Source organism: Lates calcarifer, linkage group LG4 (genome assembly GCF_001640805.2).
Source record: "Lates calcarifer isolate ASB-BC8 linkage group LG4, TLL_Latcal_v3, whole genome shotgun sequence".
Taxonomy (NCBI): Eukaryota; Metazoa; Chordata; class Actinopteri; family Centropomidae; genus Lates; species Lates calcarifer.
Window position 1 is genome coordinate 15,990,593 of NC_066836.1, and position 518,715 is coordinate 16,509,307.

General features: G+C 40.7%; 29 protein-coding genes, 2 long non-coding RNA genes and 2 other non-coding genes across 56 annotated transcripts; 18 read left to right on the forward strand and 15 right to left on the reverse strand.

Annotated features, from left to right (window-relative positions):
• Window positions 1-5,720: 5,720 nt before the first annotated feature.
• LOC108883647 (SPRY domain-containing SOCS box protein 4) lies at window positions 5,721-76,616 on the reverse strand. 2 transcript variants are annotated; one of them, XM_018677028.2, is made up of 3 exons: window positions 76,395-76,616; window positions 42,986-43,959; window positions 5,721-8,480 (listed from the first exon to the last, which is right to left on the reverse strand). In XM_018677028.2, exons 2-3 carry the CDS (start codon window positions 43,716-43,718, stop codon window positions 8,353-8,355), a joined length of 861 nt encoding a protein of 286 aa, XP_018532544.1. In that variant the 5' UTR covers window positions 43,719-43,959; window positions 76,395-76,616; the 3' UTR covers window positions 5,721-8,352. The 2 variants fall into 2 exon arrangements, with proteins under 2 accessions (XP_018532544.1, XP_018532543.1); XM_018677027.2 differs by lacking the exon at window positions 76,395-76,616 and adding an exon at window positions 51,709-52,331.
• On the forward strand, window positions 21,907-24,380 carry LOC108883648 (trichohyalin). The gene is made up of 2 exons (XM_018677029.2): window positions 21,907-22,176; window positions 22,571-24,380. The coding sequence occupies exon 2, from the start codon at window positions 23,164-23,166 to the stop codon at window positions 23,752-23,754; it is 591 nt and encodes a 196-aa protein (XP_018532545.1). The 5' UTR covers window positions 21,907-22,176; window positions 22,571-23,163; the 3' UTR covers window positions 23,755-24,380.
• Window positions 76,617-78,853: 2,237 nt separating the features above from the next.
• LOC108883649 (solute carrier family 25 member 36-A) lies at window positions 78,854-97,086 on the reverse strand. The gene is made up of 7 exons (XM_018677030.2): window positions 96,635-97,086; window positions 94,113-94,277; window positions 90,989-91,066; window positions 88,229-88,329; window positions 82,767-82,833; window positions 82,396-82,685; window positions 78,854-81,652 (listed from the first exon to the last, which is right to left on the reverse strand). The coding sequence occupies exons 1-7, from the start codon at window positions 96,673-96,675 to the stop codon at window positions 81,459-81,461; spliced, it is 936 nt and encodes a 311-aa protein (XP_018532546.1). The 5' UTR covers window positions 96,676-97,086; the 3' UTR covers window positions 78,854-81,458.
• A 5,597-nt stretch (window positions 97,087-102,683) lies between these two features.
• On the forward strand, window positions 102,684-107,255 carry LOC108883651 (E3 ubiquitin-protein ligase MARCHF2). Its single transcript, XM_018677032.2, has 5 exons — window positions 102,684-103,003; window positions 104,193-104,517; window positions 104,632-104,827; window positions 105,089-105,298; window positions 105,883-107,255. Exons 2-5 carry the CDS (start codon window positions 104,333-104,335, stop codon window positions 106,036-106,038), a joined length of 747 nt encoding a protein of 248 aa, XP_018532548.1. The 5' UTR covers window positions 102,684-103,003; window positions 104,193-104,332; the 3' UTR covers window positions 106,039-107,255.
• An 816-nt stretch (window positions 107,256-108,071) lies between these two features.
• On the reverse strand, window positions 108,072-114,150 carry LOC108883652 (ras-related protein Rab-11B). Of its 2 annotated transcripts, XM_018677033.2 has the most exons (5): window positions 113,921-114,149; window positions 111,295-111,490; window positions 109,787-109,980; window positions 109,344-109,424; window positions 108,072-108,785 (listed from the first exon to the last, which is right to left on the reverse strand). In XM_018677033.2, exons 1-5 carry the CDS (start codon window positions 113,958-113,960, stop codon window positions 108,640-108,642), a joined length of 657 nt encoding a protein of 218 aa, XP_018532549.1. In that variant the 5' UTR covers window positions 113,961-114,149; the 3' UTR covers window positions 108,072-108,639. The 2 variants fall into 2 exon arrangements, with proteins under 2 accessions (XP_018532549.1, XP_050926052.1); XM_051070095.1 differs by lacking the exons at window positions 108,072-108,785; window positions 109,344-109,424 and adding an exon at window positions 109,542-109,708 and having other exon boundaries at window positions 113,921-114,150.
• Window positions 114,151-115,356: 1,206 nt separating this feature from the next.
• Window positions 115,357-123,660, forward strand: LOC108883650 (mitochondrial import inner membrane translocase subunit TIM44). 2 transcript variants are annotated; one of them, XM_018677031.2, is made up of 13 exons: window positions 115,357-115,478; window positions 116,521-116,625; window positions 116,818-116,982; window positions 117,080-117,160; window positions 117,405-117,554; window positions 117,961-118,094; window positions 118,220-118,305; window positions 118,598-118,690; window positions 118,873-118,997; window positions 119,619-119,669; window positions 119,940-120,029; window positions 120,210-120,320; window positions 120,704-123,660. In XM_018677031.2, the coding sequence occupies exons 1-13, from the start codon at window positions 115,449-115,451 to the stop codon at window positions 120,821-120,823; spliced, it is 1,341 nt and encodes a 446-aa protein (XP_018532547.1). In that variant the 5' UTR covers window positions 115,357-115,448; the 3' UTR covers window positions 120,824-123,660. The 2 variants fall into 2 exon arrangements, with proteins under 2 accessions (XP_018532547.1, XP_050926051.1); XM_051070094.1 differs by lacking the exon at window positions 115,357-115,478 and adding an exon at window positions 115,710-115,906.
• A 2,221-nt stretch (window positions 123,661-125,881) lies between these two features.
• Window positions 125,882-131,698, forward strand: LOC108883658 (cortexin-1). Its single transcript, XM_018677046.2, has 2 exons — window positions 125,882-126,864; window positions 129,248-131,698. The coding sequence occupies exon 2, from the start codon at window positions 129,932-129,934 to the stop codon at window positions 130,205-130,207; it is 276 nt and encodes a 91-aa protein (XP_018532562.1). The 5' UTR covers window positions 125,882-126,864; window positions 129,248-129,931; the 3' UTR covers window positions 130,208-131,698.
• Window positions 131,699-135,281: 3,583 nt separating this feature from the next.
• On the forward strand, window positions 135,282-142,845 carry LOC108883654 (ceramide synthase 2). Its single transcript, XM_018677036.2, has 11 exons — window positions 135,282-135,534; window positions 136,248-136,418; window positions 137,460-137,577; window positions 138,222-138,340; window positions 139,029-139,086; window positions 139,256-139,306; window positions 140,222-140,314; window positions 140,560-140,688; window positions 141,434-141,543; window positions 141,682-141,835; window positions 141,930-142,845. The coding sequence occupies exons 2-11, from the start codon at window positions 136,252-136,254 to the stop codon at window positions 142,140-142,142; spliced, it is 1,212 nt and encodes a 403-aa protein (XP_018532552.1). The 5' UTR covers window positions 135,282-135,534; window positions 136,248-136,251; the 3' UTR covers window positions 142,143-142,845.
• Window positions 140,026-140,098, reverse strand: trnar-ccu (transfer RNA arginine (anticodon CCU)). Its single transcript has one exon. It is a non-coding gene; the product is annotated as a tRNA-Arg (tRNA).
• A 1,398-nt stretch (window positions 142,846-144,243) lies between the features above and the next one.
• Window positions 144,244-144,317, forward strand: trnan-guu (transfer RNA asparagine (anticodon GUU)). The gene has a single exon. It is a non-coding gene; the product is annotated as a tRNA-Asn (tRNA).
• LOC108883656 (ubiquitin) lies at window positions 144,249-147,958 on the forward strand. 6 transcript variants are annotated; one of them, XR_007813047.1, is made up of 6 exons: window positions 144,249-144,560; window positions 144,802-144,910; window positions 144,979-145,060; window positions 145,896-145,965; window positions 146,064-146,144; window positions 146,847-147,958. XR_007813047.1 is itself a non-coding variant. In XM_051070096.1 (6 exons), exons 2-6 carry the CDS (start codon window positions 144,881-144,883, stop codon window positions 146,938-146,940), a joined length of 390 nt encoding a protein of 129 aa, XP_050926053.1. In that variant the 5' UTR covers window positions 144,249-144,560; window positions 144,802-144,880; the 3' UTR covers window positions 146,941-147,958. The 6 variants fall into 6 exon arrangements, 5 of the variants coding, with proteins under 5 accessions (XP_050926053.1, XP_050926054.1, XP_018532560.1 ...); XM_051070096.1 differs by having other exon boundaries at window positions 144,985-145,060; window positions 145,879-145,965; window positions 146,064-146,166; XM_051070097.1 differs by having other exon boundaries at window positions 144,985-145,060; window positions 145,879-145,965.
• Window positions 147,703-163,942, reverse strand: LOC108883655 (homer protein homolog 3). 2 transcript variants are annotated; one of them, XM_018677040.2, is made up of 10 exons: window positions 163,320-163,942; window positions 163,092-163,140; window positions 158,627-158,783; window positions 157,037-157,168; window positions 156,810-156,914; window positions 155,606-155,718; window positions 152,797-152,953; window positions 149,774-149,881; window positions 149,584-149,664; window positions 147,703-149,446 (listed from the first exon to the last, which is right to left on the reverse strand). In XM_018677040.2, the coding sequence occupies exons 2-10, from the start codon at window positions 163,112-163,114 to the stop codon at window positions 149,261-149,263; spliced, it is 1,062 nt and encodes a 353-aa protein (XP_018532556.1). In that variant the 5' UTR covers window positions 163,115-163,140; window positions 163,320-163,942; the 3' UTR covers window positions 147,703-149,260. The 2 variants fall into 2 exon arrangements, with proteins under 2 accessions (XP_018532556.1, XP_018532554.1); XM_018677038.2 differs by having other exon boundaries at window positions 155,606-155,739; window positions 163,320-163,940.
• Window positions 163,943-164,176: 234 nt separating this feature from the next.
• On the reverse strand, window positions 164,177-179,147 carry LOC108883653 (regulator of nonsense transcripts 1). Its single transcript, XM_018677035.2, has 24 exons — window positions 178,759-179,147; window positions 178,047-178,183; window positions 176,654-176,743; window positions 175,390-175,557; window positions 175,090-175,270; window positions 174,407-174,568; window positions 174,022-174,106; window positions 173,678-173,776; window positions 172,992-173,100; window positions 172,097-172,256; window positions 171,770-171,888; window positions 171,521-171,685; window positions 171,062-171,176; window positions 170,733-170,876; window positions 170,362-170,575; window positions 169,840-169,957; window positions 169,550-169,706; window positions 169,173-169,315; window positions 168,895-169,069; window positions 168,587-168,668; window positions 168,213-168,374; window positions 167,823-168,094; window positions 167,397-167,519; window positions 164,177-166,772 (listed from the first exon to the last, which is right to left on the reverse strand). The coding sequence occupies exons 1-23, from the start codon at window positions 178,927-178,929 to the stop codon at window positions 167,400-167,402; spliced, it is 3,348 nt and encodes a 1,115-aa protein (XP_018532551.1). The 5' UTR covers window positions 178,930-179,147; the 3' UTR covers window positions 164,177-166,772; window positions 167,397-167,399.
• Window positions 179,148-180,228: 1,081 nt separating this feature from the next.
• On the reverse strand, window positions 180,229-184,111 carry LOC108883660 (pyroglutamyl-peptidase 1). The gene is made up of 5 exons (XM_018677049.2): window positions 183,948-184,111; window positions 183,425-183,477; window positions 183,186-183,302; window positions 182,833-183,065; window positions 180,229-182,104 (listed from the first exon to the last, which is right to left on the reverse strand). The coding sequence occupies exons 1-5, from the start codon at window positions 183,976-183,978 to the stop codon at window positions 181,870-181,872; spliced, it is 669 nt and encodes a 222-aa protein (XP_018532565.1). The 5' UTR covers window positions 183,979-184,111; the 3' UTR covers window positions 180,229-181,869.
• A 2,190-nt stretch (window positions 184,112-186,301) lies between these two features.
• Window positions 186,302-188,311, forward strand: LOC108883659 (transcription factor JunD). The gene has a single exon (XM_018677048.2). It carries the CDS (start codon window positions 186,588-186,590, stop codon window positions 187,527-187,529), a length of 942 nt encoding a protein of 313 aa, XP_018532564.1. The 5' UTR covers window positions 186,302-186,587; the 3' UTR covers window positions 187,530-188,311.
• A 332-nt stretch (window positions 188,312-188,643) lies between these two features.
• On the reverse strand, window positions 188,644-196,847 carry rab3aa (RAB3A, member RAS oncogene family, a). Of its 2 annotated transcripts, none has more exons than XM_018677050.2 (5): window positions 196,736-196,847; window positions 194,517-194,741; window positions 192,797-192,915; window positions 192,193-192,317; window positions 188,644-191,503 (listed from the first exon to the last, which is right to left on the reverse strand). In XM_018677050.2, the coding sequence occupies exons 2-5, from the start codon at window positions 194,739-194,741 to the stop codon at window positions 191,313-191,315; spliced, it is 660 nt and encodes a 219-aa protein (XP_018532566.1). In that variant the 5' UTR covers window positions 196,736-196,847; the 3' UTR covers window positions 188,644-191,312. The 2 variants fall into 2 exon arrangements, with proteins under 2 accessions (XP_018532566.1, XP_050926056.1); XM_051070099.1 differs by lacking the exon at window positions 196,736-196,847 and adding an exon at window positions 195,810-195,943.
• A 1,358-nt stretch (window positions 196,848-198,205) lies between these two features.
• pde4ca (phosphodiesterase 4C, cAMP-specific a) lies at window positions 198,206-248,877 on the reverse strand. 6 transcript variants are annotated; one of them, XM_018677051.2, is made up of 17 exons: window positions 248,728-248,877; window positions 247,286-247,563; window positions 210,369-210,560; window positions 209,447-209,491; window positions 208,820-208,856; window positions 208,002-208,075; window positions 207,814-207,866; window positions 207,259-207,371; window positions 203,948-204,041; window positions 203,655-203,827; window positions 203,451-203,549; window positions 203,120-203,284; window positions 202,870-202,969; window positions 202,539-202,693; window positions 202,284-202,406; window positions 202,000-202,182; window positions 198,206-201,881 (listed from the first exon to the last, which is right to left on the reverse strand). In XM_018677051.2, the coding sequence occupies exons 1-17, from the start codon at window positions 248,767-248,769 to the stop codon at window positions 201,369-201,371; spliced, it is 2,439 nt and encodes an 812-aa protein (XP_018532567.1). In that variant the 5' UTR covers window positions 248,770-248,877; the 3' UTR covers window positions 198,206-201,368. The 6 variants fall into 6 exon arrangements, with proteins under 6 accessions (XP_018532567.1, XP_050926057.1, XP_018532573.1 ...); XM_051070100.1 differs by lacking the exon at window positions 209,447-209,491; XM_018677057.2 differs by lacking the exons at window positions 247,286-247,563; window positions 248,728-248,877 and adding an exon at window positions 235,613-236,906.
• Window positions 247,447-250,053, forward strand: LOC127142374 (uncharacterized). The gene is made up of 3 exons (XR_007813048.1): window positions 247,447-247,596; window positions 248,778-249,004; window positions 249,689-250,053. It is a non-coding gene; the product is annotated as an uncharacterized LOC127142374 (long non-coding RNA).
• On the reverse strand, window positions 249,953-253,962 carry ifi30a (IFI30 lysosomal thiol reductase a). The gene is made up of 7 exons (XM_018677060.2): window positions 253,739-253,962; window positions 252,589-252,777; window positions 252,223-252,297; window positions 251,952-252,038; window positions 251,598-251,750; window positions 250,273-250,341; window positions 249,953-250,122 (listed from the first exon to the last, which is right to left on the reverse strand). Exons 1-7 carry the CDS (start codon window positions 253,865-253,867, stop codon window positions 250,057-250,059), a joined length of 768 nt encoding a protein of 255 aa, XP_018532576.1. The 5' UTR covers window positions 253,868-253,962; the 3' UTR covers window positions 249,953-250,056.
• A 1,877-nt stretch (window positions 253,963-255,839) lies between these two features.
• Window positions 255,840-289,642, reverse strand: pik3r2 (phosphoinositide-3-kinase, regulatory subunit 2 (beta)). Of its 2 annotated transcripts, none has more exons than XM_018677065.2 (16): window positions 289,384-289,642; window positions 281,324-282,235; window positions 270,719-270,811; window positions 268,633-268,707; window positions 268,158-268,310; window positions 266,471-266,681; window positions 266,211-266,296; window positions 265,889-265,991; window positions 265,507-265,605; window positions 265,203-265,383; window positions 264,901-265,020; window positions 264,552-264,694; window positions 264,255-264,431; window positions 264,067-264,138; window positions 263,742-263,912; window positions 255,840-263,303 (listed from the first exon to the last, which is right to left on the reverse strand). In XM_018677065.2, exons 2-16 carry the CDS (start codon window positions 281,640-281,642, stop codon window positions 263,096-263,098), a joined length of 2,211 nt encoding a protein of 736 aa, XP_018532581.1. In that variant the 5' UTR covers window positions 281,643-282,235; window positions 289,384-289,642; the 3' UTR covers window positions 255,840-263,095. The 2 variants fall into 2 exon arrangements, with proteins under 2 accessions (XP_018532581.1, XP_018532582.1); XM_018677066.2 differs by lacking the exon at window positions 289,384-289,642 and adding an exon at window positions 283,957-284,200.
• Window positions 289,643-290,276: 634 nt separating this feature from the next.
• Window positions 290,277-320,137, reverse strand: mast3a (microtubule associated serine/threonine kinase 3a). Of its 2 annotated transcripts, XM_018677064.2 has the most exons (28): window positions 319,903-320,137; window positions 318,328-318,359; window positions 313,263-313,351; window positions 312,366-312,438; window positions 310,289-310,309; window positions 310,035-310,113; window positions 306,822-306,982; window positions 304,115-304,190; window positions 303,630-303,839; window positions 302,196-302,297; window positions 301,422-301,554; window positions 300,643-300,728; window positions 300,220-300,305; window positions 299,699-299,907; window positions 299,403-299,541; window positions 298,995-299,127; window positions 298,730-298,895; window positions 298,485-298,586; window positions 297,651-297,773; window positions 297,242-297,354; window positions 296,860-297,041; window positions 296,070-296,191; window positions 295,784-295,972; window positions 295,133-295,356; window positions 294,641-294,763; window positions 294,293-294,429; window positions 293,790-293,974; window positions 290,277-293,675 (listed from the first exon to the last, which is right to left on the reverse strand). In XM_018677064.2, exons 1-28 carry the CDS (start codon window positions 319,939-319,941, stop codon window positions 292,807-292,809), a joined length of 4,203 nt encoding a protein of 1,400 aa, XP_018532580.1. In that variant the 5' UTR covers window positions 319,942-320,137; the 3' UTR covers window positions 290,277-292,806. The 2 variants fall into 2 exon arrangements, with proteins under 2 accessions (XP_018532580.1, XP_018532579.1); XM_018677063.2 differs by lacking the exons at window positions 318,328-318,359; window positions 319,903-320,137 and adding an exon at window positions 316,075-316,554.
• An 11,205-nt stretch (window positions 320,138-331,342) lies between these two features.
• Window positions 331,343-334,755, forward strand: LOC108883251 (growth/differentiation factor 15). 2 transcript variants are annotated; one of them, XM_051070102.1, is made up of 4 exons: window positions 331,343-331,541; window positions 331,670-331,734; window positions 332,409-332,917; window positions 333,467-334,755. In XM_051070102.1, exons 3-4 carry the CDS (start codon window positions 332,494-332,496, stop codon window positions 334,252-334,254), a joined length of 1,212 nt encoding a protein of 403 aa, XP_050926059.1. In that variant the 5' UTR covers window positions 331,343-331,541; window positions 331,670-331,734; window positions 332,409-332,493; the 3' UTR covers window positions 334,255-334,755. The 2 variants fall into 2 exon arrangements, with proteins under 2 accessions (XP_050926059.1, XP_018531694.1); XM_018676178.2 differs by having other exon boundaries at window positions 331,343-331,734.
• Window positions 334,756-342,680: 7,925 nt separating this feature from the next.
• crtc1a (CREB regulated transcription coactivator 1a) lies at window positions 342,681-363,650 on the forward strand. 4 transcript variants are annotated; one of them, XM_018677070.2, is made up of 15 exons: window positions 342,681-342,891; window positions 345,617-345,733; window positions 347,135-347,260; window positions 348,471-348,532; window positions 349,218-349,312; window positions 350,089-350,174; window positions 350,263-350,303; window positions 350,805-350,995; window positions 351,140-351,285; window positions 351,462-351,554; window positions 352,930-353,025; window positions 354,554-354,658; window positions 357,324-357,407; window positions 357,502-357,682; window positions 358,570-363,650. In XM_018677070.2, exons 1-15 carry the CDS (start codon window positions 342,766-342,768, stop codon window positions 358,773-358,775), a joined length of 1,755 nt encoding a protein of 584 aa, XP_018532586.1. In that variant the 5' UTR covers window positions 342,681-342,765; the 3' UTR covers window positions 358,776-363,650. The 4 variants fall into 4 exon arrangements, with proteins under 4 accessions (XP_018532586.1, XP_018532585.1, XP_050926060.1 ...); XM_018677069.2 differs by having other exon boundaries at window positions 342,683-342,891; window positions 352,927-353,025; XM_051070103.1 differs by lacking the exon at window positions 354,554-354,658 and having other exon boundaries at window positions 342,685-342,891.
• Window positions 362,499-364,689, reverse strand: LOC108883670 (uncharacterized). Its single transcript, XR_001960946.2, has 2 exons — window positions 364,579-364,689; window positions 362,499-364,472 (listed from the first exon to the last, which is right to left on the reverse strand). It is a non-coding gene; the product is annotated as an uncharacterized LOC108883670 (long non-coding RNA).
• On the forward strand, window positions 364,673-369,985 carry crsp7 (cofactor required for Sp1 transcriptional activation, subunit 7). Its single transcript, XM_018677067.2, has 3 exons — window positions 364,673-364,989; window positions 366,093-366,167; window positions 366,257-369,985. The coding sequence occupies exons 1-3, from the start codon at window positions 364,918-364,920 to the stop codon at window positions 368,009-368,011; spliced, it is 1,902 nt and encodes a 633-aa protein (XP_018532583.1). The 5' UTR covers window positions 364,673-364,917; the 3' UTR covers window positions 368,012-369,985.
• A 3,533-nt stretch (window positions 369,986-373,518) lies between these two features.
• Window positions 373,519-380,216, forward strand: cnn2 (calponin 2). Its single transcript, XM_018677072.2, has 7 exons — window positions 373,519-373,808; window positions 376,468-376,589; window positions 376,709-376,775; window positions 377,263-377,400; window positions 377,522-377,638; window positions 378,316-378,462; window positions 378,703-380,216. Exons 1-7 carry the CDS (start codon window positions 373,755-373,757, stop codon window positions 379,006-379,008), a joined length of 951 nt encoding a protein of 316 aa, XP_018532588.1. The 5' UTR covers window positions 373,519-373,754; the 3' UTR covers window positions 379,009-380,216.
• Window positions 380,217-382,582: 2,366 nt separating this feature from the next.
• On the forward strand, window positions 382,583-385,350 carry rps15 (ribosomal protein S15). The gene is made up of 4 exons (XM_018677075.2): window positions 382,583-382,691; window positions 383,115-383,200; window positions 383,770-384,004; window positions 385,189-385,350. Exons 1-4 carry the CDS (start codon window positions 382,689-382,691, stop codon window positions 385,300-385,302), a joined length of 438 nt encoding a protein of 145 aa, XP_018532591.1. The 5' UTR covers window positions 382,583-382,688; the 3' UTR covers window positions 385,303-385,350.
• A 472-nt stretch (window positions 385,351-385,822) lies between these two features.
• On the forward strand, window positions 385,823-398,698 carry LOC108883672 (dipeptidyl peptidase 9). Of its 2 annotated transcripts, none has more exons than XM_018677073.2 (21): window positions 385,823-386,106; window positions 387,412-387,502; window positions 387,649-387,887; window positions 388,127-388,239; window positions 388,748-388,921; window positions 390,310-390,481; window positions 390,763-390,873; window positions 391,032-391,160; window positions 391,254-391,315; window positions 391,400-391,500; window positions 391,762-391,939; window positions 392,076-392,235; window positions 392,403-392,482; window positions 392,960-393,112; window positions 393,677-393,812; window positions 394,991-395,136; window positions 395,312-395,458; window positions 395,592-395,744; window positions 396,317-396,459; window positions 397,127-397,238; window positions 397,542-398,698. In XM_018677073.2, the coding sequence occupies exons 2-21, from the start codon at window positions 387,447-387,449 to the stop codon at window positions 397,632-397,634; spliced, it is 2,658 nt and encodes an 885-aa protein (XP_018532589.1). In that variant the 5' UTR covers window positions 385,823-386,106; window positions 387,412-387,446; the 3' UTR covers window positions 397,635-398,698. The 2 variants fall into 2 exon arrangements, with proteins under 2 accessions (XP_018532589.1, XP_018532590.1); XM_018677074.2 differs by having other exon boundaries at window positions 390,313-390,481.
• A 1,924-nt stretch (window positions 398,699-400,622) lies between these two features.
• On the reverse strand, window positions 400,623-407,532 carry angptl4 (angiopoietin-like 4). Its single transcript, XM_018677076.2, has 7 exons — window positions 406,878-407,532; window positions 405,925-406,035; window positions 405,687-405,783; window positions 402,910-403,023; window positions 402,638-402,733; window positions 402,136-402,420; window positions 400,623-402,045 (listed from the first exon to the last, which is right to left on the reverse strand). The coding sequence occupies exons 1-7, from the start codon at window positions 407,400-407,402 to the stop codon at window positions 401,861-401,863; spliced, it is 1,413 nt and encodes a 470-aa protein (XP_018532592.1). The 5' UTR covers window positions 407,403-407,532; the 3' UTR covers window positions 400,623-401,860.
• A 15,964-nt stretch (window positions 407,533-423,496) lies between these two features.
• Window positions 423,497-426,216, reverse strand: rps28 (ribosomal protein S28). The gene is made up of 4 exons (XM_018677081.2): window positions 426,098-426,216; window positions 425,750-425,797; window positions 424,623-424,745; window positions 423,497-423,620 (listed from the first exon to the last, which is right to left on the reverse strand). The coding sequence occupies exons 1-3, from the start codon at window positions 426,134-426,136 to the stop codon at window positions 424,623-424,625; spliced, it is 210 nt and encodes a 69-aa protein (XP_018532597.1). The 5' UTR covers window positions 426,137-426,216; the 3' UTR covers window positions 423,497-423,620.
• Window positions 426,217-427,158: 942 nt separating this feature from the next.
• On the forward strand, window positions 427,159-433,806 carry si:rp71-39b20.4 (potassium voltage-gated channel subfamily V member 2). Its single transcript, XM_018677077.2, has 4 exons — window positions 427,159-428,101; window positions 428,235-428,868; window positions 429,853-429,978; window positions 431,650-433,806. Exons 1-4 carry the CDS (start codon window positions 427,563-427,565, stop codon window positions 431,965-431,967), a joined length of 1,617 nt encoding a protein of 538 aa, XP_018532593.1. The 5' UTR covers window positions 427,159-427,562; the 3' UTR covers window positions 431,968-433,806.
• Window positions 433,807-435,857: 2,051 nt separating this feature from the next.
• Window positions 435,858-437,200, forward strand: insl3 (insulin-like 3 (Leydig cell)). The gene is made up of 2 exons (XM_018676180.2): window positions 435,858-436,166; window positions 436,630-437,200. Exons 1-2 carry the CDS (start codon window positions 435,974-435,976, stop codon window positions 436,830-436,832), a joined length of 396 nt encoding a protein of 131 aa, XP_018531696.1. The 5' UTR covers window positions 435,858-435,973; the 3' UTR covers window positions 436,833-437,200.
• A 28,854-nt stretch (window positions 437,201-466,054) lies between these two features.
• Window positions 466,055-513,336, forward strand: kcnn1a (potassium intermediate/small conductance calcium-activated channel, subfamily N, member 1a). Of its 2 annotated transcripts, none has more exons than XM_018677083.2 (9): window positions 466,055-467,481; window positions 487,719-488,192; window positions 491,504-491,599; window positions 492,117-492,535; window positions 504,179-504,320; window positions 505,024-505,134; window positions 505,793-505,920; window positions 508,711-508,780; window positions 511,034-513,336. In XM_018677083.2, exons 1-9 carry the CDS (start codon window positions 466,168-466,170, stop codon window positions 511,337-511,339), a joined length of 3,060 nt encoding a protein of 1,019 aa, XP_018532599.1. In that variant the 5' UTR covers window positions 466,055-466,167; the 3' UTR covers window positions 511,340-513,336. The 2 variants fall into 2 exon arrangements, with proteins under 2 accessions (XP_018532599.1, XP_050926061.1); XM_051070104.1 differs by lacking the exon at window positions 466,055-467,481 and adding an exon at window positions 472,729-472,938.
• The last annotated feature ends 5,379 nt before the right edge of the window (window positions 513,337-518,715 follow it).

Here is a 518,715-nt window from a genome sequence, read left to right on the forward strand (position 1 = left end):
CATATAAACAGTCACAGATGTGTTGAGTGAGAAATTAAAATCAGCTAAAACATCCAGGCACAAGTTCAGAGATTAAAATATCTCTGTTGAATTCAGATGCAATCACAAACAAAAGGGAAATAACAAGTGTGACAGAGGAAACAGTAGGTTCATATAAACTCATGCAATATACATATTTCTTTGCTGGCTCAGGCACATTCAATGTGGCAGGTTAAAAAAACACACACTGACACACTGACATTTTGCATTTAATGATGTAACATTTTGTAAAAATGTGGTGATTTCAGCCATGAAGAAAATAATTTATAGTCCACTGTGAGCGTCTGCATAATTCATCAGGGTGATGTGGCTGCTGGGAGGGAAACAACAAAGGTGGTGATGAGGTCACACAGAGAGAAAAAACAATGAATGAATGAATTTAATATAATGAAGTGTGAAGATACATAAAAGCTCGATCGAAGCAATTATTTCAAGTTTTATGATCATACTTTTCTTTAGTAAACAAAACCAAACGTGTAAAGATTCTGTGACATGAGACAGTGAACAGATTAATACTTATTTTCTGAATTGATAATAATGTCACTGCGTATTCACAGGGTCCAAATCAGCTGCAGCTGCTGTGGAGCGTTACTGACCTCTGCTGGTGAAAGGATTAATAAATCCTTTATTGACAGTTCAATGAAAGATCATTCATCCGTCCATGATTTATACTGCTTATCTGTGAGGCTAGAAGGGGAGCTGGAGCCTATCCCAGCTGATACTGGGCGAGGGGCAGGGTACTCCCTGGACAGACTGCCAGTCAACTACAAGGTTTAATACATACAACCATTCACACTCACATTGGTAAACTTGGATTGCAAGGTTAGCTTGTCTCTTAAATTTAAGTCCCATAAAACGTTCTGCAGTAACAATAACAGTAACAATATCTCTCTTTTATAACTGACACTTTTCTTTCTGGTTAGCATCACATTCCTGACATTAAATTTGAAGGATCCCTGATCTTCAGTCAGTCCCACAGAGCCTTTCATTCACTGGCGTTTATCCATTAAACGCTCAGAGTTTGTGCAGCTGAAGTGCTGCAGCTCTGCTCACAGCACTGCTGACTGTTCATTTCCACACTCAGCGGCTCCCTGAGGATGAAGAAATACAATCGGCTAATTAGTAGCTTAATGTGCCTTTTTAACTGATGAGCACCACATGTTCAATAACACTCTAGTTGACTAACTGCTATTGACTTTGTTCAGCTTTCTGCTGGCAATTTGTTTTTCCTAGGTTGTAGATTTTTTACTTTCTTTTCTTCTAGAATCTCTCAATTGACTCTCTTAGTATTGTTTCCTTCTTCTTCCATTTATTTATCTAAAAGAGATTTGCTGAAAAAAAAAACTGAACTAAATTTAGACTGCAGTATGAATAACCAGCACAGATTTATCTCTGACAGGCTGCTGGGTGTTTAATGATCAGCTTTCATACTGTATGTGTCTCCTCACAACAACTGTCAATCTTGCATCTCGTTACGTTACTTTTACCTCTTCTATTACAGATACAAACACACAACTTTAAGACTAGAAAGGGAGAGAGGAAATCGTATGGTAGACTAAAATAATGGAGGGACGTCATCCGCTACTCACTGACACATAAATCAAACGCACCCTCTGAGATGGAGGCGGGATATTTAAACCCTCGGGGTTCCGTTCACCTGTAACGCTCCTGCTGCGTGAGGCGTTTTCAGGAGGGAGCTAATCGTCTGGACAGTTTGTTCTTGTCGCTTCAGAAATGGATTTGGACTGTGTGTGTATGATACTCTGTGGAGGAATGAGACGAGTTTTCCGGTGTTTCTCCTGCTCTTGGATGTGGATCTTCTCTGAAAAGGATCGATTCTCCGTCGAGATACAGAGGATCCGCTCTTCACTTCACAGAGCTAAGTACTCGCTGGTTTTATAAACGTGTGTATCGTGAGTTAATGCTCGGGTTGTTTCAGAGCTGCTGCTGGTTTTGGATCGTGTGGATTTGCGTTTGATATTTGACTGTCAGCTTTCATGTTGTTGATCTATACAGCGGCCTTGTTGAGGGTCATGCCCTTTGGACTGGTTCTGTGCGTGCAAGTCACTGGTGTCTCCTGGAGGGAGACTTCTCATTGGTTTCTTGTTGGCAAACTCAGGTGTTTAGATGGAGATTTCACACTGGGTTTAGATATGGAAACATGATTGTCATCCATACAGGCCATAGGGAACTCATTATGGCTTTTATTTGTTTTGGCTGCAACGATTAGTCGATTTTTAACTATTTTGATAATCGACCAATCGTTACTTTTTCCAGCTTTTTCAAGCTTTTCTTTGTTGTCCGAGAGTAAAGTGGGTGTTTTTGTGTTTCAAAACAACATGAGGTGTAGCTTTGGACTCTGTTTTTCCATTATTTTCTGACATTTATGCAACAAATGATTAATCGATTTAATTAAACTGAAGCAAAGAAAATATTTCTGCTCAGCGTGGCCTTTTTCTTGTCAGTTTAATGTACTGTAATGCTCACCAACAGTTTTTTTAGTGGCAGTGAATATCAGCAAACATGGTGATGGTGATTCACTTAATCATTTCAGCAGTGTATTCAGAAAAAATTTTGTTGTTGGATCGACCTTCTCATTCTTATCTGCTGCTTCTCTCTGTTCATTATTTTTAATGATGATTGTATCCTATCTTTGGACTGAGAGTCAGTCATTAATTGATAAATTAGAAAAAATGATAAATTCATCATCATATGATGCACATAGTGTGTATATTTGTGTGTTTTGGCTCGTGATAAGAGGACATACAGTATTTTTTTATGCCATATGTGGAGCACATTAAACTGAAGAATGCGCACACACAACATATTTGCACTCTCAAACACATACGTGCATACAACCCTTCCCTTGTGTGACACACCCAACCATTAACAGTGACATGAACCTCACTATCAGGACTCCTGAAGGACCTTGTTTCCCTCATGTCTCATGTCTTTGTGTGGAAACCATCCACACGCCTCCTCTTGTTTGTTGATGAATTGTAGGAGCTGAGGAATTTTTATATCATCACCTCCACAACAACGTGATATTTTTCTGGATTTTAAGGCAAACAGGGAGTCTCCTCTGCCCTCTTTGATTTATTTATTCAGTGTTTCTATTGGTACAGTGAGTGTACTGTAGATGAGCCAGAACAGCCCGTGCAGACACAGATGGTCACAGTCACAACAGTTTCATCTGACAAGCGTATTGGCTCATACAACCACATTGGCATCTCATAATGTTTGTTTGTCTCAGCACATTTGTTGAGTGAGTCATTTTTTATGTCAAAACTGATGACCGAGAGGCAAAATATTGAGGAACATCACTGCTGCTCACTCTGCAATTACTCAAAATTATTTGTTTATCAGAAAGATTTGGAAAATATCCATGTTTTTCATGGTCACTCTGAGGGCAAACTGCCCACCCCAGGAGAGAAATGTGTTGTGTGTTGTGTTGTGGACCCTTTTCACACCTCAGCTTCCCGTGAGAGTCCCGGAATAGAAAAGTGCAGTTTGCTGCCTTTTGCAAGTGTTAGGATTAAATGTTTGACATGAGACAAAGGCAGCAGCAGAGTCTTTGTGTATATGTGTGTGTGTGTATGTCTGGACAGACAGACACCTGTATTTAACTTGAGTAACTCCATTTGCTATATTTAATTTTTTACTCCACTACATTTGTCTGACAGCTACAGTTACTGATTATTTATTATTATTATTTTTCAGATAAAACATGTCTTCTAAACATGTAATACATTCTTGTAAATTAAAATACCAACAGCAGTAAAGTAGTTCGAATTAGCTCCATCTCAAAATTTATATTTTGTGTGTTAATACATCTGTAATAATAATCCAATAATACTGGAATATATAATATTACAACAGTCTAAATTATCCATTATGAGTACTTATTAGTTTTGATAATAATTCTATGTATATAGTAAATTCCAATTATGATACTCAAAGTATAAAAGAAAAAACATCAATTTACTTTGCTGATGGTATAAACTGGAAAAACCTGGGGTTTTTTATGCAAGTAAATTGGAATTCAGAACTTTTACTTGAGTATGTTATGTTGAAGAACTAGTACATTTACTAACTTTATATCCTCTAAATCATCATGATGAAATGTCCATTAGAGCCTTCCTTTATGATGCAGTATTGGATTTTTCTCACCTTTCATTTTTAGAAAAAAAGGGACTAGACTCTCTGATGTGCAGCCAGTTTGAGAGAAGGTGGAGCAGAGCTCTCATTTGGGAAATCTGCCTGTTTATGTTGTTGTTTTATAACTGTGCAAAAAACAACAACAACAAAAAAAAAAAACAAAAAAAAAAACAATAGAAGCAGCAGAGAAGGGAGGATGCTGCTTGTTTGCAAAGTGAATGTAATGAAGAAGCTGGTTAACATGGGTCAGCCATTAGTTTTGATTGTGGGTCATTGTTCACTGTGGAAGCCAAAACAGGTACAGTGGTTGTTATAGGATTGTATCTGAGGGCATGTCATTTTCTCCATTAGTCTGTGAGGGCTAACAGAGTAGATGCTTATTTTAATACTCATTTGGCAAAAACCTACTATTAGCTATTAACGCTTTGTGTTGCATTATCACACTTTAAATGTAATTATTAAGTAATCACCACTCAGTGTGATCAAAAGTAATCTGTTTCATTTAATTATTCTGTTTTGAATTGAGGTACTGTTGTTTTTTCCCCTTTTATTGAAATTATACTAGGAAATCCTTCAGCTGTCTCTATCTGCCAACCACTGCAGTATAATTTACAGCTTTGCGGACACTTGCATCAGGCAGCAGCCGGGCTCCATTTTTGTTTACAACCTTGCCCACGTTATTTAGAGTAAATTTGTTGTTAGTTTACTGGCATCTGCCGTCAGATTTAAAACTCTGTTATAAATCACTTGGTGCTGTCTCGTGCAGCCTTATCAGTGTTTAGCTCCTGTGTCCTGCAGCAGATATTCTTTCGGAGTATTCATGTCAGTGTGTGACGAGGAAAATAAATAAAGACTGTGTTACTGGTCCTGTTAAACTGTGAGTGTTTAGAGCATCATTACACTGTCTGTCTGCTATTGATTTCCCAAACACCAGTCCCCTGTGTGTTTTAGATACTGTGAGCCAGACCTGATGATGCTAGTGAGAGTCTGATCCCACATTGTGCAGCAGAAATATGAAGCCTGCAACCACACCAGCTCTCACTAACGTCTGCACTTTCATTCTGTGGTGCCCTGCAGTTTTTTGTACTTTGACACTTTGAGCGTATCAATATCTCTCTGGCTGAGTGTGGGAGTGTGAGCTATATTTACAGCTGCAGGAGCTGATGAGCTGTGCATTAGCTGTTTACATCCTGAAGTGGAAACTGCACACTTGACAATTGGGAGAACTTATAGCCAAGTAGTTCACGGCCCAATTTTCTTCGCCAAGGCTTCCCTCCATGGATTAAATGCTCCCTTAGACACAATTAAAGATGGTGAAATTGTGTCCGCCCCAGTTGAACCATCAGGCTCTTGCATCTTACTACAGCTCTGTCTGTTTCTATAATAGTCACATTTATTTTGGATGACTTTAATATGTATATTTTTGTAAGCATTCCTAGCAATTATCAGCTGTGATATTTTTAGACCCAAAATTAGCCTTGAGAGGGTGAGGGGAAAGAAACACAAATAATATTTTAGAGACATTTATCAAATTCACTTGGCTTTTATTCACATTGTTGACATCTCAACTGCGTGTCCATACATTCTACTACTTTTCAGAAATGGTCCTTTTTCGCCCCATGTTAACTGATGGAAACAGAGGTAAGACCACCACCATCACAAATAAAAACAATAGTAATAATAATAATAGAAATAATGATAATAATAATAATAAAAGCAGCATTGAAGAAACTAGTTTTGATTTCTCTCTCCCTTCATCACCAGCATTTTTGCATTACATTTACCTGAATGTAACCATCACTGATCAGTTAAAAAACATAGAGCTAGCTTGTGATAAGTAAATATCATCAACATCATCCTCATCCTCATCATTATCATCATCCTATCATCATCAGAATCAGATTCCACACTCACAATAATATTAATAATAATAATACAATAATAATAATAATAATAATGCAGGATACAAACTCAGAAGTTAAAAAAAAGTGACTCAAGCCTTTTTTAGGAAAGAAAACATGATGTGTGTGTATATGTGTGTGCACGCGTGCGTGTGGTTGTGCATTGGTCATCTGCATCCTACTCTGAGCCAAAAACATATCTGCCATGCCACAGCACTAGCAGTAATGTTCCTATGTTCTGCTCAGGCTTCTATTGTGGATCCAGTGAGTCTAGATCTGGTCCTGTTTTTTTTTTGTTTGTTTGTTTGTGGTCATTAAGACAGTTGTGCGGACAGCAGACAGATACTGTCTGGTACCAGTGAGCTACAGCAGGGTGCTACAAACAACAGGTGAGGCTCCTCTTCCTGCCAACAGCATGTTAGCACTAGTTAAACTGCGGCGGGCCACGACCTACAGCTCCTACAGACACACTCGTACACTCCATGGCTTAGTATGAAATACTTTGGTCATGACTGACATCATAATACGTGACTTAGTGTCCTGTGAGGAATGTTTCTCAGTGCAACTTAACACTTCTTTTAACAGCAGGCAGTTTTGTCCCATTTGTTTCTGTGATGAAGCCCCTTTCAGACATGCAGCTCCTTGTGTAAAAGCCATGACGACAGTCTTAATAAGCTGGACCTGGTACCACTACTCCAACACTTCCCACACACTGCAGGTCTTAATTGAATCACATTAATGTAAAGGCTGCAGCAGCACAAAGTGTGCACATAAAGAGATTACAAGTATTTTCTCATTAAGCTTCTTACTTTGAGAGATGGCAGTTTTGGTTATTTCACATTTAGAGATTTGTGTTTTTCATCTTCGGTGTGATTTTCTGTCGTGGTTTGAAGTGGGCAGGGCTTGTTGAGGAAAATGTGATGTCACATACCATCCACCAATCATAATTAAGCAACATTTGTGTTAAAATCTGACAACAATTGGTGGATTGTTTTGTTATTGGCGATCAAACGTCACCTAATCTACAAGTTTAATTCTTAATAATTAACACCTAAACACATTCTTTTCAACTCTGATGAATACTTATTAAATTATAAAAGCTTTAGAGAAATATTTTAAGATTAACATTTAACATTTTTAAGATTTTATTGAGATTATTCTAATGTCAGGCCAAAAAAAAAATTTATTTCCCTTTGCAGCAGGGGGCAAAAGAGGTTAGAAAAACCTTGAACCGTCATAGTTAAACCCTCAGTTTCAGGTTTTATTCAAACTAACTGCATGGATGAAATGACATAGAGAAATGCTTTATATAAGCAAACAAGCATCCAAATATGACGTCTTGTCATGTGCGTGTGCACTGTTTGACATTACAGTATGAAACAGGCCACAGAATTAAAAAAAATACTAATAAATGATGAAATCTGACAATCATTAAGACTTGTGGCTAAATTAATTTTAAAATCTATCACAGATGCACTTTTCTTCCTTCCTTACTTTTCAACTCTGTACTTGAACTGACAGGTGTCACTTATTCCATGTCTGGAAAGGGCTTAACAATCACCAAATGCCTGCATAAAGCCAGGAGATAAGTCTCTTGTGCTAAACTTTGCTTACACCCTGCAGCCATGTTTCCATTCTACTGTGTATGCAGTGTGAGCTTCTGGTCAGGCCCCGAGTCATCACATAAAAACATTAGTGCTAAAATCCTCTTGGACGTCTAGACTCTGCAGCCTGTCACCTGTGCCAGTGGAGACCATGAATACACACTATGGTATCCAACAGCAATGATATGGTCACTGACTGTACGTCAGAAAGGCCTCCAGGGATAGGATTAGTGTGCTTTCTGTGCGCAGTTTTCGTTCTCATCACTAGGTGGCGGCGGTCATCTTACCATCTCTTTCACCACTTAACCACACCGTGCCATCAGGGGATGGGCTTTCTTTCTGGATGAGTGAGATGCTGTTGGGATACCATCATCAATAATTTATTTCAAGTCCAAAACAAATGAAAGAGCAGCTCAGAATCCAAGAGAAGCTGGTGCTGTCCTATCCTCTGTGTGAAAGCCTGGACCTCCACTGTCAGTTCATCCACCACTCTTGTATAAATCCATCTTTTGCTGAGCTGTGGACATTCTCCCATCCATCATCCCCCTTTTTGCATCTTTTTAATTAATTTCTCTCATCCATCCATCTTTAGACTCTCCGGTGGTCTGGTTTTGTGTCCATGTATTCCCAGTTGGCTCTGCTGGTGTCAGTCACTGGTATTGGAGGTAATTCTTGAGGGACTGGGGCAGAGGGAGGCTCTCGATCTCCTGAAGCCGCTCCCGACCCAAGGCCAGGCGGGCTGCACGCCGACACAGGTCCATTAGAGGAAGAGGCTCAGCTAGAGAGAAGGAGAGAAAAGATTTTTAAAAGTTAGGGGAGGATTGCAGACGTCTGTGAGGATTACACTTTAGAAAATGACTGGTGTATTATTCATAAGTGTGACTTACGACTGTTTTTGCATGCAGTGTGTTCTGAATGGATTTGCCTCCATGTTTGTGTTTATACGTGCACCTCTGTCTTTTATACATGCATAGTACATCTTTATATTTGTTATGCATGAATGAATGAGAAATAGAGGAGCAGAGAGAGATGATGCACGCCTTTTAAATATTCAAACCTCCTCCTTATACACATATGCCACCAATCACCTGTTTCTAATAGCTTATACAGACACATTACTTTGAAGCAAGGAAAGCATTTGTCACTCTGACTTCCTCTGACGCCACTGAAAAGATTTTAATCAAATTGAAAAAATAAATATCATAATTTGCTCAAAAATGTTGTACTCCTGGTCCTGGTCAGCCTCTTCACTGACCTTCACCTCTACATGATGGTTAGGGAGGTAACAGATACTGGAGGCAGTGGTTTGAGCTGCAGGACACACACGCCACAGTGTGGAGGAGGTGGAGGAGGAAGGACTGAAGTGCTTTAGAGGAAACCTGTCTTAAATGTGCTGTCTCTTGGTTCATAGTCATATGAACACTCAATTTGATGTTACCGAGCACATCCAACTGCCAGTCTTGTGGTAACTTACTTGCTGATCAATAAATAGGCATGGATGTTGGCTGAATTTAGCTTGGCAGAGATGTATGGTTGAATACCAGTTTGCAGTTTCATCACATACATGGTCCTGTTTGGCTGAGCTCTGACACTGAAACTTCAACACCTTTAACTTTTCTTTGCTCTTTTTAATAGCAATGAGCAAAGAAAAGTAAAAAAAAAAAAAGTAGAATGTAGAAAAAATGTAGAATACATTTAGGTAGCAGTTTCAAATTTTTCTCGAGAGAAGATTGTCTCTTTTTCCAGTTTAAGTAACAAGACATCACTGCCAGCAGATTAGCTGAAGTCCAGAAGAGGAAATGCTTATGCGCTAAAAGCTGTTGTTTTTAACAGTTGAAAAGGGAGTGTAGTGGCATGAATTACAGATAAATGTGACTCAATGATTTCATTGGCTCGGTTCTTGTAAATTCCAACTCGGATCATTTCTGTTCTCATCAGTGTTTCATCTGGCAACAAAGTTAGATAATGATAAGCCTTGACTTGTCTGTATCTCAAAACATATCTGAAATAGAGAAGATAAGAGGTCATGACTGAATCACATTCTTTAAAATAATAATCATAATGTCTAGTGATATTAATTGTTTGTGCTTTTTTCTACCATCAAACCCAGTAAGTAAGCACAAGCCAATCATCTACTGTCCCTCTCCATTCAGTGAGTGTCCACATGGATTTTATAGTATCATCAGTTTCAATTAATAGTAATGACCATGTCTGATTGGCCTAATTACACAGCACAGGAGAGTGGGAGGGAGGGAGATATTATCAAAAATGAACTCCGTGATCCAACAACCCACCAACCCCCTCACCCACCAAACTCTCACATACTGTACCATATGCACGCATGGCATACTGCACTGTATTGTACATAGAACAGCCTCTGAACTGAGTGACCCCCACGACAACACAATGGCACCCAACCATCAGAGAGGAAGGAAAAAAAAGGAAGACGAACAGCAACAATGGAAGGAGGGAGACAAACAGTGAAAACTGAGGAGGAGAGATGAAAAATACACATTCAAAAACAATCATGAGCAGAGATACAGATTGTAACAGGTATAAAAAACAGAAGAGAACCTTAAGGGCAAATGTGTAAAATTGCAGAACAACAGACTCTTTGTTAGTGAAGATATCCTCTGAGATAATGTGTTTATCTTGAAACAGGCTGTAATTAGAGGTGCGGATCATAATTTCGAGGTGTGAAGTGCTTTGTGAGGACCCTGAGTGACATCAAAGCACAGCTAGTCTATTAGTCTGCATCTCCCTGCTGTTCTTGTTTAGAACACACACAGCCATCACCTGTTGTCATTCTGGACGTCCTCTACTACCTTATCCTGTGGTTGTGCCGCTGTGTGTGTGTGTGTGTGTGTGTGTGTGTGTGTGTGTGTGTGTGTTCAAGGTCAAACCAACAGGACAGAGTGCAGCCCAGCCTCTACACAAACACACACAACTTCATCTACATGTCCTTGTGATGTGACTGTACATTAATGCTCATCCACGCCCGCCACAGAAAAACTGTTACTCACTTGTGCACAGTCACGATGACACGACGTCGGTGTTGATTTTTAGTTTGACCTCTCTTTGACTCTCAATTATGCGGCCATTGTGAGAGCTGCTCTCCTCATGTTAATACGATACACTGTGGATGAATGCTGTTGTACCATGGCTGAGTGGCATCAACATCAGATACAGTCAGCTGCAGAGGAGTTACTCACATGAGATGATGCATGTACATTAAGGCTGCAATTAATGATTATTTTCATTATATTTTGACAAATTCTTCTTGTAGTCTATAACATGCCCATGACAGTTTCTCAGAGCCCAAAGTAATGTCCTCAGTTGTGCTCAGTAGATAAGCTAAGACTGGTTGGTTGTCATTTCCCTTTAAAGAGCAGTGAAACATAATATTAGGGGGGAAAAATTCTGTACCACAGCAAATAATTAGAAGTGTCTTTAATTGACATATTTGATAAATGACATCCAAAATGAGCTGCTTATCGGAATTGTTGTTTTCCAGAGATTGGTTGACCAATTAATCGACTTATCATTTCAGCCCTAATGTATCTCAACACAAACAGAATGACTAATGAAGAGCAGAGCAGCTCACCTTGATTCAGATTACTGTTAGACTTTTATGTAGTTACAGCTTGTAAACGACAGAGCTGGCTCTCATTAACAGCTCTGAATATAGAGCCAACATAAATAAACGGTGATGCTAAGCTGACTTTGCTGCCTCCCTGGCTGATGACCAAAGAGGCACGAAGTGTTTACTGACACCTGCTTTTGATTGGCCAATGTCTTCTTTTTTTTTGTTACGAGAATGTAATATGAAGCTAAATCAGCTCTTGCCAAAAGTATTTATATACTTTAAAATTTTAATTGTATGTAGACTCAAAACTAAACTCGCACAAAAGTTATGAAGAAGTCAGCCAAAGTACAACATGGTGTTGAATGACCGTGAGATCTATGCTGTATGAGGAGACACAGAAATATGATGTTTATACAGCCACACACACACACACAATCCTCCATTTTCCCCTCACACACATTTTGCTCGTTAGCTCTTCTGCGGAAAAATACCCCTGTTCCCCCGACTTAGAGAGAAAAGTGGCTATTGGGGTGAACTGAAACCACAGACTGGACATGAAAATGTCAATTTGAGGTTTATTTTTTGAATCTTGGTGAATAAGGTCTCTCTCTCTCTCTCTCTCTCTCTCTCTCTCTCTCTCTCTCTCTCTGTGTGTGTGTGTGTGTGTGTGTGTGGTCTGGGTATTACTCATGTTGTGGGAACCTAAATATGTTTACACAGTCACATTCTGAGGACATGTCTTTCTTATGGGGACCAAAAAAGTCCCTATAATGTGAATCATTACATTTTAAAGTGAAGACGTGTGTTAAGGTTAGTGTAAGGTTAGGTTTCAGTTAAGGTAAGCGTTAGGGTTAGTCACGTTGTAGTCAAGGTTAAGGTTAGAGTAAGTCTCCAGGAAATGAATGTAAGTTAATGTAATGTCCCCTGAACCCTGTCATGGAGACAAGACTGCATGTGTGTGTGTGTGTGTGTGTGTCTTTGCGTGCATGATGTGTGCTTGTACCTATCGCGGGGAGCAATTTTGTACCAAATCCAATTAATCTGAGCACGCTCGTAGACTCATTAGCGCTCAGTTATGTGGAGACAGTTTGAGCAGAAAACACTGTGGCTGCTCAGAGGAGAGAGCTACGGTCAGTTTTGTGTGTCTCCCTCTCTCTCTTCCTGTCTTGCCCTCTGGGAAAAACACTTGGACAACTTAAAGTAATAAATATGTGAAAAGTAGACTGAAATAGTAGAAATTCACTAGTTGTACTGGACATGTCTATATAGCCAAAGCAAACTTAATTACCTTCCACTCCTGAAATCTCAGTCTTGCTTTGTCTGCCAGGTAATATCAGGAATACTTTTTTATGGAGCCCATATCTATAATGTATTACTAATACCTTCATAATTAATTTTAATGATTACCTAATGCATTATAATAGCTTCTACAAGCTTTATCATTATGCATTTAGATATCTTATAGATGACTTACATGCAGACCTAACAACAGCCACAAAGAGCTGTTGAATGTCAAGTGAAAATTATCAGTGGGTTCATTATAGACACATACAAGTAGTGATTTGATTTGTTGTTAGCACAAAAATAGTTGATTTTAACCTTAAACCTCTGAAAAATGGAGAGATGGATAATAAACCTTACTTTTAACCTTATAAATAATGTAATCATACTTATAAGAGTGGTTTATTAGACATTAGAAAAGATTACACCATCTTTTATATGCATTACCCATGTGTTACAGTGTGTTGTGTATTTACAGTATAATGCATAAGGTGTGGGCTCAAGAGGAAGTACTGTATTACCTAGTTCATAATATAAATTTAGCTTTAGGTGATCCAGTAGCTACTATTTGCTATAAATTGGAATCATCTCCACATTAATCATCCGCTGCCCTCCAGATTTATATAATAGCCTGTATTGCATTACACAAGTAATTAGCTGGGTTTAATAACTTCTATTGGAATTCTTAGTGCATTAATGATGAGATTTCACTCTTAATGACACATTTTCTCTCACGTTTTATCCTATAAGTATCTCCTCAAGCTAATGAGGAGATTCACTGCAGATGATCAGCAGTAGGTCATTTACCTCTGCATCATTACACTTTTCAGTGCATTAAGAAGAATCATGCTTCAAAATGCTGCAGGACTCAATATCATCATTGTGGGTGAAGAAATCTAGCTGTAGTTTATCATATGTACATCACTTTCCATTATGTTTGTTCAGTTTTTTTAAGATGAACAAGATGCTAACACAATACCTAATGGACCTAATGTATCATTAATGGTGGATTACTGTGTCTTCAGTGAATTATTACTCCTTTTTCCAAGTGGAATCAATATTATTAGGAAAAAGTTGAATTTTGATTTGAGATTTTGGTTGTCAATATGGGCTCAGGTAAGATAAGGTCTGTTTTTAGGGTGTTGTCCTCCTCTGATCTCCCCAGAGCTGAATTAATATTTGTTAGTTTAGCTGCAAGATTAATCCTGAATGACCCCTGTGGGAAAGCTGACCCATTACTACAAAAATTTCTTCAAAGAAGATCATGAAAGTGACTCACATTAAGTGCTTTCTCTCCTCCTCATTTCTAAGCCCTTGTTCAGGTAAATGTTGGCAGCACTGGGAATCAAACCAGCAACCTTTCAGCAACCAGTTGTTTCCTCCTCGCAATCTGTTGTGACTGATCCATTTACACAGAAGTGACAGGCCTCTATAAATTTTGTGAGGGGGTGACTGATGAAGACTACTTGGCAATGTCAGACTGACACCATGTGTGAAGTGATCTCAGCAAGTGAAGAACCGCTTCCCTGATGAGACATTTTATATGGATATGAATCGTGACCTCAGGTCTGCTGCAATGGGAACAAGAAGTAATAGGGGCACACAATGTGACATGACGCCTGTAATGAGATGCAGCACACAGCAGCGCAGAGCAGGATTTATTGTCTGTAGACAATGATAATGGGAAAGAAGGTGAAAATGGCAACGGCAGCATCACTTTTATGATGGATGTAAAAACTGACCAGGAGGGAGGGCTTGGAGCTAAATAAATCCTGACAGATGATCAGTGAGTTTAAGAGGAAAAACTAGAAACAGAGTCAGAGGAAAAGAAGAAATGCTTAAAGTCGAAGTCCTTACTTTTTGTATTAGGAGATGGTGAACTATGATGACACTGCAGCTACTGGCCATTTTTTTTTTAAAAAAAGGATTAAGTTGTTTTTGGACACATTTGTGGAAATAGTCTAAGATAAAAGCCTCTGGTTGAGCGGTTCCCATGTCAGCGATTGACATTTGAGAGCCACCATTGCTAGCAAGGTTGATACAATGTGTTCCTCTTCCCCCTTTTGTAAGCAACAAGAGAAACATTGAGCTAAAATCACAGATGAGACTAAACAACAGCTAACAATGTTGGTTCCCACAGCTAGTTAACGACCTATGTGACCAATGGAATATAACAAATTGTTGTTAGTGCCTATTCACAGAGATTACAGTGCTGATATTGTCAGCTTGTCAACTTTAAAAGGGCTATTTAAATGTTTTCTCTGCTGCCAAACATAATTTCTTGCTGGGATTGGGATGTGGTGATGGTCATTGCCAAGAGCTTGCTGCATTTACAGTACAAGAGGTTAGCTGGGGCTAGCTGGTTAGCATGGTTCAATAGAATAAAAGAAGTGATAGGATTAGAGCCAGAACATTGGTGTTGTTTTCCACCTCTGGACACAGCTCTTGGTGAGTAAAGCAATGAAGTTTGATGCTAAACTTGCAACATTTCCTCTAGACTGGTAAGTAAACTGCCATTGATGCTAATGTCAGCTATGTACCAATAGCAAAATCTTACATATAGCACCTTTTAAATAAAAAAAAAAATGGGTTGGGTAACGTCTTAAACTGTATGAACTGAAGAGACTGGAGATGACAAACACACACATTACGAATAGAAGAGACGGCTCAGGAAAACACGATCCTCTCCTCTTTCTTTCTCTCATCTTGCTCCCTCCTTTTGCCACAGCCCCATCTCACTTGTAACAATACACCTCTCTTGTCTTTCCTCCTGCAGTGCTTTTCCACCTGCAGAGAAAAAAATTCCTCTGCCTGCTTTCTTCTCTGGAGCTCTTTCGTCCTCTTCCCTTTTTATACTCTTCAAGGTCAGAGTGTTTGATCTTTCCTTGCACATTAGAGACCATCACTATCGGGCGAAAACTGCATCATCTCCAAAATGTCAACAAGAGAAGGAAAAACAGGTGGATGTGTTTAGCTATTGATAACAATACAGTTTTTATCATTATCCACCCGGTTTTGGAGGTGCTTCAAAGCCCCAGAGGTTGAAGAATTTAGAGGAGCATGTAATCCTTTAATCCTTTAATTAAAGTCAATATAATATAAAAAAAAATGAACAAAACTGTAATTACAAGGCTTTCACATGCCAACAGTGGTAAAATTATGACTAATGTACGACCCCAGTGTCTGCTCATACGCATGTGTATGTGCACATGTTGTGATCAAATGGTTAAAAGTTTAAAACTACCCACAGCTCAATAATGTGACCTCTGGCACATTTCTCACCAATGCAGATATTTTTCTCTCCTAATCTAATGTCACACTATTCGCCCACTGCAGCGTGTTTTCCTGTAAATATGAAACAAGAACAAACATTTACATAAAGGAAATCCACAAACCTGTCTTGTAAAGATGTTGACAGGTAGACAAACAGACACACAAGAGCAGACTTATATGCAAGGTCACGAATATAGGAAATCAAACTGACAAACACAAACATCTACAAATCAAGAAAGATCAGAAAAAAACTGAGACGGTGTGAAGCAAACAAACAAAAAAAAGCACACATGCTTCCTTGTTATGCAGATACAAAGGCTTTGAGCTTGATCAAGGATGAACACTGTAATCCCAGTACAGTCACATCTAGGGCTGGGTGTTGAGCTTCTCTGCTTCCTGGTGCCAATCAAATGTGTCTGTGGCAAATATTTAAATCCATAAAGTACTGATAGCTGGCACCAAGTGCTTGCTCAAATTTGAACTTTTTTTAGTTTTGTCACTTTCTGAATTAAATCACACTCTTTTCCACACTATTTTTACACAATTTTGTTAATGCAAAGTTTTTTTGTTAAGTTAAGCTTCCACTGGTTTAATAAACTCAAGGGTTTGGTAAGAAAAACATGTTTATATTCCTGAGGTTTGGCATTGATACTGAAACTTCAAAGTATCAAAAAAATTCAAAATGCCATCCAGCTGTAGTCGCATGGATTTAATATCTGTCTGTTTTAAGGCAAAGAAATGTTACAAGAGTTCACACGCTAATAAAAACAAACAGCTGCATGGCAGGTGTTAATATAAGAGATTTAGCATCTCAAGATCTTCGGGTTTAACCTGTGTGTAACCATCAGAGCAGTTCTGAGCTATAAAGACACTACCGTTTTTAGCACGTGAGCTGCTAATAATATCCATCTGAACTTCTTTCTAAATCTCAGCAGATTTATACAGATGTTTTATGCTTTTCTAGTAGTGAGACACGTTTATATCTGCTTCAAGGCAGCAAAATCAGTAGATGTATTTTTTCATCTTCAGGTAGAAGCATGCCCCTGGCAGTGCATGGTGGCCTGTGCTTGACAAAAGGCAGATAAGTTAGCTAATTAGTTAGCCACTTCAGTGGCTCTCTGCTATAGTTTTAATTGTCATACTGACTAAAGAATGAGGCCTTTTAGTTAAATCTTGTGCAGAGGCTCTTTGCCAATCCATAACACCAACTGTAAATGTGAGGAGTTCAGGAGCTGGTGACAACAGCTGTTCATATGTTCAAACTTTGCCTGTTTCTAATGTCAAGTTTTACTGAGTGATTTGCAACACACAAACCAACTCCTCTGTAGAGATTAGTTGGTACTAAATATTTACACCCATAACCTCCTGTGTAGCTGACTGAACTGACATTAAATCATATTTCACAAAAATAACACAACATACTGCATTAGCAGTAAGTTAAATCAGGTTTGTTAGGTCACTGTAATGACATTTCCCACATATTCTAAACTGTGTGAATAAAACTAACTCTGAAAGACACATTCTTCTACATGTAGGCGGACATAAATGAAATAAAGTAACACCTAAATTTACAAATAATATCTTTTACGCCTCTACAATTGTAATGTGTTTACATAGTTCATTGCTCTTGATTGGAGAGCACTGTTGATGTTCCCTTGCAACAGATTTACACATTACTTATTAACTTTACGACATTTTTCAAGTTGTAGTGGTACAACCTGATTTAATAAATAAGTAATATGAAATAGGCTAGTTGTTGCTGAGGAAGGACTGTTCAGACATAGAGACCTAGTCCAGGGGAAAAAATAGTGTGTTGAAATGTCATTGGACGGGAAAAGTAAGGGAAAAATGTGTTTGGAGGCCTCGAATCTTAATACGATAAAGTAACTGGTAGATCACAAATGCAAACAAAGTGGCCAACCAGTGGCTAATCTCAACTTCGGTCTATGGCCCTTAGTGTATGTACACCCTAGACTGTGACTCTAATACTGTGTGTAGAACATCACAATGCCACTTAATAAATATGAAGCCAGGATATCAGATCTACTAACAGAGGGCAGCAATGCCGTTAAAAACAGCTTAATGTAACTGCAAGAAGGTTAATTCTGAACATAAACAGCTGCATTGTCATTGAGTTTTAAGTTCATCCTCATGCCACAACAAAGAGAACATTTTCAAACCTCACTCAAACCAAAAACAGCGCAACAAAGGAGGGATTAGCAGGAGGTGTATCTTTTACTCTCTGAGTACAGCATCCTCCTTTTTCGAACACACGAGACGCTGAACTCTGCCAAACACCAACGTCCTTCACAGGGAAGGGAAGTCTGCATTATCCATAACTAATGTACCTCCGGCGGTGTCCTGTATCTTCTTCCCCCGGCACATTGTGTAACACACAGCCAGTTTTTTAGCAAAATCACACTTAAAGACACACTGAAGCAGCCGCTGTGCAGAACTAACACAGCATTGTTGCTACAATCCACAGAGGATTTGTTAGAAAACCCTTTTGTACTAAAAAAGGATGCAGCCACAGCGTGGGAGGACTAATGGCTACAAACATAGTTATACTAAGTCCGTCCCACACAGATTTAGGGGAGGAGGGTGTGAAAATCCTTTTTTTTTTTTTTTTTTTGGTTCTGAAGTCCTCCCCCTGAGCAAACTCCATCTTGAGATATTTGGCTAAAGCTAACTTTGATGCTTAAACTGTTTGTGCAGTTCCGGTGGTATGAGTCATATCTTAGTGGCCACATTAGTGTCACACAGAAAGATGGGCACTGTGGGTAGAGCTGGCTACTAGAGAGGAGTTGGTGGTAATACAAGCCATGGTGCTGTTTCTTTTTAAAGCCCTGTTCTCTCTTTACCATCCTGCATTACTGTAAATCCACTGCTCACTGTCTCCTCTGGGATGAGAGGCAGAGTGATAAGAGAAACAGGGGGGAGGAAGGATGTGAAGGAGAGGTAGAAACATAAAGAGAGTGGGGGAGGAGGAAGAGGAGGAGGACTGAGGTGAAGAAGAGGAGAAAAGAGCAGAGGAGATGAAGTAGAGAAAGATGTTAAGAGGTCGTGAGATGAGAGGGAAGCATGGACACAAAGAGGAGAGAGGGTGATAAATAGAGAAAAGGAGAGAGCACAGCCGGCAGTCTGACCCTCAGATATCCTTGACTGTTACAAACTGCAGGGAGGTGGACCTTACTCATAAAAATGTCAATATTAGAGGAAATCTGTTGGCATAATTTACTAAGCACAACCTTCAATTAAAATTCCTGCTTACATGCCAGTTTCACAAACATGATAAACCATCCTTCGTCCCTGTGCATAATCTGCAGAGAAACTGCTGATGTTGATCCACTGTGACATTTTGATAGTATGTATTTGAAGGAAAAAAAAAAACATACTGACACTGGTGAAGATAACTTGTTCACGGTCTGACAGAGTGTAAGTATCAGTGTAAATAGTTAAATGGTAAATCCTTATAAGATGAGGTGAACAGAAAATATCGACGCTTAGAGCTGAAATTAGTATTTTTAGAATAACAATGGAAAAGATGCTTGTACTGACAAACCCACAGAGAACCCATTATAGCAGATTTACACTCAAGGTTAACAGCAGTATAACACTTTCGCATATGTATGCTATCCATCTAAATCACTGCTTCCAGTAAATAACTGTAATTAGAATAAAATAATGAGGAATTATTTGTAATAATTTGTCACTCATTCATGTTTACTGTGCAGGCAGACATTCGTTTTTTAGATCAGTAGTTGCTACTAAAAATCTCCTGTGTGTATGGTAATGCAGATTAAAGAAAACAAGCCTTTCAGGAGAGAACAAAACTGATAGGCAGCCTCATTAGACAAGGTCACCTAATTATATGGACAATTAGGAAAGCTGACTGTGTGTGTATCACACAAACGTACAAAAGCAAAGCAAGTCAAACACACAAAGACGATAAAGAGGGAATCAGAGAGCAAAAGATTAAAACAGAACACACAAAGGGAGGAGAGAAAAGTTAATAAAGGTGGAAAACAGGAAAGACGTGGGGGGAGAACTTTCCTCCCGCTGCTGTAGCTTCAGTGGATTGTGTGTAGATGAAGGTGGGAAAACCACACGTGCACAAGCATGAGCTCTCACACGTGTGCACACGCAGCAGGAAGGCTCTCACCACCAGCCTCAGCCTGTTGGAGACAGACTGAGATAAAACACCCTGGCTGATCCTTCACCGGCTTTACCTGTCAGGTCAGAGTGGGTGTTTATTTGGGTGTTTGCTCACTCACACACTCTAAAGCAGCAGAAAAAGAAGATGGGAAGGGGAAAACATGGCAAGGGAGACAGATAAAGGAGGCAGAAGGGGAAGAGACAGAAAGATGTAACTTTACACTGGAGTGTAACACTCCACCTCCCTGGTTTTAAATTAGAAATCAGCTAATTTACAGGAAGAAGTAGAAGACCTTCACTTTAGAGTAGAATACAGCTGTATATCATGTGTCAATACCACTAATGCTCACCTCCACTTCTATCTGAAGCACAGGTACTGTAGCTGACTGCAACAAGTTTATACTTGCTGTGTGGAAATTGCCCAGAGTCATTCTGAGTAATGTTGGAAATCACATAGTGAGGGATGTTGGTGAGGCAGGTGGATACACAGAGGTAAATTACTGCATTTCATCACAAATACATGTAGCAGACACTCAGCATGGACCTTTATTTAAAGTGGTACTACACTAATTTTAGTACTGCACTCTATTAAGTTAAATAGAGTGGATCAATCTCCAAAAACTTTGGATTTAGGATGAAAACTTAATTCAACTTTATACAAGCTGAGCTCATGTATAAGTTTGTTGGAGTGGCCCTTTAAACTTCTTTCAAATACAGAACACAGGAAAAATAAATGACATTGAAATAGTTTCTAAATGACTTTCGTACTGCACGTTACTGGTAGTTCTGATATAACAATGACACCTTGCACATGCACAAACACACACATTCAGAGTCGGAGTAAACGATAATCTGTGAGGTGCACGGGCTCAGATTAAGGTAGCAGACGGACAAAACGTGAGCCCTCAGTGTGTGTGTGTGTGAGAGAGAGAGAGAGAGAGAAGGGGAGAGAGGGATACCAGCAAATACAGAGAAACAAATCATGTGGAAGAGCCTCAACACGTGTAAAATGTGAGAGGCCTGCAGCTTTATAAAGGCTAAAACTATTATGACTGTGGGAGACTGGACAAGCTGAAATTCAACACGTCAGATGAGGGGCGTGTTAATACTACATCACGTAATTTATTTATTTATAGTATGGTAATAGATTTTAAAATGACACTAATTTATTGCTTTATTGTTTGTTGGTTTGTTTTATTTAAGGTTTTTTGTGATGTTTGAATGGCTAACCCCAAAGTTACTGCATTTTGATTTGATTTAGTGTAACTCGTTATACATGTCCAATTTTTTGAAATCCATATTTACATATATTTTCAGATGTCTATATGTAAACATATGTCAAATTGTTTAAATTATGTTCTATGCTGCTGTAATGTACCAACCTGCCATGTAGAGAATAGCTATAGATGCAGGAGTAACATAAAATACACCAGTAACAGTTTTCTCTACACACACACACTTATAGGCATATAAGAGCATATAAGAGACCGGGTCTAATAATTAATGCATGAATTACTCCATGTAGCTATTACTGTTGATCACTCAAGAATGTAACATCCAGCAATTACCTTATTGCCCCTGTGTTTTGAGACTCTTCTTAGTAACCACGCATCTACTGTGGTATCAGAATGTACTAGAAACATTTCTCATGTCATAGACGCAACTCTACAAGCTCAATTCTGCTGTAATGCAACAAAATCATCTATACAGCCTCTATAAACGAATCGTTTAGTCCTACTGTGGTAAATAAACTCCCTGTTGCTCATCAAAACCTACAACAGTGAGTGACTCTAGTTTAACAATGATAGATGCTGACGAAAAGCTTAAATAACTCTATAAAGCAATAAAGCCTCAGACGTCAATCGCAGACTTCCTGAAAGATAGGAATCATAACAAAGTTTGATAGTTTTATGTTCCTCAGAGTCAGCAATAAAACTAGGAGGTGCTTACGTTAGAAGAGTTGATAAGAGGAAAGTGCATCAGCGCCATCAGATACTAAGTAAGTGAGGAAGACAGAGCAGCCAGCGAGACAGTACTCAAACAAGAATTTGAGTTGTAGATCATAGGATTCAGGAATCCTAGGCCATTACCGTGGAGGGATATTACACCCAGAGCCTCTAAGAATCATCCACACGACAGAATACCACAATGGGAAGCTGGAGTACACCTGGTCCTGTTGGTGAGTGTAGTTTTAACCCTGAGGTACAAATTTGTTGAATAATTTCACAAAGACTTAAGTCATAACAATTTAGTGCAATGGTTTTTCAGAATTCATTCTCTGCATTTTGAACCAACCTAACTAGTTGGCAGGACTTTGATGCACAGCAATCAGCTCTAGATTTAATCACTTCTTATGGAAACTAGAGTGAAGAGGGAAGAAAAGCAAGAAATAAGCCTAAAAATGATAGTAAATCTCAGATAATGAGATGGATATGAGTCATCTGCAGTGGAACAGTGAGTGGTTCAGATTCACTTCTTCCACTCAGCTATCTTATCGTCAGTGATTGATCAATCTATAATGAAAAGAGACAATGCTACATGTCATGTTAAAAGTTCCCCTTTCTTTCTACCAGCCTCCAAAGAACTTAGGGTTTTGCTGGTTGGTCCCAGACGGACAGGCAAGAGCTCCTCTGGTAACACCCTGCTGGGCTATGGGCGGGTTTTTGACACCAGAGGAGGTGGGACCAGCACAGCTGCCAGCTCTGTCACTGCTGGACGTCATGTGACCGTGGTGGATGCACGAGGTTGGGGTTTGTCTAAGGAGTCTGTGCCCCGAGAGGAGAAAATTGAACTACTGAGAGCATTGGATCTGTGTGGACCTGAAGGACCTCATGTTATTCTGTTAGTGATCCCTCTGCTGGACTTCACTGAACCTGAGAGGAGAGTTGTGGAGAAGAGGATGGAGATCTTGACCTCAGGAGTCTGGAGACACACAATGGTATTGTTTACCTTTGGAGACTGGCTGAGGGGACAAGGGCGAAGCGTGCAGGAGCACATCCAATCAGCGGGCCCTCCCTTACAATGGTTAATGGATAAGTGTCACTATTGATACCATGTGTTGGATAACAAGGCAGCCATCATTGGCCAGAATGAAAGACTAAAGCAGGAGGTGAGTGGAGGTAGAAGGAAACAGGAAGGGACATGGCAGAGGAAAGATGACAAAGGAATGGGAAAGAAGAACATGGAAGGTGAGGCAAGTGGGAGAAAGGAGAGAGAGCAGGAGCAGGTGCGAGAGCTGCTGAGTAAAGTGGAGGATATGCTGCAGGAGAATGGGGCTTGGCACTTCTCCCTTCACATGTACCAAAGGCTGGAGGAGGAATGGAGCCGCAGAGAGCAGCAGCTGAGAGCTCGGCTGGAGGCAGAGACCGATGTGGGAAGTGTGAGGAGAAAACAAAAGAGAGTGGAGACGAAGATAAACATGGAACTAGAGGAGGAGCAGAGGTTAGAGACTAAAGAAGAGGAGCAGGAAGGTAGCCTGAGGAAAGAGCAAGAGAAGAAGGAGGAATGTGTGGAAAGGAAGATGAAAAGAGAGGAAGCCAAAGAGGAAAGAGTGAGGGTGGAGCTCGAGAGGCAGAGCAGCGAGGAGGATGGGGGGGAAACAAGCTGTGATAGTGGAGGGGAGAAGGAGGACGAGAGGAGAGTAATGATGGACGAGGAGAGGGAGGAGAGCACTCAAGTGAAAACTGGAACGATGGCTCCATGTCGGCCTAATGGGGGTCAAAGGTTGGCCTTTAGCCCAGTAAGAAGACTTGCCTAAAGTAACACAGTCAGTCATTTTAGTCCAAGTGGACAGCTTGACTCTGAGCCAGAGGTTCTGCAACATCTGCAGTCACCAGTGACACATTTAGCCTTTCATGCGGCAACACTGATAACTCTCGTCATGTGATTACCCACTAGCAATAAACCTAAGAACAACTGCAGATACTCACAGAGAGGCCAGACTTATATTATTCTCATGGATGTTACAGCTGTTTCCTGCTCCACAGAGACCAATGCACTTAACCCTGGAAATGTTAAATGTTAAGGGGATAGTTTTACATTTTGGGACCTCATGTCTGTACTGCAGACAATGCAGACAGACAAGCAATCGGCCAGCTTATCTTAGCATAATGACTGAGAACAGGAGGAAACAGCTGGCATGAAAACAGCCCAAGTATATTAACCTCATGGTAGTGGCAAAAAAGCAAATGAGCGTAACTCCCAAAATATCAAAACTGTCCCTTGACTGCACAAGGACTGTACATAAACTGTATGTCAAGCTATTTTTTTTTCTTTTTCATGTGCTGCCAACCTTTGAAAATTGTTCAAAACTCCTATTAAGCTCCATCTAATGTTAAATTATAAATCTGCACTGCATAATAAATGAAGTCCTTTTCTGTAAAATGCCTTGTGGTTTGAATTGCTAACCATTCTGCTCTGTGGTGATTCTATTGTTGGTCACACATTCAGCTCCCATGCAGGTTTGTACTTATAAAACCTTTCGTAGCAGGAGTGCTTAAATTGGATTGGTTTTGCTACTAAAAAACATGAGGAATGTGAAGCACTGTGTGATCCCAGACCTCAGCTCTCTCCCTAATTATGTACAGTATGTTCCCAAACACAGGGGATTCTTATGAAACGTGAGAATATGCAATATTCTCTCATACTCACGTAATTAAAATCAAATTTTATTGCTTAGGGAAAGGCAGATGTGTGAAAAAAAGAAAGTGAGAGAGCAATTGTGATAAAGACAAACAGTTACTGAGCATTGAGTTTGTCATTATTCTTCTTTTATATGTTTTTGTGTTATTTGTAAAAAAAAAAAAAAAATGAGGCAATCATTTACACTGCATGCAGGTTTTTATGGCAAAGCTAAGGGACGTTTGGTCTACCACCCATTTCATTACATCTGAACAAATTGTCAATTGGCTTCAGGGAATTGCTGTCTCTCCTCGGCTGACACAGACAGTTAATCCTCATTTCTGGCTCACAGTCATGATGCCATGCAAGGTCAGTCATGTTGTAACCAACGAGGTCGGTCTCAGCGCGGGACATCAGGCAGGGCTAGAAAAGCCAGTTTCAAATGCACATAATCAGATAAAATTTAAAAAAATCCTCTCGATCCCTCAAACCGGAACAGATTCAGTTCTATCTAACTGTTCAGTAATTATAAAAAAAAGCTACCAAAATTCCCAAACACTCCAACAACAGTATTAATTTGTGAGGTACAGCAGTGAAGAAAGTGCAAACATTACATTTTGTTCTCAACAGTGTCTTGTAATTAGATATGGAAAGCTGCTGTGACACTAATTTGGTTGGAGTAGTTTTCTGTGAGTCCCCACACGTGTGCCTCTGAGAGATACAGTGTGTTTACAGGGCTTTATTGCAACCAAACACCACACCAGATGCTTTCAGCCGTCAGTTCCTCTCTGGTTTAGACAGTGTAAGCTATCAGTGAATTTATTTGCGAGTGTGTTTGGCCTGGATCAAAGCTTGCATGCATTATTCTGGATGGCGCATGATTAGGTCTGATACCAAAATATTTTTATTATTAGAGGTTGTTACGGAGCTGAACCCTTCTACTCCCTAAACCCTTGAGTGTTTATGGCTCTGACAACAAATTTTATTACACAGCTATGAGCAACAAAGTTCCTATTTAGTCATGAATAATTAATGTTTTAAAGAAATACTTAAGATTTGAAATCAAGTTGCAGAGGCTTTAACATGTCTGCATTTTCAAAGAGCTGAACAGCTTTTAGGACCTTTACGATCAACTAATTATGAATTGACCTTGGTCTTTTGTCCATAGATTTAACTCAACAGAGCTCACAAACATGTATTAACATTTAACTGGTGCCAGTGCAGCAGCGCAGTAAAGATGCCTCCCTGTTCCACAAGGTCTTTGTATTGACACGTCTGACATAACCATGAATCAGCTGGAATTTGATATCATATTATCATTTTTACTGGGCTTCATTGCGCAAGATGAAATCTTAGAACATGGTCAGGTAATACTGTAGCGTATCAATTACCAGTTTTATAGCAGCCATGAAACACACCGAGTACAAACTGTTTCATGTATTACATAATATGGGTACATTTGATTGAAGGCCAGTTGAATTAAATGCTTATGAGCAATTGGTCTTATGTAATATCACAGTGGTCAGAAGTCCAATCCTCTGTAAAAATAAAGGGGAACTAGTGTATTGTGTGAGAGTAAAAGTAATCTTATTAAATAGAGGGAATACCCATCTTGCATTGTAATGGCTTTCCCCTTCAAACAACAAGCTAATAGTAGCAGAGTGCTCTCCAAAGAGTGTATGACAGGAGCTAAAAACATCATTTTGGATCCAGGGGCACCTTTTATCTATCTGGCAACGCAACAGCTGCTTGGGGGAAGCACTTGTCACGGTTCCTGCTGTTGCTATGAGACAACTGACAACCCATTTGATTTGCAGTATTCTTTAGCTAAAAGCTGAAATATTTTTAACTTTCAGCACTTGAGCGCAAGAAATGCTCTCTGCTCAGAGAGCAGCAGCAACAGGACGCACATCAGCACGTCCGTCCCCTTGAAAGCACAAGATAAAGGGCTCAGTTGTCTGCACACAGTCCAGTAAAGCTGTAGCTTTTTGACTTTTCTCGGAAACCTGACAAAATACATTTTCCCATGAGTTTCCGTATATCTGTACAATATCAACAGTCAATGGACAATGAAAAGCTTTGGGTGAATTTACTGTTAAGCTCACGATGATAAAGTTGAATGAACCAAACACCCTTTTCCAGCACAGTGTTTACCAGTCTTCTCTGATAAAATGTGATTCTGATCCTATGTCGCAGGCCTGTTTCCGAGCATGTAGAATTATCACAAGACACTCACCACAGTTATTGAGAAACACAGTTTTACATGATAACACGACCCAGTGACCCAGTAAACTACATCTGTGACCCAGCAATTTAAACTTTAACCAGATGCAAAGATTGCACTTTTTTTCCTAACTAGTTTACACGAAACATTGTCAGCTAAAAAAATCATTGATCAGGCAACATCAGCAGAACTGGAGAACTGTTTGTGTTGGACAGTTTCTTCAGTGTGCATGCAGAATAGAGCTCAGTGCAAAGGAAAAGTCCTCTTACTACTCCTAAAAACACTCATAACAGCTCCAAATCTGCTGTTACACATTTAACACACATTTTACTGCTTTTTATGAATTGGTCTGAGTGGATGATTTAACATAAAAATAAAACAATTCAAATGTTTTTTAGGGAAACCGTCTTATTTTTTGTACTGCACATGACAACACTTGCATGTGTTAAGTACACAGGATGCTCCCTTCCTATCAACAAAGACCTCTGCCTAGTTTTTGTGTGCGTGCTCAATTTCATTGCAGAATTTGTTGTCATTTCTTTAAGTGAGGCGAGAAAGTGTGACAGTAAAACACACTGTTAAAGCCTCCCTCAACTCACTCACCCTTCCTACATTCAGGCTTACAAACAAGTCGTACACTATTCAACTTGAGACCGTCGAGGTGAAATGACCTGCAATGCAGCTACGTTCTTTGTCTATAATGATTCACTGCAAGGTGACTTCCTGCGCTCTTCCTCTACTCTGACGCACTCCATAATGGATGTCCTTACTGCATAAGTCACTTACCACACATACACACACAATTTACAACACAAGTTTTGTAACGATCAATTCTTCTTCAAAGACAAGTCACCACGAAGAACGAACATAGAAGTACACAGGGTAGAGAATAAGATCAGGTTGAGTCATAGCAGTCAACTGTGGTTTACTAGTTTATATTACAAACTAACCATGTGTAAACTGCACTGTAATGAAGATTAAACTAGGATTACAAATCTCTGACATCAGTCTCAACCCCACATTTCTTTTGCTCTCAGAAACTTCAGCGGTCAGAGTGTATGACAGAGGACAGGGCAGCAGTGTGGGGTTGGATTGGATCACTGCAGCAGCAGCCAACAGAGCGAGCTACAGTAGCTGCCTGGGCACGGAGCCTGATGGAGAGTGAGGGGACGAAGGGGTAATGTGAATTAAACAGAGAGACAGAGATAAAGTGATGGATAACTTGAGGCAGAGTGACAGATAAAACAGAGGACGCTCAGCGGGATGGAGGGAAACGGAGGACAACAGAGAGAGTGAAAGGATAAAGTGGACAAAAGAAAAGAAATCCGTGACTGTAACTTTAGAGATAAGCACAGAATAAAAAGATGTGTTTAGATGTTTGAGGGGAGCAGTACACAGGAAACACGGAAAGGGATTGGATTCTCCTGGAGATCATAACACCAGAGAAAGATAGAAAACCACTGACGGGATTGGCGCCAGCTGGTAAAGCAATATCCTCAAAGAAATGATTCACAATACTTATATTACCACCTTTCACCCTACACACTGAGCTGTGTCAGGGGATGAGAGCCTCATGTATTAAATAAAAACTGTGAGCCAGCATTAAGTTTTGAAGTTATGAAATCATGAGAGCACACAAGCAGCAGAAATAGAGATTAGTAAATTTAGACACATTCAACATTGACTTGTATAAGGAAAGTATTTTATAGGCTCTGTATGTATCTGTATTGTATTTGCTGTTGTGAATTTACCCTAATCTGACTTGTTCATGACAATATTTATGAGGGCAGTCCTTGCTGTTAAAGATGAGAGAAGAGATTTAGGCAAGGTGGATTAGCATCTCTCAAAAGCCACTTTCCCTAATGCGCCTTCATCCTTAAAATGGCAGTTTTCTGCGTCAGGGTCATGTGGGAATAGAGGCCAGAGTCACTCTTCTGTAAGAGACACGCTGCTAATTTGCCTGCTCAGAGCCCAGCAGGATTTCCACAACATTCCCAGGTAAAGCACACAGTGTATTATGAGGTTATTAAGTGTGACATTTTCACACGGCCACCCAGGCAACTCTCTCTGTAGTTTTTCACAGCGAGGTAGAGGAGGAAAAAGTCTCCTAGCAGATAAAAGGTGTATGTCCCCTTTGAGTGGATTGACACTGATCCGCTCTGATGCTCAGTTGTCGGCCAGACAGGACATCACCATTAAAAAGATGCAGATTGATATATTCTTTATCTATGTTAATACAATGTCGAGGAGGATTTAACATCTGCAGACTTAACAATTTGATGGCTGGGGTGTTTGACAAGAGGCTATGGTATGAATTTTACAAATCCCTGGATGATCATACAGTCACATCACTCTCATGTCACATAGGAACAGACGTGACATAAAGCAGTGTCACAGGTGTGACAGGGGCAAGAGAAAGTCATTCAAAGAGAAAAAAATGAATTTGCCTTTTGACCTCAACACTCGTTTTAAGTGTTAACTTTAAGTGTTTCAGAACATGAGTGAGTTGGATGATTTCATTTACCGTACATTTCCATGTAACAAGGTTAAATGACTAATAAGGTAGTTCATCGCAGGTGTTGCTTCTCAATTCAGACCTTGACCTTTAGGCCACAGCTGACTTCCCCATGTGTGGGTTGAGACGACGCATGTCACAATGTTAGAAAGTTTTCGCCTCAAAACATAATTACTCACACTTCACATATTGTGAAAGCCATGAAAAAACTGTGGGTCTTGTCTTGCCTTGAAAAAGTCACCATTGGCTCTCTTGCCTCATTTTGTTTTGAAACAGAGCGAAAGGACAGAGCAGACGGTTCCTGCTTCGAAAAGAGAACTGTGACAGAGGGCAGATTCAGCCCTGCACAGCTACTTCGGTTTGCTGGTCTCCAAAGTCACGATGTGAGAAACAGTTGGAATATTCACACTGACATCGACACTAATTGTAGACATTAGCGAAAAGTAGTCTTGTGTGCAAAATGCTTGTTCACTGCGTTTCCAAACACAAAAAACAAGCGGAAAATAAATGTCGGCCAGCTGCACACAGAGAAACAGATGGTTTGCTTTTAATCACATTTCTTGATTCTCTTTAATATTACAAACAAAATATCAAGGGGAACAATGCACAATGCACACAGTCTGGTTTAATTAGGTTCACAACATGGCAATGATCAGCATGTGTCTGTGATTCATCACAGGTCACATCAACCTGATGTGGGCTGAAATAAAAACCTGACATGCATCCCAATATTTTAATGATTTTCTGAGAATAAAAAACATCAGCCTGAGAACTGTTGTGTGTATTGTGTGACAGGTAGTGGTTTAAAGATTAGAGTGTGTTTACTTGCACTTAAGTAACCGGGTGACGGTCAGCTTTCTCTCATAACCTGATTTCATAAACAAAAAAACAAAGTTCATGTAGCTGAGGTAGGGAAGTGAGATTTTCCCAGGCTGGATTTTCCCAGCCCTGGTTTCTTGGCCATATCTACACATAACTGGATTTTTAATCAGCTCTTCTTTTTGTCATGTGCTCATGGATATGGCAAAAACTTGCTGCAGCAACGGTGCAGCACAATGAAAGGACAGCATCTTGTATCACTATAACATTTAAAATAAATAGGTAGTGACTTCAAAATAAGGTCAGGTACTGACATGCAGCATGTTGCACAGATTTACAATAACAGGTTGCTACAGTGTGTATATATATATATACATATATATATATATGTATATGTGTATGTGTATGTGTATGTGTGTATATATATATATATAAAATCAGGTACCCTGATTTCTCTGATCAACCTGGTTTCTTGTGTGCATGTAAATGCAGCGACTGACGGGGAAAATATGAAAAAGCGAGCGAGTAATGCCAGAGAGAAAGATGAGAGTGATGACACGACTTTGAATGCACTCCACCCTAAACAGCTCCTCTGAAGCTGCTTATTGGCACACAGTGGAGAACTACCCATGTGTGAAGGTGGGAAACAGAAAGTTGCTGGAAAAGACGAAGCCCGGCCTGTCAACTTTCCATGAATAGCCATATTGAGGAGAGGGGATTTTCAAGGACAACAACAAAATCCATTACATCATGTCTCTGCTCTCTGTTGTGAGGGACAGGATTCCTGAGCACTAATGCAAACCCCCTTCACCTGACCGAAGTCATGACATCATCCTTGCAAGATGTGCAAACAGGAAACGTTAAAAGAAGTGTTGTCATGGAAACAGTGCAATGTGTCCTCAACGGGAACAGATGGATGCAATTCAGAGTGAGTTCACAGACAGACTTTAGTTCCCCTTCATGTGTCACAGGAGAGACAACAGTCAGAAAACGGCAAAGTCGAAGAGAAAGATACAAGCTCTACAGGTGCCTGGAACTGAACTCCTCGTTTGTAGTGAAATAACACAGTGTTCGCTGCCAAAACTGAAAACACACACTAGAGTCACAAAAATAAGGGAAGTGAACAAAGTATCAGTTGAATAAATCAGGCGAGTTTCATTCACCGGGGAGAAGAACGACAAAGAGAGAGAGAAGGAGAGACCTTTAAATAGAACTGAATCCATGAGAGGACACAAAGGAATCCAGCCTGTCAGTAAAGTGGTAATGTCAGGAGGCCAAATTGAAGTGTTGATTAGAGGCCGATATTACAGCTTCCTGAACAAAGAGCGAAGGAGACAGAGATTTTTTTGGGGGGTGGGGTGGGGGGGTTATCTTGCTTTCATTCATTACTGCTCTCATTCATTATGGAGACGCCGAATGATTGGATCGCCCTGTTCATAATACTGAACCTGAGTGTGTTGGTGGCGGATTTAATAAATGAAAACAACGACGTTCTGAATCACCAAACACTTCAGTATCAAGAACATTTTCCTTTTCAAAAGCATTTATTCTGCAGTTACATGCCACGGTGTTTTTTCAGCGCGTGTCGAACAGGTGCTTTTTCTCCATTTCTATCTTTGTAAACACCCTCATACAAAGAGGGCTGTTGTGTCTAGGAAAAGCATGGCTCACAATCATAGTGGCTGAGTTAAACATGGGATTTATGCGTTTGTAAAAAAAAAAAAAAAAAAAAGCTGATTTCAGCTCCTAAGCTTTCCTCACTTGCATAAATTTCTCTGAATCTCTAGTGGCTGGTGTTGTGATGCATAACTGACTGAACTGAAATGGATCCATAAAAATGGTTTTACTGCCGTTTACAGTGTATTTTTGGAAATTAATTGCATTCAAATGGGTCTCCAACAGACTGACCTGCTATTATAAATGACACAGAGGTAATACCACAGTACAGTATATGCAATATTTTTCCACCAGTACTTATGTATGACATATCTGCACACTGGGTGGAACAGATGAGGGGAAATGCATCGGCTCTGACAGAGAGGCGGGGTAAGTGGGGCAATAATCAGGTGTGAAATTACTCTAGTTTTCTTTCTGTGGTAATTCAGTCCGTCCCTCGTCTTCTCTTCACTCTCCCAAAGCAGAGTCATTTCTGCTAAAAGATCTACTAGCAGGGCTTTTAATACACATACTGTACAGACAGGGCAGTTGGGAAATGTCAGGTCAGGTCCCTCAGGTATGACACTGCTCCCAGGAAAGCACCAGATTTTATACATTTTCTCTTATTCTTCTCATACATATACTTTTAGTCCATTTTCATCCCTTCATCCTCTTCACCCCATCTCCATCCATCCCTCCTTTTCTGTGTCTCTGTAGAGTTTTTATATAATTATGTTAATGTGAATAATAATGTATTAAATTATGGATGCTAAATGGAAATTAGACAAAAATAGTCAACTAAAAAAATGATGCAATGTAGAAATATTCCGATTTTGCCCTGTAGGTGTGTTTCTGATGTTTTTTTTTTTTTTTACTCAACAATAAAAAACTTTGGGCAAAAATATTCACTTGACAGTTGGTGACTAAGCCAGCAGGCCTGATGGTGTCTGGCAGCAGCCCAGCAGAAAGCAAACAGTAGATTTGGTGTTGCACATGGACTCCTTGGACAGTAACAGCAGGTTTGGCATGGAGAAAAAAATGCATATGCTAGACACAAAAGCCAAACTAATAAGCTCTGTTGCTGCAAAGGAATATATCAATGTTGTCTAAAGTAAAAAGGTTTAACACACTGTATCTCACACTGAATACTGTCTGAGAGAGACAGGCCTAAAAAGAAGCTGCTGTAACAGATCACACTAATTGTTCTGCAAACCTACGTTATTGTGCTCATTTAATAGATAGCAAAGACCACAATCTTCTGTATAGTGCTATTGTTTGCAGTAGAGCTAAACACACTCATAAAGAGCAACAATGCTTGAGAGACAATTTAAAAATTTCAAATTAAGATGCACAATCTAAATGACAAACTGACAAAAATAGAGATGATGAGATGCACTTGTTTGGTTCAGAGATTTGAATGACTCTAATGGAGAGTGAAATAGCTTAATTAACGGCATCAGATGTAATGTAAGACAAATACACTACACAAAAATATTTTAGAACACTAAATAAAGTACAACATGACTCTATGAGAATGTTACTGTAACACATCATAGAGCATCTGATCAGTAAATACAAGAGCCCTGTTTATCTGCTCACTAAACTTCCATATCTGATTAGTGAGCTGTTCCTTTAAACTGGAAAAAAAAAAGGTTTCCTAGTTAATGAGTGAGAGAAGGGGGACCAAATAATACATTTCTAAATGTACTGTCTGTGTTGTACGAAAACCTCCAGCACCCAGCTTTTAATATCTGCCAGGCACTCAGGTGAAGGTGTTGGCAGTCAGGTTGCTATAGAGACAGCTATATCTGTGAGTCCCTGTTGTTACAATGCCTCTGGTTTCCTGGGCAGGATGTAAATTTAATCAGGAGTTAATCTAGAATAAATCGTCCTGGTTTAAAAAGTGGTTTTCTGAGATTTTTTTTTTTTTTTTTCAATTCATTTGTTATTGACATTGTGTCATGTAGTAAATTAAATAAGATTAAGGTCAAACACCTGTGCTAGTGCTCATTAGTAGAGGCAAGTGCATGTTGCTCTGGCCTCGGGGTGCTTGTAAAAGCTGGAATGGATCAATAAAAGCCCATTAATGTGAGCAGACAGTAGATAAAACAATAGAAGCAGAAAGAAAAGAAAAACAGAAAAAAGCCAGTAGTGTGTACCCACCACATCACTGGCTATAAACAGAGGGTTTCTATAGTTCATGAGTAACTCTAATCTTCCTTTAGGGAATTGGTTGAGTTAATCTAAAACCAGCTTAAATCAAAGACTGTCCCAAGCCATGTCTCTTAAACTTCACTTAATTAATCTGCAAATCAGTCTAAAATTTGAGAGCTGAACCAGGTCAGCGTGGCACCTGTAATACTGACCCACGGCTTTAGATGGTCAATTAAAGTGAAATATCGACAGCTCTGACAGAATAAAATCCGGTTGCCCCGGCAAGGTCATCTGCTTTTTTTATTTCAAGGACACTTTCTCAAGCACAGAACAGATCACTCCAGTCTTTCTCTTCAGCTTAAAATTAAACATTAGCGTCGGGTTGATTGTTGTGAGATCTGGTTCAGACATTCCTGGCCCAGAGAGTCCTCATGACTTTGGTGTTCATAATATTTTTCCTCTAGTGCCACTATGAGGTTGACATTTTCAATTTTAGAGTTCATATATATTTTTAGTCATAGTATAAAGAGTAACAGTTGGCCTTGGATTTGTTGTTGTTGTTGTTGCAATACCATGGGTGGCCACTGGGACAAATCAGCAGCAATGCTGAGGGGCAGCTCGGTATTGATACATTCATGATGCTAACACTGTTATTGTGAGCATATTAGAATGCTAATATTAGCTTTTAGCTCAAAGAATGGCTGCATGCAGCCTCACTGCTAGGTCCTGTTGAGCTATTGATATATATTGATAAACAGAATTTCATATGTGCCTGAAGATTTTGATGATTTCTTCATATTAAAATCAAAAATGATGCTTCTTTATGTGAATCAACTACATAATGTGTATTTTAAAACAATAATTCATATTCCATCACTTCACTAATCAGTCTAAGCTTCGCCCTGCAGCCTTACATTAGCACCCCATTTCTCCACTGCCCCACTCCTCTCTGAGCAGCCCTACCCCTTCAGTCCTCCATCACCTGTTATTTCAGGTGATCGCCACAGACCTGACAACAGTCAATTCACATGATTTTCAACTTACCCATCGCTCACTCTTTGCACCTCTCATCTTCTTCATCTCTAATGTCTCACTTTTCAATCTTTGTCTTTTATTATCCTGTCTCTGTCACTCTTCATTCTGGCTGCCACGCTTTGATTCGTGATCGTTCTCACACCTCACTGCTGCCTCTGTCTCATTGTCTATGTATTTTGGTTTATTCGTCTTTTCACATTCTCTCCATTTGGGCCTCTTTTTCCTCTTTACTCACTCTTGTTCATTTATTCATGCCCTCTTCTTTCAGAAAACATCTTTCTGTTTTCCTGAAAACTCTTTCAGTGATAAGTGATACTTTTCAGGCTTTCTGTTTCATATATGTTTCTCTGTTTGTCTTTCTACTTCTGCATGTTATCAGTTTCTCCACTCTTCTCTGACTCTTTGTCTTGCTTTATTTTTCATGTTTTCCTTTGCCTCTTTTCCCCCTCTCCTCTGTTCATCTCTGCTGTTAAATATTTGATTACGAGCCTACTGACATGACACGACTGTTGCCTGCTGGGGCTGAGGGTGTTTAGATCTCAGAGCAGAGGATGATGAAGGAAACATGCGGCACTTTCAAACATATATCTGAGCCTTTTCTGTGTCACATAACCTTGTAGTGCAGTTTCAGAACAGCCAATCGCAGACAATTCTGTAATACTGTCTCAAGAGCGAGGCTGCAGAGCACAATTACAAAGACATCCAGAGGCATCCATCCGACAACATGACATTAAATTTGAGGAGAATATTAGTTGATGTAGCGTCAACTCAGACATTTTGCTGAAGCTACTAAGTAACTGTGTAGGCACTGTGAATTAGCCACTGTAAGCATTTAAACAATTAGCATCTGTAATGTGCTTGGTGTAGTTTATAGTGCAGGTGCAAACACTAATTGCTCTCTCACGTTTAGGTAAGTGCGGACTGGAGTTTGTGTTATGCAACCCGAACTTAACTGAAATAAACGTGTGTGCTCAAGGCACTCAAAATCAGGATTGGTTGGTGCAGGAAAAACACATAGTATATATACCTTTCTTTGTGTGCCTGTACAATGCGTGGGCTCCAGTGAGGTTGCTGCTGATGGCTTGTCTAAATGTGCAGGAGCCAACACTTCAGAGGAACAAACAAGAAAGAGAAAAGAAAGCCACCCAAAGAAAGACAAGCACGCTCATGTGACAGCGAAAAAGCAGAGGGAGACTAATCAGGGAAGCATAAAAAGCAGAGTGCAAGCCCGAGGCCAGCGGCTAAGTTAAGCTAAAGGACTAACCTACTGACCCACATATCTCACAGCCAGCAGTTAGTGTGAAACTCTAGCTTGTTAACTGCCAGGCTTCCACTAGAAAGCTGAGTCACTGCGCCCTACAGGAAGATTCATAATTCAAACACTGATGAACATACTGTACCTGTAATGGAACAAAGTGAAACTCAATTGCACAAACCAAGCAGAGCTGAACTGAACCTAACCTTGCGCACAGAAACAGTCATTAAAGGATCAGTTCACCAAAATCAAAACATCTCCTCACTCACCACAAATTACGTCTAAACATACAGACGGTTTCGATGCTATGTGCTACAGAACAGGAACTGAAAAATTACTTTGAAGAGCTCAATGGCAAAGCATTTTTACAGGAACAATTACCCCACAGTTATACAGGATAATCCACAGATATCCCTGTGGACAGTTTTTTTTGGAACTATTTCTTCAGTAAAAAGCAGTAATAGGGTTATTTCTGGAAGGACATGTTGCTGTTGAGTTTTCCTAATGTCATTTTTCAGTGCTTTAAGCGGCACAAATTACATTTTTTCACCTTCATTGTACTGCAGTGGCGGCAGACGTCTGAGAGATGATTATCTCAAAGCCTCCGCAGATAAAACCAAAAATATCTGCATGACTTACTATCACGAGGGGCAACTGAGCAAATTTACCCCAAATTCCTAACTAGAGGAAAAACTACAATAATCATTACAGAAATTATAGAAAAGATAAACATTATTAATGCACTGGTGAGCTGATATATTGTATCAGTAAGAAAAACAAAGCCAGAGAACTCAGTTTCTTTTCAGATAAGTCAAAGAGAGTTTTGTTTCTCTAACAATGATAGCATGAACTTCACTGAGCTTTTATGCTGGCACATCTGTAAGAAGAGAGTATGCTAACACAAAATAATGGCTGTAGTAATTGTTTGCTCAAATGGACAACTGGTATCAGGCTGAATAGCCAGAATTGAGAATAGGTTTTATCAAAAGTGGCAGAATTCACCATTCCCACCATGGGTTCAAATTCCCTAACTACAGAATGTTTGGCTGTAAACAGTGGCACCAGTTGATCATCTGTTGTGTTAACCTGAACTTGCTGTTATCAAGTTAACGACCGCAGGTGTCACCAAATCAGCCAGGACTGAAATCTTAAGGACAGCAACCAACAGGTGTAACGTGACTTAACTCCACAGCTAAAACTGGATGTACTCTACAGGGAAGAACAACATAACATAACATGACAAGACTGACCGACCATACTGAAGTGAACTAAAGCATGGGACCTCTGGGTGCTTTGGCCTTCATGTAAACAAGCCGGTCATGAATGGATCTCAGTTTTCTGTAGTCTTGGTGAATGGGTGGCTACATGCGGCAGCGGCAGCAACTGGTTTAGCTCTGACCTGGAGTGTGTAAGCTCATGTGATGCAAACTAAACAGTAGGGAAGAGGGAGCGAGGTCAGAGCGTCAGGCTGGCTTACAGGAGGGAAAAAAAAAAAGAAAAAGTGGGTCACTTCTCATTGACAGAACTGCTGGAATGTGATGCCTGAATGAGCCTGCAGTTGTGATTTTAACTATGAAGTATGAATTAATCCCTGCCAATGAAAACGCAGCGTCAGTGTTTGTGTCTGCCTGCTGCAAATGCCACATTTCTTTCAGCACATACTTGGAAGTCCGGCCCTTTTATGTGTGTTTATCGTTTTTCACACAGTGCAGTTGAAACATAAGGACATAGAGTGACGATGCAGGAACGTGGGTGTGTTGCAATGCAGTTCTGAAACTTTTCTGAAAATATGACAATTTCCCTTCCTGAGTCGGCTCAGGATCAGCTGAGTGTTGGTGTCACGCTGCCTCATTCACATCATCCCACACAACTGCGCAGCTCTGCTAGCTCTCTACTCTCAGCCCTTATTGTTCAAACCCTCCCTCTTGCTGCCTTTGTATTCTGGCTCCATCCCTCTCCTCATAAAACTTCAGTATGTTCGCTGCTACTTTTAGATCTTACCCTGCTTTTACTTATTCTCACTGCTGTTACTCTCTCCGCCAGTGTTTCTTCCATTCTGTCGCTCTCCTTGTCATCTTTCATACTTGCCTTCCCTTCTTTTCAACCCAACTTCACCGTTCCACACTGGGGTTTTTTTCCCCTCTCTTCAATCCCACAACGTTGAGACTGTAATGATTGATCCTGTCATCCGGTCAGCTTATCTGTCTGTGGCTGAAAGTGGTTTTGCTGGTGAATCATATCACAGCTGCTGGATAAAGCACCATTAATGTAAACAACAACAACAAGCGCTGACATTAGCTTCACCACCAGAGTGTAAAAAAGAGTCTTAGATGTAATCCTTTAACTGAAGTAAAACAAGTCTCCTTAATTGGATTTATAAGGTCTTCACATGATAACAGCGATGTGTGGACAACAGTGAGTTCTGATGATTCAGAAAGGGCCTGAAATTATGTTCTGGGTGGCTTGTGTATTAGCTGATAAGGAAGGCAACATTAAACTGCCAGATTTTGCAATGGAGTTTGATGTGATGCGCACTTGAGTACAAAGAGAAAAGAGAGGAAGAAGAAGAGAAAGAGAGGAAGTGGCACATATTAGGGGTGAAGCTAAGACAGCTCCCATTGTAGCAAATCAAAGCACCGCTAATTGGTACAATTACAGAGACAGGACAAGAGAGAATACAGAGCTGAGTATGTGTGTGTGAGAGAGAGAGGGAAACAAGCACACATTTGACAGAAGCAGATGAGAGTGTGCTTCAAGGTAAAATAAATTAGTTACACATGTTGTTTATGTAATGTAGCAACAACTAAGTGAAATATACTCAATCTAGCAAACAAGGATCTGCTCACTTCTAGATGGAAGAGGAGGAATTCTTTGAAGTCAGAGCGCTGGAAGGATGAATAATTTACGTCACATTTACAGTATAATGCAGTTTGAACCTCACTCAGCATTTATTTGCATTAGCGCTTATTACACCGACTTAACTGACCCTGATTGCTTTGTGTGATCCTCCCGAAACTACCACGAGTCAGGAGTGCTGCTGTTTTATGTCTCACTGGTGTGTGTTGTGTTACTGCAGGACTGGGAGCAATGATCTGAGGTGGAGCAAAGTGATGATCAACGGCTCGTGGCGCAGCGACGCCTGAGCCGAAGCGATGAGAAAAACAAACAGTTTGTGGCAAGGAGACGTCGCACCTATAAATCTCTTTTTAATACCCCGCAGTCATGTTGTTTCCCCTCACAACAATAATTCACAAACAATCCAATAGTCGCTTCTCATAGGAAGGCCTGTTAGATAAAGTCATTACCGAACTACCAAGAGGATTTTTCATGACCAGACACACACACACGCCCATAAACACACACAAAAGATTTATATGTTACACTTATTAAGGCGCACGCACACGTTTCACAAATGACACGCTAAGCAATTACAATGAAAAAAAGCAACATAAGACAGCTGATACAGTGTCTGTAGTCTAGCTGACCACATACAGCTGGTTTGCCATTCACACCCTCTTGCACACTTACAGGAGGGCAGCAATTATGACTTAATTCTCACTATCTGAGTCATCTGCGGGGCAGACAAGCCGATTCAGTTCAAAACAGATATTGAACGAAGCCGCCAAACAGACTGTAATCATCCCCTGTTTGCCCACTCTGCAACTAAGAGAGCGCACTCGAGGCTATTTACTTCACCTCTGAATGAAATCTGGTGATATTACTCTCACCACAGTCATTGTTTCAGATCCAGAGCAGCAAGTGGAGCGCTAATAACCTAAAAAGACCTCTCAGCTACGAATGTGGTTATGTGTGAATGGAATAAGAAAGCAAAAGCATTGTGTCAGATCTGGTGGTCCAAGTGGATTTCCCCCACCTGAGGCCTGTCTCTCAATAACGCCTTTGTCTCCGTCTGTCTGTTCACTCACATACACATGATTTCATTTATTGTGTTTATGAACCTTGGAGTGCATAGTTGCATAATAAGGTACCTTTTTAGACTTTTAGATTTCTAACAGGGGACAACAGTTTTAAGGCCTGGTAACACCACTGTGTGGCGAAATCAGTTAATTCTATGATCAGTGATTCATTCAGGGGGGTGAAGTGAATCCACAAAAATGTTTGCATGGTGTCAACTTTGACTTGTGAACTCACACTGTTGACCATCAGCAAGCCCTCCCACCAGTGTTGACATTTAACAGGAACAGAAAGTCAGAGGGTCCAAAACAGAGGAAGCTATTGTAGCGTATTAGCAGTGTTTCACCATCCACTTTTTAGTAACTGTTGTATGTCTGGGTGTAAACAACTCCACAGGGGAGGAACAGTTTGTGGACAGTTGTAAGACAGGAATTGACTGTCTTTAAAAAAACTGTGTAAAGTTTAGAAGGCATTAGAAAGATTCCAGATTCCAGCGTTTAGCTCAGCAACAACAGTAAGTGAACTGGCAGCCCTACAATTAGTCCACATGTCACCAAGCCCAGAGAACTAAATATTTTGTGCAGACACTCAGGTTAATGCCACTGTGCCATTTTCTGCCGTGACAAGGCCTTTACTCCTTTTTTTTTTTTTGATAAACTGTTTTATATTTTGATCAAATACGTATATTTTAAATTTCCTGCTGCCTCCAAGTCTGTCTCTTGCTCATACACACATATCCTCCTTTTCTCCATTTACTCCATCTTTTCCTATTTCTTCAGATACACCTATCAGGATAAGCCTTTCAACCTTCACTCCCCCCCCCCAATTTAAGCTTTGCACATTTTCAACAGTGAAACCTCATTTCACAGCATGAAGTCTGTATGCTTGTAGAGTTGGGGGCTTTGAAGAGACTCAATACTCTCCATATTCTCCTAGGTGGTCCATCACTCGCCGTGAAATCCAGCAGATGGGTCCATAAATAGAAAATGGCTAAAGTGAGGTGCTTTCAACAGCCAAAGTATGTACTTTGAACTGAGCCTGAGTGTAGAGATTACCAAACATGAAGGAGGAACTGAGAAATTCAAGTCTTAAAATCCAGCAAAGCGTTTTTTTGTTTTCATTCTGATTCGTATTCTAGCCGACCAGCTGCAGTTTTAAGAGCAAAACATCCAACCTGAAACCGGGGTGAGCAACATTACCTATTTTTAATGGTTTAAAAACAGGCTCTTAATGTCACAGTGACCCATGGGAGCAGAGAATGTCTAAGAAATTTGAGGAGAAAGAGAAATCAGACACAACAAACTACAGAGAGAGATGGGTTTCCTCTCAGTTTTCTGCTGGGTAACAGACAAAAACACTCCCTGTTGTGATATCAAATAACACCCATGGGGTTCTGCAAACACAGGGGGAGGGAGATGGCCAGAGTCAGATCATAAGGCATGTTTTCATAACACACACTTTCCCTTCCTGGCAGGTGTGTGTCCATGTGTGTAGGTGTCCATGATGTGTGTCTAAGATCTCTTCTAACAAGCTCTTCAAAGAGTCGGTGTTTAGGACTGAGAGGGAAGGAAAATCCTGCCTCTCCTCTTGTATCACACACATGTAGACAGACAGAAGTACTGGAAAACAATCCAGAGTCTCCTGAGAACAAGACATAGCATTTTCAAATACCTAAACCCAAAGCATGCAGGATAACATCCAAACTGCTCTTTTTTAACTCCTCTCCCTCTCGTGTTCACTAAAATGCACAGCTGGTTTATACAGACACAACAGCTTCTTGGTTCTACAGCAAGATGTAATGTTGCAATCTCAGACTATTTAGTGCAGAGCCAACTCTTCTACCTGTGATAGTGAACCAAAAACTTAGAACTACAATAAACGTATAATTGAAACAGCCAAAATAACAGTGTTGATACCTAGAGGTGCCATGTGCGAGACTACCTGTGAGGATGTAATTACCTCAGGTACCTAGCCCAAGAACTGCCCAATAATATTAAACTCAGTAATGAGTCTGAGAGAAGCTCCAATGGGGACAAGAGAAAATTAACTTTGCATCCAGTAGGTCAGTTCCTGTGGCTTTAAAGTATTAGTGTTATAATGAACTTAAGTCAGAGCAGAGGTCAGCCATGAAGTATGTTATCCTCTTGTTTCCTGAGGTCAGCAACATGCCTACAGATGTCCTCTATCAATACTTAAACGTCCAGTAGAAAATAACTTCCATCTTTTACAACTGAACTAAGCAGAAATCTCAGATTCACAATGATTAATGACTTTTCTCACATCTTTGCTGTTCAGCTTGAAGTAACGCTACTGCATAGAGAATATTTCTATAATAAAATGACCACACACCACATGATGATGACTCACGATGAGTAATTAAACCACCGCCTATTGTCATCGCTACCTTCAATACTGCAGAGCACAATGATTTTCTGTCTTGCCACTGTTGTCAAACTAACTTTCGCCCAGTTTGCTGCCAAACAAAGGATGTCAAATACACAACCTCTGAGTTTACAGAGTTACACGACAAATTTCAAATCTTACCACAACCTGAGATGTGTGGTGAAATGTCATCATAAGACTGGGCTACCACGGCCTGTTTCCTGTTCTGGCATTGACAGCCATTTAACTATGGCTCTGACATATTGGAGGATCATTCAGCAGATACATTTGATTTCACATTATATGCTTTTCCCTAACATCCTAACATATATTTAAAGAGAAGTCTGTATTGAGTACTTTCTTTCAGTACTCAATCATGCCCAAATGTAGTTAGTGTAGTATATGTTACTTACGATCCAAGCCGTTGATGTACTTCATGGATATCTCACAATGTCCCCACACAGCACTGACGATGGGATACAACTTCTTGCCTTTCAGCCCTCTAAACGCCACTCCTAGATACTGTCCGTCCACCATGAAGCTCAGGGTCCCTTCATCCATGTCCAGAATCACTAGCAGAGAGTCCGGCAGGGTGAATGACTCGTCCGGCTCCAGGAAACAAGGGTAAGACGGCAGCGAGCTGTGGGCCCGGTTCTTACTGTCGTGGTAGAGCCGGTTACGTCCCAGATCCCAGCCCCAGGACTCACTGTCCGACCCCACCAATGCCGTGTACCCAACAGAATGCAAAGGAGCTTCTGAGGTCGCCACCCCGACCACAGCATGGGTGCCTCGTTGCCGGGAGGGCCAGTGGATCCTCCACACATGGAGACCCCTGGTGTATCCAACCCGCCCCCGGATGCAGTCCGTGCTCTGAGCAACTGGGTGGCGGTGAAATGTCAACTTATCGTCCTCTTTGATGAAGATGTTGAGCGAGCGGTCATCTGGATTCCATGCGTGACGTAGCTGGGTCTCTAGTCCAGAGCATGGCATGTCCAGCAGGAGATCCAGCCGAGGAGGTTTGGAGAAATCTGGGCCCCTCAGCTCCGGGTGCTGCCGGCGATGAGCTGAGGGCCGGTATGATGGGGAGCCACCGCTTTCCCCACGACCATCTACCGATTTAATGCCACCAGAAATCTTCTGACCCATGGTTGCGATGGAAGGGTTGACAGAAAGGAAGGGGAAGGGAGGGTGAAGGGGGAGAGGGTGGTGTTTGTGCAGGTGGGTGCTGCGCTGCGTGGAACTCAACGTTACCTCATCAATGCGGTGGAGCTGAGAGAGAGTTATTAACTGGAGAGTGGTGGAGGGAGATGAAGGTGATGAATGAAAGACGTGTGTGATCTGGTTTCATACCACAAATGTCTTCAGAAAGACAGAGTGGGTGCCGCTCCTGTTGAGAGAAGGACCAGAGGAAAAAAAAAGATTAGAAAATAGGTATTAACCTCCTGTAATTGTCAATCACTACTAGTTTTCAGCAAACTATGGTCTCAGGACTGAAGTAGAAAAAGAAGAGGAGATTCACAGAGAGATGATGATTGAGAGAGAAAGGAAAAAAGCAGAAGAAAGACAATGGCAAGTGTTGGCAAACTCCTTGTTTCACAGATTTTGTGTGGCTTTGTTTTGATGGGAATAAACAAAGAACAGGATGATAAAACACACACACACACACACACACACACATATTTCCTCTGACTCATCCTGCATCCTCCCTGCAAACCCATGCGCCAGCACCAATACATGCATGCAGCCTCTCCAAACACTCCCCAGTTGTACAACATTGCCCAGATCTGAGGTTGGCTCGCTCTCATTTAGGTAATGTAATTTTAATGAGTATAGCCTGAGTTTGCAGAAATATCAACACAACATGAGGGAAACAAAAACACCAGGTAATAATTCATCTGCAATCCTTTGTGCAACAGAGTTGAAAAAGTCAGCCTGACTCAAGCTTACCCTCACACTTTAATGACACTGTAGATAGCATGCATGAGTACAACATACAGTTTGTGTTCCTGTGTTCATTTACACCAAATATCCAATTTCTAGTAAGCAATAACTGTTGTTAATATTGTGGTTTTATTTTTAGAACAGAATTTCCATTTTTGAGTCATTTTCAGTGTAGTATGTTAGTTTCCAGTGTGGGTGTTGGAGTTTTAGTTTAGTTTTTAATCAGTTTCTTTTTAATTCACTTCTGGTTTTGGTTTATTGGGTTAAAGATGACACAGTGTTGAAAAGAACAGATCATACATTTTTGTATGTTCACTTTCAATTTATGGTGAATACAATTATGTTAATAAAAATAATCTTTCTTATCTCATTTAGTTAACACACACAAAGAAAATGACAAAGTTTGATAAATAGAAAAATTACTTGATTTTGTAATTTAATCTCAAAGATGGTCTCATACACACACACATAGCTCTGTGTGGTTTAACTGACGTAGTGACCTCTTCCAGGAATGGCAGCTGGTGCTTCCTCTTCACAGGAAAAGAGTCAGTCACACCTCGTACAGACAGGGAAGTGAATGACGAAACTCTCTGCATGTCTCACATATCTGCTGCCTCTCCCGCCACAAACCGCAAAGCATTTATTTTTATGTGTTTGCTGAACTGATGCTTGTTCTGGTAATGCTGTCTAACACCTCAATAGGAGTGAGTGATGCACAACTTATTATTCACATGTCAATACTGCACTGCCTACAGATAAAACAGATACCGGAGGTCAAACCTCAGCTGTAAAAAAGTATTGTCTCAGTCTATACATGAAATTGTTACTAGAAAGCCAAAGATATTGAGCCAAACACACACTTCAAAAAGTTCATCTTAAACCAAGGCCACTGTTTGTCTTCCTTAAAATGTAAAGTGTAGTAAATCTAATATAAAGAGATGTGCAGTGTATTTATTTTTAACCACAAATGGATGACACAAGCACAGGTATTCCCACTAAGAGAGTCAGCCACCGTAACTCAGACTGAGGTCATACTGTAATTCTGTGTAAACCCCCCCACCCACACACACACACACACACACACACACACACACACACACACACACACACACACACACACACACACACATCTCTTGATTCTCTCTTTCTTTTGCTGTGAATGAGGTAATGGCAGCTGGCAGCCAGTGTGTGCCACCATCTAAGTTCACTCCTCAGCGCGAAAGGGTTCAGTGCTCGGGCACACGGGCACAAACACACACACACACACACATACACACAGACAGCTGTCTCAGTGTGTGTCATCATGGCTGGCAGGTGGGTTAAGGGTGGACCCTGCATGGAAGATTCCAGAGCCATCGCTGTCAAACTCCAGCCAAAGAAAACACTATTTAACACTGTACTGTGTTTGTGTGTGTCTCAGCTGGCCCAGTCTGGCACCACATGCGAACGACAATCTGGCATTACGGGCTGTCATCAAGGAGGCACTTGACCTCTGACCCCGTGTCGTCACGGTCACCGTTGCGTAGTAACCTCTCAAGAGGCTGGTGGTGGGCTGGCGCAGCGTTTGCTGCTGCGAATAGCGGCAACATGCTTCCACCATCTGTTGTTTACTCTCCCTCCCTCCATCTCTCCCCTCCATCTCTTGCTTCGTCTGCAGCCAACTCATTTAGGATCAGCCGCACTTGTTCTCTCTCCCTTCATCTGTACTTTCAGCTGGGTTAGACGGGTATGGAGGAGACAGGAGATCGCGATGCATACATACATAAATACAAAATGTAGGTTGCTATGGTTTAGAGCTGCAACCAGTTATTTTTTCATGACCTATGAATCTGATGATTATTATCTTGATTAACGGATTAATCATTTAGTCTAGAAGGTAAGAAAATAGTGGAAAATCACAATTTTTCCCAGTAACAGTTTCTTCAGATCACTTCATTTGTCTAACCAACTGTCTTTGTATCACATGGGATTAAGAAATGCAGGAATTCCTCAACTTTCAGAAACTGAAACAAGAGAATTTGTTATTGTGTTATAAAAATAGCTGTCAATTAATGATCTGTTGATCAACTAATCAAATAATCGTTTCAGCTGTACTATACTTTACTGACGTTCTGATAAGTTACATTAAAATAGAAACTATTCTAAACGCCTCGTCAAAAAGTGGGAAAGGATGAGATAAGAAGGCAGACAGAGGGCAGACGGACGGCAGTGTGCACCTGGTGTGTGGGTTGGCTTCATCTGGCTTCTCCTGCTGTAGTACTAACAAGCTCCAGTCACTAAAAACCTTGCGAGGGCTGTGTGTGTGTGTGTGTGTGTGTATGTGTTTGTTTAACACTGTACAAGAGGAGGACACAGTGTGTCTCTGCCACAGACTGTGTTTCGTTTTAAACTGCCCAGTGAGCTCTGACTGCGCAGACAGGCTTTGAAGTCACACACAAACACAGACTCACACACAGGGATGGGAAACTACTGAGGAACCTCTCACTCATACAGCACCACCCTCAGAGAACAGACCAGGGATGTCTGTGGGCTTTTCCGCAGAAATTTTGTGAAGCTCTCCAAAGCACTGTGTCTAAATATGACCTTATGACTAACAGAAACCATGTTTTCCATGTAATGCCGAATATGGTGGTGCTTACTGTACATGTGTGATTGCTTGTTAGTGTCTGGGAGGGCCAATCAAGGACAACTGGTGACCAACATGGCCCCAGAGAATCAGGACTAACAGCATGACAGTCCGGTTTCTATGTTTGTGCATGAATGTCTAGGTCTAAGAGTGTGCTTGTGTGTGTGCTCATTTTTCAGTTATCATCCCAGCCACCTCAAGACACAGTGACAGCAGCAGAAACAGCTGTTGTCTTGCACCACTAACACTGCAAGTGGAAACAATGGGCTTTGTTTAGAAATGTTAATGCACAGTCAAATGCAGGTGAGGATATTTTAAAAGGTTGATCAATACCGTATTCATATTTGTCTGTTCAATATAAGGCTAAATGTAGCAGCTGCTTAGCTTAGCATAAAGACTGGAAACATGGGGAAACAGCTAGCCTGGTTCTGTCTAAAGGTAACAAAATTCATTTACCAGTACCTATAACACTCACTAATGAACACGTTAAATATGTTGTTTGTTTAATCTGTATAAAAACTGAAGTGCAAAATGACAATATGAGCTTTTGAGGGGGACTATGTCTTGCCAAGACTACCTTCTTAACGTTACATAAAGGTTGCCGGGCGACCAGCAGATCCCATTACCTTCATGTTTCAGTCTTTACACGAAGTTGGGAAAACTGGCTGCTGGCTATAGCTTTATATTGAATGGTCAGACGTGGGATTGGCATCGGTTTTCTCATCTAACTCTCTGCAAGAAAGCTAATGAACATATTTCCCCAAATGTCAAAGTATTCCCTCAAAGCATTTTCATTCTCCTCAGAGCAAAAAGTTTATGGCCTGCAACAAAGCTGATCTCAATTTCAGCCAAACTTCATGACTTGCCCCCAGGACCACTGAGACACCAGACACAGTCATTTGGAGAGACAGTGCGCCCGATGAAACATTTAATGAGCTGCAAGTAAAACATTTCATGTGTCTGTTTCGGTTATCACATAAGAGATTCAGCAGACTCCCCCTGAAATATTGAGGCGTCTGTCTGCATTAAAAAAATCTCGGCAGTGTGCAAAATTAACTTTTTGACTCACCTGTCAAGGGTCTGTGAACTCAAATTATTCCAGCTGGTGTGAATTCTGATTTAAGTATAGAATTAGGTACTTGTCTTAATTTAAAAATTGCTCTCTTGCTGATATGTTGGTCAAGCTTGAAATTCAACAGGAAAAGCTGCAGAACTCTAATAACAAGGAAACATTTTGAAGTTTGAGGACAGGCAAAGGCCAAACTAATTTTCCATGTCTCATTATAACAGATGGATTGTAGTTTTGCTCATCCCTGTGTTCTTGTTGTGCATTTTTTTTCACAGACTTTTATTCATGGGCCTAAACTTAGACCATATCACTTCATCCCCAACCATTACATAACTGATTTTAACCGCTCCAACCTTATGTGAACCTGAACTGTCATGCTAAATTACAGCAACTTTGCCTCATCCCTATGACGTTTGAAAAATGAATCACAAAGTGGTCACTTCTTCCACTTTCCACTTCTTGGAGGGGGGGGGGTCATTTGGGCACCACAGAGAATAGAAAACAGAACTCACACGCAGCCACAAACACACGGCAACAAACACACACACACACATTTACATTATATCTCCTCATAGCAAGCAGCTCTACCCACTAGATTAAACAAGCTACCATCCTCTCTGCATTTCTGACATTCATTCCTACTGAGGGAATCCCTGGGTAGCTGAAGATGCCAGAGCGAGACATAAACTGTATCGTCTGGCTCCTAACAGGATGTCAAAATACAGACAGAGACTCAAGACTGGGTCTTTAAATTTATCACACAGAAGTGGTGAGAAGGAGTGGTGCACTCATATAGTCATCTCTGGACTTATTAGGCAGTTGTGAAAAGAGATATCACCACTCTTTAAGCACTGTCTCTTTTTGTGGGTAACTCTGTTTCCTTACACATCTTTCTCCTCTATCTTCACTATCAACTTTCTCTCCCTCATTTTTCCTCCATTTTCTTTCCTATTCCACAATCAATTTGTCTCTGTCCCAGTCTCTCTGTCTGTCTTTCTCTCTCTGTGTCTCTCTGCCTTACTGTACAAATAAATCCACAGTGACTACAGCAGAGCTGACATCCTATCAACTGGTCTCCCAGGCCTGCTATTAAATGCCACACCAAATGCCCCAGCGTCCACCATGCGGCAATCAATGCGAGCTCAGCATGGAGGAAGAGCAAAGTCTGCAAAACACCGAACACGAGTGAATTCACACGCAGCTGCATGCTACTGCACATGCTCCCTGCTGCCCCTGTCACACAGAGATGAAATTGACTATGTACAAATGACCTTTATACGTGAGCCTATAGTTTCCTTTGGTGAGAAAAATTCCCTTGCTCTTTTTCTCAAATACTGAACTGAACATTGCTGAACTGAAACTTAATAGTTAACTAAAAATAACTAACCCTAACCCTGTATTTTTGACGGATTGAAACCCAGAAAATATATAAACACACACATACACACTGTCTGCACCTAAGTTTTTACATTTCTCTCATGCCCGCTGTGACACCTTAAAATCCATGGTGCCCTGAGGGAGGACCATTAGTGCAACAGTGACTGAGCACACCTCAACGGAAATCCTATTAATCTCTCTCTCACACATATGGATACACACACACACACAAGGCCTTGGTGGTGCCATCTATAAAGCTCTAGGGAGTTGCAGTAGATTCAGGTGGCAGATTCACAACCCCAGCAGTAATGAAACTGATTCAAAGTCTTCTCGAATATGACGTGCTGCTCCTGCTGCTCACTCATTTAACATCCATAGCTCTTTCACAAGAGAGTGATGAAATATGTCACACAAGTAAAACGCAACCCAAGATTTTTTTTTTTTTCCTAACTCTTGCGTTGTGGAATGACATCAGGAGTGGCTTTCCAGTTGCTCATTTTCATCAGATTCAGTGGGTGGTTTAAGAGAGGGAGGTTCAGTAGTTCTTTGCAGAGGTGAAAGTAGTAGTCACTTAATTAGCTAATAACTTAATAGATGGTCATTTAAGCTGTTTATGAAGAATCAAGACTAAATATATTACACAAATGAATACCACTCTATTAAGTATTTCTGTCTCGACGACAGACTGATGTTGCTGCTTGAATGGGTGTAAATGCCAAATCTTCATAAGCATTTGCTGCTTTTCTCTTTTTTATGTAACATGATTGGGTTGTGAACAGGTGGTCAAACAAAACAACAATTTGAAAAACTCTGGAAAAGTGCCTTTTTATCTATTTTCTGACATTTTATAGAGTAAACAGTTCATCAGTTAGTCAAATGATAATCAAGAGATAATGGAAATACTTGCAGTCGTAGCTCTGTGACACACACGCACACACACACACACACACACACACATGCTCATGTTTTATGATTGGGGCACTTGTCTCTCCCACCACGGTGTTCTCCAAAATTGCTTGGTGCAGACTGGAACATCGGGTTCTGTGCCAGGACATTTGACAGGGAAAAGTACATCCACACAAGCATGCACACACAAAAACAACACGATATCGAAAAACCCCCCCACTGTTCTCAAATTACAACCAGAGAAAGGGAGAAAATGAAGAGAAAGAATGGAAGGAAATTAAAAACAGTGCCTAAACAGAGCATTATTTAAATAAAGGGACTAACTCTAAAAAGGCAGAGCCTGTGGTTGAGGAGGGCTGTGTAGACCTGAGTGAAATAAGGAGAGAGAGAGAGAAAGACAGAACACAAACAATGGAGGAGATGGAGATAGAGAGAGAGAGAAACAGAGGTCAGCAGCTGACAAAACAAAAGGATAAAGTCAGAAAGGAGAGCTGCTATCTCTCTATCCCAGGATGGACCACACAAACACACCCTCCCACCCCAATCCATAGACTAAACACAAGGCAGCGAGAAAAGCTACTGTGGGCAGCGCAGAGCAAGCCGGCAGATTAGGGGTGTTTGTAACGTATAGACAAACAGTGTGTTTAAAAATAGAAAGCAGGATCTATCCCATTATTGTATGTGAGCGAGGGAAATCCTAGGATAGCTTATCCAAGAACTCTCAACTCTATCTCTACAGAACAAAAGCAGACACACACACACACACACACACACACAGGGGTATCCCTGCTGGCCAGCTGGGGCCCCGAGACCATTAAGAAAATTAAAGGCGACAGAAGATGAGCAGGAGGAGGGAGAGAGGGAGGGAAGAGGAGAGGCCGAGCGCACGGTAGCATCCATGTGAGAAGAAAATGTTAGGAGTGTATCGTTAATAGGTTAACAGCAGCTGCAGTGTGTGGGCTGATCTTGTCTAATGTAAACAGAATAAAAAACTACTCATACTTACAGCTACTTAAACCCTCAGACATGTGTTGTTTATCACTGTATAAACTGTCACAAAGCACACTGCATCACAGATACTGCACAGATACTCTGCTTCTCTCACAAGTACACACAGGCACACGCTCCTGAAATAGCAACAGTCTCTTTCATATGAGACATATTTCAGCAATGACACACTACACCTTGTAGACAACACAACAGATCAAGACACTTACAGTGAATCTCCAGTGGCTCGTCTCATGCCTCGCTGTATGAAGCTGTTCAGCCTGAGTCCATGTTCAAATCCAGACAGCAGCCACAACACAGTTAAACTCCTCCAGCCAGCTGCCGGCAGCGAAAGAGCCCGAGCAGACGGGAGGAAGAGAAGACCAGCAGCCAGCAAGTCTGTCTGAGACCGAAAGAGAGAGACTCCCTCTTTCCTCAGAGGGCTGCCCACCTCTTCCTCTCCCTCCTCCTCCCTTGTTCCCTCCCTCTTTTCCCTCCCTGGAGCTTATCTGTCCTGAGGCTATCACTTCTTCCTCACCCCCCCCACCTTCCCCCGACAACACTCCAACTCTAACGTGTGTTTCCAAGGCAGCGTCGTCACGGCCACTGACAACTACAGCTCCTAACAGACTTTCAGCCCCGCTCCCGTTTCAGTTCCCCTTCAGTCTTTCCAAGAGAGCGAGGGTGAGCGGAGAGGGGAGAGAGAGGGGGAGAGAGAGAGAGGGAGAGACATGAAGGGCTGAAAGCCGATCCCCTCTGATCTCATCAAGCAAAGTTACCAACAGCAACCAGACCGGCAGGCAGCTGAGAGAAACACCCGGTTCACCTCCTCCCCTCCCTCCCCTCCCTGATTCCCCCACTTCTTACAAAGAGCTCTCGCTGAGCCAACCAACCAAACCAAACCAAAGTCCCCCCTCCCCCCTCTGTTAGAGACACACACCATCACACATGTGCACATACATACACACCTACACGTGCCACATATGCTGCACGAGTGGAGCATGTGCACATCTCAGGCATTAAAGTGAGAGAGGCCTGTCATGTCCTATGTGTTACCAGAAGTATAAGGTTTAAAAATACAAACATCCAATAAGAATAACACTTGATTAAAAGTAGTAAAATGTAGAAACTATCAATAGAATAGGTGCTCATGGAGAGAAATGTTAGATTATTGTTGCAAAGTATAAAGCATTATTTTTTTATACTCTACATTTCTGCTATTAACACAACATCCAGCGCTGTCTGAGCAATGACCTGCACTGTTTTGTTCTGCTCTGTTGCTCTCTGTTCTTTCCTGTCGTCATATTGTATATTTGCCCACATCTGCACATTACTGCATAACTTGGCTCTGAGGTGATGTGATGACTAAGTTCATTTATCGCCCTTTTCCCGCAGCTACATCAGTCATTCACAAAGTCGGGGAAGTGAGGACAGCTTTTGGAAGAGCGCACGCTCTCTCTTTCTCCTTCACTACTGGTACTTTTCATCTCCATGTGGCATTTCAAAACAAGCCACATAAACGTGCACATTCACACTAACACAGCCACATGTGCACAGCCTTTTTCCATACATGTGGAGGGGTGAGACAGACATCAGTGTTCGCAGTCATGCAGGACTAGACCCAGCCAGCTCACTTCCTGTATGGACTTCCTTTTCCCAGGACTGCTGCGACCACCAGGGAACTCTCAACAACACCACCTCTCCCACTTTATCATTACCATATCATTATGTCACATGTCTGCCGAGGCATTCAAGTGTAACATGCAGTAAGAGGGAGTTGTGGGATAGTAAATCGTGGTTTTGTCTGACTTTTCTTCTCAGACATCTACAATTAACGAAGAGGATGCATTTAATTAGGAGCTGGTGCAGTCAAAGGACACACACACAAATGAACGTCACACACTTAATGGACTGGTTTGACACTCGAAAGACATAAGCATATCTCTCCATTAAATATGAAGCTTTAATTGGGAGATGGTTAGCTTAGCAATCTGGCTGACTGCCTAGTTGTCAGCGAAGTTTAATTTGTACAAAAAACAAACTGAAAAACAACATATCAACAATTTCTCATCTAGCTTCATGCCAGAAAGCAAACAGGCATGTTTCCAAAAATACTGAACTTTTACCTGTGTAACTTGCTTACACTTAGAAACTCTTTATGGCATGTATTGCACTAAAAAGTTGATAACTGTTCAGCACAAATGTTCCTGTACACACAAAGTGTGTAAATGTCAAAGCCAGTGAATTGACCTCATTCAGACTGAAAGCTGGAACAGAGGAAATGTGCAGATCTGTACAAACACACACTGGCAGCTATGGATCACCTAAGGCAGACATATGGGTTAGACACATGACCCTTTCCCCATGAACACACACACGAACCTCAACGTCCTGACTGACTCGCTATTCTAGACGGCAGCCACTGTAGGTCAATGGTTTTGAATGCAAGCAGTCACTGTAGGCTTAACATAATACACGCAGTTAGGAAGGAGGAAGAGGAGGGGTGGAGTGATGTGAGGTTAGAAATCTGGCAAAGAATCTGAGGATCCATTTCCACGAAAGTTAAGCTGTTGTGAGGACAAGTTCAGGTTTTATGGTTTGGGAAAATATTTTGCTGATGTTTTCCCGGTGAAAACAAATTTACTTAAAGAGTGATGATGCCTTATTTGTAATTTTGGGCAGCTGTGTGCACATGAGATATATTTAAATTCTTTGTTGTTTACCCTAGCTTTAATTGCATTAATCCTATCACTACTATTTTGTAATCCAGCGTGCTGCAGAAATCAGTTCTTCCACAATTAAATGTTGTTCCTTCCAAATCGTAGAAGGGGATTGTGGAAGTCTGGATTTGTAATACGACCAAGAGGCACGACCTGACGATGCTGCACTGATAGTAGGATCAGCTTAGGATCAGCTTTAGAGACAGTGACTCACTAGAGTACATGACTACATTGGTCTCTTTTACTGCTTCTAATTTACAGTTTAATTTGCATGTAAAATACAAACACACACACTCAGCCCCGTAATTCTGCTGGATTAGAGGCTTTTCCGGGTTTTATTTTTTAGAGGCTTTGCTTCAAACCAGTGATCACTGAAATTGATTGTGTTGTCCAGCGTCACAGCAATCACATACTGTATGTGAAAACCCTGTGAGAAAACATGTTTCCTGAGCACGTAGCATTAGGTGTTAAAGATAGTCCTCGGTTTATTTGACCATTTTAATGCTTTGTATTTCTGTATATTTGTTTGAATATGAAGCTCAGATCTAAATTTGAAAATTGCAGAGGTCAGGATTTTTTTGTGTTTATATGTAGAATGTATCTAGCTGATTGTTCTCTACACCATTGTCTGCATCTGACTGTCAGTATCCATTTATGTCACTATGTGAATTGTCAGTACACTGCTGCACAAATCCATTAAAAAAAAAAAATTCCAGTACATTTGTCAGTTACTCTACGGTCTAATAAGATTCAGTTCTATCATCCTGAATAAGAATCCAAAGATACAGTTTGACATCAAAGCTTCAAACTGAGGAGTGAGTCTGCGGTACATCCCCCATCTTCTCTGCTGGACCCTGCTGTAAATTGCCCCCTGATTTTCTACCTCAGGGCACATTCACACTTAAGGGACCCCATGGGGTCTGGGGACACGTGTGTGTGTGAGAGTGTATGTGTGTGTGTGTGAGTTAATCTGCAGGACAATGGGGGCCCTGTATTCACCCCACACACACAGAATTAGGGCTAGGGGCCTCACAGCTGAGCAGCTTACTGACAATAGAAACTGGAGGTGTGTGTGCATGTGCATTTGTATGTGTGTGTGTGTGTGTGTGTGTGTGTATGGGTGTGGGTGTGTGTGTGTGTGTGCGTGCCCTGCCTCCTGCCAACACACGTGTCAAACACAAAGCCATCCAACTGTCCACATGGCCCAGGGGAGAAGTATCGACAGAGAGGGACGCATAGATAGATGGACAGCAGGGAGGAACTCGAGTGCAGAATAAAGGAAAAGGGAGGAACTGGGGTCTGAAACATGCAGCCTCGGGGTGAAGGATGAGGACAGTTAGAGGGAGAGAGAGGGGGAAAAAAAGAAGCAGTAGATGGTAGAATTACCGTGTACAGATGGCAGAGAGAAAAAGCAACAGCAGCACGGCCAGTCTGGTCGAGGTAATAGTCAAAGAGGTCTGATGGAGGACACGCTGGCTTATTTTGTGTCCAGGCAATCAGCTGTTCTTTTCACAGGAGGACCAAAGTACACAGAAACATTTATATTCCTGTACTTGTGAGGACTTGCGTTGATTGCAGTCTTTCTGTAATTATCTACTGTGACCTAGAACTGTTTTTACTTCTAATTTAAAGGAATAGTTCAATATTTTTGGGACATTTGTTTAGTCACTTTCTCACAGAGGTTTAGATGAGAAGGTCACTTATGGTTTTATGGAGCACAGTGTTCACTGGCTGGGTGCAGTGATCTCTTGGATTCTTGTCTTCATTAACAGATATCCTGGTAGGCAGGTGATTTTTTTTAAAACTTTTAAACTTCAGACAAAGCCAGGCTAACTAACTAGAAGTAACAATCTGCATGATTCCTACCAGCTCAACTGCTCATTGCTTTAGTGTTTTTGCACCCTTGGTAAATGGATTACAGTGTAACAAAATAAGCATGAAAATCATCATCATTTTCATAACTCTTCATTGCCACTGCTAGTATTCTCTCTTCTTTTGCGTCCTACTGACCAGTTTTCTGTTCTTTTGAATCTGCTAATGATGCAGCAGCAAGTGTAGTTGTATGTGGTATTTTCTTTATTTCCTCGGTGGCGGAACATGCATACGTGAACTTCCGAGATAATTTCAAAATAGAGATCTTCAGGCTTTCATCAGCCCAGTATGTTTAACAATGACATAGTATAAATACAAAGTGACGTGTGGACATTATGGTTATTTTTATAACCCCAATTCTAACCTATTTCCTGTTCCTAGTTTCAGTTAAGTTTCAAACTAACCTGATCAAACCTAGATCTATTCTTAATGGCCCCTTAAAGGAGCAACGAATGGTGAAATGTACTCGTGTCAGAGGGTTGTCCTCATCTCTCTCTGCGTGTGAGGACGCTCATAAGGAGATGAGAGCACCAACATTCAGCTGTCATACCATGTGAACACAAAAGAAAGGCTCACTGAAACACACAGGCGCTCCACTCCTTTCCCTCGTACACACCCACACTGATACAGATGCTGGCCGTCCGAGTACAGCAGGTAGGCATTAATTCAGCCCGGCTGCACAATCAATGACGGTAAATGGAGGCAGCGGGAGGGACAGACAGCGATCTGCTGCTTTCATTTCCCCCTCTCCCTCTGTTTCTCTATCTCTCTCTCCATTAAAACACAACCTTTCCATGTCTTGTTTCATTATAGGAAAGCTCTCCAAGTGAGTCACCATCTCACATTGTACAGCACAGATGTATTTTTCTCTCTCTTTCTGGCTCTTCAGTGACACTTTCCCATAGTATCATGTCCTTCTGTCGGTCTGTACAATATACAGTTCTCTCTTTTTCTACGGTCACGTCTCCACTAATGAACACTCATCTGAAAACCTTGTTTATGTGTGCAATGTTTTCCATCTGTGCTAGCACTGTCAGACTGCTTTATTGAAGTTTGCAGTTCACTCTCTTGTTGAGTTTTTGTAGTCCAATTCATGCAGCACATTTGCCAAATTTCCACCTCTCTAACTGTATTTTACTGTTTTTGTAGGATTGTTTGTTATTTCAAAACCTGAAAAATGGTGTATGTCAGCAAGTAAGACTTCCCAGAAAAACGTCACATGACAATAAGAGGGTCACATGAAATATGTCAGCATTTCCTGCTTACATTACTTGAGATTTAACAAATTTATCTTCCCTCAGTCTAGCCTAGTCTGGCCTGGTGCAACTAATGTTTCACATTTATCTCAGTTGAATTTATGTCACTCCCTCACTTTTATAGCTGCCCAGTGGCCTCTTTCTCACCTTCCTCCCCTCTGCCCCCTCAACCCCCACCCACCCCAGCTCTTCCTCTCTCCCCTCTCCTCCCCTTTCTTTTCCCCCTACATCTCCTCTGCCTCTGCTCATTCATCTGTCGATACAGCACCTCCCTTGCCACTCCCCTCCCTCCACCATTTTTTTTCCCAAAGCTAATCCTCCTCTTTTTGATACTCTCCCTTATTCCTCCCTTCTGCGCCCTCCCCTCACCCTTTTTTACTCCAGCATCTGCTGGTCTGCGTCTGTCACTGATGACCCCTCGATGCCACGTGCCAAGTCCTCCTCTCAGGGTCCCACAGAGACCCTAAATCATTAACACACACACACATGCACACAGACTCACACACACACGGACTCACACAGATCGGCTTGTAATAGGTGGTTGTCTCCCTCCCAGAACAGGAAAAGCACACAAATTCAACCTTTGATTGCAGACTCTCATTACATTGCTGTATCATTTGTCAATTAAATGTCTTATAAAGGCCAAATCCTTCAATTAAATGGGCCTGGACAACATGTGCAGAGAATCTTAACAGATATACGACTGTCACTCTATAACGGCTGATTACATTACGGATACGGACACACCAGTGCTGACACAGACATCTGGGTTTGGGGTTAAGACTCCCCAGCTAATGAGAGAGTTTGTGCTGTAGCAAAATAAATGGATCACATACTGTAGGTCTCTAACAGCTGAAATGTTAAGGACTCAGTGTGTGTATCAGCAGTAGTAAAATGGTATTGGTAAATCTCTTTTACAAGCCAAACTGCAAGGCCAGAAGCATCACCTGCAAGCTATATTGTAAATGTAGCTTGTGCTCAGGCTGCAGCAATAAGGACATTACTGCCATGTTGCAATATACAGCAGCTTTACAACAGGGATGGAAAAAAACAAATCCACAACATCATATTGCTTCTAGCACACTGCTGTCTCTCCAAGACGTGCTGTTTGAAAGACTACTACTACTTACTCACAGAGCTGCAGACTACTTTTTATTGTTGAGATGATATACAAGTATGAACATGTCAAACTGTGTGAAATCGGCTCATCTTTCGCTTCACATCAAGGTCCGACGACTGTGAAGATGCTACAGGAAATGAGACCTTACAAACCGCGCCGACACACGCCCAGGATCGCCTACTCGCACAGGCCGAGTGGCGACACATCTGCCAGTCTCGGGGTCCACGCCTCTCGCAGTCAACTGTGCGCTTCCACCCCACATGTTCAACGGCACATGGATATGGCCATTGTGCAAAATATTTGCATGTGTCACTCTTCTACTGAAGCAACCAGTGTTTTGAAAATCATGACTCATAACTCCAAAACAAGAAACCAGGTCAGAGTCATGCAGACAGATGATCAGATAGAACAATACAGACAGAGACAGAGTTAATCGGTGGAGACACAAATACATTATCTCTACCCACACACACACACACACACACACACACACACACATAAAGGACAGCAAACAGGTTTAAGGGTATACCATTCACTATCACACAGAAATCGCAGAACAGATTTACTTTTATCTTGTGTCAAACACTATTAAACATTGTCATGGAAGATAAGGACAAACACAGAAAACCCAGAAAAAACACTTCAGTGCAGCCAAACATGAGCTAATGTCTGTACATGGATGTGTCTTTATCCAGAATGTGACTGTCCAGGCCAGGGCCAAAGGTGAAAGGTCAGTTAAATACATAGACTGCAGGGTTGACAGTCATCAATAAACCAGACACACAGGTACTGAGTTATCAAGTCTGCACTCAGCAAATTTACACACCCCTGTGTATTTACAAAACACCCAACATGTTTAGTTTTCTAACTGCCCTCTCCTTCATCTTCAGAGGCCGTGCAGCAGCACGTTTTGAACTGTGTCTCTTAGAGCAACATATAAAGTTCCCATCAACAGAGTTTCATATTTTCTATTTACTGCATGTCACGCTGTGCAAAGAGACCCACTTTCAAAATGTGGTATCAGCCTTGTCACGGGGAGTGACATGCACTCTGTTGTGCTGTCGTACTGTGTGACAAAGACACTGTCATGTCCACAGAGAGAGCTTTTTCTTTGTCCCAAGTTTGATGTTGATGTTCTGGTGAGTTTCACCTCACCTCACCCCACCCCACCCCAACACACACACAGAGTCTGCATTTCTGTAACTTTATGAGTAACTCAGCAAAACAGAGGTGTCACAACAAAACACCGTTTGTACCTATAATTCAAGGCCAGAACACCTGCAGCATCTCCCATCCTGGGAAAATGAACTGAACAGCTGAGGACTGTCACCTACTGTTCATGGCCAAATGTTTGATTGTAGTGATGATCAAAACTTGCACAGCTGGCAGCTTATTGAAGTTATTAAAAACCAAATGACATGCTGTGAGCTACTTGAGAATGGAAGTTGCTGTTAATAGCCAGTACAGTCCCCTGCATATCTATTGCAATACTGTTGTAGAGATACATATGCAAAAAGTATAGACAAAAGTACAAGGAGAGACAGGAATCAAAAATGAAATTCATGTAACAGAAAGTTATTATGGAAAATTTCCAGCTAGTCAGTAGTTTCAGTAAGAAATGATGAGATGTTAAAAGGGACAAGAGTTAAATGAACATGTATGTACACACACACACAGAGTACAGACCAGAGTGACAGCAGCCACACAGACAGACCTTACATGACAGCAGGACTCAGCGGCAGGTTGAGTGACACACAGACGGGTTAAAGAAGAGTCAGCCTGGAGCTGGGTGGTATAGAGCAGCATTCTGGTCAACACAGCAGCACAGACAGCAGTTTCTCATCCCACAGCAATTTAGCAGCTTATGGCAGCTCCATTTCCTCCAGACAGACTGGTAGGAAGCACCAGGCAGCTACAGTAATCTACTTTACTCTGGGATTAACAGTTCTCTGCAGGTGTCACTCTCTGTCCATCCGTCTGTCCCTCTCTGTCTTGACCTCTCCTTCACTATGTGACTCATTCACATCAGTCCTGCTCTTATTTCTCCTTCATTTGCATGACAACTAACATTCTGATATTAAGCTGTAAATTACAAAAAAATAGCAAAGTGGAGGAGAAACTGTTTCTTTCAATTCTCAATTTTATTTACCACAAACACGGAAAACTCCTCATTAATTTAAAACAACAATGTTTGTCTGTCTCTGCCGCCACAAGTGAGTCATTAAGTTAGTGAGCTGACTCAGTAATGTCATTCAAACATCTATCTAAAGACAGCCAACGTTACCCAAAGAAGCAGCTCAGCAGTGTAACAGACGCAGCAGTCTAGGCAATCATTTTTAAGTTTACCTTTTTTAATATTTCCACATAAGTAGCTCAGATGAGCAGGTTTAACTGGGGATGTACTGTGTTTAAAACCTGTGTGACTGCTCATGTTTGTGATGCCTCATGCACTTTACTGTAAAACTGTCAAGCAGTGTTTGCTTTGTGAACAACAATGTAAAATATTTGCATTTTGCTTTAAGAGCTGTTTTCACATGTAGACACATTAATCCCACTGTGGCTGTCAGCGGGATTTTTTGCAAAGGTTTTTGAAATGTTCCACAACCCAAAGTGGGAGAACAGTTTCATGACACACATTTTTAATGGACAGATATGAAAGCAGTATTGATCTTCTCATCTTCTTATAAGTGAGTGTTTCCCATAATGTCACACTTCTGCTTTAGTGTGGTCAGTATTTTTCAGACCACACTTCATTGTAGTGCTAAAGCAGTTAGTCAATAAATCGCTAATTAAAGGAATTAAAGGATTTTTTAACCTGGGCTTCATTTATGGGACTAAAATCTTTGCAATCAGTGCAGTACTGAGCAAGAACAGCGTACCTGGCAACCATGAACAGCTGCTGCAATGTAATCCAATGAGATTTGTCCATGTCAAAATATGTCCACTAAAGTGCTTGTTTTTGCCACTGACAGGCTCAGATTGTTATTATAAATGTTTGACAACATTATGTATAGGATTCTCTAGAGAGACCTTTTTCTTAAAGAGTAAGATCCTTTTTGCTTAACAAGGAACTATGCTATATATCTCAACCTGTGACTTTCAGTGGAAGTATTCAGATCCTTTACATAAGTAAAATTATCACACAATAACACAAACAAACTAACTGATCCAACCAAGTGGATCCAAATGGAACCAGCTATGCTGCAGCTTTACTCTTTGTCTGTAAATATGAAAATAAATGTGATATTTCTTTACACAGCTTATTAGAATCTGAATAAGCACCCTTAATCAGATTACTGTGTGCATGTAAGTGACTCTCTCTTCTTTCCCCAATATACAAAATAAAAATGTCAACACTAGCAGTGGCAGATGACAGTGTCAGTAAACATTCAAGCAATTTTACTTTTTTTTGTGCTGGCGAGTCAAATGAAGCCAGACCTTGTTGTAATGAGAGAAGAACGGTTACAAACAAGAGAGCTGAGTAAAACTCAATACAGACAAAGCAAGAGCCCCTTCTCTACTTTGGTGAGGGGAAAGGTCAAATTGATGAATATCTCCTTCTGAAAACAAAAGACCTTGGCTCATTATACATCAACCCCACTGAAAACACCCTTATATGCGAGACGATTTAATGTGGTTGCCATGACAACCACAGAGGTACTGAAGGCACACACGCATGCACACACACACACACACACTAAAAGACAGACAGGCATGCAGGCGACAGAGTAGGATGTAGGCCTACAATGAGGATGTCTCCACAGGATGCGCAAGAATAAGTGAGGAGAATATGGAGAGCCAAATATAGAAACAGAATAACGAGCTCCTTATCAACTGCTCTATCGTTTTCCATATCTCCCGTGCTTCCCTTATCGCTCCATCTCCCTGTCATTTTTCCTCTCCTCCGTCCCCATTGACAGGACCAAATATTTCCCTGGGGTTTCTCTCCTGTATAAAAGTGATCCATTACACCAGGAATTTTCGATTATGTGATGGTGGCAAGCTCTTCCACAAAAATAATGAAATAATCCACACAAAAAAAATACTCAAACAAAATTGGACCATTTCCTCACCTCAAGCACAGAATGCTCCAGTAAAAATCAAATGACGGCAGTTCTTGGATCCAGCTAATAATTAAATCAGCACAGATGTCAAACATAAAACATTCTAATGTAGAGCTTTTACTCACTAATTTAAACTCTCTTTGTATTTATATTGGCCTTATATCAAGCCTCAAAGCAATAATAAATTCATTTTTAGGGACAAATATTATCACAATTTCCCAAAACCTAAGGTCATTTCCTTAGAATTGCTTTCTTTGTCCAACCCAACGATCCAAAATCTAATGCTGTTCAGTTTACTGTAACATAAAATAGAAAAACGTAGCAATTCTCCACATTTGAGAAGCTGAAACCAACCAATATTTATCATTCCTGCTTGAAATATGACTCAAACAATTATTCAATTATGAAGATAGTTTCAGATTAATTGTCTGTCAATCAGCAAACAGGTTTCATGTTTAAGCTCTAAACCACAGTCTTGTTGTCTCTATTTCTATGTCTCCCTTTCACAGAGATACGCACTGTAAGTTGGACACACAGACTCTCCAGTTTCACTGCCACCTCCTGTTTCTTTGACTAATTCAAGGCGATCCGTCAGATCTCTTACAGACACAGATAAACCACCTCAGAGTCTGAGGCCTTGAATCAAACTGAGACTTTTTTTTAATCATGCTGCAACACAAAGTGTTTCCACAAATTGTCTGCATCTGTCATTTGAATACAAAACACCTGTTGGTTTCCTACCAAGGGGCCATGGAGAGGAAGATGACAAACAGCTGGCTCACATGTGTCTGACTCTCTGAATGCCAGTTTGTCTTCATGTCTCAGTGCTTGTCTCATATCCTGCATCTGTCCACTGATCTGCAAACACCCTCATCCGTCTGTCTAACTGGCTGATTCCAGACTCTATTGTATAGAGACACATTTCTTCCTCTCCTTCTCACACACACTCTCCTGTGTCTGACCCAGATCTTTGCTTAATGAAAAACAAAAATGAATGAATAAATAAATTATAAGTGGGGGGGTGCTCTCTATCTTGTGTGAACCTGATGCCCTTTCTATCTCTTGCCATTGCTTTTTACCCATCCCCAGCTTTCACTCACATACATGTAGACATTCCCTTATTCATTCTTCTTCTAATTCACACTCTATTTGTTTCACTGAGTGCTTAACATCTCTCATAATCTATCACAAGTGATAATGTATTTTGTTCTACCCCTCTCTCACTTTCTCTTTGCCCTGTTCTTGCACATACACACACAATCTGTGTTTCACACAGAATCATTTCAGCACTAAAGCACAAAGTGCTAACCGGATGATATAGTGCTTCTGTTATGAGTGCTCTCTAAGAGCTCCAGTACTCTCATTTTGAAATCGAGTTGGTGTGTGCTCAAAGGCTGTTTGGTACGTAGCTGGGTGCAAATACCACATTGGAGGTCTTTCCCCTACGACAGAAGGTGAATGAAGATGAGATGAGGCTGAAAATAGTCCTGGTGGTGAGATCCAAAACAAAGCCACCACAAGCTCCGGCTGTACTGAAAGTCACAGCTAATAATACAGGAGGAAGAAGACCATTCAGAACCGATTCTCGTACCATTTTTACAGCAACAAAAAGAGCAGACAAGGAAATTGTATGTTCGTTCCCTAAACCAAACAAAGAGATGGCATGGAGAGAGATTCCTCTTCTTTAGCAATAGATGAGGAGATAAATGTGAGCTGGCTGGCTACATCAGCCACAACAAGTGACCACATTGATTCAACATTTACATTTACCTTCTTCTAATCTTCTGCTGTTTCAGAGCTACCCATTAACGTCAACTTTGTGTCATTGGATGAGTAATGTATTTCAAACACTACAGTTTGAAATATTGTGTATTCTACATGCTGGCCTCAATTCAGGCCTTGATTACCAGTTATTTTTCCACACTCTAAACTAGAGCCTGATGGATATATCAGCATGGATATGTCTTATTGCAGATATATACAAGACTCTGTGTATGTGTTGGACAATGAGTAAGAAGAAGTTGTTGAAGAGGTTTAAGATAATTTAGACTAGAGAGCACCGTCTGACTCAATCCATAATTTGGTCACAATTCTTTAGTTGTAATGAAATCTATATTTAAAAGACCCTATTCAAAAATGTCATCTTTCTGTGATGTGTTTATGTTAAAAATGAATATCAGACTTTATTGTTGTCTCTCAAATATGGATATCATATATTCACCCTACAAATGAAGTATCAGCGAGACTCGTCTCTAAATTACCTGAGTGCTGCCAAGTACAGTTACTGACCAGCTGCTTTCTGCTTTCATTCCTCACAAGATGGTCTATGTTTATATATAAATGGATTATAGTTTATGTGAAATGGGTTGAATTATCAACTTGCAGTTCCCCTCAGCTCTGTGGATCGTCTGGTGTCTTTTAGCTCATTGTTTTGGTTTTCTGGTCTGTAACTTTACTGAATTTAGCAACTAACAACATTTCCTAAAGATATTTTCCCCCAGGAGTTGGCAGAGACCAAAAATGGAGCTAAAACAGAGGGACTATTGGACTTACATTCACTAGGTAGACACAAATATGACTTTAATAATAATGTAGCTCCATACCTGCTGGATGTAGAAATTCGCAAGTATTTGCTAACAAGTTTGTTATATCATCTTAAAAGGTGATGATATATCAGTGATAATATAACAGTAATGGCCCCAAAGAGGCAAGCTATTTCAGGTTCAATCAATAATATCATATTAAATAATAAATCAGGCCATCCCATAATGATCCTTCCAGATTTACCTGAAAGTTACATAAGCACAAGCAACATCATCTGCAGTTAAGTTTAGTATGAACAGAAAACTGTAATAAGTAATATATATATTTCTAAAATGTTCTTGTGGCAGTGTGAATGAAAATAAAGCTCTGTGCAGTGGAAAACAACAACAACATCTCGATTCCTTTCCAAGTAACATGAAAGTGATTTATCTCAGTCTCACAGTTGATCAATCTAACTAATGAGGAAAAAAAAATGCAGGTTGCCCACAGGTAAAAGAGAAACTAATCACACACTGTCCACATGAATCACGTGAAGTTTTGACTGTAGTCCTGAGCACACTGCAGCAATCAAAGACGTCTGTGGGGCTTGTTTTCCCACTATATTTTCATTTCCTTTCAATCGTACTGCCAGCCTAATTTGTTCTGTGAGGGAGAGAGAGAGATGGCGTGTGGATATTTGACGAGTACAGGCTGACATTTTCATTATAACCACTACTTTTCCCTCTCTAGGTTCACAGGTATCCACCAACTCAAGGTTAGAAATGGCCAATGGTGGCAAAAGCTCTCCATCACATTTGAAATAACAAAACTAAATCTGGAACCCAGCGAAATACAGCACTTGGAAATACTTTAAAGGGCATTCAGACTGACTACAGGAGGAATAGTTTATTCATTTCAACTGTTAGTTAATATGCAGCACACATAAATAAACATAAAGATGTATAAATAAATACATTATGTCCACCTCCTTTTCCTGCTTTCCACTGTGAGCTAAATACATACACATAAATATTCATAAACACACAGCTGCTGAATGACATTATTAAGCCCATCCAGAGCAGTGACTGTCTGGAGCTGGCTGATGAACAGTGATTGCTATTATGTGATTAAGTGATTACGAACTGCTCACAAATTCCCACACACACACACACAAACACACACACACACACACACAGAGTGGGCTCCACTCCTCTCAGACTGGTGACACACCTCATCAAACTGTGGCCTGTTATAAAGTGGCGCTGACACGTGTGTTTTTTGTGTCACTGGGTGTCTGCCTATGTTCATAATCATACCAGTGTATGTGTGTGTGCGTCACTGTTTGTGCAGCAGCAGCGTGCCTACACAGTATGTGGCGGTGGTCTGGTTTCCGCTCTGAGGGCTGTGAAGTGGCCCAACGAAAGCTCACACATGGTGGCGGTGAGACGAGCCTGGTCGCCTGTCGGGACCACAGCAGCTCAAACAGCTGGATGACAAAATTTCTAATTCAATCAGGCGGCTGAGAACATTCACACTTTTCAGTTCATCTTCCACTTTCATCAGAACCTGCTGTCCATCCTTCCTTTTATTGAGGTCTGGGTTGAACTCTCACATACATGAGCAGATATATAGCCATCTTGTGGCTATAAAAACCCCCAAATTTACATTCTCCCTCAAGGCTTGCATACATACATATATATATATATATATATATATATATATTTTTTTTTTTTTTTTTTTTTTTTACATTTTCTTTTAAACCTTTGAAATTTGAGAACATAAATGTTTTTGTGGGAAAAAAAGACATGAAGAGCATTCTCAGGTTGGATCTATGTAGGAGCAAGAGTGAACTGCTAATTCACTTTTTTTTTTTGATACAATCGCTGGGGTTTCCAATGCTAAACATTAATATCACATATAACGCAACTTGTATCTGTTTCAAAGAGAAGAAAAGAAAAGAAAACCCTTGATAAATGACTGGAACAATATAACAAATGCAGATGTTTCCATATGAGGCACAAGGGGTCACTGACTGGTTTGTTGAGTATGAAAATGATGTGAATCATCTGTTCACAGTCAATAAACCACAACCCAGTTGAACACCTACAGGAGATAATAACAACAAGTTACAAAGTGCTCTCCATCACCATCATCAAACCTCTGAGGAAGGGAGTATCCTCTGGAAAAATAGCGTTTGTCTCTCCAACAGAGGCTTGGAGAATCTCTGCCAAGGAAAACTAAAGCTGTTCTGGAGGCTGAATACTTAAAGCCGGTTTGCCCTTTAATGTGTCACCCCATCGGTCCATTTACTTTATGTACTTCACTGTTCCACTGTTCTGAGGCTAACCAGCTGTTAAGTTTGCTGTGATCTCACTGTAATGAATGCTAATGTGAATTCTAAGCTTCAGGGGACATTTTAAACTCTTGATCTCAGGTCAGCTACAGTATGTGAGCTTTCTGAGTTCATACACACACTGCACACACACCTGACTGTGGCAGTGAATCATTCATATTATCGTGCTATTTTCTATTCTAGGACTAAACATGTGTTTAAATCGACCGCCCTCGCTTCTCACCTTTACAGAGACATCACCATCTGCAGTGACATATTCCAATGTACTCCCTCTCCTCTTCTCTTATCCTCCTCATATGCTCTTCAGGTCTCTCATCTCTCTCCTACATTGTCTTACACCTCCCTCCTCTCTTCTCACCATCCCTCACCAGCCTCCCCATCTGAGATGACTCATTACAATACAAGCGTCCTTCAAAATGCAAACCTCCCTTCTTATCACCTCCCAGTCTCTCTCTTTTTTGTTTGCTTCCTCCTCACCTTTTTTTAACCTGCCCTCGTTCTCTCACATCCTCTTTTACTTCCTCTTTTCTCTCTCAGCCTCCCTCGCTCCGTCAGTCTTACCATCCGCCATATCTGTCTCATCCACCTTTTATTCCTCAGTCTAACCCCCTGTCTTCCTCCTTTCTCACTCCTTCTTCTTCCATCCTTCATTTAGCTCTAATGAAGTTTTTGTTTCTGCATGGTTCTGTTCATGCACCCCTTCCTTCCTCTCCAGCTTTCTGCAGCCAAAAAAACATGGCTCCCCTCCACCCCCTCCTGTCTCTGTTGGTCTCAATGGTGTCCATCACAGAGTCAATGAGTCGCATTTCTGTTCATCCCTGCCCTGACTTAGCATGACATGACATCCAAAAAAAAATATCCCAGCCCTGAGACACAAACAAAGACACACACACACACACACACACACACACACACACACACACACACACACACACAGTCCCTGTTGACTAATCTGCCATGCTCATGTCCATCATTAGCTCACTATTAAACAATAGGGAGCAGAAAGAACCAGCTGCAAGCCACAACCAGCTGTGCTATTATTATCTCCCTGCTGGGTTTGTGTGTGCGTGCGTGTGTGTGTGTGTGTGTGCATGCATGCCAGTTTTTTTTTTTTTTTTTTTTTTTTCAGAATACTTGCACCTTTGTTTAAGCCTATGCTAACTTTTCTCAAATTGGGAGCTTTTGATCATTTTCTGGCCTTCCTTGCTCATTTTAAGTGTGTGTGTGTGTGAGATGAGGGTGCGGAGGCCTATCTCCATAATTAGGGCAGGCCAGCCACACATGGGTCTCCCCTGACACTTCCCCTCTAAGATCTAAATATTCATGAGACTCTAAACGCTTTCATGAGCTCTGTAATTATGGCCAGAAAATAGACAGAGAGAGACAAAGAGTGGAAAAGGGGAGAGAGAGTGGGAGGCAGACAAGGAAATGCCCTCGCACTTTTTAAACATGGGCTGTCCCATAGTATTAGCAGATAATATCAACACTGTTGTGCAGTTCTGCCACCACAGCCAGAGAAGCTAGAGGCTATTTCTAGAGTCCTCCAATCTGCTGACAAGGGATTGAACCGGTTTATGTAGTCCTATTCTGATTCAAGTAGTCTTGTATCACATTTCTTGCTGTGACATATCTTCAGTATCACGTTTTACATTTAAAACAAAACTCATCAACTGTTATTCAAGTGTTATTATAAAAATGTCTGCTGTGAAATGGTATATGGATATATTGACCTGTAATGTTGCAGTAGCAATTCTAGATGGCTGTGGACGTTTCTTAGACTCAACAGACCAGAGTCAATAATCAGTTATGGCAGCACTGGTTTTTGTGATGACTTCAAAAAACACAGATTCCCACTTGGCCTGAAGTGCCTGCCAGGTAGAGCTGGGCGGAAAACCAAAAATATATTGAGGCTGACAGGAGTCGTCGACCTAAAAGTGACTGATCTAATTTGGCTCGTGCAGGTATGGTCGCTAAAAGCTTTTCCCGAGATGATTTAGTGAGTGGTCCGCTAAAATACTAAAACACCAAGTCATCATCCGGTCATAAGCAGCAAACTCATCTTAGTTTTATTCTGTTTTCAACTATATTCAAACGATACAGCATGCATGTGATGAGTGCTTCTGCTCATTATGCTTCCAACAAACTTGTATGTGTGACGCTTCATCAGACTACGTGTAAAGATAAAAGTGTTAATAGCTACTGATGAAAATGACATTTTGCAAGTTGTCTGCATTTGACTGTTAGTTTGTGGGTAGCTAGAAAAGCATAGTATGAAGTGTGCATTGCATCTGATAAACCTGTGAAAATGAAGAATGTGGCTGAGGTCTAATTTTAACCGTTATCCTCCTCCTCGTAGTCTAATGACGCAGCTGAAGGTGGTGTGTGTGAAGGCTAAGAGTTAGTCCTCTGCAGCTTCAAAGCTCTATATTTCTCTTCACCACATCACCCACTTTGGAGTGAGCCAATCACATATTAAGGATTTGATTTAAATTCCTGATGTGTCCAAGTCCTACCCACGTATTCTGCTTCAATCAGAAATCTGTCACACCACTGCAGTTAAAGACACTCTAACCTCTGTTTTACTGTAACTTTAAAAGGAGTAAATTCACCTTTTTGGAAAGCTAAGTTTATTTTCCTTGGCTTAATTTAGCATTAAGACATGAAAAAAGGGGGAAACATACTGGCTGTGTTTGAAGGTAACAAAATCTGCTGACCTGGACCTATAACACTACCTTTTGACAGAGCCAGGCTAACTGTTTAGCCCTATGTCCAATATTCATGCTAAGCTAAGCTAACTGGCTGCTAACTGTAGCTGCTATATTTACAGTACAGATAGGAGAGTGGTTTTGATTTTGTCGTCTAACTCTCTGCATGAATTAAAATAAGCACATTTTGTAAAAAGGTGAACTATTAATAAAACTGCAGACCTAATGGTACTAAAATATACTTCTTTTATAAATAAGCTGTCAATTTTATCATCAATCTGACTTTGCTTGCTGAACTTATTGTACTATAGATATGTTATGTTAAGGATATGATGCAGTAAAAAAAAAAAAAGTATCTTAGTAGTTGGGGTTCCCACAAGCGTCGCAGTGGCACTGGGTTAATTCCCTTTAAAGCCTGAAGATAAATCTAATATCACATCTAATATTAGTGTGAATATGATGTGTGGTAACCAGGCCTTCAAGTGCTGTCTGGTCTATTTTTGGCATTATAAGTAAATAGATGGAGAAGCCAGCAAGAATTCTTGTTACAAAAACAGAGAGAGATGATATGTGAGAACACTTCTGAGCTTTCAAAGAGAGTCTCTGGCAGGAAATTCTTTTGTTTCGCCCTTAAAAAAAAAAAAAAAAAAAAAAAAAAAATCATGTAACATCCAAACAGACACTTCTACTCAGATTATATCAGAGGAGTGAATACACACTGTTACTTTTCATTCCATCGCATTTTCCTCACATTACATGAAGTTTTTCGCTGTAGCCGAAACAATCACATGCCTGCTTTACATTCCAGGAGGAGTCAATTGATTTGATTCAAATGGAAAAGCCATCAGATAAGCATCCTGGAAGCCAGGAATTCACAGGCAGACTGCAGCATGGGATGGCTGATTCAGAGCAGATTGTCCCGGCATTGACACACAATGACGCTGCACTGACACACACAAGAAAAGAAATATTTCAATATAAGGGAAAAGCACACACACACACACACACACACACTCACAAACAAACACATGGACACTGAGTCACCGCAAAATGAGCAGGAGACCAGCACCTCAGACTCTTCCGTCATTTATATGTAAATGAGGGCACTGCTACTCTCCTCCATGTAGCCCTCTTCACTATCCAAGAACCAAAAGATAGAGCAAACTTCCGATCAGATCCGACAAGATGTCAGAGGAGATGATTGAGAACGACGGGGAGCCAAATGATAGTCGACAGGACAGGGCACAATGAGGTGAAATGAGCTGAGATGACAGGGTTTACTGGGAGCGGACAATAGCTGGAACCAAGGTCTGTTTGTCACAACACTAATGATTTCATGTTCCCTATTATATCCCAAAGGCCTCCAACTCTGCTGTTGGTTTGTCAGACTGTATTCTCCCCGAGGGGGACTTTGATTAACGACTCACTGCTGCAATCTTTCCTAAACAAATTGACGCATATCAAGCAGGATGACAACACGATGACAAGCAGCATCAGCCTCTCCCTGAAAAACTGATGAGCGAGCTAAAAACACAAGGAGGAACACCAGTAAAGTTGCACAAAGCGACCGGTTTTTTGAGAACGTTTGACATTCTGAATTTATCCATCACTTGCTTTATTGCCAAGCACCAGGAGGAGATCTGCCCATGTTACTGTAAACTGCACTCATTACTTGAATTTTCCTGTCATTGTAATGGCCTCTATGAGTCATCAGTGCATCAGCTGGCAAAAAGCACTGCCTACACGCATTAACACAAAGGTGTATAAACAAACACACACACACACACACACACACACGGGTTGGACACTACATTTAGACACTAAGCACCTGTCATGGGCAGGAGGAACATGTCGTCATCTTGTTTGTTTCTCTCTACAGCAGTGGATGTCACTGACTTTACAGCGTGGTGGTGCATCTGAGTGCTGTTTTCCCTGAGTGGCGTCCATGTATTTGTATGTGTGTGAGTGTGTCTGTGAGTGTGTTTGTGTGCATTTTTGTGAGCTCAGCAGTCTATCACTGACTTAACTAAAGGCAGCTGAATATAAATCTATTTCCACTCCATCTGCCAGGGTAAGATGCATACATTTACATGGTTGTCCAAGGAGAGAAAGATAATGGTAAAGGTGGGCTAGATAGATAGATAGATAGATAGATAGATAGAATTACAGATACAATTCAACATATACAGAATATTAAGTTTCTAATAATAAATGTGTAATGAATTCACAGTTACTTGGGTTTTCGTGAAGATTTTTTCCCTATGTTCTATATAGTAGTAATAGGGCTGCCCCCTAAGAGTCAATGATTGAATGAACGTGTTGGGAAGACCCCGGTTTGACTCATAAAATAACTCAACAACTCATTTCACTTTTTTAGCTGCCTCACAGTTCACACACAGAGCAACGCAGGAGCAACAGTGTGGCAGGCTGTAAACTCTACAGAGTTTTGTCTTAAAATGACCAAACCACAGAATTTACTGTGATGGAAGCAGAGACGTGTTGGAAATCAAGTGTCGCTCTGATACGTTCGGCTCTGGTGCCAAGTGAGTTCAGCCTGCCTGCTGAGAGCTTCACGCCCGTTGCTGAAGCGCACGCAGCTAAAGTGGAAATTACTGGTGTTATGGCGAGTTAACACCGGTCAGCAGCACGGCAGGAGAGACACTCCGTGATGTGGTAGGATTTCATGACTGAGCTATTACCAAGACAAACCTTATGTCTGTATGGAAAACAAGACTGAATGGTCGACTCCTCAAACTGATTTGAGTGACAAAATTCAGCCCCAAGCAGTAACAAATGATATAGTTCTTTCTCGAAAACCTATTAGAAAATTATGTGGAAATTATTCACAAATCACAGACCCATGAAATGAAGCACTACAGCTGGGTGAAAGGTTCAAAAGGATCAACAAAGTTCTTACAATTCATCCTTAAGGGGAAATGAATATGGGTACTAAATTTCATGGAGATCCATTCAGTAGTTTCTGGGATATTTCAGTCTGGATCAAAATGGTAGGACTCACAACTCGCCAACATTCCCTTTCCTAGAATCACACCACTGGCTTAAAATGACAAACATTCACTGTTCCACTTCTCAGATGTGAGGGTTTGATGCTTATTGTTATCTTACCTGATAACGAGTATCTCTTGGTTTTGGACAAAACAAGCTATTCCAATGTCAATTTCAGCTCTGCGAGGTTGTGATGGGATATTTTTCACTGTTTTCTTACAATTTACAGACAAAATGATAAATGATAATTGCTGATGAATCATGAAAATATCTGTGACTTGCAGCCCTAGATATATACAGCTGATCTAAATCATTTCAAAGCAGCAATTTAACGCTTTGCTCATGCTTGCCAAAATGTGACTCTCACTATTAGAACACAGCACCCTGAGATCTGTGATCTATTTTGTGCCTTGGTTTAGTCTAATTTGAAGCTTCACAGGTTCACATCTTTGAGCCTGCTTCCTGTAAGAGCCTGCTTCCTGTGCTACTCTGCTGTGGCACACAACAAACACAGTAGGAGGGTGGGGGGAATAAAGTAATTAAAAATAATGATAGCTGATGGAAAGCAGTTCATACTGACTACAAAATGTTGTCCGTCTTGTCACCAAATCACCTTGTGTGTGTCACTGTAGGATGAGTGACAGTGACACACTGGGCGAGGAACAGAATGCAGATGAGCGATATGCCTGGAAACTGGCAAGAAATGGACCTAAAATCCAATTAAATTTCTTTTCTGTGACTAAGATGTTGATTAATTGATGCACAGTAACACTGAGTCAACTCCTGGGCTCATGTTGCCTCTGCGAACTGCCAGAAAAAGTCACTCCATCTCTGCATCACTGCATTTAAATTAGCGCTCTGACATCACCAGCACCCTTCTGTACAGGGATTACACCAACATGCTTCAGAGAGAACTTCCACTATCTCAATTTTGAGGATTTTTACCACTTCATACATAATGCCAGGCAGTATCTGTTCAGTTTAAGTAGCAGTGACAGGGTGTGATAAGACACAGCTGGGTTAAAAACCCTTATCTGGCCTACGAGCTGAATCCCATCTGCCTCTCTGCTCGCACTGACTCACAACGCCGCTTATTAGTCCCTCTGGAGGGATAAAGGGGAGAAAAGGGACAGAAAAAGCAGGAAATAAAGACAGAAAGAAAACAGATTAGGAGGGAGAGGGCTGAACGAGTGACGGAGGAGGGAGAGAAATGCAAAGGACGTACAATGAGACTAAAGAAGGCTAAATTTTCAGAAGAAGACTTTAGAAAACAGGCTGAAAACTGCAGGTGAAAATGTTTTTAATTACAAGTGTCATTTGAAGTGAATTCACAGAAAGCATTTGAACTATTAAATTCAAGTTAAAGCCCAATCTGTTTGAAAAGGCAGAGCAAGGGTGAGGACAGGAGACAAAAAGAAGCAGTGAAAGACAGGCGGGGAAGGTGAATGGGACGTACCTAATGTGTGAGAAACATAGGGGGATTTTGGGGGGCGGCGGGGCCAGAGAAAGTTGCGGGGGGAAGTGGTATGGAAACAGAAGAAGAAGAGACAGGGAAGTGAGGGGTGTAAGGATAGAGGATGAGAGGGTAGGAAAAAAAGAGACACAGGTGGTGAGGAGGGGAGATGCCCCATCTCCCATAGTGCCCGGCTGGTCAGGTCCAGCAGACAGATAAATGACCCCCTGTCAACATTACAACGCGCCCATCCCATCCTCCTCCTCCTGCTGCTGCTGCTGCTCCATCGCTCTATCCCTTCATCTCTCTCTCCCCCACCGACCACCCCACCCCTCCCATATCTCGACAGGTCATCCATCAACTAGCAGACTCCACCCACCACCACTCCACACACACACACACACACACACTTTTTTACTTATTAGTAAACCAAATGACACCATGCTGCACCTGGCATATGTTAGGGGGGAGTGAGAACCAAGCTCCTGTTTCCACTGCTCTCCCCTTTTTTTGTGTGTGTGTTTTCTCCTCATCTCTTACTCTTCTTCCCACACTCATCCTCTCCATTTCCCAGATCCATTTTCTCTCTCTCCTCCTCAACCTCTTCCCTGTTCTCTCCTTCCCTTCTCGCCCGCTCTTCTTTTCCACTCCATCTCTACCTACTCTTCTTTCCTCTCCTCTCTTCCCCTCCCTGCTCTAACCATCTGCTCTCCATTTTCCGTGTCCTTGTCACCTTACCCATCTCACACGAGTAAATGTCAAGGCGAGAAGCCACAGAGAGAAGTGATCACTCACAGACCGTTGCCAGGAAAAGGTGTGGTTCTAGGTTTAGGATATTAAGCATCTGCAGGTTAGTGTTGGCCTGATCATTTAAAAATGCCAATTTAAAAACACTGTAAAGTTTAAAAATGACTTTCTGCTTTATTAGATTGTGTTTTGCAGTAGTGCAGTTGGTAGTTTCCAGTCTTGGGGTCAAAACTTTTTCTAAAGGTGCAACAAATAGTCAATTAATCAATGAGTCAAGTGACAGAAAATTAATCCAGAAACAATTCTGATAGTCAGATCTGGTGATTCTGGAACTTTTCTTAGTTAGATAGGATTATAAACTACTTTTTTTTGGTACTTTGGTGGATAAAATAATGCGTATACATTATCTTTCAGCTGGAATCTACATGTTATAGATATAGATAGAATTTATTACTCAAATAATTTATTGGCAGATTAATTGATAATGATAACAACTGCCTGTTTTGCAGCTTTTATCTAATCTTTGCTCTTTTATTGTGAAATATTAGATAGTTTTAACTATTTAAGGCAAAAAAAAAAAAACTCTTCAGATTAAACAACTAAAGCAGGAAACGTCAGTTTTTGGTTGAGCTACTCACAATTTAGACATATACAACAATAAACAATCAGCTGACAAATGGATTTTCTTGCTCCCAGGGTGCAGAATGAATTACATTCAGAGATTCGGTCCCAGTACTGTGTGATGACAGATGATATAGCCACAGAGGTAACGTGAAAACGCAGACACACTCATTACACTGTACATAAATTCATGCACATCCAGGTAACACTGAGTCAACATGTCCTCCTCAGGATTTCTCATGTGAGCTGTAAGAACTTTATCAGACTACAGTAACACTGCAAGAGGCGACAAACTAGAAGTGATTATGAAAAGAGAAGTCGTTAAAGTTAAATGCGTAATACAAGTCAACGGTCTTAATGGTAGTAAAGATACTTTTTGAAGGAAAACACAGGAGGATTCCGCTCGCCTCGCTTCAACTACACATAACCCCCTGCTCCACATCCTGTTCATCCGGTGTAAACAGAGAAACACTCACCGATCAGAAACTCAACTCGTTCCCAAACGACACTTCTCACTGAGGTTTTCAGATGAACCGAGGTCTGTCTTCTTCTCCGTTGATAACAACAACGATATTCCAGCGGTGTTTCATGTGTTTCAGCCGTGTAGCGACGGGTCCTTTGTTGCGGTAAACAGCAGCTCAACACATCCAGACAGCCAGGGAACCGATGCTGAGTGTCCATTTACTCCGCACAACGAGCGCTGATTGGTCGCTTCCACCACAACACAGCGTTCTGCCCTGACGCTATTGGCTAAGGCTCTGATGGTGCATTCAAATACTGCTCGTAAGTTCCGATAACCAATATACCAATTTCTAGTAGAACCACTACTACTACTATTACGATTACTGCAACTGTTACGACTGGCCTCAATAACAATAATAATATTTACAACAAAACCTGAAAAAACAAATTGTTGTTTGTTGTTGGAAATTACTATTTATATTGTGATTATCACTTTTTTTTTCTAGAAATAATCTGTAATGGTATGCTGACTGTTTTGATTCATTAAAATATATTATAATCTGCTCGATTACTTATGATTTCTCGATACCTGCACTAATACGTCAGCTGACACGTCCACTGCTTTCATTTCTACAGAGAGTCACTCTGCTTTCAGTGATTACTCTAAAACTGACACTGATACAACTGCACTGACAATGACACTTACCATGTGACAATTTTTCTCCTTTCACTGCTTGAACTTTAACTTAATATTCAACCCCTTATGGCACTTTCACTACAGCTGACATTGAAAATTAAACTATGCCTGTACTGAAACGTCATTCAAAGACTCTATTATAGCTGCCATTCCATATTTTAGTAACTGACCACCTCTCCATCTTCAACCGCTGTCACTGTTACAGTTATTTCAGATGTTTTAGTGGCAAATTTTCAGCAGCAGACAAGTGTAACTTTTTTAATGAAATGTTGCACTTTCTTGTTAGCTATGTTTTATTTGATGCTGCTGTCTTGATCAGGACAGTCCTGTTAAAGGCATGTCTCTGATCACTGTGAGACACTTTTCAGATTACACAAAAGTATATAATAGATAGATAGATGGATAGATAATAGATTTTATTGTTATTATATTTAAATTATATGCAGTATTATAATTATTTCCATTCGTACTATAAACAGTAGCTGTTGATCTGTTTTATTTTACCTCTATGTCTTTTTAAACTCTCAATAAGAGAGCAGGTATTATTATCTTTAGGATTTCCGACAGCACTTGAAAGTATCATTATCTCCAAACCTTATATGTCTGTTCCACAGTCTATGGTCTGTTCTTGTGTACATCTCAGACTGTGGTTTCCAGCAGAATCTTTATCACTGAACAAATCAGCGGGCTGCTAAGTGGAAGTCATTAGAGATTTATAACCGCAAAATCAATAGACTGATCTGCTGTAAAGTTTGAAATTCAGGCTGTTTTGTTGAAGTAAAACAGAGAAGGGCTGATTGATCTGCATGTTGTAATCAGGGCAGCGTGTGTGTGTGTGTGTGTGTGTGTGCATGCTGTTTGTGCTGAACTATCTTAACAGCCGTACTACAGAATCAATACGGACTAATGCCTTATGGCCATTTTTTTTTTTAAATAAGTCACTGAGTCCAACCACGACATGTATGGTGATGGATTATTCCAATTTCCATCCGCCAGCATTCATAGATTTATTCTGCTGTATATATTACTCGCACATTACAGAGGGCTAAACAGAAATCGATGCCTTCATTGGCCTCCAATATTTGAGCATGAAAATGATCATGAAGACATGTGCAAAGTAGAAACTGTGTGTGTGTGTGTGTGTGTGCTAGATTGAAGACATTTCTTAGCTTCTTCATAAACGACTTGTTAAATTGACACAATTTTTAAGTCTTGAAGCTGTGCACTGGTCACAAGTCCATCAGGAACTATTTGGCTCCTCCTGCTGGTTCTAGTAGTTAAATACAAACAGCCCTTGGACTTCATTCTCTACATACTTCTTGTTTAACATTTTAAGCACATTCCTGGACAGTTATTTCATTGCTTGTAATTTATGAAACAGAAACGGGTATCCACAGAGCAGCGTTATTCTTCATGTGTATACAGTGTATTTTTTCCTACTTTTTACCCAGTCGTGTCTGTGTTACAAATGGTATATACTTTGTATATATGTACTTGTTTTACACCATATTCTGAGCATCTTTAGTGCAAATATTTACTTCAGGATGAATTAACTTCTAGCTTATCTTAGAAAGATGGGAAACTAGAGAAAATTATTTTCTTCTTCATGCAAAATGAGACTACTTTATGATGAACTCTGCCCACTGAAAGCTTTTTATTACTGTGTTTACTGTATCAGTCAAATATAGTGTTTTTTCATCATCATCGTCATCATCATCATCTTATTAATAAGTAAACAGATTTTTTTTTTTTAAAGAAAAAAAGAGCTGGTGTAACTTTAGTTGAAAATTGATTTTTATTTACTTTTGTGTTTAAAAACAAACAAAAACACATCAATAACTGAGCTGGCAAAAACCAATCTTCCAGATTTCATTCAAACCTGCTTGAGGCTGCATCCTGTCCAAGCATACAGGCCAAACAGATTGAATTGCATACAGACACTGAAATGAGAGGTAAAAAAAATGAAACATTTGTACTGTTTGTCCAGTTGTCTGTTCATGTCACATTTTGTAAGTATTACTGCAATGGAGCCAGAGACATAAAAGCTATTAGTGTTCTATAGGAAAACATGGACGTTAAGATGAGTCAGCAATTTTTTTTCAAGCACTGACAGCAACTATGGGCTAGCAACATGTCAATGGAGACTGAAAATCAATAACTATTACATGTTACAGCACCTCAGTTTGCTTCTGAAATTATGTTGCAAGGAAGAGGGGGATGAGAGTGCTCAAGAACATCACAGGTAAATGCACCAGATTTTCTCTAACTGCTAAGAGAAATACATTTTTTTAAACATGGCAACTGGGTGGACTTTATCACAGAACATTATCCTCATGAAGAATGAGTGTGCAGTGAGACAGCAGCTGGGTGAGATGGCTTTTCTCTGTCCAGAGAAGCTTTAAATGTCATGTAAAAGGATAATAAACAATATCAAAAATTAAATAGGAAATTTGATAAGGTGCTTAGAAACTATTTGAAAAAAAATTCATGTGTTACATTTTTGGCCATGTGAACTTTTTGAAGTGATAGCTTCATTTACTGTCCCTCTCTTCAGTAACAGATTATTTTAGCAATTTCTCTAGCTTTCAGATTCAGTTTTTAACAATCCCAGCTCACTGTGGTACTCTGCACACATTCCAGTTCTTGAACTCTCACATTAAAACACTTGTAGATACGCAAAGCGTGTTGCTAAGAGAACCAAAAATAATCTGACAGACATTAAGGAGCAATGTAAACATCACGAATGACAGAAACATCCAAACTTTGCAAAATGGAACACTTTTTATGCTGCAAAATGACTAACCAACGCTCCAGCACTGATGTTCACACGGAAATATTTGTACTGCAGCTTTGGTTAGACTTTGTGTATGCACAAATGTTTGCATGGCAGCTTACGGCAATGTATGAATGCAGAAAAAAAAACAGAACTTTTAAGAAAAATCAGTCTATGTTAAAACAAGGTTAAATTGCACAAAAATGAAAACAATCATTTGCAAAGGCAAACTACAGCATGATCCTACACGGGCCCAAGAAAAAAAACATAAATGATATGCATATACAGTATCTATATAATATAAACACATTTGGACATCCTTCACAACTACTGAGAACTTCAAACTGTACAATATATTTGCTATAAGAACAGTTGCGCAAAATACCATTTTGATATACAGTAATACTTTTTTTTCTTTTACAATGTACAAGTTGAAACTCTCCACACAATAAAATGCAAAGCACAAGCCCTAAAAGGCCACAAAAGTGCATGTTATCAAGTCAGATGGAAGCCACTGGAAGGAAAGACTGGCATGAGGGTGGTAATGAAAGCCCCCTGTACAGGAGCTTTTCCACACCCACAGTGTCTTGCAAGATTAATAGTTAGAGGAGGGAAATCTGGAGTAGATATTTTTATACATGCAGGCACACATGACTGAAGATGCACACACATTCTTGAACATAGACCATCACAGTGAAAGTGACTAACATATTAGACTCACATATACACACACACTCTCTCTCTCTCTCTCTCTCACTCACACACACACTCACACACACACACACAAACACACACACACACACACACACAGAGGTTATGGGGTGATGATGAAACTCCATCAACATTTTCCCACACAAACATCTTCCCCACACTGTCACATTATATTCAAGTAGCGTCACTCCAATGGTAGATACTTAGTCTTGGTACCTTTTGGACAGTCACACTCTTCACATCTCAGAAAAGACACGTTGGTCTCATGTTCACCTAAGATTTTCAAGTCCCGAGCAGTGACTGAGTGCTGGAAGAAGTTGGCCTTGTGTCAACACCACAGGCCTACTTCACCCAGAGCACATCACTACCAGGCACTGAGCAATAGAGAAATCAAACAATGAAGTAAAGTCAGCAAACTACTCTTTCTAACACCAGTTAGTGTCTGAGGTGTGTGTTTTGAGCGACAGGCCATCACAAGCTCATTACTGTGTTTCATTGTTTTTGGACAGTAAGTGCACTGCATGAGCTTCAGGCCGTTGGAGAGGGAGGGCGGCTGCAGCATTCAGAGGGGGAATGCTTGAAGCCAAACTTTCTGTAGTGCAAAGATGGGTGGGATTAGGTGACTTGAAAACAATGAGCCTTTGCTTCAAATGAAAACCTCCCTCTGACATTCGACCTTAAATGGACATTTCTTAACTGCCAGTCATCTAATCATACAGTAATTTCACAGCACTAAAGCAAGTGCAGACTGGTGCAGACAAGTAATGCCAAGTATCATCTTTCCTGTCAAGTTCAGTCTTCATTTCGACATTTCACCCCCACTTGCCAAAGGGCATCCCCCTCAGTCACTTGCTCACTGTCTCCCTATTTAAACAGGAAGGAGACGCGCGTGTTGGGCTAACAGCTAAGCAGGTAGACCACCACTTCATAGGTGCACATCATGATGGCCGTGTTGGGAATCTGTCTGACGAGGTGGGTGGTCAGGCCGCGGTACAGCGCCCGGTATCCCTCCTCCCTGGGTACCGTGAGCAGAGTATGGAAGAAGGAGCGATACTTGCTGCCTTCTTCTCGTAGCCGGGTGCGGATCACTTCTGCAGTTTAAGAGAGAATAAAAACTGTGTTAGATACACCACTGGCTAGTAGTTGTTCTTGTCACAATTTGAGCGTGAAAGTGAGTGTTGTGTCTCCACAGGGCTAAATTCTTGTATCTGCTGCTCTCATGTTAACATACTGATCCATCTTTTGGCATGTCCACTATCCCCCAACCTATTCCTGAGCTAAATGAACTGCTAAATATTCTCATTCCTTCTCTGTCCCAAAATGACTTTAGACAATTCAAACAGAAGGTATCTGAATTGTTGCTTTCAGCTGTGGGCTGCACACGTGGGCAGAGAATGATAGTGATATTTATAGCATAAGTGGACCATGATATTTTCCAGTAACAAAGTACGTGAGTCACTGCTTTACTCAAAATGCTACATGTCTTGACACCACAATACAGTCTGGTCTACTCAGCCTGCTTGCAGCTGAAAAATTAGGCAAAATAATACCCCGACATTTCAGGATCTCAATATTCTTGACACTGTTCATGCTTGTCAATATTTATTTATATTTTCCATATACCATATGATATGTGGCCTTTAAGGTTATGTATTTAAAAAGATACTTTCAGGTTGATATGACAGCATACAAACAGCATCCTTTAAAAGATAAGGCAAGAGATATTCCACATTTTTCCTTGAGATTTGTTGACAATAAGAAAAATGTGGAGTACCTTTTTCTTTATCCATAGAGAGAAAAGAAAATAGCTTAGGAGAGTGAGACAGAAGAGTACCGTGAGGGTAGGCGATGGAGGTGGCACAAGTCTTGGAGGTGGCTGCTGCGAGCATCATGCCCACAAAGTCTGAGGCATCTTTGACAGACTCATCCTCTTCGTCCATGCTGGCGTGGGCCTTGGCCTCCAGCAATTTACGTTTGATGCTCTCATAGATGACAAAATGGATAACAGTCTCAGAGATGCCAGCGTACGAGGCTGACATGCCCCTGTAGAAACCTCGCAGGCCGTCCATCTGGTACACCCGCCGCACACACTCAAACGCATTCATTCGCCGCTCACCCCGGTTTCTGAAATCAAAAAGGGGCTTTTAACTTAAGTCTAGTAATAATACTGTAGCCTCTAGACTTATGACATTATGGTTTGCTCACCTGGCATCCAGCTGCAAACGGGTCTTTATCAGCCAGATGGGATTGGTGGCTGTGATGGCGGTGAACCCTGGGAAATTCAGAGGAGGTCAGAGGTTCAGACAGACGCAGAGACACTTGAAAGAACACAATCTAATCAAGTGTAGTAAATATTCTATACAGGGCAAGGACAGTGAGAAAGCACTTCACTAAACAGGATCAACTGGCTTCAGTGTTTAACTTTTCAGTGAGTATTTCATTTCAGCTCTCCTACACAGGTTTACTGTTCAGATGAACTGAGACAAAGAGTTAAATCTATTTTTAAGTCACTAATTGCATTAGAGACAAAAATGCACATATTGATCCTCTTCATGTGAAATGCTACTCAGGTGCATGTAAACCAAACAGCTCTCTTCATCAACTGAAGTATCTTAACTAACAACAGTGCATGAAGGCAGCAGCTTTAAGCCGAGTGCTTTATTTTTTTTCATTTATCACCCTAAAAAATATCTAACTGCAATCACTGGGAAATGAGGCCAAGCAGCAAATTCATTTTAGGCCTTTAAGTGTGGCAGATTGTTATTATACTGCAGTCTGATTCATTTCTTTTAAATGCTAATGAGAGCTCTTGTGGTTCTAATGAAAACATTTCACAATTATAACATAAGCTCATCTTAAAGAGCTTAAAGAGGCGGTCTGTTTTTAATTCATCAGACTTTCAGTGTGATTTGAAACAGAAACATGACTACTAGATTTTTTTTTTTTTTCCAAATGCAGATCTGCCATTATACAACTTCAAGTCACAACACAGTGGATTTGATTATTAGTTGACATTGCTCTAAATTGTAAAGTTAAGGCATATGAATGCACCCACTTATTAGTCAATGAATGCATGTTTTTGTATTTATTCTATGACATTTAATGAACCAGCGGTTAACTGGTTAGACACTACAGACAGGCTGCTGGCCTGATACTAGCCCAACAAGCCCAACTACTACAGCAGAGAGAAACAAGATGGTGTCTGGAGGAGATTCTTCAATTATTCAGCAGGACTAAAGTGGAAAGTCTCTGACGTGGAATTTAGTGCAGCCTTTAGTTCCTAATGGTGGAGGGCAACCTTGCTCTAGATGTCCTCAATGCCAATCTCAGTGTTGGTTTATTTTGAAGGAGGTCAGTCAATAGTTAGGTCAGTGAAAATGCATTTAGAATGCCCCTGTGTCTGCAGAGTATACAACATATTAAGCAGATGTGTGTGCATGTGCTTGTTTGAGTTGTTTGCAGGGGATGATACAGACATTGTGTTTTGTTTAGTAGGAGCAGTAGGTAGTATACAGGAATGTAGAGTTTGATATGTAGGGTGTAAAGCTAGTTAATGAGCGCTTTGTATCATTATGAAATGACACAGAGTCTCTAAAGGTTTCTGATAAAATAATGTACAATAGAGAAACAAAACATGGCCATTTGCAGGAAACAGCTAGACGAGGGCAATTCTATAAAGAGGCCTGAGTTACATCTAGTGTATCAATGCAACAGAGCCCTACATTAAGGCAACTGCGTGAAGGAGAGAGGATGACACAAGTCTGCTGAAGAGAAGTAGAGAAGAACAAAAAGAGGAAGGAGAAAAAAGAGGGAAGTAGAAGGAAGTAGCGTCTATGGTGTGTACTCACGAGGGAGGGGCAAAGCTCCTCCAGCTCCTCCCCGCTGCAGCTAGTAGCCTGCAGATATGGGGGGCTCAGATGGCGGGGGTCTCCCACCCAATCACGCAGGGGTGAAAGCTTTACAGTAAAGCCCTAAAATAGACACAGGCTTTTCTGTACCACAGTCACACACAAGCAGCAGTCACATCCACCCCAAACCCCACCAACCACCCACCCCAACCCACTGGTAGATGGAGAAGAGATGGGAGGTGCAGGACTGACACCCCCCCCCCCCATCTTTCCCCAAACTCTAATCCCAACTAAGCCCTGTGCCCTCTAATTTACTATTATTTGTTGAATTAAATGGTTTTACATTTCTTTTACTTTCACTTTAACACAGTTCATCCCCTAAAGAAAATGTTGACTGAACAGAAGCCAACCCAATCCAAACCTCCAGCTCCACCTCACTGAAGTGAGGTAAAAACACAAGTATAAATACAAAGACAGAAAATAAAATTGAAGATGTATTCTTCATAATAATTGTGCCATTATAATCTGCATATCACAGAAAAATCAAATCAAATGCTTAATAAATTAAATAGGTGATAAAGAGAGGCAGGTGGAAATGCTAACCTTGTCGTAGTGTGTAACAGACTCTAAGCCTTGAATGACGGTGATGAAAGGAGTGCAGAGACCATTTTATGAACAAGTGATGACATTTTGGTGACAGTGAAGTGAAACAATGAGGTGGAACCATGAATACAACTCAGTCTGCCCCAAATACCTCTCTGGGCCAGACCTGATTCTGGAAAAACTGGGATGAATATAAAAATAACATTAAAATGTCCTTGCACATGGAGAAAAGTCTCTAGAGAGCCAGCCCGTTTCTACGAAAACATGTCGCATAACTCCTACAGTAGTTATTAGACAACTCCTCTTCAATGTCACATGACACTAAAATAAAAAAGGAAAAATACTTTTTAAAAGTATTTCATGGTCACAGAATGTTTGTGGTGGATTAAGTCTTAATATTTGTTGTGAAATTATGTTCATAATTAACTGTGAAGCCTATTTAATGTAGCTATTATTTTATTATGACTCCTTTTAAATGTTTATTACTCATGTTTATTTTAATAATTGTTTTGTGCTTTGTGTATAAATATGATATAGTGACATTATTAACAGGACAACATGTGCCCTTTAATAATACATATTGAATAACACATCTTCACATGAATAATTTGCAGTTTTATATTGCTATTGCAATAGTTTTTCCTTTTCTATATAATAATGTATATAAAAATGTTTCTGTATATATTAGTGTATTAGTTGGTGTGTGTGCCAAAATGTACCAAATCTATGTCAGCATATAAACCTAAAAAGTCAAGCAGCACAGTCACAAAATTCTATGACATAGCAAAAAATAACATATTTCTAGTAATGGAGGTGAACTCACTTGTTTTTCTGCTTAGTAATTTACATTTACAAGTTGACAGATGTGCAGCAGAGACAGCAAAACTGAGTTGTGTGAAAAGCGGCATCTACATATAGACATGCTGCTGCATGTTGTGCTTTATGATCTTTCCATGTAACATAATGCCTGTGCAGTTTCTCCAGAGGAGTTTGACCTACATTCAGAGAAGGCAAACATGCTTTAGATTAACTGCTGGAGGGGAAAATAAGTCTACTCCGGGAAAGGACTACCCTTTCCCCGAGTACAAAGGAAGCCAAATATGCACAGTAAGAGGCAGTGACTCCTCAAAGTTACTGTACAAAACTGGAAACAATTATCCAGCATGTGGGTAACATGTAGATGGGTCAGTAAGGCTTTCCTTAATTCTGCTATTTCTAAATGTTAACGAGCTTAGGAAAAGTATGGGAAACATGTGCATATGAAAGACAATGAGACATTTGTATAGATCAGTGCCACAGATGTTTGCCCAAGACACCAGCAGACAGCTGTCCAGCACTTGTGGCTTGTGGGTTAAGGTTGTGTTATATATATCCTTTTCTGTATGTATGTGGCTGCCACGTTGATAAAGAAAATTGTGCAACAGGAGGAGGAAAACAATATTCTCAAAGATTAACGTAACGTACGTATCTCTCCTTTTTAAAAATGATTCATTACATTACATATATGTGCTTTCACTGCATCTTGCCGACATTCAAGTATTATTTTGTGCGTTTTAAACTGGTGCCACTATTGTTGAGAGTAAATTGTCAAGGCGAGCCAACTGTCTTTGGGAAATTCAACTCATTTAAAAAGAGGAAGTCATGTCGAAATCAGTTTTTGAATGATGGAATGGCACCAATTCAACTTGAAAAGAAAGGACTGAGGCACTAATGGTGTTTATGGATGATGATGGATGACAAAAAAGCATACGGCACATTAAAAGCGATTACAAGCTTCTGTGGCAGTGACAAGGTTAGCATTTCTTTTGTGCTGACAACATAAAATCCAAGTATGTGTCATTACTTTACCTTTACTATGATATATGACTATTGATAGAACAAAACAACAGACTGAGGGGAAGGGGGGAGGTGTGTGTCAAGACTAAGCAATAACAAAACTGTATGAGAAGAACCTAAAACTACAAACCAGCAGCAAACACACTGCCATGAGCAATTGTATTATCATTACAAATGAATAGCCATCATGAACTTTCTAATATTCAGAAAAATCACCATGGTTTTCATACCAGTGTAAAGAAATGGGGTGCTACCTGACGTGTCCGCCCGAGTGCCAGGGGCCCCGGTTGACCTTTGGGGACCGTGCTCTCTCCTCTATACACACAGAGCAAAGAAGGGGGCCCAGACCACACTGTTTAAGTAACAACCGGGATGTTAAACCATTTACAGAGACCTCTGGAGAGGTCTCAAAATGAAAGAATTAAAAAAAAAGAGGAAAGAAGGGCGAGGAGGATAAAAAAATATATAAATAATGGAAGACATGGGGGACAACAGGGCTAAGAGAAGAGGAAAGCACAACCTAAACTTTGAGGACCATGTTGTTTTCTTCTTTTTGTCCAGCAGTTAGAAATATGTATACAGCAGAGTCATTGTCGCATGCCAGCAGTGGCATGATATAGTCTGAAGCTGCCTGGGTGCTGTGTCTCATCTGGTTTTACTGCTGATATAAGGTTTTGTCTCCTCAAACATTTGTGGGCTGTCAAGGCTGCCATGAGGGGACAAGATACTGTATTATCTAAGTGGATGGGTGTATTCAGAGAGAGGAAATGCTCAGAAAAAAAGCTGGTGAGAGTAAATGTTAAGGATGTACTATTGAGTAGCAGGGTCCATTTTTTCTGAATTGCCAGTTGGGAGATTAAGTTTTTACTTTGAAAAAGCCATTTTCCAAGGCCATTTTCACCACAATCAAGGTCAAAGTCAGTTTGATCCTGAGAGTCTTAAATTGTGCTTTCTGTTAAACCCCCTATTCCTTAAATTTAATATTTATATACATGAAAGAGCTACATAATGCCTACTTATAACAGATATTATTAGTTAGCTTTAGCATGCTTTAGGTATTCACAAGCTTGTGAGGATCCCACCATCTCACACATGTATATGGAAATGGGGGGTGAAGGGAGAAAAAAAATGAAATGAAACTTCAGTGATACTTCAAATTGTGAAAAAATGATGAGAAGATAAATGAAATTTGTCTCATAAAGACAAACTGAATAATTTTTTAACATGTTTTTTTAATATATATATATATATATAAAACCCACCAGTGATTTACACTGCTCAGGCAGACTGACAGACAGACAGACAGACAGGCAGATTTAACAGACAGAGACAGAGACAGACAGACAGAAGGGAGGGAGGGGGAGAAGGAGCCATCATTACCTGCCATCCCAGCTGACACCATGTGCACCTGGGTAGAGTCTGGCTCCAGCACCCCATTCAGCTTCTCCTTGGCTGTTGAATAGGCCGCAAAGTAGATCGCCCTGTAATAAATAACACCACGAAACAATAAGACAGAGGTTGATAAGAACCTAAAAATACTGAATGAGCTGACAAAGGATTAACAACTACTAACCAGCAGGAAACCAGAGGAAGAAAACAAAGCCTCTTCAGTTTCAACACATGTACCACTGATCAAAACAACAAATCTGCAACTAAATATGAATGATGAACATTAACGGATTTCATTGCACCATAAAAAAATCTAACTAACTAACTGGAACCATTATGTATGTAAATTAAAAATACAGGCAAATTAACTGTGCATTTTATTTAAAGAATATCATTAAATATGAAAGTGTTATTTCAATTGCCTGAAACAAAATACTGCCTAAATTATACATGAGGGTATGGAACAGAATAGAGCTAAGCCAACTAATATGCCACATAAAAGCAAGCCAGTGAAAGAAGTCTATCTGTGCTTATGCATGCTTGTGTATGTGTGTGTGAGTGTGTGTGTGTGTATCTCAATCTCATGCTTTAGTAGCAGATTTATCTCCCATGATTCTAGCTGCTCCTCACTAAATAAAATCACAGGATTTAGTCAACATTTCTGCTGAGTGGAATTAAACCCAGCGACCTCTCCTCCCTGCCCTCGTTCTGAATCGAGAGCATGCATGCTCAACACAATCATGCTGCTTAGGAGATGAATTACATGAGTGGTTCTGAATGTGTATGTGCATCTCTCATACATAATGAGCATTGGTGCTGCTGCAAACTATTCCATCTGTGTGTGTTGCTAATCAACGCCAGCAGCATGCCCAGTGGACCACGCTCTCATTAGCATGAGAATATTTTTTTAAGCTTTCCAGCGTCAGAGTGCTGTTTCCTAACTATAATAGGAGAGGATAACTCTGTAGCTGAGCAACCCAGACCCCCCCTCCACATACACACACCCACACACATTAAAAAAGTAAAGAATCAGTTATTCCATTCACTTATATTGTGTCTAAAGCTTAGACTGTGATTGAATGGAATGGAAATTGCAGCTTGCTATATATCTTCAAAACTGGAATATTCCACTGGATATATGATAAACTCAACAGACATTGATGGCAACATGTTGATCAATAAAATTAGAGTATCCTTGTAGGAGAATCACTAGATTTTACTGCCTGTAGCTGAGAATTGAACTGATGAATATGGCTGAAGATCTAAGTGTTGTGCATGACTCATGATCAATCACTCCAAGTCTCAGACATTTCATTTCCCATCTAATCCTCAGATGTGCAAATTGGTCTGTCTTAGTGTCAGTGTGTTTACATTTCTTTTATGCTTGTATCATACTTGAAAAACACCTGTGACATGAAAACAACAAGCCTGCTACACCATTTCTTAACAACTTCACAATGTCCAAACATCACACTCGTCAAATTTTATTTTAAATTTCATTTAAGATCCTAAAGTGTTTTTTGATGCCCATTAGAATATTGTGTCAACTTCAGTGAAGTGGTGGAACAATCAGGTACAAATATACAGTACATATGTAATGATATACTGTATTTGTAATGTGACAGCGTGATGCTGCAGAAAAAAATATTTTAAAAGGAAAAACTGGACATTAAAATTATAACTGCTACAGAAAACTGCACATAAGACAGTGGAAAGGAACATATGTTGCCAATGAGTTCATCAGGTTCATGCCTTATGTAACAGTATCTTCCTATAACACAGTTTGCTATAGCTGTCGTGACCAGGAAACAAGCTGCCACTTCCACAGCTGGACAACTGGCCCACAGGGCGGACACATACAAACACACACACAAGGGCATTTCTCATCCCTCACAGAGTCTGAGTCAGAAAGAGAGAGACAGTACTGACAGTGAAGGACCCAGAGTTCTGAATTAATATAAGCAAAGAATGACAATTAAGGTGAGATAGATAGAGACAGAGAATAAGGGTATGGAAAGGATGACTCAGAGACAGAGACCACAACGAACCAACGGGAAGACAATGACAATGGCCATGTGATGCAGCAGTAGCTAGGGAGAGCTAGACAGGTCAGAGAGGGGGATTAGACACAAAACAACTGCCTCAGTATAGGAACCCCATTGTGATAATACACAACAACAATAGTCACATGACAAGAGTGTCACAGCTGGCAGACGCCTGCTGTTGTTGCCGTTTCATTCAGACTTTTATTGACTAACTCCAGGCTGTTATGTAACCCTAACCAGCTAAGCTAAGACAGAGGGAACCTGCTCATTTCCGCTAGGATTTGATGCACAGAATTTCATTGCATTTCTGTGAATATAAGCTCTACGTAAGCCGGAAGCTTGGAAAAAAGCTAAGAAGATCTAGCAAAAGGAAATATATTCCTCAACAAAACTGTGGGCCAAGTATTGATGTAATTTCACAAGTAAATGACACAGCAATGCCTTTATTCTCTGTTAACAGATCAAGCTTGACCTGGTAACAGTGTCTCAATCAGACACTTTCTTAATAAACAGTAGAAATGCAGTGGACGTCTCTATTGTGTTGGTTATCAGATATGCAAGTGTAGGTCATTTACTTTTCTCTTTCTTTTGGCTTTTGTGTGTACACTTTTGCTGACCTGCTTAAGACAACCTGAGCATGAAGGCTTAAGTAGGTAGGAGACGATATGCAACACACCCAGAATACTGTAGATAATGCTATACATACCTAGAAGGTGCCACACCTACAAGGTTGGGTCCCAGTCCTCTGAAGAGTGAACGGGGTCCCTCTCTCTCTAGAATTAACCTGCATAGAGAGAAATCATTTTATTAAACATTTTGCTTTAAGTTTAACTGGTCATTACATCATAGTACAGACCAAGAACACAGTACATTTAATATCTATGCATTACAGTTTATATCAATTTAGAACACTGGGAAAACAATCATGTGACTGGCAGGGGGAATGAGAAGAAAGAAATCTTCACTGTCCATGCAGGTGTTGTGTAACTTTGACCTTAATATGAGTAGCTTTATTCGTAATGTTTAGCAATTCTATCCATATAAGTTACACAAACAGCAGTTCTTTGTCACACCATTGTGTGTGGAAAAAAAATCCCTCATATGCTGTATGATCACAGAGAAAACACAGAGCCATGAGAAATAGAAAGAACATCCATGAAAATGCAGAGGTCAAAACATAGAGACAGCCTCTGTTTGTATCTAAATTTATATCTGATGTGGGCACCCTAAACAGATACGAGTGGTAAGTTATAACTTCTTGGGCATTTTGCCAAGACTTGGCACTCAATACAGCTTGACATTGTACACTGGGTGGCTAGCAACATACTGGAGGACCTAAAATAAATGAAATGACAGGTATTCCCATTTCACTCTGTTGATGTTTATAGTCCTGTTATTGTGAAAGCTCACGTTATTTTTCTGTTAATACCTGAGCTCAAAGATTGTGCATCTGTCTCCAGTCTAACCCAGTAACCTAATTCAAAGTGAGTTCAGCTTATAGTTCACCTTCATTTGGTGACACCTTTTCTCATTCACTAGTACAAAGTACATTCAAAGAAAAAAAAATCAAGAAATCTTGGAAAGAATAGGAGTCCCAAAACACAGGAAAAGTCATCTGTGGGAGATCCAATTCCTGTGATGGCTAAACTCAAGAGATTAAAAACAAGTCACAGTCACAAAACTCAAATCATTATCTAACATACCCTGCTCTAAAATGAACTAGGTCTGCACCACACTGCATGTTGAGCCACTTTTAAGCCTTTTTAAACTTTGCTTGCCATACCATTCTTCCCTCTTCTGCCCTGCTCCATTCTGTATCACGTAACAGTGGTGTAGAGTTCCTGCTCTTGGCTCAAGGGCAACCAAAAAGTAGGTTTATATCAGCACAAGACCAATGTTGAGCCCAAAACAATGCCCAGATTAACTGACAATCTCTTGAAAGAGGGCATCAGTCCAGTGTTATTAAACAAAATCCTGAAGAAAGTGTTAACAAAGACTTGTTGAGGCAGGAAAACAGACAAAGAAAATATTCCCATTTATTGCAACAGCCTGTGAGAAAAAATAACTTTTTTCAGCTTAATATATGTAGAAAAGGCATTTCTGGTTAACCACTTTACTGACAAATGACCAATTCTATTTAACTGTGAAGGTACAATGTTAGCATTTTTCCTATATATCCTTACAAGTCTGACTTTCATGTTAAAAGTCCATGTTAAAAAGCAGTATTTTTTCCTGAGAGACTGAATAAAACACAAGATGAGAAGTTTGTCAGACACCTAATTTGCAAAATAATTTCTGCAAGCATTTGGCAGTGGAAAATTCCACACACAGCAGCTTGTGCATTATGCAGTATGTTTAACACTGTGTGACATGCTCCATGACAATCATGGAAATAGGTTGCCACAGGACAAGAGTAGAGCTCTGCAGCCATGTTGAATACTTACTTAAACAGTATTGATCCCAGTGTGTCTAAAATTAATTGCAAGTATCCAACTTGCAATTTCAGAAAGCTCCAAATAAATGTCTGACCTGTGTCAGATTCCCCTATACTCTCACTTCCCATCATTCTGGTAAATTTCCACTATGATTAATAAGAAGAGCAATGACATATGACCTTGCATGTTGCAGAAAAAAGGAACCATTTATTGGGTATTTCTTGCATTGGTTTCCCTGTAGTTGACTAGAGAAAGTACCCAAAACAGCCAGAGAGCTTTATGGTCAAAATGAGGCTTAAAATAATTTGTCTCCAAATGCCACTAACAAGAGTATACTTGAGGCTGGACTTTTTATCTGCTGCACTGTTCAAGTGTCTTGGTGGTAAATTTATCTGTTATCTAACAAATGAACAAACATTTTCCAAAAGAAAATTCCTCAGCAATCCAAAAACCCCTTGAAACCTACTCCCTAGTGCAGGTTAAGCATTTCTTAACAACTTTTTCCAGTGTGTAACAGCACGTTGACCCGCTTCACTGCAGGTTCAGAACATACTTTACATGGGTTGGGCAAAAGAGAAACAAATTCTGTAGAGACTCTGTAATAGGCTAAATCCATTATCTGATTTTTTTTTTTTTTCCAATTTTATTCTATTTTTGTACCGCTTCCTCTCCTGGATTATTTAATGTGTCAGACTAGCAAATAATTATCCTCTAAAAGCACATTTGTTCCTAGGAAGTAGTGTACAATGCAAACTCACAGTACGATTGCAGTAATACAGAACATACAGACAAACCTGTAACATTAATACCACAGACTGTCTGAGTTCACCAATTGACATAGACATTTGCTGTGACAGCAAAGAAAGATGTGTGTGTCACAGATCTGACAGGCTAACAAAACTTACCAGGAATTTCATTTGTTTTTTTCAGACCCTGTTCCTCCTGCTAAGTAACTGTGTTACACAACTTGGGGTAACAGCAAGTTTTCCCACAGGTTAATACATTTGCATCTAATTGCCCCCATTTGCATCTTGGCATAACAATGTATACATTAAAACTGCACTAAGTCTAGTTTCTAGTAACCAATGAGCTGTCCATACCCTTATCTCTCTAACTGCCAAGAAAGTTCTGATATATCACTGAGGTAACACTTAGACCAGAGAAAGACTACACTAATTCTATCAAACACACTGTTAATTTAACAATATTAATTGACAATGTCAAAGGTATTCCCTAACTCTATGCATTTGTTACAAAAAAATCTTAAGTTTGTTTGACATAAGTACTCTACCCCATATCATGTAGTTAATCAAAACTAACATTGGTAAAGTTCCTTGTTGAAATTAAAATTTTAAAAAAGCAACAAAAATTAACATGTAGTGTCATCCTCCTTACTTGAGACAGTGCAGAGGCCCTGGTGGAGCAACACGGGCCACAGTGGCTCCATTGACGGCACTGAGCTGAACTTCAGAGACATAGAGAGTGATGGTGGAGGACTGCAGCCTGGTCTTCACCACTTCCAGAGGACAAGTTAAAATAGCACCCACTGTACCTCCACATCTACAAAGGGAACGGGAGAGGTGTTAAGAGGGAAAGGATAGAGAAAGGCTCTTTTTTACTCAATCAATTCATCACGTAAAGGACAGAGTATAACAATATCATTATAATATTTGGTCCAAGTCACATCTTTATTTTGCCTATTTCCTCGGCCAGTTTTCTTTTATACATTTAATCTGGTCTCCCCAATCACTGGTAAGACAATCTGTTATTCCTTTCAGCTCTAAAATTATCTAAGAGTGGGCACACATCCACACACCATGACCTGGTGTTGTGATACTATGATATGTAAGCTATCTGTTCAGAATATTTGACTGATGATTTAGTTCAGAGTAAAACTGTCTGCAGCTCCGTTTAACTCTATCAACTTTGCTGACTTCTGCCATCTGAGAAGGCTAGAAAGAGATGTCATGAAAATTAGGACTGTTGTTTAGCAGGCTCACTGGAACTCTCACACACATTAACACGATAAATTAAAAAATGACTGTTTACAAATGAACCAAAGAAACTTGTGATCTTGTTGCATAGACTTTGACCTCTACTCTAACTGAAGCCATCAGCAGCATGTAAACAAACTGAAGCTGATTTAATTCCAATCAGTTCCCACCTCATTATCTAAAAACATAATGCATCATTGTCAAACTAATATAATTTTATTATCTATTTGATTTATATGGTATAATTTAGTATAGGATTTTTATAAGCCTGGGGCTGGCAGACATCATCTCAATACAAAGTTCTGTCCCTGTGCCACATGTACACGCTGGTTGATCCCCTCTGCTTTCACCAAAGGCTTGGTGCTTTCCATAATAGGACTTGCATGGACAAAGATTAACTCTTAAAACACCACAAAGCTGAAAAGTGCTTGCTGAAATCATATGAATGCTCTATAGGTTGATTAATGTGAATACTAGCTGTAGTTGTGCAGCGGTGTACGCTGACAGCCTGGCTGCTGGCAGCGAATTCCCCTAACTGCAGGTTGTTTAGAGTAGCACCAACTATATTTACCTTTCAAAAGATCGACCCACATTCATGCTTACAGGCAGCGGCAACCTTTGGCCTACTTTTCGGGGCTATGCTGGCTGCTGCATGTATATGTCTCACTGTTGCTGTGTGAGGAAGCACTGTGCTGAAGCCACTAGCTCTGGTTTTAGGAGAACGCAAATCAGATTCTGCTTATTCAAGATAGCAACACACTGTGAGTTGTTTTCAGATTTTAAATCCCTGGCATGAGAGATAAAGGCAGAGTTGTGGTGAGATGAGATTACCATATTTGAATGTCAAAGGTTTGGTGAAGAGATGAAAGAAGAGGTGAAAGACGCAGAGAAACTGAAGACAATGGATTGAAACAAGACAGATGTACTGCATCAATAAACTGCTAAATTTTACGTCTGTGTTTACATTTCCTTTGATAAACAAGCAGTTAGGCCTATTTACAGAATTGTAAATGAGAAGAATTGCTTAGCTACTGTATGGGGTGCAGGTTTAATCTACAGTCATACTGTATTGTCCTCACTTTGTAGCTTTATTTGGTCTTTTACAAATGATCCACATAAAGTTATCCACAACAAATTCTTCCTCCTGCGGTACGGAGTTACGCAATACAGCAAAAAATGACCCTTTTAGGGAACAAATACTATCTGATGGATGTTTGCAGGGTAATGCTCGTCTGCTGTACTTGAGGTCCTTGACACCAAAAGGTGTGGGAACACCTAAATATTCATACAAAAATAAGTTGTAAGTATTTGGAGTTGGGCACTTACTACTATCCATCAATAGGAGAAACACAAGGTGTAAACATTAATCACACTGTTGACTCCATATACGCAGACCTGTTACTGGCATTTCGCTTCACTCTTTAATTAATCTCTCAGGTCTTAAAATATTAAATCTCTGGAGAAAATAAGTAGCAGTGCTGTGGCTGCAGGACTTCATCAAGTAATCGAGAGAGCATAACAACGAGCCCGGAAATAAGTTTAACGTGTCTTCAAAATAAAGGCGTGAAATAGTGACACTTGGAAAGAAAATGCCGATATTTAAGGGTGAAAACAACTAATGTCTATGCTGAAATACAAGATGTAGTCCCTGAAGGCACACAGAAGCTCAAACGCGCTGTTTTTGTCATATTTTTTATGTACAAGTGAAGAGTCGACAGGAAGTGTAGTTTGTACCGACAGTTCTGACAGTGACGTGCACGCCGTGCTGCCAGGGTTGTAACGTTAGCACGTGCACGCGCTGCGTAGAAAAACGGTTCTTGTTAGCTAATTTGCTAGGCAAACCAGACGACGAGTATTAAATTTAAACGCTGTGGCTGTACATTTAAAAACAAACTCGTATATGAAAACAGTTGTCTGACTTACCCTCCAGCGAACAAATGAACCAGCGTGTCCCTTTGGGTCATTATTTAACATGCTCTGCCGAGCACCGCACCTCGGGGCTGCGGCAGAGGGCCAAACACGGGCTTGGGTCCCGTCCCTTCCCGTTGTTTTCTGCCTCCGAGAGGATGCGCACGTCGATAGGCCAACGACGTCGATGATGGACCAGCGGTGGGGCGAGTCTCCGGTGATTCAGACTGCAGTGGGCCGACAAACCCCCCTCTGTCTCTCTCAGCTTGCTCAGGTTCCCCTCTGACACAGATGTCTTCGACTAAACCACCGGCGTGCTTCGACCTCAGCAGTCTAGCTGCTGATAGATGAATATCACAGCGCTAACGAACGGTTTTATGGACCATCCACGGACTCGTCGCGATCTTTACCTCTGCTTTCATCGCTTCAGCGACAGGGAAGGAGGTAGAGCTCATAGTATTTACTGTACAATCATAGGCTGGGAAACACGCACTGCTATTGGTCAGCCCTGCGTGTGACGTCACGTCGTTACCGCCCCGATCATGCACTGTTCACATGCTCAACATTGAATGAATCAGAGCTGCGTTAACATTTCCCCTGTCTCTCAAGGCCAAAGAAAACCATCCTTACATATATAACCATCTATAACCATCTATAACCATGTCTGTAACAAAAACACTATTTCTGTTTTTTTTTTCTTACTGAGATCCCAAGAGCAAAAACAAAGAAAGAAACAAAAAACACTTACACTCACCAGCATACAAAAGGAATCATACAGATAGGTAGGACAACCAATCAAAACAGAGTCAAAAGCTTTAATGCAAGGATGTTTATATCATATTAAGAGAACAGTTTAGCAGTCCTAGCATTGTTCTACTATTTGGAGGGGTGATAGAAGGTCTTTGATTTCCACACTGCCTCCTAGTAGGTTTGGGTGATGTGGTAGCTATGATCAAAAATACTATACTATACTGCTGATGATACAAATTAACTATCATTTATAATTATATATAATATTTCTACGTAGATGTATTAAGCCACCATGGTCAGTCTCACACACCACTGGGCAGGACTGTAATGGCTGAATTAGACAAAAAGAATTTTGGCATCGGTGTAATGAAGCATCTTGATATGCCAGGTAGTTAATTCACTTTATCGCTTTATTTGGTCATTCAATCTATAAAATCTATTTTTCTCAGCTGAATTGCACAGTAACTTACTGGATCACAGCATATAATTGTTTTGCAATAAAAAAAATCCACAAGCCTATAGTTTGGCAGGAAGCTAGAAGTCAACTCTTTAACCTCAGTCACCGTTTCAAATACAGCACAGGCTGGCCTTCAAAAATGTTCTCTCAAACACTGGAAATTACTGAAGACCACTGGATTGATATTTTTAAGGTTAAATCAGACCTCTGACAAAGAGTGCTGTCTTACTTAAAGTATTCTTAGGACTAAACACTTTAGATACTAATACTAACAGATTGAAAGAGGTAGAGTTACACACGTGGACATCCAGTGTGTGCCTAAATCAGCCAGTCCAAGTGTTGCTCCACAGCAGCATTCAACCATGATGTGACTCGTTCAAATGCTCTTTGATAGCATTTGGCAGGCCAGGGAGGAAACAATTTGATTTTCTTTCCTCTTTCATGGACCTTGACTTATTTTTATTTATTTATTTATTTTCTGAAAGCTGCTACAGGATCAGCTGATCACAGTCAGAATAGTAAATTCAATAATGGAGCTGAAGGAATCCACACAGTTTTGTAATTGGGAGCACAGTATGACAAGTTGGAGTCATGTGGTTCACTCTTCACATTTGTAAAGTGAAAACCAACAACGTCATGTCCTGCATTAGGGAGGTTATGTAGGTCTCATGACACAAAGATTCTGAAGGAGTGATTCCATATCAGATGAAACGGGATGGCATGCCCCATACTATTAATCAGTATTAAGGTGAAATGAATGGATTGCCCTTAAATAAAGATTTTAAAAGAAGATACAAATGTAAAAAGCTGTGACCAGCATCTGCTTTGTTTAATGTGTTAATGGGATTTCTCCTGAACAGGTCTTTCTCTCATTATAACCCCAGTTCTCAAAAAAAAAAGTCTGAAAGGTATTTAACTATTTTTTTTTTCATATAATTCATCAAAGACAGGCTTTTTTTTTTTTTTTCAAAATCTTGCCATTCTACTCAGGGAAGAATGCTGCATAGTATTTCCAGAGGTGAAATACCAAGTGAGTAAGAGTTTTATGCCACAACAGATTAGCAGACTTTTTTTCTTTTTGTTTTGCTTAGTTAATTTCTTTTGTAATGCCAGTGGTTCTGTTATTACATGCTCTGTAAAAAGAAAAACAGTTATTTGTGAGCTAAAAGCATTTCCAGGGACAAATCATTTTTTTCAGTACCTTTGTGTGATAGATGGGTTGTTTTTGATTTGTCTAATTTGGATTACTTCTACTGTATGTAATACATTTGTGGATTTAATATGCTACAATCAGCGTCATGTTTTCTTTTTCTTTTTTTCAGTTGGACTATTTGTACCTTTAAATCAATACAGTCTGTGCATGGTTAAAGTCCAAAACATCAAAAATAAACACTGATGGATAGATATACATAGTAATACTCAGAATGATACCAAATAAAATTCTATGAAATTCCAGTGCAGTTTTGGTATTTGGGGGGACATGAAATAAGAGATGAAATACATCCATACAACCCTTCATGGTAACAACACTGTAAGACAGACAGTGGCGATCAGAGGGGAATTACCAGACTCATTTACAGTGCACATTTCCCTAAGTATTAATGGTTATATTAAAATTAAATAATCCCTTTCTGCTGCTGAAAGTGACACATCATGTTCAAAGTGCCTCCGAATATTGAATGATGGTGAGGTGCTTTTGGGTGTTAAATTAAGTACCTGGTCTTTCATCAAAAAATGTAAAATGCTTGTACTCAGACTATTTGACAGTTGGAGAATGATCAAGTTAGTGACCCTCCAGGACAAGAGTGCATCAGAAAATGAGGGAAACTGAATTACTGCCTTACCCTGGTGCTCATGACGACTCCTGCTGACACTTTAAAGGATCACGAGATGGAACTGCAGCAACTGAATTATACGGTTATTGAAAGCAAAACGCTGAGAATAAATTACGCAATCTGTCTGTCTGTATGTGTCTGTTGCTCTGTCCCACTCTTTGGGTGTCGCATCCTCTTTTAGTAAATGTATGTGTATACATACTGAATGTAGTGTTGACCTGGCTTCCAACCTCCCAAGATCACAGTCTGATTTAGCACCAGTGGGACCTGTCTAATATTTTGTAGATCCTCGTGCAGCCAAAACAGCTCTGATCCATTGGGGCATGTACACAGGACTTCTGGTGCATCCTACAGATGCCTGATCAGATCTGGGGAGTTTGGAGTCCAGGTCACACTTTGGGCTCTTCACCGTGTTCCTTGAGCTATTTCTGAGCAGTTTTTGTGGTGTGGTGGGAGCATTGTCTTTCTGGCAGAGGAGTGTTGTTGCCTTGTAACTAGATGATGACTGTTCTGTTTCTTCATCTGTCAGTGGTTTTAATGTTGTGGCAGATCAATGTATATAATTACTGACACAGTCAAGACAGATGAAGCATGCTTCTCCAGAAGCTGAGTCAGGTCTTTCTCAGGCTTTATGATGAGGAGAAATACCTGCAATAGCAGGCTAGAATCAAGACACACTGTATGCAGTTAAGCAATGTGAACTAATATTGTAGCAAACACTTTGTCACAAGTTGCTAAATCTCTGCTATGCCATCCAAAATATTTTAAACCTTGTCTAGCAGCAATGGATCATGAATCCTATAGTCGTTGTTTAAACACAATACAAACCAACACACACATTACCTGAATGTCACTGCTAAATATCTCAGAAATACTTTAAATACTTTAAATGTTATTTTCTTACATTTTCAAATGGTGGCAACCTGGTGTATAAAGATAAAACTGCTCAAACATTCAAAATGTGTGACTGTAAATGAACTGCGTGTACATTTCTCTGTCTGTCCATGTTAAAGTCCACTAACACATGTCTCATGATATCCCACACATGCGGAGAGGTGGTGTCTCATGATTTCTGTTGGACTTTGACCAAACTGACTGGTTTGGTCTGAGGTGTGTGTGCGCATGTGTGCATGTGTGTGTGTACTGATCTCCATTCGCAGTATTGTAGATCACACACACCACAAGTACGCCTCTTGTTTATCAGTGTTTGGGTTCAAAGGGAAAGAAAAGGAAGAGGGAAAGGGAGAAGATGAGGCATGGCAAAATGACAAAAATAGATACTGTTTAACCAATGGTTAAAAATTATATATGGACATTACTATTTTAGGTTACACCAAAGGAACATTTTAGAATTTCTGATGGCATACATTTTAAAAGTCTCCAAAGTATCATCAAATTGAATGCTCCTACATAGAGCAGAGATAAACTGTGGTGTTATTTTGCATATATAATAACAAAACACTCACTTTTGGTCCAAAAGTGACAGAACAAACTCCAGAGCTTTGTGTTAGTCAGTCAAGATCTAGGTCAAGGAGACTTTTTAATGTTTGCTTTTGTGGACATTAGTGTCACTGAGTTTGTTTTTTCGGAAGCTTGTGCTAAAAAAGAAAAAAGATTTAAAAAGTCATTGACCACAAATGAATTACTATCTCAGCTGACATGTGGACACTTCAATATCAGTATGCCTCCAGGAATCAAACCAGGCCAGGTGCAGCTCTAGTTCACTTCATCACTTCATGGAATCTGTAAAGTCTGATTGCTGTGGTTTGACCTTCACTCATTTGTTACTCTCTACATTAGATTGTCTCGTGAAAGAACATATAACTGGAAATGCCTGCCTGACAAACAATCACATCTGCAAACTTTCCTGGAGGAGAAGTATGTAAGTAATATCAGCAAACTGTACTTAAAGTATCAAAGTAAAAGTAGACATTATGCAGCCGACAGGGCTCTGCCAGTGTTATATTATCATACATGATTTTATTGAATTATTATCACTTATGTATTATCATGTAAGTAGTGTTTAAACATGGCTAATCCTGGTTAATTTAATTTGTTGTGCAACAATGCATCACGTTATATATATTTCATATATATGTACACATTTCTCAAATTTGTATTTAGATGCAGTAAACCCACTTGAGTAAAAATATTCACCCTCTACTAATGCTGTGACTTAAACCAGAGATTTTCAGAAATAGAATGAATGCATAGAAACCTAGAGTCTACTGAACACTGAAACTGTCATTGCTGTATTCTGTATTAATTGTGCAAATGACTGACGACTAAAAGTATTTGAATGAAATCTTCACATTTTGTGGAGGAACTCAGACCCTTGTTTAGCACCCCCGAAGGCCTCTTGACCTCACCAGCGAGACAAAAGTCCCAACTATTCTCTATGGACAAGGAAACACTGAGAGAGTTGACTAAATGCTTCCATCTAGCGGCTGTATTGCGACATAACTTACTACAGATGTTTTCTCGCTGTTGGATAATGGTCGTTTCTTTGTTGAAATTAAACCAATATTAATTGTAAAATTGAGACTGAAACTAAAACATTTTAGCCCCAGTTTATCCGAACGTACGTGACTGAGACATTTGTTGGTACTTGTACTGTGTGGTGCATTTATTCCCCCTTGTAAACTGCTGTTGTAAACGGTTGGAGGCGGTATTTGTGTCATTGTTCTTGAATATCAAATATGTGAGGAGTATCTAAACATTTACACCGAACGGGTAGTTGTTGGTGGCTGCTTTGGTTCAATTTACTTTATGCTATTGAGCTAACTGCTAATCAAGTCACTGGACAGAAGTGATAATATACACCACTTTTTCATAGGTTCCATCTGTTTTTATGCGATTGCTTTGTTTACTGATCCCCATAATATCAGACGTTGCAACAAAAAAACCTCATTCCCTCAAGCACACTAGTCTTCTTTGCCACATTGATAACCGATTAATGAGAGCGATTTGTCGATTATTCCTGTATTACTAACGACTGTGAAGGCAGCATCGTGTCACATGACCAGCGCACAGCTGAGGGATACTGAGGCAGGCTTGCCCGTTGCTAGCCAGTTAGCCGCGTTAGCTGTGTCTAGCAATCCTGGCCGAAGCAGTCGTTTCCTCTCGCCTTTCCGAACAAAATCACCCGAGGGAGATATACCACCAGCCATGGAGGGGATACAGTGCATGTGGTCGTCTTCTGTATCCCCTCGTATCGTCAGCTTTTGGTTAGATGTCAATGTCATAGTTTGTAGCTAGGGCTGTGTAGTTAGCTCAGCTAGCCTGTGTCTGGTTAACACAGGGCCAAGGCCAAGGCCAAGCGAGAAAAAGGGAGGCCGTCGGGTGAGTAAATTTACACTAACGTCTAATTTTCACCTTGTTTACAAGCTTCTCTGAATACTGACATAAGATATCGGCTTGTTGGTGGACAGCTGTTCAGCTACCGTGCGTGGTTTCCTTGTATCAAAATATATGTAGCCTTTGTCGGCGGTCGCACATAAACGACTCTAACGGTTCATCAATCATGTACATATCGGCCAAAATAAGCGGCGAAAGTTTAACTGGTTATCATGTGGTAAAAGGAGAATTTTTAGATTTACAGAGCTCACCCTGTCTCACAGTGCGAGGTTCTATCCTCTTGATATGTAATATGGTGATAAATATTGCTAAGATACCTGAGTTTAAAAATGCATCAAAATCGCTATGACAGTAGGTTTATTTTGCTTGATCGTCAGCGGCTTTGAACACACGGATATGTTTTCATACTCATGTTATGTATTGTATTTTCACTGAAGTTTTAAGTTTATACTGATGACAGTATCAGTATGGAGGGTCGCAGGGGGGCTGGTCGGGGTACACAGTTAGTTCCTGACAAGCCCACCTGAACCCCCCGCCCCCCATGGTCCCAAGGTACACTCAGAATTTCACCTTTAGACAGATTTTCTCAGTGCACAATGAGCCATGTGTTGCATTCAGAATTTGCTTACTAACACAGTTTGTTGAATCTATGTCAGCCTTATTTACTGAGAAGTATGTTTTACTTGCATTGCATAAAACATTTCAAGCATAAAATGTCAATTGTTCATGGCTTCGGTGTTTTAAATATCTTGTGTGTGTTTTTTTTTTTTTTTCTTTATATGTGTCCCTGTAATGTACCATGGCATATTTGACATTTTTGGAAGCTGTCACATCTTGATTTTACCAATTTTCTGTGAGGCTGAAGCGTAACTTGGCCTTATAAAATGCCCTTGTACTCAAGGACCCATTTGGTAAATAAGGATTTTGTGTCTTGCTCCAGGACTGTCCAGAGGTTGTGTGTCTTGTTTATTCACAACACCAAAATTTTCCAGTTTTTGTGAGACCTGGGGCTGGAATTCACTTAGTCACCACTCTTGTATCAACATGGCATCACTGAGCTTTAAAAAGAAATGTATGAGAGGCTCACACAGAGTGACATCATGTTGTACTTATGCAGTCATTCCAAGTCACCCATACTTTGTCTTCTGTTCATCTCCACTTCATTCTCCACCAGCCATTTGCTCTGTAGGTGGACGGAGGAGGAGAGGAGAGGAGTAGCACATCAGGTTTTGGATCAGAGCGCCTGTTAGAGTTGCCTCCACCACTACCACCACCATCATCATCATCATCATCGCTGTCACCCTCAGCTGAGCCATGTCTTCGCCAGGGTGCTGCCACCTACCTGGCTCCCTTTGTGATTACTCTGGGAACACTGAATCTGATGCCTCCAAGGATTCGGAGGAGTCTGATTCTACCGCGCAGGCCCAATACATTGCCAAGGTTACAGCTAAAGATGGCCGCCCACTCTCCACCGTTGTCAAAGCGGTGAGCTTGCAGAGGTAAGAGAGAGAGGAACTCACGGGCGGGGGCTCCAACAAATACACTGTAATTTCACTGTACATTGGTTAATCGTCACACTGTCACATTCACTGCTCTGCTGTTTTCCTGCACAGTGATGTGGGCATGTGTCGGATTTGTCATGAGGGAGCTGGAGGAGAGACGCTGCTGTCGCCCTGCGACTGCACTGGCACACTGGGTAAAGTGCATAAGAGCTGCTTGGAGAAGTGGCTGTCCTCCTCCAACACCAGCTACTGCGAACTCTGTCACACAGAGTTCACTATTGAACGGCGACCACAACCACTCACACAGGTTAGAGAGAGAGTTTTCACTGGGAGGGTGTGTTTCCTGTCTTTTTTGAGATGGAAGTGAACAATACTAAATTGTCTATAGCAAGGGAGACTATTTTGTCTTTGGCTTTGTGCTGATGTTTTAAGTAATTTTTTTTGTTGTTTTAATTGTTATTTGCAAACATAGATAATTCAATTGATAGAATGAACACTAGCTAAGGTGATACTGTATAAAGCTAATTATTAGGTGGACCAACGATTTTGTCCCTCTGCTTTCACTCAGTGGTTGAAGGACCCGGGCCCTCGCAGTGAGAAGCGCACGCTGCTGTGCGACATGGCCTGCTTCCTTCTCATCACCCCCCTGGCGGCCATCTCTGGCTGGCTGTGTCTGAGGGGAGCCCAGGACCACCTGCAGCTGAAGAGCAGGCTGGAGGCTGTTGGCCTCATCGCCCTCACCATCGCCCTCTTCACCATCTACATCCTCTGGACGCTGGTAACCACTGGCATCACTAAGTTATTTCCCCTGTAACTCACAGACGTGTCTCTGTACTTGTGTTCAGGTGCTAGAAGGGCATCTGAACACAACGCTCAGGCATTTTCACACCCACAAATGACTTAAAATGTAATTTGGATATAATTAGTTTAATGTGGAAAATAATCCTGAACAGGCTTAAACACAGTGCGGAGAATGCCAGCCAGAAATTTATGTTCTGCCTTTGATTATTGTAGAAATTATGTTACTGTTTTCAGGTCGCAGTATGATTGAGAATAGTAAGGATTTTACTCTGCACATCTCTTTATCTGGACTTAATTGGAGGATGTACCGTCAATCTGAAACCTATCTCAGATACCTAATCCTTTAATCCTCAGCAAAAGAGTAATAAAAATGACAAATTGTGAAAGATTAGCCTTTCTGCTTACAGCCTATGAGCACCTGTCATGCAGCAGTTGCAGCCTCAGCATATCCGTACTATATCTGTTTCAAATATCTCAGTGTCAGTTTTATTGACATCTGTCTTTTCCTCCTTTATCACCTCCTGCCTCGCCCCCTCACTCTCTTCTTCCATTCTATCTCAGGTGTCCTTTCGGTATCACTGTCAGTTGTACTCGGAGTGGAGGAGGACCAATCAGAAAGTGCGCCTGCTCATGCCCGACATGAAAGGGGCGCACACCACCCAGCGTTCGGTGCCGACCAAGTCAACCAAGAAAATGACTGATGAGACCATCGTATGAGTGCAGAGCAGTGGCAAGAGGAATATTTAAAAATAATGCTCACTGAAGCACTCTCTAAAAAACAAAATTAATCATATTAATGAACTTTTGCACTTCATATGGACCATTCTGAGAGGGAAGAGCTGCTTTTCCCCTTCTGTTTTCTTTTATTGAAGCACTTGATGTAAACTACTACGGTATTGGCCGACCACAAAAAAAGTGGTTTTGAGACGAACTCATTCCGGAGTCATAGTTGATGTTGAAAGACAGAGGTGTCACCGGACAGCCAGTGCTGGGATGAGAACAGCCGAACACATGGATAATGGACTATTCAGCCCGACTGTATGTCCGTGACACAAACCTATGAAATACTAAGACACAAGCTAATGTAGCAGGATATAACTGAATCAGCATGCTACTACAGTATAATATGAAACATACTCACACTACCTATAATTCCCCCATGCCCCTTCACAATGTATTTAGCTGTTTTTGAACAATGGGCGGCCACTAGCCCAGCGGAGGATAATAATCTAAAAATATGATTGACAAAGTCTGTCTGTGAATATTCTTTCTCGACAAGGAGAGGGCGACAGTCGCTCATACCAACGGTCCTGTCTATAATCTGATCCCTTTTAAAGTTTCCAGGTAAAGCTTTATCATTGCTGTCTAAGCGGTGACACTCAAATCATTCTTTTGTTTAGAAAGCAGCTGAGGCATCACATATTTATCACACTCGTCATGGGGTCGGTGAAGATTGTAGTATATGGGATAACACTTAACTGCATCCGTTAAACGGCACTGCAGTAACGTATAAGGAAATAGTATTGACGCTGATGAAAAGTGTTTACATTCCAATTGGATGATGTTTCTACTATTGTCATAAAAGTGCATTAGCAAACGGCCCTGCTCCACTTGTAAATGCACCATTCATAAATTTAACTGCCTAGCAATGACCAGTAGTAATGTCCTACGTCACAAGAGATGCAATTTTTAAATAGAAGAGAAACAGTGTTCTGAATAGTGAGATTACAGACTTTTGTCCGATATAAAACACAGAAATGTATCAGAGCAGGCTGGTACTCAGTAAAGGTACAAAAGAGAAAAGTGTTTTGAGATGTCAATCAATGTATGCAGCATATACTAAACAAAGTATTTTGTGTTATTGTAGTCTTCCTGCTGCATCCCCTGGAAAGTTGGGTCATTGTGCAATAAAACAAGAGGGACTCCTGGACTCAGCTAGTGTGAGCTGTGACTTGTCTGGTGGTTTTAGGTTTTTTTTTTTTTTTTTTTTTTTTTTGAGCTCAGTCTAGTCTTTGGAAATATGTTCAGTGATAAACTGTAGTGGAATTTAGCAACGTATGTGCGCTCAAGTGCTGTGCTTGAGTACAATTTGACGGTATCTGTTCTTCAGTGTTATCCATTTTATGCTACTTTTTACTTCTGCTCAACTATATTTCAGATGCAAATATTGTACTGTTGTCTCTGCTGCATGTATTCAACAGCCATATTTACTGGTTACTTTACAGATACTTTTCACACATATTATTGGATAAAAATTAAACCAGTGGTTCTCAACCTTACAGGCTTGTTACCCCTTATAAATAAGCTGAATGTCTATTTGGCCCATTGTCGCATTTTAGATATCTGTTGATGTCAGTTACACCAGAGTGATTTCCTCTCTAAACTTCTCAGAGGGTTCAAGTTTCAAACAGGTCAGTTATTCTAGATATCACAAAAATGAAATATTAAAGGAAACTACTTTTCTTCTCTCCTTTCCCAATAATCATCTGATGGCCCCACTGATTAATTTTGGAGGGAGGCAGACCCTGAGGTTGGGAACCACCAGACTAAACTACCAAGCTGTATTTAAAATCGATAAAACTAGCTCCACCTTGACCTGCCACAAAGATTAAAATGCATCAACAGTCTAATAATCTAACACGTAAAAATGAATCTTTAGGCTTAAAATGGTGGTGCTGTGGTGAAGTCACTGTAGTGGCAGAATGTCATCTTGTGTTCATGCTGCTATAACAAAAAAGACCACAGAAACATAATATTGTAAAATTTAATTTCATGGCATTAATATAATGTATGTGAGCAGACAAGCTATCAAAATCAAAACAAACAAAAGAATATATTTTACACAAAATGAAATAAGCATCAGCAGCGTCACAACCACTTTTGAGATGATGACTGAACGAGGAGGAGGGGAGCCCAAAAACAGGACTGCTGGTACAACTGAAACAGGCAGGATTCAAACCCAGGCCTCCAACATGTGGCAATAACCATCTACCAGGGAGATGTCTAGGCTTACAAGGTCTCAGGCAAGGCTATTCTGCTACACTATTATGGGGGTAACTGTGGCAACTACTTACGAGGTACCATCAGTCCTGTTTTTGCACTAGAATGTAGCAGACTGTACCTGGGTCAGATTACAATTTGAAATCAATTCAAACACCTCTCTCTGGGATTGATCATTTGTGGCATAACAGAACTGACTCCATTGATCTAAAAAGTGCAGATTCAGACAATATTGCACCTCAGGCGGATGGAAGCATAACCAACACTGTGGATTTCAATTAATAATCGACCCAGGTGAGGAGGGACGGTTGCCATGGGTTACAGGTTCTGACAGCACTGCAGTTTGCTCCCCCTCTGGCCGTCCGTGGTTGGTGGCACGCTGATGTCCACCACATTGTTTCCTGGGGACTCGTCATGGGCAGACCGCTCAGCTATCTGTTTCTGCGAGACGATGCGATAGATTTCTGTTTTTGAAAGAGCAGAACACAAACAGATCAGCCATTTTCCCTCTAACTGCTCTTCTTGTTTTGGGTGGACTGGCAGAGATCAGCTTACAGGTTTGCCTTTCTAACCATATTAGGTGGCCAAAACTGAATCAGTCCAGTTGACGTAGGGAAAGCAGCACCTTTCTTCTTATTTGGCACATCAGTACATCCAAAAAAAAAAAAAAAAAACGAAAGACATACCCACAAAAATACTGAAAACCAGTCATGAAGACAAGACACATAAAAAGACAAATAAAAATAACCTCCCACAGTGAGAGGAAGTTACACAAGTTCAAGAGTTTAGTCACCAGGAATTAACTAATTTTGGCAGCAAGTAATCGGTGTCATTCAGTGCTGCTAGTTTTTAAAAGACTTTCAAATTATGCTCTCAGTTCCCACATCACAAAAAGTTCAGTGTCTTGTATGGTAAAATCTTGAGCAACACTGTTTCAGCTCTAGAGTTAACTTGTCAGGGTGTGTTATTAAACCAGTAATTGTGGGAATTAACTCTGATGTGCCATCTCTTCATGAGCATACCTGTAAGGATATTCTTGAAGGCCTCTTCAACGTTTGTCGAGTCCAAGGCTGAAGTTTCTATGAATGACAGATTGTTCTTCTCTGTGGGGTGAGAAAGAAAACACAAATATTGAGCAATGAGAGTGTATTACATTTAGAAACACATTTAGAAAAATAAGTTAACATCTTGTCACCTTTAGAAAAGCAAACACAAAACAGTTAAGGGTTTTGCAATGTCCTCTGCTTATTTATTTAGGAATGACAGACCATGGAAAGTAGAAATAGTGATGGAGGTAACAAAACACTTTGTTGGGCCCTGACGGAGATTTCAGTTGTTACAGCATCACAGGCAGCTGACTAGGTGAGCAGGAGTACATATCAAATATCTGTAAAAACAATAAACACACAAATGTTTCCCCATATTCCAATTCAGCCTTCTTGTGTTTCTTTCTAAGCTCCTGTACCTGCGAAGGCCCGGGCCTCATCTGTGGGCACAGCCCTGAGGTGGCGCAGGTCGCTCTTGTTGCCAACCAGCATGATGACGATGTTGTTGTCGGCGTGGTCCCTCAGCTCCTTCAGCCAGCGCTCCACATTCTCATAGGTCAGATGCTTGGCTATGTCATACACTAAGAGCGCGCCCACCGCCCCTCTGTAATATCTGTAACGAGACCAGGGAACACAGTGGTAACAGCTATGATTCAAGCACATTTTAGGGTAAATGGACTCCACTTATGTCGCACTTTTCTAGTCTTAATGAGCACTCAAAGCGCTTTACACTACATGTTACATTCACCCATTTGTGTTCTTTCTCACATTTTAACAGGTCATTTCGCAGCAGACATTTTGACGTGCAGCAGGAAAACCGCAGGTGTTACTAATAACATTTGTGATGGCTTCATTTTATCCTAGTGTCCCAGTGAGCCATGTGACAGCGTAACACGAGCCAGCACGCACAATATCAGCTATAATGGAATTCAACCATTGTTAATTTTATTATTTACACCAGTTCTTTTTCAACTGCGACATGTCAAAATGTCTGCCATGAAAAAGGCTGTTGACAGAAACCTTTAGGGTGTCGGCAGGTCCATAATAAGTCTCTTTCTTTCTTTCTGGTTTAGTGCTCACTTTAAAAACTCATGTAATTGGATTTTTCATGACAAATCTCCTTCTGCTGCTTGTACAGTGACTAATCCAGAAAAGAGTGCAGTTAATACAAACTGCAGTCTGTCAACTAAACACAGTTGAAATCATGTTATCATGTTAACAAATATACCATGTTCCTCGTGTCTTATTCGTCCAATTTATATTTTAAAAGCCATTATGAGGTGATTGCTTGAAAGTGGGATGATCTTGTACTTGAGGAAACATTCTCACCACAAAGTCCATTTAAGTAGCTGTTTGGGAGCTTTCAATCATATCACACGATGTTGCTCAGTTGTTGTGGTACTGTAGATTTTTTGTTTTTTCGAAGCACTTGTAAGTGATCGGAAAAAAATAACAGACTGATGAAGATCATTTGCTATGATCGAAAGCTCCAGAACAGCAATTACAATGGCACTGCAGTGTGGTTGTTTTCTGTTTGTTTTAAATTCAGCTTCATGTCTGATTAGAAAAGTTAGAGTCAAACCAAAACATATTCTTACACTTTACACATTTGCAGTTTATAAGAAGCTTTTATTCTATTTCTATATGTCATTTAAATGGAGTTCCTTGGGTTATATGTCGAACTCAATAAGATTTAATCCACTAATTTACATGTTCTTGACAAGCGTAGATGTTGCTTACTGATTGAAAGTGCCATCTACCTTTTTAACTGGCTGTTACAGGACATAGCCAACAATCGGCCACATTTTAAGTGACCTAGACTAAAGGATAGAGTGTCAATTGTGACTGCACTGCTAAAGTATTCCCCCACACAGAGGGGTGTTAGGTGACAGGCAGAACTATCTGCACCACACAGAAATGGACTCACGCAGAGGTGATGGCTCTGTAGCGCTCCTGTCCTGCTGTATCCCAGATCTGAGCCTTTATCGTCTTGCCGTCCACCTGAATGCTGCGCGTGGCGAACTCCACCCCGATGGTGCTCTTGCTCTCGAGGTTGAACTCATTTCGTGTGAATCGAGAGAGCAGGTTGCTCTTCCCTACGCCTGAGTCCCCAATTAACACGACTGTGGAGAGAGAGAGGAGGAGAGAGAGCGAGGGAAAAGATGAGACAAGAGTGTGTGTATACGGTATGTGTGATGGGACGGGTAGGGGATGGGCCGCATATATTAATAGATCCAAGAAATGTTGATATTGCATAAAGCAGTGCCTCTAAATGTTAGGCTCAACAGAACCCGGGGGCCTCAGGTTTGTGAGTGTGTGTGAAATGATTTTTCAACTGTAAAGTAGGAGCCAAACAAATTACAAAATACTTGAGTCAATATATAGGCTCAGTGTTACATCTCAGTAGAGCCTGAGAATGTGCATTTTCCATTTTAAATTCATTGCAGCTCTTAACCTCGTGTAAAGAATCATTTGGAGTCCGTAGAAATAAACATTGGAGTTTTTTTTATCCATTACAAGTGGAGTCTCAGCACCATCTATCAACAACACAACAGCAGGGCCTCATATATTAAAAACAATATCACAAATGTGGCCAAAAAAAGCAACTACAGCCCTGCTCTGTACTTCTTCAAAAACATTACTGGGCTGTAATGAGCTACACCAGACAATGATCTGTGTCTCCTCCTGCCTGAGGGCCTTCACTGATAATTAACCAAATCAGCAACCACTGTTTGGGTTGAGGTGTTCTGCATATCCAGCCTGTTTTGGGTGTAACTCTAGAGAAGCACTTGAGTCTAAACATCTAAACAAAAACAAAAACTGACATCTGTTAGTGGCCAACCACCCAAGACCATGAAAAGCTACTCTTAACTTAAGCCATCACCTAGCCATCTAATAACCCCCAACAAGAATTAAAACATTGAAGTGCCTGAAGGATTATCCACTAAATAAAGAGGCACTTCAGTCTGTGATGGTTCTCTGCAGAACCACAGAAAGGCTAAATAATGGAGTACAGAGGAGGTTTTTTAAGATACATTTTTTCACAGAGCGAAATATGCTCAGCTGAATAAATGGCTTTGCTTCTCACGCTGCATCTTTAATAGACTGTATAGGCTTTAGTTTTCACAAATCAAGAGGCCAAAACACCATGAGGAATGTGAGATAAGTAAACTGCTGAAATCTTCCTGAAAGCTCTCAGGTAGGGAGGCTTTAACCTGAGGTCACATTTGTCCTGTAAAACTTTCTTTCTACCCCAGAGCTTCAGCATGTATCCACAAGAAAGAGCTGATTAAATACAGAGATGTATTTTTTATATATATTGACTGTTGCAAGAAAACAACAACAAATGCCACGAGTTAACTGCAAAGTCACTTATCAACTTCTGTTTCATATTCATAACTTGCATTGATTGTTAACAGGCTCTGTTGTTCAGGCATGGTCTTAAGATGTGGTAAATGAGTCATTGGAGGAGAGTGATTGATTAGGCTCTTGGACCGGGGTTGTGCTGGTGTCAGGACCGGGGCTGAGGTGGCTGCTGTTCTCAGCACAGCAGCAAGAGGTGGAGCCTCTTTTTTTTGTTTTCTCTCTCTCCCCCGACAAAAGGAAATAGAGCCGAACTTTGTCCCTGTCGACATCGCGCTGGTCCGGGCTGCAGGAAGCTGATAACAGGCTTCATCAAAACCTGAATCGACAGTTTCAGGCCGCCTTGCCCTTCCTGTTTCGGGCCGGGTACACAGACGATGGCTCGGGCAGAGAGAGACAGAGAGGGAGAGAGAGAGAGGGGGAGAGAGAGGGAGAGAGAGAGCCCTCGCCTCCGGCAGATGCCCTATTCATCCCACAGAGGATACTTTGTTACATCTAAATGGCCTTTTGGCTCATACAGGCCCAGGATGTTAATGTGCCACAGGAGCTGATATCACGATCAAAGGGAGGCATTCTGGATCCAGCTGAGCACTAAAGATAAACATGGACCTGAGTCTGGTACCGCTTCAATCTCAGGGACAGTCTATCAGGCCCAGTTGCTGATTGTCATTAAAAAAAAAACTGAAATACACTCAGTGATATGAGTTGCTGCATTTTCACTGTCAACAAGAGCTGAGCTGAGTAGCATCCTCATCTGAGGATGAAGCTTATTGATCAGTAGAGGCAGAGGCTAACAGGCCTTTAATCAGCCACATGAGGAAGAATCAGTAGAAAACATCAAATGAGTTTTAACAAATGAGGAAACGGTTCAGTGTAACCACCAATGCTGCTCTATGAGTTGATGAAAGTTTAATAAAAAAGGCAGCGCAATGATAGGGTGTTGCATCCCATACCTATAAATATAGCTGCAGGCGTTGTAATGTAACAATGACAGCATTATGTTGAAATAACACCAACCGATTATCATCCGGGCAGTTCCTGAGAAAAACATTAGTCTGCTTCCTTAGAAAATGCACACATCTGCTCAGCGAAAATGACACAATAGGAGATTTACAGGCATTTAGAAGAATAGCTTTGTCGGTTCTGAGACTGAGTAAAGGGGGAATGCAGTCATCTTTTTTTTTTTTTACCTTTGAACAAGAAATCGTATTCATCGTCTCGGTTCCCCATTCTAGACGAGGCCGCTCCAACGCTTGTCTCCGGAAGAGGATGTGTGAAACGTACGGGTATGAATTGTCGTTATATGCCAGAAAATGAAGGTAAAGGTTTGTGCTGAGACTCTGCGCCAGTGTTGGCTGTCAAGGCGAGCTGGCCGCAGAAAGGGAGAGCTCTCAACTCTGCAGAGGGAGGGGAGGAGTCCCTGCAGTTCACATACCTTCCTCGCGGGGGCGCTCTTTACTGGCATGCCAGCAGATACATACCATTCAGCCGCGGTTCACAGTCTGACACACACACACACACACACACACACACGTTTAATTCTCAATGGAGAGAATAAGGTCAGGCCACAAAGGGCATTCGCGCCATTTAAATTCAGCTCGCATTTACATGTAAAATGTGAGCATTACCAAAGCATTCAGTGGTGGACATGTATGTGTGTGTAAAATCATGGTTGGAGGAATATTCACAGTTTAAATGTTATTCCAGATACAGTAGTGTGTTAGCTCAGTTTTATCAGGCAGTGATAAACAAATTCAAATTATGAAAATGAATTTTTCTAAATTAACAAATTGAAAATGTTATGGTGGAGATATTTTGTAATACAGGAGAAAATGACTTCAAGACTGAGGAGAAATTACAGGGACACATAAGAAAATAGCTAGATCAAGGAATAGTAGTGGTTTTTATTGTTTGTTATATTTAGATATTATAAATATAGTAGGCCTATTTAGGCTATTCTGTGCTGACAAAGCAGACTTGTCTTTCCAGTAGAAGTTACACACATTATCTTAATGAAGTCAAGTCTTTTAAGAGAAAGTACACTAAAATAGACAATAACATATATATATTTTTATACTCCCTGTAGTGAGTGTGAATTCCTAGAGTATGTCTCTGTATTTTGGCCTTGTAACAGAAGGTCCAAGACATACCAGTGGTAATTCATTGTGATATACTGGGACATTCTCTGATTCATAACTACTCACTCACATTAAACCCAGTATCTCAAATGTAAATTATTAGAGCTTATTCAGTCAGTGAAAATTTTGCGTCAGCTTTTGCTTCAAAACTAATAACTTTTTAAAAAAAACAAACAAACTAGATCTAGAAGTTTATAACACCAAAAACACCAAAAGCTGACTGGAATAGTACAAATAAATAAGAAAACAATGAGATAGGATAGGCTACACAAAACATATCAACAGGCACCAAAAAGAAAAGAAAAAACACTTAAAGTTTTTCTGTTTGCACTCTAACCAATAACAGCCATATAATTCTCCTGTTTTAGGGAGACCGTTGTGATGTATAAAACACGAAGTGTACTTATTTATTCATTTGTTTACTTGTTTATTTATTGTTTTTTGGGGTGGATTATCCCTTTAAAGTCGTGCTGTCACTTAACCCCGCCCCTCGCCCCCCAGCTCTGCTCCTATTGGTCGAGGGGAAGGTCAGCTGCAGCAGCCAAGACACACGTGCTGCTCCGCGCATTTCAAGATCAAGATGGCAGCCTCGGTGTGTCGGTGCTATGAGGTGAGACGCTCATTCATGTCCTTCAGTCCAGCTCCCAGTTTTCCAGCAGATAACGCGGTGAAGGGAACAGGTTCAGGCGGCTTCGCAGTTGGTCTTTTCCCGTCGCTCCGTGTAGAGGTCACTTCACGAGGTGTTTTTTATTCAGATAGAGAACGAGGTGTCCGTTAGTAAAGGCCTGGTTGCATCAGACGCACGGCAGAGCTTATTCCTTAACCAAAAACGTCTGAAATTAACATTTCGCTTTAGCTTTGTAGGGAGAAATATGTCCGTGAGTCTGGGCTTTTAGCGGGTTACATTTGTTTTAAAAGTGAGCCTGTTAGACTGATACATGTAGCCAGGCATCTCCACAGTGACAAACCCTCCGGTTACAAAACCTCCGGTCTGACAGGTTCAATAACCGTAGTCTAACAGCTCACCTCTTCTTTCAGGTAACAGTGAAGTTATTGTAAATTCTGTGATCCATCAGATTCTGTGATTTTAAGATACCTTGTGGGTACAAATGGTTTTATTAGAGTTAATCACTTACCTTACTGTTGCAACTGTTATCAGACATACTGCCCCCTCACATGTTGACAGGTGTGAGGCCCATCATCAGATTCTGTGGAAAACTGCATGTTTAGTTAATTGCACAGTTGAAGAGCGGCCTATTTTTTCATGTCAGCTGTAGGGATTATATTGACTTGTTTTCACCTCAAGAAATACATTGTGAGCCTTTGCATATATCTGCACTACAGGATAAACTAGATGAAACAGAGCAAAGTGTCAAAAACATCTGTAAGACTTTCAATGACACAGTTGACCAGCTGCTCAGATAGCTTGTGTTTTAATAGTAACAGCATCCAAGGTAAATGTTATTGGCCTGAATGCTTGACCTTAACAGTGAGGGCTCCGGAAGCTCTGTTATGCTGTGGGTGGTATTTCCTATTTTACGTTTTTGATCAGTGTTGTGTAGCCCATTAATCACCTTCCATTTATTGTCCATCCACTGCAGCGTTGGTAGAGCTGGTATTTGTGACTAACAGTGACGTTCTCTTCGTTGCAGCTTGTTGGCAGACGTGCCTTGGGCCTCTGCTCCCGGTCTCTGGGCTCCTCAGTGTGGAAAGGAGATGCATACAGGCTACACAGGAGCCCAGCTGCAGCTGCGCAGGTACACACTGACCCATCCCATCCCTCTTTAAATCACACATACTCATTGTTGCTTAGGGAAAAGGATCACTTGTTTGGGGAACTTGAAAGTTGATTTTAATAGTCTGAATTACAGTCATAATCTTATGTCATACTAAATGTTACATGGACTCTATCTCCTGTCTGTCTGTCCACTTCCTGTTTGTCTCATCAGGTGCGATATGCTTCAGGACGTAAAGGTTTTCTGGGGGAGTTTGTGGATAACCTTCGTCAGGAGTTCAGTAAAAATCAGGAGATGAAGGAGAACATAAAGAAGTTCAGAGAAGAGGCCAAGAGGCTCGAGGAGTCTGATGCTCTCCAGCAGGCCCGCAGGAAATATGTAAGAACATTATTTAGGCCGTCAGTGATTTTAATATCCAGGAGTGTTTTTTTGTGTGTGTGTGTGTCATGTTAACAAATTTTCTTTCTTTCATTAGAAATCTATAGAGGCTGAGACAGTGAAGACTTCAGAGGTGTTTAAAAAAACCTTTGGCTCCCTGACAGACACTGTCAAAGAGGTGATGTATCAGCACTTTATCAATAAAACCGTCATCATAAAACCTTCATATCTGAACATATTGATTGTTCTCTCAAAATGGATACATACAGCATTTATTACATCTTTGATGGATAGTTCCGGTTTGGAAATTGTATGTGTTTGTCTTAAAGTGTTAGATGTCAAAAGTTTCTGGTTTTTAATGGTAGGAATGAACTTGTCCGTTAAACGGAGTCTTGTGCTTTTTTTTGTCACTGTGACCACAGGGCCTTGAGGAAGTCAGTCGCACTGACATCGGGAAGAAGATCAAGGAGGGTATGGAGGAGGCAGCCAGGTCAGCCATGCACTCTGCTGAGTCTGTGTCCAAAGGAGGAGAAAAACTGGGCAGGACCAGCGCGTTCAAGGCCATCTCACAGGTTAGAAGTAATAAAAATAATCTGGTTAAAGCTGATAAGAATCACAGCACTAATCTTATTTCATCATGAGTGAGTTCATCACCCAAATCAAATCATGATTTGTTATGTTTTGGGTACAGTAGGGAGAGCAAGAGCATAATATAAGACCAGTGTTCCTGAAATTTACTCAGAAACTACAGTTGCTCTTTTGCTGCATTGATGATGGCAGCTGCAGCCGGGCTGATTATCACGGTCAACAGTCAACAGCCAACATACTGCCAAAGATTTTTGGGTCAAACTCTGTACTTTTGGATTTAGGTTTCACTGAATACTGAAGCAAAGTCCTGTGCTGAACAGTTACAATGAAAACATTACATGTGTTGTTATACTGCACTTACAAAAGGAGTCTGTGTGTTTCTCCCTGTAGGGTGTAGAAACGATGAAGAAGGAGATTGATGTCGGCGACGCCGGCCCGTACAGGGCTCCCTCTCAGCTGAGGAAGAGAAGCGATTTCTCCTCTAAAGGAGGAGACAGTGACTCCAGAGTGTTCGAGGCCAATGAGTAAGTTTGATATATCACTCTCATCACTGCTGTTTTATAGGAGCCTGTAATAACATTTCATAGCACCAGTTGTTGTAAACATCTCTCATAATGTGTGTGTGTGTGTGTGTGTGTGTGTGATGCAGACAGGCTATGGGTGTGGTTCTCCACAAGGATTCAAAGTGGTACCAGCAGTGGAAGGACTTCAAGGACAATAACATTGTTTTTAACAGTAAGAAAATCCCTTGGATTTATTTGTGTAGATACTGTGGAATTAATATTATATAATACAGTAATTCACCTACAGTATGCACGTGTGTGATTTCTTTTCAAGGCAGCAGGTGGCACCAGATTCTTTGCTGTAGATTGCATAATAATCTAATACAGTTCAGACATCAGATGAGTGGCCCATGTGCCCTCACAGATGCAGGTTGCATCGACTGTTAGCCCTCAAAAACACTTGCATGTATTTTTTTTTTTTTTTTGTTAAACAATGTATCCTGTTTCCTTTTTGTTTCCTACAGGATTCTTTGATATGAAGATGAAATATGATGAAAGTGACAATGCCCTGATCAGAGCATCCAGAGCTGTAACTGACAGAGTCACCGATTTCCTTGGTAATGCTCCTCCATAGTTGATTTTGCAGTTACTTGTCTTTGTTAAAATAATTTTATATATGATTATCCTGGCTTCCCAAAACAGAATAAAAACTTGAAATCTTGTTTCATAGCAGATTTTGTAGGCTGCTGTTGTGTGAGTGATCACTTTGTTGCTGATGTTGTGGGTATTTGTTTTCCAGGTGGTCTTTTCTCTAAGACAGAAATGTCTGAGGTGCTCACAGAGATCCTGAAGGCAGATCCCACCTTTGATAAAGACTCTTTTCTCAAACAGTGTGAGAAGGACATCATCCCCAACATACTGGAGGTAAACAGACTCTTCCCGCCTGCGTCATTCACGCTCGTCTCTGTTTAGTACTTGAGAGGTGTTTCACCAAGGAGGCGCGGAAAAGACTCACTGATGAATCTAGTCTCGATCAGATTCAGAACTTATGATTTCTCCTGTTAGAGTTAGTAATACATTTACAAAGCAAATCTGAGCAGCAAAAGACAATTCACATTATTGATGGCAGTGTTTTGTCCTTTAGTCATTCACAGAACAAAAGCCAATGATGCAGTTTGATGGAAAAAAAAAAAAAGAATTTGTGCCCTTATTTAAATCAGCTAAGCCAGGGATGGCAGTAAGTTGGCAGCTACATCAGTTCGAAAGTGGTCTACGTCATCTGATTGCATCAAATGTGGTTTAATAGAATTAAGATCTATTGTGGTTCAGTCTGCAAACAACACTTCCCCGCTCCACTTTATGCTGCGACTGGTGTCTGTTTACATTTTTAAAACTCCCTCTCACCTGGTTTGACTGAAGTACATGTTACTATAGTAATTCAACTTTAATGAGCAGGATTTGTGAAAATATGTCGAGCATACTACCTAAGCTCAATCGTGAAACACTCATGTCATTTCTAATGCCTTGTCACTGCCCCCTCTGCAGGCTATGATCCGTGGAGAGCTGGACGTATTAAAAGACTGGTGCTATGAAGCTGTAAGTGATACACCTCCACCTCTTGATGTGTATTTAATCAAATCTAAATGAATACAGGGTTAGAGGTAAATTATTATTAATATTGCCTCTTCTCTCCTCCGCATCTTTTTGTCAAAGTTTTGATGTATTTACAAACAGGAATAATCACCTTTTCAGGCATAGAAACTCTCACAAAGAGCCAATATGTTGGTCCGTACATTTCAGTCAGCAGACAAGTATGTGTATGTGTCATTTTTCATGCCAGATGTGTTTTCTTCTACATGTCCACAGACATACAGTCAGCTGGCCCATCCCATCCAACAGGCCAGAGCACTTGGACTGCTCTTCCAGTCCAAAATCCTCGACATTGACAACATAGATGTAAGTGCTTTCACACATTTTCAGATTTTTTCCCTTGTGATGAAAATTCACTTCATCTACGTGCAGAAAAGCGAACACAGTTACTGTTTCCATGCTGTTTAGGAAATCAAATTACTGCAGAAAGTGACAGCATCGTTCCATTTAACCTGTTTGTTCATTGTCTCTGTCTCTGTCTTGTAGCTAGCGATGGGTAAGATGATGGACCAGGGCCCAGTATTGATCATCACCTTCCAGGCTCAGGTCGTCATGGTGATCCGCAGCCCCAAAGGAGACATTGTGGAGGGAGATCCGGTCAGTCAGCTCATAACTGCTGCACCAGAACAGTGAATCTAATAGATATAATTAGAGTCATTTCAAGGAAAACAATGTTAAGGCTGAAATTAGATAAACACACATGTTCCATTCACATCCATCTTTATTACTCTGAATTTCACAGGTTTGAAATAGCAGGATCCTCTGGCTTGTTGTACTTAATGCATCTAGTGTTGATTACTTAATTTGAATATTAACATACCGCAGATAGTCTGTCAAGCAAGTTGCATCATACATCCTCATCACAAGCTAATTGCGGTTGTTAATTGCTTTAGTTCTGAAATTTGAACTAGAGGAACCCTCCACCCTCCTCAGCACCGTCTCTTCGGTTCTTACCCTCTGCTCCTCTCTTCCCTCAACAGGAGAAGGTGATGAGGATGATGTATGTTTGGGCATTGTGTCGCGACCAGGAGGAGCTAAACCCCAACGCTGCCTGGAGACTCCTGGACATCTCTGCCTCCAGCACTGAGCAAGTCCTCTAGGAGGAGGAGGAAAGCAGGTGAAAAGGTCCATGTGGGTCAGATGAACTGAGAAAAAGGACAGAAGATACAAGAATGTGCCTGGAATATGTGCACATACTGACTCATATATTTATACACCTGAGAGCAGAAAATGCTGCGGTGTTAAGCCAGAGACTGTATTTGCACACAGTATATATATTCATCAACTTTAAGGTGCGAAAATATATATGAACATGGAGATAAACTAAAGGTATATGATAATATCCATAGAAAAAAGTGCGTTCACCAATATGTGCGTGTAGTCTCTTGCACTGGCTAGCTCAGTGTTTGGGTCTCCAGGTGGTGTGTGTATTTAAAACATTTACATTAATATTGAAATGGACAGAACCAACTTTTTCACCAACTGACTAAAAGAGGAGCCTGTGTCATTTCCCCCACTGTATCGTCCAGTGGTACAGTCCATCCATACCAGTCTGGTGGCTGGATCCAGGAGCACAGAGGAAAAAAAAGGCCATTGTGCCTGTGACTTCATCCATTGGTCTCTAGAAGGACATTTAATTGCTCACCACTGTGTTTGTCAAGTAATCTACATAGGAAATTTAAACTGGGCTAATGGCATGGAGCCTTATTGCAGCAACCGGGTCTCTTATGCTGGGACAGCATAAGGCAGACAGGTCCCATGCTTCAAATTTAAAGGGCACTCCCAACAGTTTTACACATGACCAGTCTACTCAGCCTTCTGTGGAGGGAGTTTCTAAAATCCAAAATTTCCAAAACTGGATTGGGCTTGAGACTTTTTTTTTTTTTTTTAGCAGAAAGTCTGTGTTATGCTGTCTGTCAGTGTAGAAGTATATACAGCCCTTTAGTGACACCCTTAAACAAACAATACCCGTCTCAGATCACCATAGAAACACTGTCAGTGTTTCTTTGAATGAAGTTTTCTTCATCAATGCCAAATTACCAGTGGCTATTATAAGAAATGGACCTTAAGGAAATCAGCTGTGGTGGTTTCTGCTCGGTTCCTCCTGCAGTCACGTCGGGGGGAAAAAAAGCTAAATACATGTGCAGCAAGTACAATTACTTTTGAACCATATAATATAGGATGTAACAGTCTGTGCAGTCAGGATCCATCCTGTCGTACGTACTGAAGATCAGAGCACTCGATGCACTACAACCTGAGAAACCACAAGCACACCAGAGAGGGCATATCCAGGTTTGTATTTGCAGTACACTTTGAAACACAGCTTATGTTTTCACAGTTTGTGGTGCATTAGCCTCTGATTCACTATGTTCTCCCTCAGTTAGAGGAAATGTAATGTATCTACATATTAATGAGCTCTTAACTCCTTGTAAATATATCAAATGTCGAACTGCTTCTTTGTAAGCCTGGAGGGGACCACATAGAACTATTGTCACCATGGCAGCTTTATTGTTTGAGAATCATTTGTCATCTCATGTTGTACATTTTTCAGCTGTTTGTCATATTGGACTGGTTTACTGTTAATGTTCGTGGCTCTTCAAGGGGGAAGTACTGAAGATAAAAACTTGAATGAATGAGCATGTGACTGCATTGTTGTGTTGACTCTTTCTGTCATTTATGCTGTGTGATCATGTGGGTCTCTACTCACGTGTCACTAAGGATCAAACACTTTATGATTGATTACTGTTTCTTTCCTTGATTATTTTGTTAATCTAGAAAGACGTCCATGCTTGTGAAGAGAAGTTGTATAACAAATTCCATTAATGTGAGTTGGTTTGTTACTAATGATACTAAAATTCAAATTTCCCTGATGGTCACAACATGCTCGACTCTCATTCTCTTTGTCATGAGTCTTGGTGTCATGCTGATGGCGTGTTATCCACCACATGGTTGTGGCATTGAGAGACAGAAAAATCTTATGAATGAATGTGAATTCATTTCACCAAATCCACCAAACAGGGCGACACTCATTGTAAAATGTTGACGTTAACACATGAGAGAACAGACAGGGAGAGACTTGCAGTTTTAGTAGGGTATAAACATAATAATGTTTCCCAGTCTGTCAGTATAGATATTTTTGGTATACAATGAATATTAATGTTTTTTGGTTTTTTTTAGGTGCCTTGACCTTTCATTTGGTGCATTTGTCAGATCCAGTCTTCAGGAAATATCAAACTCTTGCTGGAAGATTGTATGAAATTTACTTAGCTTTCCTCTAGTGCTACTAATGGCCAAAATGTCATCTTTGGACACCAAATACTGTTTATCATTAATTAGAATTAGGATTCCCAAGCTGTCCACGGGGATGCATCTTTTTTGATTTAATGACAACAAAGCCTTTCCTCAAGCATCACCCAGAGGAGAAACCGTTCTAATGTTTTTTTCTTTGCAGCACTTTCACTTTGTGGGCTGTAATGATCGTTACATCATTCATCAATTCTGTATATTAATCCAAGTCACAAATACTGGATTGGTAGACCCAGCTTCCTAACTTATTAGCATGTCTGAAAAATCTATTGTGTCAATAATGGTTTAGGAAATCATCAGGTTTGCTTGAAAAATGACTTTGTTCATGGCACATTTCCCATGATTAAGAGCCATTATTTACAACATGTAGTGCATATGCATTTTAAAGTTTTCCCTTAAGATTTACACATTACATCCATCTTTCAAAAGCACATTCATGATTTTGTGTTATAGTTGACCAAAGAAAAATCTATTCATGAGTTTTTCTATTTTTGTCCAGTAATATGTGTGTCTGCAGAATAAAGAGCGCAGTGTTATGACTTGCTTGGTCCAAGCTTTCTTACAGTCAGCAGCTTTGTATGCATTGTGTGGGTTTGTGCTCGCAAGAGAAAATTAAACTCTGTACTCTGTGTGTGTGTGTCCTTTGTTTTCTCATTTCAAAACTGACATGCTTTGATAGATGTCCATGGATCTGGCCATTGACGCTGGTTGATAAACCTATGGATTTGGCAGTATAGGGATGATAGATCAGGCCTTAAATAACGCATGCCTGTAGATTCACACACAGGGCCAATATAAGTGGGACCTCATCCCACAGCTGTCTGATGTGATGAATGACTCCGGACGCCCTTATCCTAACTAACCTCCTTCAGTCCTCCGAAGTCCACTCGCTTCTCTTGACTCTGACTGGAGCCTCTGTGAGAACAAACAAAAGCTCAGTGAAAGTTAATCCATGACTATTGATGGTATTATTATCAAGTTTCAGCAGCACATTTTGACTTAAAGTTTACTTTTTTTCTATTTGCAGAACAAGTTAGTAGTAATTTAAATTACAGGATATAAGAGGAACATCCTCCTGTTTTGTCTCCTGACCAATGAGCTGGTTGGATGCACCAACTCAATGGCCAGAAAAGGCCTTGGAGGCAGCGCTGTACTTTGCTTTATCCTCTACCCTAGTTATTAAAGCATGTTCTTGGTGGCACACTACCATGTATATATATACTGCACCAAGCTATGCTTTAGTCTACATAGTACAAAGGCTTTCAATGCAGTGATTGCAGCAACATCAGTACATTATGTAAACAGGTATTATGTGTCCCAAAACAATATCATATTTATCTTTGTGAATGTCTTGAAAAAATATGGTTTGATAAGAAGCGACATACTTTGAAAATACAGTTTGTGATTTGACTTCTCTTGGTCCTAAGTGAACAATTGAGTTTGATAAACAGGGAACCTTCGCTTATACTCAGCGTGCTCCACAGTCCTAATAACTGTGTCTCTTTCACATGAAAACAACCAACTACAGAGCAATATTTCACAAATATATGTCATTTGTACTGGTTTCACATCCAAAATTGTGCCTGTGAAATATATTTATGCAAGATGTCATAACTATTCCTTTGACAGCATATATGTTGGACATTTTGGGAGAAATGCATATTCATTGTGGTTGCCAGGCAACCAGATGAAACACCCAGTCAAGAAACAGTCCAACATATAAACTGCTGTGAACCACAACTTGTTGTTTTTACATGTGGGTCTTTGTCTTTTAAACAAATATGATATGAAATGTTCATTTGTGAGGTGTGTTTAGACAACACATATAAAGGACACCTCCGAACAGACCTAAACCAGATGTGTCCCCTTGTTTCCAGTCTCCATGCTAAGCTTCACTAACCAGCTGCTGACTCCATTTATATACCCAGTGCACATACGAGAAAGGTCAGGTGACCCTCAAGTTCGTATTATGGCTTGAGGTCTTACCAGATGAGACTCACCTGCTGTCATGGGGTCCAGGTATCCCATTGTGGTGACCTAAGTCTGCTCCCTGAACCACAACTTGACCTCCCAGTGTACCATATGTAACATTAAGGATAGTGATGGAAATGTTGAATTTCATAACCTTGCAGGCTGGAGACTTTTATCAATTATGACCCCAGTGGGAGATCTGCTGGAGCTCTGCTCAGTGTGATTTGATTACGAGCCCCGTCAGGACAGTGTTACATTTCACTATTAATTAAAACCTACAGGGAGATCTCATGCTGCCTCAGGCAGGGGATATGTGGATGTGTATGGACTGCAATCTGTCCCAGTGTTTGTACAGTTATAATTGTGTCAATTAATTACTTCTCACAGTGAGTATCTGGAGCTTAGCCACGGGTGGAGTCAGATTGCTCCACTTGTTTTGTTCCACATTTTGATCATGTCATTTCCTGCAGTTCAGCAAAACTTACCTGACGTAAGAAGTCATTTTATCCAACCTAATAAACCAGTCAGTCTCAAACTATAGGACTTCGTTTATAAAGTAGACATTATTAATTCATTAACTTTCAAAAACTGTTAATGATGTTATGATCTACTTAGACCCACTTTTTCCAGACAGGCCCCAGACTCTCAGGGGCCACTACAGCTACCACTTTGTATCAGTTTTAGATGATGTAATAAAATGCAAATGCTTGTAGGAGCATGCACCACAGAAGTACATTATAAACTTATATCAAAAGGCTCTTAAAACGTGAAAAGTATCTGCTTTAAGTTCTACAGTTTGATCTAGTTCAAGCTTCATTTTTCAGATTCCTAAATCAACCTGCATGCAGCACAGAAGCAGGAGAGGGTCAGTAGCAGGTTATTTCAGCCATGGTGTTTTACTCATGAGTTTACATTGACGACCTCATCATATCTGTCTCTTGTGTGATATTTTTAAACATCTGTTTTTGGGATTGTGTTTATGCCTGAATGAGTACTGTGTTTCCCTTTTCTTCTTGTGTGAATTTCCTGTAGGCCTCTCCTCTTTTTTCATAATATAATGGGACAACTTCATGTTAGCCTAAAAAGTCATGTGACCGAAACATCTCAGACATAAAAACTGAGGAAGTCATATCAGTTTATGTAATAGACAAAACAGGCTAAATAAATCAATCACATTTGTCTTTACAATATAACTAGATGCAGAAGATCCTCATTGAGGAAAAAGAGGAAAACTCTACATACAAGTGCAGAAATTGTGCAGCGGATCATTCAGCTTACGGCAGGTTATTTACCTTTATGGTCTTTTCACTATGCACCAGTCACCCATGCCTTGTTTACTGATGTGCAAAAGTTATTTCTTACTCGAATAGGACTTTTCTTTTGAAAGGATTTGAGACAAAGATAATAACAAGGATGGTAACTAATTGTCTCCATGTGCATTATGTTGGCTGCAGGGATACAAGGGGTCCTTTACTGTCCGTGCCCCCACGCAGTCCTCTTACATAATGCAAAAGCCACACACGGCTCTCGGCGCTTTAGTCATCCGAACGAAAAGATTATGTGTGCAGTCCGTACAGGGGGGAGTCGAAAGTGGGCAGGGAGGGGAGGGAGCAGGGGGGAGGGAGGTTAGGGGAGGTGGGGCGGATCCCTCAAACTGAGAAGACTTTAAAGCTCCTGACAAAGCAGAGGAGGTGCTGCGGGATGTGACAGGGTTCAGAGCTGAGCTGAGCTGAGCCGAGCCAGGAGCTGTCCGCGGTGCTGAACATCTGCTGCTGCTGCCGCTGGATCTTCATCATCATCATCATCATCACCATCACTTTGTGTTCCTGATTCCACGTCCTCACCTGTAACAGCAGCCGGCAAAGTAAGTCCTCTAATCTGATCTGTCATTGGGACGATGCGATCACTTGTTTTGTTTCACGTGAACTTTTTGTGTGCGGGCGTCAGTGTGGGGCCGTGAAGGTCGCGTCCAACACGTCCGTGGGTTACTTCATGAAACACACGTTCACAAGTTGTCCTCCGCGGGATGTAAGTTCGTGCTGTTGTGTAACTTCATGTCACATAGAGCCATATGATCATTGCTGGATCACTCCTCTGTGGAAAATTCATATCAACACTGTCTAATATACTCTCTATTTATACAAGGATAATTCAATTATCTGTGCTATCAACGTGCCATGCAATGGAGACAACTACACCATCACAATAAAACAGTCGATATTAATGCTATAAATTATTATTACAGAAAGTTATAGGTTTTATTTTTCACAGTTAAATTAGCTACCAAAAATGTAATCTATATATTTAATGGTATTAGTACAGATTTAACCTTTGTAATATAAAAGCAGTTGTACCCGCTGCTGTCACTGCATGTTTCTCTGATGTCTTGCATTTTTGTGATCTTGCAGTGCAGTAGTTTAAATTTCAGTCAGTAAGGAAGTTTTAAAGGGTGAATAAATAAAGTCAGCTGCTTCTTCCTGTTTTCTTTTAGGTGCAGATAGACATAAGTTTAAAATGTCTGTCTTTGAATTTTAATTTCACTCATTTCTGTCTTAAAGAGAATTTATTGTGTTTTACCAAAAGAGTAATCATCAACTGGAGACAGTCTTAGGGGTGATATAATCAGAGATCAGTACCAGCAGCAAAAAAGGAAGGTGGGTGCCCAAATGTTGCATGAAGCTTCATCTGACATTTTTAGATGTTTTATAGGCAGAAACGTTAGATGACAGGGAGCACGCTGCCCTAACTGTAGACATATGGCGTCTTTTGTTTCAGGGTTTACTTTGTCTTTTCAAACAACACTATTTCACCCTTTTTATTTGGAGAAGTCCTTGACATTTTCAAAGCTGCTGTCATAATCCAGAGGTATAAACGGGAGGTATTACAGGTATTACAGCCATGAGGAACGCCATATGTCACTGCATGTGCTCTGCCGTCAGTGTTCATTGGTGTGGCTGCTCTGTGCTTTCGTAAATCCACTTCTTACCCTATTTATTTTACTTGCTGTTTTTGAATGAAAAAGTTTGATTCTGGGACATTTCTCCACAATCAGGTGTCCAGTACAGTTAAAAAGTCTGTTTTTACTCTTTTCTTTCTGTTTGTTTAAGTCAGACGTGGTCAGTTTGATTTACCTGCTGCTTAGGAACCAAAGCAGCTCTCTTAAAGAGGATCGATGAGCCATGAAATTTATTTTGCTCATTCTTTTCTATTCTTTAAAACTGTATTTGTTTTTCTTTTCAATGCAATCATCCATTCCTGCTCTTGGGTCTGTGGTGTTTGTATATCATTATGACCTGAGGTAACCTTCAGAGTCTCTGAGTGACCTGACTTTCCAGGTCAGTCTATGAATCCCCAAATCTGCAATGCATTCACACGTCTGCTGTTTGCCACTGATTTCCAGTTAGCAGCCTTGAGCACCATTGGCAGTGTTGTTGTAAGTGGTTTACACTTGCTGACCTATGCCTGTGTTATGCTGTTGTGTAAACTTCATGCCCTCTTCATGGCTCTCTATTGACTATTCAGTCTGTCTTGTTCATTTAGCTTCCTTTCCTGCAGCCACCTGATCTGTCCAGTCTGATGTAACCACAGGCCATTTGATAATTGATACTGAGGCAGGCAGTTTCTTTCAATAGGTCTTGAAGGCCCCTATTAAAGCTTTGCTTGGCCCCTTAGTCCTATCATCCAGAGAGCAGGGGAGCTATCAACGTGTCTTTGCGAGGATCTGTGGGGTGGTGGGGAGGGAGATGAAGCCTCCTGGAATAGAATCTGCTGACTTGGGAGTGCACCTACCGCAGGAAATGTCTCTCCACTCCAAGGCCCATTAAAGAGGCTATGGAGAGTGTTTCTGTGCAAGAGTGCAGCAACTCTCTAAGGGTTTCCTCCACATTTTTTCCCCTCCGTCATCAGTGTCTGATTTATTTATCTAGTACTATGCTGTACCTGAGTTCAGGAGAGGAGTAGTGCTTCTGCCTTGTCTCTGTTAAAAAGATCACAAGAGGACAGGCCGCATAATGGCAGTTTTAAAGCAAGACTGTATTTTCCACTCATAACGTGAGCTGGCTGTGGCGCTTCTAGGGGCCTGTGGAACCCCCTGGAAACACCTCACTTAGGGCCCTGAAGAGCAAAAATCTATAATCCTTGGTATGTTCTAAGGACCCTGTCCAGCTCTGTAGCCCCTGAATCAATCAAACATTTCCCTTCATTCAGCACCTCTGCCTGCCTCTTATCTTTGCCTCTTTTTTTCTCAGGTATCCTGGTGAGTGATTCCCCAAATGACGAGGTTCCTGGTAACTCAGGATAAAGACAGCAGTATAAAAATAGAAGCTTTTTCAGCAAATCAGCAGCTCAGAGCAGCACGGCCAAACTATTCAAGTGATTTGAATACCAATACATTCTTTGAAGCCCCACAACACGGATCATTTACTGCCTGCAAGCACTTTGATTGATCTATGGAACAGCCCCCTCTAGGGCTGCCATTGGACACTTGAAATATTGACAAATAAACTGAGGACCGTGCAAATGATTTGAAGTTGAAGTGGTGACCTCGGCTTTTGTGCTGTTGGCTTCTCCTGAGAGTGTATGTGTTAGAAAAGAGAAAAAACACCGGCCAGTTCAGTCTAATTAAACTTCAGTGAGCATGCTTCAGCTTGCTGCTTGGATCACCAGAGGGCTTATTAGTTTGTACTGCTGATTTGCCCCGTGTTATTTCTGCTGGAACAATTTTCTTTGCCCCCGTGGCTTGTGGGAAACGCAGTGGTCAAGTTCAGTCTGACAGCAGCTTCCAGATTTCACCATGTGATCTTCCTCAGTAACAATAAATCACACTCAGTAACAAAGATGACCCTGCAGAGCCGTGCCATCCCAGACATCTCCTGACTGCAAACTAAATCGTGCACAGTAAACAGCTTTAACCTTCAAAACATTCCCTAAAAATGAGCGACACAAACTACTGGGTTGTGGACTATGAGCTCTCCTCTCCTGCTCCGCTCGGGTTCCCAAGAGGCCCAACAGTGCTGCAGCCCATGGCAGGACAACCGGAGCAGGGAACAGCCCTGTGTTTTGTGGGCCTCCTCGTGCTGCTGCTGCTCTTTCTTGTCGTTCGATGCGTCCGCATCCTGCTGGACCCCTACAGCAGCATGCCGGCTTCCTCCTGGACGGACCATAAGGAGGGGCTGGACAGAGGACAATTTGATTATGCGCTCGTGTAAAGACAGAGGGGGAGCGATGAGAAGAGGGACTTTAGATTAATAATGTTTATCCTGTGCTCTGCTAAAAGCTTCTGTTTCCAAAGTTTCATCTCTTGAAAGAAACAATATGTTACAGCGTATTTGCTGTTTTGTTAAGGTAATGGAAGCTGGCAGTTGTCTTCTGCAAGACAACAGTATCAAAAGCATAAAACATAAGCTGTATATTGAGGACATGCAGCATGCCAGAGAGATAGCAAGGGAACAGACACACCAGAAGCCCTTTGTCCATTTTCATTTACAGTAATTAATGTCTTATAGGAGACTAGTGGTGCGTATGATGTTACACTGCAGCTTTCAGAGTGACAAACACCACAGGAAGACAATGATCAGTATTGCAGCATTACCTTATGGCTCCTGTTTATCATGTCATTATGTAATTCTATAACGTTTTTACAAATCCCAGGGCTGAATTATAAATAGAGAGCAGAGCTGCTGCAAGAGAGGTCCTGATCAAATAAAAGAGAAATTAAATGAGTTTAGGGCAGACATGGAAGTCAACAGAACTAATACACACTGTTACTGCAGATTTAGAGACAAGACTGTAAAACTTAATATGTTATGAAAAAGTTTTTCTCTGCAGCTTTTTTTCCTACTTTTTTTAGGAGGTACAGCTGAACCAAAAATGAAGAGATGTCATATTAGTAAACCTCCTTTTTATTTATTTTAAATGTGAACAATGCTGGATATCATGTAGCATTTCTACCGCCTCTAAGATGATCCTCAGGTAAAATGATTTCTAACCAACCAAAGCCTCGATAATTTGAGGGAATTGTTTAATTTGCCTCCTGAAACTGAGCTCCAGCTGCTGTTTGTGTCGCTCTATTTTGTTTCAAATTCACTGTGTCCTCAGTCTCAATTCGCTCTAAAATCTGAAAGTTCATAATACATAACAGTTAATAACAGCCTGTTTTATTTGGGGTTTTGCTTTTGCGTGTCACCATCCCTTTAAGAGGCTTATGAGGCTCAGTGCCGAGGGTCGCAGCGCCGGCTGAATATGTGTCACATAAAGTTGTGATTATGAAATGCATGTACACCAATTTCCTCCCCTCTAATCCTTTTTGCCTTTAGGCCCCGTCCAGTGCACCAGCCAAAACTGTTCAACAGTGCCTGTAGGAATATAAGAAAAGATAATATCTATTTCATACTAATGATGTTTCTGCTCCTTTTGCCACTTGTTTTGTAACATCATTTTTGCCCTTATTATACTATAAAGCCCTTTAAAACATGGCTCTGACAGGCTCTTTATAAATAAAGTTTAGTATTGATATTTTATTGATTTGTTTAAAAGTTGTTTGATTCCTTAGTGATGACCAAAAAGCTGTTTGATGAAATATTAAACTGTTGTGTGTGTGGTTCAACTTCCTGGATGTAGACTCTTGCTTGTAAAAAGTAGATATTTTCCTAGTGTTTCTTTAAAGTGGCATTCGGTTTTTTAATGAAATAAAAGCTTTTGTCTGGTCCTGCTTTTAGAAAGTCTAATTACTTTACAGACCTGCAGACACACACACACACACACACACACACAAACAGGCACCTACAAATACAAACATAAACTTTTAATTGAGCACAGGCTGTCCTCACTGCTGCCCCTCAAATCAATATTAGGAAGATTTAGAACAAAGGAAATCAATCAGATAATCAATCGGAGGCTCGTAAAGAGACACAGCCAGCTAATTCACGAGGATCGGCACACAGTTAGACCCTCATCACAGCACTCTGCTTGTTTGCAGGTCTACACATGTCAGCACAAACTTCATTATCAGTGAGGGCTTTTCAAAGATCCACATCAGTCATCACAATAAGAACAGTAAAAGTACTAAACAACAGTTTGGGATGGTGAAAGTGATTTAGAGAGAAGAATGACATGACTGAGGTGTGCCTTCCAAATCAGTCAAAAAAGTTTCAGTTGTAATGGTACACTTTTGCTGGACATTTCCTTAATGTAGTTTAAGTTGGGTTTTCTCAAGATTCACATCTTTCAGCTTCCTCCTTCCAGGTAGATTATATCCCTGTAAATCCAGTTTGTTGATCACCCTCCCCCAGGAACTAACCATCTGGTTAGCTGTGACCTCTTCTGGATACTTTGAGAACTACAACTGCAGGTTCACCAGACACTGTTGGATGAATTAGTGCTCAGATATTCTTCTTTAATACACAGAAACACCTGAATAAAGGTTTTTGGCCAAACCTCAGTCTGCTTTGAAGAAAAGACATATTTGAGAGGATAAAAGTTCTTAGTTTTGGAAAAGTTAAGCCTGGCTGGTGAGAGGGGTGATGAGTGAACTACAGAAAAATTTGAAAGATTTACTTTTTTTCTTTATGTTTTTTTCTTTACTAAAAAGTAATTACGCTGGCAAAATGTTGGACTACACAGACTTCCACAGTACATTCATCTTATAATAATGTTGTATATGAGGTAATGCAAACTATTTTATCGCTTCAAGAGAAATATCAACAGCTTGGCTCTATAAGGATGGTAATATCAGTCTGTTGTTAGTAAGAAAAGTTCTAGTGAGGAAATTGGTCAAGGCAGGTTATCAATGCTCATAAACCTAGCACAAACAGGGCAAGTCAGACTTTGCCAGCTGGACTAAAACAGGCCCCCACAGTTTTCAGTTTATCAGGCTCCAACAGATGGTTGGAAGCGCAGTGTAAAACCCCCACCTCATTAGTGCAGCAATTAACAGGACAGATTTGTGCTTCACCAGGTTCTGACAATTTACCTCCTTGATAAACCAACAAAGGCACTCATTTCCCATCGCTCTCTCTGTCCACACACACACAAATACACACGCACTGTACACACACACACAGTAACACACGTGTGTACATGCAGACAGATATGCAAATAAGGCTGGCTCACTGAAAAACATGAGCTCAGGCAGAAAATGTTCTGTGTTACTACATGTGACACTTAAGGTAAATATTACTGCTACTAGACATACTATTATAATTATAATTTATTTGAATGGAATTTATCAAACACAAAAATGTACACATTTCACTTTTGTTTGATTTAACGACTTTTCTGAGAAAGTCTGTTTTTGTAGTAGCTGGTGTTGCAGGCTCAGCTGATAAAACTAACTCTCACTGTCACATTTCACATGTCTGATCTTGCGGAAACAAGGCATCTGTGTCTCTGTCTTAGTTCATGGCAATACAGACTGGGCAGGTGCACACAGAATGCAAATACTTTCCTGAATGCACTGGCTAATGCCCTGGCAGACACACAGAAATGCACAAAAACACACTTACACATACACAGAGCAAACTCCCAACCACACATGCACACACAAACAATAGTTAAACACAACCTACACTGAGGCACATGCAAATCATGTTTGTACTGAATGTACACAAACTCTCTTTCACTTTGCTAAGTCCCAGCACACATGCAGTTCCCTCAACACATTTATCACACACTTAACATATACATGACTTAATAATACATGTGTGCCTGGAACATAACACAGCTGTGGTCATGACTGATGTGCATGACAAAGAAGAAGAGCTCATCTGCATATCAGTAGTGATGTTATCAGCAGACAGCCTGCTTATCTCCCTCCATGACAATACTATCAGCTGAGAGTGTGAGGCTGGAGAGGAGGATGGTGTGAGGAGGACTGGAGTGTGTGTCTGTGGCTGTGTTGGCACGGATCAAGGTGGAGTGTGTACCTCTCTGTGTGTTTTAAGGAGGTGTGTGACATCTGAGTTTTATAACAGTCAGACACAGGGTCTGTGATGACAGCACAGTATTTGTTCAAGGTAAGGTTTGTGAGTTCAGTAATCAGTGTGTTTACCTTCTAATCATGACGTCCTGGAAGTGTCCTGGCTTGTTGATTTAGGTGTAGGATCATCAGATACTTTCTTGGAGAGCGGTTACCTGGGAGAAGTCTGTCATGAGTATAACCTACAATGGAATATGAGGAAATGTAATTAGATATGAGGTAGTTCCTGTCATGTTTACAATAGAGTAAAACTTCTGGCAGAATATAAGGGAGTGCATCTTAAGTTTAGGGCAAGACTGTGTAAGTTTTGCTGAAAAGCCGTCAATGTAGCCACGAGCGATAGTTAAGCAGTTAATACTTAAATGTAGCATAACAAGAGCACAAGCAGAGAGGGTTCATAAACCCAGCAGAGCACAGCTTGCTGACCTTAGCTAACAAACAACCACATGCTCATACCAGACCAATTAACATTAAAATCCCTCAGTGGGTTTAACTGACCCATAGGGTGTTTTAATGCCTATGAATTCAACTTTTTGTGAAATTACAAATATGTTATTTGTTCATTTAAAAGCTTATGGTATCACTTTAGTGTCAGCAGAGACAGAGCATGACAACAAGTTCATATCGTTTTACTTTTACACCAGTGAACTTTAAAAAACCCAAAACACAGGTGACATATGTAAAACAGAATGGAAATGAAAAGATACACTGTTACTCTATTGATAACACTCGATAATGGACCTGTTAGTCCCCTGACTGAATAACTCAGTGTATTCATGACTAGAAGAAGTTCCAGGTCTAAAATGACTCTGATTTTAGTCTAAACCATGACAGTTTTTTTTTTTGTTACGAGACACTTGTATAATAGCGACACTGAATGTTCAGTGTTTCCTTTGTTGCTCATGCTGATTTATTGGGTCATGAACAGTGTGTGGCTTTGAACAAGAGACGCCCCTGGTGTTTCATTAGCCGCTCAACCATCAAGCTGCATCATCCTGTTAGAGAAAGACAGAGCATACCGGAAGTCTTCAGAGTAAAGGGACAATTACGTTTCCCTTAAAAACTATTAATATGGATTGGCTGTGCAGAACTCCGGAGACATACAGATTACAATTTATTAAAAAAAAAATTTGGGTCTAGTAAATGTTCCACTAGTAATTTAGTAAATCCTTCGACTGTGCCTCGGAGCCACTCTATTAACACATACATTTACCTGCAATTTGCACGTGTCTGTTTTTGATTTATCTTTTGTAAAATAAAAGCAGACACGTTTCTTTGAGAAGTATTTTACATTTCAATATCTCAGAGACAGGGTTCTATGCGAGGAGCTATTATTTTGAAATATGTAACCACGGCTTCCTGTTATCGTGCCTAACTTGACGCCTGAACCGTGATGACTGAACGCCCCACTTCTCTGGTGTCGTCGTTAGGATACAGCGGGACGGAGGCACATCCCAGGCCAAACACGGCTGAAACAAATTCACAGTTTTAAGGTGGATTAATTTTATTCTTCTGTCTCCGAGACTAATCGGCTCTTTATATCCACAGAGCTTCTGACAGGTGAGTTTATTCTCTGCAGCCCAGTTTGGTGTTTCACTGTGAACATGAATATTCTGTACTTCTGGTTAACAGAAATAGGAGATCCAATGTTCTCTATTCCTGTATAGACTTTTTTTTTTTTTTTTTTTTAACAACTTGTGGTTTTCTCTTGCTGAGTTTATGCTTTTATTCTGGTATATACGAGTAAGTTTATTATTATTTCAGGGACATTTTGTTTCACAGTTTTGTGAACTACATGTATGGTTGTTTTCTAGCATAATTTTCAGAGTATTACCAATGGATGTTCAGTTGTATTTATGGTTATTTATAAATGATAGTATTAGTATTTTTGATGGGATTTTTGTAGTTGACGTAGAGGCTGATATTTGATGTGGTAAATATTGCACTGTAAGCTCTCAAGATGTTTATGATATGCCAACACTGTATTCCTCTTTTGATCTCTCGCTCTCACGTGCCACCCCAACTCACACATACACACTCACACATACACACTCACACACACACACACACACACACACACACACACACACACACAGTGATTAGGAGGCACCTGAGGACCCTGCTCTCCTCGGTTCCGGATCAAATCCAAGTACCAGACTTCCCAGATTGTTCACCAGATGGTTCACCTGGATGAGATAGTATCTGGTTGGGCTGAGGTTTAAATATCTGCATCATCTTCAACATTTTTTCTTCTCTTTCCCACCCATCCCCAGGAGAATGGACCTGCTGCCTGATGTGTGGAGGCAGGACTACTGGCTCCCTCCAGGTGTGACCTGGAAAGACATGGAAGAGCTGGCAGATTCCGATCGACCAAAACCTCTGGACCTCCTCGTGGCTCTGCCCCTAGCACTGGGCTTCGTCGCCCTACGCTACGTGTTTGAGAGGTACAACACACCTGATCTCTTTGTTCTGTGAAGGTCTGGGTGATGTGTTTGGGATATTGTACGGGCCATTGTCCTCTCTGCAGAGGAGTGTGTGACTTCATCCTGTCTAAGCCGAAGAAATACTGATATCCCTCTATTAAGAAACACATCTGAGGTTTTTGTCACAGTTGAAACAACCAGTTTTATTTGAATTGGCTCCAAAACATCATGCAGCATTTCCTGGTTATGACCGAGCATACAGTATCTACAGAGGGAGCACGTTGTATTTGTAAGAGGATACGAGCTGTGGGGCAGTGAGCAGGTGTTTTGGCAGAGCAGGCTTTGTTATCATCAGGAAAAAAGCCTTTGGGGAGTAGAAGGAGAGAGGCTGACAGAAAAAAAGAGAGGGCAGGGTCAGAATCAGGAGTGTTGTTGTCTAAATTGAAGATTTTCAATGGTTATTTTAAATTATAGCTGTGGACCAAGTCCTGTTTGTGTGAAGTGTTTTTTCCTCATCTGATAAATTTTAGTTTGAACTTGAATAAAAACAGAGATCAACAGTTATGAGAAAAACTGAGCAGAGAGGAGTGGCGAGAGGTGCAGTGGGCTTAAGAGGGCATAACAAGCCTCACCCCCACACACACACACACACACACACACACACACACACACACACAGAGACACACACACACACACACATTGTCTTCAGGGTTTTTGATCTGTTGATTACGTCCCTGGTGTGTTCACTGTTCCATTTACAGGAGTGAAGAGTCACTAGAATCAAATGGCTCGTTAAACCCAGTTAAAACATTCTTACATGTAGATACTTCATTCTGGTGTATTCTACTATCTCTTATTACTGTCCTGTTAAAACCACATATCCCTGAAATGACAGCTACTTGTGAACACACACTGGTCTACAGTTCTGATTGTTTGCTTTTGACGAACTGTTAAACGGCTTATTATGTGCAGTAAGTAGCTGTGGGCTAGTGCCCCAACTGTCTCACAGTGGGTGTTATATCATCATTTGTGTAAACTGTCCTTTGTTTTCCTTGCCCCCAGGTTCTTTGCCCCACCCATGGGCAGATGTTTGGGGGTGAAGAATAGATTGCAAGTGACTGCTGCCCCCTCCCTAAAGCTGGAGTCATTTTACACACAGAGGAGCAGACAGCCGACACAAGTTAGTCTGAAGAGGCCTCAACATGCATTCAAACATGCTCAGTGACATATTGACTGTTATCATTACTAATTGCTCTGTTGGTTGGGATCTGCAACTAAAAAGTATAAGATAAGATTATAAAATGCAGTGAATTGTTAAAAGATGAGAGAAGTGGTTCCCAACTTCTTTGTCTTGTGACTCCTAAACAAAAAAAAGCAGGTGTGTGCTGAATTTAGCAGTTCCATCAAAGATACATTTCAAAAATACAGTAAAATATAAATTTGTGTCACTTTGTTTTTCTTTTCCTTCTCTCCTACTATCTTTAATTATCTCACAAACCTCCGGAATTATCTGACCTTTTGGAGGGGCCTAGACCCTAGGTTGGGAACCCACACCAGCTAGCTACACTCAAATACATCAGTACTTAATTTTATCATGTAATATATAATTAGAATGGCACTCAATACAGCACATACCTCTGCCTAGGCCAAACAATAGCTCCTATAATAGAAAAATACAAGGAAAAAGGAAGTAGCCTGATAAAATAAATTATTTATTTTGCAAAGTTAAGGAAAATGATTTGTAACTTAACCCCAGTGTCCATGTAGCAGATGGTGAAGTTGAGACGATCTGATGAAACTTTCTCCCCTGTGTTGTTGTTTCAGAGTGAAATTGTGAGTTTGATGTCTCTCTGCGGCAAAACCCAGAGGCAGATTGAGACCTGGTTCCGTCGTCGCAGGAACCAAGACCGGCCATGTCAAACCAAGAAGTTTGGCGAGGCTGCGTAAGTGCTCCCCCTCCACAACCTTGTCATTGTTCGGTTCACAGATGACGTCCCTCAAGAACACTTCCTTCACCACACACACAGAGACAGCTGTGGAAAAAACCCTTAAGAACCTGATCAGGAAGGAGGAGGGAATGACTAATCATATTTATGTGTTTAGTTCCTGTAACTTATGTCACAGTTCCAGCTTATTATTTAAATTTGCTCTGTGGCAAACTAAAACGTTATTTTACCTCCAACTAATGATTATTTATATTATTATTTAGCCAAGTATTTTCTTGATTAGCTAACAAATGGCTTCATCTATAAACATCAGACAAAAGTGAAAAAATCCTGTTTCCCACAGTCCAAGGTGACATTTTTAAACATCTTTGTCTGAACAGCAGACTGTACAGCAGAAAGTTAGGTTTCACTGTAAAACAGCTGACATAGCAGAGGATGGTTTCGATCCATCGACCTCTGGGTTATGGGCCCAGCACGCTTCCGCTGCGCCACTCTGCTACACTCTGCTACACTCTGCTACACTCTACTACACACCCCAGCTGGGATTTGAACTGACAATACCTGGTTAAAGAGGTCAGTGCTCATCCACTAGAGAACCCCCGAGAGCCTGGTTTAGTTTGAGACACTCCTCCGAGCTCGGCTGATTCATTTGTAAACGTTTAAAACATGATGTGTTATTTTGCAGTTGGAGGTTCTTTTTCTACCTCACGGCCTTCGTGGCTGGATTGGCCTGCTTGATTGATGTGAGTAAGAGTTTTGAAAAAGTTTTACAACAATAACAGACAAAACACTTCTGTTTCTGCTGAACATTACTTGTAAGTGAGTCACAGACAGTAAATATAATGCAGACACTTCTGTTCTTTCTACTGGTGCAGGTTTCTTCTTGAGTGTTTCCTCCTCTTTTCTCTACAGACACCCTGGTTCTGGGACCGCAAGGAATGTTGGAGGCAGTATCCAGTACAGGTGAAAACTTTACTCACAGTTTGCTCTAGTTTTCAATAATGTCTTTCTTTCTGGTCAGGAAAGTGAAGTGAGGAAAAACAAGACTACACTCATACACCTGCAGCCCCAGGACGTTAACACACCGCTGTGTAGATATCCTGTGTATGTGCAGTCTGACTAAAATTTGAGTTTGAAGGGAACAGATCAAATTTGTTTTACAGAGGAAATGTGAAACAAAGACAATATGGTGAACTAGTCAGTTTCCTCATTCATATCACAGAGCCCAACGAATGCCCTGTTTAACTTTCATTGAAATTCAGCGACTTGTCTTCTGGGTAAATGAATCTAAATGAGTTAAGAATTGGGGGATGTGATTAGTAGTGCCATGCTGATATTTAACTCAGCCTATTTCTGTATCTGGAGCCACTCAGGCCTCCTTATAGGCTGTATTTGCATGACTAAAACTTTATTCTAGGGCTGCAACTAATGAATATTGTCAGTATCAATTAATCTGCCAAATACTTTTTTGATTAACCAACAAACTGTTTCATCTAAAAACAGAACAAAGTGAAAAATTCCCAAAGCCCAAGGTTGATATCTTCAGACATGAGCCCGAGTCAGAGCAGCAGACTGTATAGTTAGGTTTCACTGTAAAACAGCTGATATAGCAGAGGATGGTTTCGATCCATCGACCGCTGGGTTATGGGCCCAGCACGCTTCCGCTGCGCCACTCTGCTACACACCCCAGATGGGACTCGAACACACAATCCCTGGCTTAGGAGGCCAGTGCCTTATCCATTAGGCCACTGGGGCTGCTGCAGTAGCTGGGGAGCCACTGTGCACAAGTTGGTGTTCAGTGGTAGTAACACTGACACTACCTTTAGTTTTTTTGAAGTCAATCAGGAAATAACGTTCAGTGCCTGACTTCCTCCACAGCCCATGGAGAGAGCTCATTACTGGTACTACATGCTGGAGCTGGGTTTTTATGGCTCTCTGCTGCTCCGGATCTCTGTTGATGTCAAGAGGAAGGTGAGGACCTCAACGTTCATTCATTCATAAATCTTACACAACTGTTTCCAACACATTTGTCCTTTAGAGGAGTGTGGAAATTAAAGATGTTAACACTGTCACTTCCTGCTTCAGTGAGAAACTTTACTTTTAATAGTCACTTATTAACACATTGTTAATAAATTACTATAAGAGGAGGGATTTAAATTACACTGTTGACATATGTAAGTCATTTTGTTTTACTCTTTATATGTTTGCTTTGCCAGGATTTTAAAGAACAGGTGATCCACCATTTGGCCACCATCTTCCTGCTCAGTTTCTCCTACTGTGCCAACTACATTCGCATTGGCACTTTGGTCATGCTGCTTCACGATTCCTCTGACATCCTACTTGAGGTAATTCACCTACTGCTTTAATGTAACTGCGGTTGGACTCAAAAGAACAACTTGTACCATAAGAGTCCTCTGTCATCTATTTAGACTCTAGAGCCTTAGCGTAGACACCAGGGACATTACAGATGTAATTAGTCTCTTCAGAGCATGTCACCATGGGTCTGTCTCCGCATTGGCCATTTTTCTGGCTGCATGCAGCCCCATCGAAGTGTGATGGCTGTCTGAATGTTGTGAACTGCGATCAGAAGTTTACAAGGTGCTTGAGGCTGTTCTTAGAAAATTCACACCTAGTCTGAGATCTCTGTAGTAGCCTACAGGAAACTGAACTTATTTCAGCAGGACAATCCTGTGACTGAGTCCTGATAGCTACAAGTATTTTAGTAGCCTGAGGTTAGCTTTGTTTACATGTGCAGGGGAAAGGACAGTGTATGAGAAATGGATTGAAAAATATTTATACCTACACTGTGTGTGTGAAAGGAAATACAAAGACATAGTAATTATACATAGCCTTGTTCTGTATTGTGCAGGTTTGCTTATGACACAGGCTTGTCATTTTCATAACTGCACTGATGTTAAGCACACATGCTCTAGTTTATTTTCCCCTTGTTGAAGACATGTTTTCCTATTTGTCTGTTATCTGAATCCCTTGTTTTGGCTCAGTCACTCTTTTATGTGTAATGCTTCAGCTAACTTCACATGGTTTCTGTATTGTTTGGTTGATGAGATCAGTCATTTTCTATTTTTGCAGTCTGCCAAGATGTTCAACTACGGCACAGGCTGGAGGAAGACATGTGATGCACTGTTTGTTGTGTTCGCTGTGGTCTTCCTTGTGACTCGACTGGTGATTTTCCCCAGCAAGTGAGTTTTGCTCCTGAGATTTTTTTCCCCCATTTTTGTCAGTAAGATGCTTTACCACTTACTGCAGCATGGGTAAATTATGAGCCTATAGTCAGAAACACTTTTTACACTTGCCTCTAAGTATTTGATTACTTACAGAATCATCCACACCACCCTGGTGCTGTCAATGGAGGTCTTTGAGCCCTTCCCTGGCTACTACTTTTTTAACATCCTGCTGATGGTGCTGCAGGCTCTGCACATCTTCTGGGCCGGCTTAATCTTACGTATGGTCTACAAGTTCCTGAAAGGCAAGGTGAGAGTCAGAGGGTTAATTTCTCATTTAGATCCGAGATTCAACTAGTTTCTCGGTCATAAATGTTAAACCTTGTATCTGCTTCTGCCCTCAGCTGGAGAAAGATGAACGCAGTGATGAGGAGAGTGAGGTTGAAGAAGAAGAGGAGGACAAAGGAGGGGAGGAAAATGCAGATCAAGATTATTGTTGGGAGAGAAGTAAAGACACCCTGAACTCTAAACTGTCTATGTTGACCAACAGTTGTGTCCTAAATAACCTGACCAACCACAGGGCGTCTGTAGCTGACAGGATGCGTAAAGCTCAGTAGGGATGTGATGTTTTTCTATCTCAAGGTTGAAACAGCCACAAGGTTTATATATCAAATGATGTAAGATGGATGTGATTCATCATCCTCCACACTACAAGTCCCTCAGGCTGTTGGGACTGTGATTCACTTTTAATTGAGAGTGTCTTTAGACAAGTAACTAAGTCCAGTGACTAAGTCAGTGGATGGTTTTGATCCAGCAGCCAACACATTTCTGCTGCACCACTGCACTACACATCACAGATAGAGACTGAGACCTACAATCCCTGGCTTAGGAGGCTAGTGCTTTATACATAAGGCCTCTGGGGCTGCTGAAGCTGCTGGGGAGCCACTGTGCACAAGTCAGTGTTCAGAAGTAGTAACACTGATATTCTGATCCTTTTTAATTCACTTTTAAATGGACAACAACAGTAGTCTTTGTGTGAATGAGGGAATGATGAAAGTGTGAAGTGCCTACTGATGTTCACTGTAGCTGACTCTACAGACTGTTTTTTTACACTATTTTTCACCCAGCAAGGTTATGAAGCAGATATAACAAACAAAAATGATTGTAACAAAGAAATAACAAAAAACTAAAGTTGTAGTTTACTGAAGTGCCAGCTGAGACAGAAATATTTGTTTAATGTTGTATAATAATGAAATTGCTCCATAACATGGAGTACACATTTAAATGCTGGTAATAAAGTCATCATTTCAATCTTTCTAAGTCCGTCTCTTGTGATTATTTGAGATACTGAAATAGTTTTGATATGTGGTTCAGTATAATTACATTGTTTCTCCTCTCTTTTAAATCATACCCACAGAGTCCATTATTAGATTTATAAGTGTCAAAGTACAACTACTAACTAAAAGCTATATACAATTAGAATTACAGCCATTGGTCTTTCACAAGTTATATTTAGTTCTGGCCGTTAATAACATGAAGCAGAGCAGGTTTAATATTCACCACAGACATAGTCAACACAGTGTTGTTTATGAATCTCAGAGGTTACACAGTATCCCTTCTAAAGGGCGCGTACAGTGAATGAACGTGTAATCACAGACTGCGAAATCATGCTGTTTAACTCCTGTGCCACAGTGCCATCTGGTGGCTCGTACCAGGGTGATATTAATGGGCTGGGTGCATTCCAGAGAGCCTTACAGTACACCTGGAACAGGTAAGAGACAGGCATTCCAGATGTGATGTAAAAGAAATCATGCCACGAGGCAGGTTATATATAGGCACTATTTGTTTGATGAAATATAACACACTATTGTGAATAGGGATGGAGCCGGCGTTTTCCCAGTCAAACACGTGATCAGTTTTCCACAGGGCTCTAACCGTTTATAGGACGAGTCCGGGCATGTTGAGATGGTCCGATATCAGGATTTAATTTACTGTTTCCTTCACCAAAAGTGACTTTATGACGTATGCTATTATTTTTAATGATGTGTCAGTTATAGATTTACACACGAAAAATATTGTTAATCAATAGGTGCTATTCTAATGTCTTTGTGGACTACATCTGAGTTAAAACTATTTTAAATTAACTACCATTCACCTAGTTAGCTGCTAGCATAAAGTAGTTAACTGCTAGCTAAGGATACTGTAGTGCGTAATCCTGTAGTACGTGATTGGCTGTGTCCAATGTCATCCTGTGGCGTGATTGGCCTACGTCCAATTTCACATGTGACGATGAATCAAGTGATTGGATGATGAAATTGAGGGTTAAAACAGACTCAACGTCCAATCACGACGCCTCTCTTCATTGTGCGATTGGATTACGTATTACAGGACAGTCTCCCTGTGCGCTGCATTTAAATTAGCTACTGTGTAAAGTTAACTGTAAAAAAGTAAACGAAACTGTAGTAAAGTAAACTGTCACTCCGCGAGCTAGTATTAAATACAGAGCACATTAACTTTTTGTCTTGTCTTGTATGAATTTAGACTTTCATATTACCGGTGAAAAAGATAACTGCATGCCCTCGCGTGTAACTGACGCGTAGTGTAGTTGCCACAAGGGGGCGCTACAGCACCGGCGAATGACATAACTAAATATTCAGTCACAAACTACTGTATGTATGAATATTATATCATATATGTGCGTACTACCAATGCAGAGTTGTCTCTGTGGCGCAATCGGTTAGCGCGTTCGGCTGTTAACCGAAAGGTTGGTGGTTCGAGCCCACCCAGGGACGATACTCATTTATATTTTTTTTCTTTTACAGTGTTAAATTATTATGGACGTGGCAATCTTTACTCGTATTGTCTAAACATATCAGATCGTTACCGGTAACAACAACGTGTCTGCACCTGCGATTTACACACTCCCTCCGCTGTACCAGCGGGGCAGTGAATGCAAGACTGGATGAGCTTGTTTCCTTTCTAAAGCACGGAACAGGGCTAATCGGATTCCTCTTTTGCCAAACTGCTGATGTATGGTAAGCAAGTGTAGGTTTTATAACTTCTAAAATGATCGTTTGTTTTGGTTGATTTCGGGAAATGCACTGTAATATGTAACAAATACAGACACCGAGATAGTTCATTGTAAATAAGAGGAAGTAACTACTATTTGAAGTACAGGAATAGCAGATTTGTCTCTTTTTTGGTCTGCTTTTATTGTGATATTTATGTTGGCTGACCCATACTAGTCTGACAGACACATTTATGTCTTCCTTTTAGTAAACAATGCAGATTTTTGTGAAAACACTGACGGGAAAAACCATTACCCTTGAGGTGGAGCCCAGTGACACTATAGAGAATGTCAAAGCCAAAATCCAAGACAAAGAGGGTGAGAAAAATATAAATAGTTTCTATGATTTCCTTTTTCTTTTTTGACATTACTGCTTCATTCGGTAGTGATAGCAGAGAGAGGCGGGGGAGACAGAGGGGATGATATCCAGCAAAGGTCCCGGGCTGGATTCGAACCTGAGCCGCTGCGGTAAGGACTCAACCTCATAAGCTTAAATGCCAGTGTCCATTAACTGTCCTAAACTCTATGTCTCTTAATAACGTGACTGAAATATCAGTCTCAAACTCAGCCTAGTATCATATCCTCTAGTTAAATCTTATGTGATTAAATGCAATGCTTAATCCCCATAATACTGTGTGTTGCTGCCCCTTATTCTGCCTCTCATTCAGATTCCTAGTAAAAGTTAGCTGTTAGCCTGAATTAGTTAACCATTAGCTAACGATACTTTCTGTGTTTGCTCCATGGATGTATTGGTCTCCTTTAGGACGCAACCCAATCTGCAATCTCTTGTGATTAGTCCACATCCAGTGTCACTTTGGACAGTGAATACCACGATTGAAATTGAGGGTTCGTCATCCAATCACGGCCCCTCTCTCCATTGCTAGATGTGGTACTGCAAGCACAGTCTGCATCCAAGTGTTTAAAGTAAACTGTTACAGATGAACCCTGTTAGAACTGAGGCTAAACACTAGCTGTTTCTGTCTGTTCATATTTTGTGTTAGTTTGTTCAGCCCTCCCAAATTTACCACACAAAATAAATCCTTGACGGTCATTTGACCATCACTTATACTAAGAACAGACCTACTGTTATTATATAGAAGTTGTACATAAGAGCACATGCATTGTAGCTGTACAGGGTCAGTTCATATCAGCAGTATTCAATCCATCAATTCCATTGATGTCTAAGGAAAATCAATTATTATATAGGGCCTATTGCAAGTTTGAGTAACACATTGATCACAGGCTTGGCATTTTAGAGGCAGCTTCAAATGTTAAATGACTTTTAGGTATCCCCCCTGATCAGCAGCGTCTCATCTTTGCCGGAAAACAGCTCGAGGATGAACGCACCTTGTCGGACTATAACATCCAGAAGGGTAGGTGAAACTTCCACAGTGCCAAGCTATCACGAATTTAAAAGGCAGGCTCATCATTGTTGAATCATGATTATTTGCCAATTTCTTTCCTCCCTCAGAGTCCACCCTCCACCTTGTCCTGCGTCTGAGAGGGGGCATCATTGAGCCATCCCTGAGGCAGCTGGCTCATAAATACAACTGTGAGAAGATGGTCTGCCGCAAGTACATGTGCAAAGCTAATACACCGTTATATGAGTGAGGCTGAACTGATTCTCAGAAAGAGCAGAGGGAGGAGACTAGGCCTTGACTGTCTAAGCCTGTTTCTGTGGCAACGAAATATGTCAAATGCAAAATTATCCTTTTACTGGCAAGAGGATGACTCTCTACTGTTTTTTTTTTTCTTATTTAATTTTATTTTTATTTCATTAAGAGCATAAAACAGTGGCCCTCAAACTGTGAGGTGGACCAAATGGGGGAATACAGTTCATGTTAGTGACATCAAATAACTTTAAATTTGTTATGAATTTATTCACTTTTATTAATAGTTGATAAAAACTGAATTTGTTACAGTGGGGAGTGTGACATGACTTCCAAGGGCACAAGAGGTCTGATAACTACAATCCTACCTAAATGGTATCAGTGTAGTTAGGCTGGTAGAGTTCAAATAATTTGAATCTAATCAGTGGGTTATTAAAGCCCTCAGTAAGCCATTAAGCTATTTAAATAGTCGTCTAATGAAACTGTGGTTTAGAGCTGGAGAGAACACAATAAAAAGCCTTGACAAAGTGAATCATATTGGTTGTGTGTTGATGAGAGAGGAGATGTTGCTGACATTCATTGCTGAAAACGAAGAGGATGATGCTGCAGTACTTTTACCTAACAGTTTGTTCCCCTCATGCCAGGCGCTACGCTCGTTTGCATCCACGTGCCGTCAACTGCCGCAAGAAGAAGTGTAGACACACCAGTAACCTCAGACCTAAGAAGAAGCTGAAGTAGACACCTGGAATCAGTGATCACTGTTGTCAATAAAAGCATTTTGACAAGCAGCACTGATAATGATTCATTTCTTATTTACAGTTATCTGCACATTGACACATTTTCAGCATGTTCATCTGTAGCTGCTTCAGCTAATGTCAAGTCTGACTGTAAATACATGTGATGACACATAAAAACTAATGCGATCATAATGGTTCAGTGTGCCTCGCTACATTGTAGGAAACCTAGAAAACCATCAGGGTGGTTAGAGCTGGTGTTTATTCTGTGAAGCGTTCACTTTGTAATAATGGCTTTTTAGTGTATTAAATCATATTGAGTACAACAGTATGTTGTAGGCCTTATTGATCCAGCTGTGTATTGACAACTTGCGTGGATTTAGATTGATTAATCAATGCTTCGTCACATTTCATGTCCATCAAATGTGGTATGTGGGCACTCAGCTGCATCTGTGTTGTTGTAGAGCAGTTAAAGGATTCTGTTGGATCCTGTTTGTAAAGGTGTAAAATGTGAAATCCCAGGAGGTGTTACTCACAATAGATATTGCCAGATTGCAACTGATGAGGGGAGTTTACACAGACAAAACAAAAAAACATACACCAGAGGTTGACACTATGTTCTACAAGGTCAACTCTGTACTGCTATTCTTCTTATAGCTGTTTAACTCCTACCAGTCACGATCCCACCTATCAAACTGTATGTTGCAAAAAAATTAATTAAGCAGATGGTCCACATACACAAAGAAAATACATTCAAATAACCGAGTGACTGTATTCTTTGCTTTTATTTCCAAACTGTCATCACAACAGCTCCAAGTTTCAGACACAGAGCTGGCATGACTGTCCACACTCATCCTTAAAACAGAGCAGTAAGGCTTGAAAAAATGAATACAAACACTGCATGATAGACCATGTTAAACAATACAGTCTGTGTAATAAAAAGACTCTGAACTAGACGTTCTGTTTTTCTTTTTTTCATACAGTACAGCCACACTCTCAAGGCCTAGGGCATACAGTACTGTCCACAGCTAAAGGTAACGTGCTGAAAAACGACAGAAGGCAAAAAATGTCTCTTAAATTTCCTTGGATGCGTTCACACCAATCAGAGCGACATGTTCACTAAGATAAGCAGCTATCGTAAATAAGTTGTTAAGTCAGTTGTATGTTTAGAGATGATGCACAGGAGCATTATGTACTCTGGGCCAGTCCAAATGTGAGTTAAACCTATCTGTAAGACTAAGTGATGACTTTTATTTCTTATGGATACTCATTAATTACTGTAGCATTGTTGATTTATATCATTTTGAAAAGACTTATTTATCCTAATTTTAATTGCATAACACATCCTATCTACTAACATGTACTTAAGAGTTAGAGTAACTTACTTTAGATTTAAAGGATCCTAACAAGCTTAAATGAAGGTGTGATAATAGACGAGCTGCTGAGACCTTATCAGTGACTCTGCTCTTAACATTTGATCTTTGGTGTCAATATTCAGATCTACTGTTTAAGTTCAAGTTGCGTGTCCATGCCTCCCCCCAATATGAAAACACTATTAGCAACTATTCTAACTATTTCACTGACCCTGAACATTAATCATTGCTTGTTCCTGTGGAAAAGCACCACCTGCAACCACCTTCTCCTCCACATTACAGCTGCTACATTATGCATGCGTGACTACAGGACCGTGCACAAGGTTATCTCCGCACAAATCAAACTTTGTTGACCGTTAATTCTGTAATAATTATGTTGTATGCAAGTTCTTAAATAGGCAAATCTCTTTAAAGTAATTGTGCGCTCTTTTATTTGCACTCACTTTTCACTGAGTGTAATGTTCCTGTCTCTATACGCATGGACTCATTTTGTTGTAAAGGTGTTTAAATATTACCTGTCAGATGCAAAAAAAAACAAGGCCTCTCATCGTTCATATTGACACTGCATTGCCGTATTTTTTTATACAAAAGTCATACTTATGAAAAACTACAAGCACCAGTTCTCAATATTAAATGTCTAACACTGTTAAGCACTTACCTTAAAGTTGGTTTATTGCATTGAATGTTACCCTTGAAAGCAACATGAAGCGTTACATTAGATTGGACAAGCAATACCATGTATATGCTGCTGCATAGGCCAACACTTGCAGTATGTAGTTGAGCACAGCACAGCCACTGCTGCAACACAGACATGGAGCAACCCTCCTGCAGCCGAGGTGGTTCTTGTGCTTGAAGAGGACCAGCTCCATCTCGTTCTGCTTCACTCCCTGCTGCCAAAATCGAACCCCGTCTTTCTGTTCCAGCTCTCTCGCAGACTGTGTTTTTCCCTTCTTACTTGTCGATGAGTTTAACCAGGCTCTGACGGAGGTCATTAAGGTCAAAGATCTTGATGTCCAGAATTTCGATGGCCCTCTGGATCTCAGTGTCCATGCGATCCCGTTCCTCCAGAGAGTTACTCAGGTTCTGCTCTGTGTTCTGGATGCGCCGCTCCAAATCTGAATTACGCATCTCCATCTCCTGCAGAGAGGGTCAGTCAAAGGTCGGGGCCCCAAGGAAAATTTGAAGAACTCAATTTACCTACCGACTATTTCACTATTATGTGTACAAACTTTATGAATGCAATGCAAACCACGTTGTTATAATCACGCTCCTACCCGTAATCTGTGTATGGCCTCATCTCTGTCGTGCTCCATTTCATGGTACTCTGCTTTCTTGCTTTGCAAAATGTGGATTTCCTGGAAAAGAATGAAAGCCTCACTTGAGTTTGAGTAGCTGCATCATTCATTGCAACATTGCAGCTTTCCACCTCTGACTCTCGCTGATAACAAAAAAAAAGGTACCAACCTCATCTTTGGCCTTGAGCAGGGCCTCCAGCTCCTCCAGTGACTGGGTCAACTCATCCTTCAGCAGGTCGCTGGGACCTTGGCCTCCATGGGCCTCCAGTTCAGCCACCTAACAACATACATACAAACACAATGAATTAAATCATGTTCAGCATGTTGGGCATGGCTTCTTAAAGTGGACATTTGGTAACTTTCACATCCACACAACAGTATTCTTAAAAAATTAAAGACCTAGGTGACGTTTACGCAACATTTATTCCCGGTGAGGTACTACGCAGCTACACAGAGAGCCACAGTAAGCAGAAGTCTCTCAGGTCAGTCAACCAGTGTTTTCTGGATGTTCCTCCAAAGTCTGAAATAGTTGTTTACCTCTCACTATCAGGTCATCCAGTCCTTGGGTTTGTTACTTTCCAGTCTGTCTGATATTTTCGTGCTAAATGCTTTTATTGTTTTTTTATTAAGTGCTATATAAATAGACTTAACCTTCTTACTATTACAAATTAACTTGGATGGTGTAATAGGAACCTGTCTCATGTCTTATGTTGGATTTTAAGTTGCCTATTAGTCAAAAAACATCTACATATGCTGAAGTTAAAACTTGTGCTGCAACAAATGTAATTATTAGCATGTTGGAAAAATGTTGTGCAAAACATTAACATAATTCAAACACACTGCATTCTGTAATTCTTCAAAGCTTCTTTAAGAAAGTATCAGTGATCTTAGTGAGCACACAAAACATGAAAAACATATCAGCCTGCCTCTGATCTGCAGAGAGAACCCGCACAACACTGCACTGTGGCCAGAGCAGCTAATAATACTCCACAGGATTTAGTTTCAGTCTGACATGCCTCTCAATTTTATCTGCTTATCATGACTCATATTTTTACTTGACTGTAACTACAAGGTAAAAACACACTATAACTTCACCTCCTACTATGATTCATCAGCAGACAGATGATGGCCGTTATCATGTAAACAGAAGTGACACCCTCACTGCAGAATCATCTGGGCCCCATGAATCAGAAATAAACAGGAGGACTCCTCTAAATGTGCCCCAGTGTTTGACAGAGACAGGCTGGATATATTTTAAACCATGTATGGTTGAGACTAGAAGGAGCTGCAGAAAGAAGAAGTAGAGGAGGAAAAAAAAAAAAGAGAGAGAACCGAGTAGATGCCAGCTCCCTCTGGTGATTTTTCATTTTTTCCTAACTGGGGCATTGAAAGTAGGATATTGCTGTCCTACAAACCCCTCTCCCTCTCACACCACCCCTGAGACGTGAACCATTTTCAGCCACCTGGTCCCCCTCCTCCGACACAGAGAACAAGAACTTAGGCTGAAGGAAACAGGGTTCTTGATTGCACAAATTCATTTGGACCAAAATGGTTAAAACTGTTTCTCGTTGAAATACCAGACGAGTGCTAAAGAATTAAAAAGCAGTGATCGATCTGGCTATAATGGAAAAGGATCAAGGTTTGTAATTGTCAGCCTGAGGCGACGGCATTCCTTGAGGAATCAGCTACTAGCAAAGGTGAAAATACCTTTTATTGATGAGTGGGAATTGAGGAGGGGAGGATGGGGTGGGAGTTGAGGGGGGGGCATCTGCCACTGGTACCTGAAAGGTAATTCAAGCATAAAACCCTCCTGAGGCTCAGTGGATTTAGACCAAAATCCCTTGCGGTTAAATGTGACATTGATGTGTGTATACTGTAGTCAACTGGTTCAACCAGCAGGGAACACCTTGATTAAAGCTTTGGAGGGAAAATGCCTGCAGCCACAAGTCATGTCAAAGAATGATGAAGTGTGTTACCAGCCTGACTAATCTGTGTTTTTTTTTCATGGTGCTTTAAAACCAAGGAAATGAAATGTCTGAAAACGACAACCCAATCAAAACCCAGCATGAACTCCCTCAGCAGAAAGCAACAGATCGACAGAGTCCTGTCAGCGTCACCTTGTTCTTGTTTGAGAAAGGGTTTTCTTCAGCAATAACCCAGAGTGTCTGCTCTTGTTACAGAGCCTAACAACTCCAGCATCGATAATCAGGTGCGACCTTAACCACCAGCTCTGGCCTCGCAAGTCACTGGAGAATGAACAAGGACTCAGCCAGAGGACCTCAGAGGCCACAAGAGGGAACAGCTACTTTTCAGTGTTTGACTTGATAATGCTTGAATGCTTTTTGGCCCAGTTTAACTTCTCATTAACCAACTGTGTCTCATGTTTGAACAGATCTTTTTATATTGTCACCTCCTGTACTAAAAACACCACAGCACTGAGGGCAATGTTTCTACAAAGCTTTTCATCAAACATCCATCCACACAAACCACTTACCCCGTTCAGGGTTCACAGGCATGGAGCCTATCCCAGCATGCATTTGGGGTGAGGCAGGGTACATATCTACAGTCTATCACAGACCGTACCAATGGACAATTTAAAGTTTGTAATGCACCTTTTGATGATGGATGAAATTCCACTTTATCAAAACTAACCAACAACAATCAAAACTGTTAATAAAATACTACTCAGTTACCTAGCTAATCGTAGCTGTATTTATGAAACAGGTTATACAGGGTTGCTGTTATTTGAACTACCAAACTGGTAAAAAAAAAAAAAACTTTGACAGAAATCTCTGTTCACCTCTTCAACCAAAACTTCTGGTTTTTGGGTATCAACTATATTAAAAAACATCTAGAAAATAACTGAAAATATCAATTTTTTATGGCTGATACGAAATTTAACCTCCCACCTGCATACAACAACTACATCCATGTAGTTATTTCAGGGGTAACAACCATAAAACTAATTTTATGGCCGTTATTTGCTAGTTTGACATGAAGCTGTACTAGCAACCTACTCTTGACTGATACAGGAACACATCTGGTATGTGTTCACTCCGGGGTGATTTGCTGCTTTTGAATTAATGTTTCAATAATGGATAATTCAGTGTTCTGGATAAACACACTTAAAACAGAACATCTTCAAAGGGCCCCCTGTGGCTGAGTGTCAGACTGAATACAGTAGAGACTCACCTGTTCTCGCAGCCTCTCAGTCTCCTCCTGATAGGCTGCCAGCTGTTTTTTCCACTGCTCCACATTAGCGTTAGCCTCATGCAAAGCTGCCACCAGCTTGGAGTTGCTGTCCTGCAGAGTGAAGAGCTCAGCTTCCAGGTTCATCTCACAAATAGACCTGAAGAACACAAAAACAAAACTGTAAACCAGCAATACATGTTGCATGATACATATAATACTGTACCTGTACTGTGCTGAAACTTTTTATCATATGGTTTACGTGACACTTAAGTATCACACATATTTTGAGTCAACATGGATGAGACGTCTTTAAAGCTCTCAGACAAAATGTGAATTTGAAGGGCCATCTGAGTTTTCGTGAGTCAACTCAGCAACCTGAAGCCAAATGTTTCAACTGGTTGTGTAGTAACAGCCAAACTTTCCTGCTGCCAAACCTTTGGAACATGATGAAACGCTGTTGACCTGTTTAACACAAGCACTGACACTGTTAAAGGAGGTTATACTGAGGACTACAGCCTGCAGCGACACACCTACAGCCCAGAGTGAAGGTCAGATACACTCATTAAAATGCCCAAACAAGACTGTTCCCACAGTAATCCTCTAATCCTGGAGGGTCAAGTATTAAAAGTTGTCTTTATCAAAACACTGAATATAACATTCAAAGGCTACTTTTAAGAAGAAGAATACTGAGGTGTTATTAGCTGACTGTCTCTTTTGTGTAGTTTCCAATGATGCTATCCTGCTCATCTTGGCTCCACATAAAACATCACTATCTGTGAGGCCTAAGGCTGAATCTTACTTGGGACTGTGTGACTGTATACACTGTATTTAGTCCAAATATATGATACAGTCACTCATTTAAAGACTTGAGATAATTAAATGTCATCAATTTCTATCAATGTTTGTACAATCTGTAAAAATGATCAGCAGCTCTTCATCTTTGATCCTCTGCCCTTGTTTGGTCTCTCTACATCTCAAAAGCTTGAGGTTGTCCCATGGCAACAGTTTACCATGGCAACCATTCAGAAGCAGCTGTCTGTTGTAATAATTGGACTGTAGGATATAAAAGCATCGTGGGCGGCTCAAAGGACTGAATGAAGGGATGTTTACGAGCCTTATTTGATGCTACGTATGAGTCACCTCAACAATGGCCTCTTCACCTCCTACAAAGCTTAACAAACTGAATGACGTCAAGCTGTAATTGACCCGAGAAATGAAAACCGTATTAATGCTCTGAACACTGCTGGGAAGGTGGAAGTCAAAGGTAATGGATGATCTGGTCGAGTGCGATGGATGGTATAGATCACATGAAATCTGCAATAACCTCATGAAGTTCAGCTGGTGTTAAAATTACTGTGGTCAAAATCATATATATTCTCAACTGCAGTGTGAATACTGGCACCATCGTAAGGATGACACCATTTTACATTCTGTCTCAATAATGTGGTTTCCATTGTTAACTGCAAAAAAATATGTTAACGCCATTATTTAAGCTTCATCACAGCTTAATGTATAGTGTACAGACATGAGAGTGACGAGCCTGTGAATATTCTCATTCATCCAGTTATCTCAAGGAAATTTCAATCAACTTTCAATGGACTTAGTTATTGTCTAGGAAGACGTTTCACCTCTCATCCAAAAGGCTTCATCAGTTCAAAAGTAGAGAGTCTCTAAAAGTAAAGAAACAATCCCTCAACAGAGGAGGAGGTCTAAGACATCCACCTATCTCCAATTTACAATGCCGCCCTTTCATCCCTTCCCAGGAGACTCAACGATTTGGCCTCTAAGAAAAACAACGATTCACAAATGGCCTCATGTGACTCCAATGACTGTCAATATAACACAAGGGGGCACTAACGAAGTCGAAACTAACTTTTCTACCACCGATTGTCACTCTAACGACTTTCGTTGGCACATGGAGCACAAAGGATCCATGACATCATTGGTCTTGTGAAAGCCCTCATAGAGCTAAAATACCTGGGTCTCCACACCAGTTAGTTGGACCAGTCCCAGCCTGGTCAGATGCGAGCATGAACTGATGAAGCCTCTTGGATGAGAGGTGAAACGTCTTCCTAGACAATAACTAAGTCCAGTTGCGTTCGATTGAAATTTCCTTGAGATGACATGAGAGTGATATCAATCTTCTGATCTAACTCTTACTTATATATATATATATATATATATACATACACACACACATATATATATATATACATACACATACACACACACACACACACACACATATATATATATATATATATATATATATATATATATATATATATATATATATATATATTTACACTGCACAAATAATTCCTTGCATTTAACAAAAACGTCTTAGCACACAGCGCATTTACTGAAAATTTGCTGGAGCTTTGGGAGTTGGCTCAGTTTCATGGATATGTTTATCACCTGTTGGTTATTACTGTCAGTATCAGTCATTCTTAGATCTGTGTGACAAGTGGGCAGCTCCATCCACTGATGAAAGCTCTGAGATGCATGTTTGTGAGCGATGGATAAAGCCATAACTTATAAAAGTTTTTCTCTTGTTTCTAATCAGTCATTGAGTTTGAACTTTATGTGCAGCAAAGCAGAATAGAAAGAAAGAAAAGCAACTGAATTCTTAACACCTACACAAAACAAGCATTTCACAAAGGGATTCCTATTACTGTGTTTAACTGTTTGAATAGAGGGTGAGATTGGAGAATAAAGTGTTTGTGGTTTCTTCAGTTTCTGTTTTGTTGGTGTGTGTGTGTGTGTGCGTGTGTGTGTGTGTGTGTGTGTGCGTGCATAACTCAGTTACCCTTCAGAGAGCATCTTTTTAATGCGCTCCTTCTCAGAAGACAGGGTGATGTCTGCGCTCTGGCTGCGGAACAGCTTGTCCTCAGGTCCGTTCACGCACATCACAGGTGGAGACTGGAGTTCATCAGAGAGGTCCTGAGAAACACATCAGTAAATGGACTCTCCTGACAACACACATGTCTCTACAACAAAACAGAGTCTCATCACCACCAGAGGAGAGAGGCTGCTCATGAGAACTACTTTTAGTCCAGACATTTAAATGAAAAACACACAATACTGACAGCAAGAAAGATTTCCAGAGTGTATTTGCACACATAGTGAATTTGTTGTGGTTTAAATGACTTCCAGAGACAGTTCCTGTTTTGTGTGGTGCCAAAAGATACAATAATGAAAGACTCACCTGAGAGAACTAGAGGGAATCCATCAGGCAGAAAAACAGACAGAGAAACTTGTCAACACAAATCACACCATACACAATGACCTTTTAAGAATATCACACTCTCAATTACATTTAGCTGTATGATCAGTAATGCTGCACATTGCTACTTAGCACGCATCAAGCACAATTAATCTGCACACTTCAATTTTCTGGAGCTTTGGCTCCTTCAGTGTGTTCATTAAATCAATAAACGCGTGGAGTGAGAGATGTCACTTGGAATGTGCTCAGCTGTAGAATTAAAGGCAAATGGGCATGTTTCTCATGACCAAGCAGATGTAACTGATGGGTAATTATTCCCTATTGATCAAAAAGGGCCCTGAGCCGACTACATTTTCATCATTACAGTGTTGGAGACGGAGGCTCTTTAGGTAGCGTTGCAGATGAGGTGCACCGCTGAGCAGCACAGGATAATTTTACCATCGTCCTAGTTTTCTTCACTTTTACTTCCCTCTGAGACAAGTGACCCAGCTCATCTTTCTTCTACCTTTCTTTCCTTTTTCCCTCCATCCCCTTCCTTTGATTCAATCAAAGCGGCTCTGTCTAATAGCTGGAGTGCTGCACAGTATCACAGGTGCATTCATCTATTGTAACCTTGGCCTGTGCTCACAGTCTCCTCAATCTTAAAATGCCAAAAAAAAGCAACCAAACAAAAAAAAAAAAAAACGCGCCGTTTGATGTTTTTGTGGATCGTGACAAATTTTTCATCTGCAGAGGCTTGCTCTACTTTCATGTTTACATTTTTGTTTTCTATAAGGGCAGAGCTCACCTGAGGAGCAGCGATGGTGAGCGCCGTGTTGGCCAGTTCTTTATCCTGCGACTTTTCTCGTGCCAGGCGAGCTGCATCTTTCACCTCCTTAAACTTATCTGAGAACTTTTCAAAAGAGGACAAGTGATAAACTGTTTCAGGTAATGAAACATTAATAATGCAGGACTGGTTAACCATACTGAGTGCTTTTCAGTGCTTTAACCTCTGTGGACCTTGGTGTAATTTACCTGGTGCAGCTGTTGCTCTGTAGCAAAACCCAAACCATACACAGTGTTGGCCCTGCTGTCAGCCCATTGACCAAACTTCTGGGACGTCTTGGTGAACGTCATGCTTGGTGTAACAGTGCAGTTGATGATTGCCTGCACATGCAGAGAGAACAAAATTGATCATCCTATCAGAGGGCAGGTTGGAGGAGTTTGTTATTTTAGGATACTGGGGGAGGGCATTGTTTATTCCCATAGTCAGCGAGAGGGTCCAAAGGATGAATAATATCACTACACCAGGCCTTGTTTCAGACACTATAACCCTATAGCATCTTCTATACACATGGTAATCTTTTTTTACTCAAGTGCAAGAAAACATATGAAATGTTACATATGAAAGGTTTAATTCCAGAAAGTGTATCTTTTGTTAATTGATAATTTTGCATCATTATTTGACTATCGCTCTTACATAAGCCTTGTCCACACTGAGATAACTTCATGTTTCAGATATTTGCTGGAAAAGTAAAGAGCACAGGCAAACATCTGTGCCTATGGTGACATTTGTGAAACATTAACTCTCCACTGGGATTCCTGGCAATCAGCTATTTTCAAGCATTTCTCCCCCGAGATGTGTTTGTTCTTTTAAAAATGAATGTTTTGAACATGATCAAAAATCAGAGCTCTGCCACATCCTGAGCTCTTGCTGTAAGAGCAGTGGCAGATTTAACGTATATTTCTGACAAAGAGATGGGCAGCAGTGAAGATACATAAACACAGCTTATCCACCGGGTTCATCACCTCATTCTCAGGGAAGTGGCTGAAGCCACCTCTCTCCCCCTGGGAAAGAGGTGGCATGAGAAAAATATTAGAACAGACCTATTTATAAACCTTTTTACGTCATCTCCAGCGTTACAGTAATGGGACTGATTTAAAACCCCAGAATTGCAGGGCAGTGGCAGCTTAGGAGGAGGCTTTTCCCCTCCTTCTTTCCCTTCCAACAAATGATTACATGAACTCTACAGTCTGCATTTCTATGGTTTGACACAACATGTTGGACAGTGGCAGCAGCAGTGAAGATTACTCTGGAGGCAGACACCAGTCCGGCCAGGATTGGGCTGCTGAACGACCAACTGCCACCCCGCACTGCCTTCTGGGAGGTAGAAATGTGGGTCAGACTGGAGGTGCTAAGAAGAGATCAGATAGACCACCCCCCTCTCCCTCTACCCCACTGCTTCATGTGGCCTCTTGCTCGTAATCTAAATCCACAGAACTGCAGAGAAAGACGCCTGGGCTCAACACTCACTGTGGTTTTGTTTATTGCATATTTCTTAACCTCACAGATTTTCTGGTATGGCTGGTGCAGAGGGAAATCAATGTGAAGCTGTTGTTTGTCTTGCTGTGTTTGGCCTCTGGCTTTGTCACCAATACTGAAAAGCCTCTTTTGATGCCAAGGGCACCACCTTCACTGCTATCAAACAGTATAACACTAGTCTGAGGAAAACCCTCAGAAAAACATATTCGACTGTGACAGATAGATCATTTGCATATCATTTCTGGGCAACCAGTATCCTGTGTTTATTTCAAAACTTTATTACCGTTTTCCCTCCCTCTCACCTTGGTCCCGCCCACGCTGATGATGCGGTAGACATTACGATTGGCATCATAGAAGAAGGACACGGTGACGGCATGTTTGCTGGCAGGGATCCAGTTCCTCTTGGTGGTGGGGTCGATCTGGAAAACATGGGCCCGGGCGCTAAAGATCGGCTGCTCCCTGGAGGAGGAAACACAGGGTGAGAAAAATTTTGGATATCTTCAAATCTTAATGACCATAATCTTTTTGCATGGACTAAAATGTGTTTGTTTTTTCTGGAGTTGAACATCTAAACCTGAAAACTTTGTATTATTATATAATCCTGCTCATTTTGTGCCTTGATTTTGCTTAAAAGGGGAAATCCTTGATTATCTTCATGATGAGACATCTCCGTCTGACTCTCTGCCATCCAGGGACAGATGTTGGAATCATCCTTTGGCTTGCTCCTACACTTTTTCCTGCGTCATTCACCAGCCATACAGGGGCTGTGACATAACTGGCAAATGATGTTGACTAAAACGCTCTGAACCCTCTCCCAGAGTCGCTCACCCTGCACCCTCCGCTCTGCTCCTGGCAGCGTTTGCAGGGAGGTATCCTGGATACGAGGTAAATATATCAAAGCAACAAAGTCGCTAGTGTTGGGAGGTGGTTTAGCCACTGTCATGTGGTTTGAATACCAAGACTGCTAAAAGTCTTTTCTCATTTTAACTCTCTTCTTCCTCTTCATCTGGAGTCAGTCCAGTCCAGTCAGTACATTTACAGCACTGGGTATTCCCACAGTTTGATACAAAATAAAGTTGAGTACATATGACAACATCAGTCTAAGCATGCAACCAAAATTTTGACCATATGATGGTTTTTCCTACTTTTTCTGACATGAATGCATGTACCAAATTTAACACTTTCCAGATAGATTTTTCATTCAAGGTTAATGAACACCAACCTCATGGTGTCACCAGATGAAAAGTCAGGGGACCACCAAAACCATTAGGATTTATTCTCTAGACCCTATGGGTGTCTGTGCCAAATATCATAGCAACCGATTCAGTGGTTGTCAAGACATGTCAGTCTGGACCAAAGAGGTGCAAAGACAGATTGGTGTTGCCATCCCAACAGCAACAGCATGGATAAAAACACCACTTACTACAAAATAAATCACTGACAAGATAATGGATGAAGGCCACTCTGATGCCCAGATAATGTTAATAAAAGAAAATCAAATGAGCTGAAAAGCTGAGAGACAAGACCATCACATAATACCACATATGGCAGATATGGAATCTAAGACATATGAGCAGGAGTGTTCACTGTGCAGGTCTTCTGTCTGAACTGTCTTTAATTATAAACCCAATTATAAACTCAATGCTGATGTTTCTGAGTAACATTGATAGTGAATATTGTCATTAACAGGAAACAACACATAGACAGTACCAACACTGATTAGACAGTGAAGAGTATTAGTATCAGAGCTCGTCTCCGTTTCATCAAACTGTTGCCTAAAAAGCCTAATTAAAGTATGAAATGGTAAAAACCAGGACACTGCTTCTTCTTCGGCGCAGTATTGTAAATTGCTGTGGCTGTTCCCAGTAGAACTGTGTGATTTTGGCCAGTCACCGTGCATTTATATCTGACCCCATTAGTGACACACAAATCCAGTAATGGTCTCTCTGTGTCTTCTCACCATAGGAGATCACGATAAAAAAAAGGGACATGATATGGACTCGTACGTGCACAGTGTTTCAAGGACCGACTGTGAAGATGTCGATATGATCGGTGGCATTTTGACGGCACTCCAGTCTGATAATATCCTTCGCCATAAGTCCTCTCATCTCACAGTAATCCCCCCTGTTGTCAGTGGATCTGCTGCTTAGATTCCACAACCACTTGTCCACTGATCTGGGTTCTGATTGGGACAAGACACAGAGATGAGTGCAGCCTGTCTGAGGCTGAGAGTGAGATTTGTGGCTTTCTAGTGATATAATTCAACTGTCATCATAGAAGAATCTCATATAATGTTTTGGTTCTGTATCTTTAAAGTATCTGCTTAGGGTTTGCATATGACAACTTTAACCGGCGGCAGTGGAGAAGATGGCAAAATGACAAACAACGAAGTTGAAACAAGGAAGCAGCACAGTTTCAAGCCATCTTAACTATTTTTTACAGGCTTAGTAGTTCTGCTCATGATTTAACTGATCTTTATGGGTAAAACTAATGGTGTCCCTTTAACTGCAGAAAGAATCACCTGTTTGAATTCAAACTATGTCTGTATTGTAACGACGCAGCAGTACCAGATATAATGTCTTTTATATTTCAAACATTCTTCTTCTATGTCAAAACCAAAACCTGGCACCTATTACCCACAATGCAACTTCATTGTTGACAGTTGGTTCGAAGATCTGCTATGCTAGTAGCGGCTAATGTACTGCTAGCCTCAAGCAGAGATAAGGAGCAGGCTAAAGAGCTAACTTCTCTCTAACTCCATGCCCTCTATTTTTTTAAATAGAGGGCATAGAGTTAGAGACTTGTAGTCCTCAGACCCGATGCTGACTCAAGTGACATCACTTGAGGAAGCCATGCTGCTCCCTCTGGAGCCACAAAAGACTTCATACAACTTTTTACACACATGCAGCAGTACTCCCCAAGACCTGTTAAAAACACGAAGAAAGTGGCTGAGCTACCCTTTAACACTACATGATCAGATGTATTTTACTTTTAAAAATTTGTGTAAGTGCTGCAATTTCCTACAGCCTAACATAAAAAAATAACTTGTCTTGTCTGACCAGAAATCCAAAACCCAAAGATATCATATGAGAAACACAACAAATCTTTATGTTTGAGAAGCTGGAACTTGGAAATGTCTTAAACAATCAATCATCAAAACAGCTGCAGATTCATGTTCTGTCAATCAACTAATTGATTAATTGTTTCAGCTATTGAGCCCTACATCACTGAGGCCTGGCCATCCCTCACATATTCACAAAGGCCCATATAACCATCAATGGGGTTACGGATGGTAGGGAACAAAAAAAGACGCATGTGGAAGCCTCACTCACTTCACTGTGCTGTCCAGAAGGGCAGTGGAAACGGGGTTAGAAGGTCCCACACTCAATTATAAAGTTGTCCCATTTCTGCCACGCTTTGACCTTGCCTGAGGGTTGGTATCTGTTCTCTCCTGCTAAATATCTGGCATCTACTGGCATCCACCTAAGCAACATTCACACCTTCACCGACACTCACGATCGACCAGGAATAAAACCTGCAACCGCCCAAAGGCGAAGTCAGGAGTTTTACACAGAGGATGATTGGCTGTAAGTGTGTATATCTGTCTGTATACCATCTGTATACCTGTGTGTGAAAATTGTTGTTAAGACAAACTCTGGTGGTATACGACAGAGTGTGTATCTGCTAACTGGGCAGCAGTCGATCACTTCCCAAGGATCTTCAGCTGCTCGACCTTCATCCTCAGCAGATGGATGTGGCCGACAGTGGGGGTGTCTAAGTATAACAAAGCCTGACAGTGATTGGATGGAGGTCAGGGCTGAATAACCCCATGAATAACCCCACTAATTCCAACCACAACCTTCAATATCAGCAATCTGCTTTGCCTAGTTTCTCCTGTCACCCTCTGATCTATCTAAATCTTTTATACACAGCTGTTTAACATTACAAAGACAGATTTCTAAATGAGTGCAGTTGTGCTGGCGCTAAAAGAAAAGAAGTGGCTGCTTGTAACTATGTAGTCTTTAAATAATCCATCTAAAAGACAGCAGTACAACTATATCCGATTTCAGTAAGCAGTCAACACAACTGGCTGTGGCAGTTCACAGCTGTCCTGCTACAGATTAATACACACAAACCATAGGTACAGTGGAAACTTGCTTATTACAAATATATTTAACAAAATGGCAGAATTTTCTACATTAATTTGAAAGAAATTAGCAGCTTCATACGCCAATGCCTGCTCTGCACCTCTGTCCCTCTTTTTTTTTTTTTTTTTTTTTAGTTACAACACAAATTAAAACATCTCAAGCACAGCCATTACTGAGAATTATGGTGCAAATAATGTAAAAACTCTGGGGCCACACAGAGTAAAAACATTACAGGAGATGATGTTCTTAATTTAACAGATTTATCAAATCTGGAATGATCCTGCTCAATCTGTGTAAGTACTGGGGTGAAAGAAAGAAACCAGAACACTGCTCCAGATGTGCTGCAGACTGAAAACCATCAGAGCGCTGATGTTACAGGACACAACACTCCCAAATCTATGTTGCAGCATCACTACAATTTCAAACTATTGCTATTACTGTTTGTTTTTTTCATAAGTTACCACTAACTTTAGTTTGTTCTGAGCCCAAGATTATAAGATCTTTTCAGCTATTCAGTGGAGTGGTTAGTATCCCAAGGTCACAGGTACAAGAAATCACAATTTCATATAGAAAAAAAAATATATCAAGGTTGAGATACTAAGGCTCGGAGTGTTCTTACCTTTCTCTGTGGTGAGGAAACATCTTACAAGGTGAGTGAGACTTCTTTTCTACAAAAAACGGAGAGTTGAAGCATTAACCCAACAAATCTTAGTTCAAATTAGAGCAGAAAATGAAGAATTTGTTATTACTGAGAGAGTTTGCTCTAATTTAACAGCAAACTCTTTGCTCTGTATTTTCTCTTTAAGCCTAATTATTCCTAGGAAAATACTACCCCAGCCACACTTACCCCATTTCGGTGTAAACCCTCGTTGAGTCTGTTATCTAACAGTAATTCCGCACTGAAACTGCTGTTGCTGTCCCAGTCAGTTTCCTCTTTATTTCCCTCTGAGGTGCCAGATGCTTTATTCCTGCTTTATTCTCCAGGGAGATGGAGGTTTCTCTGCAAGGCGCCACACACAGCTTGCTGCAACCTGCGAAGTGTCAGCGGCAGCGTCCTGTCCTGGTCACCGCCGGGGTCCGCCGACCACCTCTGCGGAGCGCGGAGAGTCACAGCCCGGAGGAGGCGGAGCGGCTGACCTCGATGACTGAAGTGACCGCGGTCCCGTCCGTGTCCATCTTACAGCAGAGAGAAGCAGCGGCTGCTCTTTGCTCTTTCTTCTCGCTTTCTCTAGGAGCTCGTCCCGGTAGTCGCAGCTCTCTCTGCTTCTCCCGTCTCCCGGTTCTCAGCTCTTTATCGAGCCGGCGGCTCACATTCAACAGTGGTTACACAGTGGACAGTAGAGTACCACCTGCTGGCTCTGAAGGCTCCGAGCAGCCGCTACAGCTGCATGAGGCAGTGAAGCAGGGAAACTGTGTCAACCTGCCTGCAGCCAATGAGCCTGCATGTGTGCGTACTGCAAAACTGGATCTTATAGGTCTGCGGTGAGCTGCCAGTTTTAAGGCTTAATGAAATATCGTCCCGAAGGAGAAGTCACGACCTAAAAAGACTTATTCAGAGTCATAGTACAGCCCAGTTAGAGCCCGCAGCTGCGATACAATATAGATTTTTTAAAGAAGAGCTTCATATACTAATAAGGGGGCAGTTTGTCTGTCAATCCATCTACACAACAGGTGAAAAAGGAGAAGTACAACAGTGAAGCCAAGTTGAAGGAGCAAAAAAGGAAGCAAACTTTAATTTCCAAAGATTATTAACAGGATATTTTTTTCTCTGTGAGCACAATTTTCTAGGTACCATCATCAATTAGTGGGCATAAAAACAAAATGGTGCAGCCACGTGGCAAACACAAAAGGTCTTCATTTTCAGTTCAGTTTTTAACAGCAAGGAGCCAAATAAAGATTATCATGGCAAAAACTACATATATAGAAGAGGAAAACCACCCAACTCAAGAAGTTACTCTTGAGTCATAGAACATGCAAAACTGTGTGTGTTGGAAAAGGATGAGGTGGTGAGACATGAGCAATTGTGTTGTTTTCCTTTAAAACTGCTCAACATTTTAAACAGTTAGACCCTAAATATATGATAGTTATTAATGGACAGAAATGTGGAGAGCAAACAGATTATTGTACAGATAATTCATACAAAAACGGGGGTATAAATATGGATTTGATGCCCTGTACAGGATGGGGATGTTTCACCTGCACATGAAGATGGCCACAACCTGACCCGAGTTTGTTAGTAAGTCATTACTGTGGGAACATTAAAGAAAAACACTTATTAGTAACTTGTTTTGCAGAAACATGTTAAATGTTTGTGGTTGCTTTTTGTGTCAGCAGTTGAACAAATTATTATTATTATTATTATTATTATTATGGAGGATATCCTAACTATTTAAACCAATTTTAGGGTCAGAGTCAAGTGTTCACAAGTGTTGTGAAAAACAAAGTTAAGATCTAAAAAAAAACCAAATCTTAGTACAATGAGAAAGTAAATTGGAGATAACTGATTCAAAACAAGCTACATGAAAAGTGTCCATATAAAGCATGTGAAATAAGAACTTACAACACATGCAGAGCACTGAAACAAAAACACAAAGTTTGACAAAGTTATAGAACAAACTAAATGTTCTGTCCTTCACATGATGCTCTACTATTTGAGACAGTTCCACTCTTGTATAAGCTCAAGACTTCAGGACAAGAAAGAACAAAAAACTAGACGAAGCAAACATGAGGCGTTCACTCAGTCCTACCTATACACGGACATCACATGTGGGTTATCACGTCTTAATAATTTAAAGATGCCTGCAAGCCAAATTTCATAGTGCACATACAACATATAACCTCTAACTTTGTAATCAGTAGACTTTCCAATATACATCTCATAAATATCTTTCACCAAAGTCCAACACGATGAAATCAAATCAAGTTCCTCTTCAACAAGTTTGTTCTCAGTTGGGGCCTTAGAAGTTTTCATCATTCGTTGTAGTGAGTAACCTTCAGGTACTCCACAACAGGCATGATTTCTCTTCCTTCACTGTAAAATGTACATAAATGCTCTAATTGTATGCATGTTTTTCAACATATGACTTCAGGGCAAGGGTCTTTGGGGAGTACTGGCCTCTTGATTTGGCTTATTTGATGCTTTTAGCTACCTTGTATATGCTCAAGATGATCTCTATCTGCTAGCTTCAGCGCCAGAATGACAGCTTCATTCAGTAATAAGCTGGTTATGGTGCTTTCACTTTCACTCTTTTGCACTACTAAAAAGATATACTTAGAACAAAAACAAAGTTGTCTCCCTACACGCAGATCTCTGGAGCCATCGTCCTCACATCTGGAGACAAAGATGTTTTTTCTTTTTACGTTTATATTTTTAAAGAGCTAATTCCACCACTTGTTCTTTGCAGACCACCTTGAGAAAGACCTGCCTTGAAAGACGGCCGACTACACTAGCTTACATCACTGAAAAACCTCAATGAAAACAGCCTTTATTTAGAAAACTTTCCAACTCAAAGCTGAGAAAGAAAAGCGAATGATCCGTGGCTGTGTAATCCTCAAATATAATTTCAACTCTTTGAGGCACAAACACCACAAGCACTTTAGAGTTCACTCAAATAGCCAAACAGTGTTTTCACACTCCTCTCTCCTGGATGCTTAGATGTGATCAAATGCAGAGCCTCGATTCAAGCTTTGAGTTTAAAAAAGTTGCCATGTCAACTGCTTCAAGAGTTGTGTCCCCTTTTGTTTTCCCTCTCTCTCTCTCCAAGTCACAGAGGACGTCCTGTTGAGTTAGCTTGGAGGACTTTTGTGTGTGAGACACCCTCTTCTTCTCCATCTTTCTCAGCTTTTGGAGCAAGATTCCCAACCATACCGGCCTGGGGATCCCAGAGGGTTCAGGGGCACGCGAGGGACAAGATGACACAGTCGCCCCTCTCCCCACTCCAGAATCGCTCGGACCTTCCACCCTCCTTGACCTGTTCAAGGTCTCGCCTCTCCAACTGCGCTGCTCTGGCGACGACAGCTTTCTCCTTCGCCACGTCTTCGCGTGTGAGCAGCAGTGCCTTCTCTCCACCAGCCTCCCGCTCTCTTCTCTTGCTCTCTTCCTGTCCAGCTCTACTCCCATTTTTGCTCTCACTCTTGTGATTGGTTGGTTTCTCACGGTCTCTCTCCTGTTACTTTCACACAGTGGTGCTTCGGTTGTAGCAGTGGAAAACGGGTATCCATGTTTGTTCTTTTTTGTTATTACCCAGATTAAAATACCGCTGAACTAAGCTTCACACAGGCCTAGCTCCTTTCCAGCAGCCTGCAAGACAACAAAAAATACACACACACACATATCTATATCTATATACACACTTGTTTGAGAAAATAAATTTAAGCAATAGTTGGAAATGCGCTTATTTGTTTACTTTGTGAGAGTTAGATGAGAAGATCAACATTATTCATGTCTATATGATAAATATGAAGCTAGAACCAGGAGACAGTTAGCTTAGTATAAAGACTGGAAACAGCTAATCTGGCTCTGTGTGACTGTACCAACTTCTTAAAATCATTTAACCCATTACGTCCTCCTTGTTTAATCTCCACAAAAACGAACGCGTAAAGATAACCAGTTACAGTGTCACGCAGAGTTATGTGCCAGACTTTGGCAACTTCACAAGGTGATGACTGGTCCATCACGTAACTCTTAATAAATTAGCAACATATTGCGTTTACATGCTAGTTTTGTATGGAATAAACAAACAAGCTTGGTTCAGCATTTCCCCATTTCCAAGCTTTGTGCTAAGCTAAGATAATATGAGCGTCTCCTCGCTCCAGTTTCATATTTAGCATGATTTCTCATGTAATCCTCAGCAGGAAAACAAATGAGCAGATATTGTTAAAATGGCAAACAGTGAGTGAGTCAGTCCACAGTGGAATTTCTTACAGTCTAGTACTGGGACAGTCCAGTCACACCACCGTGTTGGTAGGCCCGCTCCCCCTGGTAGGTGGAGTCCTGGGACAAAGCCACATCAATCTGGGACTTGAACTCGTCTCCAAGGTAACTGTCCTATAATGGCACAAACAGAAAGTGAAAGAGACCAGTCAACAGTTACTCCCTCACTTCTTTCCAGGCAGAAACGGAATAAGTGGTTTTAGACAAGATGAAGTTTTTAGTTGAGGAGGAAAACTGGACAAGACCTTGGAATATATGTGCAGACAGGCCTGGCATTGAGAATTAATTGCTATGAATAAACAGATTACAAACAGCTTGCCTCATAAAGTGCACCTAGTTAGTACTTCATAAGATCTCCTGAATGCTAATTTTATGATAAAGATTTATTCCCAATAAATGACAGTGCAGTGAACAAACCTGGGAGAGTTCAGGCTGGGAGAGCCCAGGCTGACTCATCTGTGACGGCTGGCTCATGTTGATGTAGCCCTGTGTCAGAGGCCCCTGGGAGAAGGGCTGGGAGCCCAGGTCCTGGCTGGCCTGGCTGGCACTCATGTGCCCTCCGTGCCCACGGTCCGCTCCTCCGTTTCCTCCACCATGGTTCCCCATGTTGCTGCGGTTTCTTTGACGGCCGCCTCGAGTCCCGCCTCCTCCTCCACTGCCTGCCTTGCCCTTCATACCTCCACCACGACCTGGAGGAGGAGAGCAAAGTCAGGTATCACAGTTCAGACAAATATTTCATAGCAGCTTTAACTGAAAAACACACAGGCCTCTAGGAACTACGCAGTTACAGATTTATATCTTTCTCACCTGCTGTGGGCCCGTTCACCTGTCCCATGTACCCAGAGGGAGGTATGGGGGGCATCACAAGGTTGAAGGGGATGGGGATGTTCATGGAGGTCATGGGATTGGGGCCTGTGCCGATCATACCGATCTGGTCATGGGTTTGGAAATACATGTTGGACATACGCCCTGTGATGGAAAGAGCTACAAGTTAAATCTATTCCATGTGAAATTATTTTCCTATGTGCAGTGCTCGTATTGTCACAGGACAGCGCACATAGCTCTTGTTTTTGTATTCAAGTTCCTTTATTGAGCAAATTCAACTTTTGTAAATGGGCCTATTGATACATTTTTTTCTGACATATGAGATAAGAATAAGCATGTTTTTCAAAATGACTCACCATTGCTGCTGCGGTCGTAAACAGATCCAGGAATGAGGGCCTCTCTGGCATCATACATGGCAGTGCTCATGAATCGACCCCCCTGTAAAACATGAAGGTGTTTTTAGGCCACAGCTCATTAATTCTTCTCTGTACACTGATTTATTACCCGGTTCTCCTTAAACTCATCATTTTAGGTGCATGAGTAAATTTTGAGATGCATCCTACATCCTTCACATCAGGAAAAAAATGACCCAGTTAAGAAATGCTGATTTCAGCATTCTATATGTTTAGTGTGTAAAATACACACAGACGCACACTAAACTTACAGGGTTGATGGTGTTGACCAACTTGCGTGGCTTGCTGAATTGCATGAGGCTCTCCCTCAGGTTGTTGAGGGGACCCTCAACCAGGACCTTCTGCTCCTTGTAGTAGTTGAGCAGATGGTTCCACAGGGGCTGCTTAGACAGGGCTTTAGGGTTTCCCACAATGATGACACCATACCTACAGAGGCAGAAGATGATTATTAACAAAGGCCTACGGTAGAAGGATACGCAGTCATAATGTACATTGTAAGCTAGTGTTATTTGACTTTGTGGCGTTTTACCTGGCCCTGGTGAGTGCCACGTTTAGACGTCGGGGATCGTTGAGGAAGCCGATGCCCTGGTGCTCATTGGCCCTCACACAGGACAGGATGATGAAGTCTTTCTCTCTGCCTTGAAAGGCATCCACACTGGCTATTTCCACCTCCTATAGCAAGAATGAAGAGAAATTGGTGTTTAAAAAAAACTGATGAACTTGGCTGTGCCTTCTTCTCACATGGCTACAGACCATGGGTTTTGGAGCCAGTTCAGTCTCCTCTTAGTCTAAACTTCACATCACTTACTGGATTTCAGTTTAAATGGTTGTGATAAATGCTTCTGTTAAAGTGTGCAATACAACATTTGAAGTCAAAAAAAAAAAAAAAAAAAAAAGTCACTCTACCTGATAGAGCTTGGTATGGAGGGAGCCACTGAACTGCATGTATTGGACCAGGTACGACCTCTGTCCCTCATAGGGGGTGATGATGCCGATCTGGTCTGGTTTTGCTCCAGCCTTCAGTAACCTTGTGGTTATTTTCTCTACATTAGCTGCCTCAGTTCTGCATGAACAAACAGGATCGTTATAAGGAGAACATCTTTTCTAATAATTTGTCATGTTACAGAAATGCATTGTGACTACATTTCTTTATAGGAGATTAAAGAATAAACATATTGTGTCAGGTAAGTTCAAACCTGTTGAGATAGGATGTTCCAGAGCTGGCAATTTCTTCTTGGCCTTGTGTGACGTAAAAGAACATCGGCTTGTCCGGCTGTGGCCATTGAAAGTCAAAACCTTTCTTTACACGGTCGGCTGTAGAAATATCAAACAAACACATACGATTCAGGACTGTGTTGAGGATGTACAACAAAGAACACTGACTGATGTGTACCTAAAAGAAGGACTGACTCTCCTGCTTCAAGAAAGATGAGATAAATACATTAGAGTGCAGTTGAAGTACAGGTAAAGTAGATCTCATGAATACCACTAAGGTGAATACAAGATCTGACATAGACAGATAAGTCTCTTTTTTTTTTTTTTAACTGTCTGAGTGGAGTAAACAGTTATGGACAAGTGAAGGAACATTTAGCTGTGTTCTGAAGCCTGGGCAGGAATTTAGAGGACAGATTCCAAAGCTTTCACTCTGTCTGAAAAGGGAAAGCCATATTTGAGCATCACAAAATTAGATCTCCAACAAAAGTTTATTTTCATCTTACCAGCAGTGACTCCGTTCTGCAGAGAGCCTTCGTAGAAGATGTTGGAGGGGAAGGCGCTGAGGGCTGGGTGCATGCGGTATTGGACCTGCAGACGGATTGGCCGGATCCCCAAAACTACCAGACGCTCAAACAGAGACTGGGACAGACCTGCTTTAGCTGCCTTCTTACACATCACCACAGGACCCAGCTGGCAGTGATCACCCACCAAAATCAACTGTGGGGGGAAAAAAAGACGATTACAAAGTTACACAAGTCATGAAAACAAAATAAATATTTGTGGACACCGTAGACTCCACAACTGTGGAATGACAACACTTAAAGCAGATCACTGATGGAATGATTCAACTGTATTTTCACTCATAAACTCCAACCTGCTTGGCCCCCAGGACCACAGGCACCATACACTCTGGTTCAGTGGCCTGGGTGCTCTCATCGATGAGGATTGAGCGGAACTGCATCTTGGCCAGACGAGGATCTCCCGCCCCAACACAGGTACAACAGATCACATCAGCATTCTGGGAATGAGAGAAGGAATCAAGCATGTTGCAAAGCACAATGGTACACACTCTTTTCAGTGGGCCCAAATGGATTAGCATAAACACCATGAGGGACTTAAAAGTAACTGTTACATCTAAGTTGGTGAACATTGTTGTGTCTAGCACTGTCAGGAACAGGAAAACAGCAAGACCAGTCTTCATACCATGAGCAGCTCTCTCTCAGCAGTGCGTCTCAGAGCTCTGTAGCGCTTCTCATCTGAGGATGACAGCTCACCAGTCTCGTCCTTCAGCTGTTGGAGCTTCTGAAGCTCTGGCATACTGCAGGTTTGCAGGATTTGATATCAGTGTTGCGTTTAAGAGCAAAGACTAGTATCTGTAACAAGTATTATTCAATTTCTAGGTCACCAATGATAGTATCTGTACTTCCCATATTTCAATTTCTTACTATACAAGATTATCCCAAACTCAAGTCAATGCTTCTCTCACAGGAACTGGCAGGAAAATTATTCTGTTTAAGTTGGAAATTATTAGTGAGACTAACTGGTAACAAATTGAAAACTAGTGCTCAAGGTTCCGCCAAAAAAGTAAACAAAAGATAATCATTTACACCCACGTTAGTCTTCTTTGAAAACGATTATTGATCTGAGTAAGTTATGTGTTACCTGTCCATGTTACGGGTCTGGTTGTGCAAAGCCAGGAAGGACACAGGTGAGTCAATGGCTTCCCTGCTCTTGGCACACAGCCTCACCACCTTGAGTCCTGTCTGGTGGATCTTCTCTGTCAGCTGGTCGACGGCAATGTTACTGGGGGCACACACGAGCACTGGCCTGAAGGGACAAGTTACAGCACAGTCTGTTAGGGACCGTACAGACAACCTATTCTTAAAGTAAAAACATTTATATGTGTCTTACCCATTGCCCTGTCTGGCCAGGTGGTAGACAATGGTGGCAGAGGTTACTGTCTTCCCTGTACCAGGAGGACCCTGGATCAGACTGAGGGGACGCTGCAGCACTGTCTTCACAGCATACACCTGCATTACGACAAACCACATTAATGTCATTAAGAGGACAAAAACAAAGAAGTCTGAAACACTATAATCAATTCAAACTATAAAAAAAGACCCCCATTTACTACCAGGGGAAAACCTGAAGAAGCTTTCTGTGATATGAGTGAACTCAATCTTAAAACTCTGCATCATCTCTGTCACGCTGTTTGTGCTTCCTGTCTCTTTAACTCACCTGGGAGTGGTTAAGATCAGGCAGGCCTTGAGCAGTGAAGCGTTTGGGCAGCTGACACTTGATAACCACATCCTCCACCTCATGTCCCAGCAGTTTGTGGTAGATGTAACCAGACACTGATGTCTCATCCACAGCAAATGTCTTCAGGGCACTCTGCATCCTGGATGATGGAAGCAGGAATATTGAGATAAGGTTGTAAAGTGGATCTAAAAAAAAGACCCATCAAAACCTTTTTCTGTTACGGACAAATGAATCTACTCATTTACTTTGTTAAGGAATTGTTTCATTTTCAGTGGTTAAAAAAAATCAAATATGGACCAAAGTAATTTATTGCATGTATAGCTTCAAAAACCAGACTTAATACACTGTAGTGAAGCTTTTTGTAATATTTTGATGCATATATAAACTTTGGCGCCTGTGTTAACAAAATGACCAATCATAACCCTAATATATATTTTTCAACAAAAGGCTACCTTTATTTATCAGACAGATAAAGTTAAGTTTCAGGCTGTGCTTACACAGCAGAAGATGAAAGTTTTTTTTTATTTTTATCAATGATACAGAATTGGACTGCACTTATGTAGTGCTTTTCTAGTCATATCGACCACTCAAAGCGCTTCACACTACAGGTCACATTCACCCATTCACACACACATTCATACAGCACTTGTTCTGTGCTTTCTAATACATTCATACACATTCACACACTGATGATACATTGGGGGCAAATTAGGGTTCATTATTTTGCCCAAGGATACTTCGGCATGCAGACTGGAGGAGCCGGGGGTCGAAACACGACCTTCCGATTGGTGAGCGACCACTCTACCTCCTGAGCCACAGCCACCCTAATGGCCAGATGTAACATCAAAAGACAGTGTGCTATTCTTGTGAATACCTGTCGAAGGAAGTGGACTTCCACACAAAGTCAACCTGAAAGTTGTGTGGGATCTCCACTGGAGCCCCGGCACTGCTCCTCAGCTCTATGGCAATCTCATCACCATAGTCTGTTACAGTAGGTCAAGGAAAAAATGAACATAAACTGTAGTTATTGTCACATCTGTGGAAACTGTACAGACAGCCTATTGAGCTTTACTCACGCTTGATACAAGGTCAAATATCTAAAAGGTGTTATCACTAATATAAAATCTCTGCACATGTTTAAAACCCAGCTGAATATCAGTGGGTTATTTACAAACTCTAAATTTAGAACTGTTGGGTAGACACACTAACAATTGTCTTGATATGCAGCCTCAGAACGTGTGGCTGGAGAACTATATCAGTTAACCAACAGGTGGTAAGCTGTGTAAGTGAAATCTATTTATAGAATTTACTTCCAAAAACCAATGGGGACTGTGGAGAGAAGACACACAAGCTTGCTGATGTTGTTGTAGTTTTCTACACCTGCCACTAGATGTTACTAAAGACCCATAATTCACTGGTGGGATATCGCTTTGATTTATAATGAATCACTAGTTAGTTAGGAAGTCCATGTGCTTGTGTCAAACTTTGATTAAAGCAACAAATGTGTGAATTACAGATATATGGGTAAAATGTTAGATACAGTAACAGTCATAAGGATACTGTCAGGAACTTTGATGACATGTCCAATGCCTTTCCAGGGAGGGGCCAGGTCTCCTTTGTACCTCAGGCAAATTTCATCTCCCTGCATCAGTCGCATATCTAGAGGACAACAGACAAAACAGATACAAAAATTGTAACTTTGTAAAATACGGAGGAACCAATTAATCAAAGGATGAATCTAAAAAATTTTAAAAAATGATAAACCATTATAGGTGGAAGCCACATGTACAGATATTAAAATTATGATCAATATTTGTTTTGTTGTCACTTATGGATCAATGTGTCAAAATAATATGAAAAATTTCACTCATGGACAAAGGAATGATAATGATACAAATAAATACCTGAATCTGTCTTGGGAAGAGTGAAATATGCAATCCTCTTTTTATTCAGTCCCAAGTCCCATCGCACTGTAATGTTGTCTTGAGTCTGTTCAGAAGCAACATTAAAAAATATATTTAGTACTTAAATAGCAGAAGAAACTATCGTCAAGTCAAAATGATCATAGACTACGAGTTTGTATGAAAACAATCATGGAAACTGAAACATAATAATTTGCTAAGCAGTACAATAATAAAATTCCTTTATCACCAGCATGAGAGAAAAAACTAAATTTAACCAAAACTGAAAAGTCCTTATTTGATCAATGTAAAAATGTATCATTGATTGATTTGGCAAACTCAAGACTCATTTATTTATTTTTCTTCACAATTTAAAGTTTTAGTTTACCTGGGACTCTTTGAGTTTCTTATCGTAGTCAGCTTCTAGCTTCACAAGAGGACCAAAGATGTTCTGGTACTGATAGGCGTCCTCGTAGCGGAGCAGAACGTGTTGGGGCTCCTCATCCACACCAGGTTTCTCCAGGTCCTCCAGGGTCGCAGTGGGATTTTCCTGTCAGGAGGAAACACACACGCAAGATGACACAGGATGAAAGAAATATTAAAATATGAAGTAAAAGCAAAACATATGGCATTTCCAGAAAGACATTTTGATACGTCACAGTAAAGAAAGCAAAGTGTAAACAGTAAAATGAATCATGGCTGAATTCCATTTAGCTGCTTTACTTTCAAGGTCCTGATATTGTGCTTGTTGGCCCACTGTTACACTGTCATGATTTGAGTAAAACATTAACACTGTGAATGTTATGAACACACAGAAAAGACCTGCTAGATGTAAACAAACTTCTATACAACAGGAAACAACAAAAAATATAAATGGACAGTGAAAGTCATATTGGACAGAAAGACGTAGCTCAGCACACATGCAGTTAAGTTATTTGCATAACACTCAACTGTATATCTGGTTAACTAAGTAGATAAGCCCTACTCATGCTCGAATTTAAGTAATGTGGGTTTAAAATATTTACATAGTACAATGGTGGGTGCGTATAAGGACATCTGCGCTGACTGTACCTTCCAGAGTTCCTCCAGCTTGTTGATCTGCTGGGCAGTGATCTGGCGGGCCCTGAGCTGCTCCTGCTCTGAGGGGATTTTGACCAGCCAGGACAGAAAGCAGCGGTCCTGGATGAGAGGCTGCCACTGTGAGCTGTCCCAGTTGATGTCTTTCAGGCTGCTCTGGCTGGCACATGGCTGCCTGCATTACAACCAAAACAAAAATGTCAACACGTAATTGTGAAATGCTGTATCCCTGTTGACTAACCCCATCAGCGGGGAGTTCAGAGAGCTTAGTCAGCTGCATGAATGTGCCCTTACCTGCACAGTAACACCACTACTGAGTCGGCCTTGGCGGGGATGAAGCCCAGCAGGAAGACATTGCGACAACCACAGTTGTAACACTCCAGTACAGTTTCCCCCAGAGGGCCGTCTTTATGCAGGGTCACCTCCTTGGACTTTGCTCTCACAAGGTGGTTTACAATGTGGCTAGAAGTGAAGAGAATGATAATTAACGCACCACCTACAAGAAACACAAAAGACTACAGCCCTGTACAGACTGAAATTAAACATGTTTGCAAAAGAATCCAGAAATCTCGTAAATGCACTGAGGAAGAAGTAACATAAACTTTAACAATCTAAAGAGCTCAACTGACTTGTAGTGGTTGTAACTGTGTTCACATCGCTACCAGCTGTGTTACTATCTGTTCAATGTTAATTTCATTACGATGTACATGACTATTTCTCAATAACACCACAAAGTTCAGTTACTGTTAAAGCTTTACCATAAAGAGGAGAAAACCAAGTGACGATAGACAACATTTCTCTGATGAGAGGAAAACAATCGTATCTGGACAATGTTTTCTGACACTTTATACCAGTCTGTATTATTATGAGGCTGAATCAGTTTTGAGTCAATTTTCCATTGATTAAGATTTAAAAAAAAAAAAAAAAAATCTTTATTTTGGACTTGAATAGTTTGATATCAGCTTGAGTGGCACTTCCATCACTCTACAATGATTCTGCTCTGTGTCGAGAGAAAGGACTTCCCTGACTGACAATTGTTTTTCCTTGTGAAGGACACACTGATCACCTGGACTTTTTCTCTATGATATCATCTATCACATTTCTTATATATCTGATTATTCTGATCTTTCAAGGTTTGTGCAGCTCTATATATATCCTCCAATTTGCACTAATGTATAGTGTATTACAGTATATTATATTACTACCATTGTACAGTGTATATTCAGCACACAGTACAGCTGAGGCGTCTATCTCTAGTCTCTATTTTTTTCTATTATTTATATCTTTATTTCTTTATTTAGTCAAATTAGTTATTGTACAGACTTAAACCTTTATCTATCTATCTATCTATCTATCTATCTATCTATCTATCCAAATAAATATTATCCATTACTAACACAGGATTCTGAGCACAACAAAGACTCATTATTACAGTCATTGTGTACTGTTATCTTGCGATGATAATAGTATACCTGTAAAATGATTCTCCCCCAGTTCATTTAGCTGAGTACATCAGCAGTGAAGATCAATAAAAAGCAGACAAGTCACTGCATCTCACCTGCCGGATGTGTTTCCACGGCCATTACAAAACCACTTCTTGCTGGTATTGCAGTAGACCACACAGGCTGGATCATGAATCCCACAATAACTAAAACAGAGAAACAAAACATTACTGCTAAGACCAAGGACCTGTTTAAAATCTAATCTATGTCAGAACAGAACAAGCACAGAACAAAATAAGCATATAACTTATGATAAGCAGACTGAGATTTTCCTGCAGGATCTCTCATGTCAAAAACCTAACCTTATCAAAGGCACTAAAATCTAAGAGAAGCACCAGTCTGTCTTACAGCAGTTTTATAGCTGTCTACAGCGATAGCTCAATAATTTTTCTTTGTTTCCATATTCAGGATCAAATAACTTACAGTAGCTGCTAGAATACACTTTGCAAATGTTATGTGCATGTTAATCTAAACTATTCAGAAAACTGTCAGTGTTGTGAGAATTTGACAGCTTTTGAGAAACTCTTTTGAGAAAATTTTTTTCCCTGAGGAAAGTATGTACCAAAATTAAACAGTGTGTTGCTGATGGGTATCAAAGTTTATATAAAAATACTGGAAAAAGACGAGTGGCACATTTGTAGAGAAACCTGAGGCCCTAACTCTCTGTCCAACAGACTTTGTTTTCACTGCCAATTTTCAGCAAAAAGGGTTGAAAATATTTGAATTTGCTACTAATCTGCTGGTGAAAGATATTGTGATACATCAGTTTTTATAGAAAGAAACTGAGCGTTTATCTTATCTCACTGAACAACTGAGAATGTCTGGCATGTCAGATATTCTCAGCTGGACTTATTTGGCATGGTCAAACTAATGTCTGACAGCCAACTTGTTAGTTAGACACTCATGAGCTGTGAGTATGAGAGCAGCAGCACTGATTAGAATTATGAAACAAGATATAGATTTATCATCAGTGACATTAGACATAATACAAGATAATTTAGACAATGTGTCATATGTAGAGTGAGTGTGTGTCTGTAGGGAGGTTGTGTTTTGCTGGTACAGTAAACCACAGAAGTTAAGTGGCCAGGATAGACAGAAACCAGCACACTGAGTCAGAGGCTGAGAATGAGGGAAATGTACCTGCTATAATTGTGCTCAATTTGAACCATTTTATGTGACAATGCATTTGAAAAGTAGCCTTTACATTACTGCAAAAAACTGCAAATTAATTATTTGCAGACACCATGGTCAACAAAAAAAAAGTACATGGACAGGACACCACATCCCTCTGACACTGAGTGTAAAGAAAAGGACTGTATGTGGCTAAAATAATTAACAGCAACCAGCAAAAACTACAGATGGACACAACACGCAATTAAAAAAAAAAAAAAAAAATGTTCCCTGAATGAAATAAAATCATAACAAGTAATTATTTCAACTCTCCTTTACCTGCAGGCATGTACAGGGAGGTCCTTGGTATAGTAGGTGTCCTCCTCATCCTCCTCAAAGTTCAGTTCTGCCAGCAGCTGACTGGCTTTTACCACAGGGTCGTCTCCATTCTGCAGCACCCCGTCAGGACCATTAACCTGAGGGGACAGGTGTGTGGAGAATTATACATATGAAGTTAAACTTAATGTCAACATTATGTGGGATAAAATAATAATGAGAGATTGCGGATTGAGCAAAATCAGGGTAGGCAAACAGACAGATAATGGCTTGGGTGATAATATATTTCACTTACAGTCTATGTTGCTGACGGTTTGACAGCAATATCACACTGACTATCAGCCTGATTGTGTCCATTGACCTGTGTGATTGTTGTTGTCAGTAGACACTAAAGTAGTTACTACATGTGAATACTAGTAGGTATAAATCTGGACATCTGTGGCTGGCCTACTATAGTGGTAAACCCCTGACACTCTTCGTTTGCATTGCAATAAAGTCCTGGATCTCGAAACGCTAGCTGTACCAGCATGCTAACTGGGCGAGCTAGCATGCTAGCCAATTAGCGGGATAAAAGCATGGTAACAGATGGAAGGCGTCATCGGGCTAACCGGAGGTAGCCAGCGATGTTGTGGGCTAACGCTAGCTAATTCACGTTTTGTCAACACAGTAGAGGACATATTTCGACACCGAGCTGCCATGAATAGCACACACGCACCTGGCTGTCGAGCTGACTCTGGGTCTGGCCTTGGGTCTGGGTCTGGCTCGGCAGGGTAAAATCGGTGAAGTCGTACTCGGAGCCCTGGGTGTCCGCTCCCAGCAGCTCGGCTTCCTCGGTGTCCAGGAACGTTAGAGTCTGGGAGCTCGGCCCGTACGCCTCGACACTCATGTTTTTGCCTTTCTTGCTGACGATATTTTACCCGTTTCCGGCGAATATTCCTCAATCTGTTGCTGCTCCAGTAAATAATGAATAGCGGAGACAGAGTATGGATGGGAAAATGACAAACAGCGGTGGTGAGAGAGAGAGGGAGAGAGGGAGAGAGAGAGAGATAGAGATACAGAGAGCCTCGGCTGCGGCCGTGTTCCGTTTCTCTCTCCCCTCCCTGCTCGTTACCTTTCCTCCTTCACTACCACTTGTCTCCTACAGGTAGTCACCTGCAGGGAGCGAGGGAAGGAAAGGAGACAAGGACACACATGTGAGCGGTAAAAAAAAAAAAAGTCCTGTAATACAAATTCAGAAAGTTTATTATGCAACAAGGTCAAATCTCTATCAATATTTTGTCCTTAAATTTGTCAAATCAGTAAGAAATACTGGTACATCAAATGTGGGAGGTAAGTCAAGAGAATACGAAGAGTTTACAGTTTACAGCATTTTCATATCTGATTTATTTTTATCAGGCTATTTGATAGGGATGGTGCTAGTACTCGTTGTTCAGTTGTAGTCTAGAAGGCTGCTTTTCAACTGTTGCCTCTGACCAGATATTAAGAAGGCACCCTGAAACAGAGTAAGATCAACATATAGTATAAAATTACACATAAAATATAAGTAATATGCACAAAACAGTAAAGCACACTGCTAAATAACTCTACTGTTTGGTAACATGTAGCTACTACATGTCATTTAAAATAAAACATGCAAGGAAAGAACAGCAGAGATCAAGATCAGGACAGATTGATAGATACATTTTATCATTGTACCTATTAGCAGTGAATATCATTGTAAATATGGGCATTTTACAGGCTGAACAGGCTTTATGCAGCCTTGACATCAATGATCATGGCATTAAAATACTCTGCTAAGCCCCTGAAAGAAGCCTAACAATGTCTACTAAACCACAGATTATTAAAGCCTTGTTCTGGACCCCTTGAACCTTTTTTCTTACTACTACTACTACTACTACTACTAATAATAATAATAATAATAATAATAATAATAATAATTTACAATATTCTGAATTTAAAGTTTTATTTTATGTGCACCACTACAACATTGTCCTCACTTGCCACCTGCTGAGATCCTCAAACAGGTTAGGTCAGCTCTGAGACTCACATAAATCCTGATACTTAAAGGTTAAGATAAATTGCTTTACTCCTGTGTCAAAAAGTCAAACTAAAAATGCTTCCTTTTTTTTGACCAGTTGGAACCAATTTTCTACTCTGAGACACCAGATAAAAACAGCCCTGCATATTCCATTTTCTCAACAGTTTTAATACCCTTTTAATGTTCTAGAAACATTACAATCCTTCCCTCTGTTCTGCACCGATCTATCTGGTCAGAACGGGTTCAGCAGGTCTGTCTAATCATAACGTACACCACCCAGAATTACGGTAACTTGGCCTGCAACAAAGGAATCCAAAAGTAAATAAAGAATTCATTAATTGCCTTGAACAACACACACATTAGAGCAGTGGATAGATTTATGAACAGATTGCAAAATTCTCAGTGTCTTTGTCAATAACAAATTACAGTCCTAAAGTCTACTTACCTTTGTCATTTTAAATGTTCACAAAAACACAGTGTTCACCATCAAAGTCATCACAGATCATAAAATATTCTGGCAGGGAACACACTCACATGGAAGATTGCTGACAATGAGCCTTTGACTTTTCATGGGAGTGGTTATCTGTGCAACATATAAAGTCAAATAACATTAGCATGTATATTCAAGATATGAACAGCAGACACATTATCTGTCCAAAACATTTAACATTTAGCTCCCTGCAATAGGCTACTAGGTCAGAAACAAAAACAGGAACTGAGAAAAGAAAGAAAACATAATGCATTGTACACACATCATTTTAATTTTCATTTTTTCATTTTAATTTTACTGTCACAGAAAATAAATTTTAATCTTGACTATGAGTCAAACCCTTTCAACCAAAGGAGAGTAAAATATATGGAATACCAACATGTCTTGTAGATGTTAATAGCAAAGGAAGTACAATTTTCAAAGAAATTAAAATGCATAAAGGCTGCAGCAATATGCAAATGCAACACCTGACTAAAGACTTCAGACAAGGACAAATAAAACAAAGCCTGTATAAAGTGTTTTAATTATGAACAGATTTAAGATGGCTTTACTGTGTGAAGCTGCATTACATACAAAGGACAGACATCAGATTAATCAATACTGATTGCATGTGCAATATATTCCCTGAGACTGACAAATTATCATAAATGTGACTCTTTACATTTCTTCAGGTTCCCATCATTTCAAAGTCATCACATTTCTCTGGTGCTAATAGGAGCAATAACAGGGAATGACAGCATAATTCAAAGACAATAACGAAATCACACCAGGGGGATTTTGAAAAGTGGTGTTAGTTAGTGTTACTGTAAAAATTCCCATAGTGTGTCACCATATAATTTGTAGCTGCTACGTTGTTACTGATGATTATTTTCACATTATGCAACATTAATGTGTTCATAAATGTTGCTGAGTTGACATCTGTTTTCACAGTCTTATGGAAGATCAGACGCAGACAGAACAAATACTCACTGATCCCAACTACTTGTGCACATTATACCCACACCTGCAAACACAGACTACAATAAACAGATCCTATTGTCAGGCTGTTGCCTCCAGAACACTTATACTACATTTTTAAACGCACCCAGTTCAGACTCACTGAGCTCTCAATTGACAACAAATCTGAAATTCTGACTAATGGTCCATTGTCTTCACTCATCACTATCTGCACTGTGCAGTTTTACATTTTAAAAGCCACACAACTAAATCAAAATGTGCCTCAGACGTTACATTGATTAAACCATTACTACAAGCCAGTGGTCCATTTTCTATAAGAGTCTGCTCAGGCTGTGAGACAGTCATTGGTAGTCATGCTGGTGTTGATGCTTGTGATTGCAGTGCTCATTGCATTTGTACACCTCCTCCTCAGTGCGATCCATCTCCAGTAGGCTCAGCATCTCCTGTATGACGGCCTGAAGGGCTCTACCCAGGTCCTGGCTGCTGTAAGGTTTTTTTAGAGGAGGCACGTGGATGAAGGCAGAGCGACCGTGCCCCAGGTACAGAGACGTGTAGTAGATGTAGTCACACAGATACCTGGCAGGGTCCAAAGGATGGTCGTTAGATTATGTAAAGTTTGTATTGTCACATTTCTGCTTCATCAAAGTGAAGCAGCAGAAAACAAGGCAGGGATGTGACAGAGGACGTCAGCCAACTTTGTAAAACGGCAGGTGCCTCCAGCTGTTATGATGCCAAGACTTAAAACAATTTTAATTATCATTCAACTTCTCAATTATTCACGGTGAAAAAGATAAATATTTTTCCATGTGGGTATGGATAATTATGAGAGGAAGATGTTGACAGGAATTACACCAAAAAACACAGAAGACACATGTTGTATCTTTAATATTAAATAAACAAAGAAATAAATTTTAAATCTAAATTTATTGTCCATGTCAGACAAAATCGATTGTATTCTCTTGTTTTTCTCTCTTACTGCTCATGTGATTTCACATAGCTAACTATTAACAGACATTATCTATTTACATTTCATTCACTGTATTTCTTTTCTGTATTTCATTACATAGTAGGAGTCTAAAGACAAGTCAAGGTAGAATGATTAGATTAAGATTAGATTAGCTTTTTTAGTTTCAGGACCCTGATGTTGCGTGTCTTGGAGTCATTCATGTTATTGGTAACGCCTGCGCTTTTTCTGCTATGTCGAGTCAAATTGTCTTTCAGTAGGTTGAGACCAATATGCAGGGTGCGTTGAATAACTCATTTACACGAGTACAGTGTGTGTGTGTGTAAATAACATCACCTACCTTCCAGCATCTTTAGATACAGACACAGCCACCCCAATGTCAGAGTCATTGACCCTCTTGCAGACTTTATCCATGTCCAGGACTGACTTTATACAGTCAGGGCCGCTCTCTATGCAACAGTGGGAGTGCGGGCAGTAATTGCAGTTGTCCAGGCGTTCGTAACCCTTGTTGTGGCCGCACTGCTCCAGAGTGACTGTGGTGGCTAATCCAGAAACACCAACATGGACTACTAACTGCTCAGAGGACCACAGAACACAGAGATGGCAAAGGTTAGATTAGTTAGGGGTTTTTTTTAGACTGAAATATTGCATGTAATGGAAATGTGTGTTTTGATGCACAGTTTCCTTAAATACCTGTGGCTGGTGCTCTTTCCACAGTGATGGCACTAGGTGCTCAACAGCCTGGTATTCAACGGGCATCTCACGGACATAAAGGTCTACTGCCTCACCCAGCCCTAATCGCTCCAGTTCCTGTGGGCAAACATACTGAATGTTTTAAATAGCCCTTAATTTCAGTTGCAGACCCACAATTAACAAAACCTGTTGGTCATTAAAAGGCCATACTTTGGTAAAGCTTAAAGATTACTCAATACCTGCACTGCCACCCAGCTGGAGTTTACTGCATGCTCTCCAAAAGGCCCAAAACCTGCAGAAAAGCCATGTGAAAAATGTGCCAACCAGGAATCTTCACAGTAGCAACAGTGTAACAGGGTAAATAAAAGTCAGTGAGGATGCTTATCTATCCTGAGAAGTGATAAGGCTGAATGTAAAAGAGGACTCTTAATTCAAAGTCTAAAGGTTGCATCAAGTTAAACATTAACAGTAGCTGTTGAGTACATGATACAGAGGAAAGACATGGGATGTCTCCTGATGCATATCTTTGTGCTTCCTCCTCTAAACTCTTCTCTCCTGACATTAACATTACTCTCTGCAGAACATGACATTTTAAACATTTTAAAGAACTGTTGTTGCATATTTATAACATCAATATTAAATCATTTTAACCAGATCAACTGTGCAGCTGAAGCACAAATAGGAAACTCTCTGAGCTGTACAGTAGCAACATAAAGGAAATACTGTCTTCCTCCGCTGCTGTGACCAAATAAAACCTCTCACCTGTCACTATTACTTTCTTCTTATTGGCCATTATTCCCCAGTTCTTAATGCAATAACCGTCATAGATTTATAATATGAGGACCAAATATCCCAAACAGGAATCCCAGGATTGTCTGCGGCTGGCTGCTTTCTTCTTCTGGTTCACTGCTCAAAGGAAATGACACACCTATTCTGGGTGGATTACACTGCCATCTACTGTACGGGCATGCATCCATCCACAGTGAGTAGTGATAAAAGAATCAACAAAAGAAAATGTTTGTGGATTAGTGTTTCTTTACCTTTGCATGAGGAGACAGGAAACACACACACACACACACACACACACAGAGAGAGAGAGAGAGAGGCAGGAGGGAATGAAAGCTGATCTTTTTAATCCAAGTGTGTAACTGAAGCCACATGTGTATACTGAAATGAAAACCAAGCATCTGCAATGCATTCACAGATTAAAGGTTTAGGGAAGAAGCTGTATGAGTGGGCAGTTAAAGAGAATGAAAAAAAAACACCCTCCTCTCCCTGAATGAGACCAGTTTTAAAATCCCCTATGGATGAGCATTTAACCCCCACAACCAGCTGCTTCAGTGTCAGTGGAGCTGCTCGGGGGAGAAGGGGGCGGGTGGGTTAGTGGGCAGGTGTGAATGTATGCACTGTAGCGGCGTCACAGGGCGTTGCTGAACATGTCAGTTTCTCCCAAGAGAGTTGAAGTCAAAGGACACTTCTCAAGGCTGAGGGAGGAGAAACTGTATCTTACACAACCTCTGAAGCACTATTACCTGCGTTTAGAGGGCGAACCTGCCTTTCAGTTTGTTGTGATGAAGGCAGAGCTAATCTAATATTGTCTTACAGGAACAGCTCTTCTTTTCTTTTTCTTTTTTTCATTCTGGGTGCACTGTGCGGTCCACGCCCCTGGGTTGCGAAATGACTCACACATTCTGGACACTGCACCCTGTGAGGTTGGCACAGAGGAGAAATGTTTTTTTTTTCTTCTTCTTTTTTCTCTTTGAGGAATATTATGAGGTGAATGTTTTAAACAAACCTTTCTCTGATTCACGTCGGTGTCTCTAAGGTTACTGAGTCAACACTGGTTTCTGCCTCTGAACCACATCAGACACACGCACAGCAGTTACACCTCTACCAGCCACCTACACAACCTGCACTGCGGTCGCCGACGGGCCCCTCCCCCTCCCTCTCCTCCTCTTCGCCCTCCTTCATCAAACCCATTCACCTTTCTCTCCTCAACTCGCCTGCGTCACTCGCTATGTCAGTGTTGCCATGGAAACTAATGATGCCCTCTCTGCTGTGTGGTGCTGATGCAGACGGTCTGCTGACGTCCTCGCTGTGTATGGACAGAATAACAATATCCTACTGTAGTTTCCACCACAGTGCTCAGACTCAGTGCCTTATATGTAAATATACATATATACATATATATATAGAGAGAGAGAGATGATTCCTCTATTCTATTCTACCTCAAGCCAAATAGAAGCTGTACATTTTACATGGATGTTTGTCTGAAGTGCATCTATTATTCACACTGTCTTGCCAGATTATTAATAATTTGTCTCTTCATTTTCTCAAACGTCACAGCTTTGTGTTTCACTGTTATGATTACTTGAAATCTTTATGTAGAACAAACTGTACACAGAATAGAGATAACGGGATATGGCATCTACCAGCCACAGCCACTGAACCCCCCCCACACACACACATACACACTGTGTTTGTGTTTCAGCAGCCGCCGATGGACCTGTCGGTACATTAACCTCTCCACATTACAGTACTTTCAGCCACAGAAAACACACGGTTTCCCCATTCTACTTTCAACTGCTTCCTTCCCTTTTCTTGTTCATGCTCAGTTTCCCCAGAAACACTTTGAGCTCGAGGCGTTGTGACACCTCATCTCTACTCTCTCTCTCAGCGTTGTTTGTGTGAAGGTGTCTGATCCTTACAGAGGTGATAAGAGTTTAAAGTCTGGTGAATAACTCTTTGATTTGACTTTGAACTTGAGAATCAGGCCAGAGTTGTGTTCTGCCCTGCTTCTACTATTCTACTCTACTGTATTTCTTCTTTAAAAACCTGCTTTAGCCTGAGCTGAAGGAGTATTTTTCTGTAAAGGCCTGCTCCTCTGTTCCTCCTTTCCCTGGCCTTCGCCTCTTACACCTTCCCCGCCCAGTCTCTGCTCTCTTTTGGCGACCCTGAGCTTTTTTATGCTATGACATCAAACCACAATGCATTGCACTGTTTGTAGTTTACCTAAAGTCTCCATGGCAATAAAGACCGGCTCGGCCCCCTTATTCAAATTGAACCGGAAACCAACGTCATTTTGGGCCAATCTCCGCGCTCTGGAGTGACATAATGGAATTTTTAGGGCTAGAAAGCGAGCGAGGTCTGGCGCTGCGCATAGCAGTCGTGCCATCGGGAAAAGACAATATCGTCCGCGCGCTGGTGAGACACATCAGAGCCCCTCAGGCACAACAACAGCTGAAGTGGTCGAGTCACAGAGTGGCCGATAGTACAAGAGAGGGAAATAAGGAAGCGGGATCGCGTAAGAATAAGGATCAGCTGATTTCCTCATGTCTGGATGTTCCTGATCAACAATCGTTAATGCGTAACGCTCAACACTCCCTCATGTGAGGGTGTAGAATGGAAACAGCCCTCTACCCAGGCACCGAGGTTTCCAACATCTATTCCCAGACCACGATGATGAAGAAGGAAATTAATCTGAACCTGGACGACCAGCACTCCGAGCTCAAATCAAACCCGCTCCGGGATACAGACGGACTCCTCAATTCGCCCGACTTGGGACTCTTGAAACTAACCTCTCCGGACCTGGAGCGCCTCATTATCCAGTCCAACGGTCTGGTCACCACCACCACCTCCACCAACAACAGCAACCCGACCTCCCAGTTCCTCTACCCGAAGTCTGCCAGCGACGAGCAGGAGTTCGCCGAAGGTTTCGTCAAGGCGCTGGAGGATCTTCACAAGCAGAACCAGCTGAGCGAAGCGGGGTGCGTCTCCGTGGATAGACTGGAGCTCCTCGGGTCATCCAACGCCGTCGGGTCTGCCGGGCTCCAGACACCAGACCTTCCTGTATACACTACTTTGAACGGCTATGCGGCCAGCCCGCTCGGAGCCACCACCATCAACTACTCCACGGACACCATCCCCTTCCCGCCGCCTCCGTCTCATCTGGCCAGCGCGCAGCAACAGGCGGCCGCTGCGGCTGCCGCTCTGTCACGACTCCAGTCCGCCGGCGTGGTGAAGGACGAGCCCCAGACGGTACCAGACATGCAGAGTTTCGGAGAGAGCCCCCCTCTGTCTCCCATCGACATGGACAACCAAGAGCGCATCAAGGCGGAGAGGAAAAAGCTGCGGAACAGGATAGCCGCCTCCAAGTGCCGCAAGAGAAAACTGGAGAGGATCTCCCGGCTGGAGGACAAGGTCAAGACCCTGAAAACGCAGAACACCGAGCTGGCCTCCACAGCCAGCGTCCTCAGGGAGCAAGTGGCCCAGCTGAAGCAAAAGGTGATGAACCATGTCAGCAGCGGATGCCAGCTTTTACCAAACCAGGTCCAGGCTTACTGAATCCCAGCTGTGGTGCTCTTCTTGGATATTTTTCCAGCTCTAAATATGCTCTGAGGATACAGGCCTGTGTTTTGAGGAACATTTGCGTTTTGTAACCTAGAACCCTCATCAGAGACTTAATGTGAGGCCATTATGATGAAAAAAAGGCTGTAACTGAGAAACATTTGCATTGCACTGTAGAGACATTGACAGGCCTTGATGAGAGCTGCAAGTCAACTGGAAAATGACAGATTAACCAGCAGCAGGTATGGGGCTGCAGCCTCCTCTGATTCATGAAAATCTGACAGTGTTATGCAGCAAACAGACTTATTTTGTTGCCCTAATTTTCTTTTGGGAAGCCATGTAGCAAAACTGCTATCCAGCGGACTGGTGCAGGATAGCATTTATCTGTGTGTAAGCTGGACAATCTCAACATGAGTGCAACCAAACACCAGGGTGTCACCAAGTGCTGTCATCCACCGTGTAATATAATGCCTTACTTGTTTACAAGCACTTAGCAATGACAAATATATATATATATTTTATTTACTGAAACGTTTCTTATTTTACATATGGTCTTATTTCTAGTTGTTTCTCTTTTATTATTTTGCAAAAATGAACACTGCATGTCTTGTCGCTTTTGTGGACAGTAACCATTGTATTTTTCATTATGGTGGCTGCTGTGTAGTTCTTCAGTCACCAGACTTCCATGAATGTATGTGTACGTGCTGAGAAAACATGTATCCATGTGTAATGGACTTTCAAGTCTACCTGACATTTATTAAATTCACTACATTACTACAGCTCATGTGTTCTGTTTCTTACTTAGACAAAGAGCTCCTCTTGCTTTAGTTTAGTTAGGAGGAACATTTTGAGAGAGTGAATGCATTATTTTAAAACTTTACGTTTATCTTTTCCTGCACTGTTGACACTGTGGGTGTTGAATGAAGTGCAGTAGAGAAGCTGAACCAAACCATAGATGGTCAAACAACTCTGAGGGCAGAAACAAGACATCATTGCTGTATTGTGCCCTCTGGTGGGCACAACAAAACCTAACAACTCTGAACCATTTCCCAAACATCACATGTGCCCTTCTTGTAAGTCACAGTGAATAATTGCTGAACTAACGCAAAACTCCAGCATTTAGAATTTCTTTATTGATTCCTCATTTTAGCAAATCTGGCATTACAGAATTACAGCACAATTCACACACTAATACCCAACGGGCAGAAAATTTCTATTTACAAGGGTTATTTATGACAGGGAAGGAGAGTTGAACAGGACAGATGCTTGTTCCTAAGTTGTCGGCAAGTTTACAGCTGTAGCAAAACACGATAAATAAAAGTAACAAAAATTCAACAAACAAGTTAAAAGTGAACCAATGTCGTAAGAATCATCACTCGTTTAATGAAGTGTTCAGAGTATTCAGTTTACTTCCCAAAACATTTCCCCATTTTCAAGCTACAGCACAAAGTAGGAAAACGTTACCTGATGAGTCTAACAAAAGTGTACTAAGCACTCTTTTTGGCTCTAAATTTATTGTCAAGACCTCTTTGGGAAGAACGATTATTACGACTGTGTTTGTACAAAATGTACATTCACACACCCACATACTGCACGGTATGTGTATTACAGACCTTCAATTCAGGGTTGTACATTGCTGATATTTGGGTGTGGAGAGTAAGAACTGCTATTGCTCTGTGAAAACAGTCAGCCTCTACACTACCAAGTCTTTAAAGTTACATAACTGATATTAAAAGACAAATAAACTTCCCACCAAAGCCGCGTGGACATGATAAGAGGCTCTTACACTGGAATGTTTGACTTTCCTCTCAGGGAAGCTTTGTACTTTCTGTAAACACAAATACATTTTCATTTGAAAGCTGGAGCAGTTTAAGATATTGAATACTATTGAACATCTCTTTAAAAAGTCAAGTGCAGATTGCAATGCATAATCTAGGAAGAACCCTATCTTAAAAATAAATTAAGTAATAAATAATACAAAATAAATAAGTTGTAAGTTGTATTCTTTTGGAATTATGTAGGTGTTGAAAATATTTTCGCATGCTTCAGCACATCTGTGAACGCATGATTTACAGGAGGTTTTTGTACCGTATACATGAGCAGACAAATCCCTAATCTTAGCATCAGAGAGAGAAATGAAACTCAAACAATTTGACATTTAACATGCTTCAAAACATCATGTTCCTCCCAAAACAAAGATGGAAATGTCATCTGCCATGACGTACTGTAAGAGACTGTTGATGGAGATGGCAGCTCTGTGGTGTACCAGTGCTCACACCGAATCACATGCCTTTCTAGTGAGTGCATGGTGCACACTGTATGCAGTGAATGAAAGTTAATACAATAAGAAGGGGCCATGGGCTTAACATGTGAAACCTTTAGCCCCAGTTGGTACTGAAACTGTGGGACAGACGGACTTTAAATTCAGACAGCAGCTCATACAAATAACCATCCAGTCGACCATCATCAGTTAAAAACATTGACAACATGCACCTCTCACTAAAGCACAGGTAGGAATCCAACATTCCAAATCATTTGGATTGTATAATATGTTAATTATATATCTATTTATATTATATATGCATTTAAAAATGCACATTTATTGACTTTGAAACATTTATACACTCTTCTCCGTGTGGTAAAAGACATCCCTTATCCTTTTGTTTAGTCATGTCTTAAAAAATAGTAACAAAAGTAAAAAAGTGTGCCCCAGAGGCTCTGCAGCTCTTTACACTGGACCAAACTGGTTTTAAAGGCTGGACAAACCATGTGACTCACACTGCCATCCATGGAGCACTCTCGCTAACAGAAAAAAAAAACAAAAAAAAACAAAAAAACTATTTTAAATCTGGGAAGGTGCCCAATATGAATCCTACAACAAACTGACTAGCAAACTGATATGCATGGCCTTTGCTATTCTTGCATTCACTCCTAAAATTTGAATTATGAGAAACTCTCAAATGACCCTGTTTGGACGTCAAACCTGGACCGTAATAATTCTGTAGAAACTCAATCACAACACTTGGAAGGACGGGACATTTCACATGCTTAAAACCACACCCAACCAACTCAAAAACATTTTTAAAATAACCATCAACTCTATCCACTGCAACAAACATATATTCTCAATGGGACTAAAAGTTAAACAACTGCAATGATTTGTATCCAAGTGCTGAGTGGGACTTGACTGACTGGGAGGTGGAGAATATCCATCCTTCCCAGCCTTTTAGAGTTAAACCCCTAATGCAGACACGTCAATAAGGAATGATGGAGTCTCAGCCTTTACTGGCCTTTTATAATTCTGTTGACATACAGTATATTGTGTGTGTGTGTGTGTGTGTGTGTGTATGTATATATGAGTATGAAATAAAACTTGGGATTGTTGATGCCTTTGTTGAACTTTCTTCACCCCTCTGACTAAATGACTACAATCACATATTTCCTGTGTTCCTCAAAATGAACAACAACTTTCAGATGACTTCTCTGAAAACACCAAATCTTTGGGGAAAGCCAGCGGCCCACGTGGACGGTGCTCTTAGTGTAGTGAGAGGGGTGGAGAATTAAAGCAGCCAGGTTGTGTGACTCAGTATGGCAGTGTTTGTGTGTGATTAATTTGTGTATGTGTTTATGAGACAGCAAGAGACAAACTGAAACAATTTTTTAAAGGTGTGAGGACTTCAGGACAGCAGACAGTGTGTGCGTTTATGTGTATGTGTGTGTGTGTGTGTGTGTGTGTGTGTGTGTGTGTGTGTGTGTGTGTGTGTGTGTGTGTAGTTGTGTTTAACAAGCACAATCCTGATGGGACCTCTGAGGCTGCTCGTTGAGCTCTGGGCCCTGTTTAGCTCCAGTGACAGTCGGGTCGTTGTTGTCCAGGCTCTCTGCCATCCTCTCGCAGATGATGTCCACCAGCCGCTCAAAGGTCTGCTTCACGTTGATGTTGTCTTTGGCGCTTGCTTCAAAATACTCGAAACCTGCCAGGAGGGGCGACACAGGCCGAGAGGGTTATGCTTATTACACTTATTGTTCCAGAGTGAGGGTTACCACGGTTAATCCACTTATCAGGACATACCCTCCACATCAGTGTTTCTAAATGAAATCTATTCATCAGTCTTAAAAAACAACTACTTCCATCTTTTCAGATCATACTTAAATATCTGGTAGTTTAAAATTGAGTTTAAAAACAGATTACATACTACATACATACTTACTATGACTATACTCTGACCACTCAGATCATCTCCCAAGTGATATGGTTTTGATGTTACAGGTTCAAAAAGGAAGAGCAAAAAATAACAACTAGCTTGTCTGCTACCTGTCCTCTTTGTGTCTCTGACGACCAAAGTGCTGATCATCAGACTTCTGTTAAAAAGGACCCATGCTGCTGTTGATATGGCTCACTTGCATAGCTGCCTTTTCATTTGTGATGCACAGCAACTGCTGCCGGAGCATGCTGTACCAGCAAGTTGAAAAGTCTAATCATGATGACGTACAATACACCAATTTAAAGGAGTCATCTACCTCACTCTTTAAAGAACAATGCTATAAGTCATAATTATATATAATTTTCATTCCTGCTCCCAGGAGAGGAAGCTAAACTCTAGGAGTGGGACAAAACAAAACAGACATGGTATCCAGTTTTCTTTCTGACCAGATTACATACCCAGCTGTTCTGACAGCTGCCGGCCCCTCTCTGCAGCCACCACTCGTTCATCCTCCATGTCACACTTGTTCCCCACCAAGAGCACCTGAGCATTGTCCCACGAGTATGTCTTGATCTGGGTCGACCTGTTAGCAGATTCAGTAGAGGGTGGTCAGCTACATGGACCGACTGAATCTACATTTCATTTCTTACAGGTTCCAGTTTTTCCAGAAAGCACTGGACCAGAGAAGCACAGTTCTCTAACAGGCAGAACTCACATGCTTCATCAACATTTAAAAAAAATTCCTGTTGGTTATGATGGCACTTAAATAACCAATTTCATGCTGAGGTGTGGAAAAATTTTGGAGGCACTAGTAATAGCTTCACAAGAGTCAACATGGCAACATATCAGAAGTGACCAGACAGATTTCAAAGAAGTCAATGCAATTAAAATCACTAATTTGGACCCATAATTTCTGTTGTTGTTCTGCTTTAACTTTAACCAACAGTCCTTATATTGGTCATGCAAACATACAGTCTGATGCGTTCATCTGTCTTTTTGCTTGAAAACAAGTTCATCTGCCACTTTCATACACACAGACATGTATACTCAGTTGTCCCTCACCAGTCTTGCACAGCGTTGAAGGACTCCTCGTTGGTGATGTCATACATGAGGATGAAGCCCATGGCTCCCCTGTAGTAAGCTGTGGTGATTGTCCTGTAGCGCTCCTGTCCAGCGGTGTCCTACACAAACACACATCGGCACCACTGTTTTTACTTGGCTGTTATTTCTGAGTATATTCAGTATTATTTTTTTGTACAGAATGAGTTTGACATTCAGATGAAAACATACACAAAATATATAAAACAACACTGCTTTCTCAAAGACACGGATGTGAGAACATTTCAACCGCAGACGGTCTTCCATTGTCATGCATGTGTAGAAACAGCGGTCAGTGGTTATTTCTTTCGTCTTTTTGTAGATAATTGTTGCTCAGCACCTGGAAACAATTTATGGCTGTGCATGTTCCTCCTGATGACTGTCTAGGTTTAACATTCAGCCAAACTCCCATGAGCATTAGGTATTCCTCCGGTGTAGCATGTAATATGCAATTGGTCCCAGGGTCGGGCTTTATGGCTCATGTTAAGTACACTTCAAGGGTATTGCCATTACACAGCAGATGAAGTGATTGTGGGGACTGGAGAGGCTGGTTTAACAGCTGGGAACCATTAGAGATACATGATAACACAGGCCGCTTAAGTCACAGATGTGATGGGGCAGCATGAAAAACAGGCATTCTCATTAAAGATGATCAGTCGGTAATCACAAAATTTGCCTTAACTCTGGTTAATCCAATCTAGTTTTTTGCAGGGTTGTTGAATTGTAAACACTACAGAGCTGAAACAGTTAGTCGATGTCAAACATTATGTGGTTGCAGCTTCTCCAGTGCGATGATTCACTGCTTTTCAGTGTTTTACATAACTGTAAACTGAATATCTTTGGGTTTTAGAGTGCATATGAAGACATCATCTCGGCCTATGAGAACCTGGACTGGATGTTTTCTGACATTTTATAGACTGCACAATTACTTGAGAAAATAAATGGCAGATTTCTTGTTAATGAAAATAATGGTTAGTTGCAGTCTGTATCAGGGATGTCACTGCCATTAAAACCTGCATCTGAATGTAAGTTTACTGCTCATGAACACAGACTGTGCAAACCTTCCTGTAACATTAAGGAAACCACTTAAAGGAAAGCAGCAGTGAAAAGTGTATTTTCTTATTTCATATTCAGCCATCACACACACACAGCTAAGTAGTTTCTCTAATTGTACTGTGAGCCTACTTTAGGCTGAGGGTGCACCACATCAGTGTATTATGGAGGGAAATATAAATATCAGATTAGACTATGCATCAGCAGATACAGAGAAAACACTGACTGTGACATCTGTGGCGATTATGTAATGTGAAACAAATAATACAAGTGTGGTCTATGGCCACGTGCCACCACACACCACAACAGACCACCTGTTACACTCTTACTTCTTCAATGGAGTCTGACTCTTGACAGCACAGTTCAGGGCAGTGCTGTTAAAAGCAGAACACAGCTAAAACAATAAGCAGCAAGAAGCAAACCAAAGTAAATTCCTAATTTCTTTTCCAAATTCTGCAGCAGTCCAGAGTGAAGTGTCAGCCACAGACGAACATCCGCTTTCCTAAAATATTTTTCCACATTTCTCGTCACCCTCGGAAAACGCTGCTTGACATACCAATGGAACCACGAGACAATCTGTACCTGGCGAGATCAGCACATTAGCATGTATTGTGTGTGTCCACTTCCTCACCCAGATTTGCAGCTTTATCCTCTTGTCGTTCCTGTAGATGGTCTTGACCTTGAAGTCGATGCCCACCGTGCTCACAAAGGCTGGTGTGAATGAGTCATCTGCATAGCGGAAAAGGAAGGAAGTCTTTCCTACACTGCTGTTGCCAATGATGAGGATTTTAAACATGTAATCAAAGTTCTGGTCCGTGGACTCCTTCTGTCCATATGTGGCATTTGCGGACGCCATCTATGCAAGGAGAGAGAGAGAGAGCACACAATGATCAGTAACAAAGACGACGCTTCAAAAAAAAAAAACCCAAAAAAACAATGTGTTCTTATTTACAGAGGCAGGATCAAATAATAGACACACCTAATAAAATAACCCAGTACACCACCATCACAAACTACTGTCACAAAAATAAAAAGTTGAATCCAAGCCCCACTGACAGTATCTGAAAAAGTGAACATTATATAAACTTAACAAAGGCAGAATTTATAGTAGAGCTGTTGTATTTGATTACATCAGATTGTGCAGGTACCCCTGCAGCTACAGTGTCAGACACAAGTCCTCTGTCCTCTCAGTGGAAACATCTCATATTAGGTGAAGATAGATGGTAAAACTGAACAAGGCAAATGTATGCGCTGGATTCTTTACTATTTCACTAAAATTTACTGTTCTGCTTTAGGACATGTGACAGATTAACGTCATTTAGATTGCATAATTTTGTATTCATAATCATTTGTTTCAAATGGTCTATGGGTGGTAAAAAAAACTTGAGAGATAAATTAATTTACAAACTTCACTGTAACCACGTTCATGACAGAAGGAAACCAACACAGAGAAAAGCAAGATGAAACCTCTGATACCACAGAGAAACATCCTCTGAAACTATTTTTTTTTACTGACATGGCAGATTTAGATATCCTTTGCCTGTGCTAGTCAACACCTATGAATCTAAAAGATTGTAAACACAATTACAAGCATTTAGGCTATCAAAATAACACTTATGTCATAACATTTATGTCAAAGGTTGACGGTTGAAACAGGAAAAAACACTGAATGGCAAAATAATGAGCAGAGCTTGGGTTGAAGAACAAATGTGAGCATTTCATATCTCCCTCGAGACAGAGAGCGTGTATTGAGATAGCCTGGCAGCTGTGTCACATTTTCACATTCATTTAATGGACTGGTTTTTAATCATTTTAGGTTGGTTTGTTGTTTTACAAAATCTCGTGTGGCATACATGAAACATCATGACAGACAATAATAAATACTGCACAGAATGTTTACCATATGTCAACTAGGGTTAAATACCGTTACTATCGCGCTGGTTGAGGTCAGGCTACACTCCATATGGTTCTTAAAATAGTATCTGACATAGCTTTTATCAGGGAATAAAATGATGCAGCCGTTTCGCTAAGAGGCTGTGTCAATACAACCAGCAAATACCAACTCACAGCCTTGAGTGTTTCCACTTCATGTCATTAATACTGGTCGGACAAGGAATGCATACCTCCGCCCCACGCAAGATAAGAGGACGGAAGCACCAGGGCTTAGCAGGCTAAGCATCAGCTAAACTGACTATCCTTCCCCGTCCAGGGGAGGGCAGGGAGCCTCCGTGGAGCGGTAGGCTAGCCAGATAATTATGAATGACCATATGGATGGCCAGAATCTGCCTCGTAGGCAACAGTAAATAAGAGAAAAACTGACAAACTGTATACGACTGTATTATCCTGAACACCACACGCACCTAATTAAAACGGCCTCAACCATATCCTCTATCCACAGCGGAGCTTATCTGGCGTTAGCCTGCTGGTAGGGAATATATAGCTGAAACTGGCAGTCTGGCTCATGTTATTCAGCTGGAGAAAAACCTAGAAAATGCAGTTCAAGGTGTTCTGTAATACATTGCTAGTCGCCTAAAATAGAAATCAAGCGATGGTTAAAGAGACAGAGGCAATACAGATAAAAACGCCATTTCTACCCTTAAAAATGCATATAATTAGGCTAGCATCGCTACCTTTAATGCTAACACGGCGAACCGTTACCAGTATTTAAAAGTGGCAGCAGCAGCTAGCTAAGCATCCCAGCTATGTCAAATGAAGGTTACTCTTCCTTATTTACGACTAAATTTTCATTCTAAATCCCGGAGCTCATAAACGGCAAATTGTCCACATGACATCTGTTGCTACTGTTAGACTTAACAAAGTCATACAGTGACAAATACGCGAAAGTTTTACCCTGAAATGTGTGTTTTTTCCTCGGCTTCGCTGCAGCGGCTAGCCCAGTGCCCAGCTTTGCACCTGCAGTAGCTCGTGCGCCTCTTGATTGACAGCCCCGGTATAAGCGGGTGCAAACAGAGCGTGAGGATGATTGGCAGGGCCACAGGCCAATCAGAGAAGAGAGGTCGCTCATTTCGTATAGAGCCCCGTCTCCACCCATTCTATAAATTATTCAGTATTAATTCAGTATTACTGATAAAAATAGATAATCTGTAACTTTGGCTTTACTTCCTTATTTTTTGGGGGCATCTCACAAACAATACATGTGTACAAATGAGAATATTTTCAAAATCCACCATTTCTTTATTAAAAGTTAATATTTGTGGTAACCCTTACTTTGCCACAAACTGAACTTGCACATTTTATTAAGATGACAAAATACAGAAATGACCATTAAACATTGGTAATACATCAAATAAGAGACATGCATGCATTGTGAATGAACACATTTTATTTGTCATAAAGTCATTCAAACAACATGACCCAACTGCAATAAAAGGCAAGTCTCAAACTAGTAATTGTCATTAAGTATGAGAGTGGTGAAGCAATGGTAAGTATGTGTTTCAAGATGTTAAAAAGGGTCCAGAGTTTTCAGGACCCCAGAACATTAGGGTTAACATCAGGTGTTCATTATTCAGTAAAGTACAGTGTAAAAAATATTCAGTTACAAGTAAAATTCCTATGTAAAGAATGTTAAAGAGAGATCATCAGCAACATTCAGCAAAAAAAAAAAAAAAAAAAAAAAAAAGCAGAATGGCCCCTTTTGTGCTTCTACATCATTATAGATGTTACATTATTGGGTAACTGTACCATAAACACAGATGCACTAACATGTTAGCAGCATTTTGATGTTGTAGCTGGATGAGGTGGACCAAAATTGTGCTTTACATCCTGTTGGGCAGTTTAATCTATGAAAAGTAAAAATATCATATGATCTGTATGTTAGACTGGCGATCTGTCCAGAGTGTGCTCCGCCTCTCGCCCAGTGTCTGCTGGGACTGGCTCCAGACCCCCTGCAACCCTTAAGGATAAGTGGCATAGATAGTGGATGGATGGATATTGTATATCATTTTGTTCTGACTTTTCATTACGATTATGTGATGTTTACATTGGTGAAATAACCAAATCTTAAGACTACATCCTCCAGCAATATTTGGTGTCCTTGGAACTTTGGAAGTTCAAATAAAGTTATGTGGTTTTGAACAATGATTAACTGCATCATATAACTTTGTAACCGTGATCAATATTAACCACATATTAGTGATAACTGCATTTATATTTATCGTAAAACAGATTTTGTTACTCGTTATTGGATAAAGTGTGTGTTTAGATTTTAATCAGGAAATACTGTATATGTTGTTCTACATTACTAATTATATTTATATTTTATTACTTAGTTTCCTAATAAAAGCAGAGAACAAGACATCAAAGAGTGAAGAGTTTTTCCTTTATTGGCAAGGCATACAGTTCTAGTTGGAGAGAGGACGAACACACCCGCAGTTAAACAGCAGAGTTTGGATTGTCAAAGCTGCAGAGTCTCACTTCATGACCCATATTCATAAAATCTCTAAGAAAAGAAATACTGATCTAGGATGAATGTTGAGGCCATGTGACTAAATTATCTTCACTATGAATGAGAAAAGTCTCAGATCAGCACGATTACTGTAAGATCCTTCATGAATACGTGATCTGACCAGATCAGTGGAAACAGAGGAAGACAAGGAAAGGACAGATGTTTCAGAAAACCCAGACGGAAATCTGTCACTTATCTATTTTTATACCAAGAAAAAGATGAAAGAGTATTTTTGCTTATGTATAATGTTACTTGCAGACATAAAGAAATGAAACGAGGAGGAGAAAAACTGAACAACAGTTGAAATCTGTCTCGTTTGACTTTCTCACACATCAAGCTAAACATAAGCACTAAACCTCAGACTAAAAAAAGTCTATTGCTCCATCGTCTCTGACAGATAATATAGAAATAATAAATAATCTGTACATGAAGCACTGTGAGGAGAATGTACATAATCAAACAATTAGAGACACGCAGAGAGACAGACTGAGTCCTTGCATGTTGTGCTGGTTAAGCAGTTGTTAAATAGTCCTTAGTGTTGAAGGCATCCTTGAGTGTTGGTCTGTTTGGTGCTGTTTATGGCTACAGAAAAGGATTGCACATGTTTAACTCCAGCATGTCAGTGAACATATCCATGACCAGAAAAAAAGAATCCCAAGTTTCAAAATAAGGCGTCAAAAAAACTTTCGGCTCCTTCACACATTAAAACACGATTTACTCTGTTTCACTGTAATAAAATAAAATAAGTTTCTCCACAGGCTATGTTTTGCAAGTACTCTATATAGTCTTCATTTTCTTTGAATCCTGCAGCCAATGTCATGCATTTCAACAAAACACCTTTTTTTGTACAGTCAATTATAAAAAGAGAGAGAGAGAGAAAAAAAAAACAACTTCAGTCCCTCCAACATCCAACCTTTAAGAGCTGTAGTGGCCCAGCCCGTGCAATTCAACTCGATCACCAGGCCGTTTGCCAACAGAAAAACAGTGAAACAGTCACATTATACATGTTCAACTGTACTGGAAGTGCAGAACTGTAAAAGTACCATACAAAGTGCTTTGGTTTTTTTTCTTAGCAAATACATTTTTAAAAAAGTCAACCCAGTCATTCACACACACAAAAAACACATCACTGTTTTAAGACAACATCAGTTTCAGTTACTGTTTGAAGAGGAGTTAGAAATAAAGAGAGAGAGAACAGAGACACTAGGGTCAGATTGGCACACAGGGTGCTACAATCAACCAATTTTATCAGTCACTGATGGAAAGTAGCCAGTGGCAAAATGGAAATTACAGTACGGGTTGTGTCATGCTTGCTTGGCACTTGTTTTGTTTTGTCATTGACTATGTCCCTATGAAGAGCTAAATATTGATCAATGAAAGGAAAAAGATGAAAAAAAATTCTGGCACAGGAAACTGTCTCTAACCTCCTGGGTTTTTACAGTTACAGTTGATGTGAACATATATCTTTGCAACACTTGTGCCTCCTATACACTGCCCTTATCAGTCAGGTAATTTATGGAAGTGGATGTAACCAAAATCAGTATTTCGGTAGGTGGATGCTGCTTTTGACACTTAATGTAGTAACAATAATGGATCTGAATGGATAGCATTTGTGCTGTAGTGTTTTGTTTTTTTGCATGATGTTTGTGCTGGTTGCTTTACAGCCAATGACAAACTGTTTCTCAGTCAACAGCCTCCAGTGTGTTCATGTTTTGGCTCAAGCCCTTAAAAACCACAATGAGGGCTAGCTATGAACAAAACTGTAAAGTGCTAAACTTGAAGGCAAACTGATAAAAATGGGTGCCAAATATAAAGAATTCAAACAAACATTACTGAAAGATAATAAAAAAAAATAAATAAAAAAAAATCAAAAGAGCAACAAAACTGAAAGGTAACTGATATTTTGGGTAGTCCTACAGTTGAATACATTTTGAATGTATTTTCCATATAGGCCTATGCAAAACCATGCAAATCATTCGCATCTGATGCCAGAGCTTCAGTTCCATTTTTGGACACTGGGGGGCGCCATGTACATAGCCCACATTGCTTTAGATGTAACTCTGACTGTACAACACTACGCTGACTGTGGCTCAGTTTTGTTGCTGACAGTAGGATTATAAAAAATGGGAATAGTAAGCCTGAAACAACTGAAAATCTCTATATAATATGTACTGCCAGCCCATTCATTATAATCATATTCCTGTTTCAAAACAACTGCCTGCTGAACACAGTTAAATGGGCTGTGCAACACCGGCTGACAGGAGCGTTACATATACAACAATAATGATAGAGTCACTCAAAATGTCTGCTACATTTAAAGTGTTCTGCATAAACTCATGCACAGCTTCTCTCTGACATTACTTTGCCTTCACTGCTTTGGACTCTGCTGTTTACTGAATCTTCATTTACTGTATTTCATGGTGTATGGACCTAAATAAAGGACAACAAAATAAACAAACAAACAGAAAAAAAACTAAAAAGGCGGGCAAAACAGCATTGTCCCTGTAAATTGCAAGTTTGGCAAGATGTCTTACAAGAGTTTGTTGTGTTTTCACGGTTATTCATCACTTCCTCACATTTTTCACAAATACTCCAAAAGAGGAAGACAGTTCTGTCATTAGTTGTAGTAGACCTTGGGTTGGCTGGTAAGAAGGGAAGCTTTTGTTAATAAACTTCTCACTGTCTCTGTAGAACTTTATCCACAGTAAGTCTGACTGAAAGACACAGAACACAAAGGACTGGTCAGAAACTTGGTTTCCTGTCCTCTTTCAGTCTGTCTGTCTCTCTACAGTGCAAGTGACTGCTGTGTAAAACGGCAGACTTTCTTAACACCCTCCCAAACCCGCCCGCACTCCTGTACTCCGCATCCCAAGGCTTGCTGTCACCCTGTCCACGGAAACCAGAGGTGGTGGTGGTGGTGTTTGGTTGGAGTGGGAGAAGGGGCGTGACAGAGGATGAGGCACTGAAAATCAAGAAAAATAAATGAAAAAAGGCCAAAAGAAAATCTTTTGACTGGTGCTATGTGCCAAGTCTGAAACGTGGTACACCAGAGACGCTCTCCTCGTCTGTTTCTCTTTCTTCTGCCATATCTTTGTCAGAGTCTAAAGAAAACGTCCTGCCTGAATCAGTAGTGAGCATTTTGGGGAGCCGGTGAATCTTGGCAGAGACTGCATCAAATCCACTGCCAGAATCAGTTCTGGAGAGTCCAGACCCGCTCCTGCCACTGTAGCCCTCCTCCCCCTCCTCCTCAGGTGGACTCTCTGTATCAGACTCTCCTTCTTCTTCAAGGGTCAACTCAAACTGGAACTTATCGGTGGAAGTGGAGCCAGCGCCCCCACCAGGTGCTGAAGCTTCCCCTGCAAGGGCTCCCTCCTCCTGGCCCTCTGGGTTGGGTGAAGGGCTGTGGGGGATCATGCTCTGGTACCACTCTCTGTTATCCTCTAGTGTGTCCAGGATCTCCTGAGCGTCTGGGTGGACCAGGTCGGCCCACGTCTCCCACAGGGGATGAACAATGTAGTCAATGAAACCCACCTGGAAGAGAAAGTAAAGAAGTGGTATGTATGAATACAGGGATGTCTATTTCAATTTGACACTTACTACGATTTACAATAGATGTCATGAATTTAGTGCTGCGTCTCCTGTACTGTACCTGGTTCTTCTCTATAGAGGCGTTGTGTTTGTCACACATGGGGCTGATCTCCATGCCCTTGTCCCTCTCCCTGTCCCCCTGGGTGAAAAACTCCACCATGATGCGGTCGGTCCACTGTCTGTACAACTCGAGAGGTTTGGTGGGGTTACTCAGGTCTGCACAGTGCACCATGTTCTGGAGAACCTGTGGTGACAAATGAACAGTGTGTACATATAAAACAGCTGGTTAATCTCTTTTTTTCACAAATTTTGTTTGTTTTGTCTGAATAGGTAAATGGTTCTCACCTGTATGCGGTCTGAATAGTTGTCCAGGAGCAGGACACCTAGACTGGTGACTTTCTTAGTCTCCACCATGGTTTTCAGGTCTGCTAATAGGTTCATGTGTTTAGACATATCTGTGGCCAGCACCTGCAGGAATATCAATCAAATTAAATCTAAATTTAAATTTTTTTCACTGCGTGAAAAGGTGCAAAAAAGGCAACTGTATCAACAATCAATACTGCGTCTACAATCTTTGGAGTTCTACTAAAGTCGTCTTACCATGTCGATGACGATTTTGCGCAATGACTGCCTCTGTTTCTTGCTGAGGTTCTGAAAGATGTCACAGTTGTCCTCCTGCAGAAGTTTAAAGCCTACAGCGAGGTGGTGGTTCTCCAGCACTGACGAGTCATTGTACATCAGGGCCAGCTCTGAGTCTGAAGACAAAAAGGCAAAAACAAAGTTTACAGACTGCACGTGTAAACCACCTGAATGTACATCAAACCACTTTCTACACAGACACGTGTCTTATCGGATAGACTTAGCCACGGCGTTAAATACACTCAGCGCCCACACACGTTCGCATAATCCCTGTGGAGCTATGCAAACTCACTGGTGTTGATGAGAAACTGGTTGGAAACTCCAGGGTGATCCACATCATGGATGGCGCTGGCAAACAGAGCAGCGAGGATCTCCAGATCAGTAAATACAGCCTTGGAAAAAACAGACACACGAAGGCAGGAACAATCAGTATTTGTGTGTGTGTGTGTGTGTGTGTGTGTGTGTGTGTGTGTGTGTGTGTGTAGCTACAACCGAAATTCATATCTGCTCTTTCTTTTGAATGGATAAGAGTGACTTTCTACCTCCAGTGCAGGTGTGGACAGCAAGACATGTGTAGACTGGACCACGTCAGCAGCATGGATGTTGTTGTGGTAGGCCACGTCAGCGTGGTAATGATCCTCCAAAGTCATCATGAAGGTAATGAAAGTGTCCGCAGGAATCTTAAAGGACTTGAGGAGGTCACGTTCCTACAGTAGCAGGAGAGAGGGAACACATCACACACTGGGTCAGTCTAGGTAAAGATCAATCATTTATTACAATTTGTCTGTTAAGTGATAGTTTCATTCATTCATTTACTCTCTTATGCAGTTATGCAGTGCTTTAAGGAAAGTACATGACGTTGAGGTGTGTTACCTGGAAAATGGTGTACATTGTGACCGTCAGCGGGCGATTCCCAGAATACTCAGAGACCTTAAAGATGTCGATCCCCCACCTGTTTATGTCCTCCAACTCCTGCCAGTGAACAATACATATCATTACAACATGTTGCATGAGGGAGGATATATAGAAAACAGTTGCAACGAAATGATAAATTAAGTGTTGAACTAGTCTTCGTACCTTGGCTAGGAGGCCTTCCTGGCTGGCGTTGACCCCAAAGCGAGGGATGGTGGAGGGGGCGAGGCTGGGGCTGTGGGTGGCCTTCTTCACACCGCTGATCTGGGACATGGGCCGCTTCTTCTTGTCCTTCTCCTTGGTGGGGGGAGACATGATGTCCATGTCATGTTGCTTTTCTGTCAAGTGGAAATAGACACACTAGTAAAGATAAACCTTTTCACTATCATTTAGCTTACATGTACATATACGTAGGTTTGTGTACAGCTTTTCTGTTGTACAAAGTCAGGGTGTTTTACCAAGGAAGGTGCTAGAGATGAACTCAGACACCTGGTTCCCAGAACGGCTGGTTTCTGACAGCTGGCTGAGCTCTCGGTTCAGCATCCTCTTGAACTGGGGGACACAAAGACACACACAAAAGCAAAAGCATCCATGAGTTTGATCAAACACATTCTGTGCTAAAAGTGACTTTCTGATGGAATTTGTGACATCTCAGAGGATATGCACTTTGACAACCAAAAAAACAATTCACAACTCTTGACTCCCCACGCCACTCTGAATATGCTAAGAATAGAACTAGAACTCAAACTCTTTTTTTTCTGTAACAACAAATGTATTAGAGTATCTCACTATGAGGAAATCTCCTTTCAACACATACAACCATCAGCTTCAGGGAGGAAACACATCCACAGGGTAATCTACCTAGAATGCTACTAGAAACCTAGAATCTCTGGAACGCACATGTGTGTCTTGTGTGTCAAACAAAGTGCAGAAGGTAATGATTGGAAAAATGCATGGCTGACTTAACTCAGTCAGGGAGGCTGAACCTAAACAATCTACACATCTAAGTGGAATATGTCACTTGTTCACACTCATTCACAAAACAAGCAACATGTGAGCCCGCAACAGCCTCCTGCCCCTCCCACCCAGTTCATCCCTCGCCTCTGCTTACCTGAAAGAACATCCACGACACGGAGATGAAATAACTCACTTCTGGCATTTCAGCGTAAAATCAAGCATGGGAGCAAAAAATAAAACTGAGAGAGACAGCTGAGCTTTCCGGTTGTCCTGTGACACTGCCTGTTTGACAGAGAGTACAGACAGCAGGGACAGTTTGCGCTCCTATACAGCTTGCCTGAGCAAAATCCACTGCAAGCCGACAGTCCACTAGTTAGAGAGGTTTGATCAGTAAGAGCTGAACAGATGGGGGGAAAAAAACTGTTCTGCAGTCCACGGAAGAACGAGAGAGTGGAAGCATAGCTGTGGGAATGCTGTGGGATGCAAGGATGCACGGCGGAGAAGCCAGCACTCCCTCGCTCACCCAGACTCTCCCTCATTCACTCAGTTACTGCCTGCTCTTCTCTGTGTGTAAACAGAGGGAGAACGAGGTACTATAATCCCCGCCTCCTTCCAAAAATGCCTAAGAATAGCAGCCAATCGGGCGCCTGCTGCAGCAGAGGCCAGGAGGCATGGAGGTCCCTCACTGGCCAAGAGATGCACAAAGTAGGCAGGGCTGAGTGCGTCGGAGGCGGAGGTTGTGAGCCACACCATGTGCACCAAGTTTGAAGAAGATATGAAGGAAAAGCTTTGAATGGATGAGGGGCGAGGTGGGTGGGGGGGTGGAGGGGATTTCATTCATGTAGCCAAAAATAAAACCAGAACACCCCGTACCACAAAGACATGGGTACACTGACCATTATCATGAGTGTGATTATAAACAGAAGGATGACAAAATATTCTGATTTAGAAATACGCTCAAAGCTGGCTGCCTGTGTAATGAAAACAATATGTTACTGTCTGAAAACAAGCAAAAACTAAATGAATAAAATGTTGGTTGGTGGCACACTACAGTCACACACAAAATGAGCTGATCTCCCTAAGTTTGGTTAATCCAACTTTTTATTTGTTAAATAAAGTTCAACCACATTTTTAGGCTGATTTGTCTCATGATGCCAATGAAGGAGAGGAAGTGACAGTTTACTCGGTTGTATACTGAGCACCAAATCAACGGTGGTGACTGTTAACAGCTTGTGAAAAGTATTCTGAATGGGGTATAATGAGCTTTTCCTCAGCTGAACAGGTCCATAGAGATCTCACTCTTCCTTAAGAGACACTCTCAGGGGTCATTAGACATCTACTTTAAATTAAACGTGTCAATAAGGTCATCAGCGATGCAGAAGCAACGTTCGCTCCGGACTCCCATGTGCCTGCCTTTGTTCCCAAGTGCCAGCATGGATGATTCTTCCCTACTGACTGAAGCTGCTCATTGACTGATCTGCAGCAATGGGGGGGAATGGGTGGTGATGGTGGTGGTGGGGTCTTCCACAAAACTCTGCTGCCGCCACGTGAGCGTGTGCCATGTGTAATGGTATATTTATCCAACCAGGCAACGTATGTGACGGGAGGCAAGGAGGGCAATGTACATGTATGTGACGGGAAGAAGAGTGTGTAAATGTGTGTGTTAGTACGAAGAGCACGTGTATGTTGAGTGGGCGGTCTAATCATGGGATCACATGAGAGCCAGGCTCTAGTCTGAGAAAGGAGGAGGAGTGGAGAGGGATGCACAGAGGAAGGATGGATGGGGGGATGCCGTTTCATCTTCAGCTCCCACTACCTCATTCACATTTTTCTGCACATGAGTGGGGGGAAGGGTGGGTCTGTGTGTCTGGTCTCTACATGCATGCATGAAACCATCTCGCTCATTCATGGAATAAGCCTCTCTCCCATCCACTGACGGATGGGAGATTCTATTCATATTTTCATGATGGATTCTCTGTGTTAGTGAGCTTTCAGATTTGTTTAGGGATCAGTGAGAGCTAACTGCACTTAGAGTACATCACACACAATCCCCGGGCTTAGTGTTGTACTTGGAACCCACTCTAATTTGGACAGGAAACAGCTGCGCACAGCCAAAGATTCCCATCCATTAATGAAAAACTGATGAAAATTATTAACATGTTGTATGTATTACTTTTATTATCCGCTCTAATAAAAAAATGCTGACGTATTTCATCTCAAAAGGGAAACACCAATTCAATTAAATTAGTTTGACTGTTGAGTTATGGCCATTAAGTTCTCATCTGAAGCAGCAGCTGCAGCGACATGAGACGACAACAGTAGTGAAAAAGATTTGCTTGACATTTATAGATATTTCAACAATCTGGGTTAAAATGCTAAAATTGAACTTTGGTTAAATTCTACATCTACTGTAAGTTTACTGAAGGTTTAACTTTTTCCATGTGATAAACCTCAAAATATTTCTGTATTACTTTTATTTGACAATAGTATATTCCTCAAAATGTAGCTTCGACCTCAGTGAGTTCAGGGTCACCTACCGTACTGTGTTCATGCAGTTTGAATCTGACTTCATTAAAAATGGCAACGAGATGCACATGACTAACAAAATCCTTCAGGGGGGTGATTCACAGCACAGATTAGAGTGAGTGCACTGCAACCTTGCACTGCACCTAGTTGTATTAAATGTTAACCTGAATAGTGTGGCAGTGTGTATCCGCCTGTTTATTCTTTCACAGGTCTGTGTGTGTGTGTTCAGTGTATCACCCTGTGGCCTCCCCAGGTGTTTTTACGCATGTGTATTATGCTAAATTACCTTGTTTGAAGCCATCTCGCTGACAGAGTGTCGAGTTTTCAGTGTCTCTAGTTGTTCCAGACACCAGTCCAGCTCATCTAGAGTCTCTATGGCCAGCTGCTGGTGAGGCTCCTCTGTACCAGATAAATACAGAGAGGCCTTATGGGATGGATTCAGGTCTTAGAGAGTATTCACATACGGTTCAAATGTCAAAAAAGATTTTTAAACTGGAACTTCATCAGTGGTGAAGTGTAACAGAGTACATTCACTCAAGTGCTTTTCTTGAGTACGAGCTTAAATTACTTTTACTTTTCTTAAAGTTAATATTTTTACTTGTAAAGAAGTATTCTTACATTGTGGTACTGATACTTTTACTTAAATAAATGATCTGAATATTTTCCCCCATCAGTGGATTTAATGTACGGTATTTGTAAATGACATTCATTTACCACTAACCATTAACCCAATTCACAGATTTAATCATGATGATGTCCATGTTGTTCCGTGTGTTTCGGACCAATGTTGACTATAGGATATTGATTTTTTTAACCAGCCCATTCTAATACCAGTACCGACCTGCGAGACTGGTCTTGCACATGGATGGTGGGTTGCTGCCTGAGGATCGCGTCCTGTGGACAGAGACCAGCCAAAGTCAACAAGTAAAAAGACATACTGTAACTACAGCATGATCACATTCGTCAGGTATGATGGTGACATCACTAGAAGAGCCATCAAACAGCCAAGGACATTTTCTAAAAACCTACTTGCTGGCTGTGCGATCTTGTTGGCCGGTTATGACGGCAAAGTTACTTCGGACTGTCCTCAGGCTGGCGAGGACCTATAGGACAGAAACAAGAGACTGAATGTGCGAGTTCATCAAATGTGACGTACATAGTATTTGTGAGGTAATGACACCACAGACGTCACTTCAGTGATAGCCTTAAATACTTGCACATGCCTTCATTTAATTCATCTTGAACTAGATCAAGTGCCTCTCAATATGAATCCCTGAAGAGCCTTTGAAACCAGATACTGTGGCTTTCATCCTCTTGGCTGAAGTGCTACACTGAGGCATTCCCCTCTCCCTTTCTGATGTTTTGATGGCATCGCTGACATTCCTCTACGTCATGTCTGTCACTCCATCTGGGGCCAAACACTGACTCAGCACACAGGGAGAGCTCACGGAGTGTCCGGTGTCCAGACCTGACCCATGTACAAGCCTCTATCAGCCAGCATGCAAATTTAAACAGCATGATCCAGCAGTATTGGATTCACCGCTTCTTTCTCTGTGTAAAGTGAGCACAAGTGTGACGCACGTCCCACGCAGAGAGCCAGGCAACACCAGCGGGATGCCTGAGCCTGTCGCAGGTCCAACATAATGCTAAGGGGCTGTTCCGGTGAAGCAGTAAAGCCCAGTCTAGTACCATCTGGAGTTTATTATCATTTTCTCAAAAGACCTGCTGTCCCTGGCTAACAATTGAACGTGTCCTTCTTTTTATTTGACCATCTGGCAAATTTTCAGATAGCATGCAAAAGAATATAGCTTCCAAAAGGCTGGATGGAAAGGTTTCAGAGGACGCACCTGTGCAAATGGTGTAACAATCATGTCTTCTGTATGTCTGCAACACAGAACAGAACACACAGGAGGAACATTTTAATAATTGTTAAATAAAAAGGCTGAACCTAACTTTGTTAAGACAAAATAAACAGAAAGGAGGTATCACTGAGGTTGTCTGTGCAACCAGGCAGCTAGAGGAAATAATTAGTTATCATATTTACTTCTCATTTAATCCTCATTCATCACTCACTCCATCATTATTCTGAAAACAAAGTAGCTATGTCAAGAAACAAATATGTCATGCACTGTGTATAATAAGGTTGGTGAGGAAACGGACTGGGGGAGGTAGAAGGGTGGGTGATACAGGTAAATAAAACCACAGAGTGTGTTATTATACTTGGTTGGTTTTGATGAAGCGTCACATGCAAAAACAAACCAAACAGAACTGAGTGTTTTTTTTTTTTTTGGGGGGGGGGTCTAACAAAGGTCACAGGTGAGGTGTTTGATATTTAGTCACGTTCATCAGGAGGGAAGTGGAAAATGCCAATGAAACCATCTAGAGGAGAATGCAGGAGAGGGCGGAGGGGTGGGGGTGGGGGCACAGAGTCAGTGTTTTTATCTCATTTTTGTTTTTATTATGTTTCTTCTCACCGAGATGACAACCAGTTGACCTCCCAGTGCTTCAAGCTTTCTTCCCTTCAAAAACAGATAGTTAAGAGTTGATGAGGACACCCGCGACTGCTTACTTTACAAACTTAAAGGCGTTTCTGAAGACATTATGAAGTGAAAGGTGGGTGGGGGGGTCTGGCTTGGGGACATAGTTGGAACACAAACAGCGAAAAAATGAAACAACAGTCAAAAAAAAAAGTAGTCCCTTTTTTCCAACCATTTGCGGCAGATCTGACATGCAAGCATCTCACTAAATATTTCAGACACATGCAATTGTAAAACTGAAATACAAATTCATCAAACTTTGCTCAAGTAGACCCTTCCTGTCAGTCCTCCTGTCAAATATAAGCACATGTGCAGAATAGCTTTGAAACATCAATAAATAAAGCTGTGGAAGAGAGAGCATGCCACCTAAACTCTAGCCCTCTGGCTTCAGGGGTCTGTCTGGGAATCCAAAAAAAATGCCAAAGAGACTAGTTTTCAAATTTGCAAAAAAAAAAAAAAAAAGAAAAAAGAAAAAAGATGAGACCACAACTGTTTGCTGTTGCTTGTAAAGGAGCCAATCCTTAAACCAGTGAACCATATGAGCCCTCAAATGTGGAAACCTCTCAGCACAAGAAAGACAGACCAGTAGAGAAATACATAAACAGACATGTCTTTTCTTTGTTAAAGGCAATTTGATAGTCAACAAACAAGTGCAGTCTTAGAAAAGTCTTGGCACTGGTACGTCTGATGCTACACTTGTGAATATACTGTTTATGGCCTATTTTGCTTAAAACCAATCCTCCTAAACACACACCCAACATAAACCCTTTTTAAAACATGCATTAGAGTGTCTCCTGTTCACAAAGAAAAACATGAACAGTATCGACTCATGGAACAGCTGAGTTGGAAATGAACTTACAGGTCACTGGCAGTGGAGGAGTTTCTGGAGGGACCTTTGGGTGAGAGGTCAAAGTCGGAGTCAGAGCGGTAGAGGAAGGATTCCCGCCGCTGGCTGTGGGGAAAGTTGGCCTGTATGACCAGACCAGAGCCAGGGCTGGCCTGGGGGTCCAGGGGGCTGCGGCCCACTGACAATCCATTCTCCACATCAAAACTATGGAGATGGAGAAAGAGAAAGAGAGAGAGAGAGAGAGAGGAAGGGATGTTAAATGGCAAATTCTACACATAAAAAACAAACATGCTGATTTATGCCACAGCATGGAAAGGAAATGAAAGCAGCATCCATCCTGGACACATAGTTCCTGCAAAGTTAGTCCTACGGTATGCGGTATCTCCTGCAAAAATATCTATTGAGACCATTCATGTTGTCCTGTTTGATTATGTTTCTGAGGCTCTGCTGTTGTGGTGTGAGCAAATTTGTTTCAGTGACTGCTGCAGGCAATATGATTGTGATAGTGAGACAAATAAATATATCAATGAGGACTGATCCATAGACTGGAGGTTTTCAATTGGTGACGACTGTCAAATTAACTCTTTTGAAAAGGTTTACATAGCAGAGAAGAAATCCCAGTCTCCACTCCAGTTAAGAGTCTGGTGCTGCTCCAGTAACAATGAAAGGGAGAGAAGGAATAGAAAATACAATACTCCACATCTAAAAATATCACAACCTTTCATCACTGGGTAGCAACATTTAGCTGTTTTTACCTCTTGAACAGGAAATAGTGTGATTTAGAAGGAAGCGCGACCATTATAAATCAGTAAAGACCGCAATAAGAGCTAAAAATTACACATTTAAGAGGGCGACAAAAAGGATACAACAGTGTGAAATACGTGGGAATGCAGTTACTTACCAAATCTGATCTGATATGTCCCACAAAGTAGACTAAAACCAGCACTGAATTTAAATTTGTCTAACAATGAATGACAAGAGACGACAACAAGTGTGTGTTGAGAGCCACAGACAGTGACTGGTTTCTTATTCTGATGGCTGCATGTGAATTGCCTTGCTGCTGCAGCTGGATTGATCATTAGGATAACTTGAAATGAACAGTTACATGGACTACATGATGTACACTTCATTAAAGGTGTGAAGTCTGTGTGGGTAATGTCATGCAGGTTAAGAACAAGTGTGAGTGTGAATATCCAGGGGAGGTCTGAATGTGTGTGTGTGTGTGTGTCTGTGTGCGCATGAACGGCTGTGAGAGAACAGTGGGTATAAAATTAGCATCAGTGTGTTGACGTGGGGTCATGTGACTGTTGTGACTGTTGTGTCTGAAAATAGCCCGGCGCTCAGGTGAGGGGGAGTTCCTCCTGATCAAACGCGATCCGACTATGGAGAAAAGCACCAAATAGAGGCACAGAGGGGCTTCACAGTCTAGGCACGTTTCTGCCTTGATCCACAACTCTATTTTCCCACAGCACCCGGAGAGACTCTGTCAGTCGGCAGCTCTGTTTGGCAACGCGTCTCCTTTTCTAAACAGTCTGAGGAACTCCAGAGTAGAAATCCACGCTTTAGCAAAACAACCATGAGCAGAACGTGGAGGATTTTGGATGGGCAGATGCTAAGACAACACTCGATCTTTTTCAAACAAATACAGCATGGGAAACGATATTCAAAAATAAAAATCTCTGAAACCCAAGGCAAAGAAAAACTGTTTTGTTTTGGATAAAAAGTGGTAGCTAGAGATGTCTGTTGATGGTAAGTGTGGGAAGTAGTAAAACACAATATCAAAACATCATTACAGTCACGAGTAGATCACAAATTCCAAGTCAGAGTAATGAATAACACAGCTCTAAATACACTGTGCAGCTGTGTAAGGCCTATATATTATAGTCTATGATCTAAACACCACACAACAGAATAGACCTTTATCACAACAGACATTTTGACTTGAGCACATCATATGAGACATATGAACATGTCAACACACTGGCATTCTGCAGTTCAGCCGCGATGGCTGTTAATCATTCAGTATGAACCTTGGTGTCAATTAATAGCATTAACTGCTCACACAATTACTCACTTGATTGATTGGTTGAATGACAAAAACTTCATAGAAGCAATTCTTGTATAAATAATTGGGATCTCAAGTATATGAGGATTTGTTACTTCACCCTACCACATACCATTTTAAATGAATTGTGTTTGGGTTTGTGAATGAATTGGATTGTTGGTATGACAAACAATTCTAATGCAACCTTGGGCTTTGGAAACCTGCAGTGAAATTTTCCATTATTTTCTGCCACATCATAAATAATTGATTAATACTATAAACAACAGATGACCTGATAATGAAAACAAGACTAAGAGTTTACAGCCATGCAGCTCTGTGAGGCTGTACACAGTGCTGCTTTGAGCTAAATGCTAACATAAGCATGCTAAAATGCTCCCAATGACGATGCTAACATGCTAATGTTTAGCAGGTGTAATGTTTACCACGTTCACATCTTAGTTTAGCATGTTAGCATCTTTAAAATTTGCTAACTAGCACACAAAGTACAACTGAGGTTGATGGGAATGTCATTAGTTTAACAAGTATTTGGTCATAAACCCATATTTAGACCTGACGAGGGTGTTGTACGGAAAGTGATGAGCTCACAAAAATGATCATAATTTATGTTGAGGAGAACATGAATGTCTCTGCCAAATTTCATAGTAGTTTTCAAGATATTTCTGCAAATATCAAATTTTCATAGTGGAATCAGGGGATCACCAAAATCATTAGAATTCATCATCTGGGGACCATGAGTGTCAGCGCCAATCCATCCAATAGTGGTGGACTGACCAAGTATTGGAGCCATGTATCTAGCTTTAAGAGTGTTAATACATAAATTTGATTGCAGTGAAAAATTTGGCTCTCTACAGTACCCTATAACAGTAAGACTGCACCAACTGCAGCATGTCAGCATCCCATTCATTCCTCTCTCCTGCTCCCCTCCTAGGATGCTGCATGAGGACAAGACATTGGTGCGTTACTGGCTATTACATAACACCAGCCGAACAGAAGCCCCCATCCCTCCATTCATGTGACAGATTCAGACATACTGACTGCACTATACATAGCCAAGGAGAGGAGTCAGAGGGAGAGAGTGGAGACAACGGGGTGAGGGGGGTGAGAGAGAGCAAGACTGAGTTAAAATAGGGCAAAGAGAGAGCGAGTGCAAATAAAATTTCAAAGAGGAAGACAGTACAGCCTGTTCCAAGACACAGACATGAGGGCTTTTTGGTCTTAACTGCACACTGTGTGACTGGGCCAGTGTGGCCAGGACGCATGCCTGCAAATGTACAAATTTGACTATTTGACTGTGTGTGTGTGTGTGTGTGCGTGTGTGCGCGTAGAGGAGTAGAAAAATAGAAAAATGGGGAATTTATGTGTAAATGATGATGCCTTTAATGTGCACTACCGTAGTGCAATGTTCCACCTTACACACCTATAATGTGTGCACTTTGATCTCTAAGCACACACATAATCCCTGCCCAGTTACTACAAGAACACTTGTAGCTTGGAGCTTCACCCACTCCTCACACTTTATCTCTCCTCCTGTTTTCTCCATCAGTCTCGATCTGTCCTCCCTAATGATGCTGCACCCCTGGCTGTTCCTGTGTGCTCTGACCATAAGCTTGTTTCTATTTCTGTTTCTGCATCACGATTCTGGCTCTGTGCAGCTAAATTTAGCTTCCCCATGCACAGGGAATAGACCGAGAGAGGCAGCGATGAAGCTAAAAATAGGCTTTCAGGTAGAATACAGAGTCCTCCCCCCTCCCCTCTCCTCTCCCTCTGCATCACAGAGCAGCAGATTCTTCCCTCCATTCATGAATATTTATGGAGAGGTTTCTATTTGAAGGCGATGCCGAGCTAAAATTAGATCACAGATCAAAATATCGCCCACGTCTTTCCCTCGCTGCTGTTTCATTTCCAGTTTTCTCCTCTTTCTCTCTCACTCAGCTGAGTTCAGTAAGGGGGAGTGAACACAGAGTCCTGACTTACTCATGACACCGGACTACTTATCTTTTACTCACACACTCAGACACAATACTATTGTATTTTTGCATCAATATGTCTGCCTCACTCGATTCCCACTACTACAATCAGAAATGTTTCCCCTCAGGTTTACATGAATTACACTTAATGAATAATAAACACAGTAGCATGAACACCGGGAGTAAGTTGTTGCCAAGGTAACAACTGATGGTAACAATAATTCAAAAGCATACACTATCTTTGTGAAAATGGGTTTTTGTTGAGACTGTGTCAAGGAGGTGTGGGTTCAGTTTTCATGTTGTTGTTGGTTTAATGCATTTTATCCGTACATATTATGTTTCCTGTTATGTTATGTTGTGTATCCACTGCATCTTGTCACGGGTGTTAATGTGATCTTTCCTTTAAATCAGTGACACATGTAAATTGACACAGCCGGATTACAAATAAAAAGACCATTCATTTTACTCTGTATGGTTTTAATGTGGACTTGAGGGAAAGTTGTTCTAGCCATGGGATTCAAACTGAATAGTGTTATCAGTTATTTATGTTTTAATGCAGGGAATGAGGACAGAGTGAAACCAGAATCTTCCATTGTTTTATGAACACCTCCACTGTGCACAGTCTTTAAGTATACAATTTACAAATTCTATACTAAATATGTCAACAGAGGCATTTTGTATTTTTAAGAGGTCAAAGGTCAGCTGAGCCCGAACGTCGCTAAGCCTGAACGTTGTCCTGACAGGAAGCTCCCACAGAAGAACTGTGGCTATTTAGACAGTCAGTCTTCAAAAAACAACTCCATTGTCTTCCTGTCTTTCACATGCCAGCCTGTCGCACCCACCCACCCACCTCTTCTCTCCTTTCCTCACACCCTCCCCCTTTCTCAGCCTCAGCCACAAGTGACAAAAATAAAAAGAACAAAATAGAAATTTTTAAAATAATCTTGTTGAGTAGGAGGGTGTTGATTAACAATACACCAGATAAACCTGTTGGTGAGTGATGGCTGATGTGTGTAGTAGCTACTGTGTGGAGAACAGAAACAAGTCACTCTGAGGAGAGGGGACCTCTACTGGGCTTTGGTGGGATTGCAAGAGCTGGCCAGTCTGGACATCCCATTATTGACAACAGAAATATATTGCAGAAATAAAAAAGATTGGTAGAGCAAAGACAACTAACTGGAAACAGTTTTGATGGTTGATCAATCATTTAAGTTTTTAAGAAAAAACACCACAAATTTCCTGCTTTTCTTTGTCTTAAAGTAAAGTGAACATAACATCACAGTTAACTCTCTCTTTCCTTATATTACACAATTTATTACTGTTTTTCTATCATGCAGCTATTTTTAGAAAAAACTGTGAGCTCCTTGTTATTTTCCCGATTCATCAATTAATCATTTTATAATCGTTTTATCTAGAAATATCAGAAAACAGTGAATAATTAGAATTCAAAGGCATACATTAAAAGCCTAAAACCCAAATATAGTTTACTATCATGTTTAACAAAGGAAGAAAAGCAGCAAACCCTCACATCTGAGGAATCAAAATCGTCACTGATTAATTTTCTTTTGATAAACAAATCAATTAATCTACTGTGCAGTGCAGTGAACTGTTATGCATCACACCAGAAAAGACCAAAACAAAAACTTAAACATTTTTTTTTGTAAGTTTTCAATTACAATTTGCCTGTAGTCATTAATTTAAGCAACAGAATTTTGTGAAAGGATAATGTGATATGACACAAATGTTAAAGAGTTGATGGATGATAGTACTGAATTGGTGCCATCCCTGAGACAGATGAAAAGATGAAGAAATCAAATATCTAATACAACAAGCAAGCTAAGACACAGGCCACTTCTTTAGGACTGAATGTGATTAAATAGATCCATCCTAATTTGGCCTCTGCATTCGCACACTGGGCTTCATTCAAATCTGCCCCAAAGGCGCCCACACATGCACACGGACAGAAGCATACACTCACACACACATATGCATGCACACACATGTACACACACACCTGATTACTTTGTCTAGTCTCAAGACCAAACTGGAGCCAGCATTCCTGGGCATCATAAAGAATTTGACAAAAAAAAAACAAAAAAAAAAAAACATAAAGAGAGAGGTGTATTATGCCGTTTGTTATTTAAGTGGCTGGCTGGTAAGAAGCATGATTGATGGTAACCTGTCAGTGGCCCTGATACTCGACACCCCGCCTGCGTCACCGCCTGTCACGGCGACGTCAATCCCATCTGGGGAGCATTAAAATACAGGAGCTACGGGGCAGAGCGAGAAAGGGAGAGAGCGAGAGGAGATAGGCCTGTAAACCAGGGCAAGCTGTCATCTGAACCTTCATTCATCATTCCCAGGCCTTAGCTGTGACACAGCCAGAGGTAGAATTAGTTACACCAGAGCCGACTTGCAGGACCGGCTCAGCCATTTATTCAACAGACATTTAAAAAAGAAGGCAGAGAGCATTTATTACATGTAACACAGATCTCATCTAGTGACGCTTGAGAGTGTTGTATTCCCTTTGATCATTTGAAATAATTCCTATTATGTAACAATGTCTCTGTTGAAAGCAATTGGAGGTAAATAAAGATCTGTGAGATAAAACTAACAAAAGTGTAAAACTTTTTTTTTCCTGCTGTGGTTTAAGCATTATAATCTAGGCTGTTATGTATCTGTGCTGCATCTGCACATGACACATAAGATGTTCTGGAGCAAACAAGGATTAGGTCTGGCTTAATGAGAACCACAAAGTTCACACCAGGAGCCTAGAGTCCACACCCTGTAGCTCAACACACAGGATAAAGTGGGCTACGGAGGCGGCCAAATTAGAAGCCTGACTTTAAAAGCATGCTTGGAGTAACTTCAGATTCACATTGACATGTTCTGTGTGTGAATTACTGCATAACACAAGAGTCACCGGTGTGTATTCGGGGATAAAAACTGTCTGGTTATTTTTGCTGTGGCCCCTCACACAGAGGGAGAACCACCCTGTTTGTTTGCTTTGCCCTTCCTCTCCTTTCTTGTGACATCAAACTATTTGGTCATGCAGCGACCTGAGGGAGGTGGTGTGTTTTACCTATTACCTATTACACTCTGTTCAGCTGTAATCCTTAAATAAATCCTGTTTGAATCTTAAACAGCTGCTTTATCTCCCAAAATGTCAAACTATCCCTTTAACTGAGTTCCGTGGTCTAACTCCTGCGTGGGCAGCAGCATGCAGGAGAACATTAGATCTGGCTCCCGGCCCTCCCTGTTTGTGCCCTTGTCTGTTACTCACTAATCCCCCTTGTTAAAAAACATGAAGGAAACATCTACACGCTGCATATATGCTGCAGATCCTCCTCAAAGCAGAGAAACGCAGAGTTTAAAAGTACAGTTTAGCTGCTATTATTTCAGAAAGTACTCATGAATAGAAACACAAACAATAACCTCGCAGACACAGTATCATTTCACACCCAGCAGAAACGATAGCTAAGTATAGACATTATGCAACTGTGATATAAACGTATGTCCATTGTTCAGAATCATGCAATGAAAACGGCTTTAAAAGAAAGTGAGGCAATGATGGTGACGCAACAGAAAGGCAGGAACACAGAATCACTTCACTGACCTTTATATAAAACAAGTGAACAAAGTTATGAGACAAACTGTTTAATGGGACTAGTTTGTATAGAGGCAGTGATGTGAAAAAGGCTGCATTGTTTCTCCTGTTGATTGTTTATGGACAGGATGTGTTTGTCATAGGGAGAGAGAAACTTATGATTTCCTTAATGAAATAAGAGCTGTTTATATTATTAAACCCAATTAATTAGCAATGGGTTTTTTTGGTTGCGAGGATAGTAAGGTTGAATTTTCATTTTAAGTATAAATGAATGGATATATTACAAAGCCAACAGGGACATTTTTTTTTACTCTATATCAGACTATTTTTGTTTTTCACAGCAACACGCACACACATGTTGATCTCTTACTTTTGGGGACATTACATAGACTTGCATTCATTTCCTAGAGACTTACCCTAACCATAACCACTGACCCAAAAATCATTTTTTTCCCCAATTGGGTACACTGCTTTTGTCCCCAGTTGGACAAGCTGCCCCCAATTAACTGGTCTTTAGCCTGAAATGTGCCCCTAAAAGTAGCCTATGACAGAGACAGACACACACACACACACAAACACACACACACACACACACACACACATCTTGGCAACTACCTAACTGACTTGTTTCAAAACCAGCAGCTGGTCTGTAAATTAAACAAGTGTGTGTGTGTGTGTGTGTGTATTTGGCCACTGTCTTACTGTACTTACATTTGTCCACTGTGATTAAATCGGAGCAGTTTATTTTGCTATGAACTCAGAGCAGCCAAAAGCAAGAAACAGACAGAAAAATAAGCACAAAACTAGTAACGAGTATGTGAGTGTGTGAGTGTGTGTGTGGAAGTGTGTGTGCAATTATTATTTTATGTGAACTGTACTCTCAGTGTCTCTGGGCCCCCTTTTGATGTAATCAGCATCTCAGAGCCCAGCCCTCTTCCTCAGATCTTTCCTTTGGAAAATAACACAACGCCGTGATGACGCCTGCACTGGTGGATGCTGACCTCTGATGCACTGTACAGTGTGAAGTGGCTGCTGAGGGTCTCTGTCAATCATCAGTTTATTGATAAGATGTAAGCAGCAGGGAGGTGCAGTATCATGATCAAGGAGATGATCCCAGCCTCATTGTGCTCTGGATCTCCTGCTGGCTGAGTGAGCAAGAGAAAGGATTGATTTGTATTCAAATAATAAACTTGATAGCAGTGTTTTTCTTTTGTTCCCTAAAAATCCACACTTTGGTTTTTAGTTGCCTCAGCTCTTATCAGCTGCAAAAATTCCAGGAGTTTCAGTGAAGTCAAATTGTTGAGAAATTCTTGCATTTTTTGAGCCTGTTCTATGAAATTAGGCTTAGACAACCAATCCTCCACTGTAAACACATTCCTTATGTTCACATACTGCTGTTTGTCTTTCCCTAAGTGAACTTTAAAAATGAGCCTCACTGGCAGGAAGACAGACTGCAGTATAATGAGAGGACAGTTAGCCAAGGACATCCTACATGTTGTACATGCTGTATCGTTTCAAGCTGTAGACCATTGTTTAAACTGGAAGTGAACCCTAGGCCACATACAACATAATATATCTTAAATAAAAACTTGTAGATAAGGACAATATGGTTCTCTAATTGAATAGTTATGGCATTGTGTAAAGGGCAGCAGAGTGAGGTAAGGAGCACTGGCAGTGGTCATTTTAATAAACCAGAGTGAATTAGAGACCAGAAGAGATTTACAGTGTCCTCATCTACCTATGCGCTCTCTCTCTCTCTCTCTCTCTCTCTCTCTCTCTCTCTCTCTCTCTCTCTCACACACACACACACGCACACACGCACATGCACACCAAAGACTTCAGTCTCTTGTTATCCTCCAGAATTGTGTAGTGCAGCAGAGAACAGTGAAGTGAGAGGAGAAGAACTGGAGGGAAAAGGAAAATGTGCAGAGGGTGAGAAGAGACATGAAGGGAGGAAGAGAGAAGAGGAGGGAGAGACTGTTGATAAAAGTTCAGAACCTGGTCTATAAAAGTGTCACAATGTGATCAGCGTGAGGCTTTAATGGTGAAGGATCCTGGGGGGACACCACAGAGAAACAGCAGACGTCATGTGGATATGTCATGACAGCATAAATGAACTTGTTACAGTTTTAATTTAACACAATGTTGAGATGTTTCTTTGTTCTATAAGCTATTGAGGATAAATTAGCATAAAACTGTCAGCAAAATTAGAGCCGTTACTGGCGAGTGTGTTAAAAGGTCACAGTTGACGTGTCAACAACGAGAACAGCTGAATGTTGTTGTGAAATACTGCCTTAAGATGTTGGCTTACAAAAGCTTCAGCTATACTGCTTTGATCTCCTCAGAAATAAAAGGCCAGTAAGTTTAACCACAATTATTTATGGTCCTCATTTCTAATTCTAATTATTTTAGTGTATAACTAGGTTGTGAATTTGAGAAATATTCTTCCATCAACAAGTTGTAAATTGTTATTCTAACCTCTAGGGTTACAATACTGGTCAAAAGTATGACAACAAAAATCAGGTTATTAAAAACAAACAGAATTTTCTTAAAACTAGAAGGCATAAGGACATAACACAAAACTTTTTTTTAAAACTTTAAATGAGGATTTGAAGTGAAACATATCACAATTTGTAGAACTGTGAGAAAAAAAAAAGATGTAACGCAACAATAAGCTCTGGAGCAAAGGAAACATACACACAGACAGTGGAGGACGGTGGAGGAGATTTTAAAAATGAACTAGAAATGCAGCTGCCACATTAAGATAAAGCCAGTCAAATCTTCATGCCTGTATTAAGGAATTCCGCATATAAATGACATGTGGGCGCCACAGTCTGTAATGAATGTTTAATTTAAGGAAGTGAGGTGCACACATGGTCCAAATTAAGTGTTCGAATGCAAGTAAAACAATGTCAAATTTAAAACTTTGCCTCTTGCTTCGTGTTTCAGTAAAGGGTCAAAGTACCCCAATGCTAAAGATTCCTCTGAGGAAAAAAGTCATAACTTTTCCTTAGACGCAATAACTTTTCATAGTACACATGGACGCATAAACACACACACACACATACACATAATTGCACAATTACTCTGTCATTCTACGAAAAATATTGTGTGTCTGGAAAGCTCGTCAGTGGACAGTAAAGTTTTGGGGTTTAGGAGAGCATTGAGCCCGTAACGCCTGTCACACTGCAAATGCTCAGCCATGACTTAACTCTGAGAGAGTGAAGGTTACAAATGACCCAGCACCAAAGACTGTGTTTTAGTGTGTATGCTCCAAGTGTTCATGCACGAACACACAGTTAGAAGCCCAACTTTGCATCCCACATGAGTACAGTTTGTGTGTGTGAGAATGTGTGTGTGTGTGTGTGTGTGTGTGTGTGTGTGTGTGTGTGTGAAGCCTGAAACCCAACACCAGTGGACCTGTTCCTCCTGTCTGCGAGGCAGATAAATGAAGGCCCATGAAGCTCCCCATGGGCCAGACCACCATTAGAAGTCGCTGACGATTTAAGAAATGCTTTGGAAACACTTTCAGACACATTTATTACAACAAAATGCCTTTTGGCTATGGCGCCTCCTCCCCTTTGCCAGGCCCTCCGTGGAGGGCACGGGATGACTTAATAATTTCTGCAAATTAGGAGATTCATGTGCTGTGACTGAAAGCTCGGATTAATTTATCATGGCCACATTGACCTGGCAAATTTAGATAGCAACTGACCTCTGGCACGAGCAGTGTGTTTTTATCTCAAAGACAAAGAGTTTAAGCACACAAACTTATCACTAACATGAAAAAAAAAGCAGAAAGCTGCCTGACAGGATTTGGCAACCAGAATATCAGAGTGTATCCAACATTCACACTTGGAGATTTTGATAAATTAGGGAGATGAGGATTTCACTTTCCCTCTTCTATCCTCACGGATTGAGCTGACAGGAGAGAGTATTAGGTTTCTAAGAAATCCACTTCTAAAGCTGAACCTCTGTTAGCTCACTCACAATCAACCTGCCAAAGCTGTCGTCTTTGTAAGACTCTTAATTCATATTAAATTACTCTGTGCATGAATCACACTCTCTCACCTCCAAACACCCGACAAAGCTCACACTTGTATTTGCTGTCAGTGGTTCATTTTGAAATAATGTTTAGGATTTTTCCATCCCTTTCCTGGCTGTCATAACTTGCATAATGCTTTGTGTCACTGCCACTTCATTTTATGCTTGGCCCTCTGCAGACAATGTTGAGGAAAATTAGATCAATAGCCTGTGGACACTAAGCAGACTGTAAATGGTTGAGAGCAGAGGAGAGAGGTAACATGGCTCAAACTAATGGAGCTAATTAACCGGCATTCAATTTTCATTGTGACATCAGAAAACAGCTCCTGTGGTCCGTTGTGAAGCATTTAACTATAATTTTAGCCAAGACATAACATACCAAAATGTGGTAAAATCAGCATACTAATATGCGTACAATGACGATGCTAATAAACTGATGTTTATCAGGTATCATCTTTACCATTTAGCTTGGCATGTTAGCATGTTAACATTTACTAATAAGCAGTAAACAGAGCATATAGCTTAGGCTGGTGGGAATGTGATTTACTTTGCAGGTATGTAGTCATTCAGTCATTAAGATTCATCCTCTGGGGACCATGAATGTTGGTACAACATTTCATGCGAATCCTTCAAATAGTTGCTGAGATTTTGTGCCTGGACAAAGTTGTATCATGTTGTTCTGAGCTGGCAAATACAGTTAAATTAAATGTGCTGACTGACTGCTTTTATAGCCTAAAACCAATTTCAGGCTCATAAAATTGAAATCAAAGGATAAATCAATGCAGTGTAATGCTTGAAAGCCAATAAGCCGCTACTGTCCCAGGAATTTGAAGGGAATCCCCTTACCTGTCCTCTTTGAGGGAAAAGCAGGTGTTACCTTTACAGCCCAAAGATGAAAGGAGAGACCAATAACCGCCACTGGGCAAAATAAACTATCACCACTCACCCAAAGATTTTCAAAGAAGTAGTACGGTATGCATCAAGAGCAGATGTACTCAACACTTCAATTTATACCCGTAGCGCTGACAGACATGTTAAAGCATGCATATCCTTACCACATATCCATCTAAGGAGAAAGGGCTACTGTTATCTGGCTGTTGTCTTCGGTGGTTAACAGAGATCATTGTGCTTTAAATCACGAAGGCAAAGGCATGCAAGACACTCTGGGTTTGGTGTCTGATGTTGAAAGCTGCAGATTTATATCCTTCCTCCCCCTGCAGGGTTCATCCTGTCAGCTTTTCTCATGCCTATGTGAGGATGCACTCATGCAAGAATATACAGTATGTTATATCTAAAAGGAGTTTTATGTGACGTGTCTGCATGCCTACATCAGCTCTCTGGATGTCACTTCATTACTAGCACCATGCTCTACATGAAGATAGGTGGATGGCTTGACAAAGAGGAAAGAAAGTAGAGAAAGAAGCCTAGAGATTTATGATTTACATGTAGTCATCAGTCATTACTCTTGATTTTATGTTTGCAAAAACATTTAAGGCCATTAACTCCCTGTAAGACTTGCTGCTGTTCCTCCTGTAAATAAAATGGTGGTAGTGACTCTGGCTCCAGCTGAGTCTGCTCTTTCATCACCACCACTGGCGTACCCCAGGAGATCAATACCTCGACCCAAATATAGCTCCCCTGCTCCCTGCCTCCCTCCCATTCTGTGGCTTGACGACGCCCCCCCACCCGGTGCACATTAACTATCTGTCTTAAATATCTTAAATAAAGTCACAGTTTTTTGAAAAAAACGCGATCAAGCAGGCAGATAGTTTCTGGACTTCTCTTTAGATCCACAGGTGGACGTACTCTAAGCAGCAGCGTGATAAGTAATTGTCCAACATTTCCATACTCAAATTTTGGCTACAGAGGAGACTTTTGCTTGTTTAAGAGCAGAGGTCAATTTCATTTCTTGGCATGGGTCTTGAGGGGAATTAAATGGAAAGGACAACTGCCCTTTAAAATCCTCCATGCTCACAAATGTTCTGCATTACATCTGATAAACAAAGATCCTGCCTGAGAAAGAGGACAGAAGACCGTAATGTAAACACAACTTTATCTCTGAGTCCTCCTTCACAGCCTCCCCGCTGGCACTGAGGATTATGTGTGAAGCTACAAAACTTATGGTGGACTTTTCCTGTGAGAATATTTCTGTAGAGCTACACAGCAGTAAGATAATGTGTGTATTACACAGTGAACAAACTAGATTTCTCATGTCCTGATGTGCAGGGATGTGTGCACAATCAAGACAAATAAAGCGTTTTAAGTGTGTGTGATTGTGGTTGTTCTACATGTCGTGACTGACCGCAAAGTGACAGCGCAGAGAGACGCCCTCATGTTACTGTTAGGAGACGTGACAGAGTGGCTGGTGGTTACAGCTGCAGCAAAAATCAATAAATTAATTAAACCACCATGTGAAATCTATGTCTCTTAATTCAAGTGTTTCCTGAGTATGAAGTTGCTCCATTCGAGAAAATGAAAATTAACAGATTTAACACATTTTACTTCATTTTTTAGACATTGTTTCAATTTGGTATTATAATTATACAAGATGATTGCTAAACTTTTCTGTCTTTAAAAGAGTTTTGCAGCTGCATTTCTGTCTCCCACACACATTACATTTACAAATACAGTTCTGTACAACTTGTCACTTCATTTTCAAGTCTTGGCTCAGCTGCAAAATATAGCATAACTATTGCAGTACTAATTCAAAGATATATGAAAGGCAGGTTTTTTTGTTTTTGTTTTTTTTTACTCAGATGCAATACAAAAGTTATTATTTTCACACAATCGTCCATGTTGACTCTAACAGCTGCGAGAGGTCTTCAAAAAGAAAAGCTATTTGGTGTCATTTGTAGAATAAAGACAAAAAAATCTCTCCCTGGAACAGTGCCATGTCTAACAAAAGAGGAGACTACATAAGTGGTGAAGAGGAAATATGATAAAAAAAAGTTTTTAGGGAAATGTAGATATGAACCAAAAACAACTGATAAGGGCAAAAGAATGTTTTTGTAAATATTGCAGCTGATAAAAGACTGTATGCAGTCTACAGATTTCAGATACTCATAGTTAAGAAAACATGGTCTCATTCTTAAAAAGATAACATTATTGTAAGTCATGTATACTGCAGCACACTCTAGGCTGTTAATTTTGTTGTTGTCAGTGAGAAATTGTGTCTACAATATGAGCCACACACTGGATATATGTGTGTGTGTGTCAGTGAAAGAGATGAAAGGAGACACTGAGAAGGAGAAAGACAAAAGGACTGAGTGAGAGTAAATGAGATAGCTCTTAATTACCGCCTGCGTTTCTGTATGATGTCAATAGGCCTGTTGACAGCGCACGGCGATCCCCATATGTTCCCACTCCGCACAGTGATACTCCGCTCCACGGAGTAACAGAACCCACAGTTCGTCGGCACACTCATGATTCTTTAGCCTACTCTCTTTAACTCGTCCTCACCCTCCTCTTCTCGGCCGCTCCGCTGTTCTCCCTCTCTTGGTTCTCCTCAGCTTGTGGCCCCTCTCATCCCTGTACAACCCGGCCCGTTTCCTCGTCTGTCTCGCTGTGTCGGGCTGTCCGGCTCTCCACGGCTTCCCAGGAGTTCTCATTACCTCTGGCAGGAGTGGACACCAGCTCTAGGACCAGTGGCTCCAGTGCAGAGCCAGGATGACCAAGGGGGCGAATCAATACATGCTACTGTATGCTGGCGAAAGTCTGTTTTCTCCTGGGAGATATGTAGAAATTTGGAGTGGATTCCTTCCCGAGCACCTGGATTCCTGTTGTGAGAGCTGCACACTCTCTGCTGCTTGTCTGTCTGCCTTGCAGGCTGTAAAAAAAGCTTTTCATCACTCTCAGCAGAGCTCCATTAATCGGTCCCCCTTGAACATCTTGTCTTGTCTTTGCTTCGGGTCTAAATGTGGCGCAACACTGCTGCCCACTTCCCCCTCTCGTTTTCTATCTGTCTGCTCTCTCTCTCTCTTGCTCTTCTTATTCTCTTTCTCTCTCTGCTTCCTCCTCTCCCCTCTGGCTGCTACACCTTTAATCACAGAACAAACAGAGACCTTTCCTTTCCCCGGGCAAACTTGCTCTCCTGCTCCAGTCTGTCACAGTCGCCCTGAGCGCTGTATGTGTGTGTGTAGTCTTTCTTTCTTTTTTTTTTTTTGTCCGAGCTCCCCACAGAATGTGCACAGATCTGTGCGAGATGTGTGTGTGTGAGTGAGCAACCGAGCGTGTACGTCAGTGAGCGAGCGTGTATGTAGGCATGTGACTGAGCAAGTGTCTGTGTGTGTGTGTGTGTGTGTGTGTGCATCACGCACAAGGGGGAACAAGTTTCAGAGTGAGGTCAGAGCTGAGAAAGGGGGTGGGATCAGAGCCAGCTTGGGTCCTGCCTTCTCCAAATGTTTTAGCCATTTTAACCCCTTCCTACTCTCTCTCTCTCTCTCTCTCTCTCACACACTCACACACACACACACACACACACACACACACACACATACACACTGAGTCCTGATACAATCATATGACAGCACCCTCTCTTTGGACACAGTACCATTATCCTTTCCAGATGGAGTGTGTATTCATGTGTGTGTGTCAGGTATGTCTTGTCTGTGCTAGGTAAAGAGATTGATGACTGGATGAGTATGATAGGGTATTACAGTAAGTAGCTCTAGGGACACAGCTTGCTGAGAACGAAGAACATGTACAAACACACACACACACACACACACAGGCGCACACACTTACTCGTATACAGTATGCACTCACGCACAGGCTTAGGCACCAGCATGCAAGGTCACCCATGGCCGGGGGCAGTGTATTTTTGAAGACCAGAAATGTGAAAAGTAAACATGAAACCTTAGCTGGTCGACCTTCTGTATGCTTCATATGAGAACTTAAACAGGAAATATCTGACAAGAGATCGGCAAAGTGAGTCAGGAGCCATGAATCTACAGGCTGTGTTCCCAGAGACAGATTAAGTCTTTCTATGAATCTGTAGACCAAAGAGAGATTTCATCAGAATGAGAAATGAGCTCGAGAGTGTTTTCTGACTACACAGCAGGTGCTTTGCTGTCTCCCAGTCTTTCTTCATTTCAGTGATATATAACTGAGTCTTATATAATAAGTACTGAGCATTATATGCTTACGACTAAGTATTAATATACCTAATTTGATCAAATGGCTGTTCACTAAACCCCTCCCCCAAACAGTGACTGTCCAGTCATAGCTTTATAACCATAACTAGGCAGGCCTGTCTCTCTCCTAATGTTGAAACAATGCTCATGGGGTTGTAATAAAATTGATACTTGATGTTAAAGGAGTTGAAAGGGTGATGTCTTTTTTCAGTCTTTCCAAAACCCCCAAAATACAAGAAAAAAAAGTATAATGTAAGCTACAACCACATGCCAAGCTAATGTGCTTACTACCTCTGTAATAACCAAGCAGTACTTCTAAGGCCATACATTAATTTATGGGGTCACAGGTTACATTAAAAAGACCCATTTGCAACTACAGCATATAAACTGTATGGTGTTTTATTAGCAACACTGTCCTGCTCCTTACTGTATTTGGGGAGTTTTACACTTCAGTAACCCCAGCCATTGTTACACAATATAATGATATGTTTGCTAAAGACATCAGTTTGTCCTCATCCCAAAATCCTTTGTTCACACAAGTGAAACTGTCAAAAATACAAACTTGTCCTGTATGTTAGCTAAGCAGTCAAACAGGTTTATGTAAAAATTAAATAACAGATTTTTTTCTTTCCATATTGCAAAACTAGGGCTAACTAGCTCATCCTACACTGCAACTGAAGAACAATACTGTTCATGTCCTACACATGGCTAACCATGAGGGTGTAAAATTTTTGTCTGGGACATGTAGCTTCAGCCTCAGTCTTGTGTTTTTAGCTTGGACATAGTCATCATGTTCATGTTTGAGATCACTTTAACAAGACAGGCATTTTAAAACGAAGCAGCAGGGAACTCGACACTGCATTTTCAACTCATGGAGCTAATGTTAGTTTGATAAAGCATGCTAGGTAAAGCTGATTAAATTGGCTCATGACTTGTTATTCCAGTAAGATAGACAGTTGTTGGCTCACTAAGAAATTTGGGCACAAAATCTGCAACCATTGTAAACTGCATGACTGTATGTGCCTTACAAGAACTTAAACATTGACAGGCATAGCAGGGCTTGACGAACAATCAATATCAATTGCTATCCAGCTAGCTCTTACACACAAAAAACATCTCCATAAATGGACTTATACTTTAAGCTACATTCTCCAGCATGAGATGGTTCAATTAAATTGGCAAATCAATCAATGGCATCACCTCACCACCATGGAATTCACAAATGTTAGGCAGAGAGACAACAATAGGTAAGACTGGAAAAGAAGAAGTAAGAGAATATGAGTGGTAATATAGCAGAGGTATCTTTAATATGAACCAGGCCCCTTTCTAAAGGCCAGGGAGTTTAAAAAGCATCGCACAACCACTACTCCATTACCTACATATGAAAGCCTTATTGCTGCTTATGTGAAAAAGTTGGCTTGGTTTTATTATTCAGTTTTATATTTACATTGGTTTGCGACATACAGCACAGACAGCTTATGACTGTGGTGTTTGCTCTCTAAAAGTATTTAATATAATCCTTTGATATAATACAAAGGGTCCTGTGTCTGTGGCAGTCAAGAAAAACTGCCATTTAAGGAAATCTGAAGAGGTGCACACACAAAAGGGCCAATCATAACCACAATCTGAACAGGCCTTCAATACTGCTGTATATTATGGCTTTCTGGAGCCTACATTCAACAGCAACAGTTTATAAATCCAATCACACGACTACAGTGAATTAAATGATGACTATTTGGGTTTAGCAGGATTGACTGTGCAGGGTCAGAATCATGATCAGGTCCCTCACAGGTTGATAAAGAAACACTACGAGTTAAAACTTTTTTACTGAATACTTCTCTCAGCACATCTGCCAGTTTGTTTAGTTTCCTGGATATGTATTCACACTTATCCTTTGTGAACACACACTGTACAAATATTAACATATGATCTGACTTTGGACTTGTAAAACTGAAGAATTTATCTCTACTGGGATGAACAGTGTCCTGATGCAAACTGGATGAGGGGATGTTATGAATTAAAACTTTACAGCGGCCTGCACTTTTGACATGTTTTCATGACAGGAAAATTGTTTTCATGTGCAGTTAGATGAATAAAGTGCTTAAACAACATGTTTCAAGAGCAGTATCCTTTGTTATCTAGATTGGACATGCATACACACACACACACACACACACACACACTGACTGGCAGTATACCAGAGGATTTCACAGTGTTCCATGTATCTGCGTCACCGTGGTGGAAGAGAGTGGATGTTTGAAGAAAGACAGACATTAAATGTTTGCCTCTGCACAGTATCTCTACATCTCATCTTAAGACAGCCGTGCTCTGAAGCGCTGGACGCCGAGGCTTAGACAATGTGGCGAGGTAATCTCTTAAAACTCATAAAATAGCGAGGCATCATAAATTCTGGCTGACCCCACTGTTGTGGGTTTAATATTCCATTATTTGCAAAGGGGCCTCATGACATCATGTGTTGGCTTCATGGAGACATGGTGAGCATTCCTGGATAACGAGCTGTTTTGAAGTCAGCGAGCAGCGCTGTGTGTCAGAGTTGTTGCCTGTCAGCGGACACACTGTCTGTTTGTGGTTTGTTTGTAAAGCTAGCTGACACTGATTAATTTCCACCATCATACTGTCCACTGCCAACCAACTATGTTAGAATGAAAATAGCAGAAAATCTACAATGAAATAAAACACCCCATAATAGCATAATCAGGAGGGAATGACATTCTCAAGTACAGAAAACTGGCTGGTTTGTGTTTTATTTTATATTAAAACTTTTACGTTTTTGACATTTACTGGGAAAGGACAGTATTTACTGTGCTCATGTGGGCCGATGAATACTGAAAATTCACCAACCCTTTCTGCTTTTGTGATTCAGCCATGTCAGTCACTTTGTGTTGCTCCTTTGTCTGAAATTCATGCAAGTCAACAGTGTTATGTTTTTTTTTTTGCATGTTTAAAGTAACTGATAAATTTAAGGATTTAAAATGTGGACGTTAAACTTCTGTTGAGTTGAATGTGGTGGAAAAAGACAATCTTGCAGGAAATCTGGGCTGCGATTAGGCCACATCCACATTGAAGAGGACTTACAGTGAGGCTAAGGTTTTAAACATTTCAGTCAGTCACAACTGCGATGTGAGCCACAAAGTAAAACTTGAGCGATAGAGTGAGTGCATCTGAAAATCAACAGATTGCAGAGGAAAGTGTTCTCTGCCACCGATATTGAAATATCAACGAGACCACTGTCATACATTATTTTAGTAAATACAATTAGGTGCTGTTTAGAGAGGCTGTATAATGCAGTTCTGTCAAAAAAAAAAGTTGTGGATAAACATTTTGAATATCTGGAGTACGGTATCAGTTTCTTTAATGCACCAAAAAGTGATAAGCAAATTTAGAAACAGCCTCTCATTTATTAACAACAATGATTTGTCATTTGTCATCACAGCAAATGAAAAACAGCTGCCAAGCTAAAAAGAGTCTTTGTAATTTTACGCCTGCTCCTCCCGGGTAATTACATAATTGTTATAGAAACAGCGGTCCTACATAAAAATGCCATAAAACATATAAAACATATGTTGCATTACTGTAGTGTGCTGCTTTCCTCTTATTATGCCACCGCAGAATTTCTCTGTGGTCACATTATATATATATATATATATTTATATATATGAACTAATACAATTTGGCTCTCTCATGTCTAAAACGGCACTGAAAAACCTAGCTGCTGAATAATATATTAAAACTCCCAAATGATATTATTATGTAAAAAAAAAAAAAAAATTAGAGTAAGAAGTATTGCACGTTTTCTGTCTTCAGAAACTCTGGGATCTCCCCTAGAACTTTCTGTTTTAACCATGCTCAGCTTTCAACGTGAGTTTATATAAAGGGACGCAGTGTTGGGTAGAGCAGAGGTCAAGAGGTTGAATAAGCAGCTGCAGAAGAATAGGTCGCAAAAACATATTGTGATACGCACACAGGCAAATTCACGTGAGCAGGGCTGCTTGTTTCTACTATAGTTTTCTATGTCTGTGACAGGATCTCCAGGAGGAATTATTCCCAAAAATGTGGCCTCCTCCTTAAAAAAAAAGCTTATAGAGTGTTACACCTTTAAAAAGCAACTTAACAGTTATTTTCAAATGAAATCAGTTTATGAGTTTATGAAAAAAAAAAAACTAACTAACTAAAACAAATTTCTTCATGGTACAAATGCCGTCTAAAATACTGTGTATGTAACAAAGCAGCAGCACCAGGTGTCAGCATGTGGCTGTTGCTAACGGCCTATATTTAACTGAGTCTTGGTGATGTCAAACGTCATGTTACAGCGTGTACTGTAGTAAAGGCTATCAGTGTGTCGCCTCATGATTCATTAGGCTACCATCTGCTAGCATGACGGCGGTGTTTGGGGCTCGGCTGATTTGGGGATTGGGTAGATGACAGACTTGTGTGCACACATGCAAGCGCAGCCACACTGTTGTATACACGTACACAGACACACACATACACACACACACACACACACACACACAGTGTCTAAAAAGGGTAGGACATACGCACAAGGGAGCTCACTAATGCATGTACAGGGACATGGACACACATTAAGATGCACACATGTCTGTGCACACACCTCAGTGGCAGGTGGCAGGTTTGTAGGAAACACAAGAGCCATGAAATGCTCAGTCACAGCGGCCACATCTCAATTTCATAACTGAAAAAATGCAGGGGACTACTCACTCTAGGCCAGTGTGTAACCCACTGCAAGTGTGTGTTAAACTAATATTTTCCAGAACTGACAAAGTAAAAACACTGAATCTCTCCATTTTAGCATCAGGTGACAATAAATGTATGTGAGAGGAAAACATCAGCTGTTGTGATACATTTATGAAGCAACAAACTAGAAGTTAATTTTATGAGACAGTTAAAATTTAATTTAAAATATTGTTAGTAAACTTAACATTAATATTGATTTAAAGAGATTATTTTCTTTGCATAAAATCAATGTGCCAGGTCTGTAATTAAGAATAATTTGAAAGGTATCAGTAGGTGTGTTGTAATGGTATTTCATGTGCATATTTCTGATACACAGGTAAAAATGTTCTGCGGTATAAAGTTGCCTCAAGTGGCCGATATACAGACTACTCAGGTTAATATGAATATGAACAACAAACAACAAGCCTATCCTTGGACCTGTGACTTAGAAAAAACCTCACAGACAATTTAAAAACAAAATCTTAGGAATGGCTGGACACCAATAGATGCATGCAATATTAAGTAAATGTTAAGTGCATTAAGTCAGAGTTTCGACTATAAAAGTGTAAAGCTGCTGTACCTAAAAAAGCAAAGATACCTCCCTCTGCCTCATGATCAATAAAAACACACAGAGAAAAATAAACTCCACAGCACTGTGAAAATCTAATTAGTGAAACATAGACAGTTTCTGGCAGTTTAAAAATGATTAAAATGATTATCTACCTATTATCTACCAAACCAATGCTTTTTTCCATATTCAACTACTGCTTGGTCTACAGGAGGTCATCTCTCTAATAGTCTCTGTGCATAACTTAGTCAGTCTCCCCCTCTAGTGGTTACAATGAACAGTCATTCTAGTATGGCGCTGTTACAAAGCGAACGCCCAGCGCTGATGTCTGAAACAAGAGATTTTTTTTCTCCATTCTCAATCCATATATGCATCAGTAATTCACTGTATAGCACTACACAACTGTCAGAAAAAAACACTTAAAACTTTCATTTCCTTCACAGTTAGAATCTGTTCTCATCTTTTAATTGTTGCCAGTCTGTCCAGTCTGTGTGAACTTTGGATAAAGGAAAAATGCTTTTTGTGTCCTCTCACAGTGTGAGTAGGAAATACAGTGGAGCTGCTCGTTTTGAAATTTAGCAGTGTTAGTGCTGTCCCGTGCTGTTGCTACTGCTGCTGCTGCTGCTGCTGCTGCTGCCGGCCTCAGGAATCGATGAGGCTCTGGAGGCGATTGGGGAAATCAGTCATGCTGAAAATATGGAGTACAGCAGTGACGCACACAGCAGCCAGCCCGCCACAGCCACACAGGCCCTATTGACTAATCTGGGTGTGTGTTTGAGGGGGGAGGGGGTGGGTTGGGGCTGGCGGCTATATTGGGACCTCTGACATTGACACTGTTGCCCTTTGGTGGGGTGGCCTCACTTGACACTTTTTTTTGGTTTGTTTTCCTCATTATTCTTTCAGTCACAATCACTTTCTGCCTCTATTCTTCTCTTTCTTTTTTTTAAGTCTACTTCAGAAATAATTTTTTATCCCCTCCTGTAACACCCCGGGTCTCTCAGCCTAACCCTCTCCTTCCAGTCATTATCTCTGCGCTAAAAGCAGCACTATCTCCACCCACGTCCGCTCTATCACTTCTTCACCGCCCTCTCGTCTGTGCCTTTACCCTCTTTGTCTAAATTATCTCTTTTTCCCAGTCACTCAGCTGTTGCGTCTGTCTCTTCCCATCGTTACTCTACTTCAGATAAAAGGCATCTTCTCAAACTGTCACTGCAGCATCAGCTATCTTCTCATGATGCAGACTGAGAGCTCTCATCTCCGGCCTTGTTGGGCCTAACGCAGTGACACAGTGTTGTTTAAATGTACCATACTGCCAGAGAAGCCATAAAAAGCTTTGTTGAGGAGGTTACCAGGAGTGTGTGAGTGTATGTGTGTGGATGAATAGTGCCCTGGCACTGTCAGTACAAGTGAGGATGAGAGCTGTCTCTATTGTGATGGACACATTTGGATTACAAGAGGCAGCTTTGTCTCAGTGTGTGTGTGTGTGTGTGTGTGTGTGTGCGTGTGTGCGCACGCTGGGTGAGGACAGAGAAAATTATTCATTTAGAAAAGAATTTAACTCCCATTACTAATGTAAGTGTTACTACTGCTGTAACTCACCAGCACCAATGGTATGCTCTCCATCGTCACACAATAAATAAATCTTTGTCTTTGTTGGTGCTGAATATGAAAAACAAGATCTGAACTTTGCTTTGAGCTAAAGCTCCAAACAGTGACTCCACTTCAGTTCTGTTTTTTTTTTTTTTTTTGTTGTTGTTTTTTTTTTTCATCAGCCAGGAAGCTCGATGCACAAATCAGGTAATAAGAGAATAGAGGCTTGTTCTGTTCCCTGCTGCACTTCAGTATTTCTGGCTGTGGTCTAAAATCTCATGCTTTGATCTCCTCATATGATCCAAACAGGCTCACGGCTGGAGGAGTTCGGATGACACTCGCGAGGCACATGCCTTATGCCCAGAGTTCAGAAAAGTTTGCCACACAGCACATTATACACAGATATCTCAAATGTTTTTTTTTTTTGTTTTTTTTTATCTTTCAGTGCTAGGAAGAAGAGCTTTTGGAGCTTATTTTAATGATGCATCTTATTTTGGCCTCCAGATTTATGTATGTGTGCACGTATTTATATGCTGTGTTTTCCTATGTGTGTATTGTTTCGTGTATTGAGTCTCTGTTTTTAGTCTTTGTAAACTTACATAACAACGTGTCCTGCAGGGATCTCATGACAGCTGTAGTAGATTTTATGTTTTTTCCTGAATCCGGCCTGCTGATTACACTGTTGTATCAAGTTTCCACTACAATTAAGTCAATCAGTCACATCAGTGTGTCGACAAGGGAGCCTGTTAGCATGATTTACCTCTTGGACGTGAGCTCGTTTGACACATTATTTTATTTCCCTCTGTTTTGTTTCCTAGAGGACGAGATAGAAAACAGAGGTGAAATCTGCTCCATCTGCCGTTCTCATGGATAATTTTCCACAGTGCACCAGTATTTCTTCAGTTTGCTTATGAAACCCACAGGTCCTGGACCACATGACGGTCATACCGTGCCTAACACGGACGCCTCGGCTTGGCTCGGGTCCACAGGCCGCAAGGAGTGACAACAGTGGACAGAGCCATCGATCTGCCATGCCCACCCCCCACACCCCACCCCTCCCGAGGCCTGCCAGTGCCAACCACAGCACGCCAACAGCACAACACTCACTGGCCTCACCACAGGGCCTATCAAATCATTTCACAGATATTTGTTTTTGGCAGTGGTTAAAGTTAAAGTTAGAGTTGTAAACGGCATACAGGTGCAGTCTCACCACTAGATACTGTATTTTCTATCATCAAAACAAACTGAAGAGATCTGCAAAGATGTTAATTTACAAATACAGAATTGGTACAAACCACATAAAACCACCAGACACCAACACAACACAATACTACTTTAGAAACAGCAACAGAGCAGCATTGTCCCCATCAGCTGATTATATTCCCTGCACTGTAAAAGACAAAAACAGACAGTACTTGCCACATACCAACATCAGCTTCCCAATACTCCCTGAACATCTGCAAACACATGTATTATGCTGCCATCACTGCACATCAATGACTGTAATTCACACAACCCGGATACGTACCCAATGCACGAGTGCCTGCGGGTAGAGAAGTTGCCGTGCATCTTCCTTGAAAAGCGAGAGTCTTTGTTCATCATGTTACCGGCAGGTCAAAAAAGAGTCGAACTGAGTTCAGAGAAGCATCAAAATAGCAGCTCTGGAAGGCGAGGGATAAACAAAGTGAACTTCTGTGGCGCAACCAAAACCCCCATGCTGTCATGAATCAGAGAAAAAAGCTGTCTGAATTCCTTTTACGTTATCTGTGGTCACAAGTTGATGGCACCGGGAGAAAGGTCCCTTTGAGAGGACGGTGCAGGAAAAACAGGTCCAAGAACGACAGATGCAAAGCAACGTCAAGATGCAAAACAGCAAAACAAGAGTCTCACCAGCTGCACCTGGTGGGAGCAAGAATGAAAGTGAGCCTGTAGGTCAGGCCTGCTGGGTCCCCTTCTGTGTTTATTAGACAAAACCTACTAGCTATAGGTGTTTAACGTCCGGCTCTGTGGGGAGTCAAAGCACATCAAACTGGAAATTGAATTTGCAGTTCAGCTTTTGGTCCCGGTGATAAGGATATGTCCATTTGTTTTTGTGGAAAAGGAAAAATCAAAAAGGTTCAGAGCTCAGAGAGTGTGTGTGTGTGAGTGAGTGTGTGTGTGTGTGTGTTGTGTGTGTGTGTGTGTGTGTATGTGTGAACAGCCTAAAAAGGCAAAGAGTCTTGGCTGTTAGAGACCTATCACAGAGTGAGTTAGCATATCATCTCACTGACAGTGGAAGTATGGGGCCGAATCAAATCAAGTGAAATTGAGGATGGTGTCAGCTGTCATTGCTCATCTGGGACTATTTCCTCACTTGTTCTCCTTTCAGCTCATCACCACAGACGTGCCAAGATAAATGGCTCTCGTGTTTGTTTTTTTTTTCTTTCTTTCTTCCTCTCCTCGTACTCCTAAATAGGAAACTGCAACCTTGAATTCTTCCAAGTGAACTGCAAAAAAGCTGAGCTGACAAAATTGAATTCCTCAACAATGGGCCCCAGATATTATCTGTCTTTAAAAATCAGGTCCAACAACCTTGACACGGAGCTGTCTATCTGAACACAAAGGTTGCCTCTGTGATGCTACACTGCCGACACACTGTGTTATTCTTAGTGGGGGGAAAAAAAGTGAGCTACAAAGAGTGTTATAATCCCATCAGATGCTCCCTGGAGTGGGCCGTCCCATGTAGTCCCTGTCAGCGGGTCATAACAGACCTTCTGCTCTCCTCTCTTCTCTCCTGAGAGTGGTGGGACCAAACTCAGGCTTAAAACAACAAACAACAACACTATCTCCCCTGAGAGAGAGTGAGAGAGAGAGAGAGATTGTTGAGGGAGAGAGAAGGGGTGGGGTGCTGGGTGGTTCAGAGAGAGAGAGAGAGAGAGAGAGCAAATTGCATGAAGAGAGGGAATACAGAGAATGACAGTCGTTGCATGAGAAAGTAGACCGGTGTGAAGAGAGATGGGGTTAGAGAGAGACAAGTAGAGATGAGGTGAGAGAAGAAAAAGCTTGTTACATTGTGCTATATTAGAGTATTACAAGGACAAAGTCTCTACAGGGACAAGTCAGTTTTTCTGCCATGAGAGTGTGTGCAGTTTCTGTTTCCATGTATCCAGCCTGCCTCCATGCCAGCAGCAGCACTAACATACTGGTCAATCAATACTTCAATACTGCATGCATGTGCTTTTTTTTTTTAAAAAAAAAAAAAAGGCGATTCAATTTTCCTTTTTAATATTGAGTCCTCTTCTCATGCCACAATATAGTCTATTTGATTCACAACAATATCTTCTGCAGTGTTAGACAAATATTTGGAGTCACCAAAATGCGTGACTGTGAAAACACTGCAGGGAAGAGGTGATTTGTGAAGGAAACATTTGCTCCACTATTAAACACATCTTTGACAATTTTAGATTAAAAGAAAACAAATTAGGTTGAAAATTTTGCAGGCCCTTCAACAAGATTAGAAGTTTTTAAAATAATTCTGAATAGTTTAACTTAAAAAAAAAACAAGTTCAGTTCAACTCATAACATTTCAGAGAAAAGAAAAACTAAGATAGATACTAAGAATAGTTTTCAACAGCACCACACCATCACCCTCAAAACCATTTTTCATCTTCCTAAAATATTTGAACCCCCACAGTCAAACTCCAGCTATAAGACAATGTCTCTTTCCTTCTACTGTGACCCATCACACAAACTGAAACACGTCTTCCTGTCAGGCTCTTTGCCCACATTTCACAACACAGCAGCCTCTAGTGGAAAGAAACAGGAAATGCGATGTTTGTGTTTCATCCGGAGAACGCGTGAGCACCCTGAACACAACTTGCCTTGTACCATAGTCAGACTGGGAGGGCTGGTCTTATTTCTTCATCCTCATCATGACACTTTTTAAAACACTATAACACTCTAAAATGACTGACTGAAAGGAATAAAACTATAGTATAGTGTGAATTAAAATTATCACATTTAACCTTCAAAAGACAGTTGAAGAGATGTCATTAAATTATACCTGGGCACCACATGATTTTCTATAGATTATATTTTACTTGAATAATATCATTTACTAAACACATCGTTTGTTGCAAAAATGTAACTTTAAATGCAAATTTTTCTCAAATCTTTTTCTGATATGCAAATGATTTTAGATTACATTAAATAAATCAATGTTTCTGAACTATTTTAGTCTTGTATTACTATTCTGTAGCATGTTGCAACACAGTCACACTCCCGCACATGATGATAAGTGATGCAAAATATTTTACGATTGTAAGATAACACTTACTTTGGCATGTATAATATTTAGTTGTACGTGCAGTATATGCTTTTGTGGTATGCCAGTGTTGTATATGTTGTATTCACCTAACCCTAACCCTAACCCTAAGAGCCAAACAGGTAAGGATGCACATAAACCAAAAGTGATAATAATTGTGTTTGTTTATGTTGTGTCTGCCCAGAAAATGTCCTAAATTTATCAATGACGATTTGCAAGCCGCAAAAACAATTTTCACAAAACGTTTTTCACCTAAAAAAATCCATTTGACACGGTGTCTCTCGAGTGGAAAAAGAGGTTTAATCAACTTAGACACTAAGTGAAAATAACTGTGGCTATGTTCTATATTTGAGCTGCCTGCGACATTTATTTTCCGCTGGACCCCCAGTTTGTTTAATTCCTCCTCCTTGCCAGCCATCCTGCAGTAACTCATCCCCGTCCATTTATTCCAGCTCTGACATTATGGGACACTGTACATGCCCTGCAGAGGGACACTTCCAGTGGCCTGACCTCAGAGCTGTGTAATATAAAAGCTCTGACATGTTGAATATCTCTGTTATCCTGCAAAGCATCTGACTTTCCTGATTGAGCCTTGAAATCCCCCTGACTGGACTCTCGCCCTCTAATATTTAGATTTTCAACAGACACACTGAAATTAATGAAACCGTTTGGCAAGAGAGTTACAGTAAACCCTGGAAAAGAAATGTGTCTAACAATCTCAAATCCAAGACCATTAAACGCCTGGAGGGAAATGATCCCCCCTACCATATGTTTATAAAAGGTGAATGAACTTGTAAACACTTTTTTGAGTTTTCTAGTAGGCACTGGCTTCTTTAGGAATGTTTAATACCCCTGTCTTGCCAATAAAAGTAAAGCAGGGTTTTACAGCACGGGCTAGAGTTTCTCAGAGGCTTTTAATTTTATTTCACAGAGGTGGATATGATCTAACACAGTAAAACACCTTGTGGCAGCCCAGAGTTGCTTGGTACCTCCATCTGACTGTGTACATGTTGAAGAGTGAAGCGTAAACATTGACAGAGAGACATGAGGCATGTGCGTAAAAATTGGTTTACGATTTTCCACAACAAGCACTTCTTTTGAAGAAACCTACAGGCACACCATTGAGAAAAGACACTGTGTGCTTAAGGCAGAAAAGACATGCATATCCATCCACACATATGTGAAAGTCCTATTTATTCTTCCTCTTTAGAAGTTAAGGTCAAATATGGTTTAATTAATCATACGACTCTTGCCTTGACATTGTTACTCATGTAAATGTTTAATTTGCATTGAGATTGTGGACCAAGCCTGATACAATAAGGGGCTCATAAAACTAAAGCTATCAACAGCTGCCAGAATGGAGCTAGCTGACAGGAAGACAGCTGCTCTCTTTACAAACAAGAGTTAAGGGCACTGCAACGGATTACAACATTAAGAATAAATGACAAATATTTTAAGTTAACATCCAGTTACACGTTGGGGGTGTGTGTCATTGTTGTGCACCTATTAAAAAAAGGTTATTTTTGTTGCTGACAGATTAAAGTACCTGCTTGACAAATAAGTGGAACAACAAACTGCTGATCCAGCAACAGCAATGTCGTTGAGGTGTGTGTGTGTGTGTGTGTTTGCTGAGATGACACTGCTCAGTTGGAAAACAAAAAGGTGGACAAAAGCTTAGGAAAAACACATGCACCTGTAGGAAATGAGGCACTAAAACTGTCAGCACGTTTTGAAATAAAAGACTTCTACTTTTCAGTAAAATCTGCTACGGATTTATTTTTTTTCCATATAAATTATAAAAGTTCTAACTGACGAAATCAAGCAGAATACCAACAGAGTCCCATTCTGCATAAATATAATCTGTTATGTTTATAGAGGATAAAATGGCAGCTATAAAATCCTCACATTTAAAAGATTTTAGTTTCACAGAATTTCCCTGAAACAACAGCTGATTTTATTCTGGTAAACAGTGTGTTTAACTGAAATGTAACAGTACATGAGCATCTTGTGGTCAGGATCAATTTCGTAACATAAGCTTAAGGGTAACCACTTCTGCACAAAAATAAACCAAAAATACATTTGACATCTGCAGCTGTGACTATTGAGACAAGACAAGAACCATCATTAGCTCCAACAACACAAACAGATCCATTGAAACATTAACCAGAATTTTGAAATGCATAGACAAAGAGTGTAAGACTGCAGAAACTGCAGAAATAAAAACTATTGTCAGTTATAAGTAATTACTTTAGATGCTAAAGACACTTCAGGTCAAAATGCAAGTCTGTCTGTCAAACCTTCTGCTCATACTCAAATAGTTTCACATACTGTTAGCACAAAAATTCCAGTGAGTTTTGAACATTATGAGCTCCAATGTTACTCCTATTTATAAGTTCTAACAAAATACATGAGCGTTCCTCACAAATCTTAAATGGGGGCACAGTAACAAATATACCTGCATTTCAAGTATTGGTATATGAATTTCACTTAGTATACTGGGGTGATTTGCTGGCCCATCCACTATCACTGTCAGCTGCAACCAAAATATTCACCTGAGCAGTCCAATGCTGAGACAAAGCTATTGAAAGTGACTGTATTGTCAAATTTGTGTAGAGCTACTCGTGGTTTATTCACTACAACAGCAGTGTCATCTTTGCCATCATGGCCTCAGCGTTATAGACTCTACCTGGGCGTGTGGGCGAGAGTGAAGCGGCGCCTCTGGAGGTTGATGCTGCGGTTCATCAGCAGCTTTCTGAAAAGCAGAGGGGAGTTTCGAGGAGACCCGCGAGGGGAATCCTTGGGCGAGCTCTTTGGGGATCCTCCCGGGGAGCCTGTTTTGGACCTGGGCATGAGCTGAATGACTGGCAGCCTGGTCAACATTTGTTCCTGTGGTCTCCCCTCAACCTCAGACTGCTCTTCGTCAGAGCTCTCAGAGCACAGATCACTCATGGTAGAATAGAGGATGATCAGGAGTGGTCAGGTGGTTAGTTCCTTTGCTTGCTCTGTCTTTGGTAATTTTACTCCAAGGAACTGTCTCTGAACTGTTTCTCTGTGGTTTCTCAAATAAACTTTACGTGACGTTTTTGCAACATTACATATTGCAGTGATCCGTCTTGATTTTCCAAATCCAGGTGAAGCTAGTGCCTCTGGTCCAGTCCTCACTTCCTCACATTTGAACAAAACCTGGACCTGCTCATGTCCGCTCCAAAACTCTCTTGTTAATACTCTCAAGGATGCTGCTTTAAAAATCCACAAAGAAAAAGAAAACCTCTCCAAAACGTCAACAAAATGACCTCTCTATCAGATTTTTTATCTTTATTTGAAATCTAACCAACCCTTTTCTTGTCTCCTCATGCTGACTGTCGTGCTGGGCAATAGATTCAAACATTAGTGTTGATATACTCTCCCTTCCTCCCTCCCTCTCCCAGGCTTTGTTTACATTACTGCTAGGCCTTCCCTCTCTCCAACTAAATATGGACGTCTGATTTACAGGGAGGAGAAACATGACAGATCGCCTCCTTCTGCCTCTCTCTCCCTCTTTCCAATCCTCTGCCCCCCTTCCTCCACTCCCAATCTCACGGGGCATATTGTTCATCAACTTCAAATTGTGCTCCATAATTACTTCCTCTCTAAGTTCCTCCAGTGTATAAACATTAAGCCGTCGCCTGGCTCGGCCCTCCAGCTCACCTCCCTTACTCTGACTCCGACTGACTTTGCATACTCAGGCTTTTCCTCTGGTCCCCGAGGTGCTATTTGTTGTGAAGTTGCCTATTTCCTCAGAGACAGCCTCTTTGCCTTTCACATGCTCCAAGCTTACCAGGAAGAGTCACATGAAGGGCCTCTGACTATAAAAAGCAGAGGTAGATAAAAGCTATAGAGAGCATGGGTGCTGTCACGATGGCGCTCTCTATCTGTGACCAGAGGCAACATCATCTTCACCCCCACCCAATCTCTTTGTTTATCGCTGCAGAGTGAGAAAAGGTCCTCCTGTGATTAGGGACTCACAGCTGAACACCGGTGCTGTCTAGAGTAACTGAAATAACCTAGGGAGCTGGAACATCTGACACAGGACTGAACCTATGACCAACAGCTGGTAGGGAGAGCAGGGAAGAAAGATTCTTTGGTTAAAGGCTTTTTATGGATATACACTCATAGCCACGCTACTGTATGCATTCTGGAGCTACAGTACTGTACCAGTAGACAGAGAAATTTGTTCTCATCCAAATGTAACACAAACACTGTGGATGTAAACTAGTCACATTAAGGTCAAATGCGTGTCAAGATTGTTTGTATCACTCGCCGTCATCAAAGCGTGTCTCAGAGGACTTTATAGAAAATTGGAGTATAACACAGGATATGACTTTTGGTCCATCCATCCCAGTTTATATATTCCATGACACTAGGTTCAACACTTCAGCATCACCATCACAACCATTATGGTTCATATTTTCTCTGGAGTGCCATTAACGGTCATTGACACGCAGGTTGCTCAGTGTCCCCGCTGAGATTTTGTGTTTAGATTTGCAAATTACACAAATAATGTACTTAAAGGAAGAAAATTAATGCATCAAATGTGCATAGCAAACCTCTTTTAAAGCTGCACTTATCAATATTTTTGTATTAATAATATGTGTAATGTTAAAGCAGTCACGCATGGTGATGAACCCACAGAGAACTGTCAACAGATTCTGCAGTTCCCACCATGCACCAGAATTACAAGGTCTGATGAATGAAACTACAAATGCTATCTGCCCAGCACAATGCTAGCAACACAGTGGATCATTTAGCATCTAAAAAGTCTAAAAATATTTATCTCAGGATAGGTTGGTGGACTGAATATTGGACTTAACTTTCGTCAGGTGGACAGAAACATGACTCTAAATGAATGGTAATGTTACTAGTTGTCTGCCATATTAAAGGTGTTAATATGTAAACATGACAGCTTGTTCCACTGCCCCCAAGTGGTCAAAAAAATTATTTAACGCTGCTTTAATCTTGTGTTTTTTGTTCAGATATTTCATTTGCAGGAGATAAACATGGCCATTTCTCATCAGTTTTCAAGAATTACAATCACTATTTATTAATTTGAGTCATTTGACTCACTGTAATATATCCTAGTATGAAGCAGTTAACCTTGTGCCAGGCGCAGTCAGCATTGGTTCTTAACTGCTTTGATTTTGCCGTGCTTCAATGCCCAGCAGTGAAGATGCTCTCCCCCATGCTCAAAACATCAGAGGATGATGCTGGGCCCAAACAAATCCTGGCCCCGAAGCGCATCATCATTCCAGTCATGTGGACGTCAGAGGCAGAGGTGAGGACTGCCCAGTTCTAAGTTTGATACAGGGAGGCGAGAACAGAGTGTACATTCCTGTGGCGGTACTCCCGCAGGTCCTGGAGTGGGGTTGATCAAGTTCATCAAGACGTAGTTCTAATGGGTCGGCAACATGAGACGCCATCCATTTGTATGTTACAACATGTTCCATGCTACTCAAAGCAAGTCATCAAGACAGGCTCCAAATGGTGTGCTCTGTCCACTGGGTTATGGTGGGTAATAAATTCTAGCTTTCTGTGGACTAACCTCCCTCTAATGGTCAACTGTCAACTTAGAGTCTGCTTACAAGTTTTTCAAAGCGGTACATTTGCCCAAACATAGACTGAGACTCCCAAGAAACCTTCTCTCTGATGACTCTGATGACAGCCTTTCATCTTACAACTCCAAAATCAGAAAACCCTGTTCATCTTGTGATTTTGGGAGTCCTTTTTGTCCCTCCTGGATCCATCTCCTGAGAAGTTTTTACTACAATCAAACAGCCAGACAGGGAAACAACCCAAGACCTGTAGACACCATCATGCTGACTCCAACTCATCTACCCAGTGTTCCCCAGATCTTCCTATTCATAGACTTAGACTTAGACTAGACTTTACTGATCCCTTGGGATGACTCCCTCAGGGAAATTAAGTTTCCAGCAGCTTATACAGACAGAAGCAACACACAGGACAGTTTGCAAACAACAACAGCAACTGCTTGCAAACAGGTATAGAGAATAGAATAAAAAAACAAAACAATAAACAGTAAATTATTAATAGGATTTAAAAAAATGCACTGTAAACTCTTAACTAAATATACAAACTATAAATAGAATAAAATAAGAATGAGATAGGATAAGGATAAGGATTATATAGAAAGAATGTAGAAAGTCTTAAGAATCTTGCTTCATGAGACCTTTCAGTGTGAATAAATAGGTCTTGTATCACCTGCATCTGCCTTCCTCTATGCTCGTCCATCCCGTGCTTTAGCTCACATTTTCATTAAATGAAACCCCAGTTCTCCAGACCTCCTCCTCAGATCATCATAATTCACATTGTTTCCTGTATCTGACTCTCATCATGTGCGTAACTGTCAATTTTAATGTGTACTGGGAGCATAATGGGCCAGACGTTAATTCTTCAGTGCCTGTGTGGGATGTTCTGGATGGGGACCTCATTGGGGGAGTTCGAGCACCTGTATCCTGACCAAAGCCTTGCAAACGCTAGAAGCAGTTCCGAGGGAGGGGTTATTCATTCTCAACCTTGTTTTCATCAGCCTATAAAATTGACTTTTACTGTTGACAGTGCCTATACTGGCTACATGACTGTCTGTGGTCAACTTTCCACTGAGGACAACACTGCATCATGCGACTATTTTAGAGGTTGTTAAGTTTAATATTTAATATTGATATCTCCATAAAATAATTCACTTCCATTTTCATTTGATTTCCCTAACATGTGTAGTAATGTCAGGTTTAAACAGCCCGTGGCTTTAAATGCCACTCCATAAACAATTTCTCTGGCGCTGCATCAAAACTGCACTACCACCTTGTAAACTGGCGAGCACATGGCCCTCTTCCCAGACAAGGAGCACAATTAAAAGCTTTTAGGTCCATCGACATCATAGGAGTCATGTCAGTGTTGCTTTATACCTGCTGGTATATAAACATTTATGAAATAAATATAGTCTAATCATCACAATGTATGAACCTATTTTCCAGTGCCTCATCTGTAGAGTTTTGACAATGGCACATTAAATGTGATGAATCTGCATGCCAATCTATTTGGCTCCTCCTGCTTTGGTTACTGTGTCTTTGTACAAACTGTACTCTGTTGGGCAGAATGGCAGTTTTGAGACACACAGTTTATTGTTTTATTAAATAGAGATTTAATTATGACTTGTGTTAACAAATGGGTTTTCGCTTACATCCACTTCTTAGCACACTTAAAATCCTAACTACACAATTTACTTCTGTGAATTTAAATGTCTTCCTGGTAAAGGATTTTTTTAAACAATAGTCTACAAATATAAATACAGGTGTAATGTTTGTAGTTCTGGTTATGGAGCTATCATCTGAGTAAAACAATAAATGGAGATGCCATTAATGTTGGCACAAGCAGTCCAAATGACAAGACAAGTTTAAAATATCCATCTTTGTTAGGCGCCAGGCTAACACACCACTTATTCCAGTCTAAAAAAAAGTAAAACTTGTGCTCATCTACTTCAAACAAATGGTATTTTAGAATATTACAAAATCCTACAATTTTCACAGGACTTAAACCTCAGAGCATATATATTCTCAGGCATTTATGGTCTGATCCTGTCACCAGTTTTGACTCAGCATTCATTCACTGAGATTGCTGAGTCACTGAGCTGCAAACCCTTACAGTATGTCAATATGAGAATTTTCTCCTGATGCCATCATTATGTAAAAGAGGTTGCAAAAAATAGTATTGAATTTTTGACTAGATATTCTCATGACCTGTGGACACAGTTCACCAATAGGTTTCTTGGTGAACTGAATTTCATTGCCTTGTATATACCTATCAGCATTGTAGATTACATCTTAGGACTCACACAGACCAGCACCACTTGTATGCGTGCTGTTTCCGTCACACATACTGTGATACAACTGTCTCTTTGTCAGAAGGGAAGCCATATCTGATCACCTCCGACACGCAATACAACTTACCTATGTATTCAAACAAGTCTGTCTGCATTCCCTCAACATGTGAAGAAAACAGCAAACAAAGGTGCAGGAACACGCTCACACACACACACACACACACACACACACACACACACACACACACACACACACACACACACACATACATACACACACACTGTATACACAGTTATGGAATAGGGAGGAAACAGATGTATTTCCAGCAGCAGCTTCAATGTTGTTGTGGAAACAACAATCATAAGAGCCATGATGCCTGATCTTTTATGGTGATAATTGTTCAGCAGTGTGACAGAGGGGAGAGCAACGCCTAGAGCAGGGCGCTTTGTTGGATCATATGCTCAAGAAGCAAATCAACTTTTTCTTCCTAAATTAAGCAGTTAGGCAACAACAAAAATATCATCAAACTCTGCTGAATTCTGAAAACTAGAACTAAAGTTATATCTAAATCTGTGTTGACTTACAAGAACACAACATGCTGGAGTCACAGGAGCTGGTTATTGATTGATCACATGTAATTTTAATCATTAACCTTGAAAACCTGCCCAGGTGCTTGGGAACTAGGAAAAAACTCACTAAATTTCACACAACCTGAACTTTAAAGTAAACTTCAGTAGTTTAAGGTAAAAATGTTGCAGTTTACAAAACTTTTAGTTTTTCAAATGTTTACAATGTGAACAACCTGGTGTAGCCAGTACAAACTATTTAAATTGCTTGGGAAAGAAAAGTTTAAACTTAAAAACTGATCATAAAGTTAGTATATGCATTGATTCCTTTGAACTGAGTTGCAGTAGATTAAATTATGTTGATTTTATTATTCTTTTAAATTTATGTGAGAATAATGGAAAAATAAACCAACAAATCAGCAGCAGGAGACAGACAACACATAGTATCACTGACTCACAAGGATTTGGAGATGCAGCTGGTCAGAGTCCCCAGGCTCCTGGACGGTTTGATGACACGGACCAGAGGGCAGGACTCAGAGCCAGACATAGGGCCAGACTCGGGGCCAGACTGAGGGCTGGACTGGGAGCCATCTTCTGGTCTGTCCTGCACAGAGGGTCTGCAAGACAGCCTGGGCAGCTGCAGGGTGCCTGAGCAGAGCCTCTTCACAGCACATTTGACATCAGGGAACGACACAGACTCAATGCAGGAGGCCTGCTCGATGGAGTCCCACTGTCTCTGGACGACAGAAGAAACAAAGACCAGTTAGAGGTGAGATCAGACTGTAAACTCTGGACTGTGATGATATGAAGATGTGGTATTTCACTCAGTTGTCTGTTTTATGAAATTCAACAATTATCAGTCCTACTTTCTCTTCATATGCTTAGTATTGACAATATTAAGCACAACGTTTTTCCCTCAAAATGTAGATGAATTCCAGGCACTCTTAAACCTCAAGCACTTCAGTGAATTGCTAAGCGTCATTTTACAGCTCACTGAAAATGAAATTAATTTATACTATACTGATTTCATACACATATCACTAGATCACATAACGTACAGCTGAGATACTTTTATCTGCCTCATCACCAAAGCTAAACCCGCCCCCCCAAATCAGTAAACTAGAAGAGGTCAAGCTCGGCCTTTGCTGAACTTCTAGAAGCAGTATATTAAAAGAAAAGATCTAAAGGTAAATCGCAGACAGGGCTGTTTTTGTGCTGTTGCCAAAAATGTGATGAGCCTCGCTAAAAGACCAATTGGGCATTATTTTTGGAAGGTTTATCTGATTTCAGGTCCTGAGACACACACACACTATCACCTTGGACACAATAGACGATTCTCACAGTGAGCTAGTGTTTGGGATTTAACTCTTCGGGCATCTCTCTTTCAGCGTCAGTGTTTGGGAGGCAACAGATAAGAGTCCTTGTTTTCTGCCATATCCCGTGACTTTATCTCTCCATCTGCTTGGGAGTTCCACCTTTCCATAAGCAATTGTCAAAAACACTCTCCAGTTTAATTGTTGACCATTTCTGACCAAGGGGACCGAGACACAGAGAACAGTGTTGATTTTCTGTATTACAAACACTGACTCTCTCTTCTCAGTCACTAAAATAGACACGGTTACTGGTAAACTATGTTTCTTAATTTAAAATGGTCTAACCTGGACTTGCAGTTAGATTGGACTCATTTCAACACACAAGGCTCCATTAATTTTCTCCACAACTAAAAAGCATAAGATACATGAAAATGTAATCACATACGACTACTATGCGACCAGTTAACTTTTTCTGTCTTTTTAAAATTAATAATAAATATGAGTCCTCAGGCCTCAGAGTCAACTATTTTAATTTAATGCATTTTTCCCTTTTAGTATTTTTTAAAAGGTTGAGTAATGACCCTTACCTCTGTGAAGTTGAAAAATTTTGATGAGTTATTTCTCCTCATACTTTCAGCTACTCTATCATGGGAACAAGACAACTGGGAAGGAAATACCAAAGAGGAGGATACAGGAACCACATTAAAGATCAGATATGAAGTTGTCTGTGGCACCAATACTTCCTTGGGCTGTCACTCAGTGAAGAAGAGCTATGTCCCCGCCTCTTCAGAGGCCCTCGGCTGTCATTAGTTTACTGATCAACAGCTAACTTGGCAGCTTCTACTGTGGCCTTTTTATTTAACTGTAAGCAAACTAAATCCAAATGCAATAAATTTAGTTTTTTCAAAATTTCAATAACAAGTCTGTTAAGTATTAATGAGACAGTATATGCAGCCAGCAGACGTTAGCTGGTAGTGAGATTCAGGTAATGGAGCTGCCTGCATGACAGGCCATTATTCATGTGTGTCTATCTGAGAGCAGAATCAGAGGACCTCATGCATCCATCCAGACCTTCTGGTTAGGTCAGACTGACTCTGGCTTTGATCAGGCTGCTGCCTGCAACCTTTTAACATATTTAACATTAACAGAGCTGTAGATGGATTTACTATTTCTCATAGGATGTGAAACATATTAAACATCCAGTATGAGTCTCAGGAGACGCTGTGAACTTTAATGACCCCTGCCTGTTCTGCCGCACACCCACATGAACCTGGGTTTAAACACCAAACACAAAACATGAAGTATAATGTCAGATGTGACATCACTCGTTTGTTTTCACTGCCTTTAGTTATGATTTCTGGTTTGCTTATTAACATATATTGTGTGTGTGTGTAGTGTTTAATTAAGTGTACTCTGGGTTCAGAGATTAGCACTTTGGTAAATAAAGTTTAAAAAAACATTTTAAGACTGTAGTATGACAAAGAAGTTCTTTCTCTAATTTCAATGTACATGTAACTCACTGTTTGTGTCTCTCTCTTATTACCTCAGGTACCAGGGAACTGAAGGTGCCATCGTGAGATATGGCGCCATCCAAAGGACAATGAGGGCACTGACTTTGCAAAGGGTATTTCAGGCAGTGCAAACACAATCACTAAGCGTAAATGCTACAAAAATCATTTATGGCTTCATGGTTTCAGTTGATAACATCAATAATGACACATTTTTTTTAGAAAGTATTTCTTTGTATTTATGTTCTGTGAATCATAAAGTGAGGTGATCGATTCTTCCCTTTGTAGAAACAGATTGTAAAAATCACAGACTAAAAAAATATATTTAATGACACTCTTCAGTGTTGCTTATGTAGTGGCCACACCTGGAACAGAGCAAGCATAAAAGGCAAGTGCAGTGTTGCTCCTTCACTTATTGGGGCAGTAGCTTTTGTAGTGTTTCTGCTCCCCTCCACAGGCCTCAGGCTTGGGACCCTGGAAAAAAAAACACAAGAGGTTGTTAGAGGTCAAAGATCAAGCCCAAGCTAAAATTATGAACTTTATAATACACAGTAAACTTGTAATAAAAAGCAGAAGTGCAGGACACAGAGTCAATGAATGGGGTTTGATGGATATTAACTGTACCTTGTACATGCTGCAGACCAGAGAGAAGAGAGAAGACATGGCTTTATTCTGCAAGTCCTCTGTGTGCTCCTGCAAATGAATGAAAATTTGTGTCCCAAAAACTGACATTAAAAACGGTAGTTACTGAAATAACTAAGACAGAGCTGCAGCGTCTCCTACGCAGGAAGGGTCATTAAAATAAATGCCAATTGACTTATTTCTCTTAAAGCTCTCACAATTTTACTACATATAAAGATAAAAAACTGAATTTAAAAGAGGTCAAATTGTTGGTAACTGACTTATGTTAGCTGCCATTTAACACAGAGCTGAATAATCAGCAGAATCAAGCACAAGAGTTGAACTTAAAAGCAATCAAAGACTATAATAATCTGATGAGCCTGGCGTCACCCTACTTACAGTACAATTTTCTGACAGTGTCATGTAGTGGATGTAGTCTCAATAGAGAATGCTATTTCATGGGAGTCTTAAGATATGAGGGGTTTTCTGGATGCTGATGTAATGGCTGAGAAATCTGAGGCCACTTATGATCAGGAGCACCCTTTGGTGCCAAGATTGCTGCTTGTGATTTTCCCACAGTCCAAAATAATTCCCTTCACACAGACTGCTAAGCAAATATATGAATATTTTCATGAGAGAAATAAAATACAATTGGGGAACTAAACAACCCAATTCAAACTAGTAAAATGTTTCAATTTGTCCTCAAATCAAGTGAATTAAGTGTATTATAATACAAGGCTTTGTGATAGTTTTTAACCATGTACACCCCATGTGCTTTAGATAAAGGGGTAATAACTCAAAACTTTTTTCAGTCATTTATATTCTGTAAAACTAGCTCTTCTCTGGTACCTGGTGCTTGATGAAGACAAGAATTTGTTTTTCTCCTCCTGCTCTACTCTTATGGAGCTGCTTTACAGTGAACTCAAGTTTTGAGTCATTATTGTGCATTTGGTCTCAGGTTGCTTGGCAACAGTGGTATCTGTTGTGCTGAGCTTTGGAGTCGCATCAAGCTGTAGCTTCACGGACGCACATCAGTCACAGCTCTCTTCCACTTACAGATTGGAGCTGATCAAGTGTCAGAATCATCACAACATCATATCATGACTGTAAGTGTCTCTGGTTTAAAAAGCGAGCAGCAGCAGCAGCAGTGGAGGCAGAATGGGGGCACTGCAGAGAGAGTGGCTTGAAAACAAGTCAGGACGGAAATTTCAGAAGTCTGGACTTGCATGTATTCTACTTCCAAGTCAGGTTGAAGTTTGTCTCTTTAGATTTAGGTTCTAGCAGTCTCCTAGTTCTGGTTTTTCTGCAGAATGCCACAGGAGCCTTACCCCATTAATCGTCACCCAGGGCACATACTGGTGTGGAGGGTTCAGGGCTTTGGTTTCCAAGGCGTTCTGATGCATCAGCTTGTTTCCCACATCACCCTTCACACAAGTCATGACGTTGTCCCAGCTCAAGTCAGGGCTGTAGATTTCTGTACACTACAAATGACAAATGGAGGCAAATAATATAATAATATGTTGGGGAAGTGACAGTGACTGAAAAGATGGTGGAGAAAAGGGGGCAGACAAACAGACAACAGCCTAATGACTGGATAAACGTGCCCACACACACATATACACACACACACACACATACACATACACATACACATACACACACACACACTCAGACTTCCTTACGGTTTTGGCTGACTTGAGGATATCAGATGAAGACTCCATACAGAAGATGATCGGGAAAGCGAGATCCGTCATGTTCATTATACAGGTCTGAAGAGTGGGGCAGAAAACACACATGAACAACAATCAACTAATTTTAGTAGTGACAACATTGTGACATTGCTATGAGACAATGCAGACAAGAAAATATATATGTAGCTGGAATAATAAACCTAGGATATTTTGCAGTAGTTTTCAGCAGTTTTCTCTCTGTGCATTACAGGTGTGACTTTACCTCAATCATGTTGCCCAGACATTCCTGTTCTCCATGCTGGCACTCGAAAATATACTTCTGCCCTTGCTCTTTCTCCTGACGTCGGAGGGTGGGGTAAATGCAACAGATTTATAAATTAGTATCAAACAAACATAATGTCTTAACTGACATTATGATATACATGTTTATCCCTTTCTCACCAGCAAACTCAAAGGGAAATACTCCATCAGATCATCATGTTTATTTGCTTATTTTGTGACCACTTATGGTTTTATGGCTTAAAACAAACATCACATGTCATTTTAAGACAACGCCATTACACACTTCATAAGCTACAGTAGTACTATAATCCCATCACACCCCCAAGCTGCTTGGTTCACTGCTTACCACTGCATTTCCGAAAGGCACCAGATTAACAGTCATGATGTCACCCAGCAAGAGCCAGGTGGGGAAGAGCATCAAAGAGAGAAACTGTCTGCAGCCAGGACACAGACTCTCATAGTAAAGGCCCACTTTGACTGAATCTCCTCTCTGATGGGACCTGGTGAAGTTAGACATGAGGCACTCCTTCAAAACCTGCACGAAGAGGACAAAAGTGGAGAGGTTAATCTTTGTCTGACCACTCTCCCTGTTTCCGCTTGTGTGTGTGTTTGCTAGGGTTTGTATCCAGGGTAAGGCCATTTTCCATTTTGACACAATACTAGGGGAGCTCAGGGTCAATGGTAGCATTTTTAATATGTCAGTTTAAATCAGTGCCACAGTAAAATCAGACGCCCAAAATATGCAAAGCAAATGAGCATGTTCTGGATTTTAATTCGTTTCTGATTAGATGTGACTTGAACCAGATGTGTTTTAGGTTTCAGGCACTGTGACTGACAGCTGTCTGTTCACTGGAGTGTGTCTCTGTGAGTGAGAGGCAGCCAGACACTGAGGGAAGGAGGGAGAGGTTGAATACTATACTAAGTATGTCACCGGTTTAGGGGAATTTTTGCTTCCTCCTTCGCTTATTTTTTCATTTAGTTACAGCTAAAAAAATACTCCACTGAACCACTTCCTCAATGAGGAACCTGTAGCGCAGTGTACACACGACATAATTTGAGTATCGCTTCTGTCTAAAGTTACTGACTTAACTGATAGCTTATAAACAACGACGTAAGCTAATGGGGAAAAACCACAAAACAGTCGTATGAACATTGTCTCATCCGCCGACTAAATTATTTTCTGAAACTGGACACCTCGAAGAGTACTATTATACAGCTTACAATATCCTCAAGGAGAAGCTGAGTTTGAAACAGCCATTCGTGTCGTTAAGTTTGTGCGAAGTTTTGCCGGTGAGTTAGCTTGCTAAGTTCAAAGATAACATCTCTCGGGCTGAATACTGTTGCTATGGTTTCCTGCAGTTTTATCAGGCACAGTGATTTAGAACGGTAGTTAAACTGTTGACCGGAACTACATGTTATCTGACGTGTGCTCTGTTTTCACGGACGCCGGCCATTTCAAAAAGATAAGGCTGTCCTAATACGTCAACGGAACTTACCCCGCACTGGATAGCTGAGTCCAGAGATGAGCACCACTTTGATGGAGGATAGGGGCATGAAGAGAGAGCACAGTCCCCGTACTGACTGTTTAACCAAACAGTCAAAATCAGCAGCAGAGCAGCCTTCATCTTGAGCGGCAGCACAGGACTTATTTAATTTAACACTAAGACACAAACCTGGCAGCGAAAACACCACTGACTTACAACCTACTGTATCGAGCTTTAAATACAGCCCCGCTGTTTCCTCGTGGAGGCTGCCTATTTTTTGATTGGCTCTCGATCATATGATCAAGACCGCGTCACTTGTAACGAACGGAGATCTTTGCGGAGAGACCTCACAGCTGCTGTTTTGGGAAAATGTGATTCCACAGAAATTAGAGCAAATGTTACGAGATTTGCGTGGGCATTTGTTTGTTACCACGCATGATTAGCTCTCTGTTTCAAAGAGGGAAACAATGTGGTACACAGGCAATTCAAAAACCTGTGTTAGGCAGATTTGGTGGTAGAAAATGTATAACTGGGTGAGACCATTAATGAATAATGAAAAGTGTGAGTAATTTATTTTATAATTCAGGCTTTGTACTACTGAGATTACGCCTAATAACACTCAATGCACTGTATAATGTGTAATTCAACACGGCGAGTCACACTTAACTGGTCTTGCACAGATAAAGAAGAATAAGGAAATTGAAAATATCACCACAAAGAATCACAGTCTTATGACCAATTCACACAGTGTGTTTTGTCAGATAGGCCTCTTATCATGACTTTGACACATCATCTGGCTAAACATGAAGCTGTCATTAACATGTCTCAGCTCAGTTCCTCAGTCCACGGGTCTTGCTCAACAACAATCATAAGAGCAAAACAGCTCAAACCCTTGAACATTATGAGAGGCTTTACCTGGTGACTCTCACATGATCTCACCCAGTTTTCCTCCAAAACCAGGACACAGAGACAATAAAGCAGACAGGTCACAACAATGACTGTGTGACTCACTCCGGTCTGCTTCCCTGTGTTTTGGTTTAGAGTTTAGGGTTTAGAACAGATCGAACTAAAGCACCACATTAAAAGACAACCTTATTTTTACAGTTTCAGTTTGTGTGTGCAAGAAGTAAAATACTTCAGCTGTGCTATGTTTGAATTAGATTTTGTGTGCCTTTGCTGCATCTACCGACAGTGTGCAGAAATGTGGATTACACGGCATAAGGAGGTGTTACTTCACTTAATCACAAAAACACACACATTTCTCACTTCCCTCTGGAGGCATATAGCCATCCAGACGGTTCATGGTCTTGTTTGCCCAGGTAATATAGATAGGTTTGTGGTTTTATCAGGTTTATGTCTTCACCTTAACATAATGGAAGTGACTAATGTTTAATATGTGGTTCTCACAGCATCGAATAACCATCTTTTAAAAGAGGAAACAGTATTATTGCTTTCTAGACTCTGCACCGCAGACCTCACTATAAACCATTTTCATTAGAACTCCTTTCTACTAAGTTTCCACCTGAAAACACAGGTAAAGGTAGGTGAGAAAATGCTTTTTTTTTCTTAAAAGGTACCCTGGGGGACTTTCATGCAAACAAACAAATGTTTACATTTAAAGAATTGTGTGCGTCATTGCCTTTGTTGGTGCTTTGCTATGTTGTGCATTACTGTGCACATATACAATACAAACAAAATGGGGACCCAATCCTAGAGACATTGTTCTGTAGTGGTCAAAAACTAGCTCCTTAGCGTACCTTTAATGTGGATTAACCCACCCCTAAACTGTTGAAGGGCAATGGAATAACACCTCTGTGTTTTTGTTTAAACCTCACAGAGGAATAAATAGTTTAGATTTTGAGAACCACCGTATGCATGATTGTTTTTTGACACAGTCATATATGGATCATTTTAAAGTTGTATAGATTTATGTTTTACTTTTTGCCCCTAAAGTGACAGTACACCTTTAAGTATGTGCTATAAACAAGGGATGTTATCATGTTCAAGTGGCAAAGTCAGCCAGACTATAACTAGGACACGAACATATGAGAGAGTGTGACAAGGTGATAATTAGCTTAAAATTATGAGGCAGAAAAACATCCAAGACAGCATATTTCATTTTATATATCTTTTATTGTCTTTTAAAATCATTGCATCAGCCTAAAGAAAGAACCGTACAGATGAAAGAGTACCTGTCTGAGGACAAACACATCTCTGAAGCAAGCTGTACACGAGAGAGGAAGAAAGAAGAAATGTCGCATCTGAATTAAGACAGACCAACGGAGGGAGGATAACACAAGAGAAGAGAACAAAGAATAACCATCTTTTCGTGCATAGGGGTTGGGCACACAAACAACCAATAGGCCTCTACTGGCTGAAACAACAGTGCTCCCTCTGAGTTCAATTGCACTTTGGTGTAGAGTAGCTTTATCGGACTGCCCCCTTCATTTCCATTCACTGTGTTTGAAAGAAAGAGTAGACCACATCATAATTAGCTGAGAACCATGGATCTGTTCCTGCTGTTGAGGCAGTGATACACTGGGCAACCTGTTGGGCAACATTATAGAGCAATGGGTGTTGTGACTGGGTTAAAAATATGGATATGTGACATAAATTGCTGCTGCTCTGTAACTTAATTGCCGAGTGGACCGCTGCCTGTCTTCTAACGTTCAGAGTTGGGTCTTGAATATGAACTACTGCACACCAGTGAAAAACATTCACATCAGATTTAATCAAACAAATGACAAACTCTCATTGACTGGATACAGGCAGAGAAGGGGGAAATGATAGTGCAGTTGCTAATGTCATCATATTTGAATGGAAATCACACTCAAGCTGAGACTATATTGGATACTTTTTGGTCTTATGAATTAGTTTACCAACCAATCGAGCAACTGATTCACCTTTTCATTTGAGTATTATTTGCTGTGTAGTGCAAAAATCAAGAACAGGATGCCTCTTGATAGTTATTCCTGAATTTTAGACTTTCTATATGTACTAAAATTATACACAAGCAAGTGGCAAGTTATTCACAACATGTGGGTGTCGCCCACTATAAATTCTTTGAACTGAGTGACCAGAGAGACACCAAAACTACCGCACTGTACATAATATAAACAGCAAAAGATGCAACAGCGTCTCAAGTTAGGATTACAGTCCTGCACATACAAGGCTCAGTGTAAGGTGAAGTAGTCAGCAGGTAGAGAATGACAAAGACTGATGAATGCCTACAGTTTGTATTATGGACAAATTAATTCTGTTGAACTATCTGGTGGAGTTATTATTTTGAAACTGAGGGAGCACTGTTCTCACAAGTAAAAATGAAAAAGAGAGGAACAGAAAAACAGAACAAGCATTCATAAACATTTTTCAAGTTTAAAATGACAGAGGAAAATAAAGAAATATAAATCAATCTATCACAGCCACTTTGAGGGACAGACAGATTGATTCTCAAACGCATATTTACTATTTGGTTAATTACATATTGTAAACATTTGTATTTTTTTTCTGTATGGAGGAAAAAATTCAAGCTAGCTTATTTTTTTCTTTATAGGCTCTGTAAGGTTATCATTAACAGATATAAACAAACAAACAAAAAATAACCAACACTTGGACAGACAAATCTATCAGCTTTTCTAAAAAGCCAAGTAAAAAAAAAACATATATGTATATAGATATATATAGATATACATATCTATATATATACTCAGGCACCATAAAAGAACACTTTCTAATGCCATCATTGTTCCATGTACAAAGATCTGCGTAAAGGAGTGATCATGAACCGTTGAATCATGTACCTTTTTCTCTGTCAGACTAAACAGGATCTACTTTTACTTCCCCTTCAGCGACTACAGAGATCAACCAAGGAAGAAAAGATACAGTGGTAAGATGGTTCACTTTTACAGCATCAGTGTCCAACCTGTGGTGGATCTCTGCGGCAGCTTCCAAGTGTATCTTTTGTGGTGCAACATTTTAACACTGCCTCTACTCACAAAAACAACCAGAATCTTCCATGTGACATAACAGATTCTCATGTTCAAGAAAAAAACCAAAACAAAAAAAAAAAACTCTTCTCTAATATTTAATAAATGCAAAGCAGCCAAGACTGCATTTAACATATATACGTAGCTCTGTAAATATTAACACATGTACATGAGCTTGCTTCATCCTCTGAACACACCTGATAATCATGCTTAATAGATTACATGTATGTCGATCGACTGTAACCACAAAGTTTGTTGCTGATCATGATGAAGCTCACTGCAGCTGATTAGTAAAAACGCTTGCGTTTCAATAACTGCTTGAGTACAAAGCAGCCGTGGAGCAAGTCTAAAGATCATGTTCACATCAAAGCCTCGTTCTGATTTGTTTCAAGCACAATCCAAATCAGCGTTACATAATCCAAAAATATAGATATCTAAGAATATATTTCAAAATATTTATTCTCTAGTATGCCTCTCATTCTTCAAACCTTAATAGACACCAAATATATGTGTTCCTTGTAGTCAGTGAAAGATGTGCTTTGCGTATGAGGCCATTTCAAGAAATATCATTTACAGTGTACCAAAGCTGATGAAAAAATATTTAATTCCTTGAATGATCACTTGTTGTATAGAAAAATGTTTTTCAAGAAGCTCTGACACAAATGCATAATATCTAAGAGATGAGCAGGATGAAAGCTTCGGGTTTAAGAGACCCGTTGAAGAAAAGTGGGACCAAAGTCTCACCTCTACATCAAAGCGCAATAAAGTCTTCATCTTCTGCCCGTTTCATGCCCGTCTCACTGCCTGACCAGGTTTCATTGCTACTGAAGTTGCATTGCTTCTAGCTATTAAACATCTGTGATTAACATGGCATATATGGCAGATGAAAGTGTTTTAAGTACACTGCAGAAATGTTCATCTTAACAAGTGACTGAGTATGTAGTAAGTTATTCAGTTTTACTTCTCTATTTTTCTTTAAGGAACTAGAAAAACAGAGCAAATCACTCAAATGGAGGCAGAACCATTCATGGTTCTGGTTCACAAACTTCTCAGAAACAAGTTGACCTGTTGTGGATTAAAGTGAAAGTTAAATTTCCCCAAACATATTTCTTTAATGGCTGATTTATCCAAATCTCCCTAAAACACCCCAGCAGAGATTTCACTTACTCCTAGTGGTATCTAGCCAAACATTTAGTTTCACTTCCATATGCTGTGGTTTTGAGATACTCAACCTCTGTCACCACCTCGTACAGTGCAATGGAGGTGGGAAAAAAAAAAAAACTTTCTTTGTGCTGGTAAAAGCATTAAGAAATCATATTACCAGTTGTTAAACAGTAATACTGCATGTCTTTCCAGCAACAATATTTTCATTACTCTGGATAATGCAGAGTTTTCTAAAGAAAACTGATGATGTCCTCAGTTGAAAAGAATTGATTTCTCAAAATCTAATACAACTAAAAGTATCTGTTATCCCTGGATACCACTCAGAGTAAGTGGAAAAAATGTCTAGGTAATTTGGATGAACCGACCGTTTAAGAAAATTAATGCTATTTGTCTTGTTAAGTTGGACAATTTTGCTGAGTGGACACAAAATTGCATAATGAGCCAGTGGCTCTCCTTAAAGTTGGTTTGAAAAGCAGAGTTTATACAGTCCACATAGTAAAACTAACTCTATCATGAAAACATTGCAATCAGTCAAAAGCATCAGAATTACATGACAGTTGTTTACCGCAAAACAACAAAAGCATATACTGTACACTGTATACTCCAATATCATAAAGAAAAATGTCAATCACTCCTGATATATACTGTATGGAAACTAAAACTAACAACTAAAAACACTATTACAACTGAGCTTCACCACTGTCTGTTAGTTTATGGTTGTTGGGCATTAGATACACTACTCTGAGTGTGTGGAACAGGAAAAAAAGTGCAGTCACAAAAGTGTTGGTCCAACAAACTGGATAATGGATGTGTCAGCAGTGGCGGATGACTCAACCAGAACATCTGTTCACAAAGGAACTGATTCTCAATACAAAAACACTGAGAAATGTTGCATGCATTAACTTGAGAGCTTATCAAATGAGCTTCAAACAACTGGGCTGGGCCACGGATGTGTACGGTTCACATTTCTATCTTCTGAGTTATATTCAAAAATATACCAAAAAAACAAACAAACAGAAAAAAAAACACCAAAGAAAGCTAGCTTGGGTGCATGGTGAGAGAGAGAGAGAGAGAGAGAGAGAGCACCAAGCTACTGTACAGCCTCCACCATAGAAAGAAGGAATATGTAACAATTAAAGATGTAACAACAAAGAGGCACAACTCAAATCTGTCACTCTATTATCTATAACACGCTCAGATTTGCTCTAACACAGACACAGACACACAAACACACAATCACACACACAACAACAACTATTTGCCAGATACCCTTAAGTTTTAGACAAATGGCAAATATGTGAACCATGGGGCACAGCATGTGGTGGTGGTGGCACCATCTTGTGGAGCAACGCTCCAATGATAACAAGGAGAAAACAAGCTCATCACAATGACTAAAGGCACTTCTAATCTGTCTCACTCACATGTTTTTATAGCCCTCTAATCAGAAGCACCGCTGTCACCTCTAGTTTAAATTCTTGGGATTTTCTGCTTGCCAAGAACTGTGCAAAGTACAGTACAATTGATTCGTCCTGACTGAAATCAAAACTTAAGTCTTGATTTAAACTTTTCATGTACGTGGGATTGGTCTGTTGTCTGAAAAATGTTGCGACCTGAAACCTGTGAGTCTGTCTAGAGATGAAACACAGCTTTAATATTAACTAATAATTGACTGTGATGACAAGAGGAGTAGGCGAATATCTCATTTAGGGACAAAACATCAGTTTCTATCCCTCAACAAAAATAAAAATAGATCCGAAATACCAAATGTGTAATGCTTAAAAGCAGTGCACTGTTTTTTAAAACTACTGCCAACAACTTTTTACTCTTCTATAACTCTCTATAAAAATACTTTTCTCTTTTTGGCAATCTGAGTCTATATGTGTAAGAAATTTGAGAGATTATTCATATTCATTCATTTCAAGAAATCAACTTCGTAAATCAATTTTTAAAGTGACATCAAGCGATGCCTCTTTTCATCGACCACACACTAACAACTGAATAACCCTGCCTTTACACAAATGAACTGTGCTTTGAACAGAGGTGGTACAATCTTCACCTCAAGCCAAATGAACATGAGGGAACGAGATTCACGGCCACAGCACAGAACAACAGAAGGGAACTGATCTGAGAACTGTAAATATAAAACTTATTATCCACATACGACTAATTGTGCATATTACTACAATGTTATAGTAATACTATATTCACCACACATCATACTTTATATGCACTACAAAAAGCACAATTATCAACCACTGGTGCCAAGTAAAAAAAAAAAAACTAAACTAAACAAAACACACACACAACCCAAACGAAGGACTCCATGCATACTGTACTAGATAATGTCTCAGACCACAGAGGCCATGCTAAATGGCAAAAGGACTGGTTCTTTTTTCTCTTTCTTGCTACATGAAAAGACATCCTTCATTTGGCTCACATTAGCTGGATACTGTGCATCCTTAAACAGAATCTAAGAGCATAGCAAATATTCCGAAAACATAAAGAAACACAGCGATGAAACTGTATAAAGTCACATACACTGACTGCATGTGTGTCTGAAATATACTGTACATGAGTTATATTACTGCTTTATCTTTTTTCTTTTGTACATCAAAGTTCTACAGCTCTGTGAGTCAAGCTTGTGATGAAATGAACAGTCAAGTGCGAGGGGGAGAAAGGAAGTACCGTGAGTAAATCTGCATCCAAAAAAAAAACAAAAAACAAAAAACCAACAATAAACATCTGCAAGGACATTGTACCACTAAAACAGTCTAATCTAAGTAGAGACGAAGCAAATACAGTACCGAAGATACAATAATCACATAGATTTGATGCTCTGCAAGTGTCTTTAGCATATAGAAACAAGACACGTAAGAGGAGCACTAACAGTTATGCCTTAAGTCAATGGCTACAGGTGCTACAGTATTAAAGAGGATGAAAAAAGAAGGAAGAAGTTTGAAACAAAGAGACGTTTGATGCAGGAGTCTTTCCACAATTTCCATTTAGAAGGAAACCTGAATCATGTGGAACTGCATTTATCAATGTACCTCTTCATCTAGTGTATTGTGATTAAAAAGTATTTCTATATTCACAATATACCAAATATCTACCATGCATTTCTATCCTGTAAAACAGCATCTGCTGTACGTTGTACCTCGTCAGTTCAGAAGGAGGCCCGCCGAGAGAGAGCAACGAGCCAAAGCAGTTGGAAATAAAGATCATTTCGTAAAAAATATACCTATATGTGTGTATTCTTTAAAGCTGTAGCTTTGTCTATGTCGACAGGCATTCGCTCCCTCCTTCCTTCTCTTCTTTCTTTCAACCTCGACGTGCCCTCTTGTTCTAGTGACACAGGCTTGTGGTCATTCAAAGCTATTACTATGGCACTTTAAGCAAGCTTTAAATTGAGTCAATCTTTTTTTTTTTTAAAACCCCCTAAAAATATCAACCCCAGCAATTTCTTCCCCCACCCCAGCCCCCAGGCTCCAGTGACTACGCCCTCCCCCGGTCCACGGTTTCTCAGCCGCCTTTAGGTGTGAAGCGAGCAGCCTGGTTTAGCCAAGCCAGTCCTTTTTAGTGGATGACAGCTCAGGCTTTTGTCTATGGAGAGTTTGCAGGCAGTCTGGGGATGACAGATCGGGCCTTTGTCTATGGACAGTCATCATGTGTTCAAGGCAAAAAAAAAAGTGCCCCCCGGTAAAATTTCCCATCATCCCATCCCATCTGGTCTCTCCTCTTCCTCTTCACGATCTTGAAAACCAATATTTTTGTGTGCTTATTTTGTTTTCCTTTAACACATTTAGTCTGTTTGTATCTCTCTGTGTTAAAGGTGTTTTCTTGTAAATTTCTCGCACTATTTTCATAACTGACACTGTACAGTCATGGCTGGCTAACGCGACACTCTCCTCAAGATAAAACTGGCTGCGTCAGCCAGGCTAACTGTACAGTGCTTAGTTACTGCTAGCAGTGTGCTTGATTTGAAGCCATGCCGTTAGCAAGGAGTGCTCTTTGCTGGACTGGGGTCAGGGTGGGAAATTAGCACCAGCCTCCAGCCAAAAAAATATGTATGAATTTTAAATTGTGGCTGCTGAGTCTATTTTACCCACCATTTAAAACACATGAAGAAGCACTGTTCAGATGTATACTTTTTCCCAATGCATTTGAGTGAAAATTTAGTTTCCGCCACCCTGGTTGGCATCCTACACTGCTGGTGGATAATTCATCTGGGGTGCTGGTTCTGGTTCTGAGAGCGGGCCAGGACTGGGTAGGCTAGATTTACATTCAGATGGTCGTTGTGTTGGACCAAGGAGACGTTTTTGTAGTGGAGCACCAGGTCTTTGAGGGACGAGTACAGGTTGTAGGGCTCAGCAAATCCATAACCTGTGGCCGTCTTATAGATGACGCAGTGCTTGGTGTCACCCTCCACACTGAAAAGAAGGAAGGGCATCAAATTTACAGAAGCTCTATATTGTCAGGAAGGAAAATGTCAAAATGTACAAGATATAACAGGTTAGACAGCTTAAGAGCTGCTGCTAGGTGAATTTGTCTGACAGAGGTTTCCCCTTGTTTCCAGTCTTTGCTGTAAAAAAGCTGGCTAAGCTAACTGGCTTTTGGCTGTAGCCTTACATTTACTGTATGGACATGAGAGTGGCATCAATCTTCTCATCTAAGTGTATATTTCACAAAATGTCTATTCTATACACTATTCCTGTCATGAAGACCTATATACAGTGTTCAGGGAGTTATTACATCGTCTACTTTTAGCCAATTGTCGATGTGAATAAAGAGATACATCACCATATCACAAACATCACTTTATGGGTGATTTTTTTCCCTTTAAAAAAAAAGAATAAACACAAACTTACACTACAGAACAGGCATAGGAGCCCTTCTGTGATTGACTCTCACGGATGAGGAAGGTACCGTCACATTTGCCTCTCAGCAGTTCCTCGGCCTGGGTGCGTTTGATGTCACCCACGTACCAGGTGCACTCATCATGGTGGGGTGAGCCCTCATCTTCCTCCAAAGAGTAGGAGCTGGAAATGCATAAATAATGAAGCAAACACTGAAGCGCATGTCACATCGTGAACAAAACACTGAGCTCTGACCACCCTCTAAATTACAGGTGGAGATACGACAGCAGCTGGTCATCACGACACAAGTCCCTGTTGCTTCATTTCAAACACTTACTCATCAGCATCGTTCTTTATGCCCAGCCATTCATTGATTTTCTTTTGCCTTGTCCCCTTCTGTGTCAGCCATCTGCAAAGCCAGAACACCTCAGACTTAATGCTGACTGACAGTTTTGAAACTCATGTTAGAGTTTGCGTGAGCATGTATTTTAAGCATGGAGTAAATGTTTAATTCATTCGCCTTACATCAAATACTGGTCTCTGATCTTGCGGAGCTGCATGAGATCCGGCTTGAGGCTGTTCATCTTCTTGTCGATCTCCCTGTTATCAGAGACCTGCTGTTTCAGGTCCTGCTCCAGCTTCCGCTTGCTGTCGTGGATCTCCTTCACACGAGACTTCAAACGCTCTGAGTTACTCTGGATCCTGATTAGAGAGAATGATAAAATTACGTCTCAAATGCGAAGCAAAGAAAATATGACAAAACGATTCCAATTAAACTAGGATCATTAATAATGCCTAAATAACACATAAACACAAATATACTTTTGAATCTCCTTTTCGTTGCCTTCGCGCTGGAACCGCTCCAAAGACTCTCTGCTGTAGCGCTCCTGGGTCTCACACTGCTCCTCAAAGATCTTGATGGTCTCATTAAAAGCCTCAATGGCTGTGCGCTTCATCTGTAGCTCCTGTGGAATAAAGGGAGAGAGACAAACTTTCTATTTGATGTTTTTTGTATTTCATTCAGTCTGAAGCTTTTGCTTATGTTAAAAATGTAGTTGAGATAGACATGTCAAACTTTATACTGCATACATCAATATTTTGAGTTTTTTACTGCGCAACACATTCCCTGTTTCTGAATGTGTTTGTGTGTCCGTGTGTGTTGAACTTGTACCTGTGAGGTGCGTGTGTACTCCTCGTACAGAGAGTCATACTCGCGGCTCTTCTCCTGATACTGCTCATGATAGACCTTCAGCTGCTCTCCCACCTCCTCTATACTGTTCTCCTTCACCAGCTGAGACGTGCAAAAACGTGCAGATTAAAGCAGAGTGTAACAATGAAACATAAATCAAGCAGACTGTGCCTGTTATTATTTATATATTTATGATGATACAAAGTTTGCAAAGTGAATTTAAGACTCATTAAAAAACAAACTACATACTACAAAAAAACTACATAATCTGCAGCATCACCAACCTGCTGGTATTTGGAGACGGGGTACAGGAGCTTGGTGTCCAGCTTGGCGTTGTACTGGGCCAGGGACTCATGGCGGTAGTGATTGATGAGCTCCACTACAGACAGGAAGGTAAGAGGCTCTGAGAAGCCATACCTCCCGTCTCTGTGGTAAATCTTAATGAGCTTGTTGTTCCCCCCTTTCCTGCAGGGGGAGACAGAAGCCAAATGAGAATACAAAGACATTTTAGCTGCACGTAGTCTGGAGATTGCATGACAGTGCTGAAGATGTACAGAAAGAAACTTCAAACCAGAACTGTTGCTTTACCTGAGGGTGAGAGTGTACTCGCCCTCCAGTTTACTCGAGGCATCTCGGACCAGGAAGGTACCGTCTGGAGTGTCTCGCAGCTTCTCATTCACTTCCTCTCTGCAAACACAGCAACATTTTTACTCCATTAACGCTAACTGTGATCAGCAATTCAACTACAAAATAATAACATCATATCTGCAATCATAAATAGATACGATAAGCACAATGAGTTCTGGAAGTTGTTGCATCTGTTGTGTACTGGAACTACTACTTCTTAATCCTAATCCTAACAAACTGAGGCCATTACACATGGTAATTGTTGACTGAAATGCTGCACTTCTATCATAGGCAGAAAATGTTTAATACTCCTTAACACTATCAGTTTACTTCCATATTTTACCTGGATATTTCTCCCCAGTACCACTCAGCATCGTTCAGCAGGCTGCTTGTTTCCGTCATGGCTGATGGTGTCATTTTTGACTTGACTGGCTTTGCAGGAAGAACTACAAAGAGACAGACACACAAACACGGAAACACACAGATCACTGTTAAAAGCGTTTATTCTAATGGAGTGAATTCGTCACTTAACATATAAACCTCCTGGAAACTGCTATAACGTACAAGTATAAATCTGTCTGTAATGAATAATAAAATATGTGTCCGTGTGTGCTGTAAGGCAAGATAAACATCATTCCCTGCAGGCTTAATAAAAAATAACGCACCTGGAGGAGTGAGGTCTTGCTCCATAGTTCTCTCTATCAACAACCTCTCCACCACAAGGGCAGGGAACTTCTCATCCAAAGACAACCTGCAATCAATAAATCAATCAATCAATCAGCAGCAGAAAGAGTTTAACATGACAATGGCTGACATTAGGACACAAACTACTTTTTACTACAGCAGTTGAATGTCCCACAGAACTGACTAATCCTTCATCATTTCACCTTCACTCACATTTCTGTATAGAACAAAAATTATTTACCAGGGGGTAGAGGGACCTGTCCGTATGAGCAGTGGCCCAAAGATCTTCCCCAGCGTGTGTGTGTCCAGGCCGTTGCTGGCCTGCACCTGGGTGACCTTGGCGAGGTGTGTGAGGAGGTACTGGAGGGTGAGATGGTGATGGAGAGGGACGGTGGTGGAGCTCTCGAGGACAAGGCTCACCTCTCTGTCATGGCTACCAGCTACTGCACCGTCTGGGAGAGTGGTGCAAAGAAACACAAACAGGATATATTTATAAACACTTTCAATTATACAATTTCATCATGAGAGTATTGGAGCAATGTCAGTGAAGCTGTGAAACAAAAATACTGACCCATACTTTGATTCTTCAACTAAGCTATAGTTTGGTATTTTTAAAGTAATTACAATGCATGGTCAGTGAAGTCAATGTCTGTTTCTGTAGATAGGTCTAGTATATATCTGAAATGAAATCATGGCACCCTTTGTGCAGAGGATAATCAGCTGAAGCATTTCTAACATGCCTCAGTGAGCTCATCCTCCACCGACACTGAACTCTATTCTCTTGACGCTGACATGCGACTGACCCTGATCGCCAGCATACAAGGCTCATTTTAGGCCTTGTGCAATAATTCTTTTACTTAAATTACAGTCATTGAAGCAGTGAAAGGGACCTTTCTGTTTACTAAAACAACATCAGTAGCACACAGCTCAATTTTGGGCTCATGCTGTTCTATCATACTGCACAAAACTCCCATCTTAACCGGTTATCTTTTTTCTGTTGAGTCCAAAAAATATTTTCTCAAAATAAGCAGAAATATACCAACAGGATGAGATTATTTCACCTTCTTCAACAAAGATCAACTTAATTCAAGAATTTTCCTAGAATTAAGAGTTATTTTGTTAATACTAGATGTCAAGTAGTCAGGAACTCCAAGAGATTTAAAATAATAAAACTTTAGTTGCTCTCTCAAAGAACCATACCATGGTTTACATGTTTAACCCCATTAACTACAAATGTGTGTGGGCTTGTACAATACATTTTTTCTTTTGTCCCAGGAAGCCACCAGTTTCAGTGAGCAGTTAAGACCAGAGAGATTTGAATCTAGATGGATAATCCGTCACAGAGAACATGTACATGTGGTCCGTCTTACTACTTTTCCCCTGCAAAAGCAACATTGTGGTCACATGGTAATCTAGTTGGAAGCAGAGGTTTTAAAAACAGTTCCTTACTGGTGTGTCCATGTTCTTGTGAAACACTCCAAAATCCAACTCCACGTTTGTTGATTTTCTAATAATATAGATTAATCATTTCAAGACTTAAAGGCAGCTGACTATTAACTGATATATGCTGGGACTTCTCACAAGCACCTCAACAAACTCGAACAGTGGGATGTTTTCAGAACAACTCCAGCTCTAAAATGCAATACGAGCAATTTAAAAAAAGATGGAAAATGTTATTTCAGATCTTCCTGAAAAGCCTCCTGGAACATAGCAAGTTAAAAATATAGTATGCTATAATGGTATGCTTTGGAAAATTGTCGTAATGTACAGATCCTGTGATGTGTATCAGCTACGACCTCTGCTAATAATCCATTAACGAGCCATTTCAGAAGGAGGTACAGAGATGACATCCACTCCTAGTTAGAAAAACAGGCGTTTATTCAATAGAAGTGTCATGTTAAAGCACTGACTGATGAGATGAGACCTACCTGCTGACTGTTGTAAGACCTGCTGCTGCAGTGTGACAGCAGTTTGAAGGTGAGGGTAGATAGAGGCAGGGATGACAGGTGACGGGAGGTCTCTCAGGTATTGCAGGACACACTCAGAGAGGTAACCCACATCTTTCTGACCCATGTCACTCTCTGCACCAAAAAGAGATATGAAGGCAGTTAGAGGTAATTTATGACAAGAGAAATCCAACCAAAATCAATTCACCAAAGATAAAGCTGGTAAGATGTTTTGTTAGGCTTCAAGGTAGTGAGTGAGTGAGCCATCTAAGCAAGCGTGCACAGAGAAAGTGAATTATTTTCCAGTTTTCAATAGGCAGGTGAGATATACGTATTGTTAGAAACATTAGAAATGTGAAGGCACAGGTGAAAAACAGCTCCAAAAACGCTCCAAAAACAATCCAAACATATCTATGAAATGTTGTGAAAAAAACAATTTAATATAAGACTAACTCACCAGAGGTCAGGCTGTACACTGGGCTGTCTGAACCTGAGGGGCTAGCTGTCCTGTACAATGTCTTGAAGTCCAGACCTGATAAAAACAGAAAAGGCATTTGAGTTAAGATTCGCAGAGCAGAAAAATAATCGCACAAAAAACACAGAGAACAGAGCAAAGTAGAAACAAGAGAAGCAAAATTCAAAATAGCAAATATTCATAAAATGAAATGCACATGTGAGCCCAACACTGCAGCCAGTACTCCACTCTGATGAAGTGGATGACTCTACGGGAACGTAATACAATAAAAATAGTCAACACTCAACGCAGACATTTCGTGACCAGCTGGACAATGTCAGTTTGTGAGCAACAACTTGTACATGATGAAGCACTTAAGATAAAATTATTGGAAACGCTCAACACAACATGTCAGCTCTGTGTTGTTTTCATTCCAGTTTCACATCCAATAACACAGAGAAGGTAATCAATCAATCAGGAGAGAGTTGGTCCTTCAGATGTTATTGTACAGGCAATATTTACAAGAGCAGAGCCAACCAAGTGTGTGTTAAGTGTTTTACTTTTGTTTGTTCTTTTCTGAAAAATGTGTGATTCATTTAATGACTCTGAATGCCAGAAAATTAAAACTCTGATCTCAAACCCTGCGTCATGAGATTCTTTTCAGCAGATTGTTTCATGAGACTTTACACATCCTGTCAAAAATGTCCTTGAAGAAAACATTTAATGGGGTAATGACTGACTACATTACTCATTTCCCAGGTTTCGGGAAAAAAAAAAAAAACTTTTAGAAACACTGGGTCTAGACAGCTTGCATCTAGAGGGCAGTTCCTCGAGACAAGCCAGTCTCTCAGGTAGCTGTGAAAACCACACCATATAGTGAGAGTGTGTGTGCATCCAACACTGGGAAATAATTCAATATTACTGCTACATTACAGTACTTACATTCAGAGACAGACCTTCTGTCGCCCCTCTACTAGAGAGTGATATTGAAATATTTGCTAGAAATAGAAGAGTTTTAGCGAATCTCTCTCAGATGAAAAACTGATGGATGAGAGGGATGGTCAGAGTATCTGCATGTAGCTCTGTCTGTATCATAATGTGCATACAGAGTGAGTAAACTAATTATTTTAGCAGTCCCAGAAATTTGCATCTAAAACATTTCAGAACTTCCTTCTATGACTTGTCTGTTCCTCCTCTCAACTGAGCCATGCACACTTTATTGGTGAAATCAATAACTACATGAAAAGACTAAAGCTGGGTCATAACTCAATACCACAAGCTAATTCTAAGCAGGATTTGAGCATGTAGTGTGTTCACAATAAAAAAAAAAAGTGACAAGTATTTACTGTGTACAAAGGAATAAGGACAGTGTTCCTAATATTCTGTACATTGAATGAGGCTGTCTATACAAGTGTGTGATGTGTGGGTATAATTAATCAGCAACCACTCTGATAATGCCAATTATTCTGTAGTTCCCGGTCCTCTTTCTCCTCCTTTTCTCTTTCTCTCATTGTAAACTGAATATCTTGTTGGTTGGTCATTTTATAATGGGCTCAGAAAAACTATGGTGGTTATTTTTATTTACATTTTTATATTAAACAATTAATTGATCCAGAGTATAATCTGCAGATTAATAATGAAAATAATCATTAGTTGAAGCCCTACATTCACTGTGTGTGTGTGAGAGAGAGAGAGAGAGAGAAAGTAAAAAGGAAGACAGAAAAAAAGAGGAAAAACTGTGAATGGAGTCCTACTGAGCACTATTTGTTAATAACATAGTGTGAATCAAACCCACTGTGCAGGACTGTCAATGAGAACTGATCTGAATCAAAACCACATTAAACCTTGACGTAAAAAATCTATATCAAGTCTCTAACCCACTGAGGAGGCCCTGAGAATGTGCATGAACTTGTGTGTACTCTTCTTGACTGGATTCACATGTCTCTATGTCTACACTTGTGCAAATGCTGGCATGAGAGCGAGAGGCAGATGGCGGGAGGGAGACAGTCGCACATAGACGGAAAGACGGGGAGGCGGACAGACAGTCAGCGAGACTGACGAATCCGATGGCTGGTTGACATGAACATACCTCTCTTCTCTATGGCTTGGATGAGGCTGACGAGGGTTGGGGGAGCCGTCTCTGGTGGTGTGAACTGCTCGCTCAGGTCCAGCACAGAAACAGCTGAAACAACAACACAAATCACTGTTACACTTCTGGCACAAAGCCTCCGAAAGACCACGGGGGTCCTGCAGCACTGACAAGAGTACAGTTAACTAGGAGCAGTTGGAGATACAGAGTGTCTAATGTTGTGAATCTGTGAAAAACACTATAAAATACGATAAGGAGTTTAGTATCCATTTCACAAGAAGCACACCTGTTTTGCAAAAAGCACTGGAGAATTTAGTTTCATTTGTGTGCAGAGAAGTTAAATATAAAAGCTCCTATAATGACTAGAGAAAACCTGAAGCTTACGATGCATGTCACTGTGCTGGTTTGTAGTCTGGAAGTCTAGCTGATGAGACAAATGATAATAAAACCAGAACAATTTAGTAAGAATGTACAAAAGAATGAAAGAGGCTTTATTCAGAGGAGGGGAAATAAAAAAGGCCACCAAAAAAACGGGCTGGTGATGGTGAGCAAAAACTTTATCTACTTTACAACTCCCCATAGACTAAATAAAACATCTTTTCAGTCCGAAAGAAAGAGAAAAGGAGAAAGCAAGAGGGAAAAAAAGAGATCCCATTTCCCTACCTCCCTTGCCCCCCTGCCCCCTTTTCCCCCCTTTTCTTTTCTCCCCTCTCGCTTTCTCTCCTCCCCTCCATTCCGTCCTGCTCGGTGTTTCGCCTTAGCTCTTTGCGTGAGTGGAGCACAATAAAGGATTTAATCAAAACTCCTGAACAAGCAAAAGCCCTGTGGCAGTGCGCCAGGCCCGGCCCGACCAGGACAGGCAAGCAGGCAGACAGGCAGGCAGCGCCTCCTATTCGGCCCCTAGAGCAGGCCTGTGAGCTAGCAGGGTGGGGGTGTTGAGGAGGGGTGGGGGGGGTGTAATGCTGGGAGCAGGGAGGGCCTGGCCTGGCCGGGGCTTGGCAGCAGGCTCCTGTTCCTGGCACAGCTCGGCTAAACCGCTGCTGATTATTAATTTGGGGAGTTCAAACAAGAAACGCCGCGTCAGCACATTCCGTTCCCCTCTCTCTCTCTCTCTCTCTCTCTCCAGTTCTTGTTCTTAGTCTCTCCTGATGTCTCTAGCCCTCGCTCCCTCGCTCTCTCTGTCTTTTGCTCTTGCATTCTTGCTCTTGCTGGACTTTCTCTCTTACTCCTTCTTTCTTTCTTTTTCTCCCTTTTGGCCTCTTTTATTCAACTTTTTATGAGATCTCTCTCTCTCTTTCTGCTTTTCCTCTTTTTTTCTGTCTGTCTCTCTCTCTTTCTGTCCGTCTCTATGCTTGCCAGTTAAACATGGAAACTTTGCCTGGTAGCGTCTCCAGCTCCAGCACACAGACCTCTGCCTCTTCTTTATCCTGTTGGCCATTTTGGCTGGCAGACCCCTCCCCCCTCCTTTCTCATCACACTCTCTCTCTCTCTTCAATGCACGGTACAGTTTTTACATACATGTTAATTACGAACACAAACTACACATCAAAATACATCATTTGTTACTGCTCTCCAAAACAACTCATATGAGCATTTTCTGATCTGGCTTCCTGCCAGCAGAACAACATAATTTATTAGTGTAAAAGAAAACTATTATATGATCGTTTATAAAAAAGATTTCTATGCCCGTCTTCCAATCTGCCACTGCAGATGGTTATGGTTTGCTTTAGTTTAAGCACAAAAACTTCTTGAAACAAACCAATATTGACTGATGACAGTCTCGTGTGCTAAAACAACGCAAGGGGGTGAGTTGATGAGCAGATTAAATACAATCCAGAAAGTCAAATTTGAGTAATGGATCTATGGGTTTTACAGCTTCTCAGACACCAACACGGTGTAAAGTGATTTGTAATACAATGAGACAGAAGTTCATTAGCGTTGAACCAGATTAACCTAGAACCAGATTCTAAACAGAATTGACTATCAAAACCCAGCCCTACTCCCTGTGCCAAAGTCACAAGCTTTGCTGAACCTACCAAACAACCCAGTTTCTATAACAACGTCACACTATTTCCACCTTTGCCTCTGACAGACAAGAGGCAGACGATCGATGCTGGCTCTTTACTTATGAGGCTAACTGTTTCATGTATCATAAAATGCTGTACAACTGTGAAAAATTACGAACACGGTGGACCAGTTCAGTTTTTATACTACTAATCCTGAGCCTGTGTTTAATTAAAGAATTGCTGTCAGAAAAAATAAACACTGTCTAAGTAAGACTGGATTGTAATAAATACAGATGCAGCAAAATGCAAATGCTACTGCTTTAGAAAGCAGAATGTATTAATTATTCAGTACAAGAGAGCAAAAACCAATCCTCATGGACTCATACTGATGTGTTTGGGCAGGATACAGGCAATAAAACAGGGAAATAAGTCCATACAAAGGCTATAAAACTACAAGAATGAACGCATTCCACAGATTGGAAGTGGAGCGGGGAGAAAAAAAAATTAATTGCCATATTTTTTATTACATCCAAACAAACATAAACACTTTATTTTGCAGTATATTCCATTTCACTCATAAACAAAAGGGGTGCAAACTTTGAGTTTCGTGCAAAGAAGGAGTCTTGTCTTGTCTTTTTCCTGCAAAGGCAGCTGTAGCCCTGGAGCCTTCTCTGGGTTTTTGGAAAGATATGGGAAAAGGGAGAAAGAGAGAGAGAGAGAGAGAGAGAGAGAGAGAGAGATAAAGTAACAGCAACTCGTTAGTCAATTAGAACCACTTCCTTGGCAGACTACAAGCTAAGAGACAGGCATATGACTTGACATGCCCTGAGACATAGCCAATGGGAGAAACAGAAAGAGAGTGAGACAGAAAAAAGCATGATAGTGAGTGTTGTTTTGCACATGCACTTTATCAACTGGGTCCTAGTGTCTAGATAATGCATGCATTCATTGTAAGATATTTTTCACAAACAAGATCTCAACCATATTTTCAGATTCCTTCAGAGAAGCTAGGATAAAGTAATTCGACAACATGTATGTGAGTGAGAAAACCTACAAAGTCATGTGTTTTGTGTGCTGTCTGCACATGAGGGTGAAAGAATGAAGGTTGGATAAATGTTGCAGATCCTGTCTTTATGTGTTTACACTGACTCGCTCGCTCAGTCCAAGGCAAGCAGACAGACAGGCAAAAGTAGACGGGATGAAGGAGAGCTATGCAAAGCAAAATATTTGCTCTGTATCTTCTGCATCAGTATGCTTATGTAATATGTAGCTGGCTCTGCTGCATTCTCCCTCTCAGAGCTGTGTGTCAGAAAATGAAGCTTCTCCAAGTGCAGAGATACAGCACAAATTCATTCACAGGATTTCACTGGTTGAATTTAACCACAGGAATTTCCTCACTTTAACTCACTCATCCAACACCGTGGAGTTGTGCTGATTTTATGTGAATGACTTACTCAACAGTAGTATGGTATGCAGCTCAAGCACCACTACCAGCACAACCAATTATCATGTTATGTGTTATGTGGATTTCACTCTTTTATTTGACAACACTATTACATCTAATTTATATTTTAACTGAGGATTAAAAACATCAAGCCATGACAACCACAGCTTTAAGTTACTGAAAAAATACTATTTTTATTGTACCATAACCAAAATGCTCTTGAGCAAGGATACATCTGAAAAATATAGATGTGAAACATGAATATGTTTAAAGATAAACTGAGATTAAGTTAAATGAACACTGATACCCAACAACTAACAGAATATTTACATTTAACTGGAGATTTTCAAAACTCTTTTACTTCACTGAGTAACTGAGTAACCCACAAAGGATTAAAATTCTAGGTTTTTATTATTAGCTATAGAAGCACAAGCTTTGCCTAGTTCAGTTTACCATGATCAGTGAATGGTAGATCCATGATAAACAACAAAATACTTGCATTATTTCACCACATATAACTCGAGTTCCCAGGGTTTCACTGGCCTCCAAACGCACATAAATATTTGAGGCTACATTTAAGGCAAACACTGTTATCGACAAACAAGGATAAAATTTGCTAAAACATTTCTGAACTATGCTGTTTACTCCAAGCGTGTGTTTCTTGTGTGCAGTGGTGACAAGGCCAGTTGGTGTCTGGCTCAGGCATGGTGTGTAACGGTGTGTATGTTGCTGGTCAGGTTTCACTGCTACATGTCTTCACTGCATCCCAACTATGCAGACAGGCAATGCATCATGGCTGGGCACACCATCCACTCCTCTGTCACAACATGCTTCAAAGCTACACATGTATAAGTGAGCCCCTGCAACCATGTCAAACACAGGTGCTCTCCACATAACGCTGGATCTGCTTTTACAGGCCTAAAGGCGCAACTCAGAGGACATATTAATGTAACATGTGGGGTATAAAACATGTAACAGCAGGCTGATTGAGATGTGGTCAATGCAATGTGACCAAAGAATTTTTATATTTATGAACAAATACAGCAAATACAGTGGAAATGTAGTGAGGCACAATTAGAAATGGGACCCTTAAGACAATCTCTGAAACAGGCCCAACCCCCGGCACACTGAGAATAAATTTGTAAATAAATGCAAATATCTTACAAAAAAATAACTTTTTCACTGAGATAATTTGACTTGGTTTATACAAAAATGTGAATCCATTTACCATTTTATACAAAAACGGACAAGGATTGATAATATAGTGAGGCTGTAGATAATTTTTTGTGCTCGATCAGTTTGCTACTAGGTTTTCAAAGTGGATTAATTTATTGTTTCATTGGGCTGTATATTCACACTATGAGTGACAGTGAAGTATTATCATTATCAGTTGCATAGTAACTAACTGTATGTGTACAGTGTGTTTGTTCATGGGTACTGTCATCTCAGCTTGCTCCCCCTTTTGGCCACAAGTAAGCATTTAATCAGTGCAGTTTTATTTATGTAGGGCTGTCTGCTACTACATATTTTGCCATGTATCTGAATGGAAAACGCTTGTGTTGATGTTATGAGGTGAACAAACTGTGCTACATTTGTTGGCATATCTTTGAAGCTCCTGACTGTATAACAGGTGAATTGTAGTGAACATTTATAACTGGTGCATGGCTGCATAGCATTGTGTCCAACTAGACTCAGTGTTGTATGACTCTCCACAGTCTAGAAATGACGGGGTCAGTGTGCTTCAAACAAAGTGCCGGTCATTTGTTGAACGCCGTCTGAAACCCCTTACCCCACACCTTTCCAATGTCGCTGCGGCTGTGACACTCATCTTTCTCCCCTCTCTACAACAGGTGTCTCTCACCACCTACAAGTCCAGCCATTTTAAACAACTATAAACACTTTTGCCTTTGGACATGGTCATCATTATCTTGTACAAACTAGTCTGTGTCAAATGTAGCCCTGGCCTTAAATACATAAATGACCAGTTTTCAAAAAATACTAGAGATTTGACCCTCAGGAAAAGTACAGACCCTGCTTTTGTAGAATAATTCGGTTCATAGCACTGTTATCATAGTCGACTATTAATGCTTTCATGGTGTCATTCTGTGGAAACAATCAGAAACTGTGACTTCATTTCATTCCTGCCTTCAGTAAGCAACTGTACAAAATGTACTTTGCTCTGTTTCTGGTTTGCTAAAGCCATTAATCTTTCAGTAAGACAACTTCACGCCTAAATGAGTTCTCATTTACTGCCTTGGCACTGAAGAAATGCTCCAGAAAATAAAATTTTCGATAACTCTGCAAACTGTAACATGCTAAATTTACTAAACTCCAGGAGAATAATACAACAGTCAGAAGAGAAGCCAAATACAGCTGGTTCCTATATTTGCAGTTGGATAAGGTGGCCTTGGCTTACACTATAGCCCTTGTTTCCCTCCCTCTCCAGCCTCTCCATATCGTTCCCATTCTTTTTCTCTACTTTTTCTGCCCCCCTCCCACCCTCTCTCAGCTCCTCCATGGATTCTTTGAAAGTGTTTTCCTGGTAAGGCACAGGGAGCGGAGAGCAAGTTGAGGCCTCTCCATTCTGAGAACTGGCTCCGCTAACATGGGTTATAGCTGCCCAGAGACAGTATCAGACGTGTATGTGAATCAGGGAGAGAGAGGCTGCAAAATGGGAGGGAGGATGGGAGAGAAGGGGGGAGAGAGGAGGGAGGGAGGGTGAGAGAGAGGGAGTACAAAGGGAGGAGTTTGCAAAAATGCCAAGCCATGGTTCACTTGAGCAGGCAGTTAAAGTGAGGCCAGGGAGAGGAGAGAGCGAAAGGAGGGAAAGTGAAGAGAAAAAAAAACTCTCTCTGGGTTTGTAGAATTATTTCTGCTGCAAGTTGAGAAACGTTTTGCGTTTGTATCTGGGGACAGAAACTGATTTTTTGTCATAATTTGTCTTCTGGTTGTGCTGAAGCAATATGCACAACAATTAGATCATCAGTTTATCAAAATCTACTCTAACAAACTGGTTTACAGCATGGAAACTTGGCAGAAACAAGACCTAAGAAAAACTAAACAAAACATCAGAAAGCAAAAAGGCATAAAATATAACAATGAATTAACTTTGATACAGTGCATCTTTATATATTCCTTTTCTACATGGACAACAATATGATACAAAACACAAAAGCTATTCATAAAATTCAAGTGTAGCTGTAGATGCATGTATCAGTGGAACAGCAGCTGCACTTGTTCTTTATTGGTACAAAATATTCACAGTAAATATGATGTCATCTGTTAATCCAGAATCCTCCTATTACTATGCAACATTAGAAAGGAGAAAGGCTGAGCCATTTGCACCCTTTGGTCAATAAGAAATCTGCATTTTGCATTTCGCTTGCTGGTGTTGAGAAACACTGGTACATCTACACACAATTAAGCTGCCAGGTTGTTGTTGACATACTGCAGTAACCTGATTTCTTAAATGCAAATGAGAAACCTGGTTTCCTCAAACTGGGTATAGGAATTAAGAAAAACTGGTTAAGTTAACATTTCTGCAAAGGAAACCTGATTTTTATTGGAAATGTCTTAACTGGATTTCTAATGAGAGTATTACATGTGTGTTTGCAGGACAAAGATTTCAGACTGAGTATCGCTGTAGCAGCAGAGCAGCAATGAAAGGAAATTAAATTAATTGTAGCTGTAACAAAAACAATTAAATCCAAGTCTGACTAAAACTGAAAATAAATAAATTAGTCTAACTACACAATATATATATATATATTTGCCACAGCAAGGGATAAAACAAACCGTGCTCTGTGACTACAAAACCAGTCCTCGCAGTGTACAGGTTCAATCTGAATGTTCAGAAAAAGCATACATGTCAGTAAACTTCAAATGTTCCAGTCTTGGTTCAAAAGTACAGTTGGGGGCTGGGCAGAAATCTGATAACCAGCCAGCTGCATGTAAACGTGAGTTTTACAGTAACAGGGTTGCTGCATAAAAAAACTGATTTCTTTTTGTGTGTGCAGGTGTTTAAAAGTGCAGCAGCTTACTTATCTCCTTATCCACACTTTTCTTCTGAAGGCAAATAAACTGCTAAGAAAGCGGCGTGTGTTCGACTAATGCAGTTTAGATTAATAAATAAATACTAAATTCCTTGTTGTCTGCCACATTCAGCCATATGTTAAAGGACGGATACTATTATTGAACCTGTAACTTGGTCAACGTTCCTGACCACCAGGCCGTGGTGCTACCCCTCGATGCCAAATGTTACGATCCCTGTGAATAGTAAATGGGCCACACTAACAATAGCTCTATTCACACAATGACCAGGGCCTCTGTTCCTCCAGGGAAATGAAGATCATATTTGTAAAATTTGGGATTTGCCATTTCTAATCTACAATGCACTTTTGGTGCTAAGCCAAGGTTTTTGTCCTTTCAGCCACCCCCACCCAACCCCCCTACCCCTCCCTCCACTCTCTCTCAGGGTTTCACTTGGTTCCTCTGCCCCCGTCTCTCCAAATCACAGACACAAACGCCTGCTGCCCAACTGGTTTGTCTCACTGTCTGTCAAAGCGTGAGGATACTGTTCTCCTCCTGCTCACCTGCCTCTGCTGGAGAAAGTTATGGCCTTTATTTGCTTATACATTCCCTCATTGTCAAGTTTTTATTTTACTGTTGGCGAAGAGAAATCTCATTTGATAAGAATTCTGGATACATTTGTGCTGCAGCTATGACATCCCCTGCTTTTTAGGACTTTTCAGAGAAAAATACTGAGAAATGAATTCCAACTAATGAATTTGAATGAGGCCCAGTGTACTTTGTTGTACACGATGAATAGCCAATTGGCTCAACCAGAGGTAATTCAGAGTTCACAGCCTACGTGCTCAGAGTGGTACTTAGCCCATCTGTCATAAAAAAGCATGGGGGAATTGAAGAGAATACAGCTTTTGACAGAGGAGGAATGTGCGGTTTCATAATGTAGAATGATATTAAAACTTTTATTTATCTATTTTGGCCGTATCCATCTTTTCCTCTGGCATCCCATACAAGGAAGCAATAAATTAACCAACTGAAGCCAAAAGCAAGGGAGTGCAAATGAGGAGAAAATGATGGAAACCTTTGGAGAGTAGAGGAACTTTGGTAAGAAATCAAAGTTTTTACGTGAAGTTGAGCTTGCTAAGTTTGACCAATCCATGCCAAATGTATGTTTGACTTGGACGCTGCTACAGCTGAAAGCAGGCTCTTAGGATTATGAATAAATATCAGACGTGCCTATTTTCCCAAAGTCACGGGAGTGAAGGGAGGTGTGAAAGAACAGAACGCTTATCTCTCAGTGAAAAAATGTGACATTATTTTCCCTGAACTGTTGAATAACTCTAAATTTGCACAAAATACAAACACACCTATCAAAACGTTAGTCTTTCTCAAAATGTCAGTATACAAATTTAATTTTTGAGTGCCAAAAAATGCACCTAATATCTCTATCTTGGTCATAGCACAGTTGAAACAGTCCTTGCAGCCCCTGCTGCCTGTGCAATCCTTTACCCTTAGTTGAGTAGGTGGTCATTAACACGTCACAGTGAAGGAGGGGCAGGCATTTTTGTGCAGATAAGCCCTGATGCAGTTTGGATGCCAAAGACACATGTTAATGTTGAATGTAAAAGAGGCCACACAGACAGAGAGAATCACTGGCAGACCTGTTCAGGAGAGTCCAGTAAGTAGATGGATTAGCCCTTTATTATTCGGCAGAGAGTTAGGATAGCTGTGCTTCCAAAGAGGTAAGGCTTATGACGTGTTTTAAGTATAGATTAAAGGGTCAACTCGAGGTCAATGCCAAATGTGAGAGCTCTATCAAAACTCCCAAGGTGGTTTGATCAGAAACGCACCAACTACACCAACTAACAACCAATGGTCATCGATTAAAGATGCTTAATATCATAGAAAATAAAAGTTGAGCTATGTGTTATGTGTCTGCTGTTTTGTTTTGTTTTTTCACAACAAAGTTTTTAAAAAAATCCAAAATCTCAGAAAATGCAACAATGTACACTGAAGGGTTTAAGTCTCAACAGTTGTGTAAGTTGCACATTGAACCAAGTCTGGCTTCCAAGCTAGTTCTGAAGTCACTAAATCATCTTGTACTTCAATTTAAGATGAGTACAGAGAAACTTTCTCCATTCAGCAGATGAAGGGTGAAAGATGAATGATGCACATACATCATTCTGCACAGCGCAGGTCAATAACTCAGGTGAAGTAACAATAAGCTAGACAAATATTTGAGTAGAGGGGGACTTTAATCTTTAATCTGACCACTTTTTCTGTAGTCAAGAACTATGTGAAGGAAAAATTGCTTTAGTTTGTTTGCAAAAAAGTCTATATAAAAAAAAAGAACACCTCCCCAGAAAGATCCATATTCACAATGATTTAACATAATATGGATTAACATAACTGACTGTTACCTCACTGCTTTATAACTGCATACTTTCTGCATAACTTGAGGCTTCCAAACAAACAAATAAAATTGGATATATATACAACTTGAGCACACCTTGAGTGAAGTGGTCTGATTGGAAGAATGTGAGTAAGACACAGTATGAAAACTATGAAAAATAACAACACAGAAAAAAAAGCAAAGTTAGTTTCTTTGAAAAATGCACAGTAAGAGTTTTGGGTTCAACAACTCATTGTGATGCTGCTTAAAGTAACAACTTTATCATAGAATTCACAGACAACATCACATTGTGCAAACAAAATGCTCTATTTTTCATTTGTAATAATTTTTTATGTCATTTTTGTCTTTATTTGTTGATGGAGAAACGCAGGAGAGGAGGGGAGAGAGTAATGATGACAGGCAGCAGAGGGCCCGGGCCGGATCCAAACCCGGTCCACTGCGGCAAGGACTCAGCCCTGATATATGGTATGCACTTGACCAGGTGAGCTGCCAGAGCGCCCCTCATTTTTCATTTAAATACCAAGAAATCGACTAAATTCTGTGCTGGTTTCTCGTTGACAATATTTTAAGGTCACCTTAAAATTTGCTATGGTATTGTGTTACAAGCGTTTATCTTTAACCTCCACAGTTTGTTATGAAAATGACCAACCTACTGCGCAGCTAGACGTCACAGGAAAAACCATGTGACAGACATTATCTATATGGAAAGTGCTTACCTTGAGACGACTCTGGTCTGGGAGCAGCGGGGAGCGGTCGCTGGGACCTGGGTTGACTTGATGGTAGCGCCATCTTAACGGGGCCCACATACTCGACGTAAGTCCCTGGGAAGTCGCCTCTCTGCTTGGTGCGCTCGTTGTACCCAAGGAGCCAGCCCAGGCACTCAGGCTGCTCCTCGCAGCCCTCCTGGTAGTTCTCCATGGACAGCAGAGAGGCCTTGCTGACTGTCAGGAGGTCTCCAGGCTGCAGATCCAGGTCCTCTTCCTGGTCCTTAGTAAATGTGTAGAGGACGCGGTACTGAAAACCTTCTGCCGCCATTTTGTTAGGGAGACAAAAATCAAAATGGCCACCAAATAGAGGATTAGATAGTGCAGCCCAAGTGCCACTGCAACAACAGGGTTCGGAATTTACAGAAATCCTCCTCAGAAACCAAATAGGTTGTTGAGTCAATGAAGTCTGGTGTTCGATGTTAGTTCGGTGGCTTGGGGGGAGGGGAGGGGTAGGGTCAGGGGGTGAGGGGAGGAGGGGGAGTCACCCGAAGCTTAGGAGCATTTTCAAAAGTCGATAAGGTAGCGTTTAGCTGCTGTTATGTCTGCGGCTGCAGCGGTTTCAGACCTGACCGGTGTTGGTGGACTGGTGCACTTTCCTCAGCTTGATTCCCCGGTTGAGCCAGATGATGGAGCAGAGGGAGAGCGTTGGCAACATGCTCTTTCAAGCAGCGAAAACCTGCTGGCTGGGTGCTATTGGAGCAGCTGGGTAAAAAATTTTGCCAGTCGAGGGCCCTGTGTCGCTGGCTCTCCACGGTCAAATGAAGTGGTCTGATTGGAGGAAGAGTGGCAGAGTGGGATGGTCTTTAATCCTCTTCGGTTCTCTCAGGCTCCCACATGTTCTGGACAGGGATTATGACCGACCTGCACGACATAAAAAACCCAAAAAATTAGAAATGAGGGAAAAAACATTTGAAATTAGTCTGAAAAATAACAGTAAGAAAAACATAAACGGTGAAAAATAAGAATGAATTGTCATTACAGCTCGATTCTATTCGACAAATATTCACAAGTAACGCGGTCCATATCTATGTGAAAGGAGGCTTACAGCGGTGCATGAAAATGGCGAACTGCGGCAGCTCCATGCATTTGTGCAGTCTTTGGTTAGGACACAGAGATCGGATGATGCTGCTGCGTCATAACCAACAGCAGACTGGGTCCCTGGACAGGAGCCTCCATTCCCTCCACTCTATATTCACACACTCAAAGCCTGAACTGACGCATCACAGTTTCCACAGGAACAAGAAGTTTTACTGTGAAAAAAATGTCCCTTCAACTTGCACAACAACATGTACGATTAACAGTGTTCGGAGAAATTCATGCAAAATGGCGAAGAAAAGGTTTTCGCAGAATGAGCATGCAAACTAAGACCTGCACCATGACTGTAGGGCAACCAGAATTTTCTGAAACATGCAGAACCTTTTGCAACAGTTCCCTCTCCGTATAAGAGAAAAAAGGCAGCTCTGTGTTGCCTCAGAAATATTTCTGGCTTCATTCTGTCAAAATAGCTAAATCATACTGTACTGTGTCTGTGTTTTGGATGAGAATACCAAATGGACAGTCAACTGAGCAACTAAAGACTGGCACAATATCATACAACACCTCTTAAAGGCAAATAAAATGATACTCCTTCTAGTCAGTCATACCATAGTATCTATATACAGCAAAAGGTCAATCCATGAACCCGCAACAAATATTATCCGATAGAGATGATTGCAAGGCCCAATAAAATGCCACGCACAAGTGTGCAATTATTACGGTACAACAGCAACATAGCATATTCAAAAGAATGGATTTTATCAGTGTAAAGGGCTCTAGTAAACCGAATTCATCAAATTCATCGGACACTTAATCCGAAAAATCCAAATTTCTGGGGTTGAAAACACTAAATTATAATGTCCACAGTAAAATATGGAAAAATCATTTATCTTGTTTGGGCATCTGAGATTTGAGCAGAGCAAAAAAAAAATGCTGCAAGGGTAAAATTCGAAATGGCAAATATATTGAGAAATGAGACCGGGAGCGAGGAAGAGAGAGATTAGGGTTTCCAGATTAAGAACGACATCTGTGGTCTGTGGACCAACCAAGGACAATGGTCCTGTTAACCTCTCTGGACGGGATGAAAGGGTGTCAGTGAAGAGATGAAGCAGGTAGAGAGGGAGGGTGAAAGCGACAGGAAGGTACATGGAAGTTTGGTCTTCTATGCCGGGTGTAAGAAGCTATTTGGGGCAATTTCCCAAAATGTCCAAATCCACATAACCATAGGCCTGGTTTGCGAGGCCCGATGTTGTGCAATCGTTTCGAAAACGTTCCTGAATGGACAATGTTTTGAGTGATGCATTGCAGACGCTTAAATAAAATTAGGTGAAAGGAAAAAAATAAAACAACCTAAACCTCCGGTTTGCATCTTTGAATGCCAAAGTGCATGCTTTCGAACCTTAGTCTAGATTATCCTCTCTTCCCCCACCACATTCGGAAAGCAAACGTACATTCACTGCAAACCTTTGTGTGTAAGAATATCATCTCTTTAAAATAAGGTTTAAGAGTTATCATGATAACAGGATGCAGCAGAGTGCAACACTCACCCCACTTTTGGTTCAGAGAGAAGCCCGACAGGCTCAGCCAGACTCTCAGTCCAACATCCTTCGAGTCGAGAAGCAAGAGGTGCCAGGCTAGACACGTGGCACTGGCATACCCAACCACAGCCCGCAATCCTCACACCACCATAACCCCCCCCACCCCCCACCCCCAACCCAAAACCCCCCTCCTCTCTCCACCTGCTCTTCACCCCCCCCAACACACAGAGTCCTGCCTCCAACTGACACCCCCCCCCCCCCGGTCCTCAGCCAGCGAAAAAGTCCAGTCGTTTTTCCAGTTGCCATGTTTTATTTGTTTATAGTCAGAGCGCTGCTGCAGAAAAGAAGCAAAAACAAGATGAAGACGGTGAAGAAGAAAAAGCAGTGCGCAGGGGGCGCTCTCATTCAGTAATCCTTTTTTATTATTTAGTTCCAAAGAAGAAAAAGTCGTACGAGGTGAGAGAAGAGTCATCTCTGTAAGAGTCCTGGTCAGACAGTGTTGTTGTAGCTCACAGTTCAAGTCAGCAGCAGCAGCTGGTAAGCTCAGCATCACTGGATCCATCCCTTTTTTAAGATTTTTTACTCAGACAGAGCAGAGAGCGACAGAAAGCAGAGAAAAAAAACACTGAGACTGAGAGACGGAGCACTTTGCTATCAGCAGAGTCCAAACGGCTGAGGGAGACCACAGGAAAATAATTAATGAATAGGCAGCAAGTAACTCACTGTTGCTAGAGAGAGGGAAAGCTAATCCTGCGCTCTGATTGGCTGCTGCTCTGGCCATGTGCTCCCCAGTCACCGGAGAAGCCGGGCAAATCAAGGAAATGTTCTAATATTAGAAAATGTATCTAGGCAGTGATCAAACATCTGACCCAAACAACTCCACCTTTTTCCACACACTTGACTTTTTTCATCTGGGCAACCTTGATGACTGTTCATCGTCTTTGATGAAATGGTGGTTTAAATCAAATGAAACTGCCACAGGATAATGATAAAAAAAAACACAACAAACAACAACAGTGTGACTGGACAGAATTCCATGAGTCATGCTGAAGTCGGGAAGATGGGATGAAAGGAGATTTTTTCCAAGTTAACAGGGTGGTAAATGTGGTGATTATTAGAACAAAAAGAAAACAATTGCAGCTTTGATAAATACAGGGACATTGTGACAGACTATGACAGACAAAAGTGCTGGAATTCAATTAAAGTAAGACAATATCTGGTGAATAAATAACAGCTATTCATTATACATACATTCATTTAAAAATTAAGCTGGGGCAATAATTCCATAGTCACTACTCATTATTCCTCTGATTTCATATTTGTGATTTCACAGACATCTTACTGAACTGTGGGGAAAGTGAGACCTAGAATGAACTTAAAATGGCATCTAGATTTTACTCTGCAGTCTGCAGACATCAAATGACTCTTGATGTGTTTAGTCAGCCAGCGTAGCTCTGACCTGTTCATTACACACCAGTATGCATAATGTAAAATGGCAAATAAGCTATTCAGAGCATCACTAATGCAGTCAAGTGATAACAAGCTACTGATATTGTTTGAAGACCAATAAATGTCATACAGCTTCATATTCCTATGAATTTGTTATTTTGATGTTACTGCACTCACTGTATTTAAATAGTAATTGAACAAATATTTTTTCACTGTAGGTCTTTGAATGTTCATTCGCTGATTAACTGATTTGTCAGTTAGCAGAAAATTAATTGGCAACTATTTTGATAATCAGTACTTTTTTAAAAATGCTTTTCGCACAATAATGTCAAACATTTGATGGTTCCAGCTCCTCAAATGTCTGATTGTTAGGTAACAGCAAAATAAATATCTCTGAGTTTTGGACAGCTGATCCAACAAAACTAAAAAGTCTATAACATTATATGTAGATTTATTTGGTGATATTTATTTGTTAGTATGTCTTCATAAAATTTTCTGGAAAATCAATGGAAAAATTGTTGGATTAAAAAAAAACCAGACACTGTCTATTTTTGGCTGACCCAGCACATTAAATACTGAACCAGAACCAGAGAGAGTTAAGTGACACCTACCACAGTTTTAATAGTATGGGGGTATCTCTCATAGCACATTTATGTATATATTATCCTAGTGACCATCCATACTAAACATTATCATATATTAGTACCGACTATCCAATTATGGATTTTTGAGGTCAATATTGATAACGACATTTGGTGATAAGTTAAAAAAACAAAACAAACAAAAAAAAAACATTTGATGGCAAAATTGGTGATGATGATTGGTCAAAATATCTTTTTTTTAAACATAAACTCACAACATAAGCCAGCATCTCCGATAAATAAGATCCACTTTTTCTACCGCCAAGGTAGAAAAAAAAAATCACTCAGCTTCAGTGTTGGTAAATCTTATGTTAGAGCACCTTAGTTCACTCTTTTTAAACTAATTAATTTTTGGTCTCACACCTGTCTGACTTGCATGTGCTGCAGTAACTCAGTGGGGACTAGAGGCTCTACTGTGCACAGCATCTACTGATAGCCTGCATGTGAGGCAATTTGGGAACGTCAGTGAATTGCAGTTTGGCATTTCTGTACAGCAAATTTCTTTTTAGTTATTGGCCAACATGTGCACTAGCATAGACTGATATATCTGCAGTAAACTGATATCAGCCAGTGCACTGGCCGAGCAAGTCTTGCTTTATATGTTATATATCAAATTACCTACATAAATCATACCTGAATATATGTGTGTGATTTATTTCCTCTGTCAGTCTATCACCTAGCCATCAGCTAGCAAAGCAGATGAACAGGTTTCTCTGTGGACCTGAGGGTGTGTTGAACATCTTTTACTTTTCACCCCACCACATCATCAATCAGAACTTTTTTGTGCGTGTTTCATCTCCAGTCACATCTATGTGGGTCAGTGTAAAGTTCTGTGAAGCCATAATTTCTACCAAATCTCTGAGAGTTTGAAGGGAAACATGTCTTGGCAAATCCAATCCAAACATCAGCAGCAGTTGTATGTGATGATTTTTCATACAGAGCTGAAGGATTGATGAGTTTAAGAAAGTTGTCTCAGCTTGTACACTTTTAAGAAAGGGTTGAAAATAATAAACTGCTGGGCTATACGTTGCCATATGTCTCGGAGACACAGTTTATGGAGTTCACATAGACCAGTTTTCTGTTGTCCTTAAAAGACTTTCACAGAGATAAATAAACACACTGCACAAAAGACATTTACATGGATGGACTTTTTTTTTTTTTTTTTAAGTATGTGTATGTGTCGGCTGTTTACAGCCCTGCTGGTGAGGAGCTGACTACAGAGCCACCACGCATGCAGCCTGGCCTCGGGCCATCTGTCCACATGGAACTGAAAAATCTACTGCACCACAGGCAGGGAGGACAGGCCAACAACACAGGAGCTCATGAGGACTTATGTCTCAGCCTAAAATGGGAGTTCAGGCATTTCATAATTTACGTTCACCTGAATTCTCTCAGTCCTTAATGAAGCTGAAAAGCTCACTTTGCTAAATAGAAACATCTGCTACAAAGATTACGCAGCACTGAGACCACACTGTTCTGAAAAGTCAACTGTGCCATAAGGCTCCGCAGTTAAAGGCGACGCACTGTATTTACCAGAGGAGATGACATGCAGGCAATTCAACACCTCAGATAAGTTAAAATGCAAATTTAAGTCCAGGCAACCACGCTGTTGAACATTTTGAATTTAACAAAGAAAAATAAATAAATCTCCAAATCTGCTCAGTTGAGGATACAAGTCTTTTTGTCTAGTAGTTAGCCTGTTGTTGGTGGTTAGTGAGCCACACACTTATTTCTTTCAATCACATTATTCCCCACCAATCCCACATAGCTCACATTAAACATGAAAATATGCAGCTAACATAGAGTGGTGTCTATTACAACACACAGCAATGACAACACCAATCAAATACTAACCCCACTGTGACACAGAAAGAATAAGGAACCAGTTTTACTTGGTTGAGAATGCAATAATTCAGATTAAGTAGCACCTACAGCAACTTACTTCTCAGTTAACGGGAGCATTTGTCAGGCTTGCAGTCTATCACTTTACATTTTGATACTATAAAAATGGTTTATGATCTGAACATTATTCTTGGATCATAAGCAGAGGAAAGACTGTTCCCAACAGCCATGGAGCAGGCAGGTTCATAATCCAGATAGGCTCATTTTATCTCCCTGGATAGTAATGAAAATTGTTCTCTGGTAAACTATCAGATGCTTGGTTTTCCTTGGGTGCAAATCCCAGAGTCTTCAGCATTTCCAATGCAGTCATGCCTAAACTGGCCTTAAAGCCATACTCTGTTGCTATTTTGATGAAATAACACCATTTCAGTTTAACTGGGTCCCCAAGCTGAAGGACACATAACAAAAATAACCACAGCTGTACTGTGTCTAGTGGAACTTGAGGCTAGCTTACGCTTTATTCATCCCCTCTGAGGAGTTTGCGAGGCTCCACTTCTTTTGGAAGTTTTAATGCAACGAGCCCTGTAAGTCATTCAGAGCACTTTAAGACATTTAGGAGAAGAATGACGGCTTTGCTACAAGTCATGCTTCACACTGATAAAGCGGCATAATGGAGGATTGACATTTGGTTGCATAATGCTGGATTCAATAATTACAAGAGATGGAGGGGGGGGGGGGTGTCCACACAGTTTAGTGGCTTGTCTTATTATGCAAGTGGCACAATTTCCATTAACTCCTTGATGCATGCCATATTCTCAATCCAGGGACATTACACACACATGTCAGGCCTTCAGCTGTATGTTAGGCCTCCATGGCCGCCTATAGCCTGCAGTCAATGTAAAGGCGCTGTTATACTGTAACACATACTAACAGTGTTGTACACGGGGACGCGGTAAAGTCGGGCTTCTAGCTCTTGCAGTAAAACTTTTTCCAATCATAGCTACAGCTAAAACATTTAAATTTTAGCACTAAGCTAAAAACAAAAACTCGGAGGTTTAAATTCAGCATTAACTGACAACTTTCGGAGCTGCTAGCTTGTTTAAAACTCCTCTTTATCATATTCTCGGGGCATATCAAAGAAGAAACAACAAACTCAACAAACTAGTCTGAAATAAGTCTGAAATAACTTAAAGTCTGAAATAACTTAAAAAATATATTTTTACGGTAACATAACGGGGTCAACATGATACAGGTCAACTGTCGACAAGCACCGAGCAACGTAATGCAAGAATAAAACTTATATTTTAGCGCAATGTGTTCAAGGGAAAAAAAATACATAAAATAATCGGGCAAAAATTTTTGTGTCTAAAGTTTAAAAGTAAGGCACAAGTCATCAGCGTGGAGCTGCGTGTGTAGAGCACACTTGCAGCGCTTCCACCATTTTCCTGTACAGTGGTTGCTGCCTTGCTGCACTGGAAATGTGCAATAACTTGGAAAAACTCACCCGCGGATATTTCTTGACTCTTCTCACTTTGGGCTGCGGCGCTTTAACACTTCAAAGTAGCTAACAAAGAGTCCGTGCGGTGAACTTATCTGCGGACGAAAGCCTCTCGGTGTGCACTGAACTTCTGGCAAAACCCTCTGTCCTCTTCTTACTTCGCCTTCTCGCTGTCGCTCTTTCTTTCTTTTCCCGTTCTTAACTCCCTGCTCCCCTACACAGCCATTTTCCAGCTCAGCACGGCTCAGGGAAGGAGAGTGCGTGGGAACTAATATGAAGAGGGCGGAAAGTGACGAAGCCGAGCGGAAAAGGCCGAACGATTAGTGAGGGGTCATCGAATGGCCTCGGCCCATGATGGAAATTTGAACCTAAGGCTGCTTTTTTATCCAAACCGTGTACTCTAAGCTCTCTTTTACCGCGAAGAGTCTTGTTCTTTTGAAAAGGGAAGAGTGTTCAACCACGTGCTAAATCCGTGTATAATCCCATGCTAGGTTAAACAGGGACATCTTATTCTCACGTTGAGTAACAATCCCCTTTTCTTTATACAATCCACTTCTCTCTTCTCTCAGAGCGTAAATTCCCTCACCATCATTTTAACTACTCATTTATATCTTTCTTTATATTTTGATTTGATATATTTTAACAGGTGGAAACAGTAAAAAAAAAAATATATATATATATAGATTTTATCTGTGTATTTTGTCAGAATGAGTTTAATACTGAACTTTTCCAGTGTTACTGTAGAGAATAATTAGTATTGCATAATTGACGTGTAGATCAGTGTAGAAACTCAACCAAACTTGATCAAATAATCCATTAAAGAGAGATTGTGAGTGAATTTATGGTGCCACAAACGTACAAATATTGTTGTATGAGTTACAGATGACAGATACAAACACTTTGTAGTCCTGGACTTTCCAGTCCTCTGCAATTCATTTATTTCAAGCACTGTTAAGACAATAGAAAAACAGACAATGTCACACCAGTCTGCACCAGATACCCACATGGTAAGAGTTTCACAAAGGCCAGTTTGTCATTCAGGGACAAGGAGGTCAAGTAGGGAGCATCAACTTTAACACACAATCACGCTAGAACAAGTGTGACAAATATGAAGAATGATAATTAAGCACCCGAGTGAAAACATGGAGTTAAAAAAAAGGGGGATAGATGAGGAGTTTCTTGTGATGCTTCTTCATTTTGGTGTGTGATAAACTCCTGGTATGGACTACTGCTGAGATCTATGCAAAATGAACTCTTGATTTAAGAGTAGAACATGATACAACTTAAGGTTAAGAGACACTGTGACAGTTTGGTGTTGATGCAAAATAACAACAAAGAACATACCAAGATGTATATTGCATCAGAAATTCAGTGATAAATTTCACACAGACATTTTTTTTAACCCACAGTACAATGAACAAATGTCTAACTTCTAGTCTGAATCCTCACAATCTATAACCAATATTCAAGCTTTATAAACTCCCATTTAAAGTTCCCAGTCTTCTGCAAAACACAAACATGTGTGCCTTCATTAAACGAAGAACACAAGACACACCTTTGTTCTGCGTAACAAATGAATCTGAAGTAAGACTGGAAGCATTTTTGGTTGCTGATCCAAGCAGTTCCTCAATGAAAACAATAAAATAACAGTGTCAAAATGGGAACATAAATACAACCAAATCCCAGATGTTCACATCTCCTCCTTAAAGCTCAAATCAGTGACTCTAACTCATGAATTCAAGGCTTATCTGATGAGATTAATAACTTCAATCTTTAAAAAAAGAATTCCAAATGTGTTATAAAATTGTGAGAAAATTGTACTGGGATGTGCTCAATCATTTGAGGTTGATCATAACAGGGGGTTAAGACAATGCCACTTAGGTGGCGTTACGCATTATTTCTGAGTCCATCTACCCTTACAAGGTCACTTTCAAAAAAACACACCTACAGCTGCTATAAGGTCCACCATTGTTAATACAATATACATCAACAGCATAGGTTATTAGTACTGCAACAAGACTGTGTCCATATCAAAATATACAAAAGGAGATCACCTCAGTTCATTCCTTCATCCATTCAGGGCTTCTGGTTGAATTCTTCCATTCCCTGTCATTCTTTTTTTTTTTTCTCATAATAATTTAACAAAAACCATGAAAAGTCCACATACATTTGCACTAAAATGTAAACATTCATTCATAATACACATTAAAAAAACAGCCAAGGGAGCCAGTTTTGTTTGTTGCATCCACTGTACAATATTTGAATCCCACAGAAAGAGAGATCGTCCTGAAATATAACTGTGCTCTAAACTGTTCTACGGCTACTACGACTTGTGCAAACACTTCAAATAGACTAGGTTTGTAAGGAGCTGGATGGAGGCTTGATTCAACAAGGTATTAGGAGACAGAGATGAAAGCCTGGTTTCCAAAGGTAGCCGCAAAGTTTTATCTACACACCTGTATGTCAATCAGGTCATGGTTTAAACCACCACTAGAAGAGTGCCAGCACTGACACACTTTTTTTCTTTTTTTTTTTTAACAGGACAGACAGAGCAAGTGGCGGTAAAGCCCATGCATGCATGAAGCTTCTTATGTACAACTACAGTACCGCTTTTTAAATGGTTCCTATGGCTAGACCATGCTTTGGCACCAGTGCTAGACTTCCAAGTATTATGATGTTGATATTTTGTCCTTTATAATATTCATAGAGTCTGAGTTCAGGATCAATGAGTCTAAATATTCACCACCACAAAGTATATGTTAGATTTCCTCTGAGGCACAGCACAGAATATCTTTTCAAATTCTACAATAAGTATTATGTTTCAAGACAAAACACTGTAGGTTTCTTTCAACGACTCAATCTGAACACAAAACAACACCCAGTTCTAGACAGGCATTGCGGTATAGAAAAATGAAATATGGTTCGATATTGACCGACGTTACCTCCCCTTTTCTGCACCTACTGTAGAAACCACTCCAAGAAGTTTTTGCATGTCTTTTTCTTTTGTGCAATTCCTGAAATAAAAACAGCTGAAGCATCCAAAGGCATTTTCAAAAACCAAAAAAAAACAAAAAAAAAAACAAGATGAGCGTAAAAAGTCATAAATAAGTTTCTTCATTTAAAACAAAAATATTTACAAAATACATCAGTTACTGGTGCCACAGTGATTTGAGAACCAAGAGAGAAAAGAAGCAACTAGGAAGTAAACACAGTTTGGCAGTCATTATTGTGTTAACAGTGTCGCAGGATGCATATATTACTGAGAAACATTGATTTGAATTTGTTCTTCCATCTTCGAGCAGTTGCTTATGATGATTTTGGGACTTGGTCACAGTTTTCTGGACATGCATGCAAGGCCTTCAAATGTAAGTACAGTAGCAGGTTAAAGACTTCACTTTGTTGATCTATTCTCCCTGGCAAAGTGAAAAGCTAAAACCCTTGTTTGTCTTTTGACTTGGCTCTCTGCTGTGTTATTGTACCCTGTGATCCTCTTCCTTCCAGCTTCACGCTGGATTCCACCTGGGCTGAGTTGATCCAGGACGCCTTGAATGCCTTCGGCTGCGTGACGGGAAGCGGGGGGCTCGGTGCCGCCTCTCTCTCCTCCAAGTCGTCGAAACTCACTTCCTGCACGGCCTCCTGTTTCTTGAAGGAGTCCCTGCGCTCCGACAGAGCCAGCTTCCTCATCACCACCACCTCTTTGGAGTGGTGGTTGCCGCCGCGGTGTTGTGGCGAGGCACTGGAGCGATGATGGTCACTGCCTCCGCTGGCTGCGTCCTGGTGGCCTTTCTGCCCTCCGATGTACAGCCCCTGACGGCCGTGCTCGCCGACGCAAACGAACCCGGTGGCAGTGTCCCCCTCCGTGTCCTCCAGCCCCTCCCCCTCAGACAGAGGCACCTCCATGGTGTGGCGGCGGGTGCTGTAGGCCTTCCTTTCTCCGTGGTAACCCCCTGTCGTCTTGTCTCCTGTCAGCTTCTCTGCTGACTGGACCCTCTTAAGGAGCGGCGAGCGTGGTGGTTCTGCACTGCGGGGGCGCACAGAATGGCGGGCGATAGTGGGAGGGGACAGTGTTTTGCCATGGAAGCCCTGCAGGGACTTGGGGTGACTGGGGAGGCACGATGGAGAGCACTGGGGAGAGAGTGGCTGAGGAGGTGGGATGCAGGCCAGCGGTGAGGGAGGGATACTGCTGGTGGACTTGCAGCGGCCAGCTTTGGTGTAGCGACCCAGTACGTGTAGGGAACTGGGGCGGGCCTGTGGTACAGGTGAGTTAGGGGAGCTGGAGCAAGGAGAGGAACTTGAATCTGATACAAGGACAGAGAGATAAAATAGTGGTTTTCCTTTAGAAAAGAACCAGCAACAAAACACACACACAGGTCGACCACACTCTACAACTGATAAAAGGCATCCTCACTCACCTCCAGAGTGGTCAGGAGCAGGGGAGCGGCAAGGTGTGGAAGGCCCAGGAGAGAGACTCTGTGTGGGGGAACCAGAGAGGCTGTCACTGGACGACTGGTGGAACCCTGAAGAGAAGCTGCGACTGCTCTGCATGGGTGGAGGAGGCGTATGCTTAGACAGCTTCTTCAAGATGCTACGTCGTCTGCTGCAAAAGAAGAAAATGGGTGTCAGATCTGTGTTTAGTTTAAAGTATCGTATAGTGAGACATAGCCCAGAGGAAAAAGAGGCAACTCCCACAAACTAAGATCCATTCGAGTATATTTCATATTCCTGGAAAGCTTCGTTAGAGTATGCATCTTGTACCATGAATGACCCATTCAAGTCTCATAGACATAAACCAGACTTAAAATGTGAAGTCAATGGAAAGTGAAGTTGATCAGAAATCTAATAATAAGCTTCAGACAGGAGCTCCAAATGTCAAACAGTAATGCTGCAGGTATGACTTCATTCCCCCATCATGTACCTGTCCTGTCCATCCTTCCTCTTGCTCTTCTTGCTGCGCCGGGCCATCTTGGCCTTGTAGCTCGACTTTCTGGCAGGGCCCACCTTGATGGAAGTGTTCTCCAGTGCAGTCGTCTGCAAAGTCACCCTGTTGCCACTCTGTTTAAAATACATTGTTAAAATAAACATCTATCTAGGAGCCACAAAATGACATGTCGTCACTGACAGAAAGTATGTTTGTTTAAGAAAAAGTACGTACATTTAGATTTTTACAAACTACAAAGATATTGTGGATATTACCTGCACAGGAACTTAGCAATATACAGTTTGTGAACAGAGAAATGATATTAAATTCAAGCTATCCTCTGACCTTGAGTAGGAGCTCCACCACCTCAGTATGGACCAGTCCCTGGACCGACTCCCCGTTGACATGAGTGATGAGGTCACCAGCCCTCAATCCTGCCTCATGTGCTGGACTGCCCTCCTCAACACACTGATGACACAAACACACACAACCTCAGGTCAAAATTACTGGTCAAGCAACCATCTAATCACAGACAATGTTTCACCTAATTATAATCATTATCAATGTTTTTGACTTACTCAGTGAAAAAAGGACAAATACAAATTCTAACACACATATGAACAGGATTAGGAAAGTCAACATGCATACATAAAAACTGTAAAATCATGACAACTGTACATAGTGTTTTGTACCTTAATACCGACTTTTAATCCAATCTACAAGAACATCTAAAGACCTTGAAAGTTGTTTGACTGTAATTTTTAGTATCAATAGTGTTTCATAATAGCACTCTAAATGATTAACAGCACCAGCTACACCCAAGATGCAGACACATACCCAGACCATGTGGTGGACGGTGTAGACATCACTGTCTCCCATGTAGACCCTGATAGCTCGCAGAGCAAAGCCAAACCTCTTCCCAGAGCTGTGGATGACCACAGGAGGCCTGAGGCAGCTGATGCTGACACACAGGTCCCTGCTGGGAGACGAGTCTCTGGACGAGGGGTTGGACGACAGGGACAAGGAAGATTTGGGGCTCGTAGGAGGACCAGCTGAGTCGTCTGGATCATGAAAGGAATAGGATTAAAGAAGTCATCAGTTTGGTGTTAGTATGCACCGCTGATATATATATTTGACTGAACTACTTCAACCAAACTATCCTAATAATACTCCTAAAAACTGAGGTTATTTTACTATGTATGATTCTTAGTTTGAGAATTTTCTTGGGCACATTATTAATATTTATTTGTGTGACTTGTGTAAATTACGCAGGATCTGGCTGTAGAGGGCACTGTAAACACATGAATAGTCATAACAAATATAATCAGATTACAGTAGTGCCACTGAAACACTTGATTAAAAATGACTGTGGCTGAAATTTGAGCAAACAACTGAATCTATACAAGTTTCAATGGGAACTAGAGTAAGGGAAGAACAGTATTATGTTGTTTACATGTCAGATGGATGGATTATTATCATCCTGTCTACCTGGGGTGATGATGAGAGAGAGGCCAGAGACAGAGGCAGACTTGGGGACTTTGCCAGATGGGGATCTGGGTTTCTCTGGGGTCTCCAGCTGGTGGGCAATGCGTCGGGATGCCCCTCTCCTGAACGACGGCCTGGTCCCTGTGCTGTTGCTCCTTAGACGAATACGCCGCAGGTTGGAAACCATACCATCTACAGTCATGCAGCAAAGAGCATTAGCACAGGTGTTGCAAAATTGCAAAATATCAGGAGATGACAACACAGAGGTCAGGGTTTGCATTTGTCTCACCCTCCTCATCTGGAGCGATGGCAAAGCGAGGCATCACGTCGAGGCTCTGGGTGCTGTTCATCACCAGTGGGCTGGCGCTGCGCTCTGACTGAGAGGAACTGGATGAAGCACGAGGACGAAGACTGCAAAGGGAAACACAAGATCATACAAGATTTCAGTTAAACTGCAGATAAGAATCTTTTAGAAATTGGGAAACAAATATATTTAAGCAGAACTACAAGCAAGGAACTGTGCCAACTATGGACCAAAAATAAAACAACAGGCAACAAAATTCAAAAATTTCCATAAGTACAACTAAATGAGCTTTGTTATGTAGCTTCGTAAATACTAAGTTACATTCATGTTGAGGAAAAACATTATTACTGATTTGAGCTGCCAGAGCATCACAACTCGGTCTGTAAAAGGTCATGTCAGACATTAATGTCTTAACACTTCATTCTATTTGGGGTCATAAGGGGAACTGAAGCCTTTCCCAGTATGCACACAATGGAGGGCAGGAACCTTGACACTTCCATTCACACCATCAGCAATGTAAATGTTTCCACCTGCCCTGCATGTCAGGTGGAGAAAGTCAGAGCACACTGAGGACACTCTCCAAAAGGATCAAACCTGTGTGAACTGACACGGTTAGGAAGGAGACGTTTCATCACTATCTCATAAAAAGAGAGAAAATATTACATCTCCATCTCACATCTTTCATAAAATCTGCAGCTAACAAGGCAGGAAGGAGGACTGTATTTTTTTTCTTCTCATAATAAGGATATCACTCTCTGGTGTTTCATGCTCTCACCTCCCCCTGTGTCCATCTGCCCTCCTATCTCCACCAGCCAAGTGTTTGTGCCCATCGCCAGGTGAAAGGACTCCCCTGCCCTCCCACCGCTCCTCCTTCTCCTCACTGTGGCTTCGCTCTGATGACGAGAGGCTCTGGTTGGACGGTGTGGAGGTGGACAGGTGCTCTGTGCTGCTGTACACCTAGATTTTAAGGACAAAGTGTGGTGAATCTTTGCTCTCCTTTTGTCATGTATGGTTGTTTCACCAGGACCTCTGCTGGAGTGTTTTACTCAGAACTCATATCAGTGATTTGATCATTTTATTTACATTAGATAGGCCTTTTAATAGTGTACAATACTGGAGGCTGTGTGAGGATCAGTAAGCAGAGCCAGGACAAATACCTTGCTGAAGCGGTGGGCCACAGAGGAGAACTGTCTGAGCTCCAGAGATGATTCATCGTCATTGGTTTCATCATCTTCATCTGAGCCCAGGTGACAGTAGCGCTCTGATCGGGCTGTAGGGATCAAAAAGACAGTGCATTAAAAAATCAAAAACTGGTGACATTGTTTGTGCCATAATTGAAATTGCTTCCTGGCACCTCTGTGAAATTAGGTCTCTGCCTCCCCCAAAAAAACAAAAAATCTCACAGCCTATTCTCATAGTAGTGTGTCCTGCTGTGTTTCTAACCGAGGTGTGTGTGTGGCTCTGTCTGTGTGTGTGCAGACTGAGACACATATATGTATCATAGTTAGGTCAGTCCGTACGACCTCACAAAAGGTTGTGTGTGTATCTGTGAATAAATCCACATACTGTCAAAGTAACTGGTGTCCTCTTCAGTCTCTAGTTGAGGTATGAATTCTGCTTTCTGCCTCAGAAGCCCGTTCCAGTCCAGACCCAGGAAAAACATATGCATCTTCACTTCAGTGGTTCCACCTGGAGAAGAAATAAGACAAGAAAGGTCGGTATGTAGAGCTTGGTTTACAGCTACTCCTCAGCCAAAATGTGAGGGGTGCCTCCCTTGATACTCTCATACAAGCCTTTGTTGTGAGAACATTGAGTTTAATGATAAGAGTGCTTTCCTCTGGAACTGCAGCTAAGGATTATTCTCATCATTGATAAAACTGACGATTATTTTCACAATTGATGGTCTGTTCTATAAAGTATAAGAAAACAGTACCACAGTATTGTACAGCTCAAGCTGTTGTCATCAAGTCCAAAAGTCCAAAATTAAAAAATATAAAATTTACTAATACCAAGAAAAGCAGTTAATTCTCAAATCTGAGAAACTGGAACCATCAAATGTTCTACATTTTTGCTTGAACATTACATAAACCATTTATCAATTAATAAAATGTTGCCTTATAAATGCTGTCATGATTATAGTTTCAAAATGAACATAAAACTGTGTCTCGGTTTGGCAGTTTCTATCAAATAGAACTATAAAAATTGGCTAAAACTACCTGCACCAGAGCTGAGATATGTACTTTATACCTTAGGCGAAAGAGAAACTTTTGACAATTTGACATTTCTCCTCATCTGACTCATAATGACTATCCCCTTCCAGTGAGATGTCTCAACCTGGGACCCACTGGGCTGCACTCCAAAGAGCCTCGTCCACACACCTGTCAACAGTCACCCACCAACCTGTTCCCAGACGCTCCAGAGGACTCTGTCTCAGCAGTCTGGTGATAAGGTCCTGGGCATCAGCTGGCAGAGCGTCCTCCCCGTCTGGCCAAATGATCTCATCTAGTCAACGAAGCACATACCAGTAATCTAATGACTTAATGCCTTAAGGTAATGACTTCATTTCTGAAGAGAAAAATAAAATATTAAACTCACATAGAAGAGTTAACAATGATAACAGTGCATTAAATGTAAAGATCTCTTACCATTAACCACCTGACCAAAAAGCTGCTCTGGTGTGTCTCCAAAGAAAGGCACACAGCCCACTAGGAACTCATAAAGGATAATGCCCATGGCCCACCAGTCCACAGGCTTTCCATAGCCTTGCCTCAGGATCACCTCTGGAGCGATGTACTCTGGAGTCCCACACACCTGTAGAGATGAAAAGCAGAAGAAGATAAATTTGATGTCAGTTAAGGTCGTAAACACAACAGAAGAGATGAGGAGAAGAGGAGATGAGAGGAAACGAACCTGTTTGTCGATGAACTCTCTGGTATCTTTTTCAATGTGTCCTTCATACAAGTTGGTGGTCATGTTCATAAGACCGATCTTTGACAGTCCAAAGTCTGTCAGCTTAATGTGTCCCATGGAGGTGATTAACAAACTATAAAGGAAGGAAAACATAAAAATGTTTAATGTTACATCAAACGCTAATCCCAAATCATAAATCTCAGATCAAGTGAAAAACATCGAAGGCTGAACATTTCAGAAAATTCTCCGACTTCTGAAAGATTGCCAGTCTTTAAAAAAATTATGGCAAGACTAAAAATGATGAAAGCTTTAAAGATATTAGACGATGGTTGAAAGCAAAGATAAAAGAAATAAAAAATGTGACATGTGTGGGATTGTTTGAATGTGTGTGACTGGTTGGACACTCACTTGTCAGGTTTGAGGTCTCTGTGTACGATGCCGTAGTTGTGAAGGTACTCCAACGCCAGCACAGTCTCTGCAAAATACATCCGTGCCATGTCCACAGGAAGGGGACCAATGTTCTTCAAAAGGTTTGCACAATCCCCACCTTTAAGTACAAAAGAGGCCAAAACAGGAGACTCTGTCAGATCGAATGCTTTGTGCAGGACGACTAGGTTCAATGTGTACTTCAGGCCAAATAAACATTTACTGGAAAGACATGACACCTTAATGTGTTATGCGTTGACAATCCAAACTAACCCTACCTTCCACATACTCCATGACCAGGCAGAGGTGCCTCCGTGTCTCAAAAGAGCAGAACATAGACACCACAAACGGGTTCTCAGCAAAGGTTAAAATGTCACGTTCCACAAACACCTGCTGGATCTGGTTCCTAAGTATCAGGTTCTGCCTATTTATCTTCTTCATGGCAAAGCGTTGACGTGTTTCCTTGTGGCGTACCAGAAACACAGCCCTGCATGGAGGAACAAGGGGATGAAGAAGGGAGGGAGGAGGAAATAAGAAATATGACAAAACAAACAGAGATAGAAAGGAAATGATGAGAGTGGAGGGGAGATAAATTGAGAGATTTCATTAGGAAAAGAAGGCGGCAAAAAAGATGCATTCAGACTTGGAATAAAATTGTAAACAAATTCTCAGTGTAAACAAAAATACTACGGCGACACATCCTCATTTTAGTTTCTTTTCCGCTTTTATTGGGTACTCTGTGGTGCCCACAAAGAGAGTGAGTCAGTCGTATACAAACAAAGAAGTCTCTCTTACTCACCCATAGGCGCCATTGCTAATGAGCTTGATAGTCTCAAAGTCACTCTCCAGTGGTTTCCTACGAGGAGGGGTGCATGCCGCTCGGCTCTGAATCACACACATCCAAAAACAGAGATGGAAAATAAGAGGAACTTAACTGCTGCATTGCTTCTGAAAAGTCTAAGTCCATGCATGTCATGACTTCACTGTGATAATGTGAAGGATTTTTGTCTGCCTGTATAAGCAAGTCCTTCATTCATCACTTAAACTGCATCTATCCCAGCAACCCCCCGTTCAGTTGAAACAACACTCTACCTTATAACATTTTTTTTTTTCAGTACAACTTCCACTGCTGTTAAAATCCCACCACTCCACCCACCACTGTTTATTCTGTCAAACCCAAAGTCACTTAGTTACATCTTGACTGTTCAGTGTAAGCTCATACCTGTGTAGGTGTTGTCTCTCCAGTGTCATCAGACTCTCTGCTGGCTGACCTGTGACTTGGGCTCGTCTGCTCAAGGTGGACCATCTCTGTGAAAGCATCACACATGCAGACCAATCTCCATTCAGCTTAAATGAGCTCCAGTGAGGATAATGAATGTTTACACAACTGTAGGCAGTGATACTAGCTGAATAATGATGCTTAATAAAACTAAATCAGAAAACTGTCACTGTATTCATAGCATGTTTGTTGGCAGATTTTTTATGGCATTCGTTTCCAACGTGTCAGTTCAGTTTGAAGATTAACAGAATCAAATTCAGTCAAATGAGGCTCTACTCTGCTGGATATCACTGTGGAAAGCAGTGCTGATACACAGTCTGGGAGTGGAAGTGTATTGATGCTGTCATCAAACTGAGAAAAGGCTCAAGCTGTCGAGAAGGAAGGAGTTAAGTGATGCAGGAACTGAGACTAGTGAAACTCTGTTGGTGATATTATCTTTTATCGGTTTTTTGTGTAAACATACCTCTCCACAGATCACATATCGAGAGAGTATAACATTGTTTTGAAAATCATGTTAATTTATTCTGTTATAATAGTGAAATTTGATTTTACTCAATAGAATGCACAAAAGAATCTAATTTTAAACAGAAAGAAAATAAAATCATACTAATCTCGCACAAAAATACAGTGCTATTCAACTGAAAGAAAATATTAAAGAATGCCCAAATAGAAAAATGAAGTAGACAAAATAATAAAATTAAAACAGCAAGTCTGTGCTGCACCTTCCAGCGGATCCCTGGTGAGGCCGAGCTGGCTGATGATGTATCTGGGAATATCGGTCTTGATGCCCTGGCCCACCTTGGCTTGACCCTCTGCAGCTTCCAAACGTTGGTAAAACTCCTCTGGATCAAACTCCTGAATAGCAAAGACAAAAGGCACGTTGTGATTTCATTTTAGTTTTACATATTATATGGATTGCTTTAGCGAAACAAAAAAGAAAGCCCCGACTTCTCAGACAGTGCAGGAAAGTGTTAAACAAGAAATACTTAGAAGAACTGCAAACTGACAAAACAGGAAACACATGTTGCCCTGTCTGGAACAGCATTTTTGTATTAAGATCCAATAAAGTAAACAGGATGACATGCATCATGTAGTATGAACGTTGCTGCAACAAACAAGCAATCATCCTGGCAGAGATGGTAAGGTTGAAAAAGTAAACCCAGTCCGGGACAAATATCTATTTCAGAACTTGTGAATCTGAATTATCAGCTGCACATCTACCGCCCATATTAAAGGACACATAAAGACCTTCAACTCAAAAAACGCTCCTGTCCAACAAGTCAAACTTGCTGTTGGCTTATTCCAACAACAACTGTGTTATTATTATAATAAAAACTATCATTACTGCAGCTTATCATCAATGCATGAGTCATCTGTCATGCCTGCATTTGAGGGGGACAGATAGTTTGCCCAAAGCTCTAAGCTGGTGAACATAACGTTGATACCGTGTCACTGTTTTACATTTAATCACTACTTTGTCTGCACAAAATTCTTACCAGACACTCCAGGAGCCTGGCAGGCCTGGAGATGATGATGAGAATCTTCTTGACCAGTTTGGTGATGATGGTCACCTCCTCGCTCTCTGAACGCTCATATGCCTGATAAGGAAAGGACAAAGGATGATGGATTATTAGTGTAATTTAATCCAATTGGCAGAGGCCACGAGGCAGCACAGCTCATCCACAGAGGCTGTCTGCACTTTGTTCTGGCTCACATTATTTTTAGCATCCATTTCATCTTCCTACATTATCTGTTGTTGATTCAAGGGATCATGGCTGGTATTTAGACATATTGCATCAATGCTCGTTTCTGCTTGCTGCCTTGCCAGTTTAATAAATAATAGAAAACACTTGCAAATACACTTTTATTAACTCTCATTGTCTCCATATCTTAGTCTAACATTGCCATGCCTTGGTCAAACAACAGATTCAGAATCTGTGTTGCAGAAATGGTGAAAGAGTGGTGTCAGTTAGAGTTCAGGTTAGTTTGCTGATAATTTTTAACAGGCAGTGTCCTATCCTGTCGAACCTGCTACAAGATTTGTTTTTAAAGGAATAGCCCTCCAAAACAAAAACAAACAGCAGTATGAAACAGTAACTCCAGAGAGAAACTAGGGAGTGCGGGGACAAATTAAAATATTTTAACATGTGACTATAAGGGACCGTTTGCTTAAAATAAACTTTTTATGAGCTGGGAAATTATTCCCCTTTTCTTTTTTCTATCTATTGTAATAACAATTTCTTTAAATCCCTCTGGTGAGTGACTCAAGATTTGAGCTGGAAAATTATTTTCTTGGCCAAGATGAAAAAAATTATTACAGAGATCTGGTCTAGAGGAAATTATAGACAAAAAAAAAAAAGCCATCCCTGTCGGACGGTGGGATAAACGAAGCTACTAGGATACTGGATGAACAGAAAAAAAACACTGCACTGACTGTGCTAACTGTGGCACTACTATAAATGAACTCCACTTTAAATTAACCAACTTTTTGAGTAAAAAGAGAAAGTCATTCTGAGTCTGAGTCTGCAGCAGAGGCTGTAATCTGTTTTACAGAAGGCAGCATTTACTGCAGAAAAAAGGTTGGTGGAAAGGTTATGTAATAAATCATTACATAATCAAACACTTGACCACTGCACAGATCTATGTAATGACATAAAATGACAACACCATTACTTGCCAATGAGCTAGAATTACTGCCAACTAAAAAACAAACAGGCAATTTCAATTCAATGTTCCCAGTACAGCTACAGTAGAGCATGTAATGTCCTAGAGGGCAATCTGAGCTACCAACAACCAGAAATCTACTAATGTACTAATTTAGAAGGAACAAACATGGCTGAACAGCTGAATAACTATAACTAAATAAAATGATCTGCGTGTTTCTTAAAGTCAGATGGAAAAACATTTATTCAAGATGAAAAAACACTCACCTCATGCAGCAACTTCTCCAGCTTCTCCTGTAGCTCTACAAAGTACCTGGAGGTGACCAGGCCTTTCTGGGACTTGTCCAGACAGTCTCTGGCGAGCTCCAACAGCTGGTGCTGAATGAATCCCAGCACACCATCAGCCAGGGGCAGAGCGGTGCCCGGGGAACACTCTGCAATGATGTCGAGCAGCCGACCCTCCATCTGGGCCGTCGCCTGGGAAACAAGCAAGATGGAAGACTTCATTTAAAACAGTGACAGCAGTACTGTATTAACAATTTCTTTAAATCCCATCGGTGTGTGACTCAAGATTTTGACTTTGCAAGGAGTGATAAAATCTCCTCTCCTGGTTTCCATGTGTAAAAAAGCTCAAGCACACCTGTAGTTTGTCCTTTTGCATGAGGATACACCAGCGACACTGAAGATGTTTAGGAAATACGGATCAGAGAGAGAGAGAGAGAGAGAGAGGGCAAGAAAAGCAAAGACTATACCTTAGGAAAGCGTTCTTTGTATACATGGTTCATCATGACAATCTCATTGTCAAATGTTCCACAGGTCCGTCCAGGGCTGGATGAGAACCAGACAAAAGAGAAAAACAAAAAAACAAATTAGAAATCCCTAATAACAATAAACACCATAAAATATTTCTGAACAGATAAAGCTAATAACCTATGGATGCTAAATTTGAATCATATAAAAATAATAGAACTGACTTGCAAACTGATAGTGGATTGAGAGGTGACAGAAGGAGGAGGCTCATATTACAGAGGCATGTTTCAAATAATTGGTGTTTTAAAATCAACAAAGGATGATATTATGTTATTAAAGCCACATGAAATCCATAAATTACAAGATAGTGTTTACTGCCACCCCAAGTCGTAAACACAGCATGTTTGAAAATGATACTAATGTGATTCAGATCAGGTTCTCATCTCCAGTATCTATGACCACATCTGTTGTGTTCACTGGGCTTCGGTTACGAGAGGGCACCCTTTAAACTGCCCACAGACATTACAAATCAATGAACTGTCATCACAAATGTTAAAAATAGCAACCCTGGGTGCTATACATCACATACTACAAATAACAATATCAACATGTGACAAGCACTTTACTATTTCTGGGAAACTACAACAGTTGCACATGCAGTGCAATTTTATTTGAGGGCAACGGCAACCATTAACCCCTTGAGAACTATTTGAGGGCAATAAGAAATGCTTTACACACCCTCTGGAGCTATTTGGAGCAACGTGGACACTTGTCCATAGTAAATACATGCCAGTAATTCAGATGTGTTTTAATAGCATTACAAAAGTCCATTACATTGATTTAATAAGACAAATGGTCCAACAGTTAAGCAAGAGTTTCCCCTCTGGTGTAACTGTTAGAGGGTTTATGGAATCTCATGTTTCATCTGTGAGCAGCTGATCAGTCAGGGGTCACATTTACAAACCATCTGAAAGAAAATGTTTTTTCTTCTTGTTGTTGCTGTTGTATATAAACTTTAATAATCAAACTAAAAGTTAACAAGCCTATATCATTGTAAAATTTTGAGTTAACTTCATAGTACACTCACATTTTTAAATCAACTTTAAATTAGAAACCTATATGTTAAGATGTTTATTCAATAATAACAAAGACCTTCTCGTACACAAGTCTTGACTATAACTTCCCTCTAAACAGAAAGCAACCACTTCTGCATACCTAGAACAGTAGACATATCTGGAGTCTTCTCTGCCAACCACAGAAAGGCCCTGTGTGTGTGTGTGTGTGTGTGTGTGTATATATATATATATATATATATATATATATATATGTGTGTGTGTGTGCATTTTATTTGTTTGTGTGCAGTGTGTGTGAGTATGAAGCACAGGCAGGAAGACGTCACAGAAAAAGCAGCCACATCAAGATATTTCCAACACCCTCCACAACCCATTATAAACGTCTCCAGCAACCTCACAAGTCCCCACCACCAGAGCTATTCAGAGGGCTTGGGCTTGAGTGTTTAATAAGAGCAGAGAAGCTAAATGATGAGGAAATTCTATATTCTAATCCCAGTGGATTACCAGTAACCAGCACAGAGGCTTTTTCCAGAACCACATGAAATAATTATTCCACCATATTTGAATCCTCCCAGCCAGTATTTCATCATTTATAATCATACATGAAAGATTCTAAGGAATATTGGGCCTACTTTTGTCATTTCGGGGCTGAGCAACAATCCCACCAAGTGTGACATTGCTTGTTTGCATTTACAGTTCTGCGAATTAGTAGCACACTGATGCTAACTACAGGCTTCTCAGTGGTTAATTTTTCTCTCATAAAGTTATTTAAAATCCATGTTTGAGGAAGCAGTCGCGTACTAGAGGGAAATGTACACTAGGTGCTCATTTTATGCCTTAATCTTCTGGGGGTGGAAGACTTTACAAGAGCTTCACAGCTCACATCTTCAATTAGCACAACAGAATTTTCCAAGCACAGTGCAGCACCACATTGCAGTTACAGTCAGGCATACACCTGAGCTGAGCCGAAGAAATGGCATATAAATGTTAGCTAACAGGAAAATTCTGCTAGAAGAGAGGACACTTTGGTTCAATAATCAAAAATACAAATCATCTATTATTATTACAGTACACACTCTCTTGGCCTATAACCTTAAATGAGGCATTTAAACTAGGAAGGTTAGTTTGCTGCCTTTTAGCCACACTAATACAGTGTGACGCTTTGATGTTTTAGTTTAGCTGTGTGCAGCTTCTTCACTGGTGCCCTGCTCTGTCTGCACAGTGTCCACCCAGACCACACTTAAGAAGACAAGAAAGCTTAGCATGTTGCTAGCATGCTGATATACTGATATTTTGCAGTGTAATCACAGGACCTATTCTAAACCTGGTTATAACAGTATGTTATATATTAAATAATTCTTTCTCTGAAATGAACATCTGTAATGTAAGCTGTGGTGGACGTACCAAACCACATGACATCTATCTTCTCTCTTGCCAGACTGTACTTCACTTGATCATGACCTTAAAACCTCAGCCTGGAGAGCTGTGGCTCTTTGGTTCCATCCATTCAAATAAAACTAATATAATGAGATTCTCTCTTCTTCCAGTGCAGTGCAGTGTTATGGAAATCTTTGTTTAACAAAAGCAAATAGTCCATACGTCTGGACAGTATAGTTGTTATATAAGGCCAAGCTACCTGAGACTGCGTGAACGGAGCCTGACAGGGGGCGAGGTGTGGTGTGCTCCTTCTTCATCCGCCACGCTCTCTGTACTCCGGAAATGTTTGAACAGGAAGTGAAGATCATCTTGTGTGGGTTGGAAGGGCAACTGGTGCAATAACTCCTGGGAAGAAGAAGACTGGGAGGAAAAAGCACACAGGGGAGCAAGAGAAATGGGGTATGTACAGAGAGGTGGGAAAGAAGAACTGGGATTAATCCTAAATATATGATAAAAACAGTTGACTAGTGAATGCTAAAATACCACCTATTTTCTATTTTTGTCTACTTGTACCTGCACATTTATATCTACATTATGTTTTGTTTCTACAGCTTTGATGATATAACATCCTGTGTTAAAAGGCTTCCTCTGATAAGAGTCACACTACTGTTCTCTCAGTTTCACTCATTATCCTGTTAATACCCAGAGTCTTAAAGGTTTTCATGTTCTACCATAGATCTGACTTAAATGTAACACTTAACAATGACATGCAGAGAAAGGCTGCAGTGAAGTAAAACATCATAAACCCCTTTCTACTTTTAAAAGGGAACAGAGTGAGATTTAGTGTTCTGTTTCCCTGAAGCAGGATTTTTTTTTCCTGCTGCAACATGCCCTGAGGAAGGCAGCAACAGCTGCTGTGTTGGCCATGCACGCATTCGTTTTCTCTTTCCAAGCCAAAATGTGTGACACGCAGCCTGGAATTTATGAGAACTCCCATCTGGCTGGGATCTTGTGTTTCAGTGGAGGAAGAGCAAAGGAAGAGTGGCTCATCTTGACAGGAGAAAAGAGAAAAAGTGAAAGGACAACAGAGTGAAAAAGAAACTTGAATAAAAGAAAGCCATGAAAGAGCAAGGAAGACGCAGAAAATAAGTGATAAAAACAGGGGGAACAAGACGCCCTAAGGAGGAAACTAGAGACATGTCAGAACCGAGCAAGAGCAGCATAAAGACCTCACTGACAGCGAGCCTGAAAGGAGCATTGTGTGAGGAGGTCTGACCTCACCGTCTAAGAGCCATGTGGTTGGCCATACAAAATTACGGCCGTGACAGAGGAGCCGGGTATTGTTTTTCTACAACCAACTGCAGTTTCAGTAATGACTTTAAAGACAAAATCTCAAGATAATCACTACAGAAACCAACAACAAATAACTAATGGGTGTAACTGGGCAACTCGACACGTTCCCTTCGCCTGACTTTTCCCGAAAGGAAACGCTGAGTGGGGACATGTGAAATGCTGTACAGTCCCTTCTCTTTTGTGATGTCATGCAGGAAAAAGAAACCATGCATTTCAACAAGACCTGTGTTATTCTAGCGATTAGACTTATTATTCCTGTACTTTCCCCTCAGTCTAAAGGGGCTACACAGAGAACAGCTCAAATCATTTTGGTATGAAGTCATTAATTTAATAAGGATGGTCACATGGTAAAACATTAACTTCACTGTATGACTTTCCAACCACTGTGAATTTTTTAAATCTCTCATTAGTTCCACTGCAAATACTAAATTTACTGTTAAATTCAGCCTGAAAAACAAACCATATGGAGTAAAACTGCATATTTTAATTGTGTCACACACACACACACACACACACACATATATATAAAACTGTTCATCTTTAATCATTCAACCATTACTGTGTAAAATAATTCCAGGAAAACTCTGGGAAAGGCATCTGAGGATTCATTCCCATTTCCTCTCTGTGCTGGAAAGTCTGATAAAAGCCTGATGATGGAAGGATGCATCATCACTGGATATATCCTGTTAAAGCTGAGTCATAAAGAGATACAACATCCATTTCTAGTCAGCTGTTTTGAGTAAATCAACTGCTGCTGAAAGTATGGTCGCCCAGACTGTCATATAATAGTGTTTTTACATCTCCTCTGAGAATGTATTCATATTCAGACAAACGTGTCAGTTATTCAAATGATTTCAGCAATTTGGTATGTTCAATCTAAATGCTCTACAATTGCCACTCCATTGAAAATCTTTTGAAAATAAAGCTGTCACCACCTGTAGACTTGAGAGTGTGCTTCTTGTAAAAAAAAAAAATTCTGTTTGTTTCCTCACCAAGGAAAGGCTGTGGTTAGCTTGGATTCGTGTCAAATACAAGTGATTCAAACAGAGACTAGTTTTCACAGCAGAAAAAAGTATGAAAAAATCCAAAGAAGAATTCCTCAAACTACTCCAGCGGCAGAATCCCCCTTTCTGTCATCCACTGGATCATCAATAATTTTGAAGCACTCATATTTTTTGCCAAAATGTACACTGCTACTGTCTCGTTCACCACAGATGATCCTGTAGAGTTTGTGATCCAGGGCCTATTCTTCATACATTGATAACCGACTTATCCAGATTAGAATATTGACGATTTAAAGTTGGCTTAAAATTCATCTGGAACTTTTGCAAGAGTAACAAGCCTAAGGCCCAAATCTGTGAATCCCATGCAGAGATCAATTTTTGAGATTCAAATAGTTTGCTTTCTTAGATTTATAATGAAACTATGTTGATATGACTTTTAGATTGGAGCATTTAATGTTGTAATGAAAACAAATCCAGGATTAACAAATCAAGCCTCAAGTCAGCCTGAATTAGTTAAGCCACCTCTGAAGAACAGGGCCTAGGTGTAAAATAAATTTGGTTTGCACATTCTGAAACATCCTGCTCACATACAAACTTTCCACAGCCTCTTTTCATACCTACAGGGGGTGAGAGTTTCATAGATTTTGTGTGAGGCATCACTTTAAACTTCTATAACAAAAGCTGAATCTTGAGAGACTTAGCTTAAGATAATAAATATGGTTCTTGTCTTCCACCTTGATTGTTGGTAAGTGAAATAATACACATTTTCACAGTTCATCTAAAATGTGGTCCAGGTACAGAGCACTTATGTAACAGAATGTCCTCCAGGGGTGAATTATAAATCATCAACTATTTATAGGTGGATTTATTTCCTCGTAACACCCACGCTCTGTGTAATATGATGGGATTTACAGTTCAGTCAGTCAGCGCCATAAGTTTACAAGACACCATGGCACTGTAAACTGATTGATAGAGTGAGTCTAAGCAACACAGGAAGCTAAATGCTGCCACAGCAGTGGTTTGGAGAGAGGGTGAATATCTGATAAAGGAAGGAGAGAGAGAGACCTTACAGAGAATGGTGATTACAGGAAGACACAGAAACAGGCTCAGCTTACAGATACTGATGAACTAGGTGCGTTGGTGCAGTATCCAGACGAGGGAACTGAAGCCACAGACCACCGTCGTCCATCCGCTCTGCAGAGACAAAACAGAAGCACACTGCTCAGTGGTTGTTTGCTATTGTACATAAAACCAGCACGACCTCACTCCAATGCTCAGTTTTACCTTTTTATATCCATAAATCTCATTTCATTAAAAAACATCTTCTCATGCAAGTTTGAATACTTGAGAGAGTTTGTTATTTTCTTACCTTTCAGTGCGGGCCAGCTGGCTGCACAAACGCAAAAAGAGGAAGACACAAATGGGGGAGGTGAGAGATGCAGAGAAGAAGAGGGGCAGGACGAGACATAAAGTGAGAAAGAAAATAGGGTGTTTAATGATAGTGACAGAGTAAGTCTGGCTGTCAGAGTCACAGTCTTGTTTGTCAGAGCTCGCAGCCAGTGGCAGTCTGCTGCTGCTGAACACCTGCCAAGCTGCTGTCATACTGCAGCACTCAGACCCACAGACACAGCTTGTGACTCATTATACAAACACAAACAGAATACACTCATAAACAACGCATACATATACACCACAAAACGCCCAGCCAGACCACTACTACACCCAGAAAACCTCAACCTTTGTGTGTAAAATTTCTGCCTCTGCTATCGCTGCTGTCCCCCTTCTTTTCCATCCAATATGGCACTGTGGGGACGTGGCCCAATTTCTTTCACTGATTCAATCTGTGATGACAAGGATGGTCAAATGTTTTCTTGCAGATACCAGCTCTTGGGGACATGTAGCTAAATCAGAGGTGACACAATCAAATTGGATGGTTCTGCTCTGAGATGTGAGGATTAGTGAGGAGTATCAGACGTGTGTGTGTGTGTGTGTGTTTCTCATCTGATTCATATCTGATATGTATGCCATCTATTATGTGTCATTAAAACATATACTGTTAATATCAGGTTGTTGTATTCAGGTTCTTGAAGGCTTAAGGGGGTAGAGGCCAAGATTAAAAACAAGGTTTTAAATCAATGTTAGAATCAATGCCTGGGGTGTAAAGGGGAAAAAAACACTACTGTGGGCCAGAGTGTTGGCAGTCCTCACACCCAAAGGTTAAAAAAAGCATCTTTAATGGTGATGAGGGAGCTGCAACTAAATGATTATGCCTCACCCTTTTTCTTTTCATTTGCATTAAAAAGACTTTTTTCATTCTTTGCGTCAACGTCAGCTCTCACACGTCTGGCTATGCCATGTTTACATGAAAAAAATAATTGCACAAACAGCAGGCATATACAGCCTCTGTGAATAACAAATAAACCCAGTGGAGTTCTCAAAAGTGCAGTCACAGCATCTGTCTACACACTGGCAGCTTAAAAAGTCTCAATAAATTTAGATGAGTCATGCAGGCTCGTGCACGGCAATTCTACCAGGAGACGTCCCCTCTCCGTCCCTGAGCTTATGGTGCAATATGCTATACTGCACTGCAACATTAAATGCTATTACGCAACACATGATAGTTCAGATAAGCAGCATATACATTAAAATATATTCAGTGATACAGAGTGAGCAGCATATCATTGAAGTTTCTGTGTATTGTACTTGTATCCTTTCCTTACTAGGGAGTCAATAACACACTATTTTCTGCTGTCAGACCAGGATGCCAGTTCTATCTACTGCTCCTCTAAATCCCAGTGAGTCTATACACAATTGCAAGAAACGTGATGAGAGGGCAAGCTCTGCAACTTTTCCCCCATAATCACAGCAGTCCTGGGTAATGAGCGTGTGCACCGACTTGCCGCCTTAATTGGCTTGAAAAATGCCAAGATCCATGTCCAGCAAGTGGCCCTGGGGCCTTTGAGCTGGTCGGACTTGCCTCACCATTGCCTCATTTTCCACTACAGGGGTAAAAGGGAACAAGCCAGGGCATGTTTGTGATAAATGCAACTCAAGTTTACTCCAAAAAACAGAAAATGTCTTGACTTATTTTTGGTTTTTACTCAAAAAGGCTAACAGGAGAACAATGTTGGTGCTCTGTCAAAGTCGTTATGAGTTGGTTTTGGCTTGGTCGAGCATTAATCCTGCTGGGGGAAAAGTCACTAATAAAGCAGCCTGACTATCTCTAACGCTTACTAGTGTTGAATGAATACTGAATGGAAATGTACCTCTGCTGGCCTTTATTTCTTATGTTTTGAACTTCAGCTGTATGCAGAGTTATCAAACCAACAGTTCTACCAGTTTTCTACTTTATGCACTGGATATGGAAAATATTACTGTCATAAGTTGGCTGAGCTGGAGTACCTTTGTCCAAAACCATATTAAAAAGCATTTAAGTTAATTCTTACCTGCGGGCAAACTGGAAGTTGGCAGAGGTGCTGGCAGAGACATTTCTGGGGCTTTCTGAGGGACTGCTGCCAGCTGAAGAAACAAAACACTGTTACAAACTTTGAAAATGATCACAAGCTGTAAGAAACTACCTACATGACTATTTATGTGTTGAATCATTTCTCTGGCTTGTTTTACATGATCACTTTGAAATATGCTCAGAGATCATCATCATAAATGTTACAGTTTCACTTCACATTTTAGCCTGAAGCTACAGTATCAGACTTAATTACATTAACACACTCACAGACATTAAGTAGGCCTCTCTTTTTACTAATACAAGAATCTCAGTTTCAGCAGACAGCACGGAGTCCTGTTGTTGGTCTCACCAAACCACATCCTATTGAAAGGGTCACTAAAGGGTTTTTGTGCCAGACCCTGAGGACAAATCAAAGCCACACCCTAAGTCACTTTTTTTAATGGGTGCAGAGAATGAATGACTCTCCGTATCTGGCAGCTAGATTAACAAGCAACAAGGAATGAGTAGCTACATGAGGAAGCAACATGAAAAACATCATCACGTGGAGGAAGAGTGTTGTATGACTTATGCACTATACTGTGGGAACATTATAATCCAACAGCAATAAAAAGCTTGATGAACACCAGAGGAAACCAGTAGCTAGTCTTGTGACATTCAGCATCAAAACAAACACAGGGCTGAGGGCTCATATACAAGATAAAAAGTCAAAGAGTCAAGGTCTCCCGTCACAGATGAGACCATTCATCTCATCAGCCTATTTGCACTCACCTGTCTGTTTTCCGTGTGATCATGTCTATGCCCAATGAACCTCCACTCTAATTACCAAACAATATCAAGTGCTGAGCCAAACATGCAACTAAAAGCAACACACAAGTACCTGTGGCAAGTGGGAGAGGTGAAAGTGGTCGTGAGAGCGTGGGCGACGGGGTCCCGACTGCCAAACTCCTTCTCTTGTTGTTACGAGAACTGTGAGAGGAGGAAAACAAACAGAAGAGATAAAACATTTGCTTATGCAATTACAAACGTGATTGCCCAGAGGCACATTGCTGTTTATCGGGTCTTTTATCAGTGCTGTAAACAAGTCACGTAGAAAAAAAACACGGTCAACCTATGAACTTCAGTTGTTGATCGTGATAAAGAAAACACTGATATGTGTGATGGCACTGGCAATGGTGTGTACACATACACATACACACGTAACTACAAACATGTGTGCATGTAAATATATAAACACAGACACAGAGTATGTGTTACTTTTTACTACTGTGGCTACAAAGGTTACCAAAACAAAGGAAATACCAAAACTAAATGAATATCCAAGTATAATGATGAGTATGAACTATGTGCTATGTGCTATGCTAAGTACAAATGATGATCCAGTGATGTCTGGTGTGTCTGCGGGGATTTCCATGTGAGAATATGGGAAACATCTAGAAATATCTGTGCTTGTACCACTAAGAGCGCCTGATCCTATAGAACATCCTTGGCCGGTTGTTATACAAGGAACAGACCCAGTGACTTCCATGACGTAACTGTGCAAGCCATAACATACTGTCTGTACCATTACAGATCTGTCACACACAATCTTTATTCACATGTAAACAACACAGACTGATCTAAAGGTAAGATAATCAACAATCAGACTGTGAGTCAAAGGTTCAACAGTTGATGCAACTTTGGGTACAGGTTTTTTCTAAACAATATAACAACTCTGCCTTACATACCAACTTTAAACCGCTCATGACTTTAACTGAGACAATGTCAAAGAGGTGATGTTTCACTTCTGCAGATACTTTTGAGGCTGGTTGTTTGTTTTATTCTGACAAAAGTTGGTTTCATTCTAGCCTGTTGGTTGGCTTCAACTTGCAACCAGTGTTCCTCATTGTTACTGTGCAGCTTTTTTTCATACAATCAGTAATTTCTTCTTAACTCCTTTAAAGGAAAAAAAGTCTTGAAAAGTCACATATAAAAGTGGTGACTGGCAGACCTGTTTAAAAACTGGCAGGTACTACTAAGTGGCTTCTCCCTGACTGTGACTCACCCACATGGATGCCAGTGTCGTCATGATGCAATTACTTTAAAGTTCAAATGTTATTTTGTCCACTTCCTCCATGTGTGTGTATGTATATATATGCCTGCAGGCTTCTGTAAACCTGGTGCAATGTTTGCCAAGGTCTTCATTTGGGATAGAATTAGGGCTCCATGCAAGATTGTTTTTTTTTTTTTTTTTTTTTGCTTTCCCCACAAAGCTGAGTGTAATCCCATCATGCTCTCTGTTTCATCCCGGTGATGTCGATGTCATCTCTCTTTCTCTCTGGCAGTGACCTAAAATAATTGAGGGGCTGAGACAACAACAGAGCCTGACGTTTCTGGGTCGGTGCTGAGGGAGATTCACACGGTGTATGGCCCCCCAACCCAAAAACTGGCAGAGATGGTAAAGCAACAGAGGGAAGAGAAAGCCAATAAGTGCTTGACTTTGGCTTCAGTATGTCTAGGGCACAGCTCCAACTGCATGAGACACACATATAAACGTACCCCATTTTATTCTTATCTGAAAATAAACAGACAGCCTTTTATCACACTGTCAAGCCTGGACAAAAATGGCATGAAAGCATCACTGTATCACACCATGACCACGTGTGAGCTTTATCAACCCTTAGCAACGATAAGGGCACTCATATCTGAGACTAACAATAGTGGTATGTAGAGTGTGTTGCAGGCAGCCATGAAATATGATGAATATAGGCCACTGAGATGCAGGCCTGCAAGTTTCACATGTCTGCCGATGGTGAAAGGGATGCATTTATTCACTGAGCTCCAGTCAAAGCCACACTGTGTTGAATGGGCTGCATGACTGATGCATGATCCCCAAGCTGCATGGAAAAAGTAGATAGTTTGACAAACTAGAGTAGCTGGTTAAGACTATATAACACTAATTTAAAAGATGAGAGCATAGGTTTACCACCATAGTCCTGCTCAGCTGTAGCTAATGCAATGTATATCATGATCAGAGCAAAGGATTTTATTATAGACATTGGGGTTGTGCCTCAGAAGATTAAACTGTTATAAATTATGATAAGGTCACTCACTGAGTGCCAAAGACACACTGAGTCTTTACAGGGCATGAAAGGCAAATTTTACAGCTCCACTTAATGAAGGCTGATAACATTTATCTTAGAGATAAAAGCACATCTACGACACTACAGTCCCACTAACCACATCAGTGTATTGATCGGCACTGGGACTCTGTGTCGTTTTATGCGACAGCTGGCAGCAGACAATGCAGTCTGCCCACACACGCATACACACGCACACACACACAACAGTCTACAATGGCCACGTTTCTCCGTCGGAAACAAAAACTAGGGCGGATATAACCGACATACAGTAACGTACTGTGGGCCATCACAGACACCACAGTGGCATTATCAATCTGAGCTGGTCGCTGGTGATGTTATCAGACACGGTGGGGGGTTGCGTTTACGTGCTGTGAATCGAATAACTCAACATAAACGCTCAACAAATTGCTGTTTGTCAGACAGTGAATGGTACAGCTCTGCGGGGAGCCGATGACAACCACAGGCGGAGTACATGGTCTTCTGCTTTGAGGCGGTTTAGTCCAAGACTGGATCGGGTTTGTGTGTAAATTCAGAAAAATGACTACTACAAACAGGCTGTGTTGCTTTTACCTTTTAGATCTTTTCATCATGGCCCCGGTCACAAAACTAGTTTTGTAGCTCGGCAACACGGTCCAGTAGTAGTTTTGATCAGACATGGTGGTGGTGATGGATAAAGCCAATCAAGATATGAGAATTATCCTGTAGTTAAAGCATCGTGTTACAGTGTCTCTCCGGTGGACTTGTTTCTGGTGGTGGTTAGCTAGGCCAGTACGCAGTGTCCAACGGCACAAACTCCATTCAGCTTCGGTACAAACTGACCCCAGATCCACGGCACGGCAGCTCTGAGGCACTGAGCGACTGCAACGGCCATGTCCGCTCTGTTCATTCGTGCTTCTCCCCGTTACCGGCAATATTTCCAACAGAGTACGTCTCCAGCGCTATGCGACATTGTCGAGAGATACCTTCGCCAAAATATCAAGAGTGATACAAACTTTCCAGCAAAAGCACCGTCCGCCGCACCGCGCAGCCGCGTCAGCGCGCGCCGGAGGGAGGAGGGACTAATGATGCCTTTAAGTGTTGTCGGAATTTGAGCAGACATCTACTAAAACACGAATGAATCACCGAGCGACTAAAAGACTGCTGGACTGTGTATTTCTAGTGATAACACAATCCCAGCGTCAGTTAAATGCATACACCTAAATATCTTAAAACATTAAAGGTAAAAAAAAAAAAAAAAAAGAATGTTCCCATCAAGTCGTTTATTGGTTACAACTGTCAGTTGTGGACCTTACGAGTAGCCTTGAATGTTGCATTCAAGTGTCATCGTGTGATTTTTATGCATTTCAAAAACTGCACAGCAGTTGTTCCCATGAGTTATTACAGTTTCCTTAGCTACATTTAAAAATCTAGCCATTGTTTTAAAAGTTTTAAAACAGTTTTAAAAGCAGGGATACACAGCATAATAACACGATATAATCTTAAACTGTGGTGTTGGGTGGACATGGTGAATTTCATTGTCAGTTTAATTTGTTTGGGAATGTCTGTGTAAAAACTTTACATGGTGTATATTTCTGTCTTGTTAAACTGAATTACCACAAACGGGGGAGTTGATAAATGTTTCATAGGGATTTAGTCTAGCCTATTATACAGTTTAAAGTACATGATTGAAAAATCTTACTAAAACAATAAGATCACAATAATTAACCACAGTCACAATACAGGTCCCTAACTAAATATTTGAGTGTTTTGCACATTGAAACCACCATTCATCTTTATCAATGATCTAACAATATTAAAAGCTACTTAAAATACATTCAATATTCCACTCCACTTCCACTCCTCCATTAGGCCTACCACTCAGACACACAGGGTGGTGTTACAAACAGTGATAGCTTTCATCACACACACTGCATCAACATTGCATGAACATTTCCTTGTTTTTTCTCCATCACCTTACTGGAAGGTGAAAGCAGTAGGTAAGCAGCACAAAATGTTTTCAGCTATCCAAGATCTTATCATCCTTCAGCTGATATCTGCTGTTAGCATTTCCAGTGATTCCGATATTTCCTCTGACTCATCTACAGTGGAAGCAGCCTGACTGAATCACTTCACTAAAGCCAAAGGAAAGTCCCAGAGTATAGAGACTGATGTTGTTGTGAATCCAGTGCCTCCTATTTGAACAGCAAACTCACAATCAAGTTCCTTCATGCTGTTCACATGTGTCACTCCTTTGTTAATAAAATACCATATGATCTGTTCCTGCTGTGTACAGTTCCTATTAATCATCAGCTGATTACTGGATGGAGGAAAACAACGCCAACACCGAGCAGCTAAGAGCTTGCTCAGCTTGCTTGTTCAGTCCACATATTTAAAAACATAATTACAAGGACAGCAGATTATTAACTCTGCTGTAGCAAAATGTGAAAAACTGATTCATATATCACAATGAGCATTGATTTGTTTAGCAACAAGGGAGGGGCAGCATATTGATTCTCACACACTGAGAAGATTTCCTGCATGGCTCTTCCATCTGTTATAACACCAGAGGTTTTTGCACCTTATCTCCGTCTCTGCTCTCCCTTTCCGAGTTTGCGTCAAACCTGTCTGAGCGGTGAGACTGCTCTGTCTGTCAAGCGATCCTCATGAGCAGTTTCAGAGCTTCTTGTGGGCCTATAAAGGTGTGAAATACGACATGCATGCACACAAAGCTGACAGGTGACAGACACCTGGCTGGTCTGGTTTGAGGAGGAGGAAGGAAAGGGGGTGGGGGTGGGGGGCAAAAGGCCAATGAGAGCACAGAATAAGTCAGTTGATAATACTTACATATTTCCCCTGCGAGGAAGACTCAGTTCTTTCTAGAATAGAAGAGATGGGAAAGATTGGATTAATATTTTCCCCCAAAAAAAATCATGTTTTCCTAATAACATTGCTTTGAAATGCAGATATCAGCCTCTGCTGTTTGAGCAGGGATGTTTACTGTTTGGTTAGAGGGCTTCTTCATGAATCGATATATTTTCCTTATCAGGGGACGCTTCTCATTTTGAATCATTTCTGTTTCTGTGGTTATGAAAGCACACGTTGACTCCTCAGAATAAACAGGGAGGAATGTGGAAAGAACAGCTAAGGCTACAGCAGTTTTCCAGATGGATTTTCCCTAAATGCATACTTCTCTGCCATCCCCACTAATCTTTATTTCAATCGTGTGTAAATATCATTAGACGCAGTATGACCTAGTTTCTTGCACGAGAAACGGGTCTTCTAGTCATTTAATGGTGAGGATGTATGGATCCTCACCAGTGGCTGAAGGGTGGTTGTGTTAGACTGAGTGCACAGAAATAATTCTGAGGCACTGATTTCATCCTATCTCCTAAAGACAGTTCCTTTCAGGCAGTGATTAAGGCATGCCACTGTCATATTAAATCACTGTGGGCATACAGAGAAAAGATGTCTTAATTACTATACTTAAAGCTTAATCACTAAATGAGAAGACATCAATTTGTGCAACAGGACTTAATGAAGACCAACATTATGTTATGTCCTCTTAATGGATTTCTTGGAGACATGGAAGCAAACCTGAATAATTTCACCATCCTGTTCATTATTAGAATGATAACAGGGCATCACTTAAATCTAAATTGCAGATGATTGTATGGCAAAAAGGAAACCAATTACTATAATTGAATGGGGAGCATCCAGTTTGAACTGATGAGTCTTTCATCACAAACCAAGCATCACCTCCTCCATAACAGACCTGCAGAGACAATGCTGCTTTCACTACTTCATTTATGCAGTAATTGTACACATGAATGAACCTGAAGTAGAGGAGGAGAAAGAAGAAACACTTCATTATTCCCACTCTGGACATTCCTAGGAGATAAACATGGTGCCCAGGAGAAGATTAAAGGGATGTTTCTGCCAATCATGCAGGGAGCCCTTGGGTTTTGAGCTCCTATCACCAAGGCAACCACATCCACCAAAGCACCAATGGGGAGATCCAAAATAAACACAGTAGGTAGTGAAATCAGCTCTGCTATAGCCTCTATGTTGGTAAACTGCATTGTGTGCACGAATTACTCCAATTCACAGAGTCAGTGCCACCGCCTGTTCTCGTGAATGGACACCAGACGTGGTGAAATAAATGATCGAAACAAAACAATCCTAATATTTCCAAACGATGTCAAGTGATTATTACGGGAGAGAAAGAAAAAATATTACAGGCTTTAGAGGAAAAGATGAAATATTAAGAGGGGGGTCAGCTGCTACACCCAGAGCAGTGCCTGGAGAAATCCCTCGCATCGTTGCCAATGGTTCATTATTATCATCATCATCATCATCATCATCCTACAGTCTCATCCCGCTTGCCTGGAGACAACCACATCGCTGTCACGACACCCTTACCTGTAGACCGCGGCGTCTCAGGATATTCGGTTCATCCATCACTGAAGGCGATTTTCTAAATGAGAAACAGAGCGGATCCTGGATCAGTCAGCCCATTCTGCGCTCCGTCCTCCTCTCCCCGGGAGCATGGATAGAGTCCTCCTCGCTGCTGCTGCTGCCACTGCTCCACCACCAACACCACCTCCTCCTTTTCGTCCTCTTCCTCCCCCCTCCTTCTCCTCCTCCCCCTCCTCCTCCCCGGGGCGAGCTATACCACAAACCCGGCCCCACCACGAAAAGGTGGTCACTTCACGAGGGGACGTTAAGGGAGGAGACGGGGTGGAGAAAGTTCGTTTAACCCAGACCTGGTGATGAAGTGAGAGGGCGTGTTGACCCCACCCTCTTATTGATATTCTGTGATCAGCTGACAAATGCAAAAGTACCGGTTTGACTGTGTGTAATGGGCATTTTCCAAGTCCAGGACCATCAAATACACAAACATTTAAAAGATCCAGGTGTGTCCTCATCACTTCATGTCCTACATACATACATAATTAGATTGGTCTAGGATCTTCTTATCAAACCTCTGTGGTCACTATGGTTTTGCACTATTCACCAGTAACCAAAGGCATAAACCACAGAGACATCAGAGCACTTAACTCTCCAGAAACATACGCACTCCCCCTGTTTCCACATGTGTCCTTACATGCAGGCTATACACTAGTCAGATGCAGTTAATTTACCATTCATGTAAAATAACAAAGTGCCTGTTTGGAGGAATGAGAAAACCTCAACAGAGAGAAGATGGTGAGGACACAATTGTGCTTTGAAACTGAGCTGAATAGCAGTGATTGATCTGCGCCTGGTACCCCGGCAGCACCATGATGTGGTTCTCCATATACAACAATGGATATTCTCTTGTCCTGTGCTGTCACATGTCTGTTTATGTAAGCCAGATGGATGTGAATCCTCCCTTGTTCACCCCTGTGAAGTTCACTGTTTATCTGAAACAGTTTAATGGGGGTGGTCAGAGTGTCTGGAGATCTGCTTCAGGTGATTATTTTGCATGAAATGTATTTGTGACCAAATGTATCTTTAATAACGATAAATAATATTTTTTTCCTTTTCTCTGTTTCTACTGTGTCCTCTCCTTTCTCTCTGTCTTTGCTTCGTGTACAGTATGGCCTGGTTTTGAATTGAAGGTTGTATCACTTCGCTGTAGAAGTGACAATAAAACAACAGTACACATATTTTTCAGGTTTATTTAGAGTAAGACTTGTGCCACTATCCATTCAAATAAGATTTGTTTGAATGATTGAATCTGGATATTTTCATCAATTAATTGAGATTTATGAATTTGTTCTTCTTTTTTTTTTTTCAAATGTACCCCTACCGATAAAAAGAGAGAAGTGTTTATTGTGTAACCAGCCGCTTACATCAGTGTTCCTGCAGATCATTGTTGTTGTCATTAATGCATATTTGTATGACATGTCATTGCTTTGTGCCTCGTCTGCCATTTTATCTTTCTGCATCAATAAACAAGATTATAAACGAAGACATGAGTTATAATTAGCTTCTGAGGAACAAGGAAATTTATTTACATGACTCATTTTCCTTCTATGAGTTGATTATTGTCACAAACTGAGACAAAACTCTTTAAATGAATTGTCTATGAGTGTTTTGTTCTGTATGAGACTGATGATGCCGTGGAACTATAGGAAGGCACAGACTGTAAAGTCACTGTGCGTCCTTTTGTCATGCTCTCCATGTGATCCAGCACAGGTCATCTTCAAATGCTCCATGCTCATTAGTGGAACCGGTCAGGCATGAAAGTCAGCTCTTCCTCTTTTTGCACTCATTTGTGTTTCCTCTTACCCTTCGTCTTAGATTTTAACCTCACTTACCTGTTTGATGCGACTACAATGCTGAAAGGTAAAAACAAAAACAATTAAAGCTGCGAGCAGCGTTGAACGGGCCCTCGCACCCGGCGCCCGTCGGGGGAGCGGCGACCGCGGGACCCCGGCAACCGCGGGGTCAACGCAGGTCGCAGGGCACACGCTGGCGTAACAGTTCACACTTCCGAGATGTTAAAATTTTAAATAAAAGCTTTTATGCTAATTATTTTCTGTGATAATATTTTTCAGAGCTCATCATCTGTGACAGCTCTTGGCTCTCCTGACTGTAACCTCTCTGTGGCAGCTTCTCACAGACTCAATCAACTCCTCTTCCCCTCCCCCCTCAAACACAAACACAAACACAAACACACACACACACACAGATACCCCCTCCCAAAAGGAGATAAAACTCAGTTTTAACTTGAGTTTACAAGCTTTGAGCTTTGAGCAAAAGCATTTTTTTGCAAGTTCTGTTATTGGGTGCATATATAAATCATTTATGCTTAAACAAGGGTTATAATGAAGTTATTTGAACAGTGAATATCTCATCTGCCTAAAGTCAGGGCGAAGCCACTAACCAGCTGTAGGGATGGGTATCATTAGGATTTTATCTTTATCCATACAGACCCCTATCAGTCCAGCTCAGACTGTTACTGGTTTAAGAGAGTGAAGTTTATAGCAATTTGCAAAATTTGGAGATTAGTGACAAACTAACCAGTTAGACTACATACAGACAAGCTTTCATTTTAGCTGTTAGTAACAGTTTGCCATGAGCTTAACCAGCGTGCTGTGCTTCCTGTTAAACATGTCATGAGACTGTGGACAACGCTGAAAATATTACTTTACTAACTACTGGCCGAACAGGCGCTTTTACAAAGAAAAGGTAAAGGCCAGCAGCTTTTACTTTTCAATGCACTTGTCGTCAACTTGAGTGGCTTATATTCAGCTGGTTCACCTCGACGCCGGTGGATGTAGACGTGCACTTTTCCTGTCGCCGTACACTGTGTAACATGAAAATATCAGCTGACCCCTTGTGAAATTTCCTAACTGATCAAAACCAAACTGTAAAGACTTTGGTCAAGGGGAGACATATGGTAAGATTACATGAATTCAAAATAACCTACAATTCCTTCAAATTAATTTGAAGCCAGTTTAATTTTTTGAGCCAGCTTTGACATCTGCAGATATGAGTTTCTGAAGAGGGGCCTGCTGAGGTTAGATGTGCTGAATAATATCCATTTTCATATCAGAAAAAACACTGCATTAAACATTGTCTTAGCTCACTGAGCTGAGGTCAACAGGTAATATAACCAACCTGTGAGGTGGCTCACCCCCGTAAGATAAACACATAAATGATCCCTGATAGAACCGATAATTAAAGGCACATCAGTGACAGGGAATGCTATTAAAACTAAACTATAAACTGGTGACATTAACTGCAAAAGAAGATTTTTATTGATACATTTCAGGTAGAATTTAGTTTTCAATAAGGAAAATGCTGTAAGAAACCTGAATTTGTTGCAACAAATTTAAAATAAAAGCTTTTATGCTAATTATTTTCTGTGATAATATTTTTCAGAGCTCATCATCTGTGACAGCTCTTGGCTCTCCTGACTGTAACCTCCCTGTGGCAGCTTCTCACAGACTCAATCAACTCCTCTTCCCCTCCCCCCTCAAACACACACACACAGACACACACACACAGAGACCCCCTTCCAAAAACCCATCAAAGAGTAATACAATGGCTCCATCTGTAGGATAAAGTAGAGAGTCGCAACAGGAAGTTACCCCAAAATCTGAGGTTTCAAACAGGAAGTTGGGTTTCCGAACTTTGACGGGCCAGAACCGGCACACGCTTCGACCCAAACTCACAATTTTCGGAGGACTTCTTCCAAAAATTGTCAAGGAGGGGCTGACAACATTTGAAGTGAATCTGGTCACCCGTCTAGAAACTGGACATCACACTATAAAATATGTCATTTCCTGCTATAAATAGGTGGCGCTACAACAATTGTATGAATATTGACATATGGATGTGTGCAGATAGGTACCATTAACAATCCTGTAAAGTTTGATGCAGTTTGGACAAAGTATGGCCGAAATATAGCAAAAATAAAGCAACTTCCTGTTTCGTGGCGAGTAATCGAACTTTGAGGGGCCATAACTTCCACGCCCTTCAACAAAAACTCAAAATCTGCCGCAATTTAACATCGTCTATGTCTTAAGAACATACTATTAAGTTTTGAAGTCAATGGGATAATGCGTCTAGGACTAGTTCGCGTTCAAGCGACCCCTGGAAATGGCCAAAAACACACAATTTTTTCACCTTCCGGTCAAAATAAAAATACTTTCTGTTGGGTTTAGAATATGGCTCCAAGAGACTTTTTGGTGCGTCATGGGATGTTACATATGTGTGCAGATTTTCAGATTTTTAGGCGCAACGGGCTTGAGGGGCTGTTCCGTTTAAAAATGTAGGTGGCGCTACCGAGGGCATTTTACCACGCCCATGCTCAAGACCCCTAAATTATTAAATTTTTCGCCGTGCCTGACGCGTCTGCAAATTTTGGTAAGTTTTCACGCATGTTAAGGCCCTCAAAAAGCCGATCTAAGAGGCGGAAAAAGAAGAAAAAAAATAATAATAATAATAATTAAAGCTGCGAGCAGCGTTGAACGGGCCCTCGCACCCGGCGCCCGTCGGGGGAGCGGCGACCGCGGGACCCCGGCAACCGCGGGGTCAACGCAGGTCGCAGGGCACACGCTGGCGTAACAGTTCACACTTCCGAGATGTAAAAATTTTAAATAAAAGCTTTTATGCTAATTATTTTCTGTGATAATATTTTTCAGAGCTCATCATCTGTGACAGCTCTTGGCTCTCCTGACTGTAACCTCTCTGTGGCAGCTTCTCACAGACTCAATCAACTCCTCTTCCCCTCCCCCCTCAAACACAAACACAAACACAAACACACACACACACACACAGATACCCCCTCCCAAAAGGAGATAAAACTCAGTTTTAACTTGAGTTTACAAGCTTTGAGCTTTGAGCAAAAGCATTTTTTTAAGTTCTGTTATTGGGTGCATATATAAATCATTTATGCTTAAACAAGGCTTATAATGAACTTATTTGAATAGTGAATTTCTCATCTGCCTAAAGTCAGGGCGAAGCCACTAACCAGCTGTAGGGATGGGTATCATTAGGATTTTATCTTTATCCATACAGACCCCTATCAGTCCAGCTCAGACTGTTACTGGTTTAAGAGAGTGAAGTTTATAGCAATTTGCAAAATTTGGAGATTAGTGACAAACTAACCAGTTAGACTACATACAGACAAGCTTTCATTTTAGCTGTTAGTAACAGTTTGCCATGAGCTTAACCAGCGTGCTGTGCTTCGTGTTAAACATGTCATGAGACTGTGGACAACGTTTGAGCCAGCTTTGACATCTGCAGATATGAGTTTCTGAAGAGGGGCCTGCTGAGGTTAGATGTGCTGAATAATATCCATTTTCATATCAGAAAAAACACTGCATTAAACATTGTCTTAGCTCACTGAGCTGAGGTCAACAGGTAATATAACCAACCTGTGAGGTGGCTCACCCCCGTAAGATAAACACATAAATGATCCCTGATAGAACCGATAATTAAAGGCACATCAGTGACAGGGAATGCTATTAAAACTAAACTATAAACTGGTGACATTAACTGCAAAAGAAGATTTTTATTGATACATTTCAGGTAGAATTTAGTTTTCAATAAGGAAAATGCTGTAAGAAACCTGAATTTGTTGCAACAAATTTAAAATAAAAGCTTTTATGCTAATTATTTTCTGTGATAATATTTTTCAGAGCTCATCATCTGTGACAGCTCTTGGCTCTCCTGACTGTAACCTCCCTGTGGCAGCTTCTCACAGACTCAATCAACTCCTCTTCCCCTCCCCCCTCAAACACACACACACAGACACACACACACAGAGACCCCCTTCCAAAAACCCATCAAAGAGTAATACAATGGCTCCATCTGTAGGATAAAGTAGAGAGTCGCAACAGGAAGTTACCCCAAAATCTGAGGTTTCAAACAGGAAGTTGGGTTTCCGAACTTTGACGGGCCAGAACCGGCACACGCTTCGACCCAAACTCACAATTTTCGGAGGACTTCTTCCAAAAATTGTCAAGGAGGGGCTGACAACATTTGAAGTGAATCTGGTCACCCGTCTAGAAACTGGACATCACACTATAAAATATGTCATTTCCTGCTATAAATAGGTGGCGCTACAACAATTGTATGAATATTGACATATGGATGTGTGCAGATAGGTACCATTAACAATCCTGTAAAGTTTGATGCAGTTTGGACAAAGTATGGCCGAAATATAGCAAAAATAAAGCAACTTCCTGTTTCGTGGCGAGTAATCGAACTTTGAGGGGCCATAACTTCCACGCCCTTCAACAAAAACTCAAAATCTGCCGCAATTTAACATCGTCTATGTCTTAAGAACATACTATTAAGTTTTGAAGTCAATGGGATAATGCGTCTAGGACTAGTTCGCGTTCAAGCGACCCCTGGAAATGGCCAAAAACACACAATTTTTTCACCTTCCGGTCAAAATAAAAATACTTTCTGTTGGGTTTAGAATATGGCTCCAAGAGACTTTTTGGTGCGTCATGGGATGTTACATATGTGTGCAGATTTTCAGATTTTTAGGCGCAACGGGCTTGAGGGGCTGTTCCGTTTAAAAATGTAGGTGGCGCTACCGAGGGCATTTTACCACGCCCATGCTCAAGACCCCTAAATTATTAAATTTTTCGCCGTGCCTGACGCGTCTGCAAATTTTGGTAAGTTTTCACGCATGTTAAGGCCCTCAAAAAGCCGATCTAAGAGGCGGAAAAAGAAGAAAAAAAATAATAATAATAATAATTAAAGCTGCGAGCAGCGTTGAACGGGCCCTCGCACCCGGCGCCCGTCGGGGGAGCGGCGACCGCGGGACCCCGGCAACCGCGGGGTCAACGCAGGTCGCAGGGCACACGCTGGCGTAACAGTTCACACTTCCGAGATGTAAAAATTTTAAATAAAAGCTTTTATGCTAATTATTTTCTGTGATAATATTTTTCAGAGCTCATCATCTGTGACAGCTCTTGGCTCTCCTGACTGTAACCTCTCTGTGGCAGCTTCTCACAGACTCAATCAACTCCTCTTCCCCTCCCCCCTCAAACACAAACACAAACACAAACACACACACACACACACAGATACCCCCTCCCAAAAGGAGATAAAACTCAGTTTTAACTTGAGTTTACAAGCTTTGAGCTTTGAGCAAAAGCATTTTTTTAAGTTCTGTTATTGGGTGCATATATAAATCATTTATGCTTAAACAAGGCTTATAATGAACTTATTTGAATAGTGAATTTCTCATCTGCCTAAAGTCAGGGCGAAGCCACTAACCAGCTGTAGGGATGGGTATCATTAGGATTTTATCTTTATCCATACAGACCCCTATCAGTCCAGCTCAGACTGTTACTGGTTTAAGAGAGTGAAGTTTATAGCAATTTGCAAAATTTGGAGATTAGTGACAAACTAACCAGTTAGACTACATACAGACAAGCTTTCATTTTAGCTGTTAGTAACAGTTTGCCATGAGCTTAACCAGCGTGCTGTGCTTCGTGTTAAACATGTCATGAGACTGTGGACAACGTTTGAGCCAGCTTTGACATCTGCAGATATGAGTTTCTGAAGAGGGGCCTGCTGAGGTTAGATGTGCTGAATAATATCCATTTTCATATCAGAAAAAACACTGCATTAAACATTGTCTTAGCTCACTGAGCTGAGGTCAACAGGTAATATAACCAACCTGTGAGGTGGCTCACCCCCGTAAGATAAACACATAAATGATCCCTGATAGAACCGATAATTAAAGGCACATCAGTGACAGGGAATGCTATTAAAACTAAACTATAAACTGGTGACATTAACTGCAAAAGAAGATTTTTATTGATACATTTCAGGTAGAATTTAGTTTTCAATAAGGAAAATGCTGTAAGAAACCTGAATTTGTTGCAACAAATTTAAAATAAAAGCTTTTATGCTAATTATTTTCTGTGATAATATTTTTCAGAGCTCATCATCTGTGACAGCTCTTGGCTCTCCTGACTGTAACCTCCCTGTGGCAGCTTCTCACAGACTCAATCAACTCCTCTTCCCCTCCCCCCTCAAACACACACACACAGACACACACACACAGAGACCCCCTTCCAAAAACCCATCAAAGAGTAATACAATGGCTCCATCTGTAGGATAAAGTAGAGAGTCGCAACAGGAAGTTACCCCAAAATCTGAGGTTTCAAACAGGAAGTTGGGTTTCCGAACTTTGACGGGCCAGAACCGGCACACGCTTCGACCCAAACTCACAATTTTCGGAGGACTTCTTCCAAAAATTGTCAAGGAGGGGCTGACAACATTTGAAGTGAATCTGGTCACCCGTCTAGAAACTGGACATCACACTATAAAATATGTCATTTCCTGCTATAAATAGGTGGCGCTACAACAATTGTATGAATATTGACATATGGATGTGTGCAGATAGGTACCATTAACAATCCTGTAAAGTTTGATGCAGTTTGGACAAAGTATGGCCGAAATATAGCAAAAATAAAGCAACTTCCTGTTTCGTGGCGAGTAATCGAACTTTGAGGGGCCATAACTTCCACGCCCTTCAACAAAAACTCAAAATCTGCCGCAATTTAACATCGTCTATGTCTTAAGAACATACTATTAAGTTTTGAAGTCAATGGGATAATGCGTCTAGGACTAGTTCGCGTTCAAGCGACCCCTGGAAATGGCCAAAAACACACAATTTTTTCACCTTCCGGTCAAAATAAAAATACTTTCTGTTGGGTTTAGAATATGGCTCCAAGAGACTTTTTGGTGCGTCATGGGATGTTACATATGTGTGCAGATTTTCAGATTTTTAGGCGCAACGGGCTTGAGGGGCTGTTCCGTTTAAAAATGTAGGTGGCGCTACCGAGGGCATTTTACCACGCCCATGCTCAAGACCCCTAAATTATTAAATTTTTCGCCGTGCCTGACGCGTCTGCAAATTTTGGTAAGTTTTCACGCATGTTAAGGCCCTCAAAAAGCCGATCTAAGAGGCGGAAAAAGAAGAAAAAAAATAATAATAATAATAATAATAATAATAATAATAATAATAAACAGACCGAAAACAAGAGGGTCCTTGCAACTCGTTGCATGGCCCCGTTGGGCCCACGCAACTCGTTGCTCGGGCCCTAATAATAATAATAATAATAATAAACAGACCGAAAACAAGAGGGTCCTTGCAACTCGTTGCATGGCCCCGTTGGGCCCACGCAACTCGTTGCTCGGGCCCTAAATATAATGTGAAAAAAATAAAAACGGTAAATGAAATCTCAGGGTTACTTGTGCTGAATGAGCAAACAACCAGAATCATCAAATAACAGCACTGGTCCATTTCACATCTGGAAAAGAAAACGCACTCTCATTCTTGCAGACATTCTCTCTCTCTCTCTCTCTCTCACTCTGTGTCCACACACACACATACACACACACACACACACATAAGCACACTCATAGGCCACATTAGGTTTCTAGAAAACATGGATTTCTGCTTACATACTGCAGCAAAACTTCCTCATCTTGACTCCCAAATGAGGTTCTTTTGAACATTCAGTTTTCCATGCTCCTTCTGACTACACAGAAAAAAAAATCTATACTTAGTTAAATTCTGTACTGTAGCTTTAGGGCCACAAGAGGGCGCAATGGAGCTGTATGTATAGCAACTACATGTGACCAGTTGTCCTCTCCTCTGCCAAGTCCATCCTGGGAAGAGTCCCAGCGCCCTTACTGCTCTAAAACTAAAAAGTAAGAAAAAATGGTGAAAAAATAATGAGGTGATTAATTCCTGAATAAATTAAATAAGGAATAAATGAAGAAGAGTAGATTGGTGGTGGAATATAAAGACTCAACACCAATTTCTCCACCTGTTACCATAAACATTCACATCAGTGCAGTGTGCTAAAGTTGATTGATACCATATTCATTAAGAACTGACCTCAGGGATGAGATGAACAATGACTCTCTGGCAAGAGATGGCACAGGCTCCACAGAGTCTTGATCTCAACATCATGGAGTAAGCCTGGGATTACAAGAAGAGACAGAAAACACTGAGACGGCCTAAATCCACAGAGGAACTGTGGCTTGGAACAAATACCCGCCAAGTACTGTGAAAAACCATGTGCAGGGGTACCTCAGAGAATGTGTGCTGACTGGTGTGGCCAATATTTTCTATAACTATTTTCGCAAACACCCTCACGGAACTTTTACACAGTGGTTTGTACTGGCAGGAAGTTTTGGTTAAAATAGAAAAAATATGTGAGTAATATTATCAAATTGCTGCAAACTTTTGAACTCCCAAAAGGCAACACAGGTCGCATGTCTGAGTTGTGAGCAGTTCAATTGAGAAATATATTTTAATTAATACAATTTTTTTTTTCATTTAAATATGTTTTAGAGGCCAAAGATCAGAAAAAAGTTTGGTAATTGGTAATTGGTAATTGGTAATTATCTGGCAACCTCATCTCACGTCCTCTTGTAGGGGTCCCGACCCCCAGATTGGGAGCTACTTCACTCTGCCATGCCAAAACTGCACTGTCCTGTCATCTATGAGCTAACAGCTAACACCTTAGTCTCTATGTAGCTGTGAGTGTGATGAAATTCACAACCGGTTTTCAGAAACTTCTACTTCAAGTCCTGCCTGTGGTTTCCTGTATATCTTCTCTCGTTCTCTCATGCGAAGAAAGAGATTATAGAGAAAGAGGAAGCAGCCGGAGAAAAGAGCAAGACTCTTACATGACAACAGTGATAGTTGTGCGTGAGTCATTTTACACCTTTCACACACTTCCAACTTGCAAAGTAGGTTCACCTGGCAGAGCACATGATTGTTTCATCACCTCAGTGACTCACCCCTCAGAAATTCACACACTCTGCATTGTCGCAGGAGCCACATCTCAGGCACTGTTTGATACTTGGACAGTAACTTTGTCACAACTCTGAGCTTTTGATTAAGAAAATTATTCATGATGTTGTGACATAATATTCTATATTGGTTAAAAAAAAAAAAAAAAAAAAAAAAGATGCAAGTCACACTATTGCTCTGCTTTCCTTCCCTTTTTGAGAATGGCTCCTCAGACTGTTTGAACTGGAGTGCAGCATAAGCTTTGAACTGTGACATTAAACATGACTTATCATTCAAATTTAATTAACATTCTTTTTTTTTTATTGTTTTATTGTTTAATTATACTGTGTACATACATGCATTTCATTTAACCTTTAATAACCCCTTATCGCATAACATTTTTGCTATCTGGTTCCTCAAAGGCAGAATATTAATTAACTCCACACAGACAATTTGTGCATTCATGGACATTTTTTCCACACGAGAGGGAAATCTTTATCAGTCAGTGACCGGTCAGGAATTCCCTCCAGTGGAAAGAAACAGGGTCAGTGACCCAGACGGCCACGTAATAGTGTAGAGAAACTACCTCGCAATCAAGCAGTGTACTGATCCTGTTTGCTGATAGAAGCGAGGATTTTCACAGAATACGCTGATAACCACTTGGAAACAATCCACTGAGCAGACGCAGATGCAGCCCAGTGTTTTTGCTCTTTGGTCTGTCCCAACAATGACTACTGGTGGAGCAGGAATGCTGCTCTTTTATCCCACACAGAGGACAGCACAGGTGGAGATCAGATATTGTTTAGTCTATTTAAATCGTCATGAAATGGAGCACCTTCACTCAGTGCTCCCTTTCATCTTTGACGGGCTCCTTACATCAGCTGTGTGATGATGTGATTACTTTTTCAACAGATTCAGATAACTTTCACAGAGCTTGTCACCAAAGCTCAAAACGGTTCTCTTTTTCGACAGAGGAGGTAACTTCTCATTTTGTTTATCTCTGTTTTTAAGCTTGAGACATTTCCTCTTTGGTCTGGTTTAGACAGGAAGGGGTGAAACAGAAAATTAGCTTTCTCCACCTTTTTCCTGTCTTTATTTATTTCTTTTCTTATTGGTAATTCACTGCATGTTGTCATTTAAAGCTATTTAGAGATGGGGCTTCCCAGGTTTTAGCAACTCTTAATCTCTAAGTCCCTCTTTGGTCTGTAGCTGATCCTGACCTCTGACCATACTGGGCATGGTTACAAGGGAGCAGAGTCACAGCCTTACAGGGATCAATAAACTATCACATTAACATTAATAACCGTGGAGGAGATAATGTAATTGCGCATTGTCCCTCTCTGTTGAACTGGTCACTATAAGACATATGGTCATTTATTTGATTAAGTGACGCATAACAGGACAATCCTGGTCATGTAGCGTGCTGCGGTGTACACCATGTACTTGTGACGTAACTAAATCTAATCCAGAAACGTTAATTTAATGTCTATCCCATTTCTGCTTTCACTTCCTGTGTACTAATAAAACTGAAAAAAGCTTCTTATTAAAAGCTAAGTTCCCAGATTTCTAATTTCATTGGTCATGTTATTAACACGCAATACAATACTGCAAAATGTTGCCACATAATAACGTTTGGCTGAAGCCATCACAGGCTCACCTGACTCACCTGACCAACCAGGGGTGTGGCAACGCAGAAGCTCTATAAATAAAAGCATGTCAAGAATTTCATCCATAACATGGACAAACCCCATCCACTGAGCTACAGCACTCTCAGAGCAAACCTACCTGACAGGGTCACCATGCTCAGATCACACACACCCCATAGACTCATCTCCTGCAAGTTGCTGCTGCTGCTGCTGCTCCTCGTCTCCCTCTCCAGCCAGGGGGAGAGCCGGCCTCACAAACCCCACAAAGGCGCACCTGACGTGGGGAGGATGGCTGGCCAGAAGGTCCAGCTTTTGGAGGCCCTGAAGGCGGGGATCCTCAGCTCATTGGGTATGGACGGGGAGCCCAGGCCGGCCCGAAAGGCCACAGAGAGGGAGCTGAGGAGGATGTACCAGCTCTACAGAGAAAAACTGAGAGAAATGAGAGGAAATTCCAGCCATCCGATGAGGGAGACCTGGCAGCCTTCTGTCTCTACTGTTCTCTTTCCAGCCACAGGTGAGATATTTGTCAGAAGGGGAGGCACCTTGAAAACACACCTCATTTAACCACTGTCACACTGAAGTGACTGAAAAGCCAATTAGACAAGTTTGAGTGGGAGTAAGAAGGAACGTTTCATGACAAGCTCAAGAAATCTTGCGTTGCGAGTTCACCTCTGCAGATGCTGCCATTGTACTTGTGCAGTTATGGATTCTATAAATAGCTTCTGTCCCTAGAGTTCATGCTCAAGGTAAAGATCTCATACTTCCTGGAATTTATCTGCAGAGTTTAAACATGTGAATGGTTAGAAATAGAATCTGAAGCCATCAAACAGTCTTGTAAACAAAGGAAACACATTCCTTCAAGCTTTTAGTAATCACGAGCGTGACAGGCACACCTTCCCCATGTTGTTACACTTTGAACACTGTCATCAGTGTCATCAATAATAAGCAGATCAGTGACGACAAAGCAGTGAAAATGTGTTCCTAAATGTACTTTGTGAAATCATCAGAAAATGCTGTAAAGTTTGGTTCTAATGAAGTGTGTTTGTGTGTGTATGTTTTTTAGTGGAGCCAGTGAAAGTGCTTTGGAAGGGAGGACACCCACAGTCAGTCCAAGGCATGCGGTGGTACAGAGCAGTTTTCCATAAAGACCCAAATATCCAGAGTGAACTGAATCTAGCTCGGGCAGAACTGAAGATCTCCAGGCAGATTTTAAATAAACCCACATCAGTTCAGCCTGAGCCAAGACAACAGGTTAAAGTTAAAGTCAGCGGGAGGAAGCCAGTGAACTCTGCTGCACGGACACAGATAGACACTCTACTCCTGGCCAATGTCTCAAGCACTCAAGACGTGATGTTGGACATCAGCCCCGAGGTGGAGGAGTGGATGAGAACAGATGGCGGTCAGGCACTGGTTGTGGATGTAGGGATGGTTGACGGAGGTGCCCTCAAGGCCGACCCGACCGTTTCTGTGGAGTTAGGCCTCACGCAGCCCAAACTGGCGCAGAGGACGCGTCGCTCCAACAAGGAGGACGACTGCGACGAACGAGGATGGTGCTGCCAGAAGTCGGTCACCGTGTCCTTCAAAGACATCGGCTGGGCGGACTGGGTGGTGGCCCCAACTGAATACACCATGCACCTCTGCGACGGCACCTGCCCCCACAACTACAAGCCGGCCAGCATGCACACGCAGGTGAAGTCTCGGCTGCACCAGATCACCAAGGGAGGGACGCCTCGGCCCTGCTGCGTGCCGGCAGCCTACGAGCCCATGGTCCTCATGCACTATGACAGTAGAGGAAAGTTAAAGCTGACACCTTTCAACGACCTGATTGTCAGTAAATGTCACTGTGCCTGAGGAAAAAATGCAAGTGACTTTTTTTCCCCCACCTTATAACCTTAGGGAGAGCATTTCCACTAGAAGAAAAGCTTGTTACATGGTGAAAACAAACCTGACTGTGTTCTTAGATTATCACATATCTTAATTGGTTAAGTACAATTGCAGTCATCCACTCTGACTTTTTTTTTTTTTTGAAGATGTTACTGCTGCACAGAACCACTGTTTTGTTTTGCATTTAGGATCTTCTCCTTTAAACATAAAATTATTTATTTTAAGCTCTATTTATGGTCCTATTTGCCTTATTTTGTTGTTGTGTTACATTACAGCATATTTTAGTACCATTTACTGTTATTATTTAAAGTACTGTATTGTTTTACGAGGCATGCGGTTTGTTTTGTTTGTTGTCCTCTACATTTCAAAAATTATTTGCCCAAATAAATGTTCCAATTGATTCACACTGAACTGTTGCACTTGAATGTACCCACATGTACATTTCAAAATAAACGCATAAGCATGAAATTTTCTCACATTTGTCATTTATTCACAGAAGTACTTTCAGATTAGGAGGGTCAAGGTGTGCCTGAGAGATCAGCACGTAAAGATATGATAACTTCTATCTCCCACTACTGACCTTGAAGTTCACTGTGCCCTTGACTGACAAGTTAAAGGGCAAAACTACCATTAATTATTAGTCAAAATCATTAATTTTGAGGAGGAAAAAGCTGCCTGCCGTGTAAACTTGAGAGTGTTCAGATTACATATCAGCGACGATAGTGTAAATGACTGTACATTGCAGATTATCAGAGCTTGTGTCTGCTCTATCTACTTTAAAGTGCCGTTGAGATAAGTAATTAGAATAAATAATAATGGGAGATATCCAATAATAATTGTGATCATGGTGACGAGATGAAATATTTCATATAGGGGGCTTAAAAAATGCCAGAATAGAGCTGAAAAGTAATAGAAGTCATAAAAGTAATAAACAGAGCACTAGGATGAGTGGGTGAACTGACCTGAAATCAGCAGTAAGCACCTCTGAACTGTTTATAGTTTAATCATTCCAAGAAGTGACACCACCACCCCTAACGAGTATTTTATAGTTTTTATCTTTGAGTGAGTAAAGGTCACGTAGATGTGAGTCTATGTTGTTTCACAATTAATAAAGCCAGTGTATTAAAGGGTGGGGCACATTGAGTGACCTTGGACGACTGAATAAATAGGCAGATGAATTAAGAGGCGATTAATCAGAGCTGCAGACACAAATGCTAACTGTAATTCTACTTTTCTTATGGTAAATTTAGACCTGTGTCCAGTAACTGCTCGTTGGTTTCTTTGTTTTAGTTCTGTTAATCTTTGTTTCAAGGATGACATCCTCAGTCATTACACAACTGTGGGTGGATGGAAAGGTCTTCAATCTTCAGACTCTGAAAGGTCCTGAGTTTCAGTACCACCCAAAGTATACAAGTATAAAAGAATCAGGGACAGTATTTATCAAACCCTTCAGTGTGTAATCTAAGATAGACAGCATGAACTCATTAGCCTCAGGTATTTGGCATTCCTCTGGTTTTAATCCTCACGTAGCTTTCCTGGAAAACTATTATTAAAATGAATGTCAGAATAACAGGAAACAAAAATAAAAGTGAAGAAAACATTGTGGTCTGTAAACCCTCCTACCCGTCTACATTCATTATTAAAGAGAAGAACAAATTTCTCTTTTTATTCTGCAACTTTGAGACATAGCTTTTTTTTCTGTCTCTTGTATCTGTTCAGTTTAACAGCAGTTCAGTTCAGCTATGTGGTCAGAGAGATTTTCATATCCTCTCTGTACGTCTCCTCTGAAAAACTGATGGACCACAAAACACTTCTTTTGGTGCTGACCTTTGCATATTTTTTGCAAGACTTGATGCTGTGCGTTCACCACACGTTCTTCTTCTTTGTGGTTTTCCTGCATATAATACCACCTACTACTGTTTTGCAGTGTCCGTCAGCATCCATCGGCAGTATCTGACAGATAGTGAGCAAGCACATTATATTTTTCTTGTCTCTTTTTCTAATATGACACACAGAAATGTTGGCTAATTTCTTGCAAATCTAAAGGAACATTATAGTTTAAATTAAAATGCATTTGCAAAATATTCCAAGAGACTATTTATATTGTAAACAAATGTTCATTTATTGTTGTTGTGTTTATCTGAATCAGAGTAATAAAACTCCCAGACAATCATATACTTTTAATTTTTACAGGTTTACATGTTTTAAGTTGTGACTGGTAATAACATTTCATAGTGACTACACAGAGCAAAATACACGTAAATGTTTAAACAGAATGAATTCACTGAAATCACTGTAAACTCTATCAGTGATGCAGTCACAGACTCTGAGGCTGTTCATCATTAAAAATGTACTGATGCAAAATGTTCATTCATCACATAAAAAAAGATATACATATACATTACTATTCTAAAAGACATACCGAACCTCTTGTGCATACAAGTGCACTCTTCCACACACTTAAGCATAAATGTGCAGCATATTTTCATATCCACATACCCACTCATGGTATTTTGATGTTAAAAATTGCATTTGTAGATTTATCTACACCTGTTTGTTAACTTTATAAAGAAAATAACAAAACTCACTGTAAATATTCATTTTCAATGCTGTGGAAATGTTTCTAAATCTAAGATAGGGCCAAATGCAGAACTGCTGATACCAAAAGTACAGCAAAATATAGATGTCTGACTTTACCACACATGTGTGAATAAACTGCCCACACTCTCCTCTAAAGGTTATAAGGAAAGTGATTTGTAATTTCAGGCGTATCAAGAGAGAGAGCACTAAAACGATTAGCTCTAATCAGCAAATTGATTACCTTGGATAGTTATCAAAATGTGTCAACTTGTACTGTGTGTCCAACACAGTCATAGTTTAAACTGTGCCAAAACATGGTAGCAATCAAAGACGTGTGAAAACAGCAAAATGTAATGGCAGTGCTTCTAAAAAATAAAAAGCCTCCACAGAGCTCCGTTTCGCTTTTCCCATAATCTAGAATAACCAGAACATTTATATAAATTTATATATATATATAAAATATACTGCATATGGCTGTAATATCCATACACTATGGACAATACAGTATTTTTTCTGTTTATTGGTCAGCTGTATTCAAAAGCAGCATATTTTTAACTTGTAACAATCTAAAACAATATTTATACCATGAGCCAATGAACATGGTTCATGGTATACAATAAATGGAATAAAAAGATTCAAACATTAATAATACAGATTATTTTTCCTATCACGAATCTGGCATAATGTACACGTCCTCATCCTGGGAGTTGGGGAGGATGGCGAGGTTACACTTCGGGTCATTGCAGTATATTGCATCATCCGGTACATCACACTGCAAATACAAATCCTCTTCAGGTTCACCATGCAACCTGTAGAGGAAGCAGATAACGTTTCCCATTAGAAGGCCATTTTCTGATGTACAAAAAAACCGTTGCGACACAAGGCAAATATATGTAAACTGTATGAATTTCCTTTTCCCAGTTTTTGTTCTTGCTCAGAGGAAAAAGTCCAGCACTGAGTCACGAGCTGGCACGTTTGATTAATAGACTTTAAATCGTTTGAAACAACAGAAGAAATCACCTGCAGGTGCCAGACAAATTGTGTGCGCATGTACTTTACAACAGGATTGTGCAAAATGGGGAAATTCACACGATGTACACACAGTATTTCTTCATCTGTTTCCGTTTGATCTCTTTTTGGACTCTCGCAGTTTCATAAAAGACATTTTAGACTCAACATTTCCTGCATATTGGCCTAAAAAGATCTAAATCTGTCCCCGACTGTTGAGAAAAAGCCTAAACCAAAAAAAAAAAAAAAAAAAAAAGTGAAAACACTTAATATTCAGCCTACCTGCTCTGGTTTCCTGCAGGCCTGTCGTAGCCAGTGGTTCGAGTCAGGTTTTCATAGATAGGTGTGTGTCCACTTGACTGTTCCCTGATTGAACTGGTGTATTCATGGGATTCCGCTTGTGCGGTCTCTGAATAGTCCTCCTTCTTCTGACTCTCTCTCCGTCCAGACAGCAACCTATTCCTGATTTTATTCCTGTATTTGTACACGATCACACCGGCTGCGATCCCAACGAGCAGAAAGGAGAGTGTCAGCCCCACAGCCAGACCTGCTGAACTGCCAGTTTGGACTGTGGGGGGGCTAGTGACATTCATGGTCTGCAAATATGAGAAATTTGAGAATTAAACTAAGTGACTACATGGTATTGATCAAACTACTAAATATAGTCATTTGTAATCATTCACATTTCATCATAATTTAACCAAAAGTTTTCAGTTACTTATGATTCTTATTCAAAAAGGCCTCCATATAAATAAAATCTACCATTCACTTCTTCACTTAGAAACACTGTAAAAAATCAAGCATGTAAACCAGGTCAGACAGTTTTCTGTGGGTGAATTAAAAAACACAGTGATCTTACCCTCTAACAAGGCTCCAACGTTGTGGGTCAAGGTCTGAGCTGACAGTGAAGTCATGCAGTTTCTCTGCAACACCTCACACTTGCAATGTTGAAGTTCCCTTTTATTGAAATAATGGAACTGGGAAATGAAAGAGCTGAAACCCAGAAGATTTCCTGTAAAAGCTCTTTCTGAAAATAGGCAGCTGCTGACAGGAGCTGAATTTTTTTAAATGTTAATATTAAACTTCATGACTCAACTGACAAATTTCCAACCTGAGCACAGAAACAGTTCTAAGTTCAGCCTCATTGGACATTGGTTTTGTTGAATAACTGATTTTGAAAAGAAGTTTGGGGGGAAAATGACACAAGACTGTAAAAGTGAAACTAACACTCGCTCACTAAACTTGCGGGTTGTGTAGCTCAACTGGACCTTCACCTCTCTCTGCTGTCAGCTTCATCCCTCATATGCAGAATACATCAAGACAACATGTTACATTACCTTATAGTATAAATGCCACCACGCACGCCCCGCAGAATCTAAAGAACTCCAAACTGGTGATTCCTCTCTGAGATGTTTTGATCGTGCTGGCGATTTGAACCATCACCAGCTAAACTTTTTCTTTCTGCTGGTTAACGAAGGTCACACAAATAAAGGTGTCAAGTGGAGTGAGAGAGAGAGAGAGAGAGAGAGAGAGAGAGAGAGAGTTTCGATTCTGTTGAGAAAGTATCTCACAACTATTAATACAAAGAGGTTTATGCACATGCAGACATCCATTGGTGAGTCACCTTAACTAAATACAGAAACAGGTAAAAGCTCAGCTCAACTGAACCTTCATATCAAGCTAAGAGAGACCTCTCCTCCATTATTTTTACTGAGGATTTTCAGTTTTTTTCTCCTTTTTAAAAATATTTGTAATCTTTTTATTGGTTTTTGTAGAGTTTTTCTTTATCTGAATCAAGTTTAGATTTCTTGTAAAGCCCTTTTTAGACAAACTGAAGATGATGATTTTGAGCTACTTAAATAAACTTAACTTGAATCACTGGGTATTAAAATGCATGATGTGTCAAAAAAGGGAGAGGATCTATGTTAAATTCAATCAGAATGTAATTAATATATGTTTTTTAATGTTTTATTAATGGGGTTTCAAATTGCTGGAGAGTTATGGTTTAATTCCACAAAGGGGGGGAAATGTTAATGTCAACTGCTCTGACGGACTACACACTACATACATACATACACACACACTGTACACCATGCACCTTAAATATGGCATTCTGTTTGCACTGGACTCTCCACTGGACTTGAAGTTTCTTCACTGTGTTTTTTTATTAGCAGTGTTTTTATTATTATTCCCAATATTTATTGCATGCCTTCAACCCTTTATCTTAAGTCTGTTGATGCTGCTGGAACTGTGCGGATTAATAAAGTATCTATCTATCTATCTATCTATCTATCTATCTATCTATCTATCTATCTATCTATCTATCTATCTATCTATCTATCTATCATCTTACTTCCATCTGTGTGAAAAAACAACCTTTTGCATACCACAGATAACTTTATGGTACACCAAAGTGGCTGAAAAAGGTGGTTTAGTGCTTTGGAAAAAAAAAACCACCATAGGGGAGGCTTTCAGTCTTTCAGGTATCACTGATGAAATGAAGTGTAAGATGTTGCTGCTTGCTGTGCTGGTGCACTGCAGCATGTTTGCACAAGATAAACATTCATAATACTTGGCAAAGGACAGCTGGCTGCAGAAATCCACAACAACATGTGGTTTTCCTCATTGTAACAGAATCAACTACAAGTCTCTTTTCCCCCCTGGAGGCTTATTCAGCAATAACAGAATAATCCTGCACACAGGCTCTTTCCCTCCACCTGCCCTCGAGTCACCTCTTTTTCTATGTTACCATGGTTACTTTACAACCAAATTACACTTTACTGAATGGTGGGTGAAACAGCTCCACTGCGCCTTCAGTGCCTGTAACAACAACAACAAAAAAAGAAACAATAATTGTAGGTGTGGCATCTGGCGTCTCAGCAAAATAAATGCTTGAGATGTTTTATGTTTCTTATGCGTTTGATTTCTTCTTCTGATCTGTTTTTACAGAGCTGGGTGTGAAGTCTTAAATAATACTCAGTGGTCTCTCTGTGTTGTGCATGCAGCTGTTTTTTTCGTGGCTATAACAGTCTATTGTTGCTGCTGCAGTAGCTGTGAAAATGAAACTCCCGCTGCAGTCAAGAAACAAGAGTGGACATGCGGAGAGCCTTTTCTCTTGATTGTGATGTGTTCAGCATAAAATTCACTGGGGAAAAGGCTTAAGAATTAGATGACAGTAATAACACCTCTGTCTCCCTCACCCCAAGAGCTCATTTGTCTCCACATGAGTAAACCTCACAACAGTCCATTCACCTTGTGCATCTATCCAGCTGGAAAGCAGGGGGAGACAGTGTTGTGACAGTATCTAACCTCAGTCAGCAGGGGTGCGCTTACAACCCCAGAGGAGGTGCACACTGCCACTTTCTGGCCCAAAGATTTCATGTCATGAACATTTAGGCCAAGTCAGACAAGGAGGATAAATTCTTTTCTAAAGATAAAAAAGCTGAATTTAGACTTATTCCCAAAAACATGTGTGATTCCCTCACAACACTCCCAATTAAATGTAAAAAAAAAAAAAATGTAGACATGACCAACCATCTGATGCCATTTAGAAATATGTTCTAGCATACTTGAAAGGCAATTAAAAAATATAATAATAATAATAATAATAATAATTTGAAATTATGTGATGCAGTCTGTTGAATCATTGGGTTTATAGAAGTAAGGCTTTTAAAAAGTAAGATTTTGCGGTTGTTCCGCAGTCCAGATGTGCGGTGCGCCTCCACTACACCCCCGCACAGGGACGTGAGCACGCAAAACCATCACCGAGAGCTGCGTCAAGCCAACCAGAGACAAACCAAAAGATACCGGAAACCAAACAATTTTGGCTTCAAAATAAAAGCATACAATTGTCCCAACAATCGTAAACAGGACAGTCAGGAAAAAATGCCACTGGTAATTAGTCTAGTTGGTTCATCACTTGATCAAACAATAGACAGCTGATCAACTGCAGTTTTTCTTTTTTCTACTTTGTTCTGACACTAAACAGGCTTTTTATTTATTTTTTACAATTTATTTTCTTACAAAGGACTTTGTAACACCGAAAGGTGCCGTATAAATAAAAATGTACACAGTTACACATTTCACTCAAATCTATTACCTCCTGAAGACTGACATGTTGTGCAGCTCTTTACAGATTTAAGTTGATAGAATTTTTTTCCACAGCCGATATTTTGACGTGTCATAGCTGAAAAAGCACAGGTGTAATTGATTACATTAATTAATGATGGCGGTATGATACTGTATACTGTGTGTGTCATCATGACCAAGTCTCCACATGCAAAATGTGTTATAGGTCACTGAAAACTAACCTTTCGCAAACTACCTCCAAAGTGAAGATATACAGAAACTCTGTTTTCAAAACTGGGTTCTGGGCTTTAATGTACCATTGTTGTTAACCTACTGGAACAAGTAATAACTACCCATGTATATGTGGTCCTGACTTAAAACTGTATTTAGTAAGGCTCAGACGAACTGAAAGTGTGATACCTGCCGATCACAAAACAGCAAAGAGCCAAAGTTTGCTAGAAAAAAAAAAAAATTGAGAAAGCTAAATAGGCGGTACAGATAATTTGTCAGGAGTTGGAGAACAGAGATAAAAGGCCAGTGAACTATGGACTTCCAATCATCAGGGGTCAGGACTTCAGTGGGATGTGTAAAATGTTGGCCTATAAGTAAATAAATAAACGTTATAGCCATAATTACCCGGTTCATCAGCAGTGGTTCTGTGAGCCTCTGGTAGTCAAAAACCTCTTAATACAACTTTAAACTGTGGTTACTCTTTGGTGTTTTGTTTCACTTATTTCAACATCTCTGACCGGAAGTTCGGTGTCCTCACTTCGGTTAACTTGACGCTGACCATTGAAGGAAAACGGAGCAGAAGAGCGAAACATGGCGACTTCGAACAATCCGCGGAAATTCAGCGAGAAAATCGCTTTACATAACCAGAAGCAGGCAGAGGAGACAGCGGCGTTTGAAGAAGTGATGAAAGACCTCAGCATTACCCGGGCAGCGAGGGTAACGAAACCGGTTCTGTGTGTTTGTGTGTGTGTTTTTTTTTTACCCCCACCTCCTCTTCTCCATTTGTTTTCAGCGAGCTGTCAAATATGCATTTGTAGCGCGGCGCCTGCACGCAGACAGGGCAGCATAGGTAAACAATAACAAACGACGCTTCCTGCCAGCTGTAGCCTTTTTCTCCCTCCAGTGACAAGGGACAGAGCTGGCGGGAGGTGACAGCCCTGTAACACAGAAATGGACGACGAGGACCTCCATCTGAAAAAGTTATTGCAATTTTTGTCCCACGCAAGTACAAAGCAAAGGGGCGTGCATGCGTATTTGACAGCGCGCGCCCAACTGCAGCTATGATTTTCTCCTCGTCTCGTGCGCAGAGAGGAGAGGCGAAAAGACAAAACGGTATCACCCATTAAAATGGACACATACACGTATTTTGTAATCTTAATTATTATTATTTTTTTTGAATGTTGTGTGTATGGTAGGAATGTATGGTGAGGTGTTTGTGTACCGTGGCTGTGTAAACTTGTCTGACAAGTCCTCGGGCCTGTGTGCATTGCTACATGATTGACATTTAACACCAGAGACGAAGGCCACCAGATTACATCGAATTTAAGCCACAAACAGCACGGGCCTCCAAAATAAATCCTATGGAGGCAGGGCTTCAGTACTGGCTGCTGCTGAGTACTGCTGGCACATGATGGACAGACTCACTTTTGGCTATGGAGCTACTGCAATGCTTATTGTTTACTTTGAACTATTAATATAGAGATGAAGAGGATTGTGCATGTGGAAAAAAATATAAGAATTAATCCCTGCTGCTTCTGTGACACTGAGCTGCTGTTTTTTCTCTGCTTTTCAACTGCAAATTTAGTCTGACCAACAGGCATAAAACGTATTAAAAATTCTTCTTCCTACAAGCCTCTTTCACAGAAGACATTTTAATATGTCACAGTTGGAAAAGCAAAGGTGTAAAAAATACAGTTAACAATGGATGAATTCCATTTAGCTGCTTCAGTTTCAGGGTCACGGTCCTGTGCATGCTGGCTCACTGTCACACTGCCACAACTTATTGGGGAACAGAATAGAGCCATTGTCAATAACATTAGTAACACCTGTGCCTCTCCCACTGTGACAAGTCAAAATGTCTGCTCGTGAAGCTTTAGCAGATGTTGGGATTTTTCGTCTTAAATGACAAATACTACTGTAAAATTGTAATCTATCTGTTTAATTGTCTCAGGAACTATTAGGTTAAGCAACTGTTAATATGAATGTGTATGTCAGGATACGTATCTAGACAATTTTTCATCTAGGTTAGAGGCCCGTGGCATCATATTTGTAAATGTTATTTTCATCAATGAGTAGACAAATGCTAGGAAGCTCTTGTCTGTGCCAAAGTTAGACGTGTGAATAGGAGGCCTCAGGTTTAGAGTTTCACCCTTTTCACCCTGTCCCCTCCCTCTCCTGTTCAGCTTTACTCTCTCTTCTCTCTGTACCTGTCCCTCTGTGGTTAAAAAGATTAGAATTGGCCTCTTCCTGATCCAGAGAGTTACAATATGTAATCCTTTGTCAACAGAGAAGGTTTGCACACATTCAAACAAATATACTCTTAGGTCAGAGGCTTATCAAAAAACACCAGTGATGCAGGCATAGTAATTGTTTTTATTAGATTTTCTGTCCTGCCAACAGTGAGCAGTGGGCTTATATGAGAAAATTTAATTGACCGATTATGGCTTCCCTAATGGGAAATGGAACTGGAGGTCGTTTTGAAGTAAACACTGTGATAGGGAGTTTGTGTTTAGAAATTCACATGTACATTTAAGTTCAGTCAATGCCGAATTCTCTCTGCAGTGTTAAAGGACGCATTTGTAAGTTTTTGCTATTGCTACATAGTAAACGTCAGCATTAACAGCTGTTTACCCATCAGTCTAGAAGAAATGTTGCTTGTTTCAGCATCAGACTTCATTCCTTTACTCGCCAAGAGCTGCCTCCAGCTGTGGAAAGCATCACCAGTGTCAACTCTTGTTTTGCTTCCAGTTCTATCACTTCTGTTCTTCAGCTGATGTTAGCATGCTAACCAGCTAGCCCCGGCCCAGCTTGCCCGTCTTATCTCTTTTCAATAGCGAGTCACTGTAGAGTCCAGACAGCCCTGAAGAAGTAACACTGCTCAGAGGCTTAAGCTCCCAACAATCGACCACCACCTGCTCCCGGCAGGAAAAGAGAAAGAGAAAACTTACAAATAGCCCCTTTAAAGGTATTAAATTCACAGTGTACTGCTGCAGTGACTGCTACAAATTTTGCAGCCTGCACCAGGCTTTACAAGAACACATTTATTGTTTATCTTAAATGAATGTGGTGTTAGGGTTAGGTAATTTAGTATTAATGTCAGCAAATATCTGTCTTTATTTTGGCAACATAGATAGGTGATTATAAAAAAAATGTCAGTCTGTATGGTGGTTTCAATGTTGCTGTTTATAGAGCATAATCACACAGTTATGAGAACATAATAATATTGTGATTTGACTAGTGTAAGGATTCCTAAATATCCCTTTTGCTGTATTTTACTTAGACACTGATCTGTCATTATTGATTATATTATTCACTGCATCTTCTTCTTGTTTTTGGCCTGCAGTGTGTTTACAGCCAGTGTATTGTTTCTCTGTCGCTGGAGCATAAGCTTGCTTTGACTGAGAAATAGTCAGTTTCTTACCTGGTATTGTTCTGTTTCCAGTTACAACTGCAGAAGACTCAGTATTTGCAGCTGGGACAGAACCGTGGGCAGTACTATGGAGGATCTTTGCCAAACGTCAATCAGATTGGAAACAGCACTGTCGATGTGCCTTTTCAGGTGAGCGCTTATTTAGGTTTTCTTTAAGAATTGTATATCTTTTTAGTAACAAGATGACGTGCCATATAATTCAAAGTCATAGATTTGTCTTGAATGTTGGAAAGTGAACCTTTAATTTATGCCAGGTTTAGTTTTACAGTAATCATCCACAGTTGTTTCATATAAGTAAATATTCTCTCTGCCCATGTCTATGTTCAAATAATATCCTACAATATTGATTTATCCTGTGGCCACTCTATAAAATATGTTTGCATTTTCTTTTTCAAAGACTATGATGTCCCTGTTCCCTGGGATAAATACTCTGCTACACAGGAAGTGAGCATACTTTGTGTATGCAAACAACAAGAGTGCTTTGTTTAGAATAAATAGAAAAGGGCAAAGTAAATATGGCATGCACACAGCCTACAGCCTAGGTGCCTGTTTTACTGCAGCATGATAAACCACACTTCCCTCTTGGTCAGTACCAGAGCTCTGCTCGAAATAACCAAATATTTACTTAAAGCATAGGGAGAGAAAGAATTTCAATAATAACCTTGAACTTGTATGTATGACTGACATAACACAACAACTATATATTATACTTAGATTAAAGTTTATGAGATTAAGCAGGGATGTACAGTGCTACACCACAAACTAACATTTCCCTACTTAATGTTCTTAGTCTATTTTGTGAATTTCTATCAGACAAAGTATACAGTATAGTGCCATGACTTACAAATGTGAAAGAAAATTAAATTTAACGCATTTAAGTGACATTTGAAGCTTGATAAACCTTTTGAGGACAGAAATACAAAGTTGAATCTGACTGAGACTCTCCCATTTACAACACAGCAAAACCCAAGTAGGGGAAGTACTTATTTAGGTTTCTCCACAGAAGATGGTGGGAGTTGGTACTATTGTTTCCCCGCCAAGACTCAATTCCCCCATGAATCAGTGACAGTACGATGGCCCATGCAAATATTACCCAAGAGAACACTTATAGAAACATGTGTGAACAGAGCAAAATAGGCACCAGATCCTTTTAATTTTCATTTTAATTTCACAGGCATTTTCCAGTTTTCTGTAGTCATTTTTGCCTTGAGCCCATTAACTTTCATCCCTGCTCTACAAGCATCTCATTTGATGTAAGAGCTCAGACCACAGTTTTATTCTCTGTGAGCCAATGACAGTGTAACTGGGGCCAAGAAAAAACTTTAAAGTGCAGGCTACATGAGCTTGTGTAATACTTCTGTTTAAATTAATCCCTTCATAGTTCAGGGATTTTGTTTAGTCTGCATATTTAAAACTGTCCAAAACTGTTTACTGACTAGAGAAACCCTCATGGACAAAAGTGGTGACTTGAGCTGGTAATGTTCAGAACTCAATCAGTTAATTATAATTCTTTCTGGCTTTGTTTCTCAGAATTCAGGGCTGGACACAAACAGATCGACGCGACACCACGGACTGGTGGACAGAGTGTACCGGGACCGAAACCGCATCACATCACCCCACCGAAAACCCCTGTCTATTGACAAACATGGGCGCCAGATATCCTTTAATGCTGTCTGTTTATTTTGTAGAGAGACTGAGGTTAGCCACTGTTCGTGTGGTGAAGTTCTGTCTCACTCTCATGTATTATTATTTTCTATCTGAGGTCTGAATCACTTTTGAAAGCGTATGATGTGGTTTTGTAAAATATCAAATGTCATATAAAATTTCTGATTAAAGATAGAAAGTTGTCCGGTTTACAGCAACACATGTTTTTATAAGTAGTGTTATTGATTAGATCTCTGGAGATGTCACTAGAGTGAAGCTACTAACAGGAATGATAAAGTTGTAAGTTGATGCAACAAAATTAGCATACTGAGAAGAGGTTTAATCAGGCAACATACAGTAAGTGAACACACCTGTGGAGATGAGTAGCAATATAGTATAATAGTATAAATCTAACTCTGCCGTAGAACCAGGTGATCAGTCAATACCACTGGGTAATAACAATAATGACACCACAAGACGAATGATATCATTGGTTATGTTAATGTTGTGATAGAAATTACATTTTGTTTCCTGGTCTCAAAGGCTGCTTTAGCTAATTGTACATGTATATATGCATAGAATTAAGTATATAGCATTATGGTAAATGCAATTCAGTTCACAGCAGAGCCACAAAATATAACTTCCAAAACACCCATTTGATGCAGTTTCAACTAATATCACAAATTTTCAGTACTAAAGGAGCTCTTTGTAAGTTTTGCTGTCGCTACATAGCTAATGTTAGCATTAACACCTGTTTACTTACCTGTCTAGAAAAGACGTTACAAGTTTGGCATCAAACTTCATTTCAGTACTCGTCAAGAGCCTCCCCCAGTGATGGAAAGCGACAACGTTTTGCTTCTGGTTCCATCACTTCCTTTCTAGCATGCTAACCAGCTAGCCACCACCTGCCAAGTGTAGTCACATTACACTAGAAAACATATTGATGTGGAGCTGATATTTTGATTTTGTCTGTAATGTCCTCATCTTCATTCAAGCCCGTGGATTGATTATCTAATATTTGATTAGCTAATCAACAGGATTTTGTCACCAAACAGTTGTATCATTTCTCTGTATTGAATCACTGGGTGAACTGAGGTCATGCTGGTTCTGCTGACGTACCACCACCACTGTGTTTTTTATTACATCCTCCTGTGGTTAGCAATGCATTGAATCTGCCAAGACTCTCAGTCTCCAGCTGTATTTTCTTAACCTGAGATCTCACATTGACAGCTGTCCATATGGCTCAGTATATCTGTCACCGCCACCTGATACCAGCTGGAGGAGGTAAGACAGCCTCTAAGGATGAAACATTGTCTCAGTATGACTGTATATCTTAGTTTTTACTAAGTGTTTATTTTAAAACCATCATAATAAATCCCTCACATGACCTCCCTGAGAATTACAACTCATATCAGGGTCAGATCATCAGTACAAGACACATTCAGAGTGAAGCTGGGAGCGCACTACTTTTACTATCTTAACTGAGTATGGGGACATATTGCATCATCTCATACTATATTTAATGACTTACTTTCACATATTACAGTCATAGACAAAAATACTCTATTTACTATTATTTTCGTCACAAAATACAGAATCACATTCAGATTATTGTATTCTTGTGTTAAAGATTAAATGTATTTGATTGTAAATGTGACCTCTGTTATTTGATAATCAAGAGAGTTCAATCCTAAATCCTTGCAAAGAATGTGAAATGTCAGAAGTGTGAACGTGTTTCCATATTTTTCACAGACCAGTGGAGAATCTCGTTGAACTTAAAAAATGATCATAGCTAAACTGTGGTGATAATTGAGATTTACTTTATCAAATGTTTTTATGTGTTGCAGAACTCTGATATCGGTTCACTGATATGCACTGATATGCTTTTACGCATATGCACAGTATTTGGAAGTTTCTTTGATTTTACATTACATTTATCAGTGTGACATAATAAATGTATTTGCTGCAGGACAAACTCTGACTCAGCACTGCACCAGAGCACACTAACCCCTGCCCAGCAGGCCTCTTTCACTGGAGGATCACAGGAGCTGCAGCCAAAACGAGGTACACATCATCTGAAGGAGTCAACATTTTAAAAGTTGTACATTTTAACTTTTATTTTTATAAAGTTACCACACACAGAAGGCATTGTTCACTATGTACATCCAATATTAAGCAAAACAATGAGATAAGGATTAGGTGAAAAACTGTAATACAATAAGCTGTTACCACACATACAGTTAATACATTAATGAAAGAGAGCTCATAATCATGTTTACTTATAATGTGATCAGACTGTTAGGTGTTTTTCTCTTATTATCTGCAGTGGGTGGTGGTGGGGGGCTATTTTTTGTTGTAAACCTGTTTATTTTTTGTGGTATTTTTGCTGCTTTCTCTTGATGGTTCAGTCGAGTGCCCTCCAGTGTATGATGAAAGGCTTTGAATGTGGCTTTGAAGGCAGAGGAGGATAATGACTGCTGAGAAGATGGGGTACATCTAAGTGTCCAGTGAATTTTACTGCTAATGGCCGAGTGAGGCAGATTATTTTAATTTCAGAAGCACATTGATTGAATTTGTGTAAATCTCCTTGGAGACATTTTGGGTGTTTCCCATTATTGCCATTCAGTATTTAAGCTTTTTTTTTTTTTTAAATCACATCCTAATGTCACACTACTTGTCCCTTTGTCTTTCCTCCTGTTTTTTTCTGTTGTCTTCTTTAAATATCCTTTAATCACATTAAATGAGAACATGTGGGTTGTGATTATTACAAGCTTCAGACAGACTGGACATCTGTAGACCCAAGAGACTGAGTAGATTTTTTTTCCCCTCCATCTCTCCAGTTCTCCTGCTCACTGTACCAGGGTCTGAAGCAATTAAACAAGAGGTTGATGAGGATGGACAAAAACAGAACTGGGACTGTAAAAAGGTGACCAATGTATGCACAAATAAGTGTTTTTTCTATCAGCTTTCTCTGGCTCCAGAATACTCTAGCTGTAAATCTTCTCCCCCTGTAGAACATTTCAAGGTCCAAGCCCTGCAAAGTTCCTGGGATCCAGTGAGTATTTTACTGTTTTCCTCATCTGAGCCATTCTGAGGATACTTTTACTTTAAAACTTTAAAATAAATTAACATAATGAATTGATGTTGCAGCTCTGGCTGCACTGTTAATAAACGGTGTTAAGAGCACATAGGCAGCTTCAAATGAAGTGCGTATGTGCACACAACCGAGGAACAAGTATTGATAAAACATAACTTTAAACTGAGGTCAACTGACTGTAGTTAAACTACATTTTCATTTACTCATTTGACTGCCAAAGTAATAAGACTGTAGAGCCAAAGCATTTGCAAAAGTACACCCTGGCCAAATTCATGAAGTCCAAATATCTCTGGAGTTTGTCTTGGAAAACATTTTCAAGTGTTGCTCAATAATCTGCATAAGCAGCCTAGTGTTTATGTTTCTGTTCTTTCATTTCACCAACCAGCTGATGATATTTTTCAGAGCGTATTAAAGCCTGTCATCGCTGTCGAATTCACTGCACCCGTCTGTTTTCCGCAGCATATTCCCGTCTCCGGACCAGCAGCTGACCACTTCACTAAAACCAGCAGCCCACAACACAGGCGGTTCTCTGCCTGACCTGACCAATATCCAGTTCCCTCCTCCGCTGCCCACCCCGATCGACTCAGATGATGCAGCAGCCGCCTCGTTCAGCTCCCCCAACAGCACACCGACCCTGGCTAACACACAAGGTAACGCTGTGGAAAAAAACATTCAAATTCTTCTGTAATTAAATGCAGCATATCAGAATTAGGCACTTGTTTGGTGCCAGTTTCAGACTCTGTGCGTGCTTTTAAGAAAACTCTTTCCTTATGTCGTTTTTGTGTGTTGGGTAGGAGTGAACACCTCTCAGCCCACAGTAACCATGGAAATACAGCCTGGGCAGGACAACATGGTTCCTCTCATCCTGAATGCAGGAGACTCCCACCAGCACCAGAACCTTCAGCTCTCCCCAACATCTCCACCTCTCACTCTCTCTCAGGTCAACAGATTTTGTTGTCTAAAGGTTATATGGTTATGTTTGTGGTGCTTAAATGCCTAGGTGTGTGTAAAATAATAGTAAATCAGTCAGTTGAGCAGCCTACTAATCCTGAAATCAACGCATTTTCCATGAAATATTGGAAACTCATCTCTTATCTGTCGCTGTACCCTCCTCAGGCGGCCATCAACGCTATGAACCTTGAGCAGCAGCTGTCCCAGTATGCCTTCTTCAACCAGCAGCCGTCGTCCCAGACTCACCAGAGCCAGCAAGTTAGTTTCTCTCAACAAAAATTAAGTTATGCCAAAACGTCCAACAGCTGACATGCATCTTTAGACTGGTTTTAGTTTGAGAAGAAGACAAAATTGAGTTGAAAGTAGGTAATCAGGATTTACAATTTATACTTATAGTGAAGGACAGTAATACATTAAACCCAATTATCAGTTATGCTGCCTTTCAGCATATCGACCATTACTGCAAGTCTAACCAATCCCTGAACTCCACGTGAGACTAAATGTGAATAGTCACACTGGAAGAACACTTGAGTTTGAATTTGCTGTTAAATTCATACATTATTCAACATGAAACCACTGTTTTAAGTCAGTGTCAAATAAAATAAAACCTGAACCTCAACCAATCATTTTCTTTGCTGATACCTAGAGGGATTTAGTAACCTCAATGTTGTCTCCACGAACAGCAAGTATTCCCAGATGGTTTTCGAAAAGCCTCTTCATATGCAGTCATTTCACTCATTCATGTTAAGATCTGAGTTATAACTGTCTACAGCCATCAGGTTCTTGACAAGAGTTCAAATGACAGCATCCAGATGTGAGTGAATTGTGGGTAAATGAGTAAAATTAACAACATCTGAGATGAAAACCAGACTCACTGTCATTAATGAGGATAATGTGCTTAATCTCATATAAAAATTAATAGCTAAGGGAGACATTTTTTGTTGCAAAAAAAATGTGATATTTGTCTGTAAATTGAAAGATACTAGAAATAAATTAATGTGTTCATTAAAATCCAGAACCCAAATCTAAATCCATCCGTGTTCCTCAGCTCTCTGGAAACTCTTCCCTGTCATCAGATCAACACTTCACTTCAGCACTTCTGAGTGCTGAACCCTTTGATGGGGAGTTGCTCTGATGTGCAGTAGCAGCAGTTCATAAATGAATGATTTGACCATTCCTTGTTGACATGGTCATGATTAAAAATTGAGACCTCTTTAATGTCTTATTCTGAGTAATGTTACATTTTCTCGATACAGTTATTAACATTTGAGTGTGGCAAAACTCCAACAATGTTATTTGATATTTATTTTGTCATTAATATATAAAGTAAACAACATTTCTAGCCAGGATTCATCAAATAGTTGTAACTTAAGTACAAGATATGACAGAACAGTTTAATGACAAACATTACTGTCAGCAAGAATAAATATAACAGTAAACCAAAACTTTAATTAAAATGCAGGCTGTAGCCATTCAGTACCGCTAATTCTTTTTACATTCCTGTCAACATACTATAAAAGCAGATAGTGATGTACTGTATCTGTGATAAGCCAGTATTAAAACTATAAAGTGGTATTTGATGACTATATATCATCTGTAATTATTTATGACTGCACTCTTTATTTTCCAGCAGACAGGTCTGGTCCAGCTGCCGTCCTCCATGAACTCCTGCTCCACGTCAGACAACCACACGTCCTCACAAACCAACATGACCGTGGACATGAACGCGGTGAGCAGTGCACACATCTGTCTGCATCACATTGTTGTATCAGTGCATGGTTATATGACAACAGCCGCTGGTGATGACTGGTGACATCAGTGTGCTGGTCTCAGTGAATACACACTGCCTTGTCAAAGATTTCAGACTTTTTGACTCAGTGCACACTTTGTCGTGATATAAAGTTGTATTGCAGTCACAAATCTTCACAGTGTTAGAATTTAGTTTTTTACCTTGCACAGACCTAAGACCAAAAAACCTAAATTAAACCATGAATCATAGAAGCAGAACAAAACGTGCAAAACATCAAGGAATCTAAATGCTTTTGCAAGGTGCTGCACGTCCTTCAGATCTTGGCTCTCGCTGCTCTACTTCTGTTGCAGCGGGAATGTGTTTGGATTACTGCAGAAATGAAGTGGCCTACATTCTCTTCATCTCAGTTATAGACTTTGCAGTGTGGGGTCAAATGCAAGATGGAAACAGAGTATGACTGCAGCTTAGATCTAATGTTGTGTCATTAAACCCTGAATAAGAATCTTGTCTGTAGCTGTCTAGCTTATGTTAGCACTGCTTTGTTTTCAGAGATGGTTTTAGATGTGTTAACCTGTAAATTGCAGCTGTGGAGCAAATACAGTTACAGCAAGGTAATGGAAAATACCATCTTCTTTCGGTTTCTTGAGAGTTCAAACAAGTCTAATTATCATTGCATTAGTTTATATCTGTAACCAGAGACCTTGAACTGCTTTATCACCTTTATATCTCATGCTACCAATATTTTGATAGCTTATCTATGTACAGATTAGGAATGTGGTGATTTGAACCCCTGTTGGCTTTTGAGAGATAAGAGATTATCATTCTCATTTAATACACCTCTAAATCTGAATTACTCGATAGTTTATCTGTTATTTACTAACTTTGATGTTTTTCCTTCCACAGTTATGGTCGTGTATTGCTTAAGTCAAGTTGATTTCGTTATCAGAATATTTCACTATGATTTTATTATTTGTTTTTCTTTGGTTTGTGCAAATTTCCTCTTTGTGATTTTGTTGGACGAGGACACAGAAAAGAGCAGATACGACAGAACAGAACAAAAGAAGGCAGAGTTACAGTATTCAGTCGCTCAGCTTGGATTGTTGGCAGTGTTTCTCCTCTCCTAATTAATCCCCTGTAGTTTTCACTGTTTCTCCTAGATCTTTTTCAGTGTTATTAATGCATCGATGTGACATGCATGGTTTTCCTCACTCACAGTCTCCAGTTATTTTAATTTCATTTTGGTGTCAGATACGACTATGCTGGGTTGCAACCACTAAAGACAGCGAATAAATATTTCAGTGATTCCTCAGTCAGGGTTCCTGCTGTTTGTGATTTCCAGCTGAAATGATGCTGGGAAAAGATACACTGGATAACCTTCTGTTAGACAGGCAGCAGAGATAACGTTAAACAAAGCTACATATCCAGTATGAGCATGTTACCACACACACAGACGCTGACAGAGATAATCCTCTGATGTGAATAACCCAAACATATCCTCTTGTATCAGGCCTCCTCCCTCCAACAGTACCGCAGTAGGGTCGGATCCTCTGCCAATCAGTCTCCGACCTCCCCTGTCTCCAATCAAGGTTTCTCACCTGGAGGCTCGCCTCAAGTAAGGGCGTGCAAACCAATGAGCTGCTGGCTCGCTCTGTATAAACGTCACCGTCCCCCTGCATCGTAGTTCTGTGGTTGCCTAGTAGGACTTGACCCCACCCCCCACCACAGCTGCTTTTATTGTGTCGACATTAGCAGATCTGGGCAAAAAAAAAAAAAAAAAAAAAAAGTAAAGCGTGTCAGTTTATTTCAAGCAATTGAGATGAAATAAATCAAACCAGGCTATTTTTCCCCTTAAAGTTAGCTCAGTAGTAACTTTTTTTTAAGCATTTTAAAAAAGGACAAAAAATCATGATAATAAGAAGATCCTGTGATATCAACATGCAAAATAATGCACCTTTTCCAGAGCTGGCATTTAACATGTCATAGCAGGAAATTTGCAGGTGTTTTCTTGCAATGGAAGTTCCCCAGCATACACATAACCATAATTGATGTTGATAATTACAGCTGTGTGTTTTCGTGCCCTGACATGATAAAAGGTCAAGCTGAACATTGTCAAGTCAAAGAATCATTCTGGGAGAAAACTGACTTTATATAACTTAACATACTGTATATCACACTTCACAATGTTATAATATGATTACAGTGATAGATGATAACATTAAATAGTGATTCACTGTGAACTCTAGTCCCTCTTTTGCCCAGATCTGACCACCAGTCTCTTTAAACACTCAGTGTCATTGATGTGTTGTGATGTAGCTTCTTTCTCTGCTGCTTCTGTGGTATTTGCGTTGCATCTCCACTGTTTTCCTCCCCAGTCTTGCTATATTAGACTCTGTGCTGGAGTTTTTTTTTTTTTATGTTAATCAGATTCTCTGTGTTTATTGTTGGGTTTGTACCAGCATGGGGCATTTGAGATAGCATGGAGAGGGGGACGTTTTTGAGGAGAAGCTGCTGATCATTCCCATGGTTGAATCTCAATAAACTGAGCCTTGCTGGCAGGGTGGTGCTTTCAGATAAACTAAACACACCCAAGGTAAACATGGATGAGGGTTGTTAATCTCTGCCAGACTCAGTATAAGCATTTGAGATTTGAAACTGGTAAAGAGGTGGTACTGGAAACTATTCACTGCATGTATTTTGAAGGACAAATTACCTAAATGAAACCTTGTATTACATGTTTAAATGTACATCATATATTGTATTGAAAACATATAAAGCTTTTATTCAACCAAATAATCAGACAGCATTTTAAATAAGCACTTGCTTCCACTGAAGTGTAAGTTGTACGTGCGAAATGCTGTGAAAGAGAAATGTGGTGAGTGACAGTGATGACACCGTGTGCATGTTGCATTTGTACATGTTTGTCCTGCTCGCCCAGCGCAATTCTCTTCCTGAGCTGAAGTGGCTCACTCGTAGTCCCGAGGTTATCCACGGGCTAAACCACAACTGACAGGCTGCGCGCTCTATTATCCTGCTCTGCCCTGTGGGGACATCTGCAGCACACACAGATAATTTGGTTTCGAACTAGGAGGAGCACGGGCTGAGAATATGATCCAATTACTTATACATTAAGAGGCCGCAATGAAATAGGAGAATTTCTGTTGCGGGTTCAATGGGGGCATTCAAATGAGAAACTTCAAGAGAATTAGCTTGCATTGGATGAGTCTGTGGAGGGAGAGTAAAGTCACAAAGGGATTATATTTTCAACGATTCCCTTTATTTCATGTGAATTTCATTCCGATTGGCTGGTGTTAATTAAAACACCAAGGCCAGAAGGAGGCAGAGGAAGGAGTGGAAGGAGCTGCTTTTATAAACTGAGGCGACCCTGTCTCCCACCTTTAGTGAACAGATTTTTGACAGTTGGTGGGTTTCCATCTATCAGTATAATGTGTATAGTGAGCTTTGGAATAATGGTATATGACATGGAATAGATCGATTAATGTGATTTATCAAGTCTTTGATCTGCTTATTCACTCACATATTCATCTATTAATTTATTCTTTGTTATTGCAATAGTATCCATGCAATTTTTAAGTGTTCTTTAGATTGGAAAATGCAGTCAAAGTGGTACTTGAGAATCTTGGAAGTAGCTCACTTAATGAAATATTTACTCCTGATTTCTTGATAGTGATAGTGTATGCCTGCCACACATGCATATCCCCGAAAGCCATGTAAATACTGCGAGTCTTGCAGAGACTAGTTTAGTTTGCATTTATTATTGAAACAGTGGGCTACAGATTCCTCAGTGGACCATCACATGTTTGGTGTCTGAATTATATGTTTCTTTAGTGCTTCCTCTGTGTGTACCATCCCCTTTTTCTGTCCATACTTATTCAAGCGGTGTGAATGTTTGAGCACAGCAGTCTCTTAAGTCTCAATATGTACACAAATGTTGTGTTATGCACAAACAGAACGCTGTACACAAACTGGCTGCTTATTAGTGAACTCAACTCAAAGAAATCATGTTTCCAAATGTGAGGGGAATTTTACACAGTTTATTGTATTAGTGTTGTGACTGCTTTGACTGTGTCCTTTTCACATTCCAATTTCTATGTTAAATGTTACAGTTGTATGCAAACGTTTGGGCACCTTTGGGCATATTTTGTTCATTTTTGAAGTGAAAAGAAGTGAATACAGACATTAGAAATGAACCTTTCTTTAAATGTCAATGTGCAGTTACTGCATCTAAGTTAACAGATTTGGCCTGTTTCTTGTCGCAGCATAACTCCATACTGGGCAGTGTGTTTGCAGACTTCTATGACCAGCAGCTCCCATCCATTCAGGCCAGTGCTCTCTCACAGCAGGTATGGCCTCTTGCTAGAGCGATCGCATGTTGGTTACAGCTGCACACAGAGGATGCTCACCAGTTCTGACATTTCTTTCTGTTGTGATTGTCAGTTGGAGCAGTTCAACATGATTGAAACTCCCATCAGCTCTGACAGCTTGTATAACCAGACCTCCACCCTCAACTACTCCCAGGCGCTTATGATGGGCTTGACTGGTGGTCATTGCAGCCTTCAAGACTCGCAGCAGCTGGGCTATAGTAGCCATGGCAACATCCCCAACATCATTCTCACAGGTGCTGCCTCAACACGACGCGTGGCTTCTTGAGTCTCACTGCTAGTGATTTGTTATGGCACAGAGCTGTAGACTTTAAACTGTAAGAGTTAAACCCCAAACATATGTGCATGTCTTATCATAGTGACAGTTCAGACCAAAATCAAACATTAAAGCTTCATGAAAAAATGATTTGTTGCAGGGTTGTTATGATAGATGAGATTGTACTCGTATACCAGATAAACTTTCTTTTAAATTGCCCGCCATTGTTATTAATCTGCTGCTCATTGCAATGGGAAAATCTCTAAGCATAACTGTGACAGAGTGAGCTCTGCATTACTGGAAAGCACTGACATGTCCCATGGTCCATCCTGACAGCTTTGAGTCAATATACAACTTCACATTCCTTCTAAAGCAGATTTTGAAATACATGAATATGAACACAGGGGATGGGGAATCTATATGAATGAGATCAGTCAATGTCTGATTTTGTTATGAGTGACACAGCTACAGCTACAGCTACAAAAAACTCAAAAACAAAACCTAAAACCTTGTAAATCCAGGGATAAACCAATTAGTCAATTGTATTGAACAGAGTTTTACAGCCCTGCTGAGTTTTCTCTTCATTTGTTTTGAAAATTAGCAGTGTCTGTTGTTAATTGCCTCTTCACTGAAATGCATAATTAAGATGTCAAAATGTCAGACTTCCTAAGTAATTATCAAATCATAACCCAGGCTTCTCAAAATTCTTCTTCTCTTGCTGCCTTTGGTTTCTTTTCAAATCTTAATCAGGGAGTCTTCCCTCTCTCCCTCCCTTAAAAAAAAAAAGCTCACAGAGATAAATATCTGGCAACTAATGCCTTGACCTAGTTGTCCTTGTTTTTAATTTTCTGTCTCATTTCTGTGCAGTGAGTGGAGAGTCTCCCCCCAGCCTGCCCAAGGACCTGACAGGCTCACTGTCCACAGATGTCAGCTTTGATGTCGACTCCCAGTTCCCGCTGGACGATCTCAAAATCGACCCGCTGACGCTCGATGGCCTGCACATGCTCAACGACCCAGACATGGTCCTCGCTGACCCCGCCACAGAGGATGCGTTTCGCCTAGACCGGCTCTAACCACCACCGCACAACACACTCACACGCAGGTGTGTGAACGCTGCTGCTGGGGTGGGGGGTTGGGGTGGAGGAGGGGACCAAGGGTTTCTCATCTGAGAGGATAAAACTAGGAGGAGCAGATTTTTGGAGCGTGTTGAGAAAGGCCTCGTCCGGGCTTAGCAACGATTCCACACCAAGCGACACCCAATCAAACCCCACAAGAGAGCTTTTAAAAGAAAACGCTATTGTAAGAAAATTCATCAAAATGTTTTTGAAGACTGTTTCCAGCCTCCCCTTCTGTTTAGAACTGGAGAGGTGAGATCACATACTAGTTACGGTATGAATCACGCTCGTGGTTCTGTCATCCCATTTTGATTTATTTCAGATGCCTAGTTTTCATTTGAGGGAGCTTAATGAAAATATCATGAGGGCATAAGGAGAGCCTGGTCTCGTATCTCTATCAGTGACTGACTAAGCAATGTCTACAGAGCAAACCCTTAACAAACTACAGTATACAGCTCATCTGTTAACACAGAGTAGCTTAATGACTCAGAGGAAACACCTGTCGAGTTTAACCTCCCTCTGGGCCATGCTGGTCGCTTTCAGTAGTACATTCAGTACGGATATTAATTTTGCTCTAATCCCCGTGTGGTTTGTTGTAGGAGCCAAAGTCAGGTCCGGTCTGATTTGAGAGAGGATGTAAAGTCTCGAGTGATGATGAATCATTGTTTTCTGCCACCTAAGTTATTTTTAGGAAATACTGAATTTTGATTTCTACCATAGTAAATAGCAGTCATCAGTTATGCATGAAATCACAAATCACTGTGCATACTTGTTTTGCCTTAATAGCTTGACATTTTGGTTTTCATGCAAAGATGACTATTATGTAGATGAGAGAAAAAAAAGTAATTTTTACTGTTCTACAGGTGGTTTGGCCTACAGTGTTCACAGTTGCATTACTGTAGTTGTACTTTGTGCTGATCTTTATCCGTTACTTCATCCATTGTCACTACCATATCATTTGTCATGTTCATTTATCAGTCAAATCTAAAAGGATAAATGATTTTTTTTTCTTATGGAATAGATGTTTACAGGCTTGTTTTACTTTACATTTTACATGTACAGAATGTGATTAGATTTTGCGTGATAGTATCTATGCAAAACTACCATGATTGATTTAGGACTGTAAAATAAAACAGATAAAAATGAACCCTTATATAGAGGAAGCTAACGTGCAGGATTCTTACAGAATGCACAGTGATAGTGCCATGCTATATTTGTTTTTGAAACGTTTTGTTTTCAGACTAGTAATGTGTAGAGGGAAAAAAGGCTTGGTGAGTTTTGGCTCTCCTGGATTACTCCCAAAGATGTGACCTCATTGTAGTTGAGATATATATATTTTTCCAGACAATTGAACTGCCTCTATACTAGAATAGCATTGTTGATGCAACGAGAATGTATTTAGGTCACATCTGTACAACTGTAATGTTGCCATCTTGTCATCCTCATTGCCTCTCATATCTAGCCTTTATGTACTGTAGGACCAAAAATCTCTCACCTGTTCATTTTCTCCCTGCAGAGGAGATGTGGCATACTGTTTTTAAGTTTTATATATGACTCAGTTTCTCTCCTTGGCACTACAGTGACACTGAATATCAGTTTTTTTTGGTCATGCTTGTGTTGCGTGTTGCTCTTTATCTGTTTGTTCCATGTCTCCCTGGTGTTTGGTTCTGCATTAATATGGGTTCATTCATTTGGTCTTTTAAAAAATCCTCAGCGTATTTCTCAGTGAATGGATCCTTTGGATTCACTCACATCTGTGTCCCATATGTCATTATTGCACTTTATGCATTTATTTAAAACACTGATTTTTGAGAGTTTATATACCAAACCCCCTCTTGTGACTGTTATGTGCACTGGACCTGTTTGCCCTGTCTTTGATTAAACTTGCCTTCTTGTAAAAAAAAAAAAAAAAAGAAAGAAAAAAAAGCAAATGTGGGAAAAAAGCTCAATTAAATGATAGTTATTTTTGGAAAGTCGTATATAGGTAGCCTATTTAAAAGAGCCGTTTTTACTTAATCAGTGAATATTTTGTTTGTCTACTGTTATTCAATTTTTCCTAAATTTTTGAAAAAAAAATTGGTATTTTGGGACTGTGGTGATCAGAGGGGTGTTAGTCATGTTCCTGTGTCGCAGCTCTTTCTGCTATTGACAGCAGGTCAGAGTAAATAGAACTAAATGAACTATTTGTCTAATTAATCACTGAGTAGCAAATTAAAGGTTTATTATTAATATAGTTAAAGATACAGGTATAGTGTAGTGCAATTTCTCAAATGAGCACATTCAAAATTTTGCAGGGCCTATTATCTTAATACTGTGCCAGATGGGATCAGTCAAAATCCCTGAGAAGTATTTCATGGAATCCATATTGCAATTCAGTCCAGGTATAATTGTTATTAAAATGCCCATAAAAAGAGTATCATTTCTTTTCTAGGACACTATATAGCCACTTACCATCAGTACTCCACAGAATGAAAAAGGCTGTTCTGTAGCTGCTACATTATGTGTCAAGGTCCTCCCGTCCCAGCATATTTCACCATTATTCATACACAGTGTGAAACGTTCTGTGAAATGTGATCGAATCAGCTGAAATTAAGTTGTTGACCTTGAAGATGTCTTTTCAGTTTAAAAAAAATATTCTAATGTTTTAGATGCATTATGTTTCTGACTTTTGATGCCATGTTTTTTTGGTTTTTTTTTGGCTTGTTTTTTCTATTTTAATAATTTTGTGACTGCATGAATCGCTGGACTCGTTTTCCCCTCGGCTTGGGTTTTATTTCCGTTAAAGGGTAGGTTCAGCTTTTTTGTCTAAGTGTTTTGTTATTCTAAAATTCTCTTTTGTCTCTTTTTTTAAATTCAGAGTCATGGGTAGGCTAAGTAACTGCTACGTGAAGCCTAAAAGCATCAGAAATATGGTAATCAGCCTTTATGCACATGTAGAAGCTGTTGTTTGGTACTGTGTTTTACACTGCAATATACAGTATGTGCTTATTTTCTGTGCAACACCCACAGAGTTTTACTATGTCATGGTGTAGACTAGCTTTGTATATTGCAATTATAGGAACAGTGTTTTTTGTGCTTTATGTGATATGATGTCAAAGTGAGAAAATGCACTGAGAAATACTGTGCTGCAATATGTTATTGTGGCTCTATATTCTCTGCTGGACCTCAGACTTTGCAGTCAGCCTGACATCTTTCTAGGTCCATTTTCTTTGAACTTCTTTGTGCTCATGTAGATAGCGCTGACTGATGTGTCGCCTGTTACTGCCACCTTTTTATGCATCAACGTTCAGGTATCCATTGGTGTTAACACCAGTGTTTACAGAGACAAGAGTTTACAACAGAGCAATGTTTGTTTTTCTCCTCATATAATGTTTCAACTGAGTTAAATACTGTATCTAGAAGAACAGACTACATATGAACCACTTGCAGTGTAGATTAACAGTGAATCAGTAATGTAATTTCAATAGCATGACCACAATTCAATTTTGTGAGGTTTTGAAGGTCTATGAATTACATATATTTCCTTCATCTGTATGCTTTTTAAGGCCCTGAAAGCACTTTTTATTTAATTTACAGACTTTTGTCCTGCAGAAATTCCCCTCCCTGTGTATTTCCTATTATCACCTACATGACATGAGAAGTTTTTTTGTTTAAGTTGTATTGGGTTTAGTTTTATGGTAAATCTGTCATCAGCACTGTATATTCTTTTGTTTTTCTTTGTTAAATCAACAGTTAGACCAAAAAACCAAAGTTCAAAAACAGCCATAAATGAGAGAAAACTGAAACATTTTATCCTCCTAACTGTTGCAACACATTCTCTCCTTTGTTTTTCCAAACACTTTATTGGGGTACAAATTATTTCATACATAAACTACTGTATGAACTTATCAATGCATTGTTTACATTGAACATAATCACTGAAAGTCTCTGAGCATAACTTAAAGAGATGTGACTGATATATCGTGTCCACTACCTGGGAAATCTCTTTTATGCATGATATTGAATTTTAAAATATGTCAGAAAATACCGCGACATATTGTATTTTGCTTTAAATTAAATATTTAGTTTTGCCTTTGTTTTATAAATCTGCTGTCAAACACTTTTGTAGTGCGTATAACTATATACATCTTAACATAGACATACAGTAAGAAATAACATGACAAATAGCAGATACAAATACTGTATAGTCAGGCTATACATATACATATATATAGATATATATATATAGATATAGATATAGATATATGTCGATTGACTTTGTGACATAAGATGTTAAAACAAACCGAATCAGGAAGATGACCTGGAGTCATAGTCATGACATCTATGAGTCCTTTGTGTGCATTTTGAGGGCAGCCCACTGCTGGTTCAAGCCTCATACAATGGCAGCTAAATTGTTATATAATGTATTTTGTTTCTGAGTACAGTGATACTATTCCAAAACTGCACATGCATTTTACTGCCGTGAAGATGTGCTCTATGCTCCCATAGTGCACTCACAGCAACAGGAAACATTATGCTCATAGAATATGCAAAATCTAGCATTCTGCAGCACAGCTTGGCAAGTTGGTACTTTTTTGAGCTAACCCTTTAAAAAAAAAAAAACAAACAAACAAATGGTTCAAACCTTGTTCTTCAAATTGTGTGTTTTCTAATTTAACTGTCGAATCGGACCAAAAGAATCCAAGTTGGCTGTAAATGTGTGCTATATTCAAGATGAAATATGCTTCTGTTTGAATTGTACCTGATGTATTTTTCTTGTGTGAAGGCTTATGTCTTTGTATCTTTGCATTATTATTTGTAAATGAAATGAAAATAAATATATCTGAATACGCAGAGACACTTAATCTTATTTTGACACAACAAGAAGCACTGAAAAACCAAGAACTAAAGCAGTAGTTGCATGGTGATTGCAGCCCCCATAACTGGCATAATTTAGACTTTCTCACCCACTGCACAGCTTAACGCCCAGCATTTGCCCTGCCTCTCCCACTCTGTCCACACTAACATGAGTTGATGGTGGACATTTTGCAGGTGGGATGGGTATGACAAAAGTAAAGACCCAAGATGACTGGTGGTGAGATTTCTGTCTTTTTTTACACCATTTTGGGAGGGTTTTCCTTTATCAGTTTCTACTGTGGGTGTCAAGAAGCTTGTTTGAGCCTGGAAGTGAAACTCTAGATTTAGAAGAATAGACAAACTCCAACATGTATCTCCCTTTTTTTCTTTAATATCTACAAACTTTTCTGTTGGTAGATATTTAGCCACTTGAAAAAAAACATAAATGAAAGCACTAAAACTAAGTATGACTGATTTCTTCACACTGAAGTTCAATGGTTCCTATTCAGAGAAGAAATTCGTGTGCTTCACCACAACTGATGCTCTTAAATGACTCTTATCCAACCACCCTGATGATCCTGATGTGCTTCCTGCTCAACTCAAGTGTACCCTTTATTTGCGAATGCAGGACTCCATCTGCTGGTGGAGTGCTGTAACATAAAGTCACAAGTATTCATCAATCATAATAACATACATATACACATAACACAACACAGTCTAACTGACAGAAGATAAGAAATGAAATCTTTTGTATTTTGATATTTTGTTTGGTATGTGGCTTAGGTTTTCTATTCCTCTTGCCTGTGGTTCAAGCTGGAGCTGAAACAATGAAAGGAAGACACTTCCGTCAGTTGTTCAGTCCAATCAGCTGCTGTGTAAAATTAATTTATTATAGATCAGCAAGGCATTTTAGAGCGGGGTATACCCAGGGGAGTAGGTTAACGGCGGGGATGTTTACTTGTCTACGCGCAGACGTCAAAGCGCAGATACCGTATCCCAGCATGCAGCAGGAGGCCGTTGAGAGATCCAGCAGCTGGTAGTGAGTTGCTAGAGCGCCGAGCAGGCAGCAGCCAGCGGCCAACACAGCTCACGCATTTCCCACTTCCATGTGAGACAAACTGAGCCGTCTACCTTAGAGGCGACTGAAAAATATGTTGTTCGGACGCCTGACGTGTCACCGCAGCGGCTTTTGAGTCACCATTGTCACCCGGTTTTCATTTTGGAGGATTCCTCCCTCCATCCTCCTGATCGCACCGAACAGGCAATGACAACGGTCTCAGCAACCCCGCAGCAGATGAGGGACCGGCTGCTGCAGGCCATCGACAGTCAGAGCAATGTGAGTAACGCTAAAGCTAGCAGGCTAGCTCGCGAACATTAGCTTGTTTACCTGCACCGCGACACATTCGACAAGGCAGTTCACCCAACAGCTGTCAGTTAAGTGTTTTGTTGTTTTAAAAAATCGCGTTGAATGTTCTGGGTGAGCACCGACATGTCTACGAAATGGAAAAGAATGCTAAGCTCTTCGGTTGACAGCTCGTAAGCTAACTTAGCAACAGCGTTGCCTTGGTTAGACAGTAGTCTGGCGTTAGCTGATTTATATAGCATGCTAGCTGGTAGCCTAGCCGTAACACCATGGGTTTAGAGTATTTCACGGTATGAAGGAAAAGCATACACGTTCTCTGGGAATACTTGTTCTACAATTTAATTATATCTATGTTTAACCAGTTGGCTAGAATTTCTTCGTGGATTGTTTCACGCCAAAAATTCCATGGCAACGAACTGTGAAAAGCAGCTAGCTCACTCTTAGCTCGAATGGCTAAAGCTACGTTTTAGGAAATAGTCGGGTCCTTCCTTCTCAAGTTAGTTGCTAGCGGTAGCCAATTTAGCTAACATAGGTAAGTCCGCCGAGACTCAAGCGCTGATTGACTTTGTCGACAGGATAAGAAGCTCGCTCAGATTAGTTAGTGTTTTTTTTGTAGTTCTAGTTTTTCTTCCCATGCTTCACCTTTGTTGAAACGTTTGCAATGAAGAGGGTTTTTTGAGTTGACACTTTGCCATCTTCACTTTTCAGCGTCGTACTGTCACTCTTAACAGACAAGCTAATGTTTCCTAGGCTAACATGAAAGCTAACGTTAACTTGCCCCCCACACACACGTTGCAGACACGATTCAATAGTTTTGAGTTTGTCCAAATAATGTAGACTGTTTCTACCATCTCATTTATTTGGTAGATTTAGTTAACCAGATGAGTATCAGTCAGAGTATATGTATCAGTCAGTAGAGCTTTTTTCCTCATCAAATAAAAAGTGTGATTTAAATATCCATTTAACAGTCACTTCCACTGTTATTTTCTCTGCTAATGGTGAGTTTAGGCTAGTACAAAGTATTTGCTCTGTGTGACGGTGAAATTTGTTCAAGTGTTTGTATTTCCTACCTGCAGATATGCAATATGGTGGTTGTATTGGAGGTAATTGCCTGTCTTGAGAAATATCCTATCACCAAAGAAGCACTTGAGGTAAGACAATTAATTGTACATGCACTATTGCTTCATGTAAAATTTGTGTTGCTTACTTTGATTCTAACTCTTGCACGTTATTTATTTAGGAAACCCGACTGGGAAAGTTGATCAATGACGTAAGGAAGAAGACCAAGGATGAAGATCTTGCAAAGCGTGCTAAGAAACTCTTGAGGAACTGGCAAAAGCTGATTGAACCAGGGCCAGCTGTGGCTGCAAGTGCCCCTGGGTCTACCAATGGCAGTTCTCATCCCTGCAGAACAGATGTCTCTCCCCCTGACATTTCTGTGTCAGGGAAGGGTGTCACGGAAGTCAAAATCAGAAATGATGTTCACAACACATACTCACCAAAAGCTGAAAAATCAAGCAGTCGCAAGCGCAGAGCAGAGCACAGAGACAGTGGAGTGCACTTACCAGAAAAAATCTCCAAACTGTCTTCATATGATAACTCTGTTTCACCACCACCCACCAACGGGATTGCAGGCAGTCCAGATGCCCTGCCTGACCAGGAGGTCGTCCCATCTCCTGACAGATCTCGGATAGAGCACCTTGATAATGATAAAATCAACAAATTAACTATTCCGGTTAATGCTGTCAAGCCTCGCCCCAGCTCCCCTGGAGTGGCCAAACTACCCAGCACTTCCTCTTTGATCAAGGTTGCTGTGATGCAACAACAAGCTAGATTGGATGAAGGGGGAGGAGGGGGCTATTATCAAGCAAAAAGTCCCCGTGGCCTCACTACCAGTCCAAGGAGCATGAAGCAGGACACAGTGACCAAGCGCTCGTCAGTATATGCACCAAAAGGAACACCTGTCCCAAGCCCTTCCTCTAGGGACTCTCCCTTGTCTTTGTCCCAGCCTGTGTCCTCCCCAGCCCAAGCATCTTACGCTGACAAGCTGCCACATTCTTCTCATAGGTCCTCAATGCACTGGGCCAGTACATCAGAAGTCCCCTCTCATTGCCCACCACAAGACATATCTGCAACACTGGAATCTCCATCAGTCTCCCCCTCAACCTCTCTTCCCCAACAGAACTCAGAACCACACAGACCGACATCTGAGGGAGCCATGGCCATGTCTGATGACACAGACGGGACATTGGCCTCTAACTCAGAGCATAAAAGGAGGAAGTACAGGTCTAGAGACTACTCTGTCAACTTAGATGGTCAGAAAATAGAGGACACGACTAAGCCTGTACGGTTAAAAGAACGTAGACTAACATTTGACCCTGTCACAGGTCAGATCAAACCTCTGGTACATAGAGAACCTTCTCAAACAGAGGAAGCCCCCACCCCTGACCTTTCTGAGTATAGGCAGAGAACTGAAAGCACTGTACAACATCCCGCTGCCCCAGCCCCGGCTCCAGTCCCAGTCCCAGTCCCAGCCACAGCCACAGCCCCAGGCTCAGCCCCAGGTCCAGTCCCAGGCCCAGCCCCAGGCCCCAGCCCTAACCCTTTCCACCAGACAAACTGGAAGGAGCTGTCCAGAAATGAAATCATCCAGTCCTACTTGAACCTTCAGAGCAACATGCTCACCTCCTCGGGGGTCCAGGCCCCTAGTGCACACTTTTTCATGTCAGAGTATCTGAAAAGGGAAGAACAGGAGATTAAAGAGTCAAGGAAAACACATGTTCTGCAGACGGACAGCTCAGTAGGGGATTTACCAGGCCTGAGCCGGGAGGTGACGGACGAGGACCTGGCTAGGATACACACACAGCACTGGCCAGGGGTGAATGGTTGTTATGATACCAAGGGTACTTGGTATGATTGGACAGAGTGCATATCATTGGACCCTCACGGGGATGAAAGCAAATTGAACATCCTGCCATATGTTTGCCTAGACTGAGGGGTTTGGGACGGTTGTTGTCCTCCTCCACTCCTTGTCTTGTCTCTCTAAAGAGACGAGATACTTTGTGATTTTGTTTGTCCACTGTGAGTTTGGCAAAAGCCAGGCCTGCTAAACTCTCCCAATGCCTCTTCCTCTTTCTGTGATAATCTATTGAGATTTTGGTATAAAAAAGAGTAAATATTAAATGAATAGTTGAGTTTGTATACCAAGGGCTGTTTCTGTTTTATTTTTCAAACTGAAAGTCACAGGAATGATGAGGCCCTAGCTGCAGAGTGCTGGTACTAACACAGAAGGCCGAAAAGGGAAGGGCAGAATTATCCCAGACGGCCAGAAATAGTGTTATGATGTGAAATTTCAATGTTTTAAATTGTACCCCTGTTTCAGGCTCATTGGGATGATACTGCCCTCTTCTTTTACCTTTTAATTCCTAATGAGGATTTACAATCTAGTGTTAAAATTTGAGGGAAGGCTGGGGTTTAGCTGTCCTGTCCAGACCGCCATGTTGGTGCCCAGAAAAGGTGTTGATAGAGTTCATCTAGCACAGGTAGAGCTGAACATGTCCAGAGTATGAAATACTGGAGCATATTTGGCAGTTACAAGAAGCTTTATGTGAGATATAAAGAGTAAATTATAAATTTCGTATCATGTATACATCTATTTATTTTTGACCAGTTCATCAAAACAGATGTTCAAAAACCTATAGATTTCTTTTGTTTTTCTCTGTTTGCTTCACAGTGTTGTCAGCCTAATCTTCAATGTTAAAGGGGGCATACAAATGTTTTTGCATGGTCTTCAAGATAGGCCGATGCAGTTTGGTTGTTAACATTCCATACACCCACCCTTCACCCACTTTCACTCTCTCTGTTATATCTCATAGCTCTTTAAGTCTGTGTAATCTCAACTCAAGAAAAAATTATTCTGCAAGATTTTTTGGTTTCACATTGTTCCATCAAAAATGTGTGGTGCTACTTCAAAATTTGAACTTTGCCATAGTGAAAAATCTCACCACACACTAATTCTCTCCCAAGCCCAAAAATGTTACATCAGATGGTGCTGATCAATACTTGCATTTGAGAGGGAAAAAAAACAACAAGGATGTTTGAATGCTGGAACTCACTTTGTTTCCATTCCTTTAGATATTTTTTGCCTTCTGAAATTCCTTCACAGTATTTTTCTAAGTTAAACAGCCTTAGTGAATGTACAGGATTGAGACCTCTTATGCACTTGTACATAAGTTGACAACTTGTTGGTTATTTAATCGCTGACTTGATTCAAGTGTGAATAGTGACTGATGCTCTAATAAATTACAGTTATGTGCCCGTAGTTTATTCAGACACATTAAAAGTTCTTTCAGCTGCTTTCAAGAGTTTAGAAAACAGTTAGGCTGCCGTTTGAGGTAGCATTTGTATGTCTATTATTTTTTCCTTCCATTTTTTAAATACAGCAGACACAAAAGGGAGAGAGAAAGCTGTGTGCATCAGATATTCTTGGCATTATCCATGTGACAACTATTACATAATTTTGATTTCCCTCATTTTGATCAGTCACTACCACTTTTTTTTTTCCCTCACATGATTTAAATTAAGATTGGCCTCTGCGCAGCCTCTCTGTCTCTTCGTTCTTTCAGTCATTCATCCCTACCAATGTGCCTTGGTAAATGGTTAATCTGGATTTGCTTCCGCATAAAACACGCCTGTCCGCGGAGCTGGGTTTATGTGCGAGAATTCCAAATCCCGTGATCAATACGACGCTGGTATATGCACCGTTTCTGTTAACTTTTTTGTACACATTGACCTAGCGGAGGGTGAAGCTGCAGACAATGACTGCACAACAACACAGCTGGCAATAAAGGAAAAGTGCTACAACTGGTTGATAAGAATCTGTTTTCTGGAGTTTTGACTGGGGCATCTTTATTTGTTCAGTGTTTAACATCTCTCAATTGTTTGAAAAATAAAATGATCTAAATCTTCAGTTCAGTCGACTGACTGGTGGGTCTTTTACAGTGCGATTGTGCTCGACAATTGACATCAATATTTTGCCCTAAATGGTCAGTCTGAGCTCTGTACACTTCTGCTTTTTGTTATGAGTCTCATTGTGGAAGTTGCTGTATTTACCTAATTCGTCCATATGGGGGTGCACATTGTCCATTCGTCTCTTTAGCCTGCATCAGTGTGTGATGTAAGAGTGGGGTGGTATGAGTAATTTCAGTTCAGTGGGAATTACTGGACCAGACTTGTCATTTTTATTGTCCCACAAAGAACATTAGGCTGTCTGTTTTTAAATTAAACAATCATACTGAAGATTGTCATCATCCTCCATCTGTGGAAGTCTGGGACTGTTACTACCTCAGTAAAGAAACAACCTTGTTCATACAAAACTGACATTTGTATTAGCGCTGTTAGCCTCAACAGAGATTGCAAATGGATCCCTACGTGTTTGATAGTTGTGGGGTGGGTGGTGGTGTCTCATAGCTACATCACTCCCAGCTGTGACTCAGTGACCTGATGTCATCTCATTACAGTTATCAGGACGAGTAGCAATCCTCCCCTCGGGTGTATTTCAGCCCTCTGCTCACCTGTGTGATGTAATCACCCACCATATTAACGTTTAGAAATAACAGCTGTTTTTATGACCAGACGCATCGTCAGAGACACGGGAGGAGAAACACCTGGGCATTCATCATCATTACTCCGCCAAGACTGTACATCCACGTCTTGTGTGATTGGTATAAGCTTGTAACATGAAGGTTTAACCTCAGCCAAACATTGCATCACAAATATGCATTTCATTGAAATCTGCTGATGGTGATAATGGGGTAGCAGCTGATTACTTTCATTATTGATTAACCTGCTTTTTTCTCCATGAATTGTTCTGTTTATGTGGTATCAGAGGGCAAATGCGAACATCTTTTTTTTTTTAATCCAACCATCAACACAGAGCCCACACATATTCAATGAACTATCATATGTGACTTTAAACAGCATTAAAAGGTCACATTTAAGAAGCTAGAACCAGCAAATGTTTTGCGTTTTTGCTCGATAAAAGGCTGAAAATATTCATTGATTATCCAGTTTTCCGTCAGTTGACAGGTTAATTAAAAGACAGATCAAATGAGCTCCAGTTAATGTGTAAACAAGAGTCTTGTTGGCAAATGGCTGAAAACAACTGGAAGATACAAAACATCTGTGCAGAGCCTGTTGGCATTTAACTCCAGGGACTCCAGTTCCCTCTGTTTGATTTTTACCTCTCAGGCAGAAATCCCCCAACCTTAAACATGCTCTGGCTCATAATTACACACAGCTTAATTTCCAACACAAATCACAACCACTAAAATACTCTGTGGAACCAGACCAGCTGAAACAAATGTCAAGTTTTAAGGTAATAACTTAATTGTGTCTTTGGTCAATTGTATTTTCCTGACTGTCCAAAGGTCAATAACTCTATTGTTCATAACAAGATTACAGCTTCTCAGGAAAAACAGCAGAGAACGTGCCACAGTGAGTAGGCGTCCTCATAGAGACTATATGTTGGTGTACTTTTAAGGAGCTTCCATTCTTCATTAGATTGTATCATTCTTTTTTCTATTCTTATTCCTTATTAGAAAATACGCATATGTAATGATTTATATGGTTTCTCCAGATGTTCATATTAGGAAGAACAATCAATAATGTTGCATTGTCATGTAGTTTGAATGGCAGAATTGTAACTCGCAACACTGAACTCGATGTTCTCTGGCTCAAGATCCCCACATTTTAAGTATAAAAGCCCGTGATGAAAAAAGAGGAAATACAGTGAAAGTTTTCATTCCCAGAGGCAACAAGATGGTACAGAACAGTGCTGCTGTTTCTGAGCAGAGCTGCCTTTTACCGACAGAAAAAGAAAAAGAGAAAGAAAAACCCCTGTGACATGAAAAGAAAAAAATCCCCCGCCTCTCCAACTCACAGTCAGGTTAAATTACACACTCTGTCAAATTTGGCCCATCGGACATTTTTCTTAGAGACTTTTACAAATGCTGGCAAGCGAAGAGAAGTTGCATCTGTTATCTACAATCCCATAGCACTGACATTACGTCACCTCAGTAGCTCATTGTGCTTACTTTAGTTCCTCAAAACTTTTTTTTTAAATCGACAGTGACTCAAAAAAAAAGAAAAGAAAAAAAGCGACAATTCGTCTAGTCCACTGCACGTCTGGTATGCAGGGTGGGACCAGTGGATCACTCCCACCATTCAGGAATTTGGGAAGTTTCCTTCCATATAAGGAGTTTTTGATATCAATCGCGACTTAAGGAAGAGCAGGGGAAAGGTGGAGCCTAGGATCGATTAACGAAGTGTATGACCAAAGAGTATTTAGAAGAAGCAAGAGGACTCCTGTCTGCGTACTTCCGTCATCGCTGGAAGTCGAATGTTATAATGGGAATGAATGAGTGGTTAAGTTTATTGTACTGAGTGTTAGCTTTTAGAGTCTGTATATAGCCTATATAATGACATCCCTCGTGGTTGCAAAGGCCTGTAGGTGAGTTACTATATTGTATGTTGCTAACTCAATATTTAGCATTACAAGGATGGTGAATGTGGGCAATATTAACTGACTTGGTATGCTAATGGATGTTTTTGAGATGAGGTAAAACCTGTTTCACTAATATTATTACTGGGGTTACATGAAGAGACAAGGAGGACAGATTTCATTAACCAAACTTATAATGAGCTAACAATAGTGCTAAAAGTCAATGAAGGGATAACAAGTGAATAAATCAGCTTCCGAAAGCAAATCCTAAATGCTATAAAAATACATGCTCACATTGAAAAAAAGTAGATTCACAGGGCCGTAGTAAGAAATACTGAGGTTGTGAGTCCCCCAGTACACCCACCAGCTTTTATGAGATTCTGACCAGAAACCAGGTTCACAGACTGATGCATAAAAACACCCACTTTTGAGTTTAGTCGATGTGCTTCAACTCTGCAAAAATGCCACACTGTTGCATTTGCTGCCCGGACTGGCACAGTCCAGTTACTACGTCCTCTGTCTGTGTGATGCAAGTAGTGTGAGCTACTGAGGGCATCAGTTCACATATGACAAATGACACAACTCACACCACGTGGGTTGCATGTTGCCCTGAGCTACTTGTCATAATTCATTTATTGAGTTACCTGCTAAGTTAAACTTTATTTGAATTGTATTTCCCAACATAAAGGTCTAAATCTTGTGTCCAAACATTAACTACACTGCTAAGAATAAAGTTGTAATTAATTGCTGACCAAAAAAGAGTTCTTTAAAAAAAAAAAAAAAAAATGCAGTAAAAAATCTGCTCACCAAAATGTCTTGTGGGTCTCTTCTGGGCCCTGACTGGGTCAGACTGTTGATCCCCCTAACCCTCCCTTCTTTTTTTTTACTTTAAAAGTGGCCTAAGGCAAGGCTACATCTTGGTGACGTCTTGTGTTGAATATTCATGAAGGATGATGACGTTTTTTTCAGGTCCCTCTCATATAAGAAGCATTCCCGTGCTCTCGCGCCCCTGTACTTCACCGGTGAACTTTCAGCAGCGAACTATCTTGACTCTTGAATCCACAGTCTTTGACAGAAACCGTGGGAGCGCTCTAATTGGCGGCCGTAAAAGAGAAAGGAAGTATTTAGTTCTCAGCGAGGTTTCATTGGAAGAGAAACTCGGAGATAATTTAGTGCAGTTTTTATTCTCAAGTCGGTGTCTTTTTAACCCCAATAGAAAAATCACAAATCTTTGACAATGGCGTTTAACAAAGGTCCTGCCTACGGTTTATCTGCGGAAGTCAAGAACAAGGTAGGTGTACTTTTTATTGAAATCATATAAAAGTAACTTGTATCGAACTTTTTTCCCATCAGCCACTCATTGTGCTTTTCTTGGAGGGCCAGTGTCGGAGTCACCTGGCCTCCATTTTGGTATGTGCGCCCAGGTTAAAAGGTAGTCTAGAGGTAGATGAAAAGACAAGTCAATAGAGAGATTTAAGTGTTTTTACAGGTTAAACTAACTTAATAATTTTCATGAATGTCGCTTTGAGTATAAATAGTTTGCAAAGTATGCATGTATGTTCGATTTATGCATCTTGAGAAGCTGAATTTTTGATTTTCCCATGCTGGAGACTAACTTAAAAACAGACTATGGGCGTTGTCCCTCTTGGCAAAGAAGCATGTCGTTGTGGCAAAATTGTTATCCCCGTTTCCAGCATTTTCTGTTCCCTGTGCAGCTCGTTGTCCGGCGTTGTGACCCGCATTAGCAGATAATGTAATTCACCTATTAGTCCCGGGGTTGGATGCCATCCATCCTTGTTATTGCCATTCCCCGTATCTCTTTTTACTGCCTCTTTACAATAGCGAGAACAGTTTCCTCCTTCCCCCCTTGTGGTAAGGTGTCGTGCTGCTTCTCATAGCTCAACTTCTCTTCGCTCAGATCAGTGCAAGAAGGAAGATTTGACTTTCAGATTTCACCCTTGCGTGTACTGATGTCACTCAAACTAAACCGGTCTCCAAAATGAACCCCACTCTTATAGTAATGTGTAACTTTCTGAGTGAGGAAGGCAACTTGTTTATTTAGACCTGTCTGCACGTATCCCTGCACACCCGGATCCACTTAAAATACCAGGGCTGATGCTGGAGATTACGTTCCCGACCACGTTATGGTGGTTATCACCCCGAGGTGCACGACCTTTAGGACTTTCCCTTTCTAATACAGGGGAACAAATGTGGTGTTACTGTGTAATACTGTTCTATGGCTCGGCCAGTTGCAGCTAACCTGCTTCGAGATTCTTTAGTTTTGCTCAGCCTTCTCTTCTGAGTTCCTTTAACTCACCTTCAGCTGATTTAAAAAAAAAAAAAAAAAAAAAAAAAAAAAAAAAAAAAAAAATCTGTATTCCTTGGCTGCGCCCTTGTATGGGAGAGAAAGGGTCAAGTCCCCTCCCCAAATCTCCATAGAACAACATGTGCTGGACCTAAAGAAAACATGTAGATTTCCTCTGTCTGTTACTGGTGGCGTCCTTGAAGAGAAGGTTGGGGGTGGGTGGGGTGGGCGATGGGGGGGGAGGTTAAGAGTTGCTGACTCGAGTGGTATTTCCTGCCATTTGTGACGTAGCCCCCTCTGTGAAATGTGAGGCATTTAAAGATTTACACTCTTCCTAGCCCCCCACCCCCCACCCCCCTTCCTTTTTCCTTTTACTCATAGATGCAGAAAATCTACCAGCGAGGATCAACAGAAGTTTAGACGCTGAATTTACAAGTTGAACAGCTGCAGCATACAACATGTTTTTCTGAGTGTCCCCACAGTCTGCACTCATTCATTGGATCAACACACACAATCGTGTGCCCTCGCCGCTTCATTCAGCTCTTTTATCCGAGCACTGTGGGGCAAATTCCTTATGTTCAGCTTGTCTCTGTAAATTACATCTGTTGAATTCTTTGCGGGCAATTAAAATAGCCAATATTGTTTTTTAATATGGGGATAAGTGAATGAAGGAAATGTAATTAGAGGACAGAAATTCCTTCAGAGTACAACCAGCTGTGAGCTGAGTGCAGCCAGCTTCTATGTATATAGTAGGTTAAGCTCTGCGGTTCAGTTTCTCATTGCCCTCTGGGAACAGAGGGAGATTGTTAGCCGGTTGATAGTTTGCACGCAGCCCATTCAACACCTTATCCTTAACTGGTCGAGAAGAAATGTGTACCTGTTTCACTGTTAGTCTGTGTTTTTTTTTTTTTTTTTTTTCTTCCTCTCATTTCTGCTTTCCAGCATGTCACACAACAGACTGAGCCACTGTTTACGTGATCATAATGCTCTTCCTGAATGGCCTCTTTCAGAGCCGGCGTCGTGCGTTTCTTACACTTAAGTCATCAATCAAAACCAGCTTATAAATCAAAGTAGCACCTCAACAGTGACACCCTCCCTAGAAAGTTGATCTTTGTGCCACATTAAGCCCCTTAAACCTCACCCGCCCTCCCGTTTTTCAGCAGCTGCCTTCCTGTGCAGAATTGAGCAGTTTACCAAACAGGATATCCTTGTGCATGTGTGATTGTGTATGGGTGTGTGTATGCTGGGACATGTCACCTTTTATTTATGAGGGTTAAATAAGACAAAAACTCCCTCTGTAGACATATCAGAATACACTGAGGCAAAGTGAAACTCAAGGGTGACCATGAAACATGACTTCATGCAGTCATAACACACAAATGAGCACAAACGTTACCATGTTATGTGATATATGATCATTCACAGTTCTGTCATTTTTACAGAGCTTGGTTAACAGCGTCTTTATGTAATTCTTATAAATCTTAAAGTGGTGTGTGTGTGTGTGAGAGTGGGAGGTCAGTGTGGGCAGGAAGGACAGAAAAAAAAAAAATAGACCTTGACTGCATTTACTGTTTAACAAACAAGCCACTGGCTGTTTGCTACTCATGGGACACATGTGACCATTTACCTCTCTCTGCCCAACCAGATCGCACAGAAGTATGACACTCAGAAAGAAGAGGAGCTGAGGATCTGGATCGAAGACATCACCGGCTCTACCATCGGCCCCGACTTCCAGAAAGGCCTGAAGAATGGAGTCATTCTGTGCGAGTAAGTGGAGATCATTGATTGCCTTAACATGAGGGCCTCTATGGTTTGTTTTTGATATGCTCTGTGGTTTGGGAAACTGAAAATATTTTCCTCTTTCTCTCTCTGCTTTTCTGTCACAGACTTATCAACAGACTTCAGCCAGGCTCAGTGAAAAAGATCAACCAGTCAGCACTGAACTGGCATCAGGTGAGTTAACTGACCTACCATACCTGCTTTTGGACCCATTGAAGGTGTGGTGAAATCGTGCTAATTGTTGCTAATGACATCAGTTTGTGCTTTTTGGTACTACCAGTTTAGTAACAGTAGTGATGTTACATGCAGTTAGAGACTGTAGTTAACAAACAGCTCCCTGTGCTGTTGTATTGTGCTTTAAATGATTTCTGCCAGTCAGGATGTCAATACACTGAATCATGCTAGGTCATGGTTATACTTGCATTTTGGCAGTGCTGTAAGCATCTTTTGAAACTGGTTACTTTACTGAGGTGTAGCCAGTCACTGTAAACACACACATATTTGAGAGACCAAACTGTTTTTACAGATAAATGACCAGATCTTTACTAATAAGAACATGAGCATATATCACACATCCGTCATTTTAAATCCTGTATAAATACTGTTGTTGGTCTTGTTTAAACTGTTTTTTTTTTTTTTTGTTTGTTTGTTTTTTTTTTAGCTGGAGAACCTGACGAACTTCATCAAAGCCATCACAACGTACGGCCTGAAGCCTCACGATATCTTTGAAGCCAACGACCTGTTTGAGAGCGGAAACATGACGCAGGTCCAGACGACGCTGCTCGCACTGGCCAGCATGGTGAGTCTTCAGAAGTGAGACCCTGGTAGTGGGAGTTATGTTCTCTTATCGCCTCTGTGTGTCTGACTGGGTTTTTGGAAATCCACCTTGACAAACCTTCTACACTGTGTTTCCTCTTAAGGCCAAGACCAAGGGCTGCCAGTCACGGGTTGACATCGGGGTGAAGTACGCCGACAAGCAGGAGAGGATGTTTGATGAGGAGAAGATGAAGGCTGGACAGTGCGTCATCGGCCTGCAGGTACAGTTTGCTTGGAGACTCCTGAGTTAGCAGCAGGGTTTAAAATGTGAAGAGAGTCCAGTTTAACATCTGAGACTCTGTAAGCAAACCAATAAAAACTAAATGATATATACACTTCAGCCTAAAATCTCCTGTTTCACATGATGGTACAAGTCTGACAGTGATACTTAAGGCCATGGAGAATGAAGTAATCCAGTGGGACAGAACAAAATTTTGTGGACTGTGAAATAGCTCTCCAGAATTTGTTACAGCTTCTTAATTTGATATATTTGCCTGGCTCTGACGGAGGTGAGGCGCTTCACATGCTTAGAAAGCTGAGCTCACTGCTGCATGTGGCGAAACTATTGTGAAACCAGACTTTGTCATGATCTCATGTCAAGCATAGCATACTTCTGTATAAGAGCTGCTCATTGTTCTTGCTGCCTCTTAAGCCACTCTGTTTTGTTATTGTTTCCGTCACCGAGACCAATGTCAAGTAGATATGAGGGCTACCTGCAGAGTAGGGAAAGCATACCATACATCTTAGTGTTTAGAAAGCCAGGACCGGTTACTCAAACTTTAAAACACCGTGAAATTATGCAACATTTTACCACAGGTTGTTATTGTGTACGTGAAGCAAGTTGGTTTAAAGCTCGCTCTTGTTTTTGTTTTCCTTGTTTTTTTTTCTTCTTCTTTAGATGGGGACCAACAAGTGTGCCAGTCAGGCAGGTATGAATGCATATGGCACCAGGAGGCACTTATATGACCCCAAAGCACTAATCCAGCCCCCCATGGACAACACAACCATCAGTCTGCAAATGGGAACCAACAAGGGGGCGAGCCAGGTACTACAACATATTCTCAACTTCTAATAAATTCAATATTATAGGACTGCAGTGGAAAGAAGCCTCAGGGCATCGCTCACTTCCTGTCCTCTCAGTGCTGTAAACTTGTTTCATGTTTAGTCTTGTAGAAAGCTGTAAACTCCTGGATTGTCCACAACAAGTCAAAACTGAACACAGTGAAATCAGTACTTTGTTTAGAACTTGCATTCTTATTCCCTTGTTCACCCGTCTCTGCTACAGGCCGGGATGACGGCTCCAGGAACAAGGCGTGCCATTTACGACCAGAAGCTGGGCACAGACAAGTGTGACAACAGCACCATGTCCCTACAGATGGGCTACTCCCAGGGAGCTAACCAGAGTGGCCAGAACTTTGGCCTGGGGCGGCAGATCTACGATGCCAAGTACTGTCCCAAAGCCGGAGAGGTCGCAGATGATCAAAATGGGGCAGGGGGCGTCCGCGACTACATCCCAGACTACCAAGACGAGGGTTACCAAGGTTACCAGGAAGAAGAGCAGGTGTACCAAGAAGACGGAACAGATTACTAGGAGGGAGGAGAGAAAGAGAGGGCGCTGAGGAAGGGAAAGCGAGATTGTGTGAAGGGGGCATGTTCTGAAAGAAGACCTCAAGGCAGGCGGTTTATTTTTATATTCACAGGATGTTGCACCTTTTTTGGGTCACATCCTTTTTAGTATTGTATGTCTTCTTAGCCCAACTTGTGCAAGACCAATGTTACACATATCATGATGAACTGTATTTCTGTGATTTTTTTTTTTTTTTTTTTGTAATATTTAAAGTGATCACAAAAGCCTTTTTGGCTTAACTAGTTTTCTATCCCAGGGATTTTGTTTAACGTGCCAAAGCCCCACTAGCCCCACTGTTTTTTTTTGGTAGTTTTTGCTGACTCAGTAGTTACATTAAGGGAGATCCCTAGGTTTTTTGTAAGGGCAATATGAAACTAAAAGTGAAACATTAGGGAGTTTTTTCTTTTTTTTTGTTTGTGGGAAGTGCATTTTATCTCAATCAAAATCACCCATGCTTGTGCTTATCTATAAAAGCTGTATTGTTTGTGTAAACCACATCAATTTATTTCTGTAATTCCTGTGAATGAGAATGTACATTTGTTTGTGCTTATTACATCTTCAGTATCCTCTTCATCCCTTCAGTATTTGTCATTGACACATGCAGCAGTAATTAGGTTTGGTTGTTCAGACAGATGAGGGAACAAAATCTTTTTGTTGTTTGTTTTGTTTTTTTAAGAACAGACCAGTCTTACCATCTTTATACTCTGTCTTCTCACTCACTCATTTCAGTTTTTTCTTTCTTTAATGGGGGAAATATTTCCTTTGTTTGCATAACCAGTCCAACTGGAGTTAAGCTTGTTTTCTTTGGATTAAAGACAGCGGAGTGGGGGAGTGGATAAAATAATACTCAAGTGAAGTTTTGAACATTCCAAGCAAGAATACTGGATCTTTTTTTTTTTTTTTTTGTCAGTGAGTAATGTTAAAGTGAATCATTCTTAAATATTGGTTGATATGCAAACCAATCATATGATTATATTTGATCATTAAGATTATTATTTATGCTTATTTGTGATTTTGAATGGGGCCTATTTTGTACCTTGACTCTGAATAACATTTTGTATTGGACTATAATTTTTCCTCTGGAATAATGTTTATGCCAATGGAAAAAAAAAAAGTTTGAATTAAGAAGTATGTTTTTGTGAATACAGTGTAATAAAGAAGTGTATTCATTATCTGGTGTTGATTTGGTTTGTAAAAATATCAGTGTAAGAAGACTGATGTAAAAATGGCTTATTTATGGCACAAAGGATGGATATAATTTCTCAGTCTGCAGTAATATAGAACTGTTCATTGCTGAGTAATGAAGATAATGTTAGCTGGTGTATGGAGGCATATTTATCAGAGATTTTCAGAAAAGATTAGATGACAAATCAACTGAGCAGAGATGATGCATTAAAAGACAGGAAGAGTCAAACAAGCTCTGTGTGCAGTCTTGAAGTTGCACTTTATGAATGCAAACTACTGTATAATACTTTTAAGTCCTCCTCTTTATAAAACACACATGGCATGCATTTAAAGGGTCATGTGAAACATACTGTATATATGTAACATTTTGTCACTTAGCCTTAGCCTATCTGGCCATGAAAATAGTTTTGGTTGTTATTTGTGGTATTCGAAGCGCTGAAAATTTACATTTAAAAACGTCAATATCTGAAGAATTAATATTGTGTTACGCATCCAACTGTGCCCAAGTCACATGAGCAAATTCATTAAAGCCACATCCTGAATGCAGAGTTAACATTAAGAAAAAAAATAAAGGAAGTCAGTTTGAAATAATCTCCACAATCAGACAGTCACATCTACAGCTAAACTGATCACACAGACACACACAGACTCACAGATATAAAAAAAAGCACTACATACTTTTAACCTTGGACAAATTAGAATAAATACTACATACTAAATAGTTCTTACTCACCTTTCACCGTTGTATTAGAGTGGAGGAAGATGTATCTAAACCTGGATAATAAAACCAAAACTATCCAAATGATTAAATATGAATAGAGGAAGTGGGAAAAACTGCATGTGCTTTTGTTACTGGAAGAAATGATATCAATCTTTCAAAGCAAATGATACTGAAAACCTTTAGCTGTAGGAGTGGAAAAACAATACCACATGACATAAGTCCAAGTTACATTTTCAAACATTAATCATGTTGGATAACCCAAAAATGTTCTTGATTTAAAGGTGCTATTCGTATGTTTTTGCTCTCACTAGCTGATAGGTGATAACTTTTTACTTACTAAAAGCTTCAGCCATTGTTGCATTTTCAAGAAGTTAGAATAAGCCCCTCATGTTTTACTGAGGGCAGACTGGACATTACACTTACTTGCAAAGTGGCATTATGAGATAGGACAGGCTGGGGCCAGCTGGTTAGCATGCTAACTTCAGGAGAAGTGATAGAAAAAAAAAGCAAAGTAAGAGTTAACATTGGGGTTCCTTTGCACTGCTGGAGACAGTTTTATGCTGAACACAACTTTTCTTCTAGACTGGTGAGTAAATGGCTGTTAATACTGATGTTGGCTATGTAGCAGTAGCACAACTTACATATAACACCTTTAAATAAGGATCGGGCAGATGACCTTATTACCATTGGTCCTGAAAGATTGCGACCTTTGACCTTGACCCTCTTTAAGAGCAGAGAGATGATTGATTCCTACACCTTTCATTCCCATCCCTGTAATTCACCAGTAAATGTGTTTTGTTTTGTTTTTTTCTTTTTGGCTCTTGTTAGTGATTAAATGTTATGTTTGACATTACTGAATTGTTAATACTGTGTGGAAGCAGCATTTTATTGTTGTGGCTGGTCGAGGTGGAGGTAATTCATATAAAGTAACAAGATAAATCTGAGTGGTTGTGAGATGATTAATGTGGAGGGAAAGAAGAAAACAATACAAAATTCTGTTACACTAATTCGTATATTCTTTCATCTTTGTGTTTTGTGATATATTGGAGAGTTTTACCTCTTTGTGCCTCAAACAGTTCTTTAAATGAAACCATATGAGAAGTTTAGAAGGGAAATGTGGCTGAGGTGGAGTTGGTAACATACACATATGAAAAATGTGGGAAAGAGCCTTGTTGAACACTGCTTTTTGTAATGGGTTCCCCAGTGGTTTAATCTTTAATGCTGTGCTGTATATTATATGTATTTTATTCATTTATTTTTTTCTTTTCATATGTATTTATGTAAAATCGTGACACGTCAGATGTAGTGGAATAAAAAGTAAAACATTTCGCCCTATATATTTTTGGATTGGAAGTATAAAGTAGTCTCAAATTGAAATACTGAAGTGAGTACAAGCACCTCAAACTGTAGTTAATTATCATGCTAGGGTAAAGGTGGTTACTTTGTACCTTTGTGCCTTTCATTAGTCCACTCTTTATTTGACTTTACTGTTTCCTCTTTAACTGACTGTCAGACTGAGCTAAATAGTGCAGAAAGTACAGAAACGATAATGAAAACGGGACACGTTGGTAGAAACTTGACACTGGTCAGAAAATTGAGTTATGGTACAACTGCGCCACCTGCTGTTCACAGACAGGGCTGACTTCCGGAAGACACCACCGGATGTTTGCCTGAAATCGCGCGATATCAGGCCAAATGAGACTTCTGGCCGTTCTTTTCCCCCGGAACACCAGGCAAGATGGTAGGTGCTCAGCCGATCGTGAAGCTTGTCAAAATATAATCTACATGCATCTGAGCTCTATTATAAAGAAATAGGATGGTGGGCTATTCCATCCGACAGTTACACACACTCACTGATCATTAAGCAGAAAATTGGCGCTCAAAATGCTAGATAAATATATGTTTGTCGGCTCTGTATTAGCCTAAGCTATGGCCCTCTGTGGCTAAGCTAACCCGGTGGTTCAACGTAGACTCTGCTAGTAGTTAAATATGACTCGCCTTTATAGTGTTTCTGTAGTTCTCATGTGAGCATTAAGAAGCTGTCCTGTAGATTTCTATCCATGACAGGGAGGGTAGTCTTGAATTAAACATCTGAGCCTCAATGTGAATGCTAACTCTGCTAATTCTCTACGTACTGACTGGGAATCATGTCTGTCTCCTCCAGGCGGATACCGAGATCAAGAAGAAGCGTACCTTCAGGAAGTTCACCTACAGAGGTGTGGACCTGGACCAGCTTCTGGACATGTCCTAGTAAGTGGCACGCTGCTGCTGATGTATTGTGGCTAACTGGAGCTGGGCGCAGGCACTAACTGGAAAGTGAGATTTGACTTAATAGTGTGACAATGTTTCATAATCACACAGACTCCACACAGTTGCTCGCATGTGCATATACTCACAGAAATGATTTTAGGGAGTTTTTAGAGAGATAACAAATCTGATTCTGTAATATGTCAGCAGTTGCTGTTATCTGAGGTGAAACTGCTTTTTTAATCTGTTTCTGACAATATAATTTTTCGTTAATTTGATGAAACATGCTGTCCACCTAAAAAGGCAACCGATCTTGTTAGTTACAAAGCTTGGACACTGCACTAAAACTGGATGCTTTGTCACATTTGTCTGGGCTGGAAACAGACCTGTATTTGCAGAAACAGGCACTTGTGTGACCACATTTTAATGTTCCGTTTTTGTCCATCTTTTGAGTCCCCTTCCATCGTACGCAGCACTCTGGGCTGTGTGTCTGAATTTGACAAGCAATTAAAATTTTATCTCAAAGGTGGTCAGGGGTCTCATTGACATCACTGCCCTCTCTCCCTCCTCAGTGAGCAGCTGATGCAGCTGTACTGCGCCCGCCAGAGGAGGAGGCTGAACCGTGGCCTGCGCCGCAAGCAGCAGTCCCTCCTGAAGCGCCTGCGCAAGGCAAAGAAGGAGGCTCCCCCCATGGAGAAACCAGAGGTGGTGAAGACCCACCTGAGGGACATGGTCATCCTGCCTGAGATGGTCGGGTCTATGGTTGGCGTGTACAATGGCAAAACTTTCAACCAGGTTGAAATCAAGGTGAGTTGCTATTGGTCAGGTGTGAGCGAGAGTGTATGTGTACATTTTCAGCTATTATGGACCACCACGTCCATTCCTTTTGTTACAGTAGGAAAAAAGCATGTCACAAATTGACGTTAGGGTTAAAACATAATGGGCTTCTCTCTGCTCAGAGAAAACAAAGATCAGGATAAATTAAATTTGTTCCAAGCTAAGCTCATATTGGTTCAGACAATCTTATTATTTGTGGCCCATTCTACACTAAGAGGTCGAAACTAGCACCTAGTAGTTTGTAAGAGCTTAACTGTGATTCACTCTGATCTTTAAGTTCATTTCACAGCATCAGGCGTATAGTTGGAGTTCCTTAAGAAATCGTGTTTGCTGCCCAGAGAGCATTCTTATCAACATCAAATTGTGTTTTTTAAAAGTTACAATAGTGGGTCAGTGGATTCTACATATGACTAGGGGTGTAAAGATCACTGCTATGATAAAGCTCCATCTTTGTGGAACAATAGATCTGGAAAAAAAATCTTCATGCAACTACTCAAGTTGAAGTAGTTTCATAAATATCATCTTGGACCAATTTTAAGCTAATCCTCCCTTATGCTTATGTCTTTATCGTGCATACTGACCTCTGAGCCATCTGTTTGACTCAGATGTCCCCACATGGAAAACGTCCCTGGGAACAACACAGCCTAAAACTTTAGAACTGGCCTATGCAGAACATTCAAGGTCACGAAATAAAGAAGAGACAACACCATAGTTCTGTTATTTGATATTAATTTGCAGGATGCTGCAGAATAATGAAGGGCCATTTGTGCAACTTCCAAAGCACATTGACTTAAAAACTCCATGTGACCTCTAGCTTTAAACATATACTGTTTTAATTATTTAATTTTAATAATTTTAATTATTATACAGAACCACAGTGAATCTGTCATAGACCATTGTTATCAGCAGCTACTAAATCACTACATATTGTTTATGGTTTGATGTATATGCAGTGCCATCTCTTGTATCACAATTTTTGAGTCTGATCTTTATTTTCTCTTGAATATCAAGTCAGTAAGTAAATAAAATTGTGGCTCATGTCTTCACCATTACCATCTCCTACTGTATTGTTGTATTGTGTTGTATACTTTTACTGTTTACAAACTAATGAATTTGCGTTGTTACTAACATAACTCTGTTTTCCCTCTCCACAGCCTGAGATGTGTGGTCACTACTTGGGAGAGTTCTCCATCACCTACAAGCCAGTCAAGCACGGTCGCCCCGGTATTGGAGCCACACACTCTTCTCGTTTCATCCCTCTGAAGTAGAATGGCTGTATTCTTTGTATAAATAAAAAAATTGGGTGCCCCACACAACTCGTCTGCTTTGCTTTCTTCTGCATAATGTTTCAAAATGAAGTTGAATTGCTTGTTCACATGGTATTGTCTGAAAACTTTAGTTTTGAATCCAGTCCTGATAAACGGTATAAGTGATGGCTTCAAAATAACTGAACAAATAAACAGACTGGGGTGTGCTTTGTTTGTATTGTTAGTGTTGTGATTTGTGCAGAGAAACCTGAGTAGTTTTATTCAGTAAAGGTGATTGCTTGATTTCATGGTTTCAACAAAAAAGACTCAGAACATGAACAACAATTTTAAAGAACATCTGAACGCCAGTGGATAAGTTGGTTTGAATGGAACTTAAATCTACAGTGGCTATGAGAAATGTTTAAGTATCCAACGGTTGTGTCTTTTTCACTGGTCAATCTGGATGGAGTTAAATATTTGCCATAAGGTGGCGCAGTTCGGTGTGCAGTTCAAGCCAGTACATGAGAAAATGTTAAAACAAATGTATGGAGTACAGGAGTCAGTCTCTTAAGTCCACCCTGCCCTGCACAGCGCAGCACTGACCGGCGCTGATGCCTGCTCAGAGCGACAGTGCGGCCCTGAAAACGTACCGGTGTGTGCACTGACCGGATTCAAGGTTCCTCCTCTTCCCGATCTGGAAGCCAGCTACATTTTGTGTGTGGCCAGTCTGGGCCATGGATACAACCTTTAACAGTTGCAAAATCTGTTTATTGACACCAAGCTAATACACTCTACAACTTGGTTAAAGAAACAGTGGCCAGTTCGGTAAGTATTTTCCCTAATTTTATCTTATTTCATAAAGGCGGTCGTCTAAGCGCCAGATTTTTCTTTTTACAGAAACCGCTAGTCAGCGGCTAGCTAGCATTTAGCTAGGTTAGCGGTAGGTAGCTAGTTAGCTTCAGAGCGAAAATGACAGAAGAGAGCTGTCATGTCAAAATGTAGCCAAGCAAATTTTTTTAAAACACAGACATGGTTTCATGACTGTCATTTTCTAACAACGTAGGGTTTCGTCATTCACTGCCAAATGTAACGATTGTGCCGTTAAAAGTGTTAACACAAATGAATTTACCGGTGTTTTTTCCCAGAGTGACTGACTAGTTGAAATCCGAGAACAAAGATCTATTGTAGGCTAGCTAACTGTTCACATTAACGGTACCGGTGATATATATTTCACCCTGCTCGTTCCCCACCCTTAAAAATGGTTTGCTAAAGGCTCTCAAGTAACCATGTTGAACCAAATAGGGCCTTTTCCTGTACAGCGTTACAAGTTGCAGAGTAATTCTTTACATTTTAACGTATTTTACACAATAAGACAGACCACGTTAGGTGAAAGTTTAATGTTCAGCGGAGGTTTTTAACAGAAGACAGTCAGTAGTATAGATGCACTTCCTCTTGTACAGCTAAATACCCAGTAAGATGTTCATTTGGGTGATCTCCATTCATAAATACTCTTCAGTCCACGCCTCATGCAGATGCAAATGTATGCTGGTTTGTGTATTTGTTGTGAGCTCAGTGTTTCTCATACACAGACTGAAGGCACCTCACCACAGTATCAGACATCTTTCTAACGCCAACATAAGCAATCAGTTGTTGAAAGTGTATGATTTTCCCATTGCTGTTTACATCACACTGATCCCTCACCCAGCACAGATTATAGAGGGAGGAATGCGGGGTATTCCCTAAACCCTGGACTTCACCTGCAGCAGAGCTGGTGACATATTGCTTATTTCACATGAGAGATTTAACAGAAATTGTGATCCTTAAGTGAAGTTTTAAAATCTACAGCTTCATGTTTCTTTTAAGAGGAACTTAATGAATGATTTATGTCCTCTGCTTGATTGCTGCTTTTTAATCTGAGGATTGATGCATGTAAAAGAAAAAATGTAAAACTGTCCCCCAGTCAAGATAGTTTTATCAGTTAAGAAAAAAGACTGGTGCATACAAAAGTATGTTCAGACCCAGCTGTCTTAATAAATACTTGCTGTCCCCATTGTGTCACCATGGTTAACACTATTTGTTATTTTCTATTCAGGAATTCTGAATGATATTACGATTGTACTTTGTTCATAGGTTGCACAGTCGGAGTGAGGCGTGTTGACCGGTGAATGCATAGAGTCAAGAGGGTCAGACTTTGTGACAACAAAGAGGGTATCTGGAAAAGGTATGACACCCACTATGACACCCTGGGTTCATCTTACGTAGATTGATGAACAAATGTTTTCATCAGTTCCATTAAAGGACTGCACAAGTGCAGGTATGGGTGGGTGTCTGCACCTCTGATCATTTCTTTCTGATGTCACCATCCAGCTGTGTGACAGTGAGCATGACGGCTGTGGACGGCCTTTCAGACAGTACGGAGGTGGTGGAGATGGAGGATGTCCCGTCTCAGTTCTTTGTGGAGAAACACTCTTGGGAGGGCCTTCGTGACATTATCCACTGTAGCAGGAAGTACTCGGGCATGATTGCTAACAAGGCCCCCCATGACTTTCAGTTTGTGCAGAAGAAGGATGAGAATGGACCCCATTCCCACCGGTTGTACTACCTCGGTAAGCTGATTGATGATGCAGCACAAAATCTCATGTATCAGCTTCTGATTTGTATTTTCTGTATACTGCCTCCTTGTACTCCTTTCCCTTGACCTCGGTCATATTTTCCTGCTCTATGCTGCAGAACATGATTGCCTCATAACATTAAAACAATCATACATTCCTTTTTTCCTTTTCCAGTTAGTACAAGTCTTTTTATCTGCTGCTGTTGTTGTTGAATTTGCCTTTGTACTTATCAGGAATGCCTTATGGGAGCAGGGAGAACTCATTACTCTACTCAGAAATCCCCAAGAAGATCCGTAAAGAGGCCCTTTTAGTGTTGTCATGGAAACAGATGCTGGATCACTTCCAGGTGAATTCCCCCTCTCTTCCTGTTTGTGTGATGCCAGTGCCAAACAGTACAGGGTGATGTGTCTCATTAATGGATGAGATAAGCATTTCCTGAAGGTGTGGCTATATCGCTTTTTTTAAGCACCTGAAATATGTTCTGAAACTCGAGATTCAGCAACTGTGGTAGAAACTATGAGAGGAATGCTTTCACCGTACAACCATTATACAGTTATTTTCTCTGGGGGGATGGGTCAGTTGAATGTGTCAGCAATATTTCACAGTAATGATACTGCATATATTAGCACACTAAAACCTGTATACACAACATACTTGTATTGAAAAAAATGTCTTTAGTCTATTGGGAATTGTTGGGTCTCTGTAAATAATGTTATGAAGATTATGGTCTACACCTGCTCTATATGAAAAGTGCACTGAGATAACTTCTGTTATGATTTGGCCCTGTGTAAATAAAGTAGTATTGACTATAAGAAATGTTATATATCTTTTGTATATCCTTTTGGTTCTTTAAGGCTACACCGCACCAGGGAGCCTATTCCCGAGAGGAGGAGTTGCTGAGAGAGCGGAAACGTTTGGGAGCATTTGGTATCACCTCCTATGACTACCATGCTCAGACGGGCCTGTTTCTCTTCCAAGCCAGCAATAGCCTCTTCTACTGTCAGGATGGAGGCAACAATGGCTTCATCGTGAGTATACTGCTGATTTTTTTTCTCCCTTCAATTTGGAATCCCAGGTTCCCAGATTCCCAGGGCAGATTTAATTCAGATCAAGTCTGCAAGCTCATACCTCTGCAGTGCAGCTTTTATATTTGCATACACCTGTTTGTGTCTTAACTCAGATAGTTTGCCCCAATTTAAGTAGAGGAATGATATTAGAGGCCTCTGCTATGCAGAGCTGATCTCTTGCTTTGAATTTCATGACAAAACCGTCTGCCTGGCACTGAGTACATGCATTTTGATTCCGTGCTGCAAATGGTTGATTTGACTCTCAGTGTAGTATCATCCATTTATTGGGCATGAGTAATGCACTAATGTGTGCATAGAATATGTTGCCATAGTTTAAAATCCGAATGTTTCAGTGTTGAATATATTTGCAATAGCATATAGTCCTGAACTATCACCCTGCTTGCCATGGAGTGTAACAGATATCATTGGAAGAAAAAATATTATGGGACCATATTCCCTTTTCTGTTGTTCAGGGCTTCAGTTTTTGTGCTCTTAATCAGATGTTGTTGATATTTGTGTGCTGGGCTTGGATGACAACTTTGCCATAAATCCAGCTCATGTGAAACTCGAGACTTACTTCCTTTTAGGGTCGTCTCAGAATTAGCAGATAAGTTCTGTGAGAGTTTTTGCAACTATTGTTTGTTTAAATTTCTGTTTGTTGAATGTTCTTTAAGTTGTGACTTCAGTTGATTGTACCTGAATCTGAGATACTGATCAGGATTGTTTTACAGTTGTTTTACTATGAGAAATGCATCTTAAGGGCCCTCCAAAATCTGTCACCTATGCAGTTTGTGCCTTCTGTAACTTTGATAAAGATAACTTTAATTTGCCAAAGTCCTGTTTCATGGTGTCTCTCAGATTCTCCCTCTCTTTTCTAAGAAGGGATGGTGAATTCTAATGTGTCAGCCTCATACTGTGTATAACACTGCATGGATTTTGAGTCAATTAACTGTTGCTATCATATAACAACTGTTACATTTAAAAACATCAGTGAAGTGCAGCATTTGTGTGTAGGACATGCCTTTACTCAGAGGTTATGCTGAAGAAATACGATTAAAGGAGTTGATGAGTATTGGGAAAATAATTTTTGCACTTGTGAGGCAGTGTACAAAGTGAGCCGTTGGTCTTTCATTCCCATGGTTCTGTCATCAGCAGGCGAGACACCTTTTGGTGACCACACTTCTTTAAGAACACCTGCAGATGGATCAAGGTGTAACTGACTGTGCAGTGTACATTTTCATGTCAGTGAATCTGTCTGCGTTTGAGACGGCAGTTACCTCCTCCTATATTTTTGCATCCAGTTCCGACATCTGTTTCCCCACAACTAAGATTGTGTCTTTTGGTTTTAGCAGTCTGCTCCTGTAAAGCCTGTTGAGATCAAGACCCAGTGCTCAGGGACCCGTATGGATCCCAAGGTCTGCCCTGGAGACCCTGACTTCATAGCCTTCATCAACAATAATGACCTATGGATAGCCAACATTAAGACTGGCGAGGAAAGGAGACTCACTTACTGCCACAAAGGTCTGAAGCTGCTGGGTTTCTTTTGAGTTACTTGATCAGCTTTGCTTGCTCTGTATACAAAATCCTCTCTAGTGCAGGCAACTGTAGAACAACTAATTTAATTTGCAAGTCGTTGACCATCTCATTTAAAACTACATGCAAGAAAATATAATTGATGTCATATTTTTTTGAATCAAGTTGTAATTTTACAGCATTGTATGTAATTTCTATTTTTACCATTATATCAGTAACATTACATGAATGTAAGCTTTTTTCCCCCTAATTTATTTAATATGTTCCAGGTGTGGATAATGTTAAGGAGGACCCCAAGTCTGCAGGTGTAGCAACATTTGTCATCCAGGAAGAGTTTGACCGTTTTACTGGTTACTGGTGGAGCCCCTCTGCAGTGGAAGGTCAGCAATTAGTATCTTAGTTACCCAAATATTTCATGTACTCAAGGAACATGACTAACTGACAGCCAGTGCTGCTAGGTATTTGAAGTTCTGTTGTGTGTATACACAATTTTCTGTATAAACTGTTACTGAATTAATTATTTTTCTCCCTCTGTCAGACCCTAACGGAGGTAAAACAGTGTACCTTCTGTATGAAGAGGTGGATGAGACAGAAGTAGAAATTATTCATGTTCCATCTCCAGCACTGGAGGAGCGGAAAGCAGACGCGTACAGATATCCTCGTACAGGTCAGTGTAGCCCTGTGCACTTGGAGCAGTGAATAGTTTTATTGACTGTTTAGATCATTTATATTTTATTATATTTTATGTATTTATTTACAGGTAGCAAAAATCCCCAGGCTACCCTTAAGCTGGCAGAGATCAAGACAGACCATCAAGGAAGAGTGAGTCTGTCATTATCTTTCTTTATTCTCCAGCATGATAATTGAACGTTCCTAATGTGTTTGTGTGTATGCTTGTACCTACAGATTGTGAGCATGCAAGATAAAGAACTGGTCGTCCCTTTCACCTCCTTGTTTCCTGGGACAGAATACATTGCCAGAGTAGGATGGACGAGTGATGGCAAATAGTGAGTGTTACAGTCAAAACTTTGTTGACTCAGTGATGCTGTCATTCTCAAAATAAACCACCAGAGAGCTATACAGCCTCATTCTAGGACTTCTAATACTGTGACATGAATAGAGACACGTGGATAATGTTCTCCTTAGCATTTAAAAACATTATGTTAATGGGAAAGGTGCTTATGTTAATTGTTTCTGTCAAGCAATAATAATCAATTAGTCAAGTAAAAAGCAATCTCTTGAGTTTTGCTTGCTCTGTGTTCCCCTAGTGGCTGGGCAGTGCTTCTGGACCGCAGTCAGAGGAAACTACAGCTGGTCCTGCTGCCTCCAGCCCTCTTCATCCCTGTCACAGACGATCCAGCTCAGAGGCAGGAGAGCCTGGAGGCCGTGCCCAGTAACACACAGCCATACGTAATCTATGAAGAGACCACTGATGTCTGGATTAATGTACGTCCTTTCACACACCACACTCTTTGGTTACCGTGGTTATCTGTCTTGTTTCACCAATTGCTATGGTTGTGAGTGTTGTTAGGTTTTTTTGTTGTAAGCATTCAGTAGGCTGACTGTTCTTCTTTTCCCACAGGTTCACGATATATTCTATCCCTTTATTCAAACTACAGAAGATGAGTTTACTTTCATTTGGGTAAATGAGTCTAAAACAGGTTTCAGCCACCTGTATAAAATCACATCCCTGTTACAACCGGGCTGCTACCACTGGGCAGAGGACTACCAACACATAGAGGGTAAGAGACGAGGAGATGCTTCTGTATTTATTTTAAGTGACATCTGTCAAATAATCATGTAGGTGTGTGTTTTTAAAGCTTGTCTAGTTTATCTCATCTGAACTTAGCTGCGTCAGAGGTTTTGATATTTCAAGGAACATGTTGATTCTGTTTTCTGTTTTCTTCAGGAGAGTTCAGATGTGCAATCAAGGAGGAGATTACACTGACCAGTGGAGAATGGGAAGTGCTGGCAAGACATGGTTCCAAGGTTAGACAAAGTCCTTCAGTGTTGGATATATGAAATAAATACAGGTGTATACAGTGCAGTCAGACTCAAAGCATTTGGATAGTTAACTATATTTTGTTTTGTTGACTCTGCACATTGGTTTTGAAATGAAACAATAATTATAGGGTTAAAGCCTGACTAACTCTCAGCTTTAAATTGAGGGTGTTTACATCTACATCACATGAAGGACTTGGGCTTCACTATCTAAAGTCTACAACTGATCTGACATCTGCTCACTCAGGGTATCTTCTCTGTTCTGCCAGGCCTCTTTGCAGCCACACTCACTTCTTGCTTCTTTTGGGGATTTTTGTTTTATGGATGTCATTTTTCACAAATGTTAGGGTTCAGCATACATAAACATCTTAAAGTTTTTTCTTTAAGAAGTTGGCTGATATGAAGACGTTTCAGTGGGACCAATGAAGTCTCTCCTTTCCGTTTTTCTATTTTTTGTCTTCACAGATCTGGGTCAATGAGGCAACAAAGCTGGTGTACTTCCAGGGAACCAGAGACACTCCATTGGAGCACCACCTCTACGTGGTCAGCTATGACTCACCTGGAGATGTGGTCAGACTAACCAAACCTGGCTTCTCTCATAGCTGCTCTGTTAGTCAGGTAAAGCCTTTTGTTTCTTTACCTAAGAGTCCCTAAAATACATACATGCGCATTTCTTCCGTCCATTATTTTATTTTCTCAGCCAGCTGTTTTAACAAACAGTGTCACTTACAGTTAGGCCTTTGTTGACCAGTTATTTTTGCTGTTTGGAGGAAAAATATTTTTAAAAAAAGCAATGCTATATTTTAATTTTTTTCTAACTCACTTTCATGTTATGACCTAAAATCAAAGTAAATCAGAACCGCTGACAGACTACTAGTGCAAATTGTGGTTTAGTGTGAGTAAAGCAGATAGAAGATTTGGAATAGATTTAAGCAGATCAGTGAGAACACTTTACCTCAATATCCAACCAATCCCAAGCCAGGGATTGGTTGGATAGTCTGGGATAAATGTTATGTGGCTGTCAGCAGTGTTCTACACTGACTGTAGTTCCTGTTGGTCCTTGTAACACAGATCCTTGTAGTGTGTGGTGTAGCATTTCATTTCCTTTATTGTCCTTGTATAAAGCTACCCTGCCTATACTTACATGTTTTTTCCCTCCATCTCACCTGTCTCTTTCTGCAGAACTTTGACTTTTTTGTCAGCCACTACAGTAACGTGAGCACGCCTCCATGTGTTCACGTCTACAAACTCACCAGTTCAGAAGGTGACCCACTACACATGGTACCTGAGTTCTGGGCCAGCATGATGGAATCACCAGGTAAACAGAATCTGATATAAACATCAAACATACTGTGGTTTGTTTTGCCAACAAAAATACAAAGCCACACATTGCCCTCTGTAGTGTGTCTACACAGGTGGTAGCAAACACCAACTGTATTGTAAACAAGAAGTGTTCCAACAGTAAAATGTTTGTTTGATGTAGTTAAAAAGCAGTTTTTGTTGTGCTAAAGGAGAGGAGTCAGGCAAGAGTTGCTCAAATACCAGATCCTGGTTTAATATGCCTCTTTAAGATCTGGTTGATTTACTTGCCAGATGTTTCAAAAATACCTGCTACACTGGAAAATAAATGGTGCTGATAGTTACGTTTAATTACGTTTTTGAACAATAACTTTTTAAAATGTTGAGGTTATCTCAGGTCTGTTGCTATTCATGAAATATTACAAGCCTGAACTTTGAAAAAGGAAGCTGTAAATTAGCACACAGATTTGATTCTGATTGAGTATACAGAGATGGCATTTACATAATTGATCCCATTTAGTTTTTCTTAGAGAGCAGTCTAGCCAAGTATGAAGGTTGGCCACCTATCTGTGGTTTTATTTTTGGAACAATCAATAGAGCAGAGTCTGTAGGGGAAAGTTGAAGTCTGGCTTTGATTAGATCAAGGACAGTGAGTTTGATCTGTAGTACCGTCCTCCAGACAATCCTGACGGCAATCAGATAATGTGGTGCTCAAACACGTTGTCATCATCAGCGCTTTGTGTTGGCGTTGATTGTTGTTTATGATTGATTAAATATGCCAGGAGAGAGGGGGCGAATGTGTCTGTTTTGTTAGTCACCCCAATCACAGGACATTACGGTGTTACCAAGTATGCCTTAAACACCTTATTTTAGAGGTAGGAGACTGGTTCTACAGAAGAGTCTGAATAAAATACCAGAAAGTAGTAGTGCAGGACTGGTTCCAGAATGTCTGTATCAAACACACAAATCAAGTGTTTGGTATGTATATTATTGCGGTGTAAAACTAATACTAATGTTTTTCTGGTTTAAAACACTAATTACACTTTACTTGTAATATATTTTTGTGTGCTTTAGTTTATGATTTTATTCACAGGTTTTGAAAATTGTTTGTCTTAGGTGGAGTCGCACTTAGTCTCGACCCATGATCCCTGGTAGTTTTGCTAACACGGTGTCCACATGTGTTAACCTATCTTCCAGGTTGCCCAGGAGATTACAATCCACCTGAGATTTTTGACTTTCCAGGGAAGTCGGGTTTCCAGCTTTATGGGATGGTATACAAACCTCACAACCTGCAGCCTGGCAGGAAACACCCAACAGTTCTCTTTGTGTATGGAGGCCCACAGGTTTGTGGCTATATCCACTCTATTCTGACTGGAGTCTGTGATTTGATCATATGGCATGAGATCCCGTCATGGCTGCCATTCTAAAATAGTAAATACGATACGATACTATACAAATAGTACTTTGAAATCCATTTTAACATTTAGAGGGACGTTTTGTGTGTCTGTGTGTTTTCAGGTGCAGCTGGTGAACAACTCCTTCAAGGGGATGAAGTACCTCCGTCTGAACACACTGGCCTCTCTGGGCTATGCTGTGGTCGTCATTGATGGGAGGGGTTCCTGTCAGAGGGGCCTTGAATTTGAAGGAGCACTGAAAAACAAAATGGTAAAGTAATACTCAGATAATTAAATAAATGCACTCTTAGTGCATTTGTTGTGAAATAGAAAAAGCACTGAATGTCATAAACTAGATGCACACATGCCAGCTTAAATAACATGATCTGCCTTTGTTTCTCCAGGGTCAGGTGGAGATTGAGGACCAGGTGGAGGGGCTGCAGTATGTGGCGGAGAAGTTTAACTTTGTGGACCTGAGCCGTGTCGCTATCCACGGCTGGTCCTACGGGGGTTTCCTCTCACTCATGGGCCTCATCCAGCGACCTAATGTCTTCAAGGTTAGGAGGCCTTTTCGCCCTTCAGCCCTCATTTTATCCATGTTATAATATTCTATCAGTGAGCATTCTCTGCTGTCTCCTTTAGCCAGAAATAGTAATTCAAAACAGTGTTTTGAAAGAGTCTGTATCACTGTGTATAATGAATTAACTTTAAAATGAGAATTACCTTATTCATTTCTAAAGTTTAAAGTCTCATGTCTGAACTAGACGTGTAGTTGCCACTTACATCCACATGGTGTCAGTGTTGGACAGTGCTACAGTCTGATACTAACAGCCTTAGTTCAGTAAAGATATCTGTGGATACATCCTTGTGCTAGACTGAACATTTTATCTGCTAGTTTTGTTTTTTTTCCCCAAAATGTATATCCAGCTGAGCCATAACATCAGCTTTAGAGTACACTGCAATGTAACATCTCTCTGCAAACCATACAGTAAATGTAAACCACTGCCCTCCTCCTCTACCATTTTTTTACTTGTATTCTGAACAAAATAACACCTTTCCATAGTAAGATACTTTTTAAAATGTATCTTACATTAAATATCCATCTGACTACATTGTGCTTTCCTACCAGCTGGCTATTGCAGGTGCCCCAGTGACTGTGTGGATGGCCTATGACACCGGCTACACAGAGCGTTACATGGATGTGCCTGAGAACAACCAGCACGGCTATGAGGAAGGATCCGTGGCCTTGCACGTGGACAAGCTGCCTAGCGAGTCAGTGCACACACCTTTTAACAAGCTGGCAAGAGTGCCTGTTTATGTGGGATTTGATCTGTTTTTAACCATAATGCATGGCCTGTGTAATTTCATAGATATTTGTACATGTTTAATCATGACTGATTCTAGTTCCTGTTCAGTCATGCTTCGTATTCTTTGAAACTGCTCCAGAGACAATGTGGGCATTCTGTTTCACATGAGGCAATGCCATTGTTTTATCAAATAGTTTACATCTTTGACCTAAAATTTGACTCATGATCTTTGAACCTCTTAGACATGAAAAACAGTAGGCCCAAATTCCTTATATTAATCATTAAAATCTGCAAGGTTGAAACTTAATATTTTAGTTGGCAGGCTAAATCAAGCCTGTCTTTAGGGAGCAAAGAGACCCTGAGGGCCTGACAAACGACATGTTGGAGCACTGATCTTGGACGCTGAATTCAAACTAGAGAGTCACTGAAGCCCTGCAGCTGCAGTATTTCAGCTTTCTGTAAATTTCTTTGGATCCTTGAAGATGTCCATTTTTTTAAAACAAGAAGTTCGTGGAGTTTTACTATTGGGCAACATGTTATTTCACAAATTGCACTTTATGTCTTACAGTCAAATGGAAGCCTATCATATTTTAATGTATTGTGTTATAACCTTGTAACCCTTGTTGTTCCAGGCCCAATCGTTTGCTGATTCTTCACGGATTTCTAGATGAGAATGTGCACTTTTTCCACACCAATTTCCTAGTGTCACAGATAATCCGTGCTGGGAAGCCCTACCAGCTTCAGGTTAGCATCATAAACCTTACTGCATCCACACATCTCTCTGATGCTGCTATATGAAATCACTCAATGCTAGGTTGACATAATTTACACAACTTTTCAACATAAGTCTGCACTCCAAACACAAACAACAGTAAATGTTTTTGGTATATTGGTTTGTGATCTAATACAATAAATGAATCAATTTCAGGATTTTATATGAAGAGTAACACTTGCAGTGCAGTTTTTTAGTGTTTTTGTAAGCAGATTTTACAGGACACATACATGTAGTACACATGATAATTTGTTTACCATGTTTTAATTTTGCAGGTCTACCCCAACGAGCGACACAGTATTCGCTGCCCTGAGTCTGGAGAGCACTACGAGATAATGCTGCTGCACTTTCTACAACAATACCTCTGAAATGAGACAACAGGGGAGAAGTGAAGTCTAGTTTCCCCTCTGTCCTCCTCTACTCCCTCCAGCTCACCGCCGATCTTTACTCCCCCTACCTCCTCCGACCTCCCCATCCCGAACCCCGTCACCAACTGTTAACCCCTGTCATCGAGAGACTATCAGGCACTCTGCAACCACAAGCCACTCTCTCTCTCCTACGAACTAGTCATCTCACTTCTCCACCACACTTCCCTCTTTTGCTCTCTCTGTCTCTTGTTCTGTTACTCGCTCGCTCGCCCTGTCTCCTCCATGCCCCACCCCTCCCTGTGTACAGTCTGGGGTATGGTTTATGAGCACAGAGATTTGGCGTCTCACCCTGAAAGCTGAACAAAGACAAGGACATATGGAGAAATATTTGCAGGCTGTGTCACATTGACTCATCGCTCACCCACGTCCTCATCTTCAACCGTGATGGTTTTTGCCAAATGTTATCGTGTTGTTTTCCCCCTTGCCTCCACCTGTTTTATTCACTCGAGTCAGCGGTAGAAACGGGGGTTACAGTTCACAGATATAAAATAGAATCTATAAACATATTTGCAGACATAAGCTCACACACTATATGTAAAATACAGTTTATTTCATGCATAGACACAGACACTCACAAGCACACTCACACAGACTTGCAATATCCACACATACTGTGAGTCTTTATCTGGCAGTTTGTGTAATGATGAAGGAAGGAAGAAAACCAAGGCTCTTCCTCTGTCCACTTGTTTTAAGTGTGTGTTGTTTAGAATAAAATATTTTTATGGATTTTTATTCTTTTTTTTAATGAGTGCTGACAGAAGCTGCTCATTGAAATGTTTGCGCCGTTCTCTCCCCTCACATTACATTGCTCGAGATGTCTGCTTGCCTTCTTAACACATAATTTATATTTGCCAAAGTACCTCTTGACTCTTGATCATGCTGGTATTTCCTTTTTTTACTGCAATAAAGACAACAGGAGGGTGAGCACTGGAGTCTTACAACAGCTTTGTACCACCGGAATACAATTTGTACATGATAATGAATAAATGTATGAATCAATCACATGCTCTCTTTTACTGCACTCTTATTATTCAACACGTTATATGGTATGTATGTCAGTTGCAGCATTTGCCACTCTGTTAATGTTTTGCAGGGTGCAAGCAGGCTGTCTTACTGGAAAACCCACTAGTCTTGAGAGTGTTTTCATGGATTAATATTCAATTCAAAGCCTCAGTTGTATCCTAACTGTATGTCCTTCTATTCAGTCAGAGCTGCACCCAGCCAAACTTGCGCCACTGCTATAACGACATGGGCTTTCAAGCACTCCAAACCTTTCACAAGTGAAGCAGCAGAAGCTTGTTGGTCCTTCTGGTCTCCTCCTTTGTGGACAGCACAGTTTCCATGGTAACCTTTTGATAATAGAGTACTCTTGAAAGGTGAGCGATGCCACACCTTGATCTGAGATTATATAACCGGGAATCTGCTGCACACATCAACAAACAGGTAGTTGCAGAGATACGTATGAGGACTTTGAACTCAGTTTGCCACGGGAAAATACACAATTTTGTTGACACATATGTCAAGTATGATGTTACAGCTAGACACCGGGTAGCTAGCGTAAACAAGCTAACCAGTCTGGCTCTGTCCAAAGGTAATAAAACCTACATCGAAAACGTATTTTTCAAATTTGTTTTATCTGTACAAAAACCAGAATGTTAAAACTACACCTTCTGGTTGGGAGCAGTGCCAGTTGCCTGGCGTCTCTGCTGGTTGCCTGGTAACTGCTTATACTAGTTGTGGCTAGGTATAAGAGTGGTACATGTAGCAGAATATTTTACTAAATGTGGTTGTTATTCATTAAGAGAACTAAGACAAGAAGATACCTGTTGTCAGTACTGGAAAGTACACTACATTTAGTCAAGAACTATACTTGAGTACACATTTTTGGTACATGTAATTTACTTGATGTTTTCATGTCAATACTTCTATACTATCCCACTACATTTTACAGAAAAAATATTGCACTTTTTACTTCGCTATAACTTTAGTTACTTTACATGTTAAGATTTTTACAAACAAAACATAGTATATACTTCTTCCTTCATTGCTTGTTGTGTAAAACTAGCTCTTATATCGAACTACTGGTGATAAAGATTGTTCCATTAGTCACAGAGCAATCTTATCAAGAGGTTTGTTGAGTAAGTCACCCACTATGCTCTTCGTTTTTCTCTGCAGGTAACAAATGCTGTCCCCCTGGTTTTAAAATCACCTACTGCGTGAGAACCAGGCACTGATGTCCACTCGTTGTACCAGTGCCTTGAAGGTCAGCTGAGCGCACACTCCATCAGATCAGCTGTTACAGAGGTTGATCCTTAACCAGTTGTCAGTGTTCGGAGGATCACTGCGGATGAAGCACATTAACAGTAAGCCTGACGAGGCAGAAAGTGGTGCAATGAAAATTACAACTGACACCTTGAAGCTACTGAAGTTTGTTTCCAGGTAATATGACTAAGCTGTTAAAGTCTTTAAGATACAAGAGATCTGCCACGTGTGGCTCAATGAAATGGTTCAGTTTTGCTCTGTGTTTTTGGGCCTGCAGTCAGTTTCCAGAGAAAATCTCTGCATCCAGACAGGTTTGGTCATGTCTAAAAATTAAACTGTTTATTAATTTTCTTTTGAGTTTTGCATTGATTGTTAAACATAGAAAAGAAAAATCTGTGAACAATGAGCAAGTTGAAATGTCTTCTTTCTCTCTTAGTTTGTGATGAAATTTTTAGCATTTAATATAACAAAATATATAATAGAAAAGACATCTGAGCATGGGCCTGTTCACTTACACGGACTCTTGGTGTGGTTATGTTTTTCACTATATTTTAAAAATCATCTTTGTTTTTGTGAAATATTTGTGATTTTGTCCTCTTTTCAGTTTACTCTGTTATGTGAGGTGAGCACTTTAAGTGGCACATGATACACACAGAAAATGCAATATTAGTTTAAATCAATTTTATTGGCTCATTTTGGCCAAAAGACAAGTATTTTCTCTTAAAAAAAACAATCTTACATCTGTTAAACACAACAAAGACAATATAAATTACAAACAGGCAGCACCAGAAATATATATATTGATTCTTTACATCATTTAAATAGGAAAAGAAAACATCTACAATGACAAACTCTCAAGTCACAACAACACAGACAATGTCACGACAAATCAGTAACAGTTACACTTCTGAAAAGACAGACGACATTTCTTCATACACTATGTACAAAACCATGTCTCTCATCTTAAACGTAGTCAATATGACTTAACATCACTAAAATCTCCACAGAAAAATTTAAGTGAGTGAAGAATATGTTCAATTTGACTCACAATTATAGGCAGAATATACTGTATATTGTACAAAAGGCTGAAATGGTTTTCAGTGCCCCAGGAGCTGCTTTCCGACGTCTTAACACAGTTTCTGCATTGTGATCCTAGTTTACAGTGATTTTATAACTTTACACAACACTTTTGAACACTAATCTCATCATGTTCATGTGGAATATGTCTCTTTGTTGTAACTAAGTCACCATTTGGTCCGCGCCATTGGGTTTAAAAGGCTTGCTTAATAAGTCCTGCATTTCACTCCTACGTGAATGAATCCTCTACAAAACAAGTGCAGTTCTTAAGTTGTTCTCGAGCTGACAGTGCTGTTTACTCGCTACAAAGTTAACACTTAAACTTGACAACAGTCCGCATGCGCTGTTGCCACCGCAAGTCTGGTGAGGAGTCTTGACTTGTTGGAAATGTTCTGTGGCTCACAGCACAGCAGACAGGCCTGGACTCGCTCTGCGTCACTCTCTGGACTAGGGGCCCTTGATTCACGCCAACAGAAGGAATTGACTGCAATGGTTAAAATGAAACACTTAAAAAAAATAAAAAATCCACTGCATGTTTTATTTTTGTCTCTTTTTCCCATCTGTGGCTTTAGGTGCAGGGAAGGAATCTGCCCGTCTCCCAGAGAACAGAGCAGTGGAAACATGGAACTCGTTTAATGTGAGTTCTTTTTGCTTCTATTTTGAGGGCCTTGGCTCTGGTATAAAGTCTTCCTCGCAGGGAGACAACCAGGGAAATGGAAACCTCTACCTCATTAACTGAGCACCAAGAAAAGAAAGAATAGTCCAAAATCTACTTCTTTCTCCCTCCTTCTCTTTGTCTTGACCTTTTCTCTGTCTCTTCCTGTTCTTTATGACTTGTTCTCGATTGCAGTGGGGGCGATCATCATTTTGCTGGACTTCAGAGGGTAGTAGCGGCCTCTCCAGGTCTTCCAGAAGATGCCCTGCTTCCTCTGGTGTCGCTGCTTGGGAGGAGGACTCTGGAAGTATCTGCCATTTAGGTTGGAGCGACCGCAGTTACTGAACCACCAACCACCTAGACAAAGAACAATATCAGGTTAGATGCTGCATTCAAGTTTCAATTAAAATGAGTTATTTGTCACTGTGATTGTCAGTTACAACTCACCAGAAAGGTGCTTGGCGCAGTTGGTGTCATTTTTCTGGTCGTTGTCTCGGTCGCGAGTGGAGAAGGGCAGGCCGGAGGTGGCGTCAGTGCCCAGGGAACTCTCCAAGGTGCTGAAAGTGTCGACCTCCTGGATCTGGAGCGAGTATTTGGTTTCCTCTCCGCCCAGTCGGAAGGGGAGGCGGACGGTTGCTAAGTCATCCCCCCAGTCGGAGAGCTTGACGTTGAGGATGTAGCCGCCATCTTTGGCAATGGAGTGGATCTTTTCCAGACCCAACCAGAACTCTCCTGGAGAAGAGGGCAAAGAAGAGGAAGTGTGAGAAAAGTACCCCGCAGCTGAAACACTTCTGCTTCCTCAAGCTTATCTGCGATAAGATGCCCCCGATGTGGTGGTTGTAAACACTGTAATGCTACGTGAACTAATCTGGCCCTGGCCACTCCTGCTAGCACCTGGCCAGTTCAGTGCTAGTTAGCGAGAGTGAGATCAAAGTCAAAAGTCATTTACCATTCAGATTGCCAAAGCCTTTCTCATAGGCTTGCCATAGCTGGTCAAAGTCCACTGAGCCATCTTGGCGCCTTTGGATCACTGTCCATCCACCATCTGGACAGAAGAACAGAGAGAGGTTGATCAGAAAATGTTTCATCAGTCAAAACAACAGCCTCTAGTGAAGACTCTGGCGACTTTGAACTACTCTACTCTTTGACATTAGTGACTTATTGTCTGAATAGTTGGCAATTATTGGCCGAGCTGCGCTGACGAAGTGTAACTCCACTTACCAGCTGTCATCTCACAGAAGACTTTAAATGGCTCTGCGTTTATTGGCTGGATGGTGTAGACCCCGCTGGTGGACTCTCCTCTCAAAAACAGCTCATGACAGTCTGATGCCATCTCTACAAGAGGAACAAAGAGGGGGGAAAAACGATAAGACAAACAACTCTGTACATTATCACTGCAAGGTCCTGAACAGTGTGATCGCCTTTCCTCTACACTGCTGCCCATGCTGTTTATACATGACACATTTAACAGACGTGTTTTTCTTCAGCTTTACTCCCCTGAACTTTGCACTGTTGTTGTGAGAGACAGTAAAAAAAACAAAACAAAACAAAACAAAAAACTTCTTTGTAAAACTGAGGCTGGGTCACTGCCAAATTTAAACTGCACCGGATTTGTAGTAATGTAACAGGTCATCTACAATCTACATATTTCCTAATTTGACACTATTTAATTCTGTCATGTGTGGTATGTTAAAGAGGTATTTGTGAGTCTGAGCGTGGCTTGTTTACTCTACCCAGTTTTCGTAAGTAGGTCATTCATAGTCAGTCAGAGAACCTCCCAGCGAAAGGTTTCTCTTTACTGTGAGAGCCAAGTGTTTGCAAATAAGACTATCGCTCCAAGTGAGCTTATCAGCAAATCTGGAGATATGTGTACCCGATAGAGCCTTTGACCTAGCCTTAACAAGGGAGACAGCGAGTGATAACGTCTTTCTCTGTTATAAATATGACCCTTCTCCCAGTTCCCAAGCAGACTTCCCTTTTTATGACTGCTTGGCCTTCCAGTCTATTGAGTTACACACTACTACCCTTTACATTCCTCAGCCCCCTGTTGACTACCCCCGCTCCCCCTCCCCTGTTTGGCTTGTCACGCCTCCCTCACGTGCACAACAGCCGCTCGGTGATGCAGGAGTGCATGGCTGGTGCATGCTCAGGGAGTGATCAGGGGGTGGGGGTGGGGGGCTGTTGCTGTAAAGGGACATCTGAGACTGCATGAACACAAAGCAGGGGACTGCAGAGCCAATTGAAGCTGTCATGTGGTTAATGAGGCACAAGACTAATAGCACCCCTCCGGTAATCCTTTTCCCTTGTGGATGACATCATCACATGATGCTATTTTATCAATTTAGATGACAAAATAAAATAGATTTTTTTTCCTTTTGATTCCATTGATTAGGTTTCTGTTGAATATTTATTGTTCCAGTGTAACCGCACCAGTCAACTGCAGAACCACAAAACCTCATTTGTGTGTAATGACCTTTCCTCCAGAGGCATGAACTCATGGTGGCCAGTTGTGGCTGTGGTGTGCCTCGGGGTCAGGGGTTCTCCTGAACTTTGGCACACTTCTTATTCATTACAATGGGAGAGACGGAGGAGATGGAGGTGGGGGATTGTGTGTAGGGATGGGGGAGGATGACTGAGGTGGGGGGGTGGGGGGTGGGGAGGGTGTCTGACTCCCTGACAGATCTAGGGGAAAGGTTGCTCATTCTTGAGGGAAGTACAAATGTTAGTTTTACACAAGAAAGGTTGGACGTCTTAAAAAAAAGAAAGGGTGGAGGTGGTCTTCAAAACGGCGGAGGATATCTGTACAAAGTTCACAGATAAATTTAGACCGTCTTTTCCCATTTCCCCCCTCGTTTTCCTCCCATTTTTTTTCTTGGCTCAGGCATAAGGACAGTAATCTGAGGAACATTGCATGCTAGATTTCCACAAAGCCTCTCCTTGCCTTTTCCAGCCCCCCCCCCTCGCCGCAGAAATGATCAGTGTGAGTAATCCCATTGAGCTGTGTGACCCTGACTGAACGCTCTCTGGGACCAGTGAACTTTCCCCCAGTTGAAATCTTGCCAGAGAAACTTGTTTCTTTTTCCTCATTCCTCAAATCCTGCTGATGTCAGAGCTCTGAGGTGTTATTGTGATTTGTTTCAGCTGACTGAACTCAACTGTTGCCTCAGCCGTGTTCACCTTTCACCTAGTTCTCATCCGTGACCATCACAGACAAGAGATGCGCGTTCAAGTTTACCTCCAGTTTTTAACTACGACCCACTTATTCCATATGTATGGATTTCTGCTTTTTATTCCTCTCTTACTCCCATCATCCACCTCATCCTCAGTTTAGACTGAACACTCCTAAAGTGAGACAAAAAAATGTGGTGGGAAGGGAAGCTGAGAGTCTCAACTCTTCCCCAGTTGGTTTGTATCCAGTCCTGTACAGTCTGGATGAAAGCAGTCATTATGACTTGCTGGCCCAGTCACAGTTCAATTCAGACGGGTGCAGCAGCAGCTGCTTGGCGTGCCTGCACACTGAGGGCATCATTTATTGCCTCTTACAATTACTGTACACTACAGCACAAAAGAGAGACTTACTCTGACAACGTTCACTCAGCCTTTTAGCTTCTCTACTCCTATTAATCCCAACAGATATGTTTTCTCTCTGTAATTGAAATAAGACTGTAATCAGTAAGTACATTATTTTGTTTTGTTAGCCTAATGAATTTTCTTAATAACTTAGCTTATCCTCACTTACTTTACTCGTGTTATAGTTTTAATGTTATCCTGTGTCAACTGAACAATTTCATTAGGGTATTAGAAGCTAAACTACACAGACTGTGGGGAGGAAAGCGTGTCCCAAATTGATAAGATTCCTTGATTTTAATTGCCAGTGATTTAAGCTTCTTTATGGCCTCACTAACCAGATGGCAGGCCACATTTGGCGTCAGATTTTGTTCAGTCGACTTAAGAACGGCGTCAGGAGGGGATTTTGAACGCTTTCTGTCTTCACTTACCGACTGGTGAGTCGCCTTGCTCCGCGACGCCGCCTCTCTGCTCGGAGCCGTCAGTGCTGCTGCTCCGCGGGGACGGTCTCTGTCGTGATTGCTGGATCTGAAAAAAGTTATGGATGAGTGATTGATTGCAGAAAATCTATCAAAATAAACCCCCCCCCCTCCCCCAAAAAAGCATCACAATAGTTTCTATGAAATGTAGTGCAGAAATGCTCGTGTGCTGATTGTAACGCTTGCTCACCTGACTTTGCAGCGTCCTGATGCGCACGTTCTGCTTGTCAAGCTTCTCCTGCTGGAGTCTGATCCTCTCCATCAGATCGTCAATGCGTCTGTTCTGAGCCTCCAGCATCAGCTGACGGAAAAATAACACAAGGGTACCATTTTTGTTAACTTTATTCCACACTGTGCTTGTGCGTAAAACGTGCCCGTGGCGCCGTAATACTTAATGAGACCACCAAACAAGCGAGAACACCTTCAGGTTTCATTGAAAAGTCGGGAACGTACGCATCTCCACCCATCTATGACAAGCACCGGCTGTGCTGTGGTTATGTAACTCCCTCACCGTGCGGGATTTTCCATCCCACTATAAAGTCTTCCAGACTCACACAGCGCTTTGTAAAGCGGGGAGCAATGAGGAGCAACTCTCATAAGCCCCTTCAACTGTGTGTCATGTGGCCGAATACTCTCCATATTGTAAAATGTGACAGCTGCACATTCTTGTGGCTGATACGTACAGATCCCTTTGTCTGGCAGCTTCTTAGTGTTTCCCTGCACGTACTCCACGATCTTCCACCATGCAGGCTTGTTAACCAACCCCCCCTCCACTTCTCTCCACTACACCGACCACCTACAGCTTGCCCTCTGTGCATTTTGATTTAGTGCCGTTGAGCTGAGAGAAAAAGCCCCCGCCAAGAAAGCCCACTGTCCCACACATACTGTACATCTGTTAACTCAAAGAGTCTCTTCAACCATCTGTTGCAGTGTAACAACAATATTTAATACTTTCTGTGGCTTTATCTTAATCTTTTGAAGGAATTAATGTAGTAATAATGCTGTACATACAGTAGACAAGCTCATTTAGCCTGATTTTCTTCCAAACTAATCAGTGTCACACCCCTTATCTTAACATAATTCTGCCTTCATAAACAAATAATCATCATCGGAACCCAAAAACAGAAATGTTTTCATTCTCACCTGGATGTTGCGAGCATCACTCCTGTTCTTGGCAGCATTTGTGTCAGACAGCACTGCATCTCCCTGCAGCATGCTGTCCACCCTCTCCTCCAGCCGGCTTATCCTCTCGCTCATTGTCCTCCTCTCCTGCTGCATCTCCTCTGCCTTCTCCCTCAGCTCGGCCGTTACATTGAGCAGCTGCCCCTCTCTGTCCTCCAGTCCCTGGGCATGAACCTTCAGGGCCTCCCCTTCCACTCGCAGCCTCTGGCTTTCCTTTCCCAGCTCGGTCACTGTGCGGTTGAAGACCTTCAGCTTGGTGGAGATGTCCCTCATCTGGACTTTGGTCTTGTCAACATGCTCCTTCAGCCCCTGGCCCAGCTGCAGCAGGCCGTGGGCAATGACATTCACATCATCCCACGCTGCATACTGTACGCGCTTCTCCTTGGCAGCGCCTCCGGAGGATGATCCTCCTTTCCTCTCAAAAGGGAAACCTGTGGCCATGAGCACCACCAGGCAGAGAATCAGAGTTGCCAGTGTTGTCTTCATTTCTTCTGTTGTCTTGAACTGTTGCTTTGAAATGTGTATTCTTGTTGCAGAAGTGTGCAGTGTCCTGCCCTGTCTTCCTGTGTTGGATTTGAGAGCTCTAGCTCCTGGCTGAGTGGCTACAGCACCCACTGTTATATAGTTTCACAGCCTTCAACTCTAAGCTGTAAGCTGCCTGTCATTGGCCAGCTGAGGAGAGGGAGGAGTGCAGTTACTCTCAGGTTTCTGTCCCTCCTCCACCTCTCTGTTAACCATTCATGTCAGAGGCAGAGGAGGGACATGATATAACAAAAAGATTGGCTTTCATCTCTGCACTGTGGGAGACGGGGTCTACATTATCTGCTGGAGGAAACTAAACAGTTGATGTCCCCAGCAGAGAAACACATCCCTTATTGTGAAATATTGTTGAATTAACAGTGAGTGTTATATTTTTAAATATTGCTGAATAAGTGAGCTAATGCATTCATGAGCTCAGGAACATCCTGAAACTGGATGATGATGATATTAGATTACGCTTATAAAATAGAGAGCACGCCTGTTTGGTCAGTCAGTGTGATGTAAATAGTCAGTCCAAAACATATAGATATGCAGAACTCATGCATCCTTGTTTAACAGGCCATTTTAAAATACAGGGAGACATCATTTACTGTAAACAAGCCTTTGAACTGAAGAGTAAAAATAAATTATGAAAGTGACAGTGGCAAATGCCACTACGGGCTGTGAGCCAGCCACCCACAGTGATGCCAGTGAAAGATGAAGCCCAGACCTTTATGGCATGGACTCATCAACATCTTAGGGGAGAATTTGAGCCTCTTCTTCATATCAGTAGTTCACACAGTCATAAATGATGTATTCCATGTCCTGTAACACCACAACTGATGAGATCTTTTCTCTCTGTGATTCAGTCCATAGATCTAGTTATTACTGTATTTAATGTCTCTTACTTGTCTCTGTATAAGCTCTCTGTTGGTTAGTTTAGTGTGATTCCAATTTGCAATAATTCAGGAATATAGATCATTTCCACTTACATGAATTGATCTGTATAATAAAAAGATTCAAGTTAATTTGAGTACATAGAAGTGTAAAAAACAGATACAATCATTAGCTTTCACAACAATCCTAGTTACCTTAAAATGGAAATTGTGCTCCTCTGAATAAAGCACTCTTGACATCATTCATCAGATAGAGATGTATTGGATCATAATTTAAATAATATTCCTCAAAGCTCAACGAAACAGCTATTGTATGTCAGGGTTTCCTAATTATCTCTTCTTGGACAACATGAGGAATGAATGAAGTCGGTGACACTGTCGAGCGCATCAGAGGAAGAGGAACATGCTAACGATATGGCCTGAGGTGCTCCTCAGCAAAGATCTATTCTGTAAGGACTGTGAGAATTAGGGGAAAGTTCACAGCACAGAGAATGCCCACATTACAGGCCCTAGGGTTTTTTTTTCCCAGACAAACTCCACCAGGGAGATCGCAGGCCATACGTGATCTGGGGCCAGTCCACAAAGAAGGAGCTGGTTTAACCCTCTCCTGTCTGCAGCGCAGACTAAGTAGGTGAAAGGTAACTGGGAGACTGCTGACGGTGCTGAGAGGGGAGACACAGTGCAGAGGAATTACAGCCCTCACTTACACGCCTGGAATGTAACAAACATGCATTATTTTCCTCAAAGCCTTAGCAGACAGGGGTTTCCACAAGAATAACCAAAGACTGCTGTGTCCTGGTTAAAAATAGTCTGTTCTTATTCAATTGTTAGTAATCTCTTTTTCTTATCATATTGCCTGAGGTCAATGCAGACAGTTTTTCTTTTGTTTGTTCAGACTTGAATATCAGCTGTGAAGATGATTCATATTTAAGTTACAGCTCAGCAGGATTATTGTTGATAATGATTGTTATTTGCTCAAGTGTTTTTCACAGGTTAAGGAAGAGCCAAGTGGTTGGAAAGCATCTGTGTGGAACAGGTACAAGCAGGAACACACCGAATGGAAAAGATATCTGCTTTACCCAACAAATACAGTAACAGCTGAACTCATTGACTGTCTGATACACAGGCTTCATGACTGTACATGTAAAAAACGTACGTGCCTTGTTACATTCTTCTAGGACATTACAGAACTTGGCAGGGACGTGAGTGGGGTGTACAGTAAGGCTCTGAAAAATGAACCGCAGGCCTTCATTTTTTGGCTTTGTGTGCTGATGTCTGCGTCACATCAGGCATAATGGAGAATTCATTGTTTCTTTAAAGGAACATTACTGCTGTTTGTTTAGGAGCTTAATGAAGTACAGCACACTGTGTCTATATAAGAATGGCCTGAAAATTGTGATTCACTCTGATGTTGTGTTGTGACACTGAAGCTGGCATTATTCACTGTCACAGGCAAAATCCAGTTTTGCTTGATACTGTAGGCATACTGTAATTGTCGGATGACTCATGCTTGTTTTCAGTCATGACCTTCCAGGCAGAATTGTGTAATAACAAGATATTCCATTACCATTACCAGTCAAAGTCCTACTTTCAAAGCTTTAGTAAAAGTACATAAGTATGATCAATAAATGTACTGCAAGTTTCAAAAGTAGGCTAATTATTATGTGGTATAGTCTTTGTCTTGATGATATTGGATCATTATTTTAGATGATTGATATGTAAGCAGTATTTTAATGTTGTACCTTGTCAAGGTATAGCAACTTATTTTTTATTATTCATCAACTTATTCTTTGAAGGCTTAATCAGTAACAATGTACCATATTTTGTAAGCATATATATTGTAACTGCTGTCAGATAATATAAAGTATAATAAAATAATAAAATATTTTCTCTCAAAATGTATTGGAGTGAAAGTATAATGTAACATCAGATGAAAATATTCCAGTAAAAGTACAAGCACCTCAAAATTGTACTTAAGTGCAGTATTTAAGTGAATGTATGTAGTTACTTTCTGCCACTGGATTTCATCCTAAGGGGACTGAAGCCAGTTCACACAAGAGGAACCAACAGACTTATCATCAGGTTGTCAGTAGACAATATATTTACTTTAGAATAGACTAAACAAATGGATTAAATAAACATCCGTTTTATTTTATTATATCGGTCATACTGTACGAGGCGTGTAAGAATGTGTCTCCTCTGTATCCTGTCACTTGTACTAACAAAACCATACAACCGTATGTTTCTGATCATCACCGGATCCACACCTCGCCACAGCTGCTTATTCAATTTCCCAAAATGGCCGCTCCCATCTCTAGCCGGCATGGTGACCTTTTACCCAGATTCCAAACGCAGAACATCTGTAAATCCCAGTGCAGCCCCTTAGTCATGTACAAGAGGATGGAAAGAGGGAAGAAGAAGAAAAAAAACAACCAAAAAAAAAACAGGTGCTGGAGCCTGTAAGAGCAGTAAACCTCGGGTTCCCAAGGATAGACTGTGATCTTTTTCTTTTGGGACTATTTTATTTGGAGTTCTGGGGTTTTAAATCTACAGATTTCTCCCACGTGTTTGCCAGAAATACATATTTTACTTTATTTAATTGGAGTAAATAATCCAGAATGAAACTGCAGACCTGTTCAGAAAAGGAAAAACTGAAAACTGAGGAGAGAAAAACAACATGAATTCTCATCTCACATGCTCCTGTTCAGAGCTGTGTGATCTCAGCATATCCAAGCAAGACTTTATTTTACAACAGACCCATCAATAGAATAAGGTGCTTGATTTAACACACATACTGTAGGCCATGTCTTAGGATGTGTACCTGCTACATCACATCATAAATGATGAAGAACAGGGAGATGTCTGTTTTAATTAAACACGAGGATGTCCGGGCACACTATGGTCGTAAATTATATAGCTGACTGATGAAAAAATATACAAGATACTAGATTTTTTTTTCTCAGTTCCTGATTAACAGGTGGACATTTTCACCGCCATAACATGAAAACGTCAGGTGTCATTCTTACCATTAATGATGTCACTTTTCCATTAAATGTGCTAAAGGTAAGTATTTTAGTTTAAAACATTCAAAATTTAACTAATGTGGAGAAATAATAGTTTTGCTGTTACGTCAAAGACACCTGTGTACAGTGTTGCAGATGTATCTACTGAAGTTAGCATGCTAACCAGCTAGCCTTGTCCCATCTCATACTACAGCTTTACAGTAGTAAGTCACTGTACCGTCCAGTCTGCCCTCAGTCCAACATGAGAGGATGAAGAAGTAGCGCTGCTGTGTATTCTAAGGTCTTATCAATCATGGTAGTAAGTGAATGGAATAGTAAACGCAATGATGGCTGAAGCTCTTGGCAAGCGACCGTCATCACCACCACCCGCTCCCAGCAATAGCAATAGAAGAAAAACACTACTGGAGACAGTTCCTGGTGAGCAGTGTTTCTTCTAGACTGGTAAGTATTCAGTTGTTAATGTTAACGTTGCCTATGTAGCAATAGTAAAAACCTGCATATAGCACCTTTATGTGTCCCAGTGACTCAACATGCACACTAATACTAAGACAACAAAACTGGTACACCTAAATGGAGTGCAGACATAATCAGTGTTATTAGTTACAGCTGTGCTTCTCCTGCCAATGAAAAAATGTCCCTAATTCATCAATTTCACATTGTTAAATATTTCCATTTCAAGGGAATCACATCATGTTTAGAAACAAATGGCCTCATGAACTATGCTTTAAGATAAATTACATTTCTTCTTTTTCTGCCCTTAAGCAACCAACCTGCGAGGACAGGCAAATGTACTAACAGATTCATGTGTCTCATTTGCCTTGAACCAATTTTCCAATTTCCATTCTGTGTTGAGGACAGCAGACAGCCAGGTAAAACACACTACTGCCTCCAAGTGGCAGAAAGCGAGAGCATAACGTTCCTATTTGTTCAGCCTTGACCCTTGCTCATTTACCCAGTGGGGCCCTTTTGGTGACTGTTCTACTATTGTTGCCCCAGGGACCGCATAGTGAATGTGACCTGGTACCTAAAGAAATGAAACCCTGCCGTATTTTTTTTTTCAGCCTCCAGCAGTCCTGAGAGATGAGGTGTGACTTGCTTCACCTCTGGTTTGGTTCAGCACAAACAGGCCCAGGCAGGGAGAGCAGGCTGAGAGGATATGAGAGATTTCCTGTGAGGACTCCGAAATGCTGTCCTTTGACAAGGATGGCCCCCATTTTGCATCAGCATGTATCAAGAGACTCCAGTTCCCACACAAATGTTTGACATCTGCCTTTTTATGAGGCTTTAAATATCTGCATTTGATTAGGTTTTGTAACATCCTGCGAACTGAATTGTTCACATTAGAAGCATGAAGCCGTTTCTTCTCTTTGAGGTCAAAAACTTGTGACATAAGACAAGTTATGTAAGACGAAAGATACATAACTGCTGACCGTCAGTGCCCTGTTTGTGCAGCTGACCACAGACTTTAATTAACCAGTGCACACAATTCATTCATACATATATCTTCCACATACACACATACACACACATAGCCGTATCCTTTTACATTCCATACATCTCATGCTCAGCTTACACATGCACAGACATGTGCTACACGATACAAATGAACGTCTTTTTGTTATTGCTTCTGCTTGACTGAGTCGGTATTTGTTTGCCGTGAGATAGTTTTACTTCTCAGACTGGTCGTAAGGAGCAAACTCCTGCGGATTGATATCTCTTTTACATCTTTACTTCTACAGATGCCTCATGCTTTTCCCTCAGTTCACTGCTCATGGACTAAATGAATGTCCCAGCTGGCAGGAAGCAGAAAAGTACAGAATGTACACAGATCCAAATTTGGATAATGTAAATACATATAGACTGTGGTTGATCTCAGCAGCTGTGTACGCTGTCAGGTCTTTGTGGTGGTGGAAATCTACACTGATTCACTGTATCTTTGAGTTTGGCTATGACCCCATATGCCAAACAAACAAGCGCTGTCCTTGTAAGGTTGCAAACAGTATTAGACTTGATCCTTGGGGCTAATTGCAATGGCTACATTTAGGAGAGATTACACTCAAGAAAATATCCTCTTGAGTGAGCACATGGACATTTAGTGAAGGGCGAGAATTTAAGTCATTTCTGCATTCTAACCTTTATCTTTCTTCATTTCCAGACATTAAATTCAGAGTTACACAATTGCTGCAAAACAAAGCCCTAACTTGACTTGCTGAGTCTGTTTCTCATGCAAGCCATGAAAGCTGATGACAGTACAGACTGTACAAAAGAACAAGACTGAGACTTAAAGTAGTAGTACCACATTTTAGGAAGTTTTCAGGACACTTTCCACTCACTTGAAATTAGAGTTAGAGGAGAAGAATGATATCACTCTCATATTTGTTTATTAAATACACAGTTACAGCCAGTCAATGGTTAGTTTAGCTTAGCATAAACAGTGGAAACAGGAAAACAGTAAGCATACTTGGTTTACACTTTTTAAAGAAAACCTTCGGCACAGCCTGTTTTTCCCTCTTTCCTGTCTTTATGAATAAGTGTATTTCCCAAAATGTCAAACTGTTCCTTCTTATAATGAAGAGATTGATAACACTAACATATCTGTACATTAAATATGAAGCTACAACAACTCAATAGAAAATAGAAAACATCTGGCCAGACTCTGTCTGAAGGTTAAAAAATCCACCCACCAGCATCTCTGAGACTAACACATTATATCTTGCTTGTTTAATCTGTACAAATCAGCTGGGCTGCTGTTATGTCTTTTTCCAGTCATTATGCTAAGCTAAGCTAACTGTCTCCTGGCTGAAGCTTTATTGTTAATCCATAGACATGACAGTGGTATCAAATCTATAAAATCTAACTCTTGGCAATGTGAATAAACATATTTCTCTAAATGTCAAAATGTTCCTTTAACAGTAGACTGTAAAATGTAGAGTAATGAATTATTTGTGGTTTAACAATATCAAAAACATGTGTTTATATATATTGCCTGAACCCTGCTGTAATATACTGTTTACTCAAAAAAATCCCACTGGAGACCAAAATCACCAAGGTCAAGGATAAATTCCATGGTAAATGCAGTTGCTGTAAATAACTCCAACGCATATTTACATTGTCTGGGGATTCTGCTCAATGGGGCAGCTGTGGGTGCTAAACGAGCTCTCCAGAACTGATCTTTTACATTTAATAGACCCAAAGCCTCTGATGTGATAAGCAGTGGCTGTTTTGTCTCCCCAGAGTTTCAGAGGATGCGGCTTTGTCCCCAAAATCAGCCCCTCAATGGTCTGTACCCCTGTTATCAAGCCTGATTCCCATGAACTAATTGGCCTCCTGTGAAACACTCAAGCACGCATACTATGTTTACCACAGAGTAAAGGGCACTTGAGGCTGCTGGGTGTAGGTTACTGATCACAATGATACTAATTCATTGCCCCATTAATGTTAATCAACAGGAGTGGAGGTGGAAGCAGGTCAGACAGAGGAGACACTTGAACTGAAGAGGGATCTAACTGTGAATGAGGCCTGTTTGGGGAAAGATGTGGGTATTGGCAGACAGCCTCTCACTGTCAAGTGCTAAGCAGCTGGTGGTTTGGAGAAGGAAAAGGAAAGAAGGCTTAAATTACAAAGTGTTCTTCCAGAACAGGAGGGGTTCTGACCTATAACTGTACCACAGCAGCTGTGCACTCTTTAGTGCTGACATTTCTACAGAAATGATAAACTTATGTCTCTTATTTCTGTTGTAGAAAAGACAATATAACGTACATTTGTTCGGAAACCACCCACCATCTGGAAGTCTTGTTGTGTGACATTCAGTATCAAAAAGCTTTTGTATTGCAGAGGCAGTTCTAAAACCGATATCACTTTCATGTCTGTCTGTTAAACATGAAGCTACAGTCAGGAGATGTTTAACTTAGCCTAGCAAACTTAGCTGGAAACAGAGAAAAAATTAACCTGACCCTGTCCAAAAGTAACAAAATCTGCCTACCAGCACCTCTAAAGTGCAAAAAGTGTAATGATGACACACTGTGATTTGACTGTCAACCTCATGGTGACAACAAAACAACTGTGAAACTGGTCATAAAACCACAACATGTTGTTTTTGCACTTCAGTTTTTGTATGGATTAAACAAATACAATATAACATGTTAATAAGTTCGATTTAAAGATGCTGGTAAATTTTGTTCCCTTTTGACAGATCCAGGATAGCCATTTTCCTCTGTTTCCAGGCTGTGTGCTTAGCGAAGTTAGCCGACTGCTGGTGGTAGCGTCATATTTACTGTACTGATGTGATAATGTTATCGATCTTCTCAAAAAAAAAAAAAGAAAAAAAAAAGTGTATTTCCCAAAATGTCAAACTGTGCTATTAATGTGAAAGGTTTGTTTGACTCTTATGTGAGACAGGGAGTCTTTTTTTTAAACCAAGATGTTTAATGGAAAAGCCACCTATGCACTTTAAGAATTATCTGCTGTCAGACTGAGTCCATGACTCCGAACCATCTGGTGACACACTCCATTAAAACCCCTATAATCTCTAATGACTGATCCCTGCTCCACGGTAATCTCAAATCCTGAAATCTAATTGAAATTGAGTGGTCCCAGAAAGTGCTTTCAGTTTAGTATTTTTCTGTATTTTTGCAATCAAGCAGGCTGTTTTGGAGTTTTGCGGGTGAAGCAGGCCAGGAACACTTATTTTGTGAGACTTCTCAGCAGTCTCTGGATGGAATTGGCAGAAGCTGTCTTGTGATTGCAGTTATTACTTCAGCATGTGAAGCAGTTTTGGTCCAGCTAAAATAACTTGTGGTATTTTGTGTTATCAAGGAAGCCTTCATTTCAGATGATGTGTTCTTTGTGCTTTGGTTGCAGAGGTGATCATTGCCAGCAAGAGGTGGCATTTTTGAGCTGTTATGACTAAAATCATTTCTCCCATTTGTCCCACTGACTCACTGAATAGATATTCAAACACTGGCGTAAATGTCAGGTCAAACCAAACCTGAAATGCTACAAGGTTAGAATTAGATGTGGTAAATATTTTCACCCCTGAAACTTGGATTTTTAATGTATCCTGATCTCTTATTAGGTGTGTCAGCAGCTCAGGATTTTACTGCTGAGTCCCTGTAAAATTTCTGTAAACGGGTGCCAGATTCCTTCAGGCTCGTAATATAAAACTAGAATGTGATGCGACTGAAACTTAACCCTGCAGTCAGTTCTTTAAGTTTTCAGTGTGTGACTGTTGAATACCATGTTGTACTTGTATTCAAACTGACAGTCTGTCCCTTTCTTTAACAGAGAGTATGAACTTGAGCACTCAGTGAAGAAACAAAAAAGACAGAACATCAACACAACCTTTAACCCAGATGTCTGTCCTCATGAAAATTGTTCAGGTAAGATGACGAATGTGTTCGATACATTATATTTCAAAATAAAGAGAATAAGAGTTATGTAGTATTTCCCATCAGTCATGAGGGGCCTGCTGAGTATACAATTACTGTTTCTCACCATTTACAGTTCACTACTGAAGTCACTGTCTCTACAACAAACTTTTGTTTCTTAATATTTAAAGGTGCTATATATAAGTTTTTGCAATCACTACATAGCTAATGCTAGCATTAACAGATGTTCACTTACCACTCTAGAAGAAACACTGTTGGTTCATCATCAAACTTCATTCCTTTACTCATCTGTCTCCAGAGGTGGAAAACAATGCCAATGTTGACTCCTGTGTTGCCTCTAATTCTATCACTTACTTTCTTATTTACTTTCATCCACTCAAGTTAGCATGCTAACAAGCTATCCCCGACCCATCCCTTCTCGTAACACCACCATGAGAGGATAAAGAAGCAGCACTGCCCAGTTATTGATGCTAACATTGGTTGTAGTAAAAAATAATAGGTGGCTCAGGACATTTTAGGAACAATGCTTATTCACTGATACAACTCGATATATTCATCTCTGCCATATCACTCTTCTCATTTAACCCCTTGGCAAAAAAACAAAAGAAGCATGTATTCGAAAATGTCTGTTACTTTAGGACCATGCTGAGGAGGAAAGTGATCACACTGTTAAGAGGCTTTCTTACTCAGTAGTGGTGGGTAACAGGTGTAAACTGTGAGGAAATACTCTCAGGTGAAGTTGAACGTGAAGCTACCAGTCACTTTAAAATTACAGGTCTCGTGTATCATAGTTGTAAAAACAAGCCTGATCACATCAGATTTGCCCTCAGTGCTACACAAACACTCCTGCCTCTGAAACAATAGCTGACTGCATTGTCATTACACTGTCAGTCGAGTGGACAGAGTCGACAAAGCTTTGTTTTTTTGGTATTTACTAAAGAACATGTTCCACAGAGCTTCAAAACAGCTCTTTCTTAACCCCGCCCCCTCACCACCATCCCTCCACAACAGGCTTCATTATTATTAACAGCCAAGCGTCTCGCCCTGTGTTTTAGCCCGTCACTTTTTTGGCCTCTCTGCGCACCTGCTGTTTGTGCTGTGACATTGTTATGCAGGGAATTGCGAGCAAAGATATTTTACAAGTCGTATGCATTGTGGGGGACGGAGCCTTCGAAAAATAAATGGATGGCTTGTTTTTCTGACCTTCGCACAATGAAGCCTCCCCCTTTTGGCACTTTTGCTGACATAAAAGTAAATCAAGAATGTCCAAGCTGTGTTTGGCTTTTTGTTGTCATCATTCAAGCTGTCTTCTCTTCATTTTACCCTTTTTTGTTCCTGCGGCACACTGCTCTTGCACAAATATACAAATATATGAGTTTCTTTTTATTCCTTTTTTCAAAGATATTTGTCTCAAAATGTTTCTCGTCTCATTAGTTGAGTGTCCTAGATATAATGTGCTCTTATTTCCTGGACATAACAGATTAGAGAAATTACAGCCCTGTGCTTTTGCAAACAGGTAAACATGATTAGCATGTTTTTTTCAGTGAGAGGTGTGCTATGCATGCCAAGTTTGTAATCTTTAGCTTTCCATTTCAGCCTTTTTTCATTTCTAAAGCTCCCCTCATTGCTGAGCCTTATTAGACCAGCCTCGCCTTCTGCAATCAAAGACAAGAAACAAGTATAGTCTGTTGAGATGCAGGGTGTACTAAAGTTCATTGATCAGCAGGGTTGGAGCTTGTGAGAAACCAGCAGAGGGAGAGAAAGAGAGGGGCAGGGAATGTCTTCTAGTTACCTCTGGGGTGATTGTCTTCTTGTCCCGCCTGCGTCCTATGGGCCCCATTTGTAAAATTTTGGGGCAGTGACCCAGGTCATAGCTGGGATCAGAGTGTGTAAATCAGAGGCCCCTCTCCCCCCGGAGGCTCCATGACCTCCCTGCTGCACATCCTGTTAACCAGCATGGGAGGAACAAAGCCCCAAAGCCTCCTGCCAAGTTCCTCCAATTCCAGCAAGCCTCTCCACACCGGCATGACAAGATGATCTCCAGTTTGAACTGTACAGTGCATTTGCTACAGGCATAATAATCTGTGCAGAATTTTAAATAGTTGCCATATCCAAAGCGTGTCTTTCTGGTTCACTGATTCTGTCTGTCAAGTGCCAGCATGCTCTACTTGGTCTTGCATTTCTTACTTACCTAATGAACAGGTGCAAGGATTTAATATGTGGCTTGGTGTAAGTTTTCCTCTTTGGTTTCTCGTCACTTGTTAATGTACAGTGCATTTGTTACAGGCATAATAATCTGTGCAGAATTTTAAATAGTTGCCATATCCAAAGGTAATTTCTAATATTTGTGAGAGCACTGTCAATATATATTTACTCAAGTACTACACTAAATTTGATACTAGAATATTTCCATTTTATGGTCCTTTATACTTACACTGTTGAACTTTTTACTGACTTGTAATAAGGAAAATGTCTGTCCTTACACTATGTAACTCTGGTGAGCAGGCACACAAGCAGGTAGTGATAGTCTGCAGCTCAAACTGCCAGTAGTAATGCTGAGCTGTAGCACAGTTAAAAAGACTCTGACTCTGATCAAGCAATTGACAGGCTTTGGTGTCTGTACAGCGTCCTGTACCTAACTATCACTTGTGGCTGCAGAGGCCACCGTGCTCAGCAAAAGTTACATGGTTTTACTAACTGTCACTCTTCTTTTAGCTCTGTTATGTTCTCCACCAACTCCTGAAGGAAATATCTGGCTCCTTAGCTGCTAAATGCTCTGCTGTGTTCACTAGCTAGCTGCTACCTGCGTCTGCCTGCTGTTTGGTGCTGAGCAGGTAGTGTACAGTGGATTTTTTTTAAAGCTGTTTTGATCTATTTTTCAAACTCACTGTAGATATTCGAAGATTTTGAGATTTAGAGACCAGATTTTCAAAAGGAGTTTAGGAACATTGTTTTAAGAATTTAAATATGGGCCCTGATTAGCTGCTTTGAGAGTTGTTGTTCAGGTAAGATCATGTCTGAAAATCTTAAATGAGCTCTGGACCTACATGGGCACATAACACGTCATGTGTGGTATGATTAAATGAAATCAAACTTATTTATGCCCTTATTTTAGTCTAATTTTAAAAAGCATGAACATTTCATAGCAACACTTCTGCAGCTCTGGGGACAATGTCCTTGAAATTTGTACGTCTGGCTTAATGTTACAGATCACTGATACTGCCTACAGACAGACAGACAGACAGACATGTCCACTGCTGCTGTTTTTCCCCAGTTGAGTTAGACCTTGATGACATGCAGACAAACAGGGAGTGGCCTTGGGATAGAGAGAGGGAAAGGGAGGGAGGGAGAGACAGGGGCGGAGATGATGAGATGGTAAACACATGCCACCCTTATGTCTGGATGAGTGGGTGAAGTAGCGAGACGGAGAGGTGTTGAATGATGATGAGAGCGGGGTAAGGAGACACCAGGTTGTTTTCAAGCAGAGAGCTGTTGTTGACTGTGAAGCCTGCTGAAAACACATACTCAGAATCTTTCCCTTCTTTTTTTACTCTCTCTCTTTCTCTTATTTTCTGCCTGTCAGGTGAAAATGAGAATGAAGCCATGTGCAGGTCCTTGTCAAACTTTCTGGCTTTGTGATTATCACTCAGATCCAGGGTGTGGGATCTGTAAAACTGTTTTCTCATTTGCCTCGGGGGCAACTTGTTCATTTGTTAAAGCTCACAAATGAACCATAGCATCGGCATTGGTTTTCTGCAAGATTTATACTGTTAAGCCAAATTTATACCCTAATTTCTGACTTGATTTGTAGAATTAGTCAGATTAAAAAGCACTTTTTCTATCCCTCTCTTGCCCCAATCACTGTCGTAGCGTCTCTTTCTGGTTCATTGATTCTGTCGGTCAAGTGCCAGCATGCTCTACTTGATCTTGCATCTCTTACTTACTTAATGAATAGGTGCCAGGATTTAATATGTGGCTTGGTGTAAGTTTTCCTCTTTGGTTTCTCGTCACTTGTTGATGCCTTCCTGGTTGAAACCGCAGTGAAGTTTACAAGCCTCAGTAATTGCTGCAGCTGCAGTCCTGTGTACTGTGGAATATGTAATGGTAAATTATTTGCACTGTGAGAGGAACATGGGTACACCTGTGTTTTGGTTTTGGCACAGATATGCTGTAACCTAGATGTCTATTTTAACTTTGACTTTGTTATTGATTTGAAAGGATTACAATCACTCGCTTAATAAAGTATTTCTAATGGACTGACTTGTTAAAGGTATAATACGCTGGATTTTTCAGCTGCTGTTTGTAAACACACTAAAGTTGGCCACTTCTCCTCAGCTCAACACGTGAGAGAGAGCAATGCTGGTCAAGTGAGGTACAGAGTGAATGAGGAGAGGGAGTGGTGATAGTGAGAACAAAGCAGTGAATCAGAGAAACAAAACATTATTTTCTGATTGTTTCACAGTGGTTACATTCTGAAGTGCAAATAAACACACCCACAACTCCATACAACCCTGGGGGTGCCACACTGAATGAAAGCAACCTCGCCTTCCTTCTACCGGGTCATATGTGATCACTGAGAGGGATTATGTTTGATTTGTGTTTTTGGAAAATCCTGCATGTTATATCATTGATGACCATAGAATGCTGCTTTACAGTACGAGATACCTTTTCAAGGCGTTGTTTTTGTTTTTACAAATATCAAGGCAGTATGCTATAGTACAGCTGCACCAGCTTTACATCAGCTAAAGTACCTTCACTTTTCCACACAACCAGGTCAGTTGGAAACCTTGTGCAAAGTAGGTCAAAGTGAGAATGGAAAATGTGAGACCATTAAACCTACAGTATGCATACATACATACAGCAGGCAGAGCCTCAACACAACACATAACTCAAACTGATCCACTTTCCTGTTCAAACAACCGCTGTGTTCCTTCATGAACCTCAAGCTGGAATTCATCCAAAAACCTTCATACTGAAAAACAACTGTCACATAAACATTTTAAATATAAAGAATTAATATGTGGGAATATTTTTTGGCGATTTCTCGATTCCTATAGTGCATTGATTTGCAGTCTCTCTGTTCCTCTGGTAATATTTCATATTTCAGACATTTCATTTCATACATTTATTTATAGGGGCTGTTAGTGCAAAAGTAGAATGGGTTTCAAGTTATTTCATCCCCAGCACTTAAACAAATAATGCTAAGCCAGGATCATAAGCACCAATGAAAAGGTTTGGACACTGTATAGTTTACTGTTGGAGTTAAAAGCAGATTAAGGAGGCAGAAGAAAGAAAAAAACTGCATGAATTGTGGTAGTAAAGAACAGGAAAAAAAATGTTCAGACTTCATCTCATTTTGTGGTTCACTCATTTGTACACAATTTTTAAAAGATTTATTTTAAATTTCATCCAAAAATAAAGTAAATTGAATCCCAGTGAGTCTTAAAACATGCTCAGATACACTTTGGTTATAATCAATCCCATGAAATAGAAATGCAAGCATGTCTGAGATTGTGTTTCTTCATCATCATCACCATGGATTCAACCTCAATCTTTGATGCTGAAGCCACGAATTCATTCAGCCAGCAGAAAAGTGGTTTCAGACAAGTGGTGGTTCCACACTGTGGGCAGAAAATGTCTGAAGTTAAGAAATACAGGCGTGGATTTCTCTTTTTTTGACTTTTGGATGTGAGAAGGAAATGTGTCTTTGACTCCAGAATACATTGGTTAGAAACATACAAATACTCAAGACTTTAGAGTATAAATAGATTGTAAACATGCATACTTGTGTGTTAGCAAGCAGTCATATATGTTTAACAAATATAACTTTTGTGATTTATATTATGCTCTTAAGCAGAAAAGTATATCAGTTCCAGTCATTCATGTACCATTATGCCTTCTGGGCCAAACTTTTTGAGTTTTGTGTTTAAAAATATGTAAAAGATAAAAAGAAATATTTATATTTCAAAGTTAAATAAGGTAGAGCTCCTTTAGTTAGTTCTAAAACAAAGATGGCCTTGAAATTACTCATCAGTATTGCTTCATGACAAGATTGGGTGAAGTGAGCATTTGATGGTTTGAAGTCACAGGTACAAATTTTCTGAAATAGAGTAATGCTGCCCTCTGCTGGAGAGTATGTAAACTGCACAACTTCAATCTAACAGTAAAAATGTACTTTTCTGTGAATAAACCACATTAATATGTCACCTGCATTTGTGGAAATAAATCAGCAAACAATATCAAGTCACCTAACCTGTGCTCACAGCAGAACTGGCTACTATCAACTTGTCCTTGTGACATTTGGTCATTTAAAAATAATCTACTCCAGTTTCAGTGGGCAGTGAAGTTATAGTGTTGTTTATATTAGTGATGCTTGCAGCAAGATGACACTATTAACAAGATAAAATTAACTGTGGTTGATACTTTCTAGGGAACATCATTAACTTATTTTATTCTGCAGGTGTCTTACTGTTTCTCTTAAAGCAAGTCTCTAGATTTCAGCTCTGCTACAGAATATACAGAATTTACCTTAGTAGAGTTAGATACTTTGTCTTAAGAGTTCATTTACATGTCTGTTTCCAAGCTTGTTGCCTGTATATCTTAACCACTACTGACAAACATCCAGAAAAACTTGGGAACAAAACTGAGCACTTGCATCAGACAAAAGTTAGTTGGCTGTTGCAGCCTCTAGAAATGTCATTGAGGGAAAAAAAAAACTTAACATCCATTATAAAATAAACACAGGAGTTCAACACTTTCATCGATAACCAAATTTATTTCAAAACATCTGAACAAGTGAGATGGAGGCCATTGCTAAAGAAACTGATGGTGTCTTCTGCTTCACGGCGCTGGATCTTCACCTCACAGCTTCAGCGGGCACTGCAAAGACAAGAGATCAGTCACACATCTCAAAAAGATCCACACCAAGTCAACCAACAAGAACCAAATGTTTTTTCCAAAGCTTCTGTATAAACAGCATACTAGCAACAAATGATTTATTGTCATGATTTCTCATTTTGGTCAAGTTTGTAACTGAACATCAAATCAGATTCAGTGAATCAGTGAATGAACGAGTTTCTCTGCCAAGTCCTGAGATCAGCACAGAGGACAACAGAACTAACTCTATACACTGACATGGCTAAAATACATGTCCAACAGTCACTGAAATACAAATGAATATTCGAAAACACTTTTTTCATGGTAGGCCATGGACTGGTTAGTTGCATCACGACAATGCATTTTAATGTGCAGCCACCAACAGCACCACCCCAGATGCTTCGACTTGCACTCAGCAATGTGTTTCAGCTCCAAGTATCTGCAGAGTTTAAACCATTTACTTCAGTGGTAGACGACCCTGTGTCATCAAGGGCAAACGATGGAGTGGGTCAGAAATACACAGTACAACACACAATAGAGTTCAAAGGCCCAGCAGTAATCTTATCGTTGTGAAGCTCTGTTCACTTTTTGTAGACAAAGAGCTTTTAAATAAAAATATATGGTAGTATAAGGCTGCTGTGTTTTTTGTGCTGCACTGCATTAAAAGCTGTAATGTTTTGCCCACTTCCATTTACATACATGGAAGATAAAATGCAGCCCAATACAACTATTATTATACCTACTGATCAAACTTTGATCATATATCATTTGATTTACTGTAAGATGTTACCATCATAATGTCTCTTGTGGTCACTGCACTGTGATTAATTAAACATATGTATTACAGGTCATCTGAGCTCAAAGCTACATCTTCAAATGGCTGGTAGGTTTATAATATACAAAGTTTAATGGTGTCAACTGACATCATTTAACTGGGACCATTACAAACTCAAACATTTATAAGTGAATGGGTTGACAGACACGGATAAGTTCATGTCCCCTCACCTATCGCAGCCTCCTGGCTTCTCTTTCAGACTCCAGAAGTGTCAGCACATCTCCTTCTCTGACTGGGCCCTTCACGTTCCTGATGATGGAGCGGTTGCTGTCGTCCATGAACTCAACACGGACCTGCAGGTACACAGAATGACATTAAACACAAGTAAAGCCTGTCACAGGTTAAAATCTGACAAATCATGGTCCACTCTGATGCTAACCACAGGTGCTGACTTAGCTACAACTTAACATGCACCCACCAATAACTGTGGGAAATTATAGCAATCACATTTATGAATGTGCTGAGCTAAAATGAGGTGGCTACAATCTTTTTTACTGTTTATCAGTGACTAATTGAAAATGCATTGTCAGTTGCAGTCTCATTAATGTGACATTCAAGGCAGAATAACTTTCAGTGACAACATTTCTTTACCACAGTGAAGAGCTTGGGCCCAGTGAGAGCTCAACTATAACTTGCGTTAAAAGTTTGTCTTTAAGGCAAGTGGAACACAGACAGGAATACAAGGCAGAGTTTTTGCAGGATTCACCAAGTTAAACTTTGGCCTTAAAGACATTTTAAGATCACACAGACTAACAAGCATACTGACTATACTAAGAAAGATATCACTGAAAACCAGTAGGGATGTTATGGTCTGTGTTTTTTTTTTTTTTGTTTGTTTGTTTTTTTAACCAAATGCACAAATTTACAGATTTTTATGTCCGTTTATTTACACTCTTTTCCAGTTCTGTAAAATAATTCATCATAATTCCATAACTCAATTATTACACAATCTGGATAACACCATAAATGGATTTAAAGTCCTGAACAACGATACTGGAGAATATCCAGCAACGTCTTTTGCTAAAGCCACACACAAACACATTTTCTGACATGACTGTCCACAGCATGTTAGAAAATGTGAAGACCATAGTAAAAATGACAATTAGCTCACCTGCAGATAGCCTGCAAGAAAATGACATACATTCCGAAAAATGCTAACTAAATACTAAGATGTTCTAGGGATATACTATACTTCTCTTAATATGTAGCTATTGGGTATAAACCATAAAAAAGAATAAAGAAAACGCAGACCGAACAGCTACAGCGTCGACTCTAGACATTAGCCACGTTAGCATACCTGTGTACATTGTCCCTGGGAGCCGGTTCTTCCGAGCACCTTAACGACCTGAAAAGAAAACATACGAAAGATGAACATTGCAGGCTTTGAAATAAAGGTTTTCCGAAATGCCACAAACAGTCAAGACTAGTCTGCACTAAAAGGCGGTGAAGCAGCGAATACAGCGGCATGGACAGGCCTCCATGATGGAAGCACGATAGCCGACCAGCCGCGCGCTACTACGAGTTAAAATTAGCTTAAAAGTGCATCTAGCTTCAATTTTTTAGCACCGCGTTAGACGTTGATTATTTCTATAGCCGTCTATCCATCTGATTGTGTTTATTTTCATCGTTTTAAATATTTTCTTACTCTTGCGAGCTTGATCGGTTGCACGCGGCTGGCGTCCATGTTGTCGGGTTAGACCAGAAAGGAAGTCACGTGGTGCACGGACGGTAGATATCCCGACTGTAATATTCTAGGTTATTAAAAATGGCCTACTTAAAATAAATTATAATTAAATTAAATTAAATAGAAATAGGTTAAACTCGTCACATGGATAAATGCAGCGGAATATTTTAGATTTAAAAACAATTTTAAATTTTATTTTACATTCCTGCTTCCTTTTCCGCTAGACTGGGAAATACCATTCAGCAAACTACCCATGAATGGTTCATACCACTATTTTCTGTGAGTGTACATTAAATTCACCTTACAAATTGAAGTAATAAACCCAGATAAATTGTCTCTGCTGGGTTTTTCCCACTATTGTTCATATATCCATGCAATTTATTGTTGTTTTGTGTCGTATATTGAAGTCTGTCTGTAAATACTTTCATAGTTCATTTTACAGTTCTTTGGTGTGTATAAAACAAACCAGAGTCTCCACAATACATAGACTACTCGGAAAATCCAGTAGGCTACATGCACATTAGGCTGTACTGGACAAAAGTCTGAGCATGTTTCCTCATGGATCGTAGTCAATCTATGTTCCAAGGGTTTGGATAAAATACATATTTCAGTGTATCTATATTTATTTTTGCACGATAGCAGCATTTTTTTTTGTCAATTTCACATAGTGATTCAGTGACCTGGATCATATTTTGACCCATGTGTATTTCCTTATTCAGTATCATGTGTTTCCATGTGTTTCTTTATTCAGTATCATATTATAAAACTGGACATTATTGTGACTCGGCTTGAATAAATAATTTATACTATTTAATTATTGCAAAGAGAGTAATGCCAAGCAGATATTTGATAATGAAAAAGAAAATGAAAAGATACACTTGTGGAAACAGAAGAAAACAAACAAACAAATAAAAGGATTATACCAAATACAATATTAAAAAATACAAATCACATCTTATTTTAACTGTTCAGCACAAGTGCAGAACGGTTAGTGGAGCTAGCTTGTGTAATCTACCTGTACCATTATGAAATCCCCGAGAGAAAGCTTTTCACAGCCTTGTTAGCAATGCAACACAGCCATCACATCATTCCCTCAGCTCCTCTCTCAGAACTCAAAGCCTTAAATCACAAGACTAATCCTTGTGAACAGTATTTTTAACTTGGGTTTGGACAGAAAGAACAGCAATAGGATTAGAGAATCAGTGAAGAGGCTGAAACCCTAACTCATGCAGTTGATCTTCTTCCACGCTGAGAGACAAGCACGGGACTTCTTTCTTTATTTTATTTCAATCTGAAACCAGGATTTTTCATAGGACTACATCTTTACTTGAATGGAGATCTTGTGGAATATTGTTGTTTTTTTTCTGACTTGATCTGAACTCTGCACCCAACAGTTTTCTTGATTTTCTTCTAAGGAGCTATTACCATGGAGAATATAAAGCCAAAGTTGAAAGTGCTGAAAAAGCGACGCTCCAGTCTTTTTGCGACCATTAAACGGGAAATTAGTTTTTCACAAAGCATTGAAGATCAAGAGAGTGAATTCCCTTTTTCACAGGACAGCTCTGTGAAACCATGGACGTCTATGGACAACCTTGATGCTCCTGATGAGAAAAAAAGTACAACAAAAGCTCAGAAAAGAGATGCACCAAATCCAAGGCAATCAAACATTGTCAACCTCAATGTGGGCGGAAAGGTGTTTCATATCCCGAAACATTTGGTCCTTCGACACCCAAAAACCAGGATTGGTATCCTTGCCCTCTGTGATGATCCAGTCAAGCGTCTGACGCTCTGTGATGATTACAATGTTCAGAACAATGAATTCTTTTTTGACAGGGACCCCATGTTTTTCCACTACATATTCCACTTTTATTGCAGTAATGTCCTGTGGGTGATGGATAGTCTTTGCCCTGTCAACTTTGAGGAAGAGATGTCATTTTGGGGGTTGAAGCTGAAGGACACTCCAAGGTGTGCTGCAGATACTCGATAGCCTACTCATTATGTGTTTGTGTAGCTTAGTCTGTTATGGTGTATTTTAAGCATGATTTAGAAAACTAGGTCTTGTAATAATTGTTAGTAAATCTCCTCTTCCTCTACTAAGGTGCTGCCGTATTCTGTTTGAGGAGAAACTGGATGACATCAGAGACCAACTGAAGGTCAACAAGGAGCTGATTGATGAGATTAAACCTCACCAGGATGACGAGGGATACCAGACCATGTTTCTTGGAAACTTTCGGAAGGCCCTGTGGGACTTGATGGAGAATCCCTACTCTTCGCTGTCAGCCAAAGCTTTTGCTGTGTTTTCCAGTCTCTTTGTGCTTATCTCTATTGTTTCTATGACAATGAATACAGTGAAAGAACTCAGGGAGTACAAACTCGCGGGCAAAACCTACATGGAGTGGGTAGAGATTAGCTCCATCCTTTTCTTCACCTTGGAGTATTTTTTGCGGCTGGTCACCACATCAAACATCAAACATTTTGTGAAGAGTGCCCTCAACTTTGTTGATGTGGTGGCAGTTATGCCCTACTTCATCCAGATCCTTTTTGAGGCATTTGTTATAGATTCAGAAGATGTCAGTGCACAGGAAGATTTGAAGGCCATGGCAAGAGTTAGTAAAGTCAGCAAGGTACTCAAGGTTGTCAAGCTGATGCGCATCTTCCGAATCTTGAAGCTTGCCCGTCATTCAACAGGCATGAGAGCATTTGGTTTCACCATCCGCCAGTGCTCTGAGCAAGTATGTTGTACATACATGTTGTGGACATCTTTCATTGTGGGAACATGCACATAACTCCCATTGAGTTATATATATAGAGCTATAATCAGTACATTATATGACACTGGATCACAAAACTAACTGTACATGAAAGTGGTCACTTGTCTCATTGTTTTGATCTTCTGACTCATAACATGTCACTGTTACTGTTAAACCACTCTCAGTAGTGTTGTTTTCAGCTGCAGAAGAAAAAGCTGCCATAAACCAACTGTATGCAACCTGCCCAGGTCTAAATGGCAGACAGACAAATTTAGCAGCTAGCTGAGGCACATAGTGGAACATTCAGCAAGAAAAAACCCAGATATTTCCCTCATTTGGTGAAGACCAAAAACCAGTGATACACTTGCCAGAAACATGACTCCTTCTGTTGCTCCATATCTGCTGGATGTGTACTGTAACTAATCAAAATTTGCCATAACATGTTTATTTTGGATATTTCCCTGTCTGCAAGAGACAAAAAAAATCAGCAAATTAGCATGGAAACGTTTGTTTAATGTACCATTATGTCAGAAGTTAAGCTCAGCATAAAACATTTTAAAATCTTGCTCTTTCAGGAGTTCAAGATGCTCTTTTTCTTTTTCTTTTCTTTTGTCCAACTTACTATTCTTCTCCCCTCAGTGCTGCCACCTGTGGTGAGACAGATATAACACATCTCACACAAGGTTCCTCTGTATAGGAAAAATTCTTAACTTTATCCAGATAAGAGCATATGTCATTCTTAATTCAATAGTTTTTGGCAACTACTGTGCATTTAGACCATTTCTACTAAAAATACTATTAAAACATTCTGTGGCACACAGAATACATTTAATATGTATTCTAGGTAGGTCATAACAAAGCTTAAAATTGTCATTTGACCTTATTGGTGGCTTTATCACTACAGTATACTATTTCCAAATATGAATGGGCACTACTGTTGACATATTCTTCTGTCTTTATTATTAGGTATGCTGTCTTTTTCTATTCATTGCCATGGGCATCTTCACCTTCTCTGCTCTGATGCACTCTGTGGAGGTGGATCAGCCCGGGACACCATTCAGCAGCATACCAGATGCCTGGTGGTGGGCAGCGGTGAGTAGGATGAACTTCAAACTCCAGACAGACTTTGCCTAAATGAAAAATACTAGGAGTTTATTGCAATAGAGCCTTTTATTTTATTTTATTTTATTTTATTTTTTACAAAACCTGGTATTTTAGTGACTTTGCAGTGAACTTGACTGGATCCAAATATTGTTATAACATTTCTTACATTTTTCCTTGACCTTGAACATGTAATGGGTTGAGTTAAATGGGGTCAAGCAAAAATGGAGGCAACAAAATCCAACTGAAGTTGCATTTGACTACATATTCATGTGTAGCCAGGTGAGACCTGACTTGCCCTTCATCTTTTTATTATTAATGAAGGTAGAAATGGTGTCTCCAGCTTTTAGAAGATTCACTGAGCTCTTATAGCTGCTACTCAGATTCTTCCGGATCAATTAACTCGGTTGTGAACCTTGCTAAGCTGTTCCCCTTGACTTTGAAGAGACTGAAGAGAAGCTCAGTGGGGGTGTGTCAGTATGATCAAGCAGTGCAGTGCATTTCAGGTGTCAAGGCTTAAGCCTACCGGGATTTGTGCTGCCTGCCTAGTCAGACCAAGACAAAGGTGCACAGGGCAGGGCAGAGTCATGGTCTGTGCTATTTTTGTGAATCTACCAAGCAATATATTTATGATAAGACTGTATTTTAAGACTCACTGTACAGTCTCTTTTTGTAAATGAATGGTTGGCTAAACTCACTTTGATGTAAATCTCTCAAGCAGAATATAAGCAAAATAAGACATTTGCATTCTAATGATGGCACATGATTATTAGCACATGTGTCAGTATGACAATGACACACCAAATGAGAATTATGTTCATGGTTGCAGATGTCCTGCTCTTTGACATAAATTTTTGAACAGCAGGGTCAACACGGTAACCAAATGTGTTACCTCCTCCTATGTTAATTGTTTTAGGGGTTTCACACTGTATGATCACATGCTCACCACCAAAGTAAAGGTTTAGAAGTGAATGTGGAGATAACAGTCTCTTTTATATGAAATGTCATGGATGGGTGCTAGAACAAAGTTGACACACAAGTATTATAGAAGCTCCACTAATATTTTGCATTCTATTTCTCCTTATAGCTAAATGATAGAAATAGCTAAAATAAAAATGAGGCAAACATAGGTAAAGATAAGGAGTCATCTTGTCTCAGATTTGTTGTGAATTTTACAAAATTTTACTTTCTTTGTTTTAATGTCCTATCAGGCCTCAGTGTTATTGTACATCACCAGCCTGTTTCTCTGTGTTTCTTTCACTCTCATTGAAGGACATTTGGTTTTTACTTATCTGGTGGCAGCTGTTAACTCTATGTGTCTAATCCTCCATAATACGGTGTAATGCGTCTCATTTGTGGCCAGACACAGTGATTGCATTCGAGATACAGAGAGTGTTGCAGCACATTCCTGAAGGTTTATTTGATCCTACTTGTTCTGAACTTGCAACACATAAAACGATCATTAAAAGAAACATTTTAAGTATTGAATTCTCAGAAAGCCATGGCTAGAGGGTGTTTTGGGTCAGGGTGAAAAGGACCGTAGGGATTAGCCCTCTCTCTTCAGAGAAAAATAAGGGAAATCTGCCATTCTGCCCTGCTGTGGTAAAAGAGAGTACAGATCATGTATGTAAGATGGCTCACCTTACTCTTTTCTTCCTACAGGTGAGCATCTCTACTGTTGGCTATGGAGATGTTGTCCCTATCTCCTATCTTGGCCGCTGTGTGGCATTTGGCTGCATCTCATTTGGCATCATCCTCAATGGCATGCCTATTTCCATTCTGTTCAACAAGTTCTCCGACTACTACGCCAAGCTGAAGGAACAGGAATACCAATTTTCAAACACAGAACGCACCTTCCAGCTCAGGAAACGTCTGAGGCGCAAGTTTGATAAATGCTTTGAACCCCAGCCGGAGGACTCCGATGATGAGATCCACTATCGGCCCAGTGGGATGCAAACCATCCATGAGATCGAGGATTGAGAGAAGCTGCCTGGTCAAAAACTTGCTAACCCTAAATGGCCTTACCACCCATGGGTCTAGAAAGTGCAAGACCCCATCTGCCTCCCACTCTGAGCCTGTGTGATTCAAGATAAACAATCTAAGGGTGGGGAAATGGAGGCAGCAGCTGAGATAAGCTTTAAGCCTTGGCTTTACAGTAGGTGCTGTTTGCATGCTATGGGTGATGACTCCTCTGTCATCGACAAGATTCTCCTGCTGGACAGCTTGTTATCTATTTCCAAGAATAGCTGCAACTAATTGAACGACTAACTGAAATAGATGTTTGACACAAAGAGGTCAAGTAGTAACATTATTAACAAAACAATGTTACACTGATCACTCTGAAGGGAGCAGGATGCTGTGAAGAACTCTTTTTATTGGAAGTGCTATTAATGAACGAACGTGGACATCTGCATAGTCTTACATTTTACTTTCCATTTCTTATTCTCCTTTGGCCAATAGCTGGTCAAACATCATGTTGGACTGTAGTCATTGTCTTCCACTTTTTCAATGTACAACCAGTGCAAACCTCTCAGATTTACCCTACATGCACCAGAGAAAAATTCAGCGTCATCACTGCAAAGCTCTTCCATGTGCCATGCATCATGCATTAGCAAAGTGGCATTCTTTTGAAAAGCACACCTTTTTTTCTGTCAAGTCACTCTGCATCTCAACTGTACCTAAGTGGGAGGAGAAGCCCAGCGGGTGTGTGTCAGTAGCGATCAAGAGCATGAGAGTAATTTTGTTGTCAAGGATTACCAGGATTTGCACTTGCACCTCCTGCCTGGTCAGACAAGGGCAAAAGTCAATCATGTCCTGGGCTATTTTGGTCCGCACAGAGAATCTGATCAGGTGCACACAGTTGGGTCCTATTTAAGTGATTACAAGCCACTTTAATGAATGATAGTCTCTTGAGCAGGAAAATTGATATGAGAGACAATGGTGATTATAACCCTGCAGGGAGTGAGAACTGAGCTCCATGTTCTTGGACTGTAGAAGTCAGGATCAAGCGTGGCCCAGTCCTGTTGTATAAACTGTCCCTGCACTGTGCTACTAGCTGTGTTAAGGTCTTTGCCTAAGATCATTAAACCAGTTCCTGCCCTGACTTGACACCAGTTCAGACCAAAGGTACAGTAAGCAAATGTATTATGTCTTCCCAGACATTTGTTGTTATGACTACTAACTTAATGCTTTGGACAAAGACAGTAGTCTTTGTTTCAAAAAAAAAAAAAAAAAAAAAAAAAAAAAAAGATTTAATAGTAAGTCTGCTCAAGACTGTTTGGTCCTCTGTTTAGTGCACTGGTTTTAAAAGAATGAATTTGTAATGGTTGTGACTTGTCTCAGCCCCTTCCACACCCACTGAGGGTGTGACCCTCTTTTCAACTGTGCTGAAGATGTGTTTTGCCTCTGGTCATGACAAAACAGCTCCTCTGAATTACAAAAGGAGAGCACTATTAGACAGTATTAGACCCTAATTCCACCTATGTGAAACATAATTAGGGACAGTATTGTATGTCCAATGAATTATTGAATGAATTTTCAGTATATCATAATGAGTGCTTCCTTGTTTTCATTTGAGTTTTCTGCAAGTATGGAAATTGTGGCTGAGGTTTAACAATTTTTCCATTAATGGCAGATGTAACAATTAGTGACAATTTCTGTTTACATTTGACTGACGCTGACACAGCAGAAGCCTAAAGATTTCAAAGGTTTTCATCAGAATCACTGAGTGACATCTGTCGATCAGTTTTATGAACAGTTGCAGCTGTATGAAGGTGATAAAATTGTATTGGTTATGAAAGTGCAAACAAAAGGTGACAAAGAAAGATATTACAGTATTTATATGTACTAATTTTTTTCTTGTTATTCAATTTAATTTCACTTCACTTTCAGAATTTAAAATCTATATATTACTCACTGACTGTAATAAATACTGTAAAATATGTAATTATTTTTCTTTATAATGACTAAAAAACAACAAAACAAAACAAAATAACGTATTAATGCTACACAGGTTGGAAACTGCACAGATTTTATCCTGTATTGAAATAGATACTTCTCAATACCTATCAAAAGTGAAAAAAATGATTTTTTGCTAAATTAAAAAGAAAGTTAATTAAAGTTAATTAATTATTATTTCCTTTTAAACAAAGACTTGAAGTCTATGTCTATTAACAGATGCTTGTCTCATTCGTCTGAGGGATGGTGCTTCCTGTCTAATAGTATTACAGGATAAGGTTATGGGAGAGATGCCAGTGGTTTAATAGTGTCGTCAGTATCAATTAAAACTCAAGAGCACTGAATGACTTTGGCTGTCTCATGTGACTCAGGCAGGACTGAGTGGACCGGAATAGATGCAGTCAAAAGGGACATCAGGGAAAGGTCTGTAAGACTGATGCAGATAGACAGGCAGACAGATATTCATATAGAATATCAGAGAACAGATGAAGCACAACAATTTGACAAAAACTAATGCATATAAAAAGCTGTATAATAGATATCTAAGATATATATCAATTGTATATAATATTTCATTCACCTGCAGTATATAGTATATAAAGGCTGCCGGCATGTTTGCACTATTAATTGAAATGAGGTTGTTAGAGCAGGCGTACTGTCATGTATATATGTCATCCACCAGAAATGGCGCAGAGGAGAGGAGGCATCAGACAGAAAATTGGAAAAACTGACCTTTCCTTTCATTCCAGAAAGGTATGGATGGTTTTGCATCTAAAATATGGAGGGCCTGAAGTACAAAACAAAACAACATTTGGAAGAAGAAATTAGTCAAAGCCAAAACACAGTGATGTTTCAGAAATCAAATCAAGGAAACAGAAATCACTGATGTAGCACACTGATGTATCAGTGCACATCTGTAGAAAATATCTGGGTGAACTACTTTGATTATTATGCTATTAATAAACAGCATAATTTTTAACCCCCTTCTACAAGATATAAATGATAGGAATCAGTGAGGTGAAAGAAATCAGACAGTTAAGACTGACATTTTCAACTCTATATCCTGCTCTCAGCACAACAACTGAGAGGAATAAACCAATCAGCACTTACCAGTGATATCGTCATTTGAGGTCAAAATGCCAAGCATAGCCAGAAGTACATTTAAGACATTAAAGTGCCACCTTTCATGTTTTTCATCAGCGCTGGAAATATGAAACAGTCATCTCTGTCATGTTTATACAACTACAGTATGGCCTGAGGTGACCATGTGTGAATAGTTGCATCAATATCCTTGACATCTTTTTGCCAGTCGCACTCTGTTCCAATTAGCTCCCATCCCTCAAGATGTGTCAAGATAAGGTGTAAAAGCAGCTCACACTCAAGGAAAATAGTTCACTGTAATAACGTGAATTATGACGTTTTGACAGTGTTCAAACAAATATAAGTAAATGCTCTGAGCAAAATAGGAGTTCATGGACGTCAGTGAAATAAACAAATTAAGAACCATAACGCCACGTTAATATCTGTAAACACAAGGCTTATTAGCATCTGAACTGCTTGAAATCCATCTTGGTTTTACTACCTTTCTCAAGGAGGGTTCAAACTCAGACCTCTGTTGGATTCCAAAGAGGTGTGTGGTGTTCTTGTGTAGCTCAATGGCTCAGAATAATTTGCAGCATGATACCTTATTATGTTTTTTAAACTGTGTGGCAGGTCACTGTAAGACCAGGTTTTTTATCTTAATTACAGTTTGAACCTTGAGGAGACTTTGCATCACTGTCATGCTGAGCTCTAGATCAGGACATGCTTTTCCCTCATCAAGGCTGAATATGTGTTGTGAAGAACCTGCAGCCTCAACATTTTTGGAACCGTCATTATGGGTAACACATGTTGACTATATAAACCCCCTCAAGTTCACCTCACAAGTCATCACACATCCTCTCTTACACGCCCGAGCTCAACTCTCATCTGTCCATCCATTCAGTTCCTGCCTCCACGGACCAACCGAGGAGCAGTACCACATCATACAATGCCTGGTGCTAAGAGTTTGATGTCTCTGATGGTGGTGCTTGTGGCTGCAGTGTGTGTGGCTCACGCACAGGAGAGGATTAAGATGTGTGGAAGAGAGCTGATACGTCTGGCCGTCTCATCATGTGGTAACTCACGGCTAAGGAGAAGCATCCCGGACATAGAACTGGGCCAACAGCAGCTCACGCCTCACTGTAAGTGCTATATGTTACATTTGTAGACAACATGTGCGTTGGTGGAGAGCCATGGCTTGCAACATCAACGCGGATGTAAACGATATTTAACATTTTAAAGATTTAAAAACACATTTGAGAGGTGTACAAATCTTCATAAGTGTGTCTCCCTCTGTGCAGAGGATGCCTTTCTTGGAGTTTGTTGTGATTTGTGTGACCATGAACTGAGCAAAATACATTTTCTTGTGGATTATTTCCTCACATATTGTCATAATATAGTTGATTAAATTATTAATGTATTCAAAAAGCTTCATGTTAACATTTCTAAACATTCTAGTTGAATCCGGTACTGATGTGTCATTGAGTTCACTCAAAAATCCCCTCTAGAGTTTTCACATAAGTTTTCCAACTGAAACTGAGAAATCTTCTGTGTTTTGTAGTTATCTCTCTTAATTCCACATATCTTTCCTTCTCCTCTGCGCAGGGGACCATGACGCTTCCACAGGGGAGCACTGGGCCACAGAGACAGTCCACATCCCTCAAGAGTCTGACGAGAAGAAGGATGTCTCATCTTTGGCTCCTCACTGGTACCCTCTGTCTTCTCGGAGCAGACGAGCTGCTGGGAAAATGCCTGAGATTTGCTGCGAGAGAGGATGCAGCATGAAAGAGCTCATACAGTTTTGCTAGATTTTAGCTTACTTGCTAAAATTCTGTTTTGAAGTGTTTGGTTCATGCTACACATTTGCTTAAAGGGACCTTTACCAAGCTGCCTAACTGTTAACAAGTCAGATAAAATGATTTTGCTATATGTCCACTAATGTAGCATTCTGGCAAACACTGCACATCAGTAATAATAGCTAATTACTGATCATATTTAATGAAATATTTTCTATTTAACCAAAGATAAAATCACAATGTCCACAGGTTTTACAGAGAGACTGCCAAATTGAAATTATTGTCTATTTTATACTAAAATAATATGTTCATTAATGTCTTCATTATTGTAGGAAAAAGTTTATTTATAACCCTCAAACTAGACTGCAATAAAGCTTTGGATGATTATTTATGAAATGTTATTTGTTATGTGTGATTTTTTTTTTTTAGCTTTTGGTGATGGTTTCCTAACTTCTATCAGTGCAAGGTCACAATACAGCAACCTGATACCTTCAGGGTGATGAGTTACTTTAGGGAAGTTTGTTAGTACCTTGACATAAAATAATAATCACATTGCACTTAGTACTTACAACAAATTGATCAATACAAATTCTACTCTGAATGTAAATATTTACACACTGCCAATGCTGACTGACTAGCCTAAAAATCAACACTGTATTGTTTCTGTCATCTGAATAATTGAAGCTGCAAAAAAAATTAACCTTGAAATAGAAAATGGCTGAATCAAACAAATCACATTTTCAAAAATATAGACATGTAGATACACACACATATACTTAAGACACACTTGAGTAATGTGAGAGTGTGAGTGAAGTTTACAACACTGGTGCTCTCACTGATAGTGCTAAATTGGATTGAGGCCATTGGCTGAGCCATTCAGCTCCATAATAACAGAAATAATCTCTGTAACCCGGCCAGTTCCTCACACTGAGGGGTGTATAATTCTCTCAATGGATAATCAAATGTGGTGCTGATTATCTGCCACTCTATACTGCAGCCGTCCTAAATGACTCCTAATAGCAAATGAAATCAGTCTACAGTGACTGATTGGTTAATTGGTTTTATTTGGGGAGGGTGGATTGTGTTGCGCATACAATTGTTTTTTATGTAATTGGTTTTATTTACTGCGTTATCAGACAAAACACCAGAAGATGAATGTTAAATTTAGATCAAGTTGGAAGAAGATAATTCTGTTTGGAAGGGGAAGGAGTCCGGTAATGTTTTAAGAGTTGGATACATCTGAAAAGAGAAGAGAAAATTGACAATTTGACATTTGAGGGCATTTCAGATTATGCATATAAAACAAGATAATGAATTAAAACTAGACTGCACATAAAAAATTAGATAACACTTTATTTTGCATATTTATAGTTTCTCGTTAATTTCCTGAATTTCCTGAAAAACTATGAAAACGATGAAATTTGATACTAATTATGGGGGAAACAGAGACAGTGTTGACAGAAAATATTTTCAGTTAATTAAATGCACAATAAAATAGACTAGAGGTTTTCAGACTCTGGGATGTAATGCCATATTCATTTATTTAATTCTTTTATATTTTGGTGCCATTAAAAGTATGCCAAATTAGCTCTTTGCAGTTTCTATTTGCAGTGTATTCATGACAACTATCACTGAATCTCTTTTACACCATAGAAAATTCAAAAACATTACAATTCTCATGCAGGTTCTGGAGTTATAAATAGCATGTTTTTTCTATAATTTTAAGGGAATTTAGGGACATTTATTTGCAACCGACCTTGGGGATAATAATAGCCTCAGAAAATTTAAGTCACACTGAATCTAAAAATATGTGTGTCATGTATATGTTTTCATATTAGACTAGAGAGTTATGACTCCAAGAAGGAGCATGACTTTTTGATAGAAAGCGTACCTTTACTACATACAGTCATTGGTTCATTTCATCTCCAACTTTACCTCATGTGTCTCCCTCTGTGCCCTCACAGTTTGAAAACCTTGTACTTAGGGCAGTTTTTTAGACCAACATTTTATCGACAGACAAACATTTAATGCAGTTTCAAATCATAAATGAATAATGAATAAATATATTTTCTTGGTTTAGTTGGATCGTTTATTTCCAGGAAATTCCTCTGAAAACCAACAACTGCTTCTGAACTTGAAGAACTTTCTTTATTATCAGTGCCAAATTAAATCATTATTTCTGGGAAACTTCCGAAATGTTTTGTTCAGGTGTTAACACAAAAATATCATTTTATTCTTAATATAAGAAAATAGCATGTTTATCCACTTTTAATGCAGATCTAGAGGGAAAGCAGGAGAGAGCAGGGAGTGATTTGACAGAGCTGTCTCATGCAGTGTCTCGTGTTAACCAGCAGAGGGCGACAGATATCTGATTTTGAATGATGCACTGCTTTTCCCCTTTGGACAGTAGCTACTTACCTATCACAGCTGACGCCGCTGAGGAGCTGGTTCATTCTGCCAACTCAACGATTTTGAATTTTATTGTTACTGTATCAAGTTCAGTCATTTTTCAGTTGCATTTCTGCCACATTCCCCCTCCTGCAGTGATGATCAGTCTCTCAAAGCTCATTATTGCAAAAATGCTCAATCACCTCAAGTGATCCTTTATCTCCTTGTGACAAGAGGAGAAATCTGATCAGAGGACACTTCTAGGCCTCAGCCCATCATTATTCAGTAACCAACAGGAGATGACAAACACGCGGCTCCATGGGGCCGCTTTGATGGGTTTCTCCTCATGCCTGTTTTGTCAACTGAAAAGCTGCTAAACCGAGTAATGAAAATGAAATCAGAGCCTCCCTCTCTCTCCCCCTCTCTCTCTCTCTCTGTGTCTTTCTATCTCTTTGTGTCCAGTTCCAGTTAGCAGGAAAAGCAGCAGGACAGAATAGCACCTTCAGTGAGAGCCAGCAGAGCAGCCACACTGCTCACACACACGCATGAACACACATAAACAAACACATGAGAACACACACAAGTGTGCCAGGCAGGAGAGTATGTGTGTGTGTGTGTGTGTGTGTGTGTGTGTATGGACTGGTGGGTGTCAATTTACATGTAAATGAAATGGCTCTCAGTGCTCTTGTTTCCAACAGTAAAAGTGTCAAGGCTAAATATGCTATATTTGGTGTATGTGTGTGTGTGTATGGTTCATGTTTTCATGTGTGTGCTCTGTGTGTGTCCATGTTTGCATATACTGCGTGCATGTGCTCCGCATAAATAGTGCATGTGTGGGTGTACAAGACCAGGAAACCCATCTGAAGTCCGAGTCTATACTTAGCTGTTAAAGCACATTTTTAAAAAATGTGTCTGTGTGTTTTATTTTGTAACCAGTGAGCTCATGTGTGTATGGCAGCAGAAGCCAGGATGATGACTGACACGTCTGTTTTTGTGTGTCCATTATTGTCAGTGCCCCAGGCATGCTTCTATGTAACATAAACTGTCAGATGCTGTGTCAAAGAGATCCTCAGTATCAGGGTCTTTGTCTCGTCTTCTGTTCTGTGTTTCAGTGTTGACTGGACGTGAAGATGAGATTTTCACTGCAAAGCCAGTTACATCCAGTGTATATGACAAAGATCTGATCTAATCAGCTGGAATAAATGAAGCAACAAAATGAAATTACATCAAATGAAATCTGAAAATCTGACTTTATTTTGTAGGGTAAATTAACATCCATGTACTTGACTTCATATCGTGTCATTTTCAGACCTGGTGCTGGTATCTGAGTACATCTACAATAACACTGACTTGGTGGGAGTGTGTTTATCTTGTCATGGCTAACATCTGGGAGGCCTGTGCGCAGGTTAACATTAACTTTCTGACGACTTACACACACTGCAGCCCTCTGCAGTGATCAGATGATTTTTATGAACAATTTATGCTGTTTAGCCAAATCAGCCAAATCTCTGAAGATGCTAATGCTGGGGATAGATTCCCATGTTTACAACTTGTGAGTGTTCACTTCACCAAACAAGTTAAGATGGTTATATGACTGTAGAGTTAAAAAACTGTGCATTGACAATAAAACAGTTATGTATAATAAATTTTGGTTTAACTGACTTGAGTAATGGACTTTGTTGGAGTTGGTGTAAAGTGTAAGTGGCAAGTCAGGTGTATCGTCAGTTTCATGCATGTAATTTCGAATTCACCTGGTGTTTATCTTGCACCAGGATTATAGGGAATCAAGGCATGTTACTGTCTTTACATCAAACCCTGGTTTTCCAGTCACTTTCTGTTCGATTTTTTCTCAGGCCTGCCTCCAGAGCTTTACATTAAACACATTTATGCTCACGATGAGGTCATTTTCTCTTGAAACCATGAAACCAATGAACCCAACATCACGTAAACACATACGGTCCTACTCACAAACCTCAGCTCTCTAAAAAAGACAAAGGGCATCTCCTCCTTTTGTACACTTTTCAGTCAAGACCTAAGTCCTTAATTCATGTCTACTAAACCAGCTCCTCGCATTATCCCATTTATTGTGCAACTTCTATCTTTCCATCTGCTGCATCTGCCATCTCCTACTGTGAAGTGACGGGTCTGTCTTCTTCTGTGCTTTGCAGCATTTAGATGGCCTGACCAGCAGTGACAGCTTCAGGAGCATCTTGTGCTCCCAGGGGAGGAGGAAGAGGAAGGCAGAACTTCCAAAGGAGCTCTCATGTTGTCTCTCCATGTGCTCTGATCTCCTCTCATCATTGTAGCTGCATGACTGGAATTTGCGCCTCACTATCTTTAGCACTGTGACTATTAGTCGGTAGTAAAGCAGTATGTCTGTTTGATTTCAGAATATAGTCTATATGCTTTAACATATTTGAGCCTATTTTTGCAGATGTCTGCATTTCTTTAACAGCTGTGCAGTGATTGAAAACACTTTCTAGGACATATTCATTATTATAAACACACAGTATATTATCTAATAAATTACAGCCTGCCAGGAGAACCTTCATTTTATGTAGACTCATAAATTATAATACCGGGATAAAACTCTATTACAGTCATGTAAAAAAAAACAACAACAAAAAAAAACAAAAAAAACAAAAACAACGTGTGTTTTGGAGTTAATAAAAAGGATTTACAGTGTTTAACTTTCTCAAGAGTCATGCTATGGAAGACAGTGTCACAATTTCATGTCATCCTCTGTTTGTTCTGTTAGGATTTGTCTTGACATCCCTCAATTTTTTTACAATATTTTTGTCAGTATAATGTTATATATTGTTATTTTTGTCCTCTCTGTTTTTGTTTCTTTAGGTGGACTTATATGAAGGAGTCATGACTAATGAAATTGTTTTTCAGGTGTCTTTGTTAATGTTTTGTAAATTGCATCCCAATAGGTCATGAGTATATAACAGCAGTTTTATTTTCTGCTCCTCTAAAACTGAAATGTTCCCAGATTTCCATAGCCACTGGCCTCTGAACCAAAGCCAATTACTACCTCAACTTCCTTAATTACTTTCTCGCCCTATACTGTCTTCCATATGCATGTCATTATATCCCCTTAATCTGTCCAGTGAAAGAATAGAAGCACATGCAGCAAACACCACACACACACACACACACACTGAGACATTAACTACCACTTTGTCACAACCTTGGGGCCACTGAGAGGTGGTGAAGCTGAACTAATAGAGCTGAGCTGGTAGAGGGCAGTGTGGCAGCAGCAGCAGCAGCTTAACCAACTGCAGGCCAGTTTTCTGCAGCTGCAGAGCTGAATGCCACAGCACAGGAGATGTGATGCTCTGTTTCACTGCTTACAGCCAAATCTATAGTCTGCATTACATTTAAGATACTTGAACCCATTTAACCATATTTATATTGTTTTGATTAGTCAGATTTTTTTTCTTGTTTTTTGATATAATGAAAACATTTTCTGAAAATATTTTATTTACAGTTACTTAAAACCAAAATGTATGTCTTCTGCATCGCCTTTAACGTGACGTGTGGATGAATAAATGCATTAAAATATGCATTTAAAAAAAAGTTTAGGCATAAACGAGTGGCTGTGTGTTCAAAAAGCCAGAACTGAGTGTTAAACAGAGCAAGATAACAACATTTTAGAACCAGTGTGGAGTTTCCTCAGATTTGACAGAACATCCCATAATTTGTTAAAAAAGGTACTTCCTTGATCATCATCATTTTAAAGCATTCAGTATCATTTCAGAATCTCACATTGTCACCTTGTGTGTAATAGCTGTTAAATCAATCAGTTTGACTCTGTCAGAGACAGAGACTGTTGCCCTTGTTTCTCCTTCTCCTGCTGTTGTTGCTCTTACAACATTCAATTCTACGTGTGCAGTACTTCCTGATTCTTTGTACACTTAAATAACATTCTTTTATAATCTAAAGAACTGTGCAAGATGTACCCTCTTGCACCTTTTGCTCTCTTAATCCTTTCTCAAGTAACCCCAGAGCTCTCTTTTTAATGATGATTCAATTTCAATAATTTATAATACTACTTTTTTTTTACCTTGTGTTCTGATCAGAGAACTTACTTTGCCACACTGCTTCATCTCTTCAGCACCTCTACTTCAGAGCGCCCTGTGTATGACGTGATGCCTCTTCACCCGGTGGCATCTAATGTGATGCGGTTACTGCATGTTGGCCCGTGCAGCTTGGCTCCTACTCCGACGCTGGCACCAAGACTCACCTGCTGTCCTGTGGGAGTGGGTGTCTGTATGTCATGGTTGTGAGCTGTGATAATAGTGTTAATTTAATCAGCTAGTTTTAATTTAGTCTTAGTCATGAAATCAAAAGTCCATGTTAGTTTTAGTCACATTTAGTCGACTAACTTGACACTTGGCATTTTGGTCGTGTTTTAGTCATTAGAAGATGAGTTGTCAGGACCAAGAACAAAAATTGCAAATTTCAGCAAATTGGTTTTAAAAAGCCACACATGATTAAGAATGCAGCTTTGCAGAGAGAGGAGTCTGGTCTGGTGTTATTAATTTAATTTAATTCAAATACATCCAGACATGAAAGAGGATAAAACAATGAAGTCTGAAGGCAAAAATGCAGCAACATTAGCAAATCCAATGCAATCCAACTGTTGCAATGTGAGTAAATCATTGCTGTGATCTTAACTTGCTGTTTGACAACACAAACCCTGAATCTCCAGTAAAAAAACAACCAAAACAATCAAAAAGAACTGTGTAGAACAGCCCTGCAATAAATCCTACCCTCATAATGTTCAGTTTTGTCAGGACTGTGCCAGGGAGGTGTTGATTTTATTCTGTAATTCTGCAGCCCTCAGTGGTAGTGTTATACTAGACCAGGCGTTTATATTTGCACACTACCATTTAAATACATTTGTGCATTCAACACAAGCTAAGCTAAGATAGCCTAGCTTATATTACTTGGGTTATGTCATTAATTGAAAATTCACTTGTGTAATTTTGTCTCCTCTTTTTCTCTCTCAAAAAATATAGAGAAATTTAATCATAGTTTTTATTTTGTATGAAGATTTAGTCACCGTTATTTAAAGATGTCTGTTCTGCTTCATCCACACCTCCTCTTTGTCGTTGGTCATTGATGAACATATTTCAATAATGTTTTCGTCAACAAAATTAACACAAAATGAAGACAGAGAAATAACCTCATCCAGTTTCAGCAGATGTGACTACTTACACACACACAAAACAGAAAATTAGATTCTGGTGTAGTAAAAAAAAGAAGAAGAGGGAATTGATAAAGATGGAAGATGCATGTGTGTGTGTGTGTGTGTGTGTGTGTATACGTCTGAGTGTGTGAGTGACTGAGTGGGTAAGGAAAGGGTAAGAGGAGAAAAACGAGACAGGGGAGAGACAGGCAGAGACAGCAGTGGGCAGGCCCAGAAAAACGATTACTTCAGCTGCTCTTTCACAGCTGCTCCCAATTGCTCCATTGCACCTCTTTCTCTCCGTCCATCACTCCCCTCCATCTCATCCCTCCTTACACTCATGTGTGACTGGGCTGTTTGTAGCTGACGTAATGTTGACAGAATACTCCTGTGTGGGAGTACTTAGCCGGTGTGGCACATATTTTCAGTGACGCACAATTTAAAGACGCTGCTGTGAAGATGCAGGAGAGGATTATTCTTGATGTGATGGTAAAACATTGTTAGAGTTAAATATGGAGGAATCAGTGTTTTTAAAACCATGGTCATTACTTTTTGTTATATGTATCACAATGTTAAAACATTTATTTAGTATGTTTGACACTCAAAACAAATACCCCGACCCCGAAGTGAAATCATACATATACATACCTCATGGAAATGCTGTATATAGAAACACACACACACACACTGCATTTTGTTGGCTTGCCTCCTTCGATATTCCTGTCACTGTTATCAGCTGGGTCCATCTCAGGGGGAGGCTGCTGTTAAAACATGAGCAGTCCATTCAATACACTTCACCTAATCAGAGCAAAGCTGCTTGTGTAACTTCCAGTTCTCCACCCCATCAGGGTGTGTGACGAAGACAGGATGAGTGTGCGTGGGTTTCCTGCCAAGCTGAGGTGTGTATGTGCGTGTGTGTGCTCTGTGCATTCTTGTGTGGCACACTTTGGGCTTTGTTTGCCTCTCCGTGTGAGTGTGTGAGTGTGAGTGTGTGTGTGTGTGTGTGAGAGAGAGAGAGAGACTCAGTGGGATACGTAAGCCCAGAGGAGCAGAACAACAGCAGGAACAGTATCTTAATACAGTGAGGCAGCTTTTTAAGAAATTGAAAAGCTGCTTCTCTGTCACTTCCAGTAAGTGGACCCATTAATGAATACAGAGGCTTAATGGTTCAGGGCTTGGCCCCCTCTGTGGCAAATGTGCCTTTAAAGAGGATTCACCTGAACCCAGCAGGTGCAAAAAAAGAGGAGGGTGAGGGACACAAGCAAGTTGTATCATTTTTCGCCTGTAAAGTCATAAATTTTTAACAGTCAGTCTTTAGTCTTAAATTTAGTCTTCAAGTCGTATGTTTCATGAAAAAAAAACACAGTCACAAAACAGGTGGTGCTAGACGCTTGGTGCAGGTCAAGCCGTGGATACTGTTGGTTGTAACAGGTTTTGTTTGAGGGAGGAAAGCTCTTTTGGTGTTGGCTGTCATTCAGCACAGCAAGGTTATATAAAACTGAATGGTGCAGCACAGCTAATATGATATCTTCTTCCATGTTGGACTCCATTCCCTAAAAGGTCAACACTATGAAGACAATTTGCAATTGGTCAGGGATCAACAATGTTGGACTAAAGCACAAATTTACTTAATCTTAACAAATGCATTGTGATCACAGCAGCTCTGCTCAAATAGTTTTGGTCCCAAATTTGGCATTTGTCCTAAATGCTGTGCCGTACGCCAAATTTTTTGCACTGGCACAAAACTGCAACCAATAACAACTAAAGCAATTCATTTGTATTTCATTTGTGCACCTAATTAGAAGAAGAAAAGAAAATAATATTTTATGGTTGTGATCACTGTGTTTATTTGCCCATTTTACAGTTTTATACATTTTAGTAGTGTGGCTCCGGGGATGGTGATGCTGGTTTGTTGGTCTGTTGATACAACAAAATATCTCAGCAACAATTGACTTGGTATGAAATTTGGTGCAGTCATCATGAGGTCAAACAATGGAGTTACCATCAGCCTCAGGTCTTTGTGTTAAATGCTAATTATCAAATGTGAGCTTGTTAGTATGCTAATGTTAGCATGTAACACAAAACACCACCATATGTAAGAAGCTAAGCTAATGGGGCTGAGGACTTGTAGTCTTGTTACATTTTTGTAGTTCTTAACAGAAAGTGTGTTACTTATGTAAAGGTGTATTTCAGTGCTGTAGCAGACTGAATATTGAATAATGACCTCTGCTCATTTTCACATTACACACTTGGTCCGTTTTCTGACCAGATTAACTGTTAATGCAACTTTCGCCACCTACAACTATCCTTAAGCATGACAGGAACACCTCCCGCCCCCTTCTTCCCCCACCACAACCTCACCTCTTGCTCATTTTTTATCTCCTTTGCCCTTCCTACTCCCCCTCCTCTCCACCTGCCCCCTCATTCCTCTGTGTAGGTGGGCACTCTCCTCTTTCCCTCTCCATCCATCTCTCCAGCTCTCTTTTGCTCCAGCTGCCCTGCCATGCATAATTAAGTTTCTAGTGGAAGTGCACCCTCCCACCCTCCTTCCCTCTTTCTCAGTTTTCTCTTCCTCAATCTCTCCGCGTCCCTCTGTCTTCTCTACTCATTCTCTTGTGAATAAGAAAGGTAGGGCTGTGGCCTGGGAGCGCTGGACCTCTCTGTTTTTCCCCCTTTCTTTCTCTTTTCCTACCTCCAGCTCTCCTTGGGCCTACTCTGAGGCCGGGTGCCAGGCCCTGTCTTGTAAGTGATAATGTTAAAATGCTAAATCACACCACCACAGCCACCACTGTCACCGCCTCCCATCCCTGCCTCATTCTGTGAGGGGTCTCTGGTTTCACTTTGCGCTGTCATCCTATCCAGTCGCGCTCATCAATACACAATGCAGGAGCTCCATCAGCCAGTGTATTTCTCTTCCAGCATTAGACAAGGTGATGTTTGGGGCCTGACCAACGCCATGTTAATGTGCATGTTAATGAGTTTAAAGTATCAGACTTCCTTCTTTCTTTCAGTTTCATGTCTTTTTCATTTATTCAGCAAGTAAAAACACTGGGTCAAATTCATGGTCTCCCTGTGTCACTCCCACTGACTCCACAATATAACAGAATATAGAAACAGAAAATTCAGTCTTTGTAAATGTGAACCATTGTAACTCAAAGCAAAAAGATCTAAGACTTGAACCAAGAATTTTTATCCAAATTGCTGAAACACTTTTTGGGTAGTTTTCACATGTGAATGTTTTACAGCAAATATCCTGCATGTTACCTGACTATTTTCATTTATTCTGAATGTAGAGGTTCTGTATTTTGTAAGCCAAATATAATACATATAGTACATATTATATATAGTATAACATCATGGACAGTTTTGCAGTAACAGAAGGGTGTAACAGTAATGTGATTACTTACATTACAGGTGTTAATCCAGCAATGCTACATTATGGGGTTTAGTTTTTTGCAGGTTTACTGGGCGTTTGATGGACAACTGATATCAGTTTTGTCTCTTTGAATTGAGTGGTTTGTGTTAGCTTGGCTGGTTACCTAGTTAAAATTTACCTCACTTCACTGCAATAAAATGAAGTAACAAGACAACAGATTCACCTCAGCATACTTCATCAGTGAAGCTGTTTAAAATCTGACTTTATCATGTTTGCTCTCAGGTTCGGTCTCCATGTTAATGTAACCCTTAGAAACGATGGCTTGTTAGCCTATACTGTTTTATCACTATCACACGAGGTTGTCCGTCTTATCAGCTAATGCATTTTCCAGCAGCTATACTGTACCACTGACCCACTGGCGGCCCTGTCACCAGCTTTAAGGCTTTACAGGATTTAGACTGGTAATGTACCTGGATGGTTGCTCAGGCGTAGCTGACATTAGGGTAGGATATCAGTGATTCATTACATGGGCATGATGAAGTTGTTCCAAATGTCTGGATTGTATCAAAGTATATAGGATTTTTGGCAAAAACGCTGTCACAACCCACTCTGAGGCACAGCAGAAAAAAATCATTTAGTCCTAGATCGTTCTTTGTAACAGAATACAAACCTACTAAAATTTAACCACTAGCTTTCCTCCACTGGACTCTGTCCAAAGAAAACCTTTCCTGGGGATCAGGTAAGTGTTTATTCATGATTATAACATGTATCTAGTAGCCTTGAGCACACAGAGAGGCAGTTCCTGTGTCAGACATTTCCATCGCACTAACTTGAGCCAAGCCTTGAAAACAATCCAAGACCATCTGTTGGGTAGATCCTTCGATATGCTAATTAGGTTGTGGCAATCTTTTCTATTTACAATTGAGTGTCTTTGAAAAGGGGAAATCTACCATGTGACAGTTTGACATAAATATGAGTTAAGTCTTTCCAAAAATGAACCTGTGGTGAACCCCTTCCTAGAGAGGCAATGTTCCTGATGTGTGAACTCACTGTTAATTATTCAGTGATGATTTTTTTGTCTTTCAGATACATAAACCTTGACTTCTAGTGTCAATAATGTGAGATGTATTCCTGTGAAGAACTTAAATCAGATGTTTTATTACAGTGATGACGACTATGTACAAGTAGAGGTGTTTAGTACATGGACAGCAAAAATTTTAACACACAACACTCTAGCTGAACTGCAGAGGTCATCAGTGTCACTGACCATCTCTGTATATTTTTGGACTGGAGTTCCTCTTACAAGTCAATTTTGTTGCTGAAAACTGACAAAATATCTTAAGTCAGTGACTTTTTACCCCATGATGAAAACAAGACACTGATGAGATGAAACTGACATCATTAAACAATAACTGACTAAATCTCCATACAATACTGTTGATGTAGATGTGACTAAAATGGAGTTTAAGAACCTTTATTGAAACCTCTTTGTATTTTTGTTGATAAAAAAAGAGAGGATGAAATTACATATGACATAATTCAACTGTCCATCGTTCATTGGACAGCTGTGCTGCACATTCCTCTTCCCGGTGACATTAAACACAAGCAGCACACCTGTGAGTGCACTGCCAACAGTGCTAGCCTGGACCTAGCTAAGCACTTTAACACCACAGCTGTAGGAGCTCAGACAACATATGGTGATGAGAAAAGCACACGATGGCAACAGTGGGGTCTTGTTAGAAAAAACAGGTTGAACTTTGGATCCATTTCAAATATAGTTCTTCTGAGAGAAAAAGTGAGTGCATAGCACTGTCAGGAGAGAAGCCCCACGGTTACAAAATTGTTGAGTAGAAAACCAGAAACCTGAATAGACACCTCAAGGCGCACCTCACAGAAACTGAGGCGACCAAACCTTAAGATGTTAAATAATGTTACATTACTTTTAAAGTCTGGTTAAACCAGCTACTAGAGACAGTGGTGTAACATTACGTATTAGCAGCTCACAACACCAAGGCTTTGCTACATTGCTTGCAGATGAGAGTTTGGTCTCACTGAGGAGTCAGTCGCCAAGCCAGACAAGCTGACTAACCTTTTGCTTAAGATTGCATAGTTTTTATGAGAGACTTCATGTTGCAGTAGCTTTCATTCAGATCTTGCAGTCTGTATCGGTGGAAAAGCACCCATGAACTCAAAATATTCTCAGTATTTTTTATTTTTTTGAAAGGAAATAAAACATTTAGAACAGAACACTGACCATGAAGTGAGGCTCCGCAAACCAAAAAAAGCATCTAAACCAATAAGAGAGAAGTATATTTAAATTTGATGCAAGATGTGTTTTACTACATGTCACAGGGTTCTTTCTTAAACCTCCCAAAAATGGTGGAGGTAAGAGGAAAAATCCCAGGAAAAACTCACAGGCGTAGTCAGAAGATAATCTGGTGCTCTGATTTCTTTATTTGCCGGCCTCCCAAAGTGTAAACAGTGATAACTGTTTACAGTGCGAAAATTAGTGGAAACCAAACAAACAAACAATGCAAAAAAAAAAAAAAAAGAAAAATTCAAGCTCAATAGAGTTCTTCAGTAACTCAGTAAACATGTGCCAGTAGTCGTTACCTCCTCTGCAACAAAACCAGGACTGCCTATATTTTCTCCCTAACAACGCCTCTAAAGGCTCTACAACACAAATACAAATAAACAAAAATTAACTGTATTTTTATAAGTACAGTTCTTTGCATCCACAATGCATTGACTGGAAAATTACAGAGAAAATAAACAAAGACCAAAAATATATATTTCAAATTGGTCACATGACCCCGAAACCCCGCGAGAACATGGCATATAATAGCGGCAAATGCTATGCCCCCGTTTTGCCGCATCATGCTCCGCAACCGGAACGACTGACATGCCACCGGTGAGTAACATGTTTAAATGTATGTTTAAAGAGACATAGAACTACAGGTGTGCACCCCTGGTCGCTCTACTTCAACAGGAATGGAAACATGACTGAATGATTGGAAAGTTTGTTAACTGGGGGAAACGGGATCGATTGGAAGTTTATGTGTGTGCGTGTATGTGTGTGTGTATGCCAATACACGTGTGTGCGCTCCCCGCCGTCAGTGACGAAGCCGCTCCGTCACTCTACAGTTTTTAAACTGCAGTCTATCAGCCAAGTGTGCTACAGCTCCCAACAGGCAGAAAATGAGAAAAGTGAGCAGACACAGAACAAACACACAATGTAACCACAAGGGTCTTCCTCCGGCAGCATGTGGAGCAGCTTGAATAAAGATCACTCCACACTTTTCAGTCTTGCCTCTTTAAACAGGTAGAGACCACCTCATATCAGTGTTGGTGTCCTCATGCAGGTCGTCAACTTTGAAGGCTTAAATCTACTTGCAGGAGTGTTTCCTCAATGATTTTTTGTGCAGGAGTATGAGATTGGTTTGATTTAAAAGTTAAATTATTAATAGTGAATTCAAATAAATACACCCAACAGTAATGGCATGGGGATGGGTGTTGGAGGATTGCACTTGCTCTGTGTTGTAATATTCAAAATGGTGTCCACATTTGTCAGCATGGTTGGTTACCATTGTAGGGACATTTTTGGTTTTCAGGATGACATGTGCTAGTTTTATTTTTTGAAAGCACTCTCACATCTCTGTACAGTAGATATGAAGCGACCACTAGCTAGTTTAGCAGGCAGCCCACCCTCTTCTCTCTGAGACAGGGAAAACTTGCATTATGGATGGATATGGGTGAATGGGGGGTTGTGTCATACTTTGCTATGAGCTGAACTTGTCATTCATATACAATGAAACACTCTTGTAATGTGTCAGCATCAGTTACTCAAGTCCAACCCCTCCTGGCCTTGGTGTAAATTAAAGCAAGGATGTAAACAAATCAAAATTTAACTACACTGTGTTGAATAAATAATACTGTGTATGTGGATTCTATTTCAATCCATGTTTTTCCACAGTTTTTTTTTTTGCCACTCTGGTTATTCAAATCTCCAGCAAAAGCTTTAGTCAGTTTCTAAAAAAAGGACTGACTTGACGTAATGGGAACATTGTTGAAACAAGCTCAATCTTGAACTCTCCTCTTGAAGTCCCAATCAGTCTTTTTTTTTTTTTTTTTTTAAACAATATATGATGAGGAATTTCCATAGCACTACTGGAAAATCAACACTTAATGTGTTTCATAGCTGAGCTGGATTAAATAGGTTTGTTTAACACAAGTCTGGCACATATTTCTTATGTGATCAGACCTTTTATTGCATCTGAAAACCTTGATGAATTAGATTTACTTGTGTTTTAGTCCTTGTAATATATAACATAATATATGTCAATCAATTTGAGGTTGATAGGAGGTTCCAATCTCTTGTTTCTGATTTTTGTTGTTTGTCTACCCATTTGTTAACATTTGTATCACAGACTGTGGTTTTATGGGCAAACACGAGACGAGAAACGGAATAAATTAATGCTGTTATTCTATATTCAATAACTCATCCTCATGTGCACAGGTGCATGTGTGCACATACACACAGCCCAACACGTGTATTCCAGATTCATGCATACATATGTCTGTTCAAAATCTCTGGAGCATAGCTTTTCCCCTCTCCTTGTCATTTTCACACATAACTAAAAAAAACTTAAGCCCTGGAATCCTCCTCTTACAGCCGTGGCTTTGGAATAAGATCCATCGCAGTTCATGATGAAGAAGCAACTGCTGTAAAATCCAATTGGAGGTTTATGGAGATGGATGGAGATGAATACCTCTCTCTGTCATCCCTCTCTCTTTTTCTCTGCCATACAAATGCACAAATATGGACACACACTCGCACATGGACACGCTTCCTCTCCCTCTCCAAGTTACATGAAATCTACCCGCAATTATTCAGGACCCTGCTTGCAACTGCAAGGGAATCTTTCAGCAGCCTGAGTTTGGTCTCAGTGGGCAGCGCTTCACTGCTGAGTGTGCAGCCTCTCTCGCCTTGGTGGGGGGAGGCCTCCTCTGTCGAGGTATTATCCATTCCCATCTAATATTCATCAGCTACTGGGAGATCTGTGACGGCAAGTCAGTTTGATAGACTAACGATGCGCCGAGGTGGTCGGTTGTTGTTGAGTACACATGCAGGTACATGAGTCCACATTAACAAGGTATAAACAGTACACACATGGAAGGGCATGTGCATGGAGGCTGGGGTGTTCCACCAGCATAATTGCAGACTTTTTCAGAGGTTAGTGTTATTATTAGTTAATTAATATATACAAAACTTTAAAAAAAAAAAAAAAAAATTACAAAGAAGTTAATATAAATATAGACGTGAATAATAATCCAATATTTGAAAGACACTGTAATAGCATACAGTTATTATTTGGCTAATTTAAATAGTTTTATTACAATTTCCTTTCTGTTGGGCCTTTAAAAGTTATTAAATGTCTTAATACACTAATTTGCTAATAATTTGAACACAATTTGAAAACTGTTTATAAATTATAAAGGCATTCTCAAGTCTTTCAGGGCATATGTGTGCATGTGTTTGGTAGAGAATGACATGTGATGATGGGTCATGTAACAGTACACGTGTGCACTGTGTGTTTTAAGTGTTAATGGTGGGCCAACTGTTCTCATGTATGGTAAACACATGACAACTTGCTGCTTGACTAACTCGAAATAGAATCAATACATCCTTCATACAAAGGCTCCTACAAAAGTGGTACATTGCTTTTGTTCTGTTTTTTTTTTTTTTTACTTTGTTCTTATTAATAGACATAGTAAAAAGTATGATAAGGGTGACATGTGACAAAGATCATGAGATGAACTTAAATGTGTAATGTTGGAACATGGTGGGCACCTAAACCTATTAGAAAGCTGCACATAAATACAAACTCCAAAATTGGCACTGCTGTATTCAATAATGCCTTTACATCAGTCTTAATAAACACTAAATGTTCTCAGAGAAGTTCTACTGAAACTACTTTCTCACCAATTGCTGTAGTGTGTCTCTGCACACACACAAATGAATCATCCTCCTTGCTCTCCCCTCCCTCCTCTTCCCCTTTCCCTCTCTTTCTTTTTGGCATCCATCACTGTCCACGGCAATGGACTGAGAAACAAATTTCTATCACTATACATTACAGGTTAAGAAAGGGAGCTGGGAATGTGTTATATATGCCGGGTTCGATTTTTATGTAGCGTCTACGGGCTCGTCCATCATTGCTCCGCTAGGCACCCTTGTGCACTGGGCCCCTGACGAGATGTTGTCTTGGCACCGCTATCAATCACCCTACGCTTCCCCGTGCAGGAGGGGGGCATGTGTTGTAGCTGCAGGACTCCCTCCCTCCTTCCAACCACAGCGCTCCCTCTCTCCTGTGCCTCCATGATGGTGACGCCAACACTCCGGGGCCTTTCGTCCCTGTATGACCTCTGTGGGTCTACTTTTCTGTCTCAGTACTGTGAAGTACTCAGTGCTTTTAGTAACAGGAGACGATTGAGTAATAATTGTTCAGGCCATGGGGAAAACAAGGTTAGTTGAGACCCACCTGGCGTCACTCACCCGTGCAGTGATACATGGGTCAAAGCTATTCAGAAAACATGAGGTGCCTTCATATGTAAACCCCAACTGTATAGACGAGAGGGGGAACAGCATATTTAACCGACAGCAGCTTACATTATACAGTACTTAAGGTGGAAGTGGTGAGAAGCAGTGCAGTGCTTTGATTTGTGGCTTCATCATCTGATATAATTTCAGCCCACCAAGACCATAAAGGTATAACCTTTACTGCTCTGATGCCATAATGTGCACATTTACTCTCTCTACATCTTTACAGATGACATATAGGGTTAAACAGACACAGGATGCTGATGTATGTGCCTTTGCATGGCTGCTCAGGCTACTGCTAGACTAATCCTTTTTCTCCCAAAGTCAGGCGGATTATGATTTGAGGAATACTCCTTTGCCCTTCACACTCCACGGTGAAAGTCACCAACCTATCAAAGAGCATGTTGGGGGAGGAGAGGGGGTGTTGGGGCGGGTGGGGGTGGGGGTGGGGGTGAAGGTGGTGGAGAAGGAGGGAGATAGGGAGAGGGCTTAATTAGGCCAGATCGCTGCCGCTCTCCACCAGGGCCACAGCCACCACCATCCCCAGTCCCTACACTATTCCCTTAGATCCCATCCACTTAATGTTCTGTGAAATCGTATTCCACTCCCCAGAGAAGAGAGAGAAATCAGAACAATAAAATGACACATTTTAAAGAGAGGCAGCACCACAGGGAAATAGACTGTTAGTGACACATGGAAGATGTTGTGGGCTGATGGATAGCAAGCACATCTGTCTGGCCCATTACCAAAAAACAGCATCAGGCCTGAAATACGGTAGTGAGGAGGAAAAGGCTTCTGCACTTCAGTCAACTAAAAACAAGTAGTCACTATTATTTTATGTCAAGTAAGATAAATAGTTAAAATAGTTATAGTGTCTAGAGTGAGTATTTTCTTTAATAAGGGACATCCTAATTAACAAAAACATGGCCTCACATACAGTACACTCTATTTTTAATTTACTGTGATAAAACAACTTTGTTTTAGATCAAACGCCTACATATCCTGTCCTTCAGAGGCAGAGAGCGGTACCAGAGGCAGTGAAGTTGAGAACACACTGCCTATCAAACAGAAAGGTTGTAATGCCTACCTTTTATGCCTTTTTGGTGTGATTATTTCATCCCCAGAAATCAATGCCACAGAACTAACATAACACCTAAAAAGGCAAATGCTGCAATAATCTCTTGGATATATTGAAATAAATAAAATAAATTACTTCAAGATTCAGTATATCTAAATATGTTATTAAAGGCCGCCACCATGAACTGAGTGAAAAGCTGAGATGACAGCTACTGAAATCTGCTAAGCTAGCTGCCATCAGCAGATTTAGCTGAGGGCTATTTTCTCCATTGTGATTGGATTTAGCCTCACAACTAATCCATTTAGTTACATATATGGAATATCTAACTGAATTACTAAAATGCCAGTTCATTAAGATACATATATTTAACATGCAGGAAGGGAAAAATCCACGAGTAAGATAAGTTTTAGCTTTAGCTAAGGCTAGTCGATGATATCGCCCCAGCTAGCTTCCAGCTTTCTTGCTTTAGCTGTTGTTAGCTTGGCCACTGCAAACTTTTAAAAATATATATATTTCCACAGAAATTATATAATCCTACAATATTTTTCAAATATTACAACAACTTTCAAGAAGCAGAAGTGTCCATGACAAAAAAGTCTTCAACACATATGAACCCATAAAGAGCACGGGTCTGTGAACATTTCATCAAGTTGTGTTCAAAACCTTTCTCAGTTTTGTTTGCATGCGTGGTTTAATATTGAGAAGTGGGGAAAAAGGTAATAGACAGGGACTCTCTAGGGCAATTCCTAAAAATACTGTGTAGCCATTAGGGCTTGGTGAAAAAGTACAATGGAGCAAAATTTAAAATGTCACTGTGTCCCTTGAAGGTTAAAACAGTGCTGCTAATAGCTGATAGTTGTTCCACTAAAGATTATGAACATGACGTCAGTTTTGAATTAGAGCTGCATCCTGTAACAGCCGGTTCAAGGTACGCAGTTCAATTCTCTGATGAACGGACCTTGTTACAAATTAAACCTAAGCTGCTTTAATTCCTTAATTAGAAGTGTGTCTGTGTCATTGTTCTGGGTTTCCCTCGGCTCCATCTTAAATTAGCCACTTACCCAAATTTACACATGCCGAGCAGTCAAACTGTAAACTTACAGGATAAACGCTTCATTGTGAATAACAAAGTAATGTTGCTTCTGGGTGTGGCTGAAGCTTCCTTTTCTACTCTTTTTTTTTGTCTTGAAGCAGAGCGGAGGCAAAGAGGCAGTGAAGCAGACAGGCGGCCCAGTATGCAGCAGGCAGTGAGCAGCGAAGACATCCAGCAAAATGGAGGTAGTCAAATAGAGAGAGTGCCAACATGCAGACAGACATGAGAGAGAGGGAAGCTGTCAAGGAGGAAGACAGAGAAAAGCTGGACCAGCACAAACATACGCATGGAATACAAATAATACACAGACTGGATAAACAGCTGGCAAGACAAAGACAGACAGGCGAGTTGACATACACATGGAAGCTGATGAATAAGAAGAGATGCAGGTGGGCACGGTGGAGGAAATCCAGATATCCATGCAGAGTAGGTGGAGGGTGGCAGCTGGGACAGACCTGCTGCCTCTCCACACCCTGAGGACACTTTTGCCGTAAGGAGAAGCTAAAGCTAATCCCCCACTGTGTTTAGCCAGTTAGGGCCCTTCAAGAGCAGAGAAAGTGGCTTTACTCCCCACCAAGGATAGAGAGAGATAGAGAGCGGCAAAGAGGGCCCAGCATTTTCCAGCAGCCAGATACCATCTGTTTTTTTTCATTAGGACACAAGGCAGCATTATCATCCAGAACATCTGAATTTACCCCCATCCACTACACTCCTTCTATCGCACTCGCCTCCAATCATTTCTAATGCACTCTGTCTCCCTCCTCCCCCTCATCTCCCACTCAATCAGACATCCCTGTTTTTTTTTGTTTTTTTTTTTTTTTTTTGCTATCTTGCTTTACTCCTCTCTTGCTCTTGTTCTTCCTCTTCACTCTCCTATTTAGGAGGGGAAACGGCAGCATTAAGATACATGTTTTCCATGCCAGTGTTGGCCTATATTCTATGTGGTGAGAACTTGATAATTCCTTATTCCTGGATGTGGCTCATGACCTGGGGGCTAATTATTTTGTATAAATGCAACAAAGTATCTATATCTGTTTATCCTGAAGAGAGGTTGTCACTTCACATCATCGAAGCTTTGAAGAGATCATTTAAAAACACAAAGGAATGAACTTGAAGTTAAAGCAAATTGTGTAAATGAAGCAGATAAAGTGTGTAGGCCTGGTTATTGTTTCTAAAGCTTAATGACACATACACACAAACAACAAAAAGCCATTCATGTATTTATACTTTAACTACCTTACATGCCTGACAGCAAGCAAGGAGAAGAAAACCTGCCTGCAGATCTTCAAGATTTTTAATTAAGAATCATTAAATAGCCTATTCTTCTTCTTCTATTATTAAATGTTTGCTGAACGTATTTATCGATTATTAATCCTGAATATTACTGAAAACATTTAAACAGGCTATTCGAGGCTATGAGTGTCTACGCTTTCTTTTGGCGCAGTAATATCCTATTTGATTAACTGTTATGCGGTCACAGGTGTGCTCACTGTCTGGCAGCATTCAGCCACAAACGTGAGCTGGCTCGAAGCGGGACTATTTGCTTTACGTACATACATATACAGCACGTCCCCTCTGCGGCAGTTTTGTCTGCTCGTGTTTCTTACAGTAATTATACGCCTCTGAATAAATGCCTGGGTGAGTAATGCAACCAGCTGGAGAAGTCCTCTCTCTCTCTCTCTCTCTCTCGCTCTTTTTTCTTCTTGTGCTATGATTTGCCTGGGTCTCCCCCCGCCGTGTGACCCGCAGGTGACGGGGAAACCTGCCATCAGTGTGCCCGGAAACCCTCGACGCCAACATGGCAGCACGAGCTAAAAATAGTCCGCCGGTGATAAATAATAAAACCTCTCCCCATATGCCAAGCGTCCCTCTACTTTCCTCCTGATTTTCAGTCTGTGCGGCTAATTGTATGGCTTAATTTGTAGGGGACGTGTTATAAAGGAATGGAAATGCCCGGGCTATTAATGGTGCGCATTAGTTGGCCCGTATGAACGCAAAATACACACAATTAAAGGATATCCTGTTCAGCTAGAATAGGAGAAGAAAAATATGGCCCCCCACCCCACCCCAACTTTAAAATATCTCCATTAGTTAAGTACAAGTGTTATGATGATTATAGACACATGGGAAAAAAACACTGTCAGGGTTATATGTCTTCAGCCTGTTTAAATTAATTTCTACGGAGCAAACTCAACAAATAAATATTAATCGTGACTTTCATCTCATCTAATAATTTTGGACGTAAGAGGTCTAAAATCAATCCTTTAAGTGACAGATAGATGATATATAGGCCTGTATTAGTAATAATAGCCGTGCAAATGCAGTATATTATAAATCTAAACGCCATTACGGGTTTATTGCTGTAGGTTTATATTGCTGAACACTCTCCTCATATCCCTCTCATTTTCCACAATATAATTATACACTCTGTAATTCTGCATGGCTCCACGATCTTATTCAAGGAGCTGTGTAATTTAAGACTGGTTGACTAAAAAAAGAAAGAAAAAAAAAAAGCAAAACAAAATCATGCTAAATCAGAGAAAGCAGTACCGTCCTGTGTGGAGAGAAAATGACACGGCGCTCCCTTTTCTGTTTCTCCTGGCTGTCTGGTCACGATTCAAAGCCCTCACAGCGGGGAGCTTTGTGTTGATGCTGCTGCAGTTGGAAGTCCGCATGGGAACCCCCCCCGCCCCCTCCCGCTCCTTTTCTCCTCTCCTCCATTCCTCCCTCCTCTCCATCTCCCTGCTGCTCCTCTTCCTCCTCCTCCTCCTCCCGCTGCTTTCTCTTCTCTTTCTCTCCTCCACCCACGCACGGCTCTCCACGACCAAGAGGCTAAAAATAGCATCAGGAATCCCCGCATCAATTCAGGAGGGGGGGGGGGGGGGCGTCAGCGCACACAAGGTCATAAAACCTCCCTCCAGTGCTTTTTCTTGATTTGTCACAGCTCCGATCAGCGTTTTTTTTCCGGTGGACCCGCTCACCGTATCAGATTTTATTTTCTCGTCCTGAATTGATAAAAGTCTAAATCATATCGATCCCCCCCCCAATCACATTTAACGCCCCTCCTGTAATTAATTTCATGACAGAGAGGTGGAAATGAGATTTCACTGCGGACCCAAGAAGAAAATAAAACAAAAACTGGAAGAAAAAAAGGTCAAAAAAGGACTTTACGTGGTAGAAACCGGGTTTTTATCAGCGCACAAACAGGTGGAGATGAGGGCAAAAAAAAAAATACACGAGGAAAGAAAGAAGAGGGAGCAGCCAATAGCTGTAACAATAAGCTGAGCATGTGCTTGCAAAAGAAAAAAATCAGAGCGTGTATTCCCCGTTTTTCCATGCTGCAAGCGACAGGAGGCTGCAATGACAGGGAGAGCCCCTATTCTTAGCAGGAGACTATTGATTGTCTTGCTGTCGTTTATAATCATTGTTGATGTGTCTTCCGCAAGCAGAGAGGCTGTGCAACCTCCATCTGATAGAAGGTATGTCCTTTCCTTTCCTTATCTTTCCTTTCCTTTCCTTTCCTTTCTTTTCCTTTCTTTTCCTTTCCTTACTGCCTTTCCTTTCAGTTCATTTTCTTTTCTATCAGCATTAGTTAAAAAAGAGTGCTGATGAAATTGTAATTGCAGGGTCTAATATCTGTAGCTAATAACCTTTATAGCCCACTTCATTTGCATTTTCACACCTAGCAGCACCAGTGCTTATCTGACATAGCTACACCTTGAGGAAGCACAAGTGAACCATGTTTCTGGTGTTCAGTGTGTGGATAACTGTAAAGGGAAATTATCTGCATTAGATGTGTACAGTATTTACATGTCTGTGTCTTTGTGTAGATGGTGTGAGGTTGATCAATTTAAGCAGGGAAGACATTTAAGTGTGTGCTCTTCTTGAAACAGTTTCTAAAGGATGTTTGGTGCACAGTCCATCTCTGCCTGCTGGTGGTGAATATAGGGGGTCAGTTGGTCATCTCCTTTGTGTTTGTTGTGGCTCTGATGATGAGACAGGGACCGAGTCTTTGAACCTTTGCATTAGTGATGAGCTTTCTCCCTCTCTTTATCTCTCATCACCATATTTTACAACGGTGGGCAAACTGAGCCTCTCTTGTCAAACGCCCGGCCCCATCCGCCCACACAGGTATGCACAAGTGTTCACACGTGCACACTGGTGTGCGCACACACTCTGAGGCACACAAATACACACACACACACACACATAAGCATAATGTCATGTACACCTATATATGCACACTTACTGTTCTTTTATGCACACAAACATACACACACCAGACTGCACCCAGTTTTTTTTCCCTTCCTCTTTTTCTTTGTCCACTTCAGTCCCCCCACCCCCACCACCATCATCATCATCATCATCATCTGCTCCATCTAATGCAGTGACATCATTGTGCTCTGTGAACAGAGGTTGATGGTCCAATGCTTCTGCCAAGGCCGCGTCAGAGAAAACGAGGCAGGTGTTTGTTGTTGGGCAGCGAGGAGACGTCATGTGCGAACCGGCAGCAGACAAAACCCAGAGACACTTCTGTCATTGCTACATTAGCGCTGCCACACCTTGATTAGATGTAGGAAAGAATATGATGTACAAGGTTTTAAAGCCAGTGAGATAACGTCTGAGTTAGATGAAAGTGGGGGCAGTCAAATGAAAAACAAATCTTTGAATAAGCTTTAAATCTATTTTTCTTTTTTTTAAAGATCTTATAATATTGTTTTTTTTGTTAAATATTTTTGTTATTCTTGTGGAAATAATTGCCACCGACAAGATTTTCCTCACATTTAAAACAAGACCAAATGTAATATAGCAAATGAACAGAACTGTGCTGTGAGAGCCCATCCTTTAGAGCTAAAGAGGAATTAGCCATAACAAGGTGGTGGTATCTGTGTGTGCGTGTGTGGTGGTGGTGGGGGGCGTTTTGTGTGGACTAAGGTGACTAATTGCCCTCTTGTTCATCCTCTGAGATGGATGAGAACACTCACCCCTCTGCTCCTCTAAGCTCATGGCTGTGTGTCAGGATTACCCAGGATGCTCCTTGAGTATCCCCTTATTCCTTCGATGGGATCTCATCACATCTCATCTCGGATGTTACCTGGCATGCTTGTGCATTACAGCTGCTGCTTGCACAGGCCACTTTATCATTCCCTGCACCTTGGCTTTGCTTGTGGCGGTAATAGAAAACACTTCATCACAGTTGTCCGCCTTGCGCAGGTCTCTCCACTCATTTATGGGACTTTGGGATGCTAACATGTCAGCTGATATTTAACAATGACTCCTCCCGTACCTGCCTCCTCCTGAATGATGGCAAAGCTGCTTAGTCATTTGAGTAGCCGGAGCAAATCTAACTAATGATCTTAGCTGTCAGAGATAAATTCCACCATTGGGCGCAGGGCCCTGCTGCTGCTGCTACTACCGCTGCTGCTACTGCTACTGCTGCCGTGACTGGCAGCCTGCATCTCCCAGACGCACGCTGTCTTAAGCCTGCCCTCGGTATCATCTCACACACCAGGCTGCGCTGAGCATGCCACGAAGCCGCAGCCCCGGTTTGAGTCACGACTCATCCCTTATCTCTAGGATCACAGGTTGTTTGTCATGTGTGGAGCATATCAGCGTTTACGCAGGGCCAGCTGCATCAGTCCAGCTCAATATGTGTCACATTATTCACTGGTCAGGACGCTGTATCAAGGCCTGCTGTCGCTCCTGCACCCTTAAACTCTATCCTGGAGGCATCACTCCACTTCATCATAGCTGAGTGACATAGGCATGACATGCAGTGAATTGACAGACTAATTCAAGATGGCTGCCTATCACACAGCAAAGCAAAGAAAAGCAATGTGGGTGCTCACGTTGCTCAGGATGGCACTCAGGGCCAAGAGGACATGTTTTTGAAAACCTCTACTGAATCTTTTTAGCGACACTCGTACACGTTTTGTTTCTTTCATCTTTGTGTTTCTCTCTCAGTAAATGTTAACTTTGTTTTAATATAGGAGGGAGAGAAAGTGGAGCTCTTTCACACTTAGTTACACTTTGAAAGCCACAACATTATAGTGCGACACTATTTTAAGATGTAAACAAGCCTGAAATAAGCAATAGTACAATATGATATATATAAGGGTATAGCTCAGGAGGTAGTGGTTGCCCACTAATCAGATCAGTGGTTTGGTCTCTAGCTCCTCCAGTCTGCATGCCGATGATTCTTTAGGCAAGATACTAAGTCCCAACTTGCCCCCATGTGGTGTGTGAATGTGTGTGTGTGAGATATAGTGCTATATCTATGTAAAAAAAAAAAAAAAACAACAAAAAACAAGCACTACATGATGTGTGTGTTTGAACCCACAAAATGTCTCTGAGCATCGCTGCCATTCAGTCCAAGTCACACCAGTTAATTTAATCATGTAAATGTACTGTTCAGGCTGATATTCATTAGAACCTGATGGACACATTAACTAGAATACAGCAAGATCCCAAGAACAGTACAATACAACACAGAAGCATATTACTGTCTGTAGGAATAGAGATTATAGAAACACATATGACTTATCTCTCAGTGTTAGGTTAATAGGCTAATCTCTGTACCTGTGTGTAATTATTTTTGGTTTACTTCACAGTACAACACATTTTCTGTCTTCCTCTTCTTTTCAATTGAACTCTTTTGATCTATTCTGTGTTGGCGCACCTGCTCTTTTTAGATATCTCTCCCTCTCTGTCCTGTTTCTCTCTCTCTCTCTCACACACACACACACACACACACTAGTGTGCACACTATCAGTTTCTTCCTCTCTTTCTCTCACGCACACGCGAATACTTACACATCTCCCTGCTTCGCTCTGCTTGGTTTTCTCTTTCTCTGTAATTACAGGCTCCTTATCTACTTCCTATGTTACGTGCTGCAGCCGTTGGCCTCCTCCATGTTTCCTCCTCTACCATTTTAGTGTCACAGATCTTCCGCTGCTTCTGCCTTCAGGAGCCAACGGGAGACAGAGACACACAATATGCTTTTTAACATGGCTGGAGTCGGCCAAGTTTGACGGCTGCATGGGACAAATCCAAGAGGCACTAAATTCTGCTGGCGGTTTTTGCTAGAAAGAGACTATTTGAGAGTGAAATATTGTAGTGCTGCCACGGTTGTGGGTGTGTGTGAGAGAGAGAGAAAGGGGGAGGGAGAGAGACATAGAGAAAATGTGGACTTTGGCCTGCGTGGCCAGTTGGTGAATGAGTGTTTGTGTGTGTCCAGTAGTTGTAAAGTTTGATTTAATTATTCATGTGGAAGCAGTAACATTGCTTCCCAAACTAGCAAATGAAACTCCATCTTGCCAAGGAACTCACACAGGTCACACCGACCAATTACTTAATGAAAATGATCAGGTTTCTAATGCAGCCCTGGCCCGGAGCTCTATACTCCAGATTCCTGCAGTACTTCACGTAGCTATAAAACAGAGTGTACCTCAGCTTTCTTCCAGTGGTTAGGCAAAGTGTGCCACCGCTGCAGTCTTTAGGCCCATCAAAACTCCAAATGGCTGAGCCAGCTTTAAGCAAAAGGATTATTACTTATTAAGAATGGCTAATGTATGATGTAAAAGTTGGCTCCCGCTCCATCTTTATGCCCTCCTGTCTCTTTGGCTCAGCCTCAACCTCTTTCTCTCTCTCTTTCTCTCTCTCTCTCTCATGCTAAAATTATGTGTTTGTGTTGTTTATGCCTATATGCTAACCCATTCTTATAGAGCCTGAGGATGTGAGAGAGTTATCCACAGTCCTTGTTCAATGTAAAAAATGTATTCCAAAGGCCTGGGCTTTACATTAAAATGAGTACAGCAACAAGTAACAAATGTTTTAGATGTAGTTGTGATAGATCTCAGGTCAGCTGCCAGTTTGTTTTACAGAGGAGGAATCAAGGAAACCGAAACAACCTAAACCTAATTCTCAAAACTGTTATATATTTCTGATATTTTAACTCCTTATTCTGCACCAAGACCCCTCAGGTCCTATAAAGCTTAAATCAAAGGCCCATAGTGCTTTTTCTGTTTTAGCTCCACCACAGTGGAACAAACTCTCCCTCAGCAGTTCAGCCATATTTTAAAAGGCTTTTCAAGACCTACAGTTCTTGTATAGTACGCTGGTCTTTATCAAAACGTATCCCTCTAGTTGTTTTATGTTGTTATTTTGTTTTATTTTCTACAGTTTTTTGACAATTCCCTGAGATTTTTGTTTTATTTAATGGATGACCTGAGAGTTCTGATTGAAAGTGCAGCTGAAGCAGTATTATCTGAGGCTTCAGCAGTCTGGTTTACCTAATTCAAGGAGGTATCTGTAAAGTTATGGTCTTTTTTTTTTAGTGCATAATTCCTTGTTTGTGTTACTGTCCCTTCACTGCAGCTAAGCAAGGGAACCATCTGGGGAAAAACAGAGAGGAGGTTGTATATTTTGTATATTTTGTCCACCTACATAGCCAGTGCCGACACGAGGAATGATATGTACTCTTTCAGCATTCATATGGGGGCACGTGAGTATTGTTTTATAAACTTTTTAAAAAGTTAGGCATTTAGATTTTGCCAGATTTTATCCTTCAACCCGAGTCCTTTATTATCAAACGAGTAGTCCTCAAAGCTGTGAGAAATTCCTGATGGACATCTGACGTCCATCCTCTGGCCACTTGACACCACAACAGCAGCTATTTTAGGTGATGTGCGTACGAACTCCTTCAGCACCGCGGACAGCGCCGTCTGCGCCTAGCCTCCCTCCCCCCTCTCTCTCCCTCTCTCTGTCTCCATCTAGCCGGTTTGCTGACTGCTTTGACAGTTGAAACCTTTACCATGTTATACTGAGAGCATGCAACAGCAGTGAGCAGCGGCTCACACACACACACACACCGCGAGCCGACTGCAGGCTCTGCATGCAGCACTCATTCTAAATATTTCTGCCTGGTAATACAAAACCAGGGATATTCTGCTAAATTATTAAATACCAGACTGCAAGGCACAGGCTGTATGGCATGAGGTAATCGCTACAGCTCTGTCCATTTTATGCTTTTCTATGGGCCAACAAGTGGAAATGTGCTTTGGAAGTAGATATCAAGAGTGTGACTATTGTTCCTCTCGTGATTTTTGAAAACGCTGACACTTTATGGACATCCAACTAATCAGTCAGAGTTGATCATAAACCACAGTGGCGCTCAGGATGTGTCTAAGCAAAGCATAATGTTTGACAGGCCTATGGATCTGTTTGGGTGGCGTAGCAGTAAAAGTGATTTCTGATTATGCAGGGTGGTTATGGCAACATTGACAAAGTCGATCTATTGGGTCCACAGTGGATTAAGAAGATCGACCATGTGAGCTGGATTTAAACACCTTTCTACATCTCGATAGTCCCATTCTTGTAATATCCTAACACCCTTAAGGAGTGATCGATCCGCTGCAACCTGTGCGCATAGCAGGCAATGGACCGATATTCAGTCGAAGGCGGTGTTTTGGCTCAACAGTGACGTTTTAAGGCAGGTCCTGGTCAAACCTACCAATGATACAAGTCGGTCCTATTCTGCTGGGACTGATCGCAATGAACGGGTGTCGGAGCTCTGCACGGCAAAGGAGCAACCACAGCGAGACGAGGCGATCAAGGGGATGCGGCATCGGTACGCGGGAGCTGTCCATCAGCACCAAATCCCCGACGAAAAGCAAGGAAGCAGCAAACAGAGCCGAGACCCAGACGCTCCTGTTTTCAGCCTGCCGCCCCCGCCCTCTTCTCACCACCGAGACCGCACTTCGACCACCGCCGCTCACCGCCAGAGCCTCCAGGAGCTCCCCTGTCTGAGCCAGCCCACTCGGAGACCTGTTCACAGCGGCGACCCTCTACCTCTGGCGAGCTACGACACCGCCCAGCGACCTTCACACCGAGGCAGTGAACCCAACACCGGGCAGCCGGCGCACCTGCAGCAGGATCCCTGGGCCCCGGCCGGCTCTCAGCAGCAGCAGCAGCCGCAGCCGCCGCCGCCGCCGCCGCAGTCGGAGAAGCAGCCTGTTTTTCCAAGCTGCCACTGCAGTTTTTCCGAGCAGGAGGCGAGCCTTTCTCAAAAGCAGCACCATCCTGCCGATCCTCTCCCACCGCAGCCCTCCCCGCCTTTTCCGCCTCCTATTCCACCGCCACCAACGTCGTCCTCCTCCTCTCTGCTGTTTTCCCGGGAATCTAAAAGGGGGGATCGGCTCCGAAGGAGTGCCAATAATTACCAACAGGCAAGCATCGTGGAACGCTGCAGGGGAGGAGGAGGAGCAGGAGGGCACCGAGACCACAGGCAGTTGTTGCAGCAACAGCAGCAGCAGCAGCAGCAACAGCATCAACAGCACAGTCATTTAAGACTCCAACAGAGGGACCCCTCCCCTGAAGGAATCCGTGCAAACTCGCAGAAAGGGCGCTCTTTAAATGTATGTGAGTCAACCGAGGCGAACAGGAGAGCATTCGAGTTTCAGACTCAGGACCTGCAGCAGCAACAGCAGCAGCAGCAACAGCAGATCCCACAATTACGAGCGCAGCAACAGCTTCTGGTGGGGAGCAGCTTGCCTATCAACTACTGCGCCAGCGGCTCAGGAGAGCTATGTAGGACTCACCAGGCTCCACTGCTGCAACAGCAAGAGCAGCAGCAGCAGCAGCAGCAGCGGCAGCAGCAGCAAGGCGCACTGGGGCTCTGTCCCCAGCGTCCGCAGCACTGTGAACAAGACCGCAATAAGTCTGGGAGGATCGCCGCGCAAGGCGATCAGGCGCAGCCACACAGCCGCGACTCCCGCGTAACCCCCCCGGTAACACAACAGGCATACGCGGGGAACTCGTCTGCGACTGGCAGCAACAGCAGCAAAGACAGCCCCAACTACGGCTCGAGCTATCACCTGTGGCCAGAGAGCCCGCATAAAGGAGAGGAGAGGATACGCATCGACCTCCATAAGGTAGATTCCCCCTGCCCCCCATTTTCTCATGCGATATCGCAGCTAATTACCCCCCAATGACAAAAACAAAGTGGCCTAAACGTTTTTACTCAGCGACCACGCCTGTCATATGATTTTGATAGAGCACATTCGCCTATGTGTATTGGTGTGCGCGCGCGTTGTGTGTGTGTGTGTGTGTGTATGTATGTGAAGGTGGGGTATTTGAATCGTCATTCAATGTGAGGCAGCTTTTCCAAAAAAAAAAGCACCGATTTAACTACGGTAAATGTAACCTCAGTGCGTGATGTTTCTTATCAAGCCTGCTATCTGTTTCATTTGGTCACACGAGCACGCGCATGCATGCACAAAAAAAGAAAGAAAGAAAAAAAAAAACGCGATCGCGGAAGCACACACACACGCGCGCGCGCGCACACACACCTGTTCCATGTTGCAGTGTTGTTTTGGGCAGCCCACTGAAAATATTCAAATGACGCTCCCTGGCAGCTGAATTAGAAACAAAGCGCCTGTTGTTTCCACAGAACAGAGGGGTATCTGAGCGGGGGAATTTTAATATTTTGGCTTCCAGACACCGTTTCTGACATAATGGTTAGCTTTAAATCGTTAGGCCTGTACCTGTCAGTGTGAGCAGCTGCTGCCTGGTGTTCAACATACTTCCAAACTCACTTTCTGCAGTGGTATGTGCTGTATATTCTGCTCAGAGAGCTCTCCTGCACGTTAACAATCCAACATTATATCGTTCTAATGGATTTTCACACAAAACATCGAAGTAAAGACATTTTGTGGCAATAAAAACTTGCAAAGGGCTTTTTATATATGATCAAACACATGACAACAAGAAAATCAAGAGGATAAGCTGTTGATTGGATGACAGATTCCAACATGGGCGAATACATCTTGAGGACATAATGTCAGACAAAGGCTGCAAAATAAGTTAAAGTATCCCTGCAGAAAATGAAAGCAGAGGTTAAGTAAGTGGTAAGGAGTGGGAAAGTGTATGTTACATATGTTTTGTATGTTAAAAAAGAGAAATGAAGAAGACACAAAGAAGAGAAAGTTGTTCTTATTGATGCAGTTTGATTGAAACTATGTAGAATCTGCCTCTAATGATGTAGATTAACTCGCAGTATGAATGTTACTGTCCACTGATCCTAACTGTATCTTACTGAAAACTGACAATAAGCGATCTGGTGGAGTGGTTTTGAGCATGAAAGATCATCGCCATGTACAATATTTTGTTGATAAATGAGTGAGTTGAATGGTGTTTTCTGGCTGCCCAGAGTGGGAGAACAAATTGTTTTGGTACAGTTTGGACCTTAGGGAGAGGGGAAACCAGAAAAAGCTATATCAAACAGCAGCGTGTTAAAAAAAAATTGTTGTTGAATCTTGCTGATGACAGCTCTCAAGAGGAAATTACCCTTCCTTTAAAAAAAAAAAAAAAAACCTGCCAGTAATCTCCACTGTTTGTCCAGTCGTGGCTAATTATTGATCATGCAGATGTTCACTTTGGCTGTGAAAGTAACGTCTTAATCGTTTGTTTAGTCCCAACCGTTGTTTTTGTTTTGCCTCCTCCAGCCTTTACTCGAGGTGAAGTTGTTATATCGCAAGGTGGGAGAGAGAGAGAGAAAAGAACAGGAGGCATTGATGAGGGTGCAGCATCTAAATAAGAGCACCAGGCTCCTTTTTAAAATGCTGCAGCTGTTTTCAGGGGCTGAGCTGGCACCAGTAGCAAAAGGGGGTACATCGAACCACCTTGACATGACTGTTCTGAACTTGGCTCAATTTTGGAGCATCAGCAGAACAGTGAAGTCACCAAATGACTGAAGGGAAAGTAAACTTTTTTTTTTCTTCCTTGAAGTTGCCACTGTTCTTTTTCAAGTGAAACTCACAGGGTGTTTTGATCAAGAGGGTGAGGTGAGCCAAACCAAGACTAATGTAGCTGGTTCTACTTACATAACATTGCAATTGTTCAGATGCATAGACATAGAGTCTGCCACTTGATCTCCAAATATCTAAAGGTAATATAATAACATCATAGGGGAAGTGTAACTGCACATCTTCATTTTCCTCAAATCTGCTGCATCACAGAGGCATCATGTTGACCAGTTATCACCTTCACTTTGTTCTGGCCCAACAAGTCACAAGCAACTCACAAGCATATCAAACCATTTACCAATATAAAATGTTACTTGCTGAGAATATAAGGGTGTTATGGCACTATGCTATTCAGTGAAAGACTATGTTGTACTAATTATAGAGTAAAACCTCATTTCAAAGAGTCTTTGATTGGTCGAAAAATAGTTCAAGTGAATGCTCATTATAGCAGATGGGATTTTAAGAAGCTGTAGGTCTGTTAACGTCTTTTAAATCCATTCTGATTATGATACTGGAAGACTTTTTTGTCTTTTCCAATCTGACTTGATGACTTAAATGAAATTAAAAGCAGGAAAATGATCTGAGATGTCAACATGCTGCAGGAAACTTAAATGACACTAAAAATGACCAATATTTTGCTTTCTAATCATTTTCTCTAATTTGCAGATACTTAGCATTTAATTCCCACTGTAAACTGATACTATAGTTTACAGTGGGACTACTGTACACATTTATTTATCACAAAAGTATTACATAATCCCGTTTCAATCATGAAACTGGAAATCTGAAAGAAAAAAATCTTAGAAGTGCTCCCATGACAGACTCTGCCTAAGTATCAAACCTTTTCCACTCGCTCAGATCCAACCGTGCCAAGTATTTTGATACGGCTAGACATGCTTATCTATTCACAGATATTTGTGGGATCGTGGTTACATCGTATTGACTCGCCCGTAATGAGACAGCCCCTACCCCTGCTCCCATTTGAAATCCCTTAAACAAAACACTTGTGACAGAACAAGCCTGATAAAGTGTATACGATTACAGTATCCCACAGCACACCCTGAAACTCAATCGCTAGCCCACTGAACTGATGGCAGGTAGTACGATATTGTGTCTTGCCTCAATAACATTGTGCTTTGAAAGGTGCATTGCTGCTTCTATTGTGATCGGCTGTGTAAGTACTCTAATGCCTGCCACTTACTGCTATGGTGATATCTCCTGCAGGGACACTGTAGCACATGAACACTGGTGGATTTGCTTGTGTTTAACAAGGCTGACTTTTAAGGATACACAGATACTGATTTGGCAAAAAAAAAAACTGTGATTAATCACTTTACAGATCATCATTTTTTTTAACATCCAAAATGCACAGGGCTTTTCTGAACTCTGAAAGTGAATAAAGACAAGAAACATCTCAATATTTAGGAGGTTGCTCACAATTTTTAAATTTACATTTATGTGATCTCTGTCTCTTGCTGGCACTGTGCAGGTGATTTGTGGGAGCCAAAGCCCGATGAACTGTTCCTGGTGCATTGTGGGCGACAAAATGGACCACAGCTAACAGCTCATTTCATTATTGATTAATTTGTTGATCAGTTGTACAAATAAAGGCACAGGTTGGCACATTTGGGAAAATACGCTCATTTGCTTTCTTGCCAAGAGTTAGAAAGGTTGAAATGTTTGACTGTACCTTTAATCAGAGAATTTTTGTAGACTGAATTCATTTTTAAGCGTCACAGTGACATTTTCAGATGGTTCATTTTATTAATCCAAATGATCAAAACCACAAAACATTTATAAGTTTTCAATTATATATAGTAGAGAGAAGGAGAAAATCCAAATATTTGAGTAGCTTTAACCAGATGATGTTTGGCATCTTTCCTTGATTCATAAATTATCAGGAAGGTTTGACAGTACAAGCATTCAGTTTATCGAATAATTGATTGTCATCATAACTGATTATCATAATCATTTTAAAAGAAAACAATGTAGCAGGCACAACACAATAACAGGAAATGTCTCCGGTTGTTACTCAGCTTTAGGGCTGCATCTAATGATTTCTTTCATTATCAATTAATATGCTGATTTTTTTTTTTTTTTTGATGAATTAATCATTTGCCTCATAAAATGTCAGAAAATAGTGAATAATGTCTGTCACAATTTCCCCAAACCTAAGTTGATGTCTTGAAATTGCTTGTTTTGTGCCAAGTAATCACTTTACCATAACATAAGACAAAGAAAAACAAATCTTTACACTTGAGAAGCTGAAACTGGAGAATGTTTGATATTCCTGTTTGAAAAACGACTTAAACAATTAATTGATTTCTGACACTGTAATATAATTGAAAATGTAACAAATCTTTTTGCTTAATATTCACAATTTAATAGTTACTACACAATGAAAGTCTTTTGTTTCATAGTTCAGATGGAAGAAATCAGATAAAGGGTTAAAAAGTAAAAGGAAGAAATGAAAATAATCAGAGCCTGGTGTCATGTTTATTGGGTGCACTGGGTCTTTAAGCTGCTCTCCTGTAGCTGTGTGTGTGTGTGTGTGTCAGACAAGTGGCAACACACCTTTCTGGAGAACATAAGGTTGTATGTGTCAATGCAGAATGGATGGCTTGAAAGAGGAGGAAAGCTATTACAGTAAAGCCTTTTGTGCAGCTCCTGCCAAACTGCAGTCCGACACGCGTATAATCACCCTATATGATCTAGGAAAGGTCAACACAGTATATATCAAAGTGGCACTTGCAACCAACTTAGTGTCTCTTTGACGCTGTCTGGAGGATTTAGCGTGGTCGTGTTTAGTGGTGGTTGTGTGTGTAAAGGGTTTGAAAAGTGGAGTGTGAATGATTTCTCTCCTCTGAAACACGAACAGCAGCAGAAATGTTTCCTACCACGACAGGCAGAGCAAACACTTCTTCTTTTTCATTTTTAAAAAATCGTTTGGAATATTTGTCTGTTTTCCTTTTCAGAGCTCAGTTTTGATTAGAATTAAGATCATTTATTTCAGTGAATCCTACAAGTGCATTTGTATTTTTTGTCGTTGCCTTCCTCCTGTCTAAATTAAGGAAAATGCTGAAGTAATTGGGCTGCCGGCTCTCTTTAAAAAAGTAGTTTATCTTATCAGTTGTGTGTTTGTGTTGGCTCTGTAATAACGCTGAGGCAACGTTGAATGCTGGAGCTCGGAACAATTGATGTCGACAGATCTGCTTACAGCGTTATGATTTACTAGTGGGCTTATGCCAGGAGAAACATTATGTTGATTTAAACTTTCTCTATCGGTCATCTCTCCGCTGTTGTTACAGGGGCTCCATTTGTTTTTCTCTCATTAGGCATCCATGTTTTCCACTGCCTTCCCTGCGTTCGAGTCTGCGAGGGCAAGCCAACGCCTTCAAAGTAAACACACCCCGCTGAACAATTAAATGTCAGACCAGGGGCAGATCCTAGTTCACAACCTCTGCATATGATGAAGGAGTGGCACTGCTGTAGATCTCAAATAGCGCTCACGATTGTATTGAAGAGAGGTAGGTGTGGGCTAGTGGGAGCCTCTTAGTTTCGGCTGCAGCTGGCAACACACAGGCAGTAAGTATGAACATGAAGCTCTTTTAATAATTGATTGCTGTTTTCCCTATTTTTTGTCTGTTGTGTTTAAGTGCAAGGCTGCGCTCCTGCTCTGAAATAGATTTGTGTTACCATGTGTGTTGCTATGGAGAGATCAGCCCGGTATTGTGTAGCAGTCTTTCTCTCTCTCTCTCTCGAAGGGGGTTTGGTCAAGGAATCATGTGCAGAACAAGATTATCTTTTGGATTTACGTTTCATTTCACACTTGCTTTTAACACACACATACACACACACATACGTACAGTAAGGGCTTGCACACATGTCTGCGTCTCTTTTACACACACACACACACACTGTGTAAGGCAGCCCACACAAACACTGATGTTACTGTAAGTGGTGTTCAAATACTGCTCCACTTGATATAGTTCATTCGCTTTGCGTTTCATTTGAGTGAGCCTGCACAAGGAGAGGTGTATTGAATTACTTGCAGTCCAGTTGAATACAAAGAGTGGAAAGAAAGAGTGTTGGGGGGGTTTCCTCGCTCGCCGTGAGCCTCGTTGCTTACTTACTCCGCGGGTAGAGTCACAGCATGGCAGATGTTTTCGCTCTGCCAGCAGCCAGCGCAATTTGTAACTTGACTGTTCGACCTCTCATGATGTTTTCCTTTTCTAATGTGTGTTGCAACTTATAATTATTTTTTTTTAACACTGCAGCATGCCAAGTCCCCACCGTGGCGCTCTGCTTAATAAATGACCGCAGTTCATTTATATGGTAATTCCTGTGAGATTCTAGCCAAGGGATGCCAGGCATATAATGTATCACCGCAATGCATATGCTTTATGGCTAATTAGGTTATTGATCTGAGGCTGTTCCTGCGTTAGGGCATGATCACAACACAAAAGAGTATGAGAGTATGAGTAATGCAGCTGTAAGCAGATATTTGTCATTCATTACGAAGCTGCATGGGGAGATTCAGATGTACAACGATGGCTTCACACTGTAGGTGCGTGCGAATGTGCAGGTGTGTGTGCATGCGTCTTTCTACATATAATGCTGTCGACATGTGAGCTCATTGAGTCATTTCAGTATTGCCTGCTGGCTGTTTTCAATTGTTTGTTAAACACAGCGTTTGGTAGGAGAGCAGAGTGCATTAACGAGATGTGAGAGATGTGTGATTTCATCATACTTTGCTCACACAATCGACCAACGCTTCGCTCGCAGCCTGCCCTCGAAAACCCAAGTTTGGAAAGCTTCTGCTGCCATTGTGAAATTCCATACCGAGAGTGTTTGCTTTGTGCGGCAGCGTGTGTGTGAGTACATGTGTGTATATTCATGATGCGTTCGCTGCTCTGCCTGTGCTTTCTCACTGGATCTCCCCCGCCCCCTCATCAGGTCTTTATGCCCTCAGGTCAGAGTTTGACTGCTGATCCCCTGAGCTGCCGTACTACTTAATTTACAGCACATGATACACAACCGTTCCCCTGTAAAACTCAATCACAGCCTCCTCTGGCCACTGATAAATATTCAGTGAAGAACAAAAAGCCTTAGCTGATCTGGATCTAGTTGCATCTACCCTGCCTGTAGCAGTTTACAGAAAAAGTGAGTACTGTTTGTTACCTTTATACAAACAAAATATGTTCTATGGGAATAAAAAAAAAAGAGAGCCTCTAATCAGAAGGCCTCTGTGTATGTGTGTGTACTATATGTGTGTCTAATATATGCAAATTACTGTGTGCATGTGTGAGTCCTCTGCTATCACCAGCCATAGTGGCTCTTCTCCAACACACAAGCTTTACACATTGAAACAGAAGACGAGTTGAATGAAGCTGCTTTCCCTCAGCTTTGTCAGTTTTTCCCTACACCCCCCCCCCCATCCTCCATCCCCCCACCCGCCTTCGTTACCTCAAATCACCTAGCTGGAGAATATGAAACAGCCTTGGTGGATAATACAGTTGAGGGTCTGCTGACGTTGACAGGCGATGTAAGCGGCAGAAAAACATCTGTTCCATGGGGTATTTTTCCGGTGCGTGTGCGTATGTTCCCCTGCATGCGTTTTTGTGTATTTGCCTACATTTGCATGTTGGCTTTATACCTGTGTTTATGTGTGAGGGGAAAGAGAGTGAATGAGTGGGAGGATAGCGTTAGTATATCATTATCATGTGGATGCCACAGTCTTGTCTTCAGATGGTAAAGGCCACATTAACTCTATTGCAGTTTCTAGTCATGTGGAAGACTCTCTTCCCCAGGAATCCTCTACTGTGTTGCTGCATTGTAGTCTCCTCCAAGAACAATCTCCTGTTTGAGCCACGGCATCTGAGCTCCGTGCTCAACTGTGTGTCTGCAGACTTGTTTACAAAGAGGGTGATATGTGTTAATGGGTGTGCGTGTGTTTCCAGTACTGTTTGGGAAGTGAATGGATAAAAGCATCCGTTTTATAACAATGCCAAGAATGCCATTTTTATTCATCAGGTTTTGTTTTTGAGTGTTCACACAATGCTGACAAGCTGACATGAGAGAAAAGTAGCGCCTGTTTTCCTCCCTCCCCGCATCTCCCTGTGTTTTTCTCTGGTTTATGTTAGTGGTTTCTATGGTGTTTGGCTCTCTGCGTGTTGTAGTTCCTATACAGCTGCGCCAGCTTCCATTATCGGCCTCCCTCTGACTGTTAACCCCTTAATGGGCCAGTGATCTGCGCACTTCCCCTTTTGTCACTACCATTTTCTCTTTAACCCTTTCACGAACAAAGCTGCCACCCACCCCCTTTCTTTGAGAGTCCATTTTCGATCACCCGTTTCTGCTTCCCAGCGAGTCTCTTCTTCTCTGTCACACTGGGGGGAAAAAAAGCTCTTTTAAATAGAATCAATTTACACTAAAGGGCCCAAGGGGCATTAAAAAACTGCAGCACTTTATTTCATAACCAAAAAAAAAGAAAGAAAGAAAGAAAAAAAAAATCATGGAGGGAAACGTAGCTTGAGGCTGTTAGCACAATTCCCAGAACTTTTATCATGTGAAACGTAATAGACTAGCATGAAAGACAGCTACTCTCGACTGTAGTACAGTACAGTGTGGGGTCTAGTTATGGTTCACCTACCTGAAAACAAGATTATGTGCAGTGCAGTGAAGTACAGTAGGTGTGTGTGTTCATTTTTTTTTCTGGAAGCCTCTGTGGGTGAATACAAAATGTGCTGCTTTTTCAACTGGCCTCTGTGTCACTTCAGCAGAGAAAAAAGGGTAGGAGGTGGGTGGGGGGGTTCAGAGCCAGATAAGGATATTCAATTAGCTTGAGTCTATGGAAGACCGCTGCACCAGTCAGAGCATGCTGGAGCCGGGTGACATATGGTAAGGGCTCTCTGTTGGAGTGGAGGAGGAACGAAACCTGATATCTTCTCATTTCATCTTGTCACAGTTTCAGTAATTTTCCTATTGGAATGTCAAACATATACTGTCTGCGTCAGGAGATATCATTTTCCCTCCTTCTCAACAGGAAAGGTCTCATCTTAGAAACAAAAATGGAAGATAACTAGAATACAGGGAATAAAACTTAATGGTTTTCAGATTAACGCAGTTTGAGACTGAACTTTCTTTCTTTTTATTGGTGTTTATTTTGCACAGAAAACTGCACACAAGTCCAAAGGAGAAACCCATTAAGGTTATTTATTGGTATTTAAAATTGATATATTCCCTTTTACGACATTTGAGAAATGCAACAAAATGAGAATTCTTCTGATTTCCCATCTCTCTCTCCCTCCTTCTCTCCCTCTCTTGTCCTCTAGCTTTTCCTGTTGGCTCGTGTCCTCCTCCTGTCATAAATCTCAAGCAGGACGTTTCCAGGCAACTCTCCAGTCAATCTTTACTGAGTTTGTTGCGCTATCGATCTGTCCTATGCTATAGGTTGTCCTGGCTTCTCTCTCTACTATTGATGTTTTTGCCTCGGGGAGAGAAAGAAACTGCCTCAGCCTGAATTTACCGAGGGCTCGTTTTCAAATGACTTACAATCACCTCACAATGAAAATAGAAGTTGTCAGGCAGTGGCATTTATACATTGACGCTGTTGTTGGTTCTCACTGTAGTGAATGCAGCTTGATAGGAGGTAAAGATTGGGGGATTGTGCTGTGGGTTATGGAGCTCTTAAGGGTAATAATCTCTGTGAGGAATACATGGTTACTGTGGTCCTGTCGGGATGTCAAATAGCCGCTGAGGGAACAGTCACTTAATGAAGATGGTTTAGTCTTCTGGGTCCACATGGACTAAGCCATATTTCAGGCCTTTGTGATTTGGTGTGTTTGGGTTTTTGAGTGTTTGTGTGCATCTTGTATCCCAGACCACATGCATTACTGGTCGTTTTGATTAGCTGGGAAAGGGACATTGGTATGAGTGGCCATTTAGGTCATAATTCATACTTGCTCTCACACAGGATCATAATGTTACATAACATTACACTGTACTCTCCTACACACACTACTGAACCCTCTTACATGTACAATCATAGTCACTATTTTCTCTAATGTAACTATACTCATTTTAGACTCTACCATAAAAGTATACATATGAGAGGATAATTTTACATGTGAATGATAATGGATGGTATGTACGTTACTTTAATCTGCACTGAAGTGGCTACAATTACACTTTACTATTTTAATATTTGTCACATACTTTTATAGGTTTTTGTCTTTGAACACAAATATGTTCCTATCTTACTAACTTGTAATAGTGTTTTGCATCCCCTGGAAACTATTTGTTCCAATGCAGGGAACTATGTGAAGTTTTTACTCTGCACAAGTCGCTGGGAGGGGAGTTTTTGGGGATGGTTGGGTGTACAAGTCGTTAACACTGGAGGCCCTGGTCTGTCTCCCATTTCATGCTACTAGTCAACACCGATGTCTTAATCCCCTTGTGGTTTAACTAGTTATATTTGACCATTATTCTTTACTTAACATAACCTTTTGTTATGGTTTCCACGCACTATGCTTAAAACTCTTACAGCTCTTCAAGCCGTAATCACACTCTACGTCAGGAGAGGAAAAAATATTGACAGTGAACATTTTGCAGATGTGTTCAGTTAAATTTTGCAGTTTGTATTTTGCAGTTTACTGCATGTTTAGTAGGAACATGACTTCAAAGAAAGTTGGTAGAGAATACTTTGCTGATATCAACTTTTTGTTTTTATGTGGCTGAAAAACATAATCCAGGAAGCCTCATGCTTCACTGCGAGCGTATGCATATATGAGGAACCAAAGGTTAATTGGTAACTAAGTTGGCCATAGGTGTGAATGTGAGTATGATTTGTTATTTGTGTGTATATGTTGGCCCTGCAATGGACTGGTGATCCGTACAGGGTGTACCCTGCCTCTCGCCCAATGACAGCTGGGATAGGCTCCGGCACCTCCGCGACCCTTAACGGATAAGCGGTATAGATAATGGATGGATGGATGTCAGAGGCATGATTTCTGGCCCGAATCTCCCATCACATGTCTGAGTTTGCGTGGGAATGTGTCAAGGACTGGGTCTACCTCTTTACGAGGGGGTTATCAGCACAAATCTGGCATCAATCAAGCAATCAGCCATAATGGGAGTCTATGGAGGCGAATGGGGCAATACTGTTCATTAGCTAAAATAAAGAGGATGCTTTAGAGAACTGATTAGTGCAGCGTTGAAATGCTCTTCTAGTCCCATTTCCATGTACAACGTCAAACCTCAAGGAGCAGGTTTTATGGAGGAATTCGCAAATCAACATCAACACTGAGAATATCCAATCTGAGACATTATACTGTGCCATCACCCATCTGACCTGGAATAGGCTCTTTTTAAAATCCAATGACAAGGAAAGAACAGTTTAATATTTTCAAGGATCTTGTCTGATTTTTCAGTCCCCTTCATAATTAAATCGATATTGACAGCAGCCTAATCAGAATGATAATGTAACAACCATCACGTAGGAAACTTAGTTAATTCTAAAAGAAATGTCAATTTATTTTAACTAAACTGTTGTTTCTTTCTCTTTATTCTTTGTTTCTAAATATTTGCTGATGCTCACACACCTGAGTTATGTTTACCATCAGTTATGACATTTATGAATAGTTTTTACCCATAATGACAGGAAACAAAGTTATTGAGCCTTGAATGGCCCCAACAAGTCTTTAGTCTGGTCAAGTGACATTTATTAGTTTCTGGAATATTCTGCAACAGTGAGTACTGCCTTCCCTTCACTCATTTAATTATCACATTTTTAATAATATGGCTGCTTCATTAGAAAGCACAGCAACAATTCAGCACTGACACAGGACGATTCCTGTCAGAGGCCGGCCTGTGGTGGAGTGAAGGATTGGGTTTAATGCGTATGTTGTGTATTTCAAAGCCCTTCTTTCTAATTGCTTTAAGTTAGGGGTTTTCAAAGTCTGGCCTTGCCTCCACCCCCCTGAGGAGCAATTGAGACTTCTGCGACCCTCACAACACCCCTCATTCCCCATGAAGGATGTAAACAGGAGGTATACTGCATACTGTCCTAACCGACTCCATTATTTAAGGGCTGATTCACACTTCACCGAGGTCAAGGTTCAATTTGTTAACTGTTTTACCAGGATCAGCCCATCCTTTATGGCCCTGATCTACAAATCAAGTTTCTAACAACCCCCTCCTTTAATTTGCTGAAAATTAAAATTGCTTCTAATGAGGCAGGGTTGTCCCACAGGGAAAGTAACCCCCCCCTTCAGTTCTAACCCCAATCTCCCCAGGACCTAGTTTATAAGACACACACTCACACAAGCACACATGCAGTAACCTTGTTGGATCCTAATTATAATAGCATTGTGCCTCTGTTGAACACAGTATGTTATTAGTCCTAACAATAACACATTCCCACAGGCATGTACCTGAGTCCTTCTTCTCCATGGAGGCTTCGTCTTGTTTTTAGCTACTTTTTTTCTTTAAAATCTCTAATTGAAGAATAAAACACAGAGGAAAAGTGAGGAGGCTGAGCTTTGCTAGAAGCAAATAATTGTCATTTTTATCAAACCACAGTTTTTTACTGCAGCTCGTGAGGAGGGTGAATGTTCAGTGATTCTGACACAGAAAGTTTTATTTATTATGTTTTTTCCATTAATACTAAATGTCTATAGTAGCTGTTATATGTAGCCTCAACCCTGCATTTATCATCCATTTTTTCTGGTTTTGAAAGGAGACTATTTTAGAATCCTCTGACAATCTCTTTTTTAATCTACTTTACACATAGTATGATTTTCCTTCTCTCTGTTTTATTACTGTATATTTTTACCACTGTGTAAATACACAAAAGCCAAACTAATTATGGCCACATCATGTTTCAGATGATTCATAGTATGAGTGAATGTGATCTTTAAATGATGCCAACACTAAACAGCAGAAGAATCTCATCTTTTTCTCTGTTAATGTTATTGTCCCATATTTTCTCTAATCTAGTTCTTTGCCTCAGTAAAGGTTATAGGAACCCTGAGGCAACTGCAGTGCTGAACTTGATTTTTTTTTTATGTTGTCACAATTTATTGTGTGTAGATTTTATTGTTGCCTTTTAGTTTCTTGTCAAGTCGCTGAGTTGGATCTTCACTCTGTGGATTTCAGTGAGGCCAGTACTAACATACATAGCAAACCTCTACTACCCGAAGTGTATCGTCTGCACTAAATGACAGTGTGCATTTAAATTAGCTGGTGGGGGTGGTCTTTAAATTTTTACCTGCAAGGTTATGAAATATGCATCTTTTATTACAGATATTTAATTTCTTCCATATCTCAAGCACTCACACAAAGTAATTCCAAACCATCCATTACCATAACAGTAACAAGAATCATCGATTTAAAGCATCAACAGCAGAAGTTGGAGTTTGTGTCCTGCGTCCCTCCTGTTTGTGAGTTTAGGTTATCAAGATGCTTGGTTAAGCCTAGGGGAAGATTGTGGTTTTGGCTTAATATTGAAAAAGTCATGTTGGCCCATATTGTGCTTCCAGTCAGTGGTGACATTTTGGTGATGTAACCAATGATCTTTCCATTACCTTAAATGCTACCAAGTCCTTTGAGTTACCTTAATATAACCATAAAATGTAATATGAATAGCTATTGAAGGGAGAAGAAATGAAATAAACTGTAATTGAACTTTTTGCATGAACATTTTGATAGAAATTTGCAGATATATTCAGTTCACCCATTGACTCATATTGCTGATTAAAAAAAACTTAGGTTTGGAACTAAAACTGAATTTCCCTTGCGGATTAATAAAGTATCTTATCTAATCTAATCTAATCTAATCTACAAACATATTGTTCATTCAAATTATAATCATGATTATTAAACAACAAAGTTGGAAAACAACTCACACTAAAAAAATACAATGTAGTACAATTAAATGCAATATTTAAGATGCTACGTCACAGAGCAGTCGCTTTTTCAAAAAATTAACAAATTAAAAGTAACAGACACATTGTCTGAATTATTTCAAAAGGAAACCCATGTACCCAACTCCTAGCCTACACTGTAGAATTAACACTGTGCAAGCTAATGTTACAGTATAACTGTTGCATTTTACAAGGTCATAAGTAGCCTTACCTTTATCAACATTTTTTCCATCTGTTGAATTCAAAATTATTCCATACTTTACTACTCAGATGGTTTGGTCATGCTTATTCATTCAGCAGGGCTTGCTAGTTTTCTCTACGTTGCACCAGCTAAGAGAACAGTAGCCTAGCTTACAGATGGGGCAACAGGGCAGATGGACAGTGAATTTAGGAACAGCTTCTTCTGGAGCCTAAAGCACGGTCTGATGTGCTAATACAATGTTAATTTTGAATTAAAACAGACCACCTAAGATTGAGCTTTAATTTTTTTCCCCACATTTGAAAACTAAGTTTGATTTCAATAGAGGGCATGTATAACATGTATGAGGCGAGATACTGGTCAACTCTTTGAGATGTTTGCTTCACTATATTGTGAAATCAATGCCTTGGTCTGTTGCACCATTAGTGACCACACAGAGAAGCGCAATGCACAAGCTTACTGACTTTCTGTGCAAGAATATTCTGTAAAAACTCTTTGAACATTGGCTGCCTCCCCAGTCATTACACTTACAGAAGCTTCAACATATCCCACAGACGCAGCCATTATTTAAGAGCAGACATCCCTACAGAGATATAAGGACATGAAGTATGGGGCGATAAGACAGAGACTCAACCCTCAACTACTGCAACGAAAAGAGTATTTTTACTTAGACATCAATAAAGATGATGAATTCAAATTCATGGTGATATAACATGATATGAATACCTATGGTGTTCATTTCCGAACATCTGATGCTCTAACAAGATTCTTCATTAACTATATATTGTTTATCTCAATGACCACAGCACACAGAGAGCTCTGATAGAGGATTTTCCTTTATGAATGTGGCCCTGCTGCCTCTGGTTTTCCTCCATCTTTACCAGCGCTGAGTAATGATCCACATGCTGGTTGGGGATGGACGGAAGAGCCCTGATGCCTGCTGGCCTGTCAGAGAAATGTGACAGCGTCTAGTGTGCAGGGACAAACTGGAGAGTATAGCCTGCAGCTCTCAATCACTCCAGGGGCTGGCAGAGACACCCACAGGGAGCTGTCTTCCCTCTCTTTCATTTATCTCTCTCTCTTTCACCCCCCCATCTTTTCATGTTCCCTCTTTTTCCAGATCTCTCATTTCGTCGCTTTTTCCTCCTCTTTTTTTTCTCTTTTGTGATCCCCCTTTCATGTCGGCCTTGTCAGCATCTGTCCACTGTTCACAGACTCCACACATACACGTGGATCTCCCTCAAACAATTCCTCCTCACGCTTGTTTCGTTGCTGCACACTGTCTGCGTCAATATCCGACCTAATCCAATGCCTGGCTGAGGCTCAGCTTCTTCAACTAGCACACATATGCACACATCCTCCCACCCACCCACGTACACACACACATAATTAAACAGACTGGCATCCACATGCTCAAACTCACAAACACACACACACACAGAATTGAGCACATTTGATTTTGTAAAGCACAGTTCCATTTTTAGGATATATAAGCCTTCAAGACTGCAGCGCAGTAGCCCCATACAAGACTAAAGAATGAGGATTTTCTATTAGATTTGAGCTGGCTGGAGAGAAAGAGAGAAAGAGAGAAAGGATCGAGGCAGAGACTTGCCTTCATTTAAACTGTTCTGCACTGAGGCTTTTCAATTTGATTATGAGGCTCCATTTCATAGAGCCTGGATGCTGCGTGCCATTCAGAATGAAATTGAGCCATTGGTTGACTGGTTGGTCAGCAGCCCTCCCTGTGTCTCCTCTGCGGGGGCATTGGGGGACAGCAAGGGCAACGCTGGCCCACTGTGCCCTTGTGCCACACTGTTTAGTCGGGTTGCTGGGGAAATGCTAAGAGAGACGGGAGCTTGGATAGCATGTTAAGTGGGCGAGAGAATGGAATGAGGTTTTGGGCAGGGATGTGAGGACTCCTGCTGCAAAGTCTGTGAAAGACTCTTTAGTTTTTACAGAGGAAAAAAAATCAAACATGCCTTTTGGTATTTTATAAGTTGCGTCGTATTTATCTTTCTTTGATAAGCCTGTGTAGCTATTCTCTCTCTTATTTTGTTTCTCTGGTACATTATCCACCAAATCTTGTCTTGATGTGTAGAAATGCAGAAGCATATGTGTCATATGTGATCCACTGACTGACAGGGGGTTTGCCCACATCTGGGTTATTCTTGGTCCTGACCTGGTTCAGTGACGAATGATCACCAGAAACAGGTAACTAAAGCTGAGGCTGTAACAGCAGCCCTGCACTCTCAGTGTCCATCATCAATCCTGTTTAATTTACGTTACTGGAGCAACACTTCCCGGGATGTTCTCCTTTTACATCTCAGGCTCCTACTGTGTCCCATGGATGTCACAACATGGCCACATTACTCTGATTTATCATCATCTAACTGGTCACTGGAAACCAAATTAGTTTGCTTTGTTTATCATTACTTCAGCCTTTAGGTTCAAACACTTTAAGGGAGAATGATCCTTTAGAGGCTTCTGATTTCTATTTTTAGGATTATGATTACATGATTTCAAATGTTTTTATATTTATATTTATATTTTTGGATATTTGTGCTCAGTTTGTGAATCCAAAGTGAAAATCAGTGATAGACCATATAGTGTGTGATGTGTTTGTCACGTAATTTCCCCGAGGGAGTCATCCCAAAGGGATCAATAAAGTCCGTCTAAATCTAAGTCTAAGTTTGTCGAGTCTGGGGCAGGGTGGACTTATGTGTAACCATAAAAGAGACTTGTCAATCATCTACTGTACAGTCACACTTGCTCAGAGGTCAGAGGTCACTCTGATCTATGAATCCACATCTTGAACAAACACAACTTTTTGGGTGTGTTGTTATTTACCTTGCTGTCACCTCTTAACTTGTGAAGCTTACACAAAAATTGCGAAAACCACTAGTGTCATAAATGCCATACAGATTGGTTTACAGTCTCTTGTGAAACGTGAATATTAAACATCAAATGGAACAACTGCACTCAGAAAACTGAGGGATAAGTGTATGACTAGAACATATACAGTCAAACAGCTCAGTTTGACTGTGATCTTTGACATGAATCTTGGGATTTAACTGTATACAGTCTGTGAGAGACCAGTCATAGTTGTTAATGATCAAGCAGTCAAAGGACAAGTAGACACAGTTTTCCTTTTCAAAAAATGGGTTTTAACAAAACAAAATGAGACATGAGGGAAATATAGTGGCTGATCAGACTACTGAAAATGAAATAGGGAGAAACAACACCGACAATACAAAGAAACAAAATTCCCCCCATGCTGATGCAGCTTATGGTGTGGTCCACTTATTGAGCTTCTGTCTTTAAACAGGTTCCACCCTCAGCCACCTCTTTTACCCGAACCTGGAAGCACCGATGCATTAGACACGGCACCTCAAAGACAAAAGAAAAAATAACCAAAAACTGTGATAATGATGTGGGAGAGTGTTTGAAACCATAAACCCAAACCTTCCTTCTAAACTTACGAGTGTGGTGTGACTGGATGAATATTACCATTTTCTTATAACCATTGTGTGGCTGTGGATACGTCTATTACAGCAGTTGAGATCACTTTAACTTTGGCTCAGGTGGTAGAGCAAGTTGGCTATAAATTGTAGGGTTGGTGTTTGGAACTTAAGCAGAATACTGCACCCCAAATTGATGCTGGTGTGTGTGAACGTGGGAGAAGGAAAAATCTAATTTTCCCATCACAGTATCCTCTGTCACAGGTAGTTTCTAATAATGTTGTGTTAAAACAATAGTAGAACAAACTGTAAAAATACACTCATACTCTTATAAATGCACAAGAGGACGTAAGGGGCAGTTTCTACAAACATACACAACCTTTGTTTGAAGCAGTTGTCTTGGATTTTTATTTCTCCGATATTATAGTCCAGGGCCCGTATTTGCATATCAGGCATCTCAGAAACACTTTGAAAGTTTGACTGAGACTAAAAATACTACAGAGTTATTAACTTCCTACACAAAAGCAGGAAATTCTTTTTTGAGAATGAATGGCATCATATTGTGACACTCAAAACCAAAGGAATACTGATATTTCGTAGATGCTCCGTACCAGTTATCTGTGGATTCAACACAGGACTGACAGGCTGATCTACAGTAGATCTGGATGCAGGAGAAAACAGAGCTATTTACGCACCAGTATAGACATTTACCAAAACTTATTGAAGTAGCCTACTAAGATGACCTACACAGTTGTGATTTCTTACACCAGTTGAGTTCAATCCAACAATATTTCTACTGCATCTCATGCTGTATAGCCAATACATGCATTGGCTATAATAATAACAGTATTTTTCTGGATGGACTTCTGTCATTGTCTATTTTTGATATCGATATTAAGTTGTTGTATTTGCAATATATTCCTGATGCTGAAAAAATCCATGGTAGCTATAAACTGCAGTAAAACTTTTGTGTGAAACAGTGAAATAATTAAGTATGTAGTGATTCTGATCCTGTTGCATATCTTACGCTTAATACAGTAAGCTGTAAATTGCTAAGATTCACCTTTTTGCAGAATGCACAAAATTAGTGTCAAGATACTCAGCATCTTTAAGGAACCTGCTGTTGCTTGATTTGTTGAACTGAAATCAAATTTTAAAAGTTCAGCACTCTCTGTTCTATTTTTATCACCTTATAAAGAATAGCATCTTGACCACTACAGGCATATCAGTATCTTTTTCTACAGTATTTCCTGTCATTCAACCTGAAAGTTCACTCACCGCACAGTCTTCAAAAGTGTAGAGGGGTCCTAATGGCACAGATTAAAAAGCAATTTAATACAGAAAAGGGGATTAGAAACACTATGGGCTGCACTAATCCTTAACCTTTAGTCCTGTTCTCATGGAGCCACAATATGCGCAAGATGATAGCATCACAGGACCGGAGTTAGTAAATTTCCATTAGGGCAGCCCTTCTTTATTCCCACCAGCACATTTAAAGGCATTAGGCATGCTTTGTCAAGGCTAATAAAAAGGACCAGCAGTGCTATCACACACCCCCGACTTGTTTCGGAAAAAGCACTGTTCCATGTGAAGTTTTCATAACCCATTATGATAATCTGCCCAAGTCTCTGAAGGGCAGGGGATAGACAGGCAGATAGATGCTTCTGGGGTGACTGCTCTACAGCGTCTGCATGGATAGAACATTTTGTGTCTGTGTAACCTGGACAGAAACTCGCTTCTATCTTCCAAGGAGAGCAGAAACGATAGATGGCTAAATGTAAGAGGAGAAGAGTCTCCTCTGCCTCAGGTTGGAAAACAAATGTGTAGGTCTGTTCTCTCCTATCTCATTTAAATTAGAAATTACACTCACAGTGTACAGTTTACTGGTTAAACATTATGCCAACACATGAATGCATCACATTCAACTTGCCCCTAAGTTGCCCTTAACCTTAACAGACATGTGATGTACAGTATACAGTATCTTTTGAGTTGCAGAAGAAATGGTTTCCCTTGTTTTCATCTCAAAATAGTAGGAATCTCACATCTGGTCGCTGTGGCACGCCTGATTTGATAAGTTCCACATTCTCTTCTCCTCTGCTGTCTCTGCAGGGGAAGAGTGTTTCTCTGACAGGAAACAGGGTCACACCGCACATCAATCATTCATATCTAAATTTGTGCAGTGCAAAGATTCAATTTTCTGCACTTTGTAGGGTCCACTATTGGTTATATATTTTTATTTATACATCAAAATCCATTCATTATTTATTTGTTTATGAGCTATCTAGTTTTGATGCCTCTTTTCTCGAAGGAAAACCTGGTACACATGAAACATACTGTCCGCTACAGGAAGAACACAAAGGGAGGTCGTGACTGTTGTAGCTTTACTGTAAAACTGTGATTATCTTTTACATCTTACACTAACACAGATGTAAATGATTCTTGATGAGCAACCACTTCTGTTACCAGCTCTCGGTATATGTTGCTAAGGAAAATAGATCTTGAGTATTTGGGTCTTTCAAACAAGAATTGTTGATATTTTGGGTTCATACTGTACGTTGGCCACATGTCCTACTGAGCACTAAATCTGTCTGCTTTTATAACCAAATTTTTTTTTCCAAGATCCTTCCCTCTCTTTGCCCTCTCCAGAGCCACAGAGATATAACTCCCACATTAATGCTCTATTTAAAGTCCACCTGTATGTGTGTCTCTTCAACCTACTGTCGATTTTTACACCCTTTTCTGTTGTGATAGTATTGTATTTACCACTCTCCTTCCTGATTGCAGGCCACTACTGAGCAGAAGAAGCTGAGCCATGCTGGATCCAAGCCCTCCCTCTCCGAGAGCAGCGGCCGACTCCCTCAGATAGCCATGAACACCTGCAAGTACAATGGCGGAGTGGTGAGACCACTAGTGGGCAGCCTGGCGTCCTCGTCGCGCCGCAACCTCGCGGAGCTCGACTCGGAGACGCAGCCTTTACAGACGCTGCACAGCTCTGGCCTTGAGGTGGTGGTGTCCAAGGGCAACGGCGGCGAAGACCCCAGCAAGGCGTCCAACGAGAGCTTGGTCAGGGAGGGCAGCGGGCGTGGCGGAGGAAGGGCGCCGCAAAAGAAGAACAGGGACATTGGCTACAAGCTTGGCCACCGGAGGGCGCTGTTTGAGAAGCGAAAGCGGCTCAGCGACTACGCACTCATCTTTGGGATGTTTGGGATTGTTGTCATGGTGACAGAGACGGAACTGTCATGGGGGGTTTACACTAAGGTAGGTTGAGCGTGTGTGTGTGGTGCATGAGTGGGAGCTTTGTGTGTTGTCATTGCTTTTGTTAATTTTTGAGTTGTGTGGGGTTGGCAGCTGTCAGATTTATGAAGAGTGATTATTAGCACAGGCACTGACGTACATTATCTAACAAAGGTGTTGGGAATATTGCACAATTACAGAGGAATGTCATGTGATCTGTACAATGACTAATAGTCTGTCACTAGGAAGTAATTCTAAGATTTTGCCTTTTTACATTTTCTGTTCAGTAATTTCTTGACTGTCGACCTGGTTCCTTGACTAGTTGAAAATTGTCATCATTGGCATCAGCTTGGAGTTTTGTCCCTGTTCTGGTACCATTGTGGACAGGGAGATGGAGAGAGGGGTGGTGCAGGTGAGAGGATGAAGAGAGATATAGAGATTTAGCCAGAGAGAGAGATAAATACAAGAAGAGATGAAGAGAAAGGTCAGCAGGAATAAAAGATGGGAATGAAGTTCCAGATGTTTCAAATTGCCGAAGAGCACCTTTTACTTTTAGCAGATCAGGGTGGAGACAACACAGCAAGCTATGGGACTCTACAGCAAGGACACCAGCAGGCGGTTTGGATTCAGGGTCATGGTGAACCAGGTCACCACCCCTTGACCTGTTGTTGTCCTTCTGTGTCAGGTCTGCTGTGTCAGAGTGTTTATGGAGGAATATCATGCACTCAGGGCACGCAGTGCAGCTTCTACCACAGTATTTACTGGGCTGTTTACTTGGGACCTGACATTGCAGTGCACTGCAGTATATGATAGGTCACAGAGTAGATGTCTGTCATCTCTGGAAATATGACCATCTCTTTAACAGTACAACCTGTAAGTGAGCAAAAAAGACTTAAGATGTTATATGCTTGAGCCTATGGACTAAAAAATACCTATATTTAAGCATGGGCATCATGTGACTCGGTATGTTTACACTGTCATGTTGGCTGGCTATTTGCTAACTTTGTTCGCCGGCTAGAACTTTGTGTCTCTGCTGTTTGGTGTTGGATAGATAGTGTGCAAGCGGTTTATCAGAGCTTTTCCACTGGACAGCTGCCTGTTGGGGCTGGAAAGACAGGAAGATTGTGAAAGCGTAAAGACTGAACCAAACACAATCAAGCTGTGGGCCATGAAAACAAAACAACAAGCTGAAAGGTGCTAAAACACACCAATGGCTGATCGTTCTCTGAGGGTTCATTTCTGCAGCTGACCCCTTTCACAGCTCATCTTTATTGTGCAGCTTTAACATTATTGCTTATTACTGTCTAAAGCAAAACGCAAGCAAAATTCTATATTTTAGGCAGCAATTAAAAAAAAATCTTTGTTTGCAAACCACCAAAGATTAAGAGAATTTCATTCTCTTTTCAGGCAAGCATTGTAGCATTTTACTGTAAGGAAAAGGGCTTCCAGTATTTCCTTGTTTATATTATATGACAGATTCTAAGATTTATATTTGGTTACCTTTATTTTGCTGTCAAAGTTACATTATTGTCACATGGTGCTGCAGCTGTGAGAAGGGGGTCATTTTCAGAACTGTGCTGCTTTCAAGGATCCTTTGATGTCCAAAGTTTGAGAGTGCCAAAAAGCTTTTAATTCATGATACTGTCAAAAATGTTGTATATCAGCTGACATCTCAAATGTTGGGGCAAATAAATGCTTTTGGTGCTCTTTATAAAATTGCCAGCATTAGTTTGTGTATGTCAGTTGTAGGGCTAAAACATACCAAACCAGGGGTAGGTTCCTTCTTTGAGGGATAGATTTTTTTTTCTAGTTGTGTGTGTCAGATGTTTTTTAATTTTCAAATGTGCTTTTGATTACAAGTGTGTGTGTGTGTGTGTGTGTGTGTGTGTGTGTGTCAGTGTGGTAATCTATAGGATGATTTATAGGGTTTTAAGAAAGTCAATAGGTTTGTCTGTGACTGTTACTGAGTGAGGTTCAGTCCATTCATCAAGCTGACCTCAGCTGAAATGGAAATGACCCTCCCCTCTCTGAGTGGCACAGCACCCCCTCCCATATCAGACAGGTAGCATGTGCTGTGGATGGTCATATCACACAGCAGCACTTGAGGCTCTGCCAAGGTTTTCTGAGTCCTGAAGGAGGGAAACACGTTAAGAGGCAGTGAGGACTGGGACTGAAAAATCCTTGAACCTCTGGCAGGTGGATTAATTGGTTTACTCAATGTTATTTCACCAGAGACTTCTCAAAACAATTTCAGACATTAGAATGTCTTGCGAACATGTCGCCGACCCGAAGGGCAAAGCAATCTAGTTGATAGCTAAAAATACATTCTGTAATATGGACCACCGAAGGACAGAGTAATATTGAGCAGCTCTCACTGTCATCACACTGACGATTATGAACGATATTTCCACTTGTTGTTTTTGTCATTTGTTTGTTGGTGTCGTTATTATAATAACAACCCAGTGATCATTAGCCTGCTGCAGAGCGGCATTTTTACACCATGGTTGTTAAATTGATTTATCAAATGGCATTTTACCAACAGGGTGGGGTGGGGGCGACTTGAGTAGTACAGGTTCTCATTTCCTAGATCTATGGCCCCCATGCACACACACACACACACACACACACACTGCAGCACTAGCATCCAGCTGGCCTATTTATCACCAGCAACGCTCGCTATGGTGGCCCCCCTGCTAATGCTAGCTTTGCCTTTTCTGCACCTACCATTAAATGGAAAGTCCCCCTGTTAGTGCTGGGCTTTGATTAATTGGTAGTTTAGATGGTGGGGAATAGCGTCCATAGATAATATCAGGCTGCACCTACACCTGCAGCTGCATTGTTTAGTAACATCCTGACTGTGCTGTTTGTGTGTAAAACCCCATTATCTGGTCTCAGTTAGACTTTTAAACTAATAAGTAGCGTGTGAGTGTGTGTGTCTGTGTGTGTCCTCTTGTGTGTATATACTTTTGTGTGTGCATATGTTTATTTAAGGACATTCATGCTACTCATGATCCTTTTTTAAACCTGTCAGATGTAAAATGTTAAGCTACAGTAAATACGCTCAGCTCTCACTTGAATTTTACCTATTTTGCTGAACTACCTCATTTCACCTTGTTGCTAAGCAGTAACATACAACTCAGAAACCAGTCACTATTGCCATCTACTCAGGCTAAATATAGACTCTGAAAATATGGGAAATGCGCATCGACAGTGAATAGAAGGAACAGCTTGTCTTTTTATTACTATATATAAGATAAGATTGTATATTGTAATTTGTTAATTGTTTTAATTCAACATTTCTAATATTTTTTTTCCTCTTTTTTCTCTCACCACAGGAATCTTCATACTCATTTGCACTGAAATGCCTTATCAGCCTTTCCACTGTTATATTGCTTGGTCTTATAATAATGTACCATGCCCGGGAAATCCAGGTGAGTCTGCCACAGAAAAAAAATATTTTATTTATTATACCTGTAGCTTTTAGGATCAGTGTGGTGGTAATGATGATAGCAATAATTGTATTGATTTCTGATTTGGCAGCTGAGTCTAAATACACATTTTTAGTGTTGCACACAAAGCATCTTACTCATGTAAATACATTTATTCAATTGAATGTGATGACAGGGTGACATTCAGAGCAGAGTTTATACACAGCATCTCCAAATATGACTCTATTTATTAAGTAGTCACCAACAATAAACACATAAATGAGCTGTACCTAGTTTTAGCATGACTTGATCTTGACTAGAATTTCAAATAAAATCTCTGGGTTTGGTCTAAATAATACCTGTCTCCCAACACGACTTTGTTATGGTGAACATGTGCAGTTGCAGAGGCTGTAAAAATTGGAGAAATGTTGAATAAATCCAAAAACTCAAACAACAATCCTAAATAGTGGCACATGGAAGAAAACACTAATACTAATCCCTTGTGTATGTTCTTCTTCAGCTGTTTATGGTCGACAATGGTGCGGACGACTGGAGGATAGCCATGACGTATGAGCGGATCTTCTTCATCGTGCTAGAGCTGCTGGTGTGTGCCATCCATCCCATCCCGGGCCAGTACGTGTTCACCTGGACGGCGCGGCTGGCCTTTACCTACACGCCATCGGTGGCCGACGCTGACGTGGACATCATCCTCTCCATCCCCATGTTCCTGAGACTCTACCTGATCGGCAGGGTCATGTTACTCCACAGCAAGCTGTTCACGGACGCTTCGTCTCGCAGCATCGGCGCCCTCAACAAGATCAACTTCAACACACGCTTTGTCATGAAGACCCTCATGACCATCTGTCCAGGAACTGTTCTGCTGGTGTTCAGTATATCCTCCTGGATCATTGCTGCATGGACTGTACGCGTCTGTGAGAGGTAAACATGGGGTTGTGAGTGATGGCCGAATAATGGACAAGTTGAAAACCTGCACAATCACACGTTGTGGATTACTAGACACCTTTTCTTCCTTCACTGTTGTCACTGTTTTGTCCCACGCTTCTCAGTGTTACCTTGTTTTCTGTCGCTCATCTGCACCAGTCCACAGAAATGTGTGGAATCATCAGGATAGGTTAACATGTTAATACTGTACACATGTGTACAGGAAAACATACACAGATACGCCCACATACTACTCCACCGCCTGAGTGTTTAAAAACACCCCGACATACGTTTCATTAGCTCAGCAATTGCTCCACGACTCCCTACTCCTTGTTTTTATTGCTATTTTAGATGGCTTGTCCATAATTCATGAGTGTCTAATTGTTTGTTTGCTGAATGGTTTGTTTTGGTAATGCAGAGCAGCCCCCAGGATCCCCTAACCCGTTTTCTCCCTAAAACTGCGCATCGGGCTTCGTCTCAAGGGGGCAGCAACGATTCTCACTGAAAATGAAAGAGGCAGGGAGAAATGAAAAGCTTTTTTTTTTCTCTCTCTCTCTCGTTTTGCATTTGCATAGGGAAATGAGACGTTAATGCCAGCTTTGATGTTTTTAAGTCATTTTTGCATAGTTGGAGTGGAAAGGGGACTTGAGTAGGGTGGGTGGAGAGTGGAAGATCCACAGCAGCAAGTCTTGTCAGACCCAATATGATACTGTACATGTGCTGCACTGTAAAAGTTAAGCCTCAGCTCAGAGGAAGGCTTTGCTCTCAGTCTATCAGCCAGGCCCTGACTACAGATGCTCAGTGTCCTCCTGCAGCTTGCCTCGCCTGCTTTTACTAAGTACCTCCCCTCCCTTCCTCTGCCTCTCCTCTTAACTACCCCTACCCCATGTTAACACCCGTCACTAACCAAACCTCCTCTCGTACGCCTGACCCTGGATCCTCCTGGACCCTCAGCACCTCTAACTGTTGGCTGGTGGGTTTAAACCTCACTGGGGGAACCCAATCAGCTGATCTTTGACACCAGCGCCTCTGGAAAACAGAGGTGTAACAGACATCAGAGTTCACCCTTAACTATAGATATTTGCCTGAGTTCAAAACAACACAATGGCCAGTCTGAATACTGTTAGTAATGTCTCTGTACAGTTCGTTTCATGGCTACTGCTACACACTTTCTTTCACTGTCTCCCTTAGATTTAACCCTGAATTAACCTGACATTCTTGTCATCATTTGGTCTTTAGTACCTCATTATGTAAGACATGAACTCCATATGATTTACACCAAAAAACTTACCACAGTGGACATCTGACACTGTACACCCCTAATCCTACAGTACGCTGGTGTCAATTTGAAAATCTGGATTTAGATAAATGATTAGATGAGAACCACAGAACCTCTGATAGAGTCTTGGTAGATTGGTTTGCTCAAACACACACTCGCACATTCTGTGACACACACTCTCCATGAGCTGTGCATGCCGTTAGTCCTTTGGTTTCAGTTTCAGAATAATGTGTGTTCAGCTGGGTGGATTTGTGTACGTATGTCTACGACACGTGTGTTACAATGGATGGGTGCGAGCATGCACATGCAGATGTACGTGTGTGCGTGCGTGTGTGTGTGTGTGTGTTTGTATAATGTTTTGTTGTACTTTCTATTTCCCCACTATGCTGCTCCATAGGGATACCATGTGAGTCCTCGTTCTCTAGCCGTGGAAAACCCAACTTATCATTTTTTGCACCGAGCTGGCGCCACTGCTGCCCTGAGTGGGGTTTTGGAGGGTGGTGGGGTGGAGGTAGCGGGGAGACGGGGCAGCCCCTCTAAAACAATTAAGCAATGATCCTTTCCAAACTCAGTATGGCAGTTAGCAGTATAGGCCCTCTTGTTTGGCATGAAAGTGGCACCATCTTTCTGCTAAGAAAAACAGGCTTTTAGTGGCTATAGGAGGACAGCAGAGACCAACGGTGTGAGCAGCACTTTGAAGCAAGCGTCTCTTTGCTAACTGTTGTGTGTTAGGTCGGTAGGGACTGGAGGAGGAGGTAGAGGAAGAGGAGGAGGAGGAGGAAATTTGTGCTAAAATGGAGCAGCTCCTTCAAGTCACCTTCATGAGTCTGCCAGAGGGCAATTTGTCTTTTCTCTTTTTTTTCTCTCCCTCTCCTTATGCAATTGTTATAGATCTATATTGCACAAAAAGTCTATTTAACAGCAACTCCAAAGATTTGCCGAGAAGCAAAAGCCTTTCTGTTCTTTGTGTTCTCACATTACCATCCCATTATGTGTCTCCCTTCACAAAATTAATTGAACAGTGTTGTAGTGGTTTTCCACAGACTTTTGTTGCTTCTACTCTAGAAATTGTCTCCTGTAGCCAAAAGAAGGTCTGAGTGTCCAAGGAGAGGACAAATGTCAAGTCATTTTGTGTATAAGGTAATGTAATTTTGGTCTGGGGTGTGTCTTCCTATCTAGTACAGCATTATTTTGGTCAGCAACTATATGACTGGTGTTACACAGTACAAGGCCAGGCAGGTAAATGAGGGCATTGCTTTCCATTGTCGCACAGTTTCTTAAATGGAGACACTCTTGAGAGAGGAATTAGTTCTGTGCTGAAAGCAGTGTCTCCAGTTTTTGTTTACATCCATGAACCGAATGTCCTCATCCCCCTTTGTCCCCTCCTCTTGTAAACATCGAAACAGCATGCGAGTTTTCATGTTTACCTATCAATCCCATCATTTCAAGTACAATTTAAAAAAGGGGGGTAAAAAAAAGAGGCGCTTGTTTCCCAAAGTGCTGTGTGTGACCTTTGTATCTTCTTTAAAAATGCGCCGTTACAATGTCACATTGACCACGCTCCTGAGCCAATCAAAGGGCAGTACGATGAGAGATTGGACGAGCACGGAGTCTACCTGGAAAATGCCTAGATGGGGGGAATGAAAGACACACAACCAGGGGAAACCGAGAGGGATGGAGGGGTGGGAGGGTTATGGGGTTGGGAGAAATGCTAATGTTACAGTAGATGGATTTAATGCTGGTCACTGGCCCCCTTTCCCTTCTTTCTTGATACAGCCCATCTTCAGAGCTAACCTACCTCAACTAAGCTCCTTAACTAAGCTCTTTTGGCTTCTCCCTCACTACCATAATGCTCCCTCCCTCTCTCTCTTACTCCTGACTGATCCTTTGCAGATCTCTTACCGTACCCATCTAACGTGGCATGCTTTGCAGTTTTTCCTCATCTCTCCCTACTACTGACTCCCTGTCCCTTTGCCTTCCCTTATCCATGAGAAGCAGGCCCAATACGGCCAGAAACTCAGTTACACTCTCGCATGCTTGCCTTGCCTTGCCTTCCCCTGGTTTCTCGCTCCTTTTTCTCTTTAACTGTTATCTAATTCTCTTCCTCACCTGTTCTAACTCTGTTATCTGAAACAAAACGCTCTATTTCGAGGCGATGTGAGACTGCTGTTTCTCACCTCGCTTTCTCCAGCGAGGACCCGTAGGCTATGTAAAAGACAAGCTCTCAGAAAGTTTAGCTGACTTTCCCTCAGAGCGCCACACCGGATTATCAGGCTTGAGTTACTAGTCAGCTACACCTACACCCAAGGTCTGACATCTAGATTGTGTCATCGCTTAGCCACAAGATACAAACAGCCCCAGCCAAGAACAGACTGTCCAAATGTAATGTCTAACCAGAGAAACATACACCACTGCAACTTGAACTTTCTCACACCAACCACAGGTTTACATTAAATATTCAGGCAGATTTTACAACTTTGAAGTTTCCAGGCTAGGAGTGCAAACACACTGATCCATCACTGAACGCACACAGATATGACGGTGTTGATGTTCCTTAGTTTCTTGTTACAGTAGATTCATATTTACAATGTAAAGCAACAATATTACGTTCTGGGTGGCAACATTAGCTAATGATGGCCAATTCTGCACAACAAACACACTCTTCATTGAAAAACAATTGAAGAATGAAGTGTCTATATGCTTGTAGTACCTTATTCACTGTCAAGCTAAATGTCTAATATAACTTTACCTTCATCTAAATCATTCACAAGATTATCTTTAAAATGAGAATCTCCTCCACAAAGACAGATGGATCTTATGCAAATTGTTGCGACCTCAAGGACAGGTGGATTCTCTATGGTTTGATGACTTGATCTGATAAAGTGTTTTTAAACTATGCACGCTCTGCAGGCATAGTATTGATTACAGCCTATGGCAAAGTCATATACAAAGCATGTTTGCATAACAATGAATGTGGAAGTGATCAAACCTCACAAGATATGATCAGAATAAGCACTGAGGCTCATGAGCCCAACCAGTGCTGTTCTTTGCTTAAAAGAGAGGAAGTAGTGGCTTAAAGTAAAAGGTTCCTCAATATATCACTGTTTTTATTTTTATTATGGATTAGAAATGCATATGACGCCTAGCACTACATTCAGTTTCAGCAATATTTTTTTCTTTTTGAAGGTTACAAAATGTATTTGGAACTCCATACTAGCAGTGGTAACATTAGTCCCACCATTTTAAGAGAATCATAACTCTTACATAGCTGCTGTGACTGTGAAGTGCTACCATATGTCTAATGTCCCAGTTGCTAACAAGGTACTTCTGTTCATCTACTTGTACACAGAGCTAAGAATGGGTTTCAACTGAGGAGCATTTTCTAAACTAGTCTGAATTTTGAAGGCTGGCTTTAATTTTCCTGTTGATGTCTCACTGCAGAAATTGACTTAATGCAGATACTCGTGCTCTCTAGATTTGTCTTCACGTGAGATTTTAGCCATGGCAGAGGAGATGTTAAATGTGTAGGTGTATATTACCAAGCATATGGCAATACCATGAGTAGCTTTAAACATCTAGTGTGTGTTCATGCCATTAAACTGCAGAACTACAGTGTTTTTGTGAGTGCTGCATCCCCTCATGCTTGTAGAAGTGCATCCCTTTACCTCAGGTAAAAGCTTTGATGCGGTCCAAAATGCACTGACTAGGGATCTACATTAGACTGCATCAACCACTGCAACATTTTTTTTTTTTTTGCTAAAGCTCAATTTGAACAAAAATGTCTACTAAGCCATAAATGTGTTAGTACCACTGCAGAGTCAGCTTTCTTTATCTTTTTAACTTCGAAGATTCCCTCATTAACAAAATGTAACAGAGCTAACTAAAATCTTGCCATCCCTCATAAACATAATCATATCAAAGTCATTCAACCCAACTCAGACTTTCACTTCCAGGCAGATACAGTAAAGTTTTATAACGCAAATTATTAATCTTAATGTCTAGGAGGCCATGGGATGAACAAATGTTGTGTAATGTGCGCTGCTATGTACAAAACTAAATCAGTGCTATAAAACCTACATATACCACCAACAGTTTATTAGACAGTTTTGGGTGAAGAAATTGACAGGTGGAATTGAAACTTGAAAACCTTAAAATGTTTTGAGCAGGTATTTTTATGGGGCACCAGAGCGTGGGCACAGATTAAGGAGTCATCTTACAGGTAGGAAGCACAACCTTAAAGCTGGACTTGTTGTTGTGGGCAGAAGTAGCTGATGCTGTGTGTAGTGCACAGTGCATTGGGAAGACTGGGAACATTAAAGACAATGGTTAGATGTACTGAGTTGGCAGCGGAGGTGGAGTGGTGGTGTTTCAGAATTCATCTGTGTCCCCTGAAGGTTGGATGGTTTTCAGCAAAGTAAACTTTAATGCTACTAGGTATACCATAAATTCCATTGAGCATATTATTTCTGGGAGGAAAAAAATCCTTTGAAGTAAAAAATGACATGAGTATTGTTGTAAACTTATTTTCAGCTTGAGCACGAGCACAAGTTTGTTTAGAGTCTTCAGTGTTGATAATAGCAGGGACCCCATGACTTACTGCTGAGTTTTTTTGCAGGTGTCTCCAGCCTAATTCAGTAGAACATCTGTAATAGAATACTTACTATCTGATAACCCCAGAGACATACCTACTCTCCAGCCTTGAAACATTAAGATTAAGGGCTTCATGAACGACCCTTCCTGTCTGGTGGCCTTGTAGATTAAGAAGGACACTCGCAGCAGGTCAAAGAAAGGGCCTGACTGAAGTGCTCAGTTTAAATATAAAAGTTTGCAAGGGTACTGCCATAAGACTGTGGCTTACATTAGCTGATGTCTTTGCTTCATCATTCGTAATGGTGGGGTGACTTGCAGGAAACCTTACTAGTTACAACACTGCAATGTACTCTTTGAAAGTATAATTAGTCTGGATGAGATTCACAAATACACACTTGATCATTTCTTGCAGCTGAAGCCTGAAGCCTGCCTGGCTGCCAAAACTGCAAGTCAGCAAATCCAAGCAGTTCTTTTCTTCTGGATTCACATCCTAGTTGTTTGACAGCAATACATTAGACATAGCTCATTATTAAAATGCAATCATAATGACATTGGTAAAAACAAAATCATTTAGTTCCTGGCAACAAATGTACAGTCGGTGTAGCAGGGAGTGAACGCAGTTATATTAGTTTCTGCCACCGCAGTCTTCTTTTTTGGTTTATAGTTTATGTTAATTGGCTGAAGTACACTTACAACACATCTTGTGAGGCCGACACTCCCCCATGTTTGATTTTCAGATGAGAGGTCACTGTGACATTGAGTCCCTCGACTGGATGAGTGTGTTTTAAGAATCCATTCATTGTTAAACTTGGGCACGAAGCCAAGAGATGAAGATGGCTGCACATACTACTTTATGTCCTCTGCATATGTGTTTTCATTGCAGTGAATGGGACACAAGTGCGATGAGACCTCACTTACAATGTAAAGAGATATTTCTTACAGTAAAATGAAGTGTACACATTACAGGGAACCTAGGGAAAGAGTACAGATACACATAAAGTGTGACTCAATGTTAGTGTTCCTCCAAGACAAATGTTTTGTTTTTTTTTCAAGATAGACAGATAAACAGAGCTTTGTGTAACTTTCCAAACACTTCCTTATGTGCATCTACATGTTCCTTAAAGATGCAACATCAGTTGTGACAGGACTAAGAGACTACCGCCATGCTAGCAGCTCTGCTGCACAGTGCTGCTTTGAGTTAGATGCTAATGTCAGCATGCTAACATGCTCACCAAGACAGTGTTTACAAGCCACTGTTTAGCAAGTGTAATGTTTATCGTGGTCTTCATCTTGGTGGAGTGTTTTAGCATGCTAACATTTACTCATCAGGTTTAGGGTTATTACAGCTGAAGCTGTTTAGGAATGTCATTAGTTTTGAAAATATTTAGACTTAAAGCAAAACAATAGAAAGCTATAATCAGTGGAAAATTTGACCTATAGATGGCACCAGATGAAAAGTGAAGACATAACCAATGTTACTATAGCGAACATAAATATGCGTTCCACATTTTGTGGCTATCCCTCCAGTAGTTGTTTTGACATTTTACACAAAACCACAGATGTGAACCTCATGGTCGTGTTAGTGGAAAAGTCAGGATTAGATTGATATGACTCATCTCCTGGGGAACGTGAATGTCTGTACAAAATTTCACGGCAATCCATTTAACAGTGTAACGCACATGGCCATCCCTTGATCCATGCTGCTGGTGTGGCTGATAAACTAACTTAAAGTAACTTAAACTTAAACTACATTTGAATTAAATGTGAGTTTTAGATGTTGTAATTCTGGTATTATCCAAAATAATTTTATCTGAAGTGTTCTCCAATTAAAATATTATAAAAAATATTGTGATAAAATTGACTCAGCTCAACTTAACTAAGTTGGACAGATTTGTTGTTTGTTTCTTTTAGGCTCTGAAACATATAAAATGCACATGTCATAAAATTGTCTATGAATTTTATGATACGTGCACAGTCCAGTGTCCACTTTGAATGTGCTGCTGCTGCTTGCTTGCTTTGCATACTGGTTGCGCTGTAAAAACACTGTTAGGTTTGCAGTTTTTTAATTAGGTCATCATCACTTTGAGTTTAATCTGCTCATATTTACTGCAACTAACACACTCCCTAAGGAGCATCCTAACATATTTGTCCCCAAGTTATCTCAGCTGACGCTCAGATTCATTTATATCAACAAGACTTGCACTTGTTGAAAAATCTTTTAAATTTGTTTTTGTTGATGTGAAACCAAAATGCAAGAGGAAGAGGGGAAGTGCTGTTGTTGTGTGCAGGCGATAGCTGCAGAATGTTAAACAGTAGCCTTTGAATGTTTTCCAATGCAGCTGACCAGCAGAGGAAAGTAGAAACAGAAGCAAGACTGTGGCTCCTCTGGAGGAAGTTTGAAATATACATTTTGGTGTGGAATGGGGTTTTGCATATATTCTCTCTTACATCTTACCACATGTATATTCTGGGCACATAAAACACTTTTGTAACATTTATCAGCTCTCCTCTGAGGAAGCTGACTGTGCCTTATTATCACTATATTGATGCAGAGCGTCCTGGTGGTTTCACAGATTTCATGTATGTGAAGTGATTTGCTTAAAAACAAGTATGTTAAGATGACAGATAAATCTTAAAAATAATTGCTGAGAAGAACTTGACACTTTTCATTGTAAAGCACTGAGACTGAAGGTAGTTATGTTGTTCATATTAGTTATCAAGTACTGTAAAGGCTTTCCTGTTGTTTTTAAATCAGAAATAGAGCAACATTTCAAATATTCCTGGTGGTTTGTGTGCCTGTATGCATGTGTGTGTGCGAGCATGTGTGGATCCATCATTACTATTCTGTTTGTTCAGAGGCTGTGTTGTTAGCCTTGGCTGCTGTTATTTCCTCGGGGGACTTGTCATACGTATCATACGCTCACCTATGCGCATTGGCGGCTAAAAAATTAAATGGTGAGGAATCTGGTTTATTAGTACACATAAACAGAAGACATCCCAGTGGTGGTTTTACATTTCCCCTAATGTGCAAAGCTGACTAGACTACTTCATAAATTTGTGATAATTTGAAGGGACTGATGTTACGTTATTTGTCTTATGTTGTGTGAATTATGCTGTACTCCTCTAACCCACCACAGAAGCAAAGTTTCAGCACTCATTTGGAAGTAAATTACAGTATTACATTATACAGCAGTGGATAAATAATGTCATTTCTGAAATATTTGAGGAAGTGATGCCAGGGTAATGCTTTCGCTGCAGAGTGTCTGTCAGGGAGAATTTAACAGTGGGGGATAAAACTGTCTGCTCTAGACACTATATACCTCTTGTCCTGGAATAGGTTGAAAGTGGTGCCAGCTCTTCTCCATGCTATTCCAAAACTTGACACAGTATATTGAGAGCCTTAAAATGCTATTGATTAGCTCCCCATTCAGCCTCTGTCTCTCTTCCCATATTGCTGTCTTCTACTCTTTTTCGGAGTAGAGAGTTATTGAAATATGTGCGTTGAAAAAATATGGCCACACTCACCATTAGAAAAACAGATAATAAAACAGGAAGCTTTCCCTAAAACATTTTATTGCTAAAAAAAAACCAATGCCTTCTGCATTATTGTCAAGTATATTTATGGGTTATGTTTACAACAGAGAGAAGGCCCCTGTAATGCATTGTAATACATTGTTCACTGTGCTAAAAGGTTCAGCACTTTCTGCCTGCCTTGAAGACATGACTCACTCTCTGCACGCCTTGATGACAAGATGAATGAAATTAACATACTAGTCACTTGTAATTACAATATTTAGCCAGCTGATCAAGTTTAGCCCCCCTGGCAGCTATCAAAGGGCAGCTGCTGAAGTGTTGGGATGCAGGTAAAAGAGACAGGGGTGTCAAATTCAATGAGCTTCTTCCTTTGTTACTCATCTAGTCCTGCCCCACTGTTTACAAATGAAAGTCTCGTCTGAGAAGACGTACAATCCCCCCTCCACCTGATGATACTGCAGTATTTGTCAGAGGTGGTTTTCATCTCTAAATGGACCCCAGGTTTGCCCATTGCTCCCCTGCTCTCAATATACTGGCTTTGAAGCATGCAGGTTGCAGATCTTTTTTATTCCTGCATGGTATTGTACAGACTGCTTCTCTGCATGTCATTTTAAGAAGCTTGAATCCCACAGACCGCACACTTTTTTGTCATTCTGAGGGAAAAAAAAAAGTGCTCACAGTTATTTTTCCCCCGACTTAGAGCATGAATAGAAACTTGAGAGTGGGAGTTTTAAGAACTGCAGAGGGCATGATTAGTTCATTTGTGATATTTGATAACAATGAACTGTCTTGGAGGAGGAGGAGCAGGCATTTCTACAATATCAACTCTGGTTTTTTTTCTCTGGTGGAAAGAAAAACTTAAGAAATTCAAAGTCTGGCCCCAAGTGTTCTGGTCTGTACTTGTGCACTAATTAGAGGTGATTGTTCCAGCCATTTTGGGTCCGCATGCTGGGTCACTGCTGGATAGTTTGAGGTCGTTAACGATTCATGATTGGCCCAGTGAGAATCCCGTTTAGAAAGCCTTAACAAAATCCCAAGAAATTAGACTCCATCTCCGTTGTCTTGTCAGAATGATGTTGGCAAGATGTTGTCTCAAAGTGTTTAATGAATATTTGATTTTAACTCCAAAATTAAATCTTATCTGATCTCCTCCTAGACAGCCCATTGGGAATAATCAGGCGAGTTGAATGAGGGTGGGTGGATAAGGCAGATTTGCCTCTGTGATGGACTTTTGTCTTGCTGCAAAAGGTATGGGAATGTCATCATCAATCCAGCTTTTTATAGAAATATCTTTGCATATGCACTGCGGCCCTTTGGACTGACAATTCAAGCATGGCTGTCAGCTATTTTCAGCAAACAACATGTTTGAAGTGATGATTTTTCACATTGCCAAACCTTTTTTTGGGGGGGGGCATAAACTCTATGGAGTAAGATTTGCAGCAAACTGTGACCAATAAGCCAATTGTTAGTTTGATTTAATGCAGTAGTATATGCATTCTTGGATGCACCTAGATTACATTTGTTGGGTTGTCATATTCAAATCAGGTCTGACCTGCGGTATTCTTTATCCAGTCGCGACATGGCCCGTCTCTTTGTTATTTGAAACATGTTTCTGAAATTGTAATTTCTATGCTAATATACAACAAGAGTAAGTGATTTGGCCTCAGCCCCATTTTTTGAATAATCCATGTCATTCATCTCACCAAATGGTTAATTTGTATATTGACAGACACTGAACATGAAAACACATGTTCAGTGGTTTTTCACTCTCAGTTGAAGTCATTCCATCAAATTCTTTAGAAAACTGACACTATTTGCTGCCACATGCCAGTTTAAGTTTAATACCCATTAAACATATTTCTCCATTAAACTGTCTCAGATAGAAATGGCTTAAAGGCAAAGACCAACAGAAATGAAGTATAGTCTCTCAAATCCATTGAAAAGATATTTTTCCTTATTTTTATTTATTTATTTTTTTTTTAACTCAGAATGGACTTGGATGCTTTTTTTAGACTGTGTGCCAAACTGGTTTTACAAAACAGGTGTAACACCTTGCGCCATGATTTCTTCCTCCTCCTCCTACTCGATCTTCACCACCTCCACCTCCTCCACCCACCACCCCTGTTTGGTTCCACACAGCACCACGTCATTCTCCAGCATGCTCATGTTCAAGAAACTGTGTGCAGCTTTTCCTGACTTTGTGTTTCTCCTACTTCTGCTTATCTTCATCACTTCAGGTATCATGACAAACAGGAAGTAACCAGTAACTTCCTGGGAGCCATGTGGCTCATCTCGATTACCTTCCTCTCCATTGGCTACGGGGACATGGTACCACACACGTACTGTGGGAAAGGCGTGTGTCTGCTTACAGGGATTATGGTAGGTTTCCTCTCTTCTTCACCCAGATAAATACATAACGTCCTCACAGGACAGCTTTGAGTGGAACAGTTATAAAACTAAACCTCGGCTCCACACTCTACACTCACTGCCATGTCCTGACTGAACTTACTGCAAAAAGAAACACAACTCTGAGCTACAGTTTTATAACAAACAGAGTTATTATCACAGAGATTCAACTCCTTGCCAAAACAACATCTCCTATCTTCACCCACATATACTGTTTATGTCTCTTTATTGTTAGCAGTCTTCTCTTACCCTTCATTTACATACTGGCACATGTGTGTTTTCACTTGCTTCCCTCTCTGATTAATGAATTACAAACATAACTTGTTTTAGCTATTTTGTTCTTCTTAACTGATAAAAAGAACCTGAAAATGCCTGATATTTGTTTATATCAACGAAACTTCACAGTTTCATTGTTCTTTTAGCTGCTGTTGCAGTGAAAAATCAAGTGAAACCAGCCAAATGCAACTTCCTTTGTTTATAATTAAACACTCCAAGAAGAGAGGAAGCATTTGTTGTTTGGCATAAGGTGTCAAACATGAGCAGCTTTGTTTAGTTTCTTTACTGGATCTCAGTTTCTTTTAATTATTAAAGTGGTAAAGTTAACAAAGTGTTAACAAAGTGAAAACTCACAAACAAAACATTGCTGTGTTTGTTTGACCATGTTTTTGTGCAACAGGGAGCTGGTTGCACTGCGCTGGTGGTTGCAGTGGTGGCCAGGAAGCTGGAGCTGACCAAGGCTGAGAAGCATGTCCACAACTTCATGATGGACACACAACTCTGCAAACGAGTGAGTCCCTGCATATTAATGTATTTCCAGTAGCTAATACACTGCTGGTTTTTTACAACATGGCTGCATGTGGATAGGTGTTGTAAATTCATCCAAAGAGTGTTTTTCCACTTTTTACGAGGTTATTTTTCATCATTTTTGGAGGCCTAAAAAATACTCTAAACCTAGACCTGCAACCAGGTATACAGGGGTCCGAGCACCCAGTACAGAGGTTTAAAGATAATCTAAAACCACAGAGAGGTAAAATGTGACAGATTCAACGCTTTAACATCTTTCCTCCTTCTTATCCAGCTAATTTTCTTGCTGTTTTCTAGATTTACTTTGCAGTCCCTGCAGGGTCCTGACACCCAGCTCAGGGAACCACTTGTTTACGGGGGCACTGATTTTAATCCTATTATTTTCTATTGTCAGGATTATTAACTCAGATGCACTGAGTTTCCGTCACTGTCATTTTAAATTTAAAATCTAGAATTGAAAATTTAAATTACTACAACAGCTTTTTGTTGATTCTCTTTGTTTTGATTTATTGCTTATTTATGCTTATGTTTTGTTTTTGACCATTTCATAAAACTCTTGCTTTTTGTCATGATGTTGTATGGTACCTTACAGGGCTATTGTGCTGTTAACATTGTGTGCCATTTTCAACCTTGTTTCTCAGGTAAAGAACACAGCTGCCAATGTACTCAGGGAAACATGGCTCATCTACAAACACACCAAGTTGGTCAAAAAGATAGATCACGCCAAGGTGCGAAAACACCAGCGCAAGTTTCTCCAAGCCATCCACCAGTAAGTCCTGCACTATGACTGCTGGATGTAATCTGATGTCAAATAAAATGCCTGACTGATATATGAGTTGTTGACCACCGACCACCAAGGGGAATCTCTCAGCATGCTCAAAAACAAAAACTACAATATGTTATTGAAAATTAGCTCTTAAGATGTTCAGTCTAAGTGATTGCCTTTAATGCTATTTGTCATTAAAAAATATTTTTGGCTTTATTATCAGTAGTTGTATTGGTATTGAACTGATGAAATGTATCTGTAGCTGAGAGTATTTGGTAGTATCACCTCTATCATGTGTTACAATATCTTCCTAGAATAACATTTGATTGTTATGCTTGCACACATGTAGACTCACACACACACATCCACAACCAAACACACACTGCAATCTAGTGTAATGGTCCTTCCTTATTTCCCTCCCCGTCCCCCTCTCCCTCCGACCCCCTTTTACCCTGTGCTTACAGTGAGAAGTGTAATGGTTTCACTCGTTTCGTGAATGTTGTGGGGTTAAAACTCTGTACTGTGTTCTGTCTTTGTTTTGCTCTATCACTGCAGAGCTCAGAAGTAAGTTGAGTCTTCTATGTATCCTCCTCCTACTGTTTCCTCAACATCCTCCTACTCCTCCTCTCCATGTCTGCGTTTGACATGCATGAAAAAAAGCGTTGTTTTTTTAAAAAAGAAAAAAGAAAAAAAATGCTGGATGCTGAATTGTTTTTGGTTTTTCTTTACCTCAGTGTTCCATTTACTTCCCTCTCCCTCCCATCCCCCCTTTGAATGGAATGAAACAAACAAAAAAAATAACAATAATAAGCATCAACATTTTGCCACCGGTGTCAGTAGTGGAGGGTTGTCTGGAGAGAACGTGTGAAAGAAACAGCATCTTGCACAGAATGAGCTTGAAGCTTTGTTGGCCTGGCCAGCGGTTCATAATCATTCCTGATGTACTGTACAATGTTACCCATGATTAATATAGCTGCTCTGGAGGCTATATTAACCTGCATCAGCAGAACTCATCTTACACTCCTGATGGTTTTGTGATGGCGTGAACACACACGCACACACACACTCACACACACGCACTGTAATGTACTGTAGTTCTAATGAGGTTGAAATGTTTGCTGTTGTTTTAATATAAATTTTTGCTTTCTTTTTTTTCCCCCTTTCTTATATGAGATCAAACAACAAATCTTGCAGTTGATGACATTGATGACATAGTACAAAAAGATACGACACAACACTCACTGTAGGTTGTCGACTTTTGTAGAATAAAATTGAGCCCATAATGTGTTACACTAATAAGCAGCGCTTTTAGCTTTTAGCCCTGATTCTTCGACAGCCATAAGGGATGACAAAGCCGAGCAAACAGACACATATGAGCTGAAACGGTTTCCCACAGAGATAGAGCCGTAAGCGAGCAGTCTCACTCTGCTCTGATATACTGATTTGCACATGAATAAATGCCCTTGAATGTCATCCTGTCTCATAATTTGCCGAACAGGGAAATTCTTCCTCTCACACACCCAGATGATGGCTGTGTGATGCCACCGCTAACAATGACACATTGTTCACATCCACGTTAACAGTTCTTACAGTGCCATAATGTATTTGATTAGAGATAAGGAGGCACAATGTTGAGGCATCACAAAACATCTCCAACGTATCATTGCGCAAGTTATTTGAAATGTCTATGTTGCAGTATGTTCAACAATGTCATTACACAGTTTATTTCTGGCAAGCTTCATCTTTTATCTGTGACATTCACACACACACACATCAGCCCATCTACATAGCTATACACGCACACACACTCACACAAAATCCAGCACTGAAAGACTCACGTTTCATTGTGCACAAAGTCACTCACAGTCACTGCACGCTTACTGAATGACCAGTGTGTATAATATGAAGTCCTACCACTGAGCTGTGTGTAGCACTGACAAAGGGCATGTCATCTTTTTCTGTTTTTTAATGTCTTACTTTTGGGTGGAAAGAGATGAGAATGTTTTAATTTCAAACACAGACTTTGGGGTTTTCTGGTATGGAAGCATATTACACTCTTGCAGGGAAAAACATCACGTTTTGTCATACTAATGTTACGTTTTTTGGCATTATATTGAGAGTTTGTTCTTCTCATTCAAACACAGATTATTTTTTGGTTGTAACAAGATAGTCTCTCAGTATAAATAAAAAAGACTTCCTCATTGCAGCAAATAATACCCATTTATGGTCATTTAAAAAAAAAAAAAGTGCTGCTGAAAGCATCGGGTCAGAAAGAGATCTTGTAACAAGAAAAAGACCTTGATAAAAAATCAGAAACGCAGTCTTTATATTTTTCAAAATGAGCGTAGTATGCTTCCAAAATTTGCATGTTTTGGTTGGTATTGCATTGACCAAGACCAGGAATGCTTGTGTATATATATATATATATATTATATATATATATATATATACATGTATATTTCTATATATATATATATATGTATACATATTGATATGTAAAGTACATACATTTACGATGCATGCAGGCTGTCCTCTCTCTTTACACTATCATCAGTGAGAGAGCACTCCTGATAAAAAATGTGTTGTTCCTCCTCCTTCTTTCTTCCCTATTGGCCCTCTCTGCCTCTCCATGACCCCAAACAACCTGTCTCTCTATGCTCCACTCCTGCAAACCACCCTTCTCCTCCTCCACCCCCTCCTTGCCCTGTTCGACTCTTCTTCGCCTTCTTCGCTTCTCTCCTTTGTCCTCCTTCCCTTCGCTTCCTCTCTCCCCCTCCCTGTGTTCCCACCCAGACTGCGCAGTGTGAAGATGGAGCAGAGGAAACTCAACGACCAGGCCAACACCTTGGTGGACCTGGCAAAGGTAAGTCTTCTGATTCTACTGAATCTGTTTCATCTTTTACTTAAATTAAAGCCTGTTGCTTACTTTAAAGCTGCTGTGTCATTAATGTTGTATTACCAATGTATCAAAATGGCTTTGTGTAAAGAGAAAGAGGTCAGTTTTAGTGATGACTTCACAGATAATTATTACCTGACTCTACAGTTCCTTCCCTCAACAATCTGGAGCGTTTCAGCATCTTAATTATTTCAGGTTTACATTAAAATCATTTACTTGACTTAAGGAAGCAAATGACATAATATAAATTCAAATAGCTACAGATCCATGTATTCTTTGCAGGGTTTGATGTGCATTGTATGAGTCAGTATATTAAACTATCAGCCAAGGCCACAGTGGATTCCAGTATTCTTTTATCTAGACTGAAGGCCATTAGGGCCGGATGAACAGCTTTTAGATGATTGGATATTAATTTATCACAAGGGTCCCAGCAGGTGGAAGTCAATGGGCTTGTCTCTTGTTTTGGTGTGCTGGTGAATCAACCATTCTGGTGTCACAGGTACCTTGTGAAGTAAGTTTTTACTTCCACTGTTTCTCACCGACATGCATTGTGTGTATCCTTGAGACCTAACGAACCCTTTTACTTTCCCATTAAACATTTGCAAAGGCAATTTGGAAGAATTTTAGATCTGCATTATTTCCACGTTCTCTAGGGGGCAGTCTTCTTCCTTGCCTTTGTTAGCACATTGTTACGTTTCTTGGCTACCACAACCATCATAAAACAATTCGAAAGACTCTGTATCATATATCTCCTCATGCGCCCAAAATACTAACAAAATGAGGACCCACTCAAAACATTGCACCAGAGCACTACTAGTGGTCTGAATTGAGCATTACCCTTAGGACCAAATATGTCATGTCAGAGTCCTCATGTTACCACGACCTCTCAAGTGTCAGGTATGTTAAATGCCAGAGATACGTAGATGTATGGTATGAAAGACACAGTTACACAGTTACTAAAGAGGGAGTATTTGAAGACTTGAAGATGAAGAATTTACAGTCATCTTATCATTCAACATAGATCAACAGTGTCATTCCTGGTTGGGCCTTAAGATCGCATGTGGTAATACTGGATACTCAGGGACTTTACCATTACATCCCCAAAGAGGGCTTCTTTATATTTTTGATGATTCCAAATGTATGCATGGACTGAAAGCCTGTTTTTGCTAACATCTAAGCTAACTCAGCTGAACCCAAGTTCACGGTGCAAGGTTAGTCTGAATGTGATCGAGGAACCTGAACCTAACCACACATTGTGAACAGAATCTGGCTATAAGAGGATGAATACAGTCATGCCTCAGCAGCTTCTGTCCTGCTGTATAGATGTCAGCTGACCCACTGGGGCAGAGCAGAGAGGGGGTTCAAAGGGAGGTGTGTGACTGCAGCCTCATTTGATGTGGATGGCATTTGCACTCTAGTGTGTATTTTAAAAGGTTCTAAGGCCAAGTCCTTTAATGTGTGTTTACTTGCCCTTACTCTGCTTGATGGTCAGATCCATCTGTGTACAACCTTCGCTATTTCAATTCTTTGTCAAGCCCTATAGAGAGGTAACCCTCTAATTTCTGTCCCATGTACAAGACAGAAATCATTTGATTTCTTTCATTGAGCTGTAATCTCTTTAAATTGTGTCACATGAAATTCACAATGTTGAAATAAAAAATAGAATAAAATATATTACATTATATTTTATAATATAGAACTGTCAGTGTGAAAAGAAGAATTACATGTAGTTACCACATGCATTAACACTGGCCCCATTGCATCTACACTTGGATCAATAAATGCCTGAATAATAGAGGCACTTTTCATTATGTGAATGAGATGTGTCAAGCAAATACATAAAGCATTAAAGAGCTTCTCTGGCTATAAATGGACTGGAGAAGCTGGTTGTTAAATCAGTGGGAAGATAAAATCTATGCTGACTGGATGAAACTATAGAGCTCCCCTGCATACTGCTTCCTGGCATTATTTCTTTCTCTTCAGGCTGAGTATGTTGGATTTAAACTGTCTACTTATTGAATCTGTGATGAACTATTACATTAATGATTCCCTGGTGACGTATACATACTGTAACTTCTTTTAATTTCATTTGTTGCATTTCTCTGTGTGGATATTAAGTTGTAAAAGCTTTTTTCTTTCTCTTGTCCTGCACTCCTCTTTTTCCACTGTCCTCCTGTTCTTGCGCCTCCCCAAACACATTTACTTTCTCTCCTTCATTAGACCCAGAATGTGATGTATGACCTGGTGTCAGAGCTGCAAGAGCGCAGTGAGGAGTTGGACAAGCGCATCGGCACATTGGAGGACAAGCTGGACTCGGTGACGGGCAGCCTGCAGGCGCTGCCCTGCCTCATCTCCCAAGCCATAACCCAGCAGCAGCAGGACTTCCTGGACGGCTTTGTTCACCGCTTTCGGCCCGCCTCGCTAGCCTCGGAGCGCTCCGAACGCTCTGAGCGATCCTGGACTTCCACCGCCCGCAGGCGGCGCTCACCCTCCACAGCACCACACACCTCCTCTGATAGTGGATAACCTTGACAAACCCTCTGCAGTCAGCTTTGAGGCCCACCTTTCCCAAACCAACTTGTCACTTCATTCTGTCCCATCCAAAGCCGTCCCTGTAACTGCTGGAGAGTCCATGTCTGGACTAATAAAGAACCCATATCTTGACCCCTGACCTGGTCCTTACCCTCTCCCTCCCACCTATCCCTCCTCTCCTTCCCCCACACCCAACATCAAATCCGAAAACCAATTCCTCTGTGACTGAGCCTCTCAGCACAGGACTGGATCAGAGCTACTCCAAAAGAACAAAGAAAGGCAAACAAAGACTTAAATCAAATAAAAACACAAATGCATCCAAAAACAGAAAAAGAGAAAAAAAATTTAAAAAATGACTGAAAAACCGAGATAAAGTAGAGATATGGTTTATGTTTTAGCCATTGTATGGCTGTTCAAGTTAGCTTTTTTGTAAAAGCCCTTGTATAGTTAAAAAATGACTGAGTTCAGGGTCGCTGGGGTGAGAGCTGGCTATCACACCGGAGAGTCCTTAACCACGAGGGGAGAAGTTGGTCTGTGGAGCTGAGGGCCTCGGCTCACCTGCTGGCCCTCTGAGGCCATGGAGGACATCCGTCCACCCATCTGTCGTCTATCTGTTTGTCCGGTGAGGAGAGCGAGACAAACCATTGGATTTCCCTTTCAAAAGACTAGTGTCATGGATTCTTTCCCATAGGTTAAGGTGAAAGCTTTAGGAGAGGCTATGAAAGCTCTGACTTCAGGTCAGTGTTTGAAACTGCACTTGAGGGGGATGGGAAACTGTCACACAAAAGAAGAGCAAAGGGGATGCATATGGCATTACTACTGGGTAGGAAAAATTTACACAATTGCCAACTTCAAGGTTTCAGCTTCCTTGTTCTTACCAAGGGAAAAATGAGAGCGACTATCTTTTTTAGTTACATATTGACATGTGATTTTTCAGTGCCTGAATGTATAAATAGTAGAGGGTTATTTAATTACTAATTTCAGAGCTTTTTTACGATGTTAACAGTCTGAATACAGCATTGCATTCCTTTTTCAGATACATTCCTCTCCAAAAATTTAAAGAAAATGTCTTAATGTAATGCATAACATTGCCTCCATTACACAGCAACTCTAAATGTTTTGAAAACCTTTTTTCTTTTTCTATTTCTACTAACACCGCAAGAAACGAAAACTGTTCAGAGAGTAAGCGAGAGTGAGACAGACTGAGAGAATATTTGTGAGTGTGTTTGTCAGAGAACGAGTTCACTTTTAGCTCAATGCTGCACACTCATACACACAACAATGAAATATGTAGTAGTCTACCTTTCTCACCACCACTAATTAGAGCTTCCTGTGGTCTTCAGATAATGGCATGGCTTGAGGTCTGCTGGTATATACGGCCACACAGGCACACTGGTTGAACTGAGAAACCAACCCTGCCCCTTTGCATGGTTCTGTGCAAAAATGACAATGGAACACAATCTTCCTTGGATGGCTTGATGATTTTCATGATTTTGATTTTGTTATGTTTACTTTTGTTTGTTGCCTCTTTCTTTTGTTATTTTTTACTAAAACTTCTTTTTTTAACTAGGATACCTAGGGTTTTTAGAGTTGCAGAACCTAGAGAGTTGCAGTAATGTGATTCTGTAATGCATTCCCTGTTTAAAATATGAGGTGAAGATAAATCGATATTACATAAGAATCCTAAAAGGATACAAATAAAAAGTGCTGAAGAAACTTTGATGGTTACAGAACAGTGAATTGTTCCCTCCGCAAGTTTTAAGGAATGGTTTTGCATGTTTGGGACCTATGCCTGTTCACTCTAGCATTATATGAGAAGGTCAGCACTACTCTCATATGAAGAAGATAAAGCACTGCTTGTAGCTGGTTAGCTTAGGTTAGCATCTATGTTGTTTGTTTAAGCCGTACAAAAGCTGAAATGTAAATAATTCAGTCATCTCATGGTGACAACAAAGCTCCAGGAAATAGTAAAACCTTAACTTATTTGTACACATTTGTTTTTGTACAGATTAAGCAAAGCTAGCAAGCTACTAGAGATAGCTTCATATTTCCTATATAGAAACAAGAGCGGTGTCGATCTTCTCATATAAATCTTGGCAAGAAAACGAATAAGCTCAATTCCCAAAATGTCAAACTATTCCTTTAAAATCACCATTGGCCTGATACAATATTTTATTTTTGCTACAATATCAGGCCAATAACAGGCGTGTTTCCAGATGAAACACATTCACTGTGACAAAGGAGAAATTAGAAAATGTAAAATTGCAAAGGCATGGAGTATGACGCATCCTAGAGTTGTAATGACTAGTAAATTACTGATCTAGAAGAAATATGCAGGATCTTTGTTTTTTCAAAAGCACATATAAAAAGCAGATTGGGAAGTCAGCGGGTTAGCGGGCTAGCATGCTGTCCTAAAGTAGTTTGAATGGTAGATAATCTGAGTCCCAAAAGGTTGTTAGTGCTAAAAATCATCTTTATGGCCCCTTAAGCTAACAAACAAATAGGATCATTATTATTTCTTGGATCTTAATTATTTCCAAGCTGCTTCAGGCTGAACTGGGTCTGAGTCAAATCCTGTGAGACAGGGAGTGAGTCTGCTCTCCCACAGGCTCTGGACTGGCTAGAGAGCACTTCATTTAAGAACATACTGAGTTTGCTACAAGTGGAACTTAATCAAGCATGAATATTAGCTTTTTTCCTTTCAACTTGAGTTGATGAAGCATGACTCTTTACTGCCCCCACCTCTAGCCACTTCTCGTACAGTGCTGCATTCCACCCTTTGAGTATGAGGGGATCTATCATGTCATTACAGTCTCCGTTTCAATCACTGTCATCCAATGAGTCAGGATGGCTAATGGAAGACTATCTGCTTGATTACGACCTCACCTGCCTGTTCGTATCTAAGGTTGCCACCTCTTCATTACATCAGAGCTTTAGCCTCACGTTTGTCATCTGTCATCATTAAGAACATCAGTCCCCTCACACATAAAGAGGCTTCCCAAATGGCCTGCAGCAAAGACCTTTGATTGGTTTAAATGAAAAAAAAAAAAAAAAAACACACGCACACAGAAAGAAAGGAAGAAGCAGGGAAACCCCTAGGTCATGTTCCATGTTGCACTCAGTGTGTACTATTCAGTTACACCAGGAAGGATCACAGATGCTGAAGTGTCCTCCCCAGAGAGAGGTAACTGTGCTGGTGTTAAGGACTTCATCCTTCATCAGGCAGCAGGAAAGAGTAGGTTGAAAAAAAAAAAAGAAAGATGAGAGCCATAGCTCATTTACTGACAGACGTCTGTTTTGGCCCAGGGGGGTTGTGAACAGCAAGAGAGGGTGTCCTGTAAATATGACCTCATTGTAGATGTCGCCAAGTAAACGGGACAAGTAGTGAACCGCAGGAGCGAAGGTACCTGGGTGCAACGCACAGCTCACTGCAGGTATGCAGTAGAAACACTAGAAAGGATATGAAGGGGTTAAAATTCTGATTTCACATGTTTTTTTTTTTCTTCTGCTGATGGAGATATGATCAGGTTCTGTTGTTTTATATCCAGTTGTGAAGGTTTGTTCTCTTCCGTCCTTATCCTGTCACCAAAGACCTGCCAAAACACCATTCCAATATTTAATAGTGACCTGATTTTCTCCACTAGAAAATAAAAATTAAAAAAACACAGTATTTTGTAGTGAAGTGAGGGACATTCATGATGTTATTCTGATGATGGTAGATGAGTCAAAGTGATAAATGCATCCCAGTCTTTTATTATCCAGAACAAGTAGGCTTTCCTCATAGAGCAGGCATCAGACCACACTTCTACTGAACAATAACAGAGTGAAAAACCCCAAAAAGTGAAGAAATGTAACCCAATCATTGTTCTGTGTACACTGCCACATGATGCATAATGTACGTAGTAGCACTGGAATAAATCAACTTTTAATGGATGGCAAATGGGTTTAACATATTCTCTGTATACTGTTCGCTGTTCCTTCATTTTGCAGGTGAACTTTTGTCCTAGCAAGGAGAGACACCAAGGTGAAATCATTAAAGACTATCTTCAGCTATGACCATCACTCTCTATTTTTTGGCAGCTGTAGACAAACCTTTAATTTGGAATAATTTCTCATGTTTTATTTTCCATTAAATCGACAACATCACAGTCCAAACTCCTGCCATGTGTGTCCTCCAATCTGAGGCCTTTTTCACACCAGGTCCACCCCAAGGAAAAAGGAAATGGCAGCAGCCTAAAGGCAATTGTGACACCACAAGGTGGGTTAGCATGCGTGTTGACAGATACAGATATCACACGTCTCTTCCTGTAAAACTGTGAGGCGGGGACGTCCTAAAACATGATTACAGGAGGATGTATTGATATAAACATAAACACCGCTCCAGAGGACACACAGCTGCTGAGGCACTGTTCCAAGGTGAACCATGGGCTGTACACAACACACACGCACACACACACACACACACACAAAGCCATTAATGGTCAAATAACAAGCTACTATTCATGTCCACATGCACAAACAAGGCTCAGCCTGCTTAATTACAGCCAAATCAGGAGGGACTTGGCAGCGGACTGATATCCCGCAAGAATGGCAGAGTCAGTCACCCTGTAGTTGTTGCTACACAACCCCAAAAAGATGCAGCAGTGGAAACACAGGGAACACAGGACTCCCTCCCATGAGTACAGCATAGTTAAATGAAATACAGTTTTTATCCTGTAATGTGATAAGGATCCCCTCTGATTTCAAACATGCACTGAGAGATCAAAAGCAAAAAAAAAGAAAAAAAAAAAGAGGTTAGTTACAGATACCCAGGTAAGGTAATCTCCTGAGCAGGTAAGCCTTCCATTATTCCCACTGTAACAACGTCAGCCTCTTAATGAGCACAGTTAATTCATCCAGCTATGACTTATTCTTGTGTTTAAAAGAGAAAGGCAAGAAAAGAGGCATCAAATTACTAGGGATCTCCCATAGAGGGTACTGGAGACAAGAGGAGGGAGCAGGTTGCAGAGGACTGGAGATGACCCTCGGACTGAGGAAGGACAGGGGGAGGGATCAGCTTGTAGGGTGTTGAGGATCGTCCCACAGTGCGAAAAGGTTCTTTGGGGACAGCTTGCGGCAGGCAGGGGGAAGTAATTTATTGAATTTATTACAAGCCTCACTTTTCTCCCTGTCTGTCTGCCCTGGGAGCTAATAGCCAGCAGCTGCATTATGCTTAATGCCCTCCCTATCACTTTCAGCTAACGTGGTTTGGCATACACTTTGGGAAATCAGAGAGAATAGGAATATTGATCTTGGTTTTTGGCCTTTTTTTAATGCTGTAGTGGTGGAGAGTGGGTGTGAAGGGCCTTTTCATTCCATCAAATGTTTTTTTTTTTTTTTTTTGAGTGTCATTTATATCAGCATCCATCATTTCTCTCTTTCTCTTCCTGTCTTTCTATCTTTATCTGCATCTCTTCCTTTGCTGCCCATTTCTCTCTCCAGGAGATCCGAGGAAGAATGAACTGATACAAATGAGGTTGTCTGTTGGAGGCTGCCGTAGCTTCCCTGCTTCATTTAGCTGCAGAGGAAGGGGGAAAAAAAGACCTTTTTTGTAGCCCTCGAGCCATGTGTCAGGACTTCAAGCATGAAGGTGTATGCATCCACAGTGTGTATGTGTGCACGTATACACTCAAGCAGCATATACATGTATCCTCCTACGAGTCTTCCTCTTAACAGAATTATATCAGGCAAGGTTAGAAATTCACATCTATGATCACATCTCACATCAAGCACAGTTTTTATCCGTTATACAGATTAACTTCCTCTATACATACACTGCTGAGGAATGATGCCACTCATCACTGCCTCATCTGTTAATGCTTGATCATCCTGTACATGATCATTTAATGAGACACTCAGAGTCGAGCCATCAATTGATATGAGAGTGTCACTTTTGAAAGGAATTTTAAAGATTTCTGGTCATAACACCATGTACATTGTTAGCAACACAAAAACAGTGTTAATGTCAAACTAAGCATAGTTGCATATTTATCCTACAGACATGAGAGTGGTATCAGTCCTTACTTTAGCAAGAAAGTAAATAAGTGTGTTTTCCAAAATGTCTAACAGTTAATTTAATTTCATTTGCACACACATTCTTTTCCATATCTGTCTCTGTATCAGCTGAACAAACATCATGTAATCTTTTATAAAAAGCAGAGAAATAAAATTCATTTTAAACATTCAATTTGTAACATATTTCAAATATTCAATACATGAAACACAGATCAGCCAGACTTGTACTTCTGTATTTTACATACAGCATGAAGCCTTTACTACATGACTTTTGCATTGTTCTGCATATTATTTACAGCCGAGCAGGCACCTGCGCCAGTGGTAGGGCACATGCACAGCAGCACCAGATGAGAGAGCCCCGGGCCAGGGCCACTTGAGGGACTCACCACTCGAGAGAGTGGGTTGCATTATGTGTTTACTGTACTGTATTGACTATGAGTACAGCAGAGTGTGTGTGTGTGTGTGTGTGGGAGTGGAAAGAAAGGGGTGGGGTGGTGGTGTTGGGGGGGGTGACACGACTACAGATGTCCTTGCCCTGAGCTTTCTCTACATGGAAATCAGAGCTGCTCTGGAAGAATCGCCAGCACAGAGTGACGTCACATTTTACAGCAGGAATGATTCCTGGAGTCAGACGTGGGGGGTTAAATGTAAGCTGAGGAGAAGCCACGAGTGTCATCGCTAAAGGGAGAGTGCTGCAGTAAGACTGGTTACATTAAGTTTGCTCCTTGAAAGCATCATAGTATCACAATATCAGGATGTCTTTTATTAATTTGGCATCTGTTTGATTCCATTCATTTCACGTGGCTTAAGAAAGCAAGAATGTCAAAAGAGAACAAAGAGAAAGAGACAAACCAAACTCACAGAGAGAGAGAGAGAGAGAGGGAGAGAGAGAGAGAGGCAGCGATGAGCTGTCAGTGAGAAGCACAGGAGCTTGCTGCCCTCTAGTGCCAAACACTCCAGCTCCTCCTGTGACTACAAAACAATATGACACAGTTGAGATGAGAATGAATTATTCATAAATGGCGGGATGATAAAGCAGTATTCCACTGATCTTAGATATGAGATGTAATTGATCATGTAGGGCTGATATCAAACACATGCTTGTCTCCAAACATAAGTGTAATCTCCTGGATGTTTTTGATAGTCTAAAGTGATAGTCTTAATACTTTAAGTACCACCAGACAATGCTGGGCAGCCGCCTGTACACGAGTCACTGGAGCAGTATTAATGAGTGGCTTATGCTCTTTTTAACCATTTCCTATCAAGAAAGTGCCAATAATTTGAAGTCTAAGCAGCCTGAATGGCCATCCAGGCCC

What these genes read in the sequence shown, in the direction of transcription:
- LOC108883648 (XM_018677029.2), top strand. Translation starts at nt 23,164, where the DNA reads ATGGGAAAGAAGAACATGGAAGGTGAGGCAAGTGGGAGAAAGGAGAGA.
- LOC108883647 (XM_018677028.2), bottom strand. Translation starts at nt 43,718, where the DNA reads ATGGGTCAGAAGATTTCTGGTGGCATTAAATCGGTAGATGGTCGTGGG. An exon ending in GTACATCAACGGCTTGGATC is followed by an intron (nt 8,481 to 42,985) that starts GTAAGTAACATA and finishes CCTTCTCTCTAG; the next exon opens with CTGAGCCTCTTCCTCTAATG.
- LOC108883649 (XM_018677030.2), bottom strand. Translation starts at nt 96,675, where the DNA reads ATGACCCAAAGGGACACGCTGGTTCATTTGTTCGCTGGAGG. An exon ending in GGGCCTCTGCACTGTCTCAA is followed by an intron (nt 91,067 to 94,112) that starts GTAAGGAGGATG and finishes CTCTCTATGCAG; the next exon opens with GTTAATTCTAGAGAGAGAGG. An exon ending in CGTTTGCAGCTGGATGCCAG is followed by an intron (nt 82,686 to 82,766) that starts GTGAGCAAACCA and finishes TTTTGATTTCAG; the next exon opens with AAACCGGGGTGAGCGGCGAA.
- LOC108883651 (XM_018677032.2), top strand. Translation starts at nt 104,333, where the DNA reads ATGTCTTCGCCAGGGTGCTGCCACCTACCTGGCTCCCTTTGTGATTAC. An exon ending in AAAGCGGTGAGCTTGCAGAG is followed by an intron (nt 104,518 to 104,631) that starts GTAAGAGAGAGA and finishes TTTCCTGCACAG; the next exon opens with TGATGTGGGCATGTGTCGGA. An exon ending in TCTACATCCTCTGGACGCTG is followed by an intron (nt 105,299 to 105,882) that starts GTAACCACTGGC and finishes ATTCTATCTCAG; the next exon opens with GTGTCCTTTCGGTATCACTG.
- LOC108883652 (XM_018677033.2), bottom strand. Translation starts at nt 113,960, where the DNA reads ATGGGGAACCGAGACGATGAATACGATTTCTTGTTCAAAG. An exon ending in ATACGATTTCTTGTTCAAAG is followed by an intron (nt 111,491 to 113,920) that starts GTAAAAAAAAAA and finishes CTCTCTCCACAG; the next exon opens with TCGTGTTAATTGGGGACTCA. An exon ending in CTTCAAGAATATCCTTACAG is followed by an intron (nt 108,786 to 109,343) that starts GTATGCTCATGA and finishes TTTCAAAAACAG; the next exon opens with AAATCTATCGCATCGTCTCG.
- LOC108883650 (XM_018677031.2), top strand. Translation starts at nt 115,449, where the DNA reads ATGGCAGCCTCGGTGTGTCGGTGCTATGAG. An exon ending in TCATCCCCAACATACTGGAG is followed by an intron (nt 118,998 to 119,618) that starts GTAAACAGACTC and finishes CCCCCTCTGCAG; the next exon opens with GCTATGATCCGTGGAGAGCT. An exon ending in ACATTGTGGAGGGAGATCCG is followed by an intron (nt 120,321 to 120,703) that starts GTCAGTCAGCTC and finishes TTCCCTCAACAG; the next exon opens with GAGAAGGTGATGAGGATGAT.
- LOC108883658 (XM_018677046.2), top strand. Translation starts at nt 129,932, where the DNA reads ATGAGCGACACAAACTACTGGGTTGTGGACTATGAGCTCTCCTCTCCT.
- LOC108883654 (XM_018677036.2), top strand. Translation starts at nt 136,252, where the DNA reads ATGGACCTGCTGCCTGATGTGTGGAGGCAGGACTACTGGCTCCCTCCA. An exon ending in GGAGGCAGTATCCAGTACAG is followed by an intron (nt 139,307 to 140,221) that starts GTGAAAACTTTA and finishes CTTCCTCCACAG; the next exon opens with CCCATGGAGAGAGCTCATTA. An exon ending in CCTCTGACATCCTACTTGAG is followed by an intron (nt 140,689 to 141,433) that starts GTAATTCACCTA and finishes CTATTTTTGCAG; the next exon opens with TCTGCCAAGATGTTCAACTA.
- LOC108883656 (XM_051070096.1), top strand. Translation starts at nt 144,881, where the DNA reads ATGTCAAAGCCAAAATCCAAGACAAAGAGG. An exon ending in GGACTATAACATCCAGAAGG is followed by an intron (nt 145,966 to 146,063) that starts GTAGGTGAAACT and finishes TTCCTCCCTCAG; the next exon opens with AGTCCACCCTCCACCTTGTC. An exon ending in GAGAAGATGGTCTGCCGCAA is followed by an intron (nt 146,167 to 146,846) that starts GTACATGTGCAA and finishes CCCTCATGCCAG; the next exon opens with GCGCTACGCTCGTTTGCATC.
- LOC108883655 (XM_018677038.2), bottom strand. Translation starts at nt 163,114, where the DNA reads ATGTTTCCTCACCACAGAGAAAG. An exon ending in CAGAGCAACAGCTGCACCAG is followed by an intron (nt 156,915 to 157,036) that starts GTAAATTACACC and finishes TCTTTTGAAAAG; the next exon opens with TTCTCAGATAAGTTTAAGGA. An exon ending in AAAAAGATGCTCTCTGAAGG is followed by an intron (nt 152,954 to 155,605) that starts GTAACTGAGTTA and finishes TGTGTTCTTCAG; the next exon opens with GTCTATTTGTGAGATGAACC.
- LOC108883653 (XM_018677035.2), bottom strand. Translation starts at nt 178,929, where the DNA reads ATGAGTGTCGAGGCGTACGGGCCGAGCTCCCAGACTCTAACGTTCCTG. An exon ending in CTGGCCAGACAGGGCAATGG is followed by an intron (nt 171,686 to 171,769) that starts GTAAGACACATA and finishes TTGTCCCTTCAG; the next exon opens with GCCAGTGCTCGTGTGTGCCC. An exon ending in TTACGACCGCAGCAGCAATG is followed by an intron (nt 168,375 to 168,586) that starts GTGAGTCATTTT and finishes TTTCCATCACAG; the next exon opens with GGCGTATGTCCAACATGTAT.
- LOC108883660 (XM_018677049.2), bottom strand. Translation starts at nt 183,978, where the DNA reads ATGGCCAATAAGAAGAAAGTAATAGTGACAG. An exon ending in GGAAAGAGCACCAGCCACAG is followed by an intron (nt 183,066 to 183,185) that starts GTATTTAAGGAA and finishes TCCTCTGAGCAG; the next exon opens with TTAGTAGTCCATGTTGGTGT. An exon ending in GTATCTAAAGATGCTGGAAG is followed by an intron (nt 182,105 to 182,832) that starts GTAGGTGATGTT and finishes GGACCCTGCCAG; the next exon opens with GTATCTGTGTGACTACATCT.
- LOC108883659 (XM_018677048.2), top strand. Translation starts at nt 186,588, where the DNA reads ATGGAAACAGCCCTCTACCCAGGCACCGAGGTTTCCAACATCTATTCC.
- rab3aa (XM_051070099.1), bottom strand. Translation starts at nt 195,848, where the DNA reads ATGGAGTGTAGCCTGACCTCAACCAGCGCGATAGTAACG. An exon ending in TTCAACGCTGTGCAAGACTG is followed by an intron (nt 192,318 to 192,796) that starts GTGAGGGACAAC and finishes ATCTGCTAACAG; the next exon opens with GTCGACCCAGATCAAGACAT. An exon ending in GCAGCTGTCAGAACAGCTGG is followed by an intron (nt 191,504 to 192,192) that starts GTATGTAATCTG and finishes CCCTCCTGGCAG; the next exon opens with GTTTCGAGTATTTTGAAGCA.
- pde4ca (XM_018677051.2), bottom strand. Translation starts at nt 248,769, where the DNA reads ATGAGGAGAAATAACTCATCAAAATTTTTCAACTTCACAGAG. An exon ending in AATTTTTCAACTTCACAGAG is followed by an intron (nt 247,564 to 248,727) that starts GTAAGGGTCATT and finishes TCTGTCGTCCAG; the next exon opens with AGACAGTGGGACTCCATCGA. An exon ending in GCAAAATCGTCATCGACATG is followed by an intron (nt 202,407 to 202,538) that starts GTAAGACGACTT and finishes ATATTCCTGCAG; the next exon opens with GTGCTGGCCACAGATATGTC.
- ifi30a (XM_018677060.2), bottom strand. Translation starts at nt 253,867, where the DNA reads ATGAAGGCTGCTCTGCTGCTGATTTTGACTGTTTGGTTAAACAGTCAG. An exon ending in TCCTCAAGTCAGCCAAAACC is followed by an intron (nt 251,751 to 251,951) that starts GTAAGGAAGTCT and finishes TGTCATTTGTAG; the next exon opens with TGTACAGAAATCTACAGCCC. An exon ending in CCTGGGTGACGATTAATGGG is followed by an intron (nt 250,342 to 251,597) that starts GTAAGGCTCCTG and finishes ATTCATTTGCAG; the next exon opens with GAGCACACAGAGGACTTGCA.
- pik3r2 (XM_018677065.2), bottom strand. Translation starts at nt 281,642, where the DNA reads ATGGCGGCAGAAGGTTTTCAGTACCGCGTCCTCTACACATTTACTAAG. An exon ending in GCAAGACCTCACTCCTCCAG is followed by an intron (nt 265,992 to 266,210) that starts GTGCGTTATTTT and finishes GTCTCTTTGTAG; the next exon opens with TTCTTCCTGCAAAGCCAGTC. An exon ending in GAGTACACTCTCACCCTCAG is followed by an intron (nt 265,384 to 265,506) that starts GTAAAGCAACAG and finishes CTCCCCCTGCAG; the next exon opens with GAAAGGGGGGAACAACAAGC.
- mast3a (XM_018677063.2), bottom strand. Translation starts at nt 316,160, where the DNA reads ATGTCTGATCAAAACTACTACTGGACCGTGTTGCCGAGCTACAAAACT. An exon ending in GAGAGTTCATCGACAAACAG is followed by an intron (nt 298,896 to 298,994) that starts GTTCGTTTCCTC and finishes TCATCTCTACAG; the next exon opens with GTGTGTGGGACTCCAGAGTA. An exon ending in TGGCCCACCGCTTCAGCAAG is followed by an intron (nt 297,042 to 297,241) that starts GTATTTGTCCTG and finishes CTTAAAATCTAG; the next exon opens with GTGTACAGCAGCACAGAGCA.
- LOC108883251 (XM_018676178.2), top strand. Translation starts at nt 332,494, where the DNA reads ATGGACAAACCCCATCCACTGAGCTACAGCACTCTCAGAGCAAACCTA. An exon ending in TGTTCTCTTTCCAGCCACAG is followed by an intron (nt 332,918 to 333,466) that starts GTGAGATATTTG and finishes TATGTTTTTTAG; the next exon opens with TGGAGCCAGTGAAAGTGCTT.
- crtc1a (XM_018677069.2), top strand. Translation starts at nt 342,766, where the DNA reads ATGGCGACTTCGAACAATCCGCGGAAATTCAGCGAGAAAATCGCTTTA. An exon ending in GGAGCTGCAGCCAAAACGAG is followed by an intron (nt 349,313 to 350,088) that starts GTACACATCATC and finishes CCATCTCTCCAG; the next exon opens with TTCTCCTGCTCACTGTACCA. An exon ending in CACCTGGAGGCTCGCCTCAA is followed by an intron (nt 354,659 to 357,323) that starts GTAAGGGCGTGC and finishes TTCTTGTCGCAG; the next exon opens with CATAACTCCATACTGGGCAG.
- crsp7 (XM_018677067.2), top strand. Translation starts at nt 364,918, where the DNA reads ATGACAACGGTCTCAGCAACCCCGCAGCAGATGAGGGACCGGCTGCTG. An exon ending in CCATCGACAGTCAGAGCAAT is followed by an intron (nt 364,990 to 366,092) that starts GTGAGTAACGCT and finishes TCCTACCTGCAG; the next exon opens with ATATGCAATATGGTGGTTGT. An exon ending in TCACCAAAGAAGCACTTGAG is followed by an intron (nt 366,168 to 366,256) that starts GTAAGACAATTA and finishes TTATTTATTTAG; the next exon opens with GAAACCCGACTGGGAAAGTT.
- cnn2 (XM_018677072.2), top strand. Translation starts at nt 373,755, where the DNA reads ATGGCGTTTAACAAAGGTCCTGCCTACGGTTTATCTGCGGAAGTCAAG. An exon ending in CAGCACTGAACTGGCATCAG is followed by an intron (nt 376,776 to 377,262) that starts GTGAGTTAACTG and finishes TTTTTTTTTTAG; the next exon opens with CTGGAGAACCTGACGAACTT. An exon ending in CCAACAAGGGGGCGAGCCAG is followed by an intron (nt 378,463 to 378,702) that starts GTACTACAACAT and finishes TCTCTGCTACAG; the next exon opens with GCCGGGATGACGGCTCCAGG.
- rps15 (XM_018677075.2), top strand. An exon ending in CAGCTTCTGGACATGTCCTA is followed by an intron (nt 383,201 to 383,769) that starts GTAAGTGGCACG and finishes CTCCCTCCTCAG; the next exon opens with TGAGCAGCTGATGCAGCTGT. An exon ending in TCAACCAGGTTGAAATCAAG is followed by an intron (nt 384,005 to 385,188) that starts GTGAGTTGCTAT and finishes CCCTCTCCACAG; the next exon opens with CCTGAGATGTGTGGTCACTA.
- LOC108883672 (XM_018677073.2), top strand. Translation starts at nt 387,447, where the DNA reads ATGCATAGAGTCAAGAGGGTCAGACTTTGTGACAACAAAGAGGGTATC. An exon ending in AAAGAGGGTATCTGGAAAAG is followed by an intron (nt 387,503 to 387,648) that starts GTATGACACCCA and finishes GTCACCATCCAG; the next exon opens with CTGTGTGACAGTGAGCATGA. An exon ending in GGACTACCAACACATAGAGG is followed by an intron (nt 392,236 to 392,402) that starts GTAAGAGACGAG and finishes TGTTTTCTTCAG; the next exon opens with GAGAGTTCAGATGTGCAATC.
- angptl4 (XM_018677076.2), bottom strand. Translation starts at nt 407,402, where the DNA reads ATGAAGACAACACTGGCAACTCTGATTCTCTGCCTGGTGGTGCTCATG. An exon ending in CTTCTGTGAGATGACAGCTG is followed by an intron (nt 402,734 to 402,909) that starts GTAAGTGGAGTT and finishes TCTTCTGTCCAG; the next exon opens with ATGGTGGATGGACAGTGATC. An exon ending in CTGCGCCAAGCACCTTTCTG is followed by an intron (nt 402,046 to 402,135) that starts GTGAGTTGTAAC and finishes TTCTTTGTCTAG; the next exon opens with GTGGTTGGTGGTTCAGTAAC.
- rps28 (XM_018677081.2), bottom strand. Translation starts at nt 426,136, where the DNA reads ATGGACGCCAGCCGCGTGCAACCGATCAAGCTCGCAAGA. An exon ending in AACCGATCAAGCTCGCAAGA is followed by an intron (nt 425,798 to 426,097) that starts GTAAGAAAATAT and finishes TTTTCTTTTCAG; the next exon opens with GTCGTTAAGGTGCTCGGAAG. An exon ending in CCCAGGGACAATGTACACAG is followed by an intron (nt 424,746 to 425,749) that starts GTATGCTAACGT and finishes GTGTACCTGCAG; the next exon opens with GTCCGTGTTGAGTTCATGGA.
- si:rp71-39b20.4 (XM_018677077.2), top strand. Translation starts at nt 427,563, where the DNA reads ATGGAGAATATAAAGCCAAAGTTGAAAGTGCTGAAAAAGCGACGCTCC. An exon ending in TCCGCCAGTGCTCTGAGCAA is followed by an intron (nt 428,869 to 429,852) that starts GTATGTTGTACA and finishes CTTTATTATTAG; the next exon opens with GTATGCTGTCTTTTTCTATT. An exon ending in ATGCCTGGTGGTGGGCAGCG is followed by an intron (nt 429,979 to 431,649) that starts GTGAGTAGGATG and finishes TTCTTCCTACAG; the next exon opens with GTGAGCATCTCTACTGTTGG.
- insl3 (XM_018676180.2), top strand. Translation starts at nt 435,974, where the DNA reads ATGCCTGGTGCTAAGAGTTTGATGTCTCTGATGGTGGTGCTTGTGGCT. An exon ending in ACAGCAGCTCACGCCTCACT is followed by an intron (nt 436,167 to 436,629) that starts GTAAGTGCTATA and finishes TCCTCTGCGCAG; the next exon opens with GGGACCATGACGCTTCCACA.
- kcnn1a (XM_018677083.2), top strand. Translation starts at nt 466,168, where the DNA reads ATGCGGCATCGGTACGCGGGAGCTGTCCATCAGCACCAAATCCCCGAC. An exon ending in GTCTGCTTACAGGGATTATG is followed by an intron (nt 504,321 to 505,023) that starts GTAGGTTTCCTC and finishes TTTGTGCAACAG; the next exon opens with GGAGCTGGTTGCACTGCGCT. An exon ending in CCTTGGTGGACCTGGCAAAG is followed by an intron (nt 508,781 to 511,033) that starts GTAAGTCTTCTG and finishes CTCCTTCATTAG; the next exon opens with ACCCAGAATGTGATGTATGA.